At 37.9% G+C, this 558482-nt stretch overlaps 3 protein-coding genes and 1 long non-coding RNA gene across 11 annotated transcripts; 1 reads left to right on the top strand and 3 right to left on the bottom strand.

Annotated features, from left to right (window-relative positions):
• Positions 1-54599: 54599 nt before the first annotated feature.
• On the bottom strand, positions 54600-84795 carry LOC308188327 (uncharacterized protein; the record flags this gene model as incomplete). Its single annotated transcript, XM_080577208.1, has 5 exons — positions 54600-56356; positions 57803-57884; positions 68195-68333; positions 77826-77889; positions 84011-84795. The coding sequence occupies 2 exons, from the start codon at positions 84793-84795 to the stop codon at positions 77826-77828; spliced, it is 849 nt and encodes a 282-aa protein (XP_080433334.1). The 3' UTR covers positions 54600-56356; positions 57803-57884; positions 68195-68333.
• SYT1 (synaptotagmin 1) lies at positions 84311-442022 on the top strand. 8 transcript variants are annotated; one of them, XM_080604945.1, is made up of 11 exons: positions 84315-84653; positions 164805-164919; positions 210687-210746; positions 312846-313037; positions 346901-347085; positions 359993-360115; positions 363250-363417; positions 366847-367014; positions 387586-387703; positions 433976-434109; positions 438883-442022. In XM_080604945.1, the coding sequence occupies exons 4-11, from the start codon at positions 312866-312868 to the stop codon at positions 439087-439089; spliced, it is 1275 nt and encodes a 424-aa protein (XP_080461071.1). In that variant the 5' UTR covers positions 84315-84653; positions 164805-164919; positions 210687-210746; positions 312846-312865; the 3' UTR covers positions 439090-442022. The 8 variants fall into 8 exon arrangements, with proteins under 8 accessions (XP_080461076.1, XP_080461071.1, XP_080461077.1 ...); XM_080604951.1 differs by having other exon boundaries at positions 360002-360115; XM_080604947.1 differs by having other exon boundaries at positions 84329-84653; positions 312849-313037.
• Positions 442023-460872: 18850 nt separating this feature from the next.
• PAWR (pro-apoptotic WT1 regulator) lies at positions 460873-546262 on the bottom strand. Its single transcript, XM_080605008.1, has 7 exons — positions 545715-546262; positions 544886-545539; positions 505573-505701; positions 483541-483575; positions 474463-474610; positions 472981-473085; positions 460873-468775 (listed from the first exon to the last, which is right to left on the bottom strand). The coding sequence occupies exons 2-7, from the start codon at positions 545375-545377 to the stop codon at positions 468689-468691; spliced, it is 996 nt and encodes a 331-aa protein (XP_080461134.1). The 5' UTR covers positions 545378-545539; positions 545715-546262; the 3' UTR covers positions 460873-468688.
• Positions 536852-544879, bottom strand: LOC308200045. The gene is made up of 2 exons (XR_013955191.1): positions 538145-544879; positions 536852-537148 (listed from the first exon to the last, which is right to left on the bottom strand). It is a non-coding gene; the product is annotated as an uncharacterized lncRNA (long non-coding RNA).
• Positions 546263-558482: the final 12220 nt, after the last annotated feature.

The following is a 558482-nucleotide window of genomic DNA, read 5'->3' on the forward strand; positions in this document are numbered from 1 at the left end:
AGTCATCTCGGCTTCCTTTGTTGTCAGCAGAAAGAAGCAGATGGAGTGACTTGCTTTGTGGCTGTTCCTGTCTCCACTGCATATAGATAAATCCTAGACAACAATCTCTGACTGGCCAGCACATTTTTTATCTTTTGCTAGAAGATGTTTTGCAAGATCAATCCTATTTGTAAAGTTACCAGCCTCTGGTGAATCTTGAGAGGATTCCAGCTGTTCCTCCAATCCCTGCAAAACTTCAGAGCCTCTCCAGCTGATTCCTTTCTTCACTCAAAGAGGATCTTTGCCTAGTCTTCCAGTGTTCATATGCACTTCTCTCTCCTCATCAATCTCTACTCAGTTCATATCAGTTCATATGATTCTTTACTAAAGGTCTTACACAACCCAGTGACAAATTAATGGGAAGTTTCTCTCTGATTTCACTAGGCTCTGAAGAACACCTTCTGCTTGCACTGTGACTCTCCAGGATTTTCCCAGCCTTCACTCTTTTATCGCCAACTCTACCCCTCTAAACTTGATGATCAGCTTCTGGTTCAAACAACTGTCAAATGCCCTGCTGGGCACTAAGTAACTGCTGCTAATTTCAAATTCCATACATAATGAAGCCTGGCACACATACCCTACAGCACGTGAGATTCAAATTCAGCTTTCTAAAGCATACTAAATGAAGGCAGAAATTCACTGTAAAGTCACAGTTCATTGTCTTCAACTGCAGAGCAGATAGAGCTTAAAGCTATCACAAATCCTTACCATTTATCGTTTTGATGCATGCTTGGTTGCCCCCATATCCCATTAACACTAAAAGCAGTTGAGCATATTATTGTTGCTCACAAACACACCCTCTGTGCCAAAATATTTTTTTTTACCAAAATAATGGAATTTTCATTAATGGGAGCACTTAAAAGAGAGATGGGAGAAAGAGCACGTCAAGGCATAGACTCTGCCTTCACTAGCAAGAGCAGCTGAGAGGTCTCCCATGACAAGAGCAGAGCACTGCAACCACCTCTCGCCAGCTTTAGACCCACAAGAGCCCCGTCCTGCTTTGTGCAATGGCTCTGCCCCTGCTCTCTCAGGAGGCTACAACAGCAAGCTATTGCCTCCCTCATGAAGCTCTCCGTTATTCTGCCACACAGCTGCTGCCAATATTTCCAGAGTGAGCCCAGGCTGCTGTTGCACAGCTCCGCTGTGCCGCCTGCGTGACAGATGGTGCACAGTGAGGCAGCGGCCACAGCTGAGCGTACATGGTGGAGGTGTGATTCCACTGTAGAGATCTTCCAGTGATGCTGCTCAGAAAAACTCCAGTGAGGGAAAGGAACAGTTCAAAATTCTATTATGTACATAAAAGTGTTTATTCACCCCTCATTGCACACAAGGCTGGAGGGTATTGCTGTGCCTGTTATCAACATTTTGCTTTACCTGAGAATCATGAAGTTCTGCAGCATTAAAACTAGACCCACTGTGTTCTGACTTTCTCTATCTGAGAAACAGATATCATTTTTCAATAGCTTTGACCGATTTGGATGTTGGGCCTACTAAACCCCGGGCATTAGAATTGCATGGGCCTGAGAAACCGTGAAGGTCAGAGCATGGTCTAACAGTAAGAGCAGTAAATGCTTTTCATCTGGGGCCATTGTACATTGTCAAACTTTCACACAAGACAACTGCACCAAAAAAAAAAAAAAAAGCTGCTGAGTAGGCTTCAGGGGTACAGCCACAACTTTGGGGACACTGCCACATGAGTACATTTACCTGCCCTTTGCACTTCTCACATCTGGCTCACAACTCATCTGGCAGGGGATGTGTATGAGCATCACATGGAAGGGTCTTGTCTGCTATTCAGTGTGCAGAAAGCTCAGATTTTAGATAGTTTTAAGAAAGGCCAGGATGGTGTAGTCCAGAGAGTAAAAATGCTATCACAGTTACTGGGAGACATAAGGGAAATTTGGTAGGACAGCAACCCAGTAATTGAAGCAGGAGACATTTTGTTTTCAATAGGCTATCTGTTCTCCAAGAAAGTTAAAACTGAACATACTTTTACTGGGGCCCTCTAAAGGGAAAAGATATTTTTGAATACATGTATTTTCCAAAATGAACACAAAAATAGTATTTCTGTAGAAAAATGAATGCGCATCTCACATCTGCCTCCTCAGACCATAATAAAGTTACTTTGGATACTGCTGGGATTGTTCAGCCTGGAGAAGAGGAGGCTCAGGGGCGACCTCATCGCTCTCTAGAGGTACCTTAAAGGAGGCTGTAGCAAGGTAGGGGTTGGTATATTCTCCCACGTGCCTGGTGACAGGACGAGGGGGAATGGGCTAAAGTTGCGCCAAGGGATGTTTAAGTTGGATATTAGGAAGAACTTCTTTACTGAAAGGGTTGTTAGGCATTGGAACGGGCTGCCCAGGGAAGTGGTTGAGTCACCATCCCTGGAGGTCTTTAAGAGACGTTTAGATGTTGAACTTAGTGATATGGTTTAGTGTTAGGTCAGAGGTTGGACTCGGTGATCTTGGAGGTCTCTTCCAACCTAGACGATTCTGTGATTCTGTAAACCATAAGGCTCCTCAGTAACAGGGGCAGTACTGCCAGTTATGTGTATAGATATGCCATGAAAATGTAGGTTAGCAACCTGGCTTTTGCATTAGAGCATCTTACAATAGGAGGCGGATGTTGAAGTTTTGTCTAAAAGGGTTACAAATGGGCTTGGGCTTTCTGTCTTCCCTACCCTGGCTCTTGCTGTCTTCACTTCTCCACCGATTTTCTTCACTTCCATGATTTCTTAATCTGAGGCAGAATGATTGCTTGTTGTCAATGAATGTTCTGTATAAGGTGTCTGCCTCTAAATTGCTTTCAAGCTGATAACTCTTTCTAATAAGCTGCAAGACAGCGCTCAGCATGTTTAATGTTTCTATTATTTTTCTACAGAATTAAAAACCCTAGCCAATATTTTTTTTTCCTGTTTAAATCTTTTTACCCCCAATCATCTGGAAGAGAGAGAGGACTTATGCTACAGGTGCACAATTCTGAGCACAGCTGTCTCTCTTGCCTGTTCACGAAAGCTTGTCTTAGCAAACAAAACCACTGCCAACCTAGCTACTAACAGGAAAAATATGTATTCACTGATTATCATTTTTGTTTGTATTTTTTTCCCTCCATAAAACAAAAATATGAGCATAGAGCTCTGTATGCAGTTGATTCTGGTGCCCCTGTGGGCCTTGTCACAGAAAATAATATATATATTTGCTAATTTGTTCCTATAAAAATTTAAAAAATGCAAGATTAAAAAAAAAAAAAAGGCATCAAAGTGACAGTCTCTTCATAAGTCTGGCAACAACGGGGAAAAACAACTTCACAGCCTGATGTTGCTGCAGTTTGGCAGCCAAATGGGTATGTGCAGGCTGTTGCTGGCAGCAGTTTGCATTAGCTGAGGGTCTCCTTTCTGGAAAGAGACTTGAGCTGTCAGGCGTGGCCGTCCAGTCTGTGCAAGCAGGGCTCACTTGTCCTGCTGAGCTGCTCTCCTGCTGGGCCTCTCCCCCCACCTCCCCGCACAGCTTTAGCTGCAATTCTCTTATCATTATGGCACCCCTTGGAAAACTTTTAAGGATATTACCTAGCAAACACCTTAACTTCTGTGTAATTTTTTTATGTTTAATTCCTTATTTCCACATTTTTGGCTATGCAAGCCTCTGAGGTGAATACTCCCTCTCCTGTAATTTTCCTATATGAGTCAGTAACAATTTTGTATGGAAGTTTTGGATAAAATAGTATCTTACATTTTATGGTCTTTAATTTTGTCTTTTTTATTTAAAAAGAGATAAAATTATTCTCATCTTCCTTAAATATTTGTGTTTTAATTTATATGTTTGATCTAAGCTAGGCTTCCTGTTCTGTTATAGCAAGCATAAAAAATAATGGCAGGGCTTTTCAGCAAGGAGAACTGAGTGACATTCCTGTATTATTCAATTAAAAAACAATGCCAGTGCAAATTTCTGTTTTTATTTGAGCTCTGTTTGAATAATTAAATGTAATTATGTTTCACATAGTAAGTTTGATAAATAAAACTCATCTAGGATAACTGCAATGTTCATTGATTATCTTTGGTAGACCTCTCAAAATAAAAAGTACTTGTAGAAAAAGAAATCTGTACCATTACTGATCAGATTATTATTATCCTCCATTGGTCTCATGACTGTTCCCTGACTTCATAAGATCAGAAGGATTTAGCTCTCCTTCTTTTAGGTTGCCTAAATAGAAAAAGGAAAATATGAACTCTTCCCAGAGTGATAACACAGAAGGTATTAGTCAGTCCTCATGGTGATGGGATTCTTTTAAAGCAAAGGCAATTACTGATATGATATGACTAATATAATATTACAATATAATATAATATATAAATATATTTTTCACTGGAGTTAATATTTGAGCTGGAAAAATCAGGCTTCTGTATATGAAGGGATAAACTTTTAGAGCTGCAGTGACATTTGCTCTGTACTACTTTTGCATGTCCCAGGCTTTTGCCTCTGTAGTCACCTTCTAACATTCATAGAGCCCAACCTTCTATATATGAGAATAGGGGGGATCTCCACAAAATAACAACTTACTTGGTGTTTTCTTGCCAGTACCTCATGAGAAAGGAAATTTATTAAATCAATTAGGGTCGGGAAGAGTTGTTCCAAGGTCAGTGTTCAAGCTTCTCTATCCAGGCAGTCAGAATCACTACTGTATCTTAAATGCCCATAATACAGCATTGTATTAAGACAATAATTACAACAAAATCTTAGGTATTAGAAGTTCTTTGTGTGATTGAATTGCCAGGTGGTATGGAATTACTGCCCCAATGTCTGGCTCAGTAGCTGCGCTCTGGCAATCCTTTTACTGTTTTGTTGTTTGGTTGTGGAGTTTTCTTGTTTGTTTGTTTGTTTTGAGGGATGGAGAGGGTTGGTTGGTTGACACTGTTGTGGTTTTTTTTTTTTGTTTTTTTGTTTGTTTGCTTTTGTTTGTCTGTATCTGTGAAAGACCCAGGTTAGTATAGAATAGTACTTAGAGTGATACAGCTGAGGACTTCTTTCTGGTGCTGTCTATAATGTTCCCTTTGTTGCTATGAACTCAATGAAATCTCATTATATCAAGGTTAAGATCAGCCAAACAAAAAGCCAAACACATATTTCTGTATCCTTTGCCTGCATTTTTCAAGTAGCTATAGAATTCTGTCTTCATTTAGTTACTCTTTGGCTTAACTGCTATTTAGCCCATATAATATTTCCAAAAAGGCTGTCTTACAAGAAAATTATCACTTCTGGTTTGCTACTCTGGAATTCTTCCAATCTGTCACTGTCTCCCTGTAATGAGATGTCCAGAACTGCTGCAGGTGTAGTTGTATTTATTGCCCCACATAGATGAAATTCCCACTGTAGATTGAACGCTGTTTAGAAGGCTATGGACTTTGTGCTGCCAAACTGCATTGCAAAAGCATTTCTTGATTGTTTCAACATAACCACAAGGCTTCTCTCTCTATCTCTCTGTGTTCAAGGGTGGGATATTAATTTTGATCTTTTTTCTTTTTAATTAATTGAAATGACTGAAGAAACCTAATCTTTCCACTTCCATAGAAGTCTGAGGCAGCTAAGCTGATTAGGCACCTACCTTTTACCTGGCTTAGGTTAAGTAAGATGTGTCCTGTGTGAAATAGTTTGTAAAAAGTAATTGTTACAGCCTGAGTGACATGAGAGTGCAGTGAAGGGAAGGTAAATGTGAATATGTGAAAGGAAGACAGTTCAGTCCATGCTCACACCTTCTGAGACTTACATAAATGATAAATGCAACTCTTTCTTGATTGACTTATTATGTAGAATAAGGCAGAGCTAATGCATAGCTAACTCATATATTAGGCATGCCCTACAAAAGACCAGTATAGGCATTTCTGTGGATGTGCAGACTCAGAGAAGTGAAGGAGTAGCAGTCAAAAATTGCAGTCAGAAATGTTGTTTTTCTGTCAGAGAGTATAGCATCTTTAAAATTCAGCTGTTCCCTTGATGGCTGTCAATGTGTCTGTTTGTTTTGGAGAAGAAAAAGATGAAATGCTGCTTTTTGGTAAGGTCAAAACCTTTTCTTTTCAAGGTTACCTGGAATGTTTTGATTGTTTCAAGATTCATATTCTTTCTTTACTATAAATAATAAAAATGTAGGTCTGCATACTCTAAAACACAAAGTATGTTTACATTTATCTCTTACCTTAGGAGACTAATCAAAAGAAAACTATGTAGATTCTTGGTAACTGTATAGTTAAGTTGACACTGTTGTCCCCACAACTAAAACAAAGACATCTGAAACTTTTTATTTCTGTTTACTATTAAAATATCTTTTTTTATGGAATAGAAATTGGCATGTTCATTCAGCTGTTGAGCTAGATTTGAAACACAGAATGTAGCATGCAAGGACAACATAGCAAGCGGCTAGGTTTGGCTGCACAAATGCAAGGACACAATCCCACATACCACTATTAGTTTACAAGCTGGGCTTCACCAAAGAGAGAAGCTCTGCCTCTGTTTTTACCCTATGTCAGTACCCTGTACAAGATCAAATGCATCAGCAAACTCCTGCTTCCTATAGGAAGGTTCTAATACAGGATTTTTCAAGAATTTTCCTTTAAGGAGGATCATTTTCTCCTAATGAGAACATATGGTTTTGGCAGCACCAATCTTTAAGGAATGCAGTCAGCTTTCCCACCCCCCCCCCTTTTTTTTTCCTCCTTTAGAAAGTATCAGCCTAAGTACTGAGCTCATTTACCAGTAAATCACCAAGTAGAATGAAGTATTGCAAATGTAATCATCACTATCCTCACTTGAAGAAGGCTTGGACTGATGTGAATCATAACTGTGCTTCATAACAAAGACAATATTGTGTAAATGTTCCTATCCAGAAGCAATGAGTCATGCTACAATGACCATCACTTAATCATTCTGACTAAACAGAGGATCAACATTTACAACGGAGTGTGTTAACTTTCAAAATGTTTTGGAGAGAGAGAAATATGGCAAAGTATAACAACTTATAAAAGCTACTACTGTATATTAATTCATATGACATAACAGCTACTAGTTTTACTTGGAAAATATGCCATCAGTGAGCTGTGAAAGGTGCTTATGAATTCAACTTGTTTGCAAGAAAGTAAGGTGGGTAACACTTTTTGCAGTATCAGAAAGAATATTCCACTTGACCCTTTAATATGCTATCTATCTCCAGACAGCATAGTTCCTTTTACAGTAGATGAATGTAATGATAAAAGCTTAGTATAGTTGAGAATAAAACAGCATAAACTATTACAAATGAGGGATTTTCTGTAACTGTCTTTGCTATAGTTTAACTGTTGATGAAAACCTATTATGGAGTGGCAGTTTGCTGTCAAATGGCCCTTTAAAGGACAGGTTTATAACCCCACAGCTAATGACCTTGGATTCCTCTTGGTATGGTACGGTACAGATCTAATTGCTTTCCTTTACAAAGTCCTTAACAAAATAAGGCTTTTTAAAAAAATCAATTCAACTTTAAAAGTCAATTTCTTAAATACTATTTTTTTCCTGTACTGCCAAAGATTGTGCTTGAGCCAGCAATGTGTTTGTAATGGTAAAGAAAGCTAATGCTGTCCTAGGCTGCCAGCAGGTCGAGGGAGCTGATCCTTCCCTTCAGCATTGGTGAGGAGATAGCGTGCTCGTGGAGCATACCTGGAGTGCTGTGTCTAGTTCTGGGCTCCCCACTACAAGAGAGGCATGGAGCTCCTGGAGAAAGTCCAGCAAAGAACCACTAAAGATATAAAGGGAGCACTTCTCCTGTCAGGACAAGCTGAGAGAGCTGGGACTGTTCAGCCTGGATAAGAGAAGGCTCAGGGGAGATCTTGTCATTGTACATAAATAACTGAAGGAAGGGTGCAAAAAAGGTGGAGCCAGGCTCTTCTCAGTGGTGCCCAGTGCCAGGACAAGATGAACATCAGGAAGCACTTTACCATGCAGGTGACTGAGCACTCACACATGTTGCCCAGAGAAGTTGTCCAGAATGTTGTCCGTTTTAATTTGATATTTGATCTCTGCTATGCCTCATAAACTCTGGGGAGTATCTTTGCCCTGACTTATCTCTGTGCTCTGTTCTTCCCAGTCATGTGGCATAACATCTGCATATGCAACACTTACGGCTTTGCCCAGGCATTACCCTTCCATTTTTGAGATGCTCAGCACAACCATTTCTAATTTACTGTTCTTCTCCAAGTTCTTGCACTGACATGACATCTATCTGGTGCTGTTCTGCTGTAACACCATGACTTCTGCTGAACAATATTTTCTTGCTTCCTTGTAGTACCCCATCTGCATCCATCCTTTGAAGCAGGGAACATCTGGGTGGCTTGTTTGTTGTTGTAGGTTTTATTTTTATTTTTATTTTTATTTTTATTTTTATTTTTATTTTTATTTTTATTTTTATGCACTGACTAACCTAGAATGAAGACTCCTGAGCTCTCATACTGTTCACATAGTTGACAAGGGTAGCAATACGATGTGAGGTTCCATCTTAGTGTTTTGATTTCACATAGATATGAACCTCAAATTTTGGAATAAAATCTGATGCCTCCATGATAGTTTAAAGCTCCTAAGGGTTTCCATGGAACCAGGACTTTTTTTCCTAGCTAATTCAAAATTGAGACCTTGCATAATTTCAGGTTCAGCAGCTTGCACTGTAAGTTATACCCACTGGATCCAATTGAAGAATACTTTCTATATGTAAGTGAAGCACAGAAATGCTTTCATAGATTATGCGACAAAACTTTTGTAAACATATAATGATATACCAGGTGAAGCACAGAAAGGCCTGGAGGCTTTTTTTTTTTTCTTTTCCTGAAGCAGAGAAAAAAAAAAAAGAAAAAAAAAAACAGGAATGCAAGGAATGCAGCCAGTAAAAGAAACTTAGTTTAAAACTTAAAGAAAATAGACTTTTTAAGAACAAAGAGGGATATGATGAGCTTTTTGAGAAAGAGTTCTGAATGCAAAGAACAGAGCATATTCTTAAATGTTTAAGAATAATATTATTTTTCTCACTGATATTGGTGGGCTTTTCCATCCAACAAACTTTAGATCCCCAGTGGAAGTACATGAAAGAACTCAAATGTTGCTAAAGATTGATAAAGGTGAACTTCGGGGAGGGGGGTGGGGGGGAATCACAGGTGAATAAATATTCTTCTTTAGCGCTAATTCAGCCAAACCGTAGGTATTACCTTTTTAGAAACAGTTTAAGCACAGCATGGCTCATTCCCTTTCTAGAAGCAGGACTAAATCATTGTATGTGTAGTAGGACTGCAATAGGGAGGTTGGATACTTAGTTTCTTAGTTTTAATCTTATCAAGACCATATATTCTAACTTTACATGTGTAAATTCTCTTGCTATCAGGGAAAAATGAGAAGGGGAGAGTAGAGTGTTCGTAAATAATGCTGAAGAATTAGATATTTGACACCATTGCTGGCTGCTATTTTTGCACTATACAGGGAAATAGGTCCTGTTAATGACCTCTCATAAAAACCCTTCTGCTTGAGGTCACAGGCAGGACCTGCAGCTTGCACATTCTTTTGCATTAAACCAGCACATGTGGCTGTGTTACCACCTCCTCCCACCCTTCTCTAGGTCCTATCACAGCTCAGGATTTTCAGCAGGGTGACATAGACAGGTGGTCTCCCTGGCACATGGAAACGCCACAACTACTTTCTGAAAACACCAGAATGGAGATCAGCCCCTCTTCTGTCTCCACTGAAATACTCTCTCTCACAGCTGAGGGGACCTGAATGTCCCCACCCTTCCTGCCAAATCGAGTCCTGTTTGAGAGCAATGAAGCCAACATCAGCCCAAGAGTAACATGGGAACACCACGAGTAACTGCAGTGTTTTCTTTCATGCACAAGTTCAGTAGCAATAGATTCAAACATCTCTGTAGGAAATAAAAAATTGAGAATGATAAGTCAGCAAGACAGGAGATCTTTTCTGAAAGTAATATTGCAATCTATGTTATTCACAGCCCGTCATAACAGAAAAAGAACAGCATGAAAGTCTTGAAGAGAGAGTCAAAGGTGGAAAGGTGTCTGTGGAAAGACATACACAGCAAAAGAAGGGAGCCAACTGGAGACTGTGTAATTTTGTTGTTGTTGCTTATTTATCCATAGATATTTTAGGTATCTCATTAAGTAATACAAAGAGTGCTTTTGTAGGTCTTTTGTTCTGCAGTTGAGTTGTGAGGAAATGGAAAGCCAGCATCTACTTGGTGTAGCTAAGCTGTAGCAAATTTAAAAAAAAAAAAAAAAAAAAAGTTGCAGAAAATTCAGTAGGGATCACAAAGTTCAACATATCATGGCATAAATTCAAACTATTTTTAAGTGGTTGTAAGACAGTCTTTATTCTTGAGCTCTGCTAGCTAGAATCTGAGTTGTACAAAATCTAAATTAATAGAGATGGAAAGCCCCCTAATATCAATCAGACTCTTCAATACATAGGAGTTACATATAAAAAAAAATAGATTTAACAAACTAGAATGTCCATAAACAAATCCTGTCCCTCCTTCACCTAGTCACAGAAGCAATGATTCAATTTCGTCACATGGAAAATGTCAATATATCAATAAACTATTACTTCTGCTTCTTATTTCTTGTTCTTAATCCAATTAGCTTCATTTAACACAAAAGAAAAGTTATACTCCCTATTCATGGTTACCATAGGGAATGAAAGTACACAGTGTAACTTCAGCTCTGACTCTATTAATACAAAATCATCAATTTGGTTATGTCACAGTTATGGTACCAACAGTAACCATAGCAAATGAAAGAGAAGAGGACCTGTATGTTTATATCATTGTCATGTGATCCTTACCACTAAATGATATGGCAGCCATGTGGCTTCTTAATGTTTATTAGAATATTCTATCATTATTATAAAAAGTAATAATCTGAAAATACAGAAAACTTATGTGTATTCAGAATATATTTCATTCTCTGTGTTTTTGTTTTCTTAGTCATATTTGTTCCACATCTTTGCTCTGTAAAAAGTTTGCATTACTGCAAAGTCTTCTTCATAGATGAGTGGATTCAAAGTCTTCAGCCTTCACAATTCTCAAAAGCTTCTACTAGCTTAAATGAAATGACCCATCCCACTTGTATTATATCATAGAAGTCTGTCAAGTTGTGTCATGTGACTCGACTCTGAATTTCTCCTCTTTTGTAAAGACCAAATGGCTGCTGATGGGCACTTGTAATTCTGAGCTATAGCTGCAGGTGAACACTTAACATTTATGCTCTAGACAGAATATATGTAGGCAGAAACAATTTTTGGTTTTAGTCTTGAAAAATGTAAATTTATATTCTGCGAGGATAATTCAAAATTTGCTGAAGTGGCTGTCTTCTGCTTTTGCAAATCCATTTTCAAGAGGATCAGTTTTGAAAGTCTGGAAATACAAGACATTTAAAAAGTAAGGAAAATAAACTTCTGTAAAGGGAAAATGGAAAAGCTTATCAACTACCTGCCAAATTCTGAACACTAGACTTTTTTTATGGACAGTCATGAAGAAGTTACATGCAACAAAGAGAGCTAGTGAAAGTTATTTATGTTTACATCTAGAAGTATGGGAAATGTAATAGTACTGAATGTTCTCTGAATTGTTCCTTTTCAATCTGTACCCTAATGCATATTTCAGAGCTTCCCACTCCAAGAGGCAAATTATCCACAGGGAAAACAGAATACCCTTCATAATCTAAAGCTACAGTCCTGGTGCATCAGTGGACTCCTCACCCTTTTAGATAGGAATACTCTTTAGAAAACAGTTAGGTAGGGCTGATGGTGTGATTTCACACAGAAAATTATTTCACAGGTGTGGCAAGATTGTTACAACTAGCACTCATGAAGGGAGATCAGAGGATTCAAAGGATGTCTTGCAATCTCTTTTGAATATACATCTTTTACTTTTTTCACTCTTTTTAATTTGTTATTTTGCTATTTTAAAAGAAAAGTTTGAGTCAAGTAGTATTTCATTTTATGTTTTTCTTATGAAGAGAAGGATAAGCTACAGTAATATTATTTCTCCATCTCTGACTTTATTTTTGAAATCCTATTCTTTTTACATTAATTTGGATACAGACATGTCTTCTGACTTTCATAGTTTTTAGATCATAAAGGCACTTTGAATTTTCTGTCTGTGATACAATTAAGCATCAAAAATCATTGGATTTTGTTAAACTATGGAGAATTGACTATATGTAATACATAGCAAAATTGCACATAATGCATAGCAAAATTGCACAGTCTTCAAAGTCATTGTAGGCCACTTTCACTATTTTATGCAGACAGAGCAAAAAATCGGGTGATGAGCTGAAAGATTCAGTAAAATATGTAATTAAAATTGCTTAGATTTAAATATGTCTGTTCACAAGAAGAGAGGATGTGTCACATCCGACACCTCTTAATTTCTTGATTGAATTTGGAATAATGTCGTTTTTCCTTGAGAAGCACCAAATACACACACACAAAAATTAATGGTTTAGTAGTAATTGTAAACAGAAATATCATAGAAGCATAGAATCATATAATATCCCGAGCTGGAAGGGACCCATAAGGATCATCAAGTCCAACTCCTGGCACCGCACAGGTCTACCCAAAAGTTTAGACCATGTGACTAAGTGCACAGTCCAAACGCTTCTTAAATTCAGACAGGGTTGGTGCAATGACTACTACCCTGGGGAGCCTGTTCCAGTGTGTTACCACCCTCTCGGTGAAGAACCTCTTCCTGATGTCCGGCCTAAACTTCCCCTGCCTCAGCTTAACACTGTTCCCACAGGTCCTATCACTGGTGATAACGGAGAATAGGTCACCTGCCTCCCCACTCCCCCTCGCGAGGAAGTTGTAGACTGCGATGAGGTCCCCCCTCAGCCTCCTCTTCTCCAGGCTGAACAGGTCCAGTGACCGCAGCCGCTCCTCATACGTCTTCCCCTCTAGGCCCTTCACCATCTTCGTCGCCCTCCTCTGGACACTCTCCAACAGTTTAATGTCCTTTTTGTACTGTGGTGCCCAGAACTGCACACAGTACTCGAGGTGAGGCCGCACCAGCGCAGGGTAGAGCGGGACAATCACTTCCCTCAAATGACTAGCAATGCTGTGCTTGGTGCATCCCAGGATACGGTTGGCCCTCCTGGCTGCCAGGGCACGCTGCTGGCTCATATTCAACTTGCTGTCAAATATTACACACAACTCCACTTGTTTAGAAGGTAAAACAAGATTCAAAGTACATTGATATGGTTAAGTATCAGTAACATTCTGCTAACTTGGCTGGACATTAGCTGAGGTGCAGAACGTAGACCTTATTCATAAAAACTCAAACAACAGTCAAAATAACTTCCAGCTTTTGGGAAAAAAATAATAAAAAAAAAAGTATCAGTGGGAAAAGCCCATGTGTTTAATTAGTTCCCACTAAAGTTCAATTTGAGGGCACTTTAAAACTCTTCCTGAAATTCTCTTTTCCATTCCAGTACTCACATGTTAGTAGAAAGAGTATAGTCTGATTCATTTCTGCCAGGTAAAAAGAAATATCTCCCAGGTAAACAAGAAAAATTCTCCATACCAGTGAAAGTCAAGCAGAAAAAAAATATTTCTTGCTTCTTGCTCCAGACTGACATTGCAGTGCCAGCAGCTTCAAAATATTTCTGAGTTATTTGAGCAACTTTCACACGAAATTAGTAGAAAACAAACAAACGGTACAGCATAACTGAATTTTTGCTATTGTATGTGTTATAAAATCAAATATACTGAACTTTCTCTCTTCCTAAGGTGAAATAATCATATAAAGCACTAATAGGTTCAGTTCTCCACAAGCCTTTAAAATCCAAGGAAATATTGACACTTTTAAACAAGGGCAAGCCGTATAACAATGCATAAATCTACACTGAGATTTCTTGGCTTTTGGATTTTGACTCAAATATTACCAGGGCTTTAGTTGTTGACAATTAAGGATTTTAAATGTAAAATAAAGCCTTTAAATCCATGTCCTACATAGTTTGTCTTAGTTTATAGATTGCTATTTTCTTCATGGCCTCAATTAGTAAACGTTACCAATCTTCTTGCTGTAGTGCTTGCATGAGTTAAAACTGAAGGCTAGCTAAACACATTGTTTTACGCCTCTTTAGTTATATTTTCACATGCTTCATATGCTTCTATACAGCTCCACAGCATTCATCCATTTCCCATCTGCTTATCTGAAAAGCAGTAGGATCAAAAATACCCATAAGTACCAGACATACAAATCATGATTACTGGATTCGTCTGGCAATCTTAAAAATGGTAGCATAAGTGTGCATACCTATCGTCTACTGCTTACAGAGAAGTAAACTCTTACTAAACAAGATTTTTGAAGCTTTTTTTCAGAACCAAGGCTCCAGGAAGTTTAACTAAATCTTTTAACATGAGGGTTGGGTCGTGTAATGGGTGCTAGCCATTATGAAGTCTTCAATCTGATACAATGCAGAAAATGGCATTCTACATACATGAATTAAAAGAGATATTAAAAACTTCAGTTTTATCAGTCAAAATCAAATAACCTAAATAACTTAAAATGTATTTTAAAAATTATTATGTAATTATATCTATTATGTAAAAAAAAAAATATTAGTAAGAATTAGAAAAGATAATTCAAATGACAGAGGAATGGTGGGCCGAACATATATAGGCTGAATTGCACAATTAGCCTTCTGTGTTGTGATTTTTATTTCATGGGTTCGTCCTAGGAATCAAAAAAAATGCCAAAGCCAAAATAAAAATCATGTTGCTCTTGAGTTAGAGGAAAAACATTGCTGGAAATGTTACTGAAGGGTATCTCACAAGGGTATCTCACAACTTACAGGGTTTTTAGACATCCTAATTTTTTGAAAATGATCTTATATCTAATGCTAACCCCATCTGATAGTGCTTGGACTTGACAGAAGGGAAAGAGATTTTAAAAATCAACCCATGTTTAAGTTTGTATAAATTATGTACTGCTTCATCTCCTTTTTTCTCTTGGAGTCAGGAGTAACTCAGAAAAACTGAGTTCAAACAGGGATATTTTTCTGCAAATAAATGACACTGATTTGACATAGAAGGAAAAACATCAGTCTGAGTCCTTACCTTACAGAGATGCCGACTGTCAGATTCATTCATTCTTCAATCACAGGATTACAGGGGAAACTGCTATCTATAAATTGACTAGGTATTTGAAAGCACCTGAATCTTCTAAATCTATCTGGCTTCCTTAGGAGTCTGATAATTTCACCCTTAGGCAAGAAAAAATGTGAATTTTTTTCCTCTCCCTGAATGTAAATTTACGTAAAGCCAAGGAACGCTTCAAAAATTATGCTTCTGGGTTCATCCTTCTCACTACCCTCTCACTCCGGGCTGAGGCATTCAGACCTGCTGTCTCTAAACTGTAACTGTGTGGCATATTGACTGGATTAACAGCTCTGTAAAGATACTAATGAAAATCTTCTGGATTCAGAATGTTTTTTGTCTATTTTTTTTAGAATTATAGCATATTCCTAGCTGAAAAAAAAAAAAAAGTACTTGTGAGTGTCTTTAAAGCAAAGCAAAACAAAACAAAACAAAACAAAAAAAAAACAGCATATTGTTATCTCTCCTCTACTTTTCCTCCCACAAAGCCCAAGGAAAGTTTGACAAGGAAATATCAGCCTACAGAAAAGAAGGAAGAATTCTTTATATAGGTAGAGTGACAGGTCTGTCACTCTATTCCTCCTCTTTGTGTTTTGTTATCAAATCAGTCATCCCTGGAAAGCATTTTAAATTGTCTCTTGATGCTAGAAGTTCAAAATGTTTCAACTTCATGTTTATTTGAGAAGTTTGTGTGGGAATCAAGCACAACTTTCTCTCTGTTTTTTGGATAAGCAGAGTCTGTTTTCTCACCTTCAGAAATGAAAAAGTTCAGCTTTGACCCAGAAGGTGCAAGGCTTTAATGTTTTAATTTTACATTACAACACCATCCTGTAACACACACACAGTGTTAGGGTACACATCTCTAAAGTGGTGTGCTAACAGCAATGTCATTCTTTCAAAATCTTTTTTTTTTTTCAAAAACCACACAAGACAGCTTCAGAAAACAGAACCTCTCCGATTTAAGCAGGAAAAAAAAAAAAAAAAAAAAGATACACGATACATGTCTAAGCAGCACATTGGAATTATTTTGTTCAAGTACTTTATGGAGAGCTCTCAGAATGAAAGAAAGGCAAAGTCTGAAATTAGCATGGGCATAGTTAGTCCAGCTTTATCTCTAGACTGGCAGCTAGCTGCCTGTCAAAAGGTTTTAAGTAAAGTTCTTGATTGTAGGTCACTTCTCTGTGGATAAATCACAGAAACAGCCACAGATAAGACATATGATTGGCTATTCTCCTGCTGAGGAGAGACTGCATTAAGGTAGACTAATGAATACTGAATCATTTTCTCACCCTCAGGGTGGACGCCCCTGTCAGGGCTGAGTCATTGTGAAAGCAGTATGCTGAAGTGATTTAAAATGCAGCAGCTTTTAGTGCTGGTGACAGATGGATATAACTTGGGCTTTATACATACTCATTTTTAGGCCTTCACAAGCCATGAGTGCAAATATACGAGAAAATGAAAGATAAACTGTGATACAAGTCTCCTGTTTATGCACACTTTAGGAAAGTGCAAAGTGGAGACCTTGCCACAGACATTTAAAATGACCACAGGGGACTGTCTTCTAGGGTAGTTAAAGATGGATATTTTATTCCAAGGTTTCCTCATTGCTTTTTTTTTTTTTTTTATTTTCCCATAAGACTGAAGAATGTCCTGGAATAGTGTGTTACCTCTGCATAATGAAACTGCATTTTTACATTTTCTGCTGAAAATTTGTTCTGATGTGATCATCAGTTTACCTAGTCAGCTGGAGGTGTTACAGCATCAGAAGTGCAGATATGAAAAGCTTGAGGTACATTTCAATTTTGTCAGTTGCATTTTAATTTGAAATATGTGTTCTTGTTCGAGAGAGAGAAGATAAAAAGGTAACTTTAGAAATATCAAACACCCTGACAGAAAGGATGGATTAAAAAAATGCTATTACAGCCTGGGTGAGAAATTATGCAATTGTTTCCAACTTGGCTGAAAAATATGTCCTATGGCCTGGAGTCTGCCCTGAATTATGACTTCTGTTTGTATAATTGTGGCTTTTGGCATCAACAGACTAATAAGGAGGGGCTTGTGGTGGTAAGCTCTCAGGGGCCTCCCATGGCTGTCACGACCACCTTGGGGACCAGCCCAGGGGAGGTGTTTGCGCACACTATGAGCAACTGCCATTAACGCTGCCAGGAGGACTTTCATAAAGGTCCAGCTGCTCGGTGTCGGAAGGTACCTTCCCCTAACCCCTCGGGAGAAGCCGTAACTTTGCACAACCCTGTGATGTCTCTGTGGTGAACCCTTGTTAGCCATGTAGTGCAAATAAGGCTGCTTGTGCACAGCGTAGCCACAGAATGTATCCCACAAGGAATGCTAGTAATATAAAAAATGTATAATGAAACTTCATAGCGTACATGCATGAATTCTTCTAGCTACTCAGTCAAACCGTAGTCTATGGAAACCTAAATTGGAAAGCTGCTTGGGAAAGGAATCACGTGCAATGGAGGCTATGAATAGTCACTAGCAGAACAGCTTTATGAAAACAATAGCTCTAATGCTTGCATGCTGTTCTATGCCATTTAAAGCATTGCTGTTCATTGTAGAAAATGGGACTTTTAAGCTGACCTTCTGTTTTACCTTTGGGGAAGCTAATGCTTGTATTGCAAGGGGGAAGCTGGTTGGTTGTTTTTAATATGATATGTGCCACAAATGAGAATGTCAGGAAGGTCTGAAATTTCATCTCATCCAAATCTATTAGTGTTAATGTTCTTTTCATTATGATTTCATCAGGATTAATTAACAGAATCTGTGAATAATATGCTGCACATATTTGATATGCAAAACCAAATCAACTGTACAATTTATGTTTCCTTACAGCTGGTGCTTCACATATTGACAGTCAGGAGTATAGGCTACATGCATTAGTCTACACCAGCTGTCCGTGACTAACAGCTCACCTTCCTGAGCCATGAGGTGCCCTGGATCTTAATAAAACCTGGTGCTAGCAGCTGACCCTGCTGGAGTCAGGGCTTCTGAAGAGGAAGGGTTCTGACAGCCAGCCCAGAAAGCAACAGAATCATAAGGTTTAACACACATTTAGATTGTGCTCGTGTAAGTGTGTCTCGACCATTGCATTTGAAAATAGTTCAGGATAAATGTATGAAATGTCCAATATTTGTTTTCAACGACTTGTCCAGTGCTTCCTCTGAGAACCCTATAAATTACCTCGCCAACATGATTCACCAGAAAGTAGGCACAGTAAATATGAGTGGGATGCTTATAATTCTCAGAGAAGAGCTCAACATTTATCAGAGAGAAATTTCTGTTGATAGCAATGGTAGTGTCCAATTAACCCCCCTCTATATAAATATCTAATTTTTAACGGGAGAAGACATTTCTTAAGTGTTGTTTTTTTTTTCATTTATTTTGATGGCAGATCACAAGATAAAAATTTGAGGTCTCCTGTACCTTTTTTAGAACACGATAAACCATCCTTATAGGCACCAAGATCTGGAATATTGATATATTTTGACGCATAGAACCAAAATAGTGCAAATCTGTTTTCTGCTTTCACTGTGCTTGGCACAGGCTCCTGGATATTTACATCTTAATTTCTTCCACTCAGATGTGGTATTTGATGCGAGTGTTTGTGAAAGCTACCAATCTGACAGTCCTGCAGACCAAAGCTTTCCATTTATTCCCTCTTTAATACAAAGTTCAAGTTTCCCTTTCCAATTAAAGTGCCTCTACCTGTGCTGGCCGACCACCTCAAGGGAGGCATCATTTAGATTCCAGCCACACACTTTCCCCTGCCTCACTGTTGCAAATGCCAGCAAGAAGCCGATTTATGCCAGCTGTTGCATATTTTTAATGGGTACACTTGTCTATAGGGAACAAAACTATCAGATAACCACAAGAAGATAACAACTTTAGGTTACTACCAGTCTGGACTGGGTTTGAATTAATACTCTGGAAGAAAATTACCCTCTCTCATTAATTGTCCAGATCTGTTTTGGAGTTTGTGTGGGCTCTGAGAAATATCTTAACAGAAAATATATTTTCTGTTTCTGATATTTTCAGAATGTTTCTCTTCACAGATAGGTGGATTATCCAAATTTCAGGTTGTATTAACTGCACTCAGATGTGTTTTATACTTAATAGATAAGGAAATTAGCTCATATTAGAAATGCAGTACATGTATATTATACCTGCTGCACATTTATCTAAACAGTGTCAGGTTTTGAACAGCTTACATTAACTCTGCATCTGTGCTGTGAATCCAGAAAGAAGTTGAGGTTTGCTCAGCTAAATCCTTTTTCATGGTGTTGGCAGCTGAGAAGGAGTTTGTCACTGATATGCTTACTTTTTTTTTTTCCGTTTCATATCTTTGAAGAGGACATAAATGAGAATAGATTGACTCTGAAGTAACAGAAGGAACGACATAGAGACAATAATGATGAGCATGTTCCAGCTGTATGGATTATGGGAGAAGCTCAAAACCTCCAGGTTCTCATTTTCTAACAAGACAGACAATTCTGACACTTCGATACATAGGCATGGACAAGCCAGAGGGGGAGAAAGAGGTGTTTCATTTCTGTCTGCTGTTGCAGCTTGGTGGCTTTCGTACTTCTGGAACCATGCTATAGCAGATGAATTGAGAGCCACACTGTTTAGAGGAGAAGGCAGAGAGGGAAGTGGTGTATTCCCCACTGCTGAGCCTTCCATCTGTGCTGTTGACACTGGCTTGGGATGGAAAAGAGTTTGGCTAGGACATCAGCATGTTGTATGCGGCACACTTGGACCTTGCTGTGTGACCCCTTGCTCTGTTTCGAGGAGAGTGATCCTCACCACTCCTGTTACAGAGGCAAATATTTCTGAATTAGAAAACTGATTTTTCTCTTGTTTTCTACCACTCTGAATGCCACCCAAAAAAGGAAGAGAAAAGAAATATAAACTTTTCACCGGTAGAGAAAGTATGAATGGAACATGGCACTGCTAGCATGTGCTTCAGAAAAGGGCACAAAAGGCAACCGGGGCAAATACACTCAGGCAATGGGGACAAGTGCAATATATAGCTGAAGCCTAGGAAACAACAAACAATTGTGTCACATAAGCAGCTTTTTATCACCAAATGATTTTTCTTGAAATCCTAGCCAGATGAGTTGCTCCCACACACAAAGGGAAAGAAGACAAGAAACAAAGAGAACCTGGCTTTGGAGAATTTCTAGTCTGTATTCCACTTTTGCAGAGGTGGCTTGCCAGAGCAATATACAAGATGAAGCCTAGACAAGAACTTGATTATATTTTGCATCAGTAACTGCACCTTCTAGTGGTTTTTTTTTGGCACTGTCTTTCCCTTTAGTTTTCATCTTTTAACCTGGAAGAGTTCTACAGACCAAGGGAAATGTCATAGGTGGAGACAGAGACCAGTCTGTAGAAAGTAAATCCATAGAAAATAACCCAGAAAATATTATGAGATTCTATTTAGGAGATTTGAAGCTAGATTAGATATGTGTTAACAAGCACTAGGAGGATATTGTTTGGGGCAGGAATTTCCAAGCATGCTTAGAAGATTGAGATGCTGTAGGTGGTCATCCCAAATCACTTTATGGACTATTATACCCCATTGCTCAGCTTAATATTTCTGGCTTCTTTTACAGTGAATATGTCACTTACATCCATTTACTTCTATCATGACCCTCAAAGCAGGTGGCAACTCACTAAAAAATATAACATCATGAAGTGTGGGGCCCTTTTGGTTTATGGTTTAGGTATTTCCTGCGCAGCTTCTGATTTTGCAAGGAGGGCTTATCATCATGCATCACTAAGAGATTAATCTTGCATCCCTCTCAAAAATAACTGCATAGTCTTCCTTGTCTGCCAGGAATTCTCCTTTAATTCTCAGCAAATTCTCTTCCTGTTGTGTGGATGATGTGCAGATGGTTATTCTTTCTCCTTTAGATCCTGTGGTGGACAGCTTATGTAAGTGGTGGTAAGTATGGTCCTTCTTAACCTGCAAATCACTCTTCCAAAGACATTCATTTCTTGAAATAAATTAATAACAAAGTGGACCTATTTACATAGACTTTTACTTTTACACTTCCAGGCCATCTCAGGGTTACAACAGAGAAACCTAATGGAGCGTTAAGGTTGCACAGAGTCATTAGAAAAGCCAACTTAAATCTTGATGTCTTCCAGTCATAGGCAGGCCAGGTACTGTAATTTTTAATTTTACAGCCAGAAACACCAAGTTTGGAAGAAGATAACTCATTTATTTCTTTTTAGTTAAAGCATGGACAGGTGTATTCATGACACTAAAACATTTGCATTATTAAAAGATTTCAAGAACACAAATCAATTGCTAATCTGAAAAGGCTATAATTATTTTTGCCTAGCCATGAATAAATATCACTTTTGCAACGTCTGTAGGCTTAGGTTATCTATTTCCCCTTGTGTATTTGTAAACTTGTATGCCAGTTGAGTTACCTGGATCAAAGCCACATTTTAATAAGACATAGAAGAAACAAAGTGTATTTGCTGTCAGCTTTCTCTACTGGAACTACAAAAATAATTGTAATCGATTTTACTTCTTTGAAAAAAAAGATGACCCTTAATTTGCTTGGACAAACCAAAGTGGTTGTTAACCATCTTCTGTGACCTTTCTCTTAGCTGACAGTTGGTTTGTGACAGATGAAGCTGAGTAATCAGCTGACTCTTGTGAAAACTAAAGCCATGTACCTGATGCAGTCTCGTTTTGAACTGTCATTTGTGGTACATGGGATTTGTTATGAAAGCTTCAGCATTTTAAATATTTTTGTCTTTCTGTCAGGATAATGAGGAAAAAAATTGCTCAAGCCTGTTTCTTCATAGGAAGGGATATTTCTGAATTTACAAAGCTGGCTTTAGTGGCATTCCTGTTTTCTGTTTTCCTGGAAATTTTTCTTTTCCTTGGTAGCTAGGGGAATTTCACATATGTCCAGTGTTAAATATTTCCCCTATAATGAGTTTTCTAATGTTTGAAGGAACCGTCATGAAACAAGTGTGACTTTCATTTGAAAAAGTGTCTTTGCTGCTGAAACACAAAGAGACAAGTGACTCTAGTTGAAACATGTTTATGATTAGATGCTAGGATTTAAAAAAAGAAATCAGTGAGGGTGATCAAACACTGGGACAGCTTGTCCAGAAATGTTGTGTGGTCTCCACCTTTGGAGACATTCAAAATTCAAAGGGTATGGCCCTGACCAAGCTGACCTAAATTGTCCCTGCTCTGGGAGCAGCAATAGAAGTTGAACTCGGTGACCTCTAGAAGTCCCTTCCAACTTGAATTATTCTACGTTTCAGAACGTGCCATGTGAAAGATGACAGGAAGGTATTGTTTATGATTATTGTCAGTCCTCAGATTTCAGATTCAAGACCTGATTATCTATACTGGTAAATATATTGCATTGAATTCTATAGCAAACTGATTCACTACCTGTATGTCACAGACCTACAACCATTTGTTCCTTGGAAAACTATTCTTCATCTAGTGTATTCCTAAAACTTCAGGAACTATCATGACTCAACTTGTGAGTTTTGTCTTGTTGGAATATTAGGATTATATTGTGCCTGCAAGCAGAAGAGACAAGTGAAATATTCTCCCTTATATTTCTTCTGAATACAAAATCAGAAATACATTTCATATGCAAGCTGAAATACATTAAAATTCAGTTACTGTTAGTTACATTTAAATAATTTGAAAACTGAGGGTCTTTGGAAATCAAAGCAATGATAATGGAAGGAGCCTTCATGTTTTCCTGTGACATGCAGTGAAAGAATCAAAAGTGGCCAGGGGGGTTCAGATATCCTTACCGTATTATTCAGCTGCTGGGTGATGCCTGCTGCAGGCAATAGTGAAAATGTCTCAGCAATTGAAGATACAAACATAGATGAGCATCTCATTTGAAGCATATCTTTTAACTTTTTTTTTTCTTCTCTGCTATATTTTTAAGTTGTTGAAATTAGTATGTTGGAAATATTCAGTTTCTTTTTATCTTCCTTGCATAAGGAAATAAGTAAGAAAGGCATCAGATGGAGTAAACAGCAATATACCCACAAATGTTTAGCTGGTCTCCCAGCTTCACTTGGCTAACAAAGCACCCATTGGAATAGGCAGAATGAAGAAAATGCATGAATGCTAATTACATTTGCCATCAGTTGTTTTTTTCTATATCCTATTTTCCTTTGTCACCACACATTTTATTAAGCAAAAGTTACAGATAATACATTAACTGGAGATCTTCCGGCCTACAGTTTAATGGTACTAAAGATACGGACTTCCCACACTTTTTAAAATAAGATATGGAGTTACTGGAGCTTCTGAGAATTTAAGAACTTCAGACTCTAGGCAGTAGTACCACACATATCATTACTAGTTTAACCAGTTTCAGGCATGCCTAGAGATTAGTACACAAAGTATACATGTTAACTACTGATTGCTGTCATTCCCTCATGAGAGTCAACACTATCATAGATAAAGCATGAGAACCAGAACTAATGCATGGAAATCATTCACATGAAGAAGATATCCAGCTTGCTGCTAGGGCTACCATGTTTCTAACAGGCAAAAGTGAGAGACTGGAAAAGAATGGACACAGTAGTCGTGTGTAGTGGCAGGCTGTAATCCTTGTCTCTCAGTTATGCTTGCTGGGATATTTTCCATTCAGGAATGAGATGCAAGAGCCTGTTTCAGTAAAAGCACTTATTCTGACTTTATCTATGTGGTATAGCATGGAAGACAAAGCAGTTTTCAAGCAGCCAAAATCATCAGAAAAACATACCTTTCCTGGGGGCAAGCCAATAATCCACAAGTCATCCCTGCATCCAAATTTGAGTGGTAGCAAGAAGGAGATGACATGGCAGAATAATGTTGTTTTGTTTTGTTTTGTTTTGTTTCACTACTAATTATGTAAATCATGTTCTCTTAATTGTGTACCTAAACCAATGACTAAACAACATTGTCCATCACAACACAGTTCATTGCAGAAGAGTAGGACTATACTATGCCTCATTGGCTGCAATTTCTTGCTTTCCTCCTTCCTCTTCTAATTCAAGAACACTACTTCTCAGCTCTTTTCCAGGGTGCACACACAGATCAAGATTTGTTTGTTAGCTCAGACTTGTGCCTTTTCTCATCTGACTTGTGCCTTTTCAGAGAGATTGGTCACAGTGGCTGAGAAAGTTTCTAGTGTAAGAAAGTAGACTTAAATTATCTTGGTTATAGAATTTATTTAATCTAGGAACAAGCTCAAGAAATGAGCTAGCGGGCTCCTGCAGCTCCTGGACTAATGGCTCTGGTTCTGCCTGCAGTTATGAAAGCAGGCTGAAATACATGCTATGGTGGATCTGTGAACCTTGTTATTCAAAAGAGAGTATGAGAACATTTTCCTGTCTTGATACCTTTTATTTTTCTTAAAATTGTGTGTACATTCATGGTTAAATCCACTTTACACTGGTCATTACCAGCACTAGTTTATGGTGTGTAATTTATTAAAAACACAATTCCTTGCTTGTTTTCTTCTAACTCTTAACTAACTTCTGGCTGAGTTCCTGTTTCTTGCTTTTCATTATATGACTCAGTCTTCCAAAGGCAATTGTTCCACTAGGAAGATAAGGTGAAAAGGCAACAGAAATAACACAATGTGTCATCAAAATAAAATGTGGTACAATTTTAGTTTATTGTTACTGTGGGAATTCCATTTCAGTATCATTCCCTCTGTGCCCAAAAGTAAGATAAAATAGTGAGCTTTTGTACTTCTGGTCAGAAATTTTCAGTTATACAACATACTGTCATATACGTGCTGTTTATATATAACAAAAGCAAAATTTACTCCCTGTAGACATAACACCATTATCTTTAAGACTTTCATTATTTCTAGATTCATGATATCATGAAGATAAAAGCTTGTACTTTTTTCCTAAGAAAAAAAAAAATAAAAACTTTGAGTCTCTACAAGAAGACTTTACAACTTCACGGTATTGAAATTTTAAAAATTGTCCTAGTCAGTGCTTTTGGTGCAGCTACATAGTACTCAGTATATTTCTGAAACCTTTGTAACAGTCAGTTTACTTGGTTGATGAACTTAAGAAATACCAGCTTTTTGCAGAAGAGGCACTCAGTAGTAACTGCTACCATTACTACAGATCTATTCCACCTAGCTTCCACAATGATGGTTTGAGAGTTTGATGCTTTTGACTGTAAAGTTATAGGGCAGATTAAGCAGTCTTTCTGACAAGAACTCAATACATGAGCTGAGATAAGCTGAATTAATAAGTGTAAGAAATAATAGGAAACAGAAGGAGATGAACATGAGGCGAGCAAGGGTGCTTTCTTCTATCAACTCTTCAACAAATTCTCTCAGACTTTCCAGAAAATATCTATGTAGTCAAAAGAAAAGAAAAGGAAAAAAAAAAGGAAAAAAAAAAAAAAGCAAATTAACTTCAAGACTAAGTAATGGCTTCTTAGCTTTCTGCAGACAAGCAGCAGCAATTCCTCACTTTCCTGTTTTTTTAAGGGTTGTTGTTTAATCTGAGAGTTTTGTAGAAACACAAACTGAAGGAAAAACATGATTTCATGAAACTCCAGTAACTGGGTGGAGAGCTGTATCTCAAAATACTTAGCAGACATTGCATTACATGAGTGGGGAGATAAAGAACTCTCATGTAAATAAAATAATCAAAAGGGAAAGTTAAAACTAAGCAGCTATCAAAGAAGGAATACCTAATGATTCCTTATTTTCACAGAGTCATTGTAGTCAACTGTCATAAAGTATTTGTCAGTATTTAATGATATTTAGGTAGCTTAAAGTACTGCAAACTTTGAATAAACACCTTTGCAGTAGTAACTTTTGTGTTCACTACACAGCTGCCATGACAGAGGTAAGAGTCTAGCCAGTTCCCCTGACCTTGGGCCCAGTTCTGTTACATTCAGATTAGCATAATTTTAGAATATAGCTCAGCTGAAGGGAAAGAATTTGTTTCAAATTGATACTAAAGTAATTCAGTGCAAGCATGGACTCAAAATAGGCAGATCAGATAAAGAATACAGATGTATGCAGGCCTTCACTCACCAATAAGTGAATAAAAACAGCTTTTTAATATATTAAGTGACAATTAATTTGTTTAATGCTCTATCCATTGATAAATATCATTTGTGTTGACAGCAATTGTACTCCTTGCTGTCTTGCTCTGTGCTGCTGTGATAATTATTATTTCAAAGCAAAAGCCAATCCTTTTCTCTCATTTAAGAGATACCATGCACCATATGAATTGTGGATTTTATCTAAAGCACAGTGAAGTCCACTGGAAAAACACCTGTGGCCTTCAGTAAGCTTTAGATCAGTCTCTGAACAGGTCAGGGTTCTTGTGGAAAATAATATCACGAGACCTTGTAATTATGTTTGAATATATAATGTCTGTACATAGAAGGCATATTTGAAGGAATCACAAACTCTCAGAATGTCTGAGGTCAAAAGGGACCTCTGGAGATCAGCTAGTCCAATTACCTTCTCAGAGCAGTGTCAATTAGAGCATGTTTCCCCAGAGCCACGCTAGAACATATCTCTAACTTTATTTCTTTAGTTTTAAATGATTGATTTTCTCAATTTAATGTTCTCTTACATAAAACTCTGTACTACATTTCACTCTGTAATTATGGGATCATTTGCCAATCTTTTATGGCCTCTTATCAAGAGAGTGGAATCCTGTTGTGCATTTTACATTTAGTATTATAATTTTTTTCACTGAACAGGGCATCAGGATTTGGAGTTTTAATGCAATCTTGAAAATTATAATAATGTGCTAAACTAATTCTGACCTTTTTAAGGTTCTATATTTTGATTGCAAAGCACTCCACTTCTTTAGCATGAGTTAGTGAGACTGCAATCAATGGAGAAAAGAATTAAACAACCAATATAAAATGGATGGTTTGGAACTTAAGAATATCTTTTGGAAAGGTAGGTAGAGAGACCTCCAAAATTTTGTCAAAAGGTGTTCCAGAAATAGAGCACTCTGAGCCACTTTCCTGTCAGACATTGCTGTTGAGCCTTGACCAAAGTTGGACACTGAATACCCACTGAGGTTTCTGTACTGATAATGCTCACCTCTCGTCTCACTGATTTCATTGAAATTGTTGCCACAAATTGTTATGCTAATGGACATTTACACAACTGCTCCAGTGAATCTTTTCACCATTACCCCGGACACTTGTTAGCTGGCATCCTGCAACATCCATGTTCTTATGAATCTGCTTACTTTCTAGATTGAGAGCTATATGGAAATTAGCTGACAGTAAGACCAATTACAAGTGATTGATTGATGTTGGTTATGTATACCTGATACTGATTGTTGATAAGAGTTACATTTTAATTAAAATTACAGCTTTTCTTACTGTATATTAACATGGCTAGATGAATATAAATTAGAATAGCCTTCGTGCTCTTACGTCTCCTAGGATATGAGAGAATATTTATATATCAGATACACTTCAATTATGAAACTTAACACAAGGTGTGCAACAGCCAACAAAATAGAAAAAAATGAAGGCCAGATCTAATCTTATGAACCATCTATATAGGGGTCTAGATTCAGTACAAAAATCATTTAATACCTACTTCTCAATATTGTCTGCAGGTATCTCATTCGTCTTGAAAACGTCACCAGTCTCCCCCCAAGAAACCAGCACAAGAAACAAATCAGAGGCTGTGCAGTAGCTCACCCTGAGCACAATAATGAGGGTCAGCCATGAATATGGGTGGTAGGTGCTTGGCAGAGGCATACCCAGTCCCCTAAGAGCCCTTGCTGTTGGGGCTGCGAAATTGCAAAGCCAGAAATACATGTAGCATGGGAATGGGAACAGCAAATCTCCAGGGATACTGCCTTCTTAACAAGGGTATTTTCCTTGGATCAGGAAGTAGGGGGTACCAGTTGAGCCAGGATTTTAAGGTTGTCCTGATCTTGACACCTGTCTCCCATTTCCTTACAAAAAGATAGAATGACATGTGTTCCATGGGTCTATTTCCTTTCTTCTGATCTTTTATTCTGATGAGGTCCCTAACTGAAGTACATCATCAGTTTTTCCAACCTTTGAAATTACTGTAATGTTTTCTATGATGAAAGTATATTCTTATATGCTCATAGAATTAAAAGTTTAAATTCATTTTACTTTTTTGGTGTCCAATAAGAATCTTATTGAATGAAAAATTAATGTATGTTTTCAAACAGTAAAATATGATTTATATATTAAAGACCAGAATATATCAGTCTGAACAGTGCAAAGTGGAAAAGTATCTACGTTTTAGAAAGAGAGCTCATGAAGCTACTTTCTGGTTCGAGGTGATCCAGTCTCCTATATTACTGAAACATTTCTGAATTTATTACATTACTGAAACTTTTGTGATAGGAAGAATAAATACACTGGCAAAAAAAAAGGGACTGTCTGTGACCTGAAAGTAGTGAGGGACAAAGTCTTTCTGATCTTATTTTAAATGATGCTTCAGACTTCACAGCTTGCACTGATGCTCTGTTATCAACCAGTGACCATCTTAGCAATCACAGTGGGCTGACAAATTAATGACACTGTTTTGCATAGATTTGGGGGATGAGTAGGAAGAGAATACAATATAATTAAACTATTGTAAAGTTTCAGTTTCGAATTATTACTTCTGAAGAATGTTGGTCAATGTATGAGTTTAATCAAAGCTAATAAACATGCATGGATTTATCGTGCATCAGTTACCTTTTGGAGCACAATCCCAGCGACAGCTTTGTGTCAGATGCTGTTTTTGGATGCACGTGCTCTGTGGTGACCAGCTTTTCCTGCAGCCTTTAACTCATGGGGCAGAATGAGAACAAACTTCACCAGCCAGGGTTTCCCAGTCTGTCTTTCACTGGGTGCCACAATAGTGGTCAGCACAGCATACCAGCCACTAAGCTTCAGGCATCGACATCCCTAGGAGTGTGAAATGCAGTGCTGTAGGCCATCCCCTCAACAGGGTGGATTTTTATGGTGAACACTGCTGTTGTGAGGAGTATCATACTTATTTATTTTGTTGTTGCTTAAAGTAGTTTTGTAAGCAGGTCAATATTTTTACCTTAGTAGTCACGGTGTTACTTTTAGCTGACTTGCTCTGACTTTAATTTTCAAAATGAGTTAAGTTTATTTTCAGATTGTTCAGTTGTATGTTAGGCTACAGGAATAAGCTATGTATTGGGTAGAAAAATACAAAATTTCTTGCATATTTTGAATTATATATGCTTTGCAGTTTGCATAGCAACAAAATGGAAGTTATATCAGTTTCTAGGAAAGATAATGTGCATTTAAAAGAAATATGATCTACAAACATATGTAGTAAAACAACACCTGCCCACAGAATAGACCATGTTAGTGTTCCTGTTCCAAATCGCAGGCTTCAGGGGCTTTGGTATATTATGCCAAACATTGTGTTTATCAGTGTGATGATATCTTGCCTGATGGCACAGAGATAATCAAATGAGGATTTTTACAGGAAGCAGTAAGGAGAAAATGAAAAAGAAAAAAAAAAAGAGAAGGGCGGGGGGGAGAGAGAGATATTAATCTCCTTAGTGAGAGAGACACTGTTAATTGGCCAGTATCCCTACCTGGCTGCTTCTAAGCTAGCAATATTTAATCTTTGCAGTCCTAAGGCTAGGATCAAGGATTCTGAACCACTGACCTACAAAACACTAAGGAAGCTGAAACAGTTGTTTGTAAGTGCTGGAAGGGACTCTCAGACATACAAACAGCCAGAAAGTGCTGCAAGGAGGCCACTTTCTCACCTCCTGAGTCCCTAGGATGAATGAAACTCATCAAAGCTTGCAAAGAATGAAGAATTTTCAGGCAAAAGGTGATAAAACTTGCCTGTGGCTCCTGCGTGAGCAAATAATGGATGTTTTTATCTAAATAGATGGGAAAGTCACAAAAATGTGTCCACCAAAGAACACAATAGAGAAAAGAGTAAATGTCACTTATGGTAGTAACCATAGTGGCTACCTTTTTGATTAACCCAGTGACTTTTGAAGTTAGAAGATGAATATAGTAGCTAGTTCTTTTGCAGCCACTTGATTGTTCTAGATGCTCTGCAATCTAAGCTTTTCCATTATGTTGCATGGACTGTATTTTTTGCAGCAGAGCTCTCAGACAGAAATACTGGCTTCAGAGCAATTCATGGCTGAGGAAAGTGGTACATACGGCCAAAATGGACTTAGGAAAAAAGTGCCCATGTTTAAACACGAATCTGGGACATACTGTGCCCAAATGTAGTTTTCCAAGATGTGGTGAATCTTAAAAATGTTAGCCATACTGGACAAAGGGTTATGATACAACTCAAAAAAAATTCACATACCTCAAATGTTTTATAATGATTTTTATCAAGTAGTCTGGAGCTGCAGACAGCCCATCAACAAACTAACCATGTGACAAGCCTAGAGGCAACTCCAGAGCTGCCAGGGGAGCCTGCCAAGGAGCCAGATGTCACTAGGAGTGCTTCTGTTACTACTTAGCTGCTGGGCCGTGTGGCTGCCACCAAGCAAGCAAGGGAATAGGTTTATGTACTGTCTTACTTTTCTTAGCCTACATCAGTCTACTGCAATTCTGCCTCCACTTGAGAGAGAATATTGCTGTGTGTTTGCATTTTTTTCTCAAGCCAAAGCATGTGCATGCATATAAGGGAGTGGATTTTGTCGAACTTGAAAAATATGATTATTATTGACCACTACTGCTGCATATTCTTAGCTTTCAGTGTCATGTTTTGAAATGAAACTTTCTATTCCAGATGTTTTCAGATCTCATAGTTTAGTAACTCTTTGGTTATCCATGAAGATGAGATATGTAGACCTTTGAGAGGTTATGGAGTTAAAGCTCCACTGTAACTGACCAGTGGGAGGATGTCATTCAGAAACAACCAAGATCATATTGTCAGTGTCCAGAGAAGGTCTGCTTCATTTACTGTCCATTTTCATCAGTCACAAGGCAACACAAATCAGTTCTGGAAAGTACCAAATTCTTTTTGATCAAAGATGACTCATTCCCATGTAGCACTATTGATTCCTGAGCAATAATACTCTGTTTATCCTTATTTTTTTTTAAATTACGATTCACTCTTGTATTGTAGATAACTATAACTCAAAATGCATTCACCTATAAAGCAGGCCAGTCCTAAACATTATTTAGAGAAAGGTCTAGTCTGTATTGATACACTGCTTGATTTCTCAATCCTGCCTTTAGATCTTAGAAAGCTTTTCTCTTTTGGTGCATGCAGGGGTTAGACTGTAGATGATGCAATGGAGACTTGTACACTATCAGTTAAACACAGGCCTAAGCCCATTCTGAATCAGTTATTTTTCTCCCTCCCCGCATGGTTTCCTACAGAGATGCTGTTTAAGTATGGGCTGAGGGCTGCCATACTCTGTAAGGTGAGACACCAGGCACTCTCTGTGAGCTGGTGCAGCTTCTGAGTAGGACCTGATTGCTTTCTAGATGAACAAAGTATTTCAGGATATACCTACTCCTTTTTGTCTCCTCCTTTTTCACCAACATGCTATTCTGTTGCTAGATCTTAGTTTAACCCTCTGTAAAATATGTAAATAAATGTCTTCAAATGTAATCACACAACCTTCTTTGTTCTGCCAAGTACTATTTTGGTGTGTTTCTTCTGCTCTGTCACATGCAGGCTTTGCCTAGTGGTAGTCCAATATTTACCATGCAAGATGCACTTTGCACTTCCTCAACTATGGAGTTAGCTGAGGAAAAACAAGAAACTGTGAACACTGTTAACTGTATTTCCTTAAATAGCAAAGCAATACAGAAGCAACCTCCTCATTATTGTTACTTTCAATTTTGTGCAGTAAATGAGAAGTGTTTGGGGCCATTTTGTTTTGGTTTTACGTCTACTACACAGAAGGAAAAGGTAAGAATTACGGAGGAGTTGGGACAATTAGAATATTTCTGAATTTAAGTTTTTATTTCAAAATGACGGATTCTGATCACTTGAACTGAGCATCCTATATCCCACCCAGTAGAATATTGCCTGATCATAGGCACCAAACAATGATACCAGATTAACAGCCCCTGATTTCCTGAGCTTGTGTCTAGAAAGAGAAAGTGAAGTACTCCCAAAAGGCAACTGGGATCTTAGAATCCCAGGTCATGAAGGCCAAGTGGATTAAAAGTAGGCCTTTATGTTTGTTACAGAAAGTGAACAAGCCCTTAGGATGCCACCGAATCTTTACATTCACCTCCAAAGAGGGAACACATCCTTCCCATCGAGGCTTTGTAAATTTGTCTTCTTTGTTTCTTTGAGGGTTTTCTACTTTAAGTATTTTCATCAAGAAGGAGAGGATAGAGTGATCAGCAAAGGTGCAGGCCAGAGTGCCGTGAATGTGTAAAGTAAATTAAATGGAAATTCACGTTTCATACAGGAACTTAGGGAGTTTTTATGAATTATAAGTTCCCTTCCAACAACCCTGGGCACATTACAGGTCACCTGAACCATCACTCTCCCCCATTTTTTCTGAATTATGATTTTTAAAAGTCGGTGCATTGGTAGCTCTTCTTATGAAAATCTATAATTTTCCACTTGTGACAAGTTGCTGGAGAAACAAACCCAGGATGTAAGTCATCTTGCCTTCCTGCACCTTTACTTTAAAAGCCTTTTTTCCACAAATCAGATGTCATGACTTCTCTTGATCATTGATGGAGCCTGAGATAATGCACTCTAGTATTTTCCTGAGGCTGTTCTGTATTTCTTTGCTTCAAATGCAAGCTACCATTCCTGGTTTGAATTTGTTTCTTTTGTGTTTCTGGTGCCCCCACCACTAAAATACAAAGTGACTAAACTTGGTGGTCCTTGATGCTTCAAAGGGGGAGAAATAATTTGTAATGTCCAGACAGGTGTATTTTTCTACCTCTACAGCATCTGTTGTTTGCCTCTAAGTTTTTTAGTACTGTGATTACAAGAATCTGAGGTATCAGCATCTGTAGCTCCTTTGTTCCTTCTTTTTGTAAGTTCTGTGTTGAAGACAACATGGAGATTCGTTTATGCTTGCTTAGCAAGTGTATCCTTTTAAATTTAAAAGAAAGAAATCCGAGGCCTGTGTGAGCTTTAAATGAGAACTAAAAGAATAGAATATGGCCTTTATACATTTATTTTAAAGTAAACACAGATATTTTCAAATAAGGGAAAAAAGCCAGTAATTCTGATTCATCTTATTTCTTAAACATATCATTTCTGTTGGCCTCATATGGAGGGAAACAATAAGAGATTCATTCCCTGGGAATAAGGGAAAATAAGTAGGATAAACATAGATACAGAAGCAGAAATTAGTATATTCTTCTACAATAAATACTCCTTATCGAGTTTTTTTGTTTGTTTGTTCTTTGTTTGGGGATTCATGTGTCTGTATTTTATATTTCACTTCCCTCATTTAAAAGATGTTATCACTTTTCTATATACTATGAAGCATATGTTGTTTAATATTAACTAGAATATTTTTGGACCAGCTAAGCATCAGTCAAATTCTTTTATCATAAAAGTCTATTCTGGAAAGAGCACCTTATTCTAAGGTTACTAAAATGAAAGCAAGAACCCTTGCACATTAGACTTTTTTTTTTTTTTCCCAAAAAGATTTCCATTTTCTTCTGCAGACCTGCCACTTTACTTGCTAGTTGTATTATGAAAAGCTGTGCTTATAGCAGACCTATTGTAGAGTGAAAAGAGAAAATGCTTTGCTACAAGGCAGTAGCTAATTCACTATTCTTCAGGGACTGATATTCATCTATCCTTCAATAAAAGCTAATGGTTAAATAGACCCAATGCACTCAGCTAATCTAGGAAGAAGCTGATGGCTGGGGGTTGGGATTCAAAGTTCATGCTGAAGTGCTATTCCTGAAGACAAAGATATTCTTACATTTCCCATAGAAAAAGATGACAATGCTACAAAAAATATCAGATGGCTTTCAATCTCAAATACATGGTTTTATAAAAAAGTACCTACTGCATCTGAGTTAGATTTTATTTTTTGAAAATGTATTACTTTGTTTCTTTTTTTCTTTTTCTCTTTCTAAGGGATGTGAATATTTAAACAAAGGGATTATATTTTAAATAACCTTCTGACTAGTCTTGTGCTACTTGAATTCCATCACCCTTAAGAAGACACAATGAATTTTTTCATGAAAAGCAATTTTTGTAAAGCACTCCCAGAAGGAGGAGAGATGACAATAACACGTTTCCCTCTGTATAACTACTATTCCAGTTAAAAGTACTGCTGTGCTGTGCATATCAAACAGTCCAGTGCAAGAAGGAAAGCTCACTTGAGAAATCAACAATGAAAAACAAAAACCCACAACTAACACAGTAGACTACACAAGGGCAGAGCAGATAAGCAAGGTTATGGCTTAAAATACAATATATATAGAAAACCACATGATTTCTGGACAGTTTCTGCAGCGGTGTATAAGTACATATGTGTCACTGATTCTTTTGATAACCTAAAAGTATTTTATCTGTGTTCTAGGACATTTAGCTTAGCCATACTGTGAATGAAAACAATGACCTGAGTATATAGATGTGTTATTTAAATGCAGGACATAGACTCTTGGTGGTTAAATTCTGGTCCCTCCAAAAACTCTGGTCCCTCCAAAAACAGTGGCAAAGCTCTCCCTGACTTCACCAGACAGAGGATGAAACAGTAATAAGGAGAGGCATTGAAACTGGTGGCTTGTGTCCTTATCTGAGGACCTCCTCCTAGTGCAAATGATGAAATGTCATATACTGTAACAAAATGTCACACCTCTGCAGGCTAGCAAATCAGTGGCTGAACAGCTGTTTTCTCCGTGACAAAATTGGACACATTTCTTGTGAGAGAGCTTGAAGATTTGTGTCCTACTGCAAACTCAGTACTGCAAATGTTTTTTCTCTTCCCTCATCTTCTGCCTTATTTATCAGTTAGAGAAATATACATACGTACACATATATTTTGTCTTGATGGGTTTTGTCCACTTTTTCAATGTCCATACATTAATTCCTCCTTTAAGGGATGTTTGCCAAAAGGTGATCATTCTTCTATCTGAGGCCAAATTATGCCACTTGTTACACAGAGAAGTATTACAGTGCTACGACCTTCAGTTCTTCAGCATGCATCAGTGGGAAAGGATGTGGACCAAGCCAGTCTTGCAGTAATATGAAAATCAACCATTTACCTCAAAAAGCTGAGGAAAAGGGATTCCATTTGAACAGTGCATTGGCACTGAGTGGCATGAGCTATTCATGGGTTTAGGGATGGTTCACTTAACAGTTCTCCCATATAATTTTTATGCAGGCCTCAGTTCTTGTTGATCCAGGATTGATGCCATAGTAATTCACCTGTGCAAAGTACAGGGGAGTCCAACTAGTCAGTGTTGGAGTTGCACTTTAGGTAATGCATCAGACTGATGGAGGCCTTAAGACAGCAATTGAAGGACAGCATTTTTAATGAGCTGTCCAACAGCTTTCAGATTATTAAATAAACTCATGGTGGTTGGATCATGTATGAAAACAGAAGTGTGTTTTGGTGGAAATATAAATTTCCTTTATATTATTGCCTTCATCTGAACACTATTTCAACATATCTTTAAGATAATGGTTAAGATCCATTAACAAAATAATTTGAGAGCTATTTACTTCACATTGTTTGATATTCAAATAAATTATGAAAAGTATTATGTTGTATGTTTTACCCTCATAAACATGTCAAACATAATTATGAACATCATGAAATTGGTCCAGACACAAAATTTCCCACCATATTTCTGCAGACTAGCTACATTCATAGTTCCAGAAGTTTGATAAAAGTAGCAGCTTACGGAGAGTAGAGAATGGAGTCCTCATGGAGTAAGCACTGCAAGGATGGGCACTTACCAGGCAGCATAGTCCAGTTACTCTACTGGAGGTTGGAGTTACTCTACTGGAGTACTGGAGTTACTCTACCGGAGGTTGTTTCTACTGCCATCTCCTGAAAAGTAAACCCAAGCAGGTACAGTAATACAGTGATAGTGGCACCTGGCCCCTGTCAGTGCTGGTTGTGTAAGACGGGGACTTATTCAACTGCATTTACATTCTTGATGTTCTCAGCTCTGGCAGGTTCTCTCACTCATACTGTCATTGTAGTCTCACTGACACACATTTCTAACCCTGTCATCAGAAAGCTCATTCACTTATTTCTTTTCATTGTACATTAGTTTTCAATTAGCTGTTCATTACATGATAATATTTCATTCTGTTGTAGTTTTCTTAGTGAGTGTTGTTTCAAGAAAGGCTGTAGTAATGGAGGTACTGGCCCACCCAGCATAAATTCACTATGGAGAACCTAGGTTACTCCTTCCACCTGTTAAAAAAGTCTTGCCTTTCGATTTTTCCAAGAGAATTTTTAAGGTTGTTAGAAGTGAAAGATCTTCCCCTTCTGTTTGTTAACATTCAGAAAGTCAATTCTTTTGAATCTGCTTGTGAGACAGACTTGTTTAAAGAGTAATCACTGAGGGATGTGATTGATCTATATCACAGTTAGCAATTTATGGGTACGTGTCATTTCATTTTCTGAGGGTGTCATTTTTTGCTAAATTTAAACAACTCTGAAGAATTAAAATATTTGGAGAGTTCTCTGACTCTGTCTTCTCAATCAATTATACTGAGTGATTACAAGTGGAAGGACCTGGGCCATTCAAATGTACTGTTTTCCAATGAAGAAACGCTAAAATATGCAGATGAGACATTTGATATGAGACGAAGGGGTCACAGTCCTCTTGAAAAACAGAACCAAGAGTACAAAATAGTCAATATATGATGAGAATACATGGTGGAAAAAACTGTTTTTTTCCGTAAATACATATTACATTTCTCTTTCCCTCTTCTGCTTTTGTATAAACTACCTCCTCTGCTTTTTAAATGTCATCCATATTTATCAGACTGCATGGTTCTTGACATTTAGGAATATTTTTTCATCAAACTGTAACTGAAGCTTTGACAAAGGGTACTAATTATCAAGGGATTTTTTTATTTTTATTTTTTTTAAGGAGCAGCAGGCTACAGAGAAAGTGTGAATTATCAGTCACTTCTAATGTTCTGGTATCAGAGTCTCTCTTCCCTTGCTGTTGCAACATAGTTAGAAATAAGAATTCTAATGTTTGATGAAGCACGTACAAAAGGTAGTGAGAGTCAAATAACAGTGGATTTTAAATGACAGAGAAGTCATTAGTCTACCTACTCAAGTAGAAAGAGTTACCACCTGTTAGAACTGCACACAGTCCCTACTGAAGTATATTTTATGCGCATTTTCAAATGTAAATGATGAGTAAAATGCTCATTACTCACCAATGGTGATTTCATTGACTATGGGATGCATAACTTGTACAATATCATCATACAGTAAATGAAAAATTAGAGCAGGAAATTGTATGAGAAAATACTCTGTTACTAAATAGAAGTCTGAAATTATAAAAAATCATACATGTACATTGTGATTTTTATCAACAAAAGTTGTTCATATTGGAAATAATCTATTTTCTTGTCCTTAGTAGTAAAGACCCTGATCAGAAACATAATGTTTGCATTTCATATAGCCCTTTCACGATTCTCCAAATGAAGCCTAGTGTAAGGGTATAGATATATATCTGAAATCTATTATTCATCCATTTTCAGTTGCCTAGCAATGGCACAACAGCAAAGGAAAGAACAGTACGTGGTGTATAATACATTTTTTTATTGTTATCAATAGTTCTGTGTCCATACAGTTCTCCTTCATTATGATCTTGCCTGCCATCACATAAAAATGATTTGATTTCACTGACTTGTCAAACCCAGGCCATTTAGCTTGAAGTGAGATTTTTAACTAAGGAAGGAATGCAAGACATTCCCATTTCAACATCAATTTTAATTTAGTTATGATATCAAAGTCTGCTTTTAATATATGCTCCATGAATTCAGCTGTGTTAATAGCAATGCTTAGGTCGGACTATCTGAATCGATTTTATAAGAATTCAAGGCTAAGCACAACTTTTATGTCTGGCTCAGCCTTGTTTTAATGTCAATAATTGTAAAATGGCATACTTTCTTTACCAGCTGTTTATGTAATTACTTTCTAAGTAAAGAATGAGGCCAGTCCTACTAAACATGTACCCTCAGAGGAGACCAGTTCCAAGCAGTTACCCGTGAAAGCAGAAAAGAAATATAGACCTAAGCATTCCTAAGACTCAGCACTTTCAACACAGTGAGCTCTACCTCTTGTCACTCCTTTCTATCCTACACGTAATTCTTATTAATGTCTTCATGTTGCAGTTTTTAAATCATCATATATTTATGAAACAGAAAGGAAAGGAAGCAAGTATCGTATTGTGCCTGAAAAGAACGCATAACAGACCAGGCCAGAATGGCTTTCATACAATTTTATTACTTATTTGCTTTCCCTAAAAACAATGTATCATACTGAGCTAAGGCAAATAAACAAACAACAACATGAACAAACAGAAAAAACACTTTTTTTTCTTTTTCCCCCCATAGGCTACTGAAAACTAAAGCATTCTTGTCTGTAGCATCCCTCTTCCAAATTAGAGTCTACAACACCCATTGAAACAGACTGGATTTATATCTTACAGCTCCACATAAATTTGGTGTGCTTTTCCTCTTTTTCTTTTTTTTTTTTTTTTTTTTTTTTTAGCTCAAAGAAACTCTCTGGACTTTAGAAGATCAAGGTGCAATCTTCTGCCTCCTGACAACAAGATTTCTAATTTTCCCCTTGCTACATTTGTTTCCCTTGTAATTTTTCTGTTCAAAAAAAGTACTGAGAACACCTCCATGTTAAATTTAACAGGAAATCCCTAATGGCTATAGAGGGAGACAGTACTAAGAAGGACATACATCTGCTGGGCTTCACTTTTTCTGTCTTATGCGTTTCAGGTTCTGCAGAATGTTTGGCAAAATAAATTGTGGTTCAATACAAAATGAATGGTTCACTGATGTGGTACTTTGCCATTTCCCCTGTGGGATGGTGGAAAGGATGATTTGATCTTTCTCTCATAGAAAATGACATCTTTCCTCAAGAATTTTCAAGTAACTAGAAAACTTAGAAATAGCTGTTTCTCCTGTCAATAGTTTTAGCAGTGCAGTATATAGGAGAAATTTTCATCTCAGTAATGAGAAAGATTTAAGGAATTACTAACCTGTAGTGCACTGTTGTATAAAGTCCTGAAGACATACAATTTTAAACAGGATTTGGCTCATTTGTGTTGCACATATATGTATAGGTAGATAATTTACTTGTAGAACAAAATGGAAGTGATGCTATTGAAGTCATACAGATGGAGGAGTTTACCTACTTGCCTGTATGGTAGACAGTTCTTAAGGGTTTCAGGAAGAAAGTTCTCAATGTATCATGCTCTGATGCATACTCTGAAGAATGGTGTAAATAGGCAAAAATAGAGAAGTAGACAGGATTAAAAAGAAGCAGGCTCCCTGAGAGAAATTATTGCCTGGTAATTTAGAGTAATTTCCATTTTAAAGTAGTCCTTGTAAGGAAGAGCAAGAGTAATTTTCAGTCTAGCACTTGAAGATTGAGCTAACGGAGAAATTGAAAACTTTGCAGTGGCTTTGGCAGAAATCCAAATATTTTTTCCAGAGAGACCTTTTCCTGCTCCATATTTAAACTACATTCATCTTAAAACTGCTTAAGTCTTTTTTAAGGTAAACTAAGATCTCATTTATTCTTGTGGTATTTTCAAGCTTCACCAAGAAGCTGTGACAGTATGAAGAGATCAAAATTATTATACTCTGGTGAGCAACAGCTTTGGAGAAAAGGAATTGATAAACTGACATTAGAGCCACTGCTTTAATAAAACATATACCACTAGTACTTCAGCTGTCTTCCATTTTTAAAGAGCTCCTAAATCTCCTGCTTGAAATACATGAGTATGTCCAGGAGGCTATGGACGTACTGAGGGAATCATCTGCCTTAAACTGGGTATCTGGCATCAGCAAACGGTAATATCTGTCCCTGTGCTTCTCAGTAACCTCCTTTAGAGTAGACTGGTTGCTCCCACACAGCAGACAATTTGGCCCAGGCCTCTTCTTGTACCCTGATTGCAATCCCAAGGCATATGTCTATAGTTATATATACTTGTGTCTTTTGCTCTGAAGTGTGTGAAATGAAGTGGTCCACAAAGCAACATATTTATAGACTAATGGTGGTAGTATATGTTCCATACTCTGAGGTCTGCCATGAGTTTATGGGAAGGCCAGGAGGCCCAGCAGACAAGGTTTGGGGTAATTTGAAAACCTCTGGAGAGGGAAAAAGACACACCTGGCAGGATGTCATCCCCATTGCTTTTGGGAAATAAGGCCAGTAATGAGCTATCACAACTCAAAACTCATGTTTTGTCTCCTGGGTTCACTCCAAGGACACACGAGTCTGGAGGACCCCTTCATTAGCAATGTGGATGATCAGAGCCCAGCAACAAACCAAGAACCTTGTTATGTTATGTTGTAAATATATTCCAAAGTAAGTCAGGCAACTCACATGCTGAAGGTACCATACTATTCTGGTTGAACAGAAGGGTGTTTGGATCACTTAGAAGTTGACTTCTAAGAGACTTTCGGTCTCTGAAACTGGCTGAAGAGAAGTCACAAGATAAGTTTTAAGATGTTTTTAATTAAATGTGTGCTTTAAATAAGTGGGATTTTGTTACAACAAAACTTTAGGGTAGCTTGCTCATAGTTACACAGGAGTCTGAGGAAGAATATGTGACTTTTGAATGCCAATATTTCTAACACTTGGCTAACATAGATGGAAAAGCTGTAACACAACCAGGTCACTAAAACAGTTGTCCCAAAAGTGGAGATAAAGAATCTATTTAGCCAAATAAGTCAATGACCATCTCACGTCTCTCATTCTTCTGAACAGTTTAGGTTAATAATTGTGTTTAATAAAACTGTTTGTCTCTTCCTACTTGATGGATTTGATGTGGGAATTGCTCACAATTCTAGAGGCATATGCTTTTTAAGACCATGGAAAAATTAAAAGAACCTTATTATTTTTATGTATAAAAAAGTTTGAGAATCTGGATTTTAGTTGGAAGTTATATTTTAAAATTCAATTTAAACCAGGCAATCACAGTGCACAAGCTGCTTTGTGCTGGGACAATGCATAATCAAGCAGTAATTTTGTGAAGTTTGGCACAAAATGAGTAAAAATAAGCTTTTCTGGAGATTGCGATCATCTTCAAATCCATTCTAAATGCTTAATTAAATAGCCTCCTGTACTATTACTCTTCTTTCAGTTAAAAGTGAAAAATCTTTTTTTCATACAATGAGAGCTACTGTACCTATTTTGATCTTAATGGATGGAAATGGGGGGCAGTTTTTCTATTGCAGTCTGAAGATATAAAATCACATTTCTGTAGCAGGACTGCACCACACACAAAAGAACAGTGCAAGGATGCCCAACCCAACATAACGATGCAATCAGTTTCGCCTGGCATGCATGTTTATTGAGATGGTAGGGATCTACAGAAGATCTGGAGAAGGGCAATTGAAATGATTAAATGGATGGAGCAAGTGACTACAGTAAGAGACAAAAAAAAGGCTATAATGTCTCAGTTTAGAGAGGGAAAAAAAAATAGGAAGGGGTTACAGTGAAGTCATGAGGGTGCTGCTGAGTAATGTGAAAGCAAACCGTTATTCAGCAAATACCACAGTAAAAGAACTAAAGGGTATTCAATGAAACTATTAGAAAATCTGTAAAAGAAATTGCTTTACATAGAAGATAGTGAACTTCTACAATTAATTCCTCAACAGCTTGTAGAGACAACATCAGCAGGTTCATAAAGGGATTTAATAAATTCATGGACAAATATCCATAAAAAAATACTAAAGGAATACTCTAGCCATCACCCATCTAATGATTGTGGATGCTGGGAGACAACCAGTGGAAATGGTCAGGGCTGCTTGTTCTTCCTGAGTAACTTTACTCAGTAACAGACAGAACAGTGTTCTAGGTTTGATGTACTGGCTGTTTCTTATATTCATACTCATCATGGATATGCATGTTCTGATGTAACTGAAATGTACCTACACTATGTTCTGTTCTATGGTACACACATATGTTTGTTTTGTTCTTTTTTTCTAGAAAATACAACAGTGATTTAGATTTAAAAGATGTTTGTAAGGGAGCTGTGTGTACCAGCTAAAGAGCAGAATTATCGCATTGACATTTTGCAAAATACAAGCCCAAACACAAGTTGCTGGACTGACCCACTGTCTAGGCTAATTTAAATTGGCTTGGCTTCAAAGAGGCTGACCATTCAGAATAATCCAGGTTAAGACTGATTTTTGCCCTAAAGAAACTAAACCCAAATTATAAAACAATTTTTATACATACAAAGGGTACACTACCTGTTCCACTGGTATTGCTATATGTGAATCCCAAGACAAAAGTTCAAATAGAACTTTCTAGTGACACTCCTACTGCTTACGTGTGACTATGAACATCATGTTTAATTTTTAAGGGTGCATCTTCAGCAGATTCAGATCTGAGCCCATTAACTATGGATTCACATCTTCTGTTAAATTTATTGGGAATTTTGGCTATTCTGCACAAATTAAGCAAAGCTGTCTTAGTAACATCTAAGTAGCACAACTGACAGTTTAGACCATAACTTTTTCTATTCCTCACTTTCTCCTATCAGTAAAAAGGAGACTCTACAGCTTACAGAACTTATAATGTTATTAATGTTTGTACAGTGCTCAGGCAAAAAGACACCATGCAAAGGCAAGATCACATCGCTTTAATAAAAGTTCAGGGCTGGGTCTCATTTTATTTATTCCTGTTTGACCTTTGAAAGGAGTGAAACCAGAATTTTCTACTTTTCCTAAATATCATTCCAGGTCTTATGATTTAGAATTTTTAGTCTCTTTGATTTAGCTTTAGTTATCATTAATGGCTGAAGCAAATACATTGCATTTGATGCTTTGAAATTGAGGATTAGATATTTTAAAAATAATAATGCCTAGGAAATAGCCTTGCCTTAGTATTCACACTGTTGGAACACATTGCTTATGATAACTGGATTTTAAAAGATAATTCCAGTGAATTCCTATGGTATTAGTAATTCAAAAGCAACACTTTCCTACCTTGACGTCTGTTGTGCTCATCATATCCTTTCTTCAGTCATCAGCAGAATCATGCTACAAAGTCAATGCAGTTAGGTAGGAGGCTTTGGATACGTATATGGGTTTATGCAGTACTCTGTACACTTTCATAGTTGAACAATGACATAGCAGCTTCCAAACTAGAAAGCATCTTTCTGGAAGGCACAATCTTCTAATAAAATACCATAGAATCACAGAATCATCTAGGTTGGAAAAGACCTCCAAGATCACCTAGTCCAACCTCTGACCTAACACTAACAAGTCCTCCACTAAACCATATCACTAAGCTCTACATCTAAATGTCTTTTAAAGACAGCTCCCTCAGCTGCTCCTCATAAGACTTATTCTCCAGACCCCTCACCAGCTTCGTTGCTCTTCTCTGGACTCACTCAAGCACCTCGATGTCCTTCTTGTAGTGAGGGGCCCAAAACTGATCACAGTACTCGAGGTGCGGCCTCACCAGAGCCGAGTACAGGGGGACAATCACTTCCCTAGACCTGCTGGCCACACTGTTCCTTATACAAGCCAGGATGCTGTTGACGTTCCTGGCCACCTGAGCACACTGCTGGCTCCTATTCAGTCGACTATCAACCAACACTCCCAGGTCCTTCTCTGCCAGGCAGCTTTCTAACCACTCATCTCCCAGCCTGTAAGCGCTACTTGGGGTGCATTCTGAGGGCTGGGGCTGCAGCAGATGCAATTATTAATAACTGCAACCTGCGACAGTTTTAGAATACTATGTTGCTTGAAGATAAGTGGTTATCTGGCAGTGCAGAAGTTTGGTTCTCAATCAGGAGTTAGATAAACAGAATGTTTAGGCCTGTCAGATCTCTTTTAAAAAGTAATGGGATGATGACAGAAGGAACTTGTCTTTGGGGATGAAAAGAGACTAATGCAAACAGTTGTGATATCATAAGGCAACTTCAATAAAGTTAGATACATCACCATGACCATTTTCAACAGACATGTTTAACATGACCATTTTTATTATGAGTAAAAGGAAGATTTCAGGAGTGAAATGTTGGCTGTGCAAATCCTTAGTGGCCCATAAAATCATATTCAACTACATAATATATATAAATATATATTTCTATACAAAGAACTAAAGTTCAGAAAAAAATCACGTAAAATATTTAAATAACCACTTTGTTGATAGCAATTTTGAAAGCAAAATATGGGTGTTATTTTTAGAAGAACTGATAGGTCTCATTACATTTCCCATTGTAGATAACTGCAAGGTGACATTGTCTTTTGAAAGAATCCTTAGCATAAATTAAATTTTTCAAACTTCTTGTCCATATGTAGGAGAAGTTATTTCTTCTGGAGACTTCAGTTGTATAAAAGTCACTATATCTTGCCATTAGAACTCATTGCCAAATATGTTTAATTTATGTTCAGTGTAATTGAACTACTCCATCATTCTTTCCTGTTTGGACAGTTATGGTCACTTAGGAGTTTTACATTACTTTTAAACTTGGTTGATACTGATTTTTCCTTTTAATGGTCTCTGGACCAAGAAACATATGCTTTTGGTGTTCTCTCAGCACTTTTGTCTTTACTGTCTGTCTCCTTCATGGTTCATTTATGTTTTTCACAAAGTTTGTTCAATATAAACTCCTTTAATAAAAGTAACAGAAAATTTCCATGCTTTTAATTACTTCTCTCTTTACTTTTTGAAATAATTTAAAATTTTGCTATCATTTTTTTCCATGCTTACACCTTAATTTTTCAGTGGTAGCTACGCTTTATTGTCTCATATTTGGACCCTATCTTTTCATATCCATTGATTCATAGAATCATAGAATGGCTTGGGTTGGACGGGACCTTAAAGATCGTCTAGTTCCAAGCCCCCTGCCATGAGCAGGGATGCCACCCACTAGATCAGGTTGCCCAGGACTTCATCCAACCTGGCCTTGAACACCTCCAGAGATGGGGCATCCACAACCTCTCCGGGCAACCTGTTCCACTGCCTCACCACCCTCCGAGGGAAGAATTTTCTCCTAACTCCTAATCTAAATCTACCCTCTTTTAGTTTAAAACCATTCCTTGTTGCCCCATCACTATCTTACCGAGCAAAAAGTTACTCTCGATCTTTTTTAGAAGCTCCCTTCAGCTACTGAAAAGCTGCAATAAGGTCACGCTGGAGCCTTCTCTTCTTTAGGCTGAACATCCCTAGCTCTGTCAGCCTGGCTTCATAGGAGGGGTGCTCCAGCCCTTCTATCAACAACCTTCTTGTGCTGGGGACCCAAGACCTGGACACAGCACTTCAAGTGTGACCTCACAATGGCAGAGTAGAGGGGCACAATCACCTCCCCCAACCTGCTGGCTCTTTTGATGCAGCCCAGGATGCAGTTCACCTTCTGTGCTGCAAGTGAGTACTTCTGGCTCGTGTTAAGCTTTTCGTCCTCTAGAACTTCCAGGTCTTTCTCTACAGGGCTGCTCTCAATGAGCTTTTCTCTCAGTCTGTCCTCAACACAGGTGCAGCACCTTGCACTTGGATTGTTGAGCCTCATGCAGTTCACGTGGGCCCACTTCTCAAACTTGTCCAGGTCCCTTTGAATGATAATACAAATGCATCATAAAACTTCTATCTTTGTATATAACGCATTTATAAAGCTTCTAAAAGAGGCATACTTCCTGTTTTATCTGTAAACTTTCTGGCTTTTCCAGTTGGCATCCTTGGTTGTTCTTTGTCCTGCAGGTTGGTAACGTCATTTTGAGGGAGGTGAACATACAGTCTTCCAGGCCTGGAAGCACCTCAGGCATAACACTAGGAAAGCACAAGGATTTACTAATAGTGCTAAGCTCTTATAAGGTCTTAAGTTGGTGAGATACAAACAGTAATAAAACAAACCTGACCTTATATATGGGAAGAAACTTCAGTGGTTTCAAAAATATGTATAAATATGTACATATTTAGAATATTATGTGCTCTTCCAGCCTGACTTACTGAAATTTTGAGAATTACCTGTAAGTAATCCTGACTTACATTTTGTAAAGTTTGGCTGTTCAAATGAAGAAATTGGTTGTCCAGTGAAGAAATACTTGCAGTCAAGTTGGAGTTATTTCCCTATTGCATGTCCCAAAGAAAAGAAAGACAAAGATAAAGGGAAAGGGAGAAGAGAAAGGGAGAAGGGAAAGAGAGAAGAAAGGGAAAGGGAAAGGGAAAGGGAAAGGGAAAGGGAAAGGGAAACCTTGTACAGATGAAGCTTTTGTGGTGAAAATAAAATTTTTAGCTATTGTTTGGCAGGCAGCCTGGGGAAAATGACTACTTACTAGCATTCTAACTCTGCTCTTTAGTCATATATCCAAGACTGCTCATTAGCATTCCCAAGCATGCATCGATTTGAAAATGTCTTTCTTTCAACTCGTCAATATGGAAGCCCCAAAGTGCACTTTATTTGCTTAATAGATTCCTTCAAGATGTTCAAAATCAGTTGTGACTCTTCTGGTTATATTCAAGCGAAATCCACTTAAAGGAAAAAAAAATATATTATTTTCACTAAATAATAAAGGCAGAAAGTGCAAAGAAATAATGCATTCTGGACAGATTTCTCTGAGCAGTGGAAAGAAACACAAGGTATTCTCAGATGATGATATATAGGATAGTACTGTCGTCTTAACCAACATCCTGGTTCTTATTGAATCTGATTCCCAGATTCAACAGATAGCCCCAAGAAAAGCACACCTACTATCATATTATTTTGCTTGCTAAGGGATATTTTAAAATGCTCAAATGATCACTCAGTAAGTTTATCAGACAAACTCGCAATCAACCCAGAGACTAAGTACAGTTTTATGCAGAGCACAAAATTTTTCCTTTACATTATAATGATTATTATAATGATATTATCTTTATCTTCTGCCCTACCAGGAGCTGTAAAAAGCCCCCTTCCTCCCCAACCCAATAACTATTACCAGTGTAAAAGAATGGAGCTTTAGAAGGAGAAAATACACCAGTATTTTTACCTCACTTGTTCTGTTGTGTTGCATTCAGATGTTAGGAATTTTATTTCATCTTGCAGCATACTTCTCAGGAGTTAGGAGAGACTGGATACCTTTTTACCAGCAAGTCAGAGACTTTCTTATACACACATAAATCTCCTCCCTTTGCAATGAAAATTGATAACAATCCTACTGTTAGTCGGTTTCCAGAATATAGCTTATCACGTGTTCTGAGATAAAACACTTCATGGCTGAGAAAGTTAACAAAACTGTAAAGCATTGGATAAAACAGTAAATACAAAGGTTCTGTAGCATATAAGCTAGAATTGTAATCAGCTGTATACAGAAGTGTATAAACTGTACTTTATAAGGCACGATCACAGTATATTACTGCCTAATTTGCCTTTGTTTAACTGGTTAATGGCATTTTTTATAAAACAGAAGAAATCATCCCCTCCATATAATGTTCCTGTAAAACAGGATGGCAATATTTATATACCTCCCAGGGCTATGGCAAGGATTCACTAATTAGATATAGACTGATTTTCAAATGGGGAGACTCAACTACTGCTCAGTCTCTCTCTACTCCTGATCTAACAGGATCAGAGCACCTCCTGCTTCTTTGGAGTCTCTCTTCCAAGCTTCAGTGAAATGGTAAAGTAGGGCTTTGAGAGAATTTGTTTTGCTGTACACTGAGATGTATTTTAATTGAATTATTAGGTTATTTAACAATAATGTTACAATACAGAAAAGGAAGGAACGTGTTTAGAGCTGGCATCTTAGTTGTCTGTTCAACATGCAGTGCATGAGGCCTAAGTACAAATGTGTCCTCAGAGGGCGTACAGATGAGAGAAGCTTCCTTGTAGCTTTCTCAGTGTTTCCTTTTGGGGAATTCAGGATGTGGTTTTCATCCAAACCGGCACTTCCATGATGTCTTCTAGCCTCTCAGAGACTTCACTCAACTACTTCTGATGCACACTGCAACAGCTTTACAAGGGGAATGCATAGCTACACAGGAGATTCTGTACACCTGTAAAGTGTAAAAATTAAAAAATGGCCTGTGTATCTACCATTGCTTGGAAGAGAGAAAAGGTAATCTTAGAGAAGGGACCTATTGAGGGAAAGTTTTAAATGCAGAGATTAATGCATTTCCAGCATATTTTTTTCTTATGCATTTCAATTACTCTGCAGCTTAATTAAATCTAGGGCAATCATTTCACAGAATCACAGAATCACGGAATGGCCGAGGTTGGAAGGAACCTCTGAAGGTCATCTGGTCCAACCCCCCTGCCAAGCAGAATCACCTAGAGCACGTTGTGCAGGATGGCATCCAGGCAGGAAATCCATCACATCCAGGATTTCCTGTCTTAGGGAGGGGAAAAAAGATGAAACTCATTTTCCACACACTACCCGTATGCAAACCTATTTCTTCTCAAAGTCTGATACAAGAGGAAATAGTTCCTACAGTTTCAGAATTGCACATTTGTACAGTTGTTAATCATTCCTGCCTTTAACACTTGACAGCATGTAAAGTAGATGGACTGTATTTTGCTCATATTCACTACATATCTGCTTCCTCCTGACAATACAATTTTGGTTTTGTAATAAATCGCTGCTGCAAATCATTTTAAGTATTCTTGTCCCATAATTCACCCAAAGATTTTTGACCTTGTTAACTGCAGATTTTAGAGCAGAAGTTTAAAATAAATGTCAGCCTTGTTGATGCAACCCTATTGTTTTCTCCCAAGACAGCTTAATAAGTTTAGACAATGGGAAGTGACAATTCCTCACAAATTTCAAAAAAATCACAAATTCATTTTAATAATGAAAATCAAATTGGTGTGTATAAAAATAACCTTTGTCCTGTATACTAAGGAAGCTCTAAGATCTGTAATGAAACACTGTTAAGTATAAAAAGAAGAAACTGGGACAAATGTATATTACTAGTGATTTGGTATCCATTACATTGTCATTCCTGAGGTTGGTCTTAAAAAACAACAAAACAAGCAAACAAAAAAAACAGTGTACTAACCTAGTAACAATGAAGGTAGGTATGCTTTTTTGTCTCATTGCTGCTAAACATAAAAAAGATGCAGCATGCATCTAGATGAGATACTCCATCAAAGGCTTGCTTTTGTCCTGCTAAATTCAATGGGCAAATTTCTGCTACCAGTAAGAGCAAAAAGGTGCTATACTGAAGGATTTAGAGCATTTGGACTTGAATGACAATAGGTAGAGGGCAAAATATGAACTCAGTTCTTCCATGTTTTTTTTGTTTCCTGTATGCCATTAACAGAACAATTATAGGGGAAGATATTTTCCTTATTTCTACATCCCTTTTTCCTAGAGGTAATAGAGGATGGCCAGGAAGGCCAATGGCTTTCAGGCCTGCATCAGAAATAATGCAGCCGGCAGGACTGGGGAAGTGATTGTTCCTCTGTAGTCAGCTCTGGTGAGGCGGCATCTCGAGTACTGTGTTCAGTTTTGAGCCCCTCACTACAAGGACATTTAGTTGCTCAAGTGTGTGCGGAGAAGAGCAACATAGCTTGCGAAGAGACTAGAAAACAGGACTTTTGAGGAGCAGCTGAGGAAACTGGGGTTGTTTAGTCTGGAGAAGAGGAGGCTGAGGGGAGACCTCATCACAGTCTACAACTACCTGAGAGGAGGTTGTCAGTGTCTTTTCTCAGATGACAGGTGATAGGATGTGAAGTAATGACCTCAAGTTGCGCCAGTGGAGGTTTAGGTTGAATATCAGGAAGAATTTTTTCACAGAAAAGGTGGTTATGCATTGGAACAGGGAAGCGGTGGAGTCCCCTTCGCTGGAGGTATTTAAGAGGCGGATATGACGCTTAGGAACATGTTTTACCAGCAGACTTGTAATGTTGGGTTGATTGTTAGACTTGATGATCTTAACGGTCTTTTTCAAACTAAATGATTCTGTGTTTCTGTGATGTGAGGAGGGAAGTTATAGCCTTGGAAGGACAGTAGATACTTGGTGCCTTCAGTACTGAAATGTCCTACAAGCATCAACAGCTATACTATCTCACCTGTCAATCACATTCATAGAACAGCCACAACCATAAATGAGTGCCACATAGGATTTTACAGATGATAAATAAGATAAGAGTGTAAGCACTAGGGATACTTTAAGGGGCAGTAATCAAAAATAAAATATAAAATAAAATAAAATAATAATAACAAAACCAACTATGTAATCATGGTACAAGCCTGCTGACTACAGAACAGAAATGTCTATAAAAAACTACCCATGGCTGTGGCTGCATATTGTGGAGTATAAGATTATAGATAAAAAGGTTTTTCTTAGGAGATTGTAGGTAGCTTTGATGCACAGTGAACGCTGGAGGCAGTACACCTGAAGAAAGGGAAAAGAGAAGTGTTCCCCTTCATGTTGTATGAGATCAGAGCTGCCAAGGACTATCTTTGGCCTTCTCATGCTAGTTGCAATATCAATCTCTGAACACGATGCTGAGCAGAGCATCTCTCCAAGATTTCAGTGTGTTGCTTCTGCAGGATTTAAGGGATTCTAAATGAGTTAAACCTCACCAAGGTGTCTCACTCCCTTTTGGCAGCAATTTCATGCAATCCTGAACTTTGTCACTTGTTAAGTGAAAGTGATTCATGATGCACTGAAATAGAAATTTTTAAGAAAATGTTTCTGAATTTAATGCTCGTGAGAGAAAGGACCTTAAGTGAGACATGATGCAAACAGGAGCAGGATGGAACAAACTGTTTCAATAAGTTCTGGTCATCCTACCTCTCTTCGAAAAACAAACTCATATATAGTTAGGCCATAGGTTTCTGTTGAATAAATCCAGACTCTCTCTGCATTTGCCAAGGCTACAGAAAGAGGGATTGTATCCAGTCTGTGTACAGTCTCTTTAATCAGTTTAAACCTATTTTTTCCTGTTAGATTTGCGTCAGTGAATTCAGAGGCACTGAGTTAACTGAATTGATTTTAAAACAGATTTCAATTACACCATATAATTTATGACTTTAGAAAAGGCCTACTTGGCTCTACACATAAAGATAGCCATGGTAAGCATGTGTCATTAACACACAGCTTTTTTTGAATGTACATGACAGGTGCTTTAAATGTCTAACCTGAAGGTGTGAATAGTTGCTCTGCTTTTCTGACTAACTTTCCAGAGACAGAGTTGCAGTAGCACCACTGTATCCCGTATAATTCTTGCAATTTACTTCATCATTCAGAATGCTTTTAGGTAGACTTGTGCTTGAGTGGACACTTTCCTTATGCCATACAGGAAAGCTATTCTGTATCACAGGTCCTACATAAGAGGAGGCATGTTTTATGTTTGATCTAGGCACGATCACTCAGCTGGTCACAAGGAAATAAGAGGTCATGATGGTGGCTCAGCATTTTGGATTTTTCCTTGAAGCTTATACTGTAGCTTTATTTTATCTGGAATTATACAACATTTATATGTGGCTCTTTTCTTTGAATTTGCTGCTACACTGAGCATGGAAAAACACAACTTTCCTTCTGAGTAAAATAAATGGTGACAACATGTAATTTTCTTCTTTGCAGCCCTTGCTATAATTTCTTTCCTTTCAAGCAATAGAGTAGTCATTTTGATAAAACCTTCTCCATTAGTCTTGTCAGTATCTTGTTACTTGCGTGTAACTGTTGTATGACTAAACATCCTAATTGTTTGGAGAGGTACAGTTCACTGTTGCTTTGTACATAAAGTAAATATTTCCCAAGAACGTGTTATGGAAATAATTTACTGAAGCACTTAACTTTCAAAGATCAAAAAGAATATCCTCGCTGAAAATATGCTCACTGCTTAATCCAAAAATTACTGAAGACTTGGATTCTTTTTGGCAAATGGAGAGTGGTTTTTCTGTTTGTTTGTTTGTTTGTTTGTTTTGTTTTGTTTCTTTAGTTGATTGGTTTCATTTTTGTTTGGGAGGGGTATTTTTTTCTCATTAATAATACCAATAAGCATATATATATAGTTTTGTTTTACATATTATTTTTTCTATTATACCACCTGCTTTTCAGGGTTACCTATGATTTCAGGACAGGCTATTTAATAGAAGAATATTATTTAATATATAGAAAGCTGAAAGAAGTGGGGAATGAACATCTTCAGGCAGATTAGCTATGTAATCAGCTGCACTGGCCAAGGACAGCCAGCCACAGAGACAGAACAGAGGAATAATAATGTGGGTACAAGGAGCAAGGAGGAGGCATTCTGTCTAGCCGTGCAGCCTTCCCAGAGACCAAGTGATGCCAGAAAAGGATCTTCAGAGAGACCTTGAGACCTACCTGAAATCTTAAGTCTTTTCTTCCCTAGTTTTACCTCTAAAAATAAAGCCAAGCTTCCTGCTCCCATCAGATTTCCTGGTGCTTTGACCACCCTCACCGTGTTTGCTTGTAACTCCTCCCAGCCCCTGTTCTGTGTTGTCTGTGATGCTTTTGGGCTAGTGATCCTTTGCTGCTGGTTTTCAGTAGTTTCCTAATGGCATTTCTTCTCCTTGTCCCAGCAGCCAAAACAGGAGGTACCAGGTTCAAATTTTTATAGGCTCCTTCTCCTTGCCACAATAAGTTGAATTGGGCAGGTGGGAGAAAGGGGGTCATCATTCTCTCATCTTCTCTCTGGTATCTCCCTCTCTTCTTGTCTTCCTTTGTCTTTGCATCTCCATCTTTCCCTATTTTTTTTCAAACCACTTGATTTCATTTAACCACAGTTATCATTCCTAATAGGCTGCTATACAACATTGTATCTCCATGATGGACAAGTGGGACACTGCAGTGGCCAATAAAGATACACTGCGACCCTTGTTTAGATAATATTCCTTTGTTGTTGAGAGCAGCAGACAAGCCTTGTTTATTCCTTAAAGCAAAAGGAGAGGAGTCTTCAGCCTAAAGAAAATGGACTGATAGAAGGAAATCGGGCTGACTTATTCTTGCATAGTCATAGGCTGTCTTGCTTTCAGGATATCTGCAATAACCAAACAGCCTCACAATTTGGAAGGATGCACAAGAAATAACTCTCTAACCAGAAAAGCAACTTCTTTCAGTTTAAAAACATATAAAAATTCTTCAAATACTTGAGAAAAAAAAAAGTTATATAATCTCTCCAAGTTGTTTGCCAATTTTAAAAATAATTATATGCATACTCAGTAATTTTGCCCTTTGAAAAATTAGAATTTGTTTTTTTCTTCTTAAAATTCCAATGGCTCTTGAAACAAGTAATATAATTTTCCTTACTGTTTACTGGAACCTACATGGTTCAAGCATACTGCAGATAAGTTTTTAAGTTTTCTTCCTGGACTTCTATTCTAGCCCTAGCACAGAAGAGTACAAAAATATTTAATTTCATGTTGCTGCTACATAAACATTAGCTAACTTTGGCAACTCCATAATTATCAGTGGAGGATGTTCATTTACAGCCCTAAAGGCATTTCCCAGAGCATCAAGGCACTTTTCAAAATATGGCTTAGACTTCAGTACATTGACAACATATCTTCAGGACAGCACAACACAATACATTTTCCTCTTGAAAGTCCACACCAAATTAAAGAGCAGTTGTTGATAGAGAAGTACATATAGCCACTGTCACTTTTATCAATAACGCACACCATGTGGTCACATCTCGGGGGGGGGGAGGAGCTCCAGCCTTCAAAGCAATGAGGCAGAAAAAATTGTTCTACATGGTGTTCACTTAAGTGAACTCTTTAAAGAAACAGAAATGAAACTGCAAGTTGTGAAATGCAAAAACAATCAACAGCCAGAAAATGGCACATGTCAGTGAAGAAAGGTTGATTTTTTGTTCCCCTTTCCCCCTATTCTGAGACTTAAATTTGCAATTTTCTAACATAGAGATTAGACAACATGTGGAATCCAAAAAGTCTGATTCACACTAAAGCAGTGTTTTGACAGAAAAACACTATATGATTTAGTTTATGGTATAAATATCCAGTAATCCCCTCCCTTTTAATATCCCAATTTGAAAATGCTGTGAACTATATCAAATTGAGAACAGAGGCACTAATCCTCCAAGTTCATTTACAGAGTTCCCACTTCAGTAGTCTTGCTGGAACAATAAAGTAGTTTGAATGCAAGCTTCTTTGTTAAAGTCAAGCTTGCCTCACTTCCCAAGATATTTTTGATTGCTATTAGTTCTCTCACTAAAATATGCGTGAGCATTATGGTTAGAAATCACCAAGAGAGAAGCTTATGATCAGCAGCCAGACATTTTGAGACCAATAATTTGTTTTCTTTCAAATTACTTACTTTATTGCATTAGGGGTTATAAATAAATGAGGTTGCATTTGCTAGACAGATTATAAATGAGGTGAAACTACAGCTGTGCCTGTCTCTTCAACAACAACCAACAGACAGCTCCCTCTGCCCAAAATACTCCAATTTCCACCCATGAAGAGTCTCTCAAACTGACCACATTCACAAGAGGCAAAATACTTTATACTAGCAAGCCCCAGATGGTAGCTGGAGGGCTGAATTCAGTGTCAGTGTGAAGATGACCACCTCTTGTTTTGGTTCCTTTGTCACTGGAACAAAAGCAAGCTTAAAATTCATCAAACAATCAATCAGACAAACATTTGCAAAGCAATATTAAGGAATGTAATTCCTGATTAAACTTTCTTCCCAATGTAAAATTAATCCTGTGGAAACCTATACATTTAGCAAAAGCTAACCACAAAAGCTTAAAAGTGATTATTCTTTTGTATTGTTCCAAGATTGAGCTAAATTTAAAACCTGGAACACAAAGCATTGCAGTAGCTTCATTTGGAAGAGTTTGCTTCTTGTTTATGATTCATAGGGGAATTAGTATTTCTTATTGGCTGTGTACTATGTTAAAGTGAGAGCTTTGAAATACAGTAATAAGCCATTTTCTTCTGGCAGACCCTGAAAGTTTATAAGTAGGGATTATACCAGGACTCTTTGCAAATTTTAATCCAGTTTGCATCCTATAAAAATAGCAGTAGTTCATCCCTCATGAGGCTTTGCTGTATTATACTGCTTGTATAGACTGTGCTGTTGAGGAGTGTTTAAGTAGAACCATTTAGTGCAAATGGAAAGAAAAATGTGTTTTCTCTGAATTGAGAAAATGAACAACTTGAAGACAGAATAATATAGCCAGAAAAAGCAAAGAACTGAGAGTGACTAAGGCAGCTATGAATATTCACACCCCAAAGGGACTGCTAAACCAGCAGTATCTGTATATACCTTTATTTTTATATTATTGTGACATTTGCTACTAAAGGAACTAGTTTCTCTCATAAACTGTAAAGAGAAATTACTTTACCTGTCACCGAAAAGACACGTCATTTGAACTCATTGTCTACTTGATAATTTTTTTATACAGGAGAAAGTTGTATAACTAATATTAGAAGTGTGAGAAAATTTAACTTTGACAGCACAGCTCAGATGATGATTAACATTAAAGGAAGCTATGTTTACAAATTACAAAATAAATACTTGCAGATGATGCCCTAGTCATATAGCAAATATACAGCAAGTAAGCTGTAGAGAACATGATACATAATATCTTTGTTAAATAACATTCAAAATTATAAAACTTCACAGTCACTTTTCCTTATAAGTCAAAAAAATACCAGACTTGAATATACAAAAATCTTGAGGCATGTGTCCAAAATAGAGTTTCCTCTCCACCTGGCAGCTGGAAAGGTCTTTCTGCCAATAGAATTTTAGAATCACATCATGTTCTCCAAAGGTGACAAAAATCAGAAAAAAGAACACTTCCAGTGAAGTGGTGTTACTTAGATGTTTTCACAATTTGCTTCATATTGTATGGTCTTACAGTGTCGTCATTTTTATGACATCAAACAATCAGTGAAATAAGCTGATGACAAAAGAATAAACTAATGACAACTTCTAGCTGAAGAAACACTACAGTAAAGCAGACCAGTCAGTGGAGGGCCACCAGGATGGTCAGACGGCTGGAGCCAAGGGGAGGCTGAGAAAGATGTATCTGTCCATCTATTCTGCAGAAGAGAAAGCTATAGTGAGACCTTTACTAGTCTACAAGTATCTAACAGGAGAGTGTAGATAAGATAGAGGCAGACTTTTTTTGGAAATGCATGATGAAAGGGTGAGAAGAAATGGATGCAGACTGCAGCAAGGAAAATTGTGTTTAGATATAAGGAAAAAACTCATTGCAGTGAGAGCACTCAAACACTGAAAGATATTACCCGGAGAGTCTATAGAATCAGCATCCTCAAAGATGTTCAAACTCAGTTGAGACAAGGTCCGGTAATTTATATTTAAAGGTGGCTTTCTTTGAGTAAAATATTGGACAAGAAAACTTTCAGAAGTCCTTCCCACCCCCAACTATTTTATAGTTCTATGATTACATGAAGTTTTGGAATTTGAGAAGATGTGAGATGCTGATATTTTGTCTGAAAAATATTGCATGTTGAGAGATTCAGCAGCATTAGCATACATGTTTCATAACTGTATAATGTTCAAACACTATCTTCAAATTCTAAAGTTTGATGACTTTGTTATATTCATTTCTATTTCATCTGTGCCGGGGAAAAAAAAAAAAAAAAAAAACAAACACTTTTCTTGTGGAAACAGACTTGAACATACAGAAAAAAGTTGTTAAATATTGAAGCATTTATAGCCAAATAATAAACTGCAATTGATTTCAGCTATACGTGCACAACTTTTATGAACTGAGGTAGAAAAACAAAGATGTGTTGAATTGCAGTGAAATTGATAATTACAGTTTCTAACAAAAAAAATTGAAGCCTTTGACAATTGAATTGCAGGAGAAATACACATCTGAGAGAAAGCTGTATAATATGCTAATAGGAGTGTTATTTTTACTAAAAATTCTCTTAAACTAAAATGCTTTATTATTCTCTTGCAACATTTCTGTGGCTAACAAAAAATAGTTACTCAGGTTTGTCTTCAATGCAGTCATGCTTTTACCAAAGTTGTTTAACACATTAAGGTGCCTCTTAACTCTGAGTAAATGACAAATATACATATCTGCCAGGAAATTTAGTCTAAAAGCAGAAAAGGAGCACCAAATGCCAAGTATTAGTGGTTGTGTAGTCTCCTGGGTAATGCAATCTAGACCTGTAGAAGCTCAAACTGAAATACTTGCATCAGCAAAGTGATTGAAAATGAAACATTTTAATTTAGGAACACCAAAATATTTTATTTCAACTGTAAATATTTTTTAGCCTTTTTCAGTTATTGGGCATTCCGTCTTAGACTAAGATACACCCATAAGCTATATACAATACAATTCAGGATGTTAGGTTGCAAAAGAAGCTGTTCATTCTGATGATAAACACTCAGTCACACAAATAACTTTTATTCTGGACAAGAAAAGTAACAAGTTAGTATCCCAGTTCAGAACAAGGAATCTCCTATACTGAAATAAAGTAAGTACCATCTTTAAGCACAGGACTACTTACCTCAAAAACCAAATCTGTATCCCAAAAGGTATTTTCAGAGCGTGGTGGTTTTGTTTTTGTTTTTTTTTCCTGTAACAGCCATCTGAAAATATTGAAAGTAGCATAATAATGAGTCCATTTCTATGGAAATGGTCTTGTTATTATTTAATCAGGCCAGCATCTAAGTGATTCATGAACTGTAGGTTGGAATTCAATAAGCAGTTCACGAATCTCTGCGTTAAGAAAATCTGAAGGAAAGAAAAAGAAAGAACCCCCTTCCCCAAAGGACTTGGTAAACATTCTGTCAATGACGAATGCCACCTAATGTACTTTAAAGCAGTTAAAATCTACTCAGTTCCTTGGCTTATTCAGTGTTCACTTATAGAAATAGTGAGTATCAGTGATGCATAAGTAAGCACTGTATAAATCCACAGCAAAAAGAGAGATAACCAGTAGCTTAGAGAAATTAACTGCACAAAGCAGTTGTGAAGGAAGTTAATTGAAATTTGGAAGTACTGTAAAAAAGCCAGAAATTTTCTTCCATAAATGGATAAGGATCAATACACTGGAATAAAGCTGCCTCATGCTTCCTGGAGCCTTTATATTCACACCAAACAATTTTATTTTTGTCATCCTTAAATTCCTTACCCCAAGGCCTGAAAAAGTGCTCTTTATTGTTTTCCTTGTAAGATCTGTAGTTCTGCATGCATATACATACATGCGCACACACACACACAAACATATGCTTGTATGTGTCTTATGGGTACACACAGAGCACTCAAGACTCCACATTCACTTTAAAAATACCTTGTAGTCACAATTCTAAGCAAAAGACTATTTTTCTAATGTTTCCACAGGGTGATCTTCGTAAGACTATTAAACATTTGTAATTAGCTACCGCTTAGAATAAGCAAATGGAGGAAGAAAATTTGCATTGTAATTTAGTTTGACATGCGAAATGAGCCCAGACAGCTACAGCATCCTGATTTGTAGAAGAGTGATACCTATTTCCCAGGGAACAAAAATGCCATGACCACCTTTCCTCATTGCCTTTTTTTACCTCTTCTCCCACCCAACCAAGTTATATAGAAAAGAAAGATGGATGAAGAGGATAGATGGAAAACTACTTCTGGAGCAAATGGTGTAGATCAAATTCTTCTCAATTTCTATCCCTGCCTTTTGACTGGAGATGTGCATAGCTTTTTTAAATAAAAAACATAATCTATTGAGAACACCTGGTTGCTTTGCTTTTACATTGCATTTTTTTCTGCCTGCTTTCATTTACCTTTCTTATATCAAATATAAATGTGCTTCCATCACTTTATCAGGCATAGAGAGTTCCTAGTGATACTTTATCAAGACAAAAAAAACAACCAAACAAACAACAACAACAACAAAAAGCTATAGAAGCCAAAACACATTTTCTATATTATTATTGTAACCTCAGTAAGAACGGGAGTACAATACTGCTTGACAGAATTTCAAGAAAAAAAATGAGATTTTTTTCCAGATCATTCTGTAACAATTGATCCTGCAGGGGCATGTGAAACCTTGGAATATATGTGTTTTGCTGAATAATGTTTACAGTGCTGCTAGCACTCGTGATTTTTAAGGTGGTGACAGAGTATTGTAAGCGAATAAAAAATAGATAGGATCAAAGAAGGTAAGTAACAGGGGCTTTGAATAAAATGAAAAATAAATATCACATGGAAAATCATTAGGGTTACCTTCTGCTTCTACTTTCTTTAGCATAAAATCATGTGGAGTAATGAGAGAGGACAGCAAATGCTTCATGTACATTTGTGGTTTAACAGAAGATAGAGATGTCCCAGTATGATCTTTCCCCCCTTCTTAAAATCTTTGGGCTGCCTTATTGATTGATCATCATTATGTTTAAGTGCATTAGATACTAATAATTACAGGCAATTCCAAGGGTATCTTATAATTCACCTCGAGAGGGGCCACTTTGCATACCGGTAACACCTTTTCTAAATGGTTTCAGGCTGTCTTTACAGTGAGTTTCAAATGACTGTTTCAGGTGAGGTGTAAATGCGTCTGCTCATCAAGAAAGAAAGGTTTTTTCTTTGTCTCCAAGGCCCTGTAGCTGCTCATTGACTTGAAAGCTGACAAAAGGCAAGTATAGAATACAGTCTGCTGCCATAATGGTGCGGAATAGCAGTGTTATTCTAAATGTACATGGGTGTTTCAGAAATCTTCTGCTGTGGGTCAGAGAGAACAAAACAGGTCATGAATGAAGACATGGGAATTTAGAGGAGCCATGGCAATGGCCCATCTAGAAAGGCCCAGGGCTGGAAATGTCAAGGACTTCCTCGTGGGTGTGAAGGTAAGAGTAAATAAGAATTAATGTACAGCAAAGTAGAAAACTGGAAAGAATTTTTGTTCTACCAAGATTTTCCTTATTGCTGAAAGCAAAGTTCAGACATCTTCATGACAGGACTGAGAACTGCACTTAGATGCTTTGACAGAGCCATTTTAGAGCAGAAGTGCCCAGCATATTTAGTGCCAATATGGTTGTGTCACAGCCCCATCAACAAATCAGTGCAGGTGAGCATCTCTGAAAGAAACATCTAGCAGGAAAGAGTTTGACAGGGACATGCTTTTGCCAAGTTGTCAAAGTTTTCTATATATACATTTTTTATTTTTACCTCGCAACTTCTAATATTTTAGAGGTAACAAATGGAACAAGTTAGGATGTTGTTTATATTCAGCCAGGTTTTATTATTACTCTATACTGAAAACATAACTGATTATGTTTAACCCCAAGAGCAAGCTGTAGTTGCTAAATTTTTGTCAACAACAGGCAGCTTTGTTGAGACAAGAACAAATGTGTTTAAGACCAGAGAAAAGGATGTTGTTGTGAGATGTCTCGTTTACCTCGGTGGGAGTATGGCAAAGGTAAGCACGAAAGATTCTTGTCCAAGGGAGTTTTCTAGGTAAAGATTATTTTTTTTTTTTGTAGGTGGACCTACCTGCGTATTTTATAGTTCACTGAATGTATTAGTTTGATTGAAGAATTGGGATCTAAATTTGACAAAATCCAGATATAAAGAAAGGAAAAGAGGTATAACAGAAAAATAAAAAGATAGCTTAATAATTCATTTCAGTGCTACTTATTTATTAGTCTGAGATTATTAGGAACATGACCACCATGGTAGAAGGTAGCAAATCATAAAGAAGGATCAACTGGGATTCAAGAGATGAGAAGTTCTACCTGAGATCTGTTGGCTGAGAGACTGTAGAATAGTAGGGGAAACAGGATGTGTGCACGAGCAGTGCTCTTCAGAACCTTAAAGTGATGATGGAGTGCATGTCAATCATTTACATGAAAAGCTATAACCTATTTTCCTTATCATATTCACACACACACAAAAAAAAAAAAAAAGTGGAAACCATATTTTTTTTGCAATCTCCAAGTCCAACCTTATTATACAGGGACTGTCACACTGAATAAATCAGAACTGTTTAAAACCCTGTAGGCTGTTCACACAACTCAAGGCCACCTGTTCTTGGGTCTGGTTCCTTTCTGTTACTCGCTGTAAACACAGCATTCCTGAGGTCAGCAACTGTAAGGCTTGGTGGAATGGCTACCCTCAGCTACATGCAGCTGCAGTCAGATTATATTACTGCTCACACAGTGGCCTTGCAGGCCCTCAATGAATAAATGTTTTCTGCAGATAACAGCTCTACATTCAGGGACACTGCATTTATAAGGCAGACACTTACTCCACACTTACTTTTATGTATGAATATATAATCAAGGGAGAAAGGAGAACAGTGAAGCAGTTTAAAAGCTACAGTAAGAGAATCTGCCAGAGGCAGTAGCAAAGCAGCCTTTCCATCCAGGCTTCTGAAGGCTTCATTGTAAACTTAAAACCTAGGAGAGGGAGCATGTCTGTTAAATGCCTGCCCACAAGTACAGCAGAAACCATTTAGTTCTTAACAAGTTAATTCCTAGCACTGACATTAACTCTTCAGCAAAGATATAGTATTAGGCTATGTTTTCACTGAAGAGCTGGCACAACAGAGTGGTCACACCACTAATTACACCTCCAGCAGAACAGGACAATTTCCTGAAGTGCAATGAATTAAAGTTAAGAACACAATCAGTTTTAAAGAAAGGGTTCTTAAATGTAATTTTACTCAGATCCGAGTTCAGTTAAAACCTAGCACACAACCTGGAGTAAAACAATAAAAACAACAACAACAAAACCCAAGAATCAACCTGCAAAAACAACAACAACAAAACCCAAGAATCAACCTGCACTTTTTTGTTTGCAGAATGTGCAATTTCACTTGTTGGTGCTAGCTGCTACAGGATGAACAGAATATGGACTCCACCAGTTCTTTGTGCTGCTCTCCAAGACATGAAGCATCATCTAGAAAATCTTGGTGACATATGAAAATCCTTTCTTGTTTTCTTGATGAGCAGTTGAGCTCACATCTCACCTTTCCAGCAGAAGAGTTTAGCATCTGGGTGATCTAAAGTGAATAGATCTAAAGATCTATTAGTAAAATAATTATGAGATGCAAAGTTTGGTTAATTTGGAAGGAAGAACAGGCAGTGCATTTAAATCTAGACTGAGAATTCCACGGTAAAATGTTAAAGATTAAGTACCATTGGCATATGCTCTATTAGTGTCCTTATTGCCTTGCCAAAATATCTAACCAATCTTTATTCTTGTTCTGTCTGATCTGGTATGAGTGTTGTGTCCCAGTGCATATGTTACAAGCTTCACTGGCACTGTAAAGCTGGCAAGTGGATCCAGTCAGATTTACAAGCACTATCTTTCTAGCTCCAGAGCATCTGTATACTGTGGGCAGACTGTTCAAAGAACACGTAAACTACTTATGCATCCAAATGGGAAGTAATATCCATGCCAGTTTAGCATGTGGTTTGTGAAATGCAAATTAAAATAAAAGGTTGAAGTAGGCTTTTTGCTTCTGAAGCATCATGGTGAATGCAATATCTGAAAGCAACCTCTGTCATCAGATCTAATCATTGCCTTTATATCAATTATTGCATCTCGTCCTGAAGGATGCATAGAGCTCCATCTTCCTAGGAAGGCTGTTCTAGATCCTTGCTACTCCGCTCATTCTCTGTTTTGCCTTTTAATCACTAGGAAATTTTTACCTATTGCTGGTGCCACTCTTATTACTGAAATTATCAGAGAAAATCAGACCCCTGGAAAAACAACTAACTACCTTCCTTCAGCCTACTACTGTTCTTTCATCGCTACTCATTTCTATCTCCCTTGGATAGGTCATTTTATTCCCCTTTTTATTAGAGTCTGGCTTCTCCAGCTTCACTGACAATTTTCCATTTGACTTAGTATCCAGTGCTTCACATATTAACACAGTTAAGGTCTGCTGTGTTGACTTTCTCCAGAAAATGCATTATCAGACCACTCTCACACAATCTACTTTTGGACATTTTTTTGTCATATTTCATCAATTTTTTCTTACCATATGCAGACAAAATAACAAGTTTGTACTTGCTTGGATTATGTTTAATGTCTACTGAAAGTATTAGTACTACTTTTTTCTATTCTTCAATTGTATTGTAGCACTTCTTACTGAAAAGACTTATTAAAAATGCACACCGTTGAACATGTAAGCTTGTATGGATATTCTACCAAAATTGGGGGAAATAGTGGAAAATATCTATATCCATTTTCTTCGTATTGCCCTCATACTTTGATCTCCTAGTTTTTTCCTAGTTCTGTTCTGAAAAATAACAAATTCTTCATTGCACCAAAAGCATCCTGCCAAAGCTTGTATGTTTGCTTTCTTTTCCTACTCTATGAAACCCCCTGTATATTTGTTCTCTTTTCACTTGTATTGCTAAAGAACCTTTTATTTATTTATTTATTTATTTTCAAATCCTCTCTTGTCTCTGCATACACTTTTTGACCCCTTAAATGAGTATTTTTTTTCTAACCAGTCTTTCTTCCCTTCTGAATATGCTTTCTACTTTTTCTGAAATGGCCTTCTTGAAAGTAGTCAGTCACCTAGCAGAGCACTAGTCTGCAGGTTTTTTAACCCCAATGTTGTTTGGTATTTAAATTCTAGACTGTTTCGCATCCATGGACTGGAAGGAATTTAAATCTTCCCTTGCATGCAAGTACTGGAGACCTAAGTCTGGTTGTTAAAACTGAACAATTCCTTCATTTTGTCAATGTTTATCAGTTTTTTTCCTTTTAAAAAAGAATAAATATTTTATAAAAAAATTACTTTGTCTTTCTATGCATTTCTTTCCTTTGTGAATATAAAATGAATAATCTCTGCCATTCAACCCAAGATCATTTTCCATGGCTGGCTCTTCCATGACAGCCTTGCTGCTTACCAGTGCCAACTCTCAAAACACATCCTCCTGCTTCATGGACAATTTAACCATCAAAATTAAGGAATCTTTAATAAGTGATTATCTTTGTTCTGAAAGGTTTGTCATTGGAAGTCATTGACTGACATGTGACTCTGCAGTGGGCTTTAATATTGAGGGGAACCATGAAATGAGAGGAATGACTCAGCCATTAGCTTCAGGAACTCCTTTATTGCCTAGGCCATTTGTTGAAGTTTTTTATTTCTAACAGTGTACTACAGATTAAGCATTTTGTTGTCAGAGAGACAATGCATGAGTTTGGGTTTTCTTTCTATTGGTATTAATTTAAAAGCTTTAAAATGAGTGTTTTGAAAGATCTAAAACCACCTCAGCTTCTCAACACTCAAAATGGATTTTTCCCTCTTTGTGAGAGCCAGAAGTTTAATAAAAGTTCATTAATTTATTTTTTATTATGATATGTGCTTTGGTTGGCTAAAATGTTTCTAAAATACTGTTGAATGTCTTAATTTGATAAAAGCAACTTATTACTTATAAATTGTTAAATGGTTCAAAATAGTGATTTAAAATATTAGTAAAAACATTTTACTGCATTTGTTTGCAAACTTGTATGAAAAAATTACATCTACAAAATTTTAATCAATTTTAGTTCATATACTTGCACACATGAGTTTGTTTCTATAGTCCTGAATTCTTGTAATAAACATGGTACAAGGAAACACCAAATATTTCCTCAGAGGTCAGTTTAAATTAAAAATAAAATAAGCATGGGTCATCTCAGAGAATCTCAGTCAGGCAAATTTTAAATACCATTCAGCTCTTCAGTGAAGTGTAACTTCACTAGCTGGCAGTCATTAATACATTATCTATCTACTCTTCTCTCTATTTGTTATCCAAGATGCATAGGTAAAATGTTATGCATTAATTTTATCACACAGAATCACAGCATAGTTTGGGTTGGAAAGGACCTTAAAGATCATATAATTCCAACCCCCTGCCAATGGCAGCGACACCTTTATGACAATTAATACTTTTTTTTTTTTTTAACTAGCCTTTATAAAAGGCCTCTATAACTGCATGTAAAGACTACCGAAGTCTGATTCTTCACTGCTTTCTTTGGTGTAGCTGTTCAAAACAGGTGTAAAATGTGAAACCGGCATAATGACATTTATTATTCCCTTTGCTCTTTTTGCCCAGTTGATATTCTGAGATGTAAGGGTTCGGATAATTTGGGTTGTATGAGATGGGCATGATTTTTAAAAGTATCTTTTCCTCTGAAGGGAATGAAGATAAGGGAGAGCCTGTAAGTTAAAAAACAAAAAACTTCTGTAGAGAGCTTGGTGGCTGATAGCTGCCAAATAGTACCACATATATTCCATATCTACTTTTGGCAATTGGTTGTAACTAGTTCTACAAAGTAAAATGAAAATGGGAAGTTAAAAACAAACAAAACCAAAAAAAAAAAAAAAAAAGAAAAAAACTTCATAAAACATCAGATAATCTTCTGCTTGAAGGAAAGATCTATTAACGTGAGCATCAGCCATGCTTTCTCCCTGTTCTTTTCATCTGGAAATATCCCAGCCAGTGTTGGGCTAAATGTGATCCAACTACCTTTTACAGCCCTCCTCCCATTCCCTCATGACCTTGCCAGTAGTGCAGTACTGTAGTTGAAGGTAATCAGTTTAGTACATGAATAAGATTTGATTATTTTTGTTTTACATAGGCTATAAACCTGTCCAATCTGTTTTAAAAATCCTTTCAGTGTTCAATTCCCTTAGTTTTCACTGAATTGAATTCTCTGCCTGAAATATATTAAGCAACTGGGGTTAGAACAGGGAAGTCTTTTTTTTATTTTTTTATTTTTTTAATTTTTATTTTTAAATGTAAAACTCCCTTACTTCCTTGCAATAATTCTTCATTAGAAATATGGAGATTTGGTACACAGTGTATTGTTTCTTCTCAGCATTGTCCCTGAGATTTTCAATCACCTGTCAAGCTAACATTATTTCACTGGACTTTGTGAGACCTTACCCTTCTTTGCAGCTTGGTCATGGTGTTTTCCTGGCTGGCACTGGTGAACGTGTTACAAGCATCAGCTGTTAGTTTGTCAGCCAGTTCAGTTCAAGGGGATGGTAACTGTAGGGCAATGCATAACTAATAAAATGAGCTAAAAGCATCAGGGGGATCTCTAAGCAAGAGCCTGCTATACTGAAAAAAGAGGCAGCCTCTAAATATACTCTAAAAGGTTTCTAGCAGTCAGGATGTGAAGTGAAAGCTGTCTTCCTTCAGAAGTTTACATAATCATTTAATTTAATCCTTTCTATGGTGTTTCCCTGTGACTGCTTTAGTTCTTTGATCATAATATGCTAGGACAAATGTCAGGAAATATGAGCCTACAACGTGATGTAAATCTTGTTTCCTATCGGAGATGTGGCTATGAGCATTATCTTCATGATATTTTCTTTCCCATGTATTTATTTCTGCTCTGTTTTTTTTCCAGTTCTACGATGACAGAGGAAAGCAATGACTTTCAAGCTAAAAAATGAAGTTATCTTGTGTCCCATCCCCGAGTTAAGAGAGTACTTTAACTTGCATTTCAAGGTGAGAAAATGCCTTATTAAGCTGGATATTACCTCTAAGATATGTAACAGTGTGACATTTGTAATAAGCCAGGTCTTTTGGCTTTTACATTGTTTTGCACTTTCTTCAGCTCCATCATCGGTGTATGTGATGAGACCTACATATATGTTTCTGTCTAATAGCAGTCAAATATCATCATACAAATATTGTAATTTCTTTTCTTTCCCTTCAGTAGCTTTATAGCTTTATGGACTATTATGAATTAGGTGGAAAGAAAAAAGAATATCTTGAAAATGATAGATATATGCCAATAAGTACACAGAAATTAGCATCAAAAAAAAAAATGGAGCATAAAGACTTCTTTGGTTCTTTTGAACTTTGCATTAAAAAATTATATATACATATGAGAGAAAGAAACTAAAAATCTTTCTATCCCTGTGGTAGCATATGTTTTATATGTATTTTTGTAATTCCATAGTGCGGTTGAAGTCTTTACTCTGAAGGGAAAAAAGGGGGGGAATGTAAAAGACAGAGAACCAAAGAGGAAAATATTTTGTTATTGCTAACAGCTTGGTGTCTGTTCAGTAAGGACTTTTGCCAGTGAAGTCCTAGCTTGCTTTTAATTAATATTGTATTACTTTTTTTTCATAGCAGCATCTATTTAAGATATTGTTAATAACAACATCTATTTAAGACATTAAGTCTCTAACATTAATTTAATGGAAGCTTTCCAATGGCATCTATTATATGTTCCCGGTTAAATTAGCATGATGGTCTTTTAATGGATGTTTTAATAGACATTATTAAACAGAATATTATAAAATTAAAACTGAACTCAGTGGGTTCTTTGAGTTCCTATTGTAATGTTCTGTGAAGTCATTGATTCTGAAAAATAATAGCCTATATATTTTTAATTTAATTCAGTGGTAGTTGGCAAGAGCAAAAACATGAACATGCATTTATATGACAGTAGTAAAGGTAAACATTTACTGAACTAGGATGCAGCTGATTTTAAAACTATCTTACATTTTGATTCTGTGGGTAAAACTTTTTCAGAAGAGGTTTATAAACATTTGTGTACCAACAGCAATGATCATACTTTTTCCTCCCTGCTGATGTGTATGATGTGTTGAATTCCTGTTGCAATCAGCTCTGAAAATAATTGGAAGCCCATTTCTTCAGAGAAAGAAGCATTCTTTTTACAAGCTATTTCCCATATTTTTTCAAAAAACTCATTTTCTCTTGTTAGTTTGTGAAACTACACAGTGGGAGTGCATAGTAAGTCTCAATTCCAGCTGGGTTACTTCTACACCAGATTCAAACTGAGAAGTATTGCAAAACTCAATAGACTGCAGATCTGCCTAGTAAGCTCTTATTTTGCTCAGCGAACATTTAGTATACAGGCAGCAGAATTTGAACTTTCTCCTTATTGATTTTCTGTTTGTGAGTCGCATTCCTGAAAGTACATATCTTACCCATGGAAAATGTTACTGTTTTCATCAATGAAGAGGGCTGTTGGTTATCATCTTCTTATTTCAGCAACAATTATGATTAATTCCCATTTTTTCTTCTGATCTTCCTCATTTTGTTGCAGAAATGTGGGAGAGGAGACACCTAGCATACACTTTAAAAAAAAAATACAGATAAAAGATAAAAGTGTCTTGTATAACCAGTTAGTTGACATTTTGAACATGTCATTATTGCTTTCATTTGGGTGGAACTTTTTCTGGAATTCTCAGAATTTCTGAGTTTTCTATATAACCAACCCTCCATGAAGTATTGTGTAACATCTCAGGGTTAGCTGAAAACTTTTCTTTTAACTAAATGATTTAAATCACCACTATTTTCTCTGAAATCCTAATGGTCTTATTTGCATACAAATCTGTCATTTCACAGAACAGACAAAGCTGGCAGACTTAATATGAATTTCCCATTGGATTTGTTTGTGAGTGTGAATCCAGCCTTCACTGAAGAAGGACTAACAATCTTTTTCACATCTCTCAGAAAGCCTTGTCAAAAAGTGCAAATGAAAATCTCTACTTTTCACATAGCTCTCTTGCTGCCTGCCTATATCCATCTGGCAATTTCTGATAAGGTCATGCCTATATGCTGACTCCAGGTGAACAAATGCTGTTTTCAGGTTGATCTGTGTGCTTTAGAAAATATGTGCAATAAGTAAACAAGCAACAATCTAATTACGTTATAGCCTGGAAGTGGCAAAGTAAACATATATTTTGAGAAGACAAAGGGTTTGTTGTGCTTTCAAAAAGTCAACCTTTTAAAGGTATGTCTTAAACTCATGTGCCTAAAATAAGTCTTTGATAAGTGGGAGGAACATTTTTCCCATAACAGTGAACTTTACACTGCATTCTCTAATGTTGTGCAGAAAAGCATTTGTTAAAAGAACCTGCCGTGAGGTTCTTTCAAGAAAAGAAGACACTTTTATTTATAATCTCCGGAATTCCCAAAATGCAACGGGATACAAACATACTTGAAAGCAGACTTTATAATAATATGAGAAAAAGATGCGAATGCCTGCTGTGATGAGCTGGTTTGATTATACCATAAAGCCCTTTAAAAACTGAGTTTAACATCTCTTTGGGGAGAAAAAGGCAAGTGAAAATAGGCCTTCATAATAGGCCTCTATGAGACAGGAAGAAGCTGGCTGCCACACATGCTAGCTTGCCTGTGCTTTTATTTTACTTTGGATGAAAATAGCTCTTGTAAATCCAGGGAGAGAATGAAATAAACACAGAGTTCAATATTTCAAATAGATGACAAATTTCTAAATTTCCATTTACCAGCCTTTCCCCCTAAGAAAAGAAAAACTGCTCCAGGCAAGTTCTGTTTCCCATCTCATCTAGGGGCAAGTCCCCCATCTTTCTTCCCTCCTCTACCTTCCAACCTTGGACCCAGGAACTGAGGATAGATGTCAAGGGAGTGTGGGGAACCTGCATCTCTCCAGTTCCCTCTCCATGTTTCTAAACTCCATCTGTGGGACCAGACAGAACATCTCTTCAGTGCTATAGTCAGTGGCAACCCAGATCTTCACAGAAATGCCAGCTGGCATACAGAAATACTGTTTAGCAAAGCTTTTGATGTTATTAGTTTACTAGGAAGGAGTGGGTCTATTGAAACAGAGACTGTTCTTGGAACTGCCGCATGGCTTAGGAGAGTCAGGAGAATGTGGGGGACCAGGTACAAGTGTCTCCTCTGCATAGCTTGGAAGAAGCTGAAGCCTTCTTATTCAGGAATTATTTAAATGAAAAAAAGTTTGATGGATTGAAGATGTTGACTTACTGGCTTACTGAGCAATACACTTTCCTGAAATGCAGATGACCCCTATCCAATTTTCAGTTCCAATTCTGGTTCCAATTTGGATGGAACAGGGACATGAACTTGCAGTTTCAATTCCCACGCGAGTGCCACTAACTTAAAACCTTGTAGCTAGAAGAGCTCCCAGGATTTTTTAATTTTAATTTTGTTACAGGGATTCCAAATCCCCATAATTGCTTTCAGCTGTAGTTTCATTGAAACAAATATATTCCTATAGAATGTGATTTAAAACAGATTGGCATTTTCTGCCAACATCACTGAATCAAGAATATTTTGGGGAGCTACATTAAAGAAAGATTATTTAAAAGAAGACAAATGGGAAGGGCAAAAGAAGATGGCAGGCAATCAGAGAAAAAGGTAGATAAGCCAAAATAAAGTCCTATTTGGAAGGGAAACAAAAACTTGTCTTCCATTTAAAAAATATCTCCAAAGCATTCTTGGTTGGATGTCTGTCCTGCTTACAATCAGCAGGCCAAAAGACTTACTGCTAACCAGTGAGAATCAGGTCAGATTTGGAGCCTTTTATTAATTCACCAGGTTAACGAACTCAGTTTTGAATCCTGAAAGCTGTACCTATAGCCAGAAAACCATCTCTAGAGCTCAATTTATAATCAAGACCCTTGATACCTATTGTAGCCAGCAAGACTTTCTTTTCTGACTTTTTCCTCACCTTTTTCCTTTTATAGTTTCTAAAATAAAGTTTACTTATGTAAGTGCCCTTTTCCTTTATATACTGCCCATAGGCAGAACAGGATTCTTTTTTATTACACTGGCATTCTTTTGTCCAGAAGTTTCAAAATCTTTCATCAAGGAGACAAGCATCCTGCTTTGTTCCTTTGAGCAGACATGTTGATGCATTTATTTTTCTCAGAATAACTGACATACTTTTTTGAGAAAATCACCTAATTTGAGAGAAGAAATCTGCATTCTAGTAGTCTCAGAGCTAAAGAGATTAAATTTGTTAATCATTATGTAATACAATTTAGTTAGAGTGAAGGATGACAGTACCAAAGTATGTTAGAGCTTTTTTTTTATCGCCCCTTCTTTATTTGTCCACAAAACATCTGAATGTCCAAGCTTGCCTGTCTTCCAGCTCTGAAATCTCATGGGTTGGATGTCAAACTGGCTTCTTGTGAAACCTGCAGGATTGCCGCCATGACCCAGTTCAACTGTACATAGCACCGTGATCTAAGCTACCACTGTAGGACACATTTGAAGTGTATCACTCATTGTATCACTCAGAAATGGGCAGCGTCCAATTTAACTCAAACAGCTTGTGACAAAGTGAAATGAGTGCACAGGAGATACAAAGGCCAAGATATTAAGAACCATTATGGATATGTGCATACCTAAGGATTTGAAAACATCTATATTCTTAGCAATTGTTTTTTACAGATTCTGCATAGACTCCTTAGAAGTGTATGAATTCTAGACCAAATTATTATGATATTAACCTGAATAGTTAAAGGAATAAGAATAGGCCACTAAATGAGTAAGGAATAACCTTAAGCCAAGAAAAGCTGTGGAGTTCTAGAAGTCCAGAAAGCAGATTACGGTGATGTAACAGGAAATGTATAGAAGTAAATCTTACTTGAAAGCAGGTATATAGCTTGACACGAACATTCAAATGGGCTTTCTGGTGTGCAATAGAGTTAATTACTTTATCTTCTCATTTAAAGCAATCACATGTATTCAGCATAAGCCAGAATGTGTGGCATGTTCACACCAAACTACTGAAGTGCACAAAGAAGCTGCTGCACCTAAGCAAATCCAGTGCAGCTAGGTAGATGACGATGATGATGCAGAGGATAAGGCACCCCCTGGGAAGGCCTCCTGGGAAATTTCCAGAATATGCAACGTCATCCTGAAGATTATCAGATGAAATCCTCTTTCTTGGTTTTAGACGGGGATTCTGTTGAAGCCAAGGTACCTGTCCTATACTATTGGTTTTACCTGGGTTTTACTGTTCAAGGCAGATGCTACTACTGCTACTACTTTCTACTAATCCCCTGTTTTGTTTAGAAGCTGATGAAGCTTTTAATAAGGATGTTAGAATAAAGGCTGTTCAGTGTTTACCTTAAAATAACAAATATGATTTCAGAAAAAAGTATTATGTGTCTTTGGAACAGACATGTAAGGTCAGATGATTTTTTGCTCATCTATCCCTTTCTTTCTAATAAAGATTTGTTAAGAGCTTAGTACATGTAAATTTCTGTGTATTGGCATTGTGACTGAATTGCAGAGGATTTGAGAATCTTTAGTATTGCCAACCGCAACTATTCAAACAAAAGATATCAAATCCTAAATCCGAAAAGAGTAGCTTGAGGATGAAATTTTTTAAAAAAAAAAAAAGGATATATTTGCTCATATGTTGTTTGCTCATGTGTTATTTGATACCTGGGTGTTGTTTTTTTCAGGCTTTTCTGTGTAATGTTTTTAAGCTAGCCACAAATGTAAAACAAGTACAAAATAAATCTGAAATGTTCATGAAATCTTGAGGCTCAGAGTGGAGCTATAGGAAGAGTGCTGAATGTCAAGAGAAACTGAGTTGACTAAAGTAAAATTTTGATTTCCACTTGGTGTTTTTATTATGGGTAAATTACAACATCAATTTACACCATTTTTAAGAACTGTGCATTTGAAATATGGCAAAAAAAAAGTGGTATATTAATTTTAATTTGGAATGCAGTTTAAACTGCATGAGTCATTTCATATTGCATCATTCCACACAACTTGTTTTCAAAACAACTTAATTTCTGAAATGATGGTATGTATGTTTTGGGGAACAGTCGCTACTAAAAGGGCTTGCAAATTTTGACTGGGAAAAGAGAACATCTGAATTCTGTAAATATTCAATTTCCTAAATCTCATCTGAATTTCATTGATTCTACCATTTCTTCTTCTAATTTGAAAAAGAAAGATGTGCTTTAAAAGATAAGCAGACTGACTTTCAAACTACAAGCTATATATTATTTAAAAATAAAAATGGCAGAAGAGAAGACTGAAATCATGGTGGGAACAGAGATAAAGGGTTATGCAGAATAAACATCAGAAACATATAGATGCCAATGCAAAACAGTTATGCTAAACATGTTCTAGTGATATAATATGACTGACATTTTAATAACAAAACATCTGAGAGTTAGTGTATAAGCAGGATGTTATATGGTTCTAGCCCAACCTAGCAGATCCTGACAGCTGCTGAGAGAGGCTTCATGCAAATCAGTTTTTAAAACCGAATCTTTTCTGATTGGTATTCATGTTATATACATTACAACAGATACTGCTTGAGGCAGGCACAGCCCTGATGTGAATGTGATTTCTGAGCCTCTTACCCAATACATCGGATGATGGACTGGGGTCAGGCTTGCTCTCCAAAGCCCAGGAGCAGCGTTACCTGGAGCCCTGCCTATACCCCACAATCCCAACCTCAACAAAACAGTTCTAGTCAGGGTATCCTGACTAGATGCTGTAGCACAGATGGCTACAGCACAGAAACCTGAATCTAGTGTCTTTACTGTCCTCTTCCACCTCCCTACCATCTTGCATTTCCAGTGAAGTGTCACTGGTAATCTGCTATTTTCAGATCAACTATCTTTCTTAAATTATTCAGAGACTGATTAACAAGAACACCGCGGATCTCAATTCTTAGGTAAATTTGAACCTATGTAAAAGTGTGGCTCTGTGTCTCACTGCATGATAACCTTTCTCTAACCATGTCTTTGTGTTTGGAACACAGGTTCTAGCTCTTAGTTTTAACAGCAAACTGGTTCTGCCAAGAAAACAGCCAACCTGGATCCTTGAGACGTGAAAACAAGGTAAGCATTTTTAGGAACTTAGAGCTTTTTTTCTTCCATAAGCAGTGTTTTTGTGCTTATCATTTGAACTTCTTTGGACTTGAAGAAAGAGTGGTAAATTGACTTTAAAGCAAACTATAATAACAAACATTACATTTCTTCTATTTTTAATATAAACATTGTTTTAAAGCTGAATGATGCATCAACAGGAAACTGTCAAGGGAATACCAAAAAAAAATATGAAGCCAATTTCTAGAAAGGAATCTGTGATACAGCAACTTCTGAGTAGGCATCTACGTTGACATTAAATTAGGCTGCTAGATCAGCATGTTCAAGTGAAGATCCAATATTCTTGGGGTCAATGTGAGCAAGATAATATGTAAAGAAACAGAAGCCAATTAAGGCATTTAACTAAAAGGGATGAATCTGAGAAGTTAGGATAGTCAAAGATCAAACTAGTTTCACAGTCGTAAATTAGTTCTAATTGGAAAATTGCAGAGTCTATTAAACCAGCCAAGGGTCCATTAAAATGCCCAAATGGAAAACAATAAGGGTATGTTCCAAAACTGTCAGTCATCTTGTAAGCAATGGATTTTTGAGGAGTTTAGTAATGGAAAATTTAGGCTAAATAATGCAAGCTGTATAGCGTGAGTCATATACAGGAAGTCTAGTTCAAATGCTATTTAAATATTACATGCGGTGGTAGGGAAGGAAAAATGGAGGAAGAACTTCAGAGAATTCGGAGCAAAATGATGACATTAAATACAAACAAGACATGGAAATGAAATGACAGTAATACAAAGTACTCTCTCAGCCAAATGCATCTCACACTATGAAGAACAAAGGCCAGAAAATACTTGAAGTATTCATTTACATGATAGTACCCACATCTGCATAACAATTAAAAACAGACAGGGGATCAATTATGAAGAATTGAAAAGAGAACTGGTCATAAGCAGTCTCAGACTTGTGATTATCTGGGCTCTTTCCCCAAGAGCTCGATTTTATAAATTCTAAATAACAAAGGTCCCAGATTCCTGTCATATCTGCAGAGAGATCTTGGTACACCATTATCAGTACAGTCACATGTCAGTGCAATTTATTACATGATTCAAATCAGAATATACTTCTGGAAATTTTCCCAGAAGTCTACAGTAGAGGATTCTGACTCTCCTACTTTAGGACTATAACATTATACAGTGCATTAGAGGCTGAAGGCACAGAGCAACAGAAAAGTTTAATTACTGTTCCTGTGTGGAACATTATAAATATTATGGCAGAGATATAGAAGTCAAGATAAGAAACCAAAATGGAAAAAAAATACTGATGAGAAAATCACCTTAGAAATGACATCCTGAGGCAGAGGATATTGATGATGAATAGTAATAATATTCAACCTCAGGTAGAGCTGATGGCTCCAGCAAGAGCTGCAGAGATTCTGTTTTGATGATATTAGTCACTTTTCTGTGGCTTATTAAGAGAATTCTAATTCAGTCAACCCTTCAACTCTGTCTCAAGTGGTATGCTCTGAAGACAAAGATTACTCTGTTATACTTCCTTTCATGGAAGAATGCATTTTATTAAATAAAAAAAAAATAAAAAAATAAAATAAAAATATAAAAAAATAAAAAATAAAAAGGGAGAACAAATATACATAACTTTCTGGGAGAAATAGGAACTATAGAATGAACTGTTACTGAAATTATATTAAAAACATGGTTCTAGAAAGTGAAAGACTGTTGCATATTTTAAGGTTGCTTCAGGGTATTCCAGCAACCCCTTGATGTTAAAAAGAATAATATTGGAAAGAGCCTTTTTCATCTTCTTCCAGACAGCACAAAAGCCCTTCCAATTCCAAAACAATCTTCAAATTCACAGTATGTTCTCATGCCATTAGAAGAGTCTCTTCACTGCTATACTAGCTTTACTACTTTGTTTACCTTAGTGTATTTATTTTACTTTATAGACAATTTTATTTTTACTAAATATACTATTTTTATTTTACTTTTATATTACTTTAGTATTTTACTTTTTTACTACTGCTTTACTAGCTTAACTGCTACAATAATAGCTTTACTACTGCTGTAGTAAAGGTACGCATACTAGAAAGCATAATACTTCATTGTAAAAAATATAGGTACCATCCTCCCATCTCAGTATGAATCTGTGCATGACAGCTTAGAAAGGAAGTTTCCAGTGTATGATGAGAAGGTAGACAGAAAAAGCAAGGAAGAAGAGATGCTGCAATATCTACTCCAAGATTGGATTATTTGAATGAACGTGTAAAGCATGACTATAAATATAGATCTGTAACAAGTTATCCATCTATATATGCTTTTGCAGAGGTGATTCATGGACTAATTCTGTACTACTGTTGCAGAGGATGGCTACGAAGATGATTAGAGGACTGGAGCACCTGTCATACAAAGATAGGCTGAGAGAGCTGGGCCTGTTTAGCCTAGAAAAGAGAAGACTGAGGGGAGACCTCATCAGTGTGTATAAATATCTGAGGAGAGGGTGTCAAGAGGATGGAGCTAGTCTCTTTTAAGTTGTGCCCAGCGACAGGACGAGAGGCAACGGGCACAAAGTGCAGCACAGGAGGTTCCATCTGAATATGAGGGGGCACTTCTTTACTGTGAGGGTGACAGAGCTCTGGCACAGGTTGCCCAGAGAAGCTGTGGAGTCTCCTTCTCTGGAGATATTCAAAACCTGCCTGGATGCCATCCTGCACAATGTGTTCTAGGTGATCCTGCTTGGAAGGGGGGTTGGACTAGATGATCTTCAGAGGTCCCTTCCAACCTTGGCCATTCTGTGATTCTGTGATTCTTCACATTTAATAATCCCTAGAGGGTCAGTACTGTTTTCCAGGGCTGCTTTGCTGACAGCAGCAGGAGGCTGTCCAACTCCAAACAAAGGTGAATCTATTGCCATTGTGGCTTCTGTAACCTATTTCAGCTCAGCCTGCAGAGTAGAGTGTGTCACAGTAAACAAGACATTAGATTGTAATTAAACTGGCAATTAAACTGTAAATAACTTCAGCAAATAACCTTTTTTACTCAAAGAAAACTGCCAAGGTTTTTTTAGAAGTGACTGCAAGAAAAATCAAACAAGTTCTGTTTAAATTCAAGTACAAAGGGAAGGCAAGCTAATATAAATCTTTTCAAAAAAGTCAAACCTGGACATTTTTATGAACCCCTGTAACCAAAAAAAAAAAAAAAAAAACACGGCATGACCATTTTCCTTTAAAAAAAATCAGTCTGGTCAGAAGTAAAGCTTAATAACTTTCAAAAGGAAAGCAAAAGTGAAGAGTTAGTTAAACACAAATAAACAATCAAACACCTCAGCATTGAACAGGCCTTTTGTAATTTCAGAGGAATGACTGTTGCTCTAATAAGTCCCTGAGGTTATTCTGCAGATACCTTTGTATTTATGAAGGAATAATAATTACAATTCCTTTCTGTGTTTATGGTGGGGAAAGTGGGGGTCATAGATTCCAGCAGAAGGAAGAAAGTTAAGGCAAAAAGGAGTCCACTGTAAATCTCAGAATAACTTAATCTAGGCTCTCCTCTTCAGAAAGAACATTTTAATTTAGAGTTCCAACATCAAAGATCATATGAAATCATTTTTTTGAAAATCCGTACTTAAGGACAAGAAGATACTGGTCAAAATCCTTAAACTAATTAGTACCAAACATTCCTCTGGGCTGAACTTTTCCCTAGGATCAAATTACAGAGCTTAAACTAGAAAGCTCTTAGTCTGATTTCAGTGTGGACAAGGATGAGCTTCTAGTGAGGAGGATCTTTATACTTTATCATCTCTGTCCTAAATTGCTTTGAGTCTACCTTTATTCTTTTTCTTTTTTTTTCTTTCTTTTTTTTTTCTAACCATTAAGTAACATTCCTAACTAGTTACTTCTCTTAAGGTACAAACAAGAATTAAAAACAAAACAATAGCTTAGTGAGTTTTCCATTACTCAGCAGGGAGCAATATATTGTCGTTCTTCATCATCAGTCATAATTCTGCTTTTATCTCCGTGCCTAAAAGAAAAAAACCTTGCAGAAATGGGTTCAGTGTCAAGGGTGAAGAGAACAATTGTGATTGTCCAGATCATTTCACACCTAGCAATGTCACCACAAAATATATTCTCAGGTTAACAGGCAGGACAGAGAAGGAAAAGTAGAGGACTGGTAACTAAAAAGGTCAAAAGCAAAAAGCTAGGAAGGTAACAGGGGATTCTCATTCATGGATTTATGAGCACCTGAGGAAGGTGATACTGCCCCAGACTAAGAACTACTGAGTCAGGAAGAAACTATGCCCCCAGTGTGCTATTGAAGTCTGCGTTCCCTTAAAACTTCACATTTAAACTCAGGGTTTGAATTAAAATTATTCATTACTACATTAACTTCTTTGGGTCTCTAAGATAGCTTGATTTATAGAAGATAGCAGTTGTGGAAACCGTGCTTTTAAAACAGAAAATCTACTAGAAATTTATACCTGTGTAACTGTGAGGAGAATTAGGTTTAGTGGGTAGATTTTATATTTTCTGCACCTAAGTTTTATTAAAAGGCAGGAAAAAAAAAAAAAAAGAAGACATTGTAATGATTAAAAAATCTGGTTTGACTTGGATAAATAACTGTCAGGATTTGCAGAAGTGACACTACCACTGACCTTAACATCTTAACAACACAATTACAGTCAGAGAGCTCTATTCCCTCCTTCTGCTCATCCGATTTGAAGGCTACAGAAAAGCAATGCAGGAAACAAAACAAGCATTTTGGTTTGCGAACAAAATGGTGCTGACAGAATTGTCAGAGGTAACTAGTTTACTGTATTGCATTTAGGCTAAAACATAGCTATGAAGAAACTGAAATTAAAAATTCTTCTCTCCTAATTATATTAATGACATATAATTTCCAGTTCGTTTATCCATGTGTTTTGCAAGCTTTTACACAGAACAGTAGTCTAAACATCAGAATTGTAAAGTGACTGCATTTCTGTAAGGGAAATACGTATATTTTTTAAAAAGGACAGAAAATATTATGAAATGGTGACTGCTGTAAAAAATATCCTGACACTTTAATGGTTTGGCATTTAAAATATAAATAATAGGATAATTTCACTGTGCCTTTGAATGAAATGACTGTGTGAGGTAAATACAAACAAACTCATTTGAGAATTTATTTATCAGAGTACTGATATTCAGAAGTACTTCTTGAAATTTAAAATATATTAACTAGTTTTGTACCCTAGTAACTCTATCCCATTTTTTCTTCACATTAATGTTTTTGCCTACTCTGAATAGCTAGTGTAGAATTTGTCATGCTTCATGGCTAGGCCAGCTTTTTGGTGTATCTTTGCTATACATCTGCTGCACAATGAAGGTTTTGTGGAGATCTCAAATTAGAGACATCAAGTTCAGGAAGCCTGAAGTGATAAGGTTTTACTTACATTTCAATGGTATATTCTAATATGTATATTCATCCTTACTCTGCTCTCAGGGTGTTGTGAACATTAAGCATATTTTGCAGTTACACAGGCAACTCATTTGAGGCTCTCAGAACTGAATCAGTCATCCCTATTTTGTACTGGAGACCACAGAATGACAGGAATGTCTCATATATATTGTGGCAAACTGAAAAGACCAAGTTTAAGTCTCGACCATCTCCGCAGAGGTAACAATGACTGCCATTACATAGAATCCCCGAGTGGCTGAGGCTGGCAGGGCCCTCTGGAGCCCACCAGGCCCAAGCCCTGCCCAAGCAGGGCCACCCAGGGCACACTGCCCAGGGCCATGTCCAGGTGGCTTTTGAAGGCCTCTACCTCTCTGGGCAGCTTATTCCAGTGCTCTGTCACGTGCACAGTAAAGAATTGTTTCTTGATGTTCAGATGGAATCTCTTGTGTTTCATTTTGTGACCATTGCCTCTTGTCCTGGCACTGGGCACCGAGAAGAGCCCAGCTCTGTCCTCTCTGTACCCTCCCTTCGAGTATTTATAGACATTGGTAAGAAAGCCCTGAGCCTCCTCTTCTTCAGGTTCAAAACACAGCTCTTCCTTGTGCTTTGTGAAGGTCAGCTCCTCAAAATTAAATCAGAAATCACACTTCCCATTCTTTTTATTACAGTCATCCATATGATGCATGTGGTCACCGGTGATTAGAAATCTCACACTGGGGAAGCCATAATACTTACCACCACCGGGTAAGATTGGAGATTAATAATACCTGGACACTCTGGAAGCCACAGCTTAGTAGTTATTCATTTTATAGAGTAGACTGTGCCTGAAGGGAAAACCAGGACTTCAGTCCTCTTCGTCCTACCCACACTGAAAATGCTGTTTTTCTGGAGTACCACTCTGAACACCACTTGGGAGAAAACTGATTTTAAAAGTGAAGAAGAAGATTAGGGACATTTAGCTGGCAACCCAAAACTGAATCCCTGAACAAGGGGCACCATCTACAGGGGAACAGACTGACACTGACTCAGATCTGTCCCTGCATTACACAGATGACATCTGCGCAAAACACATGCAAGTTGGTTTGACTACCCTTGAATACTCCTTCATAAAAGAGTATTTCCATCTTCATTTATACCACTGCAGTGTCCAGAAGCCCTGGGCAGAAAGCAGGAGCTCTCTATGTTAGCTGTTATATAAATGCAGATCAAAAAAGACCATCTCTGCCTAAACAACTTGGAAGCAGCAGATGTGTGCAGATCAAACACAAGAAAACAATGAAATCAAAATGACACATTGAGATAAATAGTCAGTGGACTAACAAGTTATTTGATTTTACCCTTTGAATTTTAGCTATGATAAAAAAAACAACAACACTTTTATCTACTCCCTCTATCCAACTCACAGTCTCACACATTGCTCCAAAAATCATCTTCAGAATATACTTTATATGACACACTTGCTTTTGTTAGTAGTGTACAGCCATGAAGTTACTCTAGTATTTACTTGTTTTACTGAAGGTTAATTCTCACATTTGGGACTTAGCTTTCTCACTTTGTTTTCATGTTTCATGTTCTCCTAATGCAGACTTGGCTTCCTGACTAAGAATGTGAATTCTAAATACATCATCATCACCTAGTATGTACTGTGGAAACTTCACTGAACTCAGTGGGATGACAGTGCCCTAATGTGGGATTCCAAGTTTTTAATTTTCAGCTGTACGTGCCAGCCCTTGGATTCACAGTCAACTGGGAATAAAAACAATAAAGACTGGGTGTTTCATTTGCTAAGATGAGAAGTTTCAGACATCTGTGCTTGAACTCATGCAATCAGAGAACTTCTGTTTAAATGCTGGCCCATTCCCCTAAGCAAAAGCTAATTCCTTTGTCTTCAGACGTACAAACTAGTCTTAAAATGAAAAAATTTAGAGAATGTCAAACCGAGGGAAAAATAGGAATAAAATAGCATGACAATGAAGAAAAAAGTAAAAGCATCTTTCAGTTAAAAATAGGTACCTGTGATCTTGGGCAACACAAGGCTGGTGAATAATTTCGTCATGATGACACAATTCAATCAGTGTTAGCTTACAGTTCTAAATTCTGCCTGATAAGTAAATTAACATGCTATCAATATCACTGACTCATTCACCTTCTGCTGATTTGCCCTCGTGATTTGCCTGACTCCCCACCCTGTACATCTAGTCGTGGCAGTGGTGATACTTGGTCACACAATGGCTGATGTACAAAAGAAAACCAATGGCAGCTTGGGCCCAAAGCCAGAACCCTGATTGCTCTTTTTGATATGCTACAACTGCTGTTGCTCCTTAATTTGCCTCACTTCAGTGACTGTCATTCTAGTACCTGCTCTTTATATGCCATAAAAATTGCCAGGACAGGCCTGAGAATACTTCAGTTTCATTGGCTCTGGCCCAGGCTTCTTCCTTGTTTATGGAGCAAACGGGAGTCTTTTACTTTCAAAACCTAGCTTTTATGGCTCATATTGCTTTCTAATCTTGAGGTTTTATTTTGAAGCCATAGTATATAGAGAATGAAAAATAAAAATGGCAAAGGCAAACACTACACCATTTCTGCTCTTGCTTTTTTATTCAGATTCTTCCCAGACGCTCCTGTACCTCTGGCTCAGTCGAAGTCTAAATTAAAAACAAGGAATATGAAGGATGGATCAGAGTCAGGTTCTTAATTTGTACTTATCGGGGTTCTTGATGAATCTTCTAAATTGTAGACACTACTTAATATTCTCTTTTGATGCACATTAAAAAAAAAAAAAAGAATAGGACTCAGTTTTAGAACATCATTTCTTCTCTCACTGCATATTTCTTCCATTTTCTCATGCCAGGACACCTTCTTCTTCCCTGAATACAACTGTGAAAGACATAACAATAATAAATACAATAAGCTGTGTTTTGTGAGTTAGTATGTAGCACTTGGCTACCACTCCCAGTGCTCATCAAACATTTCCAAGCTCTTCTAGAATGTCCTTGCCCATTCAGGGCATGTACATCATCCCTCAAGTTCCACAGCCTCCTTGGGTTAAATTAAATGCCACGACTCAACAGTAACTCTCTATTTCCTTGAGGATGCAGTGGTGAAATAAAACTGGCTTGCAGAACTGGAGACCTCTTTCTGCATGAAGAAGCTTTGGGGCCTGAAAGGAACCGAAGCAAGTGTGTGTGCTAGAAGGAATTAAACTTTTGCAGCAATTTCTCCAGTGCGAATTATCAAGCTCGGAAAAGGAGATTAGGTGCAATATCTCCCACAACCTGCCAGCCCCTACCAATTTTGTCCTTTAAAAAAATAAAAAAAAAATATATATATATATATGTATATATATGTGTGTAGCAGATAAATTGTGTATGCTCTGTGATAGGCAGAGAGCGAGAAAGGGATGGTATACACTCTTCAGGGCTACTGCTACATAGCACTTCTGTTCCTTACTGTCTGTCCACTATGAAAAAGTCATCAGGCTTAAAGAATGTTTTTTGTCTTTGCTCAAATACAAAGACAGGATATGAAGTGTCATGCCTTGCAAACACCAGACTCCCTCAGAAGTCTGGCTGTGTGGCTGTTAGGAGCACAATATCAAGTCCATATAGTTATTAGCATTGAAATTTTTATTTTTTTATTTATTTTTTAACTGAACAGATAAATGATCCCACAGAAAACAGTCCTTGAGATCTGCAGTACTGTGAGAGAGAAGGAGTCATTTTTTTTAAATTCTACAGGGTGATCTGGGCACAAGTGACTGTATGTCTGTATGCGCAGGTTAAATTAAGTTGGCTCCTCCTTTAGGTAGCTCAGCAGGAGCTGTTACTTGCTTTCCTTTCCTGTCTTCTCTCTCATGACCAAATGTGCCGGTACAAGAGTCATAACGTGACTAACAGACCTAAGAGCACGTCCAACACTGACGGGATCAGAAAACATGTATGTGAACTGAGCTGGCAAAGGGCTGCAGTTTTCAGAGGCAAATGCCACCACAAAAGTATGGCTGGGGAACGGCAGCACGATAATGTTTTGTGGAAGGCACAGATAAATCACTCACTTCTGAGACGTGCCTGGGAGCTTCTCGACTTTCTCAGGTACCTGCTAATGATGGCATGCAGAATGGGCTCCCCTGTTTGCCAGGATTTCCTGTTCATCGGATTAAACTATAACTTAGATGACTGTCACTCTCGCGTGTGCTAGCCAGCTACGTGGTCGTCGGACACATCACCTCTTGCTCAAGTTTTCTGCAAAGAAATGTAATTCAGCAACATGCCGCACCATTGCGCATCGAGTCTGGGCTAGAACCTGCATCTTGGGTACCCATCATTAAAGGTTACTGGAATCTCTTACCTAAATATCACCCTATTATTTTTACAGTCTTGCAACAGAGATTAGGATTTCCTCCCGTGACACTGAGGTACAGATGCAGCAATAACACATGCTGAAGAACAAAGAACTTCAGCCCTCCGTGCTTCTAAAAGCCAAACTTACATCTAAATCTATTTCCATTTCCCTCTGGAGCCCGGGCAGCTCCTTACGTTGTATTAAACACCAGACAAATAGGATAGATCTAATTAAAAGTAGAAGGAGCGCGCTTCCCTTAATTGAACGTGTCACGGTTACGTTTCGCAGCCCGGCGTTAATCAAAGCTGCGGCTCGGTGGGGACACCCCCCGGGAACCGAGTTACCCGCTGCGGGCCCTTACCTGGGGGCGATGCGGGCTGCTCCGGGGAGAGCCCAGCACCGAGGGGTCGCCACCGCCACCGCCTCCGCTTCCCGCAGCGGTGCGCGGGGCCGCGCGGGGCCGCGCACGGACCGGGGTGCGCGCGGCCGCGCGGGGATGCCCTCGGCGCCCGGCCCCGCCCGACGGGGCGGCCGGGGACCGGGCGGCCGCGGGATGGGCGAGGCCGGCGCGGCGGCTCCACCCATGCTGGGCGCCGCGCGATTGGCCGGCGGCTCCCTTCTCCCCGCCCCCCAGCCAATGAGGGCGGCGGGCCGGGGGTGATGGGCTGCCTCTCGCGGGAGGGATTCCTGGAGACGCTGCAGTGTGGCGGCGCTCCCGGCGCCGCGCAGCCCCCGGGCCGCCTCCGCCTCGCCTCGCCCTGCCCGCCGGCGCCCACCGCCGCCCGAACTTAACGCCCGGCGCGCCGCCTGCCCGCCGGGGGATAGGGACGGGGAGGGGAAGGGAAGAAGGGAAGGGAGGAGAAGGGGGGGGGTGTCAGCCTGCCTTGCGCGGGGGCGCACCGCTCCGCGCCGCTCCGCGCACCGGGAGGGGCCGGGGCTGAGCGCGGCCCCGCCGCGGGGGGAGCGCTGAAGGACGCGCCGGCGGCGCCCGCCCCGGTTGCCAGGTAAGGCAGCGCCCCGGGGCTGCCCGCCGCCGGGGGTGGGTGGGGGAAAGAGGGGTGGGCGCACGCTGCGGGGGGGCGGGGAGCGGCTGGCACAGCGGGGGCGCCCCCCTCGCCCCCCTCTCCCACCCTCCTCCGTCTCCATCCTCTCGTCCTCCCCCCGCTCCGGCAGCGGGCGCGGCGCCCGCCGCCCTCCCGGCGCTGCCCGGGTCCGGAGGCGGCGGGGAGGCGCCCCGGGGCGGGTCGGGGCTCCCCCGGCCGTGCCCTGCCCGCGGCCGGGCGCTCCGCCGCTGTCCGGTGGCGGCGGGGCGCGGCCGGGAGGGGCGGCGGGGGCACGGCGGGTGCCAGCGCCCGGCCCCACCTTCCCCCCCCTCGTAGGGGCAGCCTCTAATCACTGGCGTTACAATTAAAAAAAAAAAAAAAAAGCCATCCCCTGTTACTTAGCTATGAAGCCGATTCTTTTTCTTTCCGTGCGATTTCATCTGGGGTTCCTCGGACGTTGTTGCCCTCCCCTTCTGTGTGCTGCCCGCCTTGCTCTGGTTTCTGGGGTATTGTGCCCTGCCTGGAATGCTCGTCCGCTCCGGGTATGGCATCAGCGCTCTGTTTAAAAGTTAATTTGGCTTATCAAACTCTTCGAGGTGGAGTAGTGAGGAAGTGGTGGAGAATGTTAATGTTTCTTTTGTTTCGAGGCTTCTGAAATAAAGATATCAAACGTCTATCGGCTTCTAGTAGTCCGCATAGTAAGTAAATTAAATGTAGTCATTGGAATGAGCCTTTATGGCACTTCCAACAATCTGTAATTCAATCATCTCTGATACGAGCTGCCTTTTGCTATTATTCATCAGACCCAGCTGAGTGATTTCTGTCAGATGGGAAGTGGTAGAGAGAAATCTCTAGGTAAATGTAACTGAAAAGCTTTGCAAGTGGAGTCCTAAATGAGCACAGAAAAGCACTTGGCCACAATCTGGAGACAGATGTTAGCATCCAAATAAATCATTTCTTCTGATTGTCAGGGAGATGTCAAGTCTCATTTTCCTTATTTAGTAGCCATTTGCAAGTGAAGAACAAGGAGCTCTGTGTTTATGACCTTGTAAACTCAATGCAGAATGCTGTAATTCAATAGTATTTCACTCTGAAATACTATTTTCCGTACAAAGGTCAGTATGGTAATTCTAGACACACATACATGTTGTAGACCACAGCAAGGCTACTGGATCAGCAACGGCAGTATTGATCCTTTGAGCGCTATGTAATGTGCCGTCCGTGTTCGGCGTTAATCTATTGCGTGCTGTTGGAACTGCTTTGTTGTCTGAGAGAGTTCTTTCGTACTGAGAAACAGCAGACAATAGTTGGAGACCCAAGAGGAGACTCCTTTCCCTGGTGGGTAGGTATCTAGAGTTAGAGGAGCAGTTGCTGTAAGAATGACCCTGAAAAGGGGGGAGCTTTTGGGTACAAGGACAAGTGGGCAGCAAACTAATTTGCTTTGAGTGTATGAATTGACATCTCCTGCCATGCTTAAATAAATCTGCTCAGAGAAAGTGTAAGGGAATTCCATGTGTGCCTAGAATAGTATTTTCTTGTCACTTGTTTGTTTCTTGGAAACAAACGACCTGATTTTATGTCTTCAGAAACAAATATGTGTGTGTGCATGTGTGTGTATATATATGTATTTTTTCTTCTTACAAGCTTTTTTGGGATTGTAGTTCCATTAGTAGTGTCCGAGGGGAATATACTTTAATATGGTCTATTACTTGGCTTCTGGTATAGTTGCTCAAAATTTGCATGCATGCAATTCATAAATTGAAAACTACATAGCTTAAAAACATAGTGTAGGCAGCTTGAGTGAGAAGAGATAATTTAAAAAAGAACCACAGGGCAGAAGATAATGACATACTGTAGGAAATAATCATACTCCTGCACTTGCAAAAGCATGAAATGTTCCAGTGTAGCCATTTCATACAAGACCAATTTTCCTTCACATTAAGAGTGCCTAAGTGAGCCTTATTAATGTTTGATGCAAAAGATGCTAAATCCATTTTAAGGATTGATGCTGGAATTTAAAGAGGTAGCTCACAGACTAACAGTGCAGTTCTAACACTTTCACAGAACAAGTGTGGAAAATAATCACTCGCCATGTATGCCATAAATGTGCAAATGAGATACAGCATTCCTTGTGACAGTGACACACTAGAAGCCCTTTCCGAACTACAGATTTAAAACAGAATTTGGTTTAACAATCTGAAACTTTCCCTTACCTTAATCGTAACTTGAATCAGATGTAAGAACCCAGAAAATGTTCAGCTTTGGTTAGCATAGTAGCTTAGAAGGTGTAAGATAAAGAAAGATTCTGTTTGTCAGAAACCTGGGGGGGGGGGGGGGGGGAATCTATAGTTTTCCAGCTGGCGTGGAGAGACCGGAAACATAAAATCAATTTTTATGGTCTTTTGGCAGGGTTCGCTGTTATATGTTTAAAAAAAAAAAAAAAAAGTAGTAGCAGCTAAGGGTCTTGGCAGAAGTTTTTAAGCCACTCAGCCGTACAGAACTCTGCTAATTGATGTTTTCTCACATGAAAACAAGGCTCTCATTTAGCATATTGCAGGCTTTTCTTGTCCATTCAGCAGTCTGATCACAATTTTAAAAATATTTCTATGTAAACGTGTGTGGTCTTATATTTATCTGGGAGTTTAAATGCATATATGATTTCTTACTGGGAAGGAAGTTCCAGATTAAGAGCATGTGCAGCCTTGTATTACCTGCTGTGGAAGAGACATCAAAGTTTGGAATACAATTGAAAAGAAAAAATTTCTCTACGTGCTCCAGAATAGAAGCATGGAGGAGTTATTACTCATGGATACAAGGATCTCCTTCCCTCTGCTGGTGATGCCCTTAAAAATGTTCAGTTTCACAAAGAAATACTTGGTCATCTGATTTACTTTGATTCTCTATAGAACGCTTGTCTTAAACACTACTCTGTATCTAGGAAGAAGCTTAATTAGAAATACACATAAGGGAAGCTTGTTAGCCAACTATGAATTTGTGTTTACCGCTGACATTTACTAAAGATACTTGAGGTTAAAATAAAAGCATTTGCCAGACTGAATAAACAAAGCATTATGTTAACAAATATTTTCAGGATCTTTATGTACAAATGTTGTCTTTGCTAGAGGAGCTTTACTCCTTCCTAATACACTGTTAAGAGGAGGGATTAAGAAATGCTGGTTATACTGCTGTATCTTTTGCAAAAATACCAGATACCAAAGCAGGTGGATTAGAAGCAGGACAACTGGCTCTTCGTGATTTCTCTTGGTGAGAGGGTAAGAGCAGGCTACAGGCAATCTCTGTCAGGAAGTACAGGAACAAGCGGAGTGGCTTGTACAAGCAGTGCATGGAAAAAGTTGTCTGGCTTAAATAAGTTAAGCAAAAACCAATTTTTTTTTGAGACATAATGCAAAAGCAAGAGATTAGCTGTAATAAAACAACTCCCTTAGCACTTTTGTTTTCTTATCGTTACTAGTCTGAAGGCATTTTCCTGGAATTGCAGGCACTGAACACTTCATCTCCATTGTAGAAGGAGTGATGCTGCCATCTTTTAGATTCCGAGAGAGTTGCCAATTCAAGATGTCACTTTCTTTTCTAGTCATCCCTAAAGATGCTGGGGAGGATGTGTCAGAACACAAAGTAAATCCAGAATGCCTCCTGTTTAGCATAATTATCTGATAAGCTACTAATACCATTATTTAAAAATGGAAGACCATAGAAATACAAAAAAAGTGTTATCAGAAATTTTCCAAACTGGTTGGATTTCATTAACTCTGGATAGTTATACTAATATAATAATCCAACACAATAAAACTTTATTTAGAAGTAGCTAAAACCAATGTGTTTAATTATGCTGTCTACATTTATCAGCTATTATTCAGGATTTATAGTAGTACCCTAATGTAATTGTTTTAATAATGTAGCCAAAGTTATGGTGACTGGGTAGTACAGTGCCACAGATACATGAGAATACATGCCTTAAAGCTGCTCAGTGATTTAATGAAGTTGATTATAAATCTATTTGCGAGTTCTGCTTCATACCCTTTATGTGAATGGTATTGGCTTCCTACGTGTAGCTGAAAATCAATGTAGCAGTTGCAATATGGGAAAGCTGGTAAACATCACCAAATATAGCTTTGAGACATAAGATTGCTAGCAAGCTGCCTCATCTTCTTGTATTTGAATAGCCTTGTGGATATGGCAATTAATAATTGGAGTGCTTTTGTGGAAGGCATTGTGGAAATAAAGACCCATGTAAAAAGGTTTACCTGGTTCAGGATGCTCACTAACAGTGATAAAAATTTCTAGATATACACATGCACATACACAGTTGACAGGTGGATGTTAAACCTAGCTCTTCTTATTCTGAAAACTTAATAACTGCTTGCTACATGCAATTTTAATTTTTATTCCCTTCTAGAGCTATGGAGAGTATTTCTTTACAATTAATCTATTTCTATTTGATTTCTATCATCAAATCTTGAAGTCTTAGAAGCTGGTGTGACAGTTACAGTTGGAGTGTTACTTTTTTTTAAAAGGCCCCATGCAGTAACTTGAAGAAATAATAGAATGGGATGGTGTCATTCTGAACCAGTGTCATAGAAGACACAATCTGTTGGCAAGGAGCTGAAGGCTAAAGATCGAGATAGCACAATACATCCAAGTCTACATTGTTTAAAGGAAAATGTTTTCATTTATATGTACAAAACAAATGTATGTTGTTGAAATTGTCTGCTTTCTTGTTTTGACTTTAATAAGGCATGTGATTTAGCTTAATGTGGTGTTCGGATAGTAAGAAATAGTACTGTAGGAGAGCACCATTGTCGATGTGAATGGATTAGTTTTTATTTTAACTCAATCAATCGCAGAAGAAATAGTATAGGAGGAAACACCATCTCCATTATGACAACTCTATTCATTATCTTTAACAAACATACAAAGATTAGGAATAAAATACATATTCATGAGAATAAAGTTGGCACAAAAAAAAGTAATAAAGTTGGAGCAAGTGTTATAGACTGTCTTCAATTGTTTTCTCATTCTACTACATCTAAATGTGTATTTTAACAAACTGAAGTGTACTATTTTGCCTATTTCCAGTTTTTTTTTGTCGTTTTTGTTTTGTTTTTAAATCTTTTCTCCCAAAGCAGTGACCCTAAAAAGATTTAGGGATTACATCCAGGGAACATCATCTGTCATCATCACTAAAGAGCAGAGAAGCCATATGTGGTCATAAACACTGAACTGTTGAGGGTAGAAAAGATGCCCAGCTTCAGAGGGGATGCTGGACAACTAGACGATTGGTTTAGAGAAGAGACTTGGGAGTAGGGTGTCTTTGAGATAGGCCAAATATGCTTCTTGGTGAGACTCGAAAGAGCATAGTATTCTCTTTGGAACACTGTATATAACAAGAGCTTCCTTGATTCCTGCACAGTGAAAATACTGTTATTAATATATTAATATTATGTTATTAATATATTAATTATAGTACTATAGTATGTCATGGAGCAGCCTGGGTGGGTCTGCAAGCTTGAAGAGTTCAGACTAGAAGGTATCAGATTTTATCTGTTAGAATAGTAAGCATATGGGCCAGTTTACTGAGGAGATAACACTTTCTACTCAAAGTCCCTAGATCAGTATTTCATCTTTTATCTACTTCAAGTACAAGTTCTAGTTTTGATATGGAAGTTGCTGGATATTTTTTTTATTTGTATTAATCCGTGAGAACAGACCAGATAATCATCTGGCCTTAAAATTGCTGACCTATTGAACTTGCTGCCATTAACTCTTCTTGAGTGTCTTGGATGAGATTATTATTTTTATTTCTTTTTTTTTTGTAAAAGGTGTTGTGACATGTTATTCTTGTAGTGTGAAGAGATTTGGTCTGAAATTCTCTTGAGCTGCCCTTTCATTTTATAATCCTATTTTGTCCTGCCTTACTGACAAGACATTTCTGTGTATCTATCTACGTGGTATTAATCTTTGAGACCTGATTTAAAGCTCATTGAAATAAATGGAAAGAACAGTAACTTAAAAAACCATATGTTGTATTTAAAATAGGATTCTGTTTAAAAGGATATTGGTCCTCCCACATTTGAAAGAATAACGAGCAATATCCTGCATCTCATCAGTTTGGCCTGGGCCTGTGGAAATGTACCTTCATTGGTTTGCAGATGCCCAAGAGAACGGTTCTACCTGAAGGTCTGCATTCTACTAAATCTGTTCTGGAGCTAGCATTGCATGTAGCAATGCTTGGGCATGGTATCTGAGTTGGGGAACTCTGCATCCTGCACAGTACCTTGCACCAGGATAACTTTGTGTCGCCTAGAGTCTTCCATGTCCTCTTTCCACCTGTCAAGGTATGGGTGTTTAACTGTTGGTATTGATAGCACAATAGGTGCCTGTTCTAAGAAGGATACAGTCTTACCAAAATGGAAAGTGAGGTTTCCTTGAGAGTATCCTCCCATTGAATTGCTAAAGATATGTCCTTGCATAGTCTAGGCAAGGATGGGATACAAACGCGTACTTGACCAGAAATGGAACAATGTTTTAACTCTGCAGGATTTTGTAGAAATTCTAGGATTTCTGCGTCCTGAAATTAATGTTCTTTTTTATAACAGCTGACATCTTTGATTAAAGATAAATTTGTTAAACTGTTGCATTTGATAAGCCTATCTGGGAGTTATTATTATCTCCTCAGATAAAGTCTGTTTTTTTCTGTAGTTTTCCTTTTTGTCATAGCTGTTTTTTCTATATTAAGAACAAGAAGATATCTTGCATTTGTTCTTCAAATTCAGCTTTTATTGCATTAAGCTTTCTTAGCTTATTCATCTGCTACTTACAGCAGAGAAACAACAGGAGAATGTTTGTGTGACCTTGACAGAGGTCAATTCCTGTTTCATGTTCTGCTGTAGCTAGGTAAGGCCTTCAGCACTCTTATCTTGTAAATTTGTTTCAATCCTACACAATAGGATTGAAAGGTATTTTTCTATGTTAATGTGTATGAGTACTCCTTTACTGAGAAAGTGGTAAAACTGAAAACTTAAGTAAAATCATCTGGGACAAAAATGCCTGAAGTCATAGGCTATAGACTTTTTTTGTCATTATCAAAGTGGACATATATTTGGATAATAACTTGGACTTACTTTAATATTTGATATGCAAATATTGGCTTTACAATTTGTACACTGGCTAATAATTGTGAGCTGTTTACTCTAGAATAAATTCTTCATAAATATTGATGAAAGTTCCATATGGTTATAGGTGAACAAGGCATAGAACTTGCTATGAAAATCATCATTCTAGAATAATAATAGTAGTTCTCAGTGTCAAGCAGGTAAAACGCAGAACTTTGAACTGAGTACTATTTACCCATGTAGTATCATCTGTCTTTCAAAGCAGCAACCAGCCAAATGTTGACTAAAAGTGGTGGATCAGACTTCTGCAGACATGGTAGAGACTGTCTACCCTGTCAGTTACTGGAGAATTCGTACGTATCCCTAAAGCTGAAACTTACTTCTGCTTCTCCAGATAACTTAGTTCGGATGGAAATCCCATCAATGGGATTCCAAGATAGTAGTATTGCATACAGATGAAAGAAAGAAGTAATCAGCACAGTTTTAATGGGACTTGTCAATTTTCCTCTAGTTATGGCTTTGGAATTTCCATTTAGTGTGGAAATGATTCTGGAATATTTAATTTGCTTCGGGTTGAAATTTGGCTCTTAGGAATGGTTTGACTGTTCAACTACTCTTATCTTAAAACAACTGAAGTGTTCAACAGTGTTCACTGATTTCACAGAATAAAGCTAGATTTGCTGGAAGAGGTCATCACCTGGCATCTTTTAGTCAGCGGTGTTACTGCTTTCTGCCACACACAGTTCAGACTTCTGTGATGAAGTGAAGTAATAAATTTGGGGGTGGGAAAGGGAGGGGTTAAGAAGAACAAACTCTTAGCATCACTTTTAGGGTGCTGGCTTCAGAAATTTTAAGTGGGTGAAACTGCAAAGTTGAAAGGATATATTGCAAAGGTGGACAGAAGACCATAGGTGGATGTAGTGAGTACCAAGCCTAGTCAAAGATGTATTTGGTCTATTACAGTGAACAGATTATTCAGGGTGCTTTTCCCTTCCATTAGGCCAAATACTGAATATTTTACGGGCCCTTTTAGGATAAATGTATAGACTTTTGAATAGCAAAGGAATTATGCTGATGAGGCAACATAAACACCTTTAAACTGTGAGGGGAAAAATGGCTGAACTATGGCCATAGTGCTAGTAAGATAACTTAAGATAGTTGTTTCAATCAGGCTTAGAATTTATTTGAAATAATTATGTCTAAGTACAAAGTTTGAGAGGTGTATTTGTAAATTTACAACTGTTATTGTTTATCTCATACCCTAGTGTTTTTAAAAAAAAGTAGGGAAATGTACTGAAACTATTCTGTTCTTTAAGGCCATCAGCAAGTCCACTGATTGTGATGAGTCGGGTTTGTTTTAGTTTAAAATTATTGCTTCATTATCACTTGGTGCATGAGTTCTCTGTGCACATGAAACTATAACAGGACAGGGAGGAACTAAAGGTAATGTTGGCTTATAGTGAAGTGTGAGAATGGAGAGGCTGTATGTTGTTCAAGGACAGTCAAAATTCTGTACATGTTGGTGCTGAGATGATTCTCTAGTTTGAATCACTACATACCAGAGATGTAACCAAGGTCAGCTGGTTAGTCTCAGCAAGGCTAGTATGCAACAAGAGGCAGCATCTTGCAGATATGCATTTGAAGTGTGCACGAGAACTATCAATTGCAGTAAATGCACATTGTTGTTTCTTTTCATCCCTACATAAGGTGCATGGATCTAGCCTACAATGGACACAAGCTGAAATTTTATCTTCTGTCACAAAGCAAGCAACTGCTTCAGGCCACATTGCTTTTTCCATTGGATTTGCCTTAATGTTGTATGTCTGATTCTGGCTGGCTTAGACCAGGATTCTTGGTAATACATTTCTCAGTAAATCATATTTTCTTTCATTAGACGAGTTGAATTACATTTCAGAAACTTGTATATATACATGTTTTTTCAAAGCACTTACATATGAGTTGGAAGGTGCATAAAAAGTCATTTATTGTCACCATCACTTAAAATAGCTATTTAGGCTTTTAAACCTATTCTGATTTCGTAGGCTACTTGCTTGCCTTGACACGTAGGAAAAATCAAAAGTGGCACTTTAGTTTTTTTGGCAGACGTTCTAATGTATAGTAGGCAGGCTTTTTCATGGAACAAAGAAAAAGAGCAAGGGCTGATGGAGGATGTAAAGAGGCGAGCAGTTAACGCTGAATTCCAAATATGGGTTGTAACCAGTGACAGCTGTTTCATCAAGTGTTGCTCCATGTGTGCGAGAAGCAGTATTTGCTTTGCAGTCTCTTTAGAACAGGGCCTGACATACCTTGTAATGTGTTTATACTGTGTCTAACATAATAGGATCCAGAGCTTTGACTGAGGATGTGGCCTGTTGTGCAAAACAAATAATAATTAGCCCAAATGTTGAAAAAGTGACATTATTTAAGGCATCTAGAGATCACTAAACAATTCATTGCTGTAAACATATTGACTATCTCCTTGAAAGGAGATTTTAATTTTAATTGTCACAAATTTCATACATGAAGAAGTGAACAGGTCTGTTAAGCATTCTGTTAGATATAATTTATGTTTTGCTGGTCATTGAGGCTGTACTGTTTGTGCTGGGGGACTTGGACACTCAGTTTACAGTTCCAATTTGAGACCAGGCTGAGTTATTCTTTACAACCTCTTTCATCCTGATATAACTTATGAATCTATCAATTTTAAATGGGGGAAAGGGAGGAGAGTTCCCCAGTAATGTGATTTGCCACTTTCCAGCTGAAAACTGGGTAAACTGTTTGGCTTGCTCATAAAGAAAGCTGTTTTTATGCATAATGCCATGTTCACAACTGAGATTTGAATTACTTGCAGGAGGGATGGTACAAAGGGGCTGGATTTTAGCTTTGTGTGGCCAGGAGGGAATTTATCTGGCGTAAAGCAGATAAACTAGTTCCAACTCCAGTAATACTTAAGAGGCTAGCTACTTCATGCCAGAAAACAATTTCTAAAGGTTTCTGTGATAGGGGAATTAGCAGAGTTCTGCTACATCAGCTTGCCCAGTACAAGAGCCAGTTCCTCTCTCTGGAGATTGGTGTAATTGTTGGAATCTTCTGCCCCCCCTTTCAATCAGGAGTTGGTACAGGAGGAGAAACTGTTCAGTCTGATATGTGATATTGTAAATGTGTGAAACAAATTGAAAGACAAGACTCTACCTAGTCTGTCTTAAAGATAGAGCCAAACTGTTACCAAGAGTTCAGGTAGAGATCTTAGGGTTAGCTTTTTGTGAATAAATACAAGTCTGTGTGCAGCAGATATAATACATAGTAGCCAATCTAAACAAAACAACTAAGTATCACGAGGTGGGCTTTGTATGAGTCGTATTGATGTAGTGAAACATAAATCCCATTTGACAGATGGGGATCAATGGCAGAGGGAGATTAAGGATAGGATTCATCTCATTTAACTTTAAATACCTTCAGAAGGTGATTCATTTGACCTAAGTTGGGCTGTGAGATGGACTGCTCTCTGGAGGTATCTGTTCCTTTCCAGTGACTGTAAAAAGAGTCTGAGATCACTAGATGAGACTTAATCAGCTAATTTTTAGATGCCTAACATGGACCATTTAAATCCTAAATTATGTGCCTATGGCCTTACCGAGGAGCATAGGGCAAGACTGAAAACTGAACCTAGGTTTTATGAATTCAAATTAATAGCACTAATTGCAATAGCATCTTTTCTGTGAAGAGGGTTAGATCATTTAAAACTAGTAATACATATTAAATGCCAAAAAATGCATTCAACAGTTGCAAATAAAAAGTAATTGGACCAAAAAGGGGGTATATATGAAAGTAAATTAAAATCCGGTTCAATTTCTTTTTTTTTTGCTCAGTCTAGTATGTGATTTGTGGGAATCAAAAAAAAAAAAATAAAAAATCAGTAGTTTTATGCAAGACTCTAGGTTTAAAAAGAATACTCGGAGCTAAACTTGCATGTTTTGCTATATAGGATAACAGACCAGTCTTTTCAGAATCTGCAGAGCTGTCAGGAAAGAACAAGCTTTATATCCACAAGTAGCATTTTTAATAGTCATTAAAACTTTCCTGTGGGGACCATAGGAAGATGGATATCTTGTCAGTGACACCATAAAGGTCTGTTGTGTTGGGGGCAGGGAGAGAATATTCTACTAATAGTTATCGGAGCTAAAGTTGGTCTTGTCCAGTCTGCACTGATAATTGGGATTGCGTGAAAGGAGACTCCTTACATTCCTATGCATTGCAACAATTGCGAGATACTGTTTCCTGAGACCTGCATGTTAAAAACCATCACAGTGTTACCTCCTTTGCTAGGCTTTAGACCTTGTCTAAGTGTGCAGATCTGCACAAATGGGAGTGACGGAAATAATCAAACTTGGCAAAGTAAGGGGAGACTTTTATTGTCTCTCTCAGAAGAGCTCTCAGGGGAGAGAGGAAAAGCAGCAGTTCAGACATTGCTATAGTGTGTGGGTTTCCCCCCCCTCCCAAGAGCTGCAATAAGTTTTGCATCTGAATCAGATGCAGTGCTTTTGGGGGTTAGCTTGGTTCCTTCTTGTTTGTCTTCCCACCTATTTACCTTTATGTACTTTAAGGCTGTGGTTTGTCATGGTTTTTGACTGAAATTAAATTTTCCGAGCTGTAGTGCAGAATCTGTGTTAATAGACTTCTGTAACTTGTACGTAGAAATTTAATCAGATGATTCTCGTAATATATGACCCCCTTAAAATCATGGCATCACATCTCTTTGCATGGGAATATACTGTGATGTTAAAGCTTCAGGGTGTAAAGTATTTTTTTCAATGAAGTGCTATAAGGAAAAAGCAGAACAGGAAAAAACTGTGCTATATTAAGATAAAACAGACGCTGGCAATGCAGGGAATAAAATAGGATGTATATTTTAAGCTTATACAATCTTTTCCTCTAAAGAATTCAAAAATGGCTATTGCTTTCACAGTACTGTGTATAGTAAGAACTGTATTTTCACATTATGTCTAAAGCGTTAAATTCGAATGGTCTAGAAAGAAAAATCCAATACTCTGAAAAATTACATCACAGCAAAATGGTTGTCTTGCTGATATCTTCGGTCACCAGAATTTCTCATTCGTTTCTATCCTCCTTTGAGTTAGCAGCTAAATATGATGTTTTCATAGCTAAATGAACCTTTATAAGCTAGACAACAACTATATATGAGTACAGAACAGTAGATCTAAAATTCGTCACGCTGTCAGAGTATGACTTTTCTTTACAAATATGGAAATTGTTAGTTATCTGCATTTTCTCCCTGCCCTGCTTTCCTCCCTACAAGTTGATATTCACCCACGTGAAAGCGGCCAATTATACTTCAGCCATTGTATAAATAATGCAGAAGTTGTCAGTAGCAGAGGAAAATTTATGTTAGAAACCTAGGGTAGTGAATAGGGAAATAAAAGCACCTTTTAATGAGGGCAATAATCTTTGTTTTTATATCACTTCATGTTAAAAAGGTATGTGTTTTTTAACCTATTAGCAGTTTCTAATTCTTTGCCTAAGGACTGGCTGTAATAAGTTCCCAGTTCAGTCTTCCATTAGGATATTTTGTTCTGCAGTATTTTTTCCAGCTGTTTTTCCCAGTGCCTCCTGAGAGCAGGCACTGGTGTCTCCCTAGGTTGGGAGCAGGAGTGGAGCCTGAGATGGAGGAACGTCCTGGCATCGCAGCGAGGCTCACCAAAAACGTCTATGTCTTTCCCCTGGGTCTGTGAAAAGCACTTGAAACACGCAGTGCAACCAGGAGTCAGGCTACCTTGAAAGCAATGTAATCACGCTCATTATAGGTAGACTCCTGAAGCTGGGGAGCATCTGGGCCAGCTCTCAGTAGCTGTTGCAGGTATGCCAGGGCCTAGGCACTTGCTGGAGCTGCCATGACGTTGGCCTAGCTAAATAGCATGTTATTAGGGTAGCTAATTGCCAGCTGACTGTTCTGGGGGAAGGCCAAAATCTGAACTCGGATAATGTGCAGAATTTAACTTCTAATTTCCCTCCTCCAACTGCTGTTTCTCTTGAGTATTATTCAGAGAGACTTTGTGGCCTTCAACTTAGTTGCATGTCATCCACCATGCCAAGGGTCTCACCAGCCTCACAGGGATCTCCAGTGAAACTTGCTGGACTATGTGCGTGCTCTGTCTGTGATGCCTCTTACTAGGTCACAGTCATCAGATTAACAATGTACTAGCCCTTGCCTCACGTAGTTGACTTTGTTTTCAAGTGGTGGTGCTCTTAATGTAGTCATTAAAAGGATACTTGTAAAGGGAGATAAAAATTGCATCTTCACTGAGGCTTAAAACAGGAGTAATAAGGAGATAAGCAAGTATCTCCTTTTTTTGATCAGGGAGCTCAATTTTTCCTCGTTATCTTTACTCTTTCATGATTGAGTTGTTTGTTTCCAGATGGTGGCTATATGTGTGAGGGCTAGGATGTGCACTGGCCAGTTTGTTCAGCAGCATGTGTCTTCTCAAGCAGAGCCTGAGCTACTGGGTGCAATGGCCTCTCCTGCAGCTATCAGCTCCAGTGCTTTCATTTCCCACCCCACAGCCACTGAAGCAGCATCCTTCTGTGGGAGGAAGGATTTCTACTTATTTTCTTGAAAACCCAAATGTTGTTCTTGGATTGCTTTTACCTATGACTTTGTTAGGGTTTGAATTGACTGGACACTTTCCCCACATCTTCAGTTATACCTTGTCTTTTCTCCCATACTTTTTTAAAAACTGAGTGGGAGGGGAATAAAAATTAATCACAGATAGGGTAATAAGCTCTGATTAGAAGACAAACAGACACATAGCATGTAGCATACTGGAAAGGCTAAAGATCTGCTATGTATGTAGTCAAAAAGTAACTCTTGTTAATATAATAGGCAAAGTGATTAGGTGTCACCTTATTGACCAGGGTGGCTTATCACAGTGATTCAGGGGGTTTAATCAGCAGTTCTTCAGTGATTGAAGTCTGAATTTCTGAGTGGTGCTGTTCTGCTCTCCTGGAAAGCATGGTGGTGGTTGATGGGCAAACACTGAAGTCCATGTGGTAAGGCACTGATCCTGTTGTGCATCCTCTCTGAGCCTCTGGAAATCCCTTTGAAGTTAAAATAAACTGTACTAGTGAAAGTGTACTTTTTTTTTTCAAAAAAAATAAGCTTTTTGAAATGGAAGTATGAGATACTGTTATCACGTGGCTACACTGTGTAGACTTACTTTCCAGGATCTTTTAGCAGCGAAAACCTTTCACCATATATAATTATTTTCATAAGAAAAACATGGCATATCTGATCTGGGAATCTCTTCAGACAACATGTTTTTGATATGTCTGCTTGTAAAAAGTATACCAGGGATTGAGAATTTGCAGTATTTCAAATAGATTATGGGAAGGGCATGATTTTCTATTGTTTTCCAAACAAACTCTTTTAGGCTTCTATTATGCTTGAATAGATACTTGCTGCTTTAGTCTGAGCAATTCTATTGAGCCCTTGTACTTTTTGTTATGGTTTATTAGCAAATATGGGTTCTTCTGCAAACTTAGGTTTAGTTACCAGTTCATTATTGCAGTGAGATTTCTGGCTCAAGGTGTTTGATTTTTTTTTTCTTTCCTGAAATTAGTTTTGAAACTTCCACTTGAAAATCCAAGTGTATTTTTACCTTTGCTGTAGTATAGCTGTGTTAAAGTTTAAGTGAGTAAGTTTAGATGGCTATCACATCAAGCAGCTGTAAAGGAAGTAAAAGTTCCATGTGGAAAACATTACTGTTAGCATTAAAACGTTACTGTTAGCATTCTCTGAAGTGTTTAGATCATGTGATTATTTTTTTTTTTTCAGAACAGTCCTCCCCACACTGAATTCTAGTAAAATAAAGCACTTCAAAATTTATGTTGCTTAAATGGTTTTATTTTCTGTTCGACGGCAGAAAATCAGTCATTACTCAAGTCACTTGGTGACATTGAACACTTTAGACATATCAATCTTTGTCAAAATGAGAAGTCATTTCTCAATTCTGTGTGTTATAAAGCCAAATATAACCCTCTAAATTCCTCTTGTCCATACTTCTTAAGTACAGCATTGTATGAGCTAGAGTTCATTTAAACTGCCAATTATACAAGTAATTGGGATTTAAGACTTCTATACTTACTGTGGAGTAGAATATCTTAATACTTTCTGTGGACAACTGAACAAAAATGTATAACTGAACAAAACTGAAAAAGTTTAAGTGGTTCATACTGTAAGAATGTCAAGACACTTTCTTTTTTTTCCCCTGCATTTTTGCTATGTATTTTGACCTTCCCAGCTGATTTCACTAACATTCATAGAAATGCACAACTGTTTTTTGTTTTTTTGTGGAAGCAGGCTCAAACTGCAAGAAATTCAGAAGAATATAGACACCTGAAACAAATAGTATTTCCAATTTTTTACATCAGGTCTTCTCAATACTGTTTCAGTTTTCAGTAGATTGTGGAGTGTTTTTGTTTTTTTTCAGGGGGAAGAAAATCATTTTTCTTATGCTGACAATGGCTGTAATCACATTACAGGTAAAGGGTTCAAAGGTTATTTTTCCAAACAAAGAATAGAAGAAAAAACTGCACAGCAGTCCCTTTCCACTGTAGAAGATAGTGACATATTATTCCTTTCAATTCCAGGTTGTGCTTCATTGCTTTCGAAATAGATATACTTGGGACATATGCCCAAACCCAAGATGTGGTCAATGTGCTCCTAGGATTATTTTGTTGCTAAAGAGATTTTTTTGCCAGAGAAAGAATTATCCAAGACAGATGCTACTGTGATAAACAGCTTGATACTTGCTACCCTAGATGCTGAAAAGTTTAATATGGTAAGAATGTAACAGTGTCAGGATCATAAATGCATAACTTGTTCACCTTAGAAATATATGGGAGGTAATACTTGATAAAAGATACCTCCACAAGTTTCTTGGGTGAATGGCAAAACTGAATAGCTAAATTATTATCACTGTTTATGCAGGTCTGGATTTGTAAATGACCAGTTATATCAGCAATGCCCAGCTTGAAGCACATTGAGAAGTGCCTTGTTTTCCACATGTGCTGGGCATTCATCCTGCTAAAATCAGGCTGTATGCACACTTGACCCAAAGCCAAGTTTTATTTATATGTTAGAGAAACTGTAAGGTGAACTTTGGGTACGTTCTTGTGATTAGAGGAAAGCCTGGATGGAAAGCCTGATCTTGTGTTACAGGCCTGTCTTCCCAGCCAGGGATCTTCAGGGTGTGATTCATCCCATGTAGGGTCTTTGAAATAAGTATAGTTGTACTGTGTAATGTGTGGTCAATAGGACAAACATAGACTGCTGAACCAGTGTAGTGGCTTCTAGGAGGCTCTTTCAGGCTGTTACCATGCCCATCATCTTAGCAATATCCACTGAGTAGATGTATATGAAACAATTAATAAAAATTTTAGTACACCCTCACTGTCACCTGACAACCATCTTTAAGGTAGTTGTCTAGTCTAAGCTGCCAATGGTGACTTTTTATCATTAATACAGAAGAAAGGATACTTCATTGTCCCCATTTTAGATAGCCATTTTATGGTGATGAGTCATACTTGGACAGTGGAGCTCTTCCTCCACTGCCTGAAGTGGGAACCATAGTAGCTATTGTTGGTCTAGGAGGATGCAATGTCTGCCTCAAAAAGATTCACTAATGCCCAGTATTTAAGGAAAAAAAAAAAAGTTGAATAGAATGTAAGAGTTTATTTTTCAAGAATTTTCTTTATCTTCTGTCTCTGAAACAAATAGGTGGTACTGACTTCTTTTCAGAAAGAAATGTTATTTGAAGGTAGTTTTCATGATAAAAGGTTTTGTGGTGAGTTGTACTGAAATTATAAATATGTAGAGAAATTAAGGAAATCCTAATTTGCACATAGGGATTTTTAATTGTAAACAGTACTTGGACTCATTTTTTGCCACTTTTTAGGGATTTTGTGAACGGAGTCTTAAAGCATGATACTAAAGGTGTCTTTGAGTATTGAATAAGAAAAATTAAAATTAATTTTAATCAGTATGACAGTGCTAGTATGTTTTTTCTATTCTGACCAACCTTCCAAACTTTAGTGTGTGCTTTTATGTATTTGTCCAGTTGTAGCTTAGAAAGACTTATTTATGGATAGTGATCTAAAAAATGGACTAAATAAGTTTCTACTTATGTAGTATCACAGAACACTACCGAATAAAGATGAAAAACATGCCCATAATATTTTGTGAATCAGGATCGTGTGTATTGCTTATGTCCATGTAATTTCATCTTTATTGATACTTGTACCTGATAGATGCTCCAACTGGTATTCAGGTACTGATTCTTACACGGTGTTTTGGTTCTGCAAACCTGATTGCATTTCTACATCTCCTAAAGGAATAAACAGAACACAAACTGCGTCTGACATGAAATGTTACTAATAGGTTTCTGTTGAGTACCTTTCAGTACTATGCTGTTTACATGGTCATTTAATGGGATCCAGAGAGACCAGCCATTAAGCACTGTTTTCTTCAGATCTTGGATAAAAGATACCTACTGCTACACCAAAACAGAAGAGAATTCTGAATATATAGTATACAGTCTCAGCAGAAATCTCTTGCTCACGCTTTCTCTTTTTCTGACTTCATGTATGTTATTGTCAATCCCACATTCACATAAGTATTGTTACTTTAGGTGAGTTGAATGTGCACACGACTGTGCATCCACATATGGTAGACATTGGCATCACACAACTTGCATATCTGCCAATAATAATGATTTTAGCCTGGCATTATTTTTTTTTCTGGCCCTGGGCAAGTCTTTGCTATTCCTAGGGGCCCATGCTTTTTCTTGTATTCTGTCACTCCCTATTTGCAGGAGAGAATTGAGAGACACTGAGTAACTGTCACTTAACCAATATATTTCCAGAATATCCTTGAAGTCGTGTGTAGCATTTAGGTACTGTGCATGCAAATCACCTCGCCAGTTCGTCAGAACCGAGCCTTTGATCACAAAATTTCTGTGAACATACAGACCTCAAGATGAGTGTGGAAATGTCTGCAAATATGCAATGTGTGTGTAAATAAAAATATTTTGTATCCTTAAGGATGTCGTGAAGATCTATAACTTCTTTGTTCAAAATACCTGTATTAGCTGTCCATCAGTTAATTTAGGATGAAAAAGCTAGCATAACTTATGTTTTAGAGCTGTAAATTTCTATGTAAATAAGATGTTCTTTTAATAAAATACAATAAAATGACCTGATTAAGGAGCAACTACAAAGCATGCAAACTGATGGTTGTATTATCAATATCAAGCACCAGATATCCAAGAAGCTTATAAATTTGTTGTCACTTGCTATTTCTCTTTCACAATTTCCAAGCTCTAGTCCATGTTAACAAGTGTTTTTGACATTCCTGGTTGATCTTTGGGAGAGGGGGGGAAAATCTCAGATGCAGAGTTATTTCTTGGAATTTTGTCATAATCTTGCAAGAACTTTTTCCTATGTGTTCCCCAAAGACAGAAGTCCTTAGGTCTTGTTCCTAGTGGTAGCAATCACATTTCAGAAGGCAGTTCCAAAAGATTTAAGTGCTTGCAAAAGATAATGAACAGCTATAAATGAATACCTTATAATAGTCAAAGCATTAAAGAAAAAAAAGGGGGGGAAAAAAGTGGTGGCTTTTTTTAACCTGCTGCTAAGGGAACCAGGTCCCTAATAACACCTTAGTGGTGGCTAATAAGAATATTGATTTTAAGCAAACAAATAGTAAAATGTTTGGACAGTTGAAGACTGACTTTGTTTGTTCAACCTTGTGTTTGAATTATTTAGTCCTGTATCCTCAAAGAATCTTAAACATTGTCATGCTGAGAATCACAGTTATCTTCCCATTGACACTTGTGAACTTTGTAAAATTCCATACTGGTTAACATAGGAATCGTAATTTCATATAGAATAGGTTTTCCAAAAGCTGGAGCGCTAATTCTCAATGTAAAATGGTGTAAAAAGAGATGAAAAAGTGGTTATATGCATAATTAGATGTTCTTTGTGAACTTCAGGCTATTTTTACTAACAGCCCAAAAGAAATTAGTCTAGAATAGCAAGCAAGCAAAAAGGATTTGTTGGTATACTTGTTGCTCTAAGGAAGAATAAATCTCAGCAGAAGGTAAGTATTTATAAGACTTAGTAGTTTCAGCATATAGACCAAAAGAGAGAGCTCTCCGAACCTTATTGAGGAAGGCTGAAGTAAATTGAACTGGGAGTTAAGATGAACTTTCAAAACTGCAGTGTGAATGAGAAAGGGAGTATATTTGAACTCAACCCTGTCTTCTCTTCAGAAAGAAGTGCATTACAGGTCTGCATTTAGTTTAATAAACTTTGGAAGCTTTAGGCAATGTAAGTCTATGAAATAGTATGCAAAAAAAAATGTGGTTAAAACTGTGGATCATCATTATAATTTTGCAGTCAGTAGTTCTGGAGACACATGTTCTTTCTTATTGCGTTGCTCATAATTTGAAATGTTTGATATATGTAGCTTTGCTGACTTGTTTTTATGAGCTACTTAAGCCATACAGATTTAATGAATCTCTCTAGACCACACACTAGAAATAAATGTCTTTAATGTGCCCGAGACCTGCGTAGTATAGATACAAGTTGAAAAATTGTTTAGATTGGTAAACCTGTATTCTAACATGACCACTGTCATTCTATACTAGGTGAATATATTTTGGTGTATGACTATCAATTTCTAAAGGATTACGTTTAATATAAGCATGATTACAACTTCTTACCTCAATTTCTTACTATCATGAGTCCACTCTGTGGAGTTTCTTTCCATGAAAATTTTACAAAAGTAAATGAATATAGGGAATAGAGTTAGTGTGTTGGTATTTCAGGTATTTAGAAATTTTTATGTGGCTGGTATGCATTTGATCAAAAGAGGAGTCTGTCATTTTCATTTATTTTGGGGGACTGCTTAAGTGAGGCGTATGAATCAATCTTTCAAAAAAGATGGTTGAAAAGATCTGAAACGATGTGTATCAGATGATGATCCCCAATGTCTAACAAGGCAAATGTAGTTTTCCAACTTGTGTTCTCTATGTTGTTTTAAGGTAATGAGAAAATATTGGTTAAATAGTAGAAAGAGAAGCTAAAAATGGTAATTGGAGACAAAGCTGAAACACTAAGAGGGAGGAATAAAGAAGTGTAAAAGAAATAAAGTATCTTATTAGTTGGTAGCATTGTATAAAAAGGATTTTGTTGTTTTCAAGTTGACTAAAACCAACCAGTATTGCACGTAAACAGATAAATAAAGGGCCCACAAACCTGAGAAGCACTAATTTAGAGTGCAGATATTCCAGAGTAGCATTTCAACCATTACTGGAGCAGTTTAGAACAGTGGGAAAATGTGGGTCTGGATAATGGGAGACAACAGGTGTACTTTATACATGATGAGTGAGGAGATGGGCCTGCAGTATGATAACCAGGAGCACAGAGTTCCTGGAGGGGGCCCATCAGCAGTGATGTAAAAGCTACAATGCTATGAGCATTAATATGTAGAAACATAGGTGTAGTGATGAAGGTAATACTGAAACAGAGGTGATTTTTCCCTGCATAAACACTTGTCTTTCCATTATGAAAGATCCTGGTAGAGCCTTAAATTATGGTATAGTTTTGTGACCTGGGAATAACTGTGAAGAGATCTGAAACTTTAAAATTTCTTGTATCTCTTTATCTGCAGGAAGAACAGTCTCAACTAACCAACCAAAGCAGCATTTACACTTTTACTGGGATTTTGATGGATAAAAATTCTAGAAAGTTTATAACATTCTCTTATAACAAGGATAGAAATATACCTGTGTTCATGGCACTGATTTGTTCCCTTTATCTTTGATTATTAATGATGTATTCCTTGCTGTTTCCAGAAGTTAGCTGTGTATGTAAGAGCATGTGTTGAGCATCATGGAGGAAATTGAGATAATTTTCTTGATTGCCTTACCTACTTGAAGAATTGTTTATTGTAGGTATTCAAAACTCATGAATTAGACTGAAAATACAAAACTGGTAGAAAACTTTGTTTTAAAAATCACTTCAAATGTTTATCTGTTTTTTGATTCGAACACTAGAAACTCTATTACATGATGAAAAGTCAGACAGTCATGATTCATGGAGTTTAAGGGTTTCAGGGAAAAAGGCCCCAGCTAAGTATTATAATTATTGCACTTTATTTTGAATTTGAGAAATGTATGTAGAATAGGATTTTTTAGAAATGCAGGAATGGAGGTATAATACATTCTGCTGCTAGTCCTAAATTTGAGTGCAAGGAAACAATAACAAATTGATTTTGCAGGCTACCCAGCTGCTATTCCAGCCCACTACAGCTGAATACAACTCTAAGGTTTATTACCGAAATACATCACACAAGAGTTCCACCTAAACTGAGTTCAATTAATAGGAGTCACTGTATATGCTGTTCACTCCCCCAATTGCATATTGATCTGTTTGTGATTCTAATGTGCAGTAATGACTTCATGCTTCTCTGGCTGCTACCTACACCCTTGCAAATGCGGTGTTGTATCTGGGCATATTTAAAAAATAGCAGCTACCCTATTTCTTTTTCTTGACATGGTAGGTCCAAATTGAATAAAAGCTTGTAAAAGCTTAAGATACTACTATTGGCAATTATTTAAATAAAAGCTGTACTCAGTCATCTTGGTGGAGTCATGTATAGAACTGACATTGGCCTCTAGCTACTTCTTAGCATTTATGGATTCAGAAGTCTGAATAAAAGTTGAAATAGTTATAATATAAATAAGTTTACTAACACTACACTAATTATATTAATAATACATTTGAAGTATTTCTAATAAATATGCCCAGCAAGTTAGAATTCAGTTAGTTTTCTCCATGAACTCTATGGTGAAGCACTTAAAGTAAAAGGAGGAGAACATGCTCAGAATCTGGGAAGTACAGAATCACAGAATGGAATCACAGAATGGCCGAGGTTGGAAGGGACCTCTGAAGATCATCTAGTCCAACCCCCCTGCCAAGCAGGATCACCTAGAACACATTGTGTAGGTTGGCATCCAGGCAGGTTTTGAATATCTCCGGAGAAGGAGACTCCACAGCCTCTCTGGGGGAACCTGTGCCAGTGCTCTGTCACCCTCACAGTAAAGAGGTGCCCCCTCATATTCAGCCAGAACCTTCTGTGCTTCGGTTTGTGCCCATTGCCTCTTGTCCTGTCGCTTGGCACAACTTAAAAGAGACTGGCTCCATCCTCTTGACACCCTCTCCTCAGATATTTATACACACTGATGAGGTCTCCCCTCAGTCTTCTCTTTTCTAGGCTAAACAGGCCCAGCTCTCTCAGGCTATCTTTGTATGACAGGTGCTCTATTCCTCTCATCATCTTCACAGCCCTCCCCTGGACTCACTCCAGTAGCTCCGTGTCCCTGTTGTACTGGGGAGCCTAGAACTGGATACAATACTCCAGGTGTGACCTCACGAGGGCTGAGTAGAGGGGCAGGATCACCTCCCTTGACCTGCTGGCAGCATTCTTCTGAATGCAGCCCAGGATACTGTTGGCCTTCTTGGCCGCAAGGGCACATTGCTGGCTCATGGTCAGCCTGTTGTCCACCAGGACTACCAGGTCTGTCTCTTCAAGACTGCACACTAGCAGGTCACCCCCCAGCCTGTACTGGTGCTTGGGGTTATTCCTCCCTAGGTGCAAGACCCTGTGCTTGCCATTGCTGAATTTCATGAGGTTCCTCTCAGCCCATCCCTCCAGCCTGTTGAGGTCCCTCTGAATGGCAGCACAGCCCTCTGGGGTATCAGCCACTCCTCTGAAACTACCTTCCCCCAAAATAGTTAATAGCCACTGTTTATATATTAGATATCCCAGGATTTGATGTTGTTTGTCAGAACTGTTCATCTTGACTAAGCCCTGAGTACGGAAAGTGCGTGACTTTTTTTCTCTTGAGCCTGTGCTTTCCCTTCAGCTGCCCAGATGGTGCATGAAGGGAACCTGTCCCCATTGTTTGTGTTTAGGTGGCAGCACCAACCTTGTGACAGGTGCTGTTCTGGGAGAGGAGAGGTTGCAGGGAAGGGGTGAAATGCCTGGTCAAAAGCACTGCAACTTGGACTAAGCGGATGTGAGTCAGGGAAATAAGAAGGAAAAGCAGAATGGATCTGGGAGTGAGTGATGGAAAGGAAGGGATGGAGGCAGTTGTTTGCTTCATTTACTACATGGTTTCCCGTTACTGCAGCAGATGAATTCTACTGACAGTCTCCTTTACTATATAACTAAATTAATCCCCAGAGCGTCCTGTGCACTAAATGAAGTAGGATCCCGTGGAGAAAAATAGTAGAGCCTTAAAAAAAAGAAATTAAAGACTGTATTGCACTAGGGGGCTGAATTAACTTTGCACGAGCCATCTCAGTTCTGGCTTTTCTAAACTTTAGAGTGCTCATCTTACCAACCTTAGTGTTATTTTAATGTAGGTCTGAGAGAGAAGGGTTTGTGATAAATGTAGGCAAATTATATGCACAAATGTGGAGTATGCAGGAAACATTCAACCTGGTATATCCTACGCAGGTGGATGTACGACTCTTACTGACCTTGTGTCGTTGATTTGAGGATACAATTTGCCTACTACTTAATCACTTTTACCTTCAAAATACTATGAAAATAAAAGATTTGCAGACAGAAATCTAGGAAGGTAGTTTCTAAGGAGTGAACTGTAGAACAGAGATGCTTGCAAAAATGCTGTTACCATGAAAACGATTTATAAATCCTAGCACGCATCTTCAACGTTTTCATCTGTATTGTGTAAATAGCTATTGCTTCCAGGTGTGTTGACCCACCTAGCAGTCAGAAAGTAAGCACCCCTTGTGAATTATTTAATAGTTGGATTACAAATATTAATCATAAAAGAACTGAAGCATTTTCTTAGAATATTTTTGAATCTCAAGCTTTGTTTGCAGGTCTTTCAGTGCAGCCTGGTACTGTAACAAATAGGTGTGCATGAAGAAAACCATTTCACTCTGCAGCCTTTTTCGCCCACATCTTTAGGGTTGCCAGAAATCCTATCTGTCAGCTAAAATGATGTTAAAGTTCTGCACTGCTCTAATCCAAATATGACAGAGAATAGGATTAGCAGAAGCTGCTCAAATGTGATAAAATAAATGAATAAAAATGAGTTGAAGAGGAAAGCATAATATTAGTGGAACATGACCCAATTATATATGTAAAAATATACCCAACAAAATAGGTCAGAAATACTTGGCTAGACGCATTCACATACTGTTTAGAATGTGAATTCTCCGTGTAGCTGTAATAGTATTATATAAGATTTTGATATCTGTGTATACTTATCTATAATGAACTCCTATAAATACATGTAATTGAAACGAGATATTGCAGTCAGACTCTTTTCTAGAATATGAAACTGTATAAATAAGAACATCAGGGTCCCCAAATAATGCAACCTTCATTTCACTTTCCCTCTCTATTCCACAACTCAAACAATAAAAATTTAAGTAGGTAACTTACATAAATTGAGAAAATAAATTTGTTGACCTTGAAAGATGTGCGGTATAACTAATAGGAAAAAGTTAATTCTTTCAATAATGAATTCCCTCCAAGAAATGTTAATTCATGCTTGCAGATTAATAAAACACTCTAAAAGGTAGGCAGAGCTTCTTAAGCAGTAGTTGAATGTAACTCTAACTCTCAAGTTAGTATTGTGATTTTTTTACATTAAATAAATGTCAAATTAATCTGCTGATTTAAAGAAGCAACATGCATAGCTTACAACTTTAAGTTATCTTTTTCTCCTGGCAATATTATGGTATATTACAGTTCACTGCTCTGTTTCTCTAAATAATGAAAATAAAGGAATTATCTGACTTGGACTAAAAAAGAGAAATGATGGTCAGAGCAGATGTTGGTATGTATTTTTGATTTCCTCATTTTCTTATCACATGAATGATCCACCTCTCTATATGTTGACTAAAAGAGATCTAACTTTAATAATATAAAAAATAAAATATGTTTAAATCTTTTTAGGTAACCAGAACTACTACCATTAATTAATTGAAGAACATGATAAATTAGAAATATATAGGGCATTTACTGGGGTTTGTTTTAAAATCTGGGTTTATTTTCTCTCTCCTTTAAATAAAAGTACTTTGAAGATCAGAGTCTTTAAAATAGCTGATGAACTTAAAGTCAGAATTAGTTGAAGTAAGTGACCTTTTAGTGTATTATGGAGCTAGTTGAAAATGGTCTTTAAATCCTGCTTTATCTTTCTCTAGCTAAAGAAAGCTCACAATTAGAGTTTGGGTTAACTCCTTCCTCAAGAAAATTGACAGCAAATAAGACTGAGCAGTGAACACGAGAACAGCAGTAGAGAGACGGAAAATCATTCTACCAGTCTGCTAAAATACAGCATGAATTCTAGTTCTACATAAGACTTATAATTTATGGAGACTTTATAATATTAGTACTAGTAAATTCTTTTGTTTTCTAGAAGTTTTTTTGAAATAGTCAGAAGAATGTACTTACTGTTTTATGCATAAGAATTTAAAATAACTGGACATATTTAAAACAAATTTTTCATAGCTTAATTCTGACTTGGTGTTATTGGAAATGCTTTACCAAACGTTCCAAATTTGTAGGAATTCACTGTCTTATCCACTGAAAATCCAGATATTAATACTGAATGCTCTTCCTTGGATATGAAATTACTCAACTGTATATAACCGTTATAGGGAGAGGTCATTTGGTTTGATTGTTAATAGACATCACGCCAAACGTATAAAAAGTATATCTAAGTGACTCCCTTCAATTATACTAGGATTGGTATATATTTGTCCAGTGGCAGAATTAATCTCCCCATATGTATTACACTGAATAGTTCCTACATTTTCTTTGTGATGTTACACCTAAGAGTCATTCTGCACATTGCAACAAGAGTAGGGGAGTGCCAAACTACAGCAGCTTGGCTTAGACTGCCTTCAAACCTTCCCTTTTCCTTCAGCTTTGTGGTCCAGACCCCTCTTATGCCATTTCTTGCTCTTGTATGACCAGATGGTAAGTCAGTTCAAGGAACTGAGCCAACAGGAAAGGAAAAAAGAGTAATTATTTTGCCTGGCTCAGATCACTGGACTTGCTCATAACCTGCTCATCTGAGCGTGAGTGCCAGTGCAAAGGAAGAGGCACGATTGCATGGCCAAGGGCAGGGAGAAGAGCAGGAAGCCTCAAGCCTTCATTTAGGTGTTGCTATGGTGCTGTACAGTTGGTAGTAACTTTCTAGACGAATGGAGGGGCTAAAAGCAGTCAGGATTGATAAATATGTTCTAACAGATTTTTCTTGCTATGTGGTTAGGAAGGGGAGGGAGGTAATTGTTTTCCTTGTAAGTCTGTATTTAACCCTTTCTAATAGAGTATGCGTGACCTTTTATTGCTAATCCTCTCTGTTAAAAGGGTTGATTTGGCATTTATCTCAAGGAGTGAAAGATGTATCAGTATCCCACGTTATATTGAGAATATCACACTTTGCTATTTTGGCATCCCCAAAAGTCTTCCCCTGTACTGTTGCATCTGTGAAGAATCATGACTGTTTTTCTACTTTTGGATAGTCATTCTTCTCAGTGCAGTATGTGGAGAGACTAATAACTTACAAGTGATTATATCAGTATATTCACGCACAGAAGTGAAACGAGTCTATTGTTCCATGCTGTAATTTATCCTGACTACTTTATTGATCTGGGCATTAGTGTAGGTCACTATGCAACTTACCATTAGCTTATACAAAAGGCTTATTTCAGGGGAGCCAAGATTTTATGCCTTGAAGCAGTTCCTTGTAAACCCAAATACCTGTTCAGAAATATTCAGGACAATATGAAGATCTTCTTGTCTGTACTCTGTCAAATAGCACTTTAAGATCGCTGATTTCAGAGGTCCATAATGAGTGTGCTCACACACAGTAAATGGTTGAAGTCACTTCTGTTCACTGGTCTTTCTTTTGCTTCAGTACATAGCACCTGAGAACTGGTATTCTTGGCTTCAGACCAGTGCACAAGAGGAGAAACATGATGGATAAATAAATAGCTTTTTGTCAACAATTCAGTTTCTAGTCTGCATTTTCAAAAGAAATTGGTATTGGCCTTTTTTTTTTTTACGTTGTTGTGCAAACGTCAAATGTTTATTGTAGTGCTAGGAATATCAACAACTTTTAGTGACCTTATCAGAAGCTCTGCTGTGTCCATGTTTTAGTTGGACTTGAAATTTGTCTCATGAATAATCATTAGTGGAAAGGCTTAAAATCAGTGGGAGTTGTGTTTCTAAAATACTCTTTTGCATCAGAGCCTTACAGTTAAGCAGTCAACACATTCTTAACATTTTGTTTGTGCTGCGTATGACCCTTACCAGTATGATCAGGACTTCCTTTGCAGTTGAAATTCTAGGACTACCCCACCTTTCTCGGACTTCTAATAGAGAAGGAACAAAATAACTGAGAAGCAGAGAGGGCAGAAGTTGGACCTGAGTGGTGGTACGTGGGAGTGAGTAATCCTAGATTACACTGTAAAACTGCTTTTTTCCTTGGACGTGGGAATTTAGAAATTAATTTTCTTTAAGTTTAACCTGTGGACTTTTTACAGTCATTACTTTTAACCTACTGAACTGAATCGTCATACTTACTATTGCTTCACCTGGAGAAAACTGTAATTTACTCTTATTACAGATATCTCAAAATTGCAGGTTATTCTTTATGATACAGAAATAATGCTCTTCATTTATAAATAAATCTGTAAGTTTTGTATTACATCTTAGTGCCTGACAAATACATGTAATATGTAAGTACAATGTGACAAATTCAAGGTGTGATCTCTTCACTCCATCCATGTTATAAGATCGTAACTGCTTTGCAAGTCAGATCCACTGGTGTATCTAGTTCTGCTCTAAAATGAGGCACCCAAAATCTATTGTTTCTTATTTATCCATACCATAAGTGGCCTTTTGAAGACTACTGCTGAATTCCTTGCTGTGTTGGGAACAGAATCCACATGAGTCCCATTTCAAAGGGATTAGCTATGTGTTCCATCTAGGTTCATCTCAGTGTTGAAGAATTTAACAAATACAGTGACATAAACCTTGCAATTACCTATCAGAGCATGCAATCCTTGTTTTAACAGGTGGCTAATCTTAGAATACATTGTTTGTTTCCTCTTTGCTAGTACAACAGACAGCTTTGCCAATGTTGAGTAAGTCTCGTCTGGTGAAATTGGGGATGGAGTTTACATCTTCAGGTTCTGTTCTTCCTCTGAAGCCAAAAGCTAACTAATTGTGGAAGTTTTCCTGCATGTTCAGCTAACTGTCTAATCTCCATAGTGAATCTAAAATGAGATGCCTCAGTATTTAAGAAAATGTTTTAAAAAATTCTGCAAAGTACCAAATGAAAACTACTAAAGTTTTTCTGAAGTTATTTTTTGTAGATTTTCTTGAAAATTTTCAAACCCGGTAGACCTGATGAAGATATTTGTGGCTTAAGATATTGTCACTCAGCAATTTATTATTCTAAGCTCTAGCCTATTTCCTCTAGGCAAACAGCTTGTCTTTCCTAAAATAAACTTGGATAATGTTACCTATCAGAAGTCCTGGCAGAGGTATTGGTTGCCTGGCAGTTAAAGCGTTGGGTCTAATAACATGTTTCTGACAAAACTAAAAGGAAAATAGCAAAACGAATACTGCTTCTAGGAAAAGCTATAAGAGCCATTTGAGGTATTCCATAATCTTGCTTATTTGTTTGTTACCCTGTTTTCGTGATTTACTAAAGCTTTAGATACTAATTTAGGCTCGAAGTGTGGAAGAGGGGAAAGCATCAATGTGCATTGAGTGAGTATGGTGTTCTTTTGTTGTTGTTTTTGTTGTTTGTTTTTTTAAAGGTTTCCTCCCTCTCCCTCAAGTATTTTGATGCTGAATGTTTCTTCTCTGTCTGGGGAGGAAATGTGGAAACTTGGAAAAAAATACAAGCTTTGTAAAACTAAAAAGGAAATATGTGATGTAATGTGGCCCAGGGCATGAGGCACGATTGAAAACTGCTTGTGGTTTTGCTTTGTCTGTATAGCTGTCGGTGTTTTGCTGTTATTATGGTGCCTTTTATCTCTTAGACCATTTGACTGAGTGCTTGCATTGAGAATTGTTCTTTAATGGAAGATGGTGAATGCTTATCTTGCTCTGTTTGGACAGCAAATCTCAGAAAACAGATGAGAACAATACACTAGTGGCAGTGATCAATTTAAGACTTAGGAGCCTTCCTTATTTTTTTTTTCTTTTTGATAAACAGAAGATATTAGCATTATTGAAGTTCCACACCTTAGAGAAGGGAGGAAACAGGCTTTGTAAATCCAAACTGAAGCTTGGGTTGCACTTCCCAAGAATAAGCTTTTCATGCAGAGGTAAAAGGACTGCAAGGTGCAGCTCAGGAGGGAGCCCTCCTCATCAGGCAATCCAAACTGCTGGTGGGTGCCCCCACGCAAAGCAGATTCGTCATCACCTTGGGGGTGAAGTTATTTCTGTGCAGAGCCAGCAGAAGAGTTGTCATCCAAGCTCTGCATAAACTCTATTTCAGGGATTTATGCCTTGAGCTTAGTGATTTACTTTTGTACTTCATCAATGTTTTAAAATTAAAGATAGATTTTTAAGAATAGGTTAGCATGCAGAAATTATTGAAACTAAAACCTCCGTTCTTTGTCTATAGCCTGTTATTCCTTTTATTCACTTTGTCAGCACTACCAGGCTGACACACTGTACTTTAAAACTTGAGAATTATACATGGGATTTGGAAACAGTATAATTCTTTTGTATCCTTTTTTTTTTTTCCTGTCTTTATTTCATTATGTCATTTCTGTCTTTTCATCAGTAAAATGGGTTTGTTAAAGCATTGTTAATAATGATGTTGTTAATGCTGCTCGTTAAAACATTTTGTTCCACTCACACTGAGCTGAAACCGGTTGTAGGAGAAGATGGTAACTAGAAACATCTAATTACCATCAATGCTTCTGTTTTCTGTCACAAGGAAGATGGGGACCAAGCCAAAACATAATGATGCCTTCTCTCTCTGTGAAGTCCTGAGAGGTCTGGTTGCAAGGTTCCACTGAAGGTGCATAGGGGTGTTACACCTGAGAACAATTATTAGTTATTATAACACGTAAAACTTGTCTGAAAGCTAATTTATAGGCACTGTATGGTTTCAGATGGCAGATTTTTAGCTCAAGGAACAGTGATTAAAATCTTAATAGGCCAGTGTTTTTAATGAGTTGGTCTGATAGTGGCTTTGCTCGTGGCAACTATAAAATTTTATGCAAAGTGCTGTCCAAGAGTATGTTTGTACTTATCAGTACTGTAGTGGCCCAGGTGTGTAGCTCCACTGAAAACCTTTTGGGGCTTTTAATAAAAAGACAAGGGGTATTTATTGTTAAAGAAAAACAAGTTTCCTCAAAAGCCAGCATCTCTTTGAATGAAGGAAATCCTACAGAATTTCATACTGCAATTGCCATACAAATAGTGAAAGGCTTAGTCCTGACATAGATGCCAAAAATTGTTATATCAAAGTGCTGAGAAGAGGAAAATGATAAAGAGACCATACTCTTCAGACAGCAGCTACCCGTCTCAAGGTAACAGTATTCACTGTAACCCTGATACCCACTTTAATGGGAAGGCTACTGAAATAGGCTGGCTACTTTTTGAAATATAAAATACCTTGAAAAGACATTATCAGTACAGTATCTACTTATAAGACTGTAATTTCTGTGACTCAGGTTTACAGTGCAGCCCTGAAGAAAAAAAGAACGGTTATAGTATATTAGTTCATAAATCCTCATTTGATACTGTTACTGTGAGCTTTTGAACTACATGAGACTGTTCTATTTATTTTAAGTTCATTTATTTCCATCACATCCACCTTTATCCAAGCATCCACTGACAACTTTATTTCAGTTAATAATGCATATTGAAATTTGGGCTACTAACTTGCTGATGGATGTTTGGATTTATAAGATAATACTTTTATCCATATACTTATTTCAGCCTATTTAGAACTTCTGTCTGAACACAAATGCACACCTTCATTCCACTCAGTAAATCTGTCACTCATGTGGAGTGCAACCCATACTGCAGAAACCTTACCTTTCTTTGTGGGGAAGAAAAATAAATACATATGGTTTTGTTTTGTGTATATATAATCTGTTTGTATAGACATATAAAATATTTATAAAATAACAACAGAAGCCGTCACATGCCAAGAGGAAAGTTTTGTTTGTAACACTTGAGATAGTTTAACTCCGTCTTGAAGTCATTTTGAGGCATATCACTTCTCAGATATGTTTGAAACGTGTTGCATATTCTGCCCATGAAAGGAAGGATAAAGATTTGTCATAATGGCACAGTCATTATGACCAAGTAATTTCTTAGATTGTAATGTGGCTGGTGAGAAGAAGGTGCAATTGTGAGACTTTATAAACATGGGCTTTTTAAATTCTTTTCTAAGAATTGTTTATTGGGAAGGTCCTGATGATGATCACTTCAGCTTTGTTTTAACAAAAACTAATTTCTAAACAAAATACATTGTAATTACATTTTTATGGAAGACTGACTTATCTGGAGAATAAGGGAAAAGGATTTTTTTTTAATTTAAAGGAATTAAAGGAATGTGTTTTTTTTTGAAATTAAATTATTTTTTCTTACTCAAATTTGAATTCTTTGACATAATTTCCCAGCTCAGTTATTTTAATTGTGTAACTTACTCTTTAAGCATTTTATCAATTTAGAAAACGTTAATGCAAGTTCTAATACAAAACTTATTGGCTGCTACTGCCAGGTTTTACATGCTGCTACTGCTAGGTTTTACTGAAGTAATAGAAATGATCAGAGTAGGAATTAACTTAGGTTTTGTATAAAATGATCAAAAATATGCTTTTTTCTTTAGAAAAAGTAACACGCAGAATTGCTTTATTTGCATCTTCACAGACTGTTTTCTCTTTAACCAAAATAGCTGACATGCATTAGAATTTATCTTCTTTATGTTGGTTTTAGTTAGTATTTGAAATGTTTTTTTTGTTTTTGTTTTTTAAGTTATTGATCAGAATAACTTTTTGATGATACTGATTCATCTTGTTTTTACTTCTAGGTAGGTATTTCAAAATGGCTATCAACTTGTTTAAACAAATAAGCAAAGAAAAAAAAAATCCCTTCAAAAGCAGAGCGGCCAGCAGGGCATTATTGTGTGGATGATTAGCAATCAACTTGGAGAAATAACAAATGCATCACAAAGCTCATTTATGAGGAGGGTGGAAGGAGGTGGGGTAGGGAGGAAGCCCTACAACAAAACAATTGATATGCACACCCCACAACGCTACCTAAACTGTGTTATGAGATATAAACATCTTTTCTAATCTTTCTGCCCAAGGCTGACTTTCTTCTTGAAAGTATAATAAAGTAGTAAAGTAATTAAAAGTTAAAGCACAAAAGATTAAGCAACACAGAATTCTAGATTAGTTCCAGTTGTTCCAATTTCAACACCAATAACCCAAAGTAGTACCTAACTGTTCCAATGATGAAGTATGCCCTCTGAAAATCATAACAGAATTATCCAACTAGAAAAACATTAAACTAGAGATAATTCTGGTTGCTATTTTTCACTACTGTTCAGCATGCTAATACTTTGGTTGGCAATAGGATATCAGAGCTGGTATAGTGATGCTGAGGGAGTTGCTAAGCTGTTTATGTGCACAGTCGTGTTTTTCCCTTGTTAGACAAAAACTTCTTTTCATGCATTTATACTAATCAAGAAGTGCCTTTTAAAACAATTATGCCATCTACAGAATTGTTTGTAATTATGAAGTGCATTAATCAACTGTTCTGATCTGTCTGATTAGTAATTTTTAATCATGAGCAAAATGGAAGAAAACACAGATGCAAATAAAAATTGAACTCCATATTCTGGGTTGTGTTCAGGTGTACGTAAATAAACAGTATGGCCTAGGTTAGTAGATCAAAGATACAAGAGCACAGTGGCTTGCACGGGTTTTAAATGAGCAAGGCATGTACGAGTGAATGTCAGTCAGCCACCCCTCCATGCTGCTTTATTATTGTCTGTGTACTGTCAGCACTGAAATAACCTCAAACTAGTGCCTGAATGTGTATGAGCAAGTTTCCTGTTTTGGTGGGTTCGTTGTGTTGGTTCTTCTTTTGATAATAGAAGATAAAGCCTCCCCAAAACACTAGTCTTCTCCTGTTTAAAAGCCCAGTTAGTCACCTTGGTCTCTTCTACAACTGGTTTCTCTCTCTTTGCGGTGTGGCTGCCTCCACTGTTCAGCTTGCTTCAGTGAAAGTATGCCTTCTAGCTAGCCTTCTTGGGGGCTAGGGAGGGGAAAGTCTTTTTCAATACATTGATGTAGATGGCTGACTTGGCCAATAAGTATGAAGAGGGAATTTTATTTACTTTTTGTTAAAGTAACTATTCCTTTTTTTTTTTTTTCTGATTTCCTCTTGCTTTCCCTTAATCATAAGCCATGCACTGGCATGGAGCTCTAAGTAAAATGTGGTATATTGGCTACTGATTTAAATACTTTATTATCACAGTATCACAGATTTCTAGGTTGGAAGAGACCTCAAGATCATCGAGTCCAACCTCCGACCTAACACTAAGTACTCCACTAAACCATATCGCTAAGCTCTACATCTAAACGTCTTTTAAAGACCTCCAGGGATGGTGACTCCACCACCTCCCTGGGCAGCCCATTCCAATGCTTAATAACCCTTTTGGTAAAGAAGTACTTCCTAACATCCAACCTAAAACTCCCCTGTCGCAACTTTCGCCCATTCCCCCTCGTCCTGTCACCAGGCACGTAGGAGAACAGACCAACCCCCACCTCTCTACAGCCTCCTTTAAGGTAACTGTAGAGAGCGGTAAGGTCGCCCCTGAGCCTCCTCTTCTCCAGGCTGAACAAGCCCAGCTCCCTCAGCCGCTCCTCATAAGACTTGTTCTCCAGACCCCTCACCAGCTTGGTCGCCCTTCTCTGGACTCGCTCGAGCACGTCCATGTCCTTTCTGTAGCGAGGGGCCCAAAACTGAACACAGTACTCGAGGTGCGGCCTCACCAGAGCCGAGTACAGGGGCACAATCACTTCCCTCGACCTGCTGGCCACACCGCTTCTTATGCAGGCCAGGATGCTGTTGGCCTTCTTGGCCGCCTGGGCACACTGCTGGCTCATATTCAGCCGACTATCAACCAATACTCCCAGGTCCCTCTCGGCCAGGCAGCTTTCCAGCCACTCATCTCCCAGCCTGTAGCTCTGCTTGGGGTTGTTGCGCCCCAGGTGCAGGACCCGGCACTTGGCCTTGTTGAACTTCATGCAGTTGACCTCAGCCCATCGCTCCAGCCTATCCAGATCCTCCTGCAGAGCCTTCCTGCCCTCAAGCAGATCGACACACGCACTTAGCTTGGTGTCATCTGCAAACTTACTGAGGGTGCACTGGACGCCCTCATCCAGATCATCGATAAAGATATTAAAGAGGACCGGCCCCAGTACCGAGCCCTGGGGGACACCACTAGTGACCGGCCTCCAACCAGATTTGACTCCATTCACCACAACTCTCTGAGCCCGGCTATCCAGCCAGTTATAATGCAGCATTATTATAAATCCAGCATTATTATAATGCTAGGAACTATTTAACTTTACATTACATTTATCCTTTTTCTTACGAACCCTCTGAAAACAGAATTTACCCTAATCCAATGCATCTAGTTTTTTCTGACAGAGAATGACTTGGCAATGCCTTCGCATTAATGAACAGTGAACAAAACCAACCATTAGAATTTACATATTTAATGAAGATGTATCTATTTTATTTCTGTGATGCTGTAAACTTTAGTGAATTTTGTGCTGTTTTCTGAACTGAGTAAATATCTGTTTATTTAGTTATTACTAAATACCATTCTAAAACTTAAATGATGTTAAGAAGTAGTCATGGCATTAATTCTAACAGCATTCTTGCTCAGAATGAGTTTTTACTAGCTTTGGGACATCATTCTTTAATATGTTTTCCTGTGGTTTCCTAAAAGATTATCAATGAATTTGACTTGGTGTTTGGGTGTCTTTAGAAAGAGATCTTTCTCGCCTAAAAACCAAGCATTGTTGTGTAAGAGTATGTCATCCCACAGTTTTCTGGTGCTGTGTTGAGATGATTGTATGTTTTAACCTACTTTTCCATTGCTCTCAGTAGGCAAACTGCCATTCCCAAAAAGACATGCTGTCTTTACAAGCAATCAAAGTAAAATGGTCAGCCGCTTTTGAGATCCAGCTATGCAGTTGTGTGCATAAAAACAAACGCATCTCTCCAATTACCTGATGTTTGGTTACACTGTTTTTTCCACAGTTGTAGAATAACATAACAAAGGCCTTATCTGATCCCTTTGAAGACAATGATATTCACTGAAATCAGTGTGAGTAGATAAACAGTATCCAAGTCTTGAACAAAATAAGTGTCCCACTACTACCCAGTAAGAAAACATCCTAACCAATTTTGGTCACCAAGCCTTTTTGTTAGCAATTTATTCATATAATGTGTTTTGAAATATGAAGGACAAATTTAGTTACTTTCTCTGACCATCCACTTGGCTAAGTGTAGACAAAATGGGTCTACAGGCTGGTCAGTAGCATGAAAATGCATCAATACTCCTGTCTTTTATAACTGCCCTTATATCATAGTAGTAAATCTCAGACACACAGGTTTGACTGGGCACAAAAACAAAAAAGAAAACAAAGCTATGTTTCTTTTGTAAACTGGTAGATTTCAGTGTAACTCAAATCTTCTTTTTCCCCTCAGTCTTTTATATAAACATTATTTCCTTTGCACTCTATGTAGTGCTTTTCAGGTTCAAAGCCCTTTACACAAATTATTTTAATTAGTTTTCACGTCTCCTCTGAGAGAGGTAAGTAAATATCATTATGCTCATTTTTACAGACAGGGACTCTCATCTGGAGAGGCTAAGTAACTTGCCCAAGGCCACAAGGGGAAATATTGTCATAGCTAGTCCTGGAAATTCAAGAGGTGTTATCCTCACTCTTTCCCTTTGTTTGCTAGGTGGCAACTTAAATTGTTAATGGTTACTCCTGTGTTTCAGAAATATGTTCAGTGATTTTACCTCTTTGGTCTAAGCCATAAATTCAAGCAAGGAAGAAATCAGGTTTTCTGTAGTCAGGCTGTAGCATAGTAACACAATTTCCTTCCACAGAAATGTCAAGTTACTTTCCTGTTATGTCTGTAATTAAGTAGGAGAGGTTGTAGACATTTCTGTTCACAATTTTACCATAGGAGGCTGCATAGTCAGTAGTTCCTTTGTCGGTTCAGGACGTATTAGGGCTGTAGCTCTGGTTTATGGGAGATGCTGAAAATGCAAGTTGTGGAGATGTTTCCAAGCCATGCCTATGTAGGACCTTGGGAAAATAAAAATACTGACTGTATGTACTTTCTAAGAAGTTTTCTCGTACAAAGAAGATTCAGAAGCAGAGAGTGGTGGTTTTATATTTAAGAAATTTAAAATACCACACCGCTTTAATTATTGTGTTTTAGAGGCTAAAGTACCATGTCTGCAAAAATAGTTCTGTCTAGTCTTCAAGCTAGAGAGTGTTTAAAGAACTGAGTTTTCTGGTTGAATTTTATGTTTCTTGAAATTTAAGAGAAGGTTAGTCCCAACTAGTGTGGGGCTGTTTCATTTGTACGTGTAGAGAATTTAAAGAACTCAGTAGATTAGTCAAGATACTATTTTGAAAGGATAATGGATGGAAAAGAATAGAAATGTATTACATGTCTCTATTAACTATACCATAAAAAATGGAAATGTACTCAAGTTGTGTATTATGTATATGATATTACTATAGCTAGTGACCCCTGTTCTCCATGAAGAGCCAGGCACTACTTAGACTGTGGCAACGTTGTATTACAGTGCAGGATGTTGAGTCTCAAGTTACCAGTACATGGAAAATGGGTGAATACTCACAGCTGTCCAGTCAAGTGATGGAGGACAAATGAGAAGGAGAAGGTCTTCTGGGGAAGAATATTTCAGCAGTAGTTCTAAGGATTAGGGAGAACTCAAGCTTGGTTTTTGTTGTCCCAATGGGCGTAGACCTTTTGTTTGGTAGCTTGAGCTTGAATTATTGTGACATTTTTCTGTTGTCACCTTACATTTTTGTTGCTGCTCAATTAGAAGTGTTGGACTTGAATCATTTGTCCACACAGAGGCATTTTCTTCCTTCTGAGATGTCTTAGATTATGTGAAATTTCTCTGTGGGGCTGACAGGTACTACAGAAGACTTATGAGAACTCCATGTCCCACCGCAGCAGCAGGTGGGGTTCTGGGACATGCTTCGTGTACCCCAGGGTACATCAGAGGGCACTGCACACCTTACTGGGGGCCTCTGTGACTGCAGTTTTATATGTCGTGCAAAACACTTATGAGATTGTAAACCTCGTCTCAGTTACCTTGCACAGACATCTATACCAGAGTGAAAAGATTAAAACGTGGAAGGAAACCAAGCAAGACAGTGACATAACATGCTTTATGAATGCAAGTGAAAGAAAAAATGCTGAGTATTTTGCCAGACGTTTTGGAAGCTATGTGCACAGCATATGTGCAGCAAGAAAGAATTGATCAACTAACAGTGGGGTGGCAAAATTAGTCATCAGTGGAAGTGTCAGGTAATTCTTCATGATAATGATCAAACTAATGAGAGCTTTAGGGATAGTTAGTAGGTAAAGCTTGAAAACTGTCACTATCTAGCATGCTAGCCCCCCTTCCTTACAAAGCAACATACTCCATTTATACTGAGCTATGGATTATTTTCTCTTTAGACTCAAATAAAATCTGTCCAGGAAGAATCAGATCACATAAAACTGTTTATAATATCTGTTATCAAAAGCACCTTCTTTAACAGTGTCCCACTCCTTGTTTTTAAAACATCTGTGTTTATTTAAATACTATTTGAAAGTGTCTTATTAGTTAAAATGAAAACACATCCTTTTTATCTTTTAACAGTATGAATACAGTCAGTGAACAAGGATTAATTTAATCTGTTTGTGGGACCCAAAAGTAAATAGACTGTGTGACATTAAAGTTTATCAATAACAGGAATTAAGTATACAAATTAATTGTTATTAAAATGTCCCTGTTTCCCAACAGTGAAGTCTCCCTCTTGGTTCCTTCTAAAACATCATCTAGAATTTTTCTTAGTAAAACTTTAATGATACATAATTAATTACTATGAATATGAACTAAGGGTATCTTTCAATCTCCTTTGCTGCAGTGATTGGCATGATTTTCTGTATGAGATCACTCAAGCAGTTCAAGACTTTGATTTACCTTTTTTTTCATTTGCAAATTCTTTATTGAGCATTATTTAGATAGTGAATATACCTCAGCTAGTAAAAAGCTGAGGATTTGTGTGTTAGTGGTGAAGAGGTGAGAGTGATATCATGTTCTCTGGCTTCTGACACTCTCTGTCCCGGCTCTGTGTCATTGCTGGCTGTGGATGATGGTGTCAGCCTTGCACATCCTGAAGTCATAATATTTTAACTACTCAGAATTTGTGGAACTCTTACTGTTTGAATTTTGAACCTTTAAATGAAAAATGCCTGTCCTAAAAGCACATGAGAGAAATTAATAGTAAAACAAATTGCCTCATCAGTCTGGTGGCCTGTGTTACTCCTGTGTACTTACAACAGCGTACAGCACAAGGACAGATTTTTCTAGGCCTACTGAAGAGATGGACGAGAAGGGGAAGTATGTGGGTAATAAAGACAAAGACTGTTTAGAAGAATGTTGAAAGCAATGTTTTGGAAGCAATAGGTCAGATGTAGCTTTATTGTTCTGTGTTAAACATAAGAGAGAACTTAGAAAAGAAGCTGTGCTTCTGTCATCTCCCTGGTTTGAGCTGCTGCTGGTGGGCAGGCTGGGAGGCCTCTTGGTAGGAGAGCCAGTGTGTCCCCTTGCCAAATGCACCACCAGGGTCAGGAAGAGAAACCAGGGAGCCAGAGACAAAGAGAAAAATACTGATGTTATCAAGATCAGGAGTCTGTGATAATGGATCCATAGGTCAAATCAGAGCAAGAGATAAGCTAGTATCACAAGTCTGATATCTTTAGGCGGAGCAAAAACTAGAATCGGACAGGAGCAAGGCGGAGAAGTTATCTTGCTCAGAAGTCTCCCGTGTGGCTAGTGGCTGACTACTTGGGGAGGTAGGTCTGCTCACAGTAGAAGTCACAACTAGTTGACACCTGATTCTCCCGCAAATAGACTATTCACTATTGTGCATTAGTGTGTTAGGGCCTTTAAAAAGGGCCATTAGTGTGTTAGGGCCTTTAAAAGTCAGAAGTTACTGTAACATTGAATAAGAGAACAATTTCTGTGCAAAACCTACTTCAGGGCTACTGCATGAAATCCCAAACAGGTGCTTAGACACACATGTTTTTCAGTGTTATTTCTAAGCAAATAGTAATTGAGGACAAATAACTGGAGCAAGTAACAGCCTAAGTTGTGAAAAAAAATGTTGCCATTTTCAATGTTGTATTCACTTTTCGCTGAAACACTGTGTTCCTGTGATTTTTTCACTGCTGAAGTTTCAGCACTGCTCAGGAAAAAGAGACAATGCCTAGCATCTTTTGTTTGGATCTGTGATGGTTCCTTATTATGCTTGCTGAGTAATACTAAAAATCTGGCTTTGAAGCTTAATAGATTATAAGTTATACACGCAATAATTTAATCAGTGTTTATCATCTGCACATTCTTAGCATGGTAAATGGTTGCATCTCTCCAGGTGACATTTCCTGGCTTGGTAATACTTGAAGAAAAGGTAAATTAAGCTAACCTGAACTGAGTTACTGTAATCATCTTCCTTTTTGTTAAGGTCATGTAGTTCTAGTTGAAACTGGTATTGTTCACCTCAGATTGGGTGTAAGAGGCTGTAACCCTCCTGTTACCTTGCTTCAGAGGAAGAAATATCTAAAAATATTTAAATGCACAGAAATGATGGACCAGCCAGTCACTTCTAAGACTTTAAGGACCAATACAATTATTCTTACAAATGTTTTGAACCTTTCCCCTGATTTCTGTGAGAAATGGATCAAACTTCAAATGAATTTTTTCTGAGAAGAAAAAAAAATACTGAAAAATAGTCAGACATTATGCAAAATATACCAAACTTTAAAAAATGATTTGCAACAACAGGAGTGGGAGCTGCGATTACTAGGTTTGGCAAGGAAATTGCTATTACAAGGAAGAGTCCAATTACTTGAACAGATCTAATAAGTTTAAGTCTTATAATAGGATGGGGAAAAGTTTCGTTCCAACTTTGAGCTAGAGCGCAATTAATATTTTAAGTAATACACTTCAATTTTCTCATATAAAAACTTAATTTGATGTGCATTATGGATGAAGTCTTACCTGCAACAGGAATGATATTCTATGGTAGTATTAAATGATAATTACACTACTGATGACTTTAAAGAATTTGTGATTTGACATAGCCTTGGCTGGCAAAACTACATCTTGTGATGTGTGCTAAATTAAGGTTTGAGATGCACAGTGAAAGGGGAGACAGTTTTTGCAGTACCTTATTTTATAGCCTTTTGCTTTAACATAGCAATCTCCATTTTTCCGTAACTATTTTTTAAAACATGAGATGTATAATTTATCCTTCATTTATGTAGCTAAATGTTGACAAGAACTTTGAAAATCTGATTATGTGATATATCTGGAAACCAGGCTCAAAATCTTTTATTACAATGAAGGTGTTTTTTTCTTTGCAAGTAAAATTTTATTTTTTAGAAGAAAGGGAAAGTATGAGCAGCATACTGCTTTATTTGAAGACTGTTTTCACTTATATTCAAACAGCTAGTCTCTATACTTAGTAAGAGGTGAGCTGGACTTTATTTGTGGTGGATAATCTAGGTATCATTTTGCAGAATGGAGAAGCTTATATTGATCTCAGATGGTTCTTCTCACAATTTAGCATGCATATATGGGATAAAATTACATAGAGAATATTAATGTTAAAGCTGTAAAGCCAAGCACTAAAACCTAGCCAGTGCTGATTATAATGTTGCCCAGGCAACTTTACTTCCATTATCTTTACATGTCATAGTATGTTTTTTTTTCCCCACTGTTATACAGGAACAGAGAAAAAAAAGGTTTGTTGATCAGTGTCTCTGATCAAAGACTGTCCTCAGTCTTCTTGCAGCCCTTGGCATGTTTACTGCCCATCTCATTACCCAGATGAGGCAGAGGACTGGAAACTTTATATATAATTAAAGACCCACAAGAGGCTAAACTAAGGTTGTATGTATCTTGCTCAGTATGGTACCAGTAACGTGCAGTGAAGAACTGGAGGAAATGCATGTGGAGTTGATGTTGTCATTGGTTTGGTGCCAGCTTTCTATAGCAAGAATAACAGGTCAGATTTAGGAGAAGCCACAGCTAGCAATTTTTAATAGCTTCAGCCTGACCAAGTTTGCATGTATTTTTATTGGTCAGTGCCTTTGACTCCTTTCCTATATGCCCTCCTATTTCAAACAAAAGAATTATACTGGAAATAGGGCAGGGGACATGGAATAGGAAGGTGAGAATGCTAGCACTTATATAGATAGATAGATATAGATATAGATATATATAGAGAGAGAAAAATTAAGCTGAGGAATATATATATATATATATATATATATATATATATTCCTCAGCTTAATTTTTCAAAATCAGTGTTTCAACCTAAAAGCTTGTCATGTCTGCCTGCCTCCACCCCCCAACCCTCCACCCATGTCTGCTTGAGTAGGAGATGAAGCATAGATTATTCTAGTCCCATTGTTCAGTCTCCCAAAGCTATAAGCATCTAACAATGACTGTTTAATTAAAAAAACATTAGATAGGTGTAATGTGGGTGTCACCAGCTCTGTATTATCAGTGAAAAAATAAGCCTAGTTATATTTTTAAACGTTTTGTCAACTGGACACCAGCAAAACTGGATACCAGATGAAGAACCCGTTTCTTCTAAGAACAAACATCAGAAGGAAGAGAAAATCCATTTATAATTGATAATACTGCTTAAAGAGGGAGAAAAAAATAAATTAAGTGCCAGGTATGATTATTTTGCAAGTCATGGGGAGTTGTTTGTGATGTTACAAATAATCAGCAAGACTAGAGAACAGTAAATGTGGTCATTGATCAAACATTAGTAATTTAGTTTCAACATACGATGTATAGGGTCTGATTCATTGTGCACTAAAGTGGAAACTTTTCAATAACTCATGGAATTGTCTGTAATAGTTCTGGAATACTTAATTTTGGTGTATTTTTTGCAGTATTATATAGAAACGGTAGTATTATTAAACAGATTAACTCCGTTATGCTTCTTGTTCAAATGCAAAGCGAGTAGTTTTAGATAGCTGGTTCTTAAGATGCAAAATGCAGTTGAACTTTATTATATGGTCTAGCCAGATGGATTAGCAAAACAGCAAACGCTGAGGACTTATTAAGAGGCAGTGCTAGGATCGTTAACATTGACAAGTCCTATCCTCTTGTTTCAGGCTAATCAGTGAATCTGATCTGGCAAACAAAGGCATAAACCACAAAATTCAAAAGTATGGAGCACCTTGCTGATTTTTAAAAGTACACAAAAGGGAAAGGGAAATAGAAGAGGAGCAGGGAACACTGGCAATAGTTAGAGAAGGCAAGCCTTACTCTGTTGCTTTAATAGGATAGGCAATTCATAGTTGCACAAAAATACACTGTTTAAAAAATTTTCTCTATAGATTTGCCTTTTTAAAAAATAAAAATAAGTAAAACAGTTTCTCCAGAGGAATGCTGTTGGTAGTGGTTTAAGAACCAGGCTCTCAAAGAGAGGTTAGTTGGACCTTTGGCTCCCTCTTACAATAATGGGTATATACAGGTCATTTTGCCTGTATTATTTTCTAAATATGGAAACAACGACAACAACAAACACATTGCTTTTTTTTTTTTTCTTTCTCCCCCCAATACAAATAGTCTCACCATTGTGATAAACCTTTGGAGTCCAGGAGTTGGGTTGAGTTCGAAAATGATTATTGCCTCCTAGGCAAAAATTAAGCTGACTTAATTGAATTCAGACCATAACCTGTAATCACAATGCATCTGAACTTTCAAAAAGTTGGTATTCAGGTAAGGAATTCAGACCTTAGTACATTTTGGTTCCATACAGAGCAGATGAAATTGGTTACAGTATGTAGCTGGCACTTCAAAGAGCTGTTCTCTAAAACTATTTCTAGACAACATAATCCACCTGACTATGAAATGCAATAGCAGCTGTGATTTCTAATAATAATACTTTTTTCTGTACACCAGAACACATTTGTGTTGACATTTAAGTATTGCTCAGCTAAGATGTTTCACAGCTTGAGGGAGAGGAAAATTTTCTCTTCCTTGACACATCATGATTCTTTTTTCTGAGTGACTAACTTTGACAATAGAGAAGGGGAAATGACTGAGCAGCAGAAGGGTCACTGAAGGATGAACATCGCATATAACCTTCCCTCTGGTGTGTTCTCCATTTGAGTTCTGTGGCTGCTCCATTCTCACTTTCTTACTAATTGGGCCCAATGTCCTCTCAGAGTCCCTTGCTGTGATAACCCCTCCCACCGTCCTAAATTCCTCATTTGAAAGGCTAGTGCCAGAAGGCAGAATGTTTTGTCCAAATAGTGGATGCCGTTGCTTAGAGGGACTGGTGACTCTGGCCAAGGAGAAGAGATGGTGTAAGATCTCAGTAGATAAGTCCTCCGCAGCACCACTGGCCATCTGCATCTGACACAGTGCTCCATCGTATCTCCAGGTTTTGAAAGGTGTTTTTGAAGGCCAAAGGAATGCCTCATGACCTTTCCACACTCATGTAACCTTACAGAAATACTTCATTCAGAAATACTCACCAAGAAAATTTGTTGTGATCCCTACCTTTTTCTTTATGGTCAGTATTTGCCATGAAATGTGGACTCCACAAATAATAAAAGTGTTTGTCAGGATCTGCTTTCCTCAACACATCCAGTGGAATGTAGTTTTATGTCCTTTGAGATTTTTCAACCTGGACATAATATACTTTTATCTACTCTGAGAATGCAACTTTAAAGTAACCTCACTTATTAACTGGGTTGCTTTAGGCTGACATCAAATACGATCAAACAGGATGTGTATACTGGAAGGATGCAGCTTCTCTGAGCTATGCCTCAAGAAAAGAACAGTAGTAAAATGACTTCGTTTGTTGTTTACAAGACAAAAGTGAGTTGACGTATACCAATCGCTACCATTTCTAAACCCTTTTTAAAGTTCAGATAACAGCTCACAGTGGCATCTGGAGCTCCTCTTCATTTTCTCAGTGCAGTCATAAAATTTTTGGAGTTTAACCTTCAGCACTGTTCTGTTATGTATGTTGAACTATTTTTTTTTCCATGCTAGCAGTTGTGCAGTGTTGCAGGAACATCCCCAAGGCAGTGTCTCTTGGAGATCCTAGCAACATTACATCCTTTTTCAGTTTTAGTTTTTCAACTGCGAGGATGTTCCTCAAAACTGAGGCAAGCAGGATGAGTAAGGAATATTTATTTGTCCCTCTTGGTTTTGTCTCCTTCTTGCAACAAAAACTTTGCAAAAGCTGATAAATAAAGCTGATATTGCCGAGGCCTCAATTGTTTGAAATAATGGTAGCCTCAGGCCTAATTAACTTGCACAGAGTTTCAGTGACCTTGAGATAATTTACACCAAGTCCATACTTCTGGAGAGCCATCAGCAACAGCATTTTCAAACATGTATTAAATAGCTGGTTTTTATGCCAGGCTACTTTGTTGGGCATGTATCCTGTGGATGCTTACACAGTGTAATATAAAATACAGAGGCACAAATCTCAATCTGTCAGGGGTTTGGTTAATCCAGGTCCGCCAACCCTCACTGCATCAAGGCTCCAGTTTTGTGCATTCCGAATTGAACAGCAGCAATCTTCTAAGCACAGCAGAGCATTTGGCAGAGTGAGCAGCTGTAAGCCCTGGTTTCTGTCATGTGTCACTAGTAGATACGTGTATGCAGGCATACTACGTGCCCTCAGACTGCTCCCCTCCCCTTCCTCCTCTGATGCGTGTGATCCTTTTAGCAGTGTCTCACGTCACGATGTGGGAAAGGGGAAGGTTCATGGAAAGGATGCGCCTGCTTTTCCACTTCGGGGAAAAAGTGGCTAGGTGGAGTTATTGTTATGAAGTCTGTGGTGACTTTCTTATTTAAAAGATACCGCTTCTACATCAACTACTTTCTTTGTCATGTAACTCTAACTTTCTAGCAGACAGTGACAGTAACGAATACCATTTGTCAGCCTATTTGTTTTCAAATATGTTCGAGTAAGATTTATAGGACTGAATTAAGATGTCTTGTAAAGCTTTGCAGTTTATGACAATTTAATGCTGAGAGAAATAAGCAGTCTCAGGAACCTTGAATCTTTTTTTTTTTTTTTTTTTAAATAGCAGCTCTGTTCTTGTAGATGGATTCATGAGGAGCTGTGTGGTAGTGAGGTGATGAGACCTATATATCTAATCTGCTGCATTTGAAAGAAGCCATGAACTTTTTGTGTGTGCATTTTTGTTGTTTTTGGTTGGTTGGTTGTTTTTTCTCCTTTCTGCTGTTGGAAAGCATGGAACTAATGGGTGAAGATAACAGGGTCACTGCTTAAGAAGCTCGCAACTATCTGGAAGTAATTCTTAAGAGTTAAACAGGGAGGTAAGGCTACCGTGTGTTCCGAACTTGCCCTGTTGTGCCTAGGTAATGCAGCACATATGGCCTTCTCTCAGGAGTGGCAGGAGCAGTGGGAGAGCGTACATGCCATATGTTCTGCTATACCTAGTCACTTGCAGGAAGTTAAGGACGATGTGGCAGCTTTAACTTATAATTTCCTTTTATTGGTGTGTGTCTCAGCTTTAATGTCCTCATTTGCATAAGTTTAAATAACTATGTAAATTATAGCTTTGAAACTGACATATGGTATTTTATGTGCACATCTATCCTCTAATGTATACTTAAGGAATACAACACTTTAACTAATAGAGCCAAAATGCTGCACTAGAGACATGTTGCCTGCTTCTATCGTTCCTACATTTAATGCCTGAAAGGAAAAAAAAGTCCTTTTATTCCAGGACAGTTGCATTATGTAGGAGGCAGTTGAGTCTATCTGGGATTCAAACTGAACACAGTATAACGTAAACAGTATGTCACGCTGGAGACTAATGATTTCAGTAAGTCCAATTTTTCAGTGTATGAACTTCTGAGGAAGTTATTGATGTAAAATAAGTATTTCAGCAGTCTTGACAAGTTCCTAGTTTGTCATCTCTTTTTCACACTTGTAAAATTACAATAGAAACCAATACTAATAATTCCTGCTATAGTCTTTCAAACAACTTCTACTGTGCAAATTGTAGTAAGGTGGATTCCGTGATATTTAGCTGATGCAACAGCCTTTATTCTTTTTGAAATGGCAATTTATTATATTTAGAGTTCACAGAACAGTCTGTGCTTTTCAAAAGGGACTCATTAACATAATCCAATTGCTTTTTTTGTTATACACAACCAATATCATGGGTAGCTTACGAATACAAAGGAGAAAGCAAATACATACAACAGTTTTATTTTATATTTTGATGTTACAGCATTTAGTTTTTTGCACCTATTATGCTGTTACTATTTCATTTCCTAAAAATGCAGCTGCTGAACAACTTCTTAAATAATCAGAGGAATGATGCAGAATACTTTTACAGCTAAAAACTGTTGCTGGTGTCACAGTTCACAAAGTCAGTCTCTGCTCCTCTTGCTCATCCTGTGTAGGCTGAGAGACCCATCAAGCGGCTTCCCTTTACAGTACAATCCAGTCACTTGCAAAATCATAACAGGCTTTTGGTGAGACTGCAGAACATGCAGAAGATAGACCGTACATGGAAAATTTCCTGGAGACCTTCACAGGTTTGGCACACTGCATGCCAAGGAGTCCTGAAGTTATCACCATTCTGTACCAACAATTCTTCCAGACCAGTTTAATGCCAATTCTCCACATATGCTTTGCAGCATGTGTGTGGGTGCATGCACTCCTTTATCATTTAGCTATTTGAAGAATATAAGCTGGAGACCTGGGTGTGAAATGCTTATAAGATGTCTATAAAATATTTATAAAAGGTGTGAAAGAAGAAATGAAAGATATGTGATACTAGGTCTCATTATTAAAATTAAATTGGAAAGCTCTCTTCCTCTTCTCTCCCTGTTCCTCCGTACTCCCTCTCCTTCACCCCATACCCCCTTCATCCAGCAGACTTGCTGTAGACTTCTGAGCTCCTTGCCTGGCAAGAAATGCTGTATTTCTGTAACCACAGACTGCGTCTGTCTTTCTGATTAACTTCCTCCTAGAAATCCTTCAAGGGATCAATGCAGATTGATACTTTCTCCCAAAACTTGTCTGTTTCTTTTGTAATCAGCATATTTCTTAACTACAATAAAGATCCTTCTGTTCCTTTGAAGACATAAATGTCTCTTTGTTAGACACAGTGTTACTTTCTGTATTGATTAAACAGTTAACAATTCATCAACTCGATGAGAGATAATACTCTCCCCATCGCTCCTTTTAGTGATTTGGGGTGGGATTCCAGACAATGCACTGCCTGCGCAGAGGTTTCTGTTCATCATATCTGCCTTTTCTTTCCTCCCAATTCGCAGTGGGAATGGGGATGGTACTTACCAAGAACTGATTCAGCTCACTGATTGCATGGAAAACTGACTAGGCAAAGTAGCAATCCCACTTCACCCATGTTAGGGTGGTCAGCTTGGCTTACAGAAAGAGACAAGGAAGAGGGGGCGTATGGCCAGGAGGAGGGGAAGGAGAGAGACGAGGCTTCTTTTCAGCCCGCACCCCCTTGTTAGATTGCTCTGTGCTCATCAAACCACTTGAGCTTTTAGTGTCTGCTGCTGTAGAATCCCCTTGTTCATTCAACTTTGATTTATACGCCTTTATACATTAATAATTTTGATTAATTCAGTAACAAATGTATGTAGGTCACTACTAGTTTCTCATTGTCAGAAAGTGTGATGAGCATTCACCAGTTTGGGATGATCTGGGATTTAAAATGACTGACACCCTTCATCTTTCTTCTCAGGGTACCATGGCACTGGGACAGAGGCAAAGGAAGGAACAAATGAAATACCTTCTGTTCCTTCTTATACCAGCTGTAATGTAATTTGCTAAGCAGGCACAGAACTTGCGGGTAAAAATCTAGAGTGGAAAAAATAGCTACTTGTGACTTCTCCTGTGAATGAAAAATGGAGCTTTTCCCATAGGTAATGTCTTAAATTCCATTGCAGTCCCGGTATGGTGAAGGATATGCAATAAAAATAGTGAGTCGAAGCTTTCAGAAAGGCTGCATTAAGTATTACAATTAATCTATACGTAAGAGTTTTGTTTCTAATAACTGTGATTATTTAATTTAATAAATTTGGCTGTGCTTTATTAATCTACACCAAAAAAACAACAACAACAACAACAAAATATATATATTGTTTCCCTGAATATGGGTGGCAATACCCAGAATAAACAATTTTTATGTGTAATATTTAAGCTGACCTGTATTGGTCATAGTAGGCTGTTCCCCACTGTCTATGCTATGCTCTGATTGTATAGTAGGAAGGGAAGTATTAAAAGAGGGGATAGACTGTACGTTTGACTAGAAGAGTATTGACATGTTGGTTCATGCCAGCAAAGCAACTTGTAATCATAAACATCAAGTATCGCAACAGTAACACTTTCTTCAAATTTATATTAATTGTAGCTACAAAAGGAGAGTGACCCAGCCTTGTTTTGTATTCCAAAATCTTTCAAATAATAACATCAATATGTATGCTGAAAAAATGAATGTGAATTTAAGTAGCCCTCAAGGAGCTCCTAGTGTTGGTGTTTTGTAGTTTTTGTTGTTGTTATTGTTGTTGTGTTTTTGTTTGTTTGTTTGTTTTTGAAATAAGATGTCAGTCTAGTGTTTTCGATTTCTTAAGTGGAAATGAAATTCCTTAGTTGATCAGAGAATTTTTATACCCAAAAATCTGAATAAACTAGAATTCTTCATCCTAGAGACTCTTCTGTGAATTGTTTCAAATAGGAAACTGTATTTGTTTTAAAATTCAGACTATAATAACTGTCAAGTCAATAATAAATGATTGTTTTTGTTACATTTCTTAGGTATTATAATGTGATTCATCATGTATATTCAATGTCTATAATGCTTTCAGATGTTACATGACAAAAGAAAATGCTTGCTGCTTGTTTTGATCTAGTTTGATCTGTTAGTGTACCAGGCTGGTGCTCAAAAGACTCGAGTTACAATCCCAGCTCTACCCTTGGCCTGTGCTGACCCTTGGCAAATTATTCATGGTCTCCATCTGTGTCATTGAGAAAGTAGTGCTTTCTCCCTGGTACAGTGTTTTGAGATTGACTGTTGAATGCCACTGGAGAGTGAGTTACTGCTACTTTTGTATATAAGCCAACACACACATTCCTGCCTTTTAGGAATACTAGGTAGTATAGCAAAGAATTTCCCTCAAAAATGCACTGCTTTTCTCCCCCCCCCCCCCCCGTTTTTTACTCCAGATTTACCAGAGTAAATCATAACATCAGTGTCATGTCACTAACTGTATAAAGATGGACAAAGAAAGATTGGTATGTCAGGCCTATGGTGCATTCCTCTGTATTGTACAGCTGTATTATTTCTTCCCTCTTTTTGCCGACCATCATTAAATGAGCATTTATTTTAATCGAAGCTTTAATAAGGAGTGGGCTGGGAGGAGCAAAAATGCTTTGGTTTGCTTTCATTCCTATTAACAATAGTATTCCTTTGCTGAGGACTGAAATGATCCCTAGCCAGTTGCGTATGCAGAAGTCTCCTCACCCTTCTTTGATGGGTGCAGTCTGTTGTACCACAGTTGCCTATGGGCAGGAATGCCAGCTGCTCTCCGTAGATGCACGAGTAGTACAGAAATACAGATCCACACATTCCCATCCACATCCCTGACCTACTTGAATCAGCCTCCCTGGGACGTAAGTAGCTGGGTTGTTGATAAGCAGATGCTCTTTCATCCTTCTGATGCAGCAGATACAGAGTGCAAGGGACCGGTGTGGATATGGTATACTTGTGTAGATTTTATCCAGGTTGAAGTTACAACATTGCCATGAATCCTGTGCTTTATTTGTTTCGATATTTTTATAGTTACTTTTAAAATGAGTAGAACACACTTTGATTGTGAACAAGCTTGATTAGCTCTGCCTATTATGAAGTAATCAAATGCTTTTAATTACTTTCATGACTATATGTTTGTTTGATAATATTCTTTCAAACTGAGGCTTTTAATTGCTTCTTTAGTGGTTCATTTCTCTAGAAATGTCAACTATATTTTTCTCTCCGTTTTCCCATCTCTTTGTGCTTGTATATAAATTTATGAAGTGTGGCTTCGCTGTGACTTGTATTTATGCCTAAGTCAATATTTTTTTAGTAGCAACAGCTTCTCCTGTCTATTATCTTTCCTTGACAATGACTGTAGAAGTAGACACTGAAAAAACCATCTGCAAGGCTGCAGCTAGCCTCTTTGTATCACCTGTCCACTGAAGGTCCCTTGTCTAGTGCATGCTGCTGCCAAATCTCTGTCTCGTGTTTTTCTCTTTTTCCTCTAGGGAAAACTCCCCTGTGGAGCAACCCCTCCTTTCTGCTTCAGAAGCCAATGACTTGCTTGTAAACATCATAGTCCTTACTAGTATTGCTAGGAAAAAAGCTCAACAACATCTACCAAAAAGCCCTGCAGTTTATCAGATGGTGCAGGACTGTGATCTTAGCTTCCTATTATTCCAGCCTTAGAGTCAATACAAAAGGTGCCATCAGGAAAAGAGAACCTGACTAGCTGATTCCTACTGCTTTTTCACAGCGCTCAGTAAAGATCAGTTATCACATCACCATGTTGAAGTGACTGAGAAAACAAATTAACCTAACCAATAACTGCACAAAACAGAGATCTGACTTTTCCAGTCTTCTGGGTAGTCTTTCAGTGAGACTGGTGTGTAATGATGCAAAATTGCTGAAAGTCATGGAGTTAGATACTTCAGAAAAGGACATCTGAATTACTCTGTGCCAGAGACTTCTGTATCTTGAAAGCTCCGTCAGTTTTATATAAATGCTCACCTAATTTTTAGGAGTAGTATACTAACAATGTGTGTTTATTTTTTCAGGCTTTATTATTTTTTCACATAATCAAGTCTTCTTGCAATGTTTTTTTTTTGTTTGTTTGTTTAAACACAGGTACACTGTTCTCTGTATGGGTGTGCAAATTCTTCTACTTCCTTACTCACTTGCATCTTAAATAGCTGGGCATGAGCTGGGCTGATCATGGGCTGGGCTTGGGTTGAAAGCGACCTTAATGAACACCCAGTTCCAACCCCCCTGCAATGGGCAGGGACACCTGCCTTGAACACTTCCAACAGATGGGGCATCCACAGCTTCTCTGGGCAACCTGTGCCAGTGCCTCACCACCCTCATAATTAAGAACTTCTTCCTAACATCTAGTCTAAATCTCCCCCTGTTCTAGTTTAGAGCCATTCCCCCTTGTCCAGTCATTATCTGACCAAGTAAAAAGTTGCTCTCCATCTCTTTTATAAGTCCCCCTTAAGTATTAATGAGGACTCAACAAGGCCTTCTCTTCTTCAGATTGAACAACCCCAGCTCTCTCAGCCTCTCTTCATAGGAGGGATGCTCCAGCCACTTGATCATCTTTGTGGACCTCCTCTGGACTCTTTCTAATATGTCTATGTCCTTCTTGTGCTGGGGGCCCCAGAGCTGGATGCAGCGCTCCAAGTGAGGCCTCGCAAGGGTAGAGCAGAGGAACACAATCACCTCCCTTGACCTGCTGGCCACACCTCTGTTGGTGCAGCCCAGGCTGCAGTTGACCTTCTGGGCTACAAGCACACACTGCTGACTCATGTCAAGCTTTTCATACACCAGAACCCCCAAGTCCCTCTCTGTAGGGCTGCTCTCAATGAGTTCTTCACCCAGTCTGCCCTCATGTCCAGGATTGCTCCAACTCAGCTTCAGCACTGTGCACTTGGTCTTCTCGAACCTCGTTGGGTTCTAGCTTCATCCTGGATATGCTATTGATTGTCACTGTTCTGTGAAGAGGTCTGATACCTACAACAGCCATGCTACACATTTGAGCATGGGCAAGAAGATGCAGCCATATTCTGTCCCTACCAGTAACAACAGTGATGTATTCCCATTCACTCTGGTTTCCCTCCAGTGCACATGTACAGAATTTGTACTTAAGAGCATGTTTTACGCTGAGTTTGTAAGCAGTAAAGCGTACTTTTATGCTTTCTTGTAGAAACTTGACTAAGAACTTAAAGGAAAGGTTGAAATACTTACTTATCAAAGAGATTTCAAATATTAGCTTAAAGTCTTTCAGACTTCAGTGTGCTCTCCTTTCAGATTTGACCAATCAAGACTTAATGAAATGCACAGTGTTCAGAATTGTTCTAACACATTTGCCATTTCCATTATTTTCTGTACATGAAGAAAGTTTCTACTGGATTTTTTCTCTGTGCTTGTTTTAGTGTACTGACAGGGTGGGAAATAATAATTTATTTAAATTAGGACAATGACTACTGGTGTTTGCTTAAAACAGGTTCAGATTAGTTGTTACAGTTTATTTTAAGGCACTCAGTCTCATCTGAGACTAATTTTGACCATGATATGGGAAGATTTTTTGCTACCAGTTGGTTGCACATTGGTCCCATTTTGAATATAACAGCATAAATGCCAGGAGAAGGACCATTAAGTGTTCCTTCTATCTCCATCAGGGACGTAGGGAAAACCAGCAACCACAGCTAATGTTAAGGGGGCAGAAGGAAATGTGCACTTCATTCCTATAGCAAGCACTGTATAAAAATTCCACATAAAGAGACACAGGCAACATACACAACAGTTACCAAATTCAGTTAATTCAAGTGTCAAAAGGAAGTTTAATGGAAAATTTGAGATGGCCAATACATTCATTTTCCACTTCTGTTGCAAAAGCACTCAAGCTATTTTAAAACCTGGGGAGTTTGAAGAGGTAGACTGAATTATAGAAGTAGGAAGTAAAAAAAAAAAATCTTGGCAGTGTCTCTCCTTTACAAGGTGTAACACTAGTATAGGCTAGTAGTTCAATAAGAAATTGTATCTGTGTGGTTTAGGTGTCTAGTCGAAGTAGTAAAAAGGATATGCAATCTGTAATCTGTAAGGTATCGTCACACAGTTGTACATAACCAAATTCCCCCCAAAGGGTGATTAGTTCCAGAATACTTAAAATGTTTTCTTGTTGTCATTTTTCACTAACAGCTTCACTCATCTGTAACAGCAGTAGTAGCGTAAGAAGTATCTTTAAAGATAGTGTTGGACATGAGTGCTGGAAAAAAAAGGAAGTAAAGGTAAAGAAAAAATACCACAGTAGGCTGAAAAGATGGAAGGAGAAAAAAGGATGCATAAGGAGGATGTGTGGGTTTGGGTTATTGTTGAGGGTCAATGCACCTTTCCAGCATAAGAGAAGAGACAGTTAATTCCTTCTACATTGGAAAAAATGGATTGCAAAATTTCCCTGAAAAATACTACTGAGCAGATACCAAAGCTTTTGTTTGTTTGTTTGCTTTGTTTGTGTTTTTGTTTATTTGTTTTAGTTTTGTTCATGGGAAAGCACTGCTTTTTACAGAATTTTCAGATAAAATAGAAAATTTTTGGAACTTGCAGAAATTTTCTGAATTTCCAGTTAGAAATGATATTTTGTTTTGGTAGGGGGGTAAGCATAGCAAATTTATGTGGTTTATGAAAATTTATTGGCACAGAGGAAACAAAGAGAAACTAATGCCTCTCATGTCCATAGATAAGGACTTTCCATGCTCCTGGAGCTGAGGGCACAGTTACTGACGCAAGGAGACTTGATATCTTTTGTGAGGGTGAGGGACACAGGGAGGTACTAGTGGTGGTGAGAGCACTGCTAAGGGCCCCGTGTTGATGTGGTTGTGTGATGCTGATAGGGGGTTGTGAGAGGGAGAAGGGCAGGTAAAATGCTGGCAGCAGTGGCACTGGCAGTGAACACAAGGTATTAAATCATTACTGGGACTTGGAATATGATTAGTGAAGTTAATGGAAAACTAAGCCACTGTGCCAAATGACTGTTGCTAGGTTAAAGGAGGCTAATTTGCAACACCATAATGAAATTAGGCATGCTGCCTTTGTTTCTGACACGGAACAGAGGAAAAAAAAATGTTGTATGTGTTACGCATTTGTGGACCCTCAGCTTTTCTGCTGGAATGGTGCTACCAGGCTTGGGTGACAGTGATTCCTGGTGGCCGGTGGGCTTTTAAAAGTACCTAAGGATAGATGTGTATGCAAGACGGATATTGAAGTGATCAGCCAGGTACCACTTCTAAGGTGGAGGGATTATTAAGAATTTTTCCATTCTGTCAACTACATGTTAAACAGGAATCATTTCCAAGAGGTGTCAAGTCTTTGAGCAAAACTTTGGGGTGTGGAGATTTCACAGGCGTCTTTATGGTGTCTGCTTAGGCATCGACAACAACTAACTGACCGCTAGGAAGCCTGTCCTCAGTCTGCATGGCTGTGATTTAACTACTCTGTGTTCTGACCTGGGTGAACAGGGAAGACATTTTCTCTCTTTCCTTTTATCTTATTGCACCTAAATCTTGCTCTCTAAGCTAAGCAAGTTCTACTTACCAGATTTAACTTCTGTTTTTTTTTATTTATTTTTTTTGCTAGCATCTGGAAACTGGGTGGAATTCAGCTTACTGGCCTTCTAGATACGTACAGTTATAACCATCAGAACATTATCTAACATCTGTTTTTGTAGTCAGGAGAGAGAAACATTCACTTAAAACTGACTAAAGACAGTTCATCTTAACCTAGAGTAGATTCCTGAAGTAAGCAAAAAGAGCCATCCTCTAAATTTGTTTCTTCCTTTCTGACTGTAAAGGGAACCTCAAGTGCTCATGTCTACATGTTCATTTACTGATTCCTGCTCTTTACCACCCTTCCGTTCTGCTTAGAAAATAGCTGTGGAGTGTTTTATTTAGTATTATTTTTTTAATAGTGTGCATTTTGTATTGGTTTTCCAATTAATGAAATTCTTTTTATAAAAATAGTAGAATCAGAAAAATACAGCCTTTTCAAGAGAGGTCACTGGACTGTCAATAATTTCATATATATATTGTATTTCAAAAAAGCATAAATGCGATTAGTATTTTAATGCATCATATGTCTATGCCTGTTAAGACTTGTTATAGCTAAAGTTAGATAATGGTCAGTGTACATAGTTTTGTTTATTACTGAGGTTGACCTATTATATAATCTTTCTCAGATTTAAAGCTGCTCCTCTTCACCATCATTTTCAGTCTTAAATAATAATGAAATGGCCTAAATGTTTTAAAGAGTTCAAATATTTCATTAAACTTGAGTGATTATTTTGATGGAATAACAGAGGTTGAAGTAGAGTACCTCTTTTGTAACTTCTCTAAAAAGCTAATCACTTGACCCACTTGCATATTTTCTTTAACAAGCAAGTAACGTTTGTCTAAAACATCTCATCTTGTTAGTATATGTGGATGCTCCTGGCTTGTGCTTGTTTGCCTGCTGGGTTATATAGGCAGTGGGTATGATTCTCTTAGCAGAGACAGATTTAGGCTAACTAGATTTTAGGAAGGGATTTATGTATGAAAAAGTGAAGAGAATATTTCAGAAAATGTTTGTTTATTGTTACATTTCATTAAGAAACTCCAGGAAAAAAGAAACATGACTTTTCCATAGCTAAGAATGGTGGTTCTCAGAGAAATTTGGGCAAGATAAATACATGGTATGAGACAGAGAGAACATACTGCTGTTTTTTTCAGTCTTTGTGCAAAATTCGTACCAGAGCAAGAATGACAGCCAGACCAGATTACAGCTTAACAGGAACAGTTCCAGCAACTCAGTAAACTTCGTCCAACTCTAAATTATCATACTTTTTTCTTACCTTTTCCAGGAAGGCTTTTTAGTTCTGTGTCCTTACCCTACAGGCTATTGCCTAGGCAACATTCCCACACAGAAATTATCACCAAAAATTACTTTGTGTCACGAGCATATACTTAGCATAATTTTATTTATATTCTCGCTCAGATAGAAAACATTTTAGATTTTATGTATATCCCTCGCACTGAAGGTGGCATAGTATCATTTGCTTTAGGGGACTGATTCTCTCCTTCACTTTATCAGCTAGTGGAAATGGGAAAAATTGTAATTTTAGTCTCATAAAGAGCCACTCAAGACTTTCTAATATGTAGATAAAAATGATATTTTCTGCCTCTGAAGATGATGGGCCTGTGCCTTTGTTGTGAGAACCAAAGAGAGGGTGGGGAGGATGGGGCAGAGCTGTGAATGTCTGTTTTGGGCTCCTTCCTGCTGCCAGGGGCACGAGCAGGGGGAGTAGGCCGGGGCCACCCACTCGACATCCCGCAGCTGTTCCCAGAGCATCACCAGAGGCCTCCCAGGGGCAGGACAGCTTTCTGGGTGGATGAGGTGCTTTCCAACCACAGCCAGATCTGGTTGTGTCTCTCGGGGCCTCCCGCAACATTCATGTGGCGAGCACCCACCATGGGGACCCTGCTGGTGGCACCAGGGCCAACCCCTGACTGCGCAGGATGCAGGCACAGTGTGCCACCAGGACGTCGACCACGCTGTGCTAGATGGGCGCAATTACAGCCTTCTCATGTGTAATTACTCTATAAATAGAAGTTTAAGTACAGGTTTGCTCTACATACCGAAAATCTAAGTGCTAGCAATTAGCAAAACTGCTTTCTATTTGTGATATCTGGGGATATATAATTGTATAGGTGACTGATTTTTTTCTAGGTACAAAATACTCTGAAGAATATCAAGTCTGTGTTTTCTCAGTGAAACGGGTTATTTTAATTTATACTTCACTGCAATTACCAGTAACAGCAATTACGTAGGTAACAATGTATAGTTACTTTATTAAATTCAAAATGCATCTGGATTTGAGTCTTGCAGTGGATTTTTACTGTGATTTAACCTGACGTTTTGCTGTTCAATGTCTTGCTTTCTACTTATGTATATTTAATATGTATGTAACTTGGATGATCTACAGCTATCAAATAAACTGAATTAAGAAAAGGCCACATACTGTTAAAATAATTTCTGTTGATGACTAGATTACAATGTGTATAAATCACTGTAGAATATGCTTAAATTCTTGTTAAAATTTACCTAATTTGTTCTAGTCATTGTTTTGCACACTAATACAAACCACAGCTATTATTAGATAATTTCTTTGCAATTTTCAGGGTGGCAACATGATTGTCTGTTTTTCACTCATTCTAGATAAACTTCATTGTAAAACATGCGGTATAAAAAGCTTCCTTGTAAACAAAAATAGTATTTATTTTAAACCCAGTTGAAGTATTGAGGAAAAAATTAGAAGGCATCCAAGTCAGTAGTTCATCTCTGGTGGTATTTCAAAAAACAAAAACTATTTTCACAAACACTGTTATCGTCTTTCGCATATTTTTTATTTTTTTTTCAATGGAGAATCATATGTGTTCCTTGAGAATTGAATAGCTGTATGAATCTTGAATTTCTTGAGCAGTAGAGGTTTGGACTGAGATACCTCAAATTAATCCATATGGCCATATCTCTGTCACAGAGCTCTGCTGACACAAGGGATCTTCACTGAAGCAAAGTATGGAAAGGCAGGTTCTTTCTTGGGAGGGAATAAGTTATTTCATTTGAAAATCCCTGGAAACCCTTTCTAAAACATTGAAACTTCCCTTGAAATCATTGACTTTGTATTTGCGGTTCTGTGTTTTAGTATGCTCAGCTGGAGGTATTTCAAAGAATCAGCATACCAACAGCTTCCATTGAGAACCCGTTTGAGAACCATATGTGTTTAAGCACTTTCATGTAAACCTGATTCCCTGCCTCTCCCCTACCCCCCGTTTCCTTTCCCCAGAATTAGAACATTAAAGAAATCACATTTAACAGGTATGGCCTATTTAAAAACTCTCCAAGTGTTACAAGGTGTAATGAGATGAAGGAGTATCAGCCTAGATGTTTTTTTTAATTTTGAACTATCCTTTTTTTGTGTTCAGTACTAAGTATGCCTTCTACCATTGACTTGTGATTTAGAAAACACTATTTTTGCATACCTTAGTGGATATATCTACCGTAGATACACATCTAATTTTGATAATTATATTCTGTTGCCAAATGTTTCGGTGCTTATAATACTCTGGTACAAAACTTGTAAAATATTATAAAAATAAATTTATTATTATTTTTTAAAACATCCTCTGTGTCTTTTGATCATACTATTATTAGAAAGTAGTATCTTCAGAATGTTTTGGGTTTTCATGAGATTAAAACCTATATTAAACTGATGATGGGACTTCAGTTGCTTATGCCATAGGATGAGAGATACTTAGTTTGGGGTGCAAAGAAGCCTTAATCTGTGTTAGCAGCCACTTCTGGCTTGTGCCTGCAACAGCATTTGCTGCGTGTTTGCAACAGCAAGGGAACAGCTGCTCTCTTTGTGTGGTTTTGCTTCTCCATAAACAAATGGTTGATTAGAAATTGAGCAAAAAACAGTATTCAGCAGAAAACAGGAAGGTGTCTTGTGCTCCTGAAGTGTGCACATGACATTTACGGTGAGAGGAAAAGGAGGTGCTGTAGGAAGAAACATTTTTCCCTAAAGAGAATTGGCTTTTCAGGGCCACTGAAAATCAGTCTTGTTTTTATCATGGAAAGCCAGGCACCAGCACACAGCAGCAGCTTTTTGGAACAAAAATCAAATCAAGATTGTAGTTGTATGGCTGAGAGACTATATTTTAGGGCCAACTGCTGTCAATTGCTTTAATTAATGCAAGCTTTCCTTAAAAATAGTTTTTTGTTGGTGTGTTGGTTTTGTTTTTCTGTCATGTGAAGGTACTCTTAGAGGTGAGCACTGGTAATTCAAGTTGGATGTTTCACGTGAGTTCTGATGTGAACACCACACATCAAATTCAGTTGTAACAACAGAGCTAAACTTGATCTTGTGGGTTGTTTACAAACATTATCCTAGGTATTTATGGGTTCCATCTAAATTTTAGTGAAGCCATGGTGATAGATGTCTCCAGTTTGTGGTGAACAGCAACCAATTACCATAGAGAATAGAAGAGGATGGACGGGTGAATAGAGATGTGACAGAACAAAAGCAAACTAGCTTATAAATACTAGGGATTAGTATATACATTATCTGCTCCCCTCATGCCATCACCTTTTTCTATCAATCTCCCCTGGAAGACGGCAACAATAGTTGCCTTTTATCATGGAGATGCTATGATAGCTAAATTAAAAAGGCAATTTAGATTTGTTTAGAAATCTTCAGTGACCCTCAGGCCACAGACCTGCAATTAGTTGAAGCATTTTTTTTCTTTGAAAACTGTTTTAATTATTGGCATTTGTGCTGTCATGCATAATCAGCAGGACCCCATTTGTGTTTCAGCTGGAGCTGCCTCTTGATGGCCAAATAAACGCCACCTTTTTGAATATGGAATAAATTGTTGGCATCAGATGCTAGTTCAGAATTAACATTATTTAAAAATCCTTGACGCTGTAATCCTGATTGTGACTACATTGACTATTTTTGTGACACAAAAGCTATTGTAGAAAGTAGGGTGAGTGTGGAAAATGGTTTTGCAGCCCCTCTCTTCTGCCATCCTCTTCTGTGTATGAGAAGTCCTTCCTCAAAAGCCAAGCCTCAGTATGAGCACAGTCCAGGCTGTTTACAATAAGAGAGTACCTCAATTCAAACAGCTGTCAGGGAGCAGGTATTAATCATGCCAATATTCAGCAAGCCATGTCCAAGAGCTTTCTTGCTCCTTTGAGCTTAATGTGGATAAAGCAGGTAGAGAAAGAGAAATTGGAAAAGGTGGCTTCACTGATAAGAAAACCTACCATAAACTTTGAATTAGTGACAGTGTACCAGATTTGCCTCTGGAGTGTTTCATTAGTATTGTGTACTGCCTCTACTGCGTGTTAGCTTTCTGCTGACATGTCACCTGAGATAACAACATCATCTATTTAACCAGCACAGGAAAAAAACAAATTAGTTTCCCACCATCCTAGGAAAAATGTGAATACTCAACACATTCGCAGTGTTTCCACACTCACTGGAAAGTGTTCTACTTTTATGATCTACACATTTTTCTTAGTAAACCAGCAATTTTTATTTTTTTTCCCTCAAAATTATATGACAGATTGGACCAGGGAGATAAATCTTGTTCAGGAAGTGAAGCAATGTACAGCAACATGATGCGAGCAGCTGCTCTCTTTGTATAGTTTGCTAGGTAGACTGCTGTTGCAGAGCCTAATAATGACAAAACCAATTAGCTGATTAGAAACTGCTAGAAATAAAAGAGAACAAGAGAAAACACTTAAGTGACAACAAAAGTAAATGCAGTTCTCCATTAATTTTGCTCAGTGCTACTGCTCTAAGGATTTCTAGGGAAATCACTGAGTTTATTTTACTTAAGATTATAATAATCCAACACCTTTTCTTCAAGCTTATCTAAGAGATCTTGATGAAACTGCAATGCTAAACAAGTACAAATCCTGCAGATGAAATGGCACATTTGAATAAATGGAACATCTGAGCATTGATCAAAGTTAATACTCAAGAGCTACATAAAAGAAGGCAAGCTCTAAAATTGAACATTTTAGTAGTTTTAGAGCAACATGGAATAGTTATTTTTTTAAGAAACATCTCATTTAAATGTAAATTTGGGGTTCAGTTATCAAAGTGATTTTTTTAATCATTCTGTGTTTCTAGGGATCTAGGATCAAAGTCATATATAGCACATATATAGCAAAACAGCTTTTCAAGATGGTTGATGGTGAGATGTGAATTACCTTGAAGGTAGAGTTCAGAGCAAATACTGAAAAAATGAATGAACAGAAAGTGAATTCTGGAAGGCTCCATAAAAATATGATCTGTATTTTCAGCTCTCAAATGAGGTCACAAAAATGATAATTCATTAGATTCTTTCTATACTCGTACCCCCAAGAGAGGGAGAGAAATTGGGAATGATGGTAGGTTTTGCGCTTAAATAGTGCAAAAGCACAGCAATACATCCCGTGACACCACTTATGTCAATGGGCACAGAGCAAGCCATATCTTGGGTGGAAGAAATGAAGCCAATTGAGTGTAAACAGGAACCTTTATGGCGCTCTCTTCACAAGTAGCACAGTGACTGCAGTGTAGCTGTTAATAGATATCCTTGAACCCTGCTAGAGCAGAATGTCTTTCATTAAGCACAGCACACGCATCCTAGGCCTCCATGAAACTCTCTAGGAGGCCTCTGTAAGCCAAGTCCAAATGTTTTTTTGCAAGTTTGGTGATAAAAGAGGATGAACAACTTTTTATTCAGAGCAGGTTGAATTGAAGGCATTGAGCTGCAGTCTTTTATCCCCTTAACACATATAAATCCTGTGTAACTTCACTGTAGTCAGGAAGTATTGGAAAATAACTGTCATAATAACAATAAAAGCACAAATTTGAATACCTTTTCATTGCAGGGCAGTGTTGGACACAGAAGATACTTGTATATAGTCAACCAGAAAATTGTTTCCTGAATGAAATTTGTACACAGTTGTTTATTTTTCCTTTTCTATCTATATAGAAAATAGGTGTTCTCTTATGTTGCTGTTAACGTTGCCTTTCCTCACATTATGCTAGCCCAGAAACAAGCTCTAAATATCGCTTGCTAATAGTGTATTTTCTCACCATCTGTGTTTCGATATAGGTGGTTTCTTATACGTGTATTTAAAATAAGTTTAAATACATTATCAATAATCATTGCATTAGGCAATTAAATCTAAGGCATGTGCTTGTGCTGGGAAGTGCACGGTTGACTTAAAAGAATAATGCCTAATGATAGTATGAAGCAGTTTACTTCCCTTTCAGTCAGGCTTCTGAAGATCTGAGAAGCATGTTCTGGTAAACACTCCAACAATATGGCAATGCAAAACATAGAGTGTGAAAAAGTGTCTTTTTCTGTAATGGCCCACATTCTGGGCAGAGGATGATTAGCTGGGATGCTGTTCAGTCAACAGCTGTATTACTAAGTACTAAGCTTTAAAAGGCACCTCCTATGATGGCTTTCCTTGGCTCTTCATTTGGCCCAGTAAAGAGTCTTGACCTTATCATAAAAGAAGGCACTGCCAACATCTCACTGACACATTCCTCTTTCAGCGCACCCCTCTCCTTGATCCTCAGTCATTTCCTTTTAGACAAATGAAAAGGTTACTGCTCTTTAAATATCCCTTCACAAGGGTCTATGGTAATTGAACTGTCTAAATTCATGTATCTAGTTAGATTAGACTCTTTCTTTACAAAAAATAAATACTTGACTTTTGTCAGTTCTTACCTCCTTAGGAATAAATTGCACGTGTGAGCCTGTTCTGGAAAGTGGCTGTTAGTGGAAGAGCAGTACAGGTACACAGTGGTGTTATGAAAGCTCCTTTTTCTATATTCATTTGGTTTGCATCAAGTAAATACATCTTTTATACTATATCTGAAGTCATATAAAGCAAACAAAGGAAATCGCCATGCCTGCATGTCTTTAAACAAGCAGGAATATATGTGTATTGAGAAGAGGGTGAGTTGTAGATTTGAGAGCTGAGAAATTAGATTCTTCATGGCTGGTACTGGATGCCATCTTTCCTAGGTATTTTGCTTTATTTAAGGCAGAGTTGATACTTAAGTATATGAAAATGTCACCTAACAGTTCACGATCCTGTAAAAAGATATCAGTACTTATGAAAAATCCTGGTTACTGTTCAAGGAATTTTGCAAATGTAAGATTGGTAGGGTTGCCAGCTGCATCTCCTTACTGTTTCAAGTAGCTCTTTCTATTGGTCTATATTATGAGCTTCCAAAGCACCATGCACCTAGTTGTTAGTCTGAGGAGAGGATAGGAGCTGCATCCATTTCTTTCATACCAAGGCTGTTCCAGATTCTTATTGTTCTAATATTTAGACTTTTTTTATTTTTTAATTTACAGCCTAACTTTATTCATAGCTATCTTATATTCATTCTTTCTTGTGCCAGCTGTGGCCCATAGACTGCATAATTATTTTTCTCCATCACTGTTCAGTTCCCTGGCATATTTTCTCATACTTTTCCATTTCACTATACCAGATATGCTTAAGCACTTTTAGTCTCTTTTTGTCAGATAGATTTTCCATTTCTCTGATCATGTTGGCAGCTCTTTTCTGCACCTCTTTCAATTTAAGCTTATCATGCTTTAACATGAGTGAGCAGGATTCTGTGGCATATTAGAGATATCAGTGATTAGATTTCCCCCAGATCTTGTACAATAATATCAGTATTACCTTCTCTCCAGAAAAATCTTGTCTGATACAGTTTAGGATTGCATTGTCCATATAACAATAACAGCTCATACTTAAATCCTAGGATTGATCCTTTTCTACCTCAGTTGTTTGCAACTGATGAGCTTCTGGCTTTTAGAATAAATGTTTTTATTAGTCCTTAGGGAGATGGCCTTGCCGTAAGTGTCTTACAGTTTCATTTCATTTAATAATATTCATGTCCTCAAGGTCATCAGGTTCTTTTCATATGGATATCCTAATGCTCCTCAGTATTAATTACTTCCCAAGAAATGAATTATCATAAGATTTCACCAGTATAGTACTGATACTTTTGCCAAGGTCATTATGAAAATATTTAACGAGATTGCTCCCAAGACTGGTCATTGAGAAACTCTCTTAATAGCTTCCCTCTAGCCTGAAACTTTTCAACACTAATCACTTCCATTTTTCCTTTAGTTAGTTTCTTATTGAGCTAATATTCCTGGTATTACTCCTAATTTCCTCTAGATTGAGTAATGATTTTCCATGTTGGTATTCTGTGAAAATGCTTTTCTGAACTTCAGATATGTGAGGTCTATCACATTCCCAGTGTCTTAAAACAAACAAACAAAAAGACCACGCAAAACAAACAAAAAACAACAAACAGAACCTTGAAGAAAGCTATTGGATTGATCTAGTATGATTCACCTTTTAATCCTCCCTTGACCTGCCTGTCTTTAAATGTATGTTTTCTGAAAGTTTCCTCTAAAAACATACACATTCTTGATGCTTATTGGCCATCAGTTGCTCACATTGCTCTTCTCTCATACTTCACTACTCTAAGTTATTCTACTTACTAATATATATATATATAGGACAAAATAGGGATCTTCCTACCTGAAATATCATGTTCTTGTTCTTTCGGAATTTGAGCTAGAGGCTGTACTGTCACTGTCAGCTGGATTTGTTTGAGCTTTTCTTCTGAGTTGTATAATTAACATAACTGAGGTTACCTCATCTGTTATCCATCTTACCTTCATCCCTTCATTCAGTATTTTCAGCATAATCAAGCTGCATTATCACCTCTGCACCACCCTCACTGTGTATGATCCCTTTCTCATTTTTCGTGTTTGTATTTTATTCCTAGAGGTAAAAATTATTTTACTGTTTGTTTCTGCTCAAGTACAGAGTTTTTATCTTGTTATTAACAGCTACTTTAACCATCATGGGAACAAGGCTAGTGTATTTATTGTTATACCTTGTGCATATATGTATGTGTGCATATGAAGAACAAATATTTTTGAGACCTCTGGATTTTTTTTCTTATTTCCATACACAAAACCTTCAACTTTTTACTTACAATGCATATAGATAGGGTTAGGCAGATATTCAAAGGAGCAATGTGATTTTTTTTCATTCAAGTTTTAATCTAGCCTAATTTATGCAAATAAAATAATACATTTACAATTTCATATTATGATATTTCTTAAAAGAAGTCTTTGGCTTCTATTTTGTTGCTTAAGTCGAGTTAGTGCTCAAACTGAATGGGTTTAAGGAAGACTGAAAGGAGGAAATGGAAAATGCCAGTCAAATCGTAGTTGGGAGAATGTTCCCCAAAGAAAAGTTGAATGCATGAAATCAATAAGTATGAACTGAAGCACTTCAGAATCACAATTTTTAAGTTCAGCACAGATATTGCAAGAGAAGAGAGAAAAAGAAAAAAAAAAGTGATGAGCAAAGCTATTGCCAGGTAGGTATAGACAGTAAAGAAGAAGTGAGAGCTAGGCAGATCATCGGTTTTAGGTATTTCACTGGGGTAGGAAAAAGATGTCTGTTATGAGAAGATTGATGAATGATATTTCCCACTTAAAAGAATGTGAGAAGGCAAGGTGAAAAAAATAAGAGGAAAAAGATTTTGAGCCTGAGGGAGAAAGTTTTATGCACACTGGAGACAGCCATAGGTTCAGTGATACAGCATAACAGGAGACTAGTGTAAATTAAGACAATGTACTAATAACATTGTAATAATTTGTTCAGCTGAGAGGAAAAAGTGGCAATGTATGATTCTAGCCAAGTTTGAGTTAAGTGAAAAAGGTTAAAAGGAAAAAAAAAAGAGTGAGAGGTCAAAGCTTAATTTGCATTTAGTTGCTTTGCCTGTTTACCTACCAAAACATTAGGGAAACTTCTGCTAACTTTCATAACCTCCTTTGTCTGTATGATATGATTATTCATGGGGTTATTTTTTGCCTTTTGGAAGGAGTATAGTATTTTTCAAGCTTATGAATAATTCAAGTACTCCACAATGTGTTGCATTACTTGCCAAATGCTGGGTCACTAATGTAATTCAGCTTGCTGTTAAAAAAAAAAAAAAAAAGTTTAATTGCTGAAAGAATTCAGTACTAAGAAAAATTCCTACTGCTTTTGCATGGATTTTGATAATGGATGCTAGACATAATGATGATAATGGATAATAGACATACGGTGTTAGAACTCTTCGGTCTATTAATTTAGGAATACTGAGCAAAGCCCAGAAGTGTGTATCTCAGGAGATTGCAGGGTTTCTTTTGAGGTTTCCTTTTCTATTTCTTTTCCTGTTTTTTGTTGTTGTTGTTGTTGTTTTTGCTTTGTTTTAGTTTGTTTGTTTTTGAGCTATGGATGACTTCTAATATTTTTTTGCTTATATGTAAAACAACATTGTGTTGATTTGTTTGCAACCAGGTGTCTAAAATAACGCTATTGATTATACCAATAATAATATATCTATCCCTGGGTAGTAACATTGATTAATTACATCTGCATGGCCAAGAAATGGATCATGAAAGTATCATGGTACACTTGGGTTGCTGTGGGTTTGTTCGCATGAGGTTGTTGTGTGTGTGCATGCATGTGTCAAAGTTTTGTTTAATAATATCTACAGTGAGAGGGAAGGATGTGGGTGTATGTTTTAGAACAGAGGTGGCCAAGCTTTCACAAAGGTCCAGTGGCTTTTCTGGTATAGCTTAAAAACAGTCTTTAACTTGCTCAGAACTGCATATAGTCCACAATTCCTCAGTGTGCCTTGTTAACTACTTTGAAGTACCAGCTCCTTCCTCCAAGCAAAAGTGAAGGAGCCATGATGGGCATATTGCTACTAGGCCATTACCTAGGTGAGGCATTTCTGTCTTATTGAGGGATAGAAAATAATTTGGTATGTTTTAATGAAACTAAGAGCCTAATCTTAGAAATAATGCCAAGCATCTTATATTTTGAGAAATAAGTGGATGAAAACTTCAAAACAGAAAAATACTCCTGTGCTTGTTGTAGTGCCCGGGGAAGCTCCCTTTGAACTTCATGACTATGGGACTGCTCTAATACCTAGTCAAGAAATGTAGATCCATCATGTGAGGTGTTAACTGTATGTAATGACAAGACAACACTGACAAAGAAGTCCAGTTTAAGACAAGAGACAGTAGCTGGATATAACAGCTGAAGAAAGTAGAAGTCCTGGAAAGCTGATTTTAAAGAATGCATAACTTTTGGTTAGTTTTGATCATAAGCCTGAGTTAAACAGCTCATTTCTGCAGCCTTTGTACCTAATAGGGTTTAGCCAGGTTAGCAGTACTACTGACTGCTTTAACAAGTACTATACTCATTGGCACTGTGGTTTGAGGCTTTAAAATTAGTCAGCACTGCTTTGCTTTCTGAAATTTGTCCTCTGCATCGTTGGAAGGATTCAGAAAATGTGGCTCCATTCCTCGTAAATTTTAGTTTCAGCAGCAGCTATTACTTCCTCAAAATTTTGTTTGGAACAAAAAATATCTAATGAAGACTTAAATCACTTTCAAATATGGTGTCACAGCCTCTGTTATTAGTGAGCTTTTAATACCCTTTTTATTAGTAGGGTGTATTCTCAGTAGGAGTGATTTGTTACTCTCCTGATTTTTAGTATTTAAAGAATTCTTATAAAGGTTATTTAAGATTTGTGGGGGGAACAATCTTTGCAAAACATCTAAGTTCCCAAAGGAATGATAACAACAGGTGATAAACCCTTTTGTGTTAATAGGAAGGCTTATAGCTATATGGGGCTATATGGGACTCTTATGCAAATCTACTCTCTCATTAATCATTGGAGATACTAGATTTAGATGAAAGGGATGAAGATGCTCAGCTGGCTAGATTTTCAGCTGTATCAGTTGTTAAATTAGTCCTAAGGAATTATATAGATATTAAAGTGATTTAAAGGACTAGGGTAAAAATACCCTTATCTTAATGGTGCATCAGTTTAATGAGTAATGTTGAGTATAGTTGTAAATAAGCAGGATCTAATGAAATAAAGTCTTTCTGCACAACTTTAGCAATGTAATTGGAAGCAAACATAAATAGCATTTATGGAAAAATATGTTGTTAATAACCAATTACAGTAGCTTGTTTTATTACGTTCTTTCATTGAAGGAAAACACAGGTTGGCATTCAGTTTTCCTACTTGCAACTAAAATGTTATTGATTTTTCTTACATGATCATTTTTTTCTTTTTTTTTTCCCCACCCACCTATATTTTTCACCTTTATGTTAAGAGCTATTTTTGCAGAAATAATCAAGTCATTTTTAATTATCTTCAGCAGTTTGTTAGTGGGACGAAAACTTACTTTAGTTTCAATCGCAGCTCTACTTTATAGAAGCTTACTGGATTGCATGCTGCAAAATGCTTTTGTGGCAGCATAATGCCCTCTTTCCCAGTATTGCTCATTGTATATCCATGTACTCTTCCACTTAAAGGATGGTGGAAGATCCTACCCTGGGATGTTAAATTGTCATAATGTTAGTATCATTCTGTACATGTGTTTCAAAGAATACATAGGCTGATGTAGAGATCATCATGGATATAAGTATATCCAGGACAGCAGGTGGATCTTAAGTGATTCTTGCTTTCACGAGCTGAATGGCATATACTAGAATAGCCATTAACAGAAGGGATCAATAATTTCAAAGCGATACACTTAAAAGTAATATCTACACAAACATGACTTTGTGACTCATTGCTAGGCTTTTTTGTTTGTTTTTATACTTCCTCAATAGTTATTGTGTTGAGATTCTCTATTTACTGGCATTCTGTGGGATCATACCAGTAATTCACCTGAAATGACTGTGTACAGTCTTAAAGGGTCATAATGCTAAGGTTCTGTTTGAATGCGCTAATGTAGGTCATAATTAATCAATAGTGATTGTGGAAAACATAAATCATTTATAAGATGCTCGTAACTGACATCTAAATTCTCCACAAGAGAAAGCCTGAAATAGCAGCAGAACTTGGCCTTGCATCTCTGTTCTAGGCTCTTCCCATTTGATGTGCTAGAATGTATGTCTTAAAATAGACTCAGAGGTAAGTTGTTTGGATGTGTCATTTGAACTGAATATAGTTTTGAATGTTCTTATAGTATATAACAGAAATAATGCCGAAAACACTAAGTACATACAACAAAAACTGAAATACTTTTATTTTTTTTTGCTAATCTTCCAAAATCCAAATCATAATCTACCCATAAATGTTATTTCTTGAAATACCATTCTGAGGAGTTAATTAAGAAAAATCTGGATATGTTTACTAAAGAACTTATGTTTTGCTTCCTTTCTATGTATAAAATCCAATATTTTTTCTAGGCTTTTTCCAGCTCTCCTCTATGTTGTGTCTTTACACCTTCATTTGGCTAGTAATGTATAGCCTTCTTACTGAATTGGCTCTGCTTGATAGGAATTCTAGTAGATTTTCTGATAGAAATTGGAGTTATACTCATATATGGGAATTTCTGATAGTAACCAGGTACTATGTACTGACTCCAGTACGTTATTAGCATGTTTAAACTCTTTGTTTTATTGTTATAATGGTTTTCTTTCATCTGCATATTTGCACAGTTCCCAATACATTGAAACTCCAATGTTTATTGAACCTCTGGATTCAGCTTACAAAGGAATGAGTTTTAATTTTCTGGGGAAAATGTGAGAGAGTAGAAGCTGGAATCCCATAAAAACACATAAGATGAAGTAACAAATTCCCTTCTTACTCTCCACCTTACTGCCAAAATCAACCCACCAGCAATTAGAGCAATGGTTAAAGAAAGAATTGTTTTAGTTCCTTAATTCCACAAAGGAACATGTAAGACCAGGTGGTTAGCAGGCTTATTATATTAGCATCATTTTTTGTCAGCAATGAATGACATAAATCTACAGTCCTGTGACTACAAAAAAAAAAAAGGATCTTCCTTATGATTCAATTACAATTCTTAACTAAGGGTGACCCAGAAACTGAGATCATGTGACAATAAAGAAAAAACCTAGTATATTGTAAACATTGCATAGTAATATTTCTTGCAGATAGAGCTAAAGCTACACATATACCAGAAGGAATAAACTTGCAGTCACAAAACCTGGAAATTGAGCCGATGCAGTAACCTAAGATGTTTTTGCTGAAAGTTAGAACTACTAGATTTCTCATACCCTGGTTTTAAGGTTTGCTATATCACTATGAATGTTACGTCTTGATGGTCACCCTTTGGGAAAAGAGATCTCTAATTAACACTATTAAGTATATTAGTAAAAAATATTTGGAGGGGAGCAAAGCTGAAGTGAAATGCATAGTAGGTTTTCTAACTCCCATGAAGTTCATGGAAATAAAGCACTTACTCATTTAGACACTTCAGTAAACTCCAATAGGTGCTTATGTGCATCTTCAGGCATCTAAATACTTCAGCCTCTTGTCCAAACAAAGGACTGCATGCACCGACAGTATTTACAGTGGTGGAAGTCAGGTCTGATTTGACTGAAATCAATGGTCTGTGTTCATTTATTCCTCACTCTGAAGGTATTCTAGCTGTAATCTGTTTGGTTGCCAGCTGACCAAAGAAAAACCTCAACTGAAAAATTACATTTCAAGAGGACTAATAAATGTATTTTGAAGATGGGGAGACAAAAAGGAAAATTACTTCCATATGACACAAAGCTATTAGAGGTTTGATAAATCTGGCTTAGTTTCATCTTTAACAATGGCTGATATTAAATCCTTGGCCAAAAAAATAGATAATTAGAATCTCACAATACACAGCTCTTCAGTTTGGCATCAATCTCGTAATACAATAAAACTTATCATTTGTAAGCTTGTCTAGTTTTTAGCAAAAGACTGAGAACAATTTGATCTGTCTTAGTACATAAGACAATACAGTGCAGGTGGTTTAAAAACAAAACAGTTAATGAAACAAAATTTTACTTAAACTACCTGATGATTCATCATCCAGTCTTTGCATACTGTCAATTGTGCCTTTCTGAGCCATTAGTTATAAAATATTTAAATAGCCTGGACAGCATGTGCAACTGCTGAGAATGCTATTGTATTGTGAATTATTTCTCCAATTTGTTTCAGTTCAATATAGACGGACAACAGTGTAGTGAGTCAACCTTCTGTTTCCCTGAATGCAATGCAATATAATATTTATACTGGAAATTAATTTTTGCCTCCAATAATATTTTAACCATGTTACAATATTCCTGAACTAACCTTTGAAGTGGTATGAAAATCAGATTTATTTATTTCATCATTTTTCTACTTCCTTTTATACATGTGTAATCGCAACCTTGAGAAGTTTTTATATCAATGAGGGCTACTATTCATCTCTTATCTGCACGACTCCCATTCAAGCATGTAATTGCTTGGAAGAACCAACAGAGGATATAACAGAACAGTTCCTTAATAGGTTGGGGTCTAGCTGGAGTTTTTAGAGAAACTGAAGAAATATGTAGAGTAGAAAGGAGCCTAGATAAGTTAAATACACAGATAATGAGATAATCCCTGCCTATGGCAGAGGGCTTGGAGTTAGATGATCTTTAAGGTCCCTTCCAACCCAAGCCATTCTATGATTCTATGATCAAGAACTGGGCAAGTTTTGGCAGGCTGCAAAATAAGAGGATGCAGTTGGATGAAGCAGAAAAAAAAAAAAAAAGGCCAGGGGGAGAGAAGGGAGGTGATACAGTTGTAGATATTAGGTGTTTACAGTGTTTCTAACACAAACCTGGAGCTGAGAGAGTTAAGTATTTTTTCTTGTTGTATTGGCATTTGAAGAGTGGCATGTCAAGGAGTCGGAAATGAGACTGATGGCAGCAGAGGTGCCATCTGGTTTGAGGACTGTGACCTCGATAGCTACATCTAGACTGCATGACAAACACTTTCTGGGATCCTGGCTGCCTGTTCATCAGTGTGCCTGGAAACCAGGGTGGAATGGTTGGGAGGAACCTCGTGTGTTTCCGTTTGTGCCCTTGGCCTTTTATCCTGCCACTGGGCACCACTGAAATGAGCCTGGCACCACCCTCCTTGCACCTTCCCTTCAGGTGTTTGTGTACATCAACAAGGTCCCCCTTGAGCCTCCTCTTTGGAGGGCTGGCAGAACAGTCTCAGCTCTCTCAGCCTCTCCTCATAGGACTCCCACTCCCCTAGCACTCCCACTCCAAACAGCTTTTTGTTGTAACTTAGCATAATTTGACTGCTTTATGTGTGCACCTATCTCATCACTTGATTGTAGAGTTTTAGTGTATTTTCTGACAATGAAGCTTCCTGGATAGTGGATGAAAAAGAAGTGATGATGAACTTTTTGTTCATTCTAAATGTGAACAGCAATTTTCAAGGGAGCTAATTAAAATCTTTATCTGATCCCTAGCTGTGAGAACTCTGCCTGGATGCACGTGATAAGTTCATGCCTTTTGAGATTTGTAATTTGATTGTATATTTTTTTATGGTTTCATGGCTACAGCATATTTTATGTCTAAGTCATAAGTCTTTGCCAGAGGAAATAGCAACCTTCCCTTTAAATGTTGCAGTTAGGAAACAACACTTTGCAAGTGGATTTTTTTTTTCTTTGTGTATGTGAGAGGAATGGCAAGTCAACTCATGAAAGTGGTTTGTAGGGAAAAAAAGATTATTTTCAGTCTAATTGGATAATAAACTATTGTTTTGAAGAGAGTACAACCTGAGATAACGTACAGGATCTTGGTAAGCTGTAAACTCCTATTGTGAAAGCTTTGTGAAGATGGTTTTGACATCTTAAAAAGGACATGCAAAATTTATGGGTTCAGCATGGAACATTGCACATCAGCTGGATGTCGGCAAAGAACATTAAACTCTTAATTTGGTATTATAATTTGTCAGCTGGTCACATCAGTTGACTTTAATAATTGCCAGTTGAGCACATGCACAGATATGGAAGACAGAACCTCAAAAACTTACCCTTTCTTTGGCAGTTTGTTAGTTTTATGTGTTTGGGTTGTTTTCATTTACAGCATGAAAAGTTTAGTTTCCATCTACAGTGAGGTCTATACCATCAGATTGATCTTGTGTTTTATGTCTTTCATAAATTGAAGGTCACACTCATAGTTTAAGCTTGAAATTGTTCCTTAATAGCAAGTAAATGAGTTGATCAGTATGGAATTAAGTTGGTAAGAGAGGTCAGAATGAAAGTTTGAGGATAGGACTTGGCACAATATAAGGAAATGATATAAAATTGATGTGTTCACACTGTAGTGAACTATTGATTCATACTTTTTATTGCATGCTTCAGCATTAATGTGGAGGAAAAAAATATATAGGATATCAGAACAAGGTGTCTGAAACAGTCTGTTTTGGCTATAGTAGAAAAGTTCATGGTTACTTATCTGAGATGTAGTTAAAGTGAAAGAATGTTACTGAATAAACTCTTTACATAAGTGAAGTGGGAGTAAGAGGGTAATAATTATATTGAATTTTTCACACAGTCCAATAAGATAGGGCCATATTTATAATACTTTCTGACTCTTCTCAGTTAAATAACAAGATCAAGACTGATACTTTTGTCAGTGCATACTAAAAAGGTTTCTGCGTACATTTATTGCTTACTGCTTTTGATAAAGAAGTAGAAAGGGAACAAAATTTCCTTCCATAAATGTGTATAACTTTAACAGATATACAAGAATTTAAGATAAAATTCTCTTGGTGAAAATATCCCCAAATGGAAAGTCAGAAATCTCCTACTGAGATCAGATAGACTAGAAAACACATATGAGCTTGAATAGTGTCATTTGTGGATGGGCACATTTTCTTGAAGGGTGACGACTCAAAGTTGTTGGCCATGTATCTCTGAGGTCAGGTTTTTATATATACGTAACTATATGGTACAGTATGGATACCTATAACAAAGCAGAGAACAAATTTGTCTCCATTGCAGTTACCAAATCAGATGGTAACAAGTCTTTGTGTACACATGACTCTGTACTGCAGTCACTTCATGCACTGCACTTGCTTTTCCAGGTGAGATGGATTCTGTGATTACACCTGTCTGCCTCATAAGAACATATGCTATGTTAGGATGTAAAATCTTCTTGCAGATTTTAATCCCAAGGTACTTACAGACTGTTTGGAATGTCCAGATATACGTCACTTGTGATATGGTGAAACCCTCATATGGGCTTTTTGAATTATGATTTTTTCTAGATGGCAAAGAACTTGCACTCTAGGTACAGTGGTACTACTGCTAAAGGAATGATTATCATGAACATACCAAGTTTAAGACATACAATTTTGTTCAGTAGAAATGAATTTACATGCAGTATTAACGATGACCAGGTGATGCATATGCATCATACAGTGGTTTTGCCTAATTCCTTGAATGTGATGGCATCTGTTTCCTTGCCCTTGCTTAGGCAAAAATATAGGGCAAATTCAGAGCATCTTTTGTTAGAATGGAAGAATGGTCCCATCGGTTCAGACCAGGGATTCTTGTAGCCTGTGACCTACAGAGTGCAGCATCCTGTCTCCAACAAGCCATAGATTTCCACAGAAAAGAGTAAGAGGGCAAGAAAATATTACACATTTCTTGAAAATTCTCCCAGCCTCTGACTGCTTTCAGCTCAAGGGATTTCTGGTGCATTTTGTCTAAATATCAATGAATTGCTCTTCTTAGTGATAATTCAGTTTCAGCTTGAAACTTTTTAATTTCTTGCATCCCTAGTATGTTTCTGAGAGTTCATAGATCTGCCACCACTGAAAAAAGAACCACCTTATTTTCTTTGTTTTGAACTTTGATCCTACCAGCTTCCTTTATGGTTGCAAGTTTTTCTATATATAAAACATTATACTGAACTCTAAAATGGTATAAAAGTACAGTTTGAGCACTCTGTTTTGGTACAAATTATTGCAGAACATCACAAAAACTGCTTTACAGTTGAATTTATTTAAAAACATTTCTACAGTAGGAGAATATCATTTTTACAGCAGTAACAAGGTAGAAATTATCACTTGATACTTTAACTCACAAAACTCTATTGGGTCTGTATTTACATTGTACAATATTCCATACACAATTGGTAGAAATGCTTCTCAGGTCATTTGCAGACCCCATTTGATCATAAATACAAGGTACTGAGATCATAAACCCCACATTTTTATTGGTATTGTGATAGGTTTAATTCATGTTTAACACAAGTTATGTTTGAAAGCTGCAGGGAAGGTGACATAAGCTGGATTTTGCTGATAGTTTGAACAGTGGCCAAGGTTTATAATGCAAGGTCAGAGGGGACCTGATACCAGTAATATGGGCTGGAATGATATATGTGTGTTGTAGTTCTCACTGAAGGTCATTTATCATGTAATGAATACTTCATAACATTTCTTGAGTTGAAGCTTAAAACTTGTGCTGCAGTGTAATTAAGAGTCATTTAGAGTAGAATAAAGATATCAACCAAATCTCTACATATGTCACCTGAAGAATTTAGGTCAAGGCTGATTGTAAGACTGTACTGGCTGCAGGGGCCAGGTTTTTAGATACTCCTGTGCTTGTTGCAGGGAAGAGATAACTTTAACATGCTTCAGACTGAAAGAAATGTGTGTTTGTTTGTTTGCTTGTTTTAGTACAGGAGATAGTAATGCAGTCAGAAGTCAATGGAAAAATAATAAAGAAGATCATTACTGTCTTCCAGAACTAAATTTGTTGGTTGTTTTTTGCTGAATAGTGATACACCATGAGATTATTCAGTATCTTTCTACAATTATAAAAGTTATGAACTTTAAAAAAAGGGAAACTGGTGCAAACAGTGCAGGGATATATTTTAAAAATTAACTGAAGGGATTAAAGAATGTCGATCTTAGACCACTGCCATTTGTGTTGGTAGTAAAAATATTCTACACCACCAAATTGTACTGCAAGCACCAGCTAATAGGAGAATGTAATAGTCAAAGACGTGATAGGTGGGCTACAGCTGTATTATTACCACCAACAGTGGAACAGACTATTATACTTACCAACAGGTGCAGATAAAATAGTGTTCTTCTGACCATTGGTTAAAATTACTTTGTTGACAAGTTGTCTTCATATTGCTGATCACAGGTAGTCTTTTTTTTTTTTTTATTCTAAAACATTAAATAAAATTTTCTAGTGAAAAAAAATAAAAATCTGAGCTGTCAGAAAACGAACATCCGAAAGCATTATATTCCAATCATTTGTGATGGAGAAGGCAGAAAGAAGACATTGCAAAATTGCTCAAACAGACACTTTCACTTTCTGAATCAGCTTGTTATTTATAACATAGCTGCCGGCACTTTCAGAAGTTTGCAGATGTAAACAGCCAGTGCCATTATGGGTTGCATGCAGAGCAGAATTATACCCTTCAGCCAAAGAGTACCTCTTGAGGAGAAGCTACCTGGTGACCCTCATTTTAACTCAAATTGTAGAAATTAACAGTTAATCTTTTCTGTGTTTATTTTGTTGTTGTTTTGTGGTATAGGTTGTTTCTTTGTTTTGTTTCATTTTTCCCAGAAAGGAAAGAGAGCAAACTGATTTTATCTTCATGCTCCTGTGTTTCTGGTAGCATCCTTCATAAATTAGTCATTGACTTTTCTTGATACAAAAAGCCTTTTCCCATCATCTTTTGATACCTGCACCTTTTTTTTTTTCTCTCTTTTTTTTTTTCCTCTTTTTTTTTTTTTTTCCCCAAATGTTCTTACTACTGAGGAGGTCTCTGAGTACCAGACTCTTGGTGAAGAAATACTGGAAGACCGGTTCATTTAAAATACATTACTAACTTAGGTATCTTCTCATACCTTTAAAACAGCAAGATACAAAATACAAAAGGAAACTTTTTTTTTTTCCCCTTCATTTTGTTTGCATTTTGCATCGCTGTGGAAGACACATAAAGGTTTTCCGCAGCTATATTAGTATTCTGGCAAGCTTTCATTTGTGATACATAGACCATCAAAGTGCTGACAGATGCAGTATTATACAGAAATGCAAAGATTATGTTTGTGTTTCTGTATGTATCCTGAAAAAAAAAAAAAAAAAACGAGATTTCTCCTTGCTTCTCTGTTCCAGAATACTCAAGCCATCTGCTTGGTTTTCCTGCTGCATTTTGTCTCATTAGTCATGTTCACATGTATTTCAGGCTGCTTAATTTCATTACGCAAAGTATTATGCACTGTTCATCCAATAAGTGAGAGAGGTTCATTCTGCTACTCAAGGGACTTGTAAAAAGAAGTTTTAAACCTCTAAGAAAACCTGAAAATTCTTGTTGAAACATGGATCACGTTTCACTGTTACCTCTATTAACATACTAAAACTTACTTTATTGATTAAGTTATCCATCTTTCTCTAACTCCCAAAGGCTATCTGCTGTCTCCTTAGAAATATTTGCTTCTCACTAGGATTTTTTAACACAATTAAGATCTCTACACAAAACTGTCATGTTTGAAAGTTTCCTTTTAGGTGGGGTTAGTATTACTGCCTCACAGTAAGGTTGCCAGTTTTGAAGAGGATGTGGCTGTGGCCATCCCCATGAACATCCACCTAGAATTAGCAAAATTAAAAGCCCTTAAAAAGGTTTGGGATTCACAGAGGCGAGAGAGATCTGTTAATGCTGAAGATGCAAAACTTCCAGTAGCAGTCACTATTGGGTGTGCTCAAGCTTCTCTCAGCATCTTAGGCTGATAAATATGCAGCATCGCCGCAGAGTGACTGAGCATACTTGCATTGCAAGACTAATGGCACTGATAAACAGTATCCTTCGATGGCTTTTGGTAACTCTTCTGTGCAATGGAGAGGAGCCAGCCCCTGCAGTGGGAGCTGGGCTTGCATGTACCTGCTGGGACCCAGCAGGGACCACAGTAGATAGAAGAGTAACAGTAATGGACAAAAACTGTCAGCACTGGGCTGGGAGGGGGGGTGACCAAGGCTTAAGGGGCAAAAGCCCTAGACTACTGATGATTTGTCAACCTGGAGAATGGGAAGAAATATAAAAATTGGGCATGGAGTGGGAAACTGGGATTAACCAGGCAAAAAGAGAATTGGCAGGGATCTCTAGGGAAAACATTTTTAATAAGGAATTGAATACTCGGACAACAGGCTAAGAGCTGCCAACATAGTTCCATTAGCAACAGCCAGTAATCGTAGCTGGAGAGAGCTGGGACTGGTTGAGAAATGAGCCAGGAAGGCAGCAAAAGAGCCTACACTGAGAGCTGTGCTCCAGTATATAGGAACATGCAGTATATGCTGAGTGTGCTCAAGAAATAAAACAAGAAAAAAAATCAGGATCCATTATTAGATGTAAGAAAAGAGTGGATTTTTATTTTTTTTTATCTTCCAAAAATTTCACAATGAAAACCAATTTTATCTTAAGAATCTACTGTGAATTCTATACAAATTATAAAGCACTCATGGAGCAGGATGGGGGGACTCTTTAAATTCCTTAATCAAGCAACATAGGTGCTGAATAAGCTTAGATCTGCCCCAAAATATGGTACTCAGAGGTTGTCATAAAAGCCTCAGAAAGAGGCTGAATTAAACTTTGAGTGCTTGACATTGCAATAGCGTTCTTTTATTAATGTTGTGGTTTGCATCTAATGAGTTTAATTTTACTTTGTTGTTTTGATAAATAAGTATATTCTATCCAGACAGCCACAAGGTACAAAATAATTGTCGACTCTGAGAGCCGGAACATTTTTTAACCAGCTTTCCCTGATATTTATTTCATTAAAGCCATAGATCTTGGAGTCATTTGGAGGGTATCACCTCTTTTTTTTTTTTTTTCTTTAATTTCTGATGGAAAAGACACATTAAGTGGTGGTGTAAATTCTTGTTGCCCCATGACTTTGGTGATGAGGATTCAATGCTCTCTGTTAATATGGGCTTTACTCCCTAAAAAAATTGGAAGGGTAATTATACATTTATAGAAATTTCCATTGTTTTTTACTGCTGTGGTTAATAATATTGATGTCTTAGTATATAAGTCGTGAAAAAATGAGTTTCAAAACTATTCAAAATACTTTCAATGAACTTTTGAATTATGCAATTAAGCCTTTGCAATAAGGATTGCAATATGCAATAAAAACTGCAATGTGCAAATATTGCAATATGCAATAAAAATTGCAATGTGCAATAGTGTCTTTATTTTTAAGTATTCTTACTGTCTTAACTATTGCCAAGACCTGCAAAATGAAATAATGATTGTATTTCACACTAAGAAAAATACTCAACAGCAATACATGTAAGGGATGGGCACTGAGAACAGCTTTTATGGTGTATGATGAAGGTATTGATCAAGGATTCAAGACATCTATGGCTGAAAAGATTTCTTAAGCTAGATTCCTTGTCTGACATTCAGCATATTGGTTAATTTTGTGTACCTCAGCTTCCATCTGTAGGATAAATATGTTGATACAGCTTTTCTCCTATCCTTTGCATGTGTATAGGGGATTTGATTTACAAAAATCTTAAAGATCTCTAACAGTCTTGTTCAAACAACTTCCAGTACAGTAAACATTCAGACTTCACTGGAGCATATAGTCAGAGCTGTGGGGAAAAAGCTAGGTGAATTCTCTTAATTAACCATAATTGGAGACTCTATAGAAGAAAAATAATATGGGGCATAAGCTGAATTGTTCTATGAAGTTATTTGAGTCTAAAGACTGAATTTTCTTCTGTCACTCTTGCCCTTTAATACAAATTGTTTTGAATTGTGTATAGAAGGAAAAAAAAATACAGAAGTACAAATCCAGGTCTCTTTAGTATTGAATGAGTTCACTGAGCATGCTAACTTAAGGAACCTTGTGGGTCACTACAATTGACTATACGTGTCTCACTTATTAAAACTACAGATATATATCTATAATATTGGAGCACACTAAGAAAACAGACCAAGTGAGCCCATGATGAAGGAAACCTGTTCATGTCTTTTTTTTTTTTCTGTGTATCTTAACAATCTGGTTAACTCTCATGATAATCAACTTCTGACAATCAGCAGCTGAAAGGCATTGAAGAAACCAAGTATAATTAAAAGACTTTTTAAGCAGCAATTGTTTGTAAGCAAAGATGGAAAATACAGCTGCAGAGGTACAGGCAAATGTTTACATGGAATGTCTTTCTCTTAAAGGGAGAAAAGAAAAGGGATTTTTTCTGAGCTGTGAAGAAATTAGAAACTGACTGATAGAGCCTTCATTCGAGATTTTCCTGTGAAAAGAAAACCGTGTTGACGCCAATGATATAAGGTATTTTCAACAAACATGGATTCTTTTACCTTCTGTACCTGCTTAAATGCTTTAAGGCATGGCACTTTCCTAGAAATAAAATGGAGTTGGTAAATGACTTTAAGTAATGGCTTTTTCAGATGTAAAGTCTATTAGATCAGTGAGTGTGTAGTTCTGTGGAAATACATGATATTTGAAATTGCCATGAAAGACAGTCTATATTCATTTGTTGACTGTTCATATAGCACTTCTATTTTTTGTCTGCTCTCACCATCAACTTGCATTTTATCAAATCCCAAACTGCCATGGTTCATTATCCATAGATGATCTTGAGTAGCCTTGCATCATAAAAAAATATGCTGTGACGTCTGCCATTGTGCACCAGTATACAGATAATTTCTGAGTAAGATTTGTCTTTGATTTATCTGTTCATTAGTGTGCATTCTTACATTTTTGCATGTGAATTTCTTAAGCAACAGGAGCTGTATATACATTACTGTGGTCTTTCAGGTTGTAGATATTTCAGCTGTGTGTCTTTAGCTAACGAGTTCCATCTGAGTTAGTTTCTACAACTCAGTCTCCACTAGTAGTGACATAGCTGTTGTAGTCCAAGTCATTACATAAGCTCCTGTACCAGTGATGTAGACAGGATGCTGAAATTGTAATAATTGTAATTGTAATAATAGAGAGCAATAATGCCTAGAAACATATATATATATATATATATATATATATATATATATATACACACTAATGAAGTCTTTATTTCCTGTAAGGTAATTTCATTGATAGGAGGCTGTTATTCATTTTTGAAAGACAATAAGTGAAAATGCACAGAGCTCATAGATATTAGTAAGCAAAAGTCCTCTCCATCCCTCTAATTTACATGTCTGTTTAACTATTGTAATGGGAAATGGAACATTTTATTTTTTTTTATTTTATTTTTTTAGGGATGCTCCAAGGTGATTAGGTGCTATTGTTTTGGTAATACAACATTTGGAAATTAATTTATTATATTGCCACTGCTTAATCTAAAAATGTTTCAACAATCAACACTGAAAATTTATTACTACGCTATTTAGCTTTGTTTCAGTACTTCTTGAATTGATAACTATTTGAAGTTAACCAAAGAAGCAGTTGTTAGGAAATTGCATGGATACTTTTCTGAATATGTTATGCCTAAGCAGCATTGCTTGCTATAGCCTAGATAGCCTGTCTTCACCCAATTGCTTTGATGTTTCCTCCAGGGATGAGGAGAGTAAGAGAAACAATCTTGTTCTGTTAAGATTCCTTATAATTGCCAGGCTTGATGCAATTTCAGTGAAACATTGCACTAAAACCATCCTCTTAATAGATGAAAACAGTTGCTGTATAGTCTGAGGATATTTACAGGGCTTCCATTTGCATGTCACAGTTCCCATACCAATTAATTGTTTATACTGACGAGGGCTTCAATACTTCATTTGGGTTAGAGCTTTTTGTACTTTTTCTGTTTGTTTGTGCAGATGTTTCACAGAGAGCATGTGGAAGTGGAGATCATTCACAGGTCAAATGAAAAGCAACAACATATAAAGACAATGAAATGTCAGGGCACCTTTCAATGAAAGTTCACAAAACAAGTGAAAAGCCATAAGAAAATGCAAAGCAATATGTCCTCAAAGTAAATTGTCCCCAAGGAAAATAACTCACTTGGAAAGAATACTACTATTCTTTTGTGTTGTAAAGCAGATTGTTGTGAAACTAACTCTTGATGTATGACTTTAGCGGTGGCTGTCACTTTGCCCAAAGCCTACCTGTTATTTTTGGTAATAAAACACAGTACAGCTCTGTGCTGAATGTGGAAAAAGAGGGGAGAGAGAGATTGAAAAATTTTATTTTCTAATTCCCCAGCATCTGTTCCTGTTCCACCAAAACATGCAAATGAATTTTGATTGGGGTAGTAGTGTGTTCGTTGCAGTGATAAAATTAATTTTCATCTCAGTTCACTATCCTGCGTGTCTCAGTTACAGACAGTTTCTTCTGAGAATATGAAATACTGTCTATGAACGTGTCTGGGAGTAATTCACCAATGTTTAAATATGTTATTACAGATAACTCTAATTTAAATCAAGGCAAATTTTGGGGATCTGAATTTTCATTTGAACAATAGCTTCAAGGACTTGCATGCACATTGGACTGTCTTGTGTCCTGAGGTGGATTGCTACTAAAGAGATTATCTGCATAGACACATGAGCTACAATAGGGTTCTTAGGAATGTGAAATAGAATAAAGTTGACTATAAGGTAAATACAAAATGAAGAAGAAAATCAAAGCAAAAATTCAATAAGAATGACCCCAAGAACTTGTCAAAAAATCTATAGCAAGCACTTTAAAAAAATGCAGTAAAACCTGAGGATCTGTTACACAAATCTGAACTAGAAATGCTTCTTAATCTGTCATCCAATTCATAGAATTTCTTTGGTAACATATTATATATAGACAATTCAACAATACTGAGAAAACTACAAAGTGGGTTAAAGGGGATACTTTAATAAGCAGAGTCATGGGGAAACACCTTCTGAGACTTGTTGAGTATTAGAAAGTGTTTACTGAAACAAGAAATAATTGTAGATAGTTATGCATTACAAGGGATCTTCCTATTTAAAAAATCCATTAAAATATTAACAATATTCCTTCAAGTGTTTTAGATGTAGTTTCTCTTTCCATTTATACATATTTCTGGTCAGTTGATTTTGGTGTTATTTTGTTGCTTTTTTTTTGACTATAGTATTCTCCTATTACAGGAGCTACTACTTCCACTGTAGTTGGTTTGGCCATTCAAGAAATGTAGACTGGTGCTTGGGTCACCACTAGAGGAATCCCCACAGAGCACAGAGGAAGGCTGTAAATGATGGAGGTTCCAAACCAACTACTTTCAGTACTCTGACCCCATTTAGTGCAAAAAAACATTCTAGTTTATAGCAAAGCTCTCAAGTTTTTCTGCTTTTCTTGCCTTAGCAGTATTTTGCTTCTAGACCATTCAGGAAAACAAGAACAAGTCCTAGAATACTTGTATCACCCTCCTGCTAGTAAAACACCACTAACTATGATGGAGCATGAAGGACTACAAATAAAACTTCATTTCAATCAGTGTATTTGACTGGAGGAGAGAACTGATCAGAATTAATTTTAGGGTTTATACGTGGTATACCTCACTAAAAAGAAAGTATCTTATAAACTAATATTAAACTCTTCACAAGGTAGAGGATGTTCCCTGTGTATTCTCTAAGTTGGTTGAGGGGGGAAAAGAAAAGTTCCCAACTTATGCCTTTATATATATATATATAATTATATTACATTTCTAGATTTCATGGACAACAAAGTACTATCTACTAGAAAGATGTTCACATATTATCATGGGAGTGTTCAAGAATCAAGCACAAAAGCATTGTTCCAGTGAACACCAAAATTACAGGTGCACAAAGTTGCCACAGTTTCCAGACCTGTCTCAGAAAAGGTTGTCATAAAATAAATATTAGCACAATTCCTTTTTTTTCCCTGTATTTTTAACTTTTTTTTTTTTCTGACGTAATACTTAATTTATTTTCTGGGAGTCAACTTTCCACTGATAAATTAAAATCCCTAGGCTGTAGATGGATACATCTTGCTTTCTGTAATCGTTTCCATCTTAAAGGTAAACCTGTAAGCAACAATGAAAAATGATTTTTATATAGGTCTGTGGTGCATTAATCTATTGAAAATACAGAGAACAGTAATGAAAAATTTACTTCAGTTAATCTATTGAAATTTATTTAACTGTGTATAACCTCCTTAGTTGAAAGTAGCTTACTACCTTATACTGGCAACATAGGTTGCAATGAGATTTCTGGGTTTTGGCAATTGAGGGTAAATCAGACATACCAAATGATTTTTTTGTGGGAAAATTAAAATTTCACAAAGTAATATAGTTAAATTCTCTTCCCTATAAGGAAGAGAATGAAATTGCTGGTGTAAAAAAGGTTTCTTTCTTCCCACAGTGCTGCATTTATTGTGTTACAGTCTAAAACAGCAGCAATTATACATAGCAGTTAAATAAAATGAGAACAATCAAACAGTCAGCTCACTGAGCCAGAGGTGGTACTTGGAGTCCCTGCTGTTTCTCCCAGTCAACCTCAGCACCAGTGATGGTCAGAAAACAGACTTCATTTTCCTGCCTTTTTTTTTTTTTTTGTGGTAGGGTGGGGAGGGGAGTTGGCAGGGGGGAACATGATTTTTCCTTACTTTTTGGCAGGCAGAAAAGAAACTAAAAACACGGGGGGGGGGGGGGGGGGGGGGGGAGATTTATGGGGAAATAATATATCTACAAGTGTACTTTATAGTATACTTTATACCTGGGAAGAATATTACCATTTTTAACTGTCTGGATAGAAGGTCCACCGGATTCCTACAGGAAGAAGCTTGCAGAAATCAGAATCACTTGGAATTTGTATTGTAACAAGAATTGTAACAGTAATTTCTTGCAAGATTCCAGTGGAAAGAAAAAAACATACATAGAGCAAAATAAATGGATATGTGGATAGGATTTTTTTTTTCATACAGCAAAGTACGTTCCATATAACTACTGCAGGAGGTCACACATTTTTTGAAATAATTGATTCTGTCAGTGGTCAGAAAGAAGATACAAGATTAGGTAGATCATAAGTTTAATGTGGTTCAGAAAGTCCTCAGGTCTTATCACAGGTCTGGTCAAACAATACAGATAAAATTTTGTGACAAATTAGCTAAAAAAAAAAATCAACAGGATATATCTGCCCAGCTTTACATCTGAATAAATCAGGACAGACATTTTAAGAAAATCCAGTGTAAAAGTAGGGTAACAACTATGGTCCAAGTCTATAAAGGGCAAATATTTTCTGAGGTACATTGGAGTCACGACCTTGGAAAAGACCGAGGTTATAGTTTTACGATCCTCTAAAACTGCACTTTTGCTGGAAATGATGTTTTTTGTTCCAGCACTAAACATTAACAGAGTAGTTTTCAGCCGGATCAGCCTTACTGCTGACACACAAGGAGTAGTGCGGTGATGTGTGGGAAGTAGGGCGGGATCTCATCTGTTTTGGCAGCAGCAAAACCTTAAATATGTTTAAGCAGCTCCTGAAAGCACTCCAGAACTCTGAGCCTTCACAGAAGAAGGATGGGGGAAATGTGTCCAGACACCACCATTTACCTTCCGTGTAGCAAATGACAGTCACGTCACAAGCATGCTTAGCATTTTAATGAATAATGAACTCCATTTGCTTTCCTATAATTGGACTAATTTTTACCCAAATTAGTAAAATCAGTTCCCAAGCTTGATCCCCAAGTGTAGTGGGCTGATCTTGGTTGAATGTCAGACACCCACTCAGCCGTTCTCTCACTCCACCTCAGCAGCAGGACAGGAGAGAAGATAAGATGGAAAAGCTCATAGGGTGAGATGAAGTCAGTGACCAATTTAATTTATTGCTGATTAAAATAGATTTGGATGGTGGGAAACAAACAAAAACAACCCACCACCACCAAGCCTCCACCCAACGTTTTTTTCTCATGCTCACCTTCATTCCTTCACTCCCAACTCCTGCACCTCCTCGCCTCCATGTGGCCCCAAGCCTCCTTAATCACTGAACTTGGTGTCTGCAGGGGTGTTTCTCTCACTTTTTTTCCTCAATCCTCTCTACTGTCTGGGATTTTTGCCCTTTCCCAATCCATTTTCCTTTAGGTGCCCCAGGGTGGCTGCTGGGCCCGGCCAAGCCCTGTGGTGGGGCCATTGGAACCGGCTGTGTCCATCATGTGCCCTTGCAGCCCCCTGACAGTGCCAGCGCACCCGCACGTAGTACCACAAGGCTCCCCTCAAACATTTTAAGCAGTGAATGAAAGCAAAGGTAATTTTCTCAGGATACTCATGAAAACTTTTTTTTTTTTTAACTAAACTTTGATACTTTGAAAATTTTTTAATAATGTGATCACCCAGACACCTATTTTCAGTTAGTGTAACAATACTGATTGCAAGGGAACTCATCTTTCTAAATGCTTTTGTAAGTACAAACCAAATAAATCCCATGATATATTTTAAGAAAATATTCTTTATTTTCAGCAGGGTTGTGCTTATGCTAGATACAAAGTTGTGTTTGTGTTTAATGTATTACGGATATTAAGTATGTCTGAAAATCTGTGCTGAAAATGCAAACTAGTAGGTTATTCATTTTTGCCACAATACAATTTGTGGACCATATATCACACTAAACATTGAACACATTAAACAGATCACATTAAACAGATCACGTTGTGACAAAATTTTGCCTGTAAGCTTTCACATATGGCACTGAAAAAAAATATTTTCCTTCCTCTAAAATATTCAGAAATGCTTGCAATCTCTATTAGATTGAATCCAAAATTTATATGTCCAGGATGTGTTAGAAGCGAAAAAGAGACATCAGTGCCAGAGAACAGGCAAACCCCTCAGAGCTCGCCAGAGGCACTCACGAGATGTAGCAGGCAGCTGGCCAGGTCTCTGCTCTGGGCTGGGAAGGTCTGCCATATCCCTTCTGGTGCCCACCTCTCCTCTTGTTGCTGTGTGTTCTCCAGACCACGGGGTAGGAAACTGACCTGAGATGAAGTTCAACCTCTGCTGTTCTCCCAGAACTTCTTTGATAAACTGGGTGAACATCGATTCCCACTTTATTATTTATAATTGATGTCTTGTGGGATCAGAAATGTGATGGCCCAACCAAAGCAGTGCATCGTCCTTTATAGCATGACATACTGTTTAGAACTGTTTGTACAAACAACTAGTTTATTTTGTTCTCACATTAAAAAAAGATACAATATGAAACTTTGTCTATTTTTAAAATACAAATTCTTATCTGTGCCTGACAGATCACATCACTATGAGAGGTCCAAAATTGGTGGTTCTCTGTTAAATTTAATTATCTGGCACTTTCCAACAACAGCTTGTCTACTACTGCCATGTAGAATTTCATTTTGTTCAAACATCTTTTGTGTGTATGTCTCCTTGATATTGATAACAGTGGCTCATGGTAACGCTTATCTCCTTTTGATTCTGAAAATGTAATAAAGAAGGAAAATACAAAGTAATGGCTACATGCATTAGTTAAGCAGACATCCATCAAGGCTTGCATGAGACTTAGCTTTTCAGATATCTCAGGAAACAGAGATCATAAAAGCAGCATTAGGATGGCAAACGTGTGCACAAAACCAAATAAATCACTGTCTAAACAAGGATTGAGCCAAGACAGATCCTTCTTATTCATTCATGGGACTATTTGTCCCATTTTTCCAGACAGTCTTTTGAATAAATTGTTAATTACTAATCAACATAGTCATCTCTCTTCATAGGTACAGTAATTGGACTGTATGTAAGGTATGTAAGACTTGAGTCCATTCCACAAACTCTGGAGGATGTGACAGCGACAGAAAGCCAGTACAAAGAGGGAACATACTCTATATAATCTATTTTTTACAGATAAGAGTGGTCAGATGAAAAAAAATATAGGATTGCAAACACAGAACTTGATCTTGTTTGTACAACAGCCCTATCATTAAAGAACTGTGGGTATAAATAAAGCAACTGTAGACATAACTCTTGCTTTAGAGTTTCTAATGTAAATGTTTGAAACTACTGGATACTTTTATGTCGGATGTGTTTAAATACATGACTTTGGTCTGTGAGATACTTGTGGATAATGAAATAAACAATAACTGCCTGGTGTACTTGCAATTACATATGGGGAGTATTTGGGGTAAGACTTACACATATAGAAAAATACGAGATTTGGGTGGGTTTTATGTTCCAATATATGCAGAGTTTCATTTGTCCAATAACTTCTGATTTTTTCTGACATAGAAAAGCCACTGTGCACATATCAAATGTACAGTGCACTCTGCATGATGTCTCTCAGTTGTCTAAGCCTCCTTGGCTCAGTAGTTCCACACTTTCCATGACGGTAGCTGTGGCAGCCAGAAGATCTACCTCTCTGGACTGTCCTTCAGAGAACAATTTAGGCACCTAATAGTGAAGATTTTGAAAAATGTAAGTTATGTTTGTTTTGTTTCGAAAAAGTAAAAGTACAATGTCAGTTGATAAAATACTATAGTTTTGAATCAGAAAAAAAATGTTAATTATTTGAGAGAAAAAAATTAGTGAAAACAGTAGGTCTGGCATTGGGATTATAGAAGAATCACCAAAATATTTTTAACTTATTTTTTGTTCTGTGTCCAATCCAAGCCAGCCAAAAGAAATTGAGCTTACAGTGTTTGTTTTTCAAATTTTAAGGTATTTATGATCAGGGCTTCTCAAAATAGGAATTATCTAAATCATGTAATTTAAAAAGTTACTCTTTAGTGCATCAGAAATCATGTCCATTTTCATTTTAAAAGCCTTCATTATAAGATCACATAATTGCAGAAAAACATACTACAAAGAGATAACACTTTAGGCTAGAATGGAATTGATAAAACTTAAAATCATTTCTGAGGTTGTTGAAATCATGTTACAAACCATGGAAGAAGACTTACTCTGCATGGTATATTAGATAGTCCATAAAATACAGATATATTTGTTTATTTAGAAGCCACAATATCTTTTGTTTGAGCATGTCTTTATTGATTTTACAGTGCTATATGTGCAGAGTGGTCTTATTACAGGGTTTTGACTTTGTAGCTCCTGGCCTCGGTAGCTAGATTCAATACTGACTGAAGATTGTATGGAGAGAACTGTATGCTTCCTTAGCAGGACATCTAATCTGAACAGAAGAACAGTGTCAATCTGCTCTATATTGTGAGGAAAACTAAAAATATTTTTGGCTTTCTTTTAGGCTGTTGATAGGCTTTGATAGATGCAATAAACAAGTTTAAGCTGTGCTGCGTGCCACAGAAGAGTCTGTTCAAGAGTGTGGTGCAGCCTGTGTTTCAGGAGAAGCAGAGAGAGAAACTGTTTTTTTCTGAGTTCATCACATTTAAGAGCTTGTATAAAGGAAAAAGGAAGGTGGGTACAGCTCTGGGAAAACCATACCCTTGATAAACTAGTCACAGGTGAGGAAGATGCATACCCAGTGATCAGAGATAATATATTTTCACTAGACAGAGGAAACTCATATTAAGTATCTAAGGCTTTTAGCATTTCTGTTCCCATACCAGGTCCAACGTGTGCGGTGGCTTCCAATTGGGTGGTAATGTCAACAGGGGATTTCCTGGCCAAAGCACATGAGGTAGTGCAGCTTGTACTAAACTCAAAAAACTTGGCAGCAAACAAATGTCACTCTCCAACTATCTACCCCCAGATAGTGGTGTCCAGGAGAGGACACATCATATACGCTGTACAGTGTATATGTACAAGGGGGACAATCATGGTCATCTGGTATATTGGTTTTTGCATGTAAGGTTTAAAGTGTACTGAAATAGTACTAAAAAAAAAAAATAGGGAGCAGGTGGAGACAGGAGAGAGCTTCCATCTTGTCATCTTGGTCCATCTCCTCTGTATTAGGAACAGATGACTGCAGTGAAGTGGGATTCCTTTCCATTCTACAAACCTGAATATGGTATAAAACAAAAATAGCAAATTTATGGAGAAATTATAAATGTAGAAATAGGGAATGTAGCTCTACTTTTCAGAGACAGAAGAAGAGATACATGACAGTATGTGGGCATCCTTAGAATATGAGATTAGTTTTGGCAGTAAAGGTGCAAGGTACCCTTACTGTATTTTGTGAGAGACAGCTGTTATTACTTTTATTTGACAGGAGAACTCTAACCTGCATCAGTTAGTGTCCTTGTACTGCAGGAAATAGCAACCGTTAAATAAGATTGACAAATTGTTTCAGGACAAACTATTTATAAAATGAAGGGTGTTGGCTGCAAAATTTCATTCCGCTGCTGCAAATACATAATTCATATACGAGGGTATGCCTGACATATTTGTAAGCTCAGAAATCACTTAGCAAATAAATAGTTGTTTACCCCACAGTAATGTACAAATATAAAAAATGTATCTTCTCTTTTTAATCTCTCTGCTGCTGTGCATTCTGCTACTTTTTCCACCAGCAACCAATCTGTTAATTCTGTATTAATACATTCCCTTTATTCCCTGTGTTCTTGAGTGGATAATGTTACATAGTAGGTATGAGAAACTTATATTCATGTGTGCAGCTGTGTGCGTATAATGCAGGCTTATGCTTATGGCTGCTCAGGCATGTTTGTTCTTGAGCAGCATGAGGAAGTTGGATAGAAAATGCTAAGCTGCCAGTTTCTCAGTCTGTTTGGTTTCTGCAAGTCAGCTGCTTCTGTTACTAATCAGTACATTTCTTGTCAATGGGAAGGACATAAAAGAGGTACAGGTGCCTGGGTGGCAATTTTCTATACAACTTGTGTCTGGTGGTATTCTTTTGAATCTGTAAATTCCTCGGTCGGGTGTTTCCTGAATTACAAAGTTTTTACAGGATGGGAGGATGCCTCACTCATATATAAGTAATTTTGAGTGGAATATACGAGTTCTTTTTTCTCTTCAAAAAAGGTTATCAGTTACTCGATATTTTGCATAGGCATCACAGCCAAGCCTTCTGATCAACCATGAGGTTTACAGATAGGGATATGTTTCTACAAATTAGTAGCATAAAAGCATCCTAAATGAGCTTTCTTAATCAAACCCAAGGGTGGTATACAGATCTCTTGAAAGAATGACACCTTGAAATACACATTGTATCCCACCTGAGAGTTGTTGAGCCAACTTTTGCATGTTTGGCTATATTGATTTCAGTGGGCCAATTTTTGGATTAAGATGCTAGCCAAACATGCTAGTCACTGTCAGCAGCTAATGAACTCAGTGCATGGCTAGGGCTAGCAATAAATCTGAATCTAGTTAAAATTACAACATGATATTCATTAGCTTCAGCAAGGGTAATTTCTGAGATAAAGTGTTGCTATCATCCAAGATGTTAAATAAGCAGTTGGACTAAGCAGGTGGTGGGCAGAGATCAATGACTTTCTATTAAACAATAGGTAATTTCTCAGTGGGAAATAACTCACATTCCCCAAAAGGGTCACATACCAAATTTCTTATGCTTGTTTATAGTTGTAAGAAATTTGCCAGTGAAGTATGTGAACTCTATAAACATGAAGAGGCAGAAAACAATACAGACTTCTTGAAGGGTGCCCTTATTTGATCTTATTTGTTCTATTTATCCATCATATCTGAAAAGTTGTGGCAATCAGGTGAAGTTCCCACTGACTGGAAGAGGGGAAACATAACCCCTATTTTTAAAAAGGGAAAAAAGGAAGACCCAGGGAACTACAGGCCAGTCAGTCTCTCCTCTGTGCCCAGCAAGATCATGAAGCAGATCCTCCTGGAAACTATGCTAAGGCACATGGAAAATAAGGAGGTGATTGGTGACAGCCAGTGTGGCTTCGCTAAGGGCAGATCATGCATGACAAATCTCATGGCCTTCTACAACAGGGTTACAGCATTGGTGGAGAGGGGAAGAGCAAATGACATCATCTGCTTGGTCTTGTGCAAACCATTTGGCACTGTCCCACATGATATCTTTGTCTCTAAATTGGAGAGCCATGGATGGATGGACCACTCGGTGTGTAAGGAATTTTAATTGGCTGGATGGTCATACTCAAAGACTTGCAGTCAATGGCTCAGTGTCCAGGTGGAGATCAGTACCAAGTGGTTTTCCTCAGGAGCCAGTATTGAGACCAGTGCTGTGTAACACCTTTGTCAGTGACATGGACGGTGGCATCGAGTGCATCCCCAGCAAGTTTGCCGATGCTGCCAAGCTGTGTGATGCAGTCGACACGCAGAAGAGAAGGGATGCCGTCCAGAGGGACCTGGGCAGGCTGAGAGGTGGGGCTGTGCGAACCTCATGAGGTTCAACAAGGCTAAGTGCAAGGTCCTGCACCTGGGCTGGGTCAGTCCCAAGCACAAATACAGGCTGGGTGGGGAATGGATTGAGAGCAGCGCTGAGGAGAAGGACCTGGGGGTGTTGATTGATGAGAAACTCGATATGAGCCAGCAATGTGTGCCTGCAGCTCAGAAAGGCAACTGTGTCCTGGGCTGCATCAAAAGCAGTGTGGCCAGCAGCGTGAGGGAGGTTATTCTCCCCCTCTGCTCTGCTCTCGTGAGACCCCACCTGGAGCCCTGCATTCAGCTCTGGGGAACTCAGCACAAGAAGGACACAGAAATATTAGGACGAGTCCAGAGGAGGGCCAGAAAGATGATCAAGGGGCTGGAGCACCTCTCCAATAGGGACAAGCTGAGAGAGCTGGGGTTGTTCAGCCTAGAGAAGAGAAGAGAAGGCTCCAAGGAGACCTTATAGCAGCCTTCCTGTACCTAAAGGGGGCCTTCAGGAAAGCTTGGGAGGGACTCTGTCAGGGAATGTAGTGATGAGGCAAGGGGTTAAGGCTTTAATCTAAAAGGGGGTAGATTTAGATTGGATATAAGGAAAAAAATCTTCCCTGTGAGGGTGGTGAGGTACTGGCATAGGTTGCCCAGAGAAGCGGTGGATACCCCATCCCTGGAAGTGCCCAAGGGCAGGCTGGATGGGGCTTTGAGCAACCTGACCTGGTGGAAGGTATCCCTGCCCATGTCAGGGGGGTTGGAATTAGATGGTCTTTAAGGTCCCCTCCAACCCAAACCATTCTGTGATTCTGGTATTACCTCAAGCCTTCATTGTGCATGGCAGTGCATGCACACAAGGACAGGACAGTAACAGTTTTACAATGAGGTTCACTGCTAATTTATTTATATGCTGAATGTTTCCCAATACTACAGGATTTCTCTTTTGTACTGCTTTTAAATACCACCCTTACAAATTACATTAATCTATGGAAGTATTGGCTTCTTCATATATTTGTTTGCTTACATAGAATTTTGTGGAAAATGGGTGTGATATTTAGAGATAAAGATGGGCATTTGGATAAATTATTCAGCCTGCTTTTTAGATTAAATCTTCTACAGTATGTTTTATAAATTTTGGAAGAAAACTGTTACTTTTGCTTTTCATTTAGCTATTTCATATCATAACCTGTTTCAGATTAAAAGCAGAAGTGTCAAACACTCTTAGAAGTTTGCTCTCCCAACATTCCAGTTTAGTTTCAGTTTAGTTGTCTCATGCTTTATTTTTTATTTTATTTTATTTATTTACTTACCTGAAGCTTAATTGCTCAGTTCCTAAAGTTCTTCTTGGACTAATACCCTATTTTCATTTTGAGGTCTGACGGTCCTAACAGTGGATGGAAGTGAGTTGACTTGAGGAGGGATGAGTTTGTGTCCTCACCCTTGAGGAAGTCATGTCCAGCCAGTTCATTTGACTTAGTTGGTCTTTGGGTCACTGCAATACATCAGTGTTACAAACTGGTGGGCAGGAGCTGGCCAATGATCCCATCACTTGTCTGTGCCTGGAACTTAGCAAAAACTACCCGAAGAGCAAGGGCAGAAGGCTGGAGGTGATTATACCTTCTGCCATCCACTTTTCCTATCTATCCAGCACAAGTATGTGAAACTGGGTAAGACTTCTCTATCTTTAAACATGAATGGTCAGTTACATCTGTAAACATCTCTGTCATGATTTGTTATCTTGCACCTACCCAACCTGGTGATTTACAGAAAGCAGCAAAAATAACAGGATATGAATGAGGGGGTAAGAAAAAATAATTATAATGGGTAACAAATAATAATAGATAAATAGTGGAGCAGCTTATTTTATCAATATAATTTTTTCTTTCCCTGTGTTTTTTAACAGATTTTTATTCTGTTTTAAAAACTGTAAGAATATTTAATTTGTGTTGATTAAGATGGGTAGGATAAGCCAACAGGTTAGCATTAGAAAAACTCAACATCATGTAATTTTTCTTTAAATCTTCTCCTTTAATGTCATGCTTAATGAAAGAATTTACATGTTAACAATTCCAAGCACAGCAGAAATTTTCCAAATTATTATTTAATAAATCTTGTATATACAGTGTCTGTTATGCAACAAAAATGCTAAATTAAAAACACTTTCAAATAGTTTCACTCTAGATGTGAATTTGGGAAGAAATTTTATGGAAGCGTTCAGTTTTGTAAGGGAATAAAACATGTCAGAGCAGTGTCCCAGTAGGTTAGTTGGAGTTGTAATTTAAAACTTGCCATGCCATATGCTTTCTACTCATTCTTCATAATTTACTTTCATGAATAACTTACTCTGTCTTGCAGGTATGGTTTTGGATAGCAATATGTTTCTAGCTTCAAGATGAAGGATTGAGTATGCTGCATCTGACTCAATGAGTAAAATCTATCTATGCCTATTCTTGAAAATATGTTTAGAATAATCTTTTTAGTACCTTCTTTGTTTGGTGATCTTGAAAGTATGTGACTTGAGCATCAACTTCAATATTTAGGTGACTATACTGTAAACAATCTGATTCTCTATTTATTGAATTGCCCTGAACTTTTGTCTCCACCTTATTCAGTTAATATTCCATGTCAATATTGGCAGTGCATGTATTAAAGCCTTGCTAAACACTACATGTATTTGATGATCACAATGTCTTTGCTGCTAAATTCTTATCGGAATCACAGAAGAATGTCCTTTGCCCATCCTAAGAAATATGAAGGCAGTAATAACAGTAATTAAAGTTCTTTCTAAATTATTAGCTTGTTCATTAAAATCATGTTTGCGGATATGTGTGTATATATTGAATACCTCTACAGTTACATTTTTTCTGTCTTGCAGGAAAGGTATGTGTGTGTACATTATGTATATGCATAGATTTTTCAACCTGATCACATGTATATGTGTGTGTGAGTATATGTATAGGCATGTGGTAATGTTTAGCAGTCTGTTGATTATGTGGAGATAAATGTGGATTCAGAGATCATTCCTGAGATTATATTAAAATTTTTCTATGTTGCAAGCACAGCCATAATATATCACATGCCATATTTGAAGAGTCAATAATACAGAAAATAAGTAGTTCTTCATATTTATGGTGAATTTCAAAACAAGTTCAGCAACAGGAATATCTACTTCAAATAAGTGAAATAAAAATGCTTTACATCATATTATAGGAACTCAATTTTCTCTTGGGTAGGCTTCACAACATTAAATATAGATGGTGGTAGGCTATCTAATATGGTGCTAGCATTCAAAGTACATTTAATTTTAGACTGTAAATGTTAAACTACCTTTTTAAAGTTTGAAGTTGAGGTTCCTTCACCTAGTCTAGCTACTAATCAGCTATTGAATTTACATTTGACAAAAAAGTAAACATGTCAAATATGAATCCAATAATGTATCGTTAATTAAGACCTCTGTGAAGTAAAAAATATTTCACGTAACTTTGTTCTTTTTAATACTCTAATTTTCTTTGTTGTGGCATGAGATTTGTTTAGATTTTTATTAGCAGAAAGCTCAGGAATATTTTCAATGGGTGGGGAACAAGAAAGAGGCAATAGTCTTGTATATACTGAGAGTTCCAGCCTCAAAAAAATATTTTACAGTTAGAAATGACTTTTCACGTACTGCATAGAGCCAATGTTTTGGCAGAAGACTACAACCTAGTACGAAAAAAAGAATAGCAGACAAAATATATTACAAGGTTTGTGTATACAGAAGAATTAGGAAGTGTTAACTAATGCATAGATATCACCTGATCCCTAGTGGTATAGTTTGTCACACTTGTACATCACTCACTTTTAAAAGCATTTTTCTTAATTCTTGCTCTAACAGGTGATATTTCTTGTTAGCAGTGCTTCTCATAGGAATGTATTTCTAATCTCATTCAGTTTTTCTTTCTTATTTGTATTAATAATCTTAGTTGATGATCTGAAGATAAGACCAAGTTTGTTTTTCTTTACTCTTCCTCTTGTGTATTTTTTTCCTTTCACTTTAACTGACTGTGGTTAATTTTTAATTTGAGGTACCAACACCTCTGTCTCTGTTAATGTGTGCCAGCTTTTGATGTAAGGTTACGAAACATAAGACTGTGTCCAAAAATAAAGCTTTTCAAGTCTCCTCCACACTTTTTTTTTCTGTACGGACAAAATTTCAGTCTCTATTTTCTCTTTGTATGGTAAACCTTTACTCACCTTCCTTATTTTTGAGTATGTATGAAATACCTAAATACGTTCCAGAACAAGCAGATGTAAAAATGCCCACAAATTACTTCAGGCTAGTGTTAGAAGGTTGCTTGCTATTAGTATGATGGGAATAGTCTTCTATTGTCACCAAAAGACTCACATTGGAGCATCATTAGCTTATGAGTGGAATTTCCTATTGAGGTAGGAACAGGCTAGTTACCAGTTACATCCGCCCAGCTGGTGCCTTCCAGATGCCGTGTATTCAGATTCATAGTGTATAAGAACCCTCAGTAGATGCAAGACAATATTGGCTCTTTCTTGCTTCCCACTCACTGAAAACAGTCTCTGGTTTCAGATCTTGCAGCTAAACGATGCACTTAGAAGTCTATGGGAAATGTTTCCTTTATGGTTTTATTTTTCATTACTATACAGTGGTGCAGTAGAAATTGAGCTTAGAGTTAAGAGTTTGTGATTCACAAAATGGATTATTTATGGATATGTTGGGACCTGATAAAGATCGCATTGTTTGGGAGCAGCTTGAAAGAAGTTTTAAAATCAAGAACTAAAAGACATATGATTATTTTGATAAGCCTGTTTTTGTTGAGTGAGTAAGAAACAAGATCTGAAGAACAGATCAGGAGAGGCTTGTGAAAGGTGAGCAAGAGTTGAGGAGAAAGGCAAGATTATAAGTACCAAGAAAGAAAGGATTTAGAGAAGGCAAAGTTGTTCTGGAGTAGGCATAGTAAGTTGCAGCTGTTAACAGGCCATTTAAAGCAATACGTTGGAAAGAAAGTCAAACGTGTAACACAGAATGGTCTGGTTGTGGAGAAGGGGTGAGCCATTGACCCAAATTATAGCTGAATCCACATAATGTTTGCCAGAGAGATTAAAAAGTGGGAAAGTACAGTACGATAGAGAAAGAGAAACTGTAAGGCAAAAGTTAGGTGAGTGAATGCTAAGCCACAGGATGACAGATTCTGTAAAAGATGTTAAGAAAAAGAGTGTAAACAGCAATATGAAATGATCTAGAAATGTTAAGGTAGCGGGATTTAAGACATGTCTAAGAACTGATCAGTATAGTAGAAAACACTGGTAAGGAAAGATGAACACATGCATTTTATAAGGAACCTTTAAAACTATGTTTAAAAATTGTTCAGAAAGGTAAGGGATGAAAATAGGACTGTGAAATGGATAGTAAAATGTCAGGTGGAGTCGAAAGTCCTTTAATTTGCAATGCCTATGGAACAGCAAACAGAATTAGATATTATTGAAATAGAATGGAGTAGGAGCAAGAAATAGAGTCAGTATGACAAGAATGATAGCGTCACAAACAATAAGTAATAGAGCAAGAGGAAGACGCTTTAGTTAGTAAACACACAAAAAAAAAAAGGTAAAGGAGAGAAGAAATAAGTCTAAGCCCATTGGATTTTCTTCCCATTAAAAGCGTGAGATCCTGAACAAGTTAGAAAAAGAGATATTACAGTAACAGGTCCTGCTTTCAGCCATGAAATACCAAACAAATGTGTATGTTGTGTTGTTAAAATTTCAGGCAGGAAAACTCTGCTTAGACAAACAATCCCAATTGCTCTGACTATATACTAGCAGATGTGAAAGGTGAGGAAAATATACAGATTCACGAACTCCATCCAGTTGCCTTTATAGATTTATACGCAGCCAGTTTACCAGCTGGCAAACAGTGATATTGAAATTGAAGCAACCGTCAATCCTCTTAACAATTTTTTTCACTACCTTCATATGTTCCAGTGCTTCCTGTACAACTTAGAGACATATGATCTCCCCTTCTTTGGGTGTATTACTTCCTTTTCTATCTTCCTATCCTATCCTTATTTTTCATTCTGCTGCACTTATAATCTATGCAGTACTATTTAAGGTTCACCAGTACCTGCTATGACCATTTCACCCTTTTAAATACTGAACAGATTCAGAACTCTTGAAGTCTTTCACCATAACATAACCTTTGGATTTCCAGATAAGCTCTCCAGGCCCTCTCTGTTAAAGAATTTGAATGTCCTTCACTTTAGTATCCTGAACTGTTAACAGCACTTCAAGATTGGTATATAGCATATGTCTGTAGCTTGCATTTTGGAGTTGTTCAGTCTTTTTTTTTCCTTTTTTTTAATTACCATTTCTGGTCAAAAAAGGCAGTTTCCAACTTCTTGTTTTAGATTCTGATAAACAGATATTTCTACTTCTCTTTGCCTCAACAGCAGTGTTTTCTGACTGACTCTAGTAGCGAATTCAGCTACTAGTCCAAGTAATCCATTTTAGCTTAAATAAATAGAACATTTATTTAATTTATTTATTATTATTAACATTTATTTATTTATTTAAATGGAACAGCTAACAGGGCAAAAGTTAGCAAAAGATACCTTGGTCGTCTTTACAGTTTGAGCTTAGAAGCCAGCCTGATAATCATCAGTTACAGTAGGTCTTAAAAATACATGACTTTCTTATTACCTGCTAAATGAATATGCTTTTAGAATAAGTTTGTCTTCAGAGAGATAAGTGTTTTGAGCATGTAGAAAAGTAGCTTGCATGTCAAAGGCTGAACAGTTTGGTTGTCTACAGATGTTTCTTTTGCAATCAGTGTATTTATTTTTTGTTATTAGCTAGATAATAGCTCATAATTTACTGACATAAATTTTAGTTGAGTTCATCAGATTTCCTTTTAATAGCTGCTACTATATCCTTCTGTCTTATGAGTATTTCAACTCATACACATTCTCCCACCCTGCACAATAAACAAGATTCTTCTATTAAGTTTGATTCTCTCTTGAATGCTGTCTATTGGAAGATTGCCTTGATCACATTTTTGCCGTTGAAGAGGTAAATGACTAAGTCACTTTTATCTGCTTTATGGAAAGCTCAAACGCAGAGACTAAGCCTTTAAAATAATATATACAGGTATTGCAAAGATTAAAACCCAGAGAAGTTAGATATAGCCTCTGACATGAGGATTTTATTTAATGGAATCATTATTTCTCTTGATTTATAAGTAATCCCCTTGCATATGCACCCTAAGGCTGTAGTAGCCTTTACAAACAGCTGTTACACATGACTCTGTACATGTGACCACCAGTGCTTTTTACCATGTTACTTGAATGCAGGTCTATGGTGGTCTTGGTTTACTTTCACCAGATAAATAGCACTTACTACATGAAATTTCACACTACTGTCCTCTGTCCATATTCCTATCCTGCTTCCCCACTTTGGCAGTATTTTCTTTATTAAATTCTTCTCATATGCAAATCATATTCACAAAGTTTATGTAATTAATTTCAGCCCATTCTAACATTAATGTGAATGATAAATAAAATTGGGTTAGAATATTAGTAAAACCCAAGGCTCTGTTAAGGGGGAGCGGGTTGTCAGCTGTTAACTTCACATGGTTTGTGGGGAAAATCATCCGAACAGGAGGAACAGCAGCATGTTTAGTAACTTTTTTCTTTTCTTTAAAACTTTTCCTGATTTTAATTGTGTTCTGAATAAAATATCCTAAGTAAAGTTTTCCCTTCAGCATGTTAGCTACTCAAGTATTGTTAGTATTGTTCTTGCACTAGTTTGACTGATACCATTTTCAAACACATTTAATGCTTAGCATTAGGCAGCTGTATATAAGCTCTGTGCTAATATCTGTGATGGTAAACATACACATTACTGATTCTAAGGGAAACTTTTAAATGGAGTTAAAACTGTGGTTTGGGGTTTAAATTTGTTCTTTTTTTTTTTTTAAATAATATATCTGTCTTACAAGCAGCACATTCTGTATTTGAACAGCTGTGATTTTCAGCTGGGTATCTTTTGTGCTGTTTGTAATTACAATGCTGTGCAAAATGGCTATTCTGTTTAATCTTGATATATGAGGGCTACTTTTAAAGTAAATAGGCAGGTTTTTCAAAATCAGAATCAATTTAAATATTAGCCAACAACAACAGTGATGGAAACATAGGCTTGTGACAGAGTCATGTATTCAAAGTAAAAACTACTTTTCTAAAATTAATGAGTACTTGAATAGGTGCATTAGTCTTTGCTAGTGTGACTAGATTTTGAATTGAAAATATTGCTCACTGGAAAAAGGGAGTGTAAAACCTTGTCTTTTGCTTATTCTGAGTTATTTTCCTTGATGGCAGCTTTTGCAATTGATTCTCAAGTTTTATATGTGAGCATGTGCTTGGTATTTTAAAGTCAATAGTCACAAGCAAAAGCTGCTACTTCTCTAACTCTATGGAAGCATAATCAATAACTGCCAAACTTCTGTTTGTCTAGTAGCTTTCTTAGCTTTCTTTTATTTTTCCACTGATTCCACTGAGGAAAACCAAAAACAAAGAATTACTTTCTTTTTTTCAGAAATAGGGAAATATATGCAACCTCTCCCCTTACCCTGTTCAGAAATTCTTTTCCTTTTGTAATATATCTCAACCTTTTCACTTTTCTCTGCTCTCCTTTGCAACTTAGTGCCATGCTGCTATCTGTTAACTTCTAAATTCCTGAGCTAAACTGTTTCTTCCTGGTCTAGATAGCTTTCACTTGTTCCCTTGCAATTTGGCTTCTACTACTTCTATTCCTAAATCTTAAGACCCTAGAGAAGGACTTCTGCATTCATCCTTTGAAATGTTCCTCAAGTTTGATTGAAATACAATCCATTAAAATTTACCTTTTGCTTTCAGCATCGTGGTTGCAGTCAAATGCCATATACGTTTAAAGAGTTACATGAATGTATGTTTTATATAAAATCAGATTTCATGTCAAAGCCACACTTTTTCCCAGTATCCTGTTTTGTTTTTAAAATAAGATCCAGCACAGGCAGAGTGCTGTGGTTGGCTTGTATCAGGAATAGTGTAGTCAGCAGGACCAGGGAGGTGATCGTCCCCCTGTACTCTGCTCTGGTGAGGCCGCACCTCGAGTACTGTATTCAGCTTTGGGCCCCGCACTGCAAGAAGGACATCAAGGTGCTGGAGCATGTCCAGAGAAGGGCCTGGAACATGAGTCTTGTTAGGAGTAGCTGAGGGCACTGGTGTTGTTTAGTCTGGAGAAGAGGAAGCTCAGAGGAGACCTCATTGTTCTCTACAACTACCTGAAAGGAGCTGGGGTCGTCCTCTTCTCACAGGTAACTAGTGATAGGACTAGAGGGAATGGCCTCAAGTTGTGCCAGGGGAAGTTCAGGTTGAAAATTAGGAGACATTTCTTCTCAAAAAAAGTGTTTAGGCATTAGAACAGGTTGCCCAGGGAGGTGGTGGAGTCCCTGGGGGTGTTCAAGGACAGGCTGGACGTGGTGCTTAGGGATATGGTTTAGTGGGAGATATTGGTGGTAGAGGAATGGTTGGACCAGATGATCTTGGAGGTCTTTTCCAACACTAATCATTCTATGAAGTGAAAGTATTTTGATTCAGCAGTTTACACTGAACTTTATTCAGGTTCATTCAGGTATTTACGTTATTCATGGATTCTTGGAATTGATTTGTTAATATCCATTCAGATTTACCATAAAAGTAATATCTGATGTGAAGTTTGTAGACATCTGGAAAACATTTTTTTTGTTTGCTTTGTTTTTACTTAAAATTTCTTAAGGTATGCATAAACTTAATTTAAAAAAAAAAAAGCACTGGAAATACATAATGAAAATATTTTCTTTGTAGCTCAGCATTAATTCAGTTTCCATTCCTTCCTTTTATGATTTATTTATTTTTTTTTTCAGTTTGACTAGAAATTCCCATGGGGTTAGTATACTTCCTAAGAGATTTTCTGATAAGATTGTGTGATATGAAATATCCAATCTGCAACAGAGGAGCTGCATAGGAATATAGCAACAGTGCAGTGAGATTGCCTAGATGCTGCTGAAGCAATCCAGCTCAAGCATGGATTCCCCATGGATTCTTTCTGCTTGTCTGCTTCATGTCCACTACATGACTTTTGTAAAACCACACTTTTCTTCTCCTGTCTCCCATCACCTAGTGGATCTTGTGGCCTAGAGGGGAAGACATATGAGGAGTGGCTGAGGTCACTGGGCCTGTTCAGCCTGGAGAAGAGGAGGCTGAGGCAGTCTACAACTTCCTCGTGAGGGGGAGTGGAGAAGCAGGTGACCTATTCTCCGTAAACACCAGTGATAGGACCTGTGGGAACAGCGTTAAGCTGAGTCAGGGGAAGTTTAGGCTGGACATCAGGAAGAGGTTCTTCACCGAGAGGGTGGTCGCACACTGGAACAGGCTCCCCAGGGAAGTAGTCACTGCACCAACCCTGTCTGAATTTAAGAAGCGTTTGTGCACTTAGTCACATGGTCTAAACTTTTGGGTAGACCTGTGCGGTGCCAGGAGTTGGACTTGATGATCCTTATAGGGTCCCTTCCAGCTCGGGATATTCTGTGATCTTCCAGGTGGACACAGAATTCAACCTGACCTCCTCCCAGCTGGAATACCAACTTCCATCTCTCAACTTTGTAACTACCACTTACAGCAGTTCAAGCATATAGCAAAAAATAATCCCATGAAGCATTGGAATGGTTCAGACTTCAAACTGTGCTTGTGATACACATTTATTTCCCCCCTTTGTGAAGAAGAAAAAAGGAATGACTTCTTATAAACTGCTCTAAGCACTCAAACGTATCCTCTAAAATGTTCATATTCTCCATTGTGGATGTGAAATTCTGATGCGATATTAATGATTTAGCATGATGGACGGATTAACTAGGGGGCAAAATGAAGGCTGTACAACATTTCTAAACTTTCAGCTGCTAGACTTTGCAGCTTTGACAGAAACACTACTGATTTTTTGTTTAATCTGTATAGGTGAGTCTGTATACAAATTCTGCACATTGGTTGACTAACCTATGTACTAGACTAAAAGTGAACTCCTCCTATTGCTTCTCTATAAAATATAATTTCTTTAAGGTAACTAATAAATTACTGTAGTTGAGGGCAGCTGACCTAAGTCCGTTAGGTCATTAAAAAGATAGGTAAGAGAGTTACTGGAGCATGCTAACATAGCTCATCAGCATAAAGATTGCAAACCAAAGAATATTACTGGCATCTGACAGAAGCACGGTATCTGCATTAAACATCTTGAAGAATACTTACAGAATGCTGTAGTGCTGCCTCCAAGTCTGCTCCCAACAGCTTTCTTTTTCCTTTCATTGCGGCAGACAGAGAATAATTGTGAGAAAGAATACAGAAAGGTTATTTGACTCTTTATTTATATAAAATATTTTCCTTTATATATATATACCTCATTTTAGAAGCAGCTGCTCCACATTGACATAAATGGAATAATCTTTTCTACCAATAATCTTACAAATTGCTTTAGAATGCCACACTTCACTGTGTAGTGACACTTACACTCTGAGCTTCTACAAAACCTCATTTTGGGAAATAAAACCCATGTCACTTTACATGGCAGGAGAGTGAATACTACATTCGTAGCTCATATGGAATCTGACAGTTCAAAACTAAAACAAATTATTTGGAAGGTCAACTCTCTTCTTCATTGACCTTGATATTAATAATGTTTGTGCCCTGCAATGTAAATGAAACACGTTGCCAAGGTCCTCCTCCATCAAGATAAATTAACAGCATTTTAATTTATGTATCTATGAACTCTGGTTATTTTCAAACATGTAATTTCAATCTACCTAAATCAATTTAACCAGGGACAAGGCTAGAATGTGACTCATTTGCTTCATGCCAGTGGGTAGCATTAAGCAGCTAAAAGAAGAAATTCTGACAGATTTGTGTGCCTGAGAGCCTTCTTGGCTATTTCCAGTTGACAAAATTTCCACAGCAGCTACTGTCCAAATGTGGGCTCTGGTGTTTGAAAAAGATCTCATCTGAGGGAGATGTACACATCATTCATGCAACTCAAGCTATTGGGATAATTCTTTATAATAACTCTTTCTTTAACCCAAAGAGATTTTTTTTTTTTAATTTATGATGTAGCTTTACTGTGTAACAACAAGAGGAAACCAAATTATGAAATGCAGGTAACTGTAGAAACACAAGATGTCAATATAACAAGCTGATCTTCAAGTGCCAACAGATTAAGAAATGTAATTATATGAAGTCACTACAGAGTCAAACAATGGCATCTGTTCTCGCTATGTAGCTCTGCAAAGAGCAAGTTGAAAGGGATTCAGAAATTTGGACGCAGAAGGCAGTCAGCACTTCTTGTAAAGAGCTTTCAGGCTTTCAATTAGGAAAATTGTTTTTGTCTTTACCTTGTTCTGTCTCTCCGTTCATGGCAGTCAGATGAAATTCTGGCCGAAAAAAAAAAAAAAAAAACTATTACAATTCCTGTGTTTGGCATCATAAAGCAAGCTTTTCCTATGTAAGGAGCTGTACACTGTGTTGTACAGATAACAGACAAATATTAGCTGGAACATAACTACACGATGAAGAGTAAAAATGGCTAGCAAAAAGTTGCTTTTATTTTTCCTGTAATCCAGTGTTGCTAAAATCAGAGGTCCTGTATTACAAGATCCGTGTGTTTAACTTTATGCTCAAGTGAACAATTTCTTCTTGTGCCCACTAGTTTTTCAGTGAAATGTGCATCACTTTTTTACAAGTTTGGAAATGGAAATAAGTATGGTCATATTGGAAACTAAAGGCTAATAAATTAGGAAAAGCTATTTTATTTATGTCTTATTAATAGATTTTTGATTCATCAAAATCATGGCCAGTAGGGCAAGGGAGATTATTCTCCCACTCTGCTCTGCTCTCGTGAGACCCCACCTGGAGTGCTGTGTTCTTCTCTGGGGCCCCCAGCACAAGAAGGACACAAGTATTAGAACAAGTCCAGAGGAGGGCCAGAAAGATGATCAAGGGGCTGGAGCACCTCTCCAATAGGAACAATCTGAGAGAGCTGGGGTTGTTCAGCCTAGAGAAGAGAAGGCTCCGAGGAGACCTTATAGCAGCCTTCCTGTACCTAAAGGGGGCCTTCAGGAAAGCTTGGGAGGGACTCTTTATCAGGCACTGTAGTGATAGATTAAGGGGTAATGCCTTTAAACTAAAAGAGGGTAGATTTAGATTGGATATAAGGAAAAAAAATCTTCCCTGTGAGGGTGGTGAGGCACTGGAACAGGTTGCCCACGGAAGCTGTGGATGCCTCATCCCTGGAGGTGTTCAAGCCCAGGCTGGATGGGGCTTTGAGCAACCTGACCTGGTGGAAGGTATCCCTGCCCATGTCAGGGGGGTTGGAATTAGATGGTCTTTAAGGTCCCCTCCAACCCAAACCATTCTGTGATTCATGTCCATTTATTAAACAAATTCTTGAGAAAGAATGAACTATACAGTGAGGCTCCTAGATGGGAAGCAAAAACAAATATAAATGCAAGTGCTCTTGAACTCTAGCAAAGAAAATTGAGTGATACTTTGGGATGGCTTGAGATTAATGAATGTGAACTGCACTTGATTTTAAGACATGATACTATGTTTCCACCACATCTTAATGAAAGACTTATTAATGTGCAAATCTGGATTGGGTTGTTCACCTTTTATCTTTAAGATAGAGGGACAAGACACAGTTAGGCATCTTGGTAGTTTTTGTCTTCCTACCATATATTACATGTCATAAAAAAAGAGATAAATACTTGTATTGTCTCTGTACAGGGTCAGTTTAGTGTATGTCTTCTATGTAGAGAAGTCTGTTTGCAAATTTAAAAATGCTCCATACTGTTATTTTTGCATTGCACATTTCCTTGTAATGTACCTGTAAACCCTTTTGTCTTTCTCTGCTCACTCAAAATTACAGGTTGGTTGCAATCTTCTACAGGCTAAAAAATAAAAAATAAAATCCATATATTAATATATACCCATTGAGATTTTCAAAAGGTATAGGGATTTGAGATGATGTTTTTTTCCATGTCCAACCGTAAAACAGCATTTTTTTCCTGCTGGGGAAGGGTGCTTAATATTGTGAAGCCATACGTTTTTAATTCATTTCTGAATATAAATCCAAACTGTCAGACACACAAAATGACTTGTCATCGCTTTTGAAAATCTTGGCTATTTTATGGAGAACTGCACCACTTGCAGGCTTAACGATAAATATGAACCACAAGCATTTCTGGTTTTGTAGACTGACATCACTGACCAGAAGTCTCTCAGTTAACAAACTAGGATGGTGAAGCACCCACACTACGCTGCAGTAGCCGAGACAAATATTTTCAGTAGTATGATCATAGGAAAAAAGTACTGAAACTAGAAATTGCCTCATTCTTGCTTAGTATTTGAAAACAGTGAGTCAGAAAAACAGAAGAGATCAGAAGGTCAAAGAGCAGGGGCAGAAATAGCAGGAGAATTGAGCTGAAGGAAATAATTGGGGGAGGCGGTAGAAACTGGACGGAAGAGTCAACAAGGACAACGCATTCTGCAGCATTGTCAGGGGATGAAAATTCAAGGCAAAGTGACATGGAATAGATGAAGGAATAAAAGTTTAAAAAGGGTTTGAACTGGGAGCAGGAGGAGGGAGGGAAATGGAAGAAGAGGAGAGAAGGTACGCAGCAGATAGAAAAGCCTGAAAAGGTAGGCTGACTCCTGAACTGGCTGAAGAAATTCATATATCACATGACTGTAGAAGAGGTTGAGGTAAAGTGAAAACTTTATATAAGCAGAATGTGGGATATTCATTAGAACTGGAAAATAATTGCTTCTTGGCCAGGACAGGAGCTGATCTGAAAGAGGACAGAACAGATTTGTAGTGAAAGAAATTGATTTGGTCCTAGCTTTTCACCCAAGGGCATTCAGCATGAACAGAAATAGGAAATGGAATGTGGAGGTTGTAGGTCAGAAGAAGAATGGAGGAGGAGGAGGGACCGCAAAATATATGTTCATTGAGCTGAAAATAGTTCTATATTGTTTTAGAAGGAATCTCATATTTCACGAAATCCATCAGCTTTGTCCTGACCTCAAACCATAAATCTCTTGTATAGGCTGACCTATCAGAAAACTAACAGACAGTTTAGTTTTTGCAAAGTACAAGATGTCCTTTCAGAACCTGAGCCATGTTGTCACTGCTATTAACACATTTATCTCAAAACATTTATTTTCAACAATATCAAAATAGAAATCACTTTACAAGCTCTCTTTAAAAAATTATCCAGAGTAGTTAATTAAAAGATATTGTTTTTTCTGTCACAATGTATGCAAACTTGTTTTTTTTTTTTTTTTTTTTTTTTAAACCCGGAGAATTAATAGCTAAAGAGAGCATAAGTCTTTCATTTTTCTGTCAAAAGACTGTATGATGTTCAAGGCTAAGCATCCAAAAAAATAGGAGGTCTTTGGGCAGTTGAGAACAGGATGAGGAGGAGGATTATTATATCTTAGAATGTATTACTGCTATAGCAGTGGCTAAGACCATTGCATTACGGACCAACCTTGCTTGTACAAGGGAATGTACAAAAATGAAAGAAAAGACAATCCTTCCAAAAACTTTTTGGGTGATAGGTTACATACAAAGCATTCATCAGGCTTTAAGATTTCTAGAACTCCTTGTACTTGAGGTAGCTATAGAATGAAAGCATACAAGATAATCTAAAGCAATGTCTGCTTTCAAATAACAATCAATTTTATAAACCTTCCATTTAAAAAAAATTCTCTCGGAGTCAGTCTAAGAGTTCTGCCAGCATTACAAAAGTAATATACTTTAATGGTATTGGAAAAGTCATCCTGGAGGAACTGTATGAAGGAGACATTTTATATTAAATACATTTTTTTTCTTATTAAACGTTCTCATTTTCAAGTCAGTAATTTTAAGTTATTAAAAATGATTTTTCTTTTTTAATGTCAGTTTGTACAGCTCATCAAAAATCCTTTTGGATATCAAAATTAGTTACTTGAAATATTTTCATTCTTTTGAATATTTACCATGTACATTACAGAATATCCTTTTTTACTTAGACAATGAGAAATGACCTGGCAGCAAAGCCAGGCTAACTTTTTTTTTTTTTTTCCGTAAAGTAACTGATTTGCCAAATCTGATCCTGCTAATGTTGAAATGAGCTTTAAAATTCTCAGAATGGTTTCCATTCTGTAAGTTGAGAATTGTTTCCAATTTGGAATTTCTACCCTCTTCTTTAATTTTAGAATAGAGTATCCCATTTAACTTCTTTTCAGCTCTTCTCCAAAACATCGTCAAAGAGGAAAAAGTAGCATTTGGGAGATAAAAGGTAGCAATGCAGTTTTACAGGATTTATTTGAATATGTTAATTAGGGTGCAGTTTTGTCCATATGTCGGAGAATATACAGGGACAGAGCTGGAGCTCATCAGTAGATGGGGAAAAGATTGACAAATAGGTTTATTTCATTGAAAAGAACATTCAAATATAAGTACATACATCTGAATTAATTATTTGTATTTTATAACTCAGTTACTTTACTTTACTATTAATGTACCAGATACTTTTATTTTCCCTATCTTAATTTTAATGACAAGAGCTATGGCTAGTTCTCAAATAAGAGAAATAGATGAATGGAGATAATTTAGAAGCAAAGGACAACACAAAGCAATTTAGGGTATTGGAATCTACTCTATATTTCCTTTTACTTGACTAAAAAACTATTTTACATTTACTTTAATTCAAAAAATATACCCAAATTTAAAGGTAATTGACTTGAGAATGTGGAAGACAAAGACATTCTGAGGAAAGTCCATTTAAGTTTTTTTATTTCGAAATATACTACTCTTTCCTTGAAATAGCAATACTGATTGTTCCAGAACTGTTCAAAATCTAACTTTTTACAACATGGGATCATTTCTAGTTGTGGAGTTAGATGACAGTTGGGATGAATGACTGCTTACAACTTTAAGAGCATTTTCAAGAGAAAGAGAGTATCTGCAGTAATTTAAAATATTTATATAATCATTGCAGACCAGTGTTAGGATAATTTGAGTCTTAGATGCCAAGGAGCATAACCCAAAGTTAACAGTGAAAGTTTGTTAAGCCTAAGATGTGCATAATCACTACAAGGTCAATGATAGGGTATTTATAGTCTCTATAGGGAAGATCCAGGAGGTGGTCCTGGCTTCTGTTGAATGCTAGTGTTACAGGAATTCTATAAGTTGTTTGTTTACCTTTTATTCACATACTATGAATTGAATTAATTTCAAGATGAGACAAAGGCATGTAGAAAGCTAATGTATTTGACTTGTGAAAACCATGTCTGATGGTGCAATATGATAATGCATGAGATATGTCTCAGGGCATGCCTGGTCCATGTACAGAATTAAATTAACATGCAGCCATCAAAAATCAAAACTGTAGGCATCTCTGAGCAGAACAACAAGCCATAATTAAAATGCTATGATTTTGTGGTAGATTTATTGTCAGAAAACATCTGAGCTTTTTCCACCGAATTTTACCATTATGGCTCTCTTCAACCCTGACTGTGAGTAGTGTTCATTGATTTAGTTATATAAACATATGTTTAATTTTAAGTACAGAACAGGTCTCAGAGGTTTTCAGACAACTAGTTGAGTATGTTCTTAAGCATCTTGCTGAGTCTCTTTATCTCTCTACAAGCTATAGCTATTGTTAGGGAATTTGGCATCTCACAGGAAAATGCCTTCTGATCATGTTAAACTGGCTAAATATAAAGCAAAGTCTAAATATAAACTAAATAGCTGTTTCTTGATTTGGGGAGAAGCACATATGTTTAGAACTGTAAATGTAAGGCCAACTGTAAATGTAAAGCCAACCATCCAAACATTTACTTTTAGTATATTAACAATGACAGGGAATACTACCTGGGGAGAGGAACACGGAGAGCCAGTGCAAGGCAGAAGGGAAGTTTTGGGATGCAGTATTACGCCATATGAAAACTGCAGAGATCAATTTTACTGAACCATGCTAGGATCTGGTGAAGTGAGCAAGGCCCTCCAGCTTTCCACTGAGCTGAATAAAAATTCTCAAAAGCTATGTGAGCACTGTAGAAGGGCAAAACTAATGCAAAGAACTCAATATTCCCCTCCACTCTGCAAATAGGAGAAAAAGATAGTAGAACAAGTAGAAAAGTCCTGCCCATCCCCTTGTGCTGCCCACTGGGCATTTTCACATAAGGCTTTGCCACAACCCAAGAATTTCTTATGATATTTGGGTATTTTTGAGCTCTCCTTCATCCTTTCAGTGATTTAGAGACTTAGACAGCTTTTATCTCTTTTGTGTGCTTTTTATTTAGCTTTTGGCATGAAAATTGTCAAGTTGTTTCAGGGTAGCAGGGAGTGTTCTGCAACTTGTCTAGGCAATGCACACAGAATGTTCCTTAAGGCCATTCTGGCCTAACCATCTCTTCCATGGTTGTCTGGGATTGAGGACAGCTGCACTCAGTGCCTGGGGAGATCCCTTCCATGCCCTCAGGGATATTTTTTTTTCCTTATTCTAATATGGTTCTTCGATAAGTACCAAAAGTCCTAGGACTTCCTTGTTTTATTCTCTGTCACTTCAAAGCAGTGCTAGCATCTTGTTTCTGTCGGAAATTGTGAAGTCACACAGAATTGTATGGCTTTGCTTTAAACAAGGTAGGTTGAACTAAGCAGAAGGATGAATTACGCTGTCTCAGCCAAAAAATAAAATAAATTAAAAAATCAGACTCAGCTTTTTGTAGTAGTCCGTCTACTTTGATTCTCAGGACAAGAATGTTTTCCATGCTGTACCAAAAATTTCAGGCCAGGTCATTCTCCAGTACTAAGGAGCAGTTAAGTCCAGCAGTCTGGCCAGCTCAGTGTTATCCCTGGAGCCTCCGAGGTAGAAATCCTTCTTGCAAGGCTCTTTACCCAGCTGAACTTGACTCCATTTTGTTTTGTCTTTTTAATCTTAAAATGGAACATGTCTTTTGCCTCCCTCCTTCAAGGGGATAGGTTTAGTGGGACTGCCATCTCCAGTGCCACCTGTTACCTTCAGGCAGAAATCCATGCTGTATGGGGCCTAAGTCTAACTAGATCTAACTCATGTATTGTATAGTATGTATAGTATTAGCATAGTATTGCCTCATGGATATACTCTTGGTGCACATACAATAACTAAGAGCTGATAATTGGTTTTGTTTCTGGCTCCTTCCTTTCTTGCAATGAGCTATCCACTTTATTCAGGGTACTGTAATGGAAAAAAATAGTTATTATTTGTATTTATTATGTTAAATCAGAAATTTCAGAAGTGAAATTTTCTATTGATGTTTGGAAGATTAGTATAAGTAAAGTGTTGTTTTTAATAAACTGGCGTGTGATACAGAATATGCCAAATCAATATATTTAGTGCACTTCCAAAAGAGGTGTTCCTGTATTCCTGCAGCACAACTTTTTGGCTCCTGCCAAGGTAATTATCACTATAAATGACAGTATGTTACAGTCTCTATTTTAGTTACCCTGCTAAAGACTTCAGAGGGAATCAGGCAGAATAAAAACCTAGAACCCAGTTAAATAATGTCTCTCACTCTGTCATATCTGGGCTTGAGCACACCATCTTCCTCTGCTATTCTTATGCTATAAATTATATAGTGTTTGTTAAGGTTATTATTTTGCAGTGGTACACTGACCAAACTGAAGGTTTTTACACAGCCCTGGCGTCAAAAGCCTCACTGATTTTGCACAGAGGGATATAAATCTCTTAACTGCTACCATGGAGGCTTCTAAATTGGGATCATCTCCTCTCTTCTCTTGTGTAAATCAAGTCTGTGTAGTGCAGTATCTCAGATATGGGTGATCCTTTAACAGCATATTTTCTATGCTGTTCTAAAGACTATACCTTTTTATATATTGAGAAATGACAATTAAATTTCTACTGTGATGTTTGTTCACACAGTCAGTTACATGCAGATACTGGTGTCACTGCACTGTGTGCAGTCCAAAGTAAGTATTTATCTCTCCGTCTTTTAATTATAAGAAGAATATAATTTATGTCTGCCAGGAGCATACATCTGAGCTTTATCCAATCATTTTATGGTGCACTTTAATTCATAACCAAAAATCCCAGAATAAATCCAGAACATCTGAATGCTGCAGGCTTGGACCTTTGTTTTCTGGGGGCTCTGGGTGTGTGTGGATACAGTTTGACAGAGGCATACATCTGCAAATACAGACATGTGCCTATACATAAGGCACTTAGAGCTGCTGAATATAAAAATTAATTATCTTAGTATTTTAGTTATGTAATGTAGTAAGTGCAATTTGCAAAAGAAACAGTAAGCAAAATAAAAACTTTATGGGAGTGAAACAGAACCAATCCAGTAAATACTGTCAACTGATGGAGAATACTGTTCAGTCTTGCAGTCCTTTGGCCCTGTACTTCTTCATCTTGGTTTAGACCATTCCACGAGTACGTTTACTTTCTGGTTGAATAATTCTTCCACTGGTAAAGGATACCTCCTTGGGATTTAGCAGTAATAGTAGTGGCTGGTGAACCATGCTAAATTTATTATCAAACACGTTATTTCTTTCTAATACAGCCTTGCCCAGAGAGTCAGATGTGATGAGCCCTCTACAGATGATTGGTGAGAAGCGCTTGCATCTTCAAAGAATTTTGTGAAACAAGATGGTACAAAAAATATACAGAGGAATAAAAATTTTATTTTTTATAATGTTTAAAAAAAAAATCTATGGCCTTAGGGACAAAGAAGAACTCAGACTGTTCTGTGATTTAATTCTGAAAATCAGACAAGGTCCCAGAAGTGCAGACATTCATTCCTCGTAGCAAACAGATGAGTAATTCAAAGGTGACATTTTTGAAAACACTCAAGGGTTGCCTTGATTCTCTCCTACTGAAGTCAGCATTTTTATAGACATAAGCTAAGGCCCAGTCCTATAGTCTGATCCTTGTAAGTACTCTAGGAAGCTTAAAAGGTGTCATTGTTTATTCAAAATGCTACAGACTTTTAACTAATTAATTCTCCCAGCTCCTTCATAAGTTGGTTGTTATTGTGTCTGTGTTATTAGTAGAGAAACTGAATAGTGACTTGAACATGGTATCAAAGCAATTTGGTGAGCTATCCAGGATTACAGCTCTAGCATTCTTGACTTCTCACCCCGCATTAGCTCCAATAATTCCACTTGCTTCCACAAGTATTCTCTGAGGGGAAAGGTGGAAACAATAAAACGAATGTTTAGCTCAACTACTTTCTCAGCTGATGGTTTCAACTGTCTACTTTATAATGTTTTTCCTCGTCCAGCTTTAAATTTCATGCATAGCTGAACTTTACTATATCCCTTAAAATATTTTAGAACAAAAGAGTTTTTGATATCCAGCCAGTGCTCTCTTTCCCTATTCTATTCTGTTTGCTTACAGTGCTGGTCATGTGCCAAATATTGTCCAAATTTCAATCTTTCAGATGCTTCCTACTCTCTTTTCAGCCCTTTGTCTTCTACGCAGTACCTGTCTGCCTCATTTCCTCTAAATCTCCCTTTTGAGAGTCCTCTTTGCTTTTCTCAACATTTTCAGTGATCTGTTCAAATGCTTTACTTCTTAATATTGACAAAGCAAAAACTGAAATCAGATGTATTTTCTCAACAGGCCCAGATAGGGGAATTGTCTGTAATAAGCACGGAAGATAGCAGTTGAAAGACCAAAAAGCATATTGGTCTGTTTTGTTGTTATATCTCATTGCAAACTCATCTTTAGGAGAGAACACTGGGTAAATTACAAGACAATAGATCTGGATTTCATATTGAGCAGAAATTGTTTTGCAGTTGGGGTAACTTAACCTCTCTCTCCTTTTTTTGCTTATTCTTAGGGGTGTTGCAAGATTCAATATAAAAGTACTGTAGAGAAGTTTCTTACTGTATGCTCAGAGGAACTGTCTAGGTGCAAAGCAGGGCAGTGGTCATGCCACCGAGCCTGCCAGAATTCAATTAGCATTTGGGCAACTCTCTCAGATACGTGGTCCGATTGTTGGGTGGTCCTGTGTGGAGCCAGGAGTTGGACTCAATGATCCTTGTGGATCCTTTCCAACTCAGAATGTTCTATGAAAGCAAGTTAGCAACTTTGTCTGGTGTCCATTTTAGTTTAGGGAGAAGGTGGAGAAGGAGAAAAGCATATCAAGAAGGAGCAAATTAAGCCAGGGCCAGGGGACCAGACATTTGGCTTCTCTGATATTTTATTTTGTTTCTGACTCTTCCTTATCTTATACAGATGTAAATTGTCTGATGTATGGACCAAGCTTTAAGGAAAAAGTTAAAGAAGACGTTTCATTTATTGCTATATATCCATGTACCTAATGTTCCTGTTTTCAGCTGTTGGGTCGTTCTGTTCATAAAGCAACATTTCACGTTGCATCCTAGAATCTCCATGTATCACAGAGCTTCGCTAATGACTGTCACTGCTGTGGGTTGTGTTATTGTATTCTAGGGGAATTCATTTAGCCTAAGAGCCCACACTTCAGCGGCTCTTGAGCCAGGACTGTAACCTTATAGGCAAAATGCTGATTTTTGTCAAAAGGAAAAGAAACTGACAGTCAGCTCTGCCAGAGTTTGTTGAACATACGTATTTAATGTCACTGGAAAGCATAGATTAGAAAATTGTCTGCATACTTCATAAGTGATAGTAGAAATTGATTAAAGCAATTGATTGTACCCTGTGCAAGGAAATATTTATGGTCATTACATTAATGCCAAAAAGCACCTGTCAGCTTCAGAAAGGGCATCTACTGATTTGTTGACAGGCAATTTCAAATTTTCTTTTTACAGAAACTCTTATTAAGGGCTTCCTTGAACGAGATGATCTTGAATAGATATTTCCTTTTTTTTGCCAGATGCCGAAATGCAATTTTAGATACATCATGTGGTGTTTTCTTGATTTGTTTAAAATCCATGCTGAGAGGTGTTGAAACAATTGCTCTGCTTAGTGATGTCTGTTATGCTGTTATCCTACCCATGAATTCAGTTGTGCTCTCATCTAGCTGTTTACCAAAGCCCTATTCACATGCACCTTCCTACTCACAATTTATTCCGTTACATCTGGTTTGTTTAAAAAAAAATATACAAACACCAAACCTGTTTGGTGGGACCTGTTAAATTCGGCATTGGATCATTCAGCAGAGAACTTCAACATTTTGGTGTTAAGCAGCTGCCCTATTTTGGGGCTGCTGTGAGACCTCTGGCATTGTAGCAGTTTGCTAGAGAAAGAAGAAAGGGAAATAACTGGACAAAGGGGACAGAAGAAGTCTCATAACATAACTAGTGTTGCTCCCCTGAATTAGTCTGCCTTACATTTTCCTTCTCTAGGCCCCTCCTCAAATGTATAACACAGCTGGTGTTAACAATATGTTGGAGTATTAGGTGTTCAGTGGCCAGGCTTGGTTTGTCAGTTAGAAAAATAGATGAGACACATTTTGGATAATGATGTTCTGTGTTGAGGTAGAGTGCGTCCCTGCCTCAAGATGATTCAGACATTTGTTATGTTTTCTAACTCTCTGCTTCTGCCTCTTCTGGGCTATGGGTAGTACAGATTGCTTTTGTTTTATAGTCTAAGCTAATGTGTTTGCAAATTGCAATGAAAGAATCTCAGAAAATTACTCTATACATCAGCTGAGACAGAACAAATGTTTTTTATTTTTTTTTCTTCTCTTCAAACTGCTCCAGTGTGCTATTTGAGTGCAAATCAGTAGTTTTTATGAAGTGGCTAAAGTTAGGTCTGAATAAGCTATATTTCAGAGAATCTAATAATCAAAAATTTAACATGTTTCCTCAAGATGCATAGGAAGCTTAAATTAACGGGTGGTTTATGTTAACATTTGGCTCTATAAAGAAGGAGAAACATTGCTGCATGAAATACTTAGCTTCATTAGCAAAAGTAGCCCAATTAAAATATTTGCCATTTGGGTTTTTTAGGGATTTCAAATAGACCTTTCTTGAATTTTCCTTGATTCAGAGATGCTAACATTAAATGTGACACATGAGATGATAATTACACAGTAATTATTTGATTTTCACTAAATAGACATTTCCATTAGATTCCTTCTGGCAATATCTAGCTGAGGAAGTTCATTTTATAGCCAAATACAATATCAAGATGTCTTTTCTTTACTCAACTACGTAAGGAACAATAACCATAACCACCTCCTTTAATGTTCCTAGCCATCTGTACCTAGACACTATGCAATGTATGATGTGCTACTTTCTGATTAGGCTATCAGATTTGCTGCATGTGGACTTGATGTTTCCTCTTCCTTTCATGTAGAGTTGCAAAACCAGCACTTGTCTTTTATCCTGCTTTTTGTATTAGTATCTTTGCATGTAATCTGCAAGGATTGGCTGTTAAGCTCTCCTGTCACAGCTCAGGGTGACACCTGTGATTAAAAGGTCTGCCTGAATTCCCCTGTCTCTAGGTTTTTGCTTCTAGTTTAAAGATGAAAAAAGTCATGATGCTTCAAAATTTCATCTCTGGGAGTATAAAATCAGCTGCAATTGTCAGGTATGTGCACATACTATGTAAAAAATGCTTTAAGATACTGAAGTGATATCTCTGCATGAGGTAATAGCATTATGAATTTAGACCCAAATCCCAGCTGCAATAGACTACTTAAAACTTTTACTGTGCTTCCGTCGGTATGGAGAAGAATTTTAATTTATCGGACCCGGCCAACCCTGCTGAAATTATTGGTCAGGTAAGGAAGCCAAGGGGGCCAGGTAGGACATTACTGTGTGTGATCAACTCTGGGAACTGGCATGGCTTAGCCATGCTACACCAAGACACCACCTGTGCTTGGTTAGGAACTCCAACAACCGAATTCTTCTCTCACTTCCACATTTATCTCAGGGGTAAGAGGTACTTCCATTGAACTGTTCGGCTACTGCTGAGTTGGCATTGCAGCTTCTGAGAGTCAAGGTGGCATTCACAGCTGTGGCCACTAAACATGCAGGCAGGGCTGAAAACACAGCCTGTTGTCATTTGTCACTCAAGGTTCGCTCTGGGCATTTAGGTTTTAAAAGTTTCCTCAGCAAGTTGCTGCCTGCCTGTAAACACTGGTTTGCACCGCTCTTGGAATTCATGTGTTTTATACCCAGACAATGCTTTTGGTCACTGTTTGTTTGTTTGCTTGTTTTTGGTTTGGTTTGGTTTATTTGTTGGTGTCTGTGTGATTGCTCATCTACGTCCAGGCAAAAGGAAAAGCACTGAAAAAGCAGACAGATCTGTATGTACGGGTCATCTCATTACTCGTGTTTGAGGATCAGTGATACTGATCAGCGCATCTCATTTTTACTTCTGTAATGGCACTATACACTGCCCCTCCCAGGAGACAGGGCTGTCTGCTACAATGACAGTCATGGAAAAAATAATGTTCTGGACGGTACTAAATAAGAATGACACTTGTCAGTGTCAGAAGTAGACTGTGACAAATGTGAATACAGCCGACAGTTTTAAAAAACAGCTCTAATTTCCAAGGGCATCTCTACAAATCCTGTTATTTTCATGCTAATCCATTTTATTTTGGTTTCTTTGGGCTTCTGTGCTATAGAATCCTGACTTATCAAAACCCAGTTTTTAACAATTGCTTAAGACTTTTTGGCTAACTGTAAGGAGAGCTAATCCTCCACTTACATTACTGCAGAGGAAGAAAAAGAAGATGGTGCAAGATGAATTCATGTTTTTCAACAGTCTTTGCAATGTTTATACAACAGACTCATAATAGTAATCTATTCTTCTTACAAATATATAAAAGATATAAAAATTGTTTTAAAATAAATAATTAGAAGGCTGCAAATATTTCAGGATTTTTAACTTATTGCTCATGATTTTATCATCCAAGTTCTTTAGCTATGGTGTTGTAAGGTATTTTCACTGATGATGATACAGCTGTTTATTTGCATTACGTTAACATTAATGTTAAATCATAGCAAGTGATTAGAAACAATTGTTTGGGTAAATGAATTAATAAAATACATGTTGTAACTGGGAAAAATCTTTTAAATCTGCAAGTATATTTCTTATTTAGTGATTCTATTATTAATACAATTTAGTGTCGGTATAAAAGATCACTGCTTCCAGTTTGGCTACTAAATTTTGAGTTTTTCATTCTTTGCTGCTGCTGACCACAGAAATGCACAACGTTTTTTTTTATTTTTTTCTAAAGAAAAATATTCATTTAAGTTGATGATACTACATTTTCTTATTACGGTTCAAAAATAATAATTAAAAATAAAAAGGTGCCCCCCATGCCCCCCACTCACTCCACCCTCTGCCAACTGTGACTATGTGAGTAGTGAAATTTCACATGAAGTTTAAAAGCAGTAGTCCTGGGATAAGAGGTCCCAGATAGTTTCAGGAAGATGAAAGGGAGCAGAGAGCAGTTGGCATAGAGCAAAAGATGTTTTATGTTGGGTGCAGAGCAAGCAATGTTAAAAGGAATGTGAGAGATTGTGGGTGGCAGCTTTGGAAAATGATATACCTGTTTTCATTGGATTTGTTTTGTTGCTTTCCAGAAACCTAAGCAGTTTATAAGCCATTACGTTTTGGATTAGTAAAGGAAACAGTACACAGTAACTTGATTTTGCTTGCATTTAGGCCTGGTAGATTTTCATTTTCTTTTTAATTATTTTCTTTAGAAGAATTAAAACAGCAGCATGAATAAAACTTACTTTATGAGAGAAAGTGTAGGCTAACATTGTACCCACAGTGAATTATCATCTTTTACTGCACATATCCAAGAGAACCTCAGAATATAAGCTGTTTCTCTAAACAGCTTTCTTTGGAGGGATGCATTTAGGTGGCCAGCAAAAATTGAAGTTGTTGCCACTCTAAGTCTATTCAGGGTAGTATAGAAGGGGTATTAAAAGAATTTACCCATAGATTACATTGCTTATTTTGCTGATGTGCTGATACTCTTTGTCAAGTTTCATGGGTGAATTGCTGGCTCACATTAGAACATTTTGTAAAGTAGAATTGAGAAATACATTAAAAAACCTCACACCAAACTCGCAGAACAAAAAGATCAGCAGTGTTATGTAACGTATAATCACTTCCTGCAGTGGATATTGCAGCAGGTTCTTTCGTCCTGTGATAAAAGCAATTTTGAATCTCCAAACACTGAAATACAGCTAAGTATGTATCGAAGGTACTGAAGTTTTTGTAATTATACTTAGAAGACTTGTGTTAGTTCCATAACATATACCAGCTATTAATATAAAAATTTATGCTATCCATCTAGGTAGGATCTGGGAGACTGATTAATAACTTTCACTAGATTTATAAATCTTGATCTATAGCTGAAACAAACAACCTAAATGTGTCTTCTGAAATCAATTTTTACTAGGAATTATTTTCTGATCATTTCATATAATCAAAGAAATACACTATAAATAATGTTACGAAGCAACTTGTTAAGGACTGGATTTCCTTGTTCTGAAATGGTTCATAAGATAGTGGAATTTCTTTATCTTTTTTGGTCTAGGAAAGGCTGAAAATATTTGGAATTAAATTTGATGAAGTTCCATGTCTGGTGTGCTGGTTGTTTCAGCATAGTTACCCTCTGATTAACTTCTCAGTCTTTTTGTTACTTTTAAATGTTAGTGGTATTCTCGTGTGTTCATAGTTGCAAAAATGTATGCTACAAGTAAAGTTATAAATTCTACTGTATGCTAAGATACTGGCCAAGAAAGCCAGAATAGCAAGCTATGCATGGTGAAGATTCTTCCCAGAGCAGCTCTATAGCTACTAAGTGGCAGATGCAGCAAAGTGGTTGAAGTATCTCTATATAGCGTGAACACATCCAGCTTGTCTACTGTAATGCTCTGTCACTTGCAGAGATTTCCTGGGAGCCTCTGCCACATTTGGTGCACATCCATATCTCTAGCACATCTGACATCCCATTTATACAGCAAGAGTAGTGTAGCTTCACTGTAAAATGGGCCTTCATAGGGGAAGAGCCGTACATTGTCCTGGATAATGTCCATCCTCCAGAGGGAGCGATGGAACTGCCCAAAATCCCAATGATCCTTTGACATTTCCTGTGTATGGCCAAGAGCTGTCCTAGGAACATAAGCTCGAATCAATTCAGATACTAATTTTTCCCTATATTGTCACTGGCCACATTATCACTGTTAATAGGTGATCTTGCATGAAAAGAGAATTCTTTGGTGCCCACTGATTCATATGACTGTTTATTGATCATGAAGTTATGGTAGTGCCCTAAGTGGGAGTGACCGAAATATCAAAGTCAATGGCTCTTACCAGTCCAAGCATGAGGATAAAGCAGAAGTTTGGAATGGTTGTTGATAAGTTGGTCACAACTAGTTTTTCACTCCCTCTTTGTATCATTTTGATCCCTTTTCTCTATTTATCTTTTATTATATGTCATTTTTCATTCTGTTGTCCTAAATTGATTGTATTTGAATTGATTGTAATTGATTGTATTTTGTAATTGATTGCATTTTGATTGTAATTGATTGTATTTTGTTGCCTTGCATTGAAAAAAAAATGGCTCCTTTTTTTTTTTTTTTGGTTATTCTCTTTCATTTCCCACTCCGTAGCCATTTTCTTTGCCTTAGGAAAACCAGCAGCACGTATCCACAAACGTGTTCCCTGTCATGTTTTTCCCTCCTAGTTTTGAGAGGACAGAGACGCTGGAATCAAGCTCTTACAGGCAGAAGTTTGCTGTCTCTTCTCTGTACACTGACACCTACTGGCAGGCGTGCAGCTGAGAATTTTTTTTTTAAAGCGTTGGGTTGTTTTAAAACCCTCTGGACTGATGCAATCCAAAATGTGAGAGCTGCTGAGTTCATTTTTGTGTGGTACTCACTGACTTAATTCCATTCTGTGTACAGTCTGAGAGGCTTTCCAAAACACGTAGTTCATAGAAGTGTTCAGCTTTCCTACTACTATTTATTTCCTAACCAGACTGGCTAATTACCAGCTTTTCACCAAATGCGCAATAAAGATGACAATAAATACTTTTTTTCCAGCTTGCTAGAGAACTTTTTGCTCTACATTTTTGATATACGAAATATCAGACTACTGTGGTTCTGTCCATTCATTGTTCTGCAACTTGTTGTTTATGTACTATCACCTCTACCATCATACATGTCATCTCTTTATCAAATAGCATGTATATGGTTTTCCACTCTCCTGTACTGTTGTCCATCATTTCTTTTTGGCAAGGAGTCAGGTAGATGGGTGTGAGGAGAAGAATGCTATCGTCTAATACATGGTAACTTAGACGAATGCTATTTAGCTATTTTTGTGGAGGTGAATTTAAAATTGCTTTCTCTTTTGCTATATTACAGGTCCGAATTCAGCCAGTAATGACCTCAATAGTGCCTGTTTTAATGTAATCCCTGCTTGCTGACTGCTGTTCCAAGAATAAAAATTTAAGCCAAAAGATTTAATGAAATCCTTTGGGATTAGTGCTCACTGGGCTGGGGAAATTGCATATGAACCTTTTCTCTGTACTCTAACCATAAGGCTTGGTATTTGAATAGGAGGGTGTCCAAGAGAGACAACTCTGAGTTCATCAATAATTTACATTTTTGTTAGTTACAAACCTGGTATTTGGGATTCTGTTGCCATAGCAATCCATCTGGGCCTGAACGGATAGTGTTTTAAGTGGTGGTTGTATAGGGATTCACAGTGTGTGCTTTAAATCCCTTCTAAACTAATCCTCAGATCTGTTCTGTGACTTATTTGAGGCTTCAACAAAATCAATGTTACTCACAGGAAAAAGTTTATGCTGAACAAATTAAGCCCATAAAATATTAGAATATGCATATGATCAAGGACTTTAAAGTTCATCATGTATGACAATTTCTGTTTCAGTATGTGCAGCAATTAATAAATGCCCACATCTTTTTTTTTCCAAAATACATTTAATTTGTTGCACATTATGCAACTAGAAATTATCCAGACTATGTACTGGTTTATTAGCTAATTTATACTTCATAATCGAATGCTATCCTCATTTTCCCAGATGTCAGGTTTTATGTTTTAGAGGATGTCGGTCTATTCATAATACTGTATAACTTCCACTTTCAATTACTCTGATTTTCTCTCTTGTAAGTTATTCTAAGGCTGATAATAAAATTTGAAATTCCCATTTTCATTTCTAGCACTGTTGAAGCAGTTTTGAGGCAGTGTGGCTAAATTCATCAGTCTAAACATCAGCTGTTTTTAGTTTGAAGCTTGTTTTACGTTTTCATTTTGCCACCCAACATTTTCAAATCGTTTATTCAAAAATTCCCAGATACGCCACATGAAGGGATCTTACTCAGGTTTGAAAGATGATCAATAAGCTCCCCAGCACACCTGGACTAAGTTTCAGCTATGTCAAAACCAAAACCCTCCTGAAACTAACTGATTACCAGAGTTTTTGGTTCACTGTAACAAAAATATTGTCCAGTTGTCCTCCCAAATGGTCAGGAAAACATGATACCAATATATATCATCAGCTCCTTATTACTCCAGCTTATAGAAATTGCCTGCAAAATCATTCCTCGGTGTTTGAAAGAAGAGAGAAAAAGTATTTTAATAATAGCCATACGCTCTACCAATGAGGTTTTAGTCCAGAATCCTAAACAGACAAAAATTGTTTCTTCATACAGTTTATAAAATACCACACAGCTCTTCCTGGCTTTAAAAATAGGAATAGATTAAAAAAAACTGCAGATGGCCTAAGAGATCTTTATTTACCATGCAGCTTCCCTTTTATCTTTTATAATATGCTTCATAGTGAATAATGAACCATGTCATAAAGGGACTTATTTTTGTCACGATTCTGTGATACTGAAAACGTTATTTGTCACCTGTAATAAATGTAGTTCTAGTGCTTCTGTTAGAGTTCTTCTGTAAATAAGAGTTTCCTGAGAAAACGTGCAAGTCCTTTTTTTTCAGTGGAGCAGGATTTCATTTCATAAGCTAAGATGTGCCTGTGTGTTCTTAAATTCAGTGTGGCTGACTGAACTTTATTTATTGCAGAGGTCCCATTCTTCTATCCTGGCTTAAGGAGTTATTTCCATAATTGGTTGCCACTAAATGTAATGGAAAACAGAGAACTTAAAGTTAACTAAAAAGGTTTTGTTTGGATTGCTTTTGCATATCCTTATGACTAACTGAAATAAAAGTTGCAGATCTTTTACTTGATTACTTACCCTAAAATTACATGCCCTAAAGTATCTTCTGTAGATACCATTTGTAAAATATAGATTATGCTTCAAAGGGATATTACAAGATGTATTCAGGCATATCAAAATGTGTCTCTGTTGATATTTCCAATGGTTTTCATTAGGAAAAGTTTTCCCCTTCAAACATTACTGAAATGAAAAGTGAGCCTTGAAAGATGCTAGCAGTATGACAGATGCTATTTGTAGCTCTGGAAATACAGTTGTCACTGCAGGAGATCTGCACTGAAGACCCACAGGAGTCCATAACCAAGGGTGAATGAATTAATCTTCCAACACATCTCATAAAAAATAGCCTCTCTTTAATAGCAATAGAAACAGTTGAATTTTTCTGGTAATTTTATGACCTTTCTCTACACAAATCTTTGGTTTACTTTATTTCTATTTTAGCTGTGCAAATCCTTGCAAAGGGTGCTGGTGTTTAGTCTCCTTGATTGTCGTTTGGTTTTATTGATTGGTTTTTACTCGTTTATTCCAGATCTGCTTTATGGTTTTTGAATGTTTCGGAAATTCCACCTGTCAACTCCAAGGGAGCCGGCAGGCTGGCTGTTCTTGCTGACACACCACAGTTACTCATGCCTCTTCTGAAATTTGCTTCTCTAATCTCGAACACAACCTGTATTGTTGTTCAATCCTTCCCAATTAATTCTCCAGTAAATATCTGCCTTTTCTTTCCTTTGCATTTTCTGTCTTTGCAGCAGAAGGAAATAGTTAATTTTCTGAAAGGCTCAGTAATAATATGACACAGCTTGACACAGACAGCTTAGAGAAACAGGGGAAGATTGAGACAGTGTGCCACAGAGCAGGTGTGACTCTATGTATTAATTTCTCTAAGGCACTTGTAGCTACCTCTGTTCAAATGCAAGATGTACACAGGGACCTGCACGAAAGCCCTGGCTCTGAACCCTGAGAAGAGGTTGGGATTAGAGCTTTTAGCTGAAACCTGTCTGAATTTCAGATCCCTCAATTTGGGAGGGCTCAAATGACAGGGAGAGGCAAAGCTTGAGTTGAACCCCTTCAAGACGTATTTGAGTACAGGTTTGGTCTGTCACAGCCTGTACCAGTATATTTTATACAGCTAATAAGGAGCACCAAGTTTATAAGGCCTGCTAAGACTATTTTCAGATGTATTGCAAACTCTAGGAAGGAAATGAGTTTATCCTACAGCTGTGTTCTACACCAGCTTCTGCATAATTATAAACCATTTCGAAATGGGGGTTTCATAGCATCGTCCTATTAACTTTGCATTGCTTGAGTCCCCCACAGCTCTTTACTGATGTCTAGGGTATAACAATAGCAAAAGAGCTAATCCATGTTGTTTTAGCAAGTTTAAAAGTTCATATCCAAATATTACAGTATGCTTCAGATTCATGGATGCTATAGTCCTCAGCTCAAACATGTGTTGCCTAACAAGTATCTTAAGTAGACTGACATGAAAATGAGTGATTTCTGGGATATCACAGATATTGAAAGAACCATACAGAAGGCAACATTAACTTGTTACTGAAAAGATAGGAAAAACAGACTTTTAAATCTATTATGTTCTGAATCTTTTATTATTTGTGTCATTAGAGATGGTAGCCTGGTTAATTTAGAGTGAGTTGCTGGATGAAATCATGATTTGGCCTTTTTAAAGAGCAGGCTAAGGGTTGATGTGATGTAGTTTGACAATTTCAGGTAATAGCAATTTTGTTCTGCTCCAAAAAAGTTGGTGTAAAATTAAAAGTACATTTACCTACCTTGGTAACTGTTCATTTGGCTCCCTTTTTCAACAGCATCAAACAAATTGGTCACCTTTGCATTTAACTGCCTTCACAGTTTGATCCTGTCTGCTCTTTCACATCACTGCTGCCCTTACCACAACCCTTATTGCCCATCAGTCCCAATTTCCTCCCTTCTCTCATGCAACCTTTATTCATGAAAATTGTAAGTAGTAAAAATCTGCAAAGCTAGTATGCTGTGTTCCTTCAAATCCAGCCTTAAAACTCACCTCAGTTGTGATGCCTGTAAACTGCCAAAGAGGCTAAGCAGCTGGTGTGCTGTGATCACTGCTTATTATGGTAATTGTCTGCATGAAACAGTGGGAGTGAAGCATCAAACACCCCTCTGCTGCATGTCCCACTGTCCTTCGGAAGCTGTGGGGGAGGCTGTGGCTGTCTTTGGAGGTACACATTGTTCTTTCCTTAGCTCCTCAGTCTAATAGGGTAATCCAGCCAAGGTCTAATACAGCATGAGAAATTAATTTTGAGCAGAGGATTGCCAACATGATGGGTGTGAAAGCCTCTCACCTCCCCTGAACTGGGAAGAGCCACAGGTGTCCAAATGCAAATCAGAATTTGGTATGAGGTTTTAAGAGATTTGTCCCCAGAACATGTAGATTTCCCGTCTCTGCTTCTATATATAAGACTGGCAAATTGTCTTTTAAGGAAGTAGCCCTATGTGGATTTTCTTCTTTTCCAGACTCTTTTCACAAAAGCTCAAGGCTTTATATCTTGGCGTTTAACAAACCTTAATATAAAAATGGTAAACTTCTTTGCTACAAATGAAACCAGGTCATTTATTTTATGTAGATGATAAATACACTTATTTGTTTTTCTTACAGACACACAGAACCCTGAATAAACAAAGAGAAGAGAGCTAAGCACAGTCTGTATTGTGAATAGTAAGTGAATGTTATTTGTACTTCCATTTTTGTATTTTTCCTGTTTGCAGTTCTTTTAACAAGTGTAAGAAATTAGTACAGTGAGCATTTCTGCCTTTTATCCAACTCAGTTTCATTTCACAGGAGTAGGTTATTATTAATCCTATAATCACCTTAGGTAAGAAGCCCAGATAATTCGTGCAATGCATCTATATCACTGCCCATACTGAAAGTATTGTTATTGCCTTTTTCTTCTCAGTCAAAGTGAATTGTAATGCTAGAAGGTACCAGGATAAAATAGTGTTACACTAACATTGGCTCACACCTGAAATTTTGCAGAAGAGTAGTTAGGTTTCGGATCAGTACAGACAGATTCTGTTGGGTGGGGACATGAGCAAGAGAATGTTATGGTTTTGAGATATCCACTTAATCACTGATTAGTCGTTCAGAACTGCGCTGGTGAGAGCTGTGCTGTTCACTTCCCAGTATGACCAATTGCCTGCAAACTTACAATGCATGGCTTCATTGTCCGTTAAGACAGAGAGCTATGAAAATAAGCCGTGTTTGTGGTGTGGATGCTATTATTGATGTCGTCCTCTGGAAAATATCTCAGGTTCCTGGTGAAGTACCAGTTGTGATACAGCGGAGAGCAGACACTGCTTTTATTGCCAATCCTAAGTAATATGCCCTGGGAAAAGTAGCAGTGTATATTGTTGTACTACATTACTGGGTAACAAAAGGTGGCAATATCCTTTAAGAACCAAAGCAAATAAATGTGTGCTAAGACATTTCTATTAACAGTTCAAACATAACAGTTCCTCTGTGTTACGTGCTAATAGAGCCTGATTCTTCGTGGGAGAAGATTGTGGACAGTATGTAATGTACTGAGAATAGGTGCTGTTCAGCACTATTCTACTTTCAGACCATACGGTTGACAGCATATTATGCAGTAGAACTGAAGAAATTTATTGTCATTCATGAAATCCCTATTCATTTAGCCAAACTGATGTATGGAACGGACTAGATTTGGGTATAAATAAATCTTGTATTTTTTTTTGGCAAGCATTAAAAATTAAATGCTTTAGTGGGAAAAAATATGTATTTATAAACCTCAGAAGCTAAAAAAATGCCTAGTGTTTCTCTGGGCAACCAAGATCAGCGATGAGTTTTAATGTTACATTTAATCAGTCATCATGAAAGGAAATATGTGACATTTCACTGAATGTGAGGGCAACATGTTTGAAAAGCTGGTGCTGTATATGTACGATTGTACGATTATTTATACAATGTACCAAACTGTGCTACCAGTAGGCATTTTTTAGCTTATAATGAAACATTAGGGGGAAACAAACAAACAAAAAAAAAAAAAAAAAAAAAGCTTAAAGATCCCTGTCAAAACTCACCTATTTCTCTTAGCTTTCCATTGCTTCTTCTGTCAATCATACTTTCCATTCTTTCTGCATTTTCCCCGTCACATCTTGTGGTTTATATTCCCTACGTGTGTCACACCTCTCTTCTTATGTCTTTCCGGTCTTATACCTACACACCTAACCTGCTCCAACTTCATAGTTTTTCCTCACGTCTCCCACACAGTGCCATCTCGTCTTCATATTTGCAGAGTTGCCTTGCAGTATGTTCCCAATCTTTGGAAATTTTTGAGCTTGCTGTTTCTAGTATAAAATAGATACTTTACCGACCAAGAGCATTATAGCATTATAGGTGTTACCAGTAAATAATGTACTGAATAATGCCATATACCTGTACATGAGAATTTTGTGAAGGGTTGCAATATATTGTACTATGAATCGGCTCTAATATTTTTTATTTGTGGAAAGATATGGTGAAAGTTTGGAGAGTTGTTTGACGCATGGTTTACCTTCAGACAAACCAGTTATGCTGTTCTCCAGCATCAGAAGTCTTGGCAGCAGATGACTGATAGTAACATAGATAAATATTAGTAATTCCAAGCAATTCATTTAACTCAAATGATGTATGCATGCAAAAAATCCTGGAGTTGTGATAGACCTGTTTGTAGAAAGCAAATTTCATTATTGCAGGCACTCAGACACTTTCTCTTCACTATTATTCCTCTGTCAAGTGGCCAGAACTCACAGGCAGCTGTTTCAGAATAGCGTGGATTTATTTGTGCACAGTGAGAAAAAATTAATCAACTATTATTGGTACTCCATCACATATAAATTCTCTCTTCTGCTAGCAGAATAGGTTGATGGAACCTTTTCATATTGTCCATCAGTTAATTTTATCAGTCATGGTATTATGATTATAAACTACAAATGACCTAACAATGAATATATAATTATCAAAATGAAACTGTACAGTGGTTATTTAACATTTTTAATATGTAATTTATTTAACAGTCTCTTTGGAATATACATGGAAAATTAGAATAATAAAACAGAAATAAAATTACATTTAAATTTCATCCATCATCAGTGAGAAGCAATGTTACTGGCTTGAATCAGGCTATACATTCCTCCATGTGGGGAGGTTCATGTGTGCTACCTTTGGGCCTTCTAAAACATCCTTCTAAACATTGTTATTCATACACTAAGCTATAAGTCATTCTTCTGACACTGAGATCAATTAATTGTGCATCCTTGTTTTAAAGGATTTTTCTTGACTGTTTTCTTGAATTAAAAACTAAATTTCCAAGTATCGATTGCTGAATGCAAAAGTATTGGATTACAGATATAGGAAGAAGATAAAATTAATATTAGTTCTTACTAAGAAAATGATAGAATAAAAAAATTGGAACAGAATTATATTTAGTAGGTTTTAATAGTTCTCATCTTTATTTTAAATGCAAGGGTCTTTGTCATTTGGCTTTGATGCTGCAAGAGGTGAGGCTTTTTGTGGAGGGGAAAATCTCACAGTGCGTTCCACAGAAGGCGTTTGTTAACCTCGTGTATTTAGCAGCAATCAAATTTCATCTGCCACATGCTCTGGTTTATGTTATAATTGACATCTTCGGTGGCTGCTGGTTAATGGCAGCTTCTTCATTATTCTTGGGCAATAAAGAGAAGTTTGGGTAATGTGGCATGGATTAGGAGACTGCACGGCTGAAGAGCTAATGCAAGGTAGACCCAGCCTGGCTGCATTTGACTGCCATCGGGTGAGGCGAGGCCTGGCCTGCCCAGAGTGATTGCATGGGCGGTTTGACTCCAGTACATGGAGGGGAACTAACTTTGCATTAGCTCATGAGCGTGCAATATTACCATTGTTTACCCTAATATCTATTTCAAAAGCCTACTGGGTTTTATATTTTACCATTTTCCATACTATATCCAGGGGTGTGTAATGTACCAGAGACAAAGTAGCTAAATGAAGGGTTCCTTGGTTTTGGAAGGGTCAGTTCTGTAAAAGTTGAATTTATGAGCCTTCAAAAGGAAATGGGCCTGTGGTTTCTGAATGTTCTCTGCTAATCACAATAATCTTCCCTTACAGTACAGTTTCAATCTTTCATTGCAATGCAATAATCTAGAAGCAGCATAGAGGTGCCCTCATTCCCTGTGCTCCCAGGTTTTCTCATTGCCCATTAAAATTCATGTGCATATACTGTAGGCTTGGATAAAAGAGTTCATTTGACTGTTCACACTACCTGAATTCTTTAATGAGGTCTTCCCCTAAATTAATTTCACTTCTCAATTTTATTTTTTTTTCCACAGTGGAAGTATGAACTTCTGGCAAAGTGTATAGTAATATTTGCATAGTGTAAGGATTTTTTATTATTATTTTATCTTGGTTATGATGTTAATACTATTCGGAGTAGTATATTCTCTGTGACTCATCTGCTTACAAAATCTTGTGCCTCAAAAACTCATTTTTCTTTTTTTTTTTTTATTGATCATGTATTACAGCCACAGCTTTGCATTTTTTAATGTGAGATCTCTGACACGGATTTAGATTCTGTAGTGCTTTGAGGTATGCTAGTTATGCAACCTAATTTTGCAAAATGGCTATGTGTATGTACTTCCCTGGGGCTTCAGTTTAGTTGTCATTTATCATTTTAGCACTGTGAGTGATTACTCTCTACTATTTAATTTGTCTTCTGCAGCTTCTCAGCTTTTTCTTCAATTGGTAAACACATACTTTTCTAGACACATTTTCAAATGATGTGTTTTCCAAGTGCCCCAGAAGTCATGTAATCTTATTTTTCTCAGCTAGGAGTTGAACCATTTAAATAAATTATTGGCTCATATTGTGTCTATTACTTGGAAGTTTTGCATTTCAAATCTGTGTTGCATTTTCCATTTTTCAACGTTAGTGTATTTATTTATTCTGAAATATGCGTATTTACTAACTGCATCTCTGTCCTTCAAAAAATAGCAAAGTAAATGAGCACCTTTTTTAAGTGTAGGAGCCAAAACCTTGGGCTGATGCTACTGCAGTAGGCTTTAGCCACCTTTGCATGTTAGGTTTCAAATGCAAAGTCTTTGCTAGCTTAATTTGCTTGTTGGAATTTCACAAGACAGCTCCAGTCAGTAGGGTTAACATATGCTTTGTTTCTCATCTTGTGTACTGTGTTTCTATACCGTAATTTGCTATTTTTAAACATTACATAGAATATCAACATGGCTATGATTTAAATCAGGTTCTTTAAGAGTCACATTCAGCTTTTAATTTAAAAAAGCGTTGTTTTTTATTAAGTCATACTGTGTATATACATGGTAACAGTTTTGCACAATTACTGTGGCAACTTCCAATGATCTACTGTAATGAATAGCTTCTGTGATCCACATATCAAAGAAGTTTTACCTTTAAACTTCCCTTTCTCATATAATTGTCTTTTGATCATTTTATTTTATTTTTTATTTTTTTACTATTTAGTCACCAGCTATACTTAAGATTTGTGATTAAAATCTCTTAGTAAGCAGAATTATACTGCCAACATCAGCAAAGCTGCACTATGACACAACTGCTGCTGTAGTTCTGTCTTCAAGTACAGTCAAACAAAATTAGTAGAAATCTCTGGTGTTGTATGCTTTTGGGGGACAGTTTGGTGTTCTTTTTTGTGACAGAGCTTTAATCAATACTTATCTTTTGCTTGTAATTCTTACTGTCTTTGCACAAACCCTTTCTAAAGACTACCAGGTTAGCTTTGGTAATTCGTGGTAGGTGAATTCCAACCCATGTTTTGTAGAACATCAGAGATAACCTGTTCTGTCACTGTTCTTGTAGTGAGTTAGCTTTGACGAGGAACAAAAAGAACATTGTTTTTTGTCAACTCAGCTATTTGGCATTTATGATTAACTAAAAAAATAGCTAATATGATACCCGTGATAACATACTGAAAGGTTAAAGTGATTCCCACCCGTGGAGTTTGTACTAGCCAAATAGCATTATTCGGCAGTTTTGAATCCTCTCCAAGTGTGATTTTGTTCTTCAGTGATGATTTTGTTTCCTTCTTTTAAAGTTTCATGCAGTAAATCTTATTTTGAAGACATATAGCCATCATAAAGATCACATTTTGACAGCTTTTCTTATGTGAATGAAACTCATTCAAGTCAGTCTATCCAGAAATAAAAAGATGCATCTTAGACCTGTTTACAGTGATATCTTTAAGTTACTAGTATATTGACAGCATTTTTCTCAGAATATGCGAAGAGAAGTATAATAGGAAATTCAGTTACTTTCCCATGTAAACAAAAATGTTTTTCAAATCCATTACCGAAGTCAACGTATCAGTTTTAGTAAAATACATGATATACACTTGATAGAATTTATACCAGATTAAAAATGTATTTTATGATAGTAATCTTATGTATTTATCTTGCTAACTGAAGCGTATGAAAATTTGCTTTGAATTTTTCTTATTGCAATAAATACTTTTGAAAAAAATACTAGTAAAATTCAAAATTAAGTGATTTTGAAAAGCATTATTCCTTGCTTCAGTCATGTGAAATTAAGATAGTGTTGTGGTTTTTTTTTTTTTTCAGATTTTTATTGCATAAAACTACATCTACAATTTAGGATTGCACTGGAATATATTGAATATATTGGTAATGGAACTGCAATGTACTTCTGCTGCTGTAGTTTCCATTTTGAACTGTAAGCTAAAGAGGCAAGGATGTGGTTTTCCTGGAAGAAGATCCTCCATACAAGGGTTCTTAGAGCAAACTTGGTTGATACATTTACTACTCGTGACTTTTGTAGCTACATTAATAAATGCAACAATGATTTGAGCTGAAGGCACATGTTTTTGAGTATTGTGGTCATAACGCACATAACATATAGGCCATGTTCCCAGTCTCCACCACTAAAAAGCTTTAGTTAAGTCATTAGGTCATTTTAAATGAGCTATATATTTGGGAGTTTTCCTCATTATTGCCTGATTTCCATGACTGTGCTTCAGTTTCTCCAAAATTTAAAGGTTAAGAAGTGTATTTTTCATTGAAGGGTGCGATTTTCATGCAATCACATGGATCCAGAAGTTGGAGCTTCTAGGAATAACTCCCAAACACTTATTGCAAAGTCTGGCAATCCTGTGTAAAATGCATGATAGCCTGGAGGTCTCTGCTAGTACTGTACAGCAGTACACTTTGATCTTTCCAATAATAGGTCTCCCAATACCTTTTCATTTCTAAGAGAAATAGTGCCCAGGCTGCTCTTATACCATAAGTCTATTTCACCCATCCTTATAAGTTGTGATGGCAAGTGAGAACATTTGTTTTAGAAAGAAGGATGAGGAGAAAAAAGGAGTAAGATGTCATTTAGACTGTACAACCTTAGCTATTTTTAATGGGATTTTATTCTTAAAGTTTGTCACCATGTTTGAATCTTTAGTTTAAATGAAATGCTTAACACCAACAGAGTTTATTTAAAGATCTAATTTCACTTCAGGGAAAATAATTTTAGGAACTTTAAACTGCATTAAACTATTAGTTATTTAACCACTAGCTATTTAACTGTTAATAGTTTATCCTGCAGATAACAATGATTCCTTTTGGAGAGTTATGGTCTATTGGGCAAATATGCATTGAGGGAGGTTTTAAAAGGGAATTACATCTAAACTTTATAATTATGTACTTAGACATGTCTTAAGGAGAATAGATGCCATGGCCATTCATACGTAAAGTGGTATATTCTTCAGAAAGATCTAAATGTTTGCAGAACGCAGCTATTCTTGTAACAAGGAATTGTTATGTCTCAGATGCTGTATCACTATCATTTTTGTATTTTTCTCTGAAATTTGCCTATTTGCAGCCTTGGTGTCTGGAGCTATGACCTGTCATTGTAAACATTCTGGTTGCACTATGGAACCAGTCCACACTCCAGTCCTTAATGGACTAGTTCTATATCCATTTAAAAATAATAGTAAACTCTGAAAGAATTTGAAGCCTGACTGCCTTTTAAAAAACAGTTGCTCAAAAGAAGGTAGGTTATATATAACGTCTGTGAGGCTATCAGTAGCACACAAAAATGTTGCAAGCTCTCTGTACAATTTTCACATGTATTTTAAAGGCTGTTTCATCCCAAAGTAATACTTGTTGTTTATATTTGATAATCTACTGAGTAGAATCATTATAAAAAAGATGGAGAGCAAATTTTGCTCAATCAGATAATGATAGGACAAAGAGTAATGGTTTTCAACTAGAAAAGGGGAGATTTAGATTAGAGTTTAGGAAGAAATTTTTCCCTCAGTGGGTGGTGAGGTTGCCCAGAGAAGCTATGGATGCCCCATCCCTGGAGGTGTTCAACGCTAAGTTGGACAAGACTCTGGGCAACCTGATATAGTGGGTGCCCATGGCGGGGGTTGGAACTAGAAGATCTTTGAGGTCCATTCCAACCCAATCCATTCTATGATTCTGTGATCTTTGAGGGCCCTTCCAACACAAGCCATTCTATTATTCTATGATTATACTGAATCACAGCTAGATTTCCACATGCGCTAATTGCCCTTGAAGCTGAATCAGTGACTTCAAGCATGTGGAAAGCTGTGCAATGCTATCCAGCCCCATCATGGATCTTACACAATGGCTTTCACAGCTTTCTGGCATTCAAGAAGCATGACAGCTGTACTTTCTGGTTTTTATGAGGGCTGTCCTTTGTAGTTGATCAACAGAGAGACTTCAGCTTGCCCCATCTATTTGTGGCAGTACTAGTAGGGATCATGCCACTGTCCTGAATATTAAAGCCCTATCCTGAACTAGAGGGAAGGGGGGTTTGTACTTCTCAGGATTTTTTTGGTGTGATTGCCGGAAATTCCTTTTTCATTAATGTGCTTCTCTTTTGTGTCACATTTTAACTGTGTTTTTCCAAAAAAAGAGCTTCAGTTAACCAACCTTCAGTTAATTTGAGCATCCTTTTTCCCATGACATTTTGCTTCACAGCTTGAGGTGTCTTATGTAGAAAAAAGTACTTATGCCATTGAAAAACCCAGATGACTGATACTGAAATTTTCCAAGGATATTAGCTAGTGGACCTGTGGAACTTGCTTAAGCCCCCTGAGTCTCTTTCCTTTTAAAAATGAATGTGGTGGCACATAACTGTCCAGGGGGATTGGAATTCACTCCTGTAGTGAAACTGCTAGTATTGCTACTGCCATGAAATGAAAGAACCAATGAGCATCCCAGTATTGCAAAGACCTTGAAGAGCTACAGATCTATGTACTGCTATTACTTATCGTTACTCTTTCAGATGCAGAGGTTGTTCTGAATATTGATTTGTCTAGTAGAGCATACTTCTTAGAAGATGCCATCATGTTGGTCTGTTCAATAAATGTGTTCATCAGTACCTGATTATTTTTGAAGAATGTTAAAAGAAACTGAGATTATATCTGTTGTTAAATAAATGTTAAATAACTATAAACCACTATTTATTTTTTTTTAGTGTTTTCTGAACTTGAAAATGCCCATGTAAGACAGTGAACAAATCCTACAAACATCAGACTTCCTTGCTGCATTTTTTACCCATGTAAACTCTCTGCCTTCCTTACTCATTCTCCTGGGAAAACTCAGCAGACTTTACAAGCCTGAATTATGGGATGGGGCTAGGGAAGAGGAAATTTCTGGTATAATTATCCTAATCTGCTACCTACTGCTATAACATCAAGTCCCATATTGTTTCTGATTGTCCTTTTGCCTTTCATTTTTCTTTATATTCCCTTCATGGCTGTATTATTTGCAGCTCTGCCTAAATCTTTACTCCCCTTCTGGACCTACCTTGGCCATAGTCTTCTGGAAAAGATCCCTCATTTCCCAGTGTCACCTAATTTGTCTTTTCATAGTTTCCATAGTCCTTTATCTTCTTCTAACAAGGATAAGATAAGGCTTCTTTCACCTGACATCTGCTGGAGTCCTGTGGGGAGGCTGTGACTGACCTTCCAAAGAGGTACTCAAGCTGGGCCAGTACCTGTTCATGTAGCTATGTGTCTAGACAGAGAGAGCAGTTTCTTTTTATATATGCCTTCCTTCCTTCTGGTGCTCAAGTATCTTACTGTCATGCTACAGAATGGTAAGGGAACACGGGGTTTCTATATACTCCAAGTGTTTCTTTCTTTGACATAATCCCAGAGTTCTTTGGACATTTCTCTATCTCCATCATCAAACTGTCTTTGTAGCTTTGTTTCTGCAGCTGCTTCCTTTTCTATGTTCTATGGGCATGGGGCTACAAGCTTACATTGCCCCAGTTAGAACACTTTGCTGATAGGTGATACATTAATACATTCCCTGCCTTTTTGTTGGTAGTCAAACCCTTAACTTTGGCATATTTCCCTAATATATCTGTGTATAGCACACTGGTTTTGATCTGTTTGATGAGCTGCTGTTTTCTGCTGATTAGATATTTTAGTAAGAATAATAAAAAAAAAAGTTTATGCTTCTTCCTTTTCTTCTTATGTGTGTGATCATTCTGTGTCTTTCCCTCTCGTGCTTGGTCTTGCTCTCTCCTGTGCTCTTTTTCTCTATTTCGCTGGAGTGTTATGTCCTTAGTTGTCAAATAGCTTCTTCTCAGCTGAAGTTCCAGTGCTGAATCGAAATAAATCAACCAGAAGCTCCAGAAAAATGTTTCATTTTCACAGTGAAACTGAATTTTAAGAGTCTTAAATGAACAAAAGTGTGTTACTAAAAGAAGAGTATTAGGCTTGTGAAAAGGGATCTCCAAGATTTAGCATACGAAACCAGAAATGTTATGATAAGATTATGAAACCTCGAGGGGTTATCTGAATGAGGGGTTATTTGGTTGTTTCTACAGAATAAATAAAGCTCCATCTTATTAATCCTAAGTGCCCTTTTATTTGTTGCAATATATTAAATCAGGGCTGCAGCATCTCTTCAGCATTAGCTTCCCAGAAACAGCAACACCAAAGTGCAACTATCAGTCAACTAGGTGATACAGATGCAACACTGAAAATACATGAGTGATAAAGCAAGTCACTATTTTCTCCAGAAACAGCACATCCATTTCTGTGCAGTACCAACAGGAGATTTAAAGAAAAAAAAAAAAAAAAGTGTACAGATGCACATGTATAAAAAACAGTTGAACAGCCTGTTTACTGACTAATAAACCACTTTCATAGGTTAAATACTGGATACTGGTAAGCAAAGGAGAAAGACAAAGACGGGTTAAAAGTTACAGTGTCATGAATTGCATGGTACACGGAAAGCAGTTTACACTCTAAGAACTGTATGACAGTTGTGAATCACTGCTGCTTAAAGATGTCCTGGCTACTAGGAGACATTAAGGCATTCTCTGGGGGTTCTGTGTAAAGTTGATTGAGATCTGAGTAAAAGCATTTCTATTGCACTCAATAGTGCTGTGTGGCTAAACATAACAGGTGGCTTTCAAGGTGTGAATCAGCATGCAGCATAGCTGTCCCTGTTCAGCCTTGCCTATTTGTAGACATTCTGGTTACCAAAATGTTGCTTCATCAGTTTATTAATTTAGGAATACAATATAAGTGCTGTCACAACTTCTTTAGCAGAAGATGCCTATGAAAATTATGACAGGGTAATTGGACAATTCATTTAACAACTTGAAACTCACAGATTTAAAATGAACTGAGCTGTGTCAGTTGATTATATACTATAGGGCAACCTGCCTTATGGGAGTTTTCTCAGACTGGATTTAGAATGCTTTACGGGAGATTAAGATAATACAAGTTTTTTTTTGTGTTTTTTTTTTTTTTTAAGTGAGTTGAAGAGCAATTACTACTTCTCATGGGAATAAGCGGGAGGAGCAGGTGAACCGTGGGCTCCAGTCACAATTCTAGATGTCATAAGCAAACAAATATCAAACCAGTACCAAGAGAAAATCCCAAAAATTAGAAAATGGGAGAAGTCTGAATGTTTCTAAATAATGGCATCTACCTTTCATGATGCTGACTTCTTAATTTCAATTTTCATGTTTTTACTTGGTGTAGTGCCAGTAGAAAGAAGGATTTGTTCATTTATTTTTTCAGTGACCAGAAATTTTTCTAGGCCACTTATGGTTAGAAAATATGGTACACTGTACTGGACGGAAAAAAAAAGAATTAGGGACTTTCAGTGATAATACAGAGGAAAAAGGATGAAGGATCACAGTTATTTATCTTTAAAAGGGGTCTCCATAGTAACTGCATTTATTTAAGATTCTTGATACATGTATTGTTACCTCTTCTCTGACTGGGTGAAATTTATTTGGTCACCTAGAATTTAATGTGACTTGTTCCATTGATTTCTCTCAGAAAGGGCAAGAGATTGAAATTAAAGAAATAAGGGTGAGCAGATATGTCTGGAAACTGTCACTGAAAAAGTGGTGAGTAAATGCATGCAAGTTCATGATGTTCTTTGGTAAGTTAAGAGGTAATAGTATTATATGTAAGAAAAGAAGAGGCCCAAGAATTATGTTCTGAAGATAAAAAAAAAAAAAGGTGTTATGAAAAGGACATTTTTTACACATATGAGTTAGCTATATTGGTAAACAAGAGCAATGACAACTTAGAGCAAGAAGAATGCAAGTGCAGGTTTTGTCAACGTGCGAGCAAGCTCCTCAAGATACCCTGATGAAAAATTGCTGGTAGTTGTTTTTCCCTTATGGTAGCCTTGACCTGCTGTATATTTTCGGTAGAACTTCTGTCATTTTCACCCAAAATAAAAGTAGCCATTCAGAAAGCTTAACATTTTTCTTTTTGATTGTGCCTGGTAAAAAAAAATAAATAAAAAAAAATAACGTAGAAACATTTGGCAGTGACAAATGGTGTCTGATCTGTAGGCAACATTTGTTGTACTCTGAAATGACGTAGAATGCTATCTTGTTCAGATGCTTTCACAGCTAGGTGTCTGTAGCTTATATTGTTGCTTGTTCACAGATTAAATGGTTTCACATGTGTTTGGGATGTGTCGGTTTTGTATGGTGTTTTCATTATAATTCAGTTGGGTTTGGGGAAACATCACTCATTTTCTATACCTTTATGGAAAGCATACAGAATTAGCTCGCCAATACAAAAAGCTATGTATTTCTGTGTATTAGGACTTTTGTTTTGTTTTGTTTTGATGGGAGCTTATCCACAGCTTGATTGCCCTGTCATTTTCTGGTGCTTCTGGGGCAGTGATGCTTCTTCTGCAGGCTGAAATTTACAAACACGTCACTTCTTTTTTTTCCTTTATTTTTTCCTCTGAAACAATGAGTTCCAGTCTTAGAACAAGACTTCCCTCAAAGAAACCTGAAGAGTGTGAGATTTGCTGCTTTGCTTTTGGACGGAGTTTCATATATCATTATTGCTAATTATCTTATCACCTTGTGATAGTATCATAAAAAGTACTAAGCAGATTGTATAAAATTCATAAGAATTTACATAGTACCATAAACTAACATGTATTCTGCTAAGATTCAGTCACCTTCCTTTATTGTGTATGCCTGGTACCTTATTAACTCATAAGCAACGCGGTCTCCAGATTAGAGTTCTAGAAGATAACCTATGAAATCAATTAGTCTTGTACAGAAAAGGCAAATGCTTGAAATGGAGGAGTTTGGCAGAAGCCCCACTGATAAAAACAGTGGCGCCTGTGACAAGGGAATCCTACATGGGGCTTATCTGACAGCATAACTTACAGTCTACAGAAATGTCCACTGAAAAAGTGCTAGCTGGTATGGGGAAGTTTTTTGGGTAAATATCACTCTTCTATTCCCTCGTGGCTTTTTCATGAAAATCTTATTTAATTTTCCAAGAGAAGGCAGTTTCTCTTGTTCAGTGAAGTATAAAGCACATTTCTACTGAAGTTAATAGCTGTTGCTAGGTAAGATGTGACTTCTGGCTGGGTAAGCCTTGTTAATAAAAAAGATGAGAGCCATTCTAGAGGCTCTTATTCCTTTCAGTTATGATAGTTTTTTCTTTCCAATTTTTTTCATTTTTTTAATGATTTCTTTGATATTTTTTTTTCTTTATGCTCAGCATTACATTATTCTTGGTGTTATTCATCTTACTATGTGTGTTCTTTACTTTTAATGGTTTATGCTGTGCTTATTGCATTTGGAGACACAGATAGATCTTGGTTAGTGTCTATATCTATATTGTCTAACTTTATGAACTTTGAAACTTGAGATCTTGAAACAGCTTCAGGAATTTTTCATGAACATTGTATGTGCCAGGAGATCCTGTACTTTAAGGAAATTGGCTTTCTATTTCTCAGTCTTCACTACAAGATAGGCAGGTGCCAAAGCTGCCACGTCCCTTGCAGGAAGTCAGATAACATGTTGTAGTTTACGTTTGGTTGCTCCTGCACTCTCGTGCCACTTATGCAATTGTCTTTATGCCTGGTTATGGAAACACACAGAGCATTTTCTCTAGTGCTTATGGTGAATATCATGTTATCAACACAGGCAGTCACTTCACCTCCAGATTACAGTAATGCCCTTTCTTAAACTAGCAGCTGAGCGTTATTTAAAAAGAGACCATTAGATGGCCTTTTATCAGAGACTAAGCCAAAGATCCAGATCAGATCCAAAGCACTCTGTGATGCCTCTGAAATATAATGACTGAAATGGATGCATTTGTCCCAGCAGAGCTGTCATGACACACAGGTAAATTTTTTTAGCTTTTTAATTAAAGATACTTTTAGGTAGGACTAAATAATCTTTTCCAACCTGAATGACTATATGATTCTATGTCTGAGATAACCTAACAAAATTAGTTCTCTTAATTAGCTTCTTATCATTTTTTCAGTTGCTGGCCATTAGTAAATATTTGGTTTCTTCAAGTCTGATTTCTCTAGGTGGATGATTTAGGTATTTATAATTATGGGATAAGGCATTTGTTCATTTCCATGTTTTTTCTGTGATATCTAGTAGGACTTTCCAAGTCACATTGCATTTTTAAAAATAAATGAATAAGTAAAGAGGAGTTGAAGGAATATAGGAACAATTCACACATCTGTATGTGAAACTTTGAATTTGTCCCAAGATGATGTCTTAGCTACTGACTATGAGAACCAAAATTGACTTTCCATACAAAAAGGGTTATATTCTCTAATTCTGTAAATTTCTCCAAGTGTTGCTTGAAAAGGCATGTTTTTATTTTTTTAATTTATGACCATGTTTTTATAAGTCTGTTTACTGTAGGGCATGTTCATGGTCTCTTGAAATGTCAGGACATAAAAAGGAGTGAATAATGGACTTCAATAGAACTGGGAATAATAGGTAAAAGCCGTATATCAGAAGCCAGTAGTTGTTTTCTGGGGTGTATATAATTATCGCTGTTTCAGTGGGGGTAACCTGCAGCTGTGAAAAAGATCAATTATTATTGCCTACACTGTTATTTTCCGTTCCACAGTAAACGTTAAATTCATTCTTTATCCCTAAATTAATATTTTATGTCAAAGCTTGGGGAAGAAAGAAGGGGCTTTGTAGGGGGAAGAGATGAAGTGTATATGTATAATTGAAAGCTGCACGGGAAAGGACATTTTGGTTAATGCTGGTTCCCATGGTTACTTGCAAATAATTATGCAATTTTAAAAACACAAAACTTTTTTTGCAGTCTTACTTCCAGGCAGATAAGTGTCCAGCAGTTAATTATCGTTAGCTATGTAAGAAGTAAATTATCAGCTTTGATCTTCAAATTTCGTCTTAGCCTACATATTTTACACCTGTGCATACTGCATTTTTATCGGCTTTACTAAGATTAGATTTCCAAGTTAGGCAATTCTGTCTGGCTTGAATAATCTTATCAGTTTGCTATCAGTTTATTTTTACCTCCTCAAGTTTTATAGTAAGCTATGAATGCCTGTTACTGTTTTTTTAAAACAGTATCCATTATACATTTAAGAGTTTTGGTCTTTTCTCTTAGGGCCTTTTCTTTATTATGATGTACCTAATTTTATTAAAATAATTCAGCTCATGGAAACCACAGTGATGAAAATGGAGTCTGCCATGAAAATTGGTCATAAGAGACCACTGTTTCTTTTGTTGTTTCATTAATAACAAATGTAAGTTTATGTTGTTAATAATTGTAGTAAAATGATTATTATATTTGTAATACCATATTAATGTGATGTGAAAAATAAACCGATTAGATTCAACTGCCCGTGTTTTTCTAAATTAAACAAAACTGTCACTGTTTTGTTTGCATAGCTGCCCTACATGGCCTTGGAACTGCACAACATGTGTCATTGCAGAATTAGGGAAGTGCAACAGGTAGCTTAAAACTTACATTGATCACAGTTCTTATCTTCTTTTCCATAAAGATTTTTACACTTCTGATCTGTGATTCTTAAATACTATTTTAAGAATAAAATTATACAAAGAAGCATTTTCAGATTTTTTTTCTGTTTAGATATGTGTTAAATTTTTATGTTTGCAGCATTAATTTAATTATTAGCCAAAAATAGGTATAAGAAGATCTTTTGTTTCATATCAGCCCCACTGGTTTCCTATGTCTATGTTTCTTTCTTGTCTCTTTTTCATCAAGGCACATCAACATCAGATCACTGTTTTTGTAATTAATGCCTGTGATAAAACATTCTATTTAACCATTTTATATAATTTTATTTTTAAAGCATGGTAATCAGTTTATATTTAGAATGACTACTCTTTTCCAGCATAACACATCTGGAATACAGCAGTTCTTCACATAGAACTTTGAGTCTTTTATTTTCTTTTTCAAAATCTTAGTATGGAGTTTTCCAATTACCAAGAGATGTGGTGGTGCTTTCAGGATGAGGATAAATCATAAAACTATGAGGATGAAGAAATATTGCTTTGCCACAATACTTTTTCCTCATTTGCTTAGAAAGGCATGATGTTCAACATTTATGTTTTAATCAAAGAAAATAATTGCAACATTAGTATGAGGATTGTGGATAGAAGTGTTCTGAATATTTTTTTTTTTTTTTTAGCAGTATGCTCTTAGAAGATTCTATGAAAGAAAACCAACTGAATCCAGGGATTTTCAAAGTAAATTGTACAATAGATTTATTAACAAGTATGTTAAATAACAAGGAAGGAAGAAAATTATGTACTCATCGTGTTAGAATGTGAAGTCTCAGTGACAATTGCAGGAGTCAAGAAAGCAATAACTTGTCAAAATGAAGGGCAGCTGTGGCATTGGAACTAAGATGTCATGGGAAAAGATTCAGAAGTTTCTAACTGGGCCTTCCACAATCAATGCAAAGAGGGGAACTGGTGTCAGTACGTGTCTCTGGCAAAGGAAGTAAGAGAAACTCCTCCTTGCTTGAGAGGGGAAACACAAGATTAGTTTAAGACAAGGAAAGAGGGAAGATCTTCGGTGAAGAGTATCTTTTTAAAGTATAATCAAAACAATGCATTTCTTTTTCCGTTTTGTACCTTTCTGACAGTACTGTAAATCTCTGTCTTTAAGGTAATGTACTTTATCCTGAAGTTTCTTCTGATGATAAACCTGAATAGTTTGGTACATGGAAAACATTCCATCACATGAGGTATTGTCATGGTTAAGAGGTTATTGCAATATCGACATGTACAGCTCCTGCAGCCCATTCTTGCAAGTGTCAGAGTTGCTTATGAATGGTTTGAAGAGCAGACAACACAGAGATCTAAGAGGAGATGCAACGATTAGCCAGTAACCAGGTAATATTCCCACTATGTGACCTGATAGAGTTCGTTGGACTCTTAAACTGTAGAATCACATAATCACTCAGGTTGGAAGGGACCTTGAGACGTCTTGCAGACTGGCCTTCTGTTCAAAGCAGAATCAGCACTTTGTCCAGTCAAGTCTTGAAATACTTGTAGAGTGGAGATGCTACAATCACTGTGGGCAGCCTGTGGCAATGCTTAACTGTCCTTTTTGTGAAAGTGTTTTCCCTCTTACCCAGTTAGAGCTTCCCTGTTTCAATTTATGATCATTGTCCCACAATGTTTTCCCATGGAGCACATCACGTACAGATAAATATCATTATGATCCAGAAATACAGCTTACTTAAATAAGTCTGACATGCAATAGCAACAACGAAGTAGTCTGTCGTATCATGTTTTGAATTCATATACAGAATATACAAATTTTGTGATATAAAAATAAAAAATGTTTTTAAAGACAAAACCCAGTAACTTTCTGAATATAAAATTTCAATAAATTTATCTTTATTTTCAAATCTTTATTTCAGGGCAGTTTTATTCAAAGTCAATATAATTTCGCAAACCTGTGTGTTGTTTTTTTTTTTTTTTTTTTTTTTTTCTCTCCAGTGGAAAAGTTCCCTGGCGAAAATGTGCAAAAACAGATTCTCAGAAACACAGCTTAAAAGCTCCCCTTACAGCTTTTCAGAGCTTATGCTTTATGACAGCACAACATCTGGGCTGAATTATGAAAAATATATTTTGAATTGCCATTCAAGCAAAATGAAAATTCTTTATCACCTGTAGATCCTGTATCAGTCTGGAAAGTGCCCATTCTGAAACACTGGGGGAAAAAAAAAAAAAAAAGTAAAAAAAAAGTAAAGCATGTCTGGATTTTGGTCATATTAATGAAAGGGGATTATAAGCTTTGCTATCATGTCAGGTTTTTCAAGTAGGGGATACAAGAATGACCATGCAGCTATGTAGAGTCAGTCCCAGAGGGGAATGTGTCGTCCTTTTTCTGTCAAAAGCCATCAGTCTTATTATGTTGTTGTTACTAGAATTAGCTAGATTCTTAATAAGCCTTAAATTCAAAAAGCTGAATACGGCAGCTTTCTCTAAAATAAATAGATAAATAAATTTCTCTTTGTTCTGCATTTGGTTTTCTACATTGTGCTGCTCCCCTTCAAACAAATTTCAACTGAGGAATCTTTTTATTCCATTTTAAGTACTCACTTTGTCATCTTCCATCTTCTCTCCCTTCCTCTCCCCTCCCCTCCTCTGTACTTCCCCTTTACTTCTATGCTCAGTATTTTCTCCTTCTATCCTATTTTTGTTCCATTATCTTTTTGCCCCGTCCCCTTCATCAGTCATGTTTCAGCTAAATCATGAACAGAGAACCCATTTTACCCCTACAGATGTAGACTGAATGAAAAAGATCTTGAGCTTTCCTGAGCATAAGAATTACCTTATAGACTTCCACAAGCTGGCTCAGAAAAATCTTGTTGTCTGTCAGGCTGGAACAACTAAACCCAGTTTGGGTAAATGAATTTGCAAGGTACACTACACTGGGCAACAGAAACAGAATGCTCCATAACCCTCAACATATTTATTGAGTGCTACTTGTCAAACCCAAGGCTGAAATGAAAATTAGCTTGCCACCTCAGTTCTCTTGTAACTGCTACTGGACATTTAAAACATGGGCTTTGTTCAACTAAGTCAGTTGCTCTCCGGTAAATTCTTATTGCTCATTCTGTAAGTAATTTGTTTCTGTTTTTACTTTGGAAAGAAGAGTAGCTCACTGTGGTTGGTGTTCCCTAGGTTTCTAAATGGAGAGTAACTAGTTTCTTTGTATGCATCAGGAAATCTTGAACAAGCTGGAAACCAAACCCCCATTTTCAACTACCTCTTCAGCACAAGTCAAGACATTCAAAATTCACAGACTTGGGCCAGTTTGGTTTAGAAAGACTCAAAAAATAAACCCAGTATTCTTTTAGAACTGTTTGATGAAATGTACATGATTCGATTTAGAGTTGTTTGGATTGAAAGTATACTTGGACAAATTGAATGTTTAAAATGAGCTAATGGGTTACAAATCAATATGCTTTTAGTGGCTTGAAAAAACAGTCTTAATTTTATTATTTATATGTCTGAATAAATTTAATAATAATCTGATGCAATGACTGCTGCAGGTGAGAAAACACAGAACAATCTCAAAAAAAATCTGAATATATGATTTCAGTATTGTCTAAAAATAATGCAAGTGAATTCTGTGCTGCCATAACTTATTTCATTGTGAATTAGTGTTATTCTCCATATATGAATAACAACAAAGTAGAATGGAAGGTTAGAGAATATATAGTGAGTATGAAAAGACAACCAGTACAGGTAAGAAACTCATTTTTAGCAAAATATTCTTTGTATTGAAATATTTTTAAATATTCATCCTGAGTTCTGCAGTGACATTAGAAACAGGAGACCCTGGGTCTAACATGTCATAACAGAAGTAATGTTCTATAGATGATTCAAGCTATGATCGTTATCATTGTAAATACTGCTTTCATCATATTATAATTTTTCATTATTCAGTGTTATGTATCCAACAAGTATTCTCACTGAAAGGGACAATGGTCTTTTCAAGATAGGAAACAAAAGACATTTTCAGTCCTATGCAAAGAAATTCAATGTTCAGTGAGTTATACTTGTCCTTAGAAAAAGGCTAAATTTGGATTTTGTCATTGTGGTAAAACAAATATACTGTTTGTCCCACTGAGATATATTCATATAAGATCGTAGTTGAAGGGTGTGTGGGGGGAGTTAATGTACTTATTTTTTTATATATGAAAATTTGTGTGTGCCTTTTAAATTATGCACCTTTTGTGTATATTAATATGTATAAGTTTGTGTCCATGAGAATGCAACATGAATGCTTTCTCCTGTTTTGTCATTAAAACACCAAATTAATAAACTATAGTTGTGCAATGATGAAAATACAGAATGAAGTATTAATATTTAATGGCCACAAGCTGAAGTCTGGAATGGAAATAATTTGTCACTAAAAACCGTCAAACAATTTTTTCATGTATTTTTCATATTTCATTTAATTTCATCACAACGCAGTATCATTGTAGATGCATGTAGCATATGTAGATTAAAATCAGTACAGTTTTTAAATCAAACCTCTTAAAACTAGGGATTGGTATTAATAAACAAGGCTTCCACTACTAAAACATACGCAATTTTAGTTGTATGACCATATCCTAAACTGACTGAGACAGAGCATTCCAGAACATGAACAAAATGGAGAATGTTCAGGAAAAGAGCAGGTACTCAGAGTTTGGTTTTATCCTCATTGTTTAGAGGGATATTTACATGTGTTATTCAAATCTTTCACTGAAGATGGAGTCGTCATTTTTGCCTGTGATACATAGCTTTATTATCTGGTAAGGGTAATAGTACAGTACACAGATAGTAAGAAACTTGCAGCGTGGGTGTGAAAAGAGGAGGAGGTTTTGGTTCCATTTTATAAGTAGGTCAGCAAAGCACATAATGCACAAGAGTATCCGTTCATTTTGTGTGTCCAGTGAGCATAAGACCTTTAACATCTTGATTCTTCCAGACTGCTGTATTTTTTGTAGCATATAATGCGTTAAAAGCCTCACTTGGAGGGACTTAAAATTGGAAGGAGGCAAGACACACAGTTAGCAGGCTTCACCATTATTTGAGGAGAGCAGGAAAGTATGGAGAAGCTGAATTCAAAGCCGGGTACTTGGAGGGGAGTGTTTCTATATGGCATTGCATTTTAATTCTATTTCTGCAACTGCTGATTCTTTTCTCTAGATTTCTTCCATCTGTAATAGTTCATCTTCTACACACACACAGTCTTCCTGGAACTGTTCATGCTACCCTGTCACATTCTTGTGTGATCTTTTCTGGTCTGTATACACACATACGTGCTTCTGTCCCAGCTCCTTCTCGCCTTCTGTCCCTTCTCTCCTTTCTTCAGCTCACCTTTCCTTCCTGGGTTGCTGGGCTGGCTGGGTCCATTGGCACTGCCTACAGTTTCCATCCCTTTTCCCTATCTAGTCTTCTTGCCTGGTGCTGGTCCTAGGACATACAAACATGTACATCCCCAACAGCCATCCACCCCCTTAGAAAGATGATTCTTATCTTTATTCCATTCTTTCTGATTGAAAGCCAATCAAGTCTGTCTTGCATGCTTTTTCATACTTACTGTTTGCCTGTAGTAATTCATACAGAAGAAATTGTCCTTTTGTTCTGTGTTGCTGTATGTAGTTCCATGGCAATATTCTTATAATTTTCTTCTTTTTCTGTACAGTAGAAATCCCTGATCCTTCCAGTTCTTAGCTGGAACAAATTGATTGTCAATGGAAATTTGGTGATAGGGATGCTCATCTCTAGTCTACTACAAATAGAAGAACTGAGGAATTTTTTTATTTTTTTTCCTGAAGACTTGTCAATTAGCTGAATTTAGACACTTCACAGAAATCAGCACACCTCTGGTGCCAAGGTGAACCTTCTGCCAGAGAGGAAACAGGTGGGGAAGTAAAATTTCTTCATGAGACATTTACAGGAATTTTCCCAAAAAAAATGTCTTTTTCCCCAAGTAGTATATTTTTAATCAATTTGAGGAAGATACACAGTGTGGATATTTCAATGGCAAATAGATTTGGCACAGTAAACAGTAATATAATCAGAAGTACTGACAGCTCTTAAGAATAGGCCTGAGGTTGTTGCCTATCACGTAGTGTTTAAAATAGTTTCTTCTACATCTCTCCATATGACAGAATTGATAAGCTGTGGACTGGAGATAAACATCTTTCACAGTAAACTGAATTTACTTCTTTATAAAATTCAGTATATAAATCATACTCATTAAGCAGTAGAGCAAAGCAAGAAAAAATCAATTACAGGATTTAATAGAGTATTGTGTTGATTTAAATGACTGCCATGAAAGGATAAAAAAAAGTATTTGTCAGACTTTCATTAACTGACAGTTTACTTCTATTGAAAAAGTTAAGCCCATTTTCAAAAACTTATTTAATATTGTGCCATCTTCCTTTCTCAAGAAATCTGGTGAGTACTTGTTTACAGCATACTGTTTTTCTGTTTTGATTGTCAGAACCTTGGAAAATATCAAGGTCAAATATGGAATTGCAAATTAATGCAAAAGTGCATTTAATTTACTGATAGATGATCTACTCAAATGTTCCTATTTTTACACTTATAATTTTTTAATTGTAAAAGAGAGTAGTGAATTTAATGAGCTGAAACTGATGGCTTAGTGTTATTAGTTGGAGCTGGAACATTTTACTTGGGTGATACACACGTTTTCTCACAGGAAAAAAAAATTCTCTGCCAAAATAATTCAGTCCAGAAGTGAAAAACAACAAAAAAAATAATAACTAAACTAATATTTAACATTCCTAGTCCATTATTAGCTCCACAGAAAATAACTTACATGGAACATGATAGAAGTATTGTAGGAAAGGAAGAGAACAATTGAATATTAAGTTAGTATAGGTCATACCACTGTGTAGTGGGCACTGTGATAAGGCTGAAGCTAGGAAACATTTTCTGAAATGCTAGATACCAACTGTAACAACTTTCTCTATCCTAAGCAAAAACTCTTTATTTTCCAAATATCTTGAGAATTCACCATTCTGTAGAAGTGTGCTGTAGAAGACTTTTCGTAGGCTTCTTACACACACATATTTGAATACATTTTGAGAAATGTTTCTGTCAAGAAATGTCAAGAATGTCTTTTATATTGAGGCAAAAGTATTTAAGTACATGTTCATGAGGCTTTCTTTCTTGCATATTTGAAGATATAAGTTAAAAGAAATGTATAATTAAATATTTGGTGTCTCAAGAAGAGACAAGTTATTTTAATTTATAAATTTTCAAAAATAAATCCACAGTATTAATTAGAAAGTAACTTAATATGTATTATCCCACACTGGCAATTGTATTTAAGGCTTAGACAGTCTAATATCAAAGGTGTTGTGTAAGAAAAGCTAAACAGACATGAACTTGAGATTGATTTAGCAAAAATTCTTTTTGGAATTTACTGACTTAAATCCTTACAGCAGCACAAAAGCTGTTTGTAGAAAAGTGGGAAGTGACAAAACTGCTGATCTGCCTATTATGGACCAGTGGGAGGTTAGAAGTTAGGAGACTCAATATCAGACTTCGAACAAAGCTGACAACATTTTGCTCCTTGTATAAGCCCCTCCAGCTTTCTTTTGTACTCTAATTCCTGCAGAGAAAAAAAAATAAAAATAAAAAAAAATGCTGTGAAGTGTTTGACTTGTCAAGCGAATTGATATAAATGAAAAACTACAACTCAGGTTTAGCAATTTGCAGTGGTGATCTTAGGTTATCTTTGATTATGGGCTCCATAACTACAGAAGATGAACTGCTCCACACATTTCTAAAAATCCAAACAGTTAATCGGTGCAGCACTTTCATTTTAACCTCATCTTTTCATTTAAACCTTTCATCCTGTTTGCCATATGTGACAGTGAAGCTTGGAGGGAGAACTGTTTCAGAATGTCCTCATAGTGACTGAAAGTACAGACTGTCCCCAGCTAGCAGACAGAATGAGGCTGGGCTGTCAGTCAGGATACAGTTTTAAGTTAGAGACAGGATAATTTCAGACAAAATGGAAAATGAAATCACTTGGGCACAGGTCAGATGTCTTTTCCTACTTCCCTCCCAAATAATATATGATTTCCGGACACACCTTGTGGTCTCATCCCTCTCCTTCTCTCCTCCCTGCTATGCCCTTCTCCCACGTAGCTCTTCATGCCATTTCACTGGGGGAAGCAGCACAACAGATATAAATATTATATTATACTTAAACACTTTGGTGCTGAATTCTAGTCAGTCTGTGCTTCTTTGTAGCTGGATGAGTTTTATTGGAAGACCTGTCTTCAGAAATACTGTGAACCTCTGATCTCTGTCATGGACCAATGTAGTCAGCAAAAACCCAAAGTTAAATCTTTTGGACTGTTGCTGAGCAGGTTTTAGATGTTTAGAGACCAGGGAAGAATCACAGAATGACAGAATGGTTAGGGTTGGAAGGGACCTCTGGAAGTCATCTGGCCCAATCTCCTGATCAAGCAGGACCTCCTACAGCAGGTTGTCCAGGACCATGTCCAGATGGCTTTTGAAGATCTCCAAGGATGAAGACTCCACAACCTCTCTGGACAACCTGTACCAGTGCTCTGTCAGCTACTCCCCCCAGTTTCGTATCATCTGCAAATTTACTGAGGGTGCGCTCTACCCCATCATGCAGGTTGTTAATGATGTTAAACCAACTACACTCAGTACTGACCCCTGGGGTACTCCACTCATTACTGGCCTCCAACTAGACATTGCACCACTGACCACTACCTTCTGGGTCCAGCTGTTCAGCAAGTTTTCAATTCACTTCATGTCTACTCTACTTCAGCAGCTTTTCTATGAGAATCTTATGGGGGACAGTGTCAAAGGCCTTACTGAAGCCTAGGAAGACAATATCCCCTGCTCCCCTGACATCCATCAGGCTGATGATTGCAGTATAGAACCTCACCAGGTTGTTTAGGCATGACTTCCCTTTGGTGAATCTATGCTGACTACTCCTGATGATTTTCTTCTCTTTCATGTGCCTGGAAATCATTTCCAGGATTAGTTGTTCCATGACCTTCCCAGGGATCAAGGTGAGGCTGACCAGAAGACAGAAGTGACATTTACTTTCCTCCAGTTTTCAGGCACTTCTCCCAGTTGCCACAATCAAGCAGATTGTTGACAGTGGCCTCACAATCATTATGGGCTCGCATCCTTCAAGGCCCGTGAACTTGCATATGTCCAGTTTGATCAAATATTCCCTGACTTGATCCTCTTCCAGCAAAGATACATCTTCCTTGCTCCAGCCATTCAGCCTGGCATCTGGGACCTGGGATTCATGAAGGCCAGTTTTGCTGGTAAGGACTGAGACTAAGAAAACATTCAGTACCTCAGACTTTTCACTGTCCTGGGTAGGAAACTGTCCTGTTTCCTTCAGGAGAGGGACCCCATTTGCCCTAGTCTTCCTTTTGTCACTGACGTACTTGTAGAAGCCCTTCTTGTTGCCCTTGATGTTCTTGCCTAGATTCAATTCACTCTGGGCTTTAGCTTTCCTGACCTGATCCCTGGCTACTCAGACAACGTCTGTGTAGTCCTTCCTGCTTAACTGTCATTGATTCCACTCTCTGGAAACTTCCTTTTTGTTCTTGAGTTTGGCCAGGAGCAATTTGTTCATCCATGCAGGCCTCCTAAGATTTTTACTCGACTTCTTCTTTGTTGGGATGCTTCACTCCGGAGCTTGGAGAAGGTGATCCTTGAATACTAACCAGCTTTCTTGGGCCCCTCTTTCCCAAAGTTAGCTCCAAATTTCCGTAGCCCTACTTCTTATGCAGGATTCACCCTTCCTAGAACAAGAGCTTCCCTTGCATGAAAATGATGCAATCTGACTTACGTTTTAGTGATTTTGTAATAATATTGACTACCTGATGACATTTTGATAATAAGCAAATATAAATAATATTAAATATACAAGGTAATTAGAATGGAAACAGTACAGTAGCTTAATGGTGATTATTATTTATTAGAACACGGGTTTGAAAAAGCTATGTATAGTACAACATGGTATTGTATCCACACATGAAGGAGTGAAGATGAGCAAGAAAGAGGAGGGTAATCAAACGTGAAATTTGTCACATAACATAAAATATAGCTGGGCCCTGTTTGGCTCCACACATATTAACCAAACCTAGTGCAAAAGAAGACATTTATTCCATATTGTTTGCACTTAGGAGCCAGCTTTATTCTCCAGAGCTGAAGGGTGGAAGGAGCAGATCAGAGCTCCCAGGAGGTGTGGAACACAGGAGGTGGGAAGAAGCTGTGTAGTGATCTGTCACTGCAACAGTGATAGCAAACATTTGTTCTCTCCCCTCACCCTTCTGGAGGACACTAGGTGCTGGCAAGGGAGGAAAGGGTAACAGAGCAGAGATGAAAAACAATTCATTTAGATGATATTTACAAATGAGTTGACTTTCCAAACAGCGAGACCCTCAAACACTGCATGAGTGTTAGGAGTAGTGACTGATGGGCTGCTGGCTGGAACTGTTTACACAAGGCTTTTGAATCCTCCACTTTTCCAGCTGAACACTTAGTCACCCATAAGCCATCCCATTGGTTTCAGTTGTCAGAGGCATGGAAAGCCACAACTGAATTGCTTATGGATTCCTGGAGCTTGGATACTACTTAAGACTGGCCTATGTAAAGCTTCAAGCCAGAGCACCCCTGTGCTGCCTGGAGCTGCCTGACAGTGCTCCTGTGCTATTCAATAAAGGCTTGCGGGTATGGAGGCTTTCCCAAGCTATGATTGCTGAAGTGAGACTGAAGATGAATAAAGTCTCTGGAAAGACATCATCAGTACTGAGAGTAGTTTAAGCCTTTCACTTTTTGATTAGCTCTGAAGTGGTGTAGGAGAGCTTGCACATTGTCACTATCCCCACACAATAACAGAGGCATGATAACTTAAAGTTCAATCATCATTTCTCAAAGGACCACAGAAGCTCCTGGGACTCTGCATTGATATCCCAGTTCAGTGGGAGCTCAGTCTCTGCCTGGAGTCGTAGGGCTGTGGCCTTCTGTACCAGCTCTTCCTAAGGCTTCCTTCAGGCTAAGCAAAATTAAATGGCTCAGGTTAAGGAGTTTAGTGTGGGAGGGACAGGGCCTCAAGCCTTTGGCTCTAGGTTTAAGCCTCTGTCTAACATCGAGTATCTCCAGGCTCCTCCACGGACTCCAGCGTCAGGGAAGGAAGAAAGAAAACATGCAGTATGGTGTGCAAACCAAACTGTAGTGTTGCTGTAGTCCAAGAATAGAAATACTTTTGTTGAGAAGAGACCAAAGTGATTCATTGTTGTGACTGTGGAAGTTGTGGAAGGAGTCTGTCCCTTCCTGACTTCAGCACAGATCATTCTCATAATGCATATAAATTACACCATACAGGAAAATTATTCGTGTCTGAAGCTTCCTTATTATGTTGTTACACAGCTTGGTATTTTTTCCTTACCAGCAGTTAGGAAAATGCAGCAACCAAAATCTGTGCTTTGAGATGCATCCACTTTTGAATGTGAAGTGTAAGCCATTTTTGTTCAAACATCTGTCCAGCTGCAGGAGCTGTACTGTGTAGTTGCTGGGGGGAAAATAAAAATAAAATAAGTGCTTTGGAAGCACTGTTGAAGAAAAATAAGTGCTTACTGGACATTAAAGTTGAATGTCAAGCTAACTGCTGGTAATTTTGTTTTCACATGATGTCTTTTCTGATGGCCCAAGGCTAGTAGATTTCTCTTCATCCCCTTCTTGTTATTTCATCAATTCAAACCTGAAATGTGAAGTATGTTTATTAGGAAACTAGTGTGGTCATTGCTTTGAAAGGATGATGCTGACAGTGTAGCTGCTTATAAACTATTTGTGCGTTGCTTTGCCTGGAATTTGGACAAGCTAGCCACTGAAGCAGAAAAAGCACAGCCAGTGTTGTCAAATATTATTGGTGCAATGTGCCTTTATATGTGCCTGGCTGAGCAGCATCAAATGGCATTTGACATGGCTCTTTCCCAGGGCCATAGCTTGCTGCATACAGCAGACTCTCCATGAAATCATTTTTTTTATTTTATATTTATACACACATTGTATTTATAATCCATCGGGGTGATTTGCATGAATTTGTAAAATATTCCTCCACCGACTCTACTTAATTTTTTCATTTCAGATTAAGAAATTACTTTCAAAAAATTATGGCATCTTTCCCAAAATAGCATCCTTTAATTGAATAAGCCTCAATACATCTAACTATGATATACAGCAGTCATAAATATGTTTTTGAAGATGTAAAAATGCCTAAAATTAGTGATTTTGCAGCTGTCAAATTATACAAGTGTATGTTTGTTGTTTGTTTGGTTTTTGTGGGTTTTTTTTTGATTATTTCTTGGGTGAAGACTTTTAGACCCATAAATTTTTTTATTTTTTTTATTTTTTATGAAACACTGACTTCTTTCTGTTAGCTATAGTTATAAAGAAATACATACAGCATTCATTGTCTCTGCCCTCAATGCAAATAGAAATCCAGCTCCATTATGTAACATGTTCTACATGGAAATCATGGGGAAATGACACATTATGTTCAAGTAGCATTATTTTGGAACAAACTGATGCTTTAAAAGTATTTTTAAACGCTTCTTTCATTGTTTACAAAAGCTATATTTTTGAATGAATTTTGTTGAATGTTCATTTTGGAATTCATAAAATATTTTTTCAGAGGCATAATAACTTTGATACCTTAGCTGTTCAAATTTAAAATGTAATAGATGTTGACTTCTCATATTTCACTTTTTGAACAAGTCTTCTTCTATCTCAATAAATGATGCGAAGAATAGATGTCAGCAATGAGAGCAGACAACTGGTATGTGTGAAGAGTCATTTCTATTTTAGCTGAATTTTGACTAATCTAAACCAAATAATAGTGGCATCTTTTCTGCATGCTGTTTTTATTTCTCTGTTCACTTTAGACTGAGATGAAAAACACCTGCCAATCCATACTGAAACGTTTGTGTCTCATTGATTGCTACCTGCGGGGACTATCCCAGTAATGACCATGTAACAACTTGGGGGTGAAAATGATCTCTCTGTCTAGTCTTGTGTGGGATAACTGCCTACAGAGAAGGACAAAATGGTCAAAGCCTCAGTGCTACTCTGCCCTAGACTTGTCTTTTTCACTAAGATTTTGTTCACCATACCTCCTGCTTGCTGCTGGCTGCAAATGTTTTGTTGGTGGTGGTGGGGTTTTTTTTGTTTTTGTTTTTTAACCCTGGCTTATAAAATTATGTTTTTATTAAATCCTGTGCAGTATGTTGTTAACTTGGTAAGAAAAATCTCTGCATTAACTTCTAACTCAGATAATAGCCTAGCCTGTTTTGTTTTAATTCAAAATCAAATTCCAGGGAAAGTAATGTGTAGTGGATTTTTTAACAAGCTAAAATGAAGTTTAGTGGGGACATCTTGTCAAGCTATTTAGGATTTATCACCTTGTGTCACCCATTTGCTGAACTGAATTATTGTAAGTTGGTAGTCATAAATGTACCATTAGTATATAATATGTTTCTACTTTAAATAAAGATTTGTATTCTAAACTAGTTTCAAAGAACACCACTACTTGAGTCTCCCTCCTAATTTAGGCAATATAATTAATTCATTGTTGCAGTGTTCTTTTTTTCCCTTGAAGAGTGAAGGAGGGAAGGGAAGGCAGGAAAGGGGAAAGAAGATGTTAGAAAAACTATTAATCAGCTGTTGTCAAATGTACAGAATAAACCAGCTGGATCTGAAGCAAAGGAGGAAACATATAATCTTTTCCAGTTATAGCAATAGTGGAACATTAGTTCTAGAATTTGCTTAAAATATTTCAGATGTGAGCATAGTGTTCTTTTTAAAACATTGCACATCCTCGTAAATATTGAGATAGAAATAGATGTTGGGTACTTCAAACTTACTGTGGTTCACCATTGTTTAATAGGAGTACATGCAAACCATGCTATTGCATACATTTTATATTCAGTGTTCACCTAGGAATACTTAGTTCTGGGGGTTTAAAGGAACTTTATTTTCAGTGTACACTGGACGTTAGTTCTATAAAAAACAAGATCTCTTTAGCATGAGCCGAATGGTGCCAACAGTCATCAGTTCAGAAAGTCATGGATCTAGCACATTTGTTGTGGTCCAGGTGGAGAACTACAGCTTGTCAGTGGTGGCTTCTTAATGACTTTTTTATGTAACTGAGTTCTTCTGTTCTTTTCTGAGCTAATATGCATTTTCCTAAGATGGATCTGATTTAAGAAAAACAAGACTTTTTATGATCTAAAAATTGATGGCTTGCCACATACGATTTCAGAGTATGTGAGTAACACACTAAACAAGATATTCTGGAGAGCAAATTTGAATTGGTCCAGTATATTAGTATTGATTTTTTTTTTGTCCTTTGGAGCTTCACTGATACAAATGTGGAAATAATTGCATGAAGCACAAACCAGAAACCAACATCTATGTAAGTACACTACTTAGCAGTGGTCCACCTGTGTTTAACACTTGTTTGATATCCAGAAAGCAATGACATTAAATCAGGGTTAGTGTTCAGTCCAGTTCACATCTTCAAAGCAGTATCTTCAACTAAATCCATTGATTTCAGGCTGTCAATTACAACCAGAGTATTGAAAAGCTGTCTTTAGCAGTATAAACATAATTTCTTGCATTTCATGGAAACCGTTTACCCTAGACAACGTGCAATGGGATATTTTATGCTATGTTATTCAAATATTGCCTTCTATCCAAATCATTGAAGGTGCATTAAAACCAAAAATTGAAAATAATTTGACAAAAAAAAGAATAAAGTTAAAAAAGGTATCATTTGCAAGTGTGCAATTTTGAGGGGGAAAAAATAGGTTAATGGTTTTTCCTTATATAGGAACAAAAGTTTAAAGCATGTGATTTCCAAGTCTGGAAACTCCTTGTAGTATTGCCCTTTGTAAGTACATGAAAACCTTAAATAGTCATTAAGCTAAGAATGTATTTTCAGGGAATATGTTATATTAATTATAGTAAATCATTTATTGTGTCTGAACAATATGAAATTACTTTTTTTTTTCTGATTTTATTCCAGTCATCAAATTTACTATGATTCTAGAATACCTTTTATGAACGTAGAAATACATTAGAAAGGAATGAACTTTTACGATTATGTTTCAGATTTGTTTTAATAAATCAGAAGAAACAAAATGGGATAAAGTAAATATCATTCTTTTTCTATTACTAGTAAGTTAATTTTAGCATTTGTGAAATGGTAAAGTGTATTTCTTATCTATTACATCTGAATATTACAAAGCTTTTCCATCTCTACATTTATTGGGCAGGCTTAACCTTCCCTTCTATATATTGCCCTGAAATAAAAAGTAGAAATACAAGAATGTAACTATGTGAAATACTCATAATAATATGTAGTCTTTTCTACTATTAAAATACATACGTGAGTGCATGAAGAGTGTAAAAGTCAACAAGGAAATGTAATTATTTTGGAAAGATTCTGTGAAGAAACATTATGAAATTCAAAAACCTTTTTTGTTCTTGTAATTCAGGGCTAACTTGGGTGTTGGAAAGGCCACTGAAGTGTTCTGCACTTGCACTGTCTCAGTGTCTATGAATGAGTGCAGGTGGAGGACCTATAGGACTTAAGAATCTTTTCACACATTCATTAGGGCATCTTCATATTCTCCAAGAATATTTATACCTAAAAACGGTGCCTCAGACTACTGAGTATCCATTAACGTTTGAGGTCTAAGCATACATCTATACGTTTTGTAAATTGTATTAATATTTGTAAAACTTAAAAACAAAATGGAGAAGGTCACTGTAACTAAATAAGATTAGCTGCCTTATCAGGCCTTCACTTGAGTGAAGCTTATTGTTTGACCACAACTCAGAAGAGCTCTGAGACAAAACAGACTGGCTAGTGATCTCCTTTCACATAATTACATTTGTTTTCTCTAGTGATTAACAGATGATCCCGTCACTCTTATTTGTGAGTTCCTAATCCTCTTCATGTGTTTTAGGATTGTGTTGGGTGTCTACAAGTACCAAGGAAATATCTGTTGTAATGGGAAATTGTTCTGGACTAGGCAGATCCAGAATGTTATATTCTGGAGAGAAATAGAAAGCCTTCTTGTTACCTATCTCATAATCAACATTGCATCCAGTAATGGACTAAAAAGGATGGCCAGGATCAACAGCAGTAAGGAAGCAATGATGAGAGAAAGGATTAACCTTGTAGTGCTAATTCTGCTTGGATTGGAAATCTCCCTTGCTGTATCTCATATGTCATGTGTGAGGATTAGAATTGCAAATTGGGGGGGCGTGGGAATGAGCAGTAAGACAAAATAGTCTCACAGAATATTGAAATTTTACTCTATGGACAGTAGGTGGATTTGTAAAGAGACTAAGAGTAAGCTGAGTCATGAAATCCTCTGTCAATTAATTAATCATTTAAATAAATCCTGAAACATGTATAAACACAAAATTACAGCATCTCACCAAATTATTGATTTAGCAACTTTTCTTAGGATAAGCCTTATTTTGATGAACTGGTTTAATATTTCAGTACATGTATTTGTTGCAGTATTCCTCAGGTATTCCATTAAAATGTAAAATATATATTTCATGGTGTTGTGCTGACGTAAAAATCAAGTACTGATGGAGTTGTCCTTATAGTTGTTACAGAAACATGAGATTCTAACTGACAAAGGATTTAGGGGTGAGTATCAAAGAGTCAGACAAACTTGAACTGAAATATATGAAACTGCTTTGATTTAGATTGCTCAGCATAGGTTTTTTTTACTTGTATTTTCTGAGGATACCATAGAATATTACTTAAAATAAACTGTAAGTGAACAGTATAGAAGAAAGTGGTGAAAGGGATTTGAAATATTTCTGTTGGAAGAAAAAAGCGCAAGATTCAGGATGAAGCAAACGCAATTTTGCAAAAAAATGATGCCTTAATGAATCTGTAGTCATTTTAAGAATGTGATGATATTCACCATTACTACTTTTGTAAATAATACTGCATTTTCACAGTAGGTAAGGTGGAGGTGTAAGGCTGCAATTTTTAGTATTTCCAAAGATAATTATGCTAATTCAAGTTCATTCTCTCTACACTTACTTTAAAGGAGGCTATAGCAAGGTGGGGATTGGTCTCTTCTCCCAATCACTAAGTGATAAGACGAGGAAATGGCCTTAAGCTGTGCTGGAGGAAGCTTAGGTTGGATATTAGGAAAAATTTCTTCACTGAAAGGGTTATAAAGTATTGGAACAGGCTGCCCAGGGAAGTAGTTGAGTCACCATTCCTAGAGGTCTTCAGAAAAAAAAAAAAAATGTGGATATGGTGTTTAGGGACATGGTTTAATGATGAACTTGGCAACACTAGGTTTAAGGTGGGACCACATGATTTTAGAGGTCTTTTCCAATCTAAATGATTCTATGATTCTATTCTAAGTCCAAAAGTTGGTCTGCCCTGTATATTTTCAGAGAGTTCAGATGAACTACATTGTGCCAAAATTACAATTCTGCAGAGAATCAAGTTTATTGGAGCCAGATAGAGCTGCTCCTCTGTCCTCTGTCCTTTATTATTCAAGGGCAGTAGTTGGACTGCTCATGAGTTTCTGCCATTAGACTTGAACAACATAACAGGTACAGTGGAAAATATCCTTTCTGATGAACTACTGTAATCCACAATACTGTGGCAGTCTTGCAGTATTCGATATTTAGAGTGGTTTGTGTGTATCTGTCATGTGGCAAAATCCATTTGGAAAGAGGATCTTTCTGTGTTGTCTGTTCTTTTGCTTTCCTTTTGGAGTGAGTTACAGATGAGTGTGATACAGAGCTCTCATTAAACATGATGCTCCTTTATTTACTTGGAACCCCCACTACAAAAAGGTGGAAGGCACACACATCAGGCTGTTTTTTCAAGTTTGCACTTCAGTGTGTTGATAACTAAATAATAGATCACCTGGTGGGAAACTTTGATTGCCTGTCAAGGCCAATCAGGAGTCACCGGCAGAGAAAACACTTATTCCAGCAAAGTATTCCTAGTGTAGACATGGTCAAGTAATCACAAAGACCCTCTGAGATGAAAACAGCCTCCATGCAGGGTACTGTAGCTGTTAACAGCTGGCTTTAAAGAATAGACATGGAGAGACTGCTTTTGAGTCGTCCACAGTTCTGAGACTGCTCTCCTAAAAGGCTGAAGATGGACCTTTGTGTTATTCTTGGTCTAACGCAGTTGAAGGCAGGACAAAAAAAGCATTTTAAATCAGGTTTGCCAAGAAGATAATGTTGATAATTGAGGCAAATTACCAGAAGAGGGAAATAAACATTTATCTTCATCATAAGCAAAGCAAAGAGGTCATGGACAGAGTGAGCATGGAAGAAAGTCACTGCTGGCAGTTTTCTTCAATCAGCATTGAAGAACAAAGTCACCTTTGAGTGGAGAACATTTAAAGTTTGGATCTCCAACCATATTTATTCAGAAGGCTACAAGTCAGAAGCTTGGCATTTCATGCATTCATTACTCCAGGGTTCAAATAATACAAAAGTCTCTTCTTTGTCACATATTAACAGATCAGTTATCTCCTGATGAAGAGCATTTCACTGTGATCTTTGTTCTTTACTGATATTTAATGTAAAAAAAAAAAAAAAAAAAGATTTTGAGTCCTTATGATGATGTTGTGCTGTGCAAATACTGTATCAACTTGAATCAAACTATGTCTCTATCAGAAAAAAAAAAAAAACTGAGGTACATGTGTACTTCGCAAAGTACAGTGGACAAATGCCGTATTAAAGTAAGTTGTAGGGAGACAGTGAACTGATTCCTGTGTGATAGTTCCCAGATCACAGGTAACACCATAAAAAGGGAAGATGACTTCAGTTCTGTCAAGTTGCTACATCGTTTTGTAAAGTCATGGGCAGATAAAATGGACATGCTTGCTGCTTTATTTCCAGCCCATTCACGTGGATCAAGGATGGCTTGCCTGCACTCCTGGGACTACAGTGCTAGTGTGGATATGTAATGTCATGATCTAGACCCATACAAGTATCATATAATAGGATATGGTTCCTTTGTTGTCAGTCTGTCTTTAGGATCTCTGTTATTTTATTGCTATTTTCAAACACATGACTGATTATCTATCAGTCAAAGCTTAGGTGCAGTTTCTTTTGCAGTGCTACTACCATGCATAAAATTTACTGTTTTGTATGCTTATTGAAACCTACCTTTTTGAATTAAAAAGGAAGCAAGTGCAAGAAAGCCACAGGATGCTGTTTTTTTTTTTAGAAATTCTTTATTTGAACTGTCCATGTGGAAAATTGACTAGAGACTTCCTGGTCATTTTAGCAGATTATGACAGCCTGGAGGAGAGGGTGTGAGGCGGAACTTCTTAGACTTTTTCACTGCTCCAGTGCTTGTTTGGTACTAGGGGCACTTTCTTGGTGAGAAGACAGATGAGTGGAAGAACCTGAGAAGTATTATCTATGACAAAGTGATTTCTCATGAAAGGGTGATGGTAGTAGTTAACTGGTTTGAAGTGTATAGACACTACATTGCATATACTGTTAGAACATGAGAGGGGAATGGTGTTTGTGCAGTGGATTCTGAAAACTTTTTTAAAAGTTAGTTATCTTTCTCTGACTTCTGTATTAGTTTCAGAACTATTTGTAGAATGTGGTTTTGTCTGTCTAAATTAATAAAAAATTAAAATGTAAGCATTAGCTTTAAATCACTTTTGTGTAAGAGTAATATCTAGCTTAGATAGTCAGAGAGTAAATGAAAAGACCCATGTAAAGAAGGAAAATACAGCTGAGAAAAATGTAGATGGGGAGACAAACAACTTGGAATGGGAGAAAGATATTTATTCTTTAGAGTGGATGAGTTAGTTCGCATTTAGGTCAATCTATTTTCACTTAAGCCTTGTGTCAAAATTCAACCAGCTCTCACCCACTTTAGAGAGATTTTGACTGTTCTGAGCTGGAAGAACATTTTTGTTTTTCATTTCTATGCATAGAAACATTTTCTATGCATAGAAAAACATATGTGAAGAACACCATATAGATATTTAGAATAACAGACTATCCCTTACTCCAATTCTATTTGTGTAATTTAGTACCTACCAACCTCAGCTGATGACAACTGAAATTATTTCTGTATTATCTGCAGAACAATTTCAATATAAACAGTATTAATATAATCTTCTGCTGATTGCCATAGCAATATATTTCATCTTTGCTCTTTAGGTTCAGCTTTTGATGTGAAAATAGGTCAGTTTTTGTTCTCTGCTGTCTATCAGTATGTGTGTCAATCAAGCAGGTGAAGAACTTACACCCGTTAGGGGTTATATTTGAGATCATCGACTCATTTCACGTAGGCTTCTAAACAGATGGTTTCTCTTGGTCCCCAGAAACATTATGTGGATTTGAACCACTGATATGAGCGTGAAAAAAATCTGTTTATACTCCCCACAGTCTAGCTTCCATCTATTAAAATTTTAAAGGCACAGATTTTATTCTGTATGAACAAAGCATGTGAAAAATCACTGTACTGGATTAATAAGTAATTAGTGGAATTTCCTTCAATTAAAACTGAATACACAAGCCTGCGGCCTTGCATACTGAGAACGTTCTTTAAAACAAAGTAGGCACCAGTATAACTTGAGACAAAGCTGTGATGTAAAAATTTCCAGCATGTATTAGTCTGATAAATTTTAAAGGTGATTTGCTTGTTATGCCTTTCCTTTTCTGATGGTTCTGTTCAAGCCTTTTTATGTTGTGCTTTACATTGGATGTTATTAAGTTCCTGAACCATTTGGCAAATAAGGAAATAGCATTACACTCAGAACAGAAATATGCTGGTTAAATTATTTCTGGTTACACAAATAAAATATCAAAGCCATCTCATGGATTTTGCTGGCAATGAGAAACCTTGTCTTCTGTTTATGAATACTCCTACCAGACGATGACAGATTTAAGTTGCACACCGAGGTCCTCATTTTTTATCTCCTGATTTTATTTTATTTTTTGCCTCCCTCTCCCCTAGCAATGCAATAGTGTTGAATATTATTACTACTGTTTGATTCGCTGTACCTCTTAAAGGCCATAGTTAGGACCAACATGCATGATGGTTAGTCTGTATTGCAGAATGTGGTATAATAAAAAGACACCAGAGCTAGATTTAAATCAATTATTGAGGGTACCTGAAGCAGTCTAGGAAGAGAAGCATAGATCTTAATCTTCAGTTATTTATTCCTCTTAGCTTGATGTAGACATCCTATTCGTACAATTTCTATGCGTCAACCTTATAGTTTACAGCTATGTGTATTACACATACAGTAATGCAGGAGTGTTTCCAAGTTGTATATGCTGCATGTATTTATTTGATTTTATATTTATGGTAATATAATACACCATCTTGACTATGTGGGTAAGATTTAGTCTGTTTAAACATCAGTCCTGAATATCAGAACTTCTCAAGCATTCCAAGTACTAGAGGTTACTGTTACTGCTCTTCTTATCAAAATCAAATCTTGTAATAGAAAGTAGTTAGTAATGACTACAAAATTGTTATGGAAGAGCTGTGGAAAAGAGAAATTCAGTCAAAATTCATACTCCTAACTTTAGCACTTATTTAGACAGCCCTTGTTTGTGATAAGTATTGGTACTATGTCAAAGCAAAATGATAATTCTGAATATACAAGTAAGGGATCAATATACCGAAATATTCAGAATTAAATCTTCAGAAAGTTCTAGGTTGATTCTGACAGACAAAGAAGATGAGATTTCGCTGTTGATAAGCTAATGTTTGGAAAGCTCAACAACAACAACAAAAAGGAAGACAAAACCACTTGTATGTAGAGTAAAAAAAAATTTTTAAATTACACTTACGTGGGATTTTGTTTGGAATATTGTTAAGTATCAGTAAGGAAGGATTCAGCACATGAACCATTTTCTGTTTTTCTTGAATGTTGACTTAGTGAATTGGAAGACTGTTATCTGTACTGGGATGAAAATGTCCAGGTATCAGTTATCGGATGGTGATAGGGTGTGAAGCTATGACTAGGAAGCTGTTACACTACTACAAGTCATGGTCAACTGGTGATATATTACCCTTTCTTTACAACTGTGGGAGATCTTCTTACTTTTCTTGTCACAATCTAAAAGTAAAATCTTTTTTTCCTTACACACAGTCCTGATTAGTCCTGATTTCTGACCAGGTGGAATGATTTGATCTATAATCTTGGAACAAAGAATGATCATTCTTTGTCTCACTCTTCCTTTCTCTCTTTGGTCAGAAGTGCAGGAAGATATGAAAATGAGAATTCCAAGTGATTAGAGTTTTTGAAATGGTCAAAGCTATCACTGTACAGTTTGGATTGAGTGGAAAACAGGCTAACAGGCTCTTAACTCCAAACTAGAGTTCACCATCACTACAGAGGCAACAAGCTAGCACTTCATGAGGCTTCACAACTGCAGGCTCTAAGGCAGGCTTCTTTCAGTATGTGCAATACATACACAACTTAGTTACCCTTAGTTTCTTTCATTGTCAGTGAATAGAAGTAGACACTTTAAACACTTTAAAGGTACATCTGCTTTTGATACCTACTTTAAGAAAAGAAAAAAAAAAGGGGGGGGGGGGCTGGTCCAATGTAGTCAATACCAATTCTGTTGATTGTACAGAGCCCCCAGCATGACTGGCTTAGATAAAAATGCCTTCATTGTTGATATCAGTAGGGAAGATAGGAACTTGTAGATTGAATTAATCACCCTGTCTTAGATATATTCTTTACTTAAAATTAGAGGAATTGCACACTAGGAACTATTAAATATATTGGTTAGTCACAATGTTTACCAGTTCAGTTGCAGATGTATAAATGGGAGGCATTTAAAATTAAGCAAGATGAATTGTTGACTATTTTATTGTATGCTTAAGTTCCTTTGACTTCGTTGAAAATACTCATTTCTTTAATAGATGGCTCTGTAAGAATAACATTGAATTTATTTGTTTTCATCCGTTACAAAATTCTGTGCCTAATGTAGCCACTGATTGTTTGGAATTCAGGGTTTAGTTCCTGTGTTTATGTGTATTACTGTAAGTTTGTAGTCTTAACTCACTTTTTGCCAAGCAGTTTATTTTGTGTTTATCTTGGCTTGTCTCTATGCTGGTTTCAAGTATACTTTCATGCTGGGTCCAGTACTGCTTTTAAAATCTTGCTCCTAACACACCAAAAGTGGATACACTTTGGAAATGGGCTAGTATCAGGAAGTTTATGTTGAAATAAATTGTTCTTTTCTTTAGCATATTTAAAGCATATCTCTTCTTTACATCTTCAGCAAAGATGAGAAAATGTTCTTTGCTTGCTTTCTTCCCAAATCACAGAGCATTGATTCTCTGTAGTCACACCCAGAAAACACGTTTCTTACAGCATTTTCCTTTTGTCCACATCTTGCTCTGCTTTTCTTATTTTTCTTTTTCCTTTCCCAGAAGAATTCTACAGTTTAAGGGCTTTCAGCCACAGATGTTTAATCATTATTTTTGACACACCAAGCAAAGCAACTCTGCACTTTTAGGCTTTACTTAGATATCCAGATTTTTCTGTAAGTTGTCCTCAGTGTCACATTAGTGAGAAACACTTTTTGTCTCATGGTGGAAGGAAGCAGGAGTTGCTGCCTCCTTAGTTAACGTAAAACTTAAATGGTGACATGTTACACACAGCTAATGCCTTTTGATTGTCTGTCTTGCTAGTACCATCTCATCAGAGCAGTAAATGAAAGAATATGCTGCTGCCTTGAGTAATACAAGTAACTGAACTGCAGCTCACTTCCATACTAACATTTATGGTTATCTTTATTTTAAATTTCTCTGCATGTCACTCACTGTTGTTAAGCATACTTGATTGTTCAAGGTGATACAAGAAGCAGTATGAAGGTACTGCTTGTGTCAATAACTGTATAGTACTCACAATTATAGTTGAGGATGTCTTTAAGTTATCTGTCTTTTGAAGAAATACATTCTATTTGGTAATCTTGTCCATTCCCATAAAAGAGGTGAACTAGACTTGAGAGTCTTTCCATTAATGAGTTTTCCAAGCTGTACAGAATAGCTATTAAGATGAAAAAACTGTGACTTAGTGAGGTTAAATTAGATTTGTTACTACTCACAACTGAACTCCCTTCTGGTAGCTGGAGTGAGTTTCTAAAGCAGATGAGAAGAATAGAACATAAGGCACACAGCAATTTTTCATTGTTATTGCAGGTGACATCTAAACTGGCAGCATGCAGGCATAAGAAGGGCATATAAATTAGAAGAATTTCTTTAGACTTTTTCAAAAGCATCGACAGAAGTGCAAAAATGAATGAACTTCAGTGGGATGTGAGAAAGAACATCATCATCTTTACCTAGCTATCTTTCAATGCCAAAAAAAAAAAAATCTACTGGAAATAAAAGTAGTTTTGGTCCTTTGTTCTGTAGTAGGGGAAAAAAAAAGTCTTTACTAACTTACCTTGGCTCCTAATATCATGTGCATATTACAGTCATTTTTCATTTTGAAAAGAATGAGATTACTAATGATCAATTGAAGGAAAACGTTTTTCAGAGTGGGCTGGATCTTTTTGTTCTGTGGATATTAATATATATATGTGTGTGTGTGTGAATTTCCTGCCACCTTAAGAGTTTCAGTAATACTAGGTCAGTACAAAAGTTTGGCAGATGATAATAACCATTACTTGCCACTGCAAGGTAGATTTACTTGGCATCTTAAGGGATGTTTGATCGTTACAGTAGAGCGCTACTGGCAAAACTGGGCAATGGCTAATTTAGGTACTGTAGTGCTTTTTTTCACTCTTTTCAATCTACCTAATCGTAACTGAAATGAGGCTTCTGTAGAACAAACACCTTTACAGTACTTGATACAAAAGTGCAATTAGAACACAAATAGATCTGTACAATCTATACAATGGCTTTTAAGAGAGTAGGGTTTTTTTTGGTTTAGGTGTTGTTGGTTTTTTGTTTTGTTTTGTTTTGTAGTGTAAATGAAAAGATGCCTTTTGCCTTGCCCTGTTGTTCACTTGTTTTAGGTCAGGAACAAGATCATCATGTACTGAAGTGGCACTCCGTCACACTTTCAAAGACCTTTCTGTCCTAATTGCCTTTTCTGTGTCTTTCAAGAGGTTACAAAGGGATCTATCAAATATAGTACTACTTTATACCAGAGCATACTGTTAGTATATATGGCAGTCTCCCTACCCTCATTGGTTAGCCCACTGATAACAGTTTCTAAAAAGTTCTTACTTTTCAGTATATCAGACCTATTCAAGAAAAAAAAAATAATTATCCATTTATCCAAGAAAGGAAGAAAGCATCCCCAGCACTTGCAAGCGTATAATAGGCTTGAATTCCTTTCCATAATATCATCCTTTCCCCTTTTTCTCAAATACAAGTATTTTTGCAAACAAAAGGGGAAATATCTACCTTTGTTCTGTTACTCTCTTGGTCATATTTGAAAATGATAGTGTTTGGACTGTAGCTATTCCTCATAAAGGGCAGCATTATAAATTTGTCACAGATGAGCATGGAAGTTTCACAGCAGCAGCAGTGGGGTTAGGAACACGAGACCTCCCTTCAGGTGAGCTGCCCCCACGCTGTCGCAGGGCAGCCACACGCTGCTGGCTGTCACCGCTGCTTTGTCACCGTGTGTTCATGGCGCTGGAACACAGGGACGGGTTTGCAGCTCTTGATTATCTTCAGTGCCTTCTGCCCACACACCGTATGCCGGATTTTGTCATGGCATACTGTGTGGGTGAGGCTGTGCCAGGGACAGAGAAAAGTTCTTGCCCAATTCAAGTATTTGTTTTATTGATGATTATTGATGATAAGACAATGATATCTAAAAATAGTCAAGCAATAATACCAATAATACTGAAAAAACTCTACGTAAAACAGAACAATTACAAATAATAACACTTAGCAGTTAGAATAATAACCCTGCGAACTCGCTCACAGCCTGCCCCAGCTGCACACTGTTGGTAGCCCATGGCCCGGCTGTGCCCAGGGAGCCATGGCCCTTGCATCTGCCTCAACAGGTGAGGCTCCAGGCCTCCTCCTGCGAGGCCATGCCTCCACACAGCTGTCACACCTACAGGAGGCTGCTGCTTTGGGATCTTTAGAGGTCTCTGAGTCAAACATATGCACGCAGTATTTTATCATGCTTGGTTTATATCACTAGACTCCTGGTCTAAGCACTTTGTGGTTTGCTGAACCAAATATCCGATCATTATCCCTTTCATCTCCTGCTGCCAGTTTCTTCCTCATGTTAATTCTGGGCCAAATTCACTTTGCCATGTTACTGTCTGGTCACTGTTGCCAACAGCCTCAAGGCAAAGAGTTACTGCCACCAGTTTCACTCCAGGCCAGACTTGGTCCTCCCTTCTTACAGCTCACTGCTAATAAGGTGCACACACCAGTCTCTCTGCGGACCCCTCCACTCACAGCTCAGGACGAAATTGTCAGGGGGTACCGTGCCAGGCTGGGGGTGGAGCATTGGGAGCCAAATTGGGGATGTATTTGTGGAACATACAGTCCCGCTGCCTTTGCCAAAAGGATAGGAAGTTGAGAATGCGGATGAAATGGTTTGAAAGTGGATTTGTTGCCACTTTAGAGCCTAATGGAGGTGGAAGTGGTCTCAGCAATTAACCTTACTGAAAGAATTCCAATCCATCTGTCAGTTTTTGGCCTTAACTTTATATCTCAGGTACCCCAAGGAGAGTACGGCCTCGAAGAAGAATTAGCCAAAGCTTCTGTCAAGTTCTGCAACCTAAAATCAATGTGATGGTTAGGTCTTGTTCTGACTTTTTCTATTAATATAACTGGTTAAAAAAAAATATATCTAATCCATCAATCCATTTAATTCCATAGTTACAGCATCAAAGTGTAGTCCTCATGTTCTTGCCTGCTGTTTCATCAACACAAACGTAAAACAGTCCCATAAGATTAAATAATATCACTGCTAAAGGACTACTGCTTCCTGAGAAGAATGGCATAAATATATATATATATTTTAATTGCATCAGCTTTGCTGGAGAAAAGAACTTTTAAACTTGCACTGAAATGCATTACAAACAGCTTTTTTCCCTGCCAAATACTTGCAGCATAGTGGCAGATTGGCTGTTGATTTACAAAATATTTTTACTCTGTTTATTTTAAAATAGAACCATAATTCTTCTCCTGTTGAGTGGCACTAAAACAATATTACACGATGTAAGCAATTAAAAATAATTGCAAAGGCTTGAAAGCTAAATGCTAACATGCTAAGGCCAAACTCCAAAGTTTTTGTTTTGCTTTCAATAAACAGGATTCGTACTTGTTTCATTGCACTTTTTACCTCGGCACTTCCTGATTTAAAACACACACAGGACCAGATGAATAAAACACACCATTACGCTTTGTCTGCAAAATCTGCATCTTTTATTGCATGTGGTTATCAGTACCCCAGATAAGTTTTATGTGTAAAATAGCTAAGTGCGAGCATACAGTGTTGATGTGTGATTCCATGTTCTGTATTCTCTATTTACCTTGCCTGGATGCAGTGTGGACTCACCTGAAAAATTCTCACCCAGCATGATTTAGTTCTTTTATTAGCTGTATGGTTACTGATGCTTATTTCTGATATATCCCAAAGTTACTTTGTCACTGCAGTATGTTACAAGAAACTTCTGTCCCTTCTCCAACAGCATCACTTGCTAGAACATTTATATATTTTTGCAAGGTTTTTGCAATGTTTTTTCAGCCAATTTGTTTCCATAGGTTATCTTCAGTTGTAAATCGCCACACTTTGAAGGCACACTGACATCAGAACATGGATGTGATAAGATAGCAGTGCTGGTTTGACATGTTTTAATATATGAAGTGCGAAGGTGAAAACTGCAGTTAGCAGTGCCAGTCAAACAGATTAATACTATTGCTGAAACTGGAAAAAATGACTAAGGCAGTGTAAACTGGTCATTTGCTGTAAATGTTGCTCTCATCTTATTTAGATTTAATTTTAATGATTTGAGAACTAAGGAGTAGGATTCATTTTGTCTAGTGGTAGATACCTATAAGCCAGTTTCACAGTACTGACCTCAGCTGGTTTTACAGCCAGTGGAAGGGCAATTCATCTTATTTTATTTCAACCTCTATTATAGGATGGGATGACTCATCTTCTAAGGGAGCTGTTTCTCGCCATTGACTATGAAGGAACATAGTGTCTGTCAATTAAATTAGGGCAGATGAACTTGCCATGCAGCTTGCTGTGTCCAACTCCTGGAAATATAAATCATATCTGAAACTCAAAATACTTAAGGGAAATACACAATTACTTCAGAAAAGTGGAAACTGCAAATATTGAAGTGGATTTGTATGTACAGGGGATGTGAATTTGTAGTTTAATATTTATGCATAAAGGTCTTTGTTTTTGGTGGGGGGGGGGTTGTTTGTTTTTATGGTTATCTGTCTCTCCTGAAGAACACATGTTTTTGTTGTATTGGTTTTTTTGTTTGTTTTTTTTTGTTTTGTTTTGTTTTATGCCAGGAGGAAAGGAACATGAACATAAGGTACTTTTCTCCAGCTGAATAGATGGTTCAATGAATGGGTCAAATATGCCTTTGCCCCATGAATGTATGGTATTCTGAAAAAAGATATGGGGAAATATCTGAGAAGTGTAAAATGATTTTGCTTTGTGCTAACATATGACATCCTCATCTAGTGTAAACTTTAACTACTCTTTTGCCAAACCAAGTGGAGGTGTTACTTTAAGAAAATAAGGCTTAGAAACAAAATTCCTTAAAAATTTGATTATGTGTTTAAGAAAGTTTAATATTTAGATAATGGTGAATCAATTTCTGAAAACCTAGTGCCCAGTAATTTCTAAAAATCATATCCATTTAATGTGTTTTATGTTGGAAATTTTAAAGACATTTAAAATTGCCTTTAAAAATATCATTTTACACATTTTGGTATCAAGAAGTCTGTCTCCACAGTATGTGTGACAATACCTTAGTCTTGTATTTCATAGGAAGTACAGGTTAACATAAAGCTGTGGGTCTGAGGGGATGGTTTTGTATCTATATCAGATCAACATCATAAAGAGAGAAAAAAACTTCTACAGTCTGACATATCTTAAATTAACCTTTAAAAGTATTTTGTGGGCAGGCAGGGCAATCATTTGGTTTCTCAGCCATTTCTTCTCTGTGGAATTTTGATAAGGGAAGGTCATTAAATAAATACATTACAAAAAACTATTAGGAATTGTGTATAATTTATGACAGCAGGAACAAAGACAAAACTAATGTTGCTAGTAGTCTATTTATGAAATCAGTCATACATATAATTTGATTTTTTTCTCTTGCCTTCTCACAATTATTTTACAGTCTCTTTAATTTTACTTGCTCTTTTCTCCCTTTGTTTTGTTACCACTGGACATTTTTCTCCTACCCCTTTTCTGCCTTCTCTTTTCAATTTCCTAAACAGATTAGGAATCCGGTTAGAATCAAGGTGAACTTTTGAACTTAGTGTCCCTGAACTGATTAGAAAATGGGCATAATAGGGAATCTCATTTTTAACAATGATTTAATGACAGTAATTGAATAGCATCTTTCAGCTGGAGATCCCAAAGTGCATTGTAAATGCGAGGCAGTATTATTATTGTTCAACAAATAATAGAAAAAAGTGGAACAGATAAATTTAGGCTTGCTTTTAAAAATACTTACCTTTGAAGTGGGGTTCTAAGCCCTTCTTTAGGCACTCAAATGCTAGGTCACGCTTTATCAAAGTAACTACCTAGAAGCTTTTTCTGAATCTGTTGGAAGCTGTGGATGAGGAAAGAACAATCTCACAGTTACCAGATGAACAGATGAACTCAATACACAGGCAGTGTTCACGTTCCTGATGTACACATTCCTATTACCTTTTTCATGGTACCATATTCTCAGATACTTAACTATGACATTAGAATGGTATTTCAAACACCAGTCTTTTAAAGTCTTCACCAAGGTATTTTTCCAAAGGTCCTCAGACAAGCAGGAACTTTGCAGCTCTACTTTTCTTTAAAGGCATAATGTACAGAGCATCTTGCAGAGTTTGGAGGGTGAAAGGAAGAAAATATCTCGTAACCGAGCCATAAACATTTTGCTTTACAGGAAAGAGAGCTGGATGATTTAATTAAGAAATTAAATAATGCTGTTATCTTTATTGGAGCTGTGATGATTCAACGGATATGGGGTTCTATAAAAACTGGAAGCTATGCCTGCGCCCATTCTATTCAGCTTATGTTTGTATCATTCAGAGATCATTATGCTTTCAGTCAGGCCAGAAACAGAGACAATTTTAGTATTATTTTGTTTTGTATTGCCATGTAACGATATTTTACCAATTTAACCAATTTTACCATTTTCCTCCATTATCAGAAGAAGTGAAAGGTACAGCTATATCAGCCTCTCAGATAAAAAATACAGTAAGATACAGTGCAAATATTTATAGCAATGATAATAATTCTTTCATTTCATGTTCAGAGCACTCAGGCATTTGCAATGTACCAGTTCATATTAATCTACCTTTTATCACATGTTGCAACTTACAAAATACATTTACAGGGTAGATGCGGGTGTATTACCATAGTCTCACATTAGACGTTGCGGCCTCTCATAATGCTGGCCCACCTCTCTGCCCGTGTTTTTTTACTGCATAACTCTGACTCACCCCTTCTCTCGATGCATTAATATGGATACATTAGATGAATGCCTTTTCAATTTGATAATTCAAGTGTAAATACTCACATAAAAGTATTTGGTTTTAGGAAAATTTGATGGAGTATAAATGCAAAGTTTAAATTCTTTATGGATAAGTTTAATGAAAAATAACTGTTCGAGGTTGGTTTACTTGCTTCCTTCAAATGATGCAGAATCATAAAATGGTTTGAGGTGGAAGGGATCTTAAAGATCATTTAGTACTGGAAAAGAATGAAAAGACACCATTTCCTTAAAAACTTTATAAGACACAGCTAGTTTTTATAGATCTCTTTATTTTTCCTATGCAAAAAAAAAAAAAAAAAAGATGTTTTGAATATTTTCTTACATTCCAGAAATATAATATTAAATCTAAATAAAATAGAGAAGTAGCAACGTATCATGTTTTTGAGTGTTAATCTCTTGGTGGTAATGCAGTGATTTTTTATTTTTTTTTATTTCCAACTGATATTCTTAGGCAAAATAAAATATTCCCCCATCTGTCCTAGTTTGGTTTCAACTGCTGCTAGCTGTGGCAGCTTCTGACTGTTTGTATTGGGAACATCTTTCTGCAGAACATCCCTTCAAAGGCACAAAATGTCACTCGAAGCCAAGAACAAGCAGGTGCACCTAGAAAAAGGTGTTTACTGATGTGTCTGCCTCATCACTAACAGTTGACACTCACATTGTGAGATTAAGAAGTTAACAGTTTAGAGCTCAAAAGTAATCAGGTAATAAAATACTGGCAACTGGAATAATTCTCTAAGTCTGTACATTTCTGTTGTTGCTGATGCCTATATAACAGTAGTTTGTTACTAGGTAAAAATGCGTTCTCTTTTGTTGACACTTGCAGTGAAAACTGAAGAATTTCAGGATCCTGTTAAAAAGATTTTTGAAGATCAGCTTATTACAGCTGAATTACCTGTGGAACAATTTCCACTGTTTTTAATAAATTATTTTCCATTTGTATTAAAAATACATATTTTTAAATGCATGGTTGATAATTTTTTGCCACTCTTGCTGCACAACCTGAGACCAGTATTAGTCCTCAGATCTTCCTATTAAACATCCCTACCATGTGTGAATGTCACCACTTCCGTACAAAGGTAGTTATTTGCATGGTGTTATGTCTTTATTCTTACAGCTTTTTCCTGACTGTTAATGAAGTTTGAATTTACGGACAGGGAAAATGTATGGATTGTTATTTAAGGAGCTACCTTTTTAAACGTATCCTCTCCAGCTGTGTATTGCCAGGAGAGTCTTGACTTTTGAATTGCTTTCTCTGCCTCTGGGACCACTTTACTTACCATTTCTTGATGTTAAAGGTCCAGCATGAGGTATTATTTTGAACCTTCTACAAAATTCACTTACTTGGCCATAACTTTGCAATAAATTTACTGTTACTTTGCTAGGTAGAATCTTACAGTATTTGCTCTTTTTGCTTTCACAGAAAATTAAGCAGGTGTTTAGCTCTTGGGAAAGAAGAGTGTAATATTTTGCAAATGTAAAGAATGAACATATACATGCCTAGACTTCAGATTCCTTAAGGAAAATTTTCTTGGATACTGATTTTTGTCATGATGATTCATCTCATTATAGTCATTCTTCTTCCTTTAAAATATCTTCAATTATGTGTTTTCTGTGGCAAAACCCTGCTACTTGCATGTTTTCATGTATGCATACATGTTTACAGTGTACTAAGTTTTAGCTACTTTGTTCCTATTTCTGAAGGAGACTAAACAATAATAATTCAGCCAGCATTATAGAATTGATGGCTCTGATCAAATGAATAGTGTGTGACAGACAAAGAGCTAAAGCCAAGTGTTCATAAATGCTTGTCCTCCGTGTGTGAGAGTAAGCTGTCTGTCATACTAATACAGTATTGTGATTATGAAATTCTTCCCACTCGAGCAGTCACTAAGGCTACTAATGCTGGAAATCTTAAGTCAGTACATTAGGGTAACTCATATCTAAATATTTTTAAAGGATTGGCAAAAGAACTCTCTGGATTTTTAATATCGATTTTCATTGTATCAAGCATTGGGGATGTTCCAGAAGCCTGTGGGAGTTAAGGTTGTGCTAACTTTTTTTTTTTTAAATGGGTGAGATAACCTAGGTAATTATAAGCCTGTCAGTCTGACATCAGTCTCAAGCCAAATAATGGAAATGCAGGTGTGGGACTTGAATAAAAAAGAATTGAACTGTGCCGAAGCAAACAGTATGTTTTAGCAAGCACAAGATACAAGGAAGGGAGCTCAAATTACAGAATAGGGGGTGCTATCCATGAAAAGCATTTTGTTGCCATAATGAATAGTAATAATGAAGGCAGCTTAAGTTTTTTATCCAGAACAATAGCCAACAAGAGCTAATGTAATCACTGAACATATATACAGGGCAATATATTAAAAAACCTAAGAATATCATTTTATCCCTTTACCTATGTCCAGCTAGTGAATACAGAAAACATTTCCAGTTCAGTAAGGATGTTAGAAACCTGAAGAGGACTCAAAGAACCACAAGATTCATTAGAAAATATTCTGTATATTGATACGTTATCTTGAGGAGTTTTATTCAATTTATTTAGTGAAAAAATCATTTAGGGAAGACTTTATAACACTCTATAATTTTAAAGATGGAAAACAGAAAACTGAAAACAGAAAACTTAAAGCCTAGCAGACAAAGATATAAAATTATCAATTGAAAGATGAATTCATACAATAAATAAAGAATTGTCACAATACCTCTGAAAATACCTATGGTATATTCTTTAGGACTGAAAGTTTATAAATCAAAGTCATGATTTTTTGAGACATATTTTCTGCTACAAATCCTTTCTGGGAATCCCTACACACTTTGTAATACTGCAGGTCAGACCACATGATGACAATAGTCCTTTCTGGCATTCTAATCTATCTGTGAGTCAGAAAAGAAGGTATGACTTTGAGTTGCACTGACGTTAATGCTTTGCTGTAAATGACTCTCAGAGAACTTAGTGTCTTGCTAGAATAGGACTTGATACATAGCCATTGGCTCATACGTAGGGTGATATTCTCCAACTGGCTTTTGGTCACAAGAGGAGCACTGAAAAATTGTACTATTTCAGCATTCACAATAAAGACTATGCTAATTTCAGAAATTTACTTTCAGAGCTGAGAATAAGACAAACAAAAAACCTCAACGTTAAGTAACAACATGAGAAGGTCTGCTGGTTACTGATGAAGGTTTTGCAAGTATTGGTACCACGTTGTGGAGTGGTTTAGATGCCATGGGTCAGTATCTCTACAGCTCTACAGGTGACCACCCTATCAAACCTTTCCATGTACTGTGTAAGGAATACTTTGTCATTTTACAAGACCAATTTGATCTTAGCTTTTTTTTTTTTTTTTAACAGTTACCCGTGTGACATTAGAATATGCCATTTTCAGCCCTAGCTAAATACATCACTTCCAGAAAATAAGTTATAGATTTTTATGAGTTCTTAAAATGAAAGCCAAATTTTTTAAGAGGAAAACTGAACTCATTTTACCTCCCTCATACAAACATTTTAGATCAGCAGTATAAACATATTACGGTTGAAATATTTTAATATTTTTCATTTTTAGTTTAACATTGTAATGCTTTTTCTTTACAAAGAACCTTCAAACAGTACTATTATCAAATATCTGCATATATCGCTAAAATATGTACATACATACAGAAAGATAAAGGACCCACATCAAAATTAAGAGCAAAGTATGTTTATTGTTCATGGTTTATTGTTCAGAGATTTGCAACCATTTTCTTTAAACTACAGACTTGAAATACAGAATATATATGTCTCCTCCATTTAAAAACACTCTTTTATGCTAATGTTCATTTTGTTTAATTTACCATACGACAAAAATAAATAGGCACAATGTAATGCTTGGCTGTGCCTGTTTATATTGCAGTACCTTGCAAAAGAATCAGAATATATTCCAAGGTATGAGTCAGTATTTTTATGCATTTTCTTTTGCCCTGTCCCATTTTATAGCTTTGTAAGAATTCTGCAGGTGGTTAAGTGAGCATGATGGTGAAAAGGCTGCAATAAGTAAATGTGCTAAGTGAGAAAATATTCAAAAATGTTTCGGGTTTACTTTGGTCTTATTTTTCCATACCCTCTCTTGGCTCTTAGATAACAGAGGGTAGTAAAATGACTTTTAGTATTAATGTGCCGTACTAATTAAAAGGTATATGAGCATTTTGCAGATTATTTTTTGTCTCAAGGTGAGAAAATCTACCCAGTGAGCAAACTTGATCATCATTAATACTATTTTACCTTTTATTATCTGTATTAACATTTTTTAATGAAAACCTTCCACAGTTTGGGCATTACTCCACTGATCTCACTGGAATAACAATAGCACTCCAGTTCTAGGACAGATTTAGGCTATGCTGAATTGGAGTGTCAGTCTGAACATCAGGGGACTATGTTAATTTATGCCACCTGGCCCTAATGCCATCACATATGTGCTAGCTGATGTGAGATTTGCTCTGGCTGCTCTGCTGATATTAAGTGGTGGGAGCTATACAAGAGTGAGAAATGTGAAGGGAATTCACACTTGTCCACATCTGGTTGCTTTTCAGCTTTTTTTATACCACTCAGACAGGTGGACCTTATGCTTGAGTAGTTTCTGGATCAGTTATAAAAATTACCTATGATCATGTGTGAGACCACTGGGATCTTTATATATTCCTGTGTACTCTGTTTATCAAACAAGAACTTAATGAAGAAGGAGCACTGAAAGAAAAAAGAGAACCTGAAAAAGAAGATAAAAAGATCATGTTTAAAAAATAATTCTGCAACCTCTTGCATTTTTGTATTGGCATTATTATTACTGAATCTTCCCTCCTTGATTTTGGATCTGCAGAAGACATACATACAGTTGCACATATCAAGCAATGCTCTTTCTGACTGCTTAAAAAACAAAACAAAAAAAAAAAAAAACACTGTAAAAACATCTGTAGCACAATAAAAATATTCACTCATTCATCTGGCCTAGTCTGTAATATAATAACTAACAGATTCTCTGTGGCATAAAACAGGAAGATAGGAGTAGCAATCAGACTTTGATATTTATTGCCTGAGTATGCAGGACTTTCTCCTAGTGTTTTAACTCTTTTTGGTGGTTCTTTTGTGAAGGAGACAGATAAAAATTGTAAAGTAAAGGTATCTCTGATGTTTCTGGTACTGATTCCAATTCCCGATATTGTCTGAGCAGGTAGCCTAAGACAAATTATTTAAGGGCATAAAATTAGATATCTTAGATGTATAAAACACAAAGGAAGAAAACAATAAGAAAAGCTAATTTTCAAATTCACGTGGTAGCTGTTGATAAAACACTGAAATCTTTGCTATTTTGTCTAAACTATGATTTGAAGCTACTGTTATGGTTAAACCACCTAATGTACAGCAAACAACAAGCTTATCTGTACCAGTAGTACAGGAAAACCTTTCTCTGATACTCTCTCAGTTACCTCACTTTTCTGCACAGCTGTGGAGATATAAGCTGTGAGAGGTTCAACTTGGGCCTCTTTTTGCTGTGGGGTGAATGTGGTAAAGTTACCTCATCTCCATCCTCCCGTAATTCTGTATCTGTAGAAGATTGACTTCCTTACTCCTCACAATATATGTGTTGCAAGTACACTTGCTTTTGTTTGCTTGAACTACATCCTTCACAAAAGAGTGCCAGAATTCTGTGATATCTATGCCATGCAAATTAAGACATGCCATTTTGTTATATTAATTAATTTTAAAGAGCAATTACTGTTGTAATTGGTTGCTTACTTAAGTACTATTAAAAGAGAGAATGTTTCTGAGAAAAAGCTAACTGAAAATAATAAAATGGAGGAAGCAGAATGAAACACAGTAAAGGAAAAAAAAAAGAAAAAAAGAACAAAAAAAACATTGAACACTGTGAACTAGAATCTAAGTTACTTAGAATATATCTTTGATTCACAGTGGTGGATGTCTTGCTTGAGTGGTAAGAACAGCATTTGGACACCCCCCCAAAATTTCAACAGTATACATCACAGGTGTGAGAATAAACACCCAGCTTTCCTTTCAAATGAAGCAGCAGAGAGCAACAGTATGCCTTGCAGCTTGCTGCTCTCGCATTAAGTTGCCATGTTTGCATCGCAGTTCTTCATCACCCTGTGATAAGTCCCAATGTGGTGTCATGGGCATCTTCATAGAATAGAGTCATAGAGTGGTTTTGGTTGGAAGGGGAAGACCGTGTAATTCCAACCCCCCTGCTATGGGCAGGGACACCTTCCACTAGGTCAGGTTGCTCAAAACCCCATCCAGTCTGTACTTGAGCACTTCCAGGGATGGGGCATCCACAACTCTGGGCAACATGTGCCAGTGTCTCACCACCCTCCTTCATAGTAAAGAATTTCTTCCTTATATCCTAAGTTTGCCCTCTTTTAGTTTAAATCCACTACCCCTTGTTCTATCACTACACTCCCTGACAAAGATCCCCAAAGCTTTCCTGTTGGCCCTCTATAGGTACAGGAAGGCCACTATAAGGTCTCCCCGGAACCTTCTCTTCTCCAGACCGAACAACCCCAGCTCCCTCAGCCTGTCCCCATAGGAGAGATGCTCCAGCCCCTCGACCGTCTTTGTGGCCCTCCTCTGGACTCATTCTAATACGTTAATGTCCTTCTTGTGCTGGGGGCCCCAGAACTAAATACAGGAATTTAAGTGGGGTCTCATGATAGCAGAGTGGAGGGCTCCCTCATCTCCCTCAACCTGCTGGCCATGCTGCTTTTGATGCAACCCGCTATATGGTTGGCTTTCTGAGCTGCACGTGCACATTGCTGGCTCATGACAAGCTTCTCATCAACCAACACCCTCAGGTCCTTCTCCTCAGGGCTGCTCTTAATCCATTCTCCACCCAGCCTGTATTTGTGCTTGGGATTGCTCTGGCCTAGATGCAGGACCTTGCACTTGGCCAACAGGGTTCATTGACAACAATGGCCAACAATTGGTTCAACAATGAACCTCATGAGGTTCACACAGGCCTACCTCTCAAGCCTGCCCAGCTCCCTCTGGATGGCATCCCTTCCCTCGTGCGTGTCAACTGTACCACACAGCTTGGTGGCATCGGCAAACTTGCTGAGGGTGCACTCAATTTCACTGTCCGTGTCATCAACACAGTTATTAAACAGCACTGGTCCCAGTACCAAACCCTGAGGAACACTCGTTACTGATCTCCATCTGGACATTGAGCCATTGACTGCAACTCTTTGAGTATGACCATTCAGCCAATTCCTTACACACCAAGTGGTCCATCCATCAAATCTCCATTTTAGAGACAAGTGTATCATGTGGGACAATGTCAAGGGATTTGCACAAGTCCAGGGAGATGACATCAGTTGCTCTTCCCGTCTCCACCAACCCTATAATCCCATTGTAGAAGGCCACCTGATTTGTCAGGCATGATCTGCCCTTACTGAAGCCACATTGGCTGGCACCAATCACCTCCTTATTTTCCATGTACCTTGGCATAGTTTCCAGGAGGATCTGTGCCATGATCTTGCTGGGCACAGATGTGAGACTGACTGGCCTGTAGTTCTCCAGGTTTTCTTTTCCTTTTTTATAAATGGGGGTTATGTTTACCCTCTTCCAGTTAGTGGGAACTTCACCACACTGCCACAACTTCTCAGATATGATAGACAATGGCATCCATCAACATCCTCAGGACTCATAGATGCATATCATCAGGTCCCATGGACTTCTGCACCCTCAGGTTTCTTAGATGGTCATAAACCTGATCTCCTGAAGTGGGCTCTTCTTAATTCTATCAGTCACTACCTTTGCTTTCTGGGACTTGTGCGGTATGGCTAGAGTTCTTGCCAGTTAATACCAAGGCAAAAGAGCTCACTGCAGTCTAAGCATGACAGCATGGCCCTGTGAATGTGTGACTGTGAGTTAGTATCAGCTTCACCTATATTCTTTCTCTGCCTCCTGACTGGAGAAAAAGGAGAAAAGAGACTTCACTGGCTTGGTGCCTGTTGTCTGTAATCTGGCAGGGTGGTCTAAGTGATTCATGTTTTCCCTAAGAAGTGCTGAGGAGTTGCTAAGAATGACATGCAACTGGAGAGCTCAGGTTTACTCTACACAGGTGGCCATGGTGCAGGGGATGGTGAGATTTACAGGTCATGAATCAGAGTACACAAAGTCCAAAGACTTGACATTACTATATAATGATCCCATATTAATATATATATATACATATATATATATCTATCTCACCATCCTTCCATCAAACATTTGCCAATAGGTATAGAAGTTATTAACTTCTTAAGTTGATACTTAATGTTACTTGCCTATATATTTAGTTCTTTAGTGTGGAGCTTCATTACTTCTGTCTGTAGTCTAACAGCTCTCTGCCACCAGAATAAAGACTATCTAGTTCCCCTGTCTATGCATTCACCAGCTCTCATGACACTGGGACTCAGGAATAGGAAACAGAATAAGGAGGAATGAAGGCAAGACTTCCCATTTTCACTGTCACTTCCTTCCAGTCTTCCCATTTTGATATTATAAATTCAAAATCATACACACTTTTCTTTGTTGTCTCAGTTTATCTGAAGAAAGATATTTACTCTCCATGCAAAGTTTGCCTCTCCTTCCATTTTCTTAAACCATAGAAATACAACTCTTGGTGCTGCCCCTCAGCCACTAGGGGTCATGACCAGCACCACCATGGTGTTGAGCATATCTCCTTCTAGCAATAATTAGTTATTTTTTGCTATATAGCATCCCTAACCAGATGTCTGCAAAATAATGAAATCATTAAGAGTATGCGGCTGTAGCTTTCACCAGACAAAAATAATTGTTCCTTGTACAAGTGTCAGCTGTGGGATTGCTAGTTACGGAGTACATTTTTTAGGATTGACCACATGGTGAGTGTTTTGCATGCAAATGACCTGTGCTGCATCACCGAAGGAATAGCCTCGGTCTTCACAAGTTCTTTATCAAGTCCTTACATTGCTCTGTACTTTTCTACCCTTGTCCAGCATAATTTGCTAGTCGATTCCTACTGCTTACAAATTTTATCCCTGCACAGAGAAATGTTTCATTTCATGAAGGAAATAATGGATAGCTTTTTTCCATTACAAAACACCTTGTTTTACTGTCTCTTGTGTTTGTGCAAATTGATATAACTGCAGCAGTGTTCAATAAGTGTTAATATAAAGTATAGGTGAGCTTAAATATGAAGCATAGAGACAAACTCCAGAAGAAAACAAAAACAGACAAAATAAGCTCATGGTTTACCCCAATATAAATACTGAGGAATGATGAATTTGCTTCAGGAATATAGAAAAATCTTTAGAATAATGCCTTTATCCGAGACTTTTTGGTATTGGAATGGTAAAATTTGTAAGTTTATAGCTTAAACAGAAGTTGTGTAGAAGAAATGAGTGCACTAAAATCAGATTTGTACTAGTTTTATAGTATGCCTGTATTCCAGTTTTGTACTCTCCAACATGATTTTAATTATTCATCATTAAAGCATATCCATATTTGCCTATGTATATGTGTGCATATTATGTGTGATATTATGACATGGTAATAATATATTACTTTACCAGCACTGTTCATTGTGTTAAACAGTCTGTGTCACTGATTTTAGTTTCTTTTGTCAGTGTGTTTGGGTGTGCAGCAGGACCCAGCTTAGCTAGAGATACGGAATTAGCATATTGTTTCTTGGGGGATGCCCTTGAATGTGCTTGAGTAGCTGTCTTGTGTAAGACGTGAGCAGCATTGCTTAAAGAAAGGGTGGAAATGTGTTTCAAGCAGAATGCAGTAACCCTGAATTGCTGTGCATACTTTGAAACCTCAGGAAAGCTCTTCAAACTGTTAGGATCATGGTTCAATGAGTAGCAAGCTGCATGGTGGGCAGGTTTGTCACCTGGAATGTCGGTTCTAGGTCATTTACACAGCATTTTAATAGAGCTTCAAACGGGGTCCATGCAGGAGGCCAGGTATGAATCTGATCTCACTGTTAGTGACCTGAAGGTATCACCAAGGAATGAAAAGCAAATCTAAGGCCTTTCTATTGCTTCTATATGGGAAGAGAGTGCAGGGTGTGATGTGCTGGGGGAACATGCAATGTAACTTATCTAAATTTGGCTTTTTTTTTTCCATACTTGTATTTATTTTCAGAAATATATTATTTAAATAGGGATGTGACTAACAATCTCACTAAACGTTAAATGCTACTAAAAATCAACCTTGATGTGACCAACCTAGAGAGACAGGCAACATGACTTTTTATTAATATCACATGCCAAGGAACATTGTCACTTGCTAAGATAAATGGAACAAAATGTTTCTTTTTGGCACAAAAATTTGGAATGGAGGAAATTGCAATCAATCAATTACAGCAACATAAGTGAAAGTTGGGTGAAAAATCTAGGAGATACCTAGGAACATAGCTGTGTAACTATCTCCCTTTATATCTCATTCACCTCTTATGCAATCCCATTGTGAGATTTAAGTTTTATTCTCACACTGTTAATCAAGAGTTTATTGTGAGAAGTAGAATTCCATTGAAATGTCCATCAACCATTGCTTGAGGGCTTTCTTTTTATGTATGTCATACAATGTGGCAAATTTAAATATATTTATTTATGGTAGTAACATCCAATATAGAAGGAAGTATGAAATTTTTCTTTGACCTTGGTAATAAAAGATAACATGCTATAGATTAGCAAGGAACTCTAGTCTGTATCAGCAAGTGCCATTTTATACATAGAGTAAATCAAGCTGGTGACAACAGGTGTAAGACTTAGGGACACAAAACAAAAATCTAGTCATACAGTTCGTATATATACTTCATTTTCATTTGAAAAAGAACGTTTATTGCTATGTAAGTTATATGAGATACATTTTACTATATACAGACATTCACATGGCATGTGTGCTGCGTTAATTTCCTAGTAAGTAATATTACAATGAGCTTTTTATTTCCCACCTAATGAACACCACCTGTATTTACACTTATGCCTCTCTATCTGAACTGAATGATAGTGTAACTGAATGATCACTTTCTGTTACATATTACACTGTGTTATATGCCATGTTCTCAGTGTTTCTACTTGTTTAAAAATTGGCATCATGCCTGTGAAGAAAAGAAGAGCTGACATTAGATTAAAGTTTCAAATAAATAATGATATTTCATTTTACTTTTATTATTTCTTCTTATTTTATTATAATACAGTAAGTGTTTACTGACCATAGATTTTGCTTTTCTTAATGAAGAAAATATCTCTACCATTGTAATCTTCTTATGGTTAATGGCCTTGGCCAGAAATAAAAGCAGTTGTCACTGACTGTAACCACCGATATATGGCATTTTTTTCTTGAAAATCAAAAGGACTAAGTATCAATTGGTTTTATCTTTCTCCATACCATTAAAACCAAGAATCATAAGTGCTGGGAAAACAAAATTACCCTGATGAGAGAAAGCACATTAAGGCTCAAACTCACAAGGCATTTCTAAGTCTAGATTCAGGAGATTTTAATAATTCCTGAAGACCTTTGTACCTATGGGTCATAACACTCTAGGAGCAAAAGTCACATCTCTAATAAAAGATATCTTGACAGTCTCTGTGGAACAAATGCTGGTCTACATGACACGAGAAGAATCCAAAGTTACCAACTTAAATCAATTGTTGTTTACTTCGTATACGTATTTTTTCCTTAGGGTGAATTGAGGCAGTTTCAGATCTTATACTAGCAAGTGTCATTGCAGCTATCACTGACTTTAATTACTCCTCAAATAGAATGCAATGTTACAGAAATTCATTCATGTACAGATTAATTTCTGATTCTTCAGCAGATAATATGTACAGGGATAGATTTCACTCAGAGTTATGTAACTATAAATCTGGATTAGCTCTATTGAAATCAATGTCATATTTTTTTTCAGTTTATGTTTTTTATCAGTATTTCTGAGAACAGAATGTGGCCTGCATGTTTATAGATGAAAAATATTTAAAGGACTATAGAAACAACATCTAATAGTTGTCCCCTCATAATCTTACTTGGTTAAATTAAGCAAAGAAACATTTAGGGTTTTCTTTCCTTTAAGTATCTACTTTCATTGCAGTTAAGCTGGTTTTACAAGCACTGAGACCCAATAAAAGAGCTGGTTTACTTCTTTCCATACTACAGACTTTCTTTTTTTGTACTACAGAATATCTCTCTCATTTGGGAATTTATTTTTTATTTGCCTAATTGTTTTATTTTCTTGTTCATCATTACTGAATGACTTGCAGAAGTCTTTCACTTAATTTCCTGTATGACATACCCCCAACTCCAAATCAAAGTATTTCAAATGTATTTATGATAATTTCCATCACTGTTTCATGCATTCTACTATCAAACAGCAGGAAATCCTGTTCATGGGAAAAAGACTATAGCAAAACAAATAACCACAAATTTTATTTTATCTGATATTTATTTTTCCCCTTACACTTCCATAGGAATTCTAGTTTACTTTGGTCATATTTTGTAGTTTGCTTACAACTTTGTTTACAACCTATGTAAAAGACAGGAGTATATGTATAGAAGTTCAGTATGGTATCCAGTGATTTCCAATAACCTCACCAAATGGGACTTAATTTTTCTGAGCTGCGTCAGTCCAGCCAACTGTTAAACAAGCCCACCCATGAAAATTCAGAGAGAATTTTTGCTCCTTGTTTATGATATCATTACTAAACATATTTATTTAGATGTATTCTCCAAAAAATAAATAAATATACATACAGATATGTAAATACAAACACACACAACGACATGTATATATACACACATAAGCATATATAGTCCTTTGTCTTCAAATAACAGACTTCCAGCCACAGTGTCATTTAGCCTTCACAAGACTATAGTATATGTACTGTGTGTAGCTGAAATATTGTGAGTTACTGGTCTCAATGATGTGAATGCTGTGGCAACAAAAATTTGGAGTATTTTAGCCATGTATCACTGGATTGCTGGGACTTCTGAGTATTGCTTTATTGACTACTTTATTGTCTGTCTCACTTATCAGTCCCCTGATTATTATATATAGTTTATTTTTCTCACTTTAAGGCCATTAAATCAGAAACAAATCTATTTTGCATTTTATAATATACCATATTGTTTTATATTGAAAGATAAATTTGAAGAAAAGTATAGCAATAAAAATTATCTTTTAAATAATACTTAGTCTTGTGATATGCATAAGTTGTAACAAATAACACTATTATTAAAGTTTTGGAACAGAGGGAGAAATCAAAGGAAAACAGTAAATATTAAAGGAAAATGTATCACTCTTTGGCTATTCTGATAAAGGACTAGATTACTATAAATTCTGAAATTTCTCTCCTAATTTAGTAGGTGAGATGTCCTCTGAAAGATTATTTGTTGGTTAATAAGAGATATAAAGCTTTTTTTTTTTTTTAAATCAGATGCAAGGAACTTGAAAACGTTTAGACAAACGATGGAGAATCTGTTTATGTCTGGTACAGATTTTGTTGAAGAAGAGCAACACAATTGTTATTCAAAATATTACATTCTGTCTGGTGAGATAATAAGAATCAACGGAATATGCACTAAACTTTATCATCTCTTTTTTTTTTTCTTTCCTCTGTATGTGAAGATGTAGAATGAAAGAAAAAGAGGTTCACTTGTAAACTAAGGCAGCCTCACTTAGCAAAAGCAATGCAAGATATCAGCATTCTGTGCATGCTGAAGGAAGAACAAAAAAAGAAAAGTTCTTCAATTGGAACGATCTTTATGAAAATCCTTTTGGTGATAGAGGAGGAGGAGGAAAAATTAACATCAATATTAAAGTGCAATTGGGTTGGATCAGAAGTCTTGATGATGCATCTGGGAACAGAATAATGTAAATCGCTGCAGGTATAATTATGAAGGTAATTGCAATGCAGTATAAGTAGTACCAAAAAAAAAAAAAAAAGAAATTAAAAAATTGCAAAGCAAATAAAATCATGAGCAGCCAAAAGACAAAAAGTTTGTGATAAATGGTTCATTTAGACCTGCAGTGCTGTGTGGGCAAAATTGGATTGCAATCATAGCCATTTCAAAAATGAAAACATTAAGAGAAAAGGAAATTGAACAAAAATGGCATGGAAATTACAGCCTTTGATCCGTTTTTGAAGAACCTTTTATGAGACATCATCGTGAGTGGGCAGCAAATTCTTTCCAATCTCCTCTTAAAGCATTTGTGAAAGCTTGGAGACCATGAGACTGAAATAAATGTTTAAGCATGGATTGTAGGAGCATATCTCTCCCTGTTGACCTTTTTTAGCTTTTAAGCAGTGCAAAATTGCACCGAACATTTAGCACAGTACTATGGAATGTATATAATATATGCAATTATATAGAGCATAGCACAATAACAATGAAAGGAAAATATTTTCTGTAGTAGCACTAGTCTTTCATTAATTTTTTTGTTAATAATTGGGAACTATAGATGAGGGAATGGCTGCATGTTGTTTTTAAGAGATATGTTAGATAGAAGTGCAGATGTTTTTTGCAGTTTATGCTTTTGAGGGCTCACTTAGTCTGGGCTGAGTACATCCCTGCCTACACTTGCCACAAGTTATATTCCTGAAGAATGATGTGTCTTCTTAATAATGCATTGGTTTCAGCCTTCTGGGTTATTCTGCTGTCCTGAGAGAATTATGACGTCTGAACGTAAAAAATCAGTGTATATTCATAGAAAAGAAGTAAATTGTTAACATGAATAATATACAGTAATTGCTAAAGCATAGCCTAGTTCTGTATTAGGTAAAATTAGATTAAGCTCTGAGGCTATAAAACAAAGATGATCATAGACTTGTTCAATCACTATTAAAATATCTGTAATTCTGTTGTAAAATATTAATGTATGGATGTATTTGGCAGTGCTCCTTATTAAATACCAGTAATTAAAATCAAAATACATTGGGTTAGCTGTCCCATCCTGTAAAGTCTGAGTAATTAGCTTTCAGGTAATTGGTCAAATTAGTAACTGCACATAAAATGAACTTAGATTATTGGCGATGAGAAGAAATATGTTACATCCTGATTTGAAGGATCATGAATGCTGTCACATAAAAGAATAAGCATGCTATTTCACATTTCAGTAAACAACAGCTGGATTCTTCCAAGAGTGCTGCTTAAATCAAATTCAAGCTGCCTGAAGCAAAATCCCTGTTTATTTTCTTATTTTATTTGACTTGACTGGGTTCTGTTTTCATTAACATTTTCTATCTGACCTTTTGAATTAGAGAACCTTTTTATTTTGCAGAAAAAGTCAAGTTTTCTTTGAATTTGTGAAATTTAGGATCTCTTTTTTTTTTTCTTCAACTTTCCATAGCATTGTAAAGGTGGAAAATGCTGTCCAATATATCTAAAAAATATTATAGGGGCTAAATATAAAAATAGTTTTAAAAAGTTTACTCATTTGTGGACTTTTCTGATTCTTGGATTATTAAATAGGAGGTGGAGACAGAGCTCTGTTTTGCTCTTGTGCTGCTGCTATTATCATTATTAATCATTTATATAGTTTATATATAGCTGCTGTTCACATCTTAAGCAAATAAAAATGTCATCCATGCCCTGAAGTGTTTGCAATCTAAAATTAGACAAAAGAGCAACAAAAGAGATAACAGATAATAGCAGCTGGCTGTAGGGATGGGAGGTTTGGAAGAATACGCTAGTGTTTATCTGCTGCCCTCCTACCATGTTCAGGTTGAAATGCTTGCTTTTCTCAGACTCAAAGAATAGTTGTGTTTGACAGAGATTGCTGGAAATCTAGTTTGGATCTAGTCCAATGCCACTGCTCAAAGTAGGGTCAGACAGAGCAGGTGGCCCAGGCCATAGTCCAGGTGGTTTTAAGCATCTCCAAGGATGGAAGCTCCACCGCTTCTCTGGGCAACCTGTTCCAGTGCCTGACCTTACTCAAAGTAAAGAAGTTTCTTGTTATATTTGAATTAAATTTGCTTTCTCTTAATATGTGCCCTTTTCCTCTTGCATTGTCAGCGGGCACCAGAGAGGAGAGAGGAGTTTGGCTCTGTCTTCTCATTCCCTCCTCCCAGTCAGTTAATTATACACATTGGTAATATGTCTCACACACATACCTTGTCTGTCCTTACCAAGCCTTTTCTTCTGGACAGCTACAGATTCATAGAATGGTTGATGTTACAAAGGACCTCTCAAGGTCACCTCCTTCATCCCCTCTGCTCAAGTAGGGCCACCCATAGCAGGTTGCCCTGGACCACGTCCAGGAGGCTTTTGAGTATCTCCAAGTAGGGAGATATCACAACCTCTCTGGGCAACTTGTGCCAGTGGTCCATCACCTACACGATAAGAAAGTATTTCTTTATGTACAGGAGGAACCTCCTGTGTTTCTGTTTGTGCCTTTTGTCTCTTGTCCTGGCACTGGACTCCACTGAAAAGAGCCTGGTTCCATCTTCTGTTCACCTTCTCTTGAGATAGTTGTACACATTGATAAGATCCTCCCAAATCTTCTCATTTCTAGACTAAACATTCACAGCTCTCTCAGCTTTTCCTGATAGGAGAGATGATCCCTTAATCATCATCATGGCCCTATCCATTATATCCATGTCTCTCTTGCACTGGGGAGCCCAGAACTGGACACAGTTCTGAGAGGGGAAGGATCACTTCTCTTGACCTGTTGACATCACTCTTACTGCAGCCCAGGATACACTTTGCCTTCTTTGCCACAAGAGCACAATGCTGGCTCATGTTAAACTTTACGTCCACCAGGATGCCCCAGGTACTCTTCTGCATAGCTGCTTTTCAGCCAAGCAGCCCCCAGCTTCTAATGGTGCCTAGGGTTTCTCCTTCCCAGGTGCAGGACTTTTACTTTTGTTTGCTTAAATTCATGAGATTCCTGTTAGCCCATTTCTCCAGCCTGTTGAGATTCCTGTGGATGGCAGCACCACACTCTGGTGTATCTGCCACTCCCCCCAGTTTTGTGTCATCTGCACAGTTGTTGAGGCTACACTCTGCCCCATCATTGGCATCATTAATGAAGATGCTGGAACTGGACCCAGTACTGACCCCTGGAGTACAACCACTAGTTACTGGTCTCCAAATAGACCTTTTTCCACTCATCAACACCCTCTCAGCTCAGCCATTCAGCCAGTTTTCAGTCCACCTCACTGTCTTCTCATCCAGCACATACTTCATCAGCTTCTCCATGAGGTTCTTATGAGAGGTAATGTTGAAAACCTTACTGAAGTCAAGGTTGACAATATCCACTGCTCTACCCTCATCTACCAAACCATTTCTTCACAGAAGGTCATCATGTCTTCCCCTTATTGAATCTGTGCTGACTACTCACTCTTACCTTCTAGTCCTTCATGTGCCTAGAAACGGTTTCAAGGATTAACTGTTCGATGACCATCCGAGGGATCAAGGTGAAGCTGACTGGTTTGTAGCTGCCTTGGTCCTTGTTCCTGTCCTTCTTGATGTTAGAAATGACATTTGCTTTACTCTACTCTTTGGGCTCTTCTCCTAATTGCCCCACTTATTCCAGGGTTCTCAAGAGTGGCTTTGAGAATCAGGCAAATCCCTCTGCACTTGTGAGGGTATTCCATCAGGACCCATGGACTCATATGTCCAGCTTGCTTAAGTATTCCCTGACCTGATCCTCTTCAGCCAAGGGTACACCTTCCTTGCTTCAGCCCTTCTCACTGTTCTCCAGAACTTGGAGTTCCTGAAGGCTGGTCTTGCTAGTAAAGGCCAAGGCAAAGAAGTCATTCAGTACTTCAGCATTTTCCATGTCCTGTGTCACCAGCTCCCCTGCCCCGTTCAGCAGCAGGCCCCCATTTTCCCTAGTCTTCCTTTTGTCACCTTTGTACTTATAGAAGTCCTTCTGGCTGCCTTTGATATCCTTTGCCAGGTTCAATTCAAGGTAGGGTTTCACTTTCCAAATTGCATTTCTACATGCTTGGGCAGTGTCTCTTATTCCTCCCAGGTTGCCTCTCCCTGCTTCCACTTTCTGTATGCTTCCTTTTTTGTGTTTGAGTTTTGCTAGGAGTTCCTTGTTCATCCATGCAGGCCTCCTGGCATTTTTGTCTCACTTCCAGCTCATTGGGATGGAACAGTCATGGCTTGTGCAGCGAACATTCCCATCTCTCTCAGCCTCTTCTCATATAACAGATGCTTCAGTCCCTTAATTATCTTTGTGGCCCTTCTCTGGGCTCATTCCAGTATCTGCATGCCTTTCTTGAACTGGGAAGCAAGAACTGGACCTAGCCCTCCAGAAGTGGTCTCACCTGTGCTTTTTTACAGGTGTTCATAGCAAGAGTTTTTAAGGTATGTGGCAAGACCATACTGGGATTAACATGGGACCGGGGAGCACTTTCATAAGGGTAATAGGAGCAAAGTTTGAAAGAAAAGGGAATAAGAAAAAAAAAAATTTGAACAGTCAACAGAGGAAAGTCAGTGGGAAAGAAAGCACAACTAATTGGAAGCAGCGAAATAGAGCAGAAGGATGATTTATATATATTGGGACGGTGAGTGGGAGGGTGAGGATAAGAGGAAGTAGCTAAAGCTTGATTAAGTTAATTGAAGGCAACGGGAATCTTTTATGTTTATTTCAGCAAATTCCATTTAGGGAACAGGTTGTGTAAGTGGCAGGTTGTTAGAAATGAGATGCACCCTTGTCTAGACTTAAGATTTCCTGAAGTTCAACTATAGCAAGTGTCTCTGGGGCTTTGAACCTGTTTTCTTGGGTTGATGGCTGGTGATTGCTTTGGAACCTCGGTGAGATGTGCTTGGAGAGGGAATGGGTCTAATAACAGCTGTTTCAGAATGACATTCTAATTTGCAAAGGTGGTTCTTTTGGTGTGGAAAAAAACAAAAAAAAGTCTTCCTGGTTGTGGCTGAATTAGATTATTCCAATGTTCCAAAGAGTGAGTATATCTCTTAGCATATTAGTATAACTCTTCAGAACGTAGAAAATCTGCACAAAATAAAAACAGGGCTAAAGGGATATTTTAAATGCCAAGTCCTCACTGAGAAAATGAAAGCCAAACTTTGACTTACTGCTTAAATTATATACATTTTTATACTGAGCCACTGAACTGTTAAGAAACTTAAATGGTTCTGATAAGGGTAGCGTCAGATTTGAGCTTGCTTATAGTTTGAGAACTGCACCATTTATTTTGTATATTTGTGAGTCCTAAACTCTGGTAGGACCATCCTTTATCCTTACTTTTGGGGGAATTGTTTGTTTGTTTTGTTTTTTTTTTAGCATTTCCATATCTTTTTGTTGTTTGATAGCTAACTTGAGATTTAGTGTTAATGTGTAAAACACATGCCAGTTTAGTTTTGGTGCTATAAGCTTCTTCAACCCTGTATCTCCAAAAAGTGTTTAGGTTCTCTGTTGAAATCTCCTTGTTCTCCTTGAACTATTGCTGCTATGGTCATCTCTAGGTAGGAAATGGCTAACCTGATAAAATTTCCAATGCTAGCAAGTCTGTGTTTGGTCTTTGTAAAATGCTGTGATAAATATCTGTTTGTTTATTTATTCTAATTTATAGAATTCACCAACTTCTACATAATCTTTGATTTCCAAGTCATTAAAATCTATTTCCTCATAAAAAAAAAAAAAAGTTTCTTAAAAATCTGTTTCCAAATGCCACGTGCTCTAGTATACACAAAAGACTTATGTAATCTGTCCAGACAGTTGACAAATCAGGTCTCCTGTAAATGTAAGAGGAGAGAAGAGAATGAATTCTAAAAATTAGAAACAAAGAAAATACTTGCCAATAGTCCCTTGGCCTTCTTTCCTTCAAATCAAGAGAGTTCTTGTTATACCATTTCTACTGAACCATAATTACAATTCTGTAAGTACAGACATCCACGGGTGTGGGAATAGTATTTCCAGTGTAAAATACTTTCTTCTATAACGTGAGTATATTAGTTGTAATAAGTATTAACATACATATCTCTTGAATGCAGGTAACAGATAAGTGGAAAAAGGATTCATCAATGATAAATCAATAACTAAATCAATATTATTCAGCCAAGGATTTCATATAATTGGGTAGGATTAAGTGGCAATAGGGAATGAGGTACATTTCTTAACCATTTCTCAGTTTCGTGTAGTTATATAAAGTCATTACACCCTTTGAATACAAAATGGGGAATTGCTTTAATGGTAGCTGAAAATTCATTTTATTTTGTTTAGTTTTGGGGACATGATGGAAACTGGGGTCAATCCCTTTTATTCCATTCTTACTAAACTGTTGTTCTAAGTTAGGGATTCTTCTTTTCAAACTTCAAGCAGAAAATATGAAAAATAGCTTTTATTACCATTCCATGATATTTGTAAGGATAGTGAAGGAGTAGCTCATAAAAAGATATTTCTCCAGTTTTAACACACTGACTTTTTCATTACCATAGCAGGTGGTCATTTTCATATAAATGAAACTTGTAAATAGCAACCCACCTTTTTCACATGGATTCAATTACAGTGAATGCTTCCAAAGGCCAGGTGCTTGGAAGAAAAACTTCCTTTTCATTCTCTCTCTAACCAAATAAAATGAATCTTTAAATCTTATTTTTTTTATACTGGTCATAGTCTAAATGCAAGAAAATATAAAAGAATCCTATACTTCTTTATATTTTTCAGGTCTATTTTTTTTCTTCTTTCCATTTTTCTTCCTCTTAGTTGTTACTAAAGCTGTACATAGAATAATTGAAGCCGAAGTGAAATTTACTTTTCCTGTTTATAAGTTTGTAAAATAGTTTTCAGGTTTCTGACAAATTCATATTAACCTATGCTATGCTTTTCCCCTTTCCTCACTTACAGTCTTGTAAGACCCACCCTTTTCTTTTGGGTGAGTCATTATTTCCCAGGAATCATTATTTTCCAGGCTGCTGTCTTCTGGAAAATAAATTAAAGTTCGACACATGGCACCTCATAAACTTGCCAAGAATTACATTCATCTCACCTAATTTTAGATTTATAAAAATTAGATAAAGTTAGATACATAGATTAGATAGATTAAAAAAAAAAAAAAAGATAAAATCTGTATAAAGTATCTTCCGTACATCTGTTTCTCTTTTTTCTCTTCCTAGTTTGCAGTTTGCTTCAAACGCAGTATCCAAAGTAAAGTCTGGAAAGTTCTCTGTGCCCTAAGAACTGCAGTTAAAATACTCATCTGCCTATAGATTATTGAAGTTAGGTGAAGAAGAAACAACACAAAGTACTGATTACTAATGATGTCACTGTCAGCTTGAAATGTGTTGCAAAAGTTCATAGTATTTTATGGGATCCATAAAAATTTAAATTCTATTTCCAAGATGAAATGCTTCTTGGAAAAGCATTGTAAGGTGCCTGAGCAACATTTTAAACAAGAATTCTTAAGCACAGCTTAGGAGACAAGTACATCTTATCTTAGCAGTACAGCATTTAGCCTGTATGCCACTAACACCAGCAATGAAAATAAATACTGCCCATGGTAGGATTCCCTAGCTGAACAGCGTTTAAAGACATTATTCCCCAAAATGAGTTTACAAAAATATTATTGATATAGACAAATGGAAGCACTGTTTTGGCTCAGGACTGTAGCTACTATCTTCAACTCATTAGGTTTTGCTGTAGAAAAACAGACAAAATAACATCAAGAGTTTGCACAAAATTGGTCAGTTTAACTGGGGATCCTTCCAACTCTTCGAATCTATCTTTGTCTCTAGCAACCTGCTGGCAGATAAAGGTGGCAATTTAAATCTTTGTCATTTCAGATCCTTTTATTCACAGCTGATGCAGACTTCATCCATCAATATCTGATCTGTTGCATTTATTGTGGTGGAGAAGGGCTCCAAAGAAGCATGTTCCTGTTGTTCTTTGTTAGGAGTGGTTCCCAAGTGGTTCCCAAGTTCTAGTAATTAAATTTCAGTTTCTCTGTCAAATGCACTGTGATATAAATTGCTGTGCTAAAACTCCTGAATTCTGTCTTGAGCATTAATTCTGTCCTAAGCACATGTGAAAGGATACATGAACATTGGAATTCATTAAAAATAAAAATAAAAAAGTTCATGGTAGCATAGTGATTATTTTGATATACAGTTTGTATCTTTTTAAAATTACTGTTACTAAGCTCAACTGCTGATAGAAAATATGTATGCATTAATTAGTAGAAAGACTGATGAGCATATTAAATCAGGCACATTATTTTTGCATATAAATTATGATATTAAGGAAGAAAGGTTGTTGAGCTGGACATAAAAGTGCTAATAGTGATTTGTAAAACACTTTTTCTAATGAAAAGATATTGAAGTTGATGATAAAAGGCAGTCTCAGAAGCAGGCATTTAGCTTTAAGGAACTCTTCCTTTCCTCTGTCCTCACCCTCTTTCACCTTACACCATCCTCATCCTATAGCACTTTGATTTTTTGCTCTACTCTGTTTGTACCATTATAAGCACAAGAGGTTGTACCTAGTACTCCACCCTGTCTTTAAATAAAGATTCCAGAATTTCATTCCAGATAGTTTTGGGGTACAAATTTATTGTCTCCACAGACACTAATGAGCTTGTTTTAGTGCTTGTGATAGGGAAATTTGATATTATTCTATTTTGCAATTTCTTGCTACTAACGGAACTTGCAAATCTATTGTGTTTTCCAGTTAAATAACCCATAAACTGCTACTTGAACTACAGAGATAGTTGTAAGTTGTTCATTCCTCTCACATAAGGATTTACTGAAACCTAAGCTATTGGCAGTTTTTAATATTACATTAACACCATTTCACGTAATTCTTAACTAAATTCTTGCAAATCTTTCTACAGAAGTGTAAGACAACACTGATTTGTTACTAAAGAACAGTATCACTGATTTATATACTTTATGAGTGAATATAGTTAAACTCATAGACAACAATGTCCATTAGATGTCTATTTATATGTATATACCATTTTCAATTCAAACCATATCTAGGAAATTTTACAGGTAACATGTTACTGTTTATAGAAATTGTGTCTGCATAAGAATTGTTGATTCATGTTATCTACACTCAGCATGTGCTACTTTATAAAGACATGTATATTGAGTCGTTTAAGCTAAGCACACAGAAGCTACCTAAAGAAGAAACCTCCTTTGAAGTTTCTAGCGGTGAGAACCCAAAATGTCCCTTTATCTCACAGAGATATGTGTGTATGCAGCAATGCTAAATATTACGTCTCTTGCTTAAGTCTTTGTTCTTTGGCAGTCAACATGAAAACTGAGCCATCTTTAAGATACCAGTTTAGCCTTGTGTTTCATAACTACTTCTAGTAAACTCATGAAATGATAAACGTGAATCAATTCAGCTGAGAAATGAAACATTATAGTCTAGCAATTCTACATCTGAGGATCACATCCACATTTCTGCCTGACAGAAGGATTATATTAAAGAGAAATATTAATTCCTCAGAAAAGCAAGATTAAGGATTAGCTATTTTATATTTTCTGGCACTTTGATATTTTAAAATTCATTTTAATAAGCAAGATAAAATAATTAAAACACATCTTTAAAATAGTCTGATTAATGAGCAATGATGATCAAAATAAGTTTTCAGAAATGATTTTTTGTTGTTGTTTCTTTTTGATTTATCATGCCTATTTTCATTTCCTATTGCCTGCGTTGTTTGGTGGTGGTGTTTTTTAAACTGTAAATAATTTAGAGATGTCCTAGATTTAGAAAATGATGTTTTAAAAGCCTATGGTTTAAAGTGTGCCTGGAGAAGGCACAAAATTATTTTCTTGCTTTCATGTTAAATGATGATTTGAGCAATAATAGACCATTAGTCTGACCTTAGTAATATGCAAGGATTTAGAAGATATTTTAATGGAAACAATGATTAGGGGCATGGAGGCAATTGAAGCCGACATGGAGTTACCAAATATAGAGCATTCCAGACTAACTCCACCATGTTCATTGATGAAAGAACTGTTTTGTTTTTTTTTTTCAAGAAATGAAGCTCAGCAAACTTTATCTGTATGGAGTTTATATCATTTGATATGGAAACTTTTTTTTTTTTTTAAAAAAAAGGATCTTAGTTGTGTTTTAAATATGAACAAAAGCTCTAAAATGATTAACAAAGTAGCAAAAAGGGGAAGCATGATGATGGGCTGTGTTTAAAGTTATGGAAAAGGGAAGAGGTTATTAATACAGTTCTTAAAGGAGCATAGGACTTGAATCATTATTACTGCTTTAACAACTGTTCCCAGAAAGTCAGGGGACTAAAAAAATTTGCTCCTGATACAAGTTGGAAAGTGTTTGCAGCTTGTAGAAAGAATGAGATCTCACTGAGGAAATGGGATGAGATTTAGGAGAGGATTGTTGGAAATAGATAGTTTGTAAAAATAATAAATGAAAGGTTAACAGGCATAAAAATTTCTACCCTATCTGGGTTCTCAAACCTTCAAAACAACAAAGAAGGAAAAAATCATCTCTAGCCATGGGTGAATAGAAAAGCCACCATTAAAAACTGCAAGATTTCTAGAAGTTATTAGTCAAGATACTCAGGAAAAATAGAGATCTGTTAATTAGTGACACTAGTAAAATTCTACTTGGAATGCTATCTACAGTTCTTGCCATCACACTTCCAGGGAGATAAATCCATATGAGAGCAGATGAAGAGAAAGTTTATTAAATGACCAGGGAATGATGAAGGAAACTCATTTTGTAAGCACTATCAGTTAGCCAGGGGTTGGACAGGGACCCTGGTGGTCAGCACAGGCAGGAAAATGATTCCAATAAACCTTAAATAGAAAATATAAATGTAATGTAGTGCTTCAATCCCCGTGCTAATTTTCCTATGTTTCTTAATATCCAGTGTAAGAAATGTGGTACCACTTTTAACAATTTCTTAATCTTAGTTTTGTGCCAATTTTTATAAGCCCTACATTAAACTTTCTGTGTGCATGTGATTAAGCAGTATTTTTATAGTGACATTTTAGCAGCTCACAGCAATGAACAGATATCTAAACACTGAGCTGCACCAAGATATTCAGAATATACTAAAACATACTTAGGAAATAAATACTTTATTGTCCCATCAAAGCTCATATGAGCTTTCTACCGTAGATCTCTATGATCATTGCTGTGATAGAACTGAATCCAAAGTCCAAGGCTAGCATTTTGGCTGCTGGATTGTTCTTCTGATTGTATTTATGCTGGTGAAAGTTAGGTATAACTTTATTAGCAAAAAGATCATAGAATCATAGAATATCCTGAGTTGGAAGGGACCCACCTTGAGTCCAGCTCCTGGCTCCACACAGAACCATCTGAAAATCAATGCCATCTGTCTGAGAGCATTTTCCAAACACTTGAACGCCAGCAGCTCGGTGCCGTGACTACTTCCCTGGGAAGCCTGTCCCAGTGCCCGACCACCCTCTGGGTGCAGAACCTTTCCCTAACCCCCAGCCTGACCCTCCCCTGTCCCAGCTCCATGCCGTTCCCTCGGGTCCTGTCGCTGTCCCCAGAGAGCAGAGCTCAGCGCCTGCCCCTCCGCTCCCCTCGTGAGGGAGCTGCAGGCCGCCATGAGGCCTCCCCTCGGCCTGCTCTGCTCAAGGGACATCAGCTGCTCCTCATACATCTTACCCTTTAGACACGTCACCATCTTCTTAGCCCTTGCTTGAACACTCACTAGTAATGTTATGTCCTTCTTATATTGTGGTGCCCAGTAGAGAAACCCTGGGAGTTCAGTCTTTTTCTTTCTAAGCATTGTATTTCCAAACAGTATTATTTCAAAATTTTTGTAAGGGACTGATCAGCACAGTACTCAGGTAAGTGGTAAAGGGAAAAGATGCATCTGTACTTGTTGGAATAAATACCTTTTCTACTAAATAATTTCATTTTTGAATAATGTTAGGCTACTCTAACATTAGGGCCAGATTTTGGAGAAATAGATTCTCTAGTAATTTATTCATTTAGAAATTTACATTGAGCTGAGCCTCCTACATATTATTTGTTGTTCAGGATTGTTCCAAGACTACAAACTCAGTATGCATCACACTGTGCAGCTCTGGAAATACCAAATATGAGTCAATATTTGTGGTGTTAATCTGTGCAACTCAAGCCAAGTCTTATTCCAGCACAGCAAATACTTTTGAAAAAATATTGAAATTCAGCTGGCATAAAAGGTTATGTCAGACAGAACCACTTCGGCCGGGCCTTGCCAGGGAGATACAGCTGGATAAAAGACAAGGAAAACCAGAAAAATAAATAATTTCACACAGATTGTTAATCCTATTTCCCTGCTTCTGTATAGGAGAGCGCTCACACTGTTTAAAATGCTTGCCTTCATCTGGTAATTTGAGTTTGCTTCACAGATCTAAGAAAGTTGCATTAGCTGGGAGCTTCCCCAGTGTTAAGTGCATACAACTAGGTCTACAAAGTCATGTGTAATAGCATAATAATTTTAATGTGCACATCATATGAAATATTCAGGGTATTCAGACATGGCACTAAATTTTCAGCAGATGTTTAAGTCACTGAAAATTGCAAATTTGGAAATAATTGCTAATTAAAAAAAATCATCTATTATAATGACTGTCATTTCATATTTGAAGAGTTGCTGGGGGGATTTTTTTCTGTTTTGAAAAGACTCAAGATACTTGTTTGATCTAATCACCTCTTCTCTTGTCCTAGTGTGTGTGTGGTTTTATTGTCATTACATCATTTGTGGTATGAAGTATACATGGATAGTTATCTGCCCTTATCTAGACATGCATTGGTATCTGAGAGAGCTCGATATTTTCCTGCTTGCCTTGAAATTTCATTCCTTCCAATTTTTCTTCTAAAATATCAAATACAGGTTTCAACACTGAAATATACTTCTAAAATGATCACCGTTGTGAGTCTTTCTAAATTCTTCATTTCCCTTCAGAACTGGATCTCTTCATTTGTTCTTTATGTGTTATGAGCTCCCTGGTAAAGTTATTTTATTAAGCTTTCAGTGTCATTGAATTTAAGAACAGCAGCTCAGGCCTTCTGCCAGCTCAGTGTTTGGGGACTGAAATTGTCACTGTTTTCCTTTGTTGTTAAAAAAATATGATGTTCAAAGTTGAAGCCAAAGTCTTTTTTTTTTTTTTTAGGGTAAATAATTATCCTGACATTATTTGCAGTTTGAACATGTGGCATAAATTTTGTGAGAACAGAGCAAGATGGGTTACAGTCCTAAAGAGCCCCTGTTCTATTTTATTGGTTTATTTCATCAATAATTTCTCATTTTGCCCTTCTGGGGCACATGGTTTCTGTATTGTGAACTCGCCAGTGTGATGCCATATGTAGACTGGCAAGAAGCATCTTGATTCCAGCACTGGATATTTTAGTGGCTGGATGCAAAATCTTTTACCCTTGATGAAATGGTATCCTGGGTTTCTGTGTATTTAAGGACTTTTTATCTTCACGTATCTCCAGTTCACATCACTATCTGGACTATGGCAAAAGCAGTATAGCACCCTTGTGTTCTAGCTAGCTGGCTATTTATTAATGCCTCATTGGCATTTTCTATTGGCACTTAGAGAGCTATGGATGGCAGCATATTTGCAATTTTTTGATGTAAAGATAGTGGAATTGGAAATTTGGGAATAAGCTTTTCCATAATACTCTATACAATCCTGATAAAGTCCTGATAAAGTCCTTAATTTTCCTGAGTTTCAGTTACCCACATATGAAACTAAAATAATGTTTCCCAACTGCCTCCCATACTGTTTCTCCAATACAGCAAGAGAATACTCAGAATAGCTAGGTAAGGGAACTCCAGACATTTATATTTAGAGGGTTGGAAGAGGATAATCCCACTAATTCAGAATTTTAAGAAAAGGGAGCATTTGTTACTTGTTTAGAACTGATTTGTTTCAGTTACACTCTGTGACAGTCTGAAAAACTCTAGCTTTGTTTGGCTTGGCATTTGGGTATTTGTATTATCTTGTTGTTTGTAGCTGGGCTAAAGGTACTGAAGCATTCATTTTTTGATTTGCCTGAGCGTATAGTTGTTTGACTAGATAAGGATTCACCTGTCATATATATCAATATGCAGAGCTGGCAAATAGGATAAAAGAATGGAGCTACATTTCTGAAAGAAAATTACTTCAGCAGTAAAATGGAAAATATAAAATAATATGCATAGCTAATGTGGATTAAAAATACATGTTCCTCAGCAAAATCATTAGATTTGTTCTTGAAAATTTGCTCCAGTTCAGATATACAACCAAAATAAATACATGGAATTTCAAGAGGAAACACTACCTGCAAATTAGAAATACTTCTTGTGAGTTTTTGCCTTGAAAAATAAAAGAAGTATGAAGTAAACCATGTAAGTCAATTAAATGTGAAATCAAAAAGGTGAGAAATGTGCTTGAAAATGTTGTTTTTCAGTGTTTCCTGTAACATAGTGAAAGCCACAGTATATCATCTACCCGTTTTCCTTTCCCCATGCCCTCGAAATACACTGCCCCTTCCCACAAAATAGAAGCATCTTTCTGTTTTTATGACTAGCACCTGCAGATTGAAAATAATCGGTGGGAATGTATGCACTGCATTGGAAGGGCTGAGGAAGAAACAAAGATTTCCAGACCACAAGGAGGTGCAGTACTGCCTGAGTGGGCTAGACATATGCAAGGGTGTGGAAACTCAGTCTTTAACTGATGCATCTTTAACTTCTTGGGTGTCCCCAGTGCCAGTTCTCGTCACTGGCTATGGGATCAGGGAGTGGAAGTATTTCAGACTTTGCAGGAAAGGACTTTGAAGTTTGTCAAATTCATCTCAGTATGGAAGGGGGAAAAATCTGCTTGAATTATTTTTACATGAGCAGAGAATTGTTTCCTGCTCACCACTAGGCAATTTCAGATTGTGGGTCTCAAACACATACAAACACACTTTCATGGCACTTAACTGCAGGGTTTGGGTTGGAACCACTTCAGAGGAATATTTGAACATTCCCACTGGATACTGGAATAATAAAGGATTAAGATTTTGTCTGCGGTATATATACGTGTGTGTATTTTTACAACCTAAATCTTATTACAAAGATAACTGAAAAACAACCTTTTAAAAAGCAGCTAGATATATTAAAAAAAAAAATCTGTAAAATATAAATCATGCCAATCAGTTTACATCTGGCTTTGATATCTAACATGCCTCTTTCTTTATTAATAGAAGTTGTGAGGAGGCAGATAGAGCAGGGGGGTAAGAGAAGGGTAGAGCTGTGTCAGCTGTCTTTCCACTTGTCTCTGAACAGTTTTGCTGTCCTCAAAGCCTCTGTGCCAACTCCCCGTAACCCTGAGCAGTATCTACAGCTGAGGATTGCTGTCTGAGCACAAACGTCTGTGCAATTTCTTACACTGCAATCTGAAGATGTGTGCCTACTGGTGGATCTGTTCCTTATTGTCTAATTATATTGTCCATTGAAACAACTAAACTATGGCAAGGGTAATTAACAAAAGAAAACAAAATCTTACTCTTTTTTTTTCTTTTTTTTTTTTTTTCCTCAGCCTGCTGGGAACATCCACACACCCACAGGCTGTAGCTGACCCACTTCTTGATAAATCATACAGCAAAAATGACACTGAGGCAGCTAATGCCATCTACTGACTAAAATAACACCACCACCAGGATAGTCAGCCTCAAAAGAAGCTACAGAGCTACAGGGCTGGCAGCATTAGAAATAATCAGAACATTATGTACACCTCTCTGATTAAATATAAGCTGAGCTTGAGAAGTTAAACAAGGTGCTTCAGAAATCATGATTCATTTAAGCTTGTTCTGCAGCAAGATTGCTAAGAAAGCTAAAATAATCATTAGAAAGGTCTTTCAATAACCTGATTTTCAAAATTGCTAAGTACCTTCTCTCCCATTGTCTTCAATGAGATTTGTGTCTTCCCAGAATCTCCGCAAATCCATGCTGTTTTGCTAAAAATACTTTATATGCTGTAACCCATTTAAAACAGAAAACAAGCATTTGCCCCTTCTCATCTCCTTTCATTGTTGTAATGAGTTACACCCAAATGTGTTATAAAGCTGACTGTTTTCACTTCAGAGGTGAGACTGGGCTTTTTATTTTTGTTCCCTCAATACGCTCTGAAGACATGATCAGTGTTAGGCATGTCTCTGCTTTGTGATATCTGCAAATAACCATTTAATTTGAAATACCTTTTTTTTCTGTGTTTATTTTAACAAATATATTGCTTCAATGGAATATGCAGAGAAAATTTGCGTTTGGAATAAAAGCCACATTTCCTGCTAAAAATAATTCACTGAGCAATCTGGATTACATATAAGACATCAGCAGCCTCCAGGTTAATAACATAGAACATTCTCTCTAATAATGAATAATCACCTCTACACAGTAAAGCAAATCAGTGTGCTCAGCTCTTTTCTTAGACAATTAAATTATAAATCAAAGTCTCATTAAAACAGACGAGGTACTTCAGTATATTTTTAAGTGGGGTGGTGTTGCTTTAACTAGTGTCACCTTTCTTTATGCTGAAATATTAACACTTCTGAGGCCAAATCCTCCTGGCTGTATGTAGCTTGACAGAGTTATAGAAAGAGATGCTAATCAAAGTGTGGTGGATCTGCTGTAGCTGTCTTTCATCCTAAAATCCTGACTGGATCAAGTCACTGAAACTCCGCTTAGAGATTTAGCAATCTCTGCCCAGGTTCTGACCTTTTTTGTATTCCAAATATCCCAAACTGACTTCTGGAACAGCAACAACTTTGCAGCAACTTTGTACATTCACTCCATTAGACAATGTAACTGCATCCTTTATTCTGTATCCACAGCTTCTGTACCACTCCTTCACTCTGTAGCTTTTAAACTGCTGTAGAAGCAGTTTAAAATTTTATGGAAATTTCAACAATTTATCCACTTTTCCATAGCTGTAGCTGGTGAAAAGCATCTTTGGTCATTTTGAGAAAACAAGGTCTTTAGCTAAAAGGGAATGTAATGGAGGTGTCATAATGTGATGTGGACTAGTATACCAGACCTAGCATTTATAGTTCATGCTGTCCAGGGCATCTTCTATGGATATTATAGCCCAAAGAATAAATGAAATTAATAGAATTAATTCACAATTTCTGCTTTCAAAAAGTAGTAGCTTTCTGTTCCAGAATCATTTTCATTACACTGTGTTAAGGTTGGATGATATTCTACATCGTCATCATTATTACTCTTAGGTAGCATTTGCCACACCACCTACTACATCAGATCAGAATAATTCTTGGTTTGACAAAATTTGGTCCATGGAAATATAATTACTCCTATAATCTTATTCTACCTATCGTAAGTAATCCAAGCTTGAGGTCATCTTTAACATTTTAAAATATTTCTTACTCTACTTCCCTGTTATTTTTTCCCTTGTCTGTTGTATATTAGATATTTAAAGTCTCCGAGAGTCTCTGTACAATTCTCAACTTTATTACAAATTTTAGTGATCCTGTTTGTTTTTCCACAGTCACTGCAGATAAGAACAAATTAAAAAGATATGCAAATTTGCATTAAAACATTCTGCACTCATTGTTAAGATTTTTTTTACCTCTTTAGATTTGAATGCTAATTGCTTGCTAAATGTACAATACATGTTATGGACAGTACATCTCAGTAGTATGCATGTTGAATAGCAGAATACTAGCAATAATTTCTGCTTTGCTTTTAATAGCTTTCAATCTGACTGTTGCTGTATGAGGAAGGTATGTTTTGCTTTCAAAATGTCATAGATTGCACTGTTTCATAGTTTTTTACCAAATAGCTTCTCAGTCTTGAGTTGTTTTTTGCTTTGTATGAGCAGACAACTTCTGTTGGTCTTGAATTAAGATTTCCAGGACCTGTGAAGAAGCATGGTTTACCAAAGGCCAGCTAGGACAACTATAATGCTACTGCATTTTACATAGATAATTCTATTAAAATGACAAATTATATTTTTTTCTGTAGAATGTTAAATTGTTCGAATGGCTGTGTAATTTATTATTACAGACTGTCAACGGTGTACTCTGTACTTATAGTCTTCAGAAAGGGATTTTTTGTTTCCAGTTGTACTCCATGGACCCAAAGAGCAATTCCTGTAGAATTTACTGTTCATTTCTTTGCTTTTATGTTTGGTTGGAACTTTCCTTTTAGAGAGTGAGGCTGCTTTTATTTTGAAGCCTGACAAATAAATCTATCTATCCACATCTATAAATGGTATTTATATATATATATTTTTTTACCAAGATACTGTACTATGTATGAGTTTACTGAACAGAAAACATTTTGGGAGACAGGTGTACAATAATCTTGTTATTTTTGTATAAATTTAAAATGTTGGCTAGTGTTTGCTATGGTTAACATGAAGTTTGGTGTTTTCAGCAGCGATAAGATTTGTTCCACGTTTCTTTAGGAGTTAAAGACAATAATAAGGGGATAGGGGGGAAGTTTTTTGATGAACTAGTTATGCTGTTATTTCATTTGTATTATAAAGTCATTTATATTTTCTAGTCAAATTATCTATATTCAGAACATTTTCTTATACTCACAGAGGACATAGAGGAGAAAATATTGAAGGTCTCATGGCAACAATATATGCAATAGACTGCACTGTTGTTTGCACTGTATCTAGGAATTTTTAAACATCTACATTACTAATTGTGTAGCGTGTACAAGCATGGGGATTTTAATAGCTGTTATAAACTAGTGTACCAGTTTCTGAAAAAAAAAAAATGTAACATTATGTGATAATGGCTGACTGTGAAGGATGAGGATTATGCAAGGAGCCTTCATAAAATAAGTTGTATTTATAAATAGAATGTGAAAGCCCATTTTAAATTGCTTCATAAAATTTGATGACTTTAAACTAACCTTTGTGCCAAATAAGCCAGTTTTGTGTTCTGGAGGCACAGATTAGAGCAGGATTACTCAGCAGATAGGAGACACACACCAGAAGTGGTCCACAAGGATCATACCTGATAATGAGAAGAATCCAGCAAAAATCACCCCATTTTGGTGACAGAGCAGGAGCCTTGAATGGGGGGAAAAAACCTACACATCCCTCAGAGCTGTCCTACTCTCACTGCTTCTACTGCATCTCCTGCTGCAAGCCGTTACCTGTGTGATGCTTTCTGCATCCAGCCTGTTCAACATGTGGGCCCCATTCCTGCCAGTCCACTGCTGGGGTTCATGTCACCACCTCATTCCTTAGTCTATTTAGTTGCATGTGAAAAAAGGGGTCCGAGGGAGACAAGACTCCCTGCCCCAGCTTGTGGAAGACTGTTCACCTTGCCTAAGAGCTGGTCTATCAATGGAAAGGGAAACATGTTCCATCTCAGGAAGATTCAAATGAGATGCCAAGCACAGGTTTTTTCAGTAGCCCCTACAGGAATTCATTCCTGTCCGTTGAATCCCTCACATAGGCACCTTTGTACAGGACATTAGACAGGAAGGGGCAGGCTTTTTTCTTCACCTCTCCTTTCTGGCTCTGTTTCTGTTCCAAGAAAGAGTCTGCCTCCCAGCATGCTGCGGAAATACAAGGTGGTCACCAAGAGGCCACTTTGTGGTGCACATAGTGACTACATAGATTTAAGGCAGCCAGTCCACAGGTGCCTAGCTTTGCCAGAAAATGGAAGAAAAAAAAATTAATTACAATTTCTTTTTCTCTTTCTTTCACTATTTGAATATAAAATCCAGCATATTTAACAGAATTGTGTGATACAAGGGATCAAAATAAGACTGGATAGCTTTTTTTATTCATTCCTTCCACTTTTTACTTTCCTTCTTGTTACTTTTCTTATAATCTGTAACTCATTCCTTTGTTGCGTTCTTTTCACCCTCTTCCATATTTCACTTTTTCTCTTAGATTCTGTTCTCACAGTTTGTTCTTCTTCTTTTGTTTTTCTATTCTCCCTCCTAGATTGCAGTCAACAATCACACCTCTCTGTCTGCCACCTTCTTTCATAACTATTTTACTACCTGTACCACTTTTCAAGTGATTTGTCCTTCATTTTTATTCCTTTATACATACCCCTTTCAGGATTTCCTTTTCCTTCCCATTGTAGGCATTTTTAGGTTAGTGTTTTCCCTGCAGGCTTGTCTCCTCCCCTTCAGCATTAGTCCCGAATTCCCTCTGCAGCAGGAGAAACGGGAGTGGGCAGACAGTAATTCTGTCCTCACCTGTAAAGAGGAGATGGAAGCTGCATCTGAATTCAGCCCAAACTGTTCTTTCTCCAGTTGCTACTCCTGGTGTCAGGGGAGGAAGCTGACTTCAGAAGGCTGAAATGCCAGTCTGAAACATCAATTAAGGTCAAAGAGGAACACAACACTAGTCCTTTTAAATTCTCACCAAGTTTAAATGTTAATATTGGGCTTTGTGAAATACAGAGTTAAGGGATTTACAGACTCACAGGTTTTTGAATCCATGGCCATTACTATTTAATTAGTTATTTCTCTTAACAGAAGTTGACTTCTGCTTTTGCTTTTTCTGGTGTTTGATCACTACACTCCACAATCTTCTTATCTGAAGTCTGTTAATAAATATTACATAACAACAGAAGATGGTGGGAAAAAATGGCTCTAGTGGAGTGCACTGGATATTGGAATATGGCATTAGGCTCCACTGCTTAGGTATTAGTTAGCCAAGTCTTCACTGATTTTGTATATGTAATCTGAACTTTTGCGTACCTCTTATTTCTCCTCCAAAGGACAGGAACAGTGGAGAAAAATCTCTCTACGTGGCTAGAACAGACATGGTTGAAACAGCATTGTTTGGGAATGCCACTTCTGGATACTATCAGCCCTTGTATGCCGTTCTTCAGATGCATCTATCCCCATGTACAAATCTGTTGTGGTTTAACCCGGCTGGCAGCTAAGCACCACACAGCCGTTCGCTCAGACACACCGTCCCCCTGCCCCAGTGGGATTGGGAAGAGAATTGGAAAAAATAAAAGCCTGTGGGCTTAGAGAAAGATAGTTTATTAGGACAGAAAAGGAATAATAATAATAATAGCACTAATAATAATAATGTGTATAAAACAAGTGATGCAAAATGCAATTGCTCACCACCCGCTGACTGATGCCCAGCCCAGACCTGAAGTGAGGTTCCCCCCACCCCAGCCAGCTACCCCATAATAATTGCTCAGCATGGCATCATATGGTATGGGACATCCCTTTGGCCAGTTCGGGTCAGCTGTCCTGGTTCTGTCCCCTTCCAGCTCCATGTGCATCCCCAGCCTGCTCACTGGCAGGTTGGTATGAGAAGCTGAAAAGTCCTTGGCTTAGTGTAAGCACTGCTCTGCAACAATTAAAACATCAGCATGTTATCGACGTTATTCTCATCCTAATCCTAAACTCAAAACACAGCACCCTGCCAGCTACTAGGAGGAAAATTAACTCTATCCTGGCCAAAAAAATGACAAAATCTAAAAACGGGGTTTTGTTTTTTTGTTGTGGTTGTTGTTGTTGTGTGTGTGTGATTTGATTTGTTTTGTTTTGTTTTGTTTTTTAATAAAACTCATCTTCAAAAAGAAAGCTATGTTTAGGTCTGAAAAAATACTTAGCTTTAGGCAATAAAATTATTTTTGAGCTTTTAAAGGTTATTTTCTACTCTGTCTGTTCAGTGCCTTACAAATGTTTCATGAAACCAGCTCCTGAGGTGCCAGTAGCAGGAACTGGGAAGGTATTCAGTAAGCAGGGCCTAAAATAACTTTTAAATGTGGGTGCGTAATGAAGAGAGGATAAAGATGATCATAGGTAGCAGCTGCACAAGGCAAAACTACATTTCTCAGTAATTGTGGTGGCCTACTTGTGTCATTATAGGTTCAATGCCATTCAGGATGCTCTGAGTACCTCTCTAATTTCTTCTAAGGTTCTGTTTCTCTATCAATCTCTTGGCAATGACAGCAGATGCTCTTAGGACTAGTATGATACGTCCAGATTAAGAAGAGAATGCTAAAAAATAGGAATAAGTCTAATAAGATCACCAGGGGACTGGATAACTTGAGTTTTACAAAAAGAACAAGCTTTTTCACTCTAGTGAAAAGACTAAGAACATTGAAAAATACTGGTGATATAAATATTGGGAAGGGAAAAATATTTATGAAGCTAAGAGACATCAATGGCCACAAGTAAACTTAGATTGGAAGTTAAAGGAAGATTTCCAACTATCAGAGCAATGAGATTCAGTAAGAGTAGGAAGAGAAACAACCCGAATAGAATTCAAGAGGAATTTTGACAAATTTCTTGAAAGGACTGTATGACACTCTTAACTGCAGTAGTAGAGTACTGGAATCTAGATTTAATTGTCTTATCTCCCAGCTAAGTTTCACTTTGGACTACATTCTTCAAACACTGAAGACTATGGGGGCATTTTTTTGGAATGCTTGTTTTCAACACTTGTTCTTTTACAGAGGGTCTCCCAGGAAGCATTTTTTGTAAAAGTCTGTATGTGAAAGCACACATTTTACCCTTTTCATGTCATCTGATCTGTTTTCACAGGTTTTGTTTGTTTGTTTATGGATAAGTGGGAGGTGCTCTGTTTTACCAGTTGGAATTATTTCAGAGCCAGTACAAAAATGTACAGGTTTTTCTAGAAATCAAAATATATTGACCCAGCCATGCATCTTACCCATCTGATACAATTAGACTGAATTCTTTTAACATGGGAACAGTGAACTAAGCTTTCACAACTCTACAAAACAGTCATTCCTGATAACAGCAGTTTTCAAAAGCCTCATTCTTTTCTCTATTTGTTTCTCAGTATAATTGGGATGAGTGCTGTTTAAGCTCACATTAAAAAGACATGTTATGTTTCAGCAAATGAGTACTTCACTTGTAGACTGTACCTGTAACAGTCTCCAATCTGTAACTCAAGTGCAGGACCATGTTTTGTCTGCCATTGTCACTGGGTTGCCCTTAATTATATTGATATATTCAAAGACTTCCTGTATATAGAAGACTAAAATGCTGCATCATATTTTGCTAGTATGTTTTCCCTTCCATTTACATTTATTTAAATGCCTTGGAATTTTGTCACAGTGCCTTCATACATATGCATGACATGTCACTGCAGAAGACAGAACTCTTTATTTTTAGAACTTATGAAAAATGCATCCAAACTTCAAAGTTGCATTAGAAATCAAGATTTCTGATTAGATATTTTGGGATTAAAATCGTATGAAACCACTAGAATGTAGACAGTAAAAAGGGTGGTGTTAATGTGTCTTTAGAGAGAAAAAAAATGCCTTGCATAAATCCCAAGAAGTCTTCTAAGCATTTGGAAGACAGGAAATATATAACTGAAGCTAAAATGACAATTTGGCTGGCTACAGTTTGTAGTTTGTGATAGTTTTAATATGATTGCATATATTTTCTTTCCTACTGCATAACTAAGGATTTAAAGTGTCCTGGAATAATCCATGTTTTATATATCAGTATTCACTGAAACACAAACAGAAACAAAAATTGGTGTAGTGTAATGATTTAAAAATTCTTTAAGTATGATGTGCTAATACAGAAAAAAAATGGGATTGAAATGCTTTATGAATACATTTATAATAAATGTGACATTACTACCTACTGTGTGCTGGACATACTCATTTATACCAGCTAAATCCACTAACAGTTTCTGTGAAGTTGAAAATGTTTTATTAACTTTCAGCTGTCAGAGATGTACAAGTTTAAACTCTTTACAAGTGAATGACTTTAATTAGGAATTTAAAATATAAATCAAATAGTACAGCCCATTGCTAATCTGCAGTTACTAAGTTCTGCAGTATTACAAATATTTTGCCTGAGTTCTCAAAAAAAAAAAAATTCTACAGATTCTGTTGTGAAACATGTTTTGTTTATATATGTATTGAACTGATGTAATGCATTACATAGAGGTAGTAGTATAAAACAAACAAACAAAATACTGAATAGAAATTATTCAAAATTTTGAAACATTATCTGCTTGAGATGAGTTAATAGAAATGTCAGAACTGCATACTCAAAGGTAGAATTTGCAAACAAACATTAACATGTCATGTTATTCTTGGTACCTTTAAGTCCTACATTTTATTTTCCTGTTTTCAAGGGAAAAATCCAAGGTTGTTAAATTTGTGAAGCTTGTAATGTCTTTGAACTATGTCCAATGCCTCCAGCTTGTGGAATTCATAAGCTTCACCATTTGAAAGTGATTCACCAGTTTGCCCTTCCAATGATTTTACAGTATGCCAGGGAAAGTCTCTCTTCTGTGCTTAGGAACTGAACCCACAAAAAAGCCCTGCTGTGCAGTTTGCAAGCTGTGCAGCAGAACAAAGATGTCAAAGCAGAATCTGCTTCCTTTTCTTATTTTTTTAACAATAAAAGTTTTCGTGGGTCAAAACTGTCCTTCTTTATGTCCAGTTCATTAACAGATGAATGTTTGTCTGCCTAGAGCTATGCTCATCTACAAAACCTGCATATTAGCTATAGTATTAGTTCTCACACACAGATCTCAAAGCTCCTCCCAGAACAAGAGGGGTGACTGCTGCATACCTGACAAATCACATTTTTAGCTACTTACGTTTTATTCTCTCTGAACAGCAAAACATTTCAATCATATCTACCCTAAACATTACACATTCACTACATTCTGCAGTTGGAGATACGCTCACAAAATATTGTCTTCAGGCATTCAGAACAGGAACTGTGATTATTGTTGTTCAGTGTGAAGAAGTTATTTTCAAAAATTAACTCTTCCTTTTTTATATCCTTGCTTTATATTCCTTTCCTACTCAATAAAAAATTAAGCAAAAATAATTTAAAAAATTTGCACAAGAGACGGTAAGAATGGAAAGTTTCCTTAAAGGGAAATGATGATAAATTATTTAAAAACAAAAAAAAAAAGAAGCAGTTACTCCAAGAGAAGTGGATCGGGTTGTTTAACTTCTCGGCTTCTTGAGCATTATAGCCATTTTAGTATAACTAAATGAAGATGAGTTGGATGACTATTACTTTCCCATATTTACAGGGTTTAACTATGATTCATATTTTGTGTGTAAAGTATGCAACAGAAACATAGTAGATCTTGGAATATGGCCAAGCGCTGTTCTATGTTTATGAGTACACAAAAATATAGAGATTTACTACACTAGATTAAACCTGTATTCCATCGCGTTTAATGTAGGTGAGTACCCATCCAACATAGTATATCGTGTCTGGCCGTATTTAGAATGGGATGTTTTGAATAGACTTTCAAGAAACCCTAAAACAGCTTGTTGTGGATTAATCTGTCACATGGGAAATCACTCCTAACCCTTTACTGCTCGGGGTTTGATACCTGCATAAAGGAATGAGGCTTTGTAGCTTTCCAGGGGTAGTAAATGTAGTTTCAAGAAAGAGGATTCAGTGTGTGGGAGAAGACTTTAGGTCACATTACAATTCATTTCCCAAAGAGTACATACAGTGTCTCTCTGTTTACACAAAATACATTTTTTTAAATCTCCAATGTGTCTCAGGGGAGAGAGGTTCTTGGTTGTGTATGCCTAGAATGTAATCAAAAAACTTGTTAAAATAAAAACCCTAAAGAGTTTATGGAGATTTTTGTTAACAAAAGTTAAGAGTTGTTCCTGATAGGTGCCCAAGATACAATTTCCTGTTACCTTTTTGGTACCAGTTTCTGTTGCAAGTGGCAGTAGCAGGCTTGCAATATAGCCAATTAAATTTTGTACGGCATCATTAGGCTGCAATGTGCAGTGAGATGAACAGGTTTGCTAAAAACAGTCTTTTGTTTTCTAGGCTATTATAATGAATTTTCTTACACAATTCTTTTAACAGTCCCATGCTCTAATGAGACAGCCATTTTAAATTAAAATTTCCATCACTCCTAAACAGTTGTGACTTATGAAAAAAGTCTGAGGAGAATTGATTATTATTCATTCCAGCTATATTAAATGAATAGATCTATTTGCATCTGTTAAAGTATTGAGCAGTTGAAGTTATACTCTGCAAACCGAACCATTTCTTTAGCCCATTAGATAGATGCAGAGTATAGAGATTGATAAATACATTCTCTCAGATATTTATTTTGCACGGCAGTGAACGTCCTTTGTTGCTCTTTTTTGATTCTAAAAGGACGGTCTCTGCATCAGGGACTGTCTGAAGCCTTGTCCTCTGTAACTGTGCTGACCCATTCCTGCATGTGTAGGTAGAACGTATGCTGAAGAAGCGGCATCTTTGCTGGTGGAGTCACACTTACTTCTGAAATTGGGTAATGCAGGCTGACAAAAGCTGTTTCTGTTAAGATAACTGCATACCTTAGAAGTTTTGCTGGCATGACTGACCTGCAAAGATGTGCTGGCATAGCTGTGGCCTACCTTAGGTAAACAAAAAAGGATACAGAGAACAAAGGAAGGAAAGGATGGTTGATGCAAGGGAGGAGAGCTAAAAGTAGGAAGGGGGTTTACTGCATAGCAAGAGAACTATGAAGGTGTAAGAGGAGATTTTTCAAAGGTGTGACTGTTAGCTAAGCATCTAGATATCCCCGTCTGCTTCTGAAAACCTTTCTCATAAAAATTACACAGAAACTGAGGTAAGATAGAGGGGAAGAACAGATAATAGGAGAGAGAATATGCTTGGAGGAGGGATCTAAAGAGACAGGCTGAAGGCAGTTAATGAAACCAAGCAATGCGGTTCCTGGGGTAGCATAGCAGCATGAGTCAATGAGTCACACACCAGGATAAGGAAACAGGGAGCATAAAGGGAATAGGAGAGGTGGCACACAGCTAAAAACACACCAAATAAGCAGAAGAAGATAGTCAGCCATAAAAAAAAAAAAAAAGTACAAGTATTTGATATTAAAAGAAACTAACTTTTATGCAAGTTGTTCTGAGAAATCTGGTGATGACAAGGAGAGTGTCTGCAGTGCATCACAAGGTGCTGATTCTGATTTTCCAAACTGAAGACCCATTACAACATGTTGTGGCTTCCACTCAGGCTACGCTCATAGATCTCAGGCATAAGTGATAAGTGCAGCTAGCTCTAAATGCCTTTTAGGCAAGTGTGTGTATTTCCACATAATTCACAAGCGTTATTATTGACCAGATTCTCATTTCACATCATGTATCGCTTGCCCATGTTGTCACAGGCTAGCTTGTCACAAGAAGTGTGAGTAGGCTTCAACAGAAAGAAGCACACTTCACTCCCTTTACTACCTTTGCCTGTCATGAAGAATTAAATAGACAAATAAATGTGCCTGTAATGTTTCTAGCCACTGCTCTAAATGCAAGGCAATAGTCACGCTTGTTAAGCAGAATACAGACACCTAAGACCCTAGTGTCCATTATTTCCTTGCCATCTCACAACTGGTTTCATAACAAGCCCATCAAAGTGTGCGCTGTTCTCTTCCCATGTGGGCTAGGCTCAGAAACTACTGCTCTTAGTAGCAAACTGAGCTGGAGGGCAGCTGCAGTGTAAATCCAAAAGTTCATGATTCAAGCACTGCAAATGACCCAGTAAAATATGTAGTAATCATATAACTATGGTTATGTTAGATGAAAAAGTAGGAATATAAAGGCTTCCAGGGTGTCTTCTGCAAATTTGAGATTATAATTTCAGTGTTCCTGTGACACATTTCCCCTCCAAGTTGGGCTCTGACCACAGGACTGGATGCTGTAGGACAGTTCTCATCAGCTGCGGTTTCTCACCTTGTAGATCTCTGCTTTGAATCTGCCCAATCTGTCAGGAGGAAAAGCTGCTGCGTTGAGCTATTCCCATGTCACAGGCAACATGGATTTCTTTGAAATGTTGTGCCATCACAACTTGATTTGTGAAGTTGCACAGAAGGGCTACATCACCATCTCCCTGAGTTTTGTTCCTTAAACTGTCCCCTGCTAGTTATAAACTCACGGAAATGGGAGATAAACCAATAACGAGTGAAGCAGTCCCCAGGCTTTAGTCAGGATTCTGCAAACACAAGTAAATGGTTGAGCAAGAGATGTAAAGAATATTTGTTGAATCCAAACTAACCAAAAAGTCATTCTTAAACCACACAGTTTTGACTGAAGTTTCACTGTGCATGTAGGCAAAGGCATACCAGTGCTTCTGTCAGCCTTCCTGACCTTTCCTTCTTCTGCTAAAGTTACAGCCTCCAATTTGTTCGTGTTAGCAGTGTCCACTCACAGCCTCCAATTTGTTCCTGTTAGCAGTGTCCACTCTCAGCCAGTGCCTGGTGGTATTGCAGTCCTTTGCTCTTTAGCATTTCTTCTGTGAGAGCTGACTGTTTCACAGAGATGACACTCCCCCTCTTTGGAGACAGCCAGCTGCCACTATATTTTCTTCTCTCCCAATGGTGTATTTTGGCAGTAGATTTCCTGTGCAGCTGTGACTACAATTTGCATTTGGAGAGTATTACTTTAGAAAGAGAAGGTATTTAACAGAGCTAACAATTATTGTTTTCAAATGGTTGGAAAGGTGATGAAAATTCCAGGAATTGCTTTTGTTTGTGGATTAAAAAGAAATGCCACTGTTTGCCATAAATGCTGCTTCGCACTTTCCTACAGTGACAGCTGGTAACATCTGAAACACAGATGCCATGTTAGCCCAGGTTTCAATAGGAAGGGACTTCCAGCGGGTACTGACTTTGGGTTTCTTAAAGTATTCGAGGAATATCAGACTGCACAGGTGTAGGGCAAGGCAATTGTGCCTAACTTCTAAGGAGATACCTTGGCTTTTAGTCTGTAGGTACTATGTGAACTTAAAACTGCTGGTTTTGTAATGGGCAGAAGACAAGAAAAAAGTGCTGCTCTAGTGTGTGTTAAAGGAACTAGATAATACACTCTTTCAAATGCATAAAAAGTCTTTTTCTGTCTAAGTTTAAACAATTTTAAATTATCCTGTTTAAGATTTTGGCAGCAAAAGTACGAACAGAGTGAAGTTCAGAAATATGTTGTTTCAAGCTTTTCTCTCTTTTTTTTCCTAGCAATTATAGAAAAAAATAAACAAACATGAAATACAAGGTTGTAATTAAAAGTTTAATAGCTGCTGCTTGGTTTAAAATGACCTTGAGGTGTTATTCTTCTTTTCATCTTTCTCTTTTCTTTGCTAATGTACATTACAGGAGGGCTAATTCTTTTTTTTTTTTTTTTTTCTCCAAAGGCTTTGTTGAAGTGAAGGCAAAACTTTGACTTTCGTCTCTTCATATTTAGAATAATCTTTTCCTTGTCACATTCTTAACATTTTATTGCATCCACTTTCATTTCATTGTGAATGTCCCTTGTGCTCTAAGTCCAATTTTCTGCTTTTACCTCACAGTGCTTAAACTATCCATTCTATTCTGCTCTGTTTTCATCAAGAACCAGCCCTTAGCAACTAGATAACAGCCTGAAGATTTCTTCTTTTCACACACCATAATACATCTTTTCTCTTCCAAAGAGATTTCTGGAGCTCATCAAATACCTGTGTTACAGAACAATGCATCCGCGTGCTTTCTCTTTAGTATCTCTTCTCTTCAGAGAACTTTGAAATGCTAACTTGTTTATTACTCTGCTAAAGAGAAAGCAAACATTTTCATCAATCATGTTGAATGCTTTTGTGCTCCTTTTTTATAATGTAGATATAATCTCTGGAAAGCTCTTGGCTGCAAGTTTGTTAAAGAAAGCCAAGAATTTCTTTAATAATTAGTGCTGCATTCATTATAGAGGACCAAGCTCTTGCAAGTAGTGCTGGCATTATCTTTGGATTCCAGTCCTGTGTTTACATGCTTTCATGAAGGCAAAATGCCCGTACAACAAAGCAGAAACACGTGTGCTGGAAGAGTCTTAAAGACCATGCTGGCCTCCCTACATCCTGCTTCTGGTTTGGCTCAGTATCCTCATCCTTTCCAGAGCAATGCACTATGATTTACAGATTGCAGAGCACAGAGAACAGCTACCAGAGGCTGGAGATGAAGTGAAAATTACCCCTTGTCAGTCCCGGCCACTTCCTCTTCTTGAGCACACGGAGCAGCAGGGAGCGTGAGCATGGTGCTACCCTGCCTGGTAGCCAAGCATACCAGCCACGCAGGGGTAGCACACAAGCTCAGAGGATGTGTGCCTTTAGTGCCAAAGCTCCCCAACTGCACGTCTGCTCTGCCATGCTGCTCAGCAGAGCCCCAATCTCATAATAGTAAAATTGATACTATTTTCAGCTAAGTTTGACAAAGATATATAGTTATATGCCAGCTATGGTGATGTAGAAAAGTGGGAGCTCACTGTGTGTCTTTGTTCTGTGCTCTGTGACAACAGATTGTTTTCCTATCCCTGTATGATCAGCAAGTTCTTTTGTTTTCATTTTAAACAGACGTGTCCAGGTTGAGGCTTATAACCAACAAATGGTTATAATGCCATAGCTGAACATTGAGCTTCACAAAAAAAAAACAAAAAAAAAAGGAGAAAAAAGAAAAAATAAACAAAAAGCATTAACACATTGAAGCATGCAATTAGACAATATGTATATGATAATCATCAAATTAAGATCTAAAAGAGATTTTTTATTTTTTATATCAAGAAGATGTCGGTACAAAGTAGAACTTGGTTTCTCTCACATTTTTGCTCTCTTAAAACTGTTGTGTGGTTTGTTTTTTTCTGCATGAATGTTAAATGTATGGCAATTAATGTACATGCAGCCCTTCTGATGTCCCAGCTGGACAGCCAGCTCAATCAAGTAAATCTACAGGAAAGCGAAGTATGTGACAATGTGTACTAGGGTGTTTAACTGCTAGACATCTAACCACAGCAGCAGTACCTGTGTTGAAAAATAGCATTCCTGTAACCATCCAGTAACCAGTGAGTGTTCAGTGCAGTCCAAGTTCAATTACTAGTAGATTATTTCTGGAAAGCATAAGTAAAATTTGCTCAAGTTTGCATCCACAAACTTGAAAAACTGAATTACCCTACTTACAGGCTTTTGATGAACAGCATTTTCCCACCAACAAGCACTGAGTCGATGGTTTAAAACAAGGAGAACTGTACTGGCCAGAAGAAAGAAGCACAGAACAAAATAGGGAAAGCCAGCAATAGCAATAAATCAGCCATGCCTATTAAATAGGATTTCTATCTCCCCAGGTTGTTTTGGCAATAGCGCTAACCTTAGTTGCCCTCTTGCAGCAGTAAGTGGCTAATGAGGCAGAGTAGTCTATCAATCACTGCCTCCGTCAGAATGCTACTGCAGACTGTTGTCCAGATTTAGGGTAGATCCATCCCTCAGTCTAAAAGGGCACAATGCTCTGGGACTTTACCTGCCAGCATAGATGAGGCACACAGGAGGATGGTTTTCAGAATTCAGCCCCGGCATCTCAGTTGGCCTCAATCCAGCTGAGAGCTTGGAAGATGCAGATGACTGAAGAGTTTCTTTCAAAGATGTGCTGAACTTCCAGATTGAAATGGGTGATATTCATGACCCGGAAAGGGTCATACCATCAGCTGGAGACTCCAGACTTCTTTGGTCATCTTGTATATGCAAGCAGAGGAAATACAGGTTGTAGATTTGATCAGAGGGCCCTTTATGTTGTTTATATAAATACCTTTACTCTCTACAACCTTGGACTGTATCATAGCTTTAGACCAAGCTTCCTGTATGGTTTTAGAGACATGAGTACCTCAAAACGGGATGCTCAGCAGCCAGAACGTTGAGCAAGTGGTTGCCTAATCAGCAGGGTATGCTAAAATCAGGAGTGACTCATAAATAAAGCTCTTCTGAACCATCTCTACCACTTTCTTCCAGGTAAGGTATGTGTCCTCTCCTGGCAAGCACCCAAAGAGCTTTTTTTTCAAAAGCTGAACAGGGATGACTCTTCCCTTTCAGAGCACAGATGCAGCAAAACAGAGGCAGTAAGGCCAAGGTCTATCCAAAGGGATTCAAAGCTATGTCGCATGAGCTCTCTCTGGTCTAGAGAAGAGATGGGAAGATAGCCACACCAAGCATTTGCGTGTGCAAAAAAATCTGAAAGCTTTAAACTTATGAGAATCCCTAAATTACCATTCAGTCCTTAATTATAATTATTTTTTTTAAATCCAAGTATTTTTTTTACTTTTCTTTTCTTACTTCCTTACCTTTATTCTGAAGTTGCTTTCTTTAGTATTGCTCATGCATGAGTTAGATACAACATTCTTGTGATGGCATCCTTGCTACATTGTTCACCTATAGAAATATCTGCAGAATGAGAATTAATAGTACTATCAGCAGAGAGTAGTGCTTACCCATATATTTTATAAAGTGCTTCAGTGTAGGTCTATAAATTGTGAAAGTAATTTTAGATATTTATAAGGAAATATTTTAAAGAGATGGCTTTCCAAAACACCATAGGGAATGCATAATTTTTAATCTTAAATTAGGATCTTTTTTTTCTTTTCAGTAGAAAAATGTTACAAGTTAGGAATTAATTGTCTCATAATTGATTGATAATTTTCCCTCCTGCTGTGTGCAGAAAGCTATTGGATGACGGCATATCATTCTCAACAGCAGGAAAAAATATCAGTCATTATGGGACAATTAGTTCCAATTTCCACTATTTCGCTTTCTATGTGCTGATAAGATTGCCTTCAAAGAGTAAGTACAGTAATTAGCCATAAATATATTTTATTTTATTTTATTTTATTTTAAACTTTAAAAAAATATGAATGCAGATGCTTCCTGCACCCCTGTACTTTTCTTTCCTAGATTGGTGACATTCATGAAAAAGTAATTTCCACATAGCTGCAGTTAGCAGAACCTGTCACAGCCAGTCAGCTTACTTTCATGGTTTTGCCAGGTTGTTCCTGATTTCAGCGCTGCTGTCATGTGGCTGAAGAAATCTCTGAAAATTTTTATCAAAGTTTGTGAAAAGTGTGTATTTCCCTACAAAGCTGCTATCTTTATAAAACTGCAAAACTGTTTATTATAAAATTCTTGGACTCAGACTCACATTGTTTGCTTTGCTGACAGTGAAGTCATAATACTTTCTTAGTCACCTCATAGCAAGCATCGCAGCATGTCATTTGTGCATACATGATAGCTATGTACCCATGATGTATATATACAGACAGGTATATTTGTACATGCACAAGTACTTAGCATTACCTGGTTGATATCCGTGTCGTGAACTATTGAGGTTTTTAATACTAGATTGCTTGTATCTGAAAAATCTGAATCCTTTATCACGCAGAATTTGCAAAACTTGATCTACATAATTCAGTCACATGTGAGTATTTTTCCCATTAGTACACTTAGGTGACGCATCTTAGAGCTTTAATGCCAAAGACCAACTGTTTACATTTTTCTAAATGCCAGCCATGTAATTTTATCATAAGATCTGAAAAACTAGCTGAGCTCTTTCCTTCTCCCACCTACCACCAGTAACACAGCCCAAATTTTATGTGCTTGCCTACAAGTATATAATCCCATGCCTTTGGGTATAACTGCTTAACATGCAGTAGGTTCTCAGAGATGTAATCAACTGGTCTTTGAAATTTAGTTAATAATAGCATTCATGATGCACAGAAGGAATAAAATCTTGCTCATGTTCTCTTAGCTTTTTATACTGGAGATATAACAGAAAAAAAAATCAGTATTGAAGCTGAAATGTGATACTCATTAAATTCAGCATATATGACTGAATATACGTAGGGAGCAGATCTTTTTCAGAAGGAAGGTGCCATTTTTGTATAGTAACTTGTCAGAGTAGAATCACACTCAGAGTTGCCAATTATTTCACAACCTAAGTCCAGGATTTAACTAATCTGTGAGGTAGCAGTGAATTGCACATCTCAGGTCCCCCCTGTATTTGCTTCTTTAGTGCATGTACCATCCTGCTTGTTCCTAATTAATTTCACTAATCTCACAGTTACTGACTGCAAAAATTGGGACATACAGGAAATCTCAACAGAAGAACAATTCAAAGATACCAAAACAGGAATATTAATAGTGTTTCTCTCTGTATTATTTTACAATTTCTGTTGTTTTGTTCCTTATGAATTTTCGACATCATAGCTAGTCTCTGTGGCACTTTCCTAGTTTATAGGCTTTATTGGAGACATTGATTGGACAGTAGCCAAATATGTGAATATAAATTGATTTTACGCAATGTACATAACAAGGATTTTATTGATATAAAGGGCTTCATTATTTGTGGGATTACTCTAAAATGATTTTGGAACAGCAAGAATTCTCTGTGGACTGTATTAGAATTTCATGCTTAAATGCAGTTGAACACTAATTTTTATACGAATTCTTTTGTCTTACACTGCTGTATAAAGGAAGTCTGAAAGTAAATACCAGGGGAGTAGAAATGCAGATTACAGCTTCAGGAAACAAGATGCAAGTGTGAAAGATGACAGAATGATCATGTGGGAGGAAATTGCTGTAGTTTCTTTCCCTCATTCCTATTCATAACTCTAGCTAGTATCAAGGACCTCAGTCATTTTGGAACAGCATTGCAGCAATAGAGGAAGGCAGAGGGGTTAAATTATACATGTTCTGATGCTTTGACAGCTTTGGTAACCTCACTGCTGCTGAAACATGACAACAATGTCAACATCCAGAGAGACAGGCCTGTCTCCAGCCCCATTACCTCTAAAAATCAAAAGAAATGCTCGACTAAGAAATATCATATACTTAGGGGAAAATAATAGTTTCAGAACGCAGTCAGGGAAATAGGCATTTATATAGTGAATCTGTGCACAGGGCTCGCTACTCTTGACTTGCCACATTACTCCTTCCTCTCGACTTTTATGTTTCTCTGTGAGCTATTCTGGCTCCTCTGGCTCTTGCATTGAGGAAAGTAAGTTTGAAGTGCAGTCAAAAAATTATGGCTTTTAGCTGGAAAAAAGAATTAGTGTTAGCTTCACTGTTCTTAAATTAACAGCAGTCTTATCAACAACTTAAGGGGTGTCTGAAAATATCATTTTGCATAGTTTGGTATGCAGATCGCTGCATACAGCGATTAGCTGTTCATAGATCATGTATCAGCAGACTGAGGTTCTTTCTGAAAAGAGAAGCCAAAGTTTCCCTTACAGAGACTCTGCAACATGAGATATTTCAGAGCCGGGTTCGTTGAATAGCTCCACCTTATTTGGTAAGGGTGATCAGGAAACTAAAAGAGAAACACACATATTTTACCATGTAGTGAGGAGTTTGTCTTACTCCAGTTTTCACAAAAATAAATCAGATGGCTATGAAAAAAATTAGATGGCTTGTCGTACACTGGGCAGATCATTTTCTGTGACATTAGCTTTGAAACATGCTTAGAGATGAAATCATACTTTCTTATCATTTCAGTTAAATAAAATATATTTATGTTTATCATGACAGAAAACTGTGAACTATTCTGAGCTTATTCTACATATATTCTACATTTATTAAACATAAAATGAATGTTAAAAGTTAAACAGGTTAAGAAAAGTACACAAAGATTTGGATATTATTTGAATATAACCCATACTTAGATAATAGGCTTTCAGTATGAATATGAGGTTGGAAATCATACAAGATTTCATTTTCTCCTGACTTTTCAGATGCTTCTTCAGATGCTTCACATGCATGCTTTGCCTCAATACTAGAGGAGGTATAAGGATGACATTCATATCTAAATACACAAACTTTCCGGACAGTTACACTGCCAGAAGCACCTCAAATAATAACTAAATAGATGTCTGAGGAGAGGAGCAAAACATGTTTGAGCCTACAAATAGAAAAGAAAAAAATAAATAAAAAAGATGAGCTTGGATTTAGCCATCACATTACTTGCTTTCAGCTGTTTTTCTAAAATGTTTTTTCCTATTTTAAGCAAATTCTGGAGTCTGATGCTGAGCTCATGCCTAATAATGGGAAGATTTGTTGCCTGTTCTGGGACTGTGCTGTAGATAACTCAGTCTCCTAGTTGGTTCCCAAAACTAACAGTTTTGACTAACTGTCAAAAAATATTTCTGCCAAGCTCTCCTACTGTCTGCTACCTCGGGGTTGCAACACTTTTGTCTGACTTGGTACGTGACTCCTTTGCCACCCCCACACTTGCTTAAACTTGGACTCAGAGGTCTCTCCCTTCCACATATGTGAGGTCTTCATCACATCTAACTAACCGTTCCTATATCACAACATGATGTTCTGCCATCTGCTGCAGAATCAGTGATGCTCCTTTGACAGGACGCCACTGGCACAGACATTTCTAAAATGAAGCAATAAAGTAGCCATGGACTTCTAGGGACAGATTTATGTGCCTTATCTTGCTTGTTCAGCTAAGCCAAAAAAATGTGTTGATGTGTAGCTGTAAACACTAGAGACAGTTTTAAAGATCTAATGTAAAATTGGAGTCTAGAAAGTTTCAGCTGAACTGATGTTTTACATATGGCAGCAGGAGAAATATTTCTTCTCCGCTAAAAAAGGTGCAGAAAAGTGATTCTTTGAGGGTTTGCTGGGGAGTTTATTGTGCATCTGTAGCAGCACAGATGGGACATCTGAATTCTCCCACCCAAGATCTTCATCAAACCTTTTCTTCCCATAAAATGTTGGCCCTTTATCTTCACTAAAGCAGTATTAAATATGGATTGCATTGTAAGCCTCTGTGGTAGTGGTGAAAAGGCTGTTTTGATATGACATCTTTACTATGACCTTCCATTCTTCTGAAAATGTAGTTACAGACCCATCTTTACAAAAAGCCAAGAAAGTCTCTTTTTTGAGCTTGTCTTTTAAAATAAATGTCCATTACTGAAGCTAGAAAGATAGCATATTTCATTAATGGGAAGATGAATGAGTATAAAATGTATTATTAACATCCCAGAATACTTCAATCTAGGAAGAGATCGTTTATTGTAGATAGCTTTAGACTTTCTGGTAATGTTCCCATCTTCTTAGTGATGAATTAATTTCATTAAAAACAGTCTAATGGAATAAGGTAAATTTTCAGTGTGGTGTCAAACCTCTCTCTGGTAACACTGACTGTACCCTGGACAAAGCAGCACTGAAAGCTGATAGTTTTTTCTCTCTCAGTGCATGGTAACTGTAAACAAAAATGCCATAGGAACACAAGTGATGTTTATGTGTGATTTTTTTCTTTCTTGGATAAGTGTTGTGATTACATTCCAAGCTGAATATAACTGCTGAGCTGAACATGTTTGGGATGCTGAAAAGATAAAGCTGTACAGGAAATACTATTTAGCAATCTAGATGCCAATTTACAACTTGGCATGTTTATTGGGGTTCAGTGACCAGCTCTGTTACAGTTACAGCAATAACCATTGAACAAATAGTGACAATTACTTCTGAAAACTTATAAAGTTCCTCATAGTAACACTATATTTTTACATTTTCAATAACCACATTTAAATATTTAGTATGGCAGAAAAATCTGAGAAGTAGCAAGGTAAAATGGCACTTTCCAACAAATCTCTCATTGTGAGAGAATTATTTGGTCAGCATGGCATGTCTGATCTATTCACCATCTCACTCCACCCAGTTTGTATTCATCAGGTAAGGGAAGAAGTTAGCAAAATTGTATTGACTGAAATCCATGCAGAAGGAATACACCAATTTTCTGTCCTTGGGATTAAGTATTCACTAAATCCTTCAGCAGATGCTATGGTATACCTGCTGTAACTTAACCACATAGAAACCATGCAAATTTCTTTGCTGTCATTTGAGCTTTCTCTCTTTCTCTTTCTTTCTTTCTTTCTTTCTTTCTTTCTTTCTTTCTTTTTCTTTCTTTCTTTCTTTCTTTCTTTCTTTCTTTCTTTCTTTTTCTTTCTTTCTTTTTCTTTTCTTTCTTTTTCTTTCTTTCTTTTTTCTTTCTTTCTTTCTTTTTCTTTTTCTTTCTTTCTTTCTTTTTCTTTCTTTTTCTTTCTTTCTTTCTTTCTTTCTTTCTTTCTTTCTTTCTTTCTTTCTTTCTTTCTTTCTTTCTTTCTTTCTTTCTTTCTTTCTTTCTTTCTTTTTTCTTTCTTTTCCTTTCTTCCTTCCTTCCTTTCTTCTTTCTATTCTAGCATGAATCTCCCCATTGCCATAACATGATACACTGCTCTGAGTTTTGTTCTCGTTCCAAATCCTGATGATGATGATCCTCCTTTCATAGGAATCACTGTGAACGTTCTACATTTCTCTCATTAATGCTGTCACATTATTCAGTTTATTTTTCGAGAATAATTTAAAATAAGTTAAAATTTCCCATGGGATTAGCCCACCTCTCACTCTGGATATGCTTGAATGTTTGCAAAGAGAGGCTGTTGCCCCTGGAACACATTTTTTCAGAGGCTACTCCATGCCCTATAATCAGCCATGTCTAAAGTCTGACTCCTCTTCTTTACTGCTCTCTCAGAGGTGTGTTCCAACAAGACTCTCACCACCAGTATCCATACCAGAATACGCAAGCAGTCAGCCAATACTTTGTACCTCTGTGAGGAAATATATTCCTTCTTGTGAATCTCTGGGGTGCATTTGTATATTATTCAGATTCTTCCTTTTCAGAGGAAATTATGTAGAAATTTTGTAGATGTTTGAGCTGATACTTGTTTTTGTCAAAATTTTTCTTGCATAGGGAATAGTAAGGTTCTAAATCCCCAACATCCTCAAGGGTTCAAATCATCATTTCTGCATTTTCAGTCAATACTTGCCTACTTCTGGATAGAAATGACAAGCATTGCTTCCAAGCATTCCATGTATTTTTTTCAGGGTTTTTGTTTGTTTTTTTGTTTGTTTTACATCTGTTTAATAAGGATTTTAGTCAGAATGGACAGTGTATACCAAAGAATCAGCATGCTCAAGCAATATAGTCTTTATAGAAGCATGTAAATGAAATGCTTCTATGCTTTATAGAAGCATGTAAATGAAATAATTTTATTTATGACTACAAATGTACTCCTAGTTATGACTGCATGTTGCACATGCAACGTACAGCATTTCATGCCTAGCAGTATCACCATTGTAGTGAACACTTCACTGGAAATCATAATTGAATTCTATGATATTTAATTTTTTAACCTATAAGAAATTTTTGCTTTCAACGGCCATTTCATAAATGGCAGGTACTCTGCTAGTCTTTTGTAGATCTTCACCTTTAGCAATGCACTGCAGCATTAAAGTAACCCCTTTTTTGTAAAATGCCAATTTAAATCTAATTATCCAGTACTCTGCAGTCTCTAATAATATGGCAGTGTTTATACCATTATTGTGGGAAGCTGCTGCAGGTGTTACAATAATAGAAGCCATCAGATGTTATCTCTGTAAGGGAGTGGGCATGTGCTCTTCAGAAAATTCTTTACTGCAGACAGCTTCTTCTGAGACAAGATGCTTTTTCAGCCCCTTCACACCTATTTAAAATATCAGGACACTGTCATTGGCGTGTAAAGGTCAAAGGCTCTGTAGCAAGTCTCAAAGCATTTGTGCATGCCTCATTAGATGTAGTGACCTCTAACTGCACTAGGACTCTACTGAGGCTTGTTCCTGGAGATTAGAGAAATACTCTGTTTTGTTATTTTTTCCTTCTTTTGGATAAATGAAAATGTAACAGTAAAAAATTTGTTCTCCTAATATATTTTCAAAATATAGCTCCAAAACTGGAAGCAAATAAATTACATTTGCCTTAATTTTTAATTAGCTGAAAGTCATCACTGCAAATTGTGTCTTCCATTACAAAATAAAATAGTCAACTGCCAGGCCTGAAATAATTAAGCAATATATTATAATTAAGCAATTTAATTTTGATTTAATTATGATATATCATACAACTTTTCTTCTGATTTAACTGACATTCATTGACAAAATGCTATAATATAAAACAACATTAATGTTTACAGCTGATGGCTCTGCATGTTTTGCTTCATAGTATTTGGCATTCATCAGAGCATATGGAAAAAGTCTCCCAGTCTGAAAGCGCTGGCACGTTATTCCATACTACACAAATTATGCACTACATGTTTTTCCCGATTGTTATTGTGGGAGGCAAGTGGGGAAATCTTTGAAGACATCAGACATGAGCCAAAGTTCATGGATATTAACTGGAATGTTTCCAGCAGCTTTGGTCTGCTTTAGATAGTGAACTGCTCCCATGTTGTTACAGGCAAATAGATAAGACTGCATGTGTATGAAATATTTATGTAGCTATATCACACACATATTCTGTGTCAACATCAACACGATTTTATATTAGGCTAGAGACTGTGAGGGCAAAGGCAGGAGCAATGGGCGGGCAGGGAATACTGCTTCATTCAGTGCTGCGTCAATAAAATTGCTGCAAAATATCCATCACATTGCTTCTTCAGAATAAGGCCAATCCCCTATTTAGTTAAAATCTTTTTCATCAAATGACGGTATTAAAGGATGACTTCTGTTCCAGAATACACTTAAGCACAAACCCCTGTTTAATGATGGGAATGGTCAGGGTGATTTCCAAAGGTTTGTTCTTCCTGCGGTGAGGCATGTGGTAGGAGATCTTCCTTACTGTGGGCTTACAGAAGAAAAGTTGAAGGACAAAAAGCCAATCCTCATTTGGATTTAGTGATTTGAGTACTTTCAGCAACATCCATTGCTGCAGTCAGATTGCATGCAGTCATGCTCCTTTAATTTTGATGTGTTGCCTTTTTTCATCTGATGTTTAAAATTCTCAGCACAAGGTCAAAGGCCAAGTTTCTTTTGGGACTGAGAGCAATTGTACACTCAGAGCAATAATGAATGTTTGTTATCTTTCAAGCCCTTTCTCCCTTTGGTTTTCTGAAGGAAAACAGAGTGTGATTATTCAGATTAGTGATATTTAGGATGCAGCAGAAAATCAGAACATTGTGTTCAGAATCAACGTAAACATTTCAGCCAACCTTCTGGTGATACTGAAATTGCATTGAACATCTCATCTCACCTTCACCGCACAGGCCCCAAATTCTTCACTTTGTACCATGAGCTCAAACAGAGGTTTTGCAGAATGCCCATTAAACATTAAATGAAAAATATGCCAATGTAGGATTATGTTTGTGACAGTCTTTCAGATTCTTCAATATGGCTGCATTTAGATACCCTACAGATGTCGTGGTTTCATGAATACACCAATGAGACATGTGAATAATTTAACAGAATATTGTCAGTAGCAAATGTCACACAAAATAACTGGAAGGAAAATTGCCTTCAATAAATAAAGATAAAAATGGATGCAAATCAATTTCTTTTTAATATACAACTTGCTTAAGTATAAAACAATAGGTTATTACTTTGTCAAGAAATCTTGAAGTGTTTTTATTATATTCTTATCACTTCATTTATTTTACGTAGAAACTTTGGCTATTATCTGCACTTCTGTAACTCTCCTGGATAAATAATTCTGTAAATACACCGTGAAATTTGCACGTAGGGAGCGCTTATTACCCCATGTACTTATACTTTCAAAATTGAAGAGCAAAAGGTAAATCTGCATGAGCGTTTTACAGGAATTTTGAGGTTTCAATTTCAGCAGTTCGAGAATCAACATTATTGGAAAAGAACACTAAGCACTAAAATGATTCTGTCTGAAATTAACCCTGGAAAAGACTTCTCTCTGGTCTAATAAATATTGTATGAAGAACACAAAGCAGTCTGCTGATGCAGTCATATTTACCCAGTAAGCATGAGCACCAAGTGATATTCTGCCTATTTAGTCTTTTATTGATATGAGATCCACTTTCATGATGTAAATATATATATATTTTTTTTTCCCAACAGCAGCTTCCACAGGGGTTAAAATGGTGAGTGAAAGTCATCATGAGGCCCTGGCAGCACCGCCAGCTACCACAGTAGCAGCAGCTCCACCAAGTAATGTCACTGAACCAGCCAGTCCCGGAGGAGGGGGAGGAAAAGAAGATGCATTTTCTAAATTAAAAGAGAAGTTCATGAATGAACTGAACAAAATTCCACGTAAGTAAAACTTGATTGATTAAAAGCTTCTGCTGGCAGATTAGATTTAACTTGAAATTTTTGTCTTTGTCATTTATTTAGAGTGCAGACTAAATGTTTTCAAACTAAAAAAATCAGAAGATATACCTGGTGTAATAAGCTCCTCAGAATTAATTGTAGTAGAAAAGATGAGAACAAACTCATTTGTGATTTGAGCCTATTCTTGATAATGTCATTGTAACTTTTCCAACAAATTATTGCTGAATCTTCAGAGCTGGACTTCACAGTGGCCACAGGATTGAAGTATCTCCTAACAGTAATGCTTCTGGTTTCATGTGTATTATAAATAGTGTGGTCATATTACCTTAAAGCAGAATTTGACTTCAAACCATAAATATTGAGAAATAAAGGAACTGTGTATCTTTGGGGACTAGGAAATGTAGAAACAGAAAAATAATGGCTTTTTAACAAGGAAATAACTCTAATACATCATTAATGTATGAAAACAGACATTCTTTTCCCTCTCAGTAATTTTGTCAGATCTGCCATCAAACTTTGTTTGCATGAGTTCTTGGACCTATGCAGGATACTTTTAAAGTACCGGTGTATATTTCTGTTAGTAGTGTTATTTTGGCCTTTGTTAGAAAGTGTTGATTCAAAGTTGAGGCGTCAGTTTGTACGCAAAGCTTTTTGCTGTTTATGATAACTACTGTCTGCTTGAACCTGTTTGGTATATTTTCGTATGCATAGACTGGCATTAAACACACAACTAATTCAGCATTTTCAGTGTCATTTTATATAAGAAAGAAAAAATCCTTTTTTTGTTACCAAAATTAAAAAACACCTAAAGAGACAAGCAGATAATTTTGGCATTTTGTAGAAATGAACGTGGACACCATGTATGTATGTGTGTTTCAATAGCAGGCACTATAGAGACATTCAATCTCTAATGATTTTACTTCAAAAGAATAACTACATGTAAAATATTTTCAGGAAGCTATTTTAACATATATGATAGTTTTCATTTTAGAACATTATCATTTGTAAAAAGAAATCCTGTTTGACTGATAAAGACAGATAACAAATCAGAATATTAATTGGTTTTTTATCTCTGAAATGTACCTTGGCAATCTGGCAGATGCAGTTTTTGCAAAATTGATAGCAAACAGCTTTGCTCTGTCACTTGAAATTCTCACTTGCAAGAGTAGAGGTGTTACAGTGGTAAGAAGTCCGTATGTCATTAGTTTGATAATCTGCACAGTCCAGTGCAGACCATACTGAAATGAAATTGCCTGCTGATATCATGGGAAAAACAAAACTGCTAGAAGTAAAAAAGAAGAGGGAAAAAGAAAAGACAAGATATTGAGAGAAAAATGGTGTCCATTCAAAATATTTTCTCTTTTAATTTATAGCTCATCATGCTATATCAATGAGGTGGATGACTTTTTTTGTAGATATTACTTTATTTTTAAGCTTTTAGTTTCAGAATAGCAAAATTGTGGATTGTCTCCACTGTGTTAGCAACTACAATTGATAGATCTAGGAAAATACATAGATAGGAACTTTGAATTCACTGCTGCATACTTTTTTAAAACAACCATAAAGACAATTGGAAGGTCCCATTTTGAGAATCTTTCCAAATAAAACTTCTCCTGTTATCATAAAAAGAAAGAAAAACCTACTTTTGTATGATGAAATTGCTTGTAGAGGAAAATGTACTAGGCCATAAGACATCTCTATTTATGATGAAATACATTTTAGTAATTATAAAATAAGATGCCTTATGCTGAGAGTAAGAACAGAACATCATGCAGATCTTTTTTCCTAACTTAGAGAAGTTCTTTGAATGTCACATTAAACAAAATAGGAATCTGCTTCTTTAGAGAATTGTGGGAAGTCTTGGTAATCCTGCCCTGGATCAAAGAATTAATCTAAAACACTGCCTTTTTTGACTAGTTTGATTGTTGACCTGCTTGATCCATTTTCATCTTTATTATTTGTATTAGCTTCTCCTTCTACCTGTAATAGTCTCCTTTTTGCTTGGCAGAATAGTCTCTTAAAGTTTCCATCAGTTCCCTGTCTTGAAAGGCAAGACCAAAACCTTTAAAAATTAGGACTATCAGTGTGTCTTCTTATTACCTCTTGCATTTTATGCTTCTAATTTTTCCATTCAGTAATAATAGTGCATCAGCCGTTACCCAACAAACATTTATTTGCACTAATGTCTTTCCTTCCAGTTTTGAGATAAAAGCTACTTTTAACTCTTCAAAGACAAAAAAAAAATTCTTGATATAGTTTTTCTTTAGAATATGTAGCTGCTTTATGGGAACAAATATGGTCAAGGCTGTCTGCGCTACGTTTAGTATACTTTTTTAAAAACTTACACAACCTTTACAAAGGTCATCTTAAATTATGACTGCATGAAGTGTATATTGTTGCCTTCATTTTAGACATCCCAACCCTTATCTAAGATCATGCAGGAATTCTGTGGTAGAAAACTAAACCTGGGTGATCACAAATGCCATGCCAGTCCCATGTTTACCTTCTAGAGGTTGGAGATGTGATTGGATCTTCTCAGCATCTCCATCAAATAAATGTTGGGACTTTTTAACATAACATTCTGCTTGTTTATACACATATATATATTAATTTTGATGTTTCAAGAAGAGAGTTAAATGTACATTGTACTGCGAAGGGCTTGGGCGTGTTTTTTTTAATATTTAAATAAGAAATAACGCCACTGAAATGTTGGCACATTTTGTATCCAAATAACTTTCGCTTCTCCTTTGAGAACAGTAACAAATCCTACATAAATGGACTTTAGTTGGCAGGTCTAAATGTGCTTCTTGCCAATAAACAGCTGTCCCTTATAAACTAACACAAATAGATCACAAAATAAGTTTAAGTAGACTGTCTCCAAAATATCATGGGGTAAGGCCAGGCCAGACCAGGCCATACCGGCCTCATTTCCTTGTCAGAAGATTAAAGCATTTCCTTACTATTTGATCGTTTTTTTGTCAGTAGGCAGTTGTCAGTGAGGTGTTGTTAGCCCCTAACAAAGTTCAGGATTTCATTTTGGAAGAAAAATTGACAAGCCTTCACTAGTACAGCTGGTTACAATTTATTTATTTATTTGTTTGTTTGTTTGTTTGTGAATCTCTCTTACGACAGAGCAGAAAGTAAATTTGTTCCAACAAAATCATTTTGACAGGGTCTTTCTAGGAATTTCTTGCCATGTGAGAGATAGAAAAGCAGCAAAATGGTGTAGAAGCCTCTTGGGGATAGCACAGATACTTAAGCCTAAAAACTGTTGTGGCATGTGGACTGTGGACCATTATGTTCTCTGGTAGATTCAGACTGCAGACCTGACCCTGAATCTTAGACATAGCAGAGAAATGACATAGTCAACAATTTCTCTGATGTTTGCTGATGGGAGACCAGCATGGACCAACATATTTTTTATCTCATGTATTTTCTCATTAAAACTTCCAAAGGTCTCTTCATCCTGTCCTGGTTTCGGCTAGGATAGACATATCACCATGTGACAAGGAAGGCTTTGAAAGCTTGCTGGTTACTGGGAGAGTATTTTTCTTGCCAGTGCTTTATTGTCTGTGTACAAGAGAGAAATAATTAAATGTTTTAATTGCTTCTGCCTAAGATGACTGCAGATGGAAAATAAGCCATCATGATTTAATGGAAGTATAATAAGATATAATATTGCCATATTGTGAAAAAGCTCACCTGCAATCAACTTAAAGTGATAAAAAGTCCAGCTGTAGTAGGGGCTAATTTATAAATATTCTCCTCTTTCTGTCTTTACATCAAAATTCTGTAATATCAAGTCATATTTATATACACACACACAAAAAAAATCAAATAATGGTGATGACAAAGGTAAAGGTACAGCAAAGTATACCCAGCTGAATAAATAGTTGTTCCATCCATGTGCCTTATATCAGAACAGACATCTTTTAAAAACTGTATGTTTTGTAGAACACACAAAAGTCACAAGTTAAATAGGCTAGATATATTTAACTAACTAAAAATATGAGAATCGCCAATAAGATTTCACTCCACAAAACTCCAGGATAGGGTCTGTGCAATTTAAATGACACTGATGTTTCCTCCTGTAATACATGCACCAGAGAAGTCTTATATTTATCAAAACCAGATGCATTCAAAAAAAAAAAATGAGTAAATAAAAGTTCCAAGAAGAACAGAGGGACCATTTGTATTAGTATACATTTACTACAAGAGCAGTGATGCAATATGTAAACCCAGTTGAAATTTTGATTGATACAAGCTTTTTGTTGATTTGTATCTCTTTAAAGAAGAACATACTCCACATTTTGTGGCAGGAGATTGTAGTCTTCCAAAAACACACAAATCGTACAAAATGGTGATTTCCTACCATATATTTCACTCTGAATAATGCGAGTGAGCAAGTGGGATCATTGTATTACAATGAGTCATACAGTTAAAGTGCAAGAATCCTGTAAGGTTACTGAGGCATAACTGTGAAGAATTTTGTTCTCCGTTATGTAAATCCTTGCATTTTGGTTGAGAGTGGCTGATTTGCATAATCACAGGACAGTTGTTTTTCAACTGCACTGTGTATAAAAGCCACTCTATCTTAATCGATTCTTATATTTTCTATCCTAGTTTATCTTTAATCAGCAGGATTTTTAAGCTGTTGACCAGAAGGAGGAAAAAAGGTACCATCTCAGCTCCTACAAAAAGGAGGTAAAGCAAAGAGACAAAATGGTAGTACTTCACACTTCTGACAACAAAACTGCATTAAAAGTCTTTATAAGCTATATTGATTATTTCCTTTCTCTCCCTCCCTGCTTTTCCAACGGCCCAGTTCTCTACTGGCTGGGAAAATACCTGCCATATACTTACAAAAAGCAATTACTAGGTTCTGCAAGACTAAATGAATGCAAGACAACAACAGCTTTTGAGTGGAGGCTTTAAATGTCAAGATACCGATAGTAACCATACAATGCTGATTACTGTTAAGTTTTGTCTTTAATTTACTTAATGAGCATGTTTGTAAAATCAAAGTGTATTTAATGTGTTTCCTAAAAATACATTCTTTTGTGAACAGAAGACCTTGTTCTGCTGGCAAGGTAAATAAAAGAGCAAAAACTCCACCAAAAAAATCCCACAACACATCTGAGTGAATAATCATACTCTGTCAGTGCTTCTGGTATAATCCTGAATAGCGGCAATATCTGAATGCTTTCAGTGCTGGATACTATCATTACCTCTTTAATAGGAAGTTACTGCTTATTGCTAATGCTTGTTGCTGTCCTACACTGTAATTGAAAAAGTTACATTTCTATACCAACCTTATTCTAAAATATTTGGCTGGCTCACACCTCCACTTGCCCTCAAAACACCTAAATTTGATTTATTGTGCACAAGTGACTGATAGTCTTCCAAACCAGGAGCTCAAAGCTATGTGATGATTCAGGCTAAAAAAAAACGATATCCTGTTCAGACTTGTTTCACAATCTGTTTACAGCTGTGCAGAGAAAGGTTTGTTTACCTCTCCCTGGCTTTCTGAATAGCTCTCAGAATGAAATGGGACTGGAGGCTATAGAAGAAACTGTAATAAAAATGTAAAAATAACTCTAAGACTCAGGTCTGGGTTAATTCTAAATAACAGCTTAATAAGCTGACGTACTGACTTGTAGATATATTTGGGTAAACCAGCAAATAAAATAATTCTTGATTTATATGTTTAGCCATTTAAATTAAAGTTACAGCCTTCAGTAGTCATTCTAGACACACCTCTATTTTATTTCCTACTAGTCTCTGCTTTTCTGCCCTCCTTGATTGACCAGCTTATTATCCTCTTTAAATGGCAATGAAGTTTATTTCTTAATATTTCATTATTATTTTGCATCAAGATTCAGGTTGGAGATATTGCTGATTTTTGTCTATAATTCATTAGAAAATTAAAAATTTTGTGCATGAAGTATTTCTGAATCTTAATTTTTATCAACCTCCTGGTTTGGTCATTTGCAGAAAATAAATTCCAACTGTTCATTTCACAACTTCTTCTAATGGTTTCTTGAGTATAGGTGGCACTGACATGAGAAAGAGAAGGCAGGTGTTTTGTTGTGGTTTTTTTTTGAAGTTCATAAAAAAAGAAGTGAAATGCTGCTAATAGAATGCTTTCTGATTTTAATGGTGGACTTGGCAGTGCTAGGTTAAAGGTAGGACCAGGTGATCTTAGAGGTCTTTTCCAACCTAAATGATTCTATGATTCTATGTCTATACATACATGAATTAGTGTACACACATATATATCACTACAATAAGCAGTGATCTCAGCTTAGGAGCAGTCTGACATTCATGTCCTGGCAAAGAGGACTTGTCAGGAGAAATTTAGAGAAGAATAAAGCGAGAAGATTCTTGATGTTCCAGCAAGTCTGAAGAACAGTGCTGGAGAAAGCAGGAAGGCATAAATTTAAGTCTTCTTGTTTCTGTTCTATCATCAAATCATTGTCAGTTGCTGATAGGGAAATACATGCAGCTTTACGCTGGGGAAGAAACAAGGGAAATTAGAAATAAAGATTTATTTTAGAACATGGAACAGGTACAAGACAGAACTATTACAGTGCAATAGTAGAGGAAAAAGAAAAGTATTTATAAATATAGCAATTTAAATGCAAATCTCAGATTACTTTGGTTTCTCCCTGAATCCCCCAGCCCCAGAGTTCAATGATTACATGACAACTTCAGCATTCTTCATTGAATAAAATTTTCTAGACCACCTGCAAGTAGGGAGAAGCTTGAAAACACTGCCCACACACATCTAGAAGACATAAAAATCACAAGACAAGGAAAAACAATTCAAATTTGTTATTTTATAAATTCAGAGCATGAAAATAACTTCATTAATCTTAGGGACCTAACATGTTTTGAATGCTTGAAATCAGGGTTCCTGGAAATACAGCTTTCAAATCCAAAGTATCTAAACAGTTGCTGAGGGGCTAGAATAATGGAAGAGAAAATCTAACGAGTCAGAACATGGATGAAAAACCATGTGTAGAAGGAGCAGGATCTCATGGTCTGAGATCCTGCTAAATTATACTCTGTTGGTATCATAATGATCAATTCTATCATGAGAAAAATAAGCAGATTCCTACAGCTTGACCTGGGGTACCAGCTCCATCCCAGTCCCGGGAGGACCCTAAGTCCATGTGCCCTCCTGTAGCATCTTGAGGATTTACCTGTTTGAAAGGAAATGTTGCCTGTTAAACAGAAGTACACTGAGAGTATAACCTCAGTGTCAAACAGAATTATACATTATTAATGACGTGTCTAAAGCATCATTTTTAGAAATACCGGTTGGTTTTGAGTTGTGTAATCTGAAACAAGGGGAAGGAGAAGCAAGTCCAGTAAAATACATGATGCTGAGAGCATTCAGCAAAATATAAGAAAACAACCCCCCCTTTAACTTTTGCAGATTAGCTTTTGCATCCGTGGGGTTGAAAATTATCTATAACAAAAACAGAGATGAGCATCTACCTTTGATTTGGTGGCAGGGTTTAACAAATAGTGCTGGAGTACCCCCAATGGTCTCCTCTTGCCCATCACTTTGATCATTATTTTATATATTACAATGACTCTGGTAGGTATTTTATTGCACTATAGATATGTCAAGTTGTGCCAGTGCCTTATAAATTGAGTAGAGAATTCAATTTACAAGGAGAAAACAGAGCATGGTTGCTGGCTTCCTTTCAGTACTGAGAACATATCTTAAAATTTCATTACTTTGTGTGAGGGGAAGTGTGCACTAAAATTATGTTTACATACATAAAATAAACACAATATTTGCTAGTCTTTTTCTAACTTACCTACAGATGAAGTGTCTACAGAAATTACCCATTATCTGTTATAATTTGGTTTGTAATCTTGCTTTGAAAATGCTCTATAAAGAGAGTTCATGGAACAATTGTTCTCAACTTAAAATTGAGAATGCATTTAAAGATTGCTTCTCAGCAATGTACTTCATAAAAGGAAAAAAGCACTTGGGACTATGTTTAATAGATTTGCTTTAAAAATACATGGTATAAATGGGCAATGAAAATACAGGAATTACTGGTAAGATTGATATCACATCCTTACCTCTGTTAATAGTGCCTCTGCCTAGTGCCTAGGCATTGTAGCAAGTTATAAGATATCCTCATGCATTTTTATAAAAACAAGAGTAGATAATGAAGCCTCTGTTATTTCGAGGCACTGTTGTAAATTGGCACAGATTTAGAATGTCATTCTTTGTTGTTATTGTTAATAATTCTACTTAGCACTGGTTGTTTGCTGCTGACAATTATCTAAACTAAAGTCTTCACTGAGGGATTATATATACATAACACCCCCACTTATTTTGGCTGATATATGTTGTCTAAAGTATTTAAACTTTTTTAAAGAGACAAAAATCCTTTTATTGTTAAATGAAGTATTTATTCTGTTCATCAAGCCCATATCGCCAAGGTGGGTAAAACATTAAGCCACTGACCACCAGAAGGAGCTTTCAGGAATGCTGTAGGTCCATAGCATCCTTTCCTGCATTCTTTTAATCTTTTTATGTTTGGCTTGTGTTTCAAGCAAGATCTTGAACTGATCTAGATGAGAAACCCTCCACCGCTTCCAGAGCACGCAGCCAGTTTGCACGAGCTGTGGAGGTGGCCTCAAATCTTCAGACAGCTCTCGGTACGGGTAGACTTTGCTCTGACTCCACAGAAGGAGCCTGTGCTGCTGAACTTGAATGACTGCCTTAGGAAGGCTGAGTTCCAGCTGGCAGCTGAGCAAGCCATCTGCCTACTCCTGTGCAGGTTTCTGAATCTGCCTCTAATCTTAATTATCAACTTCAGCAAGAGCTCCCTAATTTGCTCATAGGCCCTATATCATCTGGGGGCATGTTTCAGTACTGTAGCTGGCACTGTTTCCTTATCGCAGTGAGAGCCACCAAAATAAAAGATGGGGTTTGTCCTTTTGGATGGGAAAGGCATTTCAGCCCACATCTCAAAAGGAGCTCCAGAAATGTTCGGGGTTTCCACGTTGAACTTTGAAGAGATGAGCTCTGGGAATCAGATTCACAGATCTGAGTTAAATTCTTTAGGTCCCCTTCAGAGCAAACAAGAAACAGGAGGTCCAGTTTACCCAGTACAAAAAACTGGAGGGAGATGTGCCTGAAATCATACTGGTCTCACAGACTTCAATGTTTAGGGAGAGCCCTAGGTTAGGCCTTTAGAACAAGTGGATTCATAGCCTGTAAACTTACAGACCTGATTTATCTCACTTTGAGACCAGTAGGTTCACTCTCTTCTGTCAGTGCACAATTTGATGAAGAGCAAGGAAACTCACTGGACCATAGACCTGGCTGAAGGACAGCATATGCATTTTGTTGTGAAATGTCAATGGACAAAATAAGCAAATGCACTGAGTATTTAGGGCTCCATACTCTTGAACAAGTATCCTACACTAAGCTACAGAACCTGACCCCAGGAATCCTGTGTTTCTTTTCCACTGTTGCTGCAGGAAAGGCAGATCTAAGTGAGTTTTCCAACTTGACCCCCTTTAGTCTCAGGAAGATCAGGAACTCAGGTGTTTTAGGCTGCAGCCCAAATGATATTTCCCAGCCTATGCAGGCAGCTCCCATATTGTTAGCTTGAAGCATCCACACAAAACATTTGTTTGACATCGTAGAGAAGGGGTGGCACTTCTTGACAAGGAATAGAGAAGAAATATCCTAAAGCTAGTGAGCTGACAGTAGTATTGAAAGTCATTTCCACAGAAGAAACCTTCTCTCCTGTGAGCTGTGCCAGGTCCATCCGTCATATGGCAATACTCCAGAAGGGAGGAAATCTACAGAACTAGAACAGGTATTAGATGGGTTTTTACTGAAAACAGTTTATACAGAGGCAATACATTCTTCCCCTCAACAACAAAAATGCTAAAAAACTTATTCCTTTCTTGAAAACATTTTATAGTTCCTCCTCACCAGAATTCATTGAATTTTCTGTTTTCTTTCTGTGTTATTTCATTTATAAATTTATTAACATTTTTTTCCTATCCAGAACTCACATGAAAAAATTGGCACAAGCAATATGCTTGCTAACCCAACATTCAAACTTGTTTCTTTAGGTTTTGAACCCTGCTTCCCCTCCAAGGACAGCTATTTTATCATGGTTTCTAAGACCTCAGTACCCAATTTTCAGTAAACACATGCTCTGAGCTGGGTTGTAGCATTTCAGATCTCAGTCCAGGAGTTAGCTGTTTGTTTGTAATACACCATGGGTGCAGGTTTACTTGCAGCATGAGCAAAGCAAGGAGGACAGAGGAAGATAAGGCAAGCTTACTATTCATAAATTTCAGTCTAGCGTAGCATTTTAGATTACAACTCTGTGATGGTAATCGCTTCTGTGAAAGTCTTCCAGAATACCAATTTCCAAACTCTCTTGCCTCATGAAATATTTATTGGTGGGTTTTAAGTCATAGGACAGCGAGGTGCCCAAGTTGACAGAAAACAGTGTCAGAAAGGAAGGTGAGGGCAAGAACAGTGGGCAGAAAAGAAAGCTTATTGTTATCTGAACTCAGGGCATACCATTAATGATGATAAAATAGCATGAAAAAAATGTCAGAATTGACTTTACTGACTCCTATTCTACAACAGCCTTGTGTTTATTTAACAATGGTTGTGTGGTACAAAAATTCACTGCTTTTTTGATGTAAATATAGACATGCAGAAAGAGAATGGAAGAGGGAAACTATTTACAAAAATCTTTCTTCTATTCAGTTAGTGCATTAACCGAAGTGTTTAAACTGTGCAACATCCTTGATTTGCAACAGCTTATTTTTGTTAGGCAACTATTGATAGTTGTTTTTTGATTCTGCAAAGTACATGGTTCTGTCCAACATTGCTAGTGCTTCTCGCTGTCACTCAGAATAAGGAAACTAGGTATAATTTTATGGTGATACTGACAAGAAGCACTTTCATTCTAATGAACTGAATATTTATCCCAGTAATTCCTGGGAAAGGAAGGAAAAAAATACACCCTCTTTAAAAACAAACAAACCCCTATATTGTGTCAATGTTAAGTAAAATAAGTTGTGATACCAAATCCTTGATGACATAGAAGCGCTAGCTGAAGCCTGCAGTGCAGGCAGAGTGCAAGCCGATGAACAAGTTTTTTCTCATTTTCAAGTCATTTTCTTGACTAACATACTCCACTCCATTAAATAACATAAAAAACAACAGAAGTACATTCTTATTTGATATAGCCAAGCAAGTATAAGCTGAGTACGTAGTCTGAGTTCAGGTACTGAAATGGTACACAGCAGATTGCAGAATTTCAAAGTGTTTAATCTAGGGAAGTATTTAAATGTGTACTAACCATTAAGCTACAGAATAGCCCATTTAATTAAATTTGTTGCATGCAAATGAATGGTGGTTTGAAGGATCAAGACTATAAGTAAATTTCTCATACATGCTGCAATTTATATGTTGAACTGCTACATGAATCCATAATTTAATATAAATTAATTTTACTTTAGGTGTGGTTATTTTAAAAGTGTATAACTCTACAAATGATGTAATTTTGGAGATGTGTACTACACATATGTATAGTGGTAGCAGCAAATTTCTTTTCATATCTTCATAAATATCAGTGTAGTTTGTTTTTCTCCCATTTCATTTTAGCAAGCTGCTTGCTGAGATTTGTACCCTCTTTTGTCACATGGCTTATTATCACGACACACATTCTCATGATTGTTGTCAAAAAAAGACAGCATTTAGGAAAAGTCATTTAGTTTAAATGATCAGTAGTGTTACTTTGAGATCACTGGTGGGAGGGACACTGAAATTTTGCAATGGAAGCCATTGGAGGAATGTAATTACCTCACTTGGGATTTGGGCCAACCCTGCAAACATCCAATTTCCACAGAAGTGATTGAGGTTCTTTCCATTTATTTTAATGAGAGTTGGATGGGGCCGTAAGGCATTACAACCCTTTCGGGAAAATCCCAGGGGATCTTTCCTCTCCACAAAAGCTCAGGACATTGGTTTTATGCTTCCTCCAAAGCACAGCAGCTCTTGCATCGATGTGTCTCCACTGCTGTTCTTCAACATTACTGACTCAGGGGGAAGCAGGCCACCATGGTGCTGCTTTCTATGCCTGAGAGGGATCCAGGATGCTGGCAGATGATGTTGTTTAGCTTTCTTCTGGGTTTAGGTCATCCATGAACTTCAGTGAGTTGCTTAGCTGTTCGGTGGGTGTATGGGAGTGTCTGTGGCAATAAGCAGGCAGCAGATGCAATGCCTCCCTGATTCTTCCCTCCTCTCAGCAACGGTGCTGAGAAGCATCTGAAAGTCAGCATCAGATTATCACAATATACAATACTCCTTGAAGTGGTTGAACCCCAGCAGCTGATTCCTTGAAGACCAAAGTATAGGATTGCCACCAATGCTATGGATAGTTCTGTTTGGGCAGGCTGCTTTAATCTTTCCCTCTTGTATCAGGGATAACTGTAAATTATAAAGTGCTGGGAGCATTTAGCAAGTGTTACAGTGCCACTGTTTCAAAGCTGTTTTTTGTTGTTGTTTTGTTTTGTTTGTTTATTTTAAGTAAAGACAAGCTATAATATACTTACCTCAACATAGGACTGAAATAAAAGATGTCTGTACTTACAGTTATTGGGGAGTGTACCTACCATTCAGTTCCCAAACCTAATATGCCCATCACTCAAATGGTGAGAGTGTTGAACTACAGCAGTCTGTTACTCACTCAATACCAATGGTTGGGAGCCATTAGGAGACTGAAGCGTCAGCGAGGATGCTTGATGTAATAAAACAATGCTGATATTATCTGCTTTCCCACAATATTTTATGGGATAAGGAAATAAAGGTGTTTTGCACCAGTTTTTGTTTTTTTGTTTGTTTGTTTTTTTCACTGACAATTGGGGAGTGGAGAATGAAGAGCTGGAAAATATCTATGTTCCTGTCCTGATGCTAGGTGAACTTAAAAGTGCCTTTACTAATTAAAAAGAAGAAGAAGAAAAAAAATTATTTCTTCTCCAAAAAAGTGCAACATTTGCCTCTACAAGACAGATGACCATTAGTGACAGTATATGTCTTCATAATCTCCATATCAATAGGTCTGATGTTATGAGAATTTCTATTACAGAGTATGTTGATAAGATGTATGACTTGCAAGCATTAGAGGTCACATCTGTGATCTGAGAATAAATAATAACTCATTTGTGACTTAACAGCTCCAGTTCTTCCCACAGGCTTTCATCTTCTGACTCTTTTGCTTCCTTTTTCCTGGTTCCCTCATCACACAATATCTTCACCTCTCATTTACGCTTTCTACCTCTCCAGGAAAAAAAAAAAAAAAAAAAAGTTTTGCAGTGCTAAGGCTCACAGAGAATATAGTTGCATCTGTGTCTATTGGAGGAATAAGAGTAGAAGAGTTAGGTCTGTGAAACTTTTTTGACATATGGCTGAGAGAGACATAAGGCTCTCCGCCAGTGCAAGTCTCTGCTCCATTCTCCAGGCTGTCTGTCTGCCATAGAATGCTTCTGATGAAAAAGAATAAATATAAACCAATCTCTCTCTACTTTTCCCTCTACTTCACAAAAATCATGTTAAGAAAGAGTGAAAATCATTCAGCTAACTTTCTATTGAAGCAGATGACTGAATACTGGTGTTTATTTTTAAGTAACTTTGGGCTTAACGTACTGTAAAATATACAGCTTTTTCCTGTCACAGTGGCAGAAGTAATGAGGGCAGGACTAGCTGGTTTTTAGCTCAAGACTAATAGGGCTCCTGACAGTGGCTGTTCTTTACCCTGTGAATACATTGGACATATTCCTCCACTGACTCATGAACTGGAAAGCTCATATCCCTGCTCAAGTGTTTTCTAACTACTACTAACTATGCTACTAGTTGAACAAGAAACATTTTTGGAAGGAGTGTCAGAAAAGTGTTGCATACAGCCCTGCAATGTCAATGGCAGTTAGCAAAGTTGTGTGTGACCTCAGATAAGGCCAAGAATAGAGACAAGCCAGGATAAACTTCAGTATTGCCAAGTTTAGAGAGAAGCCAAAGGAAAACTAGTTCCCGTGCTGGCTTCCAGAAACTTTTTTGCTGGCATGAGATGACCTAACTTGAAGGCATGCGAGGCCAATTAAATCACTACTAGCCACTTGCAAATGATATGCCTGTCAGAAACCGATTTCATAAAGGGATAAAAGGGCTATCAGTCAAAACATAGTCTACAAGTTGGCCATACTTAAATACTTTGACTGACAAAGTAGAGAGATATCAAATAGGGCTTAGTCTGAGGTGGTATTTTTAACTCTTCAGTGGTTGGATCTGGGGAAGCCACTGCAGAGACACTGGATCTCCAAGCTATCAGCAGTGAAATAAATGGCATTTAGCTCTGCTCCAGGGAAGGACTTACTCTTTCATCAAGTGTCACCTCTACATGATGTGCCTGAATAAATATAAGTATCCTCTTTTTCTTTAGTGGAGTCCTCTGTGACAGCACTGCCAATGTAGGTTATTTATGGGATGAGTTGAATGCTAGTCATAGCACAAAAATATTACCTTATAAGCTCACTGCATATTGCAGGTGATGGAAATTAAAACTGTACCCTTATTAAAGGACTATTTTGCCATAACAATATAATATAAAGGCCTACTTTTACCCCTACCATCTGTGCTTCTCATACATTACATTGTCCCTGCATGTATCCATGATTCAGTTCTTCAGCTCCTCAGCTGAAGGACAGGCTTCTCATCACCTAGCAGATCCAGGAGTTTGTAACAAGTCTGATTAGAAACACTCAAACTGACATTCAAAATGAGCTGCAGCAACCTACTAGTTGCTGGAAACCTCGTTTGAGTTTTTACCATATCAGTCCTAATTTTGTTATACTGAAGAGTGATGTGCTAGCATCAGTGATCAGAAAGTGAGGCAAATATTTGGAGATTTGATTCCGAGAGAGTTTGGGTAAATTAATACTGATTTTGCTGCTTTCCTTGGTCCTTGAAAATACAGCAAAGGCCACGTGGGTTTAAGAGTCACAATTTATTAAGTACTGTGCAACTTTTAAGTCTGGAAGAAGAAACTTTGCACCAGTTTTACTATGTTATTGTTAAAACTAATTAGTATCTTACTCTATCTTGTATCTTATCTGTTTTTTACAATATGTAAACTACCATCTTATTTTTATGGTAGCTTAGAAGTCTGTGCTGATTTAAAGACAATTCACAGGTGGCTGAGGTCTTCATACATTATAAAAGTAATTTGTCTTATGGGTATTATATATTGAGGTAACGGAGGAGAAAAGTACTACAAAATAATACAAGAGTGATAATAAAGATAATTAATAAATTAAAATACAAAAACAATAAATAATGACTAGTAAAAAAATATTGAAGAGTAAAACAGGACCTGGTGCTTAGGGACATGGTTTAGTGGATGACTTTGGTAGTAGGGTGATGGTTGGACCAGATGATCTTGAAGGTCTTTTCCAACCTTAATCATTCTATGATTCTGAGTAAATGCAATGTCCTTAATGCAGTGCGTATACAGCAATGTGTTTGTACCACACTCTAAAAGCTAATAATTGCACTGAAATCAAAATGTGATGTAAAAGTAACAGCGTATTTTACAGTCTCCTTTTCATTCCTTAAGTAAATGTATGATACATAGATAAAATATAACATTAAGAAAATCTAGATCTGAATAAAATTTCCCTTGTGTAAAGTTAAGTGCTTTTCCTTTCAAACTTTTCTTCATGTTGCATATTTAAGAGAAAGAAAACACAAGTTCTTTGAAGTCCTTCTTACCTCAAGGCTTTTTACTGTAGCGCACAGTTCTGTTAACTATCAGTGCACTTATTCACAGAGGGGTATATTAATTCTTGTGCACGGGCCTCTGTGATAGCCCATGCAGCACATAAACCTCACATTAATGTAGGTTTTGAATTATGAAAGATGCCTTTTGCATACTTCTACAGTGCAATAAGTGTTACACCATCATATAGAAAAATACCGTGAAAATGACTGATTAGCAATCTCAGGCTGATATTTCATTTGATAATTAGTTATGACTTACCAAAATATCCCTTTTTTTGTGAATAGCTACACTTATAGCTACACTTCCTAGGTTTATGGAATGCTGTCAAAAATATCCAATGCTTTTTCCCTGTGTATTAGTAAGTTCACCTCCAAACCTAATCCTACAAACGTTGTTCAGTATAGTTTTGCTGAAATTAATGGAACTGTTTACAACGGAAAGGACTCAAACCAGTGCTCTGCTTATCCAGAAATATCAGATGGCAAAGAAAATTACTTTAATGGGACAATTTTCAGAATTTTCATCATTTAGATTTCTTTTTGATAATACAACCCTCTATGTACATTTTTCAAATAACAGACCCAATTTTCAGTGCGTGATTCATCTGTCTTCTCTATTGCTCTTTTACTTAGAGGTTGTATTTTCATTCTTGGAACTACTTGGACTGGCTGAAGAAATGCTGATAGTGTTGTCACCCATTTTATTATGTAATAAGGACAGTTGCTGAGGCACTATCACAAGAGGAGGAAGAACATGGCTTGCATATTGCTCAGCCTATGCAAGTTTAACCCCTTGTATCTCACTCTCAGAGAAAAAAAGCTATGGGTTAGACTGCCTGGAGGCATTACTCATGCTTCTCACTGAGGCTGAGGCTGAAGTCCTCCATGGGAGATCCAGGGAATCTGGAAGATTGTTCTGCTGGAAATCTGACATAGATTCTGGCCTAAATGGGATAAAAAGCTCACTGTGTAGGGTAGCAGACAAGAAAAGAGGTGTCCAGAACTCTACTCTCAAGCCTATTTCCATTTTTTTACAGTGAATATTACATTGAAAATAGTACAAAGAGTCACTTTGCTGGCATTTTAGGAGAGTGTCCTATCTACAGTATAATTACTACATGTAAATCTTGCTCTAACATAAAGTGTTTCCTGAGTTTCCCAGGAATATAGGGCCTTGCCTGTCACACATACTGGAATTCACCATTTTAGCAGTCTGGTGAGCCTTGAGAAAGAGAAAAAGAAGGAAAACAATGAGATCTGGAGAGCACCTATATCTGTGCGGATCCAGACTTGTGCACATCCATTTTTACACTCCATGCCTTCATACCTGTGGCTTTCTACAAGCATAGCTATTTAAAGGTACAATAAGATCAAGACAGTTTGGACTATTTCTCTCAGGGGGGAATATGCCAAGTGTCTGTGTCTACTATAATACCTTATGGAAATACTTTGTGACTAACTTTTTGTAAAGATTTGCCCTCCTGACCTTCTTTTCATCCTTGTCATCTGGTTTGAGCATTTTTAAGACAGTTTTCTAACCTGAAGTGTCTTACCTGAAATTTTGTGGGGGGAAAGAAGAAAGGTGAACTATTGGAATTCATTCTTGTACATTGCTCTCAGAGCCTGTAGAGTGTGTGCTGGGTGGAGGGTCATACACATTATTTTATTGCCTCATGGCCATTTTAATTCTCAATGCTAAAGTCGCTTATGGCAGAATTTCAGTTGTGAGCTTTAAGTTTTCATACTGAACACAGAGTCTGTGGAATGTTTATTTGCCAGGAAAAAAGAAGGGGAAAAAAAAAAAGTGATTCTGTTGTAAGAATATTTTGAAAGAAATCTCCTGACAAGACAAGGTTTTGATCATGCCTGATTTTGCTGTGGATAGCTCATGTCAGTAACATAACACATCTGCAAAAGTGTTTTTTTGTAGTTGAGTTCTGCCTTAATAAGTAAGGCTGAAGGATGACTTATGGCTTGAAGCTTTTTTCTGTTTTCAAGCTGTATCATTTTGTCTAATGAAAGGCCATTACCTCCCCCTGTCAATCTGGCCTCCCTTGCTGTAGTAATGTATCTGTGGATACATTATCACTGTTTCTGCTTCTGTGAATGAACAATTCCAGAGCAGCTACATAGAATTTATTTGCTGATTACTCACCTGCTATTAAAGTAGTTCCAAATAAAGTGAAATGGCAGACACTGCCTCTTGGTATCTTTTTCCAACTATAAAAGGAATTCTGCATGTTATCTGCAGTGCTCAAGCTGCTTTACAGATGCACCATATTTAATTAGATTAGTTTTAATTAGACTACAGATGCAAAGTTGCATCTATGTATCACTATTAGTCTGTTTTGAGGCACTTTCAGCCAATAACAAACCACCATCTCATTTGCATTTATTTTAGTGTGTTAACCATTTGCCTGCTGGAATAATCACTGTGGAAGAACTTATATAATTTGCGTTGTTATTGCTGTGTGGCACCATACACAGAAAGTGAAGTAGCTTAAAAGAAAATCATGCAGGGGAAGAGAAAAGGGTATTGCACTGAAGAATTAATTCAATGTTAAATAAATCTTTCTGTGAATTCCATTTGTACTTATTTAAATTCCTTTAGAGTGCTTATTTTCCAAGACAATCTTGTGAGCTTTGGACTTTATTGATTGCTCTTCTACCCTTAATGTTTGTTTTCTTTATGATCTTTTCATTTTTATTTCTTCATGCTTCACAGAGCCCATTTTCTTTTGCTGCCTTTCCCTTTCTATTCTGAGCTTAACTCAGTTCTGAGGAGACAGAGGATTAATTGTTCATTACTCGTGATGCTACAGGTTTGAAACAATTGTCGATTAGCTATTGCAAAGTTTTTATTATCAGGAGAGAGCACAGCTGCTTCTTTAGTTAATGACAGAATACTTGTGAGAAAAACTGGAAACTTGGGGCAGAAGCCTCACTGGGCAAAAGTCACCAAGACAGTGGACATTGGCTTCAGCAGAATGATTTTTTTACCCTCATTTCTTATTCCAGCAGAGATTATTTTCCTATGTTTAGTTATAGCATTCCCTTTTCATTTTTATTTCTCCATTTTGGCCAAGCTTCAGATTAATCACTGCATGCTCAATTGTGTTTAAACAGGGACAGAAGTAAGAACTCTGATATGTACGTTTAATTTTAAGAGTTGATAATTTTTCAGCCTTTTTGATCAGTAGCAATGAAATGAATCCAATGAGAAGAATGTAATTTAATTAAATGATTTTAATAAACGGGATGCACTTTGAGCAAGGAAAGGATGCAGGAATTGTTAAATACCAATAAGAAAATGTGCCATCTAGAGCAGCTGCTAAGGTTGACTATAAATACTAGGAACAAAATATTACTAGAGTGAAAATATTCCAGTCTCAGGAGAGAAACGTACTGTAGGCATGGGGTTAGGCTGACTATGCTCAGATTTTAGTGTCATTCTTTGAAATCCCTAAAACAAGTCACAGGTCATTTTCTCCTGGCTTTCCTTCTTTAAAAGGAAAATAGTACTTATCTTCCTTTATGCCAATTAGCAACTTGTCTTTCAGAAGGCACTTCAAAGATAAAACACAATGAACTTGGAGTTCTGTAATCCAGAGGACAGGACTATAGATCCAAGTTTCCTATAGAACTTTTGCGTCAGACAGTGATGATCATTTACTGAAGCAAAAGTCAGACAAGAATGTTGAATAATTGATTTTCAGAGCTGGTGTAAGGCTCTGATTCCTGTTTCCTTCCCAATGAATAGAAGATGCTGGTAACATTTCAGCACTGAGTTTTCAATATGCCCTTACAGGGATGCTTCACTTAGTGAAGAAAGTCTGGCTTGGATGTACCTGTAGGATCAATCTGTGCTGAGCACACTCAGTGTCAATAGGACACTACATCAGGAGACAGAGGAAGAGGATGCTCATTCTGTCAATGGAGCTTGTTCAATTAGATCCCATAAGGGATGTAAGTGCCTAGAATGTGTCTGGTTTTCATTTGAGCAGTGTAAGGCAAAACTGACACCTAGTGCAGTTAATCAAAGGTGGACTCTGATACTGAAAGAGGGGATTTATTTCTTTCTGTCATATCCAGGAAAAAAATAAAAAAAGGAGAGACTGACATAATTTAAGAACAGCTTGCAGCCTGCATTCAGCGTTACATGGCTGGACTTCAAACTCAGCACAGGTGGGAGTCACGGGGTCTCAGAACAATGAAAAGCCTCACAGGCTGGCTGTCCAGCAGCAAGCCAGATGCAGGGGTTAAGATGCAGGGTTTCTCAGAGCAGCAACTGGTTCATCTGTCCACTTAACACAAGATGAAAAATTCCCCTTTGAAAGACAGATGCCTGCAGCCCTTTTTTGGGGGTAATAGGGGGATAGGAACGGAAAAAGGCTGAGTCTTCTGATACGCCAGTAGCACAGCTCTCCTCTTCTTACATATTGATCTGAAAGTCAGAGTGCTCCTCCAGGAACTGGAGAGACTTAGATTAAATTCCTTCATCAAGCCGGAAGCTATAATGGTTGACAGTACTTTTAAATTATGTTGAAATCACGGCATTGTGTACAAAATAACTCAAAATAAAGGCCACACTGAGAGGGGAGAAAGTTTTCCTCTTCCTGTTCTCCACATTGCTAAATTTTAGAAGAAGCAATCACCAAACAGAATACAGGCGTTGATGAAAAGGGTCTTCTTTTTATGGTTTCTTCTCTGTGCCAAAGCTTCTTGCACAGTCATACTTCACCTCAACTTCTGTCCAGTTTAAAAAAAAAAAAAAAAAAAGCAGATAAAAGTACTTGGATCAGATTTTTAGGGAGAGTTGCTGTCTTATGAGACAAACTGATAGTAGTTGTTGTTGCTGATAGCCAGTGATATTAACAGGACAAAGTAAGCATTGGGCAAACTGCCTGCTCTAATCCACACTGGATGAGAACATTTTATGCTGTCCTGCAGGATGGTATGCTTGCTTAGAAAACAATCCTTTCCAGGCTTTTTTCAGATCCACATCATCCCCCTGAACTAATACTGCCAACTTAGGTTTGCAGCTGTAACATACATTCATGGCCTAGCTGAATATAGGGGCTGACTAAAGCTTGTGCGAATTAATTATTCAGGCTAATTAGCAGAAGACTGAAGCACAACATGAGAGAAAACATATTCCAGGCTTGCTAAATTAATAACTTCTAACGTTGCTAGATTGCAAAGTCAGAAGCACAGCACCAGTGATGGGTGTGTTTTACTTGCGCTTTACAGAAGTAAAGATAAAGGATACAAAAAACAATTTGCAGATAGTATGAAGGAAATCTGGATTACGAGCTCAAAATGCAGTCTGCAACTATTTCCTTCCACAGACCTGACAGACTAAATCCATACATTAGCCATATGGTTTTGCTGCAGATTTCAAGATACTAACATGAAATTCCAAACATACAAACAAAAGTTATGTTCTAGTTTCCTCCAGCAAACTGGCCACTTTTCCAAGAAAAGCACCTTTCCTGGGCATGGCAAAAAGAACAGCTGTGGGTAGCTTTCAATTCCTGCTAAGAACAATTTAAACTTGTCTCAGACTGAACAAGGAGTAAGGACAAAATGACAGTATAGCATTTAAACAATGTGTTTTGGAGAGGATTGTGACCTTACCTCAGTGGAATAAAATTTCAACTTTTGTATTTACGTAGACCAGAATAAAAAGACTCTGAGTTGCCAACCTAAAAAGGATAGCCTTCCTTCTTAGGGAGCATAACTCCAGATTTGATTAGAGCTATTAATGAGGTCAAATGATGCTTTTAGGCTGGTAGCTAATGTAAACCAAATCTATTTATCACTTTGGCAGTGGTTCCTGCAACAAAGTTAATGACCATTACCACATTGCTAGTTAGCCAATCAGGAATGGTGCTTTTTGTGCAAAAAGGCAAAAGCTAGTAATCAATCATCATCATCCTCATCATAATAGTGCTGCTAAATGAGCTTCTGAAAAAGAAGAGCAACATAGCTATTAACCTTAACTGTATCTCGAAAATAGATTTCTTCCTACGAAGGCTACTCCTGATATGTGGGTTGCAGCCCTGATAGCTTCTTGCAAAATAAAGGAGGTTGAAATACTAGTCAAGTGCTCAACCCATATTAAGATTCTTTGTTCAGTCTTTTAAAATAAAACTGAACAATTAAACAGAAAGATCAAAGTCTACAATTTTTTAAATAGCAGGTGAAACCATTTTGCCTAATAGACTTGAATTGTATACTGTCAGTGAATAATGAAATTAAACATTTTTTTTTTTAACTGTATAAGTGTCTAATAACATACAGGTTCCACCAAACGTATCTTTATAATACCTTCTGATACACGTCTTCATATTGATAGCCATGTGCCGGTAGAACAGACTTCTGCAAAAGCTGTTGTGCATATTCATGTCAGCAGTGTTTTCTTGGGAGGTTGGCCCAGCCAGAAAGGACTGAAGGAAGTTACCTTATATATTGCTTGTTGAGGCACAGGTGAGGAGTGCAGTGGCAATGGCTCTCTCTTGTCATCCCAAGGCTTGGGATGGCTGGGCTATTAGTACCAGCTCCCTCCAGATTTGCAAAGCTGGTACAAGTATCCTGATCAGCAATGCATAGAGATTGTGAAAATTTTCTAGCAAGAATGCATGGGGAAAGTTTGAGACCATTCAGTCCTTCAGCACACACACAAGCCCAGGCAGTCTGACAGGCTGTTCACTCCAGAATATCTCACCTAATTGCCCTCCATCTCACGATGCCGTGTCACCCATACAACACTCCCAAAACACCTGCAGAATGGCTGGTTTGCTCTCTGCCCTCTGCTGAGCGTCGTGGGAGCGCCTCGCCAGAAGTGCTCTCCCACATACCCTGCACAACCTTGTCCCATGCAAAGATCAGATACACAGCCACGGCCAGCCTCACTTAGTCCCACCAGGGTGAGCAGGGCCAGGCAGGGTGTGGAATTGCACCCGTCTTGGACCGTCTCCAAAATCAGTTCTAATGTGAGCCTATACCTGAGGTGCATCAGGGCCTCAAGCACTGGAAACACCTTCTGGAAAAGAGTGGAGCCACAGACTAGACTGTGTTGAAGAGCTGTTGAATGTACTATATTTTTACTTGGGGCATTCGTATTACGAGCTGCTCTCTGCCAACTGTTTTCATAGATGCCTGAGTGCCTGGAGAACAATTTCTGTCTTGATTTGGAGCTTGATTTGGAAAACCAGAAAGGGCCACAGTTGAAATCTGGTCCTTAACAGCATGAATATGCGACAGGGGTGGTTCAGGCTGGGTGTTGGGAAAAGGTTCTTCACCCAGAGGGTGGTTGGGCACTGGGACAGGTTCCCCAGGGCAGTAGTCATGGCACTGAGCCTGCCAGAGTTCAAGCAGCATTTGGACAATGCATTTGGAACCAGGAGTTGGACTCAATGGTCCCTATGGGTCCATTCCAACTTGGTATATCCTATGATTCTATGAAACCTGGGTTGTCTGGTACTAACTGCTTCTGCCTTGAGAATGCAGCCAGCTCAGGCACTCATTTTGGAGGGTCCCAGCCGAAGAGGGTCTCTTGGTTTTCAGTGCCATTTGTTCAGGGCCCAGGCTTAGCCATAACCTTGGCCAATGGCAAGCTATGGAGGTGCCAGGCTGGCTGGCTAGCTGGGTGCCACCCAGAAAGAGGGCATTCATGTTGTGGGTGGACAGGATCCTAGCAGGATCTTGTTGAGATAATAAAAGTGGTTATTTTGCAATGGCTGTGCACAGCGGTGTGCTGGGCAATGTGCTTGGATGGACCGTAGCTGGCAGCGTACAAGCCTGGTGCATTCTTGTAGGCTGATGCGTGGTTAAGGCCCTGGCCCTTGTGAGCAATTGGTTGAACCGAGATGCCCATGTACCCGCCACAGGCTTAGAACCTTACGCTGCAAATCCTCTCAGGCCAGACTGCCTTCTTATTTCATCTGTGTGCACTGCCTGATCTGGTGAGGCATTTCTTCTGAGTCGGTGCCTTTAGGCACTACCCACACACAGATGAGTGTCTATTAATAATGATAATATTTAATGAAAGAATCTTGTTCAAAGTTATACCTGTACATTTAAAATAACAGATCAAGAAATGCAGGCATTCAGTTAATTTCATTGGGTATACACTAATGCCCAGCAAAAGAACTATGTTTTTATAGATATATACTTGTCACAGAAGAAAATATGGTTTCTCAGACTAGCAATTACTGCTTACATATTGCAAGTGGCCTAACATACAGAAAAAAGTATATTTAAAAACAAAGCTTTAATTCTGTGTGGAAGAAGGAGATTAGTTTTTTTGTTTGTTTGTTTGTTTGTTTTTATAATTGATTCTTTAGAACTACAGTTATGAAATTAATTTTTTTAATCATTCTGGACATTATATGAAAAAGTTCCCAAACCTATTAGAAATTAGCCTTTCTCACTGCTTATTTTGCTTAAGTATGCAAATATTTTCCTGCTGAAGTGATTTACAAAAAATGAAAAACAACAGCAAAGGCTTTTATATCTGAAAGTATTAATCAATTTTAGAAATAAACCATTTCCATGATTCTTGACTGCAGAATGCATATGTTTCTTGAATAAGTGGATGGCAGATGGCATATATGTGTACACATATATATGTATATATATGTAAAGGTAGTACATTCTAAGCTGTGAATGAGTCTTTTTAACCTGTCTTAATCTTATATATCTGAGGGGAAAAAACAAGTTTATCCCAGGCCTGTTCAAGGGCTCAATAAAAACAGATATATGAACCTGCTTAGCATCTGTTCAAAGTCAATAATACAGCTCTACCAGGCTGTGTGATGGATAGAGGCAAAAGATCATGTCCTAAGGGAAATTGTGTCATACTTTTTATAAACAGAAAGAGTTTGCTTATTTACAAGTTAGAAATACTTTGCATTTTGACATTTTGTTCTTACTAAACATGGAAAGGTAGTAAATTTCACTGAGAACTTCACCGTCATCCTCAGGAAGGGAATCTTAAAAAGGTGACAAATGAAAATCTGAACTAGCAACAAAGCTGAGGAACAGGAGGATTGTTTCAATGGGTAAAGTCATCAGTTTGGTATGGATGAGAAGTGAGTAAAGTCTATTTACCCCTTGCTATCTCATACTTTCGTGCTTTGTCTGAGTGTATGGATTCTGAACACATTATTGCTGGCTGGATAATAAAATGGCAGGAATGAGGGAAAAAATATTGCTTTTAAAGTTTTCAATAAGAAACTAAAATTTATTTTCAAAGTAGTACATTGTGACAAATGAAATTTCAGTCTCTATGTTTATGTTACAGCTCTATAGTTATAAACCAAATTGAGTTTTAGGGGCCCAGACACCCTGCAATCCTGGAGCAATTTCATGTCACTGCACTTCCCTGCTGGCAGGAGCTGCTCCAAAGCTGGGTGGGAAGTGCCGTGTCCCCTTCTTTCCTGCAGCTTCACTGTTTTTGCATGGAATAGCCATGCAGAAAACCTGGAAGTAGTCCTCTGGCTTGTGGCTTGAGAAGAAGTGAGGTGGAAGAGGTGCTGTAACGGTGCAGTCAAGCTCCAGGCACCGGAGGAGGTGATGTACCAGAGACGTGCTGGAAAGGTTGCAGCTCTAAGAGCCTGGAGCAGAGACTGAGGGCACTTGTGGTGTCACACACGGCGCTAGGAACTAGTGATTTAGTGTGCTGGAGGGCTTCCTTGTAGGTGTGAGTTTGTGTTGTGTTCTAGGGAGCTGGGGGCCACACGCTCCAGGGTGGTGCTTGAGGTGCATCCCAAGGCTGATGCTGTGCCCCAGGCCACTCTCTGGTGTGCCTCTCTTGCAAAGAGCACGTGGCATCCTCCAGCACATTGCTCCCCACAGTTGCCAGGTGCATGCCTAGGACCTGCTGCGGACATGAGCTCCACTGCTGGAACGAGGACATGTGATACTGGAAACACGCAGCAGATGAATCTGCTGTTGCTCCCTGTGCACCATACTAGTCAGTAACGTAGATTGATGCACCCACAGTGTCTTCTATATGATGCTAACCAGTCATTTTATTGTCTGTGCCTTAATGTCTGCATCTCTGCAGTTCACATATTACCTACCCTATTTATAAGACAGTTTGTGATCTAACTATGAAAGATGCTATAACTGAACCATTTGTATTTGTGACCTTCTAAATGAACATTATATCTTAGTAAGGAATAAAACTGGTAATTACTTTCAGTAGGAACTTAGTGTATAACTCCAGTGGTTGACAATTCTGTTAGTTGTAGCTGTTCTCATTTATACCTGCGTTTAACGTTTCTATGTGTTAACAGACCATTGGCATAAAGTCAGATAGTTTCTATAATTTCATGTTGTCAGAAATCATAGATCTTTTTTTTTTTTTTAAGATGACATTATACCCTCATAGCATTTCCTTTGTTGGCAATAGATTTTTTATCTAATTTTGAAACTTCTAACATTGAACATGTACTATGCATGACTAATTTTGGTATGCAAGATATGTGATTCCTCTTTTGAAAAATGAAACACAACCCTGCTCCTCATTTGCAGGGAAAGCCGTGAAAAAGTGACACAAATACATTCCCAAGTGCTCAAAAAAAAAAAAGTAAGGAAAATGAAACAAAACAGTGTTCATTCATGCAATGAATGAAATCAGCTAAGAAAATCAAATATACATAAGCATAATTGATTTTTTCCATCAATTTCATTACTTTTGAGTCTTATTATCTTGATTTCCAAGTCCTCAGATTGATATGACTGGAGTATTTTGTCCATTAGCAAATTCTAGTCAGAAGCAGTTGCATGACTTTTTTTTACTGTTCTTTTCCTTCAAACTATCAATCAAAATTTGAAGTGCAACACACAGTATGTGTCACAGGAAAAGTGAAATGCTCTTTAACCACAAAATGCCATTGTCCACATGATGGAAAACAGTCATCTCAAGCTTCTGCAGATTTGTTTGTCAGTGTTGAATATTAGCCCCATGAGTTGATTTGTGCCTTCTCAGGGAAGTATTTGGCCTCAGCTGGTGTTGGTACATACACAGTTTTTGGAACGCCTTCAGCAAACCTGTCTGGCTTCCAGGTCCAGTTCGAGGCTCCAGCTTTCTTCATCTTCCCCAGCTGCTGAGTGTGTTTAGTGCTTTCTCTGGCAATTATCTAGAGCCTGAATTCATTTATTTTGTGTTAAAAGCTTTATGGCAGCAGATATAATGAACTGATAGGAAGCATCAGTCTAAAAATACTATCCACTTGATTAGAAAGCATCTTCCACCAAGGTTTTTTCTTTCCCTACTCCATTTTCTGTAGCAAGTGACCTAGAGGCTTTGCGGGACAGGGGAGGCTGGTCTATTTGTCACACTGGCCAACGCTGCAGCTCTTCACAAGGAACATGCTGTGCAGAAGGGGGCTAGGCTGCTGGTTTCTCCTCTGGTCTGCTGCATGCCAGCTGAGGGGGACATGTTGGAGGCAGTGGGGATATGGGTCTCATGCAGAGGGTGATGGGCAAAATGGCTGTATTTTCCCAAGGAAGGGGGAGGAAGCTACCAGTGGGAGCTGTGGAAGGATGGAAGGGAGGTGACAGCACCATGTCATGGTTCTCAAGGACTGTGTCCAATTGCAGCTGAGCTGAAGGCAAGCCTGAGAGAGTGGCTCAGACCAGCAGCAACACAGGCAGCAGGGGGGAAATCTGTTTTAACACTCTTTTGCTTTTATTCTATTTCATTTTGAGTTTGAGAGGAGGTAGTCTGGTTAACAGAGGAGCTATTTTTGTTTTAGTATTTATTCAGATGAAACCTGACACTTGAGCTTGAAAGCCTTTGTGATCTCTCTGAGGTACCTCCGTCAAGGAGACATCTCAGCAGCTTTGCTGCCTCACCATCCTGTCTCACCTGGAGACTCCCTGGCTTTACCTTCTCCACCATGTACCTCAAGTGACAAGGAGCAGAGGAGCTGATGAGACTGAGCAGTGAGGAGCGGAGGGCGAGAGGGAGCAAAATATGTAGGAAAGAGGGAGAGAGGGAGAGCAACAAAGACAAAAATAGTTCTGCTCTACAGAAAGAAGATACGCTGTTCGGTAAATGTGTTTTACCACAATGCACAACTGCCATGCATCCTAAAAGGTGAATTAATACTACCAATAATAAATTCAAGTGACCTGAAAATTCAAATAATAGGTGTGGGTTCACCTTCAGGTTAATATTTTAGTCATGTTATGTATTTTGACTTCCAGCTTAGGGAGCATGCAATAGGTACATGCAGTGTTTGAGTGACCCAAGTTCCTCAGCTAAATTTATAGCAATGTCTAGGATTACTGCTAAATTCAATGTCAGTTTATTTGCAAAGACATGAATGTTTAACTATAAGAAGTCAGAATAATTTCACATGAGGATATCTAACAAAGAAGCTATAGGCATAAGTATATTCGGTGGCTGAAGCCCATGTAATCAGTACACTTTCACAAACTGTTTTGCACATAGGGAACTTTCACTGTCAAAACGCATATCTCTTATCTCAGTTAAAGCCTCAGTATCTCCCATAAACTATTCATAGAGATAGTATTATGTAACAGCACATTGCTCAAAAAATAGAAAAGGGGAAATGCAGCATGAGAGCATTTGTTAAGATATTTAGTAGAGGTTCCTTCTAGTGATGGGTCAAAGCCATTATCTTGGACCACATAAAAAATCAGAGATAAATTTAAGTGAAAATAGTGTTTTGCTAAGATGCTGTTAAAGCAAGGTTTCATATATAAGTGTTAGGGGAGGAAATGTAGCTGTATAAACCTGAAGGTTAGCATTTAAATCATTATTTTTAAGTTTGTATTTGCAGTTTTTCCCTGCCTCCTTTACAAATCATTCTACCGTGTATCAGCATTTCCTTTCCTTTGCATTGATCACCTTTGTATTCATTCTGCTATGAGTAGTGGTATCTATTACCGTGCTTTTAGTACATTTTCTTTTTTTTTAAGTAACTTCTAATGAAAGTCAAATTGGTTCCTGGAATGTGGCCCCTGGTGAGTTGCTATACAGAAAGTCTTAATATGGCTATATATTATTTTTCCTTCCTGATAAGAAGCAGTAAGTGGAAAAAAAAATAGTACAGTTTAATAAATAAAAACTGCCAGTGCTCTCATGCTCGGGCTACCAGAGATTTAGCCTAATGTGATGTGCTTTACATAAAACTATGTGACGGTTGCATCTTCTGGTTAAGTAGCATTCCCCCTCTGAAACATAGATTATTAATATGTATCAATTGCAACATGCCATGGGCCTCCTTTGTACAATAATATGGAATCTGCCATCATCTGATAGTCCTTTGCTATCACAGTTTAAATGGGGCTGCTTAATTGCTTAATTGCGAGTTATCATTGGACAGCATTCTTGGTATGGAAGTCCTCGCTTTTTAATTCAGCTCCTCTCTTCATCTTTTTTCTTGACCTTCTCTCTCTTTAGATTCTTTTTTTAAGTTAATGAAATTTCCTGTGACATTACACACAGAAAGAGAGGAAACTTATTAGGATGAAGGGTTTTATTCTCTTTTATAGACTGCAGCACTTTGATTCTAGTACACATTTTGTGACTACCCTCTACTGTCTTTCCTCTGGAGTCAAATGTCCTCTGAGGCATTTGATAATTTTAGATCGCCTAACGGGAATGTCAGTTTTAGACCCAAGGCCTATACCCCTCCAAGCTTTTTGTGTAAGGCTAAGTAAGGATATCTTTGCATAAAGGGCACAATTTGTAGCTCTTAAATCAAGTAACTCAGTAAAACATGTTTTCCTTTGAATCTAATGTATTCAGTGGAACAAGATTTGATTACAGGTTGGAAGACAAGCTATGTTTAGTGCAGTGCAATAGAAGCAAATCTGTGGTGTGAAGCAGTCAGCCCCAAGGACCCAGTACCACACTGCATGCTTCATGTAATGCTTCTGACTAGATTTGCTCACATGGGCATGAGTGCCTTTTTCATTAGGGCAGCTCTGGGAGCCTATATTCACATTATTTCCATCATGCACACCATGAGTTCAAGCATGGTAAGTGGGGATGGCCTGGAGATCTGCCTCATCAATCCCTTCTCAAGTCCAAACTGAGATGATAATATCAGTGCACGACAGCTGCCATATATATGAAATGGTTACAGATGCATCAAGTGACCCACAATATGCATACAACATGGGCTGACCTTAATGGTAGGAAACAACATATTGAAGAAAACCTCACAAGTCCTTTAACTGCTTACATGTCTGACTGATGTTCAGCATGAGTGAAGGATGCAGTATTGGTACCAAAAACATCTCCATTATCAACATAATCCTAGAGTTTATTCTTTTCAGTGACCCACTATTGGTCAGGAAAAAGCTTTCATGTTCACTGCAATTTCCTTTTACTCCACTCTTGCATTTCTGAGCTAAGTCCTGGAATGTACCCTGTTGGGACTGGATCGATGCTACTAATTCAAAACTTTACTCTTACTAACTATGCCACCTTAGCAGATCCCCTCCAACAGATTTGTCTTTAAGAGCCTTATAGAATCACCAAATCAGGTAGTGATTCATGACAGTGTCTTCAAGATAAGTATTCTGTATTTGTCCACGGGAGCAGAACAAAGAAAATAGTACTGAAATACCAGAAAGCTTATGCACATATTAATTATACTTAAACCTATAGCTTTTCCTTGATAGCTTGGTTAAGTATTGCTTGTTTCAAAGCACCCCCTTGTGCTGGTACTTGGTAAAACAAATTGTACAAGTCGCTTCTGGCTCTCTGATATCTCTCAATCCCTTGGTCAGAATCTGTTTTCTGTGTCACCCATCCCAGTTCGTCTGCTGCAGAGGTGTTTTGTTTAATGGATTATGTCCAAAGACCCACTGAGGTTTCAAACTACACTATTGAACCTGATCAACCTCGTTTAATATAGATGGAGGTAGTATTCAAACTGTAGATTCCCTTTGCTGTCCATTTAAACACTAGGAAAATGAAATTATTTGAAAGTCTTGCTTATGTGCGAGAAAGTTCAACCATAATTAATCGTTATGAAGCTCTAAAGTAAGCCAAACTACAACACCAAATTCATATGCTGTCCATAAAATTTTTATAGATATTATTCACAGTTGGTATGCCAAAAAATTAAGGACTGCAGATTTGAGTATTCCAAAGCTATAGTGACATTGGTCACTTCATTCTGGACTGTCCACCCTGAGAATACTTTATACAAAACTAATTTTTAGAAACTTATTGCTTTCTGGAATTCAAGATCTTCTGGCAGTGTCATGAATTGAGTAGAACCTTCAAAGTCTTTAATAATTTTGGGACAATAATAATAATGTTGGATTTTTAATAATTTTGTAAAATCTTGGCTGTCATGTAAAAATTATTAACATTTATTTAAATAATGCTTTTGAAAGACAACGAGCATCATTTCAAAGTTAACAATAACTGTACGTTTCACTTGTCTTAAATCTAGCATGTACATCCCCTGCCAGCAGTGTTAGATTTAGCAATGTCTGTTGGAGACAACGTTCTGCTGAGCCATCTCCTTGACAGAGATAGTACACTTTTATTGGGGAAAAAATGTTCATTCCTTTTTGCTTTTTCAGTCTTGAATGCTGAAGGCATTTTTGAAAATGTCTGGATTTTGGGAACCCCCAAATTTTTATCATTTATTACTTATGCTTTCTGTAATAAAAAGGTAGTATATATTCTTTGAAGAGATAATGAGGAATTCTGCATAATTTTTGGTGTCTCAGATATTAATTTGGTGGTCCTTTAATTGCATCACAAGAGCTATTGGGTGACATTAAATTACAAATAGATGAGAGCAGACAATACATGATAAAAAAGAAGCTGAGGTACTGCAAGTGTTTAAAATGCTCCCCAAGGCACCCTACATTGTTCATGCTCCAGAAAACCAAGGCAACAGTGCCAGAATACCACTTTGCACAATAGTTTCAGCACATAGGCATCTGAACTCACTACCTACACAAGTTTTTTCATCTGTAGGATGTGTATGTATATATCCTATTAACGCCCACATTCCCTGTCTCAATTCCTTGATTCTCCTAGCTTACCTGCATTAGCTGTGCCCGTCCTCTTTTTCCTCCCACAGTGCCATCCCGCCCCAAACCTATCCCATACTGCTGCTCCCCATGTTCCCTCACATCATGCTTTGAGCACTCCTGACAAGGAGCAAAACAAATAGCTGATAAATTTAGGCACATCATTCATTTCATATTGTCAGAATTCCTAAGAATTAGCTCAGATATAAAGTACAGTGTTATATAAATACAATTTCAAAGGCCAAGTGTCTAGTGCAGTCTAGGCACATGCATGAAGTTTAAATTTGAAAAGAATACACATTGCCTCTAAAAGGCAATGCTTTCACATTTGTGAGTGTCAGATGAAAAAATAAAATTTAGTAGGAGAGTCAGTTGTGCTACGAGGAGTTATCACACCAGATCTGAAGTAAAAATGAAATCATTAGTGCATGAAATACACATTTTAAGATGTGATAAGTGCAGATCTAATGCAACTTTTACTGCAGAATTGCTGCTGCTGACTCCATAAAATACATCCCATAAACAGCTGTTAATCTGTTCACTCTTTATCTTTTAACATTCATTTGTTTAGTAATCAGTTCTCATTTGTTCTACATATGGTACATAGCTTCCCTTTTATAGCAGCTGCATTTAATGAACATTTGGATGCACAAAAAGTATTACAGAAATTATTGTTTAACTATTTTTCCTACATGATTTTTGTATCTGTCACTAATAACATTTGAATAAAAGTTAGAAATGTGGTCATTAAACTTAGAGTAGGGAAGGTTTAGGTGCTTTGTCCTCTTTCTGAACTGGTAAATTCTACTGGAATTTCCAGTGACCATTCTTCACACTCTGCTTAGCTTCTTTAAGCAATTAATTTTCTCTATTTATGCTGTCCATTCACTTCTGTGATTCACTGATGTCAACTTGTCAAATTTTATTCACTCTTCAGTTTTGCTCTGTATCATATTACAGACCTTTAGGTAAAACAGTTAGAAAGTAACCTACAGACCTAGTAGAGTGAATGTGTTTAGAGATTTTAGAAAATGACAGCTTAAAATATTTGAAGTTTCACTGGGTGTTCAGGTTAAATGTGAGCATCAGTGGTCATTAAAGCTGAGTTGAATGAAGACAATTCACTCCTGGACTACTTGTGTTCAAGTTAATTCATTTTTTTCCAAAACTCTGATTTTTAACAAGACCATTTTATCATAGTAAGTATTTTGTATTATTTATTCATACTACAGCTGTGTCCAGCATCCTGGACTGAATGAAATATTTGAACTTTGAACTATGCTTTTCTTGGTAGAAAACTATAGGTGAAAATATACTTATGTACTAAAACTCTGCTAGTGTTAGGGCATGATGACTAATAGCACAAACGCCCTTGGTTTGACAGTCCTGTGCCCTTGGTCAGTGTTTACTGGTGGCCTCAACCTACATCTGTTGTGAGGAGTCTGTGAGTCTGTCAGGTACAGCAATGGGCAGAGGAGAAGGGCTCTTCATCAAAACTTGACTGCTTGGAACGGATGCTGTTCTGAAAACAGGAAAGTCCAAGTCAGTTCCACCCTATTCAGCCACAATACAGTGCCAGGTGGGTTGTGGAGATGATTAAAGAAAGAAGCGATTGCCTAAATGTGCCAAGCATTTTACAGATTTGCACAGTGTAAATATTTTGGACATACTGTTTTAAGATGGTCAATTAATCAAAATAGCTGCAAGTTAGTTTGATCTGTGTCACCAGGCACTTAAATAGATAGATGAGTTAAATTGGCATTGTGTGTGCAAATGCTTGCTTGGGAGAAATGTACAAATGATGACAGCATATTTTAGAACGAATTTCAGGTATTTCTGCAAGGTATTTTCTTTGCAAAAGGCTTATCTGTGAAAGAAATGTGCTTGTTTCTAGATTTAACCCTACTAACAGTTTACCACTTTCTTTTTGTGTGTGTTTCTTTTTCTTTTCCAGTGCCACCTTGGGCCTTAATAGCCATAGCCATAGTTGCAGTCCTATTAATCCTTACCTGCTGCTTTTGTCTCTGTAAGAAATGCTTGTTCAAAAAGAAGAACAAGAAGAAGGGAAAGGAGAAGGGAGGGAAGAATGCTATTAACATGAAAGATGTTAAAGATTTAGGGAAAACCATGAAAGACCAGGTAAAGTACCTCTCCTTTTCTTCAATTCTTGAGTTGTATTTGAAGGATGCATCTACAAAAATGTTTTGTTTTTTGCCTCAATAGTGGCTTTGTGAAGAGGAGACATTGTCAGCATCTTCTCAGTTGTATCACAAAAAATGAATATGGGTATGGCATCACTGATAAAGCAGTCAGCCAGTTTCTCTTCTCTGCTAAAAAAATGAACAGGAGTGTAGTGACTCATCTGGAAGGGGCAAGTTTATTGACAGTATCTTGGCTGTCCCAAAAATGCAGTAAATGTGTGCAATTTTCAGCTGTCCTTTTTCAGGACTTTGACCAAGACTAAGTACAACATTTGTATGTCTTTCTAGCAGTGGTTCTGAGCATCAATGATAAACAAACAGATCTGTACTCTGAATTTCTTTTTACACAAAAGCATAAGTTCAACTGAGAAACAAACAACGATATAGAGGAGAAAATGAGAAGCATAGAAACAAGGAAAAACAATCAAAAAGAGCGAGCATGGGTCATTCAGCACAGTGGTGCTGGGAGATTTTGTATTAGAGAGGAGGAGATTAAAGATAACAGAACGTACTTGTAGCTGTAAGTCAATGGAGTAACTTGGAGGAAGAGATTAGCATAATGTCCTTTGAGTAGTATCATTTTCATGAGGGCAAGAAAACTTGTCATTTAGATCTGTTTTACGCAAGAGAAGCAGAAGGTTACAGGACCTAATCCTCAGTGCCACAGACTTAATTAATATGTTCCTGAAAGAAAAAATATAAATATATGTGTGTATATATATATGTATATATATATATATATATATTGCCAGGGTTTTAGTATTGTCCTTCCTGGTGATTCTGCTGCTAAGAATTCATAAGGAAAACTGTTAAGAATAAGCAGAAGAACGGGGAAATAATAAATGTGAAGAATTCATGTGTCCTTAATGCAATGCCATATTTCCTAAGCTAAGACAAAGGGCTGCATTTTTCAAACAGAAAGTTCTCAGGAGAGTTAGAGAACTCCTTTGCAAAACCTCCTCAGTAGGAGACTATTGTAAAGATATTACATGTGTCTGTGCTTCCAAGACCCTTTGTAAGATTGAGTCAGAGCAAACCAGAAATGCTTATCCAGCCAAAGAGAGAAGATAAAAGCAAGGTAAGGAATGAGTAGTTCCTTCAATAAGCTGGACACAATTTAGTGTGTGAAGAAAGCTGAACTGAAAGCAAGTTGATTAGTACAAGCTAAATCTGGGAACCTGAGGACTAGTGTCATTAGATCAAGAACAAGGTCCAAGAAGAAAACCCTCGAGTACAGTAGCTAGGTGAACAGAGCAGACCAGAACCAGTGGTGGGATCCCACTATACAGTGATGGAGCAGCAATGGATAGAGCTCATCACCCAGTCTTCAAGAGTCTTGGAACAGGTTAGCACAATTCTCCAAGTATGTGAGATATGATAGGAGGAAAGCAAGAAAGGTGGGTGAGGAGACCTTACAAGTTTGATGGCCAACTGCAGCTGGATCACCTTAGTGGAGTGTGAAATGAGCTCAGGTAAGGGGAGGAAAACAATGGATACACTTCAAAGGTGCAGAGCTATCAGAGCTATATCAAGTTTCCAACATCACACAAGAGGGCAGTTTTTGTTGTTGTTGCTAAGTGGACAGTATGAAAAGAAAAATACTAAAAATTCAGTTGTTTTTTACCTGTTCATACTAGTTAATTGCAATAGCTACTACTGAAATGTTAATATATTAGACAGTAGTTAACTTTTCTAGGTTATACACTACACCAAACTTTGGCAAAATTCATTACTGTCAAGCTGTATGTATCAACATTTTGTAGTGGCCATTGTACACACTGTCAGCATCTGAGAGGCAAAGGAAAGAGTGAGGCTTAATCTTACACTACAGCTAACAAAGGTCATACCAGTTGTAGGTTCCAGGTGTAGTCATGTGTCTACAGCCAGTAGGAAATACAAAGCAGATTTCCCTATAGCCATCCCAGATTGTCTTACCACAACTCACAGACTCCTACACAAGCAAAGAGAGCAAGTGGACAGAGTCCCTTGCATCCACACTGCAAGTGGACCACTTCAGACAGCACCCAGGTGCACAGTTTCAACCTTGGTTCCACCAGGAGGAAAGATGTTTTTCATATGTCACACTGGTGTATTGAAGTGCAAAACTCCCAAGTGTAGACACGAGGCAAATCTGTACCTGAAAACAACCTCATTAGAACACAAAATCACTAATGTAGATGCACCTGTTCCAAGTTCAGGAAGATTAGTGAGGTTGAGCTCAGAAGACAACAGAAATTTTGGGTTCTCCTCTGAAAAAGATTTTTGTATTTTACTGATTTTGTTTTCTCTATATGACAAATGTGAAACCTCTTTTCTTTAAGCACCTTGGTTTAGGATTCAAGAATTCCTTGTATTGGATTTATAGATATTGTTCTGGTTATTGTTATTAAGTAATTGTGAGATATTTCCCCACAGCCACGCATGGAAAATCATATCATCAATTGTTGGGTCACCCTGGGCTACTGTTAGCCAACTTCTTCCCATTGAAGCAAGCATAATTTGGAAGAACTCTTTGATTATGTTTGTGGAAAAAATCGTTGTGACATTTGTTGTATTCTGCCAATGTTACTAATGATACCAAACCTAACACTTTGTTGTAGGATAAATAATGTACAATTTGTTGGTTGATATTTATGTGGAGTTTTTTCCGTATCATTTAAGACCACTGTTGCACTTACAATATATTATTCAGTGTTTTTAATTATATTTGTTAGGACCTGGATAAATGACCATGGGTTCTTGGAAAATAAATATTTTAAATGCAAAATTGTATTATGTAATTAATATGGAGTTTATTTTTCATGGGAAAAAATGATAAAAAGCTGAATCATGGTTTCTTATCTGTCAACAAAGATAGCTCAAACTTTGAAATGTTTCATAATTAACTATTTCAAGATGATTCCTTTCAAAATATTCTATATAGGTATTTAATTATACTTTTGCCCAAATATTTTGCAATTTAACCAGCATGGTTTGTTTTGCACAGTTAAACCTGAAGATAGAATCTCTGCTGATGTAAATGTCAGACCCTTAATAAGTGAATGCATCACCAAGTCTCCAGCCAACCTTCCCTTTCACTGTCTGGGATTTCAAAAACAGGCTACTTGAATTAGCCCTTTAAATTCTTACCTAGCAGTCTGGTAGTGTACAGATTTTAAGTCCTTGGTGTTCAATAGTTTTTAGCAATGTAATTCCTAATGTTTTAATTTTTTGCTATCTTTTCTTTCCAATTGTTTCTTCTGATAGCTTAATTCTGAATTATCAGTGCATGCTGAGCTACAGGCAATCTTAAATGTGCAATATTTCAGTAAAGAGAAATGAACCACGTTAGAGGTTCTGCCATAAAATAGAAAGGGTTACAAAAATAATAATAACTTTCTTTATAAAGGGCAATGTACAGTACCAAAGATCTGAAATGTTGTCAAAAAACAAAAAGCTTAGTTGTCATTGTTAGGCCTGAACGTGCAAGTGCTAATTACCTGCTGCCTTCAGCTGAGAGTACATAATAGCAGTTGATAGGCACTTGGCATCTTGCAAGATCCTAGTTCCCTAGGCACACAGAACTTGAAAGGGAGCAGCATTTGGCAAATTGAAAGTATCAGCCTCTGGAAGTATAATTTCCATCTTAGCCTGGTTTCATTTGTCAAAGAGAACTTCTCCCTTACTTGTGCCCATGCAGACCTGCACATCCATGCCAAACCCTTATAGATCCATATAGCTTGACATAAGTAAAGATACTGCAAATTTGGTTGCAGTAAAGTTGGAGAAGAGATGAAGTAAAGATTAGGTTTTCAATCTTTAAACACAATTCTACTGCAGGCAGTGGTTACTTATTCAAGTAGAGCACACAGCTCCATGAAGGGCTAGGGGGAGGGTATGATTCCTTCTGGAGAGGCAAATTATTATAAGAATGTACTACTGTGAAAAGGTCATTTCTCCGTGGTTTTTACTAATGTTTGTATGTGGATGTTTTAATTTTTATTTCTTCCTTCTATGTCCTCCTTGTCTATGTTGTGTCTCATGACTGTTCTGGATTGTCACTTGCGGTAGGTTTATTTCACTATTTGGACGCACCTAGTCTAAAGCTCTGATACATATAGTCTTCTGACAGCGCTGGCTCCTCAGCTGAGATTTATATGTAGTAGCTTTGGTACACACATCAAGAAGCTGAACCAAACTGATTGGGTATTTTCTTGGTGGGGGGGAGGATAGCAGAGGTATAGAGAAAAGAGGTTGTCATTTTTTCTTTAGTTAAAATATTAAATCAAACTGTACTAGAAAGCTCAAGTTTAAAATTGATAGGCACCTAAAAATAACTTGCTAGTGTTATTTTCTTCTTGTATAAATGTCATCATATCAAAAGTAGACAAAAGCAGTATGTATTTTTACTGTCTTTTTCTTAGTGTCACTAAAATTATTGGTACTTCATGAAACTTATTGTATGCTCTCCTATCATCTCAGTACAGTGCACATGCTTTAAGTTCTTTATACACCATGTAAATGCTTTAAGTGGTCTTACTGCAGATTTCTGTTGGTGCATCTGAGTGACCACTATCGCTAGTGTTTTTATGAGATCTTCTCTTCACAATTTTTATCTTTGTAACTTTCCAGTCTCTTCCATGCCTCCAGTAGGGCTGCCACTACTTTTTCCCTTAGGAAAAAAAAAAAAAAGGCCCCAAACATCCAGCTCTAGACACTATTCTTGCTGCTGAATTATTGGGTCTGAATTTAATGCACTGATACAGCAAAATTCTTGCTTAAGCTCAGCCTCTGCTGAGGAAAGGAATAGACGTAATCATTTCAGTCATGAACAGCAACACTGAAAAATTAGTAAAATTTATCCCTATTGCTTGGAGAATAATTGCTGTGGTTGGCTGTACCTTTTATTAGGTCACAAAGCATTTGTAGAGAAGGAGATTTAATATCTCAGTCATTCTTCATTGCATCAAGGTGAAACACTGTCACTAGTGAAAGATTTTTGTTTTACAATGGATGTGTCTGTTAGGCGAAAGAGGAGACTTCATATCAGGTATATGTACTATACCCTGGAACCTATAAAGTATGTTCTTGACTGTGCTGCTGACTTACTGTGGCCTTCAGTCTATCACTGATTTCTCTGTATGCTTTTTTTTCCTCTATGTAGGCCTTCCTTTCCACTGGGGTTATGTACTGACTTCATCATAACTTCATCTGTTTAATTTTCGTGTATTAATAGCAGTGAAATTATGGGGCATTATAAAGTAATATGATAGTGAGTGCTGCAATTTCACTCAACCAAACTTCAGCATGTAATGATTTTCTTTGACTACTTCACCTTTTGATTTTAGCTGTTGATCAGTAAACACCCTTCCCCTCGTAGAAAGAAAATACTGAAGGGAAAAGCTTTTTAATGTTAGGTGCTCTCAGAAACATTTCAAAGTAGTGTGTTGACCTGTGAACAGCCAGTGAAGAAGATACCAAAAGTGAAGTTGGGGAAAATCTGAAACAAATTCCAGAGAGCCTGGATTTCATTTGAGGGAACCCAAGCCTTTATTGCCAGATATAATCCAATGGGATCTTCTTGGGGGACAGCAATTCCATTGCTGGTCTTTTCTTCTGCAATGTTTGCTTGTGTGTTTATTTGTTTTCCCTGTTGAATGCCTAGAGAATAGTCAGTGTATTTATTCCATGGTGCTGTCTGCCGGTCTCATCAAGCCAATTCCCATTCAATTCCCATTTGTTGGCATCTTCAGCCCATGCTGACATTAATGTTCACCATGGTTTATCCATGATGCAATGAAGTATCTCCTATTCACACTCAGAAAGACAATATGTGCTTCAGACCCAGTACAGCGCAGAAAACTAGTCAAAAATAAAGTGAACAAGTCATTCTTCGAAAACAAGAACAATAACTATACTGTAATAGTCAAAATGGGTTGATTGAGCCCCATTTGTGTATTAATTCAACCTCAGGCTTGAGCAATCATCCTGCTTTTTTTTTTTTTTTCAACACCTGTCTCAGAAACCAACTGTGCAGGATGCATAAAACTTCCTGAAAAATGTGAAAGCAGAATGTTTATGAAGATACAGTGCTATATATGAGTGTTTGTGTTCTGCAGGGTTTTCTGCAATACTCTTATTTAGCTCAGATTTATATTAGACTTCAGAACCTGGAAATTATGAAAGCAACAGCTGTGAGCCACAAGTCTGGGCTTATTTGCATTCCTATCTCTTCTTCTCAGCCATTCCCAACAAGACATAGAAGCTTGCTTTGCCTGCTTCCTTAGTTTCTTTTTCCTCCTTTTTGTCCGGTAAAATAATTAATTACTTTTATTGTAACCTATTGTAATGTTAGAATGATATGAAGATATGGATCCTACTCATTTTCTTATATGTCTTGTTTTCTATACTGAAGGTCTTGCTACTGGAAGCTTCCATAGTTAAGATGTTTTTTTTCTTGCATTCTCTTGATTAACAGACCAGGTTTTGAACTCTTTATTCAAGACCAGAGTCTGCAGGTTTCTAATGAATGGTGTCTAGGGAGTATGCAATTATTCTGTAAATTAAGTGATTTGAATCACACATTTACCTGTATCTACTGATTATATGGAGAGCTAAACTCTTACACTAAGTGCCTGAAGTTAGCAGAAGTGAATAACCTACAAAAGGAACAGCAGTTCATATCAATAATGTGTATATTTCAAAACCTACTGGAGTTTTAATTCCTTTAAGCAAAGGAATTTATTGTTTACAAACAAAATAGTGGATAATAGGTATAAATAGCAGAATAACCTTAAAGCATGAGAATATCTTGGGTCTTGACAAGGTACTGTTGAGAGGATGGTCAAAGATTATCTCTTTTTATGCAAATAAGCCAAAAGGACAGTTCTTTGCCAGCTTTTTCTTCTGTATGTCAATGTTGCACCCAATAAATCATGTCTGGCTATATTTAGATTAATTTTCACTGTTAAATAGATGTAGCACTAATTATATAGTATGACAAATTTCTCAAACAGAAATAAATTTAGTACTCGGAGTGGTCCTCCCATGCCCAGGATCCAGCTCTATCCCAAAGCATGTTTCCATCTGGCCCTTTGCCATTCATTTGGGGAGGATGAAGAACAATTGATTGAGCAGCATGCACTGGCCAAGCAGCCTAAATCTGCCTCCTACTCACAGCCTGCTGCTTAGCACAACGAACCACTGCCATATGGGAAGTGGGGGCAGAGCATGCTAGCGTACTTTCAAAAACGCTTGCTTCTTTTTGTTCATGCACATGGGCCCTGTGTTCAAAGCACAGCCCTGACCCACCGGGTGAACTTCCAAAATAGGCCCCCAGGTTGAGATTGACTGCATCTCTTTTCAGCAAATAAACACTGTCTACAAGAAAAAAAAATGATTTGGGGACTTAGTTCCAACTTTTTGCTGTGTTCCTCCATTGAACCAAAAGTAGTAAGTATTTCAGTACCCCAACAATTCAGGGAGCTCTTAAGCTGAATGTGATGGCCTTGTGTCATCAAGCTCCTAAAGAAAGAAAGCCTTTGAATAATCCAACAGACCATTTAAAACCTGGATAACAAGCAAGGAAGTAATGTCAAGGCATCGCATGCTGGACACAGCAGGGCTGTGCTCATTCTGTGCATTGGTGTGGCCCACTGCTGATGTGTGAGGCGAACAGTCTTACAGCAGTAATGGCAAAGTAGATTTCACAGTGACCAAAGCCTGGCTCAGCTACTGGAAACCCATGCACAACATGCTCTTTAAATTAATTCATGGAGAGAAGGCAGATGCTGAAAGAATGAAATGTTGTCTTTCCTTCTGAGGGACTCTGATAGAGAATGTGTTGCAATTGCAGGCTTTTCTGTTTTGTGATAGGGAATCAGCCAGGAATTTTTAAAGGCTTTTCTTTTTCCCCAGGATAAAAATTGGCCACATCAGAATTGTGGTCTACTCAAATGTGAAAATTGATAAGACGTGCACCACCATTAGTGGAAACGCAGCCATTCCTAGGTGCGGACATCAATAGGAGGAAAAATTGCCTTTCTGATAAATTTGTTGTTGGACATGGCACAGAACATTCTCGCTACAAAATAATATTGTTTTCTTCCATTCAACTCAGCAGGCATTGCACAAGCCTGAGGGCTGGGCATCACTCACATGTTAAGAAAAATCCTCCGCCCCACATGAACAAGAAGACTTATTGATAGGACAGATGTAGAAAGAACTCAGACTGCAGCATGCACTGTGCCACAAATAACCTTACAGCAGTCATAGTTATGCTTTCAATCTAACACGTCTCCTGGCTTATTGGTAACTTGCTTCCTTAAAAGTGATGCCACAGGTCACCCCTCAAATATAAGCAACCCTAAAACACTGCTAATGAAAGTGTTTCCATACACACAACAGTAAAACACGTTGTTTCTGCTTGCTGTCCTCAATAGATTGTGAAGTAGGCATTAACGATACACAAAGATAACTGAGAGCAGAATCAAAAAGCAAAATACACCTTCTTGGTGTATACACCTTCTTCGTGTCCTCACAGTGACTCAGATGGAATTGTGGCCTCTGCTTTGCTGTACAGAGGGCAAGAAAATACACTGTTGGGAGGGAGTAAATAAAAGAATACATAAAGCTTTTTAAATTCCCAAAGATATCTTGTGGTTTGTGGTGAATAGCAGTGACAGGGCACGTGGCCGTTGGTGGAACTGAGCTGGAAGCAAGGGATGTTCAAAGAATCAGAAGGGCAGTGTCACCATCAAGAGGCTTCTCTTGAGTGCTGGAGTGGAGCGGGGAGGAAGCCCAGGAATTGCAAAAACCCACTGCAGGGTGTGGAGTCTGTAGAATTGTGATCAAAAGCAGTGCTTTGTTTTGTTCTTTCTAGTTTTTATGCAAAAGATGAAACTACAAAAAATTGAAAACAAAGCATTTTCTTTAACAACCCAGAAGAAAAGAGGAGACTGTAAAACCACCCTTAATTATGTGATGGAAGTGAAGAAAGAGCCAGCAGATTGAACTGTGGATCTCAGATTGCTGTAATTTAGCCCTATTTGTTGTAGGAACCACTGCAGAGTAGATGAGCTTGGGAACAATTGACTAAGCATGGCACAGAAACGAAAATCCTAATGGCATATGTAAATTTATGTCTGTACCCCTGGTTCAAACTAGTTACAGATTTCATTCAAATATGGATTAAATCAGAGGGTGCTCAAAGAATTCATTTTGTCTTCCAGCTCTAAGAAAACATATCATATATTGAATGGCTCTGGCACAGTCCTTGGCACAACGTAACTTTTCCCACTTGCTGATTTCATTAGATGTGAAAGTGTCACCTCGCGATGAATCAACACTTTTTTTGTACATTCCTACTTACCTGTAAATATGCATTTTTTAGAGACTTACACACATGTAAGAGGATGTAGATCTTTCCTTGCTGTTTATTTCTGCATACATTCACCTGAGCAAATTTCACATTCATCCCAACTTAGAAAAAAAATCTGTTTATCAGCATGATGTTATAATAGATTTTTGTGATGTGTATTTCACACACACATGCACAAAATGCATTAAAATGTCATGGAATTAAAAGAAATAGTAGGAAAAGTAAGACTTATATTACTCTGCATTGAAATCCAGGCTTTCTGATCACTGTCATGTCAGATGAAAAGGCTTGAGGAGAAAGTTGGCTTATAATTAAAAACATTTTACTGATTCCAAAACCAATAAAATATAGCTGCTTATTTTAATTGGTTGTAGCAATACAACAATAAGATTCAATATAGTGTGATATAATGTATTATAAATTGTGGGTTGCAGTACGATTCCATTAAATATTGATCTTTCAGAAAATCTCAATATAAAATGAAAATCCCTGGGGGGTATTTCAAGTCCTTTGAAGCAATCCAATTCTTCTTCCTCTTTGGAACACAGCAGTTGCATCACACATGAGAAACTTCTGTGCTTCCTTTGACTCAGCTTCTTCTTGAAGCATTGGCCTTTGGTTTGAAAGCAAATTCCTCTCCTGAAGGTAAAAACTATTATATACTGATTTCTTTAGAAATAACCATTTGTTATTTCTTCCCTCCCCTGACTCCAAAACCTTGGCCAAATCTGAACACCATCTTATTCTTAGTGTTTCTTAGTTCTTCAATGTATCTGAGTCAAGGTCAAGAACAATATAGCCACTCAGCTGATGTGAGTAATATGAAACATTTTCCATCTCTCCTGGGAAATAGCTTTCACCTTCCAATAGGACTTTGATAACCTATGGAGAAGAGTTTCCCAGTCATGCAATGTTTTGTGCCTGCACTTCAGAACTCACTTGCAAGAAGGATGTTAACTTCCCATTGTAATTTCTAGAGACATAGTTAAAAAAAAAAATCCCTCTGAGATACCCACAGCTCTGGCACATCTCCCAGTTTGATCAGCTATGCAGAAGAGTATATAGTTTTTCTAGAGAGCGTATGGGAGAGCGTATGTAATTTTTGCCTTGATGCAATAGTTACAGATGCCTTGTAGCTGGAAATTAACACAGAAGTTTCTCTTTGCATTCTCCATTTTATTCTTGAGGAATGGCTTCAGGATTGTTCTGCTCAAACAAAATCCAGGTCAAAAGTAGATGTAATAGCAGAAAGGCCAGTACTTATCCCAGAAACAGTGATATACTGGAGCTGTTTATCACTCTTTTATCATGGAGTCCTCTGCTAGGGCAATACTGTGATGATTCAGAGCAGTGGGTCCTGGAGTTAACATCCTACTCTGAGTTATTGCTTCCTGTTGTCTCCAGGCTCAGATCAATGTGGTTGTTTCGGTTTGACTGAGTCACATCTTTTTTTCTGTGTGTGTGTGATCACAGAATCTCAGCCTTATTTTTATCACCAGTGAAAGCAAGATGCTTGGTATAATCACGCCATTCCATATCCTGAAAGTCCAGTGTATGGTCCTGAAGGGACTGTGTCCCAGACTGGCTTTGTTCCAACATTATCCTCTTGCCGTAGAACCTGCTAGGTTTTAAGTGCCATCTTTGTTGTTGTGTTAACAAAAATGTTGTTGTGCCACAGCCAGGGAACTCACTAGCAGCTCAGCAATTAAAATATCTCAAAATAACATTAATATCAGGCAGTTCAGCCCTTCCAAACAGAATTGGCTTAGTTCAGAAGTATTACTTTTCCAGCATTACAGGTGATTCTCATCCACTGTCAACCTTTCTCACTGACCTCATGCTGGTACGCTGTAATTTATGTTCCTAGTAAAGAGTCCATCACTCACTAACATTCAGGTATTTAACTGTAACCCAGCTCCTCAGCTTGCATAAATCAATGTTGTTGCATTGATTTCAGTTGAGCTATGCCAGCTGAATTTCTTTTTTTTTCAAAAAGTAGAAAAATAATTACTTAATACTGTACAGTTTTCAGTCTGACCTTTTGAATTTTAGATCCGGTTTCTGAAAAATAACATTTTCTACTTCAGAGATCAATCTTTCCTCTTACCACACCCACACAACTGTTGCATAGCCCCCACAGCTTTCATGGCTGAGTGAGAATGTTAATGCTTTTCTGCATTTTTTTTTCTCACAAGCCACCATCAGCTGTGGGTATTGCTACTTTCCAGCCTCGCTGTCTCTTCAGATAAAGAGCTCCAGCTGCAACCTATTGTGTCTAAATGCTGTAGATTTCTTCAGACTGCCACACATTGTGAAAAAAAAAAAAAAAAAGAACAAAATAAAACAGAGCAAATCTTATTCTTGCACTTAATAGTCTGTCTGTGCAAGCAGAAGCTCCATATTGAAGGTAGTTTTATATCACTCACACTGTAGTGTGCAAATCACAATTCTAGATGAATGCTCTCAGTATTGATTCTTTGTCTTTCACAATCTAAACTTTATTTTCACATTTTCCACAATTTTTCACTATTTTCCTCATCACTTTTGCCCGTTTTCAGTTCTTACATAGCAAAGAATCTGCTTGAATAAGAACTACATAGTTAAGTACAGTTTTTACGGTTTAATAATGGCATAAATTCGCTTTTTCACTGTGCAGATGCTTCTGCTTTCTGGTACAGCAAAAATAATGGCATCACTTAGTATTTTCATTATGTATAAAAACTAAGATAACTGCTGCATCCTTTAAAAATAGCAGGTTTTATATAATAGGCAAAACTGTATGGAGTTCTGTATTTCTTATGTTTGTATTTCTTTCCAAGCAAAGCAGAATCAGTTTTCAATCAATTTGGTTCAGCTAAGCTTTACAGCAAGAATGAACAAAAATGAAATTGGTCTCGGGAGGGAGGGAAAAGGAGAAACATGCACTTGCTAATGGCATGGTGATACCTTTGCTTCCATATTCATTCTAAATAAACATGAGAAATGTTTGGCATATGATTGTAGGAAGAACACATCCACAACACATGCTCTTTATCATAGCAATCCTACAGAAGTGTGTTGCCAATTGCAAACAATTCACAGCATGCACAACTAGGTTTCACATTGCCAAGATATCCTTAACTTGAGTGAATGCGTGACTTTGCATATTTAATAGCATGTTTGCCTCCTTGTGCCTCTTTAAGAGACAGTGTGAGCCCAGAAGAATTCCTTGATATCAAGTTGATATTTTCTTTCTACTTTCAGGTTTTATAACAGTTGTTGCTTGTAATATTTCAAGAAGCTTTCTTCCTACTTCCATTGCTTGCTTGCTGGTTTATAACATTTTGAGCAACTTAAATAGTATAAATATATACGAAAACTGCATACTTGGATTTCTGCTGTCATGCTTGCTTTTAATGGCTTCAAAATAGATTTGAGGACAGTGTCTGTTTTAAACCAGTGTTTAAGAGTTAGCCTTATATATTAATTTTACATTACTTCTTTCTAGGCTCTTAAGGATGATGATGCTGAGACTGGGCTGACTGATGGAGAAGAGAAAGAAGAACCCAAAGAAGTGGAGAAACTAGGGAAAATCCAATATTCTTTGGATTATGACTTCCAGAACAATCAGGTTTGAAACAACCAACCTGTAACATTTCAATTCTCTGTGGGCAAGGGAAAATGAAGTTATACATGTAGATATGGTAAATATAGCTTGCACTGAATAAAGGGAGAAAGCAAGACCGAAGATTCATGACATAAATATTACTAAATAGGGGTTCAATGTACTCTAAATTTATACCTTTAATCAAACTTGAAGACAGTTTTATCTAATTGTTAATAACATATTAAAGTGTCACCAATCAATGTCAAGCTACATGATCCTACAGCATCTACATGTAAACAATAAAAGATAGCTTCTGCCTCTGCATATTTAAAACACAAGCAAAAAGATGGGGGGCAGGGGGGAAAGAGAGACATAAAAGTAAGTTGATTCATCAGTGGGTCTTTTAGCAAGTTTGTAAGATTACCAGAAGTAGCTTTCTTTCACTGCATCTTGTCATCTTTGCCTTATTAACTAGCAATCTCAAATTCTGCTGCTCTCCATGAAGTACAGCTATTTGCTAAAGACAATTTAGTTTGGAACTAAAATCCAGATGAAAAGTTCTGTCCTCCAAAGAATAGGACAGTTGGACAGGAAGAATCTCCAGCCAAGGACAGATATTACTTTCATGCCATACTCTGAAGATATTAAGACCAAACTTTGGCTTACTTCCCCGAATTTTCAGTAGCAACAGATACCATAATGTGATTAGGATATACAACTGACCCATTCAACCAACTCATAGACAGACATTAAAGCTCATTGTGCTTAACTTCGGACCAAAGCACACCAATACATCTTACTTATTCACTTCTACTCCATGTCTTTCAGTGAACTTGAAAATACACAGCCTGTATTTCATTTTTTGACAACTTCAGTCAAAAAACACATCATTCTTCTCTGTTTAGTGAAAAAAAAAATGCTGAACTTAAATCCTTATTAATTCTTCATCTGAACTGACTTCCACACATACTTGTGATTTATTTCCACATTCAGATTCTTTATTTCATGCTGTTCATGGATTGCAGTGCACTTACATGTTACAACAGAAAGAAAATAAGAGAAATTAAGAAAAAAATTGCTATCAGTAGCAGGATATTTGCACAAAGCTATTATAATATTTCCCCCATCTTCTGACTACCAGTATTTGTTTTTCAACACAAGAGAGAAAAAGAGTTTGAAGCTTTTCAAGAACCTGTAGTTAAAGGAGCTTTCCCTTGACTCCCAAAGAAAATTCTCTGGCCATGCACTGGGGCAAACTGATCCCCCTTGAAATCACTATGAAATCAGCGTGAAACTTTAGACCCTTCAAAAGCAGAAGATCTGAAGAGGGGAGGAAGAGAAAGTTGCAATTGTGTTCTGACAAAGTGATTTCAGTTTCTTCAGAATATGAAAAAGAACTTTATTTTTAAAGGAAATTTTGAGATTTTGAGAACTATATTTTACAAAATGATATAGGAAGGGAAAGCAACAAATCTTTAAAGTGTATAGTATTTAATTAATATAGTAAATTCTTTGAGTTATGGATTCCTATTTTATTTTGCTGCTCTAAAATGCATTTCAATTTGGAATTTGTCTGAGAATAGATTATATGAAAGAGTAGAAGAGGGGATTTAGGTCGGTAGACTATGGTATAGTTTTGGTATTGCTTGAAACTGCAAACCAAAATTGTGGTTATTAACGTATTGCACAGGGTTAAGACTGAAGACAAGATAACCAAATTACTCTCTAGCGTGATGCTTCAGTTTTACAGAGACAATTTTTAAAGGAGAATTAATTAATTAATTAATTAATTGAATTGTGTTTCCAGTTTGTTAATTAGACGGAATAGATTTGTTTTTCACTCTCTGATGTGAGACTTGATGTAGATTCTGAGCCTATTCTTGTATTTATAAAATACTATGCATCTAGAATAAGAACAAGAGAGAAGAGAAAAAGTGTTTCATATAGCTAAAGGAAAATGCTTCATGGAGTTTAAGAGGCCCATAAGTAGGAAAACATGCAGGCCATACGGAGAAATTGGAAAAAGATAGTCCAACTCTGAGAAGACTTTCAGAAGGCAGGAGTTTCTTTCCTAGATTGACTATAGTGTTCTGTATTCTGTTTGTTAGAGCTTCTGATTCCAATTTTAAACAATTCATCCATGAGAGGAGACAATACATTATGACTGAAGCACTGATTTAGAAGAAAGTATTTTCAGATTTTTTTTCCCAGTTTTTAATCACTTGTCTCCGGATTGACCTTGAAGACTCATTTGAATGTTTAGCTTAATTTCATGCCTATTAAATCAGAATTAAAAGTATTTTCTTTCTCTTAACTCCATTATGCTGATGCAGCCTAATATAGGCTGGGATGTCTAGAAAACATAACATAACATAACATATGACTTCATTTGTAACACTAAAAAATGACCATGGCATTTACAAGTTTCAAATGTGCTGCAGTCCTATTTTAAAAGTATGTAAAAGATTTAAGAAACTAACTTTTCTGTCTTACAGTGAGATTAAGAATTGTTATTAGGACTTAGTTACCAGATGTCAGTTTTCATGGTGGGTGTTGTTGTTGTGTTTGTTTGTTTGTTTGTTTTTAATATGGTGTCCTTAGACTACTGCCTAAACCAATCCACATACATATCAAGAGAAATTAAAAATAAGAAAGACTGCAAGACCCATTTGTTTTCAATAAAGCTCTACCTGAGGACTTGTGTTTGATATATCACCTTTTTGTGTTTTGGAGGGGGGGGAAGGTTATGTGTTGGGGATTTAGAATACAAATTTTGTAGTCAAAATTAGACATTCTTGATTGTTTAATAATGTGATTTCTATTCATGGTGCGCAGCATAGAAAAATAATGCACAAGAGGCGATGGCAATTGAAAGTTATTTGATTGCAGTCTTTAAAAAGATGAAGTCTGTATTTAGCTGTAATCAGCTGCCCTTTGAAAACCTCTTTTCTGCTTAAACACAGCCTTTGTACCGTCTGCATCTGCCATAATTGGTTTTCAAAAGTCTATAGTGTTGCTTCGCTTGCCTTCCTTGAAGGTCGAGGGGAATAGTTTTTCATAGACCAGAAATAGAGTGTGCATGTGTACTTGTCTGTTACAGTTTTTCATTTATAAATATCTGTTTGAAATTTCATTTTGCTGTTTTTCTGTCTTTTCAGCTTCTGGTTGGGATTATTCAAGCAGCTGAGCTGCCTGCATTAGATATGGGTGGTACATCTGATCCCTATGTGAAAGTGTTCCTGCTGCCTGATAAGAAGAAGAAATATGAGACAAAAGTCCACAGAAAGACCCTCAACCCTGTTTTCAATGAGCAATTTACATTCAAGGTATTTTCTTGATAATTATTGAAACTCTTTATTTAGCCACTATGCATCTCATGCTCGACTACGAAGTTAAACATCTTAGTTAACTGGTAACTGTGACATAGTGATTTTTCATGTTGTAGAAACCTCTAATATTCAGTCTTATGATGAAAATGGTATAGCTCAGGGGCAGACCTGTGTAGTGTAAAAGGCATGGTTTGATTTTAGGCATTTCAGTTATCCTGATTTGTGACAATCTGATCCATATTTTCTGGCTAGATAAAACTTACAAGAAGGTAGGAAAACTGAAATTTTGACAACTGTCAGGTGAATTTCACTGAACCAGCATTTTCTTTAAATTTCTTTGTAGTCTGATCTATGAATTTCAGTATACCATTTTTTTTTGCCTCAGAAATAGATAAAAACTCGGGGAAGGTAAATGGATGAAGGACAGTATGGCAGATTAATCTTGCTAGTCTATCATAGTAATCCTTTACCATGCTACTTTATATATGAACGGAAATCATGTCTCAGGTTAATAATATACATATTAAATAAATGTAGCTATACCTTACATTGTAAAGTTTAAGTTGTTCCAACGTTATATCTCAATAGTATATTTCTAAAACTGTAGCCATACCTAAACCCCAGTTAAGTAAAATAAAAGTACACTATTCAGCATGTTTCAAAGGGCTTCTCCTAATATACATTCTTTTGCTGTTACTTTAGGCCTTTTTTTCTATGCCCAATCTTATAAAGACAGCTACAGATTGAAAACAGGAACAGTGAGAGATTCAGGCTATGTAATCATTCAATGAGAAAGATATCCCTGGAGGCCAGAACTACTACTGAATATATAAGCTTATGTTTTCCCTTGAAGATGTCCATAAAAATAATCTTTTGTGGGGAGTTATTTTTTCCTGAGCTTCCCTAAGAGAGTATTTAAAAAGAAACAGTGATATAAATTACAGATTCCCGTGCAGCTCACAAAAGAAAAGCAAGAACCAATAATGCTGTCACCTAAGATGAAAACACAAAATATAAATCAGAGCATCCACTCCTGGACTATAATGTCCACTTGTTTTAAGTCACATCATAATAAGCAAATTTTACTCTACTGAAAAATGTGTGTTTTCCAAGCAAGACCTGACAGAAGTGTTTAGGTGCATCCCAATGTGGTACTGATCATCCCCTGAGTACTGTGGTCTGTACTCAAGAGAAAATTTATGGAGCATGCCAAGTACTATCATTGTTCTGGGACTACTGTGAAAGAAGACAAGTGACCATTTAATTAGTGCTGCAACTTTAATTTCCCTGGGAATTACTGACAGCATCTCACTTCCTTGGGCAGAGTCTTACTCCAGTGACCCACTTCAGGTGGGTCACAGCTTCTGCTGGCAGCCCTCCTATCCATCTCTCAAGCAGAGCTGCCCACAGGGAAACCCAGGGCTGTTTTATTACCTTCTCCTAGGACACAGCTGTGAGCTGTCTGCCTTCCTTCCAGAAAGAAAGGCTAATGTGGAAGATATGAGTAGTTTTTCTTCTGTAGTGTGTCTTGAGACCTGGACCTAATAGGTCCAAGATTAGGATCTTCTTCAGGTAGTTCCCTGCGTTAGTCCCCTTTCATTTTTATTTCCTAGACATCCATGGTGCCATTCCAGGGTTTAGGTGTTCATCAGGCTACAGCTGTCTGAACTGTATACCTGCACTGAGCTAGTGAAAGGAAACTGAGAAATCCTAGCTGGGCTATACCACTCTGGAAAAGACAAAAGTGTTTCTCCCCAGGCCCACAATGATGATTAAAATGATTCCCGATGAAAGGCTCCTGCATCTATCCCAAAGCAGAGAGAGGGTTTGTGTCTGGAAGGGTGACATGTCTGTGCCAGAAAAAGACTCTATATGTGTCTTTTAAGCAAGGTCTCATCTGCACTAAGAGGCTGAGTACCTCTGAGCACAGCAGAAAGCAGGGAGAGGGAGCAATCCTTTACAAGAGCTGGGAACATCCTTGGTTGTCCTGAATGAAGCTGTAGGCTTAGGCTGCTTTAGAGGTAATGAGTGGAGGAAGCATTGCCACTAGATCTTCTTTAAAAATAAAGCTTCACTGAGGTCAAGTTAATGATAAAAAATGAATGACAATATATGTAGTCTTTTCCTGCATTCCAAATGACCAGAATCCATTAGGCACTATAATTAACTGGAGGAGAAAGAAGCTTTAGAACATTTCTCTTCTGTTTTTGATGCTGCATAAAAATAAAAGTGAAATTATTTAGAATTTTGCCTTCCACATACATTTGTCTTCTATAGCTTTTTAGAAGCTATAAATAATTTACAGAATCAAAGTAGGCTTTGCTGTAGTATTTATTTACTTTTACTGTAATACACAACCCTGTGCTCATTGAAATTATTGTACTCAGTGATGGAAGCTGGAGCTGGCTCTCAACTTGAAAAGCTTCTTTTAAACATTATATAAAATATTATGAAAAAGAAAAACTACTCATGTCATTCTTCAGTATTTTAAAGAGCAAGCAGAAGCTAAAGAGTACCAAAGGACAACAACCCTAGGGTTTAAACAGACCAGAACATATAGCGGTTAACAAGGCCAGTGACAATGCCATGCTTTCAGTTCTCTTCTTATAGAGACAATTAATAGAGAAATGTTTGCTGAAGCCCATGGAAACCATTTATACTTGCAGAATATATTCATATTGACCAAGTGTTCAATGTAAGTCCAAACAATTCCTAATTCAGCTTTTTCCAGACAGCCACTCAAGTGTAGCTTACCTGAACTGCACATCTTCATCTGAATATTAAAAATGTGACTCATAAACATCCAAACCCACAGCGTCTGTCTGAAACACATCAGAACAGCTGGAGAATTAGTCAGAAGTTGGCCTTCTGCCACCACAATATCTAACTGTACACTGTGACTTATAGGCACCTTAGTGTCTGCAGTGTGAAAGGTATAATAATGAAAAATATGCCTTGGCAAGTAATAGGTAGTGGTACTGTAAGAGAACTATTTAGTGTCTAATTACTTTGTGTCAGATACAGTAAGGCAGTTATGTTTTTTCATCAGTCTGAGAGCTACCCATTTCTGAGTGATGACACTTGATTTATTGAGGAAAAGACACCATTGTGTGAAAAGTTCATGTATCTTCAGTGCAAATAATTGGGCTTCCTGTTTCAGTTTCATCACCCACAATATAATTTGAAGTAAAATGAGAAAAACCCGTAGAGTGATGAGTGAGCTGCCACATTGTTCTATTGAGTGCCATAGCCTGGTCTTGAAAAATACTGCATCTGGTGACTCTGAAACAAATACACCTCATAATTTTCTCTGCTTTTCAATTTACCTGAGATGACAGCTGATAAACCAAAGAAATAGATTTGCATTGTAGTGGACTGATCTTTATTGTCTGAGATACTGAGTTTGTCATTCTCTCTTATTTACAGGTGCCATACTCCGAGCTGGGTGGAAAAACTTTAGTGATGGCAGTTTATGACTTTGATCGTTTCTCCAAACATGATATCATAGGGGAATATAAGGTTGCGATGAACACGGTGGACTTCGGTCATGTGACTGAGGAGTGGAGGGACTTGCAAAGTGCAGAGAAAGAAGAGGTAAGAAAAATTGGCTGCTTCTATTTTTCAAGATACTTTTGTACTCAGTCGGAGAAACAGTCAAACTAGCAACATTTTTTTTTGCCAAGACAGTTCCCATCTGTTATCAGCATTTCTCAGACTTACTTCGCCTGATAAATTTTGATAATCATCTTTTCCAATACTCACTGAAAGGTACATTCTCCTTTGCTAATCCTATTTTCAATCTTTTTGATACTTTATGCAACATATTAAGGGAAGTTTTCATGAGTTTGACTTTTTATTGAGTTGGAGCACTTTGGATACAGAAAATTTGCATTTGAATCATAAGAATACTGTGCATTTAGGCTTTTTTATGGCGCAAATAATTCTGAATGTTTGCATCTCAAAGCATCTTATTGTGCATAAAGAAAATAGTAGCTTTTTATTAAAATAATTTACAATTTTATTGAACTTCTATGTAATAATATCCATTGATTAGAACATGGATTTGACAGATACCTTGGAAAGAATGACGTTTTTCTCAAATGTTAATCACCTTTTATTATTTTCCTCTCTGTGCCAATATCCAATACATTCATTATTTAGTGTGTGTAATGGTACATGTACACAAGATGCTTTTTGGAAATATTTCACCACTATATTTTGTATCCTGTGAGGCTGTTCATACTGGCACATCCACCTTTTTGCTTGTTATAAGACTATTTTGTGCTCAATTTTTCATTAGTTTTCCTTTTGATTGCTACGTAATATCTGCCCACTCATATTAGTCAGATTACACAGCATGCTTCAATTCTCTGGTGAGAGAAGAAGGAATCTGAGTCTCCATTCCTCGTTGTCTAATTTAGCTAATAATTTGCTCTGAATTCGAACCACAGTTTCTATAATAGAAGGGACAATCTCTGGATGAAATCTTACCGTAATACAAGTGAAAAAAAAAAAATGAATATTGGGTTGAGACTGCAAGTTGTGAAAAATAACAGCAAATGCTGAATCATCCTGCCTTCTCAGATTTGCAAAATAGTAGATTTCAATCTTGCCATTTTGAATATTTGCTTTTAAAGACTGTATTTCAGATGAATTTCTTCCACTGTGCATTGATTTGAAAGTCACTGCTACATTAGACTATTCTGCATGGAATTATTTCATTGAGGCAGCATTTGCGTGGCTCTCTTATTGCAACTGATGTCGCTAACAAGGCTTTATGGTACATTTTCCTTCCAAGTATAGAGCTAAAGATAAAAAGGCACAATTTGGAAAAGAAATCTCTACCAAGAACCAAGAGAGTTACATCTGTCAGTGGTTTGGGGAGCTGTGTTTCACAGAAAATGTCATTCATATTTCCAGATTTGACTACCTCACCACCTTTGATATTCCAGCCGCTTTGCTCAGCAGCAAAAATGCCAAACAAATTCCAGTAGATTTTATGCAATAACTAGCAAGGGACAGAAAGGGTTGGGAGAGGCCCTATCTCTATAAACCCATTACTGGCTGCCACAGCAGACCTTGAAGAATTCATGGCAGATATACCTCTGACCAAGCAGTACTCTGGCTCCAGAATTAACAAATACAGTACTGCACATGTAAAGACTAACACGATTTACATGGGGCAGATGCATAACAACAGAAACGTGTGTGTCTTGACAGTGACCATAAACATCACATGGCAGCCTGCCTTACTAATTGTAAGAAAACATGATAAAATTGAATTAAAACCCTAAGCAACTGGATTTCATCTAAAATTGTATGACAAATGAAATTCTATTACCACAAAAAAATCTTTCATAGACTATTCTACATGTTGTCATTGCATAATGAATTCATCCCTGAAAAGCACCTCTATACATAGTCTGCATTATTTGAAGAATATGATTTATTTTCTTTTTAGCCCTTACAGCATTTAGTTAGGTTTGTCTGTTCTTAAAAACCTACCACTAACTAGAATTCTGAATATGTAGACAATTAAGGATCACATACCAAAATATCCTTAATGTCTTCATTATGACCTGAAAACAAGTTTTATGCCAAAGCACATCAGTGGCAGTTGTCACTAATCACTTTGAAAGAGCCATCTAGGTGGCATCATTCAAACTGAGTATGAAAATCTTATTTTTATTTCACTTCATGTAGAATTCAGTTGTTGCACATCATAGAATATACAATTTAATTAACACTGTAATCATAGAGGGCAAAATCATTTTATGAGCTGTTACTCTTCTATTTGCTCATGAAGCTATACAGTACTTTCCATCCTTTCTTCTAAATGAGCTTGAAATTGATGGCAGAGGATGAAGGTTTAATGAACTATTTGAAGCTCTACCTCTCACAGCCCAGCCATTTGAATGCCGTCTCTCTGATACTCCATTGTCTTCTGGGAAAGGTCTTATTAATATATTTATGTTGGTGAATCACTTTGAAGGTGCAAGACTTTATGTAAGTTTTTGCTATGACCGAGATAGAGCTTTGGAAAAGTATGAGACTGTGCAATGACTGCTAAATGTTGGGGAGGCCACTATTAACGAGCTACATTCCTTGAATCCTTTTTCCCTAGCTGCTTTGAGCTCCACTGTCTTTGTGAATATATGATGGTGATTTATCTAGTAGTCCTTCAGTCTCCTATGACTGAGAGCATAGGAGGGAAGAGTGGTAGATACTGAAAGATTATTCACTTTTACCAAGTCTGACATATAATGGTTTGGGCACAGAGCGTAAAAAAACAGATGATAGGAGTTTGCTCCTCTGTGTCACCTACCAGATGTCACTGCCATTAACTTTATCTGAGTACACACTGCATCCAATATCTGTTATCACTCTGGTACAGAAGGCCAGACAGACCTCTTCTTTGCTCACAGCAGTATGAATCATACCAAGAGTCATCTCCTGCATACTTCAACTGATTTTTCTCCATCCATTTTGTTATATTGGCACTTTAATTGAAAACCTGTTGCAGCAAACATTTAAATTATTTTTTTTTAGGAGTAGGGGCAATACAAGGAAGAGCAGAAACAATTCTTGCTCTTGAAAGCAGTGGAGAAGCAGAACCTTATTCAATGGGAATAAGGATCTTTGACCTGCCAGTATCCACCACCAAGACTTCTGCAGACCTCTTATGACTGCCATCACATAAGACTACATGCAGTATATGACAAGGAACCCACTGTGGATGAATTACCTGATGTATGCGTGTTTGTATCACAGTGGGCTGTGATGGGTATATTTTGTACGTGGCTTCTGAGGTGGGAATCTGCTAGAAAACACCAGCAAGGTGGACAACAGCTTCCCTCCTACATGATGCACAATCCCAATCAGGAGAGACGCTACAGTACTGCTTTGCAGATGGGTGAGAAGCAGGCAGTCTGCAGCTGAGGAGTGGAAGAGCAATTCTGTGAAGCTTGACAAGCGTGTTATTCATGTGGATTATTCTTCCCTTCCTCCTCAAAAAATAGAAGTTGAAAGATGGAGATGGAAAAGTGGGCCTGAAATGGGTATATTTATTTAATACCTCTGTAAGCTTCAGAGAAGTTGGAGACTGACAAAACTAGTAAGCCATCTAGCTTATTGAATCCTCAGCACTGAAACTTGCAGAAAGTTAAGAGGAAAGGACATTTTTACAAATGTCACTGTCAAATCACAGCAGCAAATCACTGTCATTTCTCGTTATATCAGAGATGGACAGATGATTTAATGGGCCTTTTCCTATCTCTAATAATAACACTTAGCTCTTGTACAGCTTTGCAGATATCATAGTGCTTTGCAAAAAGAAAGTGTCATTATCCCTATGGAGATGCTGTCAGAGTGTCAAATTTTAAAATGTGAGGTCTCCTTTATTTAGCTGCATATTATATTGGATCACTATGTTTTCTGTGTGATGTTCAAGTTTTCTCAAATTCACTTCATCTTTCACCCAGTTAAAACTCTAAAATGTTAAGTTTAAGGGTGTTTTAATTTTCAGATTTTGTGGCAGAATTACACGCAGTAAATGCAGGATGTTGAATATACAATAAGTACAACAGCTGTCCTAAAGAGCGGCTGAATTCGGTAATGAGACAGGGAACAAAACTGAAGATCTTAATATGAGGGAGATAGCTAAAATTTGAGAATAAGCAAGCCTGATATGAAATTATTCAGCAGTTAACTAGTTGTTTTTCCTCTTTAAATTGAAGATATTGAAATCTACAATTTGAAAGATAAAATATGTGACTTAAGTAGAGCAGCATCTGTACTGTTTCAGACTATTAGAATTCTGCATTTCTTTTCTCACCTTTCATGTTCAAACTGCTGACAATCCCCCTGTATACATTTGTTGGGTATTATGTTTCTTTGCTCCCTCTCTGGAAAAGGCACCGAGCCTTAGAGGTCAGAGGCATTCTTGTTTTATAACAAAAATAATGTAATTGGCTTAACCAAAATAAAAAAAAAAAAAGGGAACTTGTCTTGATTCACGTCAGACTCTCTGGCTTTATAGACATTGAATTCTAGTATAGAGGACAGTAGACAAGAAGCAGGAGTTGGTTGATAGTGCTAAATTCTGTCCATGCTGGACCCCACTGATTCTGGATAGTATTCTCTCTCAGATCAAAAACCTTGCATTGCATAACTGTCCAAAACATGCTTACTCACATTTGACTTTCAAGCGTGGAAGGGCATCTTGAGGTTAAACTGCGCTGACAAGGTGCATCCTATACTTGGTGCTCTACATCTTCTAATAATCTACACACAAAACAATATTAATAATGGTTCTAGGCAAGGCACATTCCTAACAACCTTGCCAAAAGTTACGACACAAAAGGAAGGAATAGCGGACAATTCCCCTCTTCATGTTAATGTTTGGGTTTTTTTTTCTTAATTGCTCAAATACAGGTTATTTTAAAATGCTTAATAGAGGAGAAAAGCCAGATCAACCAAGGAGCTCAAAAGCATTTGACTTGGATGTTAAACACACAGTAGCATTTGGATAACAAGGTTCTGGGGAGCCTTTTGAGAAATATGCTGAGAGGGATCAAAAATCATCATAAGAGATCTTTTTATGAAGTCTTAAGCAGAATCTATATTGCTTAGATGCTGGAAGCATTCTGCCAGGTACCTGAAGGTGATTCATTCGGCTTGTTGAGGTATCAGTCATTTGCATGAGTTGAAGTATATTCCAAGGGGAAGAAACTAAGACTGCACTACAAAGAGATGTTTTGGTTTGAAGCATAGAAGGAATTCCAGAGAATTCAGACAAACTCATGGTACTCCCAGTTATAAAACTCTGCAGTCTGAGAGGGTTTGTAAGCACATGTGCAGAGTCTGCTGATTTGCATGGAAGGACCACAGAACATACCATAAATGAAATTCTCCTGTATTGTTCTCCACACGGACTTTTATGTGCCTACTTATTTTTCTGACTACCAGCACCAGTGAATGCATTATCCAGAGGCAAAAGTTGCAGTTCTCACTGGGATTCTAGGCAAAAGATTTGCAGTAGTCCAAGGTGATAATTTATTGCTTTTTCTTACCTCCTTTTGCAAACTGACAGAGTAAGAAAAATCATTATCTGATTGCTGCTACATGAACCAGGTGTCATTAGGTAAGTGTCATTAGGAGGAAACTTTGTCAGCAACCTTCAGATCAGAGACCAGAATTTTAACAGGCACAAGGAACAGCCAGCTCTCACAAAGAAGACAGGTTTTTCAGGAAAAGGTTGAAGCATAGTATGGGACTGTGGTCTCCTCTAGTTGTTGTGCCCACCCCATTTCAGCCTAGAGCATCTTGGTTTCCAGAAACACCAGAGAAAGATGTATTTTTGAAAAGGTTAAAGACAAAGATTTAGCAATAGCAGTCTGAGAAAGAAAGGGGTTAGTCATTTTCTTCATTTTTTTCCTCTGTCAGCTCTTAAACACCAATTTAGACCATGTCAGGGATTACCATAGTAACCATTTAACCTCTTTTCAAAGCCTGTTTATTGTGTTTCAGCTTAGTTTAACAGTGAGCTTAACTGGCATTTGAAGCACTTTGCACTGTACCTGTGACAGGCAGTAGCACCAAATGCTCTTATTTTAGAGAAATCACAGTTAGAATCTAAAATATAGTACTGTATTTTCAATTTGGTGGTATTGAGCTTCTATTGGTTTTATGTTAATGTTTTTAAGAAGCAGAGTATATGAATTTAGGATGTTTTACCAGGTCTTATTTCTAGGCTAAATTGATAACAGATAGTAACTCATTCCTACAGTTACCTGTAGGAAATTATTCACATTGGCTGATGCGTTGTTATGTTGATATGGTACTGTTGATGTAACTGTGTGTTTTTAGTGCAATCAACCTTATACTTTCATCATTCTTTTCCAAAGCCCTCTACAGCTTACTCTGTGAATGTTATCATCATAACTATAGGACACTCGACACTCAGGACATGAGGATTTAAATTAGATTTTATAAACCTTTGGATAGCATTGCCTTTTTCTCTTGTTCATGTCTAATTCCGTCTGGGCAGAATGCTGTTGTACAAAATAATAATTTGCAGAAAAAAAAAATCATCATAGAATATCGCTGTTTCTGCAGTTTATGTATTCTTACCATGTAGGTTAATGGAGAACTGACATTTCCAGTTTCTAAGATCTTGCATTCTGCTACACACACACAGTTCTTTCTGAAGGGCTGATTTTGGCTAGTCTTTCACTTTCAATCACACAGATCAAAGCAAATATTATTATTCTTGGATGTTCATAGGTAACTCTACATCATAAGATTTAAAGAGGAAAAGAAGATAGATATAAATGTTTTTCTGTACCTTATCTGAGCATTAACGTTTACAATATTGGTGCTATACAATTCATTTTTGTAATGTCTCTATCATGTATAATTCTAAGAGTGAGGAATTTTACTCCAAGAATGATGGCACTGTCTAAATATAAAACCATTTCTCCTCTCTCCTCTATGTGTCTTTCTGTAGATTTTCACATCACTGGCCACACAGAGGGAGAAAATCATAAAATGCTGTCTTGTGTCTCAGTTTCTTATTCTTTTAGGCATTTTATTTTAACCTTTACCATCGTTTTATACACCTGAGTCGGTTAATAATTAAGCTGCACATTTTAGCCTCCGCAGTCTAAAGTTATTGGGTTTTTAGTATCTATGTTGACCAGAGATCAAACTTCTGTGAATCACTCCACCTCCTCATTTCTCACCATATTCTCACTCTGTGTGTAAGATGTGGTCTTGAGTATGGAGCAGAAATACATCTTTCTTTGATGATGTATCTTCTGTGATGGAACCGAAAAAGCTTTTGTGAAAACTTCAGTAGTTTCACAAGCAGCCATTAATTGCATTAACTGAGACTTTTTATTTTGGATGGCTGCCTGACAGACGGATGGAGTGATACTGAAGAACAGTGGTTCTGTCCCTTCCATTGGCAGAGCTTCCACAATATGAATTGGTTTCTGTGGAGGACCTGAGTATGTTCAGTACCACAGAATTACTACCCCTGCTGTCTACTTAGAGCAGAACACTACTTTCTTTGAGTTACAGTCATCAGTTCTGCTTTCTTTTCTGAACGCAGGTATGCTTTTGCAACCAGTCTGTATGTGCTTCTTGCTGGCATAGCACTAGATGAAGAGAAATACCTGCAGCTGAACCCAGTGACACATAGGCCAAGATATTTTCCTTGAGGATTATATCTGCAATTACAACTATAGAAATAGTGCCAAAGGCAGGAGTTTCCAAACCATCAGAAAGAAAAAGAGTTCAAAGTGGTATGTTATTGCTGCTTGATCGGTTGGATGCATTCACCTATAACAGAACAGAATTAGAAATTATTGCTACTTCCACTGTCACTGATAATGGCAACTAAATTTGGGAACCCTAGTGCCTTTTTCCACTTGTAGCTGACCTTGAGATCAAATCTTTTCTTCTTAGATACAGACCTTGCCATAAAATTCTAACCTAAATCACTCCCTATAAGATTACTGTTATGTGGGGTTTATAACTTGCTTTAGATGCCACCAGTGTAGAACATGGCACTGCAGCTTCTCGCTGGTATGGACAGCAGTAGGCAGAGCTCCCAATTAGATTCTTAATGAAGTGTATGTGTTACTTAAATTGCTCCAGGTAGTCCTCAGAGCTGCTGAGTTGTCTGGAACCCAGTTATTTTACCTCTGCTTTCCTATGTCTTCTTCAGTGTCATGAAAAATTGACAGGAGGATCTCTGCTGATGAGTGGAGTTCAGGCTTCACAACAGGCGGCAGCTTATTTTCATGCAAGTGCCCTGAAGTCTGCAGCTGATGTCCCCTGTCTGTTAATGCCCAGCCCGGAATTAGATAGCTGTGGATTATGCTGAAAGTGTTTTCATTCATTCAGACTTTCACATTAATCAGTCAAGCCAAACATTAATTTTCTGTGATGGTTAGAGCAGGCAAGTTTTCTAGGAGATGTGGGTCATTTGAATTAATTTTGATTACTTTTTTTTTTTTTTTTTTGGCTTTCGTACTTATTGTACGGAAAATAGGTACAACTATTACAATTCAGTGACACAGAATTAAAGCAGTTCTTCCACAGCACATCTCTGTAACCCATGATTTCTATCTTGTCATAGCAGATTTTCTTTCCTGCATTTTCTTTTTCTATGACTCTCAGGCATTAACTTATATATTACAACACACATCAGAGCCTTAAAAAAAATAAAATAAAATAAAAAATACACCGTTAAGTTCATGTGCCATCCAGTACCAGAGCATGTTTCCTATCCTTTTTTTTCCACAAAAAATTGTCTCATTGCAATTTGATATAGAAATAATAATAATGTTTCTCTAAATATGGAATTATACTCTTCTACATATCCTTTGAATCACTGAGTCTTTAAAGTCATTTAAAAGGCATGAGTATTTCTTCAGAATATTTGTCTGTAATACCATACTACTAATTTTCAGCAGAGAATGGTGTAATTTTAGTTTGATCCATCTGCCTAAATGAAAAAAATGTTCATTTAGTGTATTAGAAGTTACATCTTTCATATTTAAAGACATGAAGTCCAACAATAATTAATATTGCCTGATATATGGTAATTGTAAATGAGAACAGATTTTAATTAAGCTCTACTAGATTTGCTGCAGCAATCATGTGTTCCAGAATGACTTGAGAATATTGGCTTCCTGCTTGGATTTCAGCTCTAGAGCTCTGCATAAGTTCCTGCAAGCACAAACCCTGGTCTCATTGTATAAGAATTTAAGACCCTGAAACTTTCTTGTTTATATATTCCCTATCATGAAAACTGGCTGTTTGTCAGCCTTGAGCACAATCCCTACATAAAAAGCTGTGAGTATCTTGTGTATAAACATTGGGACATGCTCCTTAGATTTTTTTAGCCCACCTGTTCATTGATTACTTGGGTTTATTTCCAGAAGACACCACTATTTGAGTTCTTACAACTCACTGAGGATGACGGGTCTTTAAATCTGATCTGTTTTGTTTGCACTGAGACTAGACTAGCTAACATTAACATTTTCTTTCTGGAACAACAACAACAACAACAAAATCTGTCATTCCAAGAGCCTATATTTTATTTAGAAATAGTATGGTTTCCTATCAAATTGGATGTTTTTTTCTAAATTAGATGAGGTTGTCTGCCCTAAATCTGAGGGACTCCTAAATCTTCAAGGAACATTTTAAAGAATGTAAAGAATCTCCTATAATCATACTCAAACTAGGAAACCTGCTGCATCTGCAAGACAGTAGCGTTACCTCTGTGCCATGCTGGGAGAGAGGGAGACACAAGGAAACGCTCTAACAAGCTTGGAAGTTAGGTGTTGCTTGGTTTTGGAGCAAGGAGCTAGAAACCCTCTGATTCTCAGCTCATGATGTTTTGTCATGGCTACTTGGCCACAGACTGCAGACTTTGAAAGCTCAGGCCTTGTGGCATTATCCTGCATGTTTATTTTAGAATTTCACCAAAATACCTCTCCCATGACACATTGTGATATTGTCTAAACAGAATTTTGTGAAAATCCTGCTGGATAATTCTGTGTGAGATCATACTGACAAGTGTTATGAAGCTAAGGCTGTTGTCAATAGACTAGCATTTGTTATAGGCAGCTTTGCACCGCTGTTGGAACACACTTAAAGAGTCTACAAATCAAAGAAGTTAAAAACGTCAGTAATGGAGAAAGTAACACATCACTCATAACTTCAACAATTACTCTTATCTCTCCATTTAAAATGTGTACTTTATTTCTTATGTGGATGTTTTTGGATTCTACGTCAAGTCCCTGATTCTTGTTATGCTCTTCACTAGATTCAGGCCATTTAATCTATGATACTTCCTCTCCATAGATGTACTTATGCACTGCAATCAAGCTACTTTCAATCATCTTTTAAAAAAACTGAAGAAATTCATCTTTCACGTTTCTCATGATCAGGCTTTTTCTCCAGTTTCCCAATAAGAGTTGTGACCTTTCACATTCTTTCTACTTTTCAAAATCTTTTTAAAATACATACACAAGAACTGTATGCAGCATTCGTGCTATTCTTGCCAGAGAAGCAAAGCCACATGCTACTTCTGCTCTTCTACTGTTGACTCTTTAGCATAGCATTGCACTTTCAGTTCATGGCCTATAGCTTATGACCCTAACTGCTTAGCAGGAAACACTGCCTTGTAAGATATATTTCCCGATTCAGTGTATATATATAGAAATAGTCTGAGTTCTTTTTCCTAGGATGTCAGATTTTTGCTTCTGTCTGTATAAAAATGTGATCTATGTGATTGTTTCCAGGTGACTAGGTGATTTAGCACTTTCTGACCAACCTGTTGCATTAGTAGTTATTATTATGATAATTTTGCTTACTTTATCAGTAGAAAAATTTACTTTCATATTTGTAAAAACAGCAACAGACCTTCGAATGATTTTTTTGCATGTTTCCTTCATCAGACAAATTTACAATCTTATCAAAGAATGAATCTGATTTTAATTGAAAAGGCCTGTTTTCCAGATAACCATATGACTTCACATTCATTACATTCCATATCCTTTAAACCATCATTAATGCAAACTTTTATGAATTCTTCATTGTTTTATCTGGGTTTGATAAAAGGCAATTGGCTGGTAGATTCTGCCTTCATCCCCTTTGGCCTTTTTTGAGTAAGATGGGCATAGCATTAGCACCATTCCAGTCTTATGGAATTTCCCTTGTGGTCTAAGATTTATTAAAAATGAATATTATTGAGCCAGAGATTTCATGATAAGTACAGTCTTCTTTCCTAGATTTTTATAGATGATTGTGGTGACCTCGTTCTTTTTTACAGAAGAGATTAAAGAAATTCAGTGTGTTGTACTGATTGCTACGATGACCTTTGATGAGCTGTCTTGTCTTCCTAAAGAATGCGTTAAGAGAATGCATTTTTCAAAGTGAAATACTGGGGAAGTGGAGTAATATAAGAGGCTTTTACCTGTATGTATTTATCCAAAAACTTGAATATATTTCAGTGGATTCATAAAAATGTATTTTTGAATGCTTGGTTTAAGAAGTGGCAATGAGTCTGGTAAGAGAAAGTTAATAGATTTGAATACACAGCAATAGTTAGGAGAAAATCATTTTTGAACTGAGCACAGATTTTTACCAAGCTGAATTCTAAAATTCTGTTCATGGGGCATGCATTATTTTATTCATTTCAACTGGAACCAAGACAAAAATATTGAAAGCATCTGAAAGAGTATTTTACATATTTCCGACTTCCCAGAAACTAGAAAGCCCTACATGAAGAGCACTTCTGAGGTTTTCTGAGGGTTTTCAGCTTGCCTCTTTTCCAGCTGTGTATCCTTTACCCTACCTCATATTTTTAGGAAGCTTGGATGCTCTAGAAAAATCTCCAGTGCAAAAATTAGTAAAAGAGGGCAATGTAAGAAAACTTTCCAAATGAAAAACAGGGATACAGAACAGGATTTCAAATCCTGCCAGTAATTGTAGAACAGAAGCAGTGGGTGGAAATAATAGCATTTATATAATAATAAATGGCATTGTGTTGGTTGAAATTATACACGAAGCAAAAAGCCTTCATCTGGATAAATTACAGGTGGAGAACTGTCTTGCCTTAAGACCTCACCTACTGGTGAAATCTCCAGCCTGCCGCTAGCTAACCAGCGCATTTCTAGTTTCAGAACAACTACATCACATACTGCCTTAGATATCTAACTGCCAATTTAGGAGATTTTGAAGAAGGCTGCCGTATTGTGTGGAGTTTGTGATTTGGGGTCATAGAAGGGAGCTGGAGGTAGTGCGGGGGGATATCATGGGGGAGCATGAAAGCTGAACTGTTGTTACAGCAAGCAAAAAATGAGAGGAAGGAGGACATATATCCACAGGAGCTGAATGAACCAGGCTGAGTTAGTGTCACTGCAAAAAAAAGCCATTTATTTATAACATATCTGTGACTGGTACAAGGTGCAAGGTCATTTTATCTTCATAGTTTGTTGCAAAGAAAAGGGAAAAAGATAGCTGCCTATGAAAGCAATCCACAGATTCCACTGAATTTCCCTTCGTGGTTCTTGCAGATTGCAGATTCGCGAACAGAAATATACTGTATAGCTTCAGTAATGGAGTCACTGAATTCACCTGATAGTCTTTCACTGGGGCTGTTGGATTTCATCAGAATTTACCAGCATCCATGGAGAATTACTCACTCCATCTTGCCACTCATTCTCAGCTACTGGTTCATTTAATCTGTGCATTCTGTCTTGTCATTAACTGCAAATGTATGGTCATTTTAGCAAGGACTCTGTTTGTGACAGGTTTTTGATACAGCACCATATACAGTGCAACACTGATCCTGACCAAAATCTGCATGTGCTACTTTAAAGAAAAAAGTACCTCACTCATATAAGTTGCTATATTGGATACAAGTAAGAAGTCTGTAATTGATTTGATTCTTAATTACAGTTCTCTGTCTGCTGACCCTATATATTTTCTGATGTATGCTGTAATTTCAATCTACAGTCTAAAGCTTTTGAGTCAATCACTTTTGGAAACAAGACACTCTTTTCATAGTGGAAACTATATTAACTAAGCATTAAAGCACCCATACTTACTTCAAGAGATGTTTTCAAATCATGTGAGGGTACTGTACAGTGACTTCCTATGTCCTATCACAAGAGGACAAGGATTTTCTGTAGAGTGACTACAATGTACATGTAATTTGCTATTAATTATGGAAAAGCTTTGAGATTTGACTTCTCCTGGTGCCTGATAAGCCAAAAAAAAAAATCCTTTCAACTGTATTACATTTCCTTTCTATGTTGTACTTAGACCACTCACTAGAAGACTAGCCTCGTGACATGCTATAGTTAATAAGTTTTCCATGCTGTCAAAAGTAATAATATTAATGTGCCATTCAGTTAAATTAATTTTGTTTTGCGCACTGGCCTGCATAAACGTGAGTGACATTTAGAAATATGATCAGGCAAGAGCTGAGGAGAAATGAAGTGGCAAAATAGAGCAAGATGCAATCATTAAAGCAGAGCAGACAGCTGCAAGCATTTGTGGATAGGCAAAGAGCTACTGAAAACCAGTCTATGATTTTTGGGTGTATATGTTTGTTTTAATTCATTCCTCCCTTTCTCATTTACTTAAGATTTATTTTTTTTTTGTCTTCTTTAATTAAGAACTCAATATGTTTGGTAGCATCGTCTCTCGTTTGGAAATGAAAGGGTGCGTTTCTGCTAATCTTTGATTTCAAGTGCCTTCAGCCACAGCTTTTCTAATTTTGGAAGAGGCAGCTGATTGTAATGCTTTTAAACTGATGACCATGAAGTGTCATTTTCTACTAATAATAACAGTGTTTTCTCCCTCATTTTTTTCTGCTTTTTAGAGAACAGCAATAGAAGTGCTTTCTCTAAACAGTTAAAAATGTAATGAAGAGGTCTAAAAGAGGGAACCTGACAGAACCTGACTTGTTAATATTTTAATAACATTGGCTAGTTCAAATTGTTGCCCAACTTGCTTGCAAGTCTGATTTACCATTGTATTGAAGAGTATAACATAATTAGGACAGTTAAAAGAAATGCAGTCTACTACATATATATATTGCAATAAGAAGGCAGAGATTTGTGAAGAATTCTATGTCAAGTGCTGTTCAGAGAAAAAATAAAGTAGATTTTATTTCCATAGGAAGATCTTGCCAGGGCTTGTTCCCTTTAAGCAAAGGTAAAAAGTAGTGCTGGCATACAGACGTTGTATGACAAAGGAGTCAGAGAGTAGAATTGTAGTAGGGAAAGCAGTCGAAAGGAATATGCAATTAAAGCTGTTTCTTTTGGCTCTTCCGCACACCTACTTTATACCATGACTATATCCCTACAGATACCACCTCCTGATACCTTTAATAAATTCCCTTCATTTGAAAGATTGTTCCCTGTCTACTCTAAAACTCCCTTTTAAAACTTACCTCCTGGACCTTTGCTTCTATCTCTGTTCTCTGTTCACCTAGCATCAGCTTCCTTTCCATCTCTCCTTTAGACTGTTGTCACTGCTAATCCCTTTTTTATAGCATCCGAAACAAGCCTTTTGGATCTGTGCCTCAAGAACCCTCTGTTTCTTCTGAGATCTCCTGCTGTAGCCTATTTCACTTAGCTTTGGTTCTTAATTTACTTGTTATGTGGCTTGTAACTGAATACTGTACATTAAAATGAGCTCATTTTATGGCCAAGTTTTCACATTTGAAGAGAGTGTTACCTACAAAAGCACTTCTGAAATAATGCTAGTAAAAGCAAACAAGAGGGACCTTTGATCACAAACACTGTAGATCCATTTTGGAAGACAAGTGGGTTATTCCTGTGAATAAAGGCTGATCCTTGAATAAGGAAGCATGTGGTAGGACACTTGTCTGTTCATATTTGTACTATTTTAAAACATTTTCTTCAAAAGTGCAGTAGGTACAGTCTTGAAGAAGGTTCTTCCTTATCTCCAGAGGCATTTAGCACTTGTTTATTTTCAGCTGTATAATAGTGTGGCTGCTCCATTCATGGGAATGAAATCCTTTTAGACAGTGAAGGAATTATTCTGCTTGTCAGATTAATGGTTTAGTTGTTAAAATCCTAAGTTTGTATTGACTGGGTTTATAGTTAACATTTCACGTCTGAAATACCTGCTTCTGTAATCAACGTTTTGCTTGAAAAGGTGGGGGAAAATTCTGCCTTTCCTCTTCACTCTCAGCACTATATCCCCAAAGTAGTTCATAGACTTTGGGGTTCAATGTTACATGGTGTAAATACATATTCATGTAAGAATCTCTGAAAGTGCTGTAGTAATGGGCTGACACATGAGCCCCAGCTTTTCTTTCTCTTTCTGGTCCTCCTTTTTCTTTCCCTGCTGCACCACCTATTTCTAGCCTATTTATGCAAACTGCATTTTATATCCTTCTTGTTCACTTCCCACTCGTTCGTCTAATTGTGGCAAAACCGTCTTCATATTGTGGGGTCATCTGTTTGCAAGTGTAAGAGAAAAATATCTTATTTCCTGATTTTACCTCTTGCAGGCTTGAAATTTTCTTTGTTGTTTAACAGCATATTTATCAAAAATGCAATGCCTTCAAAGCCAGTAATGTTGAAGATAGCTGTTGTGGCAATAAAATTTCAGGCTTAGAGAAAAAGATGGAAGACCAAAAAAAACCCACAGTATTTCATTTTCCTTTTCCAGTATGATCCTTACTTAACCTGGAGGAGCAGTATTTTCCTAATTCTAGGTGCCCCATCCTCCAGGGATGGAGCACCCACAGCTTCCCTGGGCAACCTGTTCCAGAGTCTCACTGCCCTCTGAGTAAAGAATTTCTTCCTTACATCTAATCTAAATGTACCTGTCTTAAGTTTAAAGCCACTACTCCTTGTCCTTTCACTGCACTCCCTGACAAAGAGTCCCTCCCTAGCTTTCCTGCGGGCCCCCTTTAGGTACTGGAAAGTCGCTGTAAGGTTTCCCCGGAGCCTTCTCTTCTCCAAACCCAACTCCCTCACCCTGTCTTCATAGGAGAGGTGCTCTAGCCCTTTGATCATATATTATCAATACTATTAGCTTATATTTCAAACATGGATTGGTGGAAGATTGTATTTTGGGTCTTTACCCACAAACAACATCCTATTTTGTTTGTTTTAGTCTCATGCAAATATCTACAATCAAAATTGGCTATTGAATTTGGAAACCCACTGCACTGTGTTTATATCTTTCTTGTACTGACAATTTTGGAGTCTTAGATCCAATTAGGGAAAAAAAAAAAGTGTGGTGCTGTGGCTTGTTATTTTGGTATTGTTTTACCAAGAGAGCTGCAAGCATCAACTTTCTTGTAATATCTTACACAAAACGTGGAGAATGCTTGTATTAAGAAGACAGATATCACTGTTAGAGATTCTGCAGTGTGAATGAGAGTAATCTGCATAAATAGCATTTTTCTCTGTAGCTTATTAGGAAAGTGTGCTGTCAAGGTAAAAATGACTACTGACAAATACAAGAAAACACATGAGACAGGCAGGAGAGGCTTACAGTCGTCTCTAAAAGGATCAGGTTCTCAATAGGACCTCAAATAGCCTTTTCTAAGCTGAAGAAGTGTTACCAGTGCTATGTCATTTATGTTCTGCTCCATTGCATCCTCTTTAAATGTAATGAAGTTATGAAGTTGCTTAGATGGAGAGAGTCTTTTGATTGGTGTTTAGGCGTTATACATGAATAGGTTAATGTCTGTGAACCTCCCAGTTGGAACTTTCTAACACTAACTTACAGTTTTCATCAGAGATCAAAGTAATTTACTAACATAAATTATTTATACATAGAGCTGAAAGAAATTCATAATAACAATAAGGCACCTTCATGAGATAATCACCATACCAGAAGCACTCATCTGTACCTCATAGCCCTGCAGGGGTTTGTAATTATCTCCTGCAAACCACACCTCTAGTGATTGTTTTCTGTTGCTTCATTGCAGTGCTGCCACTTGCAGTATCTTGCCTGACAAATATTTTTAAAATTTAAAAAAAAAAAACCACAGCTTAGGAATAGAAAACTCTTGGCAGCAATGCGAAGAAGAAATGTTAAACTACAAGAAATATTCAAGAAAACTAGTTATTACAGATTTTAATGACAGCAAAAAAGCTCTACATGTGATTATGTGGGGATTTAAACAGGTATCTCTGCTTTTTCTTCAAGTTATTCACTGAAATAAGCCCATCATCTGCTGCCATTTCCCATGGCTTGCTGGTGATCTATGGAAAACTGGCTGTTTACATGGTGCTGCCGCCTTCTTCATGTTTCCTGCAGCTAAAATTACATTAGATGAGGCTAAAAATGCATTAAATACTCTCATAAAATTACTCTTCTGTGTAGACAATTGCAGTATTTGCACAGAAGCATAACATGATTATAGATTGAGAAAGGCTGGTGAGAGGTGATGGTCTCTGTGGCAATAACTGTTTGTAAAATACCTTCTCCAGCCTCTGCTGAGGCACTCTGCTTGGCAAAAACAATCCTAGCACGATTTTATTGAGACACTTCAGTCTCAGTACAAACATTAAAAAAAAAAAAAGATAAGAACAATCAAAGGACCAATCGGAAATACGTCATTAATTCAAAAACTCCTTCCAAAATAGATGTTTAGATATTCTGTCAGTGAGGTACATTTCTGAGGAATACAAGCTCCTGTACTGCTACAACCGACGTACTGCCTAGTCAATCTAGGTGTGAGGGCAGAGCCCTTGAATGTTGGTTGATACTTGAGTACAAACATGTCTGAGATGGGGGACCATGACGAGCTTTCAGATTTCCCGTTTCAGTCTTACTCAGCCTGTGAGTAAGCCAGGCTAATTTAAACCAAGTCTACCATGTAATAGAACAGCAACAGCGAGGAACACCAGGTGGCTGGGTGAGCTGTGATCATGATAACACGAATCAATAAGCAATTGATTTCTTCCATTCTGAGCAAGCTGCAAGTGATAGATCAACTTCACCATTAGCCCAGCCAACACAGACTTCCCAAACCGAATGACAGGGTAGCAAAAACATGCTTTGCTATCACCATGTCATTGCACACTCAGAGTCGAAAGTGAACTATGCTGAAATCTGTATTTCCATGATCAGAATCTATACTGAGATTTATAAAAGCCTATGCAGACAAAGAGGAATAGTGAGTCCTTTCTTAAAAATTCAGTTCATGCTGTGGAAGACATCTTAGGTTATTTTAGATATGAGTTAAAAATGTAAATTTTGTGATATCAGGATCTCTTCCTTTGAACAAAGGCATAACATCATTATGGCCCTCCTGGGTCAGACCAAGGTCTTTAAGATACCCTTTCCCAATATCCCCATTCCAGCCTGGAGAGTTGTAATCTACTTAACTCTTCCTAATGCAGAAGCTGTATCATATTTTTCATCATTCCTGCTGCTTTTCTGGGAATATTTCCCAGTTCTACTATATCCTTTTTGAGGTGGAGGGATACCATAACCACACCAGTTTTCAAGAGACAGGCATGTGTGCATATCTTATACATGATACATACATTTAACATTATAAGCTTTTGTTTTGTTTCATTTTGTTCCACCTGATTGTTTCCTAATTATACACAAGTTTTGTGTTTGTTCTATGTGTTTTCTGGCCATGTTGAGCACTGAGCTGATGGTTTTCAGGGAACTATCTATTACAATCCCATGGTCTCTTTCCTGACTTGTAATAATCCATTCAGAGTCTATCACTTTATAGGTATTGCATTATTATTGAAGTTTCCAAGTTTTTGCACATTAAAAAGATCAATAACTACATGATGCTGAGTAATTTTTAATATATAAGGTTCCAGTCCTTGAGCAAGAAAAACACAAGCAGATTCTTGTGTCCCCAAGAAATTCTTCTGAGACAGACTTACACACCTTTTGATATGGGAGGAAGATGTAAACTTTGAAGTATTGCTGAGTATCTGGAATGCATCCTTCAGATGGATATATTGCAGATACTTATCCAAGCCTGGATAAAAAAGTGTTTGTGTCTAAGAGCTATTGTGAGAAGAATGTAAGGAAACCACAAAAGTAGAATAGATGCTTGTTATTTGGTAGGAATTTCATTTTCAAAAATGCTCGTGCACACAGATATTTAGATACTTTGCATAAAATTCAGCAAATAAAACCTAGTTTAACACAGCATAGGCACTTTACTCTCAGTAGAAAGTACTTGTAAAAACAGTTATTGAGCATTTGTATAGCTAGACCTCTATATCTAACTGTTACCAGTGCTGAAAATTTGGCTTGGTGGTTAAAGCTCAGATTCTCGTAAATGACATTAGAGAAGAATATTTTGGTGCATTTTCCATGGTAAAGTCCTTAGGATGTGGTCTGTCTTTTCTTTGTGACATTCCAACTACAACTGTGGACCCATGAGCAGTTACTTTCGGTAGTTTTCCCACAGCTTTTTAGGTAAGGTTCTGCCTTTGTATATTTCCCCTTGACTCCTTGAAGCTGGTAAATTGCCATGTCCTTCCTATATTTGTGGTATGGGGAAAAAGTGCATAATTTTTGCCAGAATTACCCAGTGTCTTAACCAAAAGCCTGGATACACATCCAAAACTTTTCAGCGACCAACCTTCCGATTTATCCTAACAGAACACTGGAGCCGAAGGGACTGATAAAAATATACTTTACTGCCAGAATAAACTGTGGAAAACAGATTTGCGCCATAAGCATGACAGTCTTTGAAAGAGAAACAGTGCTGTCTAAAATGCCTTATTGGACTGTTTAGTATAACATGATTCTTCTTCTCTTAAAGGAAACCTATTTACTCACCTAGAGATAACATTGTGCCTGAAAGGAAGGAGGAAAGCTCGGATCATCCTAAAGATCATTTCTAAGCAGTAGTCTGGTCTTTTCTCTCCTGTATCTGCAAGTTTAAATATATTATTCCTAGTTTTAAAACGAAGTTCCAGTAATTCTGCCCATAATTCAGCCTCTCCCTCTTTGCCAGGACTGTTAGGAAAGTACTAAGCAATGAGTGGCAAAAGGTTGTGTTTGGCAGAATCCCAGATAATAGTCTGCAAAGGCTGAAGGCAAAACTTCCAACCACTCCCGATGTGAAGAGGGATGCACTCCCTGCCTATCTGCCTTCCCAGTTTGCCTGTCTGATAGGAGACAGGTCTTTCTTACATTTATTGTTTTGTGCTTTGTGTTTTATCTACATTTTGCTTTTGTGACAAATCATGATGAGAAAGAACCAACATTACTCTTTTGCAGAAAACAGTAGTGGTTGCATATGTATGTTAATTGATTTCCACTGAAACACGAACTGGAAAAAATACTGACTTGGTTAATATTACAGAGCAAACAGTCTGGGATCCTGATTGTCCAAGGTGAAGTGGGGAGCAGTGTAGCTTGCTTTGCAGCCAGCACATCTTGTCATTTGGTTCCATCCAGGACAGTTGCTGTGAACTCCAGTTGTTACAATGGACTTCAGGTTACCAAGGATTTAACTTGTGGCAGACATGTTGTTAATTTGAATGGTTTGTTTTACAACAGGAGTTTGAGATGTAATCCTGGTTTTTCAAACTCAAAAAGGTTCAAAATGATTTAAAAAAAAAATAAAATTATAACACAATGACTTGTTTGCTTTCACAGCAAGAAAAGCTGGGTGATATCTGCTTCTCCCTGCGCTATGTGCCTACTGCTGGCAAGCTGACTGTTGTCATTCTGGAGGCGAAGAACCTGAAGAAGATGGATGTCGGTGGACTGTCAGGTATGTGCATGAAAATCTGCTTGTAGACTTTGCAGGTTTGTAAGGCAGAAAAACAATTCATTTTCCATTGAAGATCTCTTGGTTGAGAGGGTAAGGGCTCTTGTTCACTGTCTGAAAAATGCATTTTGTGTTTTCTGAAACTTAAAGCTTGACTGGGTATAACAGAACTCATTCTAGATTTAAAAAAGGAAATTCATTATACATCGCATTCCAGTCCAAGACAAGGTCTGAAGAGTTAAGCAGTCAGATAGTGCTCTCTGTACTTTCCTTCTCTCCTGTTACCTGGAGATAAATATGGACTATTCAGGCAAGAGAAAAAGAAATCTGACTACAATTCCTATTGTCTGTTTAATCTCACAAAATGTGAACATTTCCCTACAATGTTACTGATAATACATAATAGAGGAACTCATCACAGGTCACTGTGCTGACTACTGTCTGAGGTGCTAGGGTAATTGTTTCTGCATTTGAAGGGCTCAGGTGTGATTGCTCCCATGCACAGATTTGGGACTGTTCTGCATTTACATGTACACCAGCAATCAAAATGACAGTCTTGCACTTGTGGGAGTCGATGAGGTTGATACCTACAAATAGTCCTCATAGTAAAGCTAAGCACGCAGTGAATGAGGTGATGTACACCATCTCTAAGGGAGGGCACAGTCAGCACGTGTGACACCACGTCTGTGTCCTGGGGACCTGGCGGAGCTCCACATAGGCTTCTGTTCTCTGCTGTGTCTGGAATTCTCGGACACAAATTACTTTCTGAATTGCCAATTAGCTGAGACCAAATTAAATAACAAGGTGCTTCATAAGGAAAGGTCTTTGCAGGAGAAGTTTATTTTATATACCTTCTCTTAAAAACCTTTGAGAATAAGGATGTTTCTATCACAGCTCCAGAACTGAACACTTTGACAGCTGTCACTAACACACATATGATGTAATTGCTCACTTTGAATAAACAAGAAACAAACAAAATGATACAAGCAAGAGTTATATACAAAGTGCACATCGGAATGGTGGCATGCTCGAAGTAAGCCTGGAGGTTTTGTTTACCACTTCAGGTGAACAACAACAGGATAGCCTTCATAAAGTGAAAGGAAACAAAGTCTCATACCAGTAGCCAGTTATTGTTCTTTTATTTTACTTGCTTCTAAAGTCTTCCACTGTACAACAGCAGATATCATAAAATAAAAGACATCAAAATGTTGTTGTGGTTGTTACCTGAATCAAATCTAACTTTTTGAACACCCATTCTAAAATGTGAACACACCACTAATTGTTTCCTCAATGCCTGTACTGAACCGATTGCAAATTACAGTTCTTAAGAACATTTCCTTCATAATTGTTTCCTAATGAAAAAATACATTCTCTTAGTGAGGAAGTGTGATACTTTTTGACTACAGTAGAGGTCTAAGAGCCAGAACGTCTGTATTGTTTTACAAATTTTGAAAGACATGATGGTTAATGGCTACAAAACCCCTAAGAAAAGAAAGTGGCAGGAGAAGTACCAATGAACTGAAGATCTTCTATCAACTTGAGATGAAAAATATAATGCATTGTTGGAAATGAATGTGCTTACTCTCCTTTATGTGATGAAGTGCCAGAACAGAGTAAAGGACATTCAAATGTATTTCTAGGGGATGACAGGTTTTGTTCTTCTTTTTTAGGGCCATACCAAACTAGAAACATCTTGTACTCTCCGGGACAAACAAACCCAATGGGATACCATAGTTGTAGTAGGAATTCAAAAGTCCCTGACAGTGATAAATGGCAGTTAGTGTGGTACACCTGAGGCAGTAATTATAGATGAAATAACATTGGTTTAAAGTGGATACAGTATCTTTCATTAGGGAATTTATCTTTTGAATAAATTATGCAGAAATAACTTGAAATCCAGCTGAGATTCTGTTATTATTCACACTAACTAATACCTAATCTCAGAGTAAGGTACTGTTAAGTGGTAGTGAAGGTGGCAGGATTTTATCTCGATTAGGAAACACTTTCCCCACTAGTTCGTTATTTTCTCTAGACACTAGAATTGCTTTTCACTTTGCAAAACTGAAAGTTTTGCATTGCAGTGGAGGTGGGAAAACACTAACAATCAAATATTATCTCAGACTGAATGCTACCTATATACTCAACAGCACTTACTGTCACCAAGGAGAGACCATTAGCAAGAGGTGAAAATTACGTAGGTGTCACAGATGAAAAAAAAAATCTTAGACGTTTGTCAAAAATTGCTGAGAAGTGTTTAGTTTTTGAGTTTAGGATCTTTTTTTTTATCCTCTCCTATATTGGAGAAGATGCTGGAAAAGGAGAAGATAGACACTTGGAAATGGCTCCTCTTTCTCCTCCATCTAGCCTTTCTGCCTCTCAGTGGAGTTTATCCGCATTGCACAAAGGAGAAGCAAGGCTCTGGCTCCTGCAGGAGGTCTGACAGCACTGCCAAGCATTCACAGCAAACAGCAGGCAACTCTGCAGTCTCCTTCTGGCTGCTGCCCTGCACGTTTTAAGTATAACTGCTTCTAGTGAATATCTGCTATACCTTTGCTCCTCAGTGACGTGGAAAGCTTTAGCAATTATGCATCTGTTGTCCCAATACAAAGACCAAGTCAGTCACTGTGGTTCAGTAGTATTCTGAACTTCTTGTTAATAATAATTTATTAAAAATTGGAATGCATCCATAACTGTGGTCAATCATACTTTAAAACATTATTGGTTTTCAACATGTATATTTATGCTGTGCAGAAACAGAGCCCAGTTAAGAAAGCACCTATCAAAAGCAAGAAAACAATCAAAGTAGTTTTAAAATACCATCTTTCCTAGCATGGCTACAGTTGTTCTACTGGTGAAACCTTAATCCAGCTAGTCAGCCTATGCGTCCAATTTAATGGTTACGACAGTTGGAAAAAAAAAAAGTCTTTATCTCCTGCATTTTGAACTTTTCCATAAATTTTATTAACAGTCAAAAGCCTAGCATAAATTACTTCAGACAGATAATAAAAGACAACAAACTAATCATCAAATTCATTAGACTCCTTGTAGCAAAACCAGATCACCCATCTGAGCAATAAACTCCCAGGTCTTAAACTTAATTGCAACATCAGGCTGTGACTAAAGCAAACCTTGGCTCAAACACTGGAACTGTTCAGCCTGAGCTCATCAAGTCGCCACAACAAGTGGAAATTATTACTTCTGGTGAGGAAGGGCCTCTGGCAAACAATTATGCATGTTTTAAAATGGCATTTTAATTATTTAAATTATATTCAAATGCATTTTTAATGAAACTGACATCTGGCAGGTGATATGTAGGAATGTTAGCTATGAAGAAATTATTTTTATTTGTTGGAATTTGGTAAACTGGGGTTACATGGCTTTATAGGCATATTTCACCCAAAATTTCTAAGAGGCTTAGAAGCTTATGTCTTACTGAAAATCAAGGAAAATTAGACTCCCAAGTCACTGTATTTTTTTAATTGCCTTTAGATGACTTGCAAAACTGGAAGATTTCAAAACCAGCTTGCCATTTAATCTCTCCAAACAGCTGATAAAGACACAGTCCAACTAACTCCTTGATAAGGGCACAGTGCAGCTCAGCAATGCATTTCAGTTTACAAGGGTTGTCTATGAATTACAGTACATTATTCAGGTTTACAATCCCTTCTGCTCCAGAAAGAAAGCAGAAATTGTCTTTATATTATTATACCTTGTGAGATATACAATTATAACTTGTGAGATATTCATTTAAATCAGAATGGTAGTGATTTCAGTTAGTGATTTAAATGAGTATGAAACTTTTATCTAAATTCATTTTAATCTTGTGTTGTATTTGTATTTTTTGCTTGTTTTATAAAGAAAAAGAAATGGTAGCTTAACCCTTAGCACATCTGACAGCAGATAAATGCATACTGTAAAATAAATAGTGTTTTTTTATTTTATAGGAAGATTTCCAATATTAGCACACATTTATGTAGGCAATTCTATAGATTTCAATGTATTTAGTTGTAGCCTGCATTTATATTCATTTTTGTTCCTAATATGAAATATAAAAGCTTTCATTTCAATTTTCTAGTAGCTTTCCCTGCTTTGACTGAGAAATTGAAATATATTACCTGAGACAGGCTGGCACCTGAACAGACCATTGTTATGAGTGTTTAGCTACGCAGGCCCTTTGGCTTAAATGCCTTTTCTTAAGAAGTTCAGTGTCTATATGTATTACTGACAAAATATTGTTTCATTTCTAAAAAGTTTCATCTCTTAGTAGCTAATAATAAGTGCAAGCTTTAACATAGCTTATCGTCTTTTTAGGATTAATTTCAGCAAGGTTTATTTCCCAAAAAAAAAAAAAACAGACACTGCATTTTTGTTTTATGTGTTGTTTTAGTATGCTTAGCTTTTAGTGAATCTAATTACTAGGAATGTATCCTAGTAGGAAGCTTTTTCTTCCCTTTATCTCCTTCATGCTGCTGCCTCTCAACGTCCCTGAGGTCAGACTCAGGTTACCAATGGGGAGGTGAGGACCTAACTGGCATGGGCTCAGATCCTGCTTAGGCACTGTGGTTTATAGAAATTATTCAGATTATAGAAAACCCTAAACTGTATCCATTTGTGCCAAATTAATGCTTAGGAAGAACCGCAAAGACTGATTGTATCCATGTGATCTTCCTTCTGCAGGAACCTGCAGATACCACACAGAAGAGAAAGTAGCCCATAACCCAGCCCATGATGTGTGAAAGCTAATCTCAATATTTATGAGTTATAAATAGAAAATACATAGCACCTCTTTGTATCTGTCAAGCAAATACTATAAATCTCAACTATCTCTGGGGACCAAATTATAAAAAAAGATTTGTAAAATAAAAAATTGTTTAGAGACTGTTTCTTTGAAGACAGAATGAAGACTCATGAATTATGCAGTCAGAGCATTCACTTTAATAACTTCATTAAAACTTAAGAAACCTTAAAAGCTATCTAACACAAATGTAATAATATGTGAAGAGAAATACACTATTAGTGCCACGGCCTTGCTATAATCCATATTGTAAGCATAACTCCATGAATATTAAGGGAAAGAAAAACAGCCTTACTAAAAGACAAAATTAAAATAAAAACACAACAGCTGCATTTACATCTAGCCTAATCCAAAAGAATGCAACAGAGATCAGTACCAACAAATATTTTAAGATCTCTACTTTCAGTGAGTATTTCTACAGTATCTAATATTTCAATATGTCTACTGCAGTACACTGATGGGCAGAACTTCCAACAGTAGATGGCTGCAACAATACATTTCTCTATCACTTGCAAAACAGCCTCGCAGCATCACAGTAAATTCACTTTGGGCTCCGACAGTGGTGATGGGATCAGTCACCAAATCTCTGTCATATCAAAATCCTTCTCGCCTTCACAGAACAACATTTCTGTTGGTAACATCTTCCCTAGGACTGGGCAGTGATGGGGGCAGAGGGGGTTGTCCGAAATGGTCCTCTTTCAATGGCTAAATCAGGTCTAAGCTTTCTTCTACTCACTACTCAAACCTTCAACATTAAATCGTGTGAAGTAATGAGCCTGATGAAGGTAATTCCAAAATCAAAAGACAGTAAAAATTGAAACATATTCATCATAGAAGCCATGTTAATGGATACATGAACTCTGATATTTTAGGGCATTTTGGAGGTTCTTATGAGGAAGCTGCTAGCTAATTGTCCATTTTGTAGCAAGTACACAATTTCCACTGAATCATTTGCCACAGGCTATTTCACACAACAATATATTGTATTAGATGAACCATCAAATGCAGCAGCTCCTACAAAGAAGCGAAGTCAAATTGTTCTGCTCTTTTTTTCCTCTTACACTTCAAATGAGGAAAAAGAGATTGTGCTATCTGATTACCAGTGAAGCTGGACAAAACCTGTAGGCATTGCTCTGAAAAACCTTAGTAACCTTAGGACAAACATTGTGCCACAAAAGCGCCTTGGCTCAGCAGGTGTTTGAACAACTTCTTGATTTGAGAAAGGAAAGAAAGCTTATTGTATGTGTACATTTCCTTAATCATACATGCTGACCAAAGGTACAGGAGATCAGGACCCAGCTGTATGGACTCGGCCAGCAGTCAGAATTTTCTAGCATTGCTGTTGATTTCCTCCCTCCTTCCCCAAAACAGAGAACCTGGAAACTTCTCATTTTTTTATTTGCATATCCACATCTAAATAATGCATTTATTTTTTGTGTGTATGTGTGTGTGTGTGCTTTTTTCTGATTAAATTATAGTGTGTTTTTATTTGGTTGTGCATTCCCAGAGCAAGTGTGAAGATGTGTGTGTTAATTACTTATATGAAAATAAGATGGTTAATACTTAGGTTTTCAAGCTCTACTAAAATTTTGTAGCAATATGAGTGGCTATAAAATAGATGTAGAAATACTGTAGATAGATTCAGGCATCCTTAGGGAAATTAGTCAGTTCTCTTACGAGCAAGTTTAATTTATTTTTACTCTCTGAAAATGGCAGTCTATTTCTTTTTATTTTTTTTAATGGGTTGGAAGAAAAAAATAAAATATGGTCTCAAAAAGAAAACGTCCTTTTTTCATCTCTATAAATACAGTTTAGATGGGTAGTTAAATGATCGCAGAAAGTGAAAAAAAGTATAATCAAGGGTATCTCCTCTTTAGGACTACGTAAAGACATATACATTTTTAAGACAGCATAAGCATTATATTAGCACTGTTATGCAGCTGGAGTTTGATTAAGTTTGTAGGGCTTTCTGAAGAAACAAAAACAACTTTTAAATAAAATTTATATGTATGTTACTTTAAATCCCTCATGCATTTTTTCTTTGTTTAATCCCATGTGGGCAAGAAAGACAACTAGTTTCTGCTAGGCCTTTATGTGGTTACTTCTTATAGGCCTCCTGACTCCATTTCCGAAGTGTAGCCACTTTGTTTGTGCATCTCAACAGACAGAAACATTTCACAAATGAGACCCTTGATCCCAATCCTGAATTATGCCTGAAGCGAGCAGGGGCCATATACTGAAAAGGGAACTGCATGTCTCCACTGTGCTGAAAGTACATCTGTGAAGATGGAGAAACTGTGTACTTTAGTGTAATGAGAGAGAGGAAATAAGGTGGTCTGGCTTCTCTGTCAGTATCTTTATTTTACATACATGCTTTATCTGTGCTAGTTATTCAAAGCTGCTCACACATTTGGCAAGTGAAGCTCTCCACTGGCAGCTACAAGATATTTGTCATTCCAACAAAAACGGTAGAGAAGCTTTCCCATTGCCAATTCCAAATTTCACTTTCCAAAACCTTCCTACTGAAGGCAGAAGTCAAGTCCTGCCCTTTCTTCTTTTGATACAATCCCCTCAAAAGTTCCCATTACCCCTCTCTAAGTAACAGGAGATAAATATAACCTTGTTGCTGACTGAGATTAACATGCCAGCATTCAGTTATTCTCATCGTGCCTTTCATGCATCTCAGGAGAATCACATGGATCTCAGTAGGATTCTCTTTCCAAATATTTTATCCCTCACTTTCGTTCTGTGATCCTATTGATGAGGTAGAAAAAACAGCATTTGGGCCTCATTCCAACCTGCCAGCATAGTCCTCACTGTCTTAGAGCCACCCTACCCTAGTTGTGTCAGTCACAGTGTTTCGATTAACTGCAAATTACCTGCCGACACAGTGGAAAACTGAAGCCTAGAAATGCCACTATTCCTCCCTGCAAAGATGTTTCTATGTGACGGAGGTGGGGATTTATCAGGGTTTAATTCCTAGGTACCCTTTCTTGTGCTTTTATTTATTAGCTGCTGAAGTCAACACTGCAGGTGTTTGTATCTTCTGTATCATGATAAAGGCATCTTTACATCTTCTTTGGAAAAAAAAAAAAAAAAAGATTGAACTGAGCTCTTCAGGCATATTATTGTAAAGTGCATTTATCACTGAATTTCAGATATATTGAAGGGAAAGACAAGGCTGGATATGAGTGAGGTATCTACACAAGCAACACCTCTATTTAGATACTTTGTTTAGGACAGCTAAGATGATGATTGTTTTGCAAAGCTAAAGGTAAGAGAAATCTAAGGAATCTCCCCTAACAATATGATTGTTTTTAAAGCGAAAACTGTGTTTGTTATGTATTATACAAGTGTTGTTGATAAAATGGTGCCAGATGTGTTTCAACTGATGCATGTCAGTAACATAATGCAACAGCAAAACTGGCAATATGGAGGGAACATCTCTTGACATTTTATAGGTGTTAGTCCAGGGATTGTGGTCCTTAGGAGGAAATTAAGATTTTATCCATTTAAGATTTTATTCCATTTAAGATTTTATTCCATTTTTGTTTATTATGCTGCCTTATTTATGTCTTGTTGAAGAATATGCTATTGTTCATTCCCTATTTGATTTTTTTTGTTTCTGCTGAACTGTGTTCACATTTACAAAAAGCAATATTTTTTGCTCCCTTTAAATCAAAATCATTCGTATGCAGGTTTTTATTTTGGCATCTTAAAACGTTAGATAGTAAAGTAATAAATGAAAAGTAAAATATATAGTGGTCATTCAGGAAAAACACAAAATAAGCACAGATCATATAGCAACTGTCCTGCATGTATGCCAACAGACATAAACTTTTTAATTTGACTGCAAAATTCAATCGTTATCTTACACAATTGACCAATGACCAATGAATAATATTTAGAAGTTTTTCTTGTAAAACATGCCCAAAAGGAAAACTGTTAAAATGAATCCCACCCACAGCAAAGGTCAGCTGTTTTCATTTTTTGTTTGTTTGTTCGTTTTTGAAGGCAAAAAGGAAGATTTGTAAGTTCTGTATTGTGGGCTTTCACAGCATATCTCTCAGATTTGAGTTTGTCAAAATATATATATATATATATTGATACAGATATATATTTTTAAACTGCTTATGATCTAATAGTGGTCAGAAGCAAATTTTAAACAGCAGCACACAAGGATTTCAGGATCCACATGTAATCTCTGCAGCTCAGCAGTGTCTCTGTAGGAATTGCTTCAGGTCAGAGAAGTAAGGGTTTCTTATAATCTCAGCTATCAAACCCAATTCATGGTAGCTCTTTTTCTTCAGATTCCTGGTGGTATCATAGAACACTTCATACCTACAGGTCTACAGGTTAAATCCACCCTTCCAGTGAAGAGAATATGATAATGTCCTCATTTAGCCTTACTGAGAAAAGCATCTTAAATTCTGTTTGAGTCTGTCCAGAAATCTTTGCAGTGCAGCTGGCTCCAGGGCCATTATCATTATAATTTTGTTGCAAGGGGCTGTGTTTCTGCAGCAGGTTCCAGGAAGCTGTTGGAGTACTCAGCTATATCAGTAGTTTCCCATCAGCAAACCATCACATGCTTGTCAACATTTGAAGGATGCTAAAAGTGGTGATTATGAGAGCATGCAACATGACAGGTTTTTTAAGTTCAGAAGCCCTGGATATGTGGGATGTGAAGAAATGCTTATGTAACTATCTGGCAGCATCAGCAAGTCTTGCACTGCAGATTGTTTCAGCTGGTTGGGAGCTAAGTTAATTCAGGCTGCTCCCTCATGACTAAAAAATAGAGGTGAATATTTTATTAAAATAAGCTGCATGGTATTTAACAAAGTATTTGGGATCTGGAGCTGGAAAGTGCAGTTGGGTGGAGGGGAGAACCAAGGATGCTCCTGGGAGAGGTTTCTTGCTATTGTTATTCAAAGACGCTTTCACTGGGGCTAAGCAAGCTTAAATGGTATCAGATCACATTTCTCCATGGACAATGGAGGTCAGGGACTGGCTCAGCCATTCCTGGAGACCATCCATAGTGCCCCATTGCTGAGGAACATCTACTTTAGGAAGTTGCTTCCTGGCTTCTGGTCAGAAAAAACAGTACTTGACAAGAACGATCTTTCCATCTGCAGGTCTGCTCATACTTTGTGGCTGGTAGTCCCTGCAGGAGAGCAAGCAACCGATTTCCTAAATTGATCAAATTTTTTGACCTTAATTAGTCAAAAAATAGACCCAAATGTGAAATAGATGTTGCTTTTTTCTAATCTGGGCATGTATTGCATCTTTTTGATCAGGGTTTGGGTACTTCCAGCAACAAAATGGAGAAGTCTAAGAGAGTCCATGCCAAAACATAGACAATTATATATGTTTTATAAATTAGAATTGTTCAGACAAGTGCACCTTCCATATCCACCAGTGAACACTTTCCTTTATGTAGCTAATATATCCATGATCTTTATAACATGCCAGTTGCTGTAGTCTCTAGGTATTACGGTTCTCAACTACAGATTCCATGAGGTAGATGGGGGCATGGACTTGACAGATTTTCAATCTCAAGTTAAGTTTTGCACTAATGAAATGTTCTGTTTCATTACGCGTTGTCAAAAGACCAAGGCCCACAGTAGCCCTCTAGTAATTTAAAACAGTTCTGTGAGCAGAGGAATTACAGGGCGTGATTTCCTTTAAATTTTGGAGTGTGAGTGCTTATTCTAATGTCTAAAAAAATGCATGCTTCAGCTGAAACTTCCAGTCAGAACCTTCATAATACGTCTTTCACACGTATTTTCTGGTGGGTAATAAGAGGTGAGACCATGTTGCAGCTTTCACCTCATGGAGAGATACTTAGTAGGCTCTCTCCATTCCACCTGGCTGCCTATATTTACACAGCCTGTAGGAATTTAATATCCTGGAGAGGCCTCTGATCATGTCAAGTTTGATTGACACTGACCAATATACTAGAAAGTACAGAAAGGGGGCAGTCAGTCACCAGACTGGTGCTTGCACATAAAGAGGACAGAATGATCACCTACACTGCTTCCTTGGGAACTCAAACAAACGAACAAACAAACAAACAAAAAACTTTGTTTTATTTCAAATTCATCAAAAATCATGCTCTAGTGATTCATATTTAAATCTATTCTCATTTTCTTGCTGTGAGTCTGTTTATCTTTCTGGTCTTTGGATAAAGGGAATTACTACTTTAAAAAAAAAATTTATATAGCTGTTCCAAATCGTTCCATTACTGCCTCTCTAGTTTTAATTGCTTTCTGTGCATGCGAGACCCTGAATCTGAATAAACTAAGTCATACTCTGATTTTGGAAAGCATATTTTGGCTCTGTTGGCTGTTGGCTTCATACTTCAGCATAGAGCACAGTCCCTAAGCATTCCACCACTGTGTATTTGCATACAGGTTTGCTTTCTGCGGAGCATTCACAGGATAAGCACTTTGGCTTTTCTTGTTTACACTCTGTTTGCTGCATTTTCTCTTTGTTTACAATTCTAGCACATTTGAGCCCTGGTAGGTTAAATGGAAGGGAAGACTTACATCATCCACAGTACTGCTGCCTGACCTACCCAGCACATATATCTTGTTTTTAGAAAAGCCCAGTCATTTTTCACCAGCACTTTGGGGTACATTCAAATCTGCTCTGGCATCTGTCCAGCCCTGCATAATATCAAGCCGGGGACATCCTGTCTGAGAGAACAGATTGTTAGTTCAATTATATTCCTGAAATCAAGTTAAATTTCCATGAAATCTGCTTCAAATTTGAAGAACCCTAGGGGAATGTGTTTTTTCTTTTGTTTGTTTGACTTATATTATAGCAATCAGGCAAACTAAATGAGATGCATTGTATAAGCGCATGTTGTGTGTGCTGTTTATGGCTGTTATCTCATGTGTTTGATAAGAGTGAAGCAAGTAAATTGATAGTGCTGCCATCTGTGGACAATACAAAGTTATGGTACTCACAGCAGGATAAGAAAGGTGGAGGAGCTTGGACTTCTTGTCTATTTTTTTTCTAATAATGTTGCACTTCAGTGAAAAAGAACATAAAAATGCTCCAAGCTTCTTCTCAGTATGTTTAATGACAATTCCACAGTCATGAAGATTAAATTTGCGCTGTCTTGGGATCGTTACTAATCACAGTAGAATGAGAAGTGTGTTTTCCTAGTCAGTATCATGTCTGGTACACTGAAAAGAATGGTAGTCTTACTGTAACACATAACATTTCGGTCCACTTTTTGGTAAAAGGACAGATGGTGCAATTTTTCTGGCAGAGATCCAAACATCCATATGGTACAATAGTATTCTATATTAATTCTAATGTTGTTTCATTGAAAGATATCATTCTGATCATATGCAAAACTTTCATGCTCAGTTATACTTTTTTGCCTTTAAAAGCCATATTTCTCCATCTGCCAGTTTTATCCTTCAGTGATAGTATCCTATACAGTGAATGTTCATTTTCTTCCTTGCATGTCAAATTGCATACATATCTTAAGAAGTAAAATCTGGCCGTAATGCAGAGTAACACATCATACAAGTAAGACATACACAAATTGTCCTATTGATTTCCATCAGGTGAAGTTTCTATTTTGTCATGTAAAAGGTGATAGATTTTGGATTCACTTATGTTGTTTTGTTTAAACATATACAGAATTAGTAAAGGTTTTGGCTATTTTTTGGAGTACTTTTTGTTGACTGGATGTTTGTTCTGTGTTTATATAAATGAATGCCACCTTTTTGCCTCTATGAGACAAGAAACATTGCCATTGTCTGTGGATTTTATTTCTTGTCAACAATTTCCCAGTGAATTTTTACATGGGGATAATAAAGAGGTCTAAACAGCACATATTTCTAAATAATCTGCAAGCATTATTAAAGAGAAAAATCACAGTGATTAGAGATTGTCTGACAAGCTGATCAGAATAAAAGAATTAATGCATATAAGAAACAGGAAATCACTTAATGATTTAATCAGGTTAGCATGATATTTAATCAGGTATCATGATAAATAATGATGCTTAGAGAAATTGAGAAAGAAGAAAAAAAAAAAAAAAAGGTAAACAATTCCAGTTAACAGTATTTGAAAGAAATTACATGCAGACTGTCAGGAAGGCAATAATTCTAGGTTGGTAAAAGACATAAAGAGTTGCCATCTATGAATCACCAAAGACCGAGCAAGCTGAAATACAGTCACATCATGGTTTTGACAATGGTCATAAAACACAAACTGTAGAACAATACAAACTTTTCAATAACCACACTAAATCCACATAAAGCTTGCCTCTTCCTCTCTAAAGTCCTGGTAAGCTGAAGCATTAACATTGGTTCAAATGCATATTTTCAAGCTTTACATCAACACATTTGACAGCACAGCATATGCTGACATCAGACTTCCAGTTCTACTCTTTGTCATGGGCATGAAGCTCAATAGATAACATGCTAATAAATTAAAGGCAATGAAGGGTATGGCAACCCTTACTAAAATGATCAGGAATTCTGCTAACACATTTATTTCAAACAAGTACAGTCTATGAAATTGAGCTTCAGTGGGTGACTGGAGTGTTGGATTTCTTTCTTTTCCAGACATGAATAGGCCATTGGTACATCTTTATTCATCTTCTTGCTCATGTAAACAACTGGCATTCAGTTCTTTGTGAGAGACAGGTGATTTTAAAAAGACAGAAGGGATATCCAAATACACTTAACTGTGGAAAAAAATTACTGAGTAAAATAGTGAATTTTACAGAATGAATTTTAAAAACAAGAGTGTAGACATCTGGCCACAACTGTTAAGTAATTTATGTGTTTTGAGATACAGGATTGGAGTTCAGATGGGATTTTCAGTCCTTCTCTGATAGCTGCTTAGCGATGTACTTTTGAAAATCCCATACATATTTAGGCTTTTAAGTACATTATAAATCAACTTTTACCAACTTTTCCTGATTAAGTCAGTCACAGTGACCAAATTTTCACTGAATGAGAAGTTCAGGGCCAAGTCTTGATAAACTGAAAAGAAGGATGGCTTCTCAGTTGTACTAAAATCTCTTTTACAGATCTTTCACAGCACAGTGAAGCTTTTGTTGTTGTTGTTCTTTAGGGTTTGTTGGTTGGTTGGTTGGTTGGTTTTTTTAATAAATTAGAGGGCAAATTAAAAAAAAAAAAGTCTAATATTTAAGGCTCTGTAGATGTTTTGAGGCTTAAGCTAATGCTTACTCAAGTCTTTCAGATGCACAGTCAATAGGGAAATAGCAGAGTTGCGTGTGGATTTAACCATCCATCGGATTACTTGAATAGCCATATCTGAAAAGGAGCACTCAGAAGGAAAATGTGCATATTGCTCACTCCCTTCAGCTCTTTTGTCCAAAAGCTGATAAAAATATTATTTAAAGGAGAGCTTAGACTATTAAGTACTCTTGGCTTTCTAAGGCATCAAAACGAAACCAAAAGAGAAAAAGTTCAATTGTATTTGGATATGTGTGTATCCAAATGGTCTGATAAGGTGGAGGATTGAATTCCCTCTCATTGTGTAGGGACAGGACCAAGGTTCCTGCTTCCCAAGTGCAGGTTCTGCTCATGAAGACCCAGTCCTCAGAACCACCTTCTCAGTTTCCACAGGCAGCTACATTTTTTACTGAGTATATGAAGGCTGTGCTTTTTGCAGGGCTTGGACTTAAGCTCTGTCTATCTCTGTGCTAAGCACGAGCTGAGCATGCTAATCAGACCACATCCTAAAGGGATCTGAAGTGTGCCATTTTCCATAACCCTAAACATTTCAGGAGAGCAGGGGCATTGGACATTGTGTCACCAAACAGCTGTGTTCTGTGGGAAGTGCCATGGTGGGATGTTGGACATTCAGGAAAAAAAGAAATCATTTTCCAGAAAGCACTGATATCTATGTCCTCTCACATGTATGTGTAAGGTATTTTTACATTTAGTCCTTTCAATATGTGCCATTGTTGTCCAGTATGCATCTAAACGTTATGTTGAATCTTAAGTTTAAGTACTATTTCCAGATTTGCTATTAAGTTAGTTTTTGACCATATGAAAGGTATTTGGCTAGGCTTTACCATGAAGAGCATTTCTTTATGCTTTTTTTTTTTTCCACTGATACCATTGCCAATGTGGGACATGCTTCTTATCATATAGAGCCAATGTCCAACTGAAAGAGGCCTCTGAGTGCTACTGTGGCAGTAATAACAGTTGTAAGTCTTGAATCTCCTAAGTAAATTCACTGTTTCTTTTGTCTAGAGCTCTGAGATTCTCTCAGCTTCTTCAATCTGTATGCAGATAGATCCCTTTCTTACCTGAGACTACATGGCCTATGAGACTGTGTATTCTTTGTATCATAACTGTACTTAATTAAGATCTCCAGTCAGTTTGATCATGCAAATAACCCAAAAAGAATTGCCCCAAAACCACATAGCAGAAATTTAAATATTATTCTTTCTTGCTATCACCTGAACGTGAACCAGGAATTTAATGGATGAATAGGAAATATAAGCAGTCTTTATGAAATGCATGGAATCAGGTAATTTGTCAGGGAGGTTAACTTGTTTACAGCCACTGTTTGTGATACACAAGCCTGAGAACCATTAGCCCAACACAGCATAAAAGCTCACAGCTGAAAATGTACTCTCTGTAGTTTTTTATATTCACAGAAATTGAGGTACGCAATTCTCTAGTTCAAATTTGTAACACATTTTTTTTGACTTATCTGTGTACTCAGTCTCACTGGCTGAATGGAAGAGCATCTGTAGATTTCAAAGTAAATTTTGGTACATCTGTAGCTGAAACTGTCTCAAGTTCCCATTGAATCAGATAATTCTTATCAGATATCCTTGAATATGATAAGAAGATCAATGCTGTCAGCAAGTGCAAAGCTGCACAAAAATACAGTTTGGTGAAAAGAAGCTTCATTGTAATGCAAAAAACATCTCAGTGCCCTAGCCATTCTGGGAGTGTGTGTGCAAGAGTTTGAGTGATTTGAATGCAGGATTTCTGATACAATAATTTCTGTCACGAATGAGACCCACAATGATTACTTGTCCCTGCAGGGTAAATGGACCTGCTCATCATGCAGGTCTTTGTAGAGATAATGTATACACCTGTTAGGAAGATTTAATAGTTGTGGTTGAAATACCAGGTCTGCAGCTCAAGGGTTAGGAAGGACGGCTGAGCTTTAAAATCACTTGGAAGCGGCTGATTTTAAGTTGCCATGGCAAAGGATTTTCAGACAATGAGAAGCTTTTACATTAATATCTTTGTAAACCTTGTTGTGATAGAATTGTCTGTGTGAAGAGCAGTCTCTTTCTTGGTCCTGCCGACACACGCACTGATAAAATCATAAGGTAATTATAGAGTGCTGTAATGATTTTTGGGTTTCTTCTCTGAGGGTTTTGCCACAGGTTTAGAGAATATGTCTCTGGTATTTTTTATAACAGGGAACAGTATTATTCAACATTTTGTTATCAAAAAATTATCAAGATACCCTTGTTTGCAAGAATACCAATATATGAAAATGACATTGATTTTCCATTATATTAGTCTATTAATTTTTAGCAATAACTGAATAAAAGCTGTCTGATCTTTACTTGAAATTGAAAACATTTACTTTGTCTAATTGTCTTTTAAAAAAAAAAAAAAACTTTGTGCCTGTGATGGCCTGAGTGGCCTGAGTACTCTCCTAGTATTTTGCAGCATATATTTTACAATTAGGTTCTGCGATCCTTCAGTCTTTCTCCTTAGTACCTAAAATATAGGTCTTAAAAATGTGTTACCCATCCAAGATTAGTCTGAGACAAGAAAATAAGGTTGTTTTTTTTTGTTTGTTTGTTGTTTTTGTTTGTTTGTTTGTTGTTTTTGTTTGTTTGTTTGTTTCTGTAGGGGGAAATTAGTGGAGTATTTTGCAGGGATTTATTCTGATTGCCTCTGGGGGGTAGAGGGTGTAGTGTTCATGCTTTTGAAGACAGTTCGGAGTTGTCCTGGTTGTTGCTGGTTAAAGTTATGTTGGCTCTTAAGGCTGCTGCTGTCCTTTATCTCAGGGCCGGAACTGGGGCCCATTTCAGTGCTTAGCCGGCTGTGGCTGTTTGCTCGTGTGCTTGTTGAATCTCAATGCAGAAAGGACTGAAGGCCAATACTATTATTGCTATTTGTCTTTGCCAGCTCCCCAGAAGCTGATGCAAACAGCGTTGGTAGCACACTGTATGCCAGGAGCAGGGAACACTTAATACCTGTGTCTGTTCTCTGCCACCTCCCAGAGGCTAGCTGCACTCCTGGGGGCTTCAGAGACAAGTTTCCTGAGATGCCGCTTTGCCTTCCTGTTGCAGAGACAGTCAGAATGCAGAGGGGAAGTTTTCATGCCAAAAAGTGCTTTGGGAAAGCAGCACTGAATCTCTAGCAGCACTGGATCTCTGACATTCACGCCTAGTGGCACTTTGTCATATTGAAATTTAATGGGCTTCAGGACATAAAGTGAGGTGTATTTGTTCTGACACACTTTTAATTAAGGTTTTTATCAAACACTTTTTAATTTAATTTTTACTTGACATTGACCATTCCTTGTTTGGGATTCAGCAGGTATGGAAAGCTTTCAGATAGAGCTTTAATTGGAGGCTTTTCAGTGTAATTATTAGTTGTGTATTACATGGGGATGAAGCCAATTCTTTAAGTTAGCACAGTATAAATGCTTCATACGCTGAGCCGCTATGCTAATGCTAATGCGCAGGACTGGAATCTGCATTACAATACATCATCCCCACTGTCTGTACTGCAACGCAGACAGACTATTTACTCAGTTTAGTGACAGCAGCAGTACACAAGCAATTGGGGCCTGTCAATTCTCTGTGGGTATTATTAATTTAGTGCTAGATTTTAGTTATAAGAGGTACCCAAATGCCATCACAACATACAAACATACTTAAACATGAACAAATTGATTGGATTACATAGATAGATTGACTGCATTAATCTCAAATCCATGATTGACTGTATTAATCTCAAATCCATGTATTTAAGACTTGTGTTACTAGTTACCTGTAAGCATGGAGCAAACTGATGCACAGGTAGACAAAAGAATACTTTGTTCAACAGCACACGATATCAGTTGTTAACTCTTTGAAATCAGCCAAAATATTTAAACTGAATTAAAATGAACTATCTAGGAAAGCTTTAGAGAGGACTGAAATCGTTCACAATAGTAATAAAATATTTGGAGCTCCTGAAAATAAAATAGCCCGAAGTTAAAAAACTATGTCAAGAGAAGATCAGTGAAAAACAAGATATGAAATAAAGGATGTTGAATAGTGGGTGGGAATAGGCTCGGTTTATGTAACAAGATAAGTTAGAAAATGAAATACAAAAATAGATGGAAAACTAAGAAACAACTGCATTGCAGTTTCACATATTTGCAGCTTTTCCAAACAGCTTAAAGCGTAATTTAAAGCAGCTATTCACCTAGAATAGGAGCACAGCAGGGCTTAAATTCTCCAATCTTTCTCCTATCATGCAACTGAAAATATGCTCACGACATGACCAAAGTGCTGGTATCTCCTTCCTATCTGTTCTCATGCTGTGGACAGAAAATGTCACGGTCATAAGATGAATGTGCTTGTAGTTAAGCAATACAAGGAGCCTTGTAAGGCTGCAGGAACACCAGTAACAAGAAGGATGGCAGGCAGCTCCTGCAGCCCGTGCCCCACGGGACACATAGAGAAGGAGGGAAGGAGGACCTTGCAGACAAGGCTGCTGAGCTGTGGTTCTCCCTCCTGGATGGTGCAATCCAGACACGCCCCAGACTGCAGGAAGGCTTTCTACTTTTCTGATCGATTTCATTCTGCAAAGACCTGTCTAAAGACCTTGGCTCGTTTGAGCAGGAAGTGTTGGAGATGTTACTGATCTGAGTATGCAAGACAGCCATTTATTTGGGGGAGGGAATCCTTTCCCTTAGGGTAAGTTTAGATAACTGTAACCTTAGAAGAGTAGATAACACCACTGCTTTTTTAAATTGTGTGAACTAAGCTTGTGTTTTCCAGAGAAGTTAGTTGCAGTCTTCTTTCTTTGGTATAGGGAAGGAACAGCAATTCCTGCTGAACTGATTCTGATAGATAGGAAGCTGTGGATCACCCAGTAGCGGTAAAGGGTGTAAGCCAGTCCGGCATCTAGCCTAATGACTAGAAAATATTTTTCAAGGGCTTTTCAGTTGGACAAATGTTGCTGAACCGCACTATATTTTTATAAGGAAATTAGCACTGCTGAGACAGTCCACCACGTGTGTCTGAGGATACGTACAACTTCATGTAGGAAATAGAGATAATATTGTGAAGCTGAACACTTCATGATTTAAATGACTAAACATGTAATGTGTCAGGTTTTTTTTGGGGGGGGGGAATATGTATGTTACAGCACACCTCTTGTACTGATAATAGAGATGAAAGCAGAGGAGTAAGTATGGTAGAAAAATAATGCAAGAAGAACAACTGGAATTCATAGCTATGACAAATGAAGATGTGAACAGAGTTCTAGTTTGTTATGCTCGGTGATTTGGTCATTAATATATGGTGTACATCTATTTATATAGTAAATACAAACCTGTAAATACTGCTTTTCATTACTATGCGAATCCTATGTGTGGGAGTAGTACTCCTGCAGGAGTGGTACTGAACAGGTGTTGTCCTCCCCCACTCCCACACTGCTTCCAAATCAGAATAATTTGGAGATCTTATAACCAAGACAGACTGAAAGAAATGAATAAACATTCCCCACATACAGCATTAAATCAGCATTCCGCATCATATACGGCCAATCTGACCAGGCATATGCATGTAAGTATATGTATACATAGACTTAATAAACTTTGATGCAGAGTTTTTTGTTAAGTGACAGTCTTTTAGCTTGTCAAGTATTGATGGCATTTCAACTGAACAACTGGGAAATGTTAAGATTTAAAAAAAAAAAAAAAGACTACAACCATATTACCAAAGTGCTTTAAGATTTATGTGAGATTTATGTCAGACTTTACAGTAATGTTTAGAAATCCACAGTATTTCACTGGTCCATGGATGCTTGGGACTCATTATTTGGAGAAAAAAAAAAGTGGAAAAAAATCACATCTATACCTATGTACTTGGTATCATACCATACAGTTCTCCAAAATAAAATAAAAAATGGTTCCACACGGTTGCCTCTTGTGTGATAAACAATATGATTCTCTTGGAGTTAGGGAAAATGAAACTACTCTGGGGCTCAGTATGTTATTAGGTTTATACTGGAAACCTGCTACTTCTCTGAGCAACAGTAACTTGCAACTGGTGGAAATTCTGACTGATTGTAGACATTGGCAGGGGTACTAAGGGAACCATGTACTCTGGAAGCGGTATGGAGGTGTGCAGACTGCACTCCGTGGTGGCTGAACACCTTCACAGCTACAGCTGTACATGTAGCTGTGGCTGGCAGTGTCTTTCCTGCTCCAAGGGACTCAATGGTAAGCATGTTATTCAGTGGTCAGTTCCATCATTCCTATTGCCAGTAATTGCAAATGCTTTCTCATCTGTTTTGGCTAGGTGGCATGCTTTACAAAAGTTAGTATAAACCATTTTTGTAATACTTTTTGTATGTTTTTCTCTTTTCCCCATTTTTATGTCTTCTTCAATAATGATGCCAGTTTATACGCAATTCAATTATTTTGGATGAATCCTGATCTTATCACTTTACAAATTACCTTGCAAGTGAAAGGATAAAACAAAAATTTTATATAGAAGTAGTTTGATTTTGAAGAACTCTGCATTCAGCCTTTATAGTGCTAGTTTAATGTACCTCACAGAATATACCATCACAAAATTGGGAGAATGACAAATACCTTTATCATATCTATTCTGTTTTCTTGTGTGAAAGAAATGTGTTACGCTTTATCTGATACACTTAAATGGCATTCTCCTGTCTTATGCAAACTATTTTTCTCACTTTATTTGTTTGGAGGGTGTTTAATACCAAAATTCTGAAATAATGTTTGGTTTTTCTCATTTTACAACTGATTATTATCCTCAGAGAGTGATTTGTGGATAGTTTGAAATACCAGTATTGCACACCCAACTTGGACTAACCTAGGCATAACTCTTAAGAGCTGCTAACAAATGCGTAAGTTCAAGACAGCAAAATAAAAACATCTTGTCTTCATTATGCAGAAAACAAAATCTTCAATACAGTAATAATTGAGACTATCCTGTCAGCTTAGCCTATAATTCATCAACACAGCAATCATGTTGTTACTGTTTATTTGTACACAGTAGTCTTGGTCATGGATCAGGATCCAACTCTGTTAGGTTGTATAAAGAGACAGTTTATAATGATAAACTAGCAGTGTGAATACTAGCCTCCAACTGTGAGTAAATTCTGACTTTCATGTCATGTAAATATTGCCATGCTAGTTCAAGGATCAATCAGATGACTGTTTTGGCTAAAAGGAAAAGGCCTACTTACCTAAAATTTGTCCTTTCTGCCTATAAATGCATTTAGTAATTAAGCGATCTCCCAGAAAAAGTAATCAATACTTCTATTGTTTCACTTGTAATATAGTGCTACTAACTACTGGATTTTACTTATTCCACCATCGAATAAACAAAGTGTATATTGTTGAATATTTTCAGAGAAATTATTTAAATTGATATTCTGATAGTAGCTTATGAGATGGAAGAGGAATGTTATATATATAAAATGTTTATAGGCTGTATTTGTATTGCTGACTGTTTGGGGCAAGGATTATACCTTACTCTGTTTGTCTATGCATAGAAAATGAAAACTATTGAAAGAAACCTAATGACAAAGACATTTCTATATGTGAATGAGTAGAATTGTAATCCCTTTCTAGAACTGTGTTGATATCAGAATGAGCATCCAACCAAATTTCTGAACGTCATTTGAATAGAGCAATTGCTCCAGTTTATTTTTGCTGCAATTGCTGCAAAAGAAGTTTGAAAACAAGGGAAAAAAACATTTTTTTTCTAGTCCTGTGTAAGGAATACCTAGGAGCTTGGTGCTGTAATTTGGGGGAAAAAAAAAAGGGGGAAAAAAAAAAAGGAAAATAAAATCCACAGTCATTAATTGTAACATGTATATCAAGAAGATGGCCAACAGCTGAAATGGACTCTTTTCATTATTTTCTATTCATGGGTAAGATTTCCAAGAAAAGAGAAAGACATCCTCTTTGAGAATTATTACAATCTTTACTTAACCTCTGAGTATAGAAAATAAGAATTTCCTATTATTACATGATTAAGAGAAATGCAATTAGGAAATAGCAGAAGATTCTATTTGTTCAGGCGGCCCTGCTTGTTGTGCCAAGCAGATACTAGACTGGCCTCCTGGGAGTGCAAAATATGTGAGAAAATACAAGGCAGCAACATGAGGCTAAAAAAAGGCAGCTAGCTGGAGCTAGGAACAGGATAACAGCACGAGAACATCTGAGGTAACAACAGTCTTTGGGCTAATGTGCATTGAGATCCCTCATGAACTGATGACTGTTTAAACCATTCTTAAAAATTTATCATACTCTGCCCCACTTAAGCATTTTAAATGGCTATGAAAATGCTCATTTTACTGTAACCAAAATACTGTGTAAATATGGAAAACAACCGCTAGGTTGTCTTTTGAATGTTATGGTAAAGCTCAATTCCAATATTGTTAAGTATTCAAATTGAAGAGAAATGAAACATAAGATCCATAAAACATAATTAATTTAGCATACGATCAAAGTCAAGTGAGCATTATTTCTGACAAATTATATGCTAAGAAAATTAGGACAGTATGAAAAAGTCAGTAATATATTAGCAGATTCTCTTACAAATAAAGATGTGATGCCACAGCAATTAATAAAAAGAAAATGCTTGTAACAGTAAACCAGGTTAGAGTGTCTTTCTCTGTGCATTTACATGTCTCACATAGTGAAAAAGATATATATCCATAGACTTAAGGGTGATGCTGTCAGGGTTTCAAAAGTGTATGCAGCATCTATTATGCTTAATATGTGTAAGCAGTAGATTGAAAAAAAAAAAAAAAAAAGAGGTTAACAGTTTCAACAGTAAATAACTTCCCCAGTGCAAGATAATGGCAGGCAGGGTTTTTAGATGCCAGAAGGGGACTATCCTCAAGAGCCAGAGAAAGAAAGAACAAGTAAAAAGTTACTCACATATAAATGAAGACAATACGTTCCTAACATATATTTTGTTAATGTTTAGATCTGAACCAGACAAATTCTCATGAGGAAAAAAGACAGTTTTCATCTCCCCTCAGTCCTTGAATTGAACGTCAGATTGAAAGATGGAAAATGATTATTACAGAAGAGGTCTAGGGTTGAGCATGAACCTGATTTTCTAGTTCAACAGAAGACTTGTTCAATCATGTAGCTCTGTGTGAAAGATGACGTAAAGTGCAACCAGGCTGTAAAGGCACCACTCTATACTCATTGAGCATGGATGTAAATAATTTAGCAAGATGCAAAGCAGTGAGACCAGGTCTAACAAAACATAATCCCATTATTTTGAACAACTAAGTATGCCATGTTACTTGTTTATGGAGCATTCATGATGCTTAAAATATTGGATGGTGTATTTAGAGTTGACTTTTCAAGTTTCGACAAGTATGCCTTTTCGCTTGCTGGTCTTGACATGTCTATTGGGTCTGACTATTGATCTGAATTGAAACAGGCAGATTGCTATGAATATGAATTGAGATGTCACTAGGGCATTTATCAAAGAGGAAAATATTATCATTGGTTTTGCTCAGATTAGGAAGCTGAAAGCACAGAAAATAAAACATGGAACAAAAACATTACAGGGTTGAAAAAAAAAGACAAAGTGTGTGAGAATTATCCTAATGTAGTAGGAAGTTGTTCAGGTCTGGTGGCTATACTGTGCTACAATATCTGAAACAGTGCCCCTGTTGTGATTCATTATCACTGTATAGCACTATTGGAATTAATAATAATGAAAGACGGTCATAAACTGATGATAGAAATTGTGGTGTTCCTACATGGTTTTATAACTAAAGTGGCTAAATAACTGGTTTTGTGGAGATAATTCCATTATAAAGAAAACAAAGCTAACCTTTACAGATAAGTAGTTATATAATTTTGTCTGGTAGGGCATTATCAGCCCAATTCTCTGCTTATCTGAACAGATAAAATTTCACCAAAGATGGTGATGTACCCATTTATTCTGGAAGGGAGCTGTGCACAATTTTAAATTACCTGATGTAGTTTGAAGTGCCTTCTTGTCTTTGCTTTGTTAGAATCACTTTCTCACTCTTTTCTCACGGGGGTTGCTTCAAAGGCAGTTTTGGTCAGCACAATTGGTTTTTGTGGCATGGGAACTGCCAGAGAGCGGAGTCTGGGATCAGGACCTAGCAGGGTGCTGGTTAGCATCTAAATATGTAACACGATGTGGTCCTTCTTCTTCTCTTGGGGGTGAGCACCACATAATTTTCACTGATCAGCGGTCTTTGTCTATTGAGCGCAAGCTGGGGAATTGTGCTTCGATGACCATAAAAGCTGTAATTGTGCCCTGTCTTTACTTTATGTGTGTCACACAGAGCTGTTAGTCAAACAAAAATCCCACTGGCTTACCTCTCATGGACACTGCAGGGCTCACCCAAGTGCTTGTTCTGCTGCTATTCTGCAGTCTGCAATTGACTCAGCCAATTCTTGTTTCTCAGTTTATCCGAGTTTTTGTATGCAGCATTTTTAATTGCCAGTAAATTCAATCTGGGATGCCTTGTTCGTGCAAAACACAAAGTTACTTTATCATGTCAGTGGAAGACTGTTAAACAGTGCCTGTGGAAAGAAAATTTCTGTATCCATTATAGGAGAGAGTGGCATGAAAATAACAGTGTTTACAGTGAGGCATTTAGGGAATCAAGACAACAGTTTAGAAAAAGAATTAGTTCTTGGCTCCTCTGAGTTTCTCAAAACTCGTTTAGCTCCTCAAAACTTACTGTCCACCCTTATGGGTACCAAAGTTTCTACTCCTAGGAATAAATGCAGCCAGGAGGATTTTCAAACTCAGCATTTGGAGCATGTAAACTTCATTTGGAGAAGGGAACCAGATCTCCTCCTTCCCAGGGGAGTCCCCTCCATGCTACATTACTAGCTTCTAGAGATTAACTCTGCTCAAATTATTGTTCTAAATAACTGAATATTCATTGGAGTAAAGATTTCAAGTGTTTTCACCCACCTCTCAGGTATCTTTCTTAACTGTTATGTTCAATGCTCCTTCCCTACCTCTTCTTTCTGTTTCTTTCTCTGTTTTTTGTAAGAAAAGGCCAAATAGGCTGTAACACAGCCCCTTTTCTTTATATGATTTAAAAAAAAATCTAGGGGGAATGATGATGCAAAGATTAGTTGGCTAGCCTCTTTCAGTTCTTAATAGGTATCTCATTTGAAACCAGTCAACTGTTTTTATTCGCTCTAGGCCTGGATATGAATGGGTTGCTGTTCTCCTCCAATTCTATTTGATTAAGTCTGCCAGGATGCAAATCATGTTTTCATCTAGCTCTTTGGAAGACCTGTAGAGCACCAAATAGAGAGAACTTTTCCAGTTCTTATTCTAATTGTTGTTTTTCTTTTGGAAAAGTTACTGTAATCAACAGATAAAAGAGAGATGTTATCTTTAAACAAAGCTGAATATATTCAGTACTGTCACTCTTCCAAGCTGAATGTGTCATGACATAAGCAGCTTGTAATAGCTGTGAGGGCTTCTATAAGGCATTACTTTATGTAATGTAGAACAACTATATAATTGTTCTCAATTACTAATTTTTGTATTCTACAATAGATGTGTTACTGTATTATTTTTACCTCTTAACATTAAATGGTGAACACCAAGTCTTTAGCAAATGCTACCACGTAAGCTAAAACTTCCAGAATCAATACAGAAAGAAGCAAAAGAATATATCATTTTCAGAGATACTTGTAGCTATTAAGAGGTTTTTGTGCTCATTGGGTTTCTTTAAATTCTATCAGAGCACCTCAGAGTGATGTGGAAGGTTGATAATGTAGGTAATAAGAGAGTCATCCCAAGAGATACAAACTCGATGAAGTAATCATTTGGCAAAATAGTGCACATGTATGCTAAAGATCAGGTTGGCTGGTCTCAGTGTTCCTGCTTTGCTTTTAAAAGTAAAAATAAAATCCAATGAGAAATAAACAACAAGGTAGTTTGTGCACTGAGTTCTGGAGGAAAAAGTCTCGATTCAGGTTGCAGTCATGGGCAACTGTCAGTGGAAGTCAGATGCCCTGTGCTATGAACCGAGGCAATAAAATGATGATCTAGATATTTACTCCACCTTCAAAGTCACTTTTAGAGGTGGATCCACAATGTAAACAGATATAAGACATAAAATGAAAGCAGGATAAATGTGGTTAAGGTAAGAAGCTGTGGATGTCCCAACCCTGGAAGTCTTCAAGGCTAGGCTGGATGGGGCCTTGAGCAACCTCGTCTGGTGTGAGGTGGCCCTGCCCATGGCAGAGGGGTTGGACCTGGGTGGTCTTTAAGGTCCCTTCCAACCCAAACCATTCCGTGATTCTATGATTCTAAGGTGATCCAAATATTTGTTCCATGTTAATAAATCAGGGCAAGAAACCTCATCTTAATTGAGCACGACAAAACACAGAGGTCACATGAGCACTGTACATCAGGGTGAAGGATACCAGACTAGTAAGGAATCTCTAGGATAATAGAGGATAGCTAGGATAACTGCAGACAGAGTCTTTTTATCCCGCTTATCTCCCTTTCTGACCAGCAGAGAAGGACAGATTCTTTCCGAGTGATTCGGAGTAAGAACATAAGCCAGGTGCTGCTATCCTCCTGACTGTATGAGAGCAGCTGCTGTGTACCCTTCTTTCACACTCACCATAGCTCTAAGTTGGATTTTGACAAAACTGAGGCCAAATAAACAAGCACCATCTGAGAATTACGTGGCACAGCTAGTTTGCTGTGGAAACTGCAGGGAGGTTTCTTGTGTCCAGCACTTCAAAACCCTACTTTTGTCTGATTAGTCAATTGCTTTATTTTCTCCCCAGGAGGAAACCTAAATAATAATTGACAAAGGAGCTTTCTATCACACTTACAGCTGGAAGAGGGCTATAGGAAATTTAGTGATAAATGTTCTCCCAACAGTAAAAGCAGTGTAACACTGACTACAGTAGCTAGAAAAATATTTACCAAAGTTGTGAGAACACCTGTGTGGATGAGTTCATGTTGACCTGATAGTGAGTCAACCAGTACAGTTCTGGTGGTTTTCCTGTGTCTGTTTTGATGTTTTGCCCAGTTCAGCATGGGTATCAGTTGGGGATGTCACCATCCTAAGAGGACTCCTAGAATTTTCTCAAGTCTTTCTTTTGACTGATTCTGACATCACTCTGTTGTGAAAATTTCCTGGGAGAAATGTCAGGGAAAACTACTGGTAAAAGGCCTTCCTATGCCTTTAAAGCTTTTATCATTGCATATTGACAATGGCTGAAATGGGAACTAAGAGAAGATGTAAGAGAAAAGGGCACAAGTGGCTCAGTTTTTATAGCATGTTGTTGGTAATTAGAGGACATTATCATTATTGCCAAACCCAGGTTCTCAAAATTCTTTCTCTTGGCTTAAAAATCAACACATTTAAGTAGTAATAAATAAACCATTCCTGACTCGAAGCTTTGGATTCTATGCTTTCAGACTTTTATTTCTAACCATGAGGGTTAGAGATGTTATTTTTGATTTGAAATGAAAGCTGAGAATCTCATATGATAACATAAAGCCGAGAAACTAAAGCTTCAAGAAATATACTCTATATCTCAAGGACTGTGATAAAATCACAAGAATTGGCAGCAGTTCAATATTCTTAAAGTTTGCATACAGTTGATTTTACAGTCTCACTTCACTAATGATACAGTACTTACAGGAGCTGGTTGCTGGCATGAATATCAATACCAGAGTTCTTCAGTAGGATATCTCTGGACAGTAAATAGTGCTTAGAATAAAGTCCAGGTTCAGTCCATACTGAAAGAGAAGAAAAATGCAAAAGCAAACCTAACCCCCAGAACCAACAGCAAATAGAAAGGTTCTTGAAATATATTTTATATAAGTAAAAGTTACAAATTTATATATAAAGTATATAATTTATATGGTTGTTTTGCAGACTTCTTAGCACCTAGTTTGGCCATTACTCCGGTGTTTAATATCAGCTTTTACCTCTGACTTTAGTTTGTGAATGCCAAGATGCACCAACAGTTGCAAGAGGCTGGGAGGAGAAAAGGACCAGCAAAAGGGCCAATATTTTGCTGGAGACCCTTAACTTTAAGATCAGCTGCATCTTCAACAAAGAGCTACAGAACAAAACGCTTTCACTTCCATTGAAGCAGCAATTTTTTAAATTGCCTTTGCATTCTGATATATATATTTTTTTAAATAAAAGACCTTATCATTGAAGGCAGCTAACATTCTCCCAAAGCAACTTTCATCCTAGTGTATTTGAAATATCCAACAACTTTTGGACTTTTGTAGCAATGTAGTAGAAAATAGGTTATTTAAAGTACCCCTCACGATTTTTCCCTAAAATGTGTTAGATTTCTGGATAATAATAACAACCTTTTTAAGGTTAGAATGCTTGCTTTCTTTCACTTACAAGATCAGCCATTTTTCAAAGCAAAGAAGTTTTAGCTAAAAGTTTCTAAGGTACCTAATACTGTATTCTGGCCTAGTCAATAACTGCAAATGATAAAAGGCTTTCTCTCAGCCTTTGTGCTCTCTGGTTGCATTAGAGACTGAACGAAGATATATGAGATGACACAGCAGGCTTTTTAATCCTTTAGAAATGGTTGGCAAAGTCACCTCTTTACTTACAAAAAGTAAAACATATGAAGTTGGGGTATATGGGTATTTTTTAAATAAATGTCAAATCTTTTTGTAATCTACTGTATTTTCACAGTCTGGCGTTGGGTGAAGGACAGTACTTTAACATGCCAAGACATGTTTATGGAAAGTTCAAAAGTTTATGAAACAAAGGCACTGATAATTCCAGGAGAAGCAGAAAGATACCGAGCCTTTCAAAAGCTTCTGAGCTTCTGTGGGTTTTGCTTACAGCACTGTCTGGAATTTGCCATGGTTCAAGTGAGAGGTATGCTGTGAAAAATAAATCTGAAATGCTGTGGTGCAGTGCAGTGGATAACTTGTAGGCAAATTTATACAACAGAGCTCATTTTGAAGCTTTAAAGGCATTTTAAGCCTTTATTTTGTGAAAATCTAATCAAGATACCAAACGTGCTAGCAAGACTCAGAGTAAATCCCATCCATTCTTTTTTTCATTTCTGGTTGATCTGAGGAAGTTAATTGACAGAAAATTGTAGCAGTATAAAAGCTATATTTTTTCACTTCTTTTTATCGGTTTTCTTTGTAATCTGCAACTTTTGCTGACAACGTCATGTTATTCCTTACACACTAACTCTTAATTGAACAATATTTCTTTGTGGGTGGGCAATATTTATTACAGACTATGTTATAACTGTCTTGCAAAGGAGAATCTAATGAATTTAATGCAAAGTCTCCTGTAAATTGTGTACCTTTTTTGTCTAATTTCAATTAATAGTATAAATACAAGTCCCCTAAGCTAGAATGGTGGGGAACAGGGCTTCAAGCCTCACCATACCCTATTCCTCTTAAATTCCCACTTAGAGCCCCAGCTTTTCAAAAAAGCAACAAACACAACTAAGAAAATAGAATGCATCCTCCTTGCTCACTCCAGCCAGAAAAAGAAAAATGAACCCAAGCTAGCAGCAAGATCGTTGTAGGCTGAGTTACTGGATTGCCACCACATTGCTGTTCAGTGAATCAGCCTGCATATAGCTATAACCACGGGGCTGTCCCAGGCCCCAGGGTGGACAAGTGCTTGACGGTGTGACACCCTATCTGTTTCTGATCTTCCACCACTTCTTGGTTCACAAGTTGATCTTCCCAAGGGATAAATGACCAGTTTTGAGTATGGGGCAAAGGGAAAATCATGTGAAGAGTTGGCCAGCAGCAGCATGGCAGGCAGCGCGGTAGTGTAAAAGATACCAGAGTGTCCTCTCAACTTGTTTGTCATTCCTTTGGATTTTTGGGGGGTGGATAGGAGTATCTTGCCATAATTTTCACTGTAATATACACAATTTTTGTTTGCTAATGTTCATATAGTTTGTGGATATTTGACTAGTTAAGACTGGCTTTTAGAAAATCAACACACTTGCAGCTGACAGCAGCATGCAGCTACAAAGCCTGAGCAAGAAAGGAGAAGAGATAAGAATGAAATCAGTATGCTTGAGTGGGTGTAGTATATAATTAGGAAACTGCAGCTTTTTTCTTGTCTCAAAAGCCATAGAAAGCCATGACTGCCATCCTGTTTGTGCATTCCCTCAGCCATTGTTTATTTTTATACCATGACAATATGCTGGGTGACAAAATCCTACTGATTTCTTTCCCCTGAATAAATGAAAGGCATACATGCAATCTTCTTTTTTGTTGTTACTCTACCTCCTTCCACAAACCACCTCTTGTATCAAAAGAGGTGGCGATATTTATACAGTCAAAATAGAATTTCTGCCACTGTCTTTACAACCCTTTCAATTAAATTCTGTGGGGAAATCTCTCCACTCGTTTTGGTTGTGTAAGATAAGGGATGCCACAGGAGCCTAATGGTTGAGGGTTAGAACAAGGTATGGATATAGAAAAGTTCATTACACCAAGTTTGCACTCCCAAAATATGTTATAATAGAAGTAAAGCTTTATCACATATTACAGGCTATGCACTGGCATGGCTTTACCTCATTCATGCAGAATAGATACAAAATCTATAGATTTCAGTCATATCTACATGGAATTACATCCTTTCACCAGTAGTGTAATGGATTAGATACCTTACAGACCCTCTCTACTAAAGATTGTTCAAACTAAGTCCATACACACGTACTGAAGTACAGTAGCAAGTCCTGTATTCTGCCTGTACACACAAAGAGCTGAACCCTCAGCGAAACTTCTACTTCAGGTGAGATTTCCAATGGACTACACAGCTGATGACCAGTGAAAGAATTGACTACAGCCATGACAAGGGGAAGTCGCGGTGGAAGGGCCAGAGTGACAGTTGCTGTATACTGAAATTTATGTCAATAAAGTGAGAGCAATTTATACTGGCTGCACTGCAGTATAGTGATGCCTTTCCAGTGAAAAAGGATGTGATAAAAACATTTGAAGCTGGCCACTGATATGCATCTAAGGATTATTTCACTCCATAGTATAAAAAATAAAAAATAAAAAAAAACGTAAGGAACAGGGTTTTCTCATATCTGGAAATCTACTTCCCGCAACACTTCAGTAGGAAGTATGATAAAAGCCAAACAGATAAAGAAGCTGTAAGTCCTACTGCTTAGGGTTTGTTTTTTAATTATTATTTATTTTGTTTCCTGAATCACTTTGCTATACTCATTTGGCTGGAAGGCAAATGCATTCCCTGTTGATTTATCCCCACTCAGCCAGGGGCTTTTGCTGCTCTGTTTGATTCCTAATATGGTAGCAAAAGCAGATTTTGTATGACTTCCAGAGGGCTCCTCTCAGCTTGGGGAATGCAGCGAGAAAAGAGCCCTGCCGAGAAGAACAACGATAGTTGTTGCACTAATAATAATAAAGACCAGAAAATGGGCTTCCCCACATGCACTAAAATTTCCGCTTTCACTACTCTCTAAATCACCACTTTTGTCTTACTTCATGGTAAAACAAAAAATTGTTTTGTGTTATCTAGCTGAACAGGCTTTTTTGAACATATCAGAAAACATTTTTTTTCAATAAGTGGGGAAAACACCTACTCCATCACAATGAAATTTTCATTATACTAATGCATAGCTTGAAAGCATTCTGTCACAGTATCAGTGGATTAATTATAGCACAGAGGAATTAAATGCTTTGGGAATCAAAAAAACTTAGGATTTCCCCTTTTGTCTTATTTTCTTTATCACTTTGATTCTAGACACTCAACTTTTTTGTTGTTCATTATGGAATGAAACCAGTTTTCTTTTTTTTTTTGTTTATTTGTTTATTTATTTTTCCTTTTAATAAAGTGTTCTTCAGGTGCCAAACACACAAAATCTCAAAATGGCCTTTTCTGGTGAAGTACCAAAAGCCAAAGGATTAAATTCCTCCACTGAGCAGGGTCTCTAAAAGGTTAATATAGAGTTGGAAAATAATTTCATTCCAAATACAGAACAATAGTGTGCAGTGACATGACTTTGTGATAAGCACTTGTTAAAGCTAAATCCTCCCTAAGCCCTGCAATTGTTTTCCTTTGTGCTAATGGCAAGCTAACCGGAGGTACTCCCTCTCCCTCTCCCCATTTCTCTCCTCTGAGGGTATCAGAAAGGCAAGTTTATTGTTTGCTAAATCTGGCTTTTTTAATTAAAACCTCAATTGTCTTTAGGTCATTCTTTTTAATGTTTGTGATCTTCATTTCTGACAGGAGAATATTTTGTCTTTCTGAAATCCACAAACTTAATATTATTGCTTGCTAATTGCCTTTACTGGGATGTACATGAAACAAAAGGAATTTTAACTATTTATTATTGCTGTTGAGTGACAGCCTTGGCTTTCGTTATTCACAGACACACAAAAAAAAAGCCTTTTGTCACCCACGTATTCACTAGTGCAGAAAAGTGTTCGATCGGAGTTTCCACAGGAAACCTGAAGGTATAGGCTCCAGGGGAATTGACCGCTTCATATTCTTACCACTTTTAACAGGAGCTATGGACATTTGAAAATCATGGAATTGTAGAATCATTCAGGTTGGAAAAGACCTCTAAGATTATCTAGTCCAACCTTTAACCTTGTATGGACAAGCCTGCCACTGAACCACGCTACTAAGTTCTACATCTGCACGTTTCTTGAAGACCTCCAGGGATGGTGACTCAACAACTTCCCTGGTTTTATTCTAATACCACAAAACTCTTTCAGTAAAGAAATGTCTCCTAATATCCAACCTAAACCTTCCCTGGTGCAATTTCAGGCCATTTCCCCTTGCCTTATCACTTGGTGCTTGGGAGAAGAGCCCAATCCCCACCTTGCTACAGCCTCCTTTAAGGTAGTTGTACAGCATGATAAGGTCTCCCCTGAGCCTTCTTTTCTCCAAGATAAACAACCTCAGCTCCCTCAGCTGCTCCTTGTAAGACTTGCACTTTAGACCTTTCACTAGCTTTGTTGCCCTTCTTCAGGCATGTTCCAGCAGCTCGATGTCCTTCTTGTAGTGAGACCCAAAACTGAACACAGTATTAGAGGTGTAGTCTCAGCAGAGCCAAGTACCAAGGGGCAGTCCTACTGGGCGCATTATGTCCAGTACAAGCTACGATGCTATTGGTCTTCTTGGCCACCTGAGCATACTGATGACTCATATTCAGTCAGCTATTGACCAATACTACCAGGTCCCTTTCCACCAGGCAGCTTTCCAGCCACCCTTCCCCTAATCTGTAGCATTACATGGAGTTGTTGTGCCCCAAGTGCAGGACCCAGCACTTGGCCTTGTTGAACTTCATACAGTTGGCCTTGGCCCATCAGTCCAGTCTATCCAGATCCCTCTGCAGAGCCCTCTTACCCTCAAGCAGATCAACACTCGTGCCTATCTTGGTGTTGTCTGCAAACTTACTGAGGGAGCTCTTGATCCCCTTGTCCAGGTCACCGATAAAGATATTAAAGAGAAGTGGCACCAGTACCAAGCCCTGGGGGACACCACTTAGTACTGGGCTCCAACTGACTTTAACTCTATTCACCACAATTCTTTGGGCCCAGCCACCCAGCCAATTTTTTAACCCAATAAAGCGTACACCCATCCAAGCTTTCAGCAGCCAATGGACCCATCTACAATTTCAAATACTTAATATATTTATAATACTTAATATACTTAATATCTTTGAAAATCTATTCTAAATTTGGCTAACATTGCCTGAAAAGAATATTGTTTTTCCAGCTTAGTTTTGCTGGAATTATTTATATTCTCAATTATACACAACAAGCCCTGACTTGGCTTGGAAACAGTGTCGTCCACCCTTCCCTTACCATTGTTGAAGTCTATTGATCCCAAATAACAACACTTACCAGTTTCACTCCTGTGTCATCCTCTTCTTCCTCCTCCTCATCTAATAACCTCACACTCAGGCTTGTCTTTTCAAATATTCCTACTTTCAATTCTGAAGAGCCAAAGGTTTTGTGAAATTCATATGTGCTCTTTGGATTCTTGGGTTGTTTGGTTATAGAACATGATCCCATGACTAGACTACATCCAGATCTTGTTTCAGTGAAGTAGCACACAAAAATGTTGTGAGCTGCACAGATGCAATCTGGCTTCTCAGTGAAGCACAAGATCAGATTGCTCCACCACTTCTGTAACAAATTGGATAGCTGCTATATAAATTTGTAGCAGTTACCCAAGCTGAAAACTATCATGTATCTTTGGATTTCTGATCATTTATGTTGCGTTTGACTGCCTTTTAAGCTAAAGTGGTGTACAGTGAGTGGTGAAACCATAACATGTCAGTCAAATATCCATTTGTAGCCATTAAATGGCTGCAAGAATTTGAAGAAGTTTGGGGTACATTGGGGCATGAGTTACTGGTGATGTTCTCAGAAGTACTTCCATCTTTCATCTAATATTGCCATTTGTCAAGTTGTTTGGTCTCTTGTCAGCAGCAGAGCATTCATACTGCAGATGCTGTTGGCCTTGAATGCTTGTACTATAGTCTACCTTGACAAGACAAAGGCTTGTACTATAGCCTTTAAATGCCCCATGGCGTTGTGTTTGCAACACAGAGACCTCCTTGTCTTGTACTTTCTTGTAACTTTTCTAGGGCATTGTAGAAAGGTAAATTTTTTGTTCTACCAAGGACTTCATAACTTACATAACCCTGGGCATAATCCAGATGTTACTCTTGTTTAAGTAAAAATTTGGCTTGAGTTTCAGGTCATTGCTTTTCATTATGTAGAGTCAACAGGAATGTAGTCCCGCAGCCCTTGCTCTGCAAGGGCCTGAATTCAAAATTTGACCTTCAGGCTTTTCAAAACTTTTTGTTATACTGCAAAATATGTTTTCACTCAGTTGTCATTTTTTGCTAAACAGATGTAACATAGTTGAACTCAATTGTAAGTGCCTGTCAGTTTAACCTACCTAATAGCTTCTGTTGGTGAGATTTAGATGAAGATGTTGCCCTTCCCAAGGAAATTTTCTTTTGATCTGCTTTTCCTAATTGTGTTTAAATTTCATCCAAGACAAAGTCAGTCTTCAGAACAATATTGGGAAACACCACCTGGAATAGCCCCTTTCATGCCCTTGGTAGACACAGTTCTTGCCTTGCAGTATTCCAAGAGTCTTTTTCTCACCACCAAGAAGTAAACTCTTGTCAGTTGGATTTGCTCTGGGCAGACAAGAGGGAAGGGTTTCATGTAGTTTCTGTGTCTAAAAGGGCACAAATACATACCTGTGTCATGGGTTGCTTTAGGTTTCATATTTGATTGGCGTTGTATTTGTTGAGGCAGCAAATACTTTGATCCTGTGAACCACACTAAATTAGGTGCCAAAAATAGACTATAAGTTTATATACGAAAATACGTACCAAAACCAGGCTGAGAAGACATGCAGTGTGTTGAGAAGGGGGGGGGGGGGGGCGGGAAGAGAGCTATTTATTTTCTCCTAGTAATTCTAAATTGATGCTTTATAGGCTAAAAGCAGGACTGCATTCATGTAGCTCTAATCTAACAGGGAAAAAAAATAATGGAAGCAAAATGAGAATTGAGCTTTATACAAATATAAATCTCTGAGGTAGAAAAAGTACTAGGAATGATATTTCAAACTGAGACTGAAAACCAGGTGCTCATGGGCTCCCCTTCTATACAAGCACTGATGAATGAAACGTTGGAAAGTCTTGATATCCTCTTAAAATACATATCACCTTTGATAAAGCATAACTGGTGTTGGTTTCTCAGCTGTGAAGAGTTCATACCAGCCTGCTTTGCTGGTAGTCACAGATGTTGTAAGACTTTTTTTTTTTTTAACTCCTTCTGTACTGCAATGTTCCGAAAGTATTAGCTCTCAATATTTCTAGTTTAATCATCTGATTCATAAAACATATCGCTTTCACATTGTCTAAGATTGAATGTTTACCTGAATGAGAAAAGCAGTTTGTAAAGTATCAGCAATATTTAAAAAATAAATAAAAAAAAATCAGAATTATTTTTCAGTATAATGTTTTGCATTTTTCCTATGACTCATTTGTGTAAACTGAGGCTTTCCTTATGGGTTTCTTACTCTTTACATAGCATGCAGGTAATAGATACTGCTGCTTTGCTTTTCTATTTTTTTATCCTTTGCTTTTCCTTCCAATTCATGTAACATTATCTTCAACTGCCACCAGGATATGGAGTATGCAGTTATAACTGGGTTTGTTGCATTTGAAATTAAAAAAAAAAAATCTGACGTAATTAATATCATAGTTCAGTGTTTTGTATGTGAGGCTGCCTTTATCACTGCCTTTGTCTTTTTTTTGAGTATGCTGCTTCTAGCCCTCTGTGGGAGAGGATACAGATTACCCCCAAGCAGTCTGTATGAGCATTTTTACTGTAGAGACAATCAGAATTCAGTGATACAATGCTGCTGTGCAGTCAAGCCATGAAACTTTTCTGTGGCAATGCTGACATGAGGAGTCCATAACACAAAATGTAAATTCTTGCTACAATAAATTGCTAATAAACTAGCTAGAACATTTTTTTATTTGTTTTTAATAGAGTTTCTCTGTATTTCAGTGTTGATTAATTCCTTTCAGGGAATACTGCAACTCACTTCAGTGATAGTAATATTAGAACTCCTATTTGTCCTCTATGCAATTTGAGATTAGGACTTGTTTTGCATCACAGCTACAGGGTTTGGGTTTTTAGTGTCAGTGCCTTTTTTTTTTTTCATGGGGGTGTGAGGACATAACCAAAAGAGGAATTTGTTTTCAGTTTGTTGGATGTACAGTAAAAGTGAAGGGAAAATTGTCTCAACTGTTTCCAGAGACAGAAAATTGAAATTGAAGGTTGTTCCCTACCCCACTGCAGTTTCCACAATGTCTGTCCTAAGTAAGGGTATCTCAGTGCTTGGCTGTGGCAAAATATTCTTTCGGATTATTATCTGTACTTCTTCCTGATTGGCATTAATTGCTTTCAGATCGCTCTTTCTATGAACACAGCCTTCCACTACATGAAAGAAATTGCTTTCTTTGCTTCCTTCCAGTTATTTTCAGGTGTCTTTCCTCACCCTTGTCTCTGTCTGGCATGGTAATCATCCTCAGGACAGTCATCCCACATACTTAAGCCTGGAAGCACAGAGAAACATCGACAGACAACTAGAAATTCTTGACTAACAAAAATTTGTAAATCCCCCTGGGCTTCTTTCAATCAAGTCTCCTAAAATGTTGATAGTCACACCATCATCCAGTGCACAGGCAAGAAGCTATTTGCAGCAAATACCCACAGGAACAGATACTTGATATGACAGAGGCCCAGAGATGATGATTGCACAGGCAATGCAAGTGAAGGCACTCACATCAAAGAAGGGAGACCTGGCACCAGCCTTTGCTCCACTGACTTATCAATAGTAGCACTCAAAATGCAATGTTCTTCTCAGCAGAGCAGACTGAGAACCTGTTTCTTGTATCTTTTAGCCTCAGGATGTTGGAAATAAGCATTCAGATCCCTTTAGCCAACAGAGGGGTCTAAAGACCCTTAGTCATCAATTAGCAGTTGGACCTCTTGGCTATCAGCAAAAGAGGGGTGGAGAGAAAAGAAGGTTGCTTTATTCTGTAAAACAAAATAGATAAAACCAGAAAAGCCTAAGCTGGCACAGCAGGAGTAAAACATCGGAGACTTGAAAAGGTGAAGTGTAATTCCTCTCCCGAACACTTTTCCAGGCATGTTAAGGCACCTTCCTACCCAGGTGCCTGGCCTGTCCAAATTCCATCCGTTCCACCTGACGCTCCTCACATGCTTGCTTTTTGTTGTTGTTTTTGTGGATTCATTCCACCAGGCAGCATGTGTCTCCGAGAGAGTTACTATACTTCTGTCCCTCCACCCCAAATCTTGATACCCCTCCCTGAATGACCTGGTTAGATCGGCAGCCCCGTACTGCAGGGCTTCCAGGTACTCACAAACAGTCCAGCTAGACGTACCATTATACACTTGGTTCCTGTTTTTTCTGCTGAAGCATCCTACGTGACCCATTCTTTTTCCTTGTTTTTGTTTTGTTTTCCATATTATGTGCTTCTACTTCTCTCTTTCCCTGTTCTATATGTCATTATTCCTCAGTCAGTTTGTGTTCCCCCATCCTCCTCCCCAGTTCACTTCAGGACAGTACTCTGAATCTCTCTAAACCTCTATGTATTATCTTCTTTCCGTTATTTTCAGTACCACCAATTTAACAAATAGAAATGTAATTAATTTTTTTCTCTATAGCATCAAAAGGCATTACATAAATTCAGACTCAGCAATCTGCTGGAATTCGCTGCCTGAAATATTGCCAGTTTGCTTTGGTTTCTGTCTGAATTCCTGTACTGGACAGTCTGCCTGTATCAGCAACCCCAATTAATAACATTCCACCTTTTGATGCTAACTCCTCCCTCATCTTAGTTGTTGCTGTGTTCTTTCCATCTGTATATTTTGTCATACATAATGATACATATTATAACATTTTATATATTACGGTGTGCTTTTTTTATTTGTTATTTGTTCCCCTTCCCCAGCATATTAAAGTTTTACAATGCCATGCTGTATTTCATAACTAAATTCAAGCTTCATGAGCAGTCAGGCTCCCTTTTTGGTGCAAATACAGAAGAGTACGGTTTAGTGCTTTGATGCTTGAAGTTTGCATATAATCACATTTACAAAGTGTTGGGTTAAGTTCCTTGGCTTTTGCACCAGGGTATTATGTGTTTACACACAGCCAAAACTTAAGGTGCATTTTCCTCTTGGTTCAACCCACAGTGAGCTTTCTAAAACTATTTGTTTTGCCTATGTGCAGCTATGTTGAAATGATCTGCTTGGATGCAAGAGAGACAGATCAACTGCCCTTGCTCTGGCAGTAAACTTAATCATAAGCTCATAAGCGCTAATTTGTGCTGTTTTTAAATAAGAGTTTTGGCTTCTTTTTTTTTTTTTTCAGTTCTATGCTACTTTCCCCATCTGGCGTTGTAACATTTGTTGTTATGTTCCAGTTGGAAGCACTAGGGGTGGAATTATAGATTCATCTGCTGGCTGAATAGCCCTTAGGCCACTGTGAATGTTTCTGTTTCTTCTGTCAGCTCTACGTGTTCTGCAATCTCAGTTTGGGATTCTCAGATGAGGGAATTGCTGGCTCTGCTGTCAGTTTTACAACACCTCCGCCCTCCCATTGCTCTCTGGTTCTCTGAATGCAGCATTTCAATAACAACTTGATACTCGCTTAACTGCACAACGGTGAAGAGTTGTTATTTTGAGACTGCTTTGCTATACTCGCCATTTAACTTTTTTCATTATTGTGGGGGGCTATTGTTAGTTCTTACAAATACTGACCCCTTTTCCCCCACTGTAAATGGATTATTGGAATCCATTATTCCTGTGAGAATCCACCCCCTGTTATTGAACATGTATTTGCAAATGTTTTCATTTATAAATTATCTAGTCTTTGAGTTTCTTCTATTAAAGATGCTTATGGAAATACATAATTGAAGTCATCCAACTTTACACATAATATGAGCAAAAAAGGGTCCTGAGCATGTAAGCATGCTGCATCTGGAGCAGTCCACCCATGGGGCACAGATAAATATTAACACATGCATTCTGAGTCTTTTTAACTAAATTGTTTACAGCTATCTGTGGCCTCTCTGACACCCTGTCCAGACTGGTTGCAATTTCTTAACTTTTTTCATGGCCGCTATGGTACTGGGTGGTGTTGGGAGAATATTCCCAGCACCCAGCTGAACCCTCAGCCCACTTAACTAAACTGATTTTTAAAAGTGTTTTGCTGGGGTCAGAACTGGCACAGATGCCACCACAGGAACCTGCAGCAAATATATTTGCTACCCACTTTTCCTGTGTGCATTACCGGCTACAGCTCAAGATCTGGCTGATAACACCAAGTAATCTATAGCCCAGTGGGGTTATGGAAACTATGATGAAGTCCCAAGTGACACTAGCTGAGGACTGGACACTAAGTAACAAATAAACTTTAAATAAAAATCAACATTCCTGTTTTCAGGGAAATGTTGTGGATAAATAAATAAATAAAAACATAAAACCTATATTTTATGCCAAGATAATTGCTCCTAATAAGAATATTTTGCAATATTTCCCTTGGGATGTCAGCTGCTGCTTAAAAATTATGTCCCACTTTTCATGTGCACATTTGTGGAGGAAGGTAGAAGACCCACTAGCTTGCATCAATGAATATAAACCCTATATTTTGTTCAATCTAGAAAGTACCCTAGCACTTGTACTCCTTCTTAGTAATTGTGCCTTATATTGTTTCTTCCCTAGATAACATATTTCCCCCCCCTCTGGCTTTCCTTCCCTTTCTGCAGCATTCCATTCATCTGAAAAATATTGGCTTAGACAATCAAGGCACAATATCACTCTAAACTCATTATTTCAGAGACTTTAATTATCCTCTCTCATCCATACATGAATAAGCAGGAGAATAAAAAGTTAAGGCAAATTATCCATGGCCTGAAAGCCACAGGCATCATGTAAATAATCCCTCTCCCGGGAGAGAAGGGTTTATAGGCCCACAGGGGGAATAAGTCCCATGATCCTTGGGAAAAATCAGCAAATCTGTGGGAACTACCAAGGAAGTTTGTCCTGCTTTGCTCTGTTCTCGGAAGCCCTGATGCTTTCTGTACATAGCACTGCTGTGGCAACCACTGCTGCTTTTCTCCAAAGGCAGGATAAAGCATACAGATACTGCTGTCCCTTGTCAGCGTTCATCCCTGGCAGAGCTGCTATAGAAAATAGACTTGCTTGCTGCATAAAATTGCTGGTCTCCTTGCTGCCTGTTGCCATAAGCCAAAAAGTAAAAAAGAAAAGCAAAAGAAAAAAAGAAAAAAAAAATCTTTCAAGTGAGTTTGCACAGAATAGCAACAGGTTGTGGGTGCAGTACTGAATCCAGCACCCCTCCTGCTCTGGTCAAAGGCACGAGCTTGGCGTTGCTCGGCTTTCCGCCCTGCTGCACTGCTGCAAGATGAGAGTGATTCCAGCTCTTTAGCATGGAACTAACAATCCGCCCTGCATGTCACCTCTGCCCTAACCATGTGTTCAGAGCCATTTCTAAGGCTGAATTTCCAAATCCGATTTTCTTTACTTATTGGATCAATTTCCAAGCTCTTCAAGAATTCGTTTTGCTTCCTGAAATGGAAACTCCGCTATCTGCTGACACCTTTGCTCCAAATGTCAGTGATGTGTGCTTTGGCACGGGCTTGGCATACATTTTCTTCTGATAGAGAAAAACATGTGCTAATTAGCACCCAGTTATCCTGAACGTTTTCAAGACAAAAGTACAGCTGAAGGCAATTCTGGCACTGTATTTCTCCTCGGTTTCTACATTGTATTTGAGAACATCTTCTTTTTACAATGTTTGTCATATGAAACTTTACTCAGCTCTATCTATGACTAGTTTGTTCTGGCTCAGTTTTTTTCTGTTAATGATGTTAGGCTTCCTTGAGGCTTGTAGAGGGTTTTCTCTGGTCCAGCTGCACAGAACTGTGTGGGATTTTTTTCTTTCAACAGTTACTCTTCCCCAGCACACAGACTGGGGACTGTAATTGCACACCTAATCAAGTCCAGTGTTTTCCCTGCAGCATTTTTCAAATTTGTCAACTTTCTAGTTGCTTGCTTTCATATTTTCGTGAGATTACAGAAGCCTTACAAATATTTATCAAAGATCAGCACCATCCTTATGTTTGCATTCAGAATAAACCACTGTAGTAAAGCCATTCCAAGTTGAGTACTTTGTTGACATTTTTCTGCTGAAGATCCATACAAGTGGAAATTTGTATGCTGAATTCAGTGCTACCTAAGTGGAAAATGATTTTTCATTAACTACTGATCCCTATAACATATTTTTCATCTTAAAACCCACTGATGGGCATTCTGAGTTCCACTTTTTCCTTAGATATACTCATTAGCCATGATTTTCTTCTTTTTTGATGTAGTATTTTCTTCCAAATGACAAGTTTGCTTCTTCTAAACTTCTGATAATTAAGAGCATCTTTCCTACAACATGATAGTGGTGAACCAGTCATTATTTTAAGTGGATTCTAATTGCGTATATGGGCATCACAGTCCACATGAATCAAGATGTCTTTGCCCAATATGACATACCATTTTATTTATCCTTTAAATAACATATTGGCATCTTACTGCAAACTTCAGGAAAACAAAGTATGTCAGCTGGTCCCCCAGTGCTCTAAAAGCTGTTCAGCTAGCCTCCCTTGAGATGTTAGTGTAAAATTTACAATGCACAAATAGTTATGAATTTTACAGCTTTTTAGCACTCATGGATAGACCATTAATGAGGGAATAAACAGCAGAATTTTATTTAATCACACACATTGCTTAACATGAATTATTAAGCAAGGCACACACAGCCATTCTGTCCCCTTTAGCAGAGGAACATCTGTAGTGCCCTGGATGCAATATCCCTTCTAGATTGGTAATGTAATGTCTTGGGGATGTAATGTGGATCTAAACTCTTGTTTACTCAAAAGGAACAAAACTGTAGGAAAAAACAGAGTGATATTCATGTCTTCTAACTTGAAATTTCTGCAGTATAACTGTTTACATCAAAGTTTATAGGCTGCCTTGTATAGGTGGCGAGAAATAATATGTTGGGGTACAATCCATTTGACCAAAGACAGATATCTGCTCTGGAATGAGATAATTATCCAGAGTACATAAATAAAAATGTTTTTTTAGTTTCATTGGGATTGGATGTAGACATTTACACAGGGTCAAAAGAATTCTGCCTTTGTGCCCGTGCTATGCACTTAGCATACAAATTATCATTCCTAGTCTGTAATATCAGTTCTGTCATCCTTACTAGTCTCACTTGTTCAATAAGACTATTTACATATTAAAGCATTATTCGGCATGAGTAATGGTGCCACAACTGAGGTTACGTTGCAAGTAGAGAGATGTTTCCATTTGCACTAAACCTTATCTCAGAAAAATTACCAGAGACTGGTGCTTCTCAGAGTTTCTGCTTTCTTTTGGTTATCCTTCCATGGTGGAACAGAACCTGTCTTTTTCAGAGGTTTATTTGTGAAGTTGCAGGTATCAGTTTGTCTGTGCAGGTTACAAACAAATAGATTACTGGAAAGTTAATGGATTTAGGGCTAATGTGGTGGGGTATGGGAGGAGAGTGTAACTGAAGATAGTGCAGTGCTGGAGAGGAGTCAGATATTAGATGTAGAAGAATAAAGAGAGGAGAGAACTAGGTAAGACCAGGATACTTCAAGAAACAGAAAGTAGATGTGCAATCTAATGAGGATAAACTCAGTTAAAATCTCCACTGTCCATTTGTATACTTGAGCTGGACACCTCATTCTGATTTGCTCTGTTTTTGTATATAGTTATATACATATATTAGTTATACATATATACATATATTACTTATATATATATTATATAGTTTTGAGTATAGTTATTTAATACTTTCGCCTAAAACTAGAAAAGAAGGAACATGGTTTCAGTTAGTTTTTTTAGTTTTTTAATTTGTATTTGGTTTGGCTTGACAATTTCACCCTATGTAGAGAAAACCTGAAGCTATTATATCACATGGTATGTACATGCATGCTATGTACCCTTCTGTGCTCCATTTGGGACCTCTGCCACTGACAGCTGCACTACAGGGGCAACCTGGTACCACTTGAATCTTTCCCACTGAAAAATTGGCATTTCTCTGAGCCTAACTCAAATCCCTGGACGGACAAACATAAGGAACTGATTAGAACATGAAAAAGAAACCACAAAACCTATCTTCTTTGCCTTCCTGTGGCCATGAGTTATCCAAGGTCAAATTTTGCTATAATAACAGCAGAAAGATAGAATATCTGTTAAAGTCAATAGAAGCAATTATTTAAAGTGTAGGTACATGTAGTCCCCAAATATTCACTTGCACTTGAATTCTAGGTTTAAAACGTTTCTTTCCAAAATATGGAATGTTTATCTAGATAGCAATGTATTTGTGTTGCTATATAAATCATTGCTATAGAGTTCCTTATAGGCATATGAATAATCATCAAATCTGTGTATATTTTCTGTGTATAAACACAGGTCAATAAATGATTTTCTTATATTGACTACATTTATTTTAATAGAATTCTTCATTTCTAATCCCCTTAATAATAATGTATTACTGAACTGTTTAGCCTCCCAGCCCAGCCTAGTAACTCAAATTATATTTTAACAGCATTATATCTAATTTCCATATCATAACGCACTACCACTGGCTCCTTGACTACTGAAATTTCTTACTATATATTAGTTATAACTAAAACATCATTTGTGCATGTCAAAACAATTGTGCACTCAGCGTAGAGCCTGAGCAAAAGTAACCAGGTAGATGAGCTTTTCTCAAGAATCAGCTAGTGTTGAAGCAATCCAGGTCTGCCAGCTTTCCACCTTCAAAACACAGTATGCCATGGTGTTGAACCCAGTATTTAAAAAAAAAATAGAATTCTGTTGTCTTTTTGCTAGCATTTCTGCAGTTCACATTTCTGCTCTGCCCTTATTCATACATTGTGCAGTCAAAAGGAACCCTTGCAATTCCCTATGTAGCCTAGAGCATAAAACTACCCAGATTTAATTTGTATTTGAACTCGTGTCATTTGAGGGAGAAGGAATCTTAACCCTCTGTGATAGAGAGCTCATCACAAACACTGAGAAGCTATTTCAGCTGTATCGGGAGCCTCATTCTATTTCTAAGCTAGAATTTGTATAATTTCTTCTCACAGCCATTGGATCTTATTATACCCTTGTCAGCTGACTTGAAGAGTCCACTACCAAAATTATATTCCCTTTGGAGGTAGTGTAGACTGTGATCAAGTCACTCCAGTAACCTAACTGTCCTGAACTCCTCGGTCTTCCACAGTAAGGCACATTTTTAACAGCGGAATGCAATTACTCTCCTCAGATACTCCAAGCATGAACTTCACTGGAGGGTCACAAAGCATGGTTTGCTCATAGTGGTAATATTTAATTTCAGTGTTCATTTGTGGTTCTTCTGTGCCCCATCCTTTTCTCAGGAGAAGCCCTTTCCTGTGATAGCTTGCATTCAGGTTCTCTTAATATTTGCCACACTTGACTTGTGGTTGATGGGTGTTTTGTACAGCTCCTACCAACTCACTAGAGGGATGGCTTGCCTCAATTCCATCATAGTTCAGCTGCCTAAAGATAAAGGGGTGCATACCTAAATTTTGGTGACTGTACCATACAGGTTGTTGAAAAGGATGAGCATGAGACTCTTCAAATGGTGCTTTATGGTAGGCCTAAACAAAAACACAAGCTCAGTGAAGGTATTGCTAATTAACACCGCCATGGAAGAACTGCTAGTTCATTCTCTAAATGGCTCTTGTAACAGATTAAAGACTGATAGCGCTGTTTTTTTAAGCAGGCGAAATTTCCATTGGAAGTATAACCACTGAGATATCACTTCATGGCAGTAACTTCAATGAGTTTTGCTTGTGCGAGGAATACCTGATTAGGTACTAAATCATTGCTGTTACTTAGCCACCAGAAGTCATACAAAATAAGAATAGGATTTCAGTAGGGAGCAGCAAAACCGATTCATAATTTATGCTGATATGGCCTGAACCTTACTCCGGCTGCATGCAGCACTAAGATAGAGAAGTAGTATTGGTGGGGCAAAGTCCCTTCCTGCCTCATGCCCTGGCCGTGTGCTCTGTGCAGCTCCCCGGGGAGCTCGGGACAGGAAAACCCACAAAACATCACAAGGGAGTGAGGGGAGGAGTAGCCAGCCTCTAGCCCCGCGCACACCCTGCCTGTATTCGGCAATGCTCAGAGCTCCGTGGGAAACCCTCCTCACAGCACTAAGGCCCATTGCTAAGACATGTCGGCAGTTAGTAAATAATGTTTCAGTAAAAACGTTTCCAGGACAATTAATGAACTGCAGAACAAAGTTAGGTGGGAATTTACTCTTCCCTTGCGCTGTTAAGCAGACAGTGCAATAAATATTTTGCACCTTTTCCATTGGGAACACTTTGCAATTGTATAGGAGTTTTTCTACAGTGGAAACTAAGACTGTTAAATTGCAAATTGCTTGTTGCTATTTTTTTCCATCAAGTCTGGAATTTGTGGGATTAAAATCTGTAGAAAGTGCACTGAACTACCTTTCTTACCTCTACTTCTTCTCTTGATTACTTAGATCCCTATGTGAAAATCCATCTGATGCAGAATGGTAAGAGGCTGAAGAAGAAAAAGACCACAATTAAAAAGAATACTCTGAATCCCTACTACAATGAGTCTTTCAGCTTTGAAGTACCATTCGAGCAAATTCAGGTAATGTCAAACAGTGTTTTGTCTTCTCTCTGCATTCCATTTCTCAGCCCTTATAAATATTTAACAGGACTCGTGTTAATTATCACGTGTGCATGCCTTCATTAGCACCTAGGTGCCAGCACTGTGCTACATTAGATGAGTGTGACTGCTTCAAGAGGGAAATGATAAAATGCACAGTATTTATGAAGCTTTGATTCATCAGTGAGAAATGGATAACTGACATTTTATGTTAACAGAAATGGATTCTGAAAAAAAAAAATCCACAGGGAGATAGCAAAAGAATGTGCCTGCAAAAAATATATAGAGATAGAAGAAAAGGCATATAGAGTAATTTCCTCCAAATTATTTCAAATAATGCATCAATATCATTGATCATATTTGTGTTCCCTGCATTTTTAGGACCTGTTTGTTGAAAGCACTGTAACATCGCTCTTTAGTAAAACACATTTTGTAATCACATTTTTTTCCAGTTACCCACCAAACAATTAGAACTTTTTCAGTGGTTTCTACATCTCTTGGAAAATAGAGATTTGAGAATCTCAGGGGTCAGTTTGGTTCAGTCAGGTTCAGGGATCAGTCAGGATCTGTTTCTTGTCAGCTCGGTGGAGCTCTAGTAGTTCTCTGGATGCTGTTCCCAAGGATTTCAGTGTTTAAAACTAGGAGGCTCAGAAGCCAGCACGCTGAGCTGGAGGTTGCCTACACTAGCAGTGTCATCTGTTTTCAGGGACTCAGATGCCTACCTTTGAGCTACTGGAAGTCAAGTCATCTCTCACTCATGAGAGTGAGATTTGACTTCTCAAGCTAAATAACGTTTTCTCACAAGAGAGGTGGTCTTCTTAGCCATCTCAGGAGACATATGGAAAATCTGCACTGAGTTCAGTCCCCTCCCTAAGTGAATTTGAACCTTGATCTGCAATGTCTTAAGCAAGTATTTTTGTCACCTGAGACTATGGCTTGTTTTGGGAGTGCAACACTCATTATTTTTCATAAATAGCTAAGTATATGATTGACCACAGTGCATTAGTTCATCTGTTTGTTGGGGGGATCACTTGGAAAGGGCAAGACTGATCTTGGATCTGATCTCTGAAATGTAAGCCACGTAATGATAAGTTGGTACAGGCCACCTCCATTTTTGTTAAGTCTTACCTGCTAGTGTTAAGCTGTTATTGTTCTGTTGCTCACTTGTTAGAGTGTTCATTGTCAGGGAAAGATGCAGTGGTTTAAATAACCTCGAAGGAGAAGAGAATTGCATGGTGGCATCCCACCCTCCCAGAGGGAACCTGGGACCATGCAGATGTTAAGCAAAATAATTTCTTTTCTGGATGGAGCTCAGTATGGAAAGTCTACTTTCAGGGGCCTCCCAGGTTGAATGACAATAATTAAAACAGTCTGGGAATACATGCTTTTGTGGGCTTTAAAAGAGGTCTAGGTACAAGCTAGGTGCCATCAGTTAACACTGATGCCATTTAAATCCTCATGTAGCAAGACAATGACAGCCAACAGACATTTTCAGGGAAAACTGCAATGCAAATAGGGACATGCAGCCTCCTCTTGATTAGATGAGAGCCTGGTAAGGGTTTTAAGAATCTATATCTTGGGTTCTGATAGCAGTTGTACTGAAGTCCAGCAGCTAGGGCCTACATTTCAACAAAAGCTGTGTGCTTGCCTTTTATTGACTTGGTACTGACAAAGGTAATAAAGCTAGACAAGATGAGGCACTGGGACTTGGATGCATGACTGTCCCTTTCAGGAGTTTCTTCATACCCCACAGCATGTACAGATGTCTATGGAGTCTAGGAATCAAAAGTGGGAAATCCACTGGAGCCTAATTCCCGCTGATTTTAATGAAAGCTGGTCATTGTGCCTGTGAAAAATCTCATAACAAGCACCGAAGAGCCAGAGGCAAAAAAGATCAATCACATCGAGCCTCTCTGGAATGTCTTGATTTCTGAATAGGGACAGGACTGGGGAACCTGAATAGATACCTCCAAGTTATCAAACATGTGCTTTGGCATGATTACATTCTGTGGGTACTTGGCCATTTTGCTTTCTGATCCTGTCGGTTTTGTAAGGTGGACATAGACCTTTCATAAAGTGTTGTAGTTTAGCTGTCTAAAATTTTGCCACTTTTTTGATAAGTATGTGAGAATAATTATGGCTATTTTCTTCAACATGTAGCTTCAATTTAAAATCTGTAATTATGGACTTTGGTCATATGTCAATGTATTTTGTAATAAGTTATAAAAGAATATATTTACAAATTATTTCAATATAGTTACTATAGCAATTTCATCATTAGAAAAACACATTTTAAATGCTATTTAGACTTAGTATGGTAAGAATTATTTTGGGTAATTCATGTAAAAGTCATTAAGAGACTTTCAGAGACAATTAAAAATAATGGTTATATAAGTTTTGTGATCATCGGAGAGCAAAGAAAGAGCTGATGGAGGGAAAGCAGCTCAATAGCAGAACATCTATGTAATTTAAAATGGGCCAAACAATTTAATAGCAAATATGGACTTTGACTCTTAAGTGAAATAAGTGTGTAAGAAAGTGGGATCTTGAAAGACAATGTGAGAATACCACTGGGAAGTCAAACCCTGTTGTTAACAGGGAAATCAAGCACGTGTTTCACCACTTTTGAGACAGACCACATCTGTAAGTAGCAAAGTCTACAGGCGCTTTTACTCCAAAGAATGCCTAATCATGCCAAGGAAACTACTAATCCAAATGTGTATTAGCAGAGGTAGTGCTTTCTACTAGCACCTGTTGGTTTTTTGCAGTGCAGCTGTTCCTTTAATATAAAGTACAAAAGCACAGAGATGCTTACATTTCTCTGTAGGTTTAAGTCAGAGACCATGAAGTGAAAATCATCCCAGCGTTAACCATCTGAGCTAGCTGTTCTTGCATCTTTATAGATCAAAAAAAAAAAAAAAAAGTGTCTTTTGTTTACAGTGCTCACTGTTGCGTTATGATTAACAACAACAAAAAAAAATCCAATAGTAACTTGCTCCCAAGCTTCTAGGTACAGCAGGCAACTTTTTTATACTGTAAAATGATACTCGTGTCTACTTTTTATATCTGTGATTGTATCATGCATCTGAAACATAAATGTCCATTTGGGGAGGTACCATCAACATTAAAGTGAGTATATTGCAAACAGCAACACAGAAACATCATTTTGGCATCTAGAAATACTTGCTTCAGGATATTGTCATATATCCTGAGTGCTCCGGGTAGAGAGAGTCTTGAGTTTGATGTACACTTTTGTCATCAGCAACCATATAAATACTTTAGTGCCTGTTGGAATCATCTCTTTCTCTGGATCAGAGAACTACAGAACCTTGTAAGTGAATGGACTCTATAAAATAGACCTCATGAGTCTGGTTTTGCAGGTATGCTTAAGCATTAGTTACTTTTAAAAGATAAATCCTATTACGAGCAAAAAAATTAATCATGCTAGTAAGAAATCTAGATTGTACACATATTTAAATTTTAAAAATTTATGCTTGAGAATAAAAGATTTTTCTGGAAGAAATGTGTTTCTGTGCATTTCTGCCTCCAGTTCAGAAAGCTCACATTGGCATAAGGAGCTGTGTGTGTTTATCATGGGATGGAAAGAAGTCAGGAAAAGAATTGTATGTTCATCTTTAAAAGAAAGTCCCTGAGGAGAAGCATTTATAGTTAAGTAAAATCAGCCCAAGGCTGTTTAACGTTTTAGATGCTGTTGAGGAAGAACACCACTCCACTGAAGGAGTAGTTGTTTGTGCTGCTTCGACAAATATTAATGACCTGATGGAGAGGAATGCGTGTGTGTGCACGCAAATGCATACGCAAATGCCTGGCTTGAACACCACCTCTCAATGTGCCCAGTCCAAGTGAACAAAAAATGGTCTCTGAGCTCTGACAGATGGGCTCCCACAGATTTTGTGGGCAGTCTAACCCTGTTTGCCAGAGGTTACCATTCCTGCAGCAGAAGTGGCACCCCTGCACCCATCGGCTCAGCCATAGGCCAGACTTTACTGTGCCTGGCAGCACCACTATGTCAGAGCCCTCAGACACAGCAGCTGGTCCTTCTTTCCAGCTCCCCTGAGTAAACAGCCTATTTTCCTGACTCCTTTTATAATGTATATATACTATACACAGTATATACACATACTTATGATTGTGCATGCACACAGATATGTACTTATCTATATAGCAACTGTAAGGGCTATCTTTTGAATTTCCCTGAAAGCATGCTAGCATGCTAGATAGATGGGACACAATTGTTTAGAAGAATAAAAGCAAAAAAACAGAATATAGTACAACAGTGAAAACGATAACTTGGGGCAAAGCCATTTCTGAATTGTAAGTGCTAAGTTTAACTTACTTAAACAATAATGATGTGTTAAATTGAGCTACTTTTGAATTAGCTTATCTTAAGACTTTTAGCTCTACAGATTTCTAGCAGCCTGATTCCTCAATAACAACAACAGAATCTATACATTGCTAATCTGTTAAAGGAGAAATGCAACCTCGATTCCCATGTGAAGCTCTTTGATGCAAGGGTGTGAATTTCAAGTTAATGTGTAGGTTATGAACCTAAATGCATTTGGAAGGCTGACAAGAAGCAAAGACAAGAGTTTGAATTTGCTTATGGCTAGGGGAACATGCACTTGCCCGCTTCTCATCCATGGAGTCTCAATTGTTTGTGCCCATGCCGAGATTAATCCCTGCCTGCCTGCCCCTTCCTGTCATGCTCACTGGTTTTTCTCTGTCTCCTTGTAGAAAGTGCAAATTGTTGTGACTGTTTTGGACTATGACAAGATTGGCAAGAACGATGCCATCGGGAAAGTCTTTGTGGGCTACAACAGCACTGGAGCGGAGCTGCGGCATTGGTCAGACATGTTGGCCAACCCCAGGCGGCCCATTGCACAGTGGCACACCTTGCAGCCCGAGGAGGAGGTAGATGCCATGCTGGCAGTCAAGAAGTAAATTAAATTAAATTACATTAAATTATGAAGAAGAAGAAGCCTTTCTGCATTTGCCCACATAGTGCTCTTTAGCCAGTATCTGTAAATACCTCAGTAATATGGGTCCTTTCATTTCCAGCCATGTGTTCCTGACACAGATCAGTTGTACTTTTAAATTCCTGTTTTAATTTGCACAACTTTAAATGTAGAGAGCCTTCTAATGGCGCTTCATTTCACCACTGCCCCCCCAGATCTACTCTTCTTTTAAGCAATATGATGTGTAGATAGAGCATGACAGAAATTATTTATTGTATCACACAGTTGTATATATACACCAGTATGCTGAGAATTTATTTCTAGTTTGTGTATTTGTATGTTGTAAGCGTTTCCTAATCTGTGTATATCTAGATGTTTTTAATAAGATGTTCTATTTTAAATTATGTAAATTGACTGAGATATAGGAGAGCTGATAATATATTATAGGGTAACTATTGTATCGTCTGCATTCCAGAAAAAAAATTCCAACTTGTAAGGCACTAGTAGTGTTACACTGACATCTTAAAGGACAACTTAAATCTGAGCTTTCAACTGGACCATTCTAATAACACGCTATGCGTAATCTTGGAGGGGCACATCCAATTTGGTAGACTTCTTTCACGGGCAACTTAGCATGATCTGAGCAGCTCCATGGCTGACCTCAAGGAGATGTAGCCAGAAGCCAGGATATAATTTTTTTGTATATATTCCAAAGCAAACACATAACAGACTGAAATGGCTTTTGATTGAAAGCCGAGGAAGCAGTTCCATAGGAGGCAATGATTTCATCTAACATACAAAGTAAGAACATTCTAGAGGTTGTGCAGGGAGGGGGGGAAGGGAGGGGGGAGATGCAGCGGTCGTGAAATGCTGCCATGAAAACAAGAGTAGCTCTCCGTTATCACCTTTATACAAAATTTGCATACTGTGAATTCCATCCACGATTTCACATTATAATGAGTTTGCACATTAGACTTTGTAACAAAATATTTTATTATACTAACTCAGATTAGAAGGAATGCAGAATATTTTTTAGACACAGCCGTGTGAGTTTATTATACAAAATAGTTTCATGGTAAACAGACAGTATTGTAATCCCATCAGAAGATGACAAAATTTAGCCATAGTTCTAAATGCACTTCAAAGTAAGCCAAAAGAGAACAGCTAGTGACCTTTTATATACTATTTATACTTAAGTTTTAATTTGTCCTTTAAAAAAAAGTGAAAACAAAGAACAAGTTCTAGAAAACTGAAGCAACCTCTTCTGTATACTAGATGCTCGTTTCAGGAGGAGTTTTTAAATGTTTTCAATGTTATTATGTAGTAAATGGCACTATTATGAAGCTATTAGTCATTCCATAAGAGTCTTGAAAGACTGCTCTGTGTATCACTGTGACTGCCGTGTGTGCTTAGAAATGTAGTTTTCTCAGTGGATAGCAATCAATTTATTCCGTAGTGATATTGTAATAATACTGCCATTCCCTTCTACTGCACTGCCGAAGGAATGCATAGCACAAGCAGTTCTAGTTATTACGGACCAATTTAGAACTGGAGAGCTATGCAGGGGACAAGGAGGCTATATTGAATGGGTTGACCACGCAGCATTTTGTCAAGCCCTGTGCAATATTCCACATTTCCAACCTCCTTCTCCCTCGCCCCCTGCCGCTTTACTGTAGATAATCATCTTACGGCTAGCCAGCATGTCATCTCAGCTTGTACCATCTCATCAAGTCAGTTAGGGCATCACTTCTATCTCATGTACCGTCCTTTGAGGCCTCTTGCTTATCTTTCCAAGCTGTGAATATATTTATAATGCTTTGAGAAGTTCATTATTTTCAGTCATGCAAACTACCCCAGAAATGCGGAAATGCTATACCTTTTGGAGGGAGGCATGAGACATTAATCAGTGATGTTCTTCTCAATTGTATCTAAAAGAAATTATTGTAAAAAAAAAAAAAAAGAAAGAAAAAAAAATGAATGTAATCAGGGAACTGTGTGCTGAAAACGAAATTTTTCACCCTCCCTCAAGACTTTGCTTCTGAGAGAGGTGTGACAGTCTGAGAGGTCAGTGCAGTGACAGCCAAGCTCCAACATTTTCAGTGCATGCGGAGGGTAAGAGAAGCAGCAAAGAAGTGGGAGGAGAGTAAAAATCTGGATCTCTCCCCACCTCCAAAAGTAAGAATAGCAAGACCTATTTTCTTTCTTTTTTACATGAAACATGGAAAAAACACAAGTGAGACATTTTCTGATAGAAACAGGCGCACACATGCAAAGCATCAAGCTGGAATACTTAAAAATCTTGATCTTGAGGACCAAACCCCACCAAAGAGGAGAACTAGACAGTCAGCTTTCCAGTGTAACAGCAGATACTCAGCTTCATGATCTCCAGCTTTCAGTTGTTCATTCAGGATAGCTGCAGGTTCAAACTGCCAGAACTGATTCATTGTGTTAAGGTATTCTTAATGCTTTCTCTTCCTACACTGCCAGACTGAATGTCACCGCAGAATTGGTTTGTAAGGTACTATGATTCTCAGAGACTGAACCTGCTATATGACCAAGATGACATTTTCATCCTCAAAGAAGCCACATGTACCTTTCTGACAAAGCTGTGTGAAGTATTAGAATCTGATGCTGTAGAAAGATCCTAGTTGCCTTTGTGTATATTTACTGCCTGCTTGAGTGTTTCTCTGTGTGGGTTTTCTCTGTATCTTGTAGAAATGTTTGGGGTGTTTTATCCTGCCATATCGCTCGTGGCCCGCGAGCTGACAACTTTAGCCGTATTTTACCTTCATTTTTGATGAGGTGGTTTATATTTTGTTTCACTTTGTGTAGTGACTTCCCACAGTAGAGTTTTCCAATTGTCGTTAAAATAACATACATATTACACAGATATTCAATAAAAATGTTTTATTTCCTGTTGATGTTTCAGTGTTTCTCTTTTGATCTATTTTAGAAAGACATTTCACTCTTGGACCTTAGTACAATCATTAACTTGGAAGTATAGTAAGTGCAGTGGCACAGCGCCTTTAGAGGGGCTGTGAAAGCTGCTTTCCCCTGCATGGCCCAGCCAGCAGTTCTCCAGGAGGTGAATTCTCTGTCTCTACTGTAGATGAAAGACTACTACCCTGTTTTCCAAAGAAGTCTGATTATTTGCAACAAAAAGCATCATTTCCTATCAAAAAATAGACTACCTTCTATACCATGACCAGAACTCCAAGTAGTTACCTCTGCAGTAAGTACTCCTCCAGACAGTTGTGATTAGAGAGTTGTTTGTTTGGAGAGAGATGGTATGTTTTAACTTACATCCAAAAGCTACTTCTAATGCTGACCTTAAAATCATGTCTCTTGTAGACTAAAGATCAGTAAATAAGAGATAAAAACATTACATGGGGAAAAAAAAAAGAAAAAAAAAAGAAAAAAATATGTGAAGAAGTGAATCCACGGATGAAAAGTGATTGAAAAGCACTGTGTTAAAAAATAGCTGAAGTTCCTGAGCCTACCAAGAGAAGCAGTTCAAAAACAAACAAACAAAAATTCTGTAGCCCTGTTTGTTTTATGTAACATGCAACATTTTCCACAGCAATCCCCTCTACCTTTGCCTTTTCCTCCACCTCAGAAGAAGTGTTATCATTCCTGTCAGGAACCACACTGTGGTAATTACTGATATGCATCATTTTAACCATACTTATCTGCCATTGCCTGCATCAGGCCTTACTAAGAGCTGGAGCTCATTACAGGCATTTTCAGAGTTGACCCTTTTCCCTATTCCCACTGCTCAGAAACTGCTCTTTTCTCCCAGATGTTCAGTTTTTTTTCAGTCTAGAGTCAGTGAGCACCAGACAGACCCATGCCACTTCGGTCATCAGCGAGTGAGAGCAGGCCGATGTCTTCTCGTGGGCCTGGTGGGTTTGCCAGCGGTACTCTTCCAGATTGCCAATGACTGGGGTCATCGTCTGCGACTCGTCTGCCGTGAGACGCTGCCTGTTGGTCTGCAGGAGCGAGGTAATGCTCTTGTAGTGCAGTGCAGTTCCCCAGAGATACAGGCAGGTACCATGTTATGGAGGTATGAGATGCTGCTGCTTCTTTCCTCGACATAAGCTGTTGCATCCTCAGACCAAGCATGTGATTCCCTAAGAGCATCACTTTGCTTAAGAGCAGACTGAAATCTATGAAAGTCGATAAAAATACTTTTGATCCAGGCTCTATATCTAACAACCATTTTGGCTGATCTTGAGAATACCAAAACACTTTGTCAATCAAAAACAGTTCTTCCAACAGGGCTAATCAGTTAAAGCCAGTTATTACAACTAATGTAAGGAAAAATGCTTCATATAATAGCTGTTATACTAAGTGAGAAATGCAGCAAAAATTACCAATTTTATTCAGCTCATTTAACCCCTAATCAACTGTCAAGAAAAACATTCTTCCCAACTGACAGATTGTTACCAAAGCAAAGGATCTACATCTCTCGATCTCTTTTCACATCATGAGTCAATGAAAGTTAATTGCCTGTTAGTTATGCAAAGCAAGAATTAGAACATTATATTTTCTGATTAAACTAACACTCAATGCCCTTATTTATTTATGCATTAGCATTTTCACTCCAGGATTCCAGTTCAGTTTCTTCTATACATACTGTCCTGCTTTTCAGAACATACATAGAATCATCGAATCATTAAGGTGGAAACGACCTCCAAGATCATCTGGTCCAACTATCCCCCTACCACCAATGTCACCCACTAAACCATGTCCCTAAGCACCACGTCCAACCTTTTCTTAAACACCCCCAGGGACGGTGACTCCACCACTTCCCTGGGCAACCCATTCCAATGCTTGACCACTCTTTCTGAGAAAAAATGTCTCCTCATTTCCAACCCAAACCTCCACTGGTCCAACTTGAGGCCATTCCCTCTAGTCCTATCACTAGTTATCTGTGAGAAGAGACCGACCCCCACATCTACCACAGTCATGTCCAGCCCCTATTTTCAGTGTCAGTTCAGACACTGTTGTTCATCCAGGTGTTAAAGAAAGCATGGAATATATTTTTCTATGTATACCACAAGAACTTTTACCCAATCTTAGTTGCATTTACCTTATACGCAGTAAATCCTTCTATGCTCAATACAGAAAATACTTGTAATATTGCACCAAAAAGTAGTATTTGAAAAACTAGTGCAGAGAAGAATTTAACTTTCTGTGGTACCTTGTGAATGATACCTACAGCAGTATTTTCAGACACAAGAGCCACACTGAGAGGTTTATTTCAAGGTTTTACTGCATTCAACATAAAAAAAGAAATTTCTGTAAAGAAGAGAATGACATCCTTAATGGAGGTTATGAAGAGGCCAAATAGGCTGAGGAAATGAAGACAGTTCTTCAGGCTTTTGGGGTGAAGGAGGGGGCAGGTCTTTTTGTTCTAGACATGCACTGCACAATAACATACCAAGATTCTGAACAATCATTTAGAAAAAAAATAAAAAATAAAATACTTCATCTTCTGACAGAATCAGACTTACCAGTTTGATGGCTGACATTTAATTTCTGTCAACCACTTCATATCTTTGTATACTCTTTTATTACTTACAACAAGGAAAGCTCTGTAGGCAGTGCACTGATGTTATACACCAAACACAGCCAACATCAGCTTTCTCAAAAATAGAAGACTGGTGCACAAGAGCAGCAAAATATTCTCTGATCTGCTGCTATTCGTGATTATCCCACAAACCTGTAAAAACCTCCCAGATTTTGTTTGTATTCTCCCAGAGTCCAGCGACAGTTCTCTCCTTGTACTTAATTGTATTTGTACCTTAGAAGATTTCATGACTCTTCCTAAGAAGCAGAAGCACCCACTAAAAGGTTGTTCCAAAACACTGACACGAATCTGTCATTGAAGAATTCCAGGTTGGGCTTAGGCTATGTTTGTCTGCTCCTTTGGACCATTCATCACAAGGAGGAGGATCGCTGGCTGTAAATCCTGATTGAAAGCCTGGCAGGTTGTAGCCTGGAATGTAATGCTGAAGTCAATTCTCTTGCGCTTAGTCAGAAATATTATCATCCACTCATTCTGGTGAACTCTGAGGCTCAGTATCTTGCATCCTGCACAAGATGCATTTCTTCTTCATGAAACTAGCAATATTATTAAACTTTTTTTTTGAGATATTTTCTGTGACATTCACAGAGTCAAATGGCTTTCGTATATTTTCTTTCTTTCATGTGAAAGGTTGCCTCTAGTGTTTAAATCAGTTAGGAATTTTTAAGCCACCTCTTCAAAGTTAATAGCAAGTGGCTAAATTACTTAATTGGCAAGTGGATGCGTTGTAGCTACAGATTTCTATGATACTAGAACTAGAGAAAAAGCATCTAGCTACAAATTCATACCAGAGTAAAGATGATTCCTCATACTTCATACTGCCTCAGGCTTCATACTGCCTTGTGTTTGAGACTTCTAAGTCTCCAGAATAAAATGCTGAGAAGATTCAGGTTACCATTGGTGTTTTGCTCCGTGTTTCAGAAAGGTTTTTTTCCCCACACAAAGAATGACATGTCTCACTTCAGTCCAGTGGTAAGAATTGTTTAATGCTCTCATTCCTTGGAATTAACACAAATAGCTGCCTGAAAGGTTTGAGCACCATGACCATAACTAAATCTGCAGTAATTAGTAATGCAACAATGGCAAGCAAGAAAAGTAAGCAATCTTCTCCAGCTGACATTTTAAGCACAGATAACACAGGGAATAAATGTGAAAAAGACAGGAAGAAAAAGAAATCACTTGCAGATCAGGGGACCATATTGTTGTCTCTTGCCATACTCTTTCTCTATTTCATTGTTATGTCAAAGCAACAAGATATTTTCTAACTAAAATTCTGATCCCATGTTTGCTCCGCTTTGTGTTGTATTTACTGTGTTCCCTCACCCAGCTGAGCAGACTCTTGTATTGTTGATTCTTCCCTCGGTTTCCTTCTCATGTTCTACCTCTGCTTAGCCAACTTTCCTTTCCTTTCTAAAGTTTATTAAACCACTCTGTTACAACTGGCACCTAACTGTCTTTTAGAAACATGGGTTGAGGAAAAAGCACTGAGTTGCAAAAGCCTTTGCAACCAGTTGACACATGCTTCAGAGTAGAAAGTACAAAGATGCTACAATCACTTCCCACAGTACCTTCCTGTACATGTGCAGTTTAAAGTGTACTTTCTTCATGGTCTTATTATATATCTTATTAGCAATGATGAGTCATACCAGCACTTCAAAGAAGTGCAGTGGCACTTTTGATGGAGAAGAAATGTGATGGACGGGGCGATACTGAGGCCTTTTTTTTTCTTTCTGCCCTGCACCAGAATTTCTAAGTCAGTTCCCACCAAGACTTTCATCATCTCAAGTGCCTTCATCAAATCTCTTGTAACCCTTTACCCAAGAGAGAGCAAACTGTGTCTGCCTAGCACCATAATGCAAGCACATTTCATTATAACCACGGTAGCTGAACAATCAATATGAACTGCACGTTAGCCTCAGCCTGTCTCCTCCCAGCCTCGTTTGAAGTTGGCAGCACAAATACTTCACTCTGATCACATACTAGGAGGACCATCTCCACTCTTGAGTCAGCTTAAGCAGCTTTGACTTACTTTCTCCCTTTAAGGCATTTCAAGGGGAGCAAACTTTTGGTCACACCACTATCCCATATCCACTTTCAGTTTTCATATAAAGAAAAATTTACATGATACAGACATTAGCAAACATTGCACAGAATGCCAATATAGTTGAAATAAAAGTAAACCACACTGGAATCCAGATTTTGAAATGTGTTGGTAGAATTAGCAAGTTAAACGGGAACTCATGCATTTTCCTGCTAGCCAGGCTGTTTTATAGTATCTTTACTTTCTTTCATATGTGTGTGCATTAGTTATCTCCTAGTTGACAGCTCCATAAATCCTCTCACACTCTTGATATGTTCAAGGATAGATGAGGAGCTCCTTCATGACAGAATATTTCATGTCCCCACAAAATTACACAGCATGTTCCTTGACTAACAGCTGTTAAATACAAATATGCACTGGCACACTGCATTCCTCAGCACCTCTAAAACAGTAGGTCTCCTCCACACATAAGCAGCAACAGACTGCTCCCTGCTGAGTATATACAAGGCATGTACAACATTTTCCCACTTCATTTACACTCACTTTGTTGCCATGTTTGACTTCTTTCCTATGATGTGCACCACGCAGAATTCTGGTCCACAATTTGGGAACCTGGGCATTCCTATACTAATAATGCTAGCTATATAGACTTCAAAGCCAAAGCAAAAGCCTTCAAGATCCAATGCTTTTAACTTTGTAGGTCTGAAATTACCACTGACGTAATCTACTAAACAAGCATGTTATTTTTTGTCAAATCATCTTAATCAAAAGTCCTCTGGATTTTCATTATCCTTAAAAATTGTTGTACCAAGAGAGCAAAAGAAAGGAGGGAAAAAAAAAAAAAAGGGAGAGAGATTAATGTCAGTTCCTGATCATCTCGTTAACAATGTGTTTCCATAGTGTAGAACAGCCACTTACTGTGACATGGTTTTGTAGAGACAGATCTGTTTTCAAAATCCTGCAAGAATTGTACCCTTTTCATCTGAATTACTTAGCAGAACATACGAAAATATTTGATCCTGTTAATAATCTAAAACAGTTATCCATGGAATGCATTTGGTCTTATTAGCAGCAACATGGTCTTCTTTGACAGGCAATATAATTCAACGCATGCCTCCATAACACAGCCACTGAGTACTCATCAAGAAAAAAAAATCCAAACACTTTGGAAATTACTGATCTGGACAATACCATGAAATAACCAGTTCCTTACACATGGCTTCTGGAGACTGTGTGGAGAATACAGTCCAATATTAGGCCTAAAAGAAACCAAGGACTTTGTACACAGCAGCAAGCAAGCTCTTTGCTTACTTAGTATGTGCAGGTAGGCAGGCAGGCAGTTTCCCTGTGTTTAAGAAGTAGAGTGGATGCAGCAAAGACCTAAATTCAGGTCTTCCTCTCCACTAGAAGTGGGTGAATCCAGGGAGATAAAGCTGAGGGGCAGTTAAGGACTTCAGCTCGGGCAGAACTGGGTTTCACACCATCCCTTTTGACTTACCCTTCCTCTCTGCATGGTGTAACAGGCATACAAGGGAGGTGGGATGTAGGTTTACTGCTAAACATAACAGCAAGGAGCAGGAACATCTGTATTTCAGGGAGGTCCAGCATTAGTCTCATCAGCCCAGTGACCCATCAGCCACTGCCTCTCACGCACCAGCTGTGCCAGAGTGTTAGCTTAACCTCCCCAGGCTTCTCCCCTTCAGATCAATGAGTGCCAGTTCATACACAGACATGGACGATCCATCTTCTGGACTGTGCTGATCCTGTAAATAAAAATTGTGTGAAACACTGCCTTTCTAGGTTTCCAGCTGACACCACTGGCAGTAACAGTACTCTGCAGCTGCATGCACACTGTATTTTCTTCTCTGCTCGAAAGTCCAGGGCTACATTTCCCAAACCTTCTCTGATTCCAGCCACAGCTGCAGCTAATTATTTTTTTTTTTATGTCAGGCTTACTGTCCTAGATAATTGAACTTCTTATGTGTTTAGGAGCTAATTAAGTAATCGCTGGCCCGACGGGCAGAATGTTACATTGGGATGATCAGGTTTGCCTCCTGACTCTTATTGTGTTGTGTGTTTTTTTTATGGAATCTCATGTAATTTACTTCATCTGTCTCCTACCTCTCTTTCCACACATGTAACTAGGAAAAAAAATTTTCTCTCTTTGAGAATTTGAAGAAAACAAGTGTTGTAGGTAGTATGTAACAGTTACATAGTAACAATAGCATTAATACCCTAATTAGGTTTTTTTATAGCTAAGTGCTTTGTCAAAGTGCGGTATAAACCTTGATCATGATATCTCAAGAATTGTTTCAGTAAGGAGTTGGTAAGCATTATTCTTCTTCTCTGTAGGCAGAAATTGAATGCCACTAATTTGACCTAAGGTTAGTTATACTCCATGCAGAGCTGCAGCAGTGATTAGTTTTGGTCCTGCCGCAGCTCCAACCTCAGGAATATCTGCAGGCTCTCACTCAGCAGTAAATTATCACTGAATAGTTTTTTGAGATTTCACAAAGCTGTTTGTGCAGTATCTTGTGGGGAGTCAGTGTAGAAACTATTCCCGACTAGCCACGTGCCACCACACATTTAGATTTTTCACAGAGAACTGAAGTATGACAGTGTATTTGAATATGCCTAGGAAGGAAACTAAAACTGCAGTACACTTTCACCTTAGAGAAAAACATCATATTGGTTGGTCTCTACTTGTAAGCGAAACTACTGGTTTGAAAACTAACCAAAGTCTCCTCCGAAAAACGTTAATCCTAGACACCCTCAAATAAGATTTGTGCCAAGGTAAAGAAATGGTACACCATGTGCAAACACTTCATCGCTCATTCAGGATGGATTAAGATGAGAAGCCTAACTTCTGGATATAGAGCTGGAATCGATCAATTAGCTGGACTGATGAATTAGCTTTCCTTCACGTGCAACTGTCAAGCTTCAACTTTTTTTCAGTGCAGAATATTCTTTCCTTATGCTTCAAACATTTTACCATCTTATGTTCTCTCTGTGCAGCTGTAGCTCCACTTTGTGGAAGATGAAGAAAGCAGAGAGTGAGCCAGGTGTATTAACTGCATGAGTACGAAGAGGATTTCTGAAGGTAGCAGATGTATAAGAAATGTGGGTTTTCAGAATCAGCCAGCAAAGATTAGTGAGCAATAAGATCATTTCTCATTCTTTTTCAATTTGAAGGGCACTCAAATATTTCCAAATACTTTGCTGTATTTCTTCCTTCTATCCAGATCCAAATATACAAAATCAACTGTAAAATACAGCAAGCTAAAAACTGAAGGCAAATATATTTCCTATATATCTAGATACGCAGCCATGGAAACTGCCTAACCAAACATCCATTTTTCCTAAGGAAGAATGAAGATTTTTCAGTCTGTTCAGTATCCTGTTGAATATTCTGATAGAAATTGCTTATTTTATCTCTCAGGAAATTTACCACTTCTATAGTTAATGCTGGAGCTGAAATGGCATGGTTTTGAGTGTTCAGCTGCTACAGTTAAGAATGTTCTTAAAGGAATGTAATAATAGCTAAACATATTTAAATTATATTTATGATTTCTTTTTAAAATCTTTAAAATGTTAAAATCTTTAAAAATGTTTTTCATACAATGGAAGAAGACTGGCTATCTGGTACGGCTACTTATTGACTGGACAGAACTGAAATGATTTTACATGGAAAATGATTTGGAATAGTGATTTTTTTTAAAAAAAAAAAAAGCTATTACTTTTGGATGCTGCAAAATTTAATTCAGTTTGTAATGTGGGTGGGGATTTGTTTTAAGACATACAACTATAGGTGTCCACATACAGGTGTATACAAGTGCACCTGATGTGTAACTGCCAGTATAGACAGCAGAGATGTGGTCAATACAGACAAAGCAGGTTAGATAGCAATTTCACTCGCAAGACAGGGAGTGTGTACATTAGGGAGCATCCTCTCTCTCTCTGAGCTCCAGTGACTACCGTAGAAGCTTAGGCACCCAGTGCTCATGTAGAGACTGAAAGGGCATTTCAATTTAATGTCAGTGTCATAATAAATCCCTCATAACACATCCAGAGCTACCTTCTAAAAAGTTGGCTTATAAAGCATTATTCTGGAACTTAGCTTTGAAGAGATTTTTGAAGCAGTTTAGGAACCCTTCTCAACACAAGTTCCACTTGGATCTTCAGCAGAGCAAGCACACTGAAATGCAAGTTCATGTTATGTCAGACCAGACCAAGAACGGTAAAGCCTTCCTAAGTGCTGGTCACTTTAATTTGATCAAAACTGCAGGCCACATCAGACTAATAGGAAGAGAGAGGAGCTGGATTATCCTTTTAGTAGGTGAGGGTGCTATCTGAGCTTTGTATTGTAGGACAAATGCCTTTAATGCTCTGTCAGCTGTACTCCAGTCAGACACAGCAAAGATGCTTTGAAACACTCCCTCATGATTCTGTTGTCTCAGTAATTTCATTTCAGGGATGACCTTGTCTGAGGAGAATTGCCCAGGTCTCTAAAAGGAGCAGGAGATGGACGTGTTCAGAAGACTCTTCACAAGTAATTTCAGGACTTTCCAGAATGGCAAACAATCAGGCAAAAAAAGTTACAAGATTTTTGACATGACACTGAAAGTGCTAAGAAGTGTACTTCAATTTCTATCTCCTACGGAGCTCTGAAGACTGCAGGAAGCATCAAGGGATGCAACAGCAATGTAGCACACTGCTCTGTCCACTCACCCCAAAAAGTACAGGGAGAGCACTGAAAAATCAACAGCATCCCAAAGGAGGAATGTAAGAAAGCTGGGTGCTGCCCTGTGCCTCACTTACCTGCGTACAACCTAGGGAAAGCTCTTGAAGGCCAGTACAAAGAGGCCTGAAGCCTTCCCGCTGAGGACCACACAAGGGGACAGCAGTGGCTCTGAGGGAAACAGAAGGAACCAGGCCACAGGCTCAGGCTGGAACTGTGTCCAAAGAGATTTTGCTTACTTTAAAGAAATTCAGGGAACTAACACTGCTAGTAAGAGGCTACAGCACACGCTGGACCCAAGAACACCATATCCTTGGCCACCTCAGGAGGGAAGCAGGCACTTGGAGCACGGGCAGCAGCCCTTGTTTCAGGAGTACTGAAAAAATCCCCATGCTAATGCTGGCAGTTTAGGGCTTTCAGTTCCCACCGGCTCTGCACAGCAGCCATTCACCTGGGGGGAGTTTCCCAAGCAGGCCTCTTCAGAAATCGAAATGTCCTCCTCCTAGCTTTAGCTTAACTCCAGGGAAGCTGACCATGTAAACAGTCTGAGCCTCCGAATGAAAGGAATGCAGAAAGGAATGAAGATGAAGGACTAGAATGTAATTCCTGTAAACAAAACCATCAGCCTCTTTTAAATTAAACACATACCTATCTTCCTACTGCTTCGTATATGCACAGCAGCTCAGTAAATTCCTCGGAAATATGAGAGGCAGAAGTCCAGCATGCTAGAAGACATTGCTTTAAGTTTTACTTAAGGAAATGAAATTTCTGAGAATCTAAAGCCTGTACTGTTATGAGGCTTTGTGGCTACATGACAGAAGTCCCAAATCTGTGAGATGCTGAATACATTCAAAAAAATTCCTTAGACTTCACAGTGCAGTTAAGATAAAATTTATCTATTTGGTATATGCTTCAAAAAAAGTCGTGTCGTCTCCCCACCCCTCCCCTTTATTTTAATGTCATGAAAATCAAGAATTCTGCAAGGGAAAATTAGGAATAACACTAAACACAGAATTTGTGTAAGATATTGTATATGTAAATGAGATGGTGCAGAAGAAGACAAATAAAATAATCCTGAATGGTTATGAAACCATTGTCCTCAGTAGGACAATTTCACAAAAACGGTTCTGTTTTAAACTTTAAGACCCTATAATTTTCTTCTTCAACTGCTGTATAGGCTATTGTGCAGTATGGAAATGCCACCAGAAGATGTCAGGCACGGACTGTGAATGCCACCATCTCTGCACAAGGGGGTGGCAGGGGGAGAAGCCTGAACAAGCCAAACCGACAGAAATAAACACTCAACTGAAAATCACTTGACAGGCACAAATGTCATTGCTAATATTGTGTCATTACTTCATCCTTCAGAAAAATGTCAAATTGGGAAAAATAGGACAGAAGAGTTTTTGATGTTGTATTGCAAAATCAAAAGTAAAAATATCTCTGGTCTACTCTTACTAGCTCTTTTAATACTTCAGAAGTATTATACTTCGTATATATATATATTTTTGACTAAGACCAGAAAAATGTTTCAAACCAACATACTTACATGTATGCCTGTGTAAACACATGCACGCACACAGAAACCTGCACGCAACTGGGATCAAAGCATGACGTTTGTTTGATATGTGCTACAACAACTTTCTGAAACTAAAATTCACATAGTAGACATTGTAAAGTCTGTAATGACTGAAGAGGTTTTAAAACAAACATAGGGAGAACTGTGTTTGACTATTGCACTTTTTATTTCTGCATATTCCCTTTTGGTGTACTCAAGAGAAGATACAGATTACTATGAATAGAACAGAGTTCAGTAAATTGTAGACCTAAAGGTTTATGATATTTAAGACTAGTGCTTACCTACTCTTTGGATTTTGCTCTCGCTACAAAAGAATTTATTTTAGTAGATTTTATGACGTCTTTTCTATTTCCTTACACCCATCCATAATCTTTACTGAATACTGTGATGACAAATGGAACAATAAAAACCCTCTCATGTGGATTCACTTCTGCCCAGTGGCTAGTGCTAGGCAGGTAGCAACTGGTAGTCTATCTGAAGAGATTCTGAGATAATGTGTTTTCTTGTTTGTTTGTTTTGGGTTTTTTGTTTGTTTGTTTGTTTTTGTGTGTGTGTGTTTGTTTGATTGATTTTGTTGTTTTAGTTTTTAATTATTAGTGGTCCCACAGAAACAGCAAGAATCACTGGTGCTTTACCAGCTTTAGCTCCCTAAAAATTTGAGATGTGATGGGTCTGTCTTGTCTTCAGCTGGTGATCATCTCCACATGGTTCAGATTCAAATAAATTCAAGAAATAGAGAGAAAAGTTTGCATTTCAAATGAAGAGCCAGTGTCCTTTTTCAATGCCCCAGGACAGAACGGTTTTGCTGTCCCAGCCATTAGTCAAAAATGCAGTGGGGGGTGGGGTAGTGAATAGATTTTTGGTTCAACTATTCTTTACGAATGTAGATCTAAAGAATTCTATTTCCAGCATTAAAAATACAATTAAAGCCATGTCTACAGCACGAAACTACTTTACTGTCTCTAAAATGTTCACAGCATTAGCAGTAAGCAACATTTACTGTTGAGAAATCAATTATGAATTTACAAATGTATGCTAATTAAAGTATCTTGCAAATTGATGGGTAACTTTAAAGGCTAGAGCAGATGCAGCTGTAATACTGCAGCTTCATTAATCTGTTAGTTTCCTGCAACTATAACTTTGGTACTGTCCATATTTCACGTAAATTGATCACCATTTTATTGGGATTTTTTTCGTTGTCATTTTGTTTCAATTGAGTAAAATAAGGATAAACTACACATAACTTGAGTTTGACTCAATCACACACCCATATCTACTCCATGCCAAACCAGCCTTGAATTACTTAAAACCTCTACATGTCTACTGACCTGGAGTACTGGTATTTTTAATGGAGCTAATAAACTAACACTGCAGGTCAAGAGAAGAATGTTGAAAATGGGAGACAGTAAACAGACTGGCCAAGAGACGTGACTTCATCAAAACTCTGGCTCTTGTGGAATTTAAAGGCTCAGAGAGCAGTACTTTGTGTCATTGTACACCTTCAGGGGTCTGCTTATAAGCAGTAGGTAAAACCATTGAACTTTATTTTATGGAATATACTCCATAAAACTGAATTACATTAAAGTGTTCTGTATGAGAGGGAAGGCAGACTGAATTTTTATTCCCCTTTGAATTAAATTGGCATGTGACTCATCATTTGGGCAAAACAACGTAAGCCCCACCTCTTCCTCATGAGAAAAACTTCCATTGTCCTTTAATTAAAAAGCAGTCCTCTACCTATGCATGAAGATAGCCACACAGTAGGCTCCTTTGAGTTTTCTTCTGTTGTTTTGTTTTGCTATTCTCTCCTTTTTACATAGCCTTTGTAGTTCTGTATGTCTGATGTTGAAATTAGAGTAGCTCTTACACCTGAAAAAATACAGATGAGATACAGAACATATGTTCCTAAACAGCAATACCAACAGACTGCAATATATGTAATAAAAAAGGAAGTAATACTTAGCTTTCCAAGACCTACTGACACCACATACAAGTTTTCATTCAGGATATTTTGGTCTCTTCAGGCCTTGTTAAATGATCTGGCCTCCAGCTAAAGAAGTCTTTCTTTGCCACTTCAGTACAAGAGCTCAAACGGGAAACGTCACTACAAATAGAGCTGGGCATCTGGATCTCACCAGGTGCTTTGGTCTCTTACCATGTAAAGTCCTTCACAAGTCCTTCACACTCAGTAAAACAGCTCTCTTTTTATCTTACCTTGTACCAAGGGCAGTCAGTTTTTTGTTGAATCCCTTTTCCCTTACTTAGGGACAGGGCTTCTAATACACAACCCCATTTAGATACACCCCTTTCAGCCCCAGAGGAGTTGGAAGTGTGGGACTTTGAATGTGGGCAGCAGTTTGCCACAAGTTTTCTTCTTTTTCCTTGTCCAGGCCTCTGCTCCAACCCCTTCAGGAAGTTCTCAGACTGCTTGTTTGCATCTTTCTGGAAAAGAGGATTGCTGAAATGGCTTCTGATTTCATTCCCAAGCAGGCTGCTTCCCGTACTACAATTCTTTGATCCTAGCCTTTCCACAAGGCCTTTTTCATGAAATTATCAGCACGTGTTGCCCAGCAGTACTTCTACCTTGAGTAAGGTGCCAAGAACCTTGGCAGCCTCAGCCCTCGTGCAACCCTACCCAGGCTGGTCTGGAAGAGCACGCAGGCGAGGTCTCTAAGAAACAGCTGCCTCCAGCAAACAGCCGATCAAAGGGGCTTGACCAAGATATCTAAGTATTTCTGTCTAAAGAGTAACTAGGCTATTGAAAGCAAAAATGCTGATAGAGGATAGAATTCATATCACCAGTTGCACATAAGCTAGTGTGTATATATTCCAGTAATAGACTGGACAGAGATTTCCTAGCAGCAAGTCAAAGAGCAAGGCAGAGAGGGTTATTGGAAAGGGACTATTATTAATTGTGCAAAGAGGTCAGTGTTTCAACCAGAGTTTGAGTGATTTAGACAGCCTGTGGTCAAGCAAGCAATGGGGTTTCTTTCTCCCCTACTCCTTAGCAGTGCACCAAGCCTGATCCCTCCTGAGGGCTGGCGTCCTTCTCCAGTCATCAGGCTGCAGAAGTAGATTTCATAAACAAGTTAATACCAGTGGTTTCCCAACTATGGGCCACAAATCACATGCCCTTGATCTACAGAAAGCTGGCTAGCTCTGTCAAGCTGACTCTACTCATTTCTCTTAGGAAGAGAAAAAACAAATGAGAAAAAAATGTACTAAAAGAAAAAAATGGATTGCACAGTTATATCTGTATTATATTAACACAAAAGGAAAGAAAACCTTATAGAGACAAGCTAGAAACACAGATGTTTTCCTACTGCTGCTTTTCCATGTAGGCATTTTTTGTAATTGCTACAGAACTAGTAATACAATCCTGAACAGATCCTCTACTTAACATGAGTATACTTGGGAGGAAGCTTGGGAATTAGTTTTTGTTCTTGTACAATGAAATTACTTGTGGTGAGACTGCCCTTGTCCTGCCTCTCTGGCACACAGCTCTCACAGAACGACTCCATGGTGACAAGGGAAAGTACATGGAGACTAATTAATCTTGTATTGCATTTGGTTTTAATTCCTAATTTAGGAATGTATTAAAAACTGATTCCAGAATGGCCATCCTAAGTTCTGGGCATGCTTTCCAAAATACCCAACTCTCCAATAACACTATAAACCATTAAATCACAGTCTTAGCAATGGTAATCAAATCCACCTCTCCCCTTCTCACAAATGACAATTTCAAATGCTTTTCCTACCATTTACCCTAATTGGAAGAAGGAAAAGGAATAAGAAGTGTTTACAGTGTCTAGATAGCTAAAACATTTGTTCTCTTGAATACTAAACATGAATTATAAAACAAAGAAAAATCCAGAGCTGAGAAGATCTTGTGGAAAACCTTTGGGCAGATCTGTCCCCTTTATCAATCAGTCAAACAAAAACCCGACTTAAATAAAATCAGAATCCTCCTTCAGCAGAGCAGAGAAATACAAACAGTAAACTCAGGTTCCTTCAGATGTACTTGGCCCTATGAATGAGACAATGGAATTTCTCCTTCCTTGTAAAAGATCCCTTCAAAGGACCCAGACACCGCCCCGTTTTTCAACACATAGAAAAAACACTTAATGCTAAGATCATCCTACGCTATTCTTTAGTTTCCCTCGCAGACTGGATAACCCTACTCTCACTTTGGCTGTGATTCAAAGGAGCAGATTATTACTGCTACTGATACTGGTATATACAGTTTGCAGGGCTCTGTCCTTACTGCTGCTACCTGTTGTCAAATTCCCCTCTTCACTTATTGAGGCAACAACAGTATCTCTGCCACTCCATTCTTTCTTCATGAACTGTCTTTTATATTCTGGCTGGTTCTTGCAGAATTGGAAACTCCCAGATGTCTCTGCATCTCCACCAAACTAAATTTGCTGTCAGCAAGCATCAGAGACTCAGCCATACATTAATTAAAAAAAAATAAAAAGAACTAACAGAATATACCAAAGTGCACCCACATTCACAGATGTTGCTCAGAATCTGCTATTGCTTCTGCTGAGCCGTCTTCACTACCTATGGATACCTTCTCATTACTCCTTTTATTGCATATCAAGAAGATTTTAAAAATTACATCTCTCAAACACACCTTCAAACTATATCTGAAATTAAATAATTTATTCAAGTCTTGTACTGCATCATTTATCAAGGACATTATAGGCTTAGTAACAGCATAGAGATTTTTTATCAGGTGCAAACTGACTAAAGCTGTAGCCTTAAAAGATTACATGCCTGAAAAGGAAGAACCTTCCGGCTCTTACCTTTCACAGCCCAGTCTGGATGCCTTTCTAAGTTGACTGGATGCCTTTCTGGTTGACTGCTATTATTTTGCTGAGTGCTGGGACAGGCTGTCTGCTGGCGAAAGGACTGCAGTCACCCTCCCCTCACATATGACTTACTCTGCCCGTTTGCTTTAAAACCTCTGCCATATTCAGTTTTTACACTCTGCCCCCCCTTGTCTGTTCCTCTCTGCTTCCTCTCCATCCCAGAGGTATTGTTCTATACTGTACTGAATAAATAAAAGGGAATACAAAAACCTGCATGCACGAGGACTTATTTTTAAATAAGAAATAGTAAATAATATTTTCCACAGGTCCAGCGCGGCCTTGCTTCTGGGCTAACTATCTCCATGCCAACATACCAAGCAAATAGCATTGTCTTTCCCCTCCCAAGCCAAACACGGTCACCTCACACAAATGCACTTCTTGCAGGCGTGCTTAAAAGCTCCTCAGTCCCTACCTGCTCTCCAACCTGACCTTTGCTCGAGCTCCCATCCCCAGCTGACACACCCGAATTTCTGTGACTTACAAACAAAAAAGACCTGCAGGAGAACCGCAGTGAAGTCAAGCAGCACAGAAAGTGTAGTTAGACAAAGGATAAAAGGCTATACACAACACCCAGCCTTTCCCCCGACTATATGACGCTGGGTTCAAAGCAAGGGCTTGCTCTGCCTGGCCTTGCACTTCCCAACCTAGGCCTGTGACTGAGTAGCCACGTTAGCAAGAAAAGCCATCCTTTATTAAGCCATCCTTAAGCCATTGCTTAATTTGAACATGGGTTGCTATCTTGGCCACCAGCACAGGATAATGTAAACTATATCCAAAGCTCCCATTGTTCTGTGGATTTAAGCCACATTTAACTCTAACACAAAGACAAGCCTTCCAAAACTTTCTCCTACACGTGCATTTAGTCTCCACATGTCACAAAGCAGAACATGGATTGCTAAAAACTCACACTAAATAAAAACGTTTTCTTTTCTCCTTTGGAAAAAGGCCTAATATTTAGTTACATTCTGTGCTCATTAGGATATTTTTTATAGAGATCTGGTTTCTTAAGCACTGAAAAAGATTCCTCAGAATGTCATTTTATCTCTTCTTGAAAGTGCCAAGAATGTCTAACAAGCTAAATAATGTAACATTATGCAGGGGACGGAACAGGGAAAAAAAAAGTTCTGTCCATGATTTCAAATTAGGATGCTTTATACAAAATGGTTTAATTATTACTTTTCATGAGAGGTGATTAAACTTCATTAAAATCCAAAGCATCACTTGCCAAGATCTCAAAACGGTTTATTATTTTAATTTTCACATAATTACGAGGAAAAATATGTTTTGCTTCGGTCTCTTTGCTGAGGAGATATGGCGCTTTGCCATATTACAAGGAGGAAAATTCTCTGTAGTGCCAACGCCTAGTAAACTGCATCCTGAGTCTCAGTGCCTCAATGCTGAACAAGTCAGCCGAGAAATCAATAGGTGACTTGCTTTAAAACCTTCCTGTTTCTTCGTATCAGAACACGCTGTTATTTGCAAAAGAGCAGTGGGAAAAGCAGGCGAAAATTTCAGAGAGGAAGAACAGAGGAGGAACGTGACATTTTGCCAATTTGCAAATAAATGGAAGCTGATTCATCCTGTCCGGTAGGTTTTCATATCAGCACTCGGTTAATGGTATTGCCCTGAAATATGTTGGTTCAGCTGTCTAGTCACAGAAGCTTAGCACTGTATAGTCTAGTGCATAGCCCAGGAGAGGAAAAAAAAAATAAAAGACCACCATAGTGCTTACCTGAATCTTGTCCCCTGCATTCAGATGCTTATCCCACATAATCACACGGGCCAGAAAAGATTGCTAATAGATTCCAATACTGAGTGTTTGGAGGGATCGACACGGGCATTTCCTGAACCCTTCGCTAAATGTTTTTGCCCCCATGGTATTAAAAATCCAGCAAAATATACAGAACACTCCAACTTCAGAGGAAAACGGTAATCTGCTGGGATAACTTCCCTTAGCGTTAGAATGTAAACTGAACTGTATTTCAGCTTCAGCACTAAAAGTCTCAGGAGGTGTCATAATGAAACAAGACAAAAGATAACAGAAGAAAATAAAACTAAGAAAATGCACAATTACACTCCTACTTTGGAATCCTCAAGTAGCCAAATGAGATCTACTTGTCTTTAATTGTCAAAAGAAAAACACGTTGTTGCTGAAGAACCAAGGATACAGAAGTGACGCACCTGAAAGACTTGTGTCTTTATTTACCTACAGAACAGATGGAAGCGCCAAAGCAGAACACGTGAAGAGTCTGCCTCTTTGTTTACCTACAGAACAGAAAGACCAAAGACATCAGGGCAACGAGGACAGTGATGGGTTTAGAGGGGGAAGACGTATGAGGTCCCTTGGTTTGTTCAGCCCAGAGCAGAGCAGGCTGAGGGGAGGCCTCATGGCGGCCTGCAGCTCCCTCACGAGGGGAGCGGAGGGGCAGGCGCTGAGCTCTGCTCTCTGGGGCCTGGTGTGGAACACGCTCCCACAGAAGACAGCCGGTGCACTTCTATCTGCTCTCAACTGTCTCAGCTAAAGTATTAGCAGCATTCGGAAAGCCTCATAAACTCAATGGGCAGGTTATAAAATAAAAGGGATGTGAGCACTAAGTAGACAGCTTCTCAGAGTAGACTGCTGACAGCTGCTTAAAAGGAATCTGAATAAAGAACACACTTACAGAGCTGTACCGGACTCTTTATTCAAAATAGGAAATATCTTTCTTGAGGTCCTTACCAGTTCTGGGCTTCTACAGTCAACTGCACCCAGAGACGTGTCTTTCTCCTGCTGCTATGTAGATCAGACAACAATATACATATAAAATCTCGGTGAAATGGATGAACAAGGCAAATAGTTTATTGAACTTCCTAAATATTAAATAAAGTCAGAAAAGGGAAATAAGGTTTTATTTACCTCATTTTTAAGTGGTCTTAGTTTTTACTTATAATACAGCTAACAATCATTGCAGTTCTTACAGGAACTTTATTTCAAGCCATCAATTTTTGTATTGAAACATTTAGTACTAAAAAATGATTGACCATCACACCAGCAGTTATCTGCTAATTCTATTGAGCATTTCCTCTGAGAAAACTTTTCAAATAAGCACAGCTGTTTAAATGGATGTACTTCAGGAAGCATCAGAATACAGTTTTTCTGTTACATAAAATGTGATTCTAACTTTGTAAACATAGAACTACAATCCATATATTTTCAATTATTCCATGTGTTTTTAAAAATCCTATGAGCACAACAACATTAGAACAGGCATAGTGAATTATATGAAAATGTACTACATGACTGCATTCATATTATATTGAGTGCTTTTTAAAAGATTTCTTTAATTACTATTTTGTTCTGTAACACTTGCACACTACTAGCTGGTATAATGCAAAGGCAGCTGTCTTTTGTTTTTCACAAATCTTTCAGCAGTTACAGGACAAGACTTTGTTCTATTTAAATCCGCAGGATGGAGCAAAAAGGGCTCTCAGATGCAAGCAAGTCAGAAGTTCTCCATGAGGCCCTGGTGCTTTAGCAAGGGGCTCACACCATATCCTGAGAATTAGCTGTACCATGGTTTTGCTAGAAATCTAACTATCTGCCCTACACATCCCTAAAAACATCAGACACACTAACTGATAATACTGTAGTACTACAAATTAGGTAACATTTGGAAAGCAATGTCCAAAATTGCTGCCTACTCATCTACAGCCTAGCATGGTCTAGGAAAGACATGATCAAAGCTGCGATTTTAAATGGTAATTTATATTTCTTGAAGGACCGAGAGTTTTATTCTTTTCACTTTGAAGCGTTTGTGTACAGACAAGAACATGAAGGGCTGGAGATCATGTTTTCTCTTAATAATACTGGACTGTAGCAATAACTAGAACCATTTGTAGATCTTTAGGAAGATCAGTTTGTCATCCTTTCCATATTGAAAAGTATATGAAAAAATGTTGGAGAAAACCTAGGTCTTCATTTTCACATACCTGTTCCTCTCCCTAGTGTTCAGTTCAGCACAGTCTCATCCCTTACATTTTTTCCTAATTTTCTTCCTTGCTTTAACTATCTTTGTAAATCCTATAATTTGGAGAATGAGAATTGAAAGTGGTCCGTCTTTTTTAAAATGTCACTGCTTTATACAAAGCCAGAGTGCCACTATAACAGGGTTTTATAAGTGATATTTTATTACAAACTATAATGAACAGAAGCAGTTAAATGGGTAGAAGGAGTGATTCAGTTGGGAACAATTAGCATTTTCTAAATAATTGCTTCACAGAGAAATATGAGAGTTATTTCTAGACAGTCTCAACTTGCAAAGCCTCAGTGGTTTTATTGTCCCCACCCATTAAATATATTTGGTAGCTGGCTGTAACTACACTTACACTGTTGCAATCAAAATTTTAAACTCTCTAAAATGCATCATTGTTATAACGAGCCTTCAGGCAAATGCAGAGATTAACATTTCTAAGGGAGAGAGAAAAAAAGATTTCATTCCACAGGCTCTTGCTCTACAAAACCTGATTTGCAGAGATAAATACTAATGGAGCTTGTGTCAAGATGCCAATTATCAATCTGGACTTTTCTCAAATATAATCTTGTGCAAGAGAAAAAAAAATGTTTTTCTTTAAAATTATGCTTAGGGTTTTTAGAAGATACCTTGGTACAAAGAAGAGTTGATACTGCTTTGTTGCATGAGATTGTGCAATAGGTTGTTGAATGCGCCTGTAATATCTAAATATCTTCAGGTTATTTCATTAAAGGAAACTGATAAAATTGTTTGAGTTCCCATCGTAAGAGACTAAGCAGAGATTAACTTTTCATTTTTGCAGTCACTACATTATAAAAGTGGCCTTTTGCTATTTCAGAAAGCATGGATATTTTTTAGTCATAACATGAAGTCAACAATGAGCATATCAATTATAGAACCTCTTCATCTTCAACCTGTACATCTTCTGTTTACTGGGAAAAAAGGCACAGAATTAGCTCCAATATATATACTTTTTCATTACCTCCCTTTTAATTCCAGTTCTCAAAACAGATTGATACTCATATTAGTAAAAGATGAAAGCTGTAACTATAGGTTACAATCTGTAACAGAGCTTTACCATGTAACAAATACCTAAAAGTCAAAGATGTTAAAGACTTCTAAGAAGGAAACTTTTAACTCAAAGATTCTAAGTCTTAGATGACTATTACCAAAGGTTACCGTTTAATCACTCAATGATTAACGTTAAAGAAACATTTCTGAAGAAAGTCTAAAATAAAATGAAAAAAGCAAGAGAATCTCAGTTTTCCTATGCCATCAGCAACATCAACTACAATTCAATTACGAGTTACTAACCATGTTTTGCACGAAGGGGGCTGAACTAGCAGAAAATGTAGTCAGTCATTTCTAGCACTCAGCAGTTATTCCTCAATATATCAAGGTACTTGCAGGATTCTGCTGTGCAGAGACAACATCGATGCCCACCACTCACAAACACTGCTGGTTTTCATCTGTAGCAAAATTTTCTTCTACAAACGAAAAAAAGACTTACAGACTTCCTTTGATACTTAACCCTCAACTCTGCCCCAAGAACTTTTCCAACTAAACTTCTAGTGCTTGTGAAAAGAAGGACTGGAGTTTTTGTTTTTCTCAAGGCAAACACCCTCATCAGACTATAAAATGAGTCCTATTTAAAAGCGTTAAGAGTCTTCTCTGAAGGCAGCAACTTTTGCTTAAAAAAAAAAAAAAAAAGGCCTAGAAGACTTGACATTGCCTAAGAAGACTTGACATTGCCTAAGAAAGTTACACGCTATCCTTTTACATAGTATAAGACTCTACCCATTTCCTGTGTCTGCTGATTAATATTATTTCAAATGTCTAGTGAATCTAGAAATTTTCAGTCAATTATGCTCACACATAAAACCCTGTTGAGATATTACCAAGAGACTATGCATACCTTCCTGCTCTAGTAATGCTAAGTAAAATGTAAGCATCAGTTTCCATGTTTGAAAGGCTGTCGGCTGCTAGAGTGGAAGCTCTCAGCTTCAAACATGTCAGTGCAGGTGAAAAAAACACTAGACCTCCATACAGAACTGTCACTATTTCAGACTACTATGTATACACCAGAATATTCCTCTTGTCAATTCCTGCCCAAATGCTTTCCATATTTGGTGACAAATCCAGTTAGAATTTTAGTCAGACAACGTTAATTCTCCTGTGAACACAATAAATACTCAGCCTGGATTAAAAAGAATTTTGTTTTATTTGGACAAAGGCACACAGTCTTTATTGTTAGATTAAACGCGTTTCTTTTACCTGCGATAGTAAATCTCAACATCAAATTTAATCTGATACCACAGATAATACTACAACTATTCAGTGTTCAAAACTAAAATGGGTATTTAGTTATTTATAGTTTAATGATGCTTCATCTTTTTAAATGCATAAAATGGGTATTTTAAAAAATGACTCCTCATGAGATTATTTTCAGAGGTAAACTCAACTATCACAACTTTTGCAGAACAGAAAAACCACAACTAGCTGTAACCTTGAACAAGAACAGTTACACCAGAAATCCAGAAATAAAAACAAAAGGATTAAATTAACAATGTAATGTACATCTGCTGCAGTACAAGCAGGAATGGAGATTTACTATAGTAAGTCACCATACCTGTAAGACCATGAATGGTACATAAAACACATATCTGTGTCCTGGACATATTTAAGTAGTCCTAAAGAAATGCTTAATAACAGGAGTAGAAATGTTCCTTACACAGGTATTGACACTGGAATGACTTTCTGAAATGAACTTTTAGTAGAGATCATCCATATCAAATTAAGTGACAAGATCCAGATTTATTTTTTTTAACAGAACTTTTAAATATAATCCTTAGCTCCTCAGTCTCAGCAGATACTGGTTCCAGCACAAATTTATTTTATTGTACATATTTAAGTTATGGCTTGCAATGGCAGTTTCTCCAACGAAAATGGTTGTGTCTTGCTAAAAGTGTCAGATGTTTATGATCATTAATACTGATGAAAATGGACCGAACTCAACTGACATCTTCAAAAAGGGTTTGAACTTAAGAAATACTGACAAGTCGTAGACTGATAGTATCTATAGAGTGTTTGTTTCCCAATAATTACTTTTCCTGTTGGCTACTAATACTGATTTGTTTCAATTCAAGCTGGAAATAGACAGAAAAACGTGCAGAAAACTATGGAATAGCTGGAGTCAATGTTCCTCTGCCTTCCTAGGAGAGAATTAAAAAGTAATTTGATCTCCAGTATTCCTTCTGGTCCTATGGTAGAAGTTGTAATAATATCAGGTAAATTTTTAAAAGTTTTGATGCAGATTAATCAGTTGCTTCCCATGTATCAAAACCCCTGTATCTCTTGTAATGCTTGTGTCAGTTGCAAGTCTTTCCACAGCTACCTCTCAGTACAACTGAACAATAATAATCAAAAAAATCATTAGGTTATACTTCCTAGTTTGGAATTAATTCATTTATTTCTTGTTACCCTCTTTACTACTCTACCTCTCAAATTCAGAGCCAAGAGAAATAGCAGAAAAATAATTAATATCTGAATATGTCAACATAAATCTGGTAATTAACAAAGAAACTTTTTTCTTTAAAGATAGAAAAAACACTCCTTTGCAAATACAGACTGTACTCTTTTGGTTAATATATATATCAAGTAACAATGCACTTACACATCGCCACTTAATTATTTTGAAATGAAAAATGCGTAATTTTGAATTTCCTTGTAAAAATCAGCAACATTTATACATGGCAAATCTTCTAATTTAGAGAACAAATCCCACAAACATCTGTGGAATTGTAATGTAATCATCAATAGAAATATTTCTGCACAATTTTAACCTTCAGCTCTGGATGCACCTCTTTTCTATACAATATGCAGCCACAACAGGAGCATCATTTTGCATTCTTAAAAAAAGTATTATGTGCTGTTCATTATTAAAGCATTTTCTCTCATTTCTTTTAGTCAACTAGGGTACTTTTCTGTTTGGATTTCCTTAGATGACTCAAGTTACCCAGAAACACAGATGCTAGATCTAGGCAGTTGGGTACAAATTTAAAGATAGGAAAGTTCAGAAATCTTTATCAGACAATTAATATTGCGTAATAACACCCCCTTCCAAAAAAAGCTCTAATTTAGCCTAGGTATGTTACTATCCAGATTCATCCCAGAATCATACAGCTTTCCCAAGAGAGGTGGGTTCCCACTTGCAGCAGTGTATTTATTTGCTTTCAGATCAGACAATTGAGAAAAATTGAGGTGTGGGATGGGAGAGCACATGGGCTCAAGTTAGTGAATTGCTGGCAAGGTAGATAAAAACCCATGTAAATCTTCAAAAATGTCAGAAAAAATGTGATGCTTAAAGATATATTTTGTGGGTATTTTTAGGACTATGAAGCATTTTATATTTGTATACAGAACATCTGTATACAAAACAAACAATAATGTCTAGGTACTTTCTGTGTGAGTTCCCAACAGTTCTGTTGTTCACACTTTCTGCCTGAAGGTTTACTGCTTTCAAATATTTGGAAACTTCCTTTTGCCAGTACCTCTTCAAGGTAGGATATAGTAAGTGCTTCTGCCAAATATTCCCATCAACTGGGTGTCCACGTTAAAAAATGAAATTCCAATTTTGGGGTTTCTGCTGCTAAACTTTAGTCAATACACATGCAAACCAAGAAGAGGTAAATACAATGACAAGCAATTCTTGTTGATATACTTTGATGTCGTTGTTCTTTGGTTTAAAATGTATATGAAATACAAACTGTGAAATACCTCATTTACAACTTTGTATTGGTATCTGTGTTTCTGCATTAAGTCCTTAGAGATGTTTCAGTATGTTTGACATCCCATGCTTTAAGTCTGTATGTATATTCCCTACATAGCATACACAGAAGGAAATCAGATGTTGTTCCAGATAAAAGCTTTGTATTTATTTAGAAGGCATACACCTCAAATTATTCTTTTTTTATGACTTTCAATTTTAACTTTATGGAAGTGATAAATGAAGGGACTTCTTACTGTTTGACTAATGTTAAGACAAATATTCACTGGTGAATACCATACTTTAGAGGGCCAATACAAACCCCACATACCACTTAAAACCCTGAGATAAGGTTTTAAACAGTGTCCTATGGGATATCTCTTCCATTATGAAGGAAAACTCCAAGGCATCTTGGCATATCTTGAAAAATACTTCTTAAAAAATACTTTAAAGCTCTGAAAAATTCCTCATTAGAATACACATATGTAAAATGTGTAAAAAAACATATCCTATATTTAAAACAATCCAAGGCATAACAATAATTCCTGAATTTGAAGTTTACGAATCTCTTACAGTCATTAAATACATGTTATGGAAACAATTGGTAAATCTGAAAAGATGATTGCTACTACATATTGAAGTTGCCTTTAAGTTTTAAGGTAACACAAACTATACGTATGCAATGTTCTGACACGAAACTTCAAAATCATCAAAAAAAAGCCTGGACTCCTTGAAATGTTTTCAAGTCTCCTCACTCAAGTGACCTATATATTTTTTCTGATTGAAATGAATGAAATATATGTTGTATTAATATGAAATAAAGTACATCAAATTTCTGCCTAATAAGAATTTTAGGAATGGAATTGTCAATTGTCTGTGGTTTATGTAAAATGAGAATTTTGTCTACTGTCATGTTATAGAAGAATCAGTATGTGCTCGTAAGTGGACTGTAACATCTAAACAGGCACTTCTTAAACACTTTGTTAGTTTAAAATCAAGGATAAAAGTGTTTTTTTAAGCATATGATGTTTCAAAAATGCATGAATCTCTTTTATTCCTCTCTATTTTGCTATATACAAAATTTCTGACCCAGCTTAAAAAATGAAACATCAAAAAACTCACATTGGTTACGATCACCTTAAGACAACACCTTTAAATAAAAATGTATTGCAAAAATATCTTTGCAAAAATGAAAGCTCCAGGCTCTGTTTGTATTCTCAACACAGCAAACAAAACTGTTTGATAGTAAAATTGCATTTCATTGCTAAAGCAAAAGCTTTAAAATAAACTGCAGTGCACAACTTCAATGTGATTCTAAGAATTCATTAATGCTGATACCACAGGTGATTTATTTATTTTTTAATAAGACCTCCCCCTCCTGCCACAATACTGCTATACAAAAAAAAAAATTGCTACTACTCTATTGTCAGTCTTTCAGATAAAGTAAAAAAAAAAAAAGTCAACATACAAGAGTTTTTAGAGCAAGAAATCAATCTGCAAAATGTTATACAACAGTAAAAAGGCATCCACTTTACAGATGTTGAAACAAAAAAGTAAATATTTCACAAAATATATATTTTGGATCTGTGTAAACAAAGCTCATATGTATGTATTGCTTCTATTCATTTCAAAAATATACATCCACATGGACTGAAAGTGATCTTGGTGCTCTGAATTTTAAATTACTTTGATATATCCAGATGTAATCTGAAGATACAAAACCCCCATATTTTTGAATTTAGTATTTTGAAATATGTCAAAACTTTTTATTTTTCTTATGAGAAATGAAAATGAAAATACACCCCAATTTTGATGCCATTTCATTGAATGAAGAAGAAAGTACTATGAAAATAAACATTCATCTGGTTTCCTAACAATAAATATAAAGACAGTTATTATAACATAATGCAACACAGGAAGTATTACTATATTGACCTTAATGTTCAATCAGTAGTTTTTAAATCTTTCCTCATTGAGGCTTGAATCTTCTACCTTGTCAGCTGTCCAACAACTTTTAAGAGGGTTTTATTTTCTTGCTTCAATTGTTCATTTTCATCTTCTATATCATCTAGGTCCTGTGAAAGGAGAAAGAAAAATACACATTTCTCAGGACATTAAATACAAACTCTTGATTAGTAGCAGCAGGAATTTAGCATCTTAGCTCTGAAATCAAGAAGTTGGGGTTGGGAAGAATTTGTGTCACAGTAGCTATCTCCTTAAATCTGCTAAACCTGGCATTTTTCCAAGTGTTACCAGAAGTAGAAAACATTAGTATTATATTCCCACATATAAGAACCTTGAAGTGGAAACATACATAAGCAAAACTGAAGCTGCAGTAGGAATTAAACAACAAGAAATCAAAACTGGATAGGTGTGATTACTTTACTAGCATGGAGTTTATTTGGCTACTACCTCTGCTCCCTGGATTGCACTTGTCTGCAACTATCCCATTTGTTGTGTTGATGAACACATCGCTGGTTATTACTGCAATAAAGTCTGCTTTGTATTTTAAATTAAGCATAACATTTTTCAGGAAAAGTAACACATGCCCATCTTTTTCATTTTCTCTGAAAAAGAGTAAAAGGCATATTGTAACTTCTATCTAAACTGCTACTGAAAGAACAGACAAATACTAAAAAATTGTGTTTAAAATAGATTGATCCTACCTCAAATGTCCGTCTCTCTTCCACTAACTACTGTATTTAATTAGTTCCCAATTCAGTGCTTGACTTCTTACCAAGTCTTTCCAAGATTTTAAACTGAATAATGACGAAATTGGCAGTTGCTGTAAGCATTAGTTCAGTAAAAATAATTTTACTGTACAAACAACGTGGAAGAAACAGAATGAAAACAAAAAACTGAGGAAATAGGAGTGTGACCTCAGGGACAGCACTTTGAAGAGGAAAATGAAAGGCAGGCCAAAGAAGGAAGAACCAGGACTCTGATCAGAGCTTTTAGATGCCTTTTGATCTGTCTGCAAATTCCTGCTGTTGTCATGCTTGATTAAATATAAAACAGTAATAGTGAAAAGATTTTTCTCTCTTGTTCCTTGAAGTCGTTAAGCACTGTTTGACATAAGGGGCCTATTTTCTTGTTTCTTTTTAGTGGGGTCATTCCAGAAGTGCATTCTAGAGACTGTGTGTTAATGGGTATTCTGATTTTTAAAAGCCTCTTCAGTTTGCCAAACCAAATCCATACTGCTAACCTATACCTTTGCAAGTTGTGTATTGTTTTTGTAATGTGGAATAAAGAAATCACTAGCAGAAATTGCTTTTTACCTAACAGAGGTAATACTGCGTCACAGAACAAATGACTTCCAGGAAAAGCATTTGATTGCTCTGAAAGTAACAGATATAAGTGACTTAAAAATCTAAATATGTAAACGTTTTGATGAACAGCTATGCAATTTTAAAACCCACACAGTTTTATCTCTTGAGCAGATCAATAATCAGATGGAAAACAAAATACTTTTTCAATAAAATGTGTTTTTTTTAGTTCAGCATATGTAATACTGCATTTGATCTTGCTGTTAACAGAGATATTAGATAGCTCAATTAAAGCTTACCTAAAAGCCTTCTGTATAAAAATACCTGTTGTTTACTCAAAATAAAATGTAAATAGTTTGTGAAAGTTCATGCTGACAAAATAACATTCCAAAGAAGTTCTTGAATATGATCCAAGAAAAATAACTAATTCAGTTTAAATATCTAAGGAAATAATGGACTGAGAGATGCAGATGGTTTTTGCCACTCTGGAATTTAAAGCTTCTTATCAAAATTAAAAACTGCAATGCTAACTTACTCTTATTAGTAAATAAAATACACTAGCTGGAAAGTTTGGATTTCCAAATGAACCAATAGCTACACCATTGACACTAAGTAGATTGTGAATTCTTAGTCCAAACGTGCATTTAACTATAGGGACAGTAAGATCAGAAATGACTGAGTACAAACTAGTCAATAGTTGAACATAGCCTACAAATATTTAAATGTCTTGAGATGCCTTTCCTTTCACATATTTGAGGCTTTTGTTAAGCAATTGCCTTTATCTTATTTAAAAAAAAGAAAAAGAAAAAAAAAGTGGCAGACATACTTTTAGAGGCTAATCTACTGGAATGAAAAAATGCCATTTATGACAAAAGGCCTTTTCTGGTTCTCAATATAAATGCAGCTAATGTTCTTTAAGTATCTTTGTACTGAGTGTTCTCAGTAAAATCTTATTTTTACCTTAAATAAATATATTTACTTAAAATAAGAAAAAGTCTGCCAACAAGTTTTCAGGATTCTTGGAAAAACAGCTTTTCAAGTGTAACACACAGTCTCTGGCAATGAAGGATGCATCTGTGGTCATGAACTGACCGAAACTTCTAGAAAGAGCACTTCTCTAAATATGAGGGCTAAGCAGTCACAAAGCTATGCAATAAAATGGCATTTAGGCTCTCTGACTTGAAAATCTTTCCAAGTCTGTACAACCTAACATGCAATGAGAGCATTTTTTGATGAATGGAGAAATACTGTGAATGCATAGATGGTCAAATTTCAAGACCCCTATTCAGGTTCCCTACCAGTAAAACTTTTTAAAAAGATCTCTGCGTAAGCTCACTAGGTCATCAGGACGTCATCGGCTTATCCAAACAGAAGGTTGAAGATCACAACTGTTCCTCCATGTAAAGCACCCAGTCCTGGTGCCAGGTCTACAGAGCAATGTTCTATGAAGAGCAGATGGATGTTTAAATGCTGGCTCTCGTGACTGCAGTTGTAAAGACAAACCTTAGGCAAATATGATCGCATATTACCTTTCATTCCTTTCCTTTATGGGAATGATGTAATACTTCTGTAGCTTTTCTTAACATTCTAAAGCTTTCCTCTTTCTAAATCCACATGGATAGCCAATATAAAAGCAGTCATAAATCCAACAACTATTTAAAAAGAAAGTAAAACTATCTGTTTTAATGGAAGTTATCACTTGAGACATGCTGGCTTCAAACTGTGGCAAGACAAATTAGTAAAATGGCCAGAAATTCAAAAGGCAGCTATTTCGATAGGAAAAGTCTGTGGGATTCAAACATAAATACTTGCTCTGCAATAAAGCTAATAGATAATGTTATAGATATGATAAATGCTGACTTGATGGATAACAAAAATAAGAAAGCATTCTCTTCTCCATTTAACAGAGGCTACCTAGGGACCACCACATATATCTCATTGAATGGTACAACTTTAGTCATTTTGTAGTGAAGAGGTTTTTCAGAGGACTACATTTTATGCTTTCTTTCCACACAACAAGCAGAAATTGCCATCGTACTTCAATGCATGTAATACACAGGGTCTGCTTAACTTTACATGTTATAAGATAGTTCCTAGTCAGATACTCAATGGATTTAATTTAGGACATCATCCTTCAAATACAGCAGCAAAAATGAACATTGTTTCTAGAACTCTTCTGGAAAAGCAAACCTTAGAAACTATCATGGTCCTAAAGCACAAGCTTTGAGTGAATCGGGTACTTCTGTTGTGTTGTTGTTGTTGTTGCTGTTGTTTTTCTGACTTCTGAGACAGGAAATCAGATGTGACCAGCATTTAAAGTAGCTTTCCTACCCACTATGTAGGAGTGAACAGTTTCATTGACTAATACTCAGGTCATCAGCTTAGATGTGAGAGATCCCTTGCTGAATATAAAAGTGGCATAAAGATCAATTCCCCATTAAAGTAGAAATCTCTCCAAAACACAGACAATACTTCACTTATCCTATAATTTCCAACTTTCTTTATAAAAAGAAATAACAGACATGTTTCAGAATATTCTCAGCTCCTTCAGTACTGTAGATTAGTTTGAGAATTTTTGAGTATGTTGTCCTCCATTGTTGCAAGTGAAAGTTTAGCACTATGCACATAGAGTTATTGTTTCCCTTCACTGTTGGATCAACCAAGGCCAGTTTTGAAATTTTTTGTTGAATTTTTATAGGAAAGCCTGCACTGGACTACTAGAAGCATATTTCCCTAGTACATCCTGGCTCTGCACATCAGTCAAGAGTCAAGTCCCACTAGAGATTAATGATGTTAATGATGATGAACAGAAGCCACCTGGGAAATAGAACTTATTTACATGCCTGTAGAAAAGTTACATAAATAGAAACAAACAAACAAAAACTCCCAACAACACTTAATTCTATTCAGATCTTGCCCAGAGGATATAAGTGCCTGAAACAGAGCACTGAGAATGCAGATGAGATGCTTTTTCCCCTCTTTATATAGCACCATATAAGAAAATATGTGCTTACTCTGTTTAATAAATCAATTTCTTCCTTCAGTTTCCCAATTAGTTCCTCTTTGTCCTGTGTCATCTTCATTAATCTCAGATTTTCCTGTCTCTCCTTTGCAAGTTCCTAAAAACAGAATATGTACTGGTGTCAAATGTAATTGTGCATCTTAAAGACAGTTTTAAGTAACTAACATTAAAGTTAATCAAAGCAACCCTCCACACACACACCACAAGCACTTACCTGTAATTTCTTTTCTATGAGCCAAACCCATATGTCTTCAAGCCTTTATATTTCAAGGAGCTAATGAATCACATCTAATAAGATATTTTACCCACATCAAACCTGTGTGCTATCTCTGGTTCCAGAGATGTTTTTTTAATATCTACCTTAAGCATGAGTGAGCCCAGAACTGGATAGAAGGCCCAAAAGACAAATAAGTAAATGTAAAGTTTCTGATTCCAAATTTTTATAGTTTTTTTTTTCCTTTTCTTTTTGTTTCATACTACAGTTAACAAAGGAAACGAAGACTCATAACGTCTGTGGGCTCAAATGCAAGAGAAAATTAAAACATCCATTAGGAATTCAGTAAATTAGTGTTCAGTATAGCAAAAAGAAGTCCTTAGATCTTCTCCTATTTTCTGTTATTGGTAGTTCAGTTATTTGTTATTATTTATTTCAGAAGAAAGTTGATTTGGAGGATTACAGCACATTTTATTCAAAGCTGGCTTCCTTAAGTCTTAAAAAAACAAACAAACAAAAAAACTAATTTCTACAGAACACGCCCTATTTTCACCCTTTAAAAAAAAAAGTCTATTCAAATTGCATTTACTTAGTAACTTTCATCCATATGAATTCAAGAAAATTTGGCAAGTTACCCACAAAAATACACTTCAGAGGAAGAAACAGAAGCCCATAATAGATTACACACGATGTATTTAGCCAAAAGAATGTTTTAAGTGAAAAACACAGCTTTAACATTATTACACTTTCCCAAATATGTTTGTATGAAAAATGTCTGAAATAATGAAAACTTTGTTTTAAATATATTTGAGATGCTTAAAACTTCAGTGAACAACTAAATAACAAATTTTATAACACTTCAATACATTAAAAAAACTCAAACTAGAAGTAGATCAGAAACAGACTTGCTTATTTTCTGAACAGCCAGTGAGCCCCTCCTCCCCACAAGTTATCTGCCCTGCGTTGGTGCGTCACAAGGTACATATGACAAATACACAGAGAACAGCTGGCTCTCTAAGTGTATTATATTTACCTTATTATTTTGCACTTCTACACCAAATGAAAACTAAACATTTATAATGATTAGAAAGTTCACATTCTTTCAGTCTGCTTGTTTCATCATACATGTTTATAGACATAAGTATCTGCACTTCAAGCACTGAGCATCATTTCTATGTATTTTTACTTGTAATTTCCCTATGGAGTTTCAAAGGTACTTTATTTCAGATTTATACCATGCACATGTTAGTTGGTACTCACCCTTTCAAGCTCCTCAATCCTCTTTTCCAAAGCAGTACTTGGTACAGAGCTCCCAGAAGAGTTTGTATCCCTGCTGTATCTGCTATAAGTTGTCCTCTCTGTTCGGGAATATCTATTGAGAGCATCGTCTTCTGGAGCATTAGCTGTGCTACAAAGGCATAGAACAAAGCAGACACCTATTTAGAGATTTAACAAAATGGAAAAGGAAGAAGCAACAATAGAGTCCTTTCCAAAGCACTCAGCAGGTCAGTCTAATAAACTGCAGAGCAGCTATTTCACAGCTTTGTGTTTCTGAGAACTCACTGAATTCACTGCCTCAAGGAATCATGCACAATACTGCCTCAAGATACAACCTGTACCAAGAATCTAGAGTGTATCTCCTTATGATAAAATGTTGTAATTCACAACTTCCCTAGATTAGTATTTTATAGTAACCTGCCTGTTTTGATCCCTATGGAATCTCTTCTTTTCTGGCCAGGGTAATTTAAGCAGCAGATATGAATTCACTGTAGAGAAGTTTTTGATCTTCTCTACTGCTGTATCCCTATGAAATGTATCCCATTTTGTTTGCCTGAAAGTTATCTAAATTCAGTAAAAAATTCAGGAGACATATAGCCTGTCTGATATCACAAAGCAAAATGTTTGGAAATTTCTCATCAGTACAGCAAATAGTTGATTTTTGTGTGCTTTTTTGTTTTGTTTTCAAGTCTTCAGAAAAAGGTACTAACCTGCTTTTTTTGAAAGGTGATTATGAAATTTTCATTAACTCTTTGAAAAAATAAAACCTTGATCCCTGCTTTCTCAGAGAGTTTTAAAGAGGCTACTTGAAGGTCACCTTGAAACAGCCGTATCTCTGTATTGCAAGGAATTGACCAAGAATACGAAACTGGCCAACAGAACTTGAGCAAAGCTGGGTGTGGTGGGCTGAGCCCGGGCAGCAGCCAAGCAAGCACTCACACAGTTGCTTGCTCGCTCCCTCCTCTCTTCCCCACAGCAGGACTGGGGAGAGAATGGAAAGAGCAAAATAGAGGAAACTCATGGGGAGAGATGAAGACAGTTTATTTATCTTTTAGACTGGTCCCTGAGCAATAGCTACTCTGGAAGCTAGTCTACAACCCCCCCACACACTTCTTTTTCTGCTACCCTGGTTTTACTGCTGAGCAGGACATTATATGGTATGGGACATCCCTTTGGTCAGCCCAGGGAAACTGTCCCAGCTGTGTCCACTCCCAGTATCTTGCTCACTGCAGGGGAGGTGAAGGTGTAGGAGAAAAGGCTTTGACATTGTGCAATTACTGTTCAGCAACAGCCAAACCACTAGTAAGTTATCAACACTGGAACAGGTTGCCCAAAGCCCCATCTAACCCGACTTTTAACACTTCCAGGGACAGGCCATCCACTGCGTCTCTGGGTGACTTGTTCCAGAGCCCTGGGCGACTTGTTCCAGTGCCTCACCACCTTCATAGCGAAGAATTTCTTCCTAATATCCAATCTAAATCTCTTTCAGTTTAATACGATTTTTTCAGTTTTAATTTTTTTTTTTCATTTTAATATGATAATAGTTTTATAAGCTCTTCCACTTTAATATGATTGTCTCTTACCCTGTCAATACAGGCCCTGGCAAAAAGTCTTCTTCTGTCTGTCTTATAAGCTCCTTTTATATATTGAAAGGCTGTAATAAGGTCTCCCTGGAGCCTTCTTTCCTGAACAACCCCAACCTCTCCCAACCTTGCTTCAAAGAAGAAGCACAACACCACGCTGGCCGCTATGAAGAAAGTCAGCTCCATCCCAGCCAGACAAAACACAACAGGTTACAAGCACCATGGGAAAAAATCAGCACAAAATATTTGCAGTGATACTCCTCTGATTAAATATGTATTTTTATATATATATATATATATTATATATATATTAAAGTTACCTATTTATCACATCAGGCTGGTGATAAGTTTTTTTGCGTTAGATCACGTAACCTTAAAAAGCACTGCAATGGAATCTTAACAGATAATCACTGCGAATGCGCATGAACTAGTTTATAAAAAGCTTATGGTCTCGGCATTGTGATTATGTACAAAACCAGTACTGAATTAGAAATACAAATATTAGAAGTCAAGCATTTTCAAAGTCACAGATTTAATGGTGTTCTTCCCACAGTTGTAACAGGCATAATTAAGAGCAGCAGAACAGAAGACCCTAGGACCAGGCAGAGGGAAAAAGATTTTGCACTCTCTGATCTACCAAAACTTTGAAAATATACATCTATATGGCCAAAAAAAAAATAATAATAATTGTTCACCATTAACCAGAACTTGGATAGAGATATTTGAAAGCCATCCAGACATGGTCCTGGGCTAGTGGCTCTGGGTGGCCCTGCGTGAGCAGGGGTTGGACCAGATGGGCTCCAGAGGGCCCTGCCAGCCTCAGCCCTTCTGGGATTTTGTGAAACCACACCACTGCAACATGCATATAAAGGCTTTTGAGAGCACTCAGGGAAAGAATAAAAAGCATCATGAGTATCCCTACAACAATTCCTTTAACACACAGGAGAGTATATGATTAACATTTTCATTTAACAGTTTTGCATTTCATAACTCTAGAAAACCCCTGCTGACAACGTGCAAATCTAGATGGATTCGGTGCAAATCAAAAGCAGGCATATCTGGCAAAAGAATGTCTTTTCATGGATATAAATGTTGCTTTGCTCCAGTATGTGTGAAGTTTCCAAGGCACACTGACACAATTGTAAGGAATTTTGTAGCTTAATGTTATTACCATATTTAGCACTGTTTATTCTCCATCTAGAAGATTTTTTTAAAAACATTTCTAGGGACCGGATACGCATGTTGCAACATAACATAAGAGAAATATTTTAGCTTAACTCTATAAATTCTAGATTATTTAGCTTTTTGAAAGATGTGTTGTTTCATGCTGCTAATGTCACAAGGAGAGACCACACCAAAAAAAGACTGAATTTTTCATCACTCAGAAACGATCCCTGTTGCCAGTAGTGGAATATCTCAACTCCAGTGAGTGACCTTGGCAGATGTTCCTAAAGGAAAGTTAAAAGAAAGAATAACTAGATAGGAAGAGTTTCATTAATACTGAAAATCAAGACATTTTCTGTATTTTCCCTGAAACTCACGCTTAAAAATTTCCTCACCTATTTTTATGGGGAGAAGGCCCTACCGAACACACTCCCTTTCAGTATCATAAGTATAAAGGACATATCATGAAGACTTCTAGGGATTAAAAAAATAATAAAGTTAAGTTATTAGTCCATAATACAAGGAAAGTGACATAAACAAAGTTCATTATTTTGCCTGTTGTAACAAACTAGCAAAGAAATGAACCCACATTGCAGTTTCTGACTATTCTTACACAAAAAGTTTTAGTTTAGAATGACATTCTAGTCAATTCCTTTAAAATAAAATAAAACCTGTTATTTGCAAAGGGTCAGCTTTAATAGCAGTATTACAGGAGGGTGGAAAAAATCTTGCTCCTTTCAATGTCTCTTTCAATGTTTTCATGAAGCACTGCCCAAATGACAATTTCATCCAATTAAAGTCACCTATCGTCAAAAGCAAATGTCAATGATTTCAATTATAACGCATTTATGTTCATTTCCAGAATCATGTAATTAGACTTGATTTGGAAACTCGTAATTAATTGTGTCACCTTGAAATCCAGCCAGCAGCTAGCAGCTTCTTTGGAAGAACGAGCAGAAGGCAGCGTTTCTAAACAGCCTACCTCAGACTTCTGTTGCTTCGGACCGGTTAAGCCATGCCAGAGGCTGTCGGTGCCAAGCTAAGGAAGGCAGCTGTGTCGTCCCTGCAGCTCACATCCCCTTGTCCTGGCTCTGGCCGTAAGGTGACTGAGCAGGACACCTCTGACTGCCAGCCACAGCAGCTCCCTCAGGCACCACCAGGCCCAGCCGCTCTGGCACATCCTACAGTGAGGAACTGCAGGGGGCCCAACCTAGGCCATAATAAGCTTCTGTAGGAATACCCAAAGCTTTTCCACTACTTTGTAACATCGACGATTAGTGGAGAAGGGGATATGACAGTCAAGAAAAGCCGTTTGGGTGATCCCTGCCTATTTAAGTGCTCATTTTGGCACAGCTGAGGTCCTGCCGTGGCAGGCGTGACGAGACAGTGCTCAGCACGCAACCTGAGCCGTCGGGGCCTCGCTGCACAACTCCCAGACCGGGGCGAGTAGGCAAGTCCGGGCACAGTGTTACGAAACGGTATTTTGCAGCTGCATCCTTTCTGAGGCAGTGAGACCAAGGTTAGTAGGTGGCATGTAAATTGGTAGACTTTAAGCTTTTTCCTTACACTTTAAGATTTTCAGTAATCAAAAACAAAAACAAAAAAAAATACAAAAAAAAAACACCAAACAAGAGAATTTTAGCTGGGCTTTAACATCTCCTTCACAGCACTTCCTGCTAGGAGCAGGTGATCTGTTACACCTCATTTATTTTTCTACTCTTGCATGAATGTTAAACCGGAGTCCAACGCGGTCTTTCAGAATTAGTGGGCAGGGTCCCCACCTGCTGGGTTCCGTGTGAGCCTGCACTGCTATCCTGAAAGAGGGAAAAATCCCTCTGCCGTTTGCCTGGAAGCCATAAAGCCACACCATATTGCATTCATTTCCACTAATAAACAAACTTATACGGGGAACACACCCTTGAACCATTAAGAGATTTTAATCTGACTCTTTCTGTAAACTGATCCAGCCTGATCTGTCTGATCCATGAACCATGCAAAATCTTCTGAATTATTTTAAACCCCAATTTGCAAGGTTTTAGTTTTAATTTAAGGCATTTCTAAAAAAGAAGCTAAATGGCTTTTTAAAATAAGCCAAAATATTCCTATGCCCACATGCATATCCCGCTTTGCTGTTACTCGCAAACTTCTAGTTCACAGAATGCAAGAGAAACATAATTCATGTTTACATGTAGACTGCACTCAAGTATTTCAAGAAACAATACACTTTGTCACTGACTTGTTTGAGAAATCACTGATGACACCAACTCTGGTGATAGCATCAGAACTGACTCAGAAAACCACCCTTACCAATGGCAGTGTGCCTCTTGATTTAAAAGAACCACACGCAAAGCAGTGCAGAAAATGGTAGGCCCAGCTACAGCAGTTCGAACGGCCAACATGCAGCACATCATATTTAGAAAAGCTTAGGGAAAAACTAAATATGAGAAAATAGATATGGGCTATTGCCCCAGAAGGATACCCACATGTTTTAATCCCATGAGTTAGATGGGATAGTTAGATCCCCTAATCCCAGGAGTTGTATGATTAAGGTCCCTTCCAACCCAAGCCATTCTATGTAGCTCACAGTCAGCACAGATGACTGGTCACAACTCCCATATAAGCTCATGAGCATTTCCCGCAGCCTTCATGTAAGCATGACCCTGAAGATACTGGTCATGGTTTTAAAGCATCCTACCGTGCCACTCCAGATCACAACAAAACCATCACTTTCTTTTGAAAATGTTTTATGTGGTTAACTCATGCAACTACAAATGAACCCCAATACAAAATTCTAGGATATAAACGTGGAATTAAAAAAAAAATCAGAAGACAGAGTACAATTATAAGAGCCTCATCCCAAACTTTTATTTACTTTATTGTATAAGGAGACAGGCTCAGTTTGTCCAAGTCAGCCGAACAACATAGCAGCCAGCAGATTTCATTTGTAAACACATCTTCCCGTCAAAGGGCACTCAGTGAAATGGGTTTCTCAGCAATGTCATATAAATGTTTAACCATGGATTCCTGCATCCATACAAGGCAAAGTAGTCAGTATGTCTGATTAAGTAGGTAGTAAAATCTGCAATTCCTGGAGCCCTGGAATATATTGCGAGAGTAGGAATTCCATCACAACACACAGCACAGACCCTTCTTCTCTGCTGTTGATAAATCTCCTGTCTTCTTGGGTCCAAGAGGATGGGTATCTCAGTGTAGACATGAAAACAGCTACATGGGAAGGGAGAGGAAGGGTACTGGAAGCCTGGAATGGTATCTGTGACTGAGGGCTAAAAGTCAGAAGATGGAGACAGAACAGAAGAAAATAAGAGATCAGAAAAATGCCAAAGACTAGCAACTCAGTAGTTAAATATGAGGATGTATGAGAAAGGGGGAGAGAGAGGAAAGGGTGCCTGACTGGGCCAGGAAATGGAAACCAGGGAAGCGAAGAAAAATGCTGAGATGTCACTTCTGGTGAGGAACAACTAGGAAAGAGGGAGAAAGCAAACGAGTAAGTCAGAAGCAGTAAAGATGTGGGAAAATGACTGGAAATTTTCTGACAAATAATATATTCTTCCCACGGGGGTCTACAACAGAGCCAAAGATTTTAGGAAAAAACTCTTTCCACTTGTGCTGTCATTTGCTGTAAAGTCTACTAACAGTCTCTCTCTTCCCCACTCCACAAGTACTGACCACCTGTCATTAAAGCAGTGCAAGTAACAGCTTCAAATGGGATCTCAAAGTGGTTGGCCCTAGGTTGGAATTTGCTTCTCTCTTCTCCTGAAAACCTAAGGAAGTACGTACAAAGTTGTTAAAAGCCCATTATGTTGAACACATTTGGGCCTTAATAATAATGCTTACTGTAGAACAGGATGTTTTCTCTAGGACCTTCCTGCATTGCAGATGAGGGAAGAGGAGAACAAGCCCAATGTTGTCAGAAGAAAAGAGGAGCCTGGTCCTGATTCCTTTAGGATTTACACCAGGAAGTGCAGCCACTCTTGTTCAAGTGCTCTTAACTGAAAAATCACTTTGGGGGAGGGTAGAAATTTTTTAATATAGAGAAAAATCAGTAGATACTTCTATCTCTAATCACAGTAGGCATTAAGTCTCTATCTGTAAAGTACTGGCTCTTGTACACCTACCGAGGTTTTGTTAGAATAAAATCCATTTAATATTTGGGTACTGGGTACTGTGATGACCTCACAGGAAAATAATCCTTTGTTCTCAAAATGAGGTTTGAGGACTATGCAATGAGTAAGATATATGGCAACATACGTAACAAAATATTGAACTGCAGCTCACAGCAAGTCAGATTCATCCTGAAAGTGATGCAAGTCCTGAGGGGGAAAGTTCATAAACAAAGAATGTACATCCTTCATATAACTAAAACTGACTGAATGAAGACTGCACAAACAAGTCTTATTTTAGTATTTCCTAACTTAGGAGTTTCCTATTTTTTGCAATGCTATCAGAAGAATTAGTTTATTTTCAACTAAGTTACAGATGTGTGTGATTACTCAAACTTCTATTTATTACCACCCCAGACACAACCAAGTTTTTGCAAGGGAGTACAGAGTAAATATAAAGTTTCAGGAAAACCCACCAGGTACTTATGACACACACAACTAAGTATTTGGCAGACATTAACAGCAACAAAATTCCGCACAGGTACTCAAGAGGAAGTGGAGACTCAACTAAATTGTGCTTGATTAATAAGAAAAGAAATCATGGAATTACACAGGTATTAAGGCTGTGAAAATAAGTCCACCCATTCTGCTTTAACAAAGTGATTCAAAAAACCCCACAGCAATAAAAAGTATCACTTGGCCACGTTTATGGGAACCCAGTAACCTAAATACAAAAGAAAGCATCACACTAAGAAATGTAAAGCCTAAAAGAATATGTGTACAAGTTTGAGGTGTAGAAAATACACCAGTGAATACTAGGTAACTGAAGGTGCTCTTTGCAGTTACTGCTGCAGCCATGATATATAAATACAGGTGAATAAAACATCTATATATTTTACCTGAATAAAGGAAATATTTAAAAGAGAATAAATTCATGTGTGAAATAAATATGTATTTCCAAAAATGCCTTGCTTCAGTTGACATACTTTAAACCTCATGTTAACATTACATTTTCCTAATAAATGCAATAGCTGAGTCAGTATGTTCCACACGGACAAAAATTTCATGTACTTGTCAGGTGCATCAGCAGCGTCTGAGATATGTTTCTGACTGATGAACTTGAGAAATGACAAGAGTAATACTTGTCTTAAAGACAGGCAAATAACGAACAAAACAGGACATGTTAAGTGAGCAGCATCCCTTAAAACTGAGACATTAGTATGATAAATCCATAGAAATTCCTTTCAATACTACTGTGGAGAGCAACAAAATTATCTACCTCAGTCAAACTTAAGAAGTTGGTGCTTCACAACTAGTAAGACCCAGCAGAATACTAGCTAAGATTATTTTAAAATAGTAACATAACAGAAGGGTTTGGGTAAGTTTGGTGCATCACTTTGGTCCTTATCCCCAAATCAGGCTATATATTTGTAGCAGTAGTATAACGGCCTACACATCAAACACTCACCCCATTTAAATTGGCTTTTACAGAAGGGCTGAGGCTGGCAGGACCCTCTGGGGCCCACCAGGCCCAAGCCCTGCCCAAGCAGGGCCACCCAGAGCAGGCCACCCAGGGCCACGTTCAGGAGGCTTTTGAAGGTCTCCGAGGAGGAGACCCCACAGCCTCTCGGGGCAGCCTGTGCCACTGCTCCGTCACCCGCACAGAAAAGACGTGCTGCCTGGTGTTCAGGAAGAGGGAACCTCCTGTGTTCCAGTTTGTGCCCATTGCCTCTTGGCCTGGCACTGGGCACCACTGAGAAGTGCCCGGCTGTGCCCTCTCTGCACCCTCCCTTCAGGGTGCGTACAGACACTGATGAGACATCTCCAGGCCTTCTCTTTTCCATGCTGAAGAGTCCCAGCTCTCTCAGCCTTTCCTCATAAGCGAGCTGCTCCAGTCCCTTCATCATCTTGGTGGCCCTGTGTAGGATTCTCCCCATTGCATCCAAGTCTCTCTTGTACTGGGGAGCCCGAAACTCGGCACAGCGCTCCAGACCTGGCCTCACCAGTGCCAAACAGACAAGAAGGATCAGCTCCCTTGACCTGCTGGCAATACTATGCCTAATGCAGCCCAGGCCACCATGAGTCTCCTTCGCGGCAAGGGCACACTGCTGGCTCATGTTCAACTTGGTGTGCAAAGTACATCTGGCAGAACTATGTACATGAATAATGTTTTAAGTACAAAGATTTCATACCTTTTATATCTGCTTGAAACCACCCTGGAGGAGTCCTGAAAGAAACAGAAAGCAAAACGTCATTATTATTATTTTTATTTTATTTGTATTTCCATAATATTTTACTATGTCATAAAAAATGAATCCTGCAGTTAAGAGCAGGAGGTCCATGCCTCAAACAGCTACTGAGTAACTCAGTTTTGCACCTTTTGGCTGTCAGGAATAGACAGAATACCAGGATTATTGCCATCAAGCTACTGCTTCTGAACACAAGCTCAGAACCCTTAATGACAATTTCTCATTAATTCTTAAAATGTGATGCACTTGCATGTTCAGAACATGCAGTTTACTAAAACAGTATGCAAATCTATCACAAATACACCTGCACTATGACTGCTAATACCTGTGCATTTTGATAGCTGTTTATCAGCTGTTTATTTTGGGGGGGGGAGCAGAAGAGCAAAAATGCTCCAAATCTCCTGACAGCACTGCTGTCCTTCCAGACTGCACAAAAATGGAAGCTGGCAAGCAGTACAGGGTTGAGACCCAAATCAAGTTAATGCATACCAGCTAGGCCATGGTACCTGTCCATGGGTATGCCCTTCACCACGCTAACCCAGGTATTGCGACCTGGCCCACCAGTCAGGCTAACTCAAGTGGTGTTCTCCTGGCATTTGCTGGTAAGAAAGCAGGCTGGAAGTCTGTATGTGGCTGTTTTGTGCACTCAAACGTCAGGCAGTAACTTGTCAAGCTATGAGAAGTTAATTTTTTAGATCATTGCTTTCTAAATACCTGCAGAGGCTTAAGGCATTCTGACTACAAACTCGAATACTCTGCCTCTCCTTTGAATGCTATTTGGAAAAGATCTTAACTGAAATAGAAACAGAACACATTTTAAACAAGAGTTCAACAGTGCAAGAACTCTGCATCTGGCCCTTCAAAGATATATACATGGATTATTTGCGAATTTTAAGTATTTTCATTATTTTTCTAGTGTGAAGACTTCCATTACTTCTCAGATTCCCACAAGTGCAGTAAGAATAATAACATAACCCATTACGCTTTTATTCTTGCTCTGTAAAGACGGAAATGGAAATAAAAATGCAGTGGGAAAAAGTGCTCATTTATTCTTTTACACAATGCCTAAAAAAAACCCACTGATGCATTATGACAACTAAGAAAAAAAACCTGAAACAATACATTTGCATTGATAACGCTATGCTCATAGCTTCAATAACTGCCTGATCACACAGGAAAGTTAAGACATGTTTCACTTGGATAAAAGATGGCTCAGATCAGACAGTAAATCCACAAACATTTTTTAGGATGTTGTAAGAACGTGAACCAATTATTTTATTAGTCATAGACAAAATTCCCCTCCCCCCCCAGCATCAGCAAGTACTAGGTAAAAAGTCAGAAAAGAATATTTAAGGAGTTAATGAACTGAATAATTGCCTGGTAATTTACCTTAATAATTTACCTTACTGGTAAAAAAATATATAATGGCAAAGCATCAAATTTTGTCTGTTTATGATTCTAATTACACAGAAAGGAAGAAATGAGTTTTTAAAACAAGATGCAAGAAATGTTTCCATCCACTGAAAATCCTATGAAACATCACACTGCCTTCAATGATCAGTTTATTGATGTCTCTGTAAGTAACAATAAACTAGCTAAAAATGAGGATAACAAGACTTTATGATAGAAAATAAAGCTGGTAAATAATTTGTATTCCAGAAAAAAAACCTTGATTTTAAAGTGTTAATTTATGAAACATTTTCAATTTCTGCAATATATGCCACACTTTTCCTACTGTAAGCAGAAGAACAATATTGAACAAAGTTGTTTAAATCATGAGAATTAATTATTTAAAGAAACCCACAGAGTAGTGCAAAATTGCTGTTTTAACACAGATAATTTACCTATAACAGCATCTGAAAAGTAGCAATTTACAGCTGTGAAACAGCAACCTCATTCCACCTCTAAAATGGCAAGGAAATAATTTTAAACGATACCCATGTTATTTTTATAGTTTAGGAAAGGTACATTATCTTTAAAGGACATGGCAGTATGGTGAGGTTTGTGAAGACTGGAAGAAAGCAAATGGTATTTCTATCTTCAAGAAGGGCAAATCCAGGGAACTACCGGCCAGGCTGCCTCTCCTCTGTCCCTGGGAAGGCGATGGAACAAACCCATCTATTACGGAAAGAAGGTGATTTGAAGTACTCAGCATGGATATACGAAGGGGGAATAAGCCAGACTGACCTGACAACCTTCTACGATGAGATGACAAGGGAAAAGCTCTGCAGACAAGGGGAAAGCAGATGTTGTATATCCTGATTTTTAGCAAGGCTTTCAACACCTTCCCCCATAACATACGTACAGGCAAACTGATGGAATATGGTGAGCAGACGGTGAGGTGCACTGAAAAGTGACTGAACTGGGCTCAAGGGGTTGTGAAGAGCAGCAGCGTGACATCCAGCTGGACACCAGCCACGGGCAGCGTGCCCCAGGCTTGATGCAGGGACCAGGGCCATTCAACACCTTCGGTAATGGCCTGGGTGATGGGACGAAGTGCCCCATCAGCACATTCACAGACTGCACTAAGCTGGAGGGAGTGGTTAATACATCAGATAGCTGCGGTGCCATGCAGAGGGACACTAGCAGGGCAGGGAAATGGATGTACAAAGACCTCATGAAGTTCAAAAAGAGAAATGCAAAGTCCTGCACCTTGGAGAGGAACAATCCCAAGCATCAGTATGTGCTGTGGGACTGGTGGGCTTTGCAGAAAAAGACCTAGGTGTCCTGGTGGACACCAAGTACCACACAAGCCAGCAGTCTGCCCAAAGAAGTCCAACAGGACCCTGGGCTGTACCAGGACGAGTGTTGCCAGCAGGTCAAGGGAGGTGATCCTTCCCCCGTGCTCAGCCCTAGAGAGACCTCAGCGGGAATGCTGGGTCTGGTTCTGGGCTCCCCAGTACAACAAAGACGTACCGGAGTGAGTCCAGCTCCATGAAGATTAGGGTTTGGAGCATCCAACATATGAGGAGAGGCTGAAAGTGCTGGGAATGTCTAGCTTGGAGAAGAGGCCCAGGAGGAATCTTGTTCATGCATATAAATAGCTGATGGGGTAAAGAGAAGATGGAGGCAGACTCAGTTGTGCCCAGCAAAATGGCACAGTGAACACAAACTGAAATACAGGAAACTCAGACATAAAAATCTCTTTCTACTGTCAGGTCAAGCACTGGAGCAGGATGCCTAGACAGGCTACGCGGTTTCTACCCATGCAGATAATTCAAAACCCAACTGGACACTGTCCCGAGCAGTTCTCTCTAGCTGACCCTGCTTTGTGCACAGGGGCTGGACTACAGACCTCCTGACATCCCTTCCAGCCTTAGTGATTCTGTGCTCCTGCAGCCCGTGCTACATCTCTACTGGTCTTTTAGCACAGATCACAAGTGTTCTCTCAAAACCAGCCTCCCAACCGCCTCCTATTCCTGTGCTCCAGATCTTATCCTGAAGCTTTCTCAGAATGTGCAAACTGGATTCCCTTTGGATGAAAGTAAAGCACGAGATGTGTTGTGAAAGTCTTCCAAATGCTCACAGGTGTTCAGGCCACAAGGTCAGAAACACTGTCAGAGGGAAAAAAAAAAAAATCAAGCAGACTAAACACCTCAGCACTGGAAGTTTCACTGCAGATTTTCTTCTGCAGTACTGCACTAACTTCCTACTGCGGATGAAGTCTATGATTATCTTTTTACCCCTGTACTCAGTGAACCTTGTCACTCAACTGACTGGTCAAAAGATAACAAACATATTCATAAAATTGCCTTTTTTGCTGCTATGTTGTGGAAAAGTTCTTGTTAATCATTTAAAATGTGCTGCACTGCTCATTCGAGATGCTTAAAGCAGTCCTCTAATACTGCTGGTAAAAATCTTCACCCCGGATTATGCTATACTTCCTCAAAGCAGTGACTCAGCCTTTTGGACCAAATGGGAACTTCAGGCTTTAAGCTTCCTCAACTTTCATTTTTTAAACAGCTTCTTTTTAAGGAAAATGCTAAAGCCTCAACAGTATGGCTGTGCTCTCCGATGAACATGCCAGGAAAAGCAAAAATGGACAAAAGGGGAGAATTTGCACGTGACATTGCAGTCCAGTGAAGCACACGTTTCCTTGTACAAAGAAATCCCTCAGCCTTGGTGCCTGTTCCCTACTCTAGACACCAAAAGGATGTAATGTATACATCTTATAACCACAAATTTATGAGACTTTTTCATCCAGTAAGTGCAAATACAGACTGGTAAGCGATTTAAACACACAGACTTGTGCATGCACCTCAACAGAGGGCTTCTAGAAGTTTGCCGGTACTCTTCAGACATGCCAGTTATTCAGAAAGAGAAAGCTGGGAAAGCAAACAAATGCTCAAGAACAAAGTTCACAGCAAATACTCTCATTTGCTACAAATGACAGCTGTTAAAACTTAAAAAAAAAAAAAAAAAAAACACAGCAGAATACTAACTAGTCCTTTGTAGCAGATGTTTCTATGGTAGTTTTTTTGGGGGGTTGTTTTTAGAAATAACTATGAACAGAAAGTTAAAAATATACAGCAAATGATGCGTAAAAACAATTTCCTATCATCAATACTTTGATAACCAAACTAACATTGCAGACCTTGTAAATTGTGACTTGTTATTTTGCATTCTCCCGTGTAAATACAAACTACTCATTCTTTAAGGCAGTGATGCAAGCACCAGGGAAATCCATTTTTGGTCTCTGTTCTCACATTATGAAATTTATTTTTGTGTCTTATTTGTCCAAAGGTTGCTACAAAAACAAGTATATATGTAGCTACACTAAAATCAACATTATGTGTCTGTTAAACAAAAATTACTTTAAGCTTTCAAACAATTTAAAAACTCTTAAAATGACGCAAATACGTGTTACAACTTGTGACTTTCTCCGAAAATGGTGCAAGGAGCAAGAAGAGGCTGGCAGGAAATAGAGATGGGAAAGGAAGAATATTTCTGTTCTACAAAAAAATAACATAAAAGCAGACCATTAGGCATGCATAAATATAGTAATTTGCAAATCTTATGTTATTTTGTTTTAAATTGAGTTTTCGCCAACGTTTAAAATCTACAATAATTACTACAGAAATGAATGATTTGTCAAAATAATTCTTTATGAGCAAAAAGAGATCAGTTTATTTGGAAGTCTCTTTTTAAAAAAATAATTACTTTTCTTGCACATATCTGGCATCTTATATTATCTTTTAACATCATACTACCACTAATAATTTCTATAATCAAGTAGCCTTGCTCTCACTCCATCTCAAGTGGGAGTGCAAGGTCACTGCGGACAGACAGAAGTCAGCACTGCTCCAGAAACCAGCCACGCTCCCTTTTCCCCATGCCTACAAAGCCCCCGATCCTGCTCCTCGTGCCTACAGTCAAGTCTGCACAGCCACAAGTTAATGCACCAGGGGTGTGAAATCACCAGGGAAAAAGCACAGATTTGTCTCACTGCAGATGAGCTCCATCTGGTTCACCACGCAGCCTAACACACACCTACGCAAGAGCACGAGGGCACAAATGGCAGCTGGGACCACTCCTTTAACGAAACCACTTACTGCCAATTTAACTTGTGTCGAACTAGGAGGTAAGCAACTTTGCTAATTCCCTTCTCTCCTCCTGGCTCATCTTGGTATTTCATCCTGCTGATGCACAGATTAGATGAACAGGCTGGTCATCAGGCTTTAAATAAATAGAGTTGTCCGTGTTTACAAGTGTCTGACAAAGATTTCCAGATGTTAAGCCAACGCTACCATTACAAATCTGTTAGTTAAAATGTATTAACAAACATTGTTTTAAAACATGTACAAACCCTAGAAGTCAGCCAAACTATGAAAATATTTCACTGGGATACCCTGAAGACTACTTAAAAGTTTCACAAACAATTAAAGCTAATTGTCTGTATCAAAACAGGCTGCTGGGGCACGCTGGTGTAAATGCTGGTATGTATAATACAGGCAGTGTCTTCGAATTTGACAATACTGGTGTAAACTCACATTTTGACTACATGACAATATTGCTGCAACATGCAAGGTAAAATTTTGATTGAAAACGGGCCATCAAAACAATTTTAGTTTTCAAGTGCAATCCTAATACAGGTTTCCTTATGAAGTTTCCTAAATATTCCTCAAGATGGGAGCAGATACAACTTCACTGCCCAGAGGAAGGGGTTTTGTTTTTTTTTGTTTTTTTTTTTTTGTTTGTTTTGTTTTTTTTGTTTTGTTTTGTTTTTTTTTTATACCAAGGAACAGGTGGATTCTACTTCCACCCAGGCAATCAAGTTAACTCAAATCTCCAACATGAATCACATCCTGATCAACTCTAACTGCTTTCTTCTCAGGTTCAGTACAATTTTTTATTGCCATTTCCTTGGAAACAGCAGCTACAGACGTTCTGCAGTGCAGCCTACGTCTAATTCAGCTATTAGAAGTACGATTACTTCTGAATGCTGGCTAACTGAAAGGCAACCCGATGCTAATACAAGCCAGAAATAACTACCGCTGCGAATAGCAGGAGGAAGGAAAATGAAGTATGCCACTTTTCCCTCCCATCCAAACTCCCATGAAAAAGCATCTCGCAGGAGTAACAGAGCCATGAGGGTACCACTTACTTTCCATTCCTGATTCTAAACCATTTGAAAATTTCTAGAGAAGTTTTCCATGGAATTTAACACCAGTTTCACCCCAAATGATAAAGGTTATTTCCATTGAAACCACTCCTTTTAGAAGCACTCCAAGGTACTTTTTAGAGCCTCAAGTTATATTACTGAACTACTTGCACCCCCTGTAGCTGTGCAATTTCTAAATCTCTACTTGGGCAGAAGCCTTGTACATACAAAACCATCCCAGGCTTCCTCCCCTCCCCTTAGTCAACTAGCTGCCAAGATTTTACATCTACTGCTCAGATTCATTACATTTTATTTTTTTTCTGGCGTGGATTTCCTAGAGCTGACCTTAAACACTTTACACACCCAGTAAATCTCTTTTATAAGCAGCCACTGTAAAAATGAGCTTTTATTTCTAAAACTGTTAAGAAAGCATGAAGTTATCACCACCTATTAATCAGTTACAAAATAAACTGAAACAGGAACCTGGTAAGATCAAACAAAAATAAAAGCTGACCTACTGTTCTGAAATAGCTTGGCATCATATTTTAATCTTCCTTTGATTTGTACTCTGTCAAGCAGGAACCAACACATTTTAAAAGAGCTTTGTTTAATTTACATCCAACCGATCTTTTTAAAACATGCCATAGTGAATAGAATTGTACCAGAATTAATAAATCTTTGAGCAGGAAAAAGACATTCCAGTATTCTGGAAATTCAAATGCAATAGTCAGAGCTATTTTGATAATGAAGCACCCAGAGATTTAAACACAGGTCAGCAATAAAGAACAATCTCTTCCCTGTGAGGCAGCTGGCGTAGACAACTGAGACCTAACAAAAATGTCAGAGGGGAGAAGAGGAATACAATTTCTTTATCTATGCTAAAGAGAGGAAATTTAAGGTTAATAGAGCTTCTAGTCACCTGTTTATGAAATACTGTCTGATGGATTCAGGTAGGCATTCATAGAAGTGGAAAGGCAATGGCATTACAGATCTACACAAGGATAATGCTTTCTTTAGGAAGGATAGAAAATAAAAGGCTAAGTTTTATAATTAAATGAATCTATTAGAGCATCTGCCTTCAAACATCTTTATCTGCATTCAGTTCTTTTATACGTATATGTAATGTCTTTTTTGTATGTATTTGTGTGTATATATCTACATTACACATTTAGATATACAAATACATCTAAACGACAAGAATATATGTTGATATACATATGGCATAATATCAAACAAGACCCAAAGAGAAGACACCACTTCAGAGGTAGTATGGTATTGTACCATAACGATAAATTAGGCTAGCATCATGAGCTAGCAGTTCCCTAGACAATTGGAATTTCCCAGACCCTTTCGCTGCAGCCCATATAAAACCCTTGCATCTCCAACAGGTTTCAGGTCTTCTCTTTCTTGACTGCACAACCCTTTGGGGAGAAAAGCTATTCAATTAATTATTTTTCGAAAACAGGTATCTTCTGCAAGCATGCAGTTCTCCATAATGTGTGTGTGGTTCTGGACTGCAGATGAGCAACGTGCTCACTTTGCCTGACAGAGCAGAGCCTCAATTAAGTACTGCACATCCAACACGCCTGCGCGCAGATCTTGCTCACATGTAGGTTTTGCTTTTCCAGAACTCGGGAACAATGGGCAAAGCATGCCTCTTCCCAAGACCTGCCCGGATCCAGGGGAACCCTCGGGCTCTGGCTGCCGCCGGGTGACTCAAATGTTCCCGCACACCCGGCTTGGGAAGCATGGTTCAAGGATATTCGAGCGCCTTGGTGAGGAGCCAGCCAGACTGCAGCGTGGGCAGTAACGCTCACAGCTACTGCATGCACACTTACTCTGTCCCAGCTACCAAAATGCTTGTGTACCATGCTCCCCAAAGCATTCTGGAGCACACGCACTGCCTGTCCCAAATCACTTTGCTGGGTCAAATGCGGCTAATCCAACTATCAGCCAGCTGCCCAACTGTGAAGGAAAAAAAATCCAGTGTATTGGTACACCAATTATTCAACTGTGGCACAACATGGAGGTCAGACTGATTTCACATCATGCTACTACAATTTTATTTATTTCATTTTTTTTTTAATCTTACATAGCTCCACAGTTGCAAAGGTGCAAATGTCTTCTATTAACAAACTGATTGGAATACATGGGTCACGGTGGTTCTGTGCCTGGAAAACATGAACTAAAATTTAATGCCTAACTTTCTGGGCTACTTCTTGGTAGATAAGATTTACAAACATAGTTGCATTTTTATACAAACAAATGGAGGATTTTAAAGTTTATTAGTTCTTACAGTTCACCCCTATCTCTTAATCAGCTTCAAACCAGATGTTAATTTCACAGACTCACAGAGAGGTTAAGGTTGGAAGGCATGCTGTATTTATATTGCATACACTTACATGTAAGTATTTTTATATGGTGTACCTTTTCCTGTTCAGTTGTAGCATATTACTTTTGTGTTCATTGGCAGTTCTGTGATTTAAGTAACACTATATGATGTCTTTACTATGTCCGGTAAGTTTCAAAATTATTACATATAATTTGTAAAGCAGAATAAACAAAATTGTTCATTACAGATTTGCTCAGACAAAGGAGACACTGGAGAAAGAGAAAACGAAAGAAATACAGTGAAAGTTTTATTTACGGCAAGTGATCAGCCTGTACAGCCAGGTAACCCCCAAAGGAGCAGGGGGAAAAAACAGATTGTAAAAAACAGATTTCAGTCAGGGAAAAGTTAACTTTCTGTAGCTCTGGATACAAGTGAGCTTTAAAATTACTTTTTAAAGCCTTAACTACAGCCTTTAATTAATATATAATTAACAGGGACTTCAAACAAGAAGTAACACAGACATGCTACAACACCTGGATGCAAGTGATAGGGATTACCGTCGTGAAGCCAAAAGAATTCTGAGTCATCTCCCTGCTTACACAGAGCCAGGAGGCCTCTGAGAAACTCTGGAAGAATGTCTAGGGAATCAAATCAGATGTCTAACAAGGCAGTAAAGACCCTCAACTCCTACCCAAGAAGCAATGTATTGAGGGCATTAAGCAAGGGGAAAAGATTAAAGACACCTGCAGGTAATCAAGCAACTCCTGGGGAAGTCAAGTACAATCAAGAAGAAAACAGCTTAAAAAATAAGGAAGCCACAAACACTTGAACGCACGAGCAGAGTTTTTTCTTTAATAGTTTTTCTTCATTTCTCTACCCAAGCAATGTTCAACCGCAAAGAGACAGAAGAGCGCAGGGCAAGCAGTTAGGCACTCCAACAGAGAACATGACAAGGAGAGCTGCTTAAAACAGGCCGACAGCACCTGAAGTGACTCACTGATGGAGCAGGGCTGGAAACATCATCAGAAAGACAGTGATTATAAGCAGTATACAGCCTTCATGGATCAGCACTGCACAGTAGTAAACTGAAGATGCGGGTTTCAAAACAAAATGGGAGCTTGGAAATACTTGAACAAAGCTCCCGAATGCAGCATGTCGGCCACGCATTTAAAAAAAAAAAAAAAAAAGAGAGAGAGGATCAATACTGCTGCCAAAAACCTGAAGACCTCCAGCACATAAGGGAAAGGCACACACATTACTTGTCACTGAAATGAGAACATTTTTTAAAAGAGAGAATTCAAATGGGCATAAACCTTTACAGCTCAGAGAAATTAAGAAAGTAGTGTCAGGACCTCTAGTCACAGAAGAGCTGAATTGTGCTATGAAATCCACAGTAGAGATGACAACAGTGAAAACAGAAGCATAATTTGCTGGGGTGGTTTATAGCAAGTGTAACTATACAAAAACTATAAAATCCTGCATGGAACTAGGTGCATCTCCACTTCACCATACACTAGCCTCTGTCCAGAGGCACAAAAAGACAAAATACAAGTTCCCAAAGTTCTTTTTGATGGGATTCATCTCACACTTCCCAAGCATTGTAACTTTTTCAACCTGTCTATGGGTAAGTTACGTGTTGACTTGTCTACGCAGTGGCTTGCACACTATGTACTAGAAACGTAACTCGTCACAAACCCAACTTCTCCAGTGGAGCCACAACTATCTGTGCTGTTCATTGGCGGTGGCGGTTTTTAACCCCTGAAGTTAAAAGCAGCTGAAAATAATGCAAGGGCTGAATGGCAGCCCACAGTAGTGTTTTCACAGCATGAAACCGAGGTCTGTGTTGCCCACCCCCAATGTGCAGATGAAGGGCACACAGCTTTTTTTGGGAACGCAGAGGCTAGTAAGGTTCTAGTAGCACCACACAGGCAACCAAACCCCGTGCTGCAACATTCATACTGGCTACAAGGGCTGGTTCCTGGTGCATTAGTCCTCAAACAGTCCCTGGGTACGACACAGGACAGCACTAGGTTGCACAAACCAGAACCATGCCAGAAAGTCTTGCTAATCATTAAGCCACAGGCACTATCAGCAGCGCAGGAGCTGAGCTGACGCCCAGGCCTTGTGCTTTCTAGCAGTATAAACGCAGCCAGACTGGTTCCACCAAACAACTCTGGATCCTGGAGTCCTTCTCCCTCCCAGGCTGTCACGTTATTCACACTGGACGACGGTCACACTGAGAAGGGGGCCTCTACCCCATCCTCAGCCCACCGGGGAGCTGGACTAGGCAGCACCTGAACGCGCAAGCCCAGGCGAGCAACTACCACTGCCATCCTCTGTAACTTACTGTGAATAACCTGCAGGTATGATCCACCTCACAAAAATGTTTGACAAGTACTGCTACGCCTATTTCTGTAGAGCTGCATACATTTTTGCTCATCTTTCTGCAATACTAAGTAACTTTTTCCCCCCTCCCCTGTGCACAAGGGCATTCAGCAGGACCCCTCTGGTCCACACAGGGTCTTGCAGAAGTGTCCTCCCCCCTGTGCCCACACCCCGAGCACTTCTGTATCTTACAGGAGCTTTTACCATCAGTCACACTGGTCATTTATTTGCACAAGCAGATATGGCAGAAGTCCTTCCCTGCTCAACGAGCTTGTGTTTACCAGAGGGCTCTTCTTCCCACAGAGACTTCAGCTGCAGTGTGTGCTCCATGGGGTCACCTTTTTTATTCAAGGAATCTTAAGACTGGGAGGAGATACCCACTTAGACATCATCATCTCTGACAGCTGAGCAGAATTTCCACACTGACTCCTTCGGGAATAAAAGAAGCTTTCCAAACCAGCATTCAATTATCTGAGTTAAAAGTGATGCCAGTCCAAAAAAGCACGCATGTGGGAAAATGAATTCCTTGACATGAGGCCCCTGCTGACTGCTCAAAAGCATTAGCTGAGAAATTGAGAAACTGCTTCCTATTCATTCTGGCCATATAAAGGCTAATGTGCAAGCTTATGCAATTTTGGAGCGTAACTTCATGAAGTCAACAGTGAAAGAAACAAACAGAGCAACCACAGAACAAAAACCTGCTCAAAACAGGCTGAGTATATGGCAGCAACATCTGGTGATAAGAAAATAGGAAAGGAAAAGCAGACAAAGCAAAAAAATCTTAATGGAGAGATCACAGCACAACTTAACAGAAGCTACAAGAAAGAAATCATAATGTACAATCTCTGCTTCCCGTTGGGTCCGCACAAGGATTTAGGAAGTGCCTGAAACCCCTGCCATTGCCAGGCACCACTGAGAACCCGAAGCAGCAGCAAGTAGCCACCGCTCAGGCTTGGTTCAGCTTCAGTGTTCATGCAGGTCCTGCGACGAATCACTGTGGGTGTGCACACAGGAACTACTACTCCACTAGAAAAGACTTCATGGGTACATTTGACTTATTTACCGGGAGTGAAATGCGTTCCTGAAACGAGATTTGAAGTTGGAATGATTCCTCTACTAAATTAAATGCTCCTGACGTGGCTGTTTAAAGCATTCCTCACCAGCAGCAGTGTCCGGTAGCACACATGCGATAGAGTTGAACCAGACTTGCTGAGCGCGTGCAGATCCTTTGGGAATGCAAGACTTACCGAACGCGCGTGGCTCAGCACCGCACACACACAGGCTGCTCACAGGAGAGCACAGGAGGAAGATTTTGGCAAATAAACCTGTGCTGCCGCAGCCATGAGGATTATGCAGCCCATTCAGCTAGGAATTCCACTGTCTTAAAACTGCCTTTTTACAAAAGCAACAATAACAACACGCACACAATTTAATTAAAATCTAGCAACCTCGTTTTTGCAAAACAATTAACTCAGTGTATATAAAGACTCCAATTATACCAGACAAGACCACCATGCAACATTATCACTCCTAAACTCAGAGCAGTGACCTTGTAGCTTAATGAAGAAGCTACTACGTTCATTTTTTGTCCCATTCCCCAGTCTCCAACACTACAGACAAAACGCGTTACAAAACAATTATTAAGAGTGCAAAGTCAACCAGCCCAGAAAGCACCAGAATGTCAATAATTTAGGCAACTTTTATTCAAATCCTTACAGCTACATGTTTGACGCTGCCTCTCATGGTGTCCTAACATGACACATTTTTGCACAAGACCTCTGAAACACCACACAAAGCACCGTACTCTGTGAGTACTGCCCAGGGTTTGCATTTGTTGCATTTTCAAGAAGCAGCCACCATGCCGTATTCACTGCACTTGGTGTACTCAAACTGCTCTGGATATGTGCCTGTATTACCGTAGGCTGCTGCTTGCGTGATGGATTGATCATACATGATCGTGGAAAGATGGAATTCCTGGGTTCATATTTTCCTTAGAGAGATCAAAGGAATAATTTGGGTGTCCCAAGTCATGCCAAGAATCTCAGGTAAACATGGGAAGTACCTGGTTCGTGTCAGGAACTGTGCAAAGCAGCAAATCCCCTGTACCTAATGTCACTTTAAAACCACTGCACATGGAAAACCTACTTGAGATGTAAGTGCATTAAATAAATAAGTGATGCTTCAATGTTTAAACACTGGATTTCAGTACTTTTTAATCCATCCTATGGGAACACTTTGGACATACAATAAAATTTCCTCATGAGTCTTTCTATTGCATTCACTGTTATTGTCTAAGTGCTTTGTGAATACAAATGACTGGTTTTGTACCATCCCTGTGAGACAGATCATGTCGTTAATCTGCAAAGAGAAAACCCAACATTATCTGGTAATTTAACTGTCAAATGCCAGAGTCCTACAATCTGATTTTGCACAACTACATACAACTTCATACACTCAAATACAGCTTCTCCTAATCTACATATTTCTGTATTTTAAACACATATTATTTAATTTTTTTTTTAAAGAAGTATGCCAGTATTATGATCATGTTATTATGTAAAATAATACCTGGCCTAACATCTGAACAAATATAGCATAAAAAATAAAAGCATGTCAATAAACTGGGGCATTCCCTGTAGCATAACTCAATGAACAGAAAGTAACACCATGAAAATACACTTATAAAAGGTGAATTATTACTCTTAAATGCAGGCGCACAGTTCTCCTTTGCAAGAACTATGTGAAACCTAGATAGAAAACATTGAAAAGCTGTGGTCAGGTACGAATAGATATGAACATCGTTACTGCAACAGATAATAGCTATTGCAAAGGGATGCTGTATGTCATTACACTGTTTTGCGAAATAAAAAGCCAGTAAACGCAAAATAGACAGGTATAAACTGCAATGCAAGTTAAGAAGCTTATTTGGCAGCATGTTCTTGGCATAAGATTCAAGCAGAAAACTCTTGGGATGCTTGTGCCAAGCAGGTTTTCAGCTGTTTCCTAATGGAGATCCACGTAATACTTCAGTTCCCTGCATTCCTCATGGCTTTTCACACAGCTTAGAAGCCACCAGAGACTTTCATTCCCTAACTTGATTTTATTTATTGCTTTCAGCATAGCTTGTAAGCTGCCTCTATTAAACATTTACAGCTTTGTAACACTGGCGTGCACAGCTGCTTCTGAGAATTTCAACGTCCTGGGCCACATCTGAGGCAAAAGACAGTATTTAAGCAAATATAACTGCCATAGAGTGCTTCTGCGGGAACCCCCTTGGGCTGCATTTCTTTTAGGAATCGCCTGCAATGCTTCAGAGAAATGTTAAGCCTACTTAGAACAAAAGGTTAAAAGAAGATCATACATGTTTTTCCTTCAATTTATATGCTCATGTATGACTTCTGACTGAATGTGCAAGTCGTAACTGCATGGTCTCTCTAATAAATCAAGTTTAGGGGATTTCACCAGCCCTCTAACCTATTCGCTGCTGAAGTTAACTATGATGAACCCAATTAGCTGTGGCATAATTTTGCAGTTATATCATTAGGTGAATGCTGACTAAGTACAAATTGCATTCTTACGTAGAATCCATTTCTTGTAGAGAACAAAAATTTCATCCCATCCTCATCTCCCATCAGAAAGATTCTTTTCAAGGTACCAGGTAGTTTGTACACGAAACAGAATGATAACCCAAACACCTATCACAAGCTAATCACTTGCAAAGAACAAAAATCTGAATTACTGAGAGGAGTGACAGCAGCCCAAGATGTGGCAATACTGCTGTGTATGCAGGTCTGCATTATGAGTTGAAAATTAAAGCAGCTTTGCAACTTCTCCCTGTGTTGTCTTGGATTAGCAGCTCCACAGGAATACAGCACTAGGATCAAGCTTTAGCCTGTCTAACACTGCACAGAAATTGAATTTATTTTAGGGATCTGATGCAAGATACAGTATGTCAATAACCACAAGGTTGAGTCTTATAAATGTAATGAAATCTTTTGCCTAGCAAATCTCTTTAGTGTTGTTGACTGTGCTCCAGTGTGGATGTTTAACTGTCTCAGGTATGTCCTACGGATGTTGAATCTTCCATAAAATCATTTGTTAAGAGTGAACATCCTGAAATTTCTTGAGTTTCTTGTTGCTACACAATGTAAGAGCAATACGGGAACTCCAAGAAATGCCCATTACAATAGCACACATAAAAACAAATTAATGGTTGGAACAAGATGACCGTAATCTCTTAAGTAGAGCCCAAGGGCCTTGAGAACGTTCCTGGGCTCCGCAGCAGCACGCAATATGTGATCAGGTACAGCAAAACAGCAGGTGTGGCTTAACAAAAAGCATGAGTCACATCTCCCACTGGAGTCCCAGACTTCAGAACTTCTGAGAAGCAGAATTCCCCTACCAGCTGCATGCCAGGAATACAAATCCAAAAGCAGGTGTCTAGCAGAAGACTGTGGAGACTTCTGTCAGTCACTCCTCACACAAAGGTACTGGTGACTGTGCCAGTTATCAGCTGCAGCTCCTTAAGCAGGTATTAAGAAATTAACCGGACAACTTGTGCTGCTGTGTGACGGTAATGAAGAGCAGCATTCCCATTTTACGGCAGGATGTTCTACAACATTCTGATTTTTGTAGATCATTACCTTTCACTTGAAGGGTTCGGAGTATTTATTTCACAAAGGTTGAACCTCATCAGCTAACTGACTTGAGTATCCTCTTTTCATGCTTGAATGCACGATCTCACACTATCGCTAATGTGATACCCACTTCCAACTCCTTTAGAACCAAAACATTCTGACACGCTTGGTCCAAGTCTGCCAGGGAGAGGAAAGGATTCAGCCCATCTAATTTTAGATGTCTACATCTGATCTAGTCAGACTCCTTTTGTCATCACTCACCGGAGAGAAAAACACACATCTAGAACACAATAAACCCTATCCCGATGCCAAAGTCAAAAATAACTCTGCAGATCTCAAATACCTTATTGTTTCTCGGTGCTCTTGCCAATACGTATTTACTCAACTATTCCCACATCTTATACTTAAATGTCACACTGTTCGGAGCAGATGACATTTTTGTGTGTGTTCGCACAATGCCTAGCACAACAACCAGCACTCACAGACACTACAACATCTGAAATAAAACGTGAGCAGAAAGGAAGCTAAGATAACACAAAACACAGGATTTCAAACTACTACAGTGTGTTGAAAATGATAGTCTGTATGATTGTGGCATCGTTTCTGGAAAAATTAAAAAACAAAAAAAAAGAAAAAAAGAAACAGCCACGACCGATTGGAAGGGTTTAAGGAACGGAGAATCTACACATTTACCCACCCCTTTTCTCACACTGACAGATCACCCACAATGTGAAAAAAGCAAGCTTTACGTTTATGGTGAGCTTGATTTGCCTTAGGAATGCTTTTTTACCCCCATTTTTCTCCCTAGAGAAAACTCTACTATATATCAATAAATCATCCCTCTGTAGTTTACTACAGCCACTGTAATGCCAACTCTCACTCTCCTTTCTTAATAAATTTACATATATATATATATATATATATAGGCTTTGGGTTAACCTTCTCATTTTTTTCCCAATTTGGTCTCTGGTTTTCCATGAACACCACGAAGTAATACAGACACAATGTGGTGTCACACTTGGGTATCAGTTCTAACATGACACAAAAGCAGTATTAGCACTTCCTGAACAGGATTACACCAAGAAGGGCACTTATTTGTGCATCTAGTTTCCTAAAATCTTCCCCGAGCTACTGAATTCCAAGAGGCAGTTGTCCATGGTATCAGCACGACCTGAATTCTTTAATACAAAAAGATAAGGCCTTGCATATAGATGTGTGTGTATATATATATACTTTTATATATACACCCACAAGGTTTATATATATATATGTTTTGACTATTGACACAGTAGTTGCATCTTTCCACCTTCTGGAGCTCATCAAGTGTTCTAAGTGGCTTTTAAAAATATCTTCATTGGACTGATCATTTTTTTCAGCCAACTCTTGTAGGGTTTTTTGATGCAAGTTATCTTTATTTTGAGTAGGTATTAACCCCTTCCTCAACTGAGACGTTACCCTAAATATAACAACACTTCTGTCCAACTGCAAGAAAGACATTGCTATCAAATATTTTTGCACTATTTTTAATTTTACCCTCTCTGCTAAGCAAGAGATGGACCTGTATAATTGCCAGACTGACAATTCCTAGCTGTAGTTACTGCTTGTCCTTAGCATTACCGCTCTCAGCCTGCATCCCCATACACTTCAGTCAGTATTTGGCAACATTTTGACCCACAAGCTGAGAGCTGCACAATGAAATATAGCAGAAAAATTAAGCAAGACAGTCAGCACACTTGTTCTGTGTTTGGGAGTAGATTTAGTTTTGATTCAACCGGTGAGGTAAAGCTTTCCACACTATCTTTTGCCGAAGTTAAATGACAGTTCTGATCGCACTGTATTTTTAATGTTTAGATAAAGTTGCCAGACCTACCACATCCACATTTCCAATAAATAAAAAAAATTTAAAAAAGTTGATTTCAACTAAAATAAGTCCTGCTTCAGGAAAAAACACTCTCCTATCTATTCTTAAATAAATCTCAAATCTCTGTGCTTTGGATCAAGGACTTCAAATTCAGACAGAGCCCTCAAAGCCCTCAAAGCTGTTTTCAAAAACTGCATTTTGCCCACAATGCCCTAAAATAAAACTAAAATAAAGCTGAAAGATCAGGTTAAGGACTAGAAACAAGAGAATATCATTCAGCAATGTTTTTGTCTATCAGACACAGAGTCATTACTATCTGTGATTCCCATATAAATGTCACAGTAATTATTTACAAGTTTCATAAAATGATCATAGAATGGACAAGTCAGTGAAAAAGTCTATAACTGAAGAAATGCAGTTACTTTGCTTAATAGGTAGAATTATAATAAATACTGGTTAAACCAACTAGAGTTGACTGAGTTCTTAGATCTACAGTATAACCTCAATTTTAAGAACAGAATGAGGCTCCACTGTCACACAGTGTACCATCAAAATGAAACTAATTCATCAAAGCTGAAATAACACTGTCAAATTCTGTTCAAGTTTGGGCCACTTATAAAAGTATTCTATTAAAAGCGAGTTGACAGTCAGTAATAAACTGATTAAGTCTTAGCAGATTCAACTTGCTACGGTTCCATCTGTTCTGTGCATGAGGCAGCCTGGGTCTTTGCCAGATCCAAGGACTGGGACACTGGATTGTCAGTGACAAGACACCCCTGCTGTGCTCTGTCAGCAAAGAAGTAGTGCCTGTTTGAATTTGGAGGTGACAAACTTGGAACTGTGCAGGGTAAAATTAATGCAGGCAGTCTGCTAAAGAGAAACTGAGACTGCTGCTCAAAATGAATAGAATATATGGATGGAAAAACAGGGACATGGGAATACAGTCAAAATATTATATAATAATAACACGAGGGAAACAAAGTGACAACTTCTGGAATGCTTCTTGAAAAAGTGAAAGCAGAGCACAACAAAAAAAAGCCTGACAAACAACTTCCAAAATGTATAAAAACATTTCAAAATGAGGAATCCTGAAAAGGACCTCTGGGGCCCACCAGGCCCAAGCCCTGCCCAAGCAGGGCCACCCAGAGCAGCCTGCCCAGGGCCACGTTCAGGCAGCTTTTGAAGGTCTCCAAGGGGGAGACCCCACAGGCTCTCTGGGCAGCCTGTGCCACTGCTCCGTCGCCCACACAGAAAAGACGTGCTGCCTGGTGTTCAGGAAGAGGGAACCTCCTGTGTTCCAGTTTGTGCCCATTGCCTCTTGGCCTGGCACTGGGCACCACTGAGAAGAGCCCGGCTGTGCCCTCTCTGCACCCTCCCTTCAGGGTGCGTACAGACACTGATGAGACATCTCCAGGCCTTCTCTTTTCCATGCTGAAGAGTCCCAGCTCTCTCAGCCTTTCCTCATAAGCGAGCTGCTCCAGTCCCTTCATCATCTTGGTGGCCCTGTGTAGGATTCTCTCCATTGCGTCCAAGTCTCTCTTGTACTGGGGAGCCCGAAAGTCGGCACAGCGCTCCAGACCTGGCCTCACCAGTGCCAAACAGACAAGAAGGATCAGCTCCCTCGACCTGCTGGCAATACTTTGCCTAATGCAGCCCAGGCCACCACGAGCCTCCTTTGTGCCAAGGACACATTGCTGGCTCATGTTCAGCTTGGTGTCTACCAGGACTCCTAGGTCTTTTTCTGTAAAGCTCCTTTGCAGGTGGGTGGCCCCCAGCATATACTGGTGCCTGGAGCTGTTCCTCCCCAGGTGCAGGACTGCACTTCTCCATGTTGCACTTCATGAGGTTCTTGTCAGGCCACCTCTCCAGCCTGTCAAAGTCCCTGTGGAGGGCAGCACAGGCCTCTGGTCAGTCAGCCACTCCCCCCAGTTTTGTGTCACCTGCAAATTTACTGAGGGTGCACTCTACCCTCAGTTGTTATCCAGGTTGTTAATGAAGATGTTAAACAGGACTGGACCCAGTACTGACCCCTGGGGATCTCCAGGTAGAGACTGCACCACAGCCACCTCTGGGTCTGGTTGTTCAGCCATTTTTTGATCCACCTCACTGTCTGCTCATCCAGACCCTGCTTCAGCAGCTTCTTTTAGGAAGATCTTAGGGGGAACAGTGCCAAAGGCCTTAATGAAGTCTAGGAATATCCCCTGCTTTGCCATCATCCATCAGGCTGAGCATTTCATTATAGAACCCCGTCATGTTGGTCATGCATTACTTCCCCTTGGTAAATCCATGGTGACTTCCTCATGATTTTCTTTTCACTTAATCTCTCACTTAAAACTGCCCTTGTAGCAGTCGTTAACACAGTCACCATCTTTAAGAAGTTTCTAGAGTGGACCAGAGAGCTACAGACCAGTAAGTCTGATATTTATTCTGAATAAAGTGGTGCTAATGAGTCTAACAGAATTAGGAAGTAAATAAATAAGTATGATATAGTCTGGAAGAGTCACCAGGGCACCTGTAAAATAGAAAGCTGTACGAGATTTCTGAAGTGTAACTAAGTCAAAAGATGTCCAGAAGAGAAATTTGGTTGACAGTCTACTGAATTTCAGCATTCCCCCCTTCCCCCCCCCCTTTTTTTTTTTAAGAAATTAAACTACACTGGAATAAGAGATGATGTCTTTCCATGAATAAATTAGCGGTGAAAAGCCATGAAACGATGGTAGGACCTGACAGCCAGCTATTGAAGTGCTGTTGAAGCTATTGAAGTGAATGGAGTACCTGAGAGAGTTCCATGGGAACTCATTCTGGGACCTGTGCTTTTCAATACGTTTGGGGAGGTGATGTCCACAGATGCTATTCAGAACAGAATCAACTGTTGAAATATGTAGGACTTCTCTATTAGGAGTGGCTGGGAGGCAAAACAGTAGGTGAAATACTGTGTACATAAGCACCAAGTGAGGCAAAAAGATAATAATGCATCTCAACTTACATGTGCATGAATATGAGCTAGCTACGATGACTCAGGGATAAACCCAAAATGTTGAACTTTTACAAACAAAGAAAGTAAACTCAGTGCTCAGCAACACTGAGAAGGAAGACTAGCAGGAATTATCAGGAAAGAAGCAGAAAAAAAAACAGAGCACACGGTTGTAGAGTGGTTTATCTGAATCTTAATCTTGAACATGCTCTTCATTTCTGTTTCCTGATCCCAAATAAAGCAGAGTCAAAGCAGAAAAAGTACAGAATGTTATTGAATGTCTTCTGTACAAGGAAGAGCTAAATAAAACAGAATTCCTTAGCTTGGAGAAGAGGCAGCTGAGAGGGGCTGTGCAAGGTATTATAGGCTGTGCTTTCTCTGCAGCATTCAGTCACATGAAGAAGAAGCAGTTGTGTTCCCCATGTCCCACTGGGACACCTTGGAGAAATCACATGGAAATAGATGGCAATGACCCCAACCTCCTGTGCCTCTGAAGGGACGGAGTATCACCTACTGCAAGTGGACTGGAGAATAAAAAGGAGGGGAAGAGATTTTGTAGAGGCAAGGTGTTTTCTGCGTGTGTTTGCTTCAATACCAGAATCAGAATCATAGACTGTGACAGAGTGGACAAGTCAGGACTGTGCAAAGAAACATCCTAAAAGGTAAACAATGGATGAGACAAGTGATTCTGGGGAAGAGAATGAAGGACAACAAAAAGAAGCAGAATACTGCATGGAAGAAGATAATTTTACCTCTGCTCCTACCAATCAAATCCATACTGGATGCATGGAAAGCACCAATAATCACATATGCAGGCAGCCAATAGTTGACTATTTCATATTCTAAGGGTCTTGATCTGAAAAGCTTACCTCCAATTAATTGAATATTCTAAACCCACAAGTATTTTTCACTTATCTTCACATTTCTCTATCTCATATCAAATGAGTGTTTGGTGGACACTTATACCTTTATCTTAACAATCTTGTTGTTAGAGCTGAGTCTCAGCAGTGCTGAGTTTGGGGAAAGGAACCTTATGCTCTATTTCTAGATATGTTACAGCTTCTGAATTTCATGTTTGTTTCCATATATCATATAATCTACTGTTAAGTAGGAGTACGAAAAAGAAGGCAACACCAGTTTAAGAACTGAGTAAAATACCAAAAGGAGAAAGTGTTAACACCTCACCTGTAGTAAGTATGAGCCAGTGGTATCTGCACTGGAACTCTCATTTTGTATCGTATTCTGCTGAGTAATAGCATCCTCCTTCTTTCTCTCCTTCTGCCCTGCTTCATCATCTTCATATTCATCAAGGCTCTAAAAACAAAAATATGCAGTTATAAAATTGTCTTTTTATGTTGCTTCACGTATTTCCCACATTTCATAAAATTCATGCATCAGTGACTTAATATTTTCAAAGATTAATTTTACATTTCAAAAAAGTTTAATTGATTTTAAATGGATATTAATATCTCCAGTACAAGAATAAAGTTTGACAACTAACTGCTTTTACTTAATCACAAAAAAGAAATAATCAAACTAAGATCCAGCTTGACAAAGCCCTAGGCAACACTGTCTGAGTTCAGTGCTAATCCTGCTTTTTGAGCAGGAGCTTGGACTGTGCCTGACGTCCCTTCCATTTGAATGATTCTATGATTTTACAATCCCATTTGTCATGAGCAATAATTTTACCTCTACATGACTGATCTGAAAGAGGTACAGAACACCACTAATGTTTCATACTAGATTTACTGAAATACTTGGTTCAAAAGATTACATTTCTAAAGTACTGACTGCTGATAGGAGAGACACAAAAAGTACAAAAAAAAATTCAGAAGCACTTCTGATTTCTGAAACACAGGGCAGAAACATTAGAGCTCAACCACCTTTGGATTAAGTCAGCTGTGTCTAGACTGGTCTATATTAGCTTAACTGACACAACCTTACAGAAAGAAAAACTACAATCTAGTTATTTGGAAGACTATCTTGAAGCAGACGTGAAGCCCCCCAAAAAATAACATCACAAGCTAGCACTCTGCACTAAAACAACGCAGAGAATGAACTATTCTAGGGCATTCAAAAAAGCTTCTAAATGAATGGCTAACAGCTTGAGAAGCAGAGAGCTGGGCTACAAGGGTACGGAGGCACGTGTCAAATGACTTGAATGCCAGTTTCTAATGCACACAAAAAAAATCACCATTCTGAGGCCTAGATACGGACAATCTTTGACATCAGTTTTTCCAGAGGACACAAAAGTAGGCAAAAGCATACAATGAGAATGGTGGAATGCAGTATTTTTTGAAAAGAAAAACCACAGTTATTTGCTAATTGAAAATCACATCAGTGTATTAAAAAAACTAACTTTAGCTGCTGCAAACTCCACAGTGACAAGTGCTGGAAAACTGACAAACTAGAAGGGCATATGCTTCCAAAACTGAACATAAGTTAACCCAAATAAAGGCCATTTAAATTCTTTGCAGTCCCACCCACGCCAGAATCCTAACGCAATTTCACCAGTATACTTTTAATCAACATTTTAATGTATACCTGCCTACTTTTATCACAAAGGAAAGACACACTTGAAAAACTATCACATCTAAATCATTATACACTCAAAAAATGTTTTCAAGAAGTGATCTTTTCAAATTAAGTAATTATAAATCAAAAATATTTCACTTGGTTCTCTCAGGCCCATTAGTAACGGAGAGTTTAAAAAACATTGTCACAGCACATTCTAGGAGCTGATCTTTAAATCAACATCCTCTACCTTTTATAAACTGTAACAGTTACAAACTTTGGTAATATAAACTTAAGTCTGTATCCTATTTTATCTCACTATCCTAATAGTCCATTCTGAAGTGACAAAATTAGAAATAAATCTATGCCTTCAGTGCAACAAGAAACGTAGTCATCTTCAGCTCATGTGAAGCCAGCCTTACTCAGAAAGACCTCTGAGGCTAATGGAGAACCTCACGTAAATTCAGATTAACGTCATGCAGATGAAGAATGACATGCTGTTAGAAGACCAGAAAAAACTTTTGTTCTGCTAGCCTCCAAGTTGTCCAGGTAGAGAATTAAGATCCCAGAAAAACACAAAGGAAAGAGACCGTCTGACTAGAATTTGGAAGAGCAGCCTCTGATAAACTGAGGAGAAAACCAACAGGACCAAGAAGAGAACAGTTATCATTGCAGACCTCAAAAAAGCTTTGAGGGTCAACATTCTTTAAAGGGAAGCGTGAAGCTCAGCTTATAATGCTGTACGAGCAATAAAATTGTTTTTGCAACAACCAAGCAGACAAGGGCTCCTTTCCTCACAAGTTCTCTCCTCCAGATACATACTTTAAGTTTTTCTAGAGACCCTACGCATTTCACAGAACTATTTGTCCCTGAATACAATTACATCTGTGAGGAAGAATGTTTTCCTCTCTTCATGTAAGATCACCTGCTACTAGCTACCCTCTTGGTAGTTTTGGGCAGGGACAAAATGTCATCATCTGTCAGGAGACTTCCAGCCACAGAATTTCGCAGCTGGGGCCTGCCAGGGGTGCGCGCTCCCACCCGCCTTCGTTCTCAGGAAGGGCGAGGATCAGAGCAGACTGAAAATCGATGCCACTGCTAGGTATTATGAACCCCAAAAAGCTCATGCTCCCACAGTTAAAGGCTCCCTTCCCAAGCACAGAACAGTTAGCCGAGCAGTTGCTGTAAACTTCACTTGGAGAACACAGCCTCTGCAGCGACGGCCTGCTCCGGGGAAGTGAACGGTGATGGGAGCAGGCCAAGGGCCAGCCTGGGCAAGCACGCTTATGAGCGGTGGGGGCCGCAGCAGCAGTGGGTTGCCATTGGGGTTACAAGGAAGGCAGACGAGGCCCGGCTGGGCTGGGACATCCCTCAGGAGCTGCAGGCACTGCGACTCCGGGCTGGGGCTGGCAGGGCCTCCCCTCAGGCTGCCAGGCGCTGCCAGAGGCTTCCCTGGTTTCCCAAACCCAAAGGTCACGTTCCTCTTTCAAGCCCCAAGCCACAGTCAATTTGAACAGTGCCCTCATAAGAAATGCTTGCTAAGCACCAGTTTACAACCCAACAATTACGGAAGTTTAACATTTGAACATTTTTTATTAGAGTTACTAAGATTTTTCAATCAATAACCATTAGCCTTAGTGAGGAAATCCATTGCTTAAGCCTCACCAAATGGTTTGGGTTGGAAGGGATCTTAAAGCTCATGACAAAATTAGCTTTCTGTATCCAAAATAATACTTTACACACAATACCAGCAATTTTAGTTACCTCAGAAATCCTAGTGCTACTTAAGTTCTAAGCTAGCTTTTAGTTCAATTAAAATCAATGAAAGTCAACCTGACAGTTTTTAATTATGACTGAAAAATTAAGAACGCTCTTGAACTTTTTTTGTTCAAACTGCCCTACAGCTGAAACTGCCTGAACCCAAAGGCCATTTCAGCTGGGCGGATTAGTGCTTTGCTTGCATTGCCGGCTTCCCTGTAATGCAGCACTTCGCTTCAGAAACCAGCTCCACGCCCCTGAAAGGGCCGCGAGCACAGCAATCGCTTTCTGTCAGCGGCAGCCCAGGATCGGACTGGGAACCACCGAGGTGTAATCCCAACCCATTATATCGTTCCCCCGTCCGTTCCCCTCCCCCTGCTTTTTTATTTTGCTGCTAGGCACATACCATTTCAGATGCTTATTTTCCATTAAAATCATCTGAGTTTTGTAAAGCAGGCATTCAATGTGACATTCCCACATCTGATCTTAATATAAGGAATCCACAGAAATTCTTTAGGTTTTGTAGCATTTCAGTAAATGTTTGAAGCTTTAGCAATAAACATTTTTCTGTAAACCTCTAGTATGGAAAATACAAGCAGAATGAGATGCTTTTGAAAGAATCAGAAGGATGAAGGAAGCGGCCCCAAAGACAGCCCTACATTCCAGCACACCGCCGGCCTGCAGCTCAAGCAGGCGCTGCGCAGAACCTCCCGCATGATTCACTGGGGTCGCTTCCGATAAACACTTGGGCATCCTACAAACAAAAACCGGGGAGGGGCCGTCTTCTCCAAAAGACCGAGCAGCATTTCTAAATGCAAAAGGAGAGGTTTCGAAACACACACAAGTGACTCTGGCCGCAACTGTGCTGATGCAAATTGTCCCCGTCCCCATCCCCCTTCCTGCACCAACTTGCTTTTTCGCCTTGCAGTTCTGCTGGCGGAGCACATATCTGGGAGCTTCCCAGTTCGTTTCATGAAAACTCAGTCAGGTTGATTTCAGCAGTTTTAATTAGCCCAGGTATTTTGTCTCAACCAGATGCGAGCAGGTTCAAGCTCTTTCTTTCGCACAGCTCCAGGGAAGGCTGTGCTACATCAGCTTTTCAAAAATGATGAGCACTTGAGACAGTACCATATTTAAGGAGTCCTGCAAGACGTGTGAGCAGATGTCTATGTATAGTCAGTAAAATTCTGTTTTCAACTTCACGTTTGGGCAATAAATTGAATCTTCACAACACAGGCACTATCAGTTATCCTGACATTTCTTCAGCTTCTGAAATACACCAACAATTTAGGAGAGGAAATAAATCTAGGTTTCTTCTCATTGCCCCAAAACAACTTTAAACAATTTAAAAAAGGACAGTGAGGTCATTTTCTGTGATTAGTAAAAAGTTTAAAGTATGGTATCGCAAGTTCTTACCAAGATGCTGGAAAAGCACAAAGGTCTGTGTTAAATTTAACTACTTCCTAAAAACTTCCACGACAAAAATATGAGATGAGATAAAGAATTCCTTTTCACTCTGCATTAAAATGTGACTAGAAGATCAACTATAATGAAGTGTGTTTTGGGAATCAACCCAGCTAACCCTTCAGAAAAGCCTGGAAAAGTTATCTGCAAGTACAAGACTATTTTACACATCATTTCTTGATAATCACTTTTCTTCATGCCGCATGGGGAATCAAAGGCTTTCTGTCTTTATCACACAGAGCCCTGGTATCTGCTAAATTCCAGCTTCCTACCTCTGCACACATCCAGCCTTTCTGTCATCACCCCCTCAGAATGCACACCACAAAACAAGCAAAAATCCCAAACCTCAACGATTTGAGACTACATTACCTTTCCCCTTCAGAAACACTGGTTTTAACCACACATTTTAACACACTTCTTGTAAAGTGTCCAGACAGTACCCAAAATATTTAAGTAAAATGGGTTTACAGTGATATAATCTTACAGCGGAACAGCAGTAAAATTGGAAAAATTATGTCTTTTTCACTACACAAACCCTTTATCAGGTCTAACGTGTAAAGAAAAGCACTTAGGCAAGCTGAAAAACATCTCTATGGGGGTGAAAAGAGCTAATGTTATTCATAGGAATTATGTAAAACATACAAACAGTGTTATGAATACAGATCACCCGGCAAATTTAAAAAAAAAAAAAAGCACTTAACCTTAATTCTCACATTAAAAGAATCCAAAAAAGGATACTGAACTTGGGTACCTTATCTGAATGATCTTTGTGCACTTCTGACAGTCTCCGTATCCCAATGAAGCGCTCCAATATCAACAATTAGTGTGATCACAAGCATGGATTTTTAACCCAGAAAGGGAATAAAGACAGGAATCTTTGGTATCTAAGATCAAAAGAGACCCGAATGCAGCAATGGGTCAGCGAACAGCAGGTGGGCCAGAGCACAGCTGACCGCAGCCCTAGGATGTGCTCACCCTGACCACGCTGCCTACAAAGCGCAGCCAAGAGACAGCCATCACTTGGAGGACAATGAGATGCACGTCTTGCTCTACAGAGCTCATCATATTCATGATTATATGTCCCAGCTACGTTTTGTTTCAAGTCTATCCTTTTCTCACCCAAAATGAGAACTTTGAAGTACACCCTTTATATGCTTAATTCTACTTCCAAGCAAATGCAATTTGCGTTCTTTGTTTCAACAGGATACATTTGAAAATCCACTTAAAAATGAAGGGGATGTGAGCCATGACCTTATTTGTCCGTATTAGAGCAAAATAACAAAGTATTTTGAATTCTTTTAAAGCTAAGTAAAACATCAACTACATCAACACCAGAATGTCAATTATCCCTCTATTATAATAACAAAAAGCAGCTATGTTTGCCGTTTGTTACTCAGCAAAATACACTGTTTGGCCACCACTGTCTTCAAACATACCACAAAAATGAGTTCAAAAGTCAAATGTTTAACTTAAACTAATCGCCAAAGAATCCTTTATCACAAGGCTTGTCATGAATGATTGGTGGAAATGCTCAATTTAACTACTTAGTACGTGATATTAATATTAAAGTCACTCAGTGAAATACCAGCATACCAGAGGATAGAAGAGAAACTGGGGGGATGGGGAGGGTGTCAATCTAGCATTATTTAAATCCTTCTAGAAAAGAGAAAAACAGAATAGAAAATATGGATTGGCAAGCTTTCAGAATTAAACACCAAGCTCAAACAGCAGAACTAATGGAAAACCACTATGCAAAGAAGTCAAACTGCGGACACCCGTTCCATTGGGAAATTATTATATGAATATAATAATCACTCAACTAAATGATAAAGCATTCATGCCCTGCTCTTAAAAAGAAAACAGAACTAATCCCAACAGAAAATAAAGAAGCTAGGAGAAAAGCAGCCAAATCCTCCTCTTGTTGATGGATATGATCCATTCTGTCTCACTTCAGAACTAAGGGTCCAAACTTCAAATATAGCACAGCTCTATACACTAGAAGAGTGAAAACAAACATCCCCCCCTTTAAAAATTTTTCACACTCCTCTTCTTACCTGCTCTAATCAGATTTTGCTGATTAGAAAAAAAAAAAAAAACATATTTTTCCCTGTTTTGCTGCTAGTTATGCCTAGTATAGAGCTATCATTAACAAATACCATTGAACATACAAATCTCAAAGTTAGAGCAATGTTCCCAAGAAACACCAGAAACCAGAAGAAAAATCCATTAATTTTGTTCCAGAGTTGAGTTGACCACCAAACCCACCACCTTAGCCTCCTGAACAACATCTTAAAGTGATGCATCCAACCTAATACAGAGATTGCAAACCAGTGGCTGAGACAAAAAATCTTTGGCAAAACAAGGTTTGCCTGTTACAGACAGAAGGAAGAGAGAAACATTGAAGATATTTGTACCATACATGGAAGGACTATTTCACAGCTTGTGTCATGCCCTGTATGTTAGCAAACAATAGTTACAGGTTGCAAAAATTGAAGCAAGATCTTTGCCTGGGTATACAGAAAATAAGTGTCTATAGGCTCAGTGCCTGCCTATACTGTTTTTTCCTATAGAACGTCCTCCTCTATTAGATACAATTCATAGAGATATTTGGTAATGGAGACAATATAAACTGTCTGAAATAGGAGCAGTTTACCCACTGGAACAATGGCTAAACAAAAGCCACTCAGGGAACACATGGATAATGGAGTTTGAATGCCTGTAACCACCACTGTTTTGCCTTCAAATGCCATGCCAAAACTAAACAAACAGAAACAATGCTCCAAAAGAGAATAAGATGCATCCTCATGTCGATGAAGACCAAACAGATCAAGCACCCTTTGTTTAAAGCCAGAAGAATAGGGAGAGAAACAAATCCTGGAGATTAGCATGCTATTTTCAAAACAGAAGCTTTTCTTTTCATGTGACAAGGTAATATGGAAGGCAGCTAATTCCTGTTTTCTTCCCTTAATTAAAGATGGTATTTCTAAAAAGAAATAAAGATGAGATCGGTATTTGAGGAATGTTCTAAAAGGAGATCAAACAGGTTAATGTGTACCGTATTTCTAACTATCCTGTCCCCTTAACCATGCAGTTTGTAGCAATTTATATTGTCTGAGTATCAAGTTGCATTTAAAATGGCTTTTTAAAAATGTAGTACAGTGCTTTCATAGGTTTCAGCTCTCTTGCTTAACAGGCTAATTGTCATTTTGCTTTTTCTACCCAAGTGAATCTCATTCAGTGTTTACAGACAGTGGCTGTGGGATTGGTCAAACTAAACAAAGGGAAAGAGGCTGCTGACAACCAAGTGAGCACGACAAGTCAGAACAATAGACTTAGAACCAGAACCAATTCCAAGGGAAAAAGTAAACTTTGGCACAATGCTTTTTTTGAGACTTGTACTGCATTTCTGATTTGGCAGTGGGATCTTTTGAATCCCTAGAAAAACTGATAAAAATATCAACTAGTTTTTCATCTCTCCAACTTTGTTTCCTTTTGAGTCCTAAAACAACCAAATGTTTTACCAGAGACAGATGAGGATGCTACACTCTGCTGTGAAGCAGAAAAGGAAAGAAAGTACTGAAAAATCACATTGGACAGGACTGACACATAGCTGGATAATAACTGTTAAATTTGATGTTCAATGCAATAAATAAGCACTTTTGAAGCCTCCAGCACTGGTGTCAGGAATAGACAGAAAATATTGACAGAAGCCATGTGGGCAGACAAAGCACATCCCCAGTTGCTGATATTTGCCAGGCTGGCAATACCCAGGTAAGACAGAAACAGTTTAAAGTTGCTGCTGCAATTGATATTGGAACTATTTCTCAAGAAAGGACCTTATATCCACAATTTAATCCTAGCAACAATACTGTGAAGCTGATTCCCAACTCAGATTTCTGAGATGACCCTTTAGCTCTGCAGTTTGGAGTGAACATGTCTTCCTTGGGGGCTCTGCCAACAGTTTTGGTTTTGTATAAATGCTCCTATGACTGTCCGAGGCTCCTGGTGGAAATCCAGGCTAGGTTCTCATGCTGCAAGTCCTAGCAGTATGAAGGTCTTCGATCATCAGCATCTGTGCCCCCACTTCTTTACAAAAACCAAGCTCAGAAATCACAGTTCCTTTGTACCCATATTTTGATTAAGTCACCAGTAGGGGGAAGGGGGAGGTAGTTTACAAATAGCAACGCATAATATTAATAGCATAATAACAGGTCAGTATCTTCAAGATATGAAACTTGCACAAGGTGTTTTGAAAATCCAGTTTGCTTCAAGTGCAAGATGCAGCTTAGCTGTCACGTAATTCAGCAGACAGACACGGTTTGTCAGCCTCCCACCTGAGCAGGCAGCACGCACACAGCCCAGCAGGTGCTCGGCTCTTCCCATTCAAAGGCTATGTGGGCAACTGAGGGAGCCGGTGGTGTATTGACTTAGGGAGGGCTGGGGTGAGGAGGAGAAGGAGTGGGAGGACAGAGAGCTGTGGGAAAGGATCATAGAAAGAACATGTAGCCAATGCCCGGTGAGAGGGAACTATGCAAGCAAGCGGAGATTGCAGCAGCAAAAATAAGCAAGCAAGCGAAGACACTTCTGTGTCACGTTCGGAGAAGCAAATCTACACGTTTTACTTTTTCTTGATTTTTCTGCAACTGCCAGAGCAATCTGCTTTATTTTTCCCTGCAGCACTCACCCCAGATCTTTACCTTTTGATTACCATGGTCAAGACAGCGCTTCCTGCAGAAGGTAAGGAAAATTAGGACTTCGGGATGGGAGCACGCAGCCAGACAAGACTTTGCCACTCAAGACCATTTCCTGTGCACACTTTAAGCCCACAAAACAGTACAAGCAGGTTCAAGGACTTCACTACAGCAGCAACATTTGCATATGGTGACCTCAGAAGAGAGAAGAACATGCAGAGACACAAAACAGATCAATCTAGGTGTGAGGAAATGTGGTGTGGGGTAGCAGTGGGAGGAATGAGTCACGTCACAGAGCTGGTTCAGAACAACTGCACTCCCCAGAGCCCTGCGCTACCATTCCTTGTTATGCTGGAGAGCTATGGGATTCTGCGGCAAATCGAACCAGAGTAAGGCAGGATTAAATACAGCAGGGAAAAGGCCAGATAGATAAATCAAAACTTATTCCTGTAAGTGCAGAAAAATGTGTAGAACAACAACAACAACAACAAAAAAGACAATTTTCCATTAGGGTTGAGGTTTTTGTTTGTTTGTTTTTCCAGATTTGTTGAGTGCCTGACAAGGTTTTTGGTATTTAGATATACCTTTACTTGTACAAAACACAGCAGAAGTCTTTGTCAGATCTTCAGCAAATGAGAGGTTCTTTGCGTGTCAACAGACTTAGCGTTTCAGGCCAGACAGCTCAAGCACATCATTAAGATTTCAGCTTATAAGGCATTTGTTATCTTGATTCAAAACACCAACTGTACACGCACTTCTTAGCTGTATAACAGGCATAAAAGGTGAAGTCCTCTTTGTTGAAGCACTCAGAGATCCATCAATTACAGATGCTTGATAAAATCTGTTATATTCTGACAGGAATCCATGAATCTGCTCTGTGCAGCACATCACTGGCAAGGGTCTGGGTCGCTGAGGCGCAGAACAAAAGGGCCCTGACAGCCCTCCCCGTGTTCCTTTGAGCTCGAAGAGAGCATGAGGTGAAGGTTAAGACTGACACACCAATTAACGTGCACCATCTTCTCCATGGTAACTGCTCACACGCATTGTTTTCCCTACGCAATCTGGGACGAACACGAGGTAATTCGGGCCTCACCATCCCCAGAAGAGGAAAGGTGGGCAGTTTTACCTCTCCCAAGAGTGCTCAGGCTGCCCCAGGACAGCCCGCGAAGCATAAGGAACAGGGCTGGCGCGGGCCTGCAGCACCACAGGCGAGCTCCCACCTCAAGCCACCGCCGCAAGGGCAAACAGTGCCTTAAATCGGTGAAAAATCTGTTTGTAAGAATCCCAGGGACAGGAAACTTTCATGGATAAAACGATGTTCCAGTAGGGGTGTCCATGTTGTAAGCAAGGAAAAAAAAAACCAAAACAAACAAACAAAAAAACACCCCAAATCTCCCAGCCACTTGCACTGAAATCTAGGGGAAGGCAAGAGAGGAAGTGTCAGCAGGGTCCGGACCCTGCTATTCACATTATTAAAACGTGCTTTTAATTTCTCAGACCACACGCTAAAGCCTGTAATAATGTCACTTGGAGAACAGAAGGCTGAGTGAGCATCTGAGGGTGAGGAGGAATGTTTTCACAGGCGCAGTTAGTAAATACCACCGGCTCCTGCAGACATTCTTCCTTAAATGGACATTAACGTTGCTTTAGGGTAGAAAAAAGCCTCCTGGTCCAACACAAGTGATAGGCTAGCAATTGACCTTTCAGCACCTGCACTAAAAGATACTAAAATTAGTAGAAGGCTTTGCATACACAACGTTACTTTTTGTTCAACGACTTAAAACCCTTCCCCTCCATGCCACATGATTTTCATCTGTAGATTTGGAAGAGTAAGGAATCCCGAAGTCTCTCAAACATGGTAAAAAAAAAAAACGTAGAAATAAAAAGTCTCTCTGCCTATCTATGACCAACTGTATGAGGACACTAGGCAACTTAAAGAAAGGAAACTGCCCCAGGTGAAATCAGAACTGAACCTTCACCCAAAAGTTAAGCCAAACTTTATTTGGACATTGAAATAATTCTGCATTACTTCGATTTTATTTTTACTTCCTTTTTTTTTTTCCTCCATATAAAATAGGTGAACCCCTGGAACTGCTTTTTTCCAGCCAAGAAAACAAGACTGCCTTCCCTCCCCGGCAGTTCCCAACAAACGTGAGGGACAAAGGCTGAGCCACTGTCCTAGTCTTCCGCTTTTCCACTTCTGCCCATGGGCTTCTGCCAGTCCTCCGCACCACCACTCCAGGCAAGCCACATCAGGGTAATTCACTGGCATAAAGCTAACCCTATAAAAGTCTTTTATACGCTTCAGTCTAGCAAGCTACAGGATCAAAGAGTGCTGGAGTCAGCAGGGGTGAGGCAAGCAAAAAGCAAGCAAGGATCCACACCAGCCCTGACCTGGAAATGCCTGAACTCTCACAGAACTGAGATCTCAGCAAATCGAACCAGAGAAATGCTGAAGTATTCATCTAAAGCCCGTACTGATGTGGAACATTACTCAAATCAACTACTTTGGGATTTAAGTAGTGCCCTTGATAATGGTAAACACTATTTTTAAGGTGAAAAAAACCATTGACTCGAGTTCAGAGCTCTGACACATGGTCATGGTGACTTCTTCAACCTACAGGTTGTGTGGACTACAGAACACTTCATAACCTGCATGGCTGCTACCACTGGACGTAGCAACAAGGGGCCTACTGCAGAGCTCACCCAACTGTTGGAAGTCTTCACATAAAGGCACGGCCCCGTGTTATGATTCCTAACGTAAAAATGCCAAATGAGTTACTGGCAGTGGATTAACGTACACCTTCTCACAGCTTGGCCCCTTCGCAGTGGGGCCATTACAACTGAAAGAAAAGTAAACTGCAACATAAATATAAATGAACAGGATTAAAAAAACAGGACAAGATGGACTTCTTTACTCAGCTTTCCCACAACAAACAGCGTGAACTTGGAAATATCCACAGACCATGGTCAAACAACCTAACCTCAACCTTTGTTCATATTGGCACTGCCCATTCTTTGGTGCTGGCACAACTGTTTGAGTGGACAGGAACTGATCCTGCTGAAAATTAACCTATCAGAAACAACAAAAAGTTGTTTTCAGACCTGATACTTACCTTACTATAAAAAAGGTGTCCAAGCACAACACGAGACACAACACAATGACAAGAACCACTGAATCTGGCCTAAGACATTGTGAAATTTGTGTTGAATTATCCCCTCTCTGAGCACAGATATGCTACCAAAGTTATTAACTTATATGGTGAACGAAAGGCTTGACATGAGCCAACAGTGCATGCTTGCACCCCAGAAGACCAACTGCATCCTGAGCTGCAAAAACAGAGGGGTGGCCAGCAGGTCAAGGGAGGGGATTGTGCCCCTCTGCTCTGCCCTTGTGAGGCCCCAGCTGGAGTATTGTGTCCAGGTCTGGGGCCACCAGCACAAGAAGGATGGGGAGCTGTTAGAGCAAGTCCAGAGGAGGGCCACAAAGACAGACGGTCAGAGGGCTGGAGCACCTCTCCTATGAAGAAAGGTTGAGAGAGCTGGGGCTGTTCAGCCTGGAGAAGAGGAGGCTCCGGGGAGTCCTCATTGCAACCTTTCAATACTTATCATGGTCTTATAAAAAAGATGGAGAAGGACTCTTTACTCAGGTAGAAAATAACAGGACAAGGAAGAATGGTCTTAAGCTAAGAGGATAGATTTAGAATAGACATTAGGAGGAAATTCTTCACTTTTCACAATTCTTCAAGGTAGTTAGACACAGGAACAGGTTGCCCAGAGAAGCTGTGGATGCCCCACCTCTGGAAGTGTTCAAGGCCAGGCTGGCTGGGGCCCTGGGCAACCTGATCTAGCGGGTGACATCCCTGCCTACTGCAGGGAGGTTGGAGCTAGATGACCTTTAAGGTCCCTTCCAACCCAAGCCTTCTATGATTCTATGATATACCTTACAATAGTGTTCCTCGCATTAGTAATTTCCCCTGCTAACATATGCAGGCAATTGTAGGAAAGAAATATCTAATGAAATCAAGACCACAGAGATCGTAACACAGCTATTACACTATGCCCTACGTATTACGGCTTTGATATTCTCTTATTACTGCTTTAAGCAACATTTTCCAGTGTTAAGTGGAACTCCCATTTCCTAAAACAATTAGAGTTCCATTCACACTTCTATGATATTTTATTGTACTTCTGACACAGAGCTGCAATAAAATAAACAGAAAGTATTTTAAAATTAAGCTGTAGCAGTTTATGCCTGAAATATAAATCTGGACTAGGATCTTTTCTGGCAGTGAATCTGAAAGCGTGAAACTTTGGCCATCTTTATTTATAGATAATAGAGTGTCTTCTTTACTGGATTCTAGAATATTAATAGAGGCTCTGACTCCCTTCTGCAGCTGTTTTTTAATGTATGGTTTGTGTTTGAAGACTGTTCTTAAAACATATACAGAAGGAAGGAAAACTTAAGCGCATCTATGCACTGTCACATCAAACACCCACAAAGACTTCAGAGTCATTCTTCATTGATATGAAATACTGTAAGAAAGGATTTGTGCCAAATAATCCAGCTAACATTATGAACACGTTATTGAGTCATCAACAGCAGAATAATTACCTTGCAAATAGGATGTAGACTGATGCACTTATGCGCCTCATTGCACCTAATAAAGTTTTGTTGCAAAAACAACAAATGCATTGCATTAAAAAAAAATGAACAAACACAGACAAACACAAAAAGGCAGTCTGTCTAGAAAAGCAATCTTTGTCACCAGAGATCTTAAAGAATGTATCAACTACATCCACAGCAGATGAACCATGTTAGGGATGACAGATATACAAGAATCCTTTTGAGACAAGATGATGAGCTAGATAATCCGTCAAGGTCCCCTGCAGCTTTATTATCTAAGATTTTACAATAGTAAACTCTTTGCATGAAAAGTTTCAATGTCAACAAATATAACAAATACAGTGAATTTCACAAAGAAGACCTTTCTCCCCACCAACCCATGGAGTTGGTCTATGTATAGATCCCACATAGACCAACTGCAGTCAGGCAGGGGACTGGGAGAAGCAAGAATCAAAGCCGGGTAATTCTGCTATCACACCATCGTGCTACACAGCTGCAGCACTCTGGCTCTTCATGAGAAGACCTGGATGCACGCATCAAGAATTCCCTGTGCGGATTCTTGCTCTAATCTGGGAAGGTAACAGAAATAAAGAATTTTGCCCCGTACCTACTTTGTCCTTAAACACTTTCCTACTCATCCCTGCCAAGAAAGGATGGTGGGATGGAAAGACTGTTTCCCGGAATGAGGACGATTGCTCTTCTGTCATTTCAGTGTTCAGATTGTTTTTTTTCAAGAGAGAAGCACAGAAAATCAGTTCTTAAATTACATTCTCCCCCTTGACCTTACCCAATTGTCTGCACCATACTATTAACTTCAATTAGTACTAGTCTGTCCTATCTACTGAAGGCACTGTGATCCATGTTTCCCTGAGTTTTTCAGTCAAAATTACTAACCTTCTTACAACCTCTGCCTTCCTATTAACACAAGCTATTCACAAGTAGACTACAACAGACTTCTGCAATTAAGCTCTCAAACATCCAGATAAAATCCTAGGAAAAAAAGACCTGCTAAATTACACTGCTTGTCCTTTAGCCAAGAGAATTAAATAAAATAGATCTCCCACTATTTTATCTAGACAGACATCTACCAGATAACATCTGTTGATCCAGATTTATGTTACTGGATTTGCCTTTTTTTAATTATAACCCTAACTTCATATTCAAATTCTCTGAAAACTTTTCCACTATTTCAATGTTTCTGACAAATTAATATTTATGGGCCAGAGACTACTCTGGTCAACTACTTTGAGGGCAAGTTATCTGGACATGCTCACTTCCAAACGTTTATCCTTGTTATAGAGGAAAGAACTCCCTGGAAAATCCTCTTTTGACATGAATACTTAATCCTGTTTCCTCCAGGCAGAAATGTTTCTTGTACGGCTAATGGCAAACACCTGATAATATATCATAATAATACTCATTTAACCAGAAAGAGAAAGCAACATGACTTAGATTATGACTGAACAATTGGTTGAGGAAAAAACAAACAACAAAAAAAAAAGCACATTTAAATGAGGCCAGATCCTCCAAATGAAACGTAGCACTTGGCCATGGCCATGTTACCAGACCTGTGAACTGATGAGATTCTGTTATAGTATCCAAACCAACAGAAATAAGCCCTTCATTTTGCATTGTAATTGGATAATAGCACACCCACTGCCAGTAACCAAACCTTCAGTGAGAAAGGTGAGTGAAAGGGGGTACCGTCACCCTCACAGACGATGGCTCATCACAACCTCAAGTCTAAAGCAGTCTCCTGTGGACCTCCCCTGCAGATGAATGCAGCTTCTACTGCAAGTGCCGCAAGTTCAGCCCAAGCTGCAGGACTCACAGCTCTCAGTAAGGGATGCTGGCTGTGTCCTTCCAGAGTGAAGACCTGAAAGCCACTGCATCACCTGTGCATTGAGACAAATGGCGGAAAATTGGAGGATTTATCTGACTACGCTGGCTTCGATATATTACTTATTTACAACCTTTTAAAAATAAAAGAGAGAGATGAGACAAGAATTGAAACTGTTTTTTAATCTATCCAATAGTTGTTTGTTCATTTATTTATTATGCTCCTATGTTGATTTAATTTGTGGTTTTCTTCAAACGCCCCCCTCTACTGAGCTGCACTACTCGCAAAGCTAGCGGTGCTGAGCTCTGAGTTATTCAGCCATGCAGACTAAACATTTACCTCTATTCGCTACAAAGTGTATGTATTATTATAGTCTATTCTGAAAGACAACATTTTAATTGAAGAATTTGTAAAGAATGCCTATTTTGAAACACAGCTTTCAACTGCTCTGTGAAACCCTTTGGCAAGGATATTGTGCATTCCTGAGAGGATTTAAATTAGTTTGCAGCAGAACAAAACCTGGGTTACGGATAGTAACTTGGATACAGTCACACACGCACAAAATAGACAGCATTCGCATTCCTCCTGATCGTTTTCCTTGAAAAACACAACCATCAACATGCAAAGTCCATTTTAATATGATAATATGAGGGGTTATTTTGCTAAGAGGAAAATACTTATTGCGACACTGTTTCTAAAATAAATTAAACATGTTTGTAGTTCTCAAAGCTACTACAGGATCTAACCTTGCACTATTTAACCCACACTATTTAAAGTTGAAGCTGCTAGTCTTAAACTGACACGTAAAAAGGTAATTTTACATTAAGGAATAGAACTGCACATCTTGACTTCAACTACAATTCCTACATCTTTTTCTAGGATTTGAGACATGCTTGTCTTAACGTAATTTCTTACTTGTTCATTCCAATCTGATTTTTCCCCTCAGCCTATCAGTAGGGCATCAGAGTAAAAACAGGCCTTAACATAAAAAAGAAACTGAAAACAGCCTCATTAAATCTTCTCAGCATTCAGCTCCCATCTTCCAGGGAATCTTCATATACATGATAATTAGTTTCCTGAAAGGCTAAGGCTTAAATGTCATTTCTTTGTGTTGTAAATTCTAATTATTCATAGTAAATAAATTAGTGATTCTGTTGTATTGCTTAAAGCAATGCAGAAGCTTGAAGTAATCATACAACTGGCAAAAATTAGGAGTTCCCAAAAAAGGAAGTAAAACCTCATTCTTAGCATTCCAGGAGACTTAAAGAGGGCTCCATTAACACTAACAGGGAAAGGGCCAGTGACCTAGAACTTTACTCGTGCACCGAAACTATTAATGAAGTTTGAAGAATAAAGAGTAGTGGGTATGCAAAATGCAGCTCCTGCGATGGAGCAGGAGGATGAATAAGCTGCGCTCTAATTTACCCAGGCACACAGCACACCATGGCTACGGGAGCAGCGTGTTAGCGCAGACCATCTTTCAGGAGTCACATTCTTGGAAACTGGCCGATTCCTGTGGATTCTCACATGACCTTTAGTTTAATAGCAAAGTAGTTAAAAATCAAACAACTCTTCTTACATACAAGTCATAAAGAAAGAAAAGGAGGTGGGGGCAGGGGAGGGGGGAACAACTCATTTAGCATTACTTGCAAATGAGACCATATCATATGGATTTTATGGCTACCCTACCATTATTATTGAACACTACTACCAAGGCTAATCCCCTCCACAAATGTTGAATCACTGTAAGCACAGTTATGCACAGACCAGCAATTCAGATATTCACTAGTGGAAGACTAGTGCCAACTTGAGGGAGAAACTCTCTCAAACTGTCAAAGAAAAATAACTTTTAGGCACCTCAATAGCCAGCTCTCATTCCCTAGCACACGTTTTAGTGATAAATAAAAATATAATATTGGCAAGTCCTAGGATGACAAAATGGCTTTGTGAACTTTCCCCAAGTTGCTTTTCGGCTCCACCACTAAGCAAAGATCAAACACTCATATAGGAGCATGTCATTCCACATCATTCCTATTAACGAAGCATGAACAGATCTCCTTTTTGTATTGCCCAAGCAAAAGTTTAATATCAACATGACTAAAGAGTCAATTCAGAATCAAAAGATGGAGGGTTTTTTCAACTTCTGAGCAGAGGAGAACTTCACCACCAGGAAGCACATACTTGAGGATTCATGTTGTCCATTACAGGAAGCTAAAAAGAAGACAAAATAATTTCTTTGGACACATTACTTAAAATTTGGCTTTCTGAGAGGAAACCAAAGAAATAAAACCATTCTTGGAAACACCAGGCTTAGTGATGCTTCACAAACAGCAGCGCCATTTGACTTTCAGAACCGCCCTCTAAAAATAACACTATGCAGTCCATATTATCTCTAAACTCTTCTTAAAACTTTCAAGAAAGAAAATGTTCTTCCCTGAATTATGGAGCATGTCTTTTTTCTTTTTTTTTTTTCCCTTATTAGCACAAAGAAGGCAAATAACTTTTACCAGGACAAGCACAATCAGAACGATTAAGATGCTACGATAGACCTGAGAAATTAATAATTTTTTTTACTGGTCAGAGGAAACAGTTAATGCTGTTTCACATTCAAATTGAAATATCAGCTATCTATAACTGGAGAATAGATATATTTGTATTTGCATTCCATAATTCACTAAGATTATGAGTCTCCTAGATGGCTCCTGCAAGCAATAGCAGAAGTCTTTAAAATACCAGAAATATGTGAATACATATCTATCCAAATAAACATTGACTATTTTTGTTACTAGAAATACTTTTGGTTCTGTTAGCAATAAAAATGCTTCAGTTACAAAAATGAAGAACAACCTAAAAAATATTTCCTACTTAGAATTACTGTGTTGTACATATCCTTTCTCGATCCACTTTGATTCCACCATTGGAAGAACAGCTAAATTAATTGAGTTCCCTAGGAACCAGAAAGATCTGGAGAAAAATAAAAGTACCTGAGAAAAATGCAAACTTTTAACTAACAGCTGGTAAATCACCTTTGTTTCAATGTAATTTTCTTTGTTTCATTTCCCTTAACAAAACATTTTCTCTGTTATGCTTCCAATTACTGGTTACTTTACGAAGGAGAAACAACAAAATTAAACTTCTCTCAGATATGCTTCTGCTCACTGACAATAAGGGTGAGGAGAAAGAGCAAAAATGAGGTACTTTATACTCCCCTTACTCACACTAAAAGATGATTAGTGTACAAAATCAGAGCCATTTCTGAAATGAGAGACCCAAGTGAACAGGAGAAGAAACTAGAGAGGGTCTACAGAGCACGAGCACATGGCCTGGGAGGAGAGGTTGAGGAAGATGAGTTGGTTTAGTTGTTGACGAGGAAGACAAGGAGCAATGCAATAGCAACCTAGAGAACTGCATGAAGGTTAGTTACAAAGACGATGGAGGCAGGCTGCTGGAGGCAGCAGATGGACAACGGCCACAAAACACATCAGCTGGGCACCAGGATCAACATCTCAGTGAAGGGCAGCAGTACAGCACTGGGCCAGGCTACTCAGAGAGATGGTGGAACCTCCATCCTTAGAAGTTTTCAAGTCTCAGCCAGACAAAGCCATGGCTGACCTGATCTAGCAACGGTGAAAGTAATATTCTGAGACTTCCAAAAGCCTCTTTCAGCCAACATTTCTATGCATTTACTGAGTCAGTGGGGTTTTCTTGATTTATTCCCTGCTATTCCCTCCCCACCCCAACCTGGAAATCTGATGGTTGGATTGGCTTTTTCTCACATTTGGGCAACATTATAGATTAATACTTCCTCCTTAAGACAATTCAGGCAAAATCTTTTGTGAATCAAATCTCTGTGCAAAGAAGGATTCGGGCACAAATCCGAAAATGTATCCAAAAATGCAGAAACAACAAAATTGGGAAAAATAAAATAAAAGCAAATGTAATCAGACGTATATTTTAAGAAGAATAAGCAGGAAAGCTCTAAAACACTCAAAGGAAAAGCTTTTAAAAGCCGAAGTTTCTGTTTTGGACACAGCAAGTTGATAGGCTATTATTCATCAGGAGAAGGAGAAAGATGGATTGGTGACAACACACTTAACCCAAATAGATGTATGCTTCTTCCTGTAAAATCTGCTTTATAAATAAGCCTCTGAAGAGTGAGCTGCCCTATCTGAGTGCTTTGTTTCTTTTTTTTTTTTAACGCTTTGACTATTCCAACTCCTACTCTTCTGGCTACATACGTATATATACATACACACACACACAGACAAGTCACAACTTCTCCAATTTATGGAAAACAAGAAATGAATACATGAGTTAAAAGCTCTAGAGGAAAAATGACCACAGCAGATTACTTTTAACATGACTTCCCTCCCACACCTTTATCTTAGCAAGAAGGGACATACGGGCGAAGCTTTTAACAATTTGTTTCACATGTCACTGAAAATAACACCAATGAAGACCATCTGAAGAGATACACTGTATGTATAATAGAGTCCAACTGCCATAACTGAACAACACACGGCCATAATGATTTCAAACTCATTTTTACCCAATTTTGAAAGGCATGCTTTTGGAGGATCCTGAGCAAGGACTTGTGATGAAATATGAGAAAAATAATGGCAATACAAATATGAATTCTATTGAATTTAATGAAATTGATTCATACTTGTCTACAAAACACATTGGTTAATTAAGTCCAAACATACCTATCTCCAGTAAAGTAAGTAAGGTATTTTTCACAATGGTTTGGTATACAACAAGGCATATGACGCAAACTTTATTTTCATTAAAAAGTAATGAAATGTAAAAAAAAAAGTAAAAAAAAGTAATGAAAGTACTTTTCATTAAAAAGTAACCTCCCTGGAGGTCTTGCCCAGGGAAGTGATTGAGTCACCATCCCTGGAGGTCTTTAAAAGACGTTTAGATGTAAAGCTTAGTGATATGGTTTAGTGGAGGACTTGTTAGTGCTAGGTCAGAGATTGGACTAGGTGATCTTGCACGCCTCTTCCAACCTAGATGATTCTGTGATTCTGTAACTTCTCAAGCTTATTCTCAAGATGATTTTCCCAAAAGCCCACTTAGATAGGAAAGGGCTGTTTGTTTAAAACAAATACACCTGCAGTTAATAACTAGAGTGAGCAGTGGGATTAACAAAGTCAGATCTATGCCAGAAATTAACAGATATCGAATATTTTTATCAAAGTTAAGAACTAAAGACCAAAATAACAAAAGTTTTTGGGCAAATCACATCAACATAAAACTGGTAAAAGCCTGTCTTGGGAATAGAGGCTGCCTTCAAATCAAGCTCAAGGAAAAAAAGGCACACAGATCAGTGTATTTTCATTTTATCTGGTCCTCTGGTCCTCAAAACAAGCTGTACTTAAACATCCTAGCAAACACTAACATCTGGAAGTGGCACACCAATTTACGTTACAGGACTCTACCAGCAGGTGCAGCACAGTGAGTGCAGTTGATCTGTAAGCTTCACAGCACCTTCCCCTTCACTACTTACTATCAAGGGGCTATGCAGCTCTCCTTCCTGCTAAATGCTTCAAAACAGGTGAGTGGGAATCATTCCTTCCTCAGTTATCCTTTGTCCAGGTTTTGTTGCTGATGACATACCAATGACATAAGCAAGTTTACACATAACATAACCACGGGGACTGAATTCCTGACAAGTTCGTGTTGGACTGCTGTTCGTGCTGATGGCAGCAGCAGACGTCTAGCCATGTTGCAGCAAAAACTGACTCAGCCATAGCGCTATCTTCTAGTCCAATGTTCCCTAAAAATCAAGGGATGCAATCCAACTGCTGTGTATAAAACATTCTGACTGATAGATGAAATATTTAAAGGAGAGGATTATGATCTGAACAATAAAAAGACCCTTTGGAGATAAATGGCTTTTTACAAAGCTCTTAGAAATAAATCCACCTTTCAAGGACGGTTCCATCTTTTGAAGAGGATTGGTCTTGAAAGTAATGCACTCATCTATAAACTCATTAAAATTATAAGCAGCAAATGCATTTAAGCAGAAAATAAGCACATTCTTGAGAAGCTTCCCAATTAAAAAAAAATACTAAACATTCTTGATTACAGCTCCACCTATTTATTTTGCAGACTTTCAAAGGTGTTAAAACATTTGAGCAAAAATAAGAGCAACAAAAACCAAACAACAGCAAATGTTTTAGTACAAAATCAAAACATTTCCCCAAACAATAATAGTTTCTTTAGAAGAAAAAATCTACGCACACACACAATTTCACCACATACACACTTCTAGGTCTGTGATCCCTCATTACGCATTGCCTGCTCTGAGTGAAACACATTTAAATACCTCCAAAATATCCCCCTCCCTCTTGCCACATTCCCTTCTCCCCCCTCTTCGCATTTTCAGCTAATACCTTGACATTACTGGCCTCACTAAACTCAATCCTGCGAATTCCTGACATTCATGTCTTCTTAATCTGAAACGTAACTTGAGGAGATGGTTAACATTTGACCTTTGCTCTACCTCAGACATACCTGGAGACAAAAAAAAAGTCCAAGGCATGCAATATGCATTCACAGTCTGAAAGGATGTTTTATTTTAAAGTTTCCAGCTCACAGTCTTTAAAAAAAAACCCAACCCATTAAAACTTCAAAAGGTAATTTTTATTAAATTCCCCTAACAAGCATAGTTCTGCATAAACATTACAAACTCACACTAAGAATGAGGGCCTAAAGCAATAAATAAGGAATAAATTCCAAGAAGTATACATTTAAAAGTCATGATGAATTTAGGAATTAAATGGCTACCATACTAATGAAACAATCAGCCTTATTTAATTAAACTACATACTGTGGGTAGAGAATGAACAACAGTAAATCATACATGGATTACAGAAATAGACATGGTCATTAACAGGCTATTAAAAATTTAGTCAGAAACAAATTACTTACAGAAAAACAAAATTACTTACAGAAAGACAAACAGATTACGAGACAAATCAGAAATAATATTAAAAAAAAACAAAACAGTTCCACAAAAACAAAATCTATTTGCTCTAAATGAAGGTGAGCAAAGACACATACAGTTTCCCCTATCTTTTTCTTTCCCCTTTAAGAATTAAGTTTTAAAATAGAATCTCTAAGATTATTTTGGTTTTTTATCCACCCTCATTCTCTCTTCACTATACACATACACACACAAACAACATGGATATTAGGAGCTCGTTAGCTGCAATTTAAATGAGTTTTTCTCTATTCCTCCCTCCCCCCCTTCTTTCCCTTTTTTTCTATTTTGGGGGGAAAAAAAAAGAAAAAAAAAAAAGATTCACTACAAATTAAATCTTCTCAACTATCAGTGAGAGAAGTTCTACATATTTTTACCTCAAGTGAACTTGTTTGGGCATATAGGCTTCACATCCTTTCTCCTTTTAATTACTAGTGCATGCTAGTGCCGGTGCACTGCAGTGCCAGAATTTTGAGGAAAGAAAGAAAAGAAAGGGCTGGAAGACAAGGGATGAACATGGCTGTTTAATGAGCCAGGGTCTCTTTGCTAGGAGGTAGTCCCCGTTTGCTGTTATCTCTAGCGGCTTCAGGCATTTTGTTTGTCACGCAGTTACAGCATGACTGAACATGCCATTTTGAGATTTTTCTTGTTAAATAAAGCCCGCAGTTACAACTGATTAAGAGAATGTCCTCTTATAGACATGATGTGCGACACCTACAATTTGAATTAAGCATTGAAAAGTAAAAAGTGAAAAATAAGGTGAATAATTTTGTTTTCAAGAAACTTCCACTTACAGTTGCACTTTTCAAATCAATCTCTACCGACAGCTGCCGACTCACGTAAACACTGGCTATAAAATGTATAATTTTCTCAAAGCAATTTGTTTTAAGGTACGGATTTCCATAACTACAACGTAAACTACAAAAACTCTTTTAAAACAAGTTTCCCCTGTATCAAGGAACAGACAGAATGTATTATTTACAGCCTTTTTTCAGAAGAATTGCCTATAGCAGAGAAAACGTGCCCTTCCTTGCACCTGCAGGTGACTCAAAGCCAAGACCCTTCCCAAGCAAACCACCCGCACTTATTTTGGTCCCAGCCTAGGTGCAGAGCAGATTTCAGAGGCAGGTCCCTGTCTCGGCGCACAAACACCTGCGGCCTACCACCGAATCCCTTGGGCTTTTGAGCCCAGACAGGCCGCTTCACACCCCACCAGGCCACTCTCGGCCCATTGGGTTCCCCCACCAGTACCTTTCCCTCTCAGCTCACTTCTTACAGCCAGGCATCTATTAAGATGAGCCAGCGTCATGTCTTAAAAATAGTTTATGAACATAAGGAGAGGCAGAAAAGCACGGGCCAGGCTGAAGTGTAGATATAAGGCTGCATCTTTGATGGCAATCTCTTTAAGGTGGTACACAAGCTACTCCTGTGCAATTTCTGTAACTGTGTCTAGGTGAAGAATCACCCTTTCCTTCAGCATCATCCAAAAGAAGTCAAATAAGCAACAGGTATTTTGAGCTTTCATTAACTAGAAGATCCCTGTATGATATTTGAGACATCTGAGAACTGAGCCTAATTTAAAGAGGAGAAACTTCAGTCTTTGCTATGAATGCAAGGCTAATTAGCAAATGCATTTCACGATTCTCCTGTCAGATACTCCTCTCAGATTTCATTAGTGCTTTCGTTAGTCTACTTCTGTGTTGATGACTAAAAACTACCTGCTTTTTAAGAATATATTTGCAGTGTTAATGTCCTAAAGTTGTTATTTTAATACTGATATTGGCAAGACCGGAGCTGTATATTTTCATTTATTTTTCATACTACAGTTACCTATCGGTCCTCATCATCCACTTTTGCTAAATGTCAGAACATTCTTAAAGATGCTGCTGTGATCTCTGCTGAAGTTCTGTAACGTATTAAGAGATAACGACATCTTGAATTTACTCTTCAGTTTAGCCTTCTTTGTTATTTGCTACAATTTCAATACATCTAGTTTTTTAAAATATAAAGTTGAAGATTTTTACTGGCATATTTCAAATGGACAGAATCACATTTTCAGATAAATCTTCACCATTTTATTCTGCCAAAGTGCTACAAAGTCAATTCTTTCTAATACCATTTATTCCAAAATGAAGCTTGTGGAAGGGCTTATTTCCTCAGCAACATGAATCAATGAAAAATATGCCCTGATTTAAGAACTTAGTTACATTTATGCAACATAATGGCAAGCCCACTAAACACTCTTGGAAGTGGGAAGCAATGCTGGCATCCCAAGGTCTGAGAGTTTGCTTGAACACCACTGCATCACATTTCCACATCCCCATTTCCCAGGGCTTCTAGATGGAGCCAGGCTAGGTCAGTGAGATTTAGCAGCCCCAAGTTCAGCAGTGCATGCACACTGTCACAGTGATCCCAGATCGACCCAAGTGGGATCTCAAAGCAGAACAACAATCCTCAACCTAAACTAAAAAACTGTACCAGCTTATAAAAAGCCATACGGATCTCTACCCTTATCATAGTGGAACAGACAATTAACTGAAAGCTTACCACATCGAGAATTCAGGCTTCAGATCTCAGTTTCCAGTCTCTGTGAGCCAGCTAACAGCAAGTGCTGAAAGCTTTACAACATGCAAACACACAAATAAACCTCCAAATCTTTCTAAATAAACAGAACACAAAGAAATTCATGAAGAATCAAATGGGTAGTGGAGTGGTAGCAAGGAACATTTCATGCATGCAAAAATACATTAACATACCCATTTCTAATTTCTTCTGCTTTGATTTGCAAACATCCTTTCACCTTATAAAAAATGTAACATGCTATGAGAAGTGGTTTCTAGTGTTGAGCTGCTTAGCAACACCTGCGTTCAAATAGCCTCTGGGTAAGTTTGACAAAAACTGATCTGACATCTGACGAGCCTAATTTTTTTTAATTGAAAGAAGCAAACCCACAAAGTGGGATTATATTAAAACACCCATTTATGTTTTAGACTATACACAATGGCTGAAAACTGTCAGATAATGGGTTTCTGCCTCTGGCTAAAAGTAAGTGCTACATTTTGCTATAAAAGTTAGCTGCCTGAGGTGCCAGTATTTCATGAAAGATAATTACATTGCACATCATCTTCATCAGATTACAAGTTTATGTGTACTTACTGTATAAATTTTCTTCATTTTTAGTTTACCTCCCTTTTGACGAAGAATTACCTTGAGGGTTTCTGTCTTTCTAGCCACAGGAGTTCATTAAGTGAGATTAAGGACTTTTTTTTTTTCCCCAATTCTTTTGATTAGTAACAAATGAAAAGAGTAGAGAAATAGGCTGAATAGGAAATTCTTTCACAGATATGTTAGGACTCTAGCTATGCCATTATCCAGAAATGTCTGAATGCAGGCCCCTATATATGATTTAATTGTCAAGTATGCTCAAAACGCCCAGTCTCAGTACACTTCACTGGAATGCTTTGTTAGAGTACTTAGCACATCAAATACATGCTACTTAAACATCCAGCTGTAGATTCCCAAACCTGACAATTTATCACATTTCTGCATTTACTAAGAGCATTTAATAACTTTGTGAAAGAAACGTGACTACGCCTCATTCATGTCACATCTTACAGTCAAGACTTTCAGCAATACTTGTCCCAAGCCTCCCCAACATCCAGTTGTGTAACACCTTATCACGTCTGACTGTCCGATGGTTCTGTCTCATCTTCCCCCAGATCAGAAGCCATGTGGTCTGCTCAAACTTCATGAACAAAAATTACAAGTGTGCAAACTAATAATGAAATTGCCAAACACCCATTAAACTCAACACAGCATTCTGTATCAGAAATGGGTATGTGTTGTGGTGGGGTTTTTTTTTGTTTGTTTGTTTTTTAAGGAGGTTTTTGGCATCAAATGCTAGTGTAGAACATCTCAATTCAACAGCTTCACTTTTTTTTTCTTAATGGATGGACCCAAAGGACTTCTCTGCAAAATCTCTCTGCACATTCTATAAATTTTTTTATGTCTGTAGCTTTGGTCTAATTGAAATGACAATGTCATACACACATTAAAAACTAAACCTTTCATCTTGGAGGTAGTAGTTCAACTTACACAGCACCTTTCCATATACAGATCTAAGAGCTTTTATAAGAGAGGAGAAAAAGGTAACTCTAACCCTGGCTGCACAGCAGATGATCTAACCACAGAGGCTAAGCAACCTGCTTAGTGCCAAGTCTAAAAAGCAATCCGCAGCAGGACCAAGCACTTCCAGGTTCAATACCACCTCCCATGTTCCAAAATGTACAGATCTTCATTCAAAACAGACTTCACGGAAAACTTTTAACGTAAGTATGCAAGAAATTACATGACTGTTTACATAAAAGCCTTCAACACCTAAGAAAATAAGAGGAAGACAAGTTTTTGACTTTCTGTTCTAGAGGCAACTCTGGTAGGTATCAGCTTCACGAAGAGCCTGAAGATTGAGGTCATGGCATTATTTCAGACTGGATTTATTACACAGAATTTGATAAGCCACATCAGCACAAGTGAAAAAAAAAATACACATCCTGTATCCCAACTTCTTATTGACACCCTGGGACACAGACGACAAGCAGATGTGTAGCCAAACTCAAAACAACTATCTAAAAGATTTTTAAAAACTAAGATTAATAAGGCACTAGCACAGTTCTGGATTGGCAAAGCATTGCTTAATCAATCAATAATAAGTAATTCCTAATTTAACCTGCAAAGACAAAGAAGTGTTTTTATGGAAGAAACTGAGATTATACTTCACATCATCAACTGAACTGTAAATTGCACCTTGGAAGAATTTATCAGACTAAATTAGTGTCCTTAGAGCTCTTTCTAAATGACTACTCACAGCATACTGATGTTTTAAGAGCTTCTTTAAGTTAGGCCTGTTTAATAATCTGCTTTGGGCTACCAGAACATCAATTAGCTCCTGAACTGTGCAATAAAGGTCATTTTTTTCATCAGCTGAAAAGAATATATTGGATATATTTACTTTTTAAACACAGGAAAAGCATATCAAATCAAAAAGTTTTGTATTTCTGGTCAGAAAACCAAATGTTCTAAAAAAGGGGAAGAAAAAACTACTTTGTTAAGAAAAATATTAATTCAGCTTCAGCATAACAGCTTTCTGGTTATTAATCTGAAAAAAGGACCTAGGTGGGCAAATACATACCCAAACACTGTAGAGAAGGAAGAAAAAACTGCGAATATCAAATTTCTTATTTGCTACCACCTACCATAGCATTCAATATCAACAACTTCTCCACCCTTTCCAACTATAAAAGATGTAGGTCAGCTTAGTTTCCGTTGGTGCTGCTGGCTTGAAGAAGGCAGTAAAACAAGACAAGAAGCACTATGTAAACAATTAAGAGGCTATTTTAAATTAATGACCCATTCAAGAATGAATATTTAATTTGTTTATTTTGCTACAACTTCAATCATTAGGAACTAGGTTCTTATGTAGCATTTATACACACACAATTTGTAAACACAGGAGCCTCGGTTTCTATACTCCACAATTTTATTATTATTTTTTTTTTTTTTTTTACTTACAAGCAAAACAATAAAATCCAACAGCAATCTGCAACACTCAGGTCAATTTTCCCTTGCTCTCGCCAGAATAGAACATAGAAATGAAAAGGTAAAATATACAAGGAAAACAGATGTCAACATTTTAAAAGTCAATCTGTTTATCTGGTAGAACCTGAATACTTCCAAATGTTTTAGTACACAGACTTCTTATCCAAATTACTAAAGCAATAAGAGGTTGTATTTTGGTAACCAAAGAGGACATTAGAGTTTTGTACTGAACCACCACAAGCAGATACAGCCAGCAAGATAATTAGCTTTCCTTTTTAAAGAAGGTCTTTAATAAGATACTTATTTCAGAAGGACTAATGCTGATAAAGGAGCTGGTTGGAGAAGTCTGTACAAGAACCTGTATGATGAGGATCCTGAACTTCTCATCCAAGTGGTAGGAGAGTGAGGTCCTGTATCTCAAAAAACTGCTAAATCTTTTGGGAGGAATACTTGCAAAAGCAGAAGTCTGTAAGGAAACATGGGGTGCATGTGAACTGATCTGCAGAGAAAAACTCATCTTTAGGTACAGTTCCGTAGTGACTTAAACCAATCTAAAATTTTGGCAGAGCATCAGATGGATCACCTTCCTCAATGAAGGAGCAAAAAATAGGAAGCCTCTTAAGCATTACAACAGCCTTGCCACAGAAATAACTAGTGAGGAGGGATCATGAAATGAGGCTAACAGATACCACGCTGGGTTTTGTGGGCTGGGGGGGGGCAAAATAATAATCATAAAAAGGTGGTTCATCATAAGTAAAAGTTGCTAGAAACATGGACCTCCTTACCCAATGATTTACTGTATGCTAATATTTAACATACATTCAAGTTAAGACTGAAAAGTACTTGGAAGAGGATTTCTGTCTACTTAAAAACCTTCATCCGATGCTGAAGGTATTCAAGCTGAAAACTGTCAAGAGGCTAGAAAATTAATTCACAGGAAATACGTGATAAGATTTCCACATTATTTTTCCTTACTGCATGTCTGTTTATGGCCATTGTAGGAGCAGAACGTTGAGCTGTGTGGCTCCTTCGCCAGTCCAACTATATTTAGACTTATTTTCTTACAGTGTACTGAAAGAATCAAGCTAGAGCTTCGCAACGTGATTAAATGAACCTTATAGGCATGCGGCAGGAAGAGGTTGGTCCAGATGACCGTAGGTGTCACTTATGTGAACCCATGTGCTTACAGACACTGAACTACATATTGCATGGTGCTTAATTCATAAAATACACACCAGTTTCTGCAGCAGATGGGTAGGACAAGCACAGCTTTCCTTGATTCCATTTATTTTCAAAAACAATTAAAAAGGTTAGAGAGGGCTGAGAAGAGGAATGGTGAAAGAGGAGAAATCCCAGTTGCTCCTGCCTATCGTTCTGGTTTCTCTGGTGGTCAATGAATTTGGCTTAGCTGCCGTATATAGAGCTAAACAGCAGTTATTCCATAATACCTTTTCCATATCTGAATACTGCCATCATTCTGCCTGGCTATCCTGCCTCTGTGCCTCAAATCCTATTAGCACCTGTTACTTCTGCTGAGTAAAGCAGGCCTAGGTTGTTGCCCTGCCAAAGAAAAAAAATAAAAAAGCATCTTTTTTTTCCATCCATCTCAGGCAGCCAGCAAGTAGAGAGCCAGGCTTGACCCATGCAGGAGAATGAGAGGCAATGGATATAAATCGAAACAAGAGAGGCCCTCACCAAACAGAACAGAAAACCCAAGGACAGTCAGATATTAGAAGGGCTGCCCAAAGAGGCTGTGCCCTTTTCATCCTTGGAGGTTTTCAAGACCTGACTGGATTAAGCCCTGTGCAACCAGGTCAGGCTAAAGCCCTCCTGAGGTTCCTTCCCACCTCAGTGACGCTTAGATCCAAGGCCTACACACAGAGAGCACTCAGTGCTGCCCCAAACCGTGCTCCTCCAAGTCTCTCAGCTGCTACAGACTCTCTGACTTAGAGAGGTTCAAAATGTTACGTACAGAGGCTTCAGATCAAGAAAATCAGTGCTGATGAAGGACTGCATAACAGCTCCTGTGCAAAGCCTGTGCCTAGCACATACCCACTCCACGTTTGTGTTTGAAGACAGATGAGCGTTGAGATAGGCAAAGCGTGCTGTTGACATGTTACTGTGTTTCACTGAGGCATTTTTGTTTGGTGTGTTTTTGTTTTTGAAGTGTACCTTCAACCAGGATTACGTTCTTATGTAAGGCAAAATAAAAGTTACTTTTAAAATGACGTAAGGATTACACGGTTAAGACTACACAACAGAGCTGCGTATGGCATTTGCAGGCCTGGATTGAGAGACCTAAATATCCCATCGAGCCCTTCCAAGCAACATGCAAGCAGATCAAACACATTAAAATCCTGAAACAAAACACTGGGGTTGTGGTTTTTATTTTAATTTCCCATGACCTTGTAAAGCACGGGAAATAGTCATCCACCTACGGTCTTTCACTTGAAGAGTCTTTAAATATAGAACTCCAACTTAAAAGAAATATAGCAGAGAAAAACATTCACAATAAAATGTTCACATGTATGTAATGGATGCAAACCACATATTGTGAAGATAATATTAAGGAATCAGCTCAAAGCTGTGTGGAACTGAGCACTTAACAGTGACCTTTCCATAAGTCCCCTTTACGCTTAGAGCTATAAGAGAATTTAGAAAACATGTAAATTTTAAAGATGCAATGAAGTAAGAAATGTTACATTTGTGCAAACAAATATTTTGCATCAATTCATATTATTGTATTTTACTTAGAGATGGGAGGGGAATTGTTTTAGATTCCTTTTGACAAGCAGAGGTCATTTCCCACCAGCTCTTACTGGGTATACAGAAAATAAACAAAAATAATCAAAAAAAAATCCTGTCAGAATATAAAGGGACACAAAAAAAGATCTGCTCAAACTCAGATTGAAGAAGAATGAATATTCAAGTTGCGTAAAGCAAAACTGGAACAGGGTAAGACAGTCTGCTGAGCATAATAGTCAAGAGGTGGATTTTCTTTAGGGGTGGGGGGCTACAGTGGGCTTTTTTTGCTTGTCTGGCATGGGAGGTAAGGGGTTATTTGTTTTGGAAGCTGTTTGTTGGTTTGTTTTTTTTAGCTTGCTTCTTTTGAAAGTAACACATCCGGGATGTAGTACATTCAAAGCATGAAAAGGCTGCTGGAAAGGAAAATAATAACTGGAGAAGTAACAAAATAATTCACAAGACTTCTGGTGGTTTATAAATGACTGCTGAAATCCATTCATTGTTCTCACTCTTCTGTATCCTCACATAAGTCACATCTGTGAAACACAGTCGAACAAGGGTTGTATTTTTTTTTAATTAATGAAAAGTACTGAAAAAAGTCACGTAAATAGTTCTTACAAATATATATATATATAGTTATGAAGCCATAAATCACAAACAAATCACACTTCTCAGTTCAGACAGAAGTCTCTCACTCTATTAAAAATACCACCACCTTTTTTGGGGGGGCACAATATTTTTCAGTCTCCTGAACCTACAGTAGAAAAATACATTTAGACTAATTTACTTATAGCTTTGGAAATTAAAAACTACAATCAGCATAGTTTCACTAGAAGTAGTCAAAGTATACAAATCTAAAACGTGCATCATCTATAATTTGTTCCTTCTAGTATAAAAGGAACTCAAAATTCTAAGTTTATGAAATACAAAATATATTGTAAGTTAATTTATTCCAGATATCTCCTTCTAAATGTGTTAAATAAATAAGCCTCTCAGCAATTAGCTCCAAATATTCAGATGTGGGATGAACCATGGTCCCCAAAGTCACAAAGGGATTTTGAAAACATGACAAATGCAAACAATGAGGTTTCAGAACTCTGGAGTGCTCATTTAGCCTTTCATTGTTGCAGTCTTCATGATTTGCTTATAATACTAAGCTATTATTTCCTCCACAGCTACATGAATATTACAACTTACTTTAGAAAACACTATGCAAATACTCGAGATTGCTATTTAATCCCATTACCATTGGAATACCCTTTTAAATACTGAGATATTTAAGAGAGATAAGATAGCAAAGGTGATCCTCCTTGGGAATGAAGCCAAACACCAACTCATTTTTCATCATTCAGCATAGCTGCATTAGACTACTCTCAATTTTAGGGGATTAAAATATTGTTCCTTAAACAATTAAATATCAAACTATTGTAAGTTTTTCCAAAGTAAATCTTTTTAAATATTACTCTTCCAAAGTATTAGTAGCTTCATGTACCTGAGACAATACATTAAGTAAAAGAACAGGACAGACTGACCTCTTGCCATCTTTCAAACTGCCTTTTTTTCAGTCCTGCTCCCTAGAAGGAAAGTAAAAATTGTGCAGCACTTCCACTACCAATAAGAAATGAGAAAATCCTAAGGAATTTCTCTCAGACAGACAATTGTAACAATTCAGCTGCATTAGTGTCAGCAGCTCTCATATAATGGTTTTCTGCACCAGCAATTCCAGAAACCTTCAAAGTTTCCTTCTAATACATAGCGTGAAGAAAGGCCTCTGAGCTGGGCTCCCAATAGTATCCTTAAAGCCAAACTGGTTTAATGTGGGCCCCATAAGTGCACTGTAGGTGGTGGAAAATTGGCTGCATCTTCGGGCTGAGAAGGCTGGCAGTACTATGACCTTGAGCTGGCAGCCAGTTCAGGGGTTGGTACCAGGGCCAACAGCATACAACGTGGCTATTAACCTCAACAACGGGATGGAAGGTACTGCAAGCAGGTTTGCGGTCGGTATCAAACTGGGGTGGAGTGGTGGAGAGGCCGGAAGGCACACCTGCTGTTCACACAGACCTCAACATTAAATCTACTGATCAGACTCGAGACAGGTTGTCCATACTTGTCTCTTGTCATGAGGGGAGGTTTCAGCTATAGTCTAACCTCATTATCTTATTGCTCACATTTAGGATACAAGTCTAAATCTCTTGAAATGAACTTGAAGTTATTATTTTTGCATTTATGTCCGAGCCACTAGTTGCCAAAAGTCAAGGAAAAAGCAGCTTCTTTTTGCTTTGTAGGAGACCATCAACCTATCAATAAAGCAAAGCATCTCCAATTCGAGGTTAGATCAAGATATTTTTTTACAAAACAACAATTGTGTGTTTTCAGAGCAATTACTTATTACAGAAAAGATACCTAAAGCATTTGTAAATTTGTCAGGTAAGTCATTTTTAGTAATACTTAGCAGCGTGCTCACTTCAGTGCAGTAATTGATCACATCGACGCTTCCCTGCCTGTGATTTTCAGTGAGGCTGAAGTCACCCCGTTTACAGTGCAGAGCAAGATGCTTCCTATGTTTACTTCAGGGCAGAAGTGGACAAATGCACAGCTGAGAGCCTGTATCCTCTCTTCGCCCCACAATTACATTTTTGTTGCTCCAGATGTATCTTGTCATATAATTAGGCTTTACGAACAAACAATGATGGGACAGACAACATTTCACCCTTAAGTACTAGAGAAATAACCTAAAAACAACACGAAGGAATATTTATCTTCAGCCAACCAACATCTACACTTATTTAGGGTAACTGGCTATATGACAGGCCAGCAAGAAAAGGCAGTAACTGGCAAGGCAGAACATTAAGAAGCCTTCAACCACCAATTACAAGCTAAGCTAAATACTTTTCTTACTTTCTGTACAATTCAGTACTCAATAGAGGAGGAAATACTTTACTTACTCTGTGTTTATTTTCCACCTAATAACGGTATCATTTCAAATGATTCATCCCAAAAACAGGAGAGTGAAAAAGCTAACTACAATAATGTTTTCCAAACGCACCTCGTTATTAAAAGATCATTTTAAAAACCAACCTTCCCAAAATTGCACTTACGAGATAAATGCAAAGTCAAGAGAATCAGAGGGGAAATTGGTGGGTTCTGATTCTTTTCCACCACTCTTTCCTATTCCAGCAGGAACTGGCACTGGATAGAGCTACATGCATAAAAGAGTCAGTATTTGCTGGTTGAGTGCTGCAAATTCCAGCCGTAGATACTGGACTGCAATCTGACTGTCTATGAAAACAGCAAGGATGAAATTATCCCTATCACCTCTTGAAGAGAAATTACACTATCTGCATGTATATTTTCAGCTGGAAAACTATTGCACTGCCCAGCCTTGTTCCAAAACAGAGCTGATCTAGTGCCTAGACACCATAGATTTGGAAGGTGTGCATGCAGTGACTTGGAAGCTGCTGCAAGGGTACTGGAAGTGAAAACCTCCCAGGTTTCTGCATCTATGATGTGACTTAACTGAGCACACAAGCTTACCTATGTAAGTGTCAGGGCATTAAAACATGCCTTTGAACATATACAAACAAACAACAACAGAAGCAGAAAAAATAAAAGCAGTAATAGAAGCTTAAGTACTGAAAAGAGGTGGAAAAAGAAAATGCCCTTTGCATAGGTTGCCCAGAGGCTAAGTCAAAATGAGAATTCACAAAGGTATCAACAACGAAGCAGACTGAATGTAAGTAATTGTGATAAAATCCCTTATCAGAACCTGAGAATGCTTCTATCACTTCTTTTACCCTGACACACTTGAAGGAGGAACCATAAATAGAAAGTAGTAAAAAACATGTGCTCACTGACAAAGCAAGCAGGAGGATGGCCTAACATGCTGTCAAAGGTCATCCAGGACAAATAAATATATTTTAAACTTCTGTCATAATACTAACACCTCTGCACCGATGGCAAGGGTATCAGTGGTCAAAAATAGGTTTTGTTCAACCTCCCAGGATTTTCTTGAACATCTCTTTTTGAGACACTTGTCTTCCAACATAAGCAAAGAGAAGCAAGTTGTTTTACAAGAAAACGCTCAGAGTCACTGGACAACGCAAAGCTGCTTTCCCATTAACAGGAAGAGAAGGCTAGAACTGCTCCTTCAGTTACCTTAGTCCTCAGGTAGGGAATTGCTGGGAAAGACTCTGCTGAAGGGAGACTTCCGCCCAAGAGAATCCAATCGCCAACACCGGGCTCCACTCTTCTCTCGAGTTTCCAGCCATTCAGAGAACGTTTCAGTTGCTTCACAACTTACACGGTAATTGCTACGCTTGACACATTTGGCATTTAAAGTTTCCTTAGGTTTTTCCAACTGGAACGCAGCAGCCTTCTGTCAGCTACTCATCGCAGCACGCTGGCTTCTGGTAGCAGGAACCCTTTCTTTCCCCACAGGCAGAGCTCATCCCTCTGCTGGCAACGCTGCCGTTCAGTACGACACCCACCAAGCACCACGCACGCAGTCCCTTCCAGGGAGAAAGGCAGCGGGCCACCGGCGTGGTTGCAAGAAGGCAAACCCTTCGGGCTGCTGGTGAGACGACAACGGATGGACAGATCGGCTGCACATCCTATGCAGAGCCCACGTTTTTACCTGTTACGCTACCTTTAGGCTATTAGGATTTTCCACAGAAAGGTCAGGAGACTGTTGTGTCTCGCGTATGGCAGCTTCATGTGCAAAATACACAGATCTGAGTTCTTTACACCTTTTTAAATCATTCATCACGCTGTTATTAGCTGAAGAACACATGTGAATTTAGAGGACTTCCAGCTGGTCAGGTGAAATGTAAACTCTGTCCATAAGCACGTTACAGCAAAACCAGCTATCCTCCCTCCTGGATCAACCAAGACTTTGACTCTACATATACCTCTCTAAAAAGGTAACCACGACAACTGCTGTTATTCTGCTGGTTGGGGTTCAGAAAAAGCTTACGAGCGCAGCTTTGCCAGCAGAATCCTCCAGTGTAAACAGTTACAAAAGTAAAGCTGCACTTTCACCAGCGCAGCTTGTTTTGCTTGGAGCAGGACAGGAGAACTGCTTTAACAACACGAAACACGGCTCTCATCATCCTTGTGGGTCTTCGCAGAGCACCGTCAGCGTAGCACGATAGGAACTCTGTGTGTTTCTTGGACAGATGCAAGCACAGCTCCAAGTGGGGAAATGGTATGAGTAAACTTAACACCTGCATCAAGTGAGTATCTACAGACCGAAAAAATGCTTTCTAACAGATAGCTGTGGGGTGGGCTGGAAAGCTTAATACTTAAAAAAATAAACTAAAGTAAACTTAAGGAGTGATGATAATTAGATACAACTTAGTTACCTTTCACAACCTGTTGCAAGGCAACAAAGCCCAAATCCCACAGCGCTTAACACTACTCAGAGTGAAATTAAACGACTAAGATTCAACACGCTATCAAGACACTACTTTAAAAACGCTGAAAAGTAACAAAGCTGCAAGCATTTCAGCAGCCATTTTCAAAAGGCATCTGTACCCAGATAAGCATTAGTGCTGCGAAGATATAAACCAACCTTTAATTCCACCACGACGGCCTCTAAACACAAAGCCTCGCCACTACACCCAACCTGTCACCATTCGTTTCCACGGCCTCCCCTTTGGTTTCTGGCCTCCAATCACTTAAATACAAAATACTTTTAAGACTGTACTTTTAAGACAGTACTGTTTAAGACCTAGCTCCATTCCCTTCCTATTGAACAGAAAAGAAATTAATCATTAACAAATAACGATCTGCTAACATTTTTCATGACCACTTCAACATAAACGAGACAACCCGAACTTTCCTTATTCCACCACTTCATAATACTACATTTTCCAACAGCATTAGAACTGAAATTACATCCTGTTTCTTTGGTGATGAAAACTGTTTTCATATTCTCTTTTGGGCCAAGAAGCTCCTGGGCATTATGTATCTTCTGCAGGTGCATTCTGTAGCCAGTTACCTGGTCTCATTTCAGAGTACCAGAATCTCCTCTTTCTCGCCATTCCCCGTTGCAGTGCCATGCTGATCATACAACAACAATGCTGTTCTAGAGAGACTGTTTCCTTGAAAGCTAAGACAACAGAACAGCCAATAAGGCTCTAAAAGAACATCTTCCAAAAAGCAGTTCTAAAGCACAGCACTTGAAGCTCTGCATGGTGTGAGCGATTAAATTCAGTGTATACTACTACCAAATCACCACACAGCACAGTGAAGCTAAGCCTAGCATCTAAAGAAGGACGACAAGTAACTGGAGTGTTGTAAGAGCAAGCCAGTTCAGTCTACAAGCCATCATCTACACAGCAGCAGCCTTCTTTGGTCCGAGTTCAGCTTCATAGTCACAGAGAGTCAAGAGAACTTAAGCTGAGCGTATTGAATCAGTGCTTTAAAGCATTTCCTCATGAATAAACAGAAAGACAGCACAAGTAAATACTCTGTAAAACATTCATTAGTAAGTAGTTACTCACATTTGACACTGGACACAGTTTTTGAAGCTGTCCACCATCAGGAATGATCTAGTGCTCCCTAGTTAAATAATTCTTTGGAATGCAAGTGGTAATGATTAAAAACATTTAAGAAATGTGAAATGCTGGAAAGAAGTAGTTTTGTATAAATACATGCCAGCCAGAATGCATCGCTTTACAACAAGTCTCCCCAGAAACACCTCGTACAACAGTTATCTGCGTTTATAAAAATCTGACCTTAGAAAGGTAAGGTGATGCTAATTGCTACTTTCAGAAGGAAGCAGTACAAAGATGAGAGGGTTGCAAGAAATGCCAGCACATGGTGACACTCAGAAAAACGAGCAGGCCCTCAACAGGATGTGAATGGGTGAGAGCTTGCTTCTCAACACCTAAATACCTCAACCGTAATAAATAAACCACCCTTAGCAATGCAGCAGGTTACACTTGCAAATTGACAAAGAACCTAACATTTGCTGAGCAAGGAGTGTGTGTTCCTGGAAAGCAAAGAATATTTTGAGTAATATTTAAAACAAAGAAAAAAAAAAACAACAAACAAACAAGAAATCCAACCACCAGCAAACCCCAAACCACACCACCAAAAGCCACAAGAACACAAGTTCAGAAAACCAGTTCAAAGAAGCAGAACACCAGCCTCGAGGGGGGGTGGCGGAAGACTGTGGGTAGGGGGTACGGCAGAGGCCCCTCAAGTAAGATGTTTTACGATGAACGCTTGCTGCAATGTACAAAGCCAGTATTAACTGAACTGGCACCACCTTACCTGGGGAAATAAAGGCACAGCATTTTTTAAGAGTCCATACAGGAGCATGGGGGCAGACTGAGGGGGGAACATACAAAACCAACCAAAGGCAGTCCAGGAGGGGTGCAGGCTCTAAAACCAGAGGATTAAAGAACTTGCTTGTGCCCCTTACTTTCCAAAGCAGTAATATTCAAGACCCACACCAAAACATTTTATCTCAAGGTAGAGACTGTTCAAGTAAAGAGTCTGATCAAGTGCAGGACCAGCCCCTAAAAAATGCGATTCTAAAAGACCTGTACAGCTCCTAAAAGGCATTCCCTGCCTTCTGATACCGTCCTGTGTGAAAGTGTCTGCTCTGAACGCGTTTATGGTATCAAAAAGAAAGTGTTAATGACTGCAGGTATGGCAAACAGGATTCCTTCTCCTCCTGCTGCTCTAGAAAGAGAACTTTTTATTACCATTTTAGCCATCTGTAACAGAAGAACAGATAATAGAAATGCTTTCTACAGAGAGATAGATAATCAGCATTAATGCAAAACTGGAGAGTAAAACACAGCTTTGTTTAAAGTTTCCTGTGGCTTTTCTTATTAACTGAAAAAAAAAAAAAAGAAAAAAGCTAAAGACCTAGTTATCATTCTTCTGAATTCCTCTAGGAGTATTATAAATCAATGCCAGATTTTTATACTAGTAGCAAACCACAGAGGACAGTGGTGTTGGCTGATAAAAATATCTTCCTCTGCCTTCAAGAAAAAAAAATGCTCTTTCAACCACCACATTTTTTCCAGCGCAGGAAATTCTTTCGGGCTCCAAACCGAGCGCTGTTTACACCTGAACATCTACTCAGCGCCCACAAACCCGCTTTCCTTCGCTCTGACGGCGCTGTTAGAGGGCACGCGTCTCCCTTCGGACTTCCAGCGGCCCCAGCAGCGGCTCAAGGAAGAAACGCAGGGCAGGGATCAGGGATGAGGGGAGGGGATGGGGGCCGGCCGCGTGGACTCGGCGGGCCCCGCGCTCACCTCGGCGGCCGGGATGTTCACCACACCTGTCGACCTGCGCTTCTCCCGCAGCTTCCTCTTCTCGATCTGCCCCTTCCCCTTCCTGGCGCTGGGCCCCGAGCCCTTGCCCTTGCCCGCCGGCTTCTCCTCGCCCTCGGGGGAGCCCGGCACGGCGGTGGAGGCGGCGGCGGGCTCAGCGCCCCGGCCCCCGGCGAGGCCCGGCGGCGGCGGCGGCTCCTTGGCGGGGGCGGCCCGGCCCAGGCCCAGGCAGTTGAGGGCCCCGCCGGCGGGGGGCGCCGGGCGGTCCGGCGGGGCGGCGGGGGGCAGGCAGCTGCCGCCGCCGGGCTCGGCCGGGGCGGCGACCCCCGTGGGTCTGGGCTCGCTCACGGCGGCCGCCCCCGGTGCCGGCGGCGGCGGCGCCTGCTTGGCCCGCATCTTCTCCCGCTTGGCTTTCCACTCCTCCAGAAAGTCCGTGGTGCTGCCCCCGGCGCCCCGGTAGCCGCCGGTCGCCATGTTCCCGGCGGGGTCGGCTCGGTGGTGGTGGCGGCAGCGCCCCGGCTGCACCTCCGCCGCCGCCCGCCCCGAGGCGGCTCTGCCGCCGCCCGCCGACGAGAGGGGCCCGGCGGGGCGGGCGAGACGGGGGCGGGGAGGGAGGCTCGGCGGACGGCGAACACCCTGCGGGGAACAAAAGGGGGGCCGTCAGGCGTCCCGCTGCCAGCCCGTCCTCGCCCTGCCTCCCGCCCCGGCCGCCGGGGGCGGCTCCCCCCGGGCCCCCCTCGCCCTCCGCCGGCCCCGACGCCCTCCCTGCCTCCCTCCCTGGCTGCCGGGAGCGGAGCCGCCCGGCGCTCACCTCCCTCCCTGCCGCCCGGCGGGGCCGCGGCTCCGTGCCTCGCTCGGTGCCTCGCTCGCTGCCGGCCCCAGGTGAGCGGCACCGCCTCCCGCCGGCCCGGAAGGCGCGGCCCCGGGGCGGCCCCGGCTCCCCCTTCCCCTCCCCTCGGCCAAAGCCCGGGCAGGGCAGGGCCGGGAGCTGCCGGCACGGTACCCGAGGGGCGCCGGCACCTGCGCGGGGCTCCCCCGGGGCCGCGGCCGTCGGGCCGGGGCTGTGAAAGCCGCCCGGGAGCCGCCCGCGGGACGCTCGGTCCGGGCTGCGCCTGGAAGTCGCCGCTGTCGCCGTGCGTGCGCCTCGTCCTGCCTCGCGTGCCGGGGAGTGAAGGACGGGGCTGGCGCTTCCCTCCCTCCCCGCAGGTCCGGAGCAAGGTGCAGGGGCGCGGGCAGCCCGGCCGTGCCCAGCCGGCAGCACGTCTCGCGGTTGCTCATCGCTTTTTTTCCGACTTTGAGGTGTAATGCTGAGCCCGGCCGTGTGGTTAATAAAAGTCCTTACGAGTTTAGAGTGTAAACTTCTGAAACGGTTTCGGTTTCTTTTTTTTTTTTTCAGAAACGGTACAGATGCTATAGATACAGGTTAAAAATTCCTGGCAAAACGGGGTCCCACGTGTCTGTGGGAGGCTGCCTGTGCCCTACAGCGCACATAGCAGGCTTCTTCATCCCCGTTCCTGCTCAAGCCTTGCAGCCTGCAGTGGTGGGCAATGCCTCAGGGAATCTCACACACACACTCACAGTCACACACACACACACACTCACTCACTGAGTGGCTGGGGTGGACAGGGCCCTCTGGAGCCCACCAGGCCCAAGCCCTGCCCCAGCAGGGCCACCCAGAGCAGGCCACCCAGGGCCACGTTCAGGAGGCTTTTGAAGGTCTCCAAGAAGGAGACCCCACAGCCTCTCAGGGCAGCCTGTGCCACTGCTCCGTCACCCGCACAGAAAAGACGTGCTGCCTGGTGTTCAGAGGGAACCTCCTGTGCCTCACCTCACCAACCGTCGATGCCCAGCTGGTGATCATTCATTTACTTGGGCATTTCACTTCGCTCGTATCTGATTTCTGCTCTGGTTTGGGCTTAGGGCTTTTCGTGGGGAGGCAGGTGGTTCTGAAGGAGTTTATGTGTCTGTATAGATAGAAGTTCAGATACCTGCATCCCCAGCACAGACAAAACCTCTCATCTTTCAGGCTAACAGTAAAGCCCAAAACAAAACAGGTTAATGGTTCCATGTTATGCTGGAAAGCTGTTAATAGGCAGAAGAGTAGATGTTGAAAATACAGGTCTATACTAGCTCTACTCCTTAATGCTCAGCAGTAAAAAATTATTGAAGTTGATTATATTTCTATTTGCGGATCAAGCATTTAATGAAGCGTTGACTTAATCTTGACTCAACTAGCTCTTGCCTCAAAAAAACATTCTTACCTTCGCATTCATCTAGAGAGTTTTGTTAGAAAGCTATTGAGCTGTATTTTAGAAAACACAATTTAGAAAAAGGATCCTTAGTGTGAATTCTTGCCTGCAAAGTACTTTTCCCATTCTGTCAGACTCTTCCTCTTACATGATGAAGAGCTGTCCTTGAGAGTATCACGTAGCTGTAACAACACCAGCATTTCGCCCCTTGCCATTGCTCCCCATGAGCAGCCTATCTGGCTAAAAATGTGTAAAAAACATTTAACAAAGTCATTAGTTGTAATACGTTGTGCATATGGAGAAACAGAGTGGTGTATTTCAGTTTGAGGGTTCCCTTAGCTCCCCGTCACCCAGGTCTTCCTGCGAGGCTTGGGCAGCATCTTACCTGCCCACCTCTCCCGTGGGTTGAGTGCTGCAGCTGGGCTTTAGCTGCATCTGCCATTGCTGTTAGATTTACTGCTTCTATCTTCTATAAAAAACATTGCCTTTTTTGTTGTTGTTGTGTTTTTTTCAGTGCCAAAAAGGCTTTGAGTTCCTTACGGTCTGTTATATATTAACAGGAGTTATGTTGTGGTGAGTGAGGTTGGGCTTTGAGTGCCCAATACAAAAATGCTGACTGTCAGACGTTTGCATCTCAATAAGATTGTCTGTGCTGGAGAGCTTTCAGGGATAAAGTCCCAAATAGTTTAAGTATCACGCTGCGTGTTTTCCTCAGCCACAACTGAGAACAGCTGAGTAGGTTGCAAACGGCACATTTCTCTTTTCTTACAAAAAAAAATCTCGAGGATATACTTAAGGCCTAGAAATACAATTCATTTTATTAGCTACGTTTTAAGCTGGCATGATGACAAGGGTCCCTAAGCCTTAAAATATTGTTTTTTGTATATTCATTATTATGGAATGAGATTTTCCACTAGAGGTAAAATTACCACCAGGATTTGGTAGGATGATCTTGATCTCCTTTGCCAGGCAAAAACCAAACACTTTGTCTTTTCAATTTAGAATTAAAAAAAAAAAAAAGGATTTATTCCTAAAATCTTGAGGAAATGAAGTGCCTTGTGGGATTGGGCACGTTAAAGCTGGTTCCTTTTTATAAGGTTGCAGGTTGTTTCAGATTTTTGTGACTTCTGCTAGAGATCCAACCGATTATCCAACCTTATTAAGGTTCTGTGTACAAACTTATCTGAGCCATAATCTTTTATGAAGTAGCATTTTTCAAGGGCTGGAAAATAAAATAGAGAATGCCTTAATGTATTACCAACTGAGCAAATTAAGGACAACATCCAAACTCCTGGCCAATGTCTGTTTGCCTGTTGTCCCCAGGCTCCTGGTTAGCGTTTGTTGTACCGGCTGATGCCCATATGCTCTCCACAGAAACATTCTCTCCTTCTTCAGCATCTTTGGAAGCTCTCCCTAAAATCTTTGCAGAGACTGCTGCATTTCCCTGCCTGTCTTTTGAAAACACTTTTCCTTCCATTCCCAACTTTACCCCAGCCGCATCTGTCTTACCTGAGCATCCCCAAAGCTGCCGCTCACTGCGCCTACCTGGTGTGCCCTCCTCTCCTCCCTCTGAAGCCCACTCAGCCAACAGTCTTCATGCTGCTTCTCCCAGCACAAACTTTGTCAGTCCCCTGCTTGCTCGGCCTGCTCCATGACTCTTGCGAATTTTATTCAGCTCTCTCCAGCACAGTCCCGTTAAACCTCCCCTCTCCACTGCTTTGCATTTCACCTGCTGGATAATCCTCACCCATACCACTTTGTACCCCAGATAGCCTATCTATTTCAGTGAAATCTTACTGCTATCTTTTCTTAGAAATACATGCTTTTTTTTTTATCCATAGAATTTCAAAAGCCTTCTCTTTAAACCTTTCCCATTAAATGACTTACTGTAACTCCTCTCTTTCTGTAAAATCCCCACCTATGCTGCATGAAATTTCTAATGTCAAATCTTCATGTAAAAGTAAAACGATCCTATGACATAGCACTGCTGTCCATCTTGACTCTTCTTTTAACCTTTTCTTGCTAATGCTTTCCCAGCCAATGCCCTGCTATCTGGTGGCAATGCCTGCTTTCCTGCCTCAGGTCGCTCACGCTGCCACAGACCATGTCCCTAGGGCAAGATATGGCGAAGTACACTTTGCAAGTACGTGTCTCCCTCCTTGCACTCTCTTGCTATTCCCAGTTATATCTCTAACAGAAGATTGTATTTCTGTCAGAGACAGTCAAAATTGTTTAAAAACTTCGGTGGTGCTCCGCAGCCTTGACCGCTGTCCTCTTCCCCCTACTTCAGAGGATTCATTTGTGGTGGATCCCAGTGAAGAAGAAAAGCTGTGAAGGATAACATGGAGATGCTTCCCATTTGGCTTCAGGACAGCAAAGTGATTGCATATTTTGTCTCTAAAAATTTTCTTTTTTAGGTATGTAGAGAGAGGCTTTATTTCTGTTTATGTCCGTACTGTTTGCTTTTCAAATTCTCTCTTAACCTTTGGTTATTCTCATCTTACCTACCAACTTCTCTTATCACTGGGTCTTGGTTGGTTTTGCATTTTTGCCTAAATGTGGATAAAATGCTATCCCTTGCAATGTAATACAACTTTCTGCTACTTCAGAGCTGTACACGCTATCTAAAGCTGAGAGGCTTAGCCTATCAGCATGGATTTCTATTTCCTGAACTTTTCTTCCAGCTTTTAATTAAATTATTCTTCTTTTTTTTTTCCCCTCACTGGAGCTTACTGCCGCAGTGCTAAACTTCTGGCAAGGTTTTCCTCTGTAAGGTTCTGACAGTTAGTGATGTTCTAGTCCCTGTGGTCAATGGTTTAGCTGTATTACTTTGTTCTGGTTTTTGTCTGGAAACTCATACAAATCTGGCATTCCTTCTTTCACTGAAATACCAACTGTATACTATTTGCTGTGTTACTGAATTGGATGTTTAAAACATTTTTTTTTTTTTAAGTGCTAGGTCCTGATTTGAAATCTTGCATTCAACTATAACAAAGCTTTGTAAAATAGCTGGATTTATCAGCAGCTATTAGCATTCAGGATCAGTCCTAGGGGCCATACCTTCTAGTCTGCTTTCTGTATGTGGCTTTACCGTTCTTGAACTCTGCTGTCATTTGACCATAAATAACGAAATAGTTTCTTCAAACCATGTGCTATCATCTCTTGCAGCAAAGTTCATTCATTGAACTGATGGAGGCGTGCAGTGTGGAAAGAAAAATAAAAATTTACAGAAGGAAGTTTACTTGATTTTCGAAGTATTTCATCTTATAGTTTGAGAAACTCATGCAGAGATTGCCATCTGTCTCCAGTTTGCAGTTGTTGGATAGGAACGACGGTAGAGATGACTTCAAAGGCTTGATAAGAACATTTTCTGCCACAGTTCACAGTCGCTGCTTCTCGCATTCTGCACTGTATGCTTTTCCTGCCTTACAGGAAAAAAGACCTATGGCTCTGTTTATCTTGCTGCCCCTCGCTATTTGTGATGAAGTTCAGTCAGCATAGCTTTGAAATAGTTTATTGAGCAACCACTCTACCTCTTTTTCACTGTCGAAATAGGTACTCTCTAGGGCCAGATCTGAACGGTGAACTGAGTGCGTATGCCCTAGAGCAACTTGCTGAGGAGTGGGATGGAAAACAGACGTGGATTCAGAATGTTACACGGTGAGGTATAAGAAGGTGGAGGAAAACCAAAGCTGACAAATCTTACAGTGTCTGGGGGAGAAGGGAGAAAAGGGTGAATGCTCTTAGGCAGGCTAGCAATATGCCTGAGGACCAGTTTGCAAAAGGAATGGAAAAACTCCAAAACCCTGACAGTGAACCAGTAGGGCCAGGATATAGGATAAGAGCATGATACAAAAGAAGCACATAGAGGAGACAGTCTTTCCATTCTGGCTCCACTTTCTTGTTCCCTGTGAAGGAACCTAGGGAGGTTCTCACACAACGCGTCGTTATGGAGGATCCATCAAAATTAAAGTATTGAAAAGAAACAACGCAATTTGATAAAGTGAAAAATCACAAATTGCCAAGCTGAGGGGTGGTGACAAAGCAGTACATGGAATTCAGTGTAGATGAACGTGAAGAGACTTGGGTTGGGAAGAATGTTCTAAGGTGTCATCTGAGCATGTACCATCTTGGTGCTTAGGGACATGGTTTAGTGGGTGACATTGGTAGTAGGGTGATGGTTGGACCTGATGATCTTGGAGGTCTTTTCCAACCTTAATGATTCGATGATCTAGACATACCTGAGCAGCACCGAGTCTGTCAAACCAAAATGGTCCCCCAGAGTGCCCGTGCTCCCTCATAGCAAAAATATCAGGGAGGCATGGGGTTTGGCTGCGTGCTGGCTTATTAGTCCAGCCTCTACACTTGCGCTTCTGGGAATGAACAGAGGTGCTCTGGTGTCCTTGCAGTCCCCCGCAGAAGAAAGGGACCATGCAGTCTTCCGGACATGAGCTACCCTTAGATGCTTTCTGCAGCGTATGCCTATGCACGTTGTGCTCCACACTGCTCAGGGAGCCAGCTGGGCTGCCACCCGTACAGAGGGGCCGCCTGGTCACAAAGCTGTTGTGCCACCTCAGATAATATCTGTCACCCTGGCAATTCAGTGCTGGCTTACTTAGCCATATGACCAAAATAATATCAGGGGTTTACATTACAGTTAAGATAACCTTAAGTTATCTGAATAACGCCACCTTTGTTGCTTTTTGTGTTATGTTTGATACGTTTCCAGACTGGATGTCAACATCTGATGACCTCCATTAGTGCTTAATGTAAAACTCTTTGTACACCAAGAAGCTTTTACCAGCGCTGAAGGACTATTGGCACCAGCAGAGCCCGTTCCCTCCTCTTAAAGACAGCAAGCTGTGAACAGACTTGCCTCTATACAGCTGATGCTCAGGGTAGGTTTAAAGCATGGGTCAACAGATTCTGGTCCCTGCCAAAGACAATTCAGTTCCTGTTTTTCTGTTTCTCCAGATGTAAGCTTGCAAATGAATAATCAGAAACCAAATCCAGTGGTAACTGGGCTGCTGTCTGTCTGTGTCTGCTAGTTACACTTTATAACCCTTCGGGGATTTTTCTTTTTCCTTTTTTTCGATAAACAGCCCTCTAGCTCTTATGAATTGTTTTGATTCTTTGAAGGGCCAAGGCAAAGCCAGTAAAAATGAAGTAGGTCTCCGGACTGTCCCGTGTCCCTCTGGCAAACCTGTTCCACAGCTTCCTCCCAATCCACCCAGTGCAGGGCAGGGCTCCCGGCACCAGGCATGCGGGGGGCTCAGAGCCGTGTCCCCCCGAGGCATGCGGTTAGGACGGACTGACCGACCTCAGAGGGCCCACTGGGAAACTGGGCCTTCACTGGGGTGCATGCGGAATTTAGTGTGACGGCTTTTTACAGTGCTTTGCTTGAGCTAGCTCTTTGTTTGGCAATTACTTTTCTCTTGCACCACAGTATTTCTAGGACCCAGGGTTCTTCATATGACGGACCATAAAGAAGTTGCCTTGTAGAAGGAATCAGGGAGATATTTCAGGAATTCAGTACTGGTTATTAGTAGCAATCATCTGGAAGTGTCCAAAACAAACACAAACAGCAATCAATCAATGGCTGTGACATATCAGTGAGTGTAAGCAGAGGAGGGGGAGCGGTGAAAAGAGTTCAGAGTCTTGCTAAGAAAGCAAACAAAATACAAAGGGAGAGAACAGCTTAAACAAGATAAAAATGAAATTTACTTTCTATTGTTAAAATTATGATGGTACTTTATGAAACTTCTTTCAGTGATACCTGTCTGTGCTATAAACATCTAGCATGAAAGCTTGGGGCTGAGCAACAAAACCTATGTGCCTATATCGTAACCATTTTATATAAACCAGCGTGGGCAATGCTTAAAATTGAATTTTGAGTTTTGCTCATAATATACATTCTTCGCTATTTCAAGGTGAAAATTGCTAAGGCGTTTAAACAAGTTTCAAATATATATTGAAAAGAAGTTTTAAGTTAAAAAATTACTTGGAAGAAGACAAGCTGCATACTTTGTACTGCCCGCAAGCAAGTCCACAGCCAATGCTATTTGTAAATTTTCCCCAAAGCAGCCACATTTCAATGGAAAAACTGTACGACTTTTAACTGCTTTCAACCTGAACCTGTTTAGAGGTTCAGAGAAGAATAGGAACAAAGCCTATGAAAAATAGTGCTGATTCCTGAGGAGGGCAGTAACTGGATTAAACAGGAACAGGTGACTTGTATGGTGCTTGGTTTATGGTAGAAGCACTCCCTTGGGTCAGAGAGAAACTGGAGTAGGTGGGAACTAAATGGCTTGGTAGAGGCATTCCTCATTCCTCCTGAGTAAAGATTAGATTATCAGGGGAAAAAGATCCTGTGGTCAGGAAAGATTAATGGCATCTCTGAAACCATTAGGGATGTGTGCTTGTGAGAGGCTCGGGATAAGGAGGTGCAAGAAAAGGGGGAAGGGGCGGCAGGTAGCAGGGGTGGAGGGAGAGGACACCAAGTGTTGAGGCTGCAGAAGCTGTGGTCAGCAGAGAAGTTGATGGAAGATACCACGGTGGAACTATCAGCAAGACAAGAAGTAACCCATGGTCAGCTCTGAAGAGTGAGTGAAACAACAGGGAAGCAGCAAATGAGTAGAAAATGCAAGGACCAAGCAGAAGGGTGGGGACAGCCTAGCGGGGCAGAAATCGGCAGTGACTAGAAGAAGAACTGACTGAGGAGTGCTGGGAGCTGAATGCCCCAGGAGGGTCCCGGAAATCTGGGTGGCGTGCAGGAGCGGCTGAGGAGGCTGACAGCCGAGATGAGCAGAAGATGGAGTCAGTTTTCTCCAGAAGCTGTGGCATGTCAGTAAGCTTGTAGGGACTTGTTAGTAAAACATGAAGGGAGTTCTTACGCTGGATGTCTGCGTGTAGCAATGCTGAGTGCCACTCCCCAGAAACTGTGGAAATTCAGAGTGCTTAAGGTCTCCAGGGCAGTGGCTTCTTGGATCTTTCGGTTATTGTGGCTATCACCCTGAACTACAGAGAATGTAGCTCAAAGCTCTCTCCTGCACACAGAACACGTATAAATGGTGGCTTGGAAATAGGGGCAGAACCCTGCAGGGCTGAGGAGAAAAGGTGGAGGAGACTGGAGAATAATGTTAAAAGGAAAGTGAGCAGTGCTTGTGATATAGTATACGTGTTTGCAAAACAACGATCAGGGAGGAGAGACTGACTGAGGCAGAGGAAAAGGAGACTAGAGATATTGCAGTGTACACAGTGCTCTGGTTACAAAGCAAAGCCTGTAAGCAACACACTTGCATGGTGGTCACACTGCAATGGGGTTGGGCAAGGAGTTAATCTGCATTTGGCATTTCAGCCAAGTTCAGTACTGCTATAAAACGCAGGCTTGCCAACGCCTGATACGGAGGATTTTTTTCCCTTTTTTAAAATTTTCCTTCCCCCCCCCCTCCTCACTGGGCTCCAGCTGAGCCTTCCTGAGGTGCTTTGCATGTGCTGGCTCCCAGGCCACAGGGCAGCTGGCACAGTGCAGGGCACCGGTGCCAGTACCGATGCCAGTGCCAATGCCAATACCAGTGCCAATGCCGATACCGACGTCAAGAGGCTCCAGCAGGGCCACGCCAGCCAAATCCATTCCTCCAGGCTCACCAGCCTGTCCCGAGGGGACAGTTTCAGCCCAGTAGGCAGGCCGAGAGCTCTCCGCACCGTTCACAGTTTTTTGGTACGAGGTGCGTGCACGGAGGCCTTGCTGTGCTCAGCCTCACTTCACGCCTCAATTATCTCGAGTTTTCTGCTCCTCGCCCCGCTCCCTGCCTCAGCCCAGCTCTGGCTCGGCTCGCACAGAGGCAGAAGGACCTCGGGGGGCTGCCCCCAAGGAACAAGAGCGGGCAGCCCTGGAAACCCCACTGCCAAAGGCCGGCCGGGTGCCCGAGGGCCTGGGCCGGGCCCGGGTCGCCCCTGACAGGGCAGCGGGGCCCGGCTGCCGCGGCCCCCGGGTGCCGCCTGCTGGCTGCCGGCACGGCCCGGCACGGCCCCGCCCGGGGATTTTAAACGGGAGCGGGTCGCTCCTTGTCGGTGCGGGGGGGGGAAACAAGCGGCAAAAGCAGGCTGACACGGCAGCTGAAGGAAGGGGATAGCTGGGGCTGAGTTAGCGGGCGTGAAGCAGCACCGGTGGCTGCAGATTTGGTGGGAGGAAAGACTTCGTATCCTGCTGCTCGCCATAAAAACCTGAGGGGTGAGCTGGTGACAGCTGGAGAACCGTGCTCGTGATAAGAGCAGTTTGTGCAAATGTGGATTTATTTTCTTTTTAAACAATTTCACTTTTCCGTTAAATCTTCTGTCTGGGCAGTGAGTACACTGTGTCCCCACACGTGTATTTTGTGTACCTTTTCCCTAGACGTGTATTCAGTGCCAGCTGGCAGGATGATGCTGTGCTCCTTTCCCTTGGAAGCCTCAGGGCGCGGGGCTGGGTGAGCCCCCCTGAAAGCAGCAGCTTGATTTTAGCTGCAGCGTAGCGACCCCGAGTCAGGCCTGTCCTTTCTTGAGGCCGAGATGCAGCCTGAAAACAAGGGTACGTGATGTAGACACGAGCACAGGCAACGGGGCTGGCTTCCCACTCCTCTTTGGTAGGGGAGGGCTGGGGCTGGCAGAGCCACCCGCGGTGCCGGGGTCTCTGGGGTCCAGAGATGCTCCAGCTCGGGGTCAGCGAGGTCTGCAACTGCTTCTCGCTGTACAGTTTGCTCAAGGGGCCATTCTGCCCAGCCCGTCTGCCCGCTCAAAGGACGCCGTGTAGTGCAACAGGTGGAGCTCCCAAAGACGGTACCAAGGGTTCTTCTCCCCCCCCTTTTTTTCTTGCTGTTTTTTCCCCTTCGTTATAAACGCTGGAAGGACCACACTGGAAGATGAATTGTGCTGCCCTGGCTAACTACTTCTGCTAAGCTTTAATAGGCTTGCGAAACAGATGGGTAGAACCCAACCAAGAAGGGTGAAATAATTAGGGTTGGAATGCGGGGCTTTTGTCCCTGCCATCATTATCCCTGGGCCAGATCAGAAACATTAGACATCCAACAGGTGATGTTTTCAGACGAAAAAACGAACAGTTCCTCCTTTCTCTAAAGGCTACATACTTTTGCTATCTAATCAGTAATACAGACCAGGGAGGTGCTGACAAAAGTAAGAATAGCTGATGACTTCATCGGTGTGGCAGCAGCTCTCCCTTTAAAGCGTCAGCAATTCATTGTGGGTTTTTGAAGCTTTATTTTTTTTTTTTGGGGGGGGGGGAGGGTTATTAATTCTGTCTTTCATATGAGAATCTGCAGTCACCTTTGGGACTGGTATATTCTTTAAGTCTATGCTGAGGCAGAGCACTGTCACTGGAGCAGGGCACTTGCTGTTACTGTCTGACAGACCCCAACTGCTGCTCTTGCACTCAAAACACATGTAAAGCAAATACCTCCAGTCACCAACATTTTTTTTCCCTTGTTATTAGTGGCTTCGACCTAAGAACCCGAGGAAGCTGAATCACCATAGCTAAATGTTAACGTGTACATAATCATGTCGAGTAACAACTTCTGAAAAACTTCAGCAGATTGTCTGCTCTACTCCCAGCAGACAGACTGGCTATTCCTACATGGGGAAAAAATGTAATTTCACAGAGACAATTCTCAGGACTGCGAGAATATTGTTCTAAGATTTAAAGCCCTGTATAGGTTTGCTGTTGTTGTTTTTTGTTTTGTTTTGTAGAGTTAGAACAATCCTGTGGCAACAATTCCGTAAGCTTCTGGAGTTTTCTATTTAAGAACTCGCGGGCAGTCTGTGCTGGAAATTCTACAGCAGAAGCTGCAGTAGAAATGAAGGATTAAGGTATTTCATAAGCCACTGAAAAAATAAACAATTGCAAAATTTAAGGAAAAGAAAAAATTAAAAAAAAAAAAACATGGGAAAGCAACCCTCTGCAAGGCAACTGCAATTCTTTCTTTACCCTCTTTAAAATTAGGTTCCACAACAACTTACATAAAGTTTGTATAGTTGTGTAGTTTTTCAAACTGTATGCTACCCAGTGATTTTGTCTTGCATTTTGCTGCGACAGTCTTCAGAATTGTAGCTGGAAATTAAATTTTATCTATAAAACATTAACCTATCAGCTGCACAGTTGAAGTGTCAAAATTATCTACGGACCACACTGCATCATGTGAAGTTGCAGGAGCTGAAGCTACCACTAAAAGGGGAAAAAACCTCCCAGTGTCACTGAAAGCAGAGCTGCCCACACCTTCCGTATGGGACAGGCTTGAGGCCACAACTGCAGCTCCCAGCACCACAGGCTGCACTTCACTGCGGCGTGCCCGATGGGATCACTTCTGCTTCTGCTGCAAATACCAACACAGCGCCAGCCCCTCTCTGGAAGAGCCACCGTGCTACACAGGTAGGCACGACCTTGGGATGAAGACAGGCTGCCAGTAAAGGAACTGTGAAGTGCCAGCTGTGTAGAGTCAAGCCACTTTCAGGATCACCCAGATCAAGTAAGAGTCAGTAATGATTACTTTCACCATGTCATTTAGAAAGAAATGACTAAAAGAGAAACGCCTCCTCCAAGCAGTATTAAAAGTCCGCAGCGAGGCACAATTCATAGCGTTGCTAACTTTGGACGATTTTCCTCTGTTGAGGAACTCAGATGCGATGGGGCACTAACTCTGGCTACCAGCCAGTTTTGCTCTGATGTGCCCCCTACCCTTCTCCACACGCACCGCTCAGCTTCTGACGTGGTGATGCCTTACAGCACCTGGCATTGTGCCGTACTTCCTCCTTGCTACCTGCTCCTCTTTAGCACTAGAGATCTCCTGTCTACCATCTTACTCATCTTTTTGGCACTGAGTGGTACCTTCACTCTTGAATATAAACCTCACTGTTAAGTCAGATAGCAGAGATAGGAGTCACCTCATGTGGAGCCCATTTCTGTATGATAAAGATGAAGGGAATAATTAAAACTTTTCCCTTGATGCACATCTCCTGACACAGGTATCTTCAGCTCCCCAACAGCATACTTTTCTCTCTTCTACAAGATGACCTCTATGTATTTATGTTTTCTAGAAAGGAGAGAACGTTTGCTCTAAGACAAGACCACCAAACAAACAGTGGCTTACACCTATTGAAGAGGGAAGATAAATATCCAGTTTTAATGCTCATCTAAGCACAAAACAGTTTAGCATGGAGAGTAACACCAAGACTCTCATGTTTTGTATTTGGTGCTCAACAAACAACTGCACCAATCTACACAAAGAGCTTCTCTGACACATTTAGCAAAAGTCTGGAAGCGGTGTATGGTAGGAAGTGGG

The sequence above is a fragment of the Anser brachyrhynchus genome, assembly GCF_964034855.1.
Source record: "Anser brachyrhynchus genome assembly, chromosome: 1".
Lineage (NCBI taxonomy): Eukaryota > Metazoa > Chordata > Aves > Anseriformes > Anatidae > Anser > Anser brachyrhynchus.

Coding starts and splice junctions, on each gene's coding strand:
- PAWR (XM_080605008.1), bottom strand. CDS start 545,377: ATGGCGACCGGCGGCTACCGGGGCGCCGGGGGCAGCACCACGGACTTT. Junction 505,702..544,885: donor TGAACATCCCGGCCGCCGAG/GTGAGCGCGGGG, acceptor TTTTGTTTTTAG/AGCCTTGATGAATATGAAGA. Junction 474,611..483,540: donor GTTTCAAGCAGATATAAAAG/GTATGAAATCTT, acceptor ATGCCTTTGTAG/CACAGCTAATGCTCCAGAAG.
- SYT1 (XM_080604950.1), top strand. CDS start 312,866: ATGGTGAGTGAAAGTCATCATGAGGCCCTGGCAGCACCGCCAGCTACC. Junction 363,418..366,846: donor ATGAGCAATTTACATTCAAG/GTATTTTCTTGA, acceptor TCTTATTTACAG/GTGCCATACTCCGAGCTGGG. Junction 387,704..433,975: donor GGATGTCGGTGGACTGTCAG/GTATGTGCATGA, acceptor TTGATTACTTAG/ATCCCTATGTGAAAATCCAT.